The sequence below is a fragment of the Callospermophilus lateralis genome, chromosome 17 (assembly GCF_048772815.1).
Source record: "Callospermophilus lateralis isolate mCalLat2 chromosome 17, mCalLat2.hap1, whole genome shotgun sequence".
Classification (NCBI taxonomy): domain Eukaryota; kingdom Metazoa; phylum Chordata; class Mammalia; order Rodentia; family Sciuridae; genus Callospermophilus; species Callospermophilus lateralis.
In genome coordinates, this window is record NC_135321.1 from 29,125,826 (window position 1) to 29,702,541 (window position 576,716).

General features: G+C 35.2%; 1 protein-coding gene and 1 pseudogene across 1 annotated transcript; both read left to right on the plus strand.

The window, feature by feature from the left end:
- The first annotated feature begins 6,620 nt into the window (after positions 1-6,620).
- Rit2 (Ras like without CAAX 2) lies at positions 6,621-331,711 on the plus strand. Its single transcript, XM_076836867.1, has 5 exons — positions 6,621-6,723; positions 81,828-81,884; positions 128,966-129,039; positions 175,647-175,838; positions 331,484-331,711. The coding sequence occupies exons 1-5, from the start codon at positions 6,621-6,623 to the stop codon at positions 331,709-331,711; spliced, it is 654 nt and encodes a 217-aa protein (XP_076692982.1).
- An 8,847-nt stretch (positions 331,712-340,558) lies between these two features.
- On the plus strand, positions 340,559-447,688 carry LOC143382629 (eukaryotic translation initiation factor 5A-1-like; annotated as a pseudogene).
- The last annotated feature ends 129,028 nt before the right edge of the window (positions 447,689-576,716 follow it).

The window sequence follows — 576,716 nt, forward strand, 5'->3', positions numbered from 1 at the left end:
CTAGATTTTAATCCACTCTCCATATTACCTCTAGAGAGAGTTTGGTAAGGTTTGTAAATCAAACACCTGTTTATATTGCACCTCTGATTTAAAATAATTCCTGACTTCACATCACCAACTAGTAAGTTCAAACTTTTCAAAGCAACAAGGGAAAAAAAACCATTGTAGTTTCAAGCTATTTTTTCCCTTTTTCACTGACCTACATCATTGTTCCCAAATGTTACATGTTTTGGAGAAAAATTGTGCCCCTTCCACACTGACCTGTCCCTATTTCAATTTAGTATTCTGATCACATGAAGCTGGAATGATGGAGAGCCCCCGACTCATTTTCTCTTTCATGGAAGGAGTTGATGAATGAACAAATTTTTTAATATCTAATTTTCTGCTCTTAATGAATATTCTCAGGCACTAAGAGTATTGTTTTGCAGATGAGAGCACTGAAGTCTGAGAGGTGAAAATATTTGTACATTATCACACAGTAAGTTGCTAAGAGATGGGATTCTCAATAAGTCCTCTCTGACTCTAAAATCTGAGTGTTTCTCAACTATTTCATGGGATCACAGTGGCCATTTTTTTGAAGTAGTGAACTCTCCGATACTTAGTATTCAAAGAGATCAATAACCATTAAGTATGGGACATCTTTCTCAGATAAAATTTTATACTAACTATATAAAGAATTTGCTAATTCTAATTTCCTCCTCAAGGAAAACTCAAAACTAACTTAGATAAAAATGTAATATCACCTCAATATTTAAGCTAAAAAACTATAATTTTAATGCTATTATCAAGGCTCTATGGTTGTGTTTGCAACAGTATATAAAATTATTCAAGCTCAATATTCAAAAGCTTGATTATATATTCAGTGAGATGTAGTGCCATTTTGTGCACTGAAGTAGTTATAATAGCTTTTTAGTCATTCACAGTTTGAGCATAATAATATAATCTGAATAGTCAACAACTTGAATTAATAATTAACTGATGACATCTGGTATAATATAAAATTTTGTGTAAATTATATACATTTATGGTTAATAAAATTAAATATTTCTTATGTGTTCTTTTAGAGAATCTACCATGTCAAAGTCATCATTACATACCTTAATTATAATTATATACTAATCATATTAAAGTAAAATATGATTGAAATCTGTGGTAAATAAAAAAAAATCATATAATATGCTGAAATTTACCACTATGAAAAATTCTATTTTCATGTGGTTTAAATGCCCATGCTAATATCTCATCCATGTCTTTTAATAATTTTAGCCTAGAATAATTCCTTTATGAGGTAAAAATCCACTTTGATTAAACAGAAGAACATGAAATCAATAGTAACCACATCAAATTTTACTAGAATCATATAGATCAAAAAAAGTCTAAATAATTTTTTTAAATTGGTATTTGTATTATGCCAGAATCTTGGCCTAGACCTATAAGGAAAATGGAATGGAAGTTTCTTTTTCAATAAGCTACAGTTTAGTAAATTGTAGAATGCTAAGAGTCAAATTAGTGAATTCATAAGGTAATAAATATAGAAAATTAGCTAAGTTGTTAAGCACTAGAAATTGAGAAAGTCAAAAAAAGATTAACATAAGGAAAGCAGCTTGAGCTATATATTGGCTTTCCTCTAGTCAGAATCCTGTCCTGTTTCAAAGGGGACACTGCATTTTGAATACATAAAAAGGTATGCAAAAAAAAAAAAATGAGTTGGGTGCAGTGATGCACACCCACAGAGGTTGAAGTAGAAGGGGCACTGGAGCCCAGACTGACGGATCAAATGAGACCAGCCTGAATATCACAGAGAGAAAATAAAATAAGAACTCTGAGGCCTATGTGCTGTAATTTAAATATTTTTGTGATTTTTATCTACAAACCAACTTTTGAACTCTGTTCCTATTTTCTTAGGGACTGACAATGTTACATCTTGCAATCCATTAAATGCATCCCATTCTCTGAATTCTAAATGCCCGTCCTTCCTTATTGTAGTCTGCTTGAAGTCCTACTTTAAGTACTGGGGCCAAAGCAATCTTTTCCCTTACCACTTTATTTTGCCCACCTTTTTGGAATCATTCTCTTCACTTGCAATCTACTCATATATATCTCATTATCTATTTAATTACTTGCCACATTCTGGCTTTTCCCAGATCCTGGTATGTAGGTGACCAAGACTGACAACCTTTAACTTGTGGACTATATAGTGTTTATCCATATTTTGCCTGAAAGCTTAAAACAGTTGTAGAATAAATTACTTTGAGTATCAGTATCATGATGAATAAATGAACCAATGATGAATGAATAAATGTGTGAATGTAAGTTATTTAGATCAGCTGTAAGATCTATTCAGGTTTTTCAACCTTAAAAAGAATTCAGGGTAAAAATCTAATAGTCCCACAACTAGAAGTACTCATACTTACTTTGAATTTTACTGCATGAGCTTGTGAGTTTGTCAGTGTGAGGTAGGAGTCTGTACTCCACAGATCAATTTTTGCCTGTTATTTGCAAAATGAACTTTTCCTCTTCATTCTCTGGTTTCAACATATCCAGTTGTTTTGTTGGGGGCAGGCACAGGCAGTAGTGATATCTTCTGGTTTACAGTATTCTTAAACTTCAGGGCGAGAATACACGTGATGTGCATTCATTTATCCATAGGTTATCAATTCAGTGGCTAAATCTCTTTTCTCTTCATGATTTATTTTTTCATCAAGGTAGTAAATGATATGCTTTGAAAGGGTAATTTCATTAAGAGTGTACAATCTATCACTTGGTACAATTAATTCTTTAACAAAAAAATGTCTTAGTGATCTAGCATATGCCAGGCAATATGCTCTGCTGTTGAATAAAATATTTGGGAAGCTACTGATTTGGATTGAGGACGTACATTAGGCCCAATAGGTCAAAATCAAATGGAGTCACTTATACTAAGTTTCCATGTTCTTAAACCAACACCTAAACTGTTTACTATAAGAGTTGAACTTCCAAGAAATCATAAAGGGAAAGGATAATCAAATCCCCATGCAGGCCAGTTTTCTGAAAATAGCAGATTCACAGCAACCTATCACAAGAGGCCCCATCAACCTGAGCATCAGGGTAAGGAAGTCCTCTTTGCTTTAACCTAAATAAGGAAAATAATCTTAAGGAACATGATTTCAACCAGTCTGTTTTTTGCACTATACTGATTTCTTGTTCCTGTTTAAGAACCAATGGTACTGCCACCCCCAGTAAGGCACCTGTCTGTTTTTGTTTGTTTGTTTGTTTGTTTGTTTGTTTTGTTTTGTTTTGTTTTTTATGCTTGATACTCCCCAGATCATGAATTACTGGTAAAAGCCAACTGTATCTTTAAAACTCAACTTGTTGAAATTGTGTCCTTTGACAGTGCTAAGCCCTAGAGAGATACAAATGAATACAGAAGAGGTCATAACATTTTAATAAGGTGAATTGAAATGTAAAAACATCAATAAATATAACAAATTCGTTAACAAAGAGAAGAAGAAAATTGCCGACCAGGGCATGTATAACTCTACTTACTTATCAATGACTAGAGAGGTGAAAAAAGAATTATCAGCATTCCAACTTCTCTCCTCCAGACCTATCACAGCAACTGGATGTCTTGGCAGCTCCTAAAGGAGTTAAGGATGATATCCATATAAATAGAGCTAATGCATTCCTTTTGAGTAAATTGCTTGTCAAATTAGTTTCCCCTTTTGTACTTAAAGAAAGACTGCAGTGGTGAGCAGCAGCATGCAGAGATGCTTGGAGTGTACTTGGACCCTGCTCAGAATCAAGTGGTTCTGAAGGAACACAGAGCACCTGGGTAAATTAAAATTAGCAATTAGAGGGAATGGTATGCCACTCTAAGAAGATGGTAACTGCCAGGGTAAGTCTAGGGAGCAAATGCAAACTCCAAATAGTTTCCCCAAGTCCAAGGGAAATATTGTGTAATTATTTTGTTTACTTAACACTTCCATCTCAATCATCAGCATTCACACATTTGGGAGATACTTCCCTAACACTGTCCATCTACACACATAAGCACACACACTCATAAAAATCCAACTCAGGCTTTTGAGTATTCTAAGATGCAAACTCACAAAAGCCACTAGCAAAAGCTGAAAGTCAGGAGCATTAGAATGTTGCAAAATTTAATCATTGTTAATCAGATTTTATGGAATTTAGGATTTCAGGGAAAGGATCTTGGGTAGAGGGACTTAGAATTTCAAAAATGCAATAGACTGAGAGCTATAGCTAGGAAAGTCTCCCTACTTTTTGCGCATGCGGGCGTGTGTGTGTGTGTGTGTGTGTATGTGTGTGTGTTGGGGGAGTTCCTTTCATATTAATAGAAAAAAATTCTATTGACTTCCAAGGAGAAATATGAATAGATAACATTAACAATTGAAAAGCAGTTCAATTCACTAGCTATAACTCCCTCTCACTTTACCCACTTACATTGGGCAATCCATTAATGTATGTACTGTGAAGACATTTCCATGTATTTTTTTCTCTTAACCAACGCCAAATTAACTGTGCCGGTGAAACAATAGGAACAAGGACACAGCTGGCATGACAATTCCTGTGCTTTACCACCAAATCAGAATGGCTGACTTGGAAAACAGAGTAACAGATGGTGGGACCAATAGCTAGAGAAGCATGCAATTTGCTCAAGGTCATAAGAATTTTAGCAGAATTAGAAACAAAACCCAGGAAGACCTTGAAGCCAAATGCTATTGTTCATATGTATTCTTTCATAGAACACTAAAGTTTCAATTAAAAATCAGGGAGTAATTACAATATAGCTATAGGTTCTTTTAGATGCAATGATGGAAATGATAGTTTTGTTACAGGGAAGACGAACAGCTCATATTGCCTGCCTCTGCTCTGTGGAGCATAAAGGCCACATTGGAACCTGAGACTGGAACAAATGCTTGGTATCTCTATATGACAGTTAAGCCATTGACTTGTGTTATTTAGGCATTTGATATATGAATGTGTGTACATCAAGTTCAGGTAGGTTGACATTTTAGGTGAATTTCCCTGACATCAGTGTGTAGGACAAATTGAGCTGTCTGAAAGGGGAAAAGGGCAGGAGCTTGTGATCAGGGTGGATAACTTATGGAACTGTTTCAGTCATTGACATCAAATATAAGAAGAGGAAGAACTGAAACTAGGACATGGAGGTGGTGATGCTCCTGCAGATTGAGAGCCGTGCTGACTTTCTTTCTTGAGAATGAGGGTGGTGTATGTAGAAATACCCCAGGTTGAGACCCAAGCAAGATTATGTTGGAAACATCCAGGAGGCAGTGAGATTCATTTCTATAGCTCAGAGGGAAAATTGAGTCCAGATTCACAAACTGGACGGTTACCTATATAGAGATGTCAGAGAGATCCATAGTCGTAAGTGAATTTGCAATGAAAGGGTCAAGTAAAATTTGTAATAGAATCACCGGGAAAAGTTTCATTTAAAGTCAGATAGTAGGTTCACAAAATCTTAAAATATTATAAACTAGACTCCAGTACAATGTGAAACTCCTGCTTTTTAAAAGATTGTCAAGAAAGGCCACAGACTAGGGGAAAACATTTGCAAACTATTTATATGATCCTAAGACTTCTGTATTTTAGAAGCTGTTTCAGAGAAATGTGAAGATCTTAAAGCTTTAGGAGAATTCAAACAGAAGCAGGACTTTGGGCATCTGAAAAATATTCTTTCATGATCCTTTATGCTACCATAATTGTCAGCAAAAATATTTATCATGTATCTCTTTCATGCTTGACAGGGTCCTTATGTTCTAGCTTGTTTCTAATAACTGCGTGTAAACAAGGATGATCCGTGTTCAAACACGACAATGACCTAATTCAATTACCTCCCAATGTTGGAACTACAACTGTCAAGTGAGCTGAAAAAATCCCTGTTAGCTAGGTATTATTTCAACAACACTGAAGACTCATCCTTAAGTGCCCTGAATTACTGGGGTTTTTGTTGTTGTTGTTGTTGTTTCTTTGTCTTGCCTTACAAAACAGTAGCATCCCTTCTGACGAATGACAACTGTGCAGAAGAACTGTGATAAACAGCAAGGATACACATAGCGGAAATTCTTCCTAATTAATTGGCTGGTTAAAATAGAAAATAGTGTCTTTGTAGCTGTAGCGACTGAAGCCTGCCTGTGAGACAGCATCTCCCATTAACTCGTGGATTCACTTCTTTTCTAGCAGCGCAGCCAGGAAGGTACTTATATACATGTGCATCTAACACGTGCGTCTGTGCAGGGGCGGGCAGGAACAAGAAAGGAGAGAGTGAGGACGGAAGAGGGAGAAAAATAAGAGGAAGGTGGGGGGGGGGGAATACAGAGAGAGCGCGCCGGAGAGATCGTGGGAGACGTGAAAGAGTGAAGGATCAGAAGGAGGGGGGATGTAAAAGCCAGGTTTTTATTGGAAGCAATTGAAGTGGTTGCTACGAGACCCGCTCCAGCAGAGGACCAGCAGCCAGACTGATGCTGATGGTTCTTAGCTCGTACTAAACCTTTCCTCTGACACAGTTTTAGAGTTGTTTAATATCTGAGCAAGCACCTGACACGGGTGACTTTTTCCTTCCTTTTTTTTTTTTTTCCTCCTCCAGTCCCTCGGGTAAGATGGAGGTAGAAAATGAAGCCAGGTGCTCCCAGGGCAGCGCGACAGGAGGGTCCAGAGAGTACAAGGTGGTAATGCTGGGAGCAGGGGGAGTTGGTAAAAGCGGTAAGTTTTAACAACAAATGCTGGGGAAGGAGGGACCTCTATGCAGGAAACTCTAGAGTGGAAAATAATGATAATAATGTTGGTGCTGTTAGGGTCTGGCTGCGGCAGGGAGCGTCTGGCAGGATGTTTAGAAGTGTAAAGATTGTTAACGGGATGCTGATGAGTCAGGAGATTGGAGAGACAGTCATGATATGTAGAACTTTAAGATGATGATTTTCTCCTTCTATCTCATGCGGGTGATATTTGCTCTTAATTTACATGGTTTTTAAAAATTAATAGTGATACTTAATAAATATTCATGGTCTGGGAAAAAATGTGCTCCTATTCTAAAAAAAAAAAAAAAAAAAGAAAAAGTAGGAAAAAAAGAAAAGATATTCACATCAGGAAAGGAATGCTGTAAATATTCAACTAATCACACAGATAGATACAGACACTGGCTCGGGATTCTCATGGATGATTGTGGTATTTCTTTCACTGGGAGCTTCCTAGTGTCCTTTTCCTAGTTTGTGTCTGACATAGCAAGTGTGGGTTGTGAACCAAGAGGGAAGTTGGTGTTTTGAAAGTAACTGTGGTTTAAAGAATAGTAGGACACATACAGGGTGAGCCAACCAGGCATTTTAGTTAATGGAACTAAAAGGAAAAGCTACAAGAATTAAAGGATGTGGGATGGTAATGAGGTGATGACAAGACTGGGTAATTTATTTTTGGTACATAAAGATCAGGAGTCATTGGGGCTTTGGTTTCATGAGGAGCTTAAAAGGCCAAGTATTACAAATTAAAGAAATAGATATTCAGTAATGTTTGAGGATGAATATATGTTAGATAGTTTGGGCCTATGGATATCATTAGAACACAAAGATATATAGTTCTTTATATAAACATAAGATTCCCTACTGGGAATACATGTTTGGGCATGTCAAAGGGCAAAAGAAAAATGAGGTTAGCATGGACACACTTTATCAAAACTATTCAACACTTAAGTGCTTGATGACAAGATTCAAAGTTAAGGAAAATACTCTTGCAGAAGAAATCCCAAAGCTAATAATTTTGATGGTGGTTCCAGAAGTAGTAAGAAAGTTTAGCAATGAGGAAATGTGGGAAAGACAGAGTAACTTTAGTGGACAGAAAAGGCAGAGAAAAAAATTATCAAGAGACAAGGAATTGAGCCACTCCAATATTCCTCTGCTGCACCCAAAGAAATTATCATATAAAGAAAAAGAAAAGAAAAAAAACGGCAGATTTGGATGTGATAGGGGCTAAGAGGTTGCGTAAGTGAGAAAAATTATTTATCTCTTCTAGGAAAGAAATGTGAAATGAAAGGCTTTGTAACAATATATGAACAAAAAATGAAAAAAAAACCTTCTTTGTTAATATAATGGCTTGGGAGGGAATAAATCAAAAGAGATGATGATTGGGGGGGAGGAAGTAAGCAGGAAGGATAAGGGAAAATAATCTATGAAAATGAAGTTATGCTTTAAAAACATGTCATCAGATACAATGAGAAAGAAGTTATGTGGGGGGCTGGGACTGGGGCTCAGTGGTAGGGCACCTGGTCTGGCATGTGTAAGGCAGTGGGTTCCATTCTCAGCACCACATATAAATAAATAAATAAATAGATAAATAAATAAAATAAAGGTATTGTGTCCATCAACAATTAAAAAATATATATTTAAAAAGGAAGTTATGTGGGAATAAAATCTGAGAAAAGAAACAGATTAAGAAAAAATTTATAAAGTCTAGAGGCCATGAACATAACCTATGGCTGGAGCTGGTGAGGTGGGAGAGTCTATAATAGTTCACGTGCCAATGAGTCCCCTTTGCCGGCTAGCAAGGTGTTTTCTTATTTTACCAGGAGGTGGGGGATGTGGGAACTGAGTGATTGGTCTTTACATACCTCATTTTATTCCACGGATGCAGATTTGGAAAGTGGAGGTGTTGCCTAGGAGCACCCTCCAACAAGACCCTTATGTTGTGATATTAGGAAGTTAGAATGCTGATATTATGTCTTCTGTTTTGACCTCACCCAATATTATTTGTAATGACTACTCATTGTTACCATTGCAATATCTAGATATTTTCAAGATAACACATGGTTGGAGGAGTGGCTTGGGTTACTTTCACCTTCACTTTATATAAAAGAAACCAGTTCCTAATTAAATACTTGAATAAAACTTTTCCTCTGGGAGAAGGACAACAGTAAACAGCTCACCCTCAGAAAAGGTTAAGAATAAAAGATGGTAAATAGTTTGGTTGTACTGATTATATAAATGGCATCCTTGGCTATTTCTCCAGAGAATTTTATTCATATTACAATTTCACTCCTGGAAAATACTGTCCTTAGGACCAAGTGTTTCCCTGTGATAGAATCACATCTTGCCCTTGGACATTATTCTTATGATTTATATGGTGTTATCAGTATGTAAATATTCAGGCACTGACCTCAATACTAACCTTTTCTTGAAGGTTAAAGTATTTGATTTCTAGTGAACTAAAATATTTTTTAAAAAGTCACTTTTCTATGAAGAATGTCATTGGGATTTTTATAGGAATTGCATTAAATTTGTATTTTTTTTGGTATTATGGCCATTTTGACAATATCAATTCTGCCTATTCAGGAGCATGGGAGATTTTTCCATCTTCTGAGGTTTTCTTCAATTTATTTCTTAGTGTTCTGTAGTTTTTATTGTAAAGGTCTTTCACCTTTTTTGTTATATTTATTCCCAGGTATTTTATTTCACTTGAGGCTATTGTGAATGGAGTAGTTTTTCTAATTTCTCTTTCAGTGGATTCATCGCTGATGTTTAGGAATGCGTTTGATTTATGGGTGTTGATTTTTTATCCTGCTACTTTGCTGAATTAATTTATTAGTTCTAAAAGTTTTCTGATGGAATTGTTTGGATCTTTTAGATATAGAATCATGTCATTGGCAAATGGTGATGGTTTTAGTTCTTCTTTACCTATTTGGATCCCTTTAATTTCTTTCTTCTGTCTAATTACTCTGGCTAGAGTTTCAAGGATGTTGAATAGAAGTGGTTAAAGAGAAGACTCTTGCCTTGTTCCAGTTTATAGAGGGAATGCTTTTATTTTTCTCCATTTAAAATGATGATAGCCTTGGGTTTAGCATATATAACTTTTATAATGTTAAGGTATGTTCCTACTATCCCTAGTTTTTCTAGTGTTTTAAACATGAAGGTGTGCTGTATTTTGTCAAATCCTTTTTCTGCGTCTATTGAGATGATCATATGATTCTTTTTTAAGTTGATTAATATGGTAAATTATGTTTATTGATTTATATATGTTGAGCCAACTCTGCATCTCTGGGATGAATCCCACTTAGAAATAGAAAAAGCAATCATGAAATTTATTTGGAAAAGTAAGAGACCCACAATAGCCAAAGCAATCCTTAGCAAGAAAGGTGAAGCAGGAGGTTTTTTTGTGATAAATGCCAGATCTTAAACTATACTACAGAGCTATAGTCACAAGAAACAGCACTGTATTGACACCAAAATAGATTTGTAGACCAATTGTACAAAATAGAGGACACAGAGACAAACCCACATAAATATGGTTATCTCATTCTAGACAAAGGTGTCAAAACATCACTGAATAAAAGATAGCCTATTGAATAAATTATGCTGGTAAAACTGGAAATTCATATGTAGCAAAATGAAATTAAACCTGTCCCTCTCACACTGCCCAAAAATCAACTCAAAATGTATCAAAGACTTAGGCACTAGAACAGCAACCCTGTACCTAATAGAAAAAGAAGTAGACCCAAATCTTCACATATCAGCCTAAGATCTGACTTCCTTAACAAGATCCCTAAAGCACAAGAAGTAAAATCAAGAATCAATAAATGGGATGGATTCAAATTAAAAAGCTACTTCTCAGCAATGGAAACAATAATGTAAGAAGAGAGCTGACATATTGGGAGAAAATCTTTACCACGTGCACCTCTGATAAAGCATTAATCTCTAGGATATATAAAGAACTCAAAACACTTAACACCAAAAAATAAATAAATAAAAATAAAAATAAAAAGCAAAAGTAAAAAACAAATAACCCAATTAATATATGGGTTAAGGAACTGAACAGATACTTTACAGAAGAAGAAATATAATTGATCAACAAATATATGAAAAAATCTCAGAAATGCAAATCAAAAGTACACTAAGATTTCATCTCACTCCAGACAGAATGACAATCATCAAGAATACAGGCAACAATAAATGTTGGCAAGGATGTGGGGGAAAAGGCACATTCATACATTGATGGTAGGACTGTACATTGGTACAACCACTATGGAAAGAAGTATGGGTATTCCTCAGAAAACTTGGAATGGAATGACCATTTGACCCAGATATTCCTTGGTTTACACCCAAAGTACTTAAAATCAGCATACTACAGTACTGCAGCCACGTCAATGCTTATAGCAGCTCAATTCACAAATGGCTAAACTGTGGAACCAACCTAGGTGTCCTTCAATAGGTGAATAGATAAAGAAAATGTAATATATATATATATATATATATATGATGGAATATAACTCAGCTTTAAAGAACAATAAAATTATGGCATTTGCCAGTAAATGGATGGAGTTGGAGAATGTCATGCTAAGTAAAGTTAGCTAATTCCATAAAACCAAAGGCTGAATATTTTCTCTACATATGTGGATGCTAATTCACATTAAAGGAGGTGGGGCACTAGAGAAGAATAGAGTTACCCTAGATTAGGTAGAGAGAAGTGAAAGGAGGGGAGGAGAGGGGATGTGAGGATAGGAAGGATAGTAGAACAAAACAGACATTATTACTGTATATATATATTACATTACAAGTGTGATTCTATAACATGTATGCTCAGAAAAAAGAGAAATTACATCCCATCTATGTATGATATATCAAAGTGCATAAATTCCTTCTACTGTCATGTATAACTAATTAAAACAAATTTAAAAAAAATTTAAAAGTCACTTTTCATATTTCTGAAGAACCGGATGAACAGAGGAATGTCAAGGTATTGTTCAGGTAAGTGGGTCTCATGCAAGGATTTTCAGGAGAATGTCTGCTCTTCTTTAGGAGCTAACGAAGATGCACAGGTCTCAACTGTTTCCACTTCTGAGAGGCATGTCTGAGTCAGCCTTGAACATAGATGTGAAACTCAATTTACTATAAGCATAATTTTATACCCCAACTTATGACCAGAATTTTTAAATGAACAAAATTTTGGAACTTTTCTATGCTTACTGAAAAATTATGTTATTATCATTCTATTCATATTTTAGCAAAATATATTATGGTGAGTTGGACTTGTAAATATTGAAATAGAAATTCCCAAAAGATTTAAGAGATATGTATGAATAAATGTATTATGTATGAGAAATTTCAAGCCATGAATAAGTAGTAAGTTTTATTGAACATATACTATGAACAAGCCTATACTAGTTACTGTAGAGGGAATGTGTAGGAAATGAACCTTGCAAATGAACTAGTAGTGGCAGGTAAGGATTTTGTGAATTTTATGCTTATATGTATCCCTTACCAGAATCTGAGTGAGTGTCTCTATTTTACAGAATGAAAAGATGAGGCCCATTTTTACAAAGAATAATCTGAATCAAAATAGGGCCATCCAGGAGGATTGTCGAGTTCAAAGCCAGCCTGAGCAAAAGTGAGGCACTAAGCAACTCAGTGAAACCCTGTCTGTAAATAAAATACAAAATAGGGCTGGGAATGTGGCTCAGTGGTCGAGTGCCTCTGAATTCAATCCCTGGTACACGCCCCCTGCCAAAAATACACACATATATACACATACATACTACTATAGCAATTGACTTCTCCCCCCAATATGTATGTATGTATATGCATATATACATGTATGTCTCTTCAAGAAGTAATTGAAAGCATTATTCTGACAAAAGATGCTGACAAGATTATAGTCACTATAATACAAAATTGTTGAAACAGTACAGCTCTACATTGTTATGAGAGAAAGGGGCAGGAGATGAATGAGCATGTGTTTATGCCTAAACTACGCACGTCTTCTGGTTGTCTTCCATTCACATGTTCACCATCATCTGCCTCATTTACTCCTCACCTTGATCTTGTGAAGATATATTACATTCTGCATTTTATGGATGTGAAAGCTGAGTCCCACAGGGGAGAAAATCCTACAGCCCAGAGACATAGAAATATTAAATGGTAAATCTAAGCTACAAATACATATATGTCTAATTTCAAGGTTTACAGTATTTTCATTTTCCCCACCTGAGAGCTTTAACTTTGTTTTCTTGGAGGAGATTGTACTATGAACCTGAGTTCCAGCTTCAGCTCCATCTTCACAGATGTAGTTTAGATATTAAAAATTAATCATGTATATCAATCAAAATTCTTGAAAACCTTAATCTTCTGCCCAAACAACATAGAGTGTTAACTTTATAGGATGGAGCAGGGAGAGGTATGGTGATTCTGACCAAAATTACAACATGGAGGCAACAAAAGCAATGTTCTTACACATTGGGAGACCCCTGGGTGCCTTCACCACATAGAGAAAGAACAATAATCCCCTTGACTTTAGGAGAGCAATTAAAATAATTTATTGAAAACTTGAACTATGCAAGTGCACAAAATAAACCTTTTGCTGAATATATTAGGTAGATTTTCAAAATCTATTAGATGCCAATCTAAGGAAGTGTGTTTTCTCTATATGCGTTATAGAATAATTGATAGAAACCACATGTCATAAATGGAAAGTACCTACCTTGTCCATTTATTTAATAGGAACCAAAGGTATGTGTTTATGTGTGTGTATGTGTGTGTGTGACCCTACACCAGTACAAAACCCTAAATTATGAGAAAAAAAAATAGCCACAAACTCAACTCTCTACTCAGCCCTGTCTACTGGGATTTAAAAAATACATAAACAAAATAGAGATGCTATGTTGTAGGTACAGTGATAGAGCAGTACTCGTGGTATTTTGAAAGCAATGGGAGCTATGGGAAGTTAGAGTGATCTATTTCGTCAATTGTTTAGCTGCTCAGCTGTAGCCTTGGAACTATTTTTTCAATAGGCCATGTAACCTTCCATCAACCAGCATGAAATATCCCTCTCCTTACTGGAGAGCAGGCTACTGCCCATGAATGATTATGTGTGTGTGTGTTTGTGTGTGTGTGTTTGTGTATATATATCCTTGTCATGTGGTGGGATTGTGATAGTGTGCAGTGGCAGTCTTCTATACTGCTTAAACACGTGGAGGGGGCTCTTATCACTGAATCTGGTTGTTATTTGCAAAGCCTGACAATGAATTCAATTTAAGCTCTTGGGATTTGCTCGTAAATACTAGGTGTCCAATGACTGTGACCAAGCAGTGCCATCTGTTCTTCTGGACCTTCAGTAGGCATCAGCTGAGTGCTCTAGCTGGCTACTGCACCAGATTATCACTTCTGCCTTTTCTGTCTGCCATCACCACATTCCAGCTGACAGCATAGCATCAGAAGGGGGATGTTGACCTGTTCTAGTCTCTACACACAACCAGGAACTTCAGTGCCTGCCAATGCCAAGTGTATTGCAGCAATAGAAGTGTGTGCCTGATTCTCCCTGCAGTAGGAATGAAGGATGGGAAGCTGACAGGTAGGGTGGGCCTTCTGGGGATGCTGTCCTGAGAGGGAAATCAAAGGAAACAAAATGTTTACATCCCAAGCAAATGTCTTTAGTTGAACTGTAATGATATGGTGCAGGATATTTGTGATCTCATAATGGAACCTCCCATAAAGAATTTTAACAAGTTACAGAAGTTGTAACGGTAGTGGCCAGGAAGTCTTTGATCATAAAACTGCTTTTATAGAAAATTCATATTTGTGTAGTCAACTACTTCAATGACCCTCACAGAATTTTAAGAGCAAAACCTGACAATATAGTAAGTGTTAAGTAATGCTTGTAAAATAAATGGAAAGTTCCTTTTAATTATTTACCACTTAACAGCATGTGATCTTACATCAGTTACTTAAGCGCTTGGGAGTCTCCATTTTCAACATTAATGGCAGTAAATTAAATTATCTCAAGAGAGTTGCTTGGGTAGACAGTATTGGACAATACTAAATATTTTTGATAAAAAAAAGTATCACATCTTTACTAAAACTCTTCCCTCCTTCCCTCCCTCCTTCTCTCTCCTTTTTCCTTTTATATCTTCACCTAAGATGTTTTATCTCTGTAGAGATAGAGACCAAAGAGGAGTGGGGGAGAGGGACAGAACTTTCAGATAGGTTTTAGGAAAATGAGGCAATTTGGTTGAATATTGTACGCCTGCTTTGTGTATCCAGATTTTCTATGTCTTCTCTTACTCTCTATATCTTTATATTGATTACTATCAGCATTGGCCTCTTGAGTGGTATTTTCAATGACAATAATAATGGGGATTTGCTGGTTACCTTAATAAACAATTCCTTTATCTAACTTAATAGACCCGTAAAACACACACACACACACACACACACACACACACACACACACACCATTGCCTGTTAGAGAAAGGATTTGGGAACAATCTCCTAATACCATGGACACAAAGGGCCTGTTTAGAGGGACTATGATTTTCATGGAATGTGCTTGTGCTTGAATGTGGACAGAAATGAATCTTTCCAATATATGTATTTTTAATACAATTTGTGCAATAAGACCTTCCCTTATTCTTTATATTATCATCACTGCTACATTTCAGTAAAAAGTCACATTTAACGATGGAAGAAAGAAGTGATAATAAATTACAGTCACACTTACAGGTTTTTTTTTTTTTCAATGAATAAATCTGACCCTATCTAGAGCCACAGGGAATGTCTTTTATTTGAAATTGTAAAAACTTTAACTCTCCACTACCATCATTTAACACTCTCCACTACCATCATTTAATTGCTCTCCACTACCATCATTTAACACTCCCCTGTATCCCACTCCTCTCTGGTCTCTCTGCCACTCTCAGTCTGATGGTCCTGAAAACCTATTTTGCTTACTTCTTCTGCTCACAACCCACCCATTGCCACCAGGCAGACATCGAAAGCCTGCAGAACTCCTGATGCCTGAGCAAGGTCAGACTATCGGTCAACCATCCATGAAGAAGGGCATTCCCATGCCAGTTAAATGGGGAGGGCTGCCTTGTTGGAAGGCATGAAGCAGGAATAAAGCCAGAGAGGGCTGAAAATTGGAAACAAGAAAACAGAAACATGTCAGGAGCCAGAAGAGTCAATGAGGGACTGGAATATAGAGTGAACAGCACCCTGGCATGGGAACGACAAATGAGAAGATTCAGAATTGAAGTCCGTCTGACTATCCAGATTCTGCACAAGTATTTCCTCCTTCTTCCTACCACGGTCGATGACATATTTCTGCTCTTTGTAACGTAACACTTACAATTCTTTCAGATCATTATTTGTTTCATCACTATTGACAATTGCACAGGTTCTTCTAGCATGTGTTACATGGTCTTGAAATGTAATTTAAAGCTTGATTTTTTTTATTTAATTTACCATCTCCTTATATTTTATTTTTCCATCTTGATTGCACATTCCTGTTATGTAGGAAATAGATTTCATATTGTCTTTCTTTTCTCATGACACCCCTGGTAGTAAACCCTCACAAATTTAATTTCTTTTCCCGTTTCTGTCTTTCAGGAAATACAGAGTGTAAGATGTCAGGCATACATACTAAAATAAAACTAAGTGATACTCTCATACTTTATGATATAAAGAACCAATGGATATTAAAAAAAATAAACTGTCACAGAGAGAAAAGTGTCAGGTCTGTGAGCATAGGAAAGGACTGTGGCTTGGAAAGTACCTAGGTTCAGGCCACATGATTAGTCTTGGTGACAATAAATTCAAAGGTACAAGCCCATCCTATATTTAGAAAGTGTATTCATAGATCAGAGTAATTCTGGTAATCTCCCTCTTTTAAGGAGGTTTGAACCACATTTCATTCCTTTAACATGCAATTTAGATGTGTCTAGCTCTAGCTATGTTCTGGGCACTAGAAACAGAACACTGGATTAGCCCAGGCCCCACCTTCAAAACTGTGACATAGTTGCAAAGAGAGACCAGTAACCTGGAAAGTAGAATCAGTAACACTAATAGATGAAAGTAGTTCTGTGGACAAATTCTGGAAGTAAGATACAGCTGCCACATTGTAAAAAGTGATTCCATGCCATCAGGTGCTCTAGATTCAGGAGCAGCAGCATACACATTTCTTGAAAGCCAAAAGCTGAGACAGCTGGTGGCCAAATACATGAAACACTGGAAATAACTCATATTTTAGTTCCGAAACCATTTCTCACTATAGAGCTACCTGGGGGAAAGGGAGGAACAGAAGAGTGTTTTATGAAATATTCTTGGAAAACCTTAGTGAATGAACCTGCAGAACGTCATTTACCTCCGTGATTTTGAGTTAAAAACACTTATTAAGATTTCAGTGAACTGTTATCTCTTGCTCAATTCTGATCGCCACTGAGGTAGACTGTGACGATGATGGTGAACTCTGAATCAGCCACAAGAGTTTGTTTCCTACTATGGTAAAAAAACAAAAACAAAAACAAACAAACAACCCCCCCACACACACACACACTTGACCATGAGTTAATTTTAATTTTGATAACCTTTGTTCTAATAAAAGGAAGAAGTCTTGAGAAGTGCAAATACTCATAGAATAAGAAGTTATCACTTCTTCCTGAGTCCAGAAAGCTCTAAAATCTATTACATGGGTTACAGTTGTGACTTATGTTTAAAAAACAACAACAACAACAAAACATCATAGAGACAACATTTCCTTTAGGTTTAAGAGATTTTTTTTTATGTTCCCCTTTTGCTTAGCTACTCATTTATTGCCACTTGTTTGCTTATCATGAATGAGTTTAAACAATCTAATGTCATCAGTTTTGCCATTAATTTGGACTCATCCTCCAGGAGTTTCATATTTTTCTGCCCTTATAAACTGTGTCTCCCACTTATTTCATCACAGAAAAGCAAATTGAAAATATTTTTTTTGCATAAATACTCTGCTCTGACAAGTACACATGTTGTCTGCATCTCTAAACTTATTTGCATTTTTCTTGAGTTTCATCCTGAGACAGCCCAGTATGTTTGAAACAGCTTGGACTTTGAAGATGGATAGACATGTATTGAAATTCAGTTCTGCCCCTTCTCAGGCAAATGCCTTTGCTGGCTCTTCCTCTTCTTCCTGATCTTTTACTGCTGATGAACCAGGGCTCATTCTTCTGACTTCTTCTCATCTTTAATTTTGAAGAATCTTTTACTCTGTCCCTTGGCTTGAATATGATTTATATACCTTCATCTCTTTATATTAAATGACATTTATATCTAGATTAAAATTAAAATGAGACATCACTAAAATAACCAAAATTTAAAAGAGTAACAATACTTACTAAATATGGACTAGAATGTTGATGAGAGAGTAAATTCTTATGATCACCCTTGCAAAATGGTTTGGTACTATGTATGAAGATGAAGAAATTCATAAGTTCACCATATGATCTAGCAATTCTACTCCTAGATATATATATTTAATCTACAGAAATTCACATATGTGTGAACAAAGACACATGTCCAGAATGTATGCAGCAACATTATTTCCAATAGCTCCAAGTTAAAACTCTCAGTGTCCATCAATAGGAGTGAATAAATCAAATTTACATCTACATTTTCTAACTGGAAGGAGAGTGAGGAAAACATAGATCAGAGTAATTCTGGAAATCTCCCTCTTTTAAGGAGGTTTGAACCACATTTCATTCCTTTAACAAGCAGCTTAGATGTGCCTAGCTCTAGCTTTCCACCGTTGTTCTGGGCACCAGAAACACAACACTTGGGATTAGCCCCAGACCCCACCTTCAAGACTGTGATATAGTTGCAAAGGAGGCAAGTAACCAGGAAAGTAGAATCATCTTAGCCTAAGAGTTGAGCTTGGTGGTGTGAATTTCCGTGATTATTTTTCCTTAGATGATTTATCTAGAACCAACATAGAAAATGTAAAAACTTCCTTCCTTCCTTCATCATTTGGGCCATTCCTGCAATGGTCACATGCCAGTGACATGGAAGATTTCCCTGTGTGCACAGCCCAGATGTTGTCTTCCTGCTTCTCTATTTCATCCCCAATAATGATACTGCCAATCAGTCCTCAAGGCTGAGTTTGTTAAGCATAGTGTGTGTGTAAGAGCAAAGATGTGGGATCCTGCAGCCAGCATTCAGACCTTGCCTCATTTGCTTAGTAGTAGTGTGAACTTGGCTCAGCACTCAGCATTTCTGAATGTAGTTCCTCTTCTGTCAAATGGGGATGATATGAGGGTGATGTTTCATTGTGTGCATGTAGAGGCTTCCAATGAACTATTGAGCATAAACTGCTGTGAGTAGAACCTGGAAATTCTATATAAACACTAGTTATTATTGTTGCTATTGTTACTATTAACATTTTTCAACAAAAAAAAAAAAAAGAAAAAGAAAAAGAAAAAAAAAACACACTAGTCAATCCTCAGGCAGAAGATTATATTTTCTCCATTTTGTCCAAGGCTTAAATGACTTCATTTCTCCTCATAGGAAAGCATTTCTATTTTGCTTCCCTTCCTATAATAACTACTACCTCTGTGTACATGGTCAAAGGCAAAACAAAACAAAACATTCATACAATCCTGAGAAAATGACCTAGAGGGATGCAGACTAAAGGCAACATCTACTAACATGTGTTCTGGGAAAGAAGATGGCTTCTGATTCATAAGCCTCGAGTTTTTCCCAGAAAGGAGAAGACACATTTGTGCTCTTTTTTTTTTTTTTAATTGTATGTTTCCCTATACAGTGTCACTACCATGAGACAGTCTGAACACTCAGGGAAGGACTTTCTAGTACATCTTCCACCAGTGTGAGTTTCTGTCTCATTTCTTAGGTGGAAAATTTCTTGTACAATGAGATTTTACTAGCAGAAGATTTCAGAGGAGAACTGGGGCACCCAGGATGGTTTCACAGTTTTGTTTGATGTGAACTTATCATGGAAGTTCATGCATTTTAAATGTCTCTGGGCTGTTCCCATGGCTCCAGTCATGTGCAATCATTTTTAATTTTCAAAGTTTATAGCTAGCACTTGAGCTACACCAGCTAATCTCTATCTAACTAATAAGGTCTTCTGCTTCCACCTTTATTGATTAATCATCTGTAGGAGTTTTTAATATCCATTTGTGTTTAATTTGCTGATATTAAAAATGTCTCATTCTTGAAAGTGATGAATGGTTTTCCAAGAGACAGGATTTCAGTTTTGATTTATGTAATGTTGAGTTCACTGGAGCCTGGCTGGATACCCACCCTTGGAGAATGCTATAATAAAGAGCCTGCAACACATTTTATGTCCTTGAAAGTTTCTTCACTGTCTGGTGGATAAACTTTGTGTGTTTAGTCTTCTTTGTAGACCTTCCAGCACTGGTTCCCAAGAAGAGCCCCCCAAAGTGAATACTGTTTTCTTGTGAAAACCCCTTGCTCCAACCAGAAGGGCCTTCTTATTTTCTCCCTTATACTTTATTCATCCCAACCTAACTTTCCCATAACTCATCCCACTCATTTTTTCAATAATCTTCTAGAATTTTCTCCATTTAATTACATTTTATTTATCCTTTAAGTAATTGGAGGTAAACATTCATGCTCAGTATTTTGGTCTTCTTCTCAAGGTTTCTAGTTTTTGCTGTCTGTATTATTTGTATAACACTGAACGGATTTTTATTTGTAGACTGTGTTATGCTTTCTCTATGTCCTTTCTATTCACCATAGTATAAACTCCTTTAAATGAAAGTCTAGTTTTATAATCCTCTATAATCCTTGCCAATAGTTCTCAAAGTGTGTGGTTCCCTGGTCCTTAGCAAGTGTAGTATCTGGGAAATTGTCAGAAATGCAAGTCTTCATGTGCCTTTCCAGAGCATCAGAATTAGAAACTCTGAGGATGAGGCCCCCAAATTTGTATGTTAACAAGCTCTTTTCATGTTATACAAATAAGCTCAAGCTTGAGCACCAAACTTGTTCCTCAAATGTCATTGTGCATTGAAATCACCTGTAGTAATTTTGCAGTACTGAAGCCTTGGCACTTAGTTTTAGGTTTGGTCTAGTCTGGGCTGCAACCTGGACACTGAGATGCTGTCATGATTTCCATGTGGTAATACTGTCCAGCAATATTTAGTAACCTTACTCTATATTATCACTGATTTCTTTATCTCTCAAACTAAGAATACACTAGACACATCTTTGTTAAAGTGATTTTTTTCTGACTCTAATAGTATGATCTATTCATAGCAAAAAGACACATCTCTTTCTTAGCATGAAGCTCACTTCTCCATTCTTCTATTACATGCTTCTATTATTCCATTAGATTTCATCTTTATCATCACACCTTCCAAGAGAAATCAAAATTCAAATAACAGTGACACATGATTTTATCAAATATATTAAGTAATTTTCCTGGGATTTAATTATTTTATGGATTTTTTTTTAGTTTGAAACACTTGATACATACAAAATAATGTATGTTACCTAGAAGTTATGAATAAAAATACAAGAAACATCTCTGAATGGGCCACTCAGCATAGTAGGTAATTCTAGTTAAAATATCTTTTATCATCAAAATAATATGATTTTCTGAAATCAGGTCACATATCATGGTACAAAGAGAGATGTGAAAGCAAGGATGTCTTTCCAGCAGTCACTAAAACATAATGTGTACATGACCTCCTTCTATGTGCCTGCTGACACGTCTCTTTGAAGGGTGAGGAGAGTATAAATGTATATTGTCAATTGAGCAGGAGTCTGACATGTTATGAAATAATGTTCACAATACTTCTGTGATAACTGGAAAATGCTTTTTTCTTCTTGAAAATGTGGAATCCTATTTTTAGAATTTAGGAGGTCTGGTCCCTTCTAAATCTCAAGCGATTGTTCTAATAACCTTACAAGAGAGAACATGGTCCCTGGCTGGATTCCATGAATTACTAATAGGCAGACCATGAAAATTCAAATAGGTCACTTTTTACTGTTCCATTCAATTCATGTGTGTCTGTTTTGCTGGTTCTGACTCAGACTTCTAGCAAATGTTCTTCCCTAGACCTTGTATCAGACCTTAAGTAAACACTTGTTGATAAATGAGTATTTATATCTAGCCCTCCATTTTTGTGTTTCCATTTTCCTCTTCAATGTGAAATATTCTTCCTGCTCTAGCTGTGCTGCCTCTTAAAATTTTGCATTAGCTTTAAATTTTAAAATATTTCATTAAAAGTTTTTCTTGATAGTGGGTGTTTTTTGTTTGTTTGTTTGTTTTTTGTCAATTTTCCTCTCAATGTTGTGCCTGCTTTGCCCCAGTATTTAAAATGCTTCCAGAACACCTTCAGTTAATCTCAAGACTGTAGTTGGGTCTTGCAAACTCAAACATACCGTCTGTCTTTGGGGAGAATTTTATCTGCCCTAAACATGCAACCCATGAGAGATTTTTTTTTTTCTGATTGCAAATGCCTCTATGAAGCTTTAATTCTTGTAAATGTAGACATTGATGTGTTTAAATATTCACTGTCACTTGGGAATCCAGAATCTTCTAACAGAGAGCTAGGGGAGCAAATCTCTCCTGTTCTCACATGCCTCACCTTTAATATTGGAGGAAGGAAAAGAGATATAGTAAATAGCATCCAAATTCTGTACTTTCTTTTCAGAAAATGTTAAAAGTTTGGACCAATCAAATTATCGTGGTAATTGAGTTAAATACTTAGAATCTGCATCTTTAAAATATTGCTCCATTTATCAAATCAGGTAGTGAATGAAGTTATACACAGATAGATATTACATATATAATCTTCCTTACACTGTTTGGGCTTAGATAACATGATTGCATTGAATTTAAAATGAAGTTTACATTTATCTTTTTACATTTGAGCCAGCAATTTAAGCAAATTTACTCCTAAATACTAAGTTTTACATTTATTTATGTACTTTTCTATGCTTTTAAACTGAATTTGCCACTTTGGTTTTTCTAATTGATGTGAACAACAATTTGCTAATTTATGTCTGACATTTCGAATTTTTATTTCCCATTCCTTGATAGTATCTCTCCATATGTCATTCCACAATATTTATGTTTATTCCTTGATTAATTGAGAAGCTTTTATACAATCAAGGAAGTTGTAGTCTCAACACAATTTCCTTAAATGTATTTCCATATGAAGTTCAATGCCACTTTTTCAGTATTATAGACCTCCGGTTGTCCTCAAGGTTATTGTTAGTCATTCTAATGCCAATTGACTCAATAAAAGGTAATTAAAATTCCATGATATTATCAAAAACCAGATAAAGAGGAAATACAGAACACAATATATGACCGGAGCACCACACTAAATGATGATTACAGCAGAAGGGAGATGAATTTGAAGTTGCTGTTTATGCAGGTGTTTCACTTCCTGCTCCAACACAAATCCTGTAAATTCTCATCCTTTATAATCCCACTCCTATAATATGTAGTTCTGTGACTTTACATAATTACTCAAATTTCCTCGGACTTCATTGTTCTTTCATCAGATTCATGCTGAGGCAAATTGGAACCTGAGGCAAAATGAACTATAAGAACAACAATGGCACTAATACCAATTTTGATATAAAATTTTCATGAAAAATTCGCATTAACTTTGAATTTTAAAACATTACATTAAAAATTTTTCTTGATAGTGGGAGTTTTTTTTTTTTTTTTTTTTTTTTTTTGTCAATTTTCCACTCGATGTTGTGCCTCCTTTGCCTCAGTATTTAAAATGCTTCCAGAACACCCTCAGTTAATCTCAAGACTGTAGTTGGGTCTTGCAAACTCGAACATACCCTCTGTCTTTAGGGAGAATTTAATCTGCCACTTTTACATGGTGAGAAAACTAACTTGATTTTGGTTAAACAGATTTTGGGGAATAAGAATATATTAACACACAATATCTTGAGGTATCTCATTCAAAGCCTACTTTGGTGGATTGGTCAGAGAGAGGTCGTTACTTCATTTTGAACATGAAGAAATAAATCTTAGATTTTTGTTTTGTGCAAATAATCTGGATGCTAAATCTTACTATAAGAACCTCATCTTGGGGCATCAAGGAGTTAGATATCTATGGAGCTTACACTAAAACACTTATTTGTTGGGGGTGGGGTAAATGCATGAACATCTCAATTCAAAGAGTCTCTAGCAATATCATTCAGGTGGGGGACATGCTAGTACTTTGGAGATCCCAGCATCTTAGAGAGTAGGGACATTTCTAATACTGCAACTGTAGATGATTCTGCAGGTAGAAGAGTTCTGTGCCTATTCTGACCACCAGTACCGTTGAACTCACTCAGAAGTAAGTCATATGGACTAACAAATCACTTGAAATATCCATATTGTAGTGAGTTGAAGGATTGGATTTGTTTTACTTATAACATGTTGATTATGCTTAAAAACCTAGACGTAGCTAAGATCCAAGGCAAAATTGAACTCATCACATGTTTGTTGAGCATTAGTAAAGAAGAAAAGGTTAAACAACAAAGATGAAATCTTGATTCAATTATCAAGGGCAAGGATAGGTTTCAGTAGCTTTCAGAATCCTAAATAAAAATAATCTAAAGGTCATCTTTGTCTTTGGAGCATATAATGTAATTTTTTTCTATAGTATATTTTCTTTCTTCTGAGGCTATGAGGCACATGTGGCTCCCAGAAAATCACGTTCTCAGTCCCAGTAGCAGGAAAGGGTCCAAATGAAGATTATGAGCTTACACTAAAACACTTATTTGTTGTGGGGTGGGGTATGCTGATAGCTACATTTACCAGAAGTTAATGGAAGCATGATAAAAATTGCATTATTCAACACTTTGTTTTCTCCATGGATTAAATATGCTCATATTTTATACCACCCAAAGCAAATCCACAGTCGAAGTGCCAAGAGAGATAATCAAATTTCTAGTTAAGAATTTAATAAAGTTTAATGGTCTTGGTGAGAGGAAAAAAAAATTTAAAAGCATGCCATTGTCTCAAGATTTACATGTGTGGTGCAGTGCCCCCCAGGAAGGAGTGTACAAACCCTTGAGAGTAAGGACTGCATCTGTGTCTTATTTCTCAGCACAGGTCGATGACTTGAACAGAATAAATATTTAATTTAAATATGAGAATGCATGGAAATAGATTCTCTTCATTTACCATTAAATTTAGAAGGATGGATTTGGAAACTTCATTTAAAAGTACACACAAAATACACTGTGCAGGAGAAGTGCTGATCAACTTTTAGTTGATTATATTTTCAGTGCACCCTCATTTGCATTTTCCCCAAATAATCAAAGATAAAATCTTTGCCACTTACACTTTCCACAGTTAACACATTCACATACACTATATATATGCTCCTTAGACTGCATTGTTAGAGATGAATACTTCATAAAGAAAAACAATGGACGTGGATAAGACCCATGTTTCTGTTGGTTGATTACTGGGTATTCAGTTAATTCAATGTGGCTGTTTGATAATAATCCAGGCAAAGTGGAATGGAAACTCTGGAAATGATAATAAATATATCTGACTAAATGCACTGTGCTCAACAAAGTTCAATTCAAGTTCAAGAAAACATCTATGGACAAATTACATAAGAAATTCATTATGAATATTGCTATTAGCTTATAATGAAAATCTTGAAATGATCTATGATCAAATAATTTGCTTCAACTTTGTATACTTTGTTTCTATTCCTGTCCTAAATTTTATCAGTTCTTTTGTGGTGGGGACAATTTTATATAATAAAGTTATCCCTTTAGGGTTTGTCTTCTATATTCATGCATGGAAGGGATGAGGTAAATTTGCATTTTTATCTGTTTTTTGACTACATTTCTCTTATACTATTGCCTATAAAAATTCAATTTATTTAAAATATTTAAACATTAAAGAACTTGTAACTAGGCATCATTATTTTACCTAACCCCTCAGAGGGTAAATCATTAATAGTAATTATTAACATTTTGAAAGTCTTCATAATTTTTATCCTGCTTTTGTAAAGTTCCTCTAAGAACTATAAGAAGTAATATGCCTATTTCAGAGATGCAGAATCTGAGACAGTTTAGCTCAAGATAAAATGGCTATTACGTGGCAGATATTGAACTAGAACTCAGCTCTTCTGATTTTTTGCCCTTGGGTTTCATACTTTTTTTTCCCTAGTACTGGGAATCAGCCCAGGGCTTTGCACATGCTAGACAAGAGCTTTACTACTGAGCTACATCCCGAGTCCTAAGGCTTTTATACTTTATAGCACTGACTTTTAAAGGTAGTGCCAGTATAATTTTCATTGGTTCTGATTCCAGAAACACTCAGTGGCTGGCTGCTAAACTGAAGGAGGCAAATGACCTCTAGCACAACTACTTTAAGAATCATCAAGTGATTGTAGCAACTTTCTTGCAGAGTTCTTAAAAAACAAAAAGTAAAAAGAAAAAAAATATCATTCAATAAAACTATGAGTATTATCTGTACTATTGGAGCAGTGAGTCAGACTCTCCCATATTCTTGTCTGAAACTAAGGGGATGGAGATGATATCAGAAAGAGGTCTGATGAAGGATGCTTGTGTCATACCATGACCTCTCTTCAGTTACAGTGTGATTGAATACAGGTACCCTTCAATCAAAGAAAAGAAATAACCACACTCCTACTTTGGGTAGCACCAAATAAGGTAAACTCACAAGTAATTAATGCTAATAAAAATAAAATACTTGAATTGTGCCAAAGGAAGAGGCAGGTGCTGAGGGAAGTCATAGGATTATGTTGACAATTATTAACATTAATATATGTACAATGCTCAAAATGGTGTTTGTTAATAAGCAAATACTGAAACACATCCAAGTGTTACCATAATCATTATGAAGATAAATGATTTATTTTCACCTGTTTGATGAACACCTACTCAGGGCCAGCTGTTGTACCACCTGCTAGGAAATAATGAGGAGCTCAGGAAAGTCCCTGACCTGAAGGGAGACTGGGGCTCTCATTGAACTTGTTTAATTGGGTTCTTTCTCAGACTCATCTTTGAGAAGCCACTGAGTGTGCCTTTTCCTTCTTCCTTCTCCTCAGCCATGTGTAGGCACAAGGTCATCATCTCATCTCAGGCTTCTCATTCTATGCCCCCAGCTCTCCCTGGGGCTCCCTTTGCATGTCAATTAACTGGTCAGTGTAGTACCTAGACCTGTGTCTGGGTGGCTCTAAAATACCTTTAGTGGAGAGAGAAATGGTATCCATCTCCAGCTTTCATGTTAAAACGTGAATTCTACGTGGGACAGGCAGACTGTCAATATCTGCTGCTTCTTACTCTCCAGTGGCATCCAAGCTTTGCCCTGGTGGTCATGTGTAAGCCCTACCACAGACTCCCTCCCCCTACCCTACAGACATTCCCTTTTCAAGGCTTCTGTTGTTTCCATCTTGGTACGTTGCACGTGTCCAGGAATTCATCTCTTTCTTCTAAGTTATCCAATTTGCTGGTACATAGTTGGTCATAGTAGTCTCTTAGGATCCATTTTATTTGGTAGTATCTGTTGTAATATCTATACTGTAAAGACTTATTTTTAAAAAGATAATTCTGTCATTTGTGAGAACATAAATGGAATTGGAGGATGTTAGGCTGGGCAAAATATGTCAGGCACACAAAGACAAATACTGCATGATCTTACTTGTTTCTAGAATCTAAAATCTCGAAGAGATCAAGTGGAGCAGTTACTAGGGACTGGGGAGGGTAGATAGGGATGAGGAAGGGACAAATATTGATCCAAGGATTCTAAGTTTATATTATAACAAAGGAATAAGTTTTAATGATCTAGTCCACAACATGGTGACCACAGTTAATGATAATGTTTTGCACATCTCAAAGTTACTAAAATAATAGATTCTTAACATCCTTGTCAAAAAACAATCATAAATTGGCAAGGTGATTAATATATTGATTTTCTTGATTATATCACATAGCCCCATGAATATACACTAATTGTTCTTTATCATAAAAGAATAAGTTAATAGATAGATAGATAGATAAATACCCTGTTCTTTCATTCTTCATGGCCTCAAGAAAACCTCTGCCGTCCCTTCTTCCTCACTACTCCTCCCCGGCCCCTCTCCCTTCATTCCATCCTCATTGGTAGAGCCAGAAGATGCTCCCTGTTCTTCGCACACATCATCATGGTGAAGTTAACAGTCACTGTGACTCAGCTCTGCTTGCTCCATGGACTACCAGTTTCTTAAACAGTACTGTGCTTAGTCTAGGACTCAGAATGGCTGCCCAGTGCATGTTGGCTGTGGAAGTCAGAAAGCACTAGAAAATAAGTGGAAAAGATGGAGGAAGAAGAGGAAGTTAAGGGGAACAAGCAGTGAGTATAGTTGTTACAGGCTTTGAGACTTCAGTTGAAGGTTTGAGGATGATTCAGTGAGCTATTGTGTTGATTAAAATGAATCTATTATTCATGGAGCACTGTGGGGTAAAAGAGAGAACAAAAAGACTGGAAATAAAAAAGCACCTGAGTTTTAAATATAGCTCATCCACTTATTATTCAGGAGACTTTTAGGAAAAACTCAGGCCCTGTGGCCTCTGTTTGCTCCCCTGTGAAAGAAACAGGGTGATTGAGGTGTGACCTGTTTTTCTCAGGCAGGGGAGATAATGGTGCATAGTATTTAAGAGCACATGTATAGGACTTCACAGCAGCATGACAATAAATTTACAAAAAATCTCTATTCCTCAGTTTCTATCTCTTTAATACAGACAATAACACTTGCCTCTTCTTTTATTGAGAGGATTGAGGGAACACATTTACACCTTTTAAGAATTAATAGTTGCTCAACAAATATTAGTCATATTATTATGATTATCATGATAAGTATTATGTAGTTTCTAAGAATAAAAGACTATATTAGCTTCTGATCAGAAAGATAAATTATAAAATACAATAAAATAGTTCCAAAATTATTATTTTAAGTATATATAAAATAAATAAGTCAAATCAAAATCCCAAAGTAACATATTTGAAGTTTTTTTTTACTCTTGTATATGAATATCTAATAATAAACCTATATATGATAACTATTATACCAATTACTGAAAAAAAAAGTAGTGTTTTTTATACATAATAGAAGTGGTCATGAGTCACCTGAAGTCCTGGCAATTTGCTAATAGCAATAATTGTTTTTAAAAAATAATTGCAAGTTCATGAAGATCAGAGTGACCATCTGCTTTTGTACAGAGTTTATATGAGGATCCTGCTGTATTCCTCTTGTCCTGAATTAATAATTAATGGAATATTTTTTCATTGTCAAAGTGTCCTGGCTTGGTCACTAAACTGTATGGCTATCATGCTTCAGCACAAAAGAACCATCTGAAAAATATACAGGACTTGATAGGAGAAAGAGTCAGTCCCGAGAGCAAATAAGTAACAGCAAGTTATGTCAAACCTGTCACTGAAGTACTTACTGCCTTTGATTTCAATTTGCTCTGCTATAAATTTGGAGATGTGCAGTCTCCCTTCCCACTTGATTTTTTGAAAGTTTCAAATTTAATAAGAATAGAATGTGTTTTTTTAAAAATGTAACGAATGCTTTAACTGCAATGCCAATTTTTCAAATCTGATGGTAGAAAAGATAAAGCAGTAGAAAGACAGTAAAAGGAAGAAGTGTAGGGATCTGGGTAGGGACACAGCTCACTTTAAAGTTTAGCTTGGTGTTGGTCCAGGCTGGATATTTAGGTTAAGGATGTCAAATTCAGAAACAATAGATAGGGGAGTCTATTGAAGAATAGGAATTATTATATTCAGAAGAGCAAAGTGGAGCAGGTCTTTAATCCCAATGACTCAGGAGGCTGAGGCAGGAAGATTGCTAGTTCGAAGTCATGATTAAAGGAGATCCCAAACAGCTTAGCAAGACACTCTCTCAAATTAAAAAATAAAGAGTGGTGGGGATGTAGGGCTCAGTGACAAAACACCCTGGGTTCAAGCCCCATTCCACAAACAAAACAAAAAGAAAGAAAGAAAGAAAAGAAAGCCTTGGATTTGAATTCAAATACTGCATCTATTACTTACCAGGTGTGTAGCCTGGGGCAAAAGATCTAAACCAGTACCTGTCTTTGCAGAGCAGACATGAGAGATTAGGTAATGTGCATATCTTCACTAAAGGATGAAGGTATCCTGGAATGAATGAAGGTTGGTGGCCTGAAAGTCATTAGAATCAGAGATATTAGTCCCTAACACATAAAAAAGAAAGAAAAGAACTGAAGCGTATAAATACTGAATGAAATATAAAGATTCAATGCTTTAATTCCATCTTATTGATTAGTTTTTGAGGATGAAAGTTTACGAACACCTTAATATGCCTATTGAGTAACAGCATTTTTTTTTTTTTTTATCAATACTAAGGCAGTGAACGGGATTTGCAATCTTTGTGAAAGGACCCAAGCGATGACAGAGGTGACTTTGCCAGCTGGAGTGACACACTAATGCTCAGGAGTGTCTTACATTCATTGACAAGAGCTCTGAAGCTCAAGGGGAGAGAACTCTTTGAAATGATGAGCTCACTGACCTACAAAGAGCCTGATGAAACCAGAATTGTAGACTGCAAACTTGATTTCAAACGTACAGAGTGTTTCTAGTTAGCTCAGATGTGCTGTTGGAGATGAGAATACAAAATGGAAAATTGGCACTGACTTCAGATATGTCATAGGAAAACTCCTTTGGGGCTCAACTTATAAATCAGATTACCTTCACCTGGGGTTACTTCAGGGAACTCATTTGATGGCTGTAGTTGTCATCAGAGCTTGCTTAACGATGGCCTTTGGGCCTCCTGCCAATCTTATACACAGAACTAGAAATTCTGTACTCACAAATTATTTTATCCTAATACAGATGAGAATATCAGGACAATATATATTTTCCTGCTGGCTGATCACTTGGCCACATAAATGTTCCTAGTAAATTAAAATATTAATTTTATTGCATCCAGTGTTTCTTTGTTCTTTTAATGCTTATTTTATTTCCAGTTTTTTATATCTATCTATCTATCCATCCACCCATCCATCTATGATCTACACACTCACTTACCACATATATATAAAACAAAAGTCAAAGCACTTCTCCACCCCAACATTTCCTAATGGAGGAACACACTGAATTTTACTCATTTCCATGATTTCTTTTTTGATTCTTCATTTGAGAAATTGAAAAATTCAGTTAGATTACTAATAGGACTAATGATTCTACATCAGAATAATTCTACAAATCACTTAGATACCATGTAGAACAATATTTATATGGCCACTTTAGGATATGTGTTTGCTTTTTAGTGAAACAAATCATCTTGGATGTTTGTCCAAGTGAAAAAAGTATATATCAGCAACCGAATGTAATTTATAGGACATGACTTTGCTCTGCCACTGGAATTATATTTAATTATGATGTGGATCCTGCAGTTTGACTAGGGCACATCCTTTGAAGTGTCCCTGCTCTTTTCTCTGCCCCATGGGGCTGTACGCTGGCCCCCTTCTGACTCTGAGTTGTCCTGAACAGAGGATTGATTTAATCATGATGAAAGGACCATCGCAAAAAAAATAAATAAATAAAAAGAAAGAAAAATCAGAATGCTGAAATCTAAGATGATGCCTTAGGAAATCTAAGATGATGCCTCTAGCTCCTCTAGCTCCTCTGGGTACAAAAGCTCCAAATCTGAGGCCAGGAATTTCTAGAGGTGCAGGAATCTGGGGTGCCCCTGTACCTTACGTATGCTATGCTCCTTTCCCTTCCTCCTCCTGGAGAAGTTGGGGCATCTAGGTTGTAGGAGGAGCCAGCAGGGTTAAGTGTGTGGGATGCAAGGCCCACTGAGACATGAAGGAACTTACTGTCCTCTTTGGGATGCCAGACATGGTCATAGAAACTGACTTTAGTTTTGAAAAGTCAGAAGTTATAGATCTATTTGCAGGTCAGTGGTCATGAAAGGAGACTTTCTTGTCAAAGTGAGAATTTAGTTTTACTTGGAAGGAAAAGGGACAGATTAAAAGTTAAGAATGTGCCTGAGACACAGAGAGTCTCGGGAGGGGACAGACTCAGCACATGGAGGGTTCAGGTTTGTGGGGTTTGAGGACATGGTTAGAGAAGTGGGGTGGGGGATTTGAAATCTCAGTCATGGAAGTTAAAATTAGCAAATTAAACATCAAAGGTATGCAGCAATTGCAGTAATAACTTAAGAAGCAGAAGGAGTAAATGTTGATGTTGTGTGATATGCTTGGGTTGACTATGGAATTGGATCTACATAAGAGAAGACACCTCTTACTTTAACATCTCTTTGGGAACAAAAGTCATCAGAGGAGGCTAGGTGTATCCACATGAAAGGTGTAAATTTGAGGATTTGATGGCATTATTACCTCATGATAACTGGCTAGAAGAATCAATATCTAGGTTACTTTTGCCTCATACTGAAAACAGAAATACAATAACATTTTTGAGGAAAAAAGATTTTAAATCCAGCCTCTCTTTAACTTCCACATAGGAGTGAGAACCCATGCTTTCTGTGTCTGGATTATTTCCCTTTACATACCATCCTCCAGTTCAACCCACTCTGCTGCAAATGGCAGGATTTCATTCTTCTTTGTGGCTGAATAATATTAAATTGGGTAGCCCGTATTTTCACCCACTCATCTGTTGATGGGCACCTGGGCTGATTCCATATTTTAGCGATTGTGCAAAGTACCACAAAAAGCATGGGTGTATATACTAATTTCAATTCCTTTAAATATACACCTGGAAATTGGATAGCTAAATCATAAGGTAGATCTATTTTTAATTTGTTTGTATTGAAATATCACACTGAAGTGTATTAATACCTGTAATCATTATATATATATAAATTTAAAATTTCCTAGAAACAATGCTCTATACCATTTTCTCTGATCATCCAATACAATATGGTTGAGAATTCATAGGTGAATCCATATAGAGTTGGTTTGTTCTGATTTGAGAAATAGACATGTTGTCCGGGTAGTGGGCACAAGAGCTGTCCTATAAGCTATGGTCTGTCCCATTAAAAAAAAATGAATTTTTATATTGCTCAAGTGACAATTTAAATCCAAAAGATTTGACACATATCATCATGACCATAAAGCTGGTTAGTATTTAATCCTAACTACAACTTGAGTCTCCTAGCATTATAATATTCTCACTTAAGATGTAATAAAGATAAAACAGATAAGATCTCAAATTACAAAGAACTAGCTTCAAACTCAACATTAGGAGTTATCCTTGAACTAGAATCTCTCCTAAATCAAGAGCCACAGAGGAAAGTTTTCAAGGAAAGAATGCTTGGCTATGTAATCAGAGACTAGAGCCATAAATTTCTTTCCCAAATGAGAATTTGAAATAGAAATGATTAGTGAACTGATGGAAGGACACCTTTTGGACAAGGAAGGGTTGTATAATAAACATCCACACAAGCTAAATAAAATTTTGCCTTTCCAGTAGCTCTCTATGGAAAACACTCTTGGGCATCTTCTTTATACCATACACTTGGGCTTGCTCTGACAGTGTCTCTGAAAAAACAGAAATTATAGTTTATACTGAATTCAAAAACTTTGTGTTTGAGCCTCTTAAAAAGAAGCAACTCCATCTTTGACATTGCTGTCTTGGAACAAGACAAACTCCTAGTCTCATAACAGAAAGAAGACAGGGAAGGGGTCAGCCACAATCATGCAGACTATAGGACATAAGAGTGCTCAGTGGGTGAAGATGCTTGTTCTAGAAGCAGGTGACCCTGGTTGAAAGCCAGTCTCTGAGACTGATGCAAGGTGTGACCAAAGCAGCTTACAGAATAGCTCTCTGCCTCTATCTTCTCATCTGTGGGATCAGTTAGTATGTGTACTTACCTTATACAATTTCTCTGAGAACTAAGTAAAGGAATTAATGAATGCAATGTAATAAATACAGAATCCTACACATATTTTGTGTTCATTAAGTATTACTTGCTATAAAAGTCACCATTACTATAATTAATATGGTAATTCTCAGATTTTGGGGTCTGAAATAAATATCACTTCTTCTTGAGTTCCATGGTTTGTATACAAATATTATGGTTCATGACTTCAATTTTTCTACTGTTCTATGTCTATGCATCTTCATGTTGTTAAAAAAATCTCATAGGGACCATTTTAAGTACTGCCTTATCATACAATGAACATATTTTAAATATGAAATTTGATAATATTGATGACTCTTGACTGTACCTACTCTGACATTTTTGCCTTAATTTAGATCTAGTGAAATGAGTTATGGGCTGCACTATCCAAAGGCAAAATTCTAATCAGCTGCCTTTGATCATTAGACCTGAAATGAGGGGAAAACATTTCCTGATTCTGAACCTACATTTCCTCATTTGGGAAGTAAGGACATCACTAACTTATGACTTTCATCAAGTAGTTATGAGAGACAAATGAGAAATAAAAGCAAATTTCTTTAAGATATTGAATGTCCTGTATGAATGTTATCTATTGTGTATATGCATAGGCATAAACCCATACATGCATCTCAGGAAGTGTGAGCAGGTGTATGGCCAACAATGAGGAATTCACAATATGGAAGATGATGTACACCGGCTTTGAAGGCTTTGAATCTGGGTCTCCTTTGGCTTTTCCATTCACAGGCTGAGCACAAGTTTCAGTGTCCTTTCTTCGCGAATAAAATGCTCTAGTTTGTTTTAGGGATTTCAAGAGAGGATTAAAGAAACACTATTTAAAGAGCTTAAAATGTCTCACAAGCATTAAGCACTCAAATGGATATATTTTTTATTGTCACTCAGGGGAAAAAAGTGGTGATAAAATCCGGCTGAGTCTCCTTGTGATATCTGGTAGCTCAGCAAGTTATACAGAGTTGCCCCAAAAGGAGGGAGAATAGAACTATAAATTCTGAGCATCCCTTTGTATTTTAACTCATGCTTAGCCCACTCTTGTAACATGAATCTCCTCTGCCTTTTTCAGAACCAGGGATTAGAAAGAGATGTCCCTGCAAAATATTTGCAGTGAAGGGATGGAAAAAATTAAATAAGGGACAATAAAATAAATCCGAATAGGTAGGAAGAATTCATTTCAGTGCCCATACCTAGTAAGGTAATTATATTCTACAACATTCTATGATGTATTTCAAAAATGTCACCTTTTCATTAGACCACAATGGTAACTTTCCTAATACCAACATATACTTAAAGTATCTCTTTAGCATTTACTAAAATCTAAATGAGTTCAAATTATATCCTTTAAGAGAAACAGAGGCACAAATTGGCTGAGAAACAATTTATTTGGACTGATCAGAGTTGCAACAGAGAAGACACAAATTTCAGACAGACTGAAATGTGTTCTTACAGATTTCAAGCAAGTTTTAAAGGCACAACCTGGGGAGGAGGATCATATCAGTTGTTTGTCAAGAATTTAGATTACCGTATGCAGGGTAATAAGCTGTCTTAAAAGGAAAAAGACTGGGTAATTTAAATAATATATATGCATGAATCCTTTCTTAGAAAGGGAGGAGGAAAGGATAGGAACCAACATATTCTTAGGTAGTTAGGACCGAGATGACCTTGGTGGCCCACTGTGGGATTTCAATGTGCTGCTCTAGTGACAACTATAGCCCCAGGTATGGCAATTATAGAACACAGCAGTTTGCACAGGGGTTCAAAGTTTATTTGGAGGTAGAAGAAACTAAAGCCTGTTTTTTGGTGTTGTCTAGGTATGATATATTGAGATGTTTTTATCTGTCTATTTTATTTTAATTTTTTCTACAATAGTCTTCCCAATTGTCTACTTCATGCCTTCTCTATGTGTCATATACCCCAACACATATTTGTGAAGACAGAATTTTTCTCTGTCCACTGCTGTTGTGTCCAAACCTTGATATGATGTAGTAGATGCTCAGTAAATACTTATTGACTGAAAAAATAACAGTTTCAGTGAAAGAAGGCTATAACCATGCAGCTAGAGTTCAGAAACATCTCATAAATCTTTAATGAACTGTAGAAATTTGAGTGAACACTCTTTGGGGACAGCCCTGCTTCTGCCATCATATTGTACTATTTTAAGCTCTTTAGGAGAAAGAAATAATATAGAATCATAATGCAAATCATATGAAGCTTTAAGTACCACAGTAAACACTACTGGAAATTGAACGGAACTTAGATTTTTATCACACACAAAAAAAGATCCTCCTAAGAATGCCAGCAATATTCTAACACCAGGCCCATGCTTAATTGTCCTCCTTCCTAGCCTTTCTATTGAATTAGCTCCCCATGTTAAACTGCTAAAAAATGATACTTGGTAATGCAGGATTTTGCAAATATCCTTTTATTCACTAAAGGCAGAAAGGAAATGAGCTTTAGATTCATACAAAATTCAATCATCTTCAAAAAGCCCATTTTTCTCCTCTTTTCCTTTTGTCTAATGCTGTTTGAGAAAAGCTAGGGCATTTGTGCTGGAGACTGGCAGTTCTCAGACAAAGGCAGGGTGGGGGAGAAAGAAACTTTTTGACGAGAGGCAAAATGGTAGCAGTTATGAATGGTGGCTGCATCCAGTTCCAATTATGATTAGATTATGCTGAAAATAATGTTCATGTATATTTAGGCTGAGAGACAAGTAGCATATTTAAGCAAAGTCTACAGAAATTTCATGTTTGAAATTGTGTGTCTTAAGTAAGACAGAATTTAATTTTCTATAAAAAGTCATTCTTTAAAAAGCATAAGATATGCATGTATTGAGTATGTTCAGGACAGGCTATGTCTAAGTCTCCTACAGATTCTGAAGTAATTAAGCATTAACATTTACAAAGGTGTCAATTTTCTTTAACCAAGGAATACATTTATAAACACAAAAAGAGAAAATGGTAATAAATGTTCTTCAGCATAACACTGTTTACATTCTTTAATTGGAGGGCAAACTTGTATTATTTCATTAACATTTATATATTTTGGTGTAAAAGATTTTTCTATTGGTAATCCTGGTTGTCTTAGAAATAAAAAAATACAGAACTGCAGATTTAAAATAATACTTAGAAAATATAAGGATTCTTATTTGGTAAGCATGATACAAGAGCATGATATATTTAAATTAACAACAATGACAACAAAACTAGAAATGATGAATAACTTAGGACTCATCTGTGTTTTAAAAAGAAATTTAAAGCACAAAATAAGGGCAAAACAGAGGGGATAGAATTCTAGTTTGGGAAAATGAGCTATGAAAGATATTTGGGGAAAGTTTAAATACAATCTGAAATTTAGATCATATAAACATTAAGTGAAGTGGAAAGATGGGAACTATTAGCTGAAAAAAGTACATTACAAACATTATATAGTATGATCTCGTTTGCTTAAAAATACATGTGTGTATGTATATTACACACACACACACACACACACACACATATATATATATATATATATATATATATATATATATACACATATTTATATATATATAAACACAATAATTCATGGATATAAGCATACAAAGAGAAAAAAATCCAGAGGAATATATACAAAAAGAATTAAGGAGCTCTAAGTGTGAAAATTGTTGCTAGTTTCTAATTTTTTTTTTTGCTTAAATATTAAGTTAACTTATTATAGTTTCTCTACTTTCTAATTACTGTTGTTGTTCTCAATGATTCTCAATAGTGAAAGATAAAAAAAGATTATTATTGTAACCGTGGATGTCAAAAAGCAAGGGCTTGCTTTTGAATGTATTTATTTTTTGATAAAACTACCATCTTTTTGCCTTGCCTGACACATGTCATGTTTCCGGTGCACCAAATTATCAGATCCATCCGCTTCCCCCTCTATGGCATGAGTGATAACCTGTCCTCTCTTTCACTTCATCCAAATACCTTCTCATGTTTTTAGACTCATATTAGATGCCACCTATGGATGATGGAGGCACAAATTATTTCTAATTTTTCCTATTTGCACAAGAGCTATCAAATGCCATTGAAACACTCATGTATTTTATGTTTAGTGTGATGTTCTGTGGTTAGTGGAAGCCAGATAGTTCTCTCCACCAGCCTGTGTTCCTGTGAGTAAGGTTCTGGATTGTGATTGCTGAATGGGATATATATAAAATTATTTTTACCCAGTGCTGGGAATTGAACCCAGGGCCTTGTGCATGTGAGGCAAGCATTCTACCAACTGAGCTATTTCCCCAGCCCCAGGATCCATATTTTTTTCATCTCTGTATCTAACTGTAATCCTTAGCTTTGTTCACATAAGACAAGATTATTAAAGCTAACCCATATTTTAAAAAGCAAACTTTCAATGTAAGCTCAGGTGAACAGCTTTGATTATTTTTAAATAAAATCTTTGAATTCCCTATAGAAAATGGACAGAGAAAGTCAGTAATATTTTATGTGATACACTTGTTTGAAGGTGGCATCAGAAAAAATAATAATGATATTGTGCCTTTAAGTGTTATATGAGACTCATCCAAAGGGCAAAATATCAGCAACTTTGAGCTTCTTTAGCATCTTCCTGCTGTCCTGTTGTGATAAAAAGGAAGTACCCAAGCAATCAAAGTCAAAACTCTAACCTACAACAATGATTTTCTTTCAAAGGGTAGTGTGGAACATTCTAAAAACTGTCAAAAGAAAAAAAATAAGACAACTACACACACCAAAAAAAAAAAAAAAGTATGAAAAATATCTTCAGTGATCTACGAGAACCGACACAAAACAATGAAATAATGAGCTGTCATTCAATTGGGAAAATGGGGCCGATATTAAATTTTCTGGTTAGGCAACCCTTCTTCTTTTCAGACAGCTAGAATGTGCCTATAGGGGAGTCCCACGTGCTACTTATTAAGTTCCACTTGTGGTTCTGTAAAGTGTTTTAGTCTAAGGTTGTGAATACAAGATACTTAAGTATCTGTTAAATCATGCCAAATAGATTGGTAAGAAGACTAGGTGAGAAAGAGGAGGGAGCCAGGAAATGGGGGACCGCCTTGAGGGGAAGGGGGTGCTCTGTTCTCCTTTCTTCTCACTGACCTTTCTTGTACCTTCTACAAGAAGGTACAAGAAAGATCAGTGTGTTCAATACTCACTAAATGAAAGAGCAAGAGGACATGCAGAGTTTCTTCTTTTTTCATAGCAATTTCAAGTTCATTACAAGATTAATTAATTACCACCTTAGAAGATATGGGAAGTTAACAAGAATCCTGAGGAAATGAGATTCAGAATAGGCAGATGAAATGCATAGCAGACATTTAAAGAAAAAAAATGTTTGTGGGAGAAACCTGCATGGAGGAAGTCCTAGTGCTCCCCACAGAGCTGGATCTATGGTTCATTCTAGCTAGTTAGCTGGAGTGATGCCTAGCTTGCAAATGCATCATTTTGTTTTTCACTAAAACATTGGAGTTTAATTTACTGAGCATTTGAATGTTTTCTTTCCATTTATCTCCAAGAGTGATGTTTTGTTTCCTTTATTCTAATGTGTAGTCATTAAAAACTTAAAAGAACTGTTAGCCCTAAATGACTGGCTGAATTGTTAACTCAGTTGAAACAAAGATTAGAAGATAGCTTCTACTTCCAGAATTTCCTTGAAGTAAAATACCACAAATTGGAATATTTAGTGAAGTGATAAATTATTCTGAAAATTGACAATTATTTTGCTCATTCGACTCAGAGGGAAACTAAGTATGTGAACAAAAAAGGCATAAGATGTCTCTATTCCACTTGTCAGGTTTTGAGCATACCTTTGAGAGTTTGGTGAAGTCTGCAGAAACCCTTCTCTTTCAGAGCAATGCTATTAAACATAAAAACATAAATGAGGAGAACTACAAAGAAAAGCAATTACATTGAAAGACTTTGTCAAAGTATTAATAAATATGACACAGGAATGTAAAAACTTCTTTAAGAATATATTACATATGATTTATCCAAAGGAAAAATAACTACTGCAATCTCGAGATACTGGTAATCAGCAAATTGTGAGATATATACGAAATTTGCAGAATATTGCAAAGTAACTGATTTCTACTGGTGACAAAGTAACAGTTAATGCTCAAAGTATTCCAGTTGGACAAGTATATTAACAATGGAAGGAGATATCAATTGCCTATTAAGATTCAATAAAAATAAAGATGTTTTTTAACTCTCAGATCCCAAAATTGAGAACTTATGATCTAGTTGAATTTATATTGGCATTTATATTTAAGAATAATACTGTAGATTAGAGTTGAAATAAAAAAAAATATAAAGCTCTCGTAATTCAGAGTGATCAAAGAAATTTTACATTAAAACCAAAACAATTTTTGTAGGTATGTTCTTTCTGAAATTGGTATATAATGATTATACACAATGGTGGGATTCATTATGCCATACATGCACATAACACAATTTGATGGATCTCATTCACCTGTACTTTTCTTTTTTCCTCCCCTTTTTCTTCCCCCAATCTGCCTGCTCTTCTGTAATAATTCCCTTAGGTTTTTTATTATTTTAATTAGTGTATTATAAGGATAAAATTGCTTTCATTGTGATGTGTTTGTACATGAACACAGCATTATTTGGTAGTTTTCATTTCCGAGTACTTCCCTATGCCTTCTTCTCTTCCCTGCTTCTTGGTCCACTTCCCTGACATTTTTACTACCAAATTTCAGAGGAACTGAGCCACTGGAGTAATTTTCTAGATTGGAAATCTTTTGTCTTTCACAGATGCAACAAAATAAAGCCCATAAGATCTCAATAATTCAGTGGGAGGAATTCAGAAATTTATTGGGAAAAATACACATTTCACTTCAAAGTCATAAAAACCTGAAGAAAAAGCTAATATTCTTGTTCTGTTTCTACACCAAATTGCTACAGAGTCATTGTTCTGTGCAAGTGTAACAGGAAAAGGTTAATTACCAGCTTTTTTTATGGGGTCTAAGGGGTGATAAAATTGGTGGTATATGGAAAATAAGCTGATAAATATGGGGCTGGCTGAAAATTACAGGAAGCATGTGGACGGTTACAGCAATACCCAAATCTATGGGCAGACATTTAACTGACTGGATTACTGCTGTATTTCTCACAGGCATTATCATTCTATAAAAAGGTTGCTCTGGTAATTTCCAACTGAATGTATTCATTGTGTTGGAGAAATTCACTACATAATAGCTGATGCACTTAATGAACACTGTAGTAAACAGGCAAATCATGTTTTCATATAAATAACAAGATCAATAAAAGCTGCTTCCCGATCCCCTGCTGCATTCACTCTGGATAATATACACCTTGTGTGACCTGAGAACAAATGTGGTTTCATTATTTGTCTTGTTCTTTTCCTTTCTTCTATGGGGCACATTGTTGCTGGAATCTAGCACAGTCCTTGGCACTCAAGGACTCACAGGTTTTATAGAGTTTAAGTAAAATCACTACCTCTTAATTACTTTCTGCATTGACATAAATGAAGAAATTAGAGGAACGACCACCACATGTTGTGAATCCTGAGCTATTTCTAAGAAAAAGAAGTGAAGAAAAAGAAACTGTGACAATAGCTTTCCTTTGTATTCCTTAAACTCTCAGATTCTGGTGAGGCTATGGTTAATTTATTGATTATCAATTCCCCTATGTCGCGTTGTCTATTTATCTGCCTGGCAATGTGCTTTCTTAAACAGAGTCAAGGAAAATTATTTCCTAGTTAACAAAAGTTTCTAAAGGAAACATGTTTTCCATTCCCCACCTCTGCCCTCTTCTAACAATGCTTCAACATTGCCGTAAACATTCTTTCCCTACTTTGCTCATTCACTTAGCATATTTTTTAAAAAATTTTACTTTGTGCAAGCCTCTGTTCTAGCTGTGGGTACCTACAGAATTTACATTTTAGAATACACTTACAATTTAATATACTGCCATAAAATAGAACAGAAAAGGAAAGGCTAATGGGAAAGGTATTATGTTATGAAAAATAGAACAGAAAAGGAAAGGCTAATGGGAAAGGTATTATGTTATGATCTTACTGTCTTCAAGGATGTCCTCTCTCTGGGGAGTTAACATGCATTCTGAGACCAGAAGGAAGTAAAGGGACTGCTCTGTGAATGTTTGGGGAAAGAATACTACAGAAAGAGGCATCATTAAGGCATAAGTTCACAGAGGTAGTAAGGGCCAGGTCAGGTAGGGCATGAGGCCTTGCTAAGGATATTAACTTTATATTAAGTATCAGAAGAAACTATCGAAAAAAAAATGAGTGAGAATGTGACATGGTTTATGTTCTCCAAGCAGCATCCCAACTGCTCTACAAACATCAGACTGTGGGCAAGGACCAAAGCAAGAAGTTTGGCTCCATGGTGGAGATAGGCCACAGATAGATGGAATTCAAGAGATGTTGATAACTGGTTGTATTACAGTTAACAGAGGTGACCTAACAATTACTGACGGCACCTCAAATTTAGGAAAGAAAGCTTCAAAATTGGCCCAAGGATTCAGACTGGTACCAATACAAATCAGTTTCTAGTCTTTCTGTCTGTTCCTTTTCTGAACCCAGAATAGTTGCAGTCATGTTAATCAATTACTACTTTCCAGTTGTACCATCCTTTATATTCAAAAATCTACAGAAGATTCCATCACATTTTTTTTTTAATTGTCAAACCTGTGATGCCCTTTCACTGGAATCCTCATTATACTTTTACAGTTGACCTTGCTTTCTTCTCTACTATCTTGACCACCGTGATTCTATGCTTCCTCGTTTGCCATGAATCTGTCTCATCTTTGTCTTACTAAGAGGCTCACTTTCTAATAAAATGATAAATATGAAGTGCTAAAATCTGTTAGTCTCTTGAGTTCACAAATCCTCTCATACAGAGAAGTCAAAGGGTTCTGAGTGGGTTACACTAGTAGTTATGTATGAATTCCCTGGAGTCAGATTCCCTGAGCTTGAGTTTAAGCTCTCAAGTAACTAGCTATGAGATCATGAGCATTTCTTCTCTTGACATTGATCCTTCATTGACTTATCTGCACTATTTTCATAGATTTGTTGAGTCTTAAGTAAGATAATTCCTTTAAAGAATTTTGGACAGAACCCAATGTCTTGCAAGTGCTCAATAAATTGCAGCTATATTACACATCATCATCAAATTGTACAATGTTATGTTTCTAGGCAACAGCAGGGTCCTAAGAGTCATGTGTACATTTTGTCTGCCAATAAAGTCTATGATTTGGTATCTCACAAACCCTTCATTTTCAACATTTTAAAAATGAGCTCACTTTTTTTCTCTTCAATGTTTTCTTTTCTCAGTGTATTTTTCTCTTCAATGTTTTCTTTTCTCAGTGTATTTCCATTCTCAGTGAATAGATACACACTAGAAAAACATTCATGCTTAAATTCTTCCTTTCTGTCACTTTCATGTGTAATCTGTGTCCCACTGATTTAACCCCTTGAATATAACTTTCATCCTTCCATTCACTTTCTCTGTCTTCAGTGTTCTATCCCTGGGACTCATCAACACTTTGAGTAATATTCCTCAATCATTTTATCTGCAAACTTGGTTATTCTTTTCCTTAGTTATCACACTAAAATGTCAAGTCAACTGTATCATTTCTTGCTTCCTACACTCTAAGGCTCATCAAGGCCTATAGACAAAGATAGCTAGACCTGGCGCCAATTTATTACAACCATAGGAACATAGTTGCTATCTACATTTTCAATATTGTTTTCAAAAATCCCCTCTTTCAAAATTTTTAAATTAGCTACATCAAAAGAACATTTATTTATGCTTTCTGTTATTCTTTAAATTACCCCCCCCTTACACGTACAGATGCACATGCCCCAACATATACTCAAATGTTTCTAATCCTTCCTTCTCCCATAGCCCCGTCTCTGACTCAATAATCTTCTCTGACTTTCAAGGTGAGTTAAAGGATACATCTCTGTCAATTTCTTTACCATCATATCTGCATATTTTATTTTTCTTATAGGACAAGAGCATGTTTTCCCTAACTAAACTATAAGCTTCTTTATAGCAAAATCATGTATTTATCTTTGTCTAACACTTATCAGGTAGGTAGAAACTTGGACCTTAGCTGCATACTGCATGATAGGATAATTTAATGAACAAGTTATTTCTAAAGTTCCCCAGTGTCCCTTAAGATAGAAGTCTCTGGATTATATCTTGTGAAAGTACCAGTTCAATTGTGCTTTTAAACTCTAATGGTTCTACACTGCCTATAAGATAGTGCTTCTTAACTTAGGGCTTATAAACCCTTGCTCTCAGGATATGTAATTGTTCTATGGATTTTCATCTTGACTTTGTGAATTAATTTAAATAGCCAGTCTTAAATCAATATAAGCATGTGCTGGATCATTCTGTAAGTCCCCTTTGTAACCCAGACTTGTCATTTGGTTAGAGTGCATGTGCTTTATTACAATGATGTTGTATCTAGTGTTCACTTAGGTAGCACTCAATTTTTGATTTAGCTGGGATCTATGGCAGTGAGACTTTGGCCAATTTTTTTTTGGAGATTCACTAAGTATCAAGTTTGAGAAATATTATTATAAGTTGAAATTCATTGTTATCCAATTAAATTATCATATCAATCTGAACATAATTTATAGCATTAACACAATGGTTACTTAATAAAAGACCCTCACCAAGAATTTATTCTACATTAGTTCTATATTTTGAGTTAAGTTATCATCTGTATAGAAAAGATTTTCTACCTAGCATTTCTGCCTTTTAAACTTCTGACTATTGCTCATATCTTCACTCAGATGCTAGGTTATCTATACAACTTTTCATGATTAAAGTTAAGTGGAAGCCATCTAGTTCTACTTTATTTGTCCCATTTTGGTATTTATTATATAATTCCTAAAAGCTTTTTGTCACTGTGACAGATACCTGAGAAAAACAACTTGCAGGAGGAAAGATGTACTTTGGCTTATGCTTTCAGCAATTTCAATCATGGTTGACCAACTCCATTGCTATAGGCTTGTGGAGAGGCTGAATATCATGGTAGAAAAGTATGAAAGAGTGAAAAAGGAAAGCTCCTCACTTCATAAAAGCCAGGAAGGGAAAGCGTGCATACTGACTGAGGACTGGGCCAGGCAATAGTTCATTAGAATTGTTAATCCATAAAATATTCATTCACTGGTGAGATTACAGTCCTCACGATGCAATCATTCCTTAAAATCTCTACTTCTAAACATTTCTTCATTAAAGACCAAACCTTCAATACACGAGTCTTTGGGGACACTTTATATCCAATCTACAACAGCATGTAAATGTATTTGGGTAATACATTACATATTTTAAAGCCCAAGTAGATGGGTGTTATGATTTGGATGTTTCCCGCAAAGCTCATGGGCTAAATAATGTAACAATGTTCAGAAGTGAAAAGAGTAGATTATGAGAGCTGCAACCTGATGAGTGGATTAATCCATTTGAAAGATTAATAATTTGAATGGATGGCTGAGTGGAAACTGTAGGCAGGTGGGGTGTTGCTGAAAGAAGTAGCCCACTGGGAGTGTAAGCTTGGGTGGTATCTGTCCCTGGTCTCTTTCTCTTTCTTCCTCTCTGTTTCTCAGCTGTCATGAACAGAATAGCTTTTCTCCAGCCTACACTTCCTCACCTCAGGCTCAGAGCAATGGAATAGGCTGACCATGGACAAAGTGAAAGTGTAAGACCAGCATGAACATCTCCTATTTAAAGTTGTTCTTGTCAGGTATTTTGATTACAGCAACATAAAACTGACTAACACAATGTGACTATGGGTATTATTAATTTAAAGGAATGAAGAAGATAAACCACTTTCTTTGTTACAGTACCTGTGCATGTTCAAACAGTAGAAGATATGTCCTTGCATCTCAGAATGTTGTGCTGATTAGCATTCTCCCAAGGAAAGCATAGACAAAAAAAAAAAAAAAAAAGCAAAAACAGAAAAAAAAAAGTTCAGTTAAAATGGAATCGATTACTAGCTTGTGATTTACTTTGCATGTTTAGGCAAGACAGCTTATGATGAGGAATTCCAGAAGAAAATAAATCCCCAAGACCTCTCAATAAAATAAATCTACGTGAATTTTGGTGAAGATTGCAACATATAAAATTATTGGTGAAATTATAGGGACAGTGACAAGGCAAGGCCAATTATCTGGTTAATTGAGAATAAGATGTTGATGGTGTATTTTTTTTTTTTTTGAGAGTCTTTTTGGAGACCATTGTTCTTTCAGAACTTAATTGTAAAAGGCATTTCTATATTCAAACACCTCATATGAACCCAGAAGAAAATTGCTCTGGATATCATATTGCTGTAGTGCTCTTTAAATGTTTTATGTGGACCTGCCTGCCATCTACAGATGCCAAGTACTGTGTTCTGTCTGAAATTGCATCTCTTTATTTAATTTCCATGTTATTCTGACTGAAATGTGCATTGCTTAGTAATAGGATGTAAAAAGAGATTTGTCACTTCCAAAATGTACATTACTTAGAGCTACTGTAGTCAGGGGAATAAGCTATTCACCAATAATAAAGGCACTTAACTCTGCTCCGAAAAGGCCATGCATTATTCTAACTTGAAACCAATGCTTCACAAACGTTTTTATTATTTTATCACATATTCTGGTATAACTTTTCAATGAGTTGAGATTTCTAGAGTTAGGAAGATACTTAAATGTATTTTCCTTCAACAAATTTGATTGGATTCTACTTATTTCTGTTCTAAAATTTGTGACCACCTGATGAGAATATCCATTTATGTACTTTTCAGACTGCATGTGGAGGAAGTCACAGAATATTATTTGTGCTTCCAGTATTACCACTGCTGAGCTTATCAGTCCTAACCAAATCCCTTAGCCTCTCTGGACATAAGTTTTTTTGTTTATTTGTTTGTTTGTTTTGTTGTTGTTGTTGTTTGTTTTCATGTGTAATATAAGTGGCAGAAAATTTAAGATGCTTTTCATTTTAAGATGTTAGCATTTGGTAATGAGGGTTTGACACTCGGAAGTAGTGTTATTCTTCCCAGTGATTTTTCCCTAATCTCAACTTCCAGCTGTTGTGGGTGTCTAGTAGGTATTTCTATCATTCTCATAGCTTACTTTTGACATACTGATATAACATGCCTGACAACTGTTTTGTAACAAAAGAAAACAATTCTATAGTCCTTGATTTTAAGGAAAGTATTTAGTCCTCATTATTTGTATATCTTCTAAGTTGTCAGTCAAATATCATTTCATGTTACAAGAATTCCAAAGAAAGCTATCCCCTAAACAAAATAAAAATAATGTATGACTGAAAATTGATGTCTAGTGTCATTGAATTGGATTCCTGATTGAAATACATTATTATAGGAGGTTTCATAAAATTTCTCCAACAAACAGAAAATCAATTTCAAAAATAGTTAAAATAAATTACTTTTACTAAGTGCGCCAGTGGCTCTGGGTTACCAAGATACCCAAATCATTCCTTAAACAAATGGAAAGACAATGGGCAGGTCTTGTGTTTTACTTTCTTGCATATAACCCAGATATTGGCCACTCCTTTAGTCCAAAGGTCACCAGTGAAGCTGAGAAAATCAGTAGATGCTGGTTGACAATCTTACCAACTGAATGTAGAAAGCCCTGTAAAATATATATAACTCAAATCTACATTTACTGAAAAAGACATTTTTTAAACAAAGACCTGTTCCTGTATTATTTGACTCAATCTGTTCTGTTGTGATTTTAAACCTCTTTCTCTGGCTAAAACTCTTATAGGGAATACATAACTGCCAGAACTATCTCTTATGTCTCTATCTTGGCTATGTCCCCAATCTTTCCCTTCAAACCGCAAGTTGCTTATTTTTTAATTAATAAAGCCCATTTGATTTTTAGTAGCCATGTAGGCTCTAAGTTATTTATATCATACTTGAGTTAGAATACCTTTGTATAATCAAAGCTTTAAATGAATCTCTGAATTTCTATTTACATGTAAAATATCACTTCTGGCTTTTCATGCACCTAGTTGATACCACATCACTAACCTGTATTTAAGCATGCGGTCATTCCATTCTGACACATAAGATGAATATTTTCCAGAAGTATATTCACTTTTTTCAGCTGTTCTAAATAGTCTAGATTGATAGAGAGGAAATATAGTCTACGATCTTCGAATCCTGGCATTCATCAATTCTCTAGTTCTCAAGGGATGAAGGGTAGATTTTCAAAGTCCCTGGGGCTATGTATGTAATATTTATTTTGAATAGAGTATTATGGCTCATAATTCTCATGTACAGTCTACAATAAATAAAGTTAAGCAGAATATTTTCAGTCCCCAAGGATCTGCAGAGAGATATACAGAACAGTGGTTGAAGATATACCTCAGTGGTATATAACATATGGGAGAGGAGAAAATGCAATGATTTTATTTTTAACCAGGAAATAGCTAGCCATTTTGAGAAATTTTCTTTTCTTATTTTGAAGCAAAATATATTTTAAAAAAAGTTTTTGAAGAGATTAGGGATTTTCATAGTATACACATATTAAAAAGTCATAATATTTTTCTTCCCCTTCCATATTCTCAATATCTGCATAAGAACCCACATAAAACACTAAAGATAGGTGACCCTGTCTGCATGCAGAACCTAACAAAATAGTCTGACCTCTCTTACCTGTTATTTTGCTATCATGGAAAAAAGGGTCTTAGAATTTCTGTAAATAATTTTTATATATGGATCAAAATAGTTTGAGTTTAATATGCTTAGAAATAATAGTGTACTTTTGTGAATAATGATTATACAAATCTAATAAAAGTAGTTGAAAAATTATTATTATAAAAATATAATAACAGCTTTATAGTGTCTAGGCAGCCAGAAACTAAAACACCATATAAAGTGGTTGAGAGTTCTGGTTTTGAAATCCAGCAAACTTGAGATCAAATTATACATTTTAAGTGACACTGTTAACTTATAGTATTTTTTAAGCCTCAGTTTCTTGATATATAATGTAAGGATTATAATATATTAATCACAGGGATCACTGTAATATGTTAAAAGTGTGTGTGGTAATAGTTGCCATGGGTCGTCCATACTTAACTGTTTGGTTAGTGTTATAATGACTCAAAAATTGCTGGGCAACTGCTCTCTATTTATGGACTGATTTAGGGACCACACAGAATGGTGATGCTTTGCTTAGGTTGAAGTTTTTGGAATTCCTAGTTTTATATTAAGCTTTAGTGAGTGGGATTAGGACTGATTCTGACTGCCAGTCTAACACCCATGAGTCCTTTTCCTGCCTTATACAACTTCAACAATGTGGCCACTGCATTTCAGTTAATTTACATTTTTTTCCTGAATTATCCTGGTAAGGCCTGGACTTATTTTATTCTATTTATATTTTTAAAGTTTCACATTTCTAATCCTTTCTTCAAAGGAGTCAATATTAGCATCAACCAATGATTGGCACTAGCTTTAGAGTTGACATTACACCCAGTACCCTCTAGAATATTATAAAGATACTGCTACTTCTCTGGGAGCAGTTTCTAAACTACTGCTAATTATTTGGGTAGTACACTACAAACATGAATTTATTCCCTAGACAAATCTGGCATCATTATTACTATATTGTGGAAAGTGGAATCTACTGCTCATTAAGAGATTAGTGTCATCCAGATTCCTGCTGAATTAGAAATTTCTATTAGTCATAACATTAAATGTACTTGGCTATGGAGACAGCATTATATGCAGGAATAGTACTGGATATGGTACCAGGAGACCTTGATTCTAGTTTCACTTTTTTCTTCCTTGGGTAACTCACTTATTCTCTGTGTATCTTGATTTCAGATTTAGAGAGTTGGAATATTGTTCTCCCTAAAGTTATTTCTAGATCTAAAATACTATTGCTCTGTAAAAAATATACTTTTTGAGTACCTTTTTCATGTTAATTATTAAGTTAATAAGTTATGTTGTTATGGATAAATTTCAAATAACAAAGAGAATGAAGACTGGACTTCAATCTCAATTACCCCTGCTACACACTTGTTGAAATTTCTCTCAGCCTGCTAGCTCCTGAGCTGGGATTACCTGTAGCTTAATTCCCATCAAGGTGTGCATGTTTAAAACTGTAGATCTACTCTAGGGCATGTGTTAACACCAAGAGTTGTCCAAAACCTGCTAATCAATGATATATAAACATGTTACACAAAAGCTAACAGCATACACTTTAGAATAAGAGAACAAAATTCTAAAAAGAGTTTTCATCCCTACCAAAGGACTCATCGTGTAGCTGGAGAAATCATACTTTTTTGTGTGTAGAATAATTCAAGTTAGTAAATAATCAAAGTAATTTGAGCTAATAAGTGTTTCCTTAAGTTCAAAAGGGAAGGGAATACATAAGCTATTCATCAGTTTTAAGAAAAATTTCATGTAGGTGTTGGAACCCCAGTATGCAAGAAGATGCACTGACCTAGATAAGCTAAGAAGATAGTGAACTATTAGTGTGATTTGCTGTCCTGTTTCTTTCTTTCTCTTTTATTTTTGGTACTGGAGATTAGACCCAAGGGTGCTTAACTACTGAGACACATCTCCAGCCCTTTTTATTTATTTTTTATTTAGAGATAGAGCCTCAATAAGTTGCTGAGGCTGGCTTTGAATTTGCAATCCTCCTACCTCAGATTTCTGAGTCTCTGGGATTATAATGTGCACCACCAGGCCCAACATTCTGTCCTATTTCTAAAACAACAATGCTCTCCTAGCCCATTTCTCTGATATTTTTATCTATGATAATTTCTATTTACTCCTGATATTACTTGATTTTAATTAGTGCAAAATTCTTATAATTCAAATGATGCTTTTGACACACAAAAAAATAGTGTTTATGTTGTACAAACCTTGGTGTTGGCACATATTAGTTGTGTGACCTTGTAAGTTTCTGAAACTCAGAATTGACAAGTATGAGTCAGGAAATTAATATTATTCATGTCATTATAAGAATAAATAAGATGATATATGTAAAATCTTTGCAAGAAAGGTTTGCATATTTTATGTGCTCAACAAATACTAGCAATCATTCCCATTATCTTGAGAAAATTTTCTTGACATCTCTTTTTGGAAAAAATACATAGAGGGAATTTTATTCCCATATATTCCTCTACCCTCTAGCCCCTGTATTAGTTTTTTCTTGGTGTGAGGCTAGTAGGCATGAATAGCCATGTGGAAGACTGGGGGAAGTGGCTCTGGAGGGTCTGGAGAAAGGGAAGGATGTTAGTGTGATTTTTAATCATTTATGAATGATTCTTATGTGTGTCCTGCATAGACATATGGAAACATGCACATGTCAAATCCTGAGAATAATAAAGCAGTGCATCTCAAACTTCAACTTGAATTTGAATCTTACGGTTAAAATGTTATTCCAATGCAGTAGTAGTCTGGAGAGTCTGGAGTGGTCTGTGTTTCCAGGGAACTCCCAGATGAAGGCAAAGCTGTACTACTCTGAGGAACAAAGTGTTATAGACTCATTATTTCTGAGGTTGATAATTCACACCTGGGATTCTTGGTCAGTTATTTACTCTTACTTCTGCATATCCGAAGGTAAATTTTTTATCATTATGCATTCAGGGAAATATTTTTACTTAAAACATCAAAAGCAGCAACAAAAAAGAGTGCCTCACCTTAGTATCAACAATGTTACTACTTTGTTGTTCTTTTTTTTGGGGGGGAGGTGTTATACAGGGGATTGAACTCAGGGGCACTCAACCACTGAGCCACATCCCCAGCCCTTTTTTGTATTTTATTTACAGACAGGGTCTCACTGAGTTGCTTAGTGCCTTACCATGCTGAGGCTGGCTTTGAACTCACTATCTTTCTGTCTCAGCCTCCCCAGTCACTGGGATTATAGACATGCACCACCACGCCCATCTTGTTGTTATTTTTGAATATAGCATTTAAGTTACATGAACTTTGTACTAATCAAACTTAAGCAATATCAGAAATAAACAGAAACCATCAGAGACAAGATATCACTATGCAAACAGCCTTATGACTCCAAACCATTTTACGTGACAGGGCAGTAAGTGTTTCCCAAGCAACTACTTTCTCATTCTCATTACTACTTTAATTCAGGGATAACAAACTGACCACCTACGATGCCAAAAATAAAATCTCTTTTGATGGTGTTTTTGTTAATTTTACTTGTTTGTTATGAGTTACCTCTCTTTTACAGAACCAGAAATCCTAATATCATAATTTGGGTAACCGAGACAGAACAAACCAAATTTTTCCTCAAGATATCTGGCTTCTGCATTATTTTTATTACTAATTTCTTGGACCAAAGCCATTTGCTACATGTCTTTCCCTTAGAAAATATTTTACAAAAAAGAAGTCTAGGCCCTTGCAATTTAGCTCCATTGCTAGGGAAAACATCAACATCTGCTGTCCCAAGGTGGTCTGGTGTTCCTGGGTGAAATGTGGAAGGAGGCAAAATATAGGGTGCTTTCACCAGATCTTAAACTGATGCTAAATGTAGCCTGCTTTTCATGCTAGCTAAATAGTAAATGCCAGTTTTACACACACACACACACACACACACACACACACACACAGACACACACACACACACCCCTCAGCTCTTCACCTAAATAACAATTCAAAATGATCCATGCTTAATATTCCCAATTCCTTTGCATTATTGAGAAAGTGTTGAAACATGAGATTCATAAATGCCTAACTTTAATAGAGGCTTGCCCTTTTTCAATACGAAGTAATAGCAAGAAAGTGTGTAGAGCTATTTGGAAAGAAAATCCTGGAGATGAGGTTGACAGGTTTATGGCACTGGCCCTTGTCTTATTTGCAGTAACTCATTTTATATATAGTGCCTCACAGTGGGAAAGCTAAGGGCTAGAGGCCTCTGTGATTTAACTCAAACAATAAGTAAGATCGCGGTATCAAAGAGGGCAGAAAATAGGTCTGCTGATTAGAACAATATATTAGGGGACAAGAGGAGGCATGGGGAAAAATACTGGCTGTAACAAATCTGAATAAGCATTTCTTACTGTTGGTCATTCTTTCTGATTTAATAAATAGATAACTCAATGTACTGTGTCCACAAATAGTCTCCACTGGCACCCCACATTTATATAATTCCCTTGGATGGTTAGAATTTCTTATGCAACCTCCATCATAAGAACAAGAGCAAGGAATAATTTTTTTTTTCAGAATTCAGACTAAGGAAAAGCAAAACCCCATGAATATAATTAAATCAAAGTTTATTTTGGATGTTTTTGGTGCCAGAGGGCAGAAATATAATAATGAAATAGACAGTTTCTTTATTTGCTGATGGTGACTCAAAGATTTTCACTGCTCTATTAAAGTTAAAAAGCAATTGTCCTGGTCATTCTTCCTGGCAAGGCCTAGGAGACCCATCAGTGCTAGGTCTTTGCTGATGCCTGGGGCAATTCAGACATGTCCAGTGCCTGGAATCCATCTTCTGATTCTCCATAGGATTCAGCTTTTTTCCAAAGCCTGGGATTTCAAAAACTCAGATTCTTTACACCCGTCATGATTTATTTTTTCAATATGTTCAAGGTGTAATAAAATGGCTGTCAAGTGTCAACTTCTTGTTTCATAAGTGCTACCACTTATACTGTCCCCTATCGGTCATTTCTCAGCCTAAAATATGATGGGTTGTAGAGTTTCCTTTAAGCCATGGTTCCTGTAAGCACATATTTCCCTGTGAGAAAACCGCTCCAGAAAGCTTCCCAATAATCTTTTGCAATAAATGTTTATTAGTTTTGATGACAGGTCCTGCATAGTCTTGGGGGAATATTACTTTTGTTGATTTTCAGATTCATTGTGCTGTGGTGTTGATGGGTTTTACAGTTGTGGCTTGGATTTTCAGAGAGCTCAGGCCATTTTTGATACCCTTTGTTTTTAGCAATAATTTCTTTAACACTTAAACTATTAAATATATATATTGCAAAAAAAAGAGACCTGGTAAGCTTATGCTTCTGCATGTGTCTTAGCAGCTGGTCAGCTATGGCTTGCCCACCAAAAACAGACAGAGACATATCATTTAGCAGACCTAATCGGATTCTCACTTTTGCAGTCAGGACATGATTCAGTCTTGATGTTAATACTCACTGTTCTGTCACCCACAGGCACCATGGAAGCCAATAAAAATTAGGGAAGACTTGAGGGCTTGCTACAGAATTTACCTTTACTGGATCCTAACTTTTAGGTTGCTGTTGCTAATGCATAAGCTTAAAGTCCTTAAAATCCTGTCCAATCTGCACTCATGTCCTTGCTCAGGACAGTCTTAGTGTGAACTTTAAAGCTACTTTGAATCTACATCCCTCCCTTCTAGACCAACAGCATGCACTTCATAACCAGTCCTCCAGAACCATGCCTGAATGTAAATAATGGCAAATAATCCTTGATTTTCCTCTTCATGCTATATTTTAGAGTATTTTCAAACATGATGGAAAACTCTTTTTGTCTTTCTTTTCAAGGAGTTTACTAAAAAGGTTTTAAAAAGTGTAGCATGCATCTTCCATTTTGATAATGGAGATGGATAATGATTAGTCTATTTTATTTAGTAATTTTTATTCTTTTCTGAAGAATATCACAGATGCTGTCTTCTGACTTAGAAGTAGATGTGCATAAAGTGGAAAGACCATCCTAACTAATTTGTATCCGATGCAATCTAGAATGCACAGTTGTCAAACACCCACAACTATAATTTCCATTTGGTGTCCTAGTGTCATTTCATCATTGTTTTCATCACCAGACCTTCATCAAATGCTCCCAGAGGACATGGTTCTGGATGAGACCCTATGGTGAGGGCAGAGAGAACTATGCTGCTTGCACAATTTTTCTTTATGAGATGAAAATGATTATCTCACTTTGCATATTCTGAGGTTGCTATTTAAATAAATAACTGAGAAGCAATGACTGATTTACCAGGCAGCTCTTCTCCCAAAATATGGCCATATAGGATTTCAGAAGGCATAGCAGCCTCAGAATCAGCTCAAAAGATTTGTAAATAAAAATGTATCAGCCCCTCGCTGCTTCCACGGATCTGGAGGAGTACCCATGAATTGATGCATTTAACAGCAACTGAGGTGCATCCATTGCACAGCAAGACTCGACACCTCCAGTGTAGATGAAAATGATTAACAGATTGAAAGCCACAGATATCACCATAGGGGCATTTCCACAGATTCAGGAGCTTCTTAGCTTTGCAGGTACATAACCAACCTTTATGAATACCCCATGGGGGTAATAAAATCTTCGAGACTAATTCACCCGAATCAAAAAAAAAAAAAAAATCAAAGCATAATTTGAGAACGAGAATGACCAATTTACAAGGAAATCAAATCACCAGAAACCCTTCTATATTCAAGGTGCCAAACACATGGACAAGGAAAGCAGATGGCTTTTTGGACTTGAAACAGAATGAGCTGGAAAGGGTTGTAGAAACTTTTACCCAGAGTATCCTGAGTCTCTCTTTCAGCTTATCATTTCTCTCTCTCTTCATACTCACTGAATGAACTCTGGCAAGTAATTACTCTTCAATTAATTTTCTTGAGTCCGTATAGACCACTTTTCTTTATCATGTCCTTTAAAAAAATACTTCACATCATCCAATTTAGCTCCCAGGAGTCCCTTTCTGAAATTTACCAATCTTTCTAAACTTATTAGTAACACATTTATAAGCTGCCTCAAAAGGACAACTTTGGATTTCATCCTTGAAATCTCTTGAGTTCCCAATTGGATGTGATAGTCATCCTGACTACCTTCAGGTCCTTCCTTTTCTCCAGAAGGGACATTTGAATTCTGACCCTGTCACACACTCTGGTCTTAGGATCTGCACACGTGGACACATGCATCCGGAGTCTGGCTGGAATTTAGACATAGGGAGAAAGTAAAACTAACTTTCAACAAAAGACGAAAACCATGATTTATCACTTCTTAATAGAGAGTTCAGTCCAAAGTCTGCCAGATGCTTTGATATCAGAATGTCACTAAGGGGATAATGATAGAAAATGATGGAGCAGAGTCCAAAATATATTTAGATCACCACATCATAGGCAAATATGATTAAAGGAAGTGTGGAGGTTGTGTGGTAGATTATATTGATAATTACTGCTGTTAAATGGATGTCAAATATGAGGAAATTTCTCCCACTGTGAGCTCCTTTCTATGTGGTGACATAAAATGAGGCTGCATCATTTATTATGTTTTAAGTCCAAAATACTTTGATACTATTTAAAGGTCTGTCAGTGTTTGATAACAAGTCCCCTTTTCCTGCAAGCATGTCTCTAAACAACTCACATTAAATAATGAAATCAACACATATTTATGATGTAAGAATTGTATTCACCAAAGCACTTTTTGGGGAATAAAAATATAGAATTTTCATCCCCCAGCTTGCTAAATAGCACAGTAAAATACTGATGATAACAGGAAAAAAATTACTTAGTTACTATTATGGACAAGTAATGCTTACTAATCCCCTATCATCCCATTTAACCCTCAAACCAAGGCAATCCTACACCTATATATTTTTTTTCTTTTTTTGATACTGGGATTTAACTCAGAGACGCTTAACCACTGAGCCACATGCCCAGCCTTTCTTATATTTTATTAGCGATAGGGTCTTACTAAGTTGTTTAGGACCCCATTAAGTGGCTGAGTGCTGGTTTTGAACTTGTGATCTTCCTGCCTCAGTCTCCTGAGCCTTTGGGATTACAGGCATGCACCACCGTGCACAGCCACTCACCTATCCTGTACACAAGGAAACCATTTATGCTTAACGGAGTCCCAGGAGTTTCCCATGAAGACATAATTATTAGTATAGTGATTTTAAATGCAAACTAAACTGCCTGGGATTGACATTCAGTTTTGTCTCTTGGTAAGTTACCTAAACTCCCTGTGCTTCAGTTTCCTTATTTATAAAGTGAGGGTAATATAAATTCTAGTACTGAGGGTCTTTGCCTACAACAGTACTGTAATAAGGTAAGGAAATTGCTAAGCAATAATTTAATGTCTAATAAATCAGTCCACATAGCTTCTGAGGTGCAGCATTGTGATTTAAATGCTAGGCCTCTGCCTTAAGCTCATGACCACTACAACTGGGCCACAGAGAAAAAGAGGGCAAACACTGGACAGTACTGGTTTTGTGTCCAGCTCCCCATTAAAAGCAAATAGGGCTTTGGCAAGTTATTTGAAACTCTCTGAATTTAATAATTCTCAAATAATAGTATCTATCTGAAAGTAGAATGGGAACTGGAGAAAACATTAAGTGTGCCTCCACTGATGGGAAGATACAACTGTTATCCCCTGCTCATTCCTGGCCACTCTTCTCACCTTATGGTCAAAAGGCACTTGAGGACCCAATGCATGTATATGATGAGTGACGAGGGAAACCAGAGAACTAACTGTTGAAGGTAAGTACAAGTGATTGAAGATGGGAAAGAAGAAGAAAAATGTAATCTTAGGTAAAAAAAGAAAAACTGTGTGCAGATAAGAGATGTTGGGGTAAAGTCCCCAGTGTGGGGAAAAGGAGCAGGCTAAGAAGGACACCATTCCTGGGACTAAACAGTTTGATATTTGGTTTCAGGCTAACCGATTAGAAAGACTTTCTGAGTGTCAAATTAGCGAATTTGAAATTGACCCTATACATAGTGGGGATTCGAGAGTCTTATGTGGAAGGCTGTATGAGAAATCCCATAAAAAACTGTGAGTTAGGAAATACTTATCATCTGATTCCAAATTAGATTTTATGTCATAAAAATAGCCATATATACCATGATAGAAACAAATAAGCTTAATTAATAAATCATTCCTACAAATAACTTCATTCTTCACATAATTATAATTAAAATTTTCAAAGCATCCATATATCTGTAATGAATTAGTTTCAGGTCTTCTACTCATACATCAAGGCTATATTTAACATTTTAATTATATACGTAATAAAAGTTAATGCAATAATTAAAGGTTGGTGTCACGAGAAGGAAAAGAAATTGATTATTATTTATTAGCCATTGTTGAATTGAAGGGCAATGGCAGCAAAAAAAGAAAAAGTTTAAGATAAATTCATAACAAAAGTCATATTCAGGAAGCTCTTGTCTGGCTGTATATTGCCTTGTAAAACTGGTAGTATCCTGGGTATCCTGTCTCTCTTTTGTGTCGTACAGGGTATGCACAAGCTTGTGGTGATCTGTTTTAGTCAGTGTTTTCACAGCTGTGACTAAAAGACTGAGCAGAACAATTAGAGGAGGACAAGTTTAATTTGGGGCTCATAGTTTTAGAGGTCTGAACCCATAGACAGCTGGCTCCCTTTCTCTGTGTTCAAGATGAGGTAGAACATCATGACAGAAGACTATGGTGGAGGAAGGCAGCTCAGGACATGATCAGGAAACAGAGACAGACTTCACTGGCAAATATATACCTCAAGGCATACCCACAATGGCCATCTCCTCCAGCCACACCCTTAAAGCTCCCATAACTCAATCATTTCATACCTTATGTTCTTGTATTATCTCACACATGAGCTTTTGGGGGCCACCTAGTATCTAAACCATAACATGATCCAAAAAGCCACACAAAAAAATAAATGGAGTTCATAAGAGGGTTCATAGAAACTGCTAGCTTGAAAGTGTAGCACTTTCATCTGGAAAGAGGTGGCTGAGGAGTGTCCTTGAGGATGTTAAAAAGTTAAAAGTTAAACATGTATTTTAGCACATCTGATTTCCTATTTTGTGTGTTAATTGTTAGGCAACTTGGTTTATATTCTTTCAGAGTTAATGAGCTAACTCAAGGAAGCAATAGCAAAACACAGCAAACACTTAATATTCATTTAGACAAGTAATTTGGATTTAGACTGAAGGCTAGCATTTAGTTAACACTGAAAAAGATATTCTCATTTTTTTTTTGTAAATTGTTATAATATTATTTGAAAAGTTTTAAGGAATCGTTTTCTGATCTCTAGACACCAAGTTCAATTTCTTCTTAATGGTTCTCTTCCATTTTAAACTCACAAGACATTAAATTGAACTTTCCCTATGTTGAAATTCACCTCCTTTCCAAATGTATTCCCATTCTTGGTTCTTTCCACAAAGGTCACCATTTCATCCACCCAGAAAAATAACCCTTCCTCACCTCTACATTTAGTCTTCAATTTGTGCAAATTCTCTTCCTTTAGTATTTGTCAGTTCCATCTCCTCTTCCCACCTGTCCTGGTGGAATCTTATGTCAAACCTTCATCATTTCTCACCTTCCTGTCCCTGAGTAGTTTCCTAACAGGTCTCCCTGTGGTTAGTAATGCACTTCACACCTATTTCTTCATTTTTGCTTGTGAATTTTATTTTCAAAATGTAAGTCTGATTTTCTCACTTCTATCTAATAACGGCCCTTCTCAATTACCTATGGCTGTCAGGAGAAATTTTTAATATTTAACCTAACACAGGGGTGCTCAGTAGTAAGACTTTGGATTCTTCTTTCCAGTCTTCATCTGGCCCCTTCACAGCTTAGGCGGACCCTGGCTTCCCCTATATTGAACGGCCAGAAATACCTGAATGTGGCAAGTTGCCCAAGTCCTTGGAACCTCTGAAAATTCTTTCCTTTTGCTTAGAAGACTTCTCTAGTCTGTACCCCATGTGTATTATAAACGATTCAAACATATAAACTACTCAGGATTCATAATTATCCTGCCATCTCAGGGAGGTAATTACTCACCTCTGAGATTAGAGTCCACTCTCCTATTCCTTGAAAAAGGAAAAAAGAAAATGATTAACTATTATAACTTTAATGCACCAAAATAGAATTATTTATTTCATTTCTATCCTTCTGTGAGCTTCTTGAAGACAAAGTTTATTTCTTTTAATCCCATGTCCCTAAACATAACAGAATACCTATCTCTTGTGTAATTATTATTTGGATAAAAATAAAGGAAAAAAATATATACATATACATATATATACACACATATATATGTAAATATTTACATATATATGTGTGTGTGTATACATATTAACCCTATGGTTTAGAGTTGAGGAAATTGTCATTGTGATTTTCTAAATTAATTGAATATGTCAGTATTGCCAATTGTGAGAGCTCACCCCTCCTAACACTATTGCTCAGTGATCTTTCTATCAAGCTCTGGACAACTTCTAGGAAATTCTTATTATCTCACTGTTTATGAAACTATGGTTGTCTTTGGGATTTCAAAGGCCTGGACTGGCCTATGAAACATCATATCTGCTAGTGCCAGTTGGTCAGCTATTCTTCATAATTCACTCAACTTTTGACCCAGAGAGCTAGAGAGCCATAGCATTAGTGATTCAATTCAGAACAGCAAAATGAGAAAACAACTCTAATTAAGTTCAACCTGTTTTTCAGTTCAGAGTAACATGTGGTTGAAATGTTTTAGAAATCAGTACATTGATTATATTCATTTTCATACTAACTCATTAATTCAGCAACAATATAAAAATAACAACTGGCATTCCCATGATGATACAAGGACTATCAAACAAGGGGTCCTCATGAAAGCCAAACACCAGTAAATAGAAATGTAACATTCAAACAGATGGGATAGCATCATATGAACATATGTGAGTTGTGGTTTAAAATTTCATATTCTAGTTAATTTGACCTGAGATCCCAGTGCAATATTGGAAAAGAGAGAATACTTGAATCATTCTAAATTAAAAAAAAAAAAGATTTAAAACAAGCCTTGATAAAAAGTTTCATCAAGAGTTTATAATTGTCCAATCACTGGTTTGAATTTCTTTGTGTAAAGAACTTAGCTTTTGTAACACTTATTTTAATATCAACCCAATAGTGGATATTATTATTAACCTTACTTTCCAAATGAGGCAACTGAAAAACAGGACAAGATACTGATTAACTCTCTTAAGGCACACAACTTGTAAATGTCCAGAAAAATTTCATAATCTTCTAACACTGGTTATTCCATTGGAATGACACTGAGGTGAAAACTCACAACCAAATATCCAATTATTTGAAATATTAATTTCCCAAATTTTGATGCATTTATTTATATTAGTGGCTAGAAATTTACCAGTCTTTATTAAGTATATGCTATGTTTAATGTCATGTTTAATAATGATATTTTTAATATAGACGCACAAAATAAACACAAGCCACAGTGCCTGGACTCAGGTTTTAATTCAGTAAATGATAAGACTAACAAACAAACATATTAGAGGATAATTAAAGCAGTGGATTAGATATCAGAGAATCCATCAATGGAATGGCTCAGACCCAGCTCAATACACCATGTAGCAGTCAGTTCTCCTTCCATTTTACAATGGTGATTCCAAAGGTGAATTAACTTTCCATGGTCAGTCCATACCAGTGCTATCAGTTGATCACACGGGTTTTAAGTTATGAAGTGCTTTTAGCTACTGGCGATGAAATTCTCTTTGAAGGAAATGGCAGTTTCTATACCATGCTGAGTTTAAAAATTAGACCCCACAATAATTTTTTTGGTACTGTAGATAACATTCAGGGACACTTTACCACTGGGTTATATCCACAGTCTTTTAAAATTTATTTTATTTTTATTTTGACACAGAGTCTTAGTAAGTTACTAAAGTTGGCCTCAAAATTGAGATCCTTCTGCTTTAGCCTCTACAATAGCTGGGATTATAGGCATGCAAAGAATAGAGACAATATAATTTCTATATGAAACTAAGAACAAACCTCAAATTTGGCATTCATTCATAAATTGGTCCAAATTTTTGGCCATGCCCCATTCCAGAGAGATTCTGTGTGGCCTAGCCTTTCTTTCTGGGTTCTTGACTTCAGAATTTGTCATAGAAACTTATTTTTTTTTTCATATTTTTCTTACTTTCCTCACTCATTTGAAGACTTTTGAACACCCAGTCTGTAAATAAAGGAATTTTATTTTATTTTTACTTTAATTCCTCTTAGTGTTTCTCTAAAAATTAAAAAAAAAATGTTTATAGAAAAAATGCAAACATTGCATTGGTGTATAATTTAGGAATTTTTTTTCAGATTATTTTTAAATTCATCAAAATATTAAATTCAACTGTCTTACAATGAGTAACTAGAGGAAGAAATACAACAAAATTTACTAAGAATTTATTTATTAAGCAAATAATTAATTTGAATTCCATAAATTGGTATTGTATACAATTAACATATGATGAAAAAATATAAGAGCAATTTTTGGAAAGGAAGAAAAAAAATAAGAGGAAGAAATAAATGGATCATATGACAAGAAAGATAGAGTGAGTGGGAAAAGGAAAGATAAAAGGATAGAGAAAAATACTTCAGTACAATACCCATGAAAATATGGCACAGAGAAAAAAGGAGAAAATGAAATGATCTGCAAAAATTATACTTAGATAACTTGTTCAAGTAGCTTTTCATTTTCTGTAATATTTAATTCTAGACTTTTTGAATATTTGTTAATTTAAGAATAATCATAGATCTTTCCACCTGCTTTGATTAACCAAGCTTAAATTTTGCTTAGATCAGTGGTACTAAAATTTTTGGTCCCATGATGACCATATATGCTTGAATATTATCCAGAAAGTGTTTGGTTTTGTAGGTTATTTCTATTGATATACACCATAATATAAGTTAAAACTGAAGGTTTATAGAACTAGATTAATTTATTAATAAGCTAAAGTGAATATTAATTTATTAAAATATATTATAACAAGCCATATGTGGTGACACACACCTGTAATTCTAGTGGCTGAGGAGGTTGAGGCAGGAGGGTTGTGAGTTCAAAGCCAAACTTGCATTAGGGAGGCACTAAGGAATTCAGTGAGACCTTGTTTCTAAATACAATACAAAAAAAAAAGGGGGCTGGGGATGTGTCTCAGTGGTTGAGTGCCCCTGAGTTCAATCCCTGCTAAGCTATCCCCCTGGAAAAAAAATATTATAACAAGATTTTATAAAGTCTACGCTTTCCAAAACTAAACAAGGAAAATTACATGAGAAAAATGGCATTGTTTCACTTCTTTTAAAATACTCAAAGACATCTAAAATAAAGGCAATTAGGTTCTTCTGTTTTTGTATTAAGTAGATTCAAGTGTGTTGTGTTGACTGAGTATTTGAAGAAAATCCAGTTGTATAAAAATATGAAGTTGAAAGAGAGAGTACCTCATTTAACCCGTGAAAGGGTATCTCAAATTCCTAGGGTTATTTGGCCATGTTTTAAGAACCACTGTCATAGCCAGTCGCAGTGACACACACCTGTAATTCCAGTGTCTCTGGAGGCTGAGGCAGGAGGATCGCGAGTTCCAAGCCAGAATCAGCAAAAATTAGGTGCTAAGCAACTCAGCAAGATCCTGTCTCTAAATTAAAAAATACAAAATAGGACTGGGGATATGGCTTAGTGGTTGAGTGCAAAAAGATATGATCTGAAGAAGATCATGGAAAAATGTGCTTGTTATTCAGGGTATGACACATCCCTGTTTTCAACATTTTCCTCCCTGAATGAAGTAGCTATTGAATCATGAAAGACTGTGTGAGCTAAAAGAAGATAATGTTTTAAACAGAAGTCCAAGAACCTAGAAGCAATGAAGGAATAGAATGGAAAATTTTAGATAGATAGGAAAGAGCAATAATAGGGGCAGAGGAAAGTTTTATATGTCCTCCAGTGTCCTTCCAATAAAAGAAGCTTATAAAACAACTGACTAGTTTATGCCTAATTCCACAGAGTTCTTAACAAAATTCTTAGAAATTGGATGGAGAATAATCAAATAAAGAAAAATTCTTAGGGATCATGCAAATATTATAGCAACACATAAATCATAGATATCACGCTTAATAATCTTTTTCCAAACCTCTGAAAGAAAAACCTTCAAGTGGAGGTATATGTTAGTGTCCTTTAGTTACAAACACAATTCTCTGAAATTCCTGTTTTTTCACTGTGGGGTCGGGATCTCAAGAAGAAATAAACTCTCCTTATGGCAAATAAGAAGAAACCACAATTCACATAGTGTTGATATTAATGTCTGTGATAACTCCTATCATATACTGTACGTGTTCTAAAACCTAAGAATTTTGGAATGGTGTGCAGTTCCATCACCATTTATGAGAATGAGGGTCCAATAATTGTCTCCATTAATTATGCTCTAAAAATAGAGGTAGAGGGAGAGATGTATTTACATATGTTGGTACAGGTATGCAGAGCATCAGCAGTATTTCATTTACCTAAGGAGATATGGTTTATTGTCAAAGATAAAAGACTTGAAGAAAGATTGGTGAAAAGGTCTATTTTTCTTCTTTGTTTCATTGAGTACAAAATAAACTGTCAGCATAAAGCAAATAAGTAATGACTGGTAATATTGAGTTTTAATATCCATTCCCTTTTTTGGTATCTCATCAATCACCCTTGAAAATCAGTCAGTGAAGATGAATAGAGTTTTTAAAGTCCTGAAAAGCACAATTTCTTTCTATCAGCAGTGGGTTTATGGGACAGAAAAAGAAAATACCAGAGCAAGAGAGAGGATTCCACAGAACTAGACATACTCAGGCAAAACACCAGTCAACTCCTTAGTTGAACCTTGTTCCCCCAACCAAATGGTCCCATTTTCTGTTTTATCCCACATTCCCCAATCAACCCCTCCTCTACATCCATCTTCATCCCATGTCCACAAACATGTAAGAAGATGAAAACATACCAGGGCTTTACTACTTGTTTTATGACTTAGTGAACAAATTAAGTGACATTCTCAGATTGCCAGAATGTCTTTCCATTGTGTTGGTTTTATTCTAAGATTATAATAATTGATTCTGAAATGTAACTCTTAGATAATTTGGGCATATGCCTGACTCAAGTAACATTGTAAATCCTGATGTAAATATGTTGAAATATGCTTCAGATTTAGAAGGCACCAGACGTCCAGACTACCAGTACTGAATGCCCCTTCTAAATGTCAGTTTCATAGATGGTTAGAACCTGTAATACCCTAGAGAAAACACAAGAGAACTCTTTTCCTGTTAGAAGTGCATTAATAAGGAGAAAGAAAGATGGCATTAAAGTGGGATTAGGATATCTGTCACGCCATTTTTAAATTCAGCATTCTTTTCAGTCTAACATAGGTTCAACAATTTGCAGTACTAAAAATTGTGAAAATAATTAAAACATCTTTAACAAGTTCCATGAAACTCTTATTTTATCACCACTCTTAAACTCTCCCTATTGCCTTGACTTTAGAAAGAACACCCAACACCTGCTTGGGGGCAATCCTTGTGGATGGTCATCTCAGTCTCACTCAAGGGGCTCAGCAAGTGATTACAAACCATCACACTGTCATTTCTTTGGGGCATATTCTCCTTGGGAAGGATTCCATGTTATGGATTCTTTTGATGCTATTTCTTACCTCCTTTCAATGCATTTCAGAAAAAGTTTATAAGTGTAGTGTTGATTGATAAAAAAATAAAAGATCAGTCATCATTTTTCCTTTGCGTCAAAAGATAATTTTAGATTTATTCATTAAAAAAACCCACACTGATTGTATATACAGGAAATGTTTTTGGTATGCTCATGATTGAGCATAAGTTTTCAGTTAAGAGAAAGAATGAAAGAGAACCAATTAGCACAATAGAAAGAGTCTTATTTTGGGGTCCTATGACCCATCTACTTTGATTCTTTGGTGGCTCCCTAACCCTGATCAAGATTATCTACAGATTTATTCTAAAATATTTTTGTTAAGTTGCTCCACCAAAGAATTTTTTAAAGATATGGGGCCTAATTTTCATTCTTTTAGACTGATACCTAAAAATTTCATTCTAAATTTAAATAGTTTTGAAGAGTATAATTTCCAGCTTATGTTAAATAATGAAGTCTCAAAAAAATAATCAGAAGTATACCCATCAGTACATAAAAAACATAGTAATTTAAAATCCACTGCTATCCCTTTTTAAAATATACATTAAAAGATCTGTAATAGTGAAAATACTACATTTTTTTTTCCTGTACTATTTGGAAGTTTCATGTCCATTCGATTCCTACCACAGAATTTCATCTTACTGTATTTTATATTTTAATAATGATCCTGTAATACTTGACTTTTTATATAGCTTTGTCACCCCTTCACATATTATTAATGCTTACACAAATGTGTTTCTTTCTCCAAATTCCCATCTCCTAGAATGTAACTCCTAGAAAGCATAGGCTTTACCTTTGTTGTTCCTTGATTTGCCCCAAGCATCTAAGCAGTGTCTGGCACAAAATAAATACTTCGAATTAAATGAATGAATGCATGAGTGAACACCAACAAGGGACATGGGAAATCCAGGAAGAAGAAATGGGTTCTGACTTAAATTCAGTGCTGAGGGTATGTACCCCAAAGAAGGCCCTGTGTGAGTAGTTACCTGAAAGTGTAAGAGAGCGAAACATGCAGATGTATCTGAGGGAAGAACTGTCCAGGCAGAGGTAACTGTACCAGCTGAGACTCTTCCTTGGGCAGAAACATGGCTGAGACTTATGGAAAACTCCCAGGAGGCCTGTGTGACTGGATCCCAATGATTGAAATGGTGGAGAGATAAAACAACCAGATCCTTTATAGATGAGGAATGGATAATGATGGTGATAATGACAATGAGTAGAAGAAAGAGTCTCAGTGTTTAATCTGAAGGTAACTTCAAGTCACTGTTCCTCTTCCTTCTTATTTTCCAGACAAGAAAATAAACACATTGAGTTCAGGTCATTTTTTCCCAAGATCCCACAAATATAATCATAAGAGGGAAATAGTATTAAACTTTAGTGACCAGTCTCAGTCTCATCATTCCTATTTCATGGACAGGCCATCAATCCTACAGGGAAAGCCATGATTTGCCATCCTTTGTCACTGTGTTATGAGATTGTATTATTATCCTAAATGCTTCTGTTTAGTACTTTCCATAAATATCATATTCCTTTTGGAGGAGTGGGAGTGGGTCAGAGAAATAATAACCAGTGGTGTGATTTTATGTAGTACTTCAATTGTTTTGTTTTTGAGTTCATAAAAAATAACTCCTTCTTTTTACAATTTATCTTTTTCGTAACTGACAGTCTCTGCCTCTGGCCAAATATTACTGACACTCTAAGTAGGATGATATATAATATTGTCAGATTTTTCAGAGTGGTAAATTTGATGGTTTAATACTGAATTATGCAAAACAAGAAGCAGTTGGTTTAAATTTAACTTTAAAATGAAATAGTAAATTATGAAAATATCTGAATATTAAAATGAAAATTTAAATAAAAAAACATGCCCATGGAAAAAGAAAGTCTAAACAAAGCATGTTTGCTTAAAAAAATGATTGTTGTTAATCTTTTACCACTACTATTGCATGGACATTTAAGATTCTTTGAACATTATCTATTATACGTACGTAATGAATATTTTATGAAGTCTTTGGAAACATTACATTTACATACCATGTGTAAACCCTATGGCCAACTAATAAAGGGAAAGGGGTTTTGATATGAAATACATCAGATACTTCATAATGGACTTTCAGTTACTTTCTAGCAAATGTTCCTTTCTATGGTGGGGAAAGTATTCTTGCCTCCTATACAGCAGTTACCACTAATGATAATAATTCTACAAATCAAATGACCAGGGCTATTTGAGTCCACCAAATATTTTCAGCCCTAATTACTTTCATTAAGATTAAAGTGGGTGACTGAATTTTCTGATCAAATGTCCTCTCTAAACATAAATGTTTTGTACTTTCTTTGTATCCATAAAGGCAGTAAAAGACAACTGTCATAAAAAGAAGCATTTATGAACATGGAATGGTTCAAACATCCTGTCACTATTTCTTTTTTGAACTTTTTTTGTGATGGTAGTTGACTTGAAAAAAAAAAATTCATCATTTCAGATATGCTCCCGTCTGGAGAACTGATTTTTAAAAGTTACCAAATGGTACATAGATTTTCACCATGTAGAATGCAGCAACCCTGAAAATCTAAATAAGTATTGTTTCTCATAATAATTTTTGAGCTATTCAGCTACACTTAAAATATGTTATATTTAGAAAATTCAGAAGGATCTTGCATGGAAGGTAGTGAGAAACAGAACACTAAGACCTAAGTTAATATTTCAGGAGATGATTCTTCTTTTGGGCAGGAAGAGTGTGAAATTTTATTTTACTTCATTGGAAATGTTCACATTTTCTTTGAGCATTCTTTACCCCATATGTGTCTACTATGCATTTACCAAGCCCATTTTCTTTTTCCTCCTGATGTACACCCGTGCCTCATGGCAGTTGGGAGAAGCCAAGTAACTAAATTCTGTTAACTATGTGTGGATGAAGTAATGTACAATATTTATATAACTTTCCCTAAAAATCCTCCCATATAATCCTCCATGCATTATCTCTCACTCTTATGCCAATTGTTGTAAAGAATTCTGTGGAGACCTTGAATTCTGAGTGGTGGGAGACCCACTTGATGAAAGAATCCTAGACCCCAGAAAGATTCCATGGGACAGTGCTACCATATTCATGCCTCTTCCATGCTGCATTTGACATGAGTGCAAAATAAAGAATAGTAGTAAAGACATATAAATTTGTTTTCAGCCTTTGAATCTGCATTAATAAATTCTCTTTCAAACTTGGAAACTAAATTTCTGATATTTTCTATTTGTGCTAGGCACCTATTTCCATCAATCTCTTCCCACCTCATGTTTACACTCGAGTACAACCTGATTTTCTAACGTAAGAGGATTGAAATGCATCCTGGACTCAAAACATTTGAAATGTTCCACCTATTAAATTGTTGTGCCCAATTTCAAGCACACATGCTCACTGAATGTCTTATGGAAAGACTTGTAAACACAATTTTCTTTGTTCAAAGCAGTCTTGACCAGATTATGATTAAGTCATGACCTTTTGTACACTTTGCCTTCTTACACAAATGAATTTCTAATCATCTAGTCAAAGTAATTCAATGCACAAATATCATTTGGAAGATAAGCTAAATATACTATGTTTAGGTCATTTTTTACCTAAATTATCCATGAGAAAAATTACCTGCTCTTTTATAGCATTAAGTTCCAAAGACCTACACATCACAAATTTTATTGACTTATTCTTCCATATTGAAATTTAATCATCAGTGATATATGACTAGGAGAATATTGTTGGCCTCCTAAATCTATGTTTCTCATATATCTTACCACAAAGCCAAAATATCAACAAGGAGTATGAATAAAATCACATATGATCCACACTGTGAATATCAGTCACCTCTAAGGAAAGAAATAAAACTGAATTCCAAGTGGAATTCTACTGCCTTTATAAATTTACAGCTGTGAAGTATGAGAAGAAAGACTGAAGAGTCAGAAAAAGAGATAGGAGCATGAAGTACACAAATAAACTACAGGTATAAGCATCTCCAGGAATGGAAATCCAATGCAAACGGACAGCAATAATGACAATCACCCAGGAACTTTCTGTTTCACAGCAGTCGCAAGCCATCAGGGGCTGGGGTGTGGCTCTTGACTAACATGTATGAGGCACTGGGTTCGATTCTCATCACCTCATAAAATAAACAAAATAAAGATCCATTGACAACTAAAAAAATAAAGACAATAAAAATATTTCACCATTGAACAGGACCAGAAATGAAATGACCATCTGTTTCAGAGAGTCAGAAAATAGAGTAGAAAAGGGTGGTTCATCTCAAAGTTGGGGCAGTGAAGGGGAAGACAGGAGGGCAAAGAAAATTAAAGATCTTGTTGAAAAAAAGAAAGAAGATATAAAGAAAGAAAGAAACAAGAAATGTAATGCCTGTCACCACTGATATCTGCCAAAATTAGACAATTTTTAAAAAATGCACATTAGTCATCTAACAGAAGAAGACATTCTTGATCTAGTAACTCTGGACTTCTAATATATAGGAACAGAGAGGGAATTAAACAAGTATGAAACAAAACTACTATAAGAAGAAACCCAAAAATTATAAATCAGTATTTTGAAAGACAACAATTTTTCTTCAAAATACAACAACCAGTGAAATATAACACAAGAATCTTAACTGAATCCAATATCTTCAAATAATCATGTAAAGATCAAAAACATAGAATCAGAAATTTAAAATCTGAGAACAGTAAATAATTTTTAAAAATGTATTAAGAAGATGAGAATTGAAGGAAAGGCCAAAACCATCTCAAAATAAATACTAAATTATATCTATGGTAAAATAGTTTGGGATGAAAAATCAAGTAAGAGATGTTAAAGAAGGCAGAAAAACACCCACAAGAGTGATTATGTGATCAATAACGTTTTAAAACAAGTAAAATATGATCGCTGAAAGTATATTAAAAATGGAACTCAAGATTCAGAATTAAGGGGGGATAGTAGAGGATAGGAAAGGCAGCAGAATACAACAGACACCAGAATGGCAATATGTAAATCAATGGTTGTGCAACTGATGTGATTCTGCAATCTGTATATGGGGTAAAAATGGGAGCGCATATCCCACTTGAATCAAAGTGTGAAATATGATATATCAAGAACTATGTAATGTTTTGAACAACCTACAATAAAAATTAATTAAAAAAAAAAGATTCAGAATTAGAATCTTAAAATAAAATTAAAAGCAAAAAAAAAATACTACCAGCTAATAATTGAAAAGTGATTTCTATTTGTCAACCAATAGATAAAACGGAAAATACAAATAGAGATTAGAAAACATCTGAAAATAATCTTAAAATATATAGGACACATTCACAGCATATATCAGAGGACAATTCATATTGATATAAGCTTTATCAGTCAGAATTAAAATATGCAACTGAGTTAACAAAAAAAAAAATCTAAGGAAACCAACATAGAAAAAAAAGACAAAAGCAGGTAGACAGTGAAAAGAAAACAATTGAGTAGAAAAACAATAATAATAATTACAGAAAAATCAAAGAAATACACAAATCCTTAGTTAATTTATACAAATAATATAGAAAAATAGTAAACAGAAAATTATAAATAGGAAATTACTGTTGACACTATGGAAACAAATTCTTATACAGTTCCATAAATCCTTAAAAATGTGATTTAAAACCTAGATGCATAATTTTTTTAGTGATACTACTGCCTAAAGTTCTGCTTAGTAAAGTTAGATGGCTTAACAGACCAAATAAGCACAGACTAGATAGAAAAGTTATAAAGAAACTACCACTATACAAAAGAAACCTACCTGGTCCATATGGTTTCATAGGAGATTCTATTAAAATGAATTATTAATCAATGAATGAATGAATGAAGCCATGACTATAGATAAGATAAATTGAGAGTGAAGACAAGAATTGGAAACTATTTCTATTTCAGACGTTATGATACTAAGGAACACCTAAAAATTATGAGAAATTGCTCAAAATGCTAATTAGCAAAGGGAAAGGAGTTTGAAATGAACCTATAAAAAACCAACATCCTTTATATAAGAAAATGATGACAATTCTAATGGTTCATTTTGATATGAAGATTCAGTGGTTAATCCCAGTTACTTACCTGATTCACACACATAATTATATTTGGTCAAGACTGTATAAAATACTTCATAGGTCCCCAAAAATGCTTGTACTGATCTCCTATCATCCCATATCTTTATTAGCATTCTTATTCCTGGCTAATATCCAGGGCCTCCTGCTGAGATTGAGGATACAGTCTCTGAGATGTCAACTGCACAATATAGACTGGCAATGATTTTGACTGTGGGGGTAGGGTATCTGATAGAAAAGCCTGTTTGCCTCCACTGCTTATCTCCCATGAAAATGTTCTTTATAAATGCATTTCCAACCACAGGGCAGCCTCTCAGAGTCATTCCTATGCTCTGCTGAGGTCTGAAGTTTCTTCAAATAATCAACTTGAAATATGCTGAAGAATTACATTTTGGGTGGGTTATATTACTGTCCCACATAAGTGTTTAAGAGAGTTTCTTCAAAAATTGTTTTATATATTATCTCCCTAAAAGAAAATGGCTCTTAAGTGTCCCAGAGGGCAACCATTTTGTGAAACACAAAGAAACTTTTACAAATAAACCTTTCTAAAATTATCTTTTGAAAATTTGGAACAAAGCTCAGCTGGCTCCCTTTTCTTTGGTTCTGTCTCAGTGGTAGGTCAGAGAATTTGAGAATTGAAGGGCTTTTTCAATTATCTAATAAACAGCAGGTTTCCATTAAAGCACAAACTCAAATCATCTAAATAATATGCTACTTGTTCTTCTAAATAACTATATGTTGGTTCTTTGACTCTCAACTTTAATATGCAAATATATTGATCAGTTCTTAAAATACTTATATGTATATCTTTTCCTTAATTTTGTTCTTAATTTCTTCTATCTCCACAATTCCTTCCCAAATATACAGTATTAAAATTGATCCACAATTAAAACAATGTTTGCTATTGCTTCTTGGTAGCTTCCATAATGATTATTTACCAATGGCTGGTAGACAAAGGGTTAAGTGAGTGAATTGAATTGTGTGATGCTCAAGCAAAGCTACTGGCCACTGCTCAAACAAAAACAGAGATGTACAGGAAAGAAGTAAAAACACACTTTAAACAGGAACCATTACAATAGAAAGGGAAGAACCAAGTATAGAACTGGACTCAATTCCAAATACAACAAGAACTGCTTAGGGACTTATAGCCAATGAGCAGGATGGGGGTCAGTGGATGAAAAATTAGCAAGAAGAAGTATTTGGGAGAACTAGGGAGGATTCTGGTTAAACCGATTTAATGAGATTCTTGCTGAAGGCAAGATGTCACGTGGAATATGGTAAGGTAGAATAATTTGATCATATATGGAGGTGGTGATTAGATGTAAAGGTTGGGGATTGCTCTCTAAACTGATTAAGCAGTTCTTGCTTAAACTGTGTTATCCAAAAGATAAACATAGAAGACCAAAATTCTAAATTTAGGTGAGAAGAGGGTTCAGAGGAAGTTGAGGAAATGCTGATCAAAGAGTGAGGTTTGTTAAGTATATCAGCAGAAGCCAGAACATGAAGGTCATTCTCAGTTATAGGATTAAGTTTTGCTTGTGGATGAAAAGCACTTCAGAAAGTCTGTATTTTAGACTTCAGTCTGTGATTCCAGACTGAAGAGTAAGGCAAGCGTGGTTTATGAAAGACCACATATGCCAGCATGTCATATTAGACATGTCTTTAATAGCTGCTGACATGTAAGTGACAAGATTTTTTTTATGATGATTCTGGTATGATTATGAAAAATATAATGAGAGGGAAAAACATATTTACAAAGAAAACAGTGTTGAGTTTAATACAACAGAGGCTTTGAGAAGAAATGCAAGATTCTGACCTAGGTAAGAAGGAAAGAATCAAGACATATTTGAAAGATATTTTGGAGTGAGGTATAGTAAAAAATTGACATGTTTGCATGAAGAATATGAAAGTGAAAGGGTCCAAAGATATCTTTAAGATTTTAGTCTAAATAATTGATTATCATAAGATGAATACAGCCTCTTAATCATATTAGTGAACGGGTATATTTCTCTTTATTTTGAGTGAGATGTAGTGAGAACATCCTCATCTTAGTTTTAACTTTATGAAATCTAAGCTATTGTTGGAATTGAGATGACTAAGCTAACTAGTGAAGATGAGGTCAGGCCTCTGACCTCTGTGTTATAATTGGGAACAAAACAAAACAAAACAAAAAACAACAGGTGACAGAGAGATAGTGACAACTGCAATTTTAAAGCTCAGGAAATACATACACACATACATGTATGAAAAGATCCCGGTGAAACCCATTAGTTTTCATAATTAAAGTTGTTAAAATTATTAATTCTACCAAAGATGAAAAAAAGCTAAGGAGAAAAAAATCCAAATAATTTTATTTTTATTGGTTTTAATTTTTAAATACATGACAGTGGAATGCATCATAATTCTTATTACAAATATAGAACAATTTTTCAACCAATGTCTGTATATAAAGTATGTTCACATCAATTCATGTCTTCATACATGTACTTTGGATAATGATGTCTATCACATTTCACCATCCTTGCTAATCCCCTGCCCCCTCCCATTCCCTCCCACTCCTCTTCTCTGTCTAGAATTCATCTATTCCTACCATGCTCTCCCTCCCTACCCTACAATGAGTCAGCTTCCTTATATCAGAGAAAACATATCAGCATTTGTTTTTTGGGATTGGCTAACTTCACTTAGCATTATCTTCTCCAGCGCCATCCATTTACCTGCAAATGCCATTATTTTATTCTCTTTTATTGCTGAGTAAAATTTGATTGTGTATATATGCCACATTTTTTATACATTTATCCACTGAAGGGCATCTAAGTTGGCTCCACAGTTTAGCTATTGTGAATTGTGCTGCTATAAACATTGATGTGGCTGTGTCCCTGTAGTATGCTGTTTTTAAGTCGTTTGGGTATAGACCGAGGAGAGGAATAGCTGGGTCAAATGGGTTCCATTCCCAGATTTCCAAGGAATCTCCATACTGCTTTCCATATTAGTTGCACCAATTTGCAGTCCCACCAGCAATGTATGAGTGTGGCTTTTTCCCCACATCCTTCCCAACACTTATTGTTGTTTGTCTTCATAGCTGCCATTCTGACTGGTGTGAGATGGTATATTTGAGTTGTTTTGATTTGCATTTCTCTAATTGCTAGAGATGATGGAATTTTTTTCATATATTTGTTGATTGATTGAATATCCTCTTCTGAGAAGTGTATATTCATGTCCTTGGCCCATTTATCGATTGGATTATTTGTTTTTTTGTGTGTGTTTAGCTTTTTGAGTTCTTTATATATTCTAGAGATTAGTGCTCTATCTGATGTGGCGGGGGGGGGGGGGGGGGAGGGGTAAAAATTTGCTCCCAAGATGTAAGCTCTCTATTCACCTCACAGATTGTTCCTTTTGCTGAAAAGAATCTTTTTAGTTTGAGTCCATCCCATTTATTGATTCTTGGTTTTAATTCTTGCATTATAGGAGTCCCATTAAGGAAGTTGGGGCTAATCCCACAAGATGAAGATTAGGGCTTACTTTTTCTTCTATTAGACGCAGGGTCTCTGGTTTAATTTCTAAATCCTTGATCCATTTTTAATTGAGTTTTGTGCATGGTGAGAGACAGGGATTTCTTTTCATTTTGTTGCTTATGGAAATCCAGTTTTCCCAGCACCATTTGTTGAAGAGGCTATCTTTTCTCCAATGCATGTTTTTTGGCACCTTTGTCTAATATAAGATAACTGTAATTTTGTTGGTTAGTCTCTGTGTCCTCTATTCTGTACCATCGATCTATCAGTCTGTTTTGCTGCCAATACCATGCTGTTTTTGTTACTATTGCTCTGTAGTATAGTTTAAGGTCTGGTATAGGATGCCACCTGCTTCACTCTTTCTGTTAAGAATTGTTTTAGCTATTCTAGGTCTCTTATTTTTCCAGATGAATTTCATGATTGCTTTTTATATTTCTCTGAGGAATGCCATTAGGATTTTGATTGGAATTGCGTTAAATCTGAATAGTGCTTTTGAAAGTATGGTCATTTTGATAATATAAATTTTGCCTATCCAAGGGCAAGGTAGATCTTTCCATCTTCTAAGGTCTTCTTTGATTTCTTTCTTTAGGGTTCTGTATGTTTTATTGTATAGATCTTTCACCTCTTTTGTTAAGTTGATTCCCAAGTTTTGTTTTTTTTTTCCAGTCTATTGTATATGGGGTACTTTTCCTCATTTCTATTTCAGAGGATTTGTCACTGATATACAGAAAAGCCTTTGATTTATGGGTGTTGATTTTATAACCTGCTACTTTGCTGAATTCATTTACTAGTTCTAGAATTTTTCTGGTGGAGCTTTTTGGGTCTTCTAGGCATAGAATCATATCATCAGCAAATAGTGCTAATTTTAGTTCTTCTTTTCCTATATATATCCCTTTAATTTCTTTCATCTGTCTAATTGCTCTGGCCAGTGTTTCAAGGACTATGTTAAATAGAAGTGGTTAAAGAAGGCATCCCTGTCTTGTTCCAGTTTTTAGAAGGAATGCCTTCAATTTTTCTCCATGTAGAATGATGTTGGCCTGGGGCTTAGCACAGATAGTCTTTATCATGTTGAGATATGTTCTGTTATCCCTAGTTTTTCTAGTGTTTTGAACATGAAGGGGTGCTGTATTTTGTCAAATGCTTTTTCTGTGACTATTGAGATGATCACATGATTCTTTGAGTCTATTGATGTGATGAATTACATTTATTGATTTCCTTATGTTGAACCAACCTTACATACCTGGGGTGAATCCCACTTGATCATGGTGCACGATCTTTTTGATATGTTTTTTTGTATTCAATTTGCCAGAATTTTATTGAGAATTTTTGCACTATGTTCATAAGAGATATTGGTCTAAAGTTTTCTTTCTTTCATATGTCTTTGCCTGGTTTTGGAATCAGGGTGATATTGGCCTCATAGAATGAGTTTGGAAGTGCTGCCTCTTTTTCTATTTCCTGAAATAAATTGAAGAGTATGGTACTAGTTCTTCTTTAAAGGTCTTGTAGAACTCAGCTGTGTAACTGTACAGTCCTTTTCTTGGTTGGTAGGTTTCTGATGGTGTCTTCTATTTCATGACTTGATATTGGTATGTTTAAATTATGTATATCTTCCTGATTCAGTCTGGGCAAGTTGTGTGACTTAAGAAATTTGACAATGCCTTTTATTTTATTGGAGTATAAGTTTTCAAAATAATTTTTAATTATCCTTTGTATTTCTGTAGTCTGTTGTGATATTACCTTTTTCATCGCATATGCTGATAATTTGAATTCTCTCTCTCCTTCTCTTCGTTAGCATAGCTAAGGGTCTGTCAATTTTATTTATTTTTTCAAAGAACCAACTTTTTGTTTTGTCAATTTTTTCAATTGTTTCTTTTGTTTCAATTTCATTGGTTTCATTTTTTTTATTGTTGGTTGTTCAAAACATTATATAGTTCTTGATATATCATATTTCACACTTTGATTCAAGTGGGTTATGAACTCCCATTTTTACTCCGTATACAAATTGCAGAATCACATCAGTTACACTTCCATTGATTTATATATTGCCATACTAGGGTCTGTTGTATTCTGCTGCCTTTCCTATCCGTTACTACCCCCCTCCCCTCCCCTCCCCTCCCCTCTTCTCTCTCTACCCACTCTACTGCAGTTCATATCTCCCCCTTGTATTATTTTTCCCTTTCCCCTCGATACCTCTTGTATGTAATTTTGTATAACCCTGAGGGTCTCCTTCCATTTCCATGCAATTTCCCTTCTCCCTCCCTTTCCCTCCCACCTCTAGTCCCTGTTTAATGTTAATCTTCTTCTCATGCTCTTCGTCCCTACTCTGTTCTTAGTTACTCTCCTTATATCAAAGAAGACATTTGGCATTTGTTTTTTAGGGATTGGCTGGCTTCACTTAGCATAATCTGCTCTAATGCCATCCATTTCCCTCCAAATTCTATGATTTTGTCATTTCTTAATGCAGAGTAATACTCCATTGTGTATAAATGCCACATTTTTTTTAATCCATTCGTCTATTGAAGGGCATCTAGGTTGGTTCCACAGTCTTGCTATTGTGAATTGTGCTGCTATGAACATCGATGCAGCAGTGTCCCTGTAGCATGCTCTATTTAGGTCTTTAGGGAATAGACCGAGAAAGGGAATAGCTGGGTCAAATGGTGGTTCCATTCCCAACTTTCCAAGAAATCTCCATACTGCTTTCCAGATTGGCTGCACCAATTTGCAGTCCCACCAACAATGAACAAGTGTACCCTTTTCCCCACATCCTTGCCAGCACTTGTTGTTGTTTGACTTCATAATGGCTGCCAATCTTACTGGAGTGAGATGGTATCTTAGGGTGGTTTTGATTTGCATTTCTCTGACTGCTAGGGATGGTGAGCATTTTTTCATGTACTTGTTGATTGATTGTATGTCCTCCTCTGAGAAGTGTCTGTTCATGTCTTTGGCCCTCATTGGTTTCATTTTTAATTTTAATTATTTCTTGCCTTCTACTGCTTTTGCTGTTGATTTGTTCTTCTTTTTCTGAGGCTTTGAGATGTAAAGTAAGGTCATTTATTTGTTTATCATTTGTTTATTATTTCTTCTTTTAAGGAAGGAACTCCATACAATAAGTTTTCGTCTTAGAACTGCTTTCATAGTGTCCCAGAGATTTCTATATGTTGTGTCTATGTTCTCATTTATCTCTAAAAATTTTTTAATCTCCTCTTTGATGTCTTCTGCAACCCATTGTTTATTCAGTAGCATATTGTTTAGTCTCCAGGTGTTGGAGTAATTTTTATTTTTTATTTTGTCATTGGTTTCCAGTTTCATTCCATTATGATCTGATAAAATACATTGTAGTATCTCTACATTTTTGTATTTGCTAATAGTTTCTTTATGGCATAGTATATGGTCTATTTTAGAGAAGGATCCATGTGCTGCTGAGAAGAAAGTGTATCTGCTTGATGCAGGTTGAAATATTCTATGTATGTGAGTTAAGCCTAAGTTATTGATTATATTATTGAGTTCTATAGAGTCTTTATTCAACTTTTTTTTTCAAAGATTTATCCAGTGGTGAGAGAGGTGTGTTAAAATCACCCAAGATTATTGTGTTAGGATCAATTTGACTCCTGAACTTGAGAAGAATTTGTTTGATAAACATAGCTGTACTATTGTTTGGGTCATATATATATTTATGATTGTTACTACCAGGTTAATCCATATCAGTAGATTAATTAATTATTAATTAAAGCTTTAACCTAATCAATACATGCTTATAACTTGAATGTCTTAAATTAGTGTCTTCATTTATTTGGGGCACTTTCTTCCCTTGTCTTTTCATGTTGCTCGTGTGTCTTCCTTTCCAGCTCTGTGGGTCTAGATTGTTATTGTTTTTACTCCATAGGTTTGTAGTGCTCTTGTAGAGTACCAAGATCTCTCCTTTGTGGGGAAGGACAATGTTAACAGATCCCAATATCAACAATTTGTTGTTATTAAGATGTTTACACTTTAGTCTCAGTGTACAAAAATGTTGGATTAAATTATTATCTAAAATATAATCAGTAGTTTTGTAAAAAGGTTTACAGTTTCTGACAGTGGACAATAACCTGGGGGTGGAGTTTAGGATGATATGCTGAGGAGGTAGGATGTGAGGATATAGAGTCAATATATCTTAGGAAGTATGAAGGAGAAATCTAGTAAAGAGGGTTAGTAGCAAGAGAATAGGTAGGAAGTAATTTAGGGTAGGCAAGTACATGGGAAGACAGTAGAGTACATAAAACAAACACACATATGTATTTAGAAAAATACAGATGTTAAGACAGTAAAATTTGGAGGAGGAAAGAAAAATGAAAGAATAAAAAAAAAGGGCATATACAATACCTCTATATTTTATTAAAGTCCTCTTTCATGCAAAGGTTTCACATATGTTGGGGATGTGAGGGCCGGAGGATGGAGCGGTAGAGGGAAAAAAGAAACAAACCAATAAACCAACCAACCAACCAACAACGGAAGAAACCAGGGTGGTAGCTAGCTTTAGAGATCCGCATCACTCCTGCTTCTCTTCTCATCCTGTAGGTGGCATTGTCTATTGCAAGCTGGTGTCTCTGCCCTCAGGATGGTGGAGGTAACCAGGGTGGGAAGACTGGTCCTTGCATAGAGCGCCTGGATGCAGGGAGTGGAATCCACCAGTTCCCTACAGAAAGACTGCACCTTCTGGGTCTCTCTCTCTCTCTTAAAAAAGAGAAATTTTTTTTCAATATTTATTTTTCAGTTTTCGGTGGACACAACATCTTTTTATTTTATTTTATGTGGTGCTGAGGATTGAACCCAGCGCCCCACACATGCCAGGAGAGCGCATTACCACTAGAGCCACATCCCCAGCCCCTTCTGGGTCTCTTTTTGGGACCTATCGCTCAAGTGATGTTAGCACGCCGGGTACTATCTCCCTCTCTTGCCTGGAGATTTCCCAGTTCCTGATATATCCCTCTCCCCCAGCAGTTCCCAATTGAGGATACTCTCACCCTGGGGCTCCCGTGGGCAGCTTCCTGGTAGCACTGCACACCTGTGTAGGGCAGCTACTGTGTTGGGTTCAGCTGCTGGGGAGGGGAGAATGTTGGAAACCTGGTACCTGGCTGCTGGAGATCTGATCTGGGAACTACCCCAGCTAAATGGCAAGAATGTTGAGTCAAGATGGTGGCGGTCTGCTTTCAGCACCAGGTGTCTGGTGAGGTGGAGAGAGTCTGGTGAAGTGGGGGGAGCCAGGCAATGGCGTTGTACTGTGGGTAGATAGCAGGTGAATGTCCTTCGTGGGAGTGGAGCAAGTCTTGGCGATCTGCAGGTGTGTTGATAGGTGATTCTGCTAAGGCACTCCACGAGTCTTGCATGGATTGGAACTTAGAGGCTTTGAGTCCTGCTCCAACACCAGGCATCCTCCTCTAATGCTGAGACCCGGAGCCCCACATGAGGTCACAGTGCTGGTGATTTCTGCAGAGAGCAGCTGGATAGGGGACCTCTAACATTCTTGGAGATATAGTATTTCTACTAGGCGAGATCTGAGAGACTGGCTGCAGAGGTACAGGGTGGCTCACTCCCTTCCTTCTGCCATCTTGGATTGGATCCAAGAAATTCCCAAATTATTTTTGAAATATATATCTAATATCTGAAACCAACAAAGATGTAGCTTTCAGTTTATATTCCTGAAATTCTCAAAATTCCTAAGGTTGTCTGTAAGGAAAGTTGATTTGCATTTCAAATTTTTTTCCAAAGCTTCCAAATTAACACTTTCATATAAAGATACCCTTTGAGGACTCAAAAACAGGAGGAAAACAACCATTGAAGTGTACACAGAAATTCTCTTCCAGTGGGTCAGGTTCCATTTCTTTGCATTTCTCAACAAGAAAGTGCCTTTTACATGTTTGTTGAATTTAACTGAGTGTTCCCTGCTCTGAACATTTGCTAAAGTGTGAACATACTGTTAAAGAGAACCAGAGCTAGACAATACAATAGTGAAGGCAGTAAAGATAGATTATATTCAGGAACTATTGCTATAGAGAAAAAAGGGATTTAAGTATAGAACTGGGTTGAATTCTGAATATAATAGGACTAACAGGGATTCACAGGCAAGGAACAGAGTGGGAAAGAAGGAGGAGGAGGAGGAGTTGCATCCATAGATAGAAAATTACCAAGAAGAGACATCAAGGGTAGGAGGATTTTTGCTAAGCTGATTTAACAGGGATTTTTGCTAGGCCAGGGTGATCAGAAATGATTTCCTGTGAACTGACTTAGTAGGGTTCTTGCTACAACTGAGCTATGCATACCCTGCAGGGTAGAAACAAGCACAGGGCCAAAGTTGAGGCCAAGTTAAAAAAGAACTCAGCAAATCTCTACTCAAGCTTGGTTAAAGAGTCTTTGTCAGCATACATATTACTTTTTTTTTTATATAGTTTGTTATTTAATTCAAAGGTCCCTTGTCTCCTAACAATGAAAAATCACAAGGAAATTCTTGAAAACAGAAACACTAAAAGTATTTTACATTTTAAGGTTTGTAAAAACCATGGAGAATTTAAGAACGACAGAATAAGTAGTGAAAAGGCATAGTAATTAACATGAATTAGACAAGATAAAAGTGACTGAAAAAATTTAACTAAAAAAGTTAATTATGAATAAAATAATATCATCAAGAATATAATCAAAGGATGATAACTATAATGTATTATAGCTTAAAGGAACTCTAGAGATTATCTTCTTATTTTACAATGAGATGCTTGAGTCCCTCAAAACATACAGATATTTTAGTGGAAACATCACTCTGGTTATTACCAATTGTTTAATGAGAACAAGCCAAGAGGGACCTAGAGTTAGCTTATAGTCTCACTATATCAAGAGCTTCCTAATTTTCACTCCAATTCAAATCTAGTGGAAATACACTCAAAATTCAAATATATTTATACTAGAGAAATATCTGTCATTATTTACCTTCTTTTCCCCCTTAAGAACTTTGTCTAATTATTATTTTGTGGCTCATATAATATAATCAGTCACTCACATAAATGTGTTTTTCACCAGAACCTATTAAAAAAGATTGGTGAACCAAAGTGAATGAGTTATTAGTGATTTGATGATTTTTTATTAAATTTAAACTTATTTTTATTTTCAGCAATGACAATGCAGTTTATCAGTCATCAGTTTCCTGATTATCATGACCCCACTATAGGTGAGTAAAAACCTCTTTTCCCCTTTGTCCAAATAAAGACACTCTAAATAAGTAGCCTGTTGATGTTGATAATGACGTTGAAGAATAAATAAGTGAATTTATTGTATTATGAACACACACCCATTGTGTAAGTTTTCATAATATTTGTCTTTATATCTTGTAACACACTCTAATAATTTTTTTTTATTATTATTCTGATAAATGATGGTTAGTATCCATTAAGTTGACCTTAGGATCCACTAATGGATATTTACTATTAGAGAAACTGACTTGAAAAACTGTTGTCTAGTTAATATAGGTGACATAATTATATAGGGATTCGGTAATTTGCTTCCTGTTTACCAGTCTCTGAATTTTCTGTTGTAGAATTAATTAACCTTGTTAATGGCACATTTGGAGAAGTCATTAGATGTAGACATAATTTTATCCAGCATCCTCCTCTCACAGATGAGGAAACTAAGACTTAAAGAGTCAAAATATTGTAAAAGCTCCCAATTCAGCCAAGTTTTATTCCCTTATGCAGTTTTCTCTCATAATGCAGTACAGAAGCATTGCACTGGGAAAGATTTCTCATTCATTCAAAGTAGGAAAAATGTCTTTAAAATTGCTTTATTCATAAAGCTATTTTAAAAAATAGATTGAAATTTTTCTAGCACAGTTCACGAAAGTCATCTTTGCCTAGAAATATACCAAGTGTTATTTCCCAGAGAGGGAAGCCGAGATCTCCAGGGCCCTTCATGGTTAATTCCTTGACTCTTGGAGGGTGAGCTCCAGTAATGACTCCCCATTACTTACCTCATTTATTTTCTCAATTTTCATGTCTTGTCCTTGCCCCCTGCCTGTGGATAATATCCTCTAGTTTCCATCTGCTAATCAAGGAATTTCGATTCAAAATACATAAAATATTATCCTATATATAAAGCTCCTATATTTCTTCCTGTAGGTCCTAGAGAATATTTGCTTGAATACTATATTGAAATGAAGAAAATGCATGAGTTTTTAAATGTCTTATAATTCATTAAGATGTCTTCATTAGGTAAACAGAATAAATAAGATTTAAATACAATTGATTGGTACATTGTTGACCAAGAAGGCCTTCCCCAAGGAGTTTTTGTGTCTCTGAGAATAATCACTTAATAAAGTTTTAGAAGTGTTTTGGTATAACTAAGTCGGTTTTCTAAATATCTAGAGTACCAGTAGCTTTGTACCACTTAAATGTGTGTTACAGAAAAGGGGAAATCTCTGGCCATAAGTTCTGAATCTTGTGTCTGTTGGAAAATTGCATAATATAATTTATGAAATCACAAGCTCCCTCTGCTCTTTGTTGTTTTCTGTGATTATTTAAATTGTATATGTATCACTGTCTCAAAAACTTGCCTCTTGTTCACCAGTTTATCGTGTCTAATAGCTTACATAGGACAGTGAATGTGAATAAACCGTAAATGGCTCCTTCAAGAGAAAGAAATAAGGATGTGATGGTTTCTTTAGATATTCACATGGCCCATCCATCACTTCAGATTAAACTAACTGGACAGCCACTACTAACAGGTGGCTAACATCATACTTTTATCTACTATGAATAAAGTAGCTAGCATTAAAAGAAAAAGTTTGAAAATAGAAAGACTATTTTATTACTTTCTGTTCGATTTTCCCATCATCTCATTTCTTATCTTCTCTAATGGGAACATTAGTTAACAATTTCCCATTGGTATCCTGCTTGAAAGAAGGTCAAAGTCCCAAGTAATTTTCTCTTCACCAGCTCTGACTACATAACTGTAACTCAGTCTAGCTGCCTTAATCATCCCTCAGGAGAGAATTCATGTTAGTACATTTTGAAAATCTTACAAATTGAAGAAGAATAAGCATAGTTATTTCATGACTGAAATAGTAAATGAATATTCTTCAATCCCTGTTTGGATCTGTTTATCATCCTGACTGATTTTTTTAAATTTTATTTATTTATTTTGTACATACATGACAATAGTTGAATGCCTTACACTCATTATTACCCATTTACAGCACAATTTTTTGTAACTCTGTATATAAAGTATGTTCACGCCAATCCCTGAAATATTTGAGTCATTTGTAGGCTTTTATTTTCTCCCCCACCTTCAAATTAGAATCATCCTTTTTTGAAACTTTATAAACTCTGAAAATTTATTTTATTCATAATAAGAATCAGGGATATTATTAGGTAGTGTCCTATCCAGAGAAATAATTGTTCTTATTTCTTGGCAAGCATTTTGGTGAGAGACCAATGATTTTGGTTTCTGAAAATCCACAGAGTATGCCAAAGAAAGGGATATATTTAAATCTATTGATTTAATTCTTCTAATGGGAGAAGAATTCATGTAAAATTTAAACTATGTTCCTTTAATAGACTTAAGTATGGGTAAATTCAAGTTTTAATTTAATCTTTAAAATGGAACTTCTCTGAGCATTAGACATGGCACCAATTACAGCTGATTTTTCCATAATAAAGTTATTATAGAAATAATAAGAAACAACATTTCGACCAATGGACTGGTTCTAATCTTTCTTGTTAATAAACCCACATGCCATATTTAAGTAATGATTCATTAAAAATGACCATTGCATGCCATTCACTTGGCAAAAAATAAATATCTAATCTTTGGAAAGCAATCCGTTTGTCCTCCAAAAATAAAATATTGAAATAGTACATTTCAAGCCCTGGATGAATTCAGCCAGAGGAGTTAATGCAAATGCACAGATATTTGTAATATTTTTGAAGTTAGCTATTAATATAAGAAAGAAGTCAACACTGTTTAGAAAGGGTTTTGAAAAGACTGGGCGGCTGTTAAACAGCCCTCTCCTCAACTCTATTCACTGTGAACTAGGATCAAGCTCTCCACACTTTTCAAAAGCCAAGAAACTCCTGCCATCTTTTCTAGAATACAGAAATCCTCCTTCAAGGAAATCTTTCAGGAAATACCAGACTTCTTAAATACTTTTGAGAAAATGACATGTGAATGCTTGTCATGGTATGCCTTTTTAGTTTCATTATAACTTGCTTGAAGTTGAAAATCTGAATGTATAGAATTCTAATGGAATATAAATTAAAAATCAGATTATTGATTTTTCCCCAAACAAATGAGCTTCCTTTCCTTGAAACCAAGAATGTAATAAAAGATATCAGGTTCTGCATTTTACTCCAAAATTATGGTTTAATGAAAACTGTGTATGTTGAGAATTGTTTCTGCTGATGTTTATTGTCAGTCACAGGAAGGCAAACACATAAGCACAGAAAATAGGTTCACCTCATTTGCAAATGAATGCAGAAGGAAACATAATGTTTACAACCAGTGTACCCTGAAAAAGATGCCTAGTCCTGGATGGGCAGTTCTGAAGTCTGGAGGATTTGTGTTTTCCTGCAGTTACACAGTTCCTTAACTTTGATTAAATCACATATGTAACTAGTGATTATCTCCTACTCTCCTTAAAGAAGGTAAACACAGCACATGCAGAGATCAAATGGAGTCAGTGTTGTCCAAGCACTTCAAGACAAATGGAGAAGAATTAAATGAGACCATACAGTGAATAGAAAAGCACAAGGCATGGCAGGAGTGTAGCAAGGTAAAATCCACTTGCCTTGAAGACAGGGAAGCTTTTTGTCAAAAAACAAAATTACAACCATTCAGTTGTAGACCTAATCGACTTTTGTTCACCAACAATTTATGAATCTGGGCACCCTTATTCTTCCAAATAGAATGAGAGCTCCCTCTGGACAATGGCAGAACAGCATGCTTTTTTATGATGAGGACAAAGAAACAGAATGTTTTAGTCAGCTTTTGTGGAACTCTGACCAAAAGACCTGGCAAGAACAACACAGAGAAGGGAAATTTTATTTGTGGCTCATGGTTTCAGAGTCTCAGGCCATACCTGACTACATAGGTCTGGGCCTGAGATGATGCAGTATATCAGAATGGTGTGGTGAAGGAAAGCAGCTCAGAGAACTCCTCTCGTCGGGGACAAAAGATAAACCCAAAGGCATGCATCAGTGACCCACCTCTTTACTTGCCTAGTGTTACCACCAAGTTAATCCATCCCAGTAGATTAATTAATTATTAATTAAAGCTTTAACCTAATCAATACATGCTTATAACTTGAATGTCTTAAATGAGGTTTTCTTTTCTTTTAATATTTTTTTTTAGTTGTAGATGTATCATTATTTATTTATTTTTCTATGGTGCTGAGGATCGAACCCAGTGCCTCACATATGCAAGGAAAGCACTCTACCACTGAGCTCCAGCTCCAGCCCAAATGAGGTTTTCATCAGAGCATTTATTGAAATATACCGTTGGCACTTTTTTTTCCACTCTTTTGTCTTTCCTCCTCCTAATCTAGCATATAATCTGTGTCCCATCCACTCAGGATCCTGAGGTATTGATTTCTGCCTGCTCTTCACTTTGCAGGTTAGCTTCAGGTTTTGTTAATCAGGAATTTTGTGCAATTTCCTTGTGGAAATGAGAGTCTTAACCTTGGAAAGTAACCTAGTGGTAAAACGTACATGAGCTTCGCCATCCAACAGAAGTGATTTTTGAATCCCTCTTGCTAGCATTCAAGCAAATTGCTAAACATCTCTAAGCCACAGCTGACACACTTGGAAGCTATATCTACTTCAGAATACTGTGAGAGTTAAAAGCAACGTATGTCAAACTCTTACAGTAATTCTTGGCATATTGTAAGTAGGGTTGCCAGAATTAGCTAATAAAAATACAGAATGCACAGTTAAGTTTAAATTTCAGACAGATATTATTTTTTTGGTGTGTTTGAGTCACCTAATTTGCTGCTGCAAACAAAAGACCTGACAAGAACAATTAAAGAAGGAAAAGTTTATTTGGGGGATCACATTTTCAGAGATGTTAGTCCATAGATTGTTGACTCCATTCTGTGGAGCCTGAGGCAAAGCAGAACATCACAGTGGAAGAGTGTGGTGGAGGAAAGCAGCTTCAGGCATGTCTTCCAAGAAGCAGAGAGAGACCTGCTCAACACAGACAAAATATATATCTTCAAGGCACACCCCCAGTGACCCACCTCCTCCAGCTACATCCTACCTTCTTTCAGTTACAACTCAGTAAAATCTCTATCAGGGGATTAATTCTCTGATAAATTGGCTCTTATAACCCAATCATTTCACCTCTACATCTTCTTGCATGGTTTTACATATGAGCTTTTGGAGGATGCCTCATATATACATCATAACAATAGAAACACAATACAAAGTTGACTCATGCTACTGGTTTTGTGGAGTTAAAGCAGGTAGGACTTCCTTATTAATCCTGCATGTGGTAGACTATATATGTCAATGGCTATTTCTTGCCATGAAGAATAACCAGAAAAAAATCATCACTGAAAAATTTAAAAATTATGCTAATGCCAATTTATTATTTCTTCTGCTTTTTTTTCTTTGTCTACTCTTCTGTTTCTCTTTTTATCTATTGGTGCACCAAAATAGACAAGGATTCTTTCTTTATTGAACTTTCTTGCCTAGTTTTATTTCGTCATTTTAAAGAGCTGTTTGTATCTTTTCATCTGAGATATGTTCTTCTTTTCTTCCTCATTGTATTATATTAATGCAGCACACGGTTTAGTAAAGCTAGTCTTATTGACTTTTTCAACTGCTTCTTTGGGCTGGTTTTCCTACAAAAAGAAAACAACTTTAACAACCCAGAAATCAGTTATAATATTATGATCCCACCTGCCCATATATTTGTTTGGTTCTTGCAGTGCCCAGAAATTAATGAAACCACCTTTCCAGCTTTGCTTACATATTCTATTTTCAAGGAACACATACTCTTGTAATTGACTCAACTGTAAATGCTTTTCCTCTTTTACTGTTTTAGACCTCAGTTTCACTTACAAGCCATGAATGCTGTATAATATGCACACCCAGAAGATTTATATTCTTTCTGAGCAATTGTTAAGGACTGTAACAAGCTCTACAGGAAAAAAAAATACCATTTTATAGTGCAGTCTTCCTGAATGATTTTGGAAGTTTGAAAAAACAAGGAGCTCGTATAAGTGGCAACGTACATCAAGGATATAAACAGGTCTTCTGCAGAGAGCCACATGCCCAATGATTGCTCATGCAGCATGGTGCCTGAGTATGAAAAATATCAATGCAGTTAGACCAGCGTGGGGTGAACCTACCATGTGAAGTATATATTGCTCCAGATCTCTTGTGGAGCACAAACTTCTTAAGTATGAAATTTAAGGCAATATTTGGACTTGAATTACATAAAAATGGCCTACTTGCCATCTAAAGTATGAACTGATAGTGTCACTTCTTTGCTTCAATAGAAAATCTCTGTTACAATGTAAATACTCAGGGGTGGAGGAGGTAATGCCTAGGCCCATTAAGAGCCATCTATATAACAGCATTGATTAATGTGCTCAATTATTCTAGAAAGGAAACCACAGAGCCATGGTCTACAGAATAGTGCTGAAGGAATAGTTACAAGGTCTGTAGAAGATAGGATATTATTACTAGTCGAAAAAATACTATAGCATAATTCTTGAAGGAAATCAAGGCTGATAAGTTGAACTCGAAGAATTATATTTATTAATGATTCATGTCTGAACATGATAAAAATAGAAAGGTAGTTAGTTGTAGAAATTGAATTTTGTCTTCATATTGGCCCAGTTCTCTTCCCAGACTTATCTTCTAACAGCCTGTTGCTATTATGCTCTGGCCACAAGTTCTTTCTTCATTACTTAAATAAGCAAAACAGGCTCTTCTCCGCTTTTGGGTTTTACTAGTATTCTTTCCCGTTCCTTGAATATCTTTCCCGTTCCTTGAATATCTTCCCTGTGCTTTTAACATAGCAAGTTCCTCATTCTTGATTTGCAAGGACTCAGTTTGCATATCACCTCCTTAGAGTGGTCTCTGCCTACCTTACCTAAATGAACTATACAAAATATGAAAACACACACAAACCATGTGAAACACACAAATGTAGTACAGAGCTTATTTCCTTAATACTATTTATCAAATTCTGAATAAGAGGTAATGGGGCATTTTGTTGTTTATTTTCCCAACTGAGATGCAGCCTCTATAGTGTCCAGGAACATATTTGCTTTTTTACTCAGGACCTAGTGCAATGCATGGTTTATAAGGGATGATCAAAACATTTATTGAATAAAAGAATGCATGAACAACTTTCAGTGTCATCTTCCCTTTTACCTAAGTTAAACTTATGTGATCAGAATTTTAGACCTTTTGACTGTGTCATTTGATATAGTAATCTCAGCACCACCAGGATTGAATTCAAACCTTTGATTTTTATGAAACTTCAGTGGGGCAGCTGAGCATGACCATGCAATCTGGCTTCACTTTAAATGTATTATGCTGGATCTCCAATGGGATTTTACTGGTGCCTAAAAAATATGTTCAGGTCAAAAACTACTCACTTTCTCATTCTACTAAAACCAGTAGCTTCTACCATTTCCACACTTTCACTGATGATCTCGCTTTTTACTTTATTTAGAAAATAGAAATAACTAGAAGATTAATTCCTTTACACTCTCATCCATAAAATACTCCCCAAATTACCAACCACTATGCACCTACAATGGGCTTTCCCACTTATATTCATGTTCCTATGTAAGGCAGTTCTGTACCACTATTTTCATTCATCAGAATCAATTCCATTGTCGCACTCAAGAATCTTGCACCATATGCTTTTCTTTTTTAATTTATCTTTCTCCATCATTATAAAAACATGGTGTTACTGTGTGGCTCCAAAACATTAAAAAATCATAGTATTAAATTTTTTTATGACATTGCTTCCTCTGTGAGTGCCTTTTGCATTTCTCTACTGCTTTTGCTGTAAAATTCCTGAAAGTGTTGATTTTACCACAAAACTCTCATTCCCCTTCTACTGATAGCTAGGTTTTGAAGCCCATTTCTGAAATTGCTGTGACTTTTTAGTGGCTAGCCAATATCAATTTTCATTCTCTTCATTTTGATATACCAGTAGCGGAAGCATTAGATATGAATTACCATTCTTGAATTTCATCTACTTTTTTTCAAGTGGCATCCAGGATTCCAGACTCTCTTACCGCTAACCTCTGTGATAACTTTTTGACTCAGCTTGGCTCTTCTTCTTCTTCTGGAATTTTAAGTATCCCTAAGACTCAGTGCTTGGTCTTCTTACTGTCTTTATCCACATTCCCTTTCTTGGTTATTGCCTTTGTTATCATGACTTTAGTTGACATTGATAATGTACAACTTCAAAATTTACTTCTCCTTCTCGAATTTATCTCCTAAATTTCATGTTTATATAATTTCTAACTCAATTTCTAAAAAAAAAAATCACTAAATTACTCTAACTAAAACTGGCTTCCAGTGCTTCTCTCTCTCTCTCTCTCTCTCTCTCTCTCTCTCTCTCTCATATACACCACACACACACACACACACACACACACACACACACACACACACAAAACACAATCTTTTCTGATTATTGCATTCTTATCTTTGTGAAAACCCCATCTTTCTGGGTGCTTATGCCAGAAACCTCAATTCTTCTTTTCCTTCACTTAAGATACCTGCAAGAAATCCTATTGACTCCATTCTCAAAATTGGTATCCAGAAACTATTCCTAACTACCTCAGATCTTGATATGAGCCATCAGAAGCTCCAGCTGGGGCTACGACTGTAGCTCTTCAGAAGTCTCCCTGATTCTACCCTTTCCCTGCCTAATCTACTTTCATCACAGTGGACAGAGTGATCACTTTCAAAAACAAGTTAGATTATGCCACTCTGGTCACAAATTCATATAGATTTCCATTTTATGCATGTCAAAGTTACTGACAAAGGCCCATAAAATCCTCAAAAAGGGCTCAAGGGTATATATTAGTGGTAGAGTTTTGCCTAATATGTGCAAGGCTCTGAGTTTGGTCCCCTGCAAAATAAAACAAATACATAAAATTCTCAAGAATGACACAACTTGCCCATTTGACTTTAGTATTTGCCATTCTCCCTCATTGATTTGATTTCAATCTCACCAGACCCCATGTTGCTCCTGGAGTATGCTAGATGGTTTCTTAGCATCTTGCACTTGACCCACCATTTCCTGGAACACTATTTTCTCAGGTGTTCACAGAGCTCTCTTCATTACTCTTCTAAGGCTTTGCTTCAGAGTTCATATGACTCTTAATTAGGCTTCCATTAACCATCTCCAGAACTCCTTATAGGTGTCTTTCTATTTGTCTTTCCATAGCACATGTTACCTTCTTAGTCAGCATACAGTTGTGTCTGTCTTCTTTAGCTAGAATATAAATACTGTGTGATTAACTGAAGTCTAAAAACCTACATCAATGTCTGGTTCATAGGAGATAATCAATAAATTGGATGAGTAAATGGCTAAATACCTCCTAAAGTACCTTCAACTTTGAGCAAATTAACAGATATTGCTGGCCCTTTCTTCATCTATAAAAATGAGATGAGAATATTATTTCTCATGATGGTTATGTGAAATAATATAGATGTAACGGCTTCACACTTTACTCAAGACAAAATGAGAATCCTGATTTCCTCAGTAGGAATCAATTGGACTAGATGAAAAAAAAAAAGTAAAAATGAAGGTTGTCAAGAAGAAATCACCTATGCTTTGTGTTCTTTTTTTGAAGCCCCAGAAAAATTTATCCATAAAGGAGGTTAAAGTAACCAAAATGTCAATTTATTAACTTACCGAGAGATATTACTGTCATTGCTATTGGGATTATTTAAAACTCATGATTACTATAATTTTCCTGTGGCCAAACTATATAAGGGAGAAAAATCATAATGAAAAATTCCTGAATCAATTTACTCTGTGAAATCTCTATCAGAAAGCTGGATATGAGCTCCACATCATCTTTATGACAGGTGTCTTATATGGGATATGAAATTTGCCTGTTAGGTATTGAATCAGTCCAGGGAAGTTAAGAAAATTGAAAGTTTAATAATGCCAGTCTAAGAATATGTGACACATCCTTCAAAACTGCACTGGTCTTGCACTAAATGCAAAACATTCTTCTTAGCTCCAAAATAGACCAAGATTTAGATGAATCCTAGAAATAATCAAAAGAACAGATTCTTGATTGTCAGTATTCATAAAAAACCGATTGTTCTAAAGGGAACATTCATTATTTAGAGATGCTCATGTAGTCTTACTTCTCTTGAGTTCTGAAGATTATGGCAATTCTGACTGTTTTAGGTTCTTTATCTCTTGTTCTGATTCATATCCATTCATACTTCAATAACTCCTAGGCACCTAATATGTGCCAAGCACTCTTCTTGGAGCTGGGCTATCATCAAAAACAAAATAAAGTTCTTGTTCTCAGTAAATTACATTTTAGTGATGGAGACAGGTAATACAAACCTATTTTACATACGCACACACACTCACTCACATATATACATATATGTATAATATATACTAATAATTTGAGTTTAGTCATATATATTTATTTAATATGCAATCACTTTTATGTATAGTTAAGTTTTGCCTGGTCACTTGATATGACTTCCAGAAATACACCCACCTCTTTAGTAAAAACAATACAAAACTTTGCATGGAGAGTTAGGGATGGGGCCTTGGAAGGCACCTCTGTTAGTAAGAAGCTTCAGCTATATTAGAGTCATGCCCTATTGGCCTCAGAGATGCCATCTTTTGGTTTCCCAGAACTGCCTGTTTCTTTCTTATATATAAAAATTAATGCATAACAATTATACATAATAGGAGTTTCATTAAGCATATTTATATATTCACATAATATAATTTAATCAATTTCATTTCCTAGTATTCCCCAACCCTTCTTTACTGATCTTTCGTTTTCATGGAATTTCTTTAACTTCTGTATATGAGATAAAACATATGACCCTTGACTTTCTGAATCTGATTTATTTCATTTAACATAATACTCTCCAGTTCCAATCATTTTCCTACAAATGACATAATTTATTCTTCTTTATGAATGGATAAAATTTCATTGTTTACATACACTACATTTTCTTGATTCATTCATGTATTCATGAACACCTAGACTGGTTCAATGCTGTGGCTAATTGTAATTTGTGCTGTTATAAACATGGGTATTCACAAAGCACTAGAGTATGCTGACTTTAATTTTTTATATAAATATTATGGAGTGGCATTATTGGGACTTTGGGTGGATCCATTCATAGTCTTTTGAGAAAGCTTCATACTGATTTCAATAGTGGTTTTATTAGTTGACATTGCCTCCAACGTGTTTTAGAATTTGTTCCCTCACATTCTCACCAGAATTTGTTATTGATTATTGCCATTCTAACTGGAATGGTATGAAATTTCAGTGTAGTTTTGATTTGTAGCTCCCTGATAATTAAGGATATTGATGATTTTTTCATATAATTGTTGCCCATCTTTATTTCTTTTGAGAAGTGTCTGTTTAGTTCATTCACCCATTTATTGATTTGATTATTTGTGTTCTGTTTTTTTTTTTTTAAGTTCTTTATGTATTCTGGATATAAAACCTCTATTAGAAGAGTAACTGGAAAAAGTGTCCCCTATTCGGTAGGCCCTGTCTTTATGTCCTATACTTGTCCTTTGCTGTGCAGAAACTCCGATTTTTAATTTTTCTTGGTACTGAGGATTAAACCCAGTGGCATTCTACCACTGACCTACATCCCCAGAACTTTTTATTTTGAGATATGGTTTTGTGAATATGCTTAGGCTGCTTTCAAACTTGTGAGCCTCAGTCTCCCAGGTTGCTATGACTATAGGCTTGAGCCATCACAACAGGCAGATGATTTTTAGTTTGATGGCATTCCATTTATTGATTCAAGGATGTCTTCTCTCATAATTCTTATTCATTGTAGGACTTGAAATTTTAGCCTGAGCAATTAGGCAAGTGAAAGAAAGAAAAGAGATACAAACAGGAAAGGAAGAAGTAAAAGTATCCCTATTTGAAGATGATGTTATTCTATACTTACAAAACTCTAAGAGCTCTTCCATAATATTTTTAGATATGATAAAAAATTTCAGAAAATTAATAGGATAAAGTCAATATACCAAATCAGTAGATTTTCTATGCATAATGAACCCACTAAGGCAGATATCAAAAAACAATTCCATTTGTAATAGCTTTAAGAATTATGTATAATTTGAACCAATGAGCTGAAAACACTTTGTAAGAAAATTTACAGAGCACTTAAAAAAACATAGAAGATACTAAAAGATAAAAAGACCTGACCCCATGTTCCATGGATAGACAGAATTAGTATTTTTAAATGATCATATTAACAAAAGTATTGTGCCGATTCAATGCAATCCCTATCAAGATACCAGTGACATTCTTCACAAATCTAGAAAGATAAGTTCTAAAATTCTCACTTTAACAATGTTATTTGTCTTTTAACATGAAATATGATCTGGGTTCAGCCTTATAGAGTTGGTGTGCTGTGATTTTTATCTAGGAGATTAAAAATAACCTTTGCAAATTTATGTTACAATATGTCTTATAGGCATATAACCTGTGTGATGAAGAGGGACAGGATAGAATGTCCAAAGACTGAATGTCCAAACAGCAGAGTCCAGATAAATCATGGCATTTTCTGCAAGTCAGTAATCCAATCTGATCTTCATTTTCTTATCTGTAAAATTATGTCATCCATGCTTTTCCTAAGCATAAAACAAAACTGATTTGAAGCTAAAATTAGCTACATGGAAAAATCAATTGCAAAACTATCAAGCACCATGCCAATATGAGCAACTATTTTTATATAATAGAAGTCAGCATTAAACCTCTTATATTCTTGCCTTTACTAATCATGTGGGATTATAGAAATTAAGTCTTCCAAAGGGATATTTTATCTGTGAGGACAATAGATAATTGCCAAATTACTTGGGATTACCTTATGCACTTTTGTTATGACTGGATGTGGAATTTTCCCAAAGGCTCCTCTGTGGTGGAGTTGGTCCCCAGTGTAGCAATGTTCAGAGGTGGAACACTAGGGAAGTAATTGGATCATGATGGATTAATGATATGGTGGCATTATTTGGATGTGGTAAAAATTCTAGAAAGTGGGCCCTAGTTGGAGGAAATAGGTCAGTGGGGCAAGACCTGAAGGTGAATCTTATCCCAGGCCCTTTCCTTACTTTGTGTACTTGTTTATGTGAAGTAAGCGGCTTTAATCTGTTATACACTAACCAGCATGTTGCTCTGCCTCACCTTGGCCCACAACAATGGACCCAACTCAACTTGGACTAAAACCAATGAAAGTGTGAACCATAATACATCTTTCTTCCTTTGGGATGTTTTGCTCAGCTATTTTGTCACAGCAACAAAGAGCTGAATAACACGGCTATAGAAGGAAAGCTCAGGCATTTTCTTGCTTACTTACCTATTTGGATCTTTTATGTACTTAAAGAATACCTTCACTCTTTTTTATTAAGAAGTTGAATAATACCATTTTTAAAAATTAAGATTCCTTTTTAAGATTTTCTTTTGCACATATGTGTCTAGGAATAGTGATACTTCTCATAATCGAAATCAAATTGACTAACTGAAATCTTCTCAGTAGTTCAATTTGTAGGGCCAGAGTAGTCTGAGTACAAAAGGCAGAGGCTGCTGATATCAACTTAGTGATTGGAGCTTTTACTTTTAACTTCCATATACGGTCATATTCCATGCATGTTCACCTTCTCCTATTTATGTTAATTTTCAGCTTGTTTATTTCCATTGAAATACACATTTCTCTCAATTCTTCTCTTTGCTCTCATTCTCTTTAAGAGTTGTCTGAACTCTAAACTCCCACTCAGTTTTCAAGTGGTGTTTATTGAACTTCCATTGCCAATATTCAACTAAGAAACCATCACTGTGTTCCAACCCAAAGGACTTGCCAGTCTCATTTTATTGAGAAAGGGGTAAGAAATATTAATGATTATGTCCCTTTGGTAGGAAACATTATCTTTTTTTCATCTCATGTACCATCACTGTCTCCTGGTTCATTGCTTGTTTTTAGTCATTGTTCTATTGCTCTACACAGCTCATGGGACTCTTCTGGCAAATAATCATAAGCATCTTTCATGGCTTTATCTTAGACCCTTTTTCTCAGCCCTGGTTCTCTCTCCAAAAATCTCAACTACCATCATGCTATTAATTGCCATGCATAAGCCAAGGACCCCCAGGTTCATATGTCTTGTTACATGAGAATAACTTTCAGAACAGTTTTGGATTTTTAGACTTACACATTCCACCACTTACTAGACTAATTTGCATGTCCTAAACATATCTTAAATTTTACCATTTCAGATTAAATTCATATCTGTCACCTCTCAAAATTGTCTCCCTTGTAGTGTTCCTTTTGTCAGCACAGGATGCTGTTATCCCTCTAGGAATTCAAGCTCCAGAACTGGGAATCACCCTTGACACCTCTGCTCCTCTATAGCCATGCCATCACTGACCTGAAGATTTCGTCTCCTAAACATCTTTCAAGGTCATGACTGCTACATGTCAATAGTGTGCCACACAGTGACGATCCATAACTACTACACAGCTGAAGCAATATGCACTACCAACTCCACAGAAGCATCTCATGATGCCCACCCAACATGGAACTCCATAAGTTTAATTTCCTCATATTTTTTTTAACAGTGAAGGGATGCTAAACATACATCCTCAAACATTTTTTGCTTGATTTTGTAGTAGATAAATAGAATTTTACCATCTGTACTATTCTGTATCTGGCTCTTCTATATTCCTTATAATATTTGTGAAGCTCATCCCTATAATGCTATGTAGTTTTAAAACAGTTTTATTAATACTTCTTTATGATATGGTACTGTGTAGATTATTAAACTGATACTTTATATATAGTTCAATGGAAATTTTTTTTTCAATTTAATCACATAATTTTTCTTTCTAAATAGATAAACCTATTCACACTTTGTTGGGAGGAGTGGGTATTAAACTATTTGGACTCATCCCTGTGCCTTTGTCTTGTGTTTTCTGTTTACCATGGTTTTCTATTTTTTCATATTTTCTCTTTTCCTTTGGGTATTTCTGAAAATTTCTTATCCACTTAGAGTAGGTTATTCCTGGTGATTATTTATTTATGATATTACAAATGTTTTGTTTACTTGGAAATATTTCTAAATGTTGGGGCAAGAAGTAAAGGCACCATCTTCAAAAGAACATCTTCAAAGTGATCTTTAAAGAGTTTCAGATATGGTTCTATCTTCTCTTATATTCACCCCAAAATACACACACACACACACACACACACACACACACACACACAAGCACAAACACTTGTCTTTCTGCTTAAACTTGCTCAGTGACTTTCCTGGTATTTAGGTGAACAAATCTAATTTGTCCTACTAACTGGTACTTGGACTGATTTTTATCAATACTTTAAGTCCCTTCAGAAAACACTCTGTCTTCTCTCTCGGCAATTAAGGAACACTGTCCTTCTTTTTCCAATGAGTTTCATTGACTTGCCTCCCTCCACAGTACCCCTCCTCATAGTGAAGCCTAAAGTATGCTCTTATTCCTGGTCCACTTCTACTGTGTTTAATTACTGCCTATTTTTGCTTCAGCTACTCCACTCTCTCTCTCCAAGGACCATCTCACTGAGATTCTGTTTCCCTGGATCCTGAGCAGCCATATCTTCATAAATAGATTACTGATTCCTTGATCATCTTTTCCTTTGAAATTTCAGTAACAGATCCTTGGGGAAACTTCATTTATATTTATTGAATAAATTTAGATGTTATATTTTCATCCCTCAAAGGATGCTTAACAACTTCATTATAGCAAAATTTATCATACCTAGACTAGAGCTGGTAGATCATGAAGAAAACAACAATTCTGTTTATGACAGGTATTCCCAGGAGAGATTCTTCGCTCATTATGACAGATGACTTGTTTCCTATCCACCCACAATTTCAATACATTTATGTATCAAGTTTTCAAAGCTATATAATTAGATAACCAAAATTTCAGTGGGACAATAAATTATATAACTGGTCACTCTGTTAGAACCATAAGCAATTGCTTCAAAATGAAAAAAAAAAATGAATCAAATAAGTCCAAAACTTTAGGGCCATAATGGAAAACAAACCAGTTAAGGACAAGAATTTTTAACCAAAAAGTTGAACATCTTCTCTTCAAGAGCTGAAACATAGTCCTGGCCCCTGGACACTATGATATCACTAGGAAAGAAAAAACAATTGATGTAGATTCACATTCATCACACATATACATACTATGCAGCTTGTAATATATCATATTCAATTTGCTTAATAAGAAATCACTGTGGAGCAGGGCATGGTGGCAAACTGCTATAATCCCAGCAGCTCAAGGAGGCTGAGGCAGAAGGATCTCCAGTTCAAAGCCAGCCCCAGCTACTTAGCAAGGCTTTAAGCAATTCAGAGAGACCCTGTCTCTAAATAAAATAAAATAAGGGCTGGGGATGTGGCAGTGTGGTTGAGCACTCCTGGGTTCAATCCCTGGTACAAAAGAAATTACATTATTTAACAGTAAGTAAATAAAAGTAAGAAAATTATAGGCTTACATAAGATTGTCTTCTGCAAGTCAACACTTTGAGTACTTGTTTGAGTGGTATTGTGACCACTTGAAACATGACTTTACTGTGCATTTTATACACACGTATGTATACAGAAAATATCCAATTTTTGGAGGTTTTGACTTTTGGAAAAAATGAAATAAATGAGGTGACGGCAGTGGAGAACAGTGCTCCTGGGAAACAAATAATGGATTCTAACAATATTTTCTTTGTATATATGACTTCTTATTAGCTGACATTGGAGTCTAAATAGATCTTCTAAAATGTTTGTGATATAAATCATATTGAAATAGATATGAAGGCTTTTTATGGAACCTTTATTTTTTCTTTTCAGAAATATCTGATTTTTAGCAAGTAACTTGAATTTGTTAGTACCAAAATTTCGTCATTTACAAAATGTGGGTAATACTACCTGTCTTTAAAAAAATGTGGTATTGTGATAAACACTGATTTAAATAGTGGATTTGACAGACTTTATAAATTTTGATTGATAAAGCTGGGTTTTAAAAAAAATTTCTCTATAATCATACCATGTAAATATATATCTTTTATTTATAGGTAGGCTAACATGATGCATATATTTAGATACATTGAATGATAGAGGCAAAAATGCCAGAAGACTAGTGTAGATAAAAAGGTAGACCAAAAATAAAATAAAAAATAGATATAAATGAGTGTAGATAAAACTCAAAAAGCCAGGAATGGTAGGGATACATATGCTACCATGTGTATTTACATAAATTTGACTGAAATATGGAAAATTATTATTTTCCCTTAGATACTCAGATGTGTAATATACAAGTCTCTCATAATAAATGATCCCTACTATATTTTAAACAAGACAGCCCCTTTGTATATCACTTCAGGTTTAGAATGCAGCCCTGAAGAGTTCACATATAGTGAAAAATACTGTGGTTTTGATTTATAGAAGCAAAGGAAAAAAGAAAAGCAGAATCTGAAAGAACTAAAGTATTTTTCCAGGGCTTTGTAATCCAGTAAATTTAAAACAAATAGACTTGACCTTTGCACAATAATGCTTAGTCCACAGTAATTCATACGTCTAGGTCACACCATCCAAAGAAGACAAATGAGATGAGTGTTGAAGAATATTGAATTTTAATATTAACCCCTTCGCAATTGTGTTGCTCCTAGCTCAGCCCTTTTCAATACTGGCCTGGGTTTCTGAACAAATTTAATGCAGACACAGTAGAAACTTGATAGGCACCCACCGGGGTAATTTCAGGAATACACAAAAGCTCTTCCAACATTATATATCATATCATTTGCAATTTATTTATAATATTTTGATGCCAAAGTGTTGATGATCTTATTATTAAAAAAATATAAGTCAGAGGTATATGAAATTATTACCTTATGAAATATTGCAAGGAAATAACATTTATGTTTGTTTTTGAAATTTAAAAAGTAAATGATTCCCTTGGGGGTAAATATCTTCAAAAGCACAAGCAATACATAAAACTGAGGTTGACCCTGAGACATGCCTAAAAGAAAAGGAATATTTATGAGAGTAGGGGTGGTGGTGGTGAAAAGAGATAAGACTAAAGTCCACATCAGTAGAGTTGAATGTAGATTTCTTCTATTCAGCCTAGGGATAGTTTATTTTTAGGATAAATAACAACAACAACAAAACAAAACAAAACAAAAAAGCCTCCTATGTGCTCAACTTAAATTTCTCTGTTTTTCCTTTCTATTAAAATCTTCATTAATCTTAATCACTTGATATACAGTAAAATAAGAGGTGGACTAAGTGTCTATGCTAGAGATCATACTCACACATACATGCCATTTCTTTCTCTTGTCCCACACTGGTTTCACTCAGGAGCCAGAGGGCTGTCCCTGTCCAGTGCTCTGTATTGCACATACAGTAATGCTGCTGGGTGACACCTTTGGAGGTATGACGCGGTAGTGGTTTATCTCTCTGATCTCAGCATACATCATTCCACTCACTCTCCCCAGTGCCATGTACTCTCTATCTAGCATCACCCTCATGCATTCATTAAACATACCGCTATGCTTGATTCTGTGTCTGATGTTCTGTTCCATCTTCTTCATATGACTGACTTCTTTTTGTCATTTTTGTAACATATTTTTTTTTGGTGGGAAGTAGGGGACCAGGGATTGAACTCAGGGTCACTGGACCACTGAGCCACATCCCCAGTCCTATTTTGTATTTTATTTAGAGAAAGGGTCTCACTGAGTTGCTTAGCACCTTGCTCTTGCTGAAGCTGGCTTTGAACTTGTGATCCTTCTACCTCAGCCTCCCTGAGTTACTGGGAATTTTCATATCATCTTAAATGTCTACTCTTATAACTTGTCATTCTATTATCATATTTATAAAATTTTCTCTATGGCATTTATCAAGATTCAATATTTCTCTTGGACATGTATTTATTGTTTCATTGTCTATCATAAGAATGAGGACCTTTGTGTCTACTTCAGTGATGTGTCCCCAGCATTCAGAATTATATCTTAGGGACAGCTCTTGATAGAAATGTGAATCTTCTCCTATATTTCTCAATAGATTATGAATATCAATCATATGGATACTTTGCAACAATAGCACAATTACCTCTCTGCAATTATTTTCTATTTTATTCCTATAAAATTAATCATGCCTATATTTCTGATATATATATGCATGTCAGTACATTTTCAAATAAAAAAATCTAAAGTTCTTTGATTAAACAGATAGCTTACTCATAAATAATTTTGACCCAGGATACTCAATGTTCATTCTTTGGTAAACAAAAATATGACCTGGGATCTTCATTAGAAATGTAACTACTTAAAACAAAATAATTTTATTATATTTTAAGAGTTTGTAATTATAAATAACTCAAGCTTGAACAAAATTGTTGCCAAAAAACACAATAGTTTTCTTTGTATTGTGCCTTATTCTGAAAAATATCAATTAAGGTAGATGATGTATAAAGTAGAAAAATATAAAACTTAATTTTTATATTATAACTAGAGGCTCATGGGGTAAAACTGCAAAATTCAATTTGAGCTGCAAAAAAGAGAAAAATAATTAAATGCAATGGTGAGAGAACAATAATGTAAGTCTTTGGTTTCTTCATTATAAAGCAAGTTTTACATTTATTTGCTGTGATAAAGGACTGTAGATTAATTCAAGTTCTACAACTACAGCTTATTATAAGAATTTCCTTACAAATTTACAATGTTTCTTCAGGGACTTGGGATGAAAATTGTGGAGTACAAGTTTGTCATGTAATAAATATTGAATATTGAACAGTCGTAAGGCTTGGTTTGTGTAGTGAAGGAAAATTCTTGCTGATACACATTTTAACAATTAATTATGCTTACCAATGGAAAACAATTTTCAAATTGCAATGGATGTGATTGTTTTCTGGAACAAATGAACAAGCATAATTTATACTGTGTGCACCACTTGGCAATAGCTGGGAGAGTTAATTGAGTCTGGTGGCGAGAGTAAGGGAAACATGACAGAGTGGATAAAACTGGACACTCTCCAAGATGCTCATTAATCATGTGACTAATCTGAAAATGAATGCATCATGCAAATTAGAGGTGAAAGAGGCTTCCTGGTTTGGAGAGATACCAGCATGTGAAATTGTGTGCATTCTCAACACTGAATCAGGCGGGGCCATGGGATGTGTCACTGTCATGCTCTAATTGGAATATGATGGTGGGTGGAACACGTTTTAGAATTAAACATAAATTTCCATAAGATTTAGCCTGGTTAAAATGGCATTCAATGATGCAGAAAAGCGCTTCTGAAATTGTCTTCAATAAGACCATGGAAATATTCAGATTGTTCCAAGAAGTGAAGATGAGTGTGAGAATATTACAGCGGCCTGATTTCTCTAAACTCTACCAAAGACCAATGTTACCTAACACTTCCCTTTTTCTCCTCAAGCTCTATTGAAATTGGAAGCGTTTTAACCCTATAAGGGAGATCTGCTCCTTTCTAGTCCCAGAAGGAGAGAATGAGAGTGCAGGAGAATATGTACTAATACCATTTTGTCTTCGGTGATCTCTTCATTTTCAGTCAGATCTGTTAATGAAAACTGTAGTTGTCATTTTCTTGTATTTATTTCCTTCTTTGAAAACAACATTAAATTAAAATTTTGAAAGTATTTACAACTGGCTTGTGTATATTTCACTAAAATTTGCTTCCAGTGTTGACATGGGAATTGGAATAACTTGGACAATATTTACATAACTTCTAGATTTCTTACTGGCATGTTTGTTGATTGGTTTGTAACTCATATTTTGGAATAAGTACAAGTATTTAAAATTTTTATGATTTGAACATTATTGAGAGAAGTAGTAGTAGCTGGCCATATTTCCTTTTTTTTCATATTTCAATTGAGAACCTTTTTAAATCTCCAACACAATCTTAATAAGACAGCATAAATCCATATATTTGTAATCAATTAGAAAGTAGCTCCACAGAGACTATGGGTTCTCCAGTTTATACAACTAGAAAAGATGATTATCCAAATCCTTTGTTTTGTGTGGTAGTAATGCAAATAAATATTTGTTCAAAAAGAGAAAAAGAGTATATTACCATAGGTAATAGCAGTCTACTACTACTGTTTTAGTCAGCTTTTTTTTTCTCTTTTAATACAGTGACCAGAACACACAATAAGAGCAACATGGATGAGTGAAATTTTACCTGGGTCTTAAGGTTTCAGAGATCTCAGTCCATTATACCAACACTCCATGGCTCTGGGCCCAAAGTGAGGCAGAGCATTATGGAGGAAGGAAGGGCCCAGCAGAGGAAAACTGCTCAGCTCATGTCAGGGTAGGAAACAGAAGAAAAAGTAGGGACGGGGCCACAGGAAGGCATGACCCCAGGGACCCCTCCAGCTGTGCCCCACCTGCCCACAGTTACCACCCAGTCAGTCTATTCAAAATAGGATGAACTTATAAGGTCCTAGGTCTCATAATCCAATCACTTTACCCGTGAACTTTCCTGCACCAACACAGGAGCATCAGTTTTGATATTTTGTGGTAAGACAATTTCATACATGGCATTGGATGTAAATGCATGTTGGATTTAAAGTCTTTGATGTAAAGACATAATATCTGGTTGTTTCTCTTTTATGTGGTTAACAGTCATTAAGGGTTGGAAATGTGATATCACCACCCTATCATTTCACATGCTCTTAATTTTTGGAATGTTTTTTATAAAGTAAAATGTTCTGTCAAACTCTATTTACTCAGTGATTCCGTTTGTATAAGAATTGCATAAATCTTTTCCATTATGTATTACTTTTCAAAATAATGAGTTGATTCTCTAGGTTTTCCAAGGATGACCAATGGGATTTTTACATCATTATGAGTTTGCTGACCTAAGCATGTTTGGTGGGTTATCTTCATTGCAGACCATTTTCCTATTGTTTATATTACCTACCTTTTGCCAGTAGCAGGCATTTAAAATACACTAAGTTCTTTGAACCCAACTCTAGTAAACAATGATTGTTTTCTTCTTGTCTGATGTAATAGCATCTTCTCCGCTTCTCTTGTTCATGTTCCACTACAAACCTGGATTTCTTTAAAAGCCATTACTTTAAAAGCTCTGGTTTTTCTTAATGCATAGAGATGTTTTATGACCACTTAATGCAATGCACTAAATATGAATGCTGCTTTTTCCTTGAATTTGTTACTAGATGTTTTTCATGGATGGAAGGGGAGCAGAATACTGCTACAAGTTAAAAAAAAAAAAAGCCTATGTGCACATGCTGGCCCCATTTCCTTCACTTAAAAAAATAATAATACAATTATCTTGCATTACTTGTCAGAGAATATAGCCATTATGAATTCTCCCTCACATAGTCTAAAGTTGACATATAAATATAGTTTTAATGCTTATCACCATTTTTGTCAATCTCCCACTTGTTTGGTCATTTGACATTCCTTCAGTATACTCTTAATAAAGAGCTTATCAAAACAACATTTCTATATTTAGCATCTTGATGATACTTGTCTTTATATTTGAAAGTTAGATTGCATGATACAAAATCCTTAGTTCACACTTTTTTCCCCTCAATTCCCTTAAAATTATTATTCTGTTTTCTTCTAGTGATGAGTATGATGATGATACAATTTTTTTTGTTTTTGCTTTTTACTAAATACCATAAAAATTATTTGTTTTCCTATAAATCCAATGATTTTGAGATGTATTACCTTCATAGTGGTGGTTCTATGTTGATTTTATCAAATACACGATATATTTTCTTGATATGTAATTTCAAAACCCTTTTATTAATTCCAAGAAATCATCTTGAGTTATAGTTTTTAATATTTGTTCTCTTACTTTCCTCTTCTTCTTTGGAGTATGTTATTATTAATATCTTGGAACTTTTGTCTTGGATTTATACTTCTCAAATATTTTTCATTTTTAAATATCTTTGGCCTTTTACAATTTTTCTGTTTTATCTTCTGCAACTCCTAAGGCATCAACTACTGTATTTATTCACTCTTGCCTTTCTTTCTATTTAAGTCTTTGTTTCTGACATGATTTGGTTTTTTCCTAAGTTCTATCAAATTACTTAAGTTCTAATTCTGATTTCTTTTATATAGTAATTGTGTTAAGTTTTCATCACTGTGAGCAAAATATCCCACAAGAACAACTTTTGGCTCATGGTTTTAGAGCTTCAGTCCACGGTTGGCAGACTCCATTGCTCCGGGCCCAGGTAAGGCAAAACATCATGGCAGAAGGTAGAGGAAGCTGCTCAGCTCATGGTAGTCATGAAGGGTTATAGGAAGGAAGAGGGGAAAGGAGTGACAGAGAAGGAGGCAGGGGGATAAGATATAATCCCCCAGAGCTTTCCCCTAGAGACTTCTTCCTCCAGCCACACCCCTTCTGCATACATTGACCACCCAGTGCACTTGCTCTTTCAAATTATTAAGCCATCAAATTGACTAATCTACTTATTAGGTTACAGCTCTCATAATCAAATCCTTTCACCTCTGAACATTCCTGCATTGTCTATCACATGAGCTTACTAGAGGACACCTCATATCCAAACCATAACAAGTATCATCTATTAAGTTCTTAATGCGTTTTAACTCATTGAAAAATACTCAGTAACATTTCCAGATGTTTGGTGAACTCTCTTTCCAGAATGCTTTTCTTATCTACAGAGATGTTATTTTGCTCTGTATTCTTATTTTTTTCCACTTACATTTGCATAGAAGCTGGTTTTAATCCTGCTCTACACTTTTATATGGAATCAGCTTTCCTGATCTTTTAGACAAAGTCACCTGTGCACCTTTACTAGTCTTACAACTAAACAGCACGATTTTCTGTTGGAAGCTTATTTTTGTTAGAGCTTCTTGGTTTTCTTTCCCCACTCTTACTTAAAGCTTCTTTTTCCTTTTGTTTCTATTAAGACTGTCATTTTATATTTTTCCCAAAAGTTTCTTCTTAGTGTGAACCCTTTTTAAGAAAAAAAAAATAGCTGAATAGCTTTGGAAGAATTTGGAGAGCAGTGAATCCCAGTTCTCACTGCTGATTTCTTGCCCTCACTAGCTATGGAAGTTCAGGAATGGTCTCCAGTTGCAGCTGCTATATGCACTTGATTTTCTGAACTTTTCAGTGACTACTAGGTCTCAGATCCTTCAGACCTCATGTTGATTACTTTTATTTTCTCTGGCATAGATGCTAATGCCATGTGACTTGCAGCTTTCTTAATATGTCTCTAGTCCACTCATATTTGGAGTTTGTGGAACATTTTGTCATTTACATAATGGTTTTGCCCTAAGGGACAAAATCTATGCCACCACCACATTTGACTTCTACTAACTGGTTTTTACTTTGTATCATTGCCATGAATTTGGACAACATCACCCCTGCCAACATACAATTTACAAACTTACATTAGACTAATGGAGATAATTTCTCCTAATGGAGAGTGGATATGCATTTATTGTTGGTAGCATTTCCTCACTGTCATTGCATTCAAATTCATTAAACTCATAATCTCAAATCAATGAACTCTTATCTCAGAGATGTCATACATATTTGTTGTAGGTATTTAAATTGTTCACAAACAATTTCTTGCATATGTAGATATGGAAATAAATGATAGTCTATTTTTCAATAATAGCCAGTGTTCCTCATTTTATTGGTCAGTTTTGACTATCATATTTACAAATATTTCTTTTTTATAATCCTATTTCATGTCCCCAAGGTTTGATTTATTAGGGTCATTCACAACACTTTCCTATCCTCATGTAAGAAATTGGCACAATGAGTTATATTTTAATTCCTATCCAAACAGGATTAGAAGAGGAGTCATCCATATTGTTTCACTGCTAGTCTGAAGAAAATTCAGCTTACATTATAATATGCAGAATTCTAATAATATGGGGAATGACTCAGGTTTTATATAATCTCTTCTCTTGAATATTAGAAGGACCTGTAACTGGCTTTTAATCAATAGAATATGCCAAAGATGATGTGCTGTCACTATCATGAAATTCAATATTATAGGGCAAAGGTGAAGGGATTCTGCAGATGGAATTAGGGTTATTTGACTTTACAATCATATGAATTTATGTTGACCAAAACAGAGATTAACATGGTTTTGGCTGAGATTGACACTGCATTTGAACCATCAAAAAGAAGATCTAGAGAGCAGTCTCTGAGGAAGTCACAGTTTTTGCTGTTGCCTTTGATATAGTGTTATGTTGTAAGAGTCATGTGGGCAGATTCTGAGAACAGTCTAGAAGCCTAAAGGAACACCCAGCTAATAGACAGCAAGAAAATGACAATATCATTTCTACATTTGCAAGGAAATTGAACATAAAACTGTAAAAACAGAAGTTGATAATGAGTTTCATAATATATGGTAAATTAAAGTCACTAGATGCTTGAGAGTTGTGCATGTGTGTGTGTGTGTGTGTGTGTGTGTGTGTGTGTGTGAGAGAGAGAGAGAGAGAGAGAGAGAGAGAGAGAGAGAGAGAGAATGAATGTGTGCATTTGTATTCCTTTACAGTTCATCTCATCTGGATGCAGTTTCCTGAATCCATCTAGTTTTCCTCAACAACCAAATGTGCCAAAGAAACATGAGATTTACTTATGTTCAAATTGTTCCCTAATATATCAATTGTTTTGGGACACACTTGCATTTGTAAAATAAGAGTTACAGCAGAAATTATTCTATACAGAAGTCAAGTCTCAATATACTGCAGTGATCTGTTTAAGGGCTCATAGATGAAAAGTCTTTGGGTTTACACACGTAAATGGCTCTAGATTCTGGCACAATACCTTCTCCTCTGCCTTACATCTTTCTTTGGTAGTTTGTTTCATATTCTGTCAGTGAGGTGTGTGTGCAATGCTATGAAGATGAGTAGTGCATACTCAACGAGCCTACAGATCTAGCAATCTAATAGGGAAATAATAGCCAACATATTATGATGAAAGTATAATGCAAAATATCTTTAGAAAAGGACAATCATTGAGTGAAAATAGCCAAGGGCAATTATTGGTTCATTTTCTTGAAAGATCTCCTGGAAGAAGAGGGAGTATTGAGCTGAGTCAGAGTTTGAGTGTGAAGCAGAGGTGAGTCAAGGCCATTCTTCTCAGAATGGAGATCAATATAGAAGTAAACATAGATTCAGCACCGTGGACTAATTGTACTTCCCAGGAAACACAGGGCTCACTGGAAGCATTTGAGTTCTCCCAGGAGATTTGAATCTCCTTACTGGGAAGTCTTGTTTTGTAGTACATGCTAACAAAACAAACAAAAAAAAAAGTCAAAATTGTTTTTAAATGTTGATAGCACTTCTTAAGATGATTAGAGATGCTCATATGTGCTTTAGGATAAGATTATGATAATGATGCATCTCTAACTACAGTTATTAATAAGTTAAGTCCACTCAAATAAACAAAGCAGGGAAAACAGACCTGCTGACAGTTGGTCTCTCTAATCAGCGTGTTCAGAAAGTAGAACCTTTTACTAAGTGGATATTTTTACCACAGACCCTGTTCCATAAGGGCTCCCCATCCTCAAAGATAGATTTATAAAGAGTAGAATGCAATAAAATCTCTTTTATAGAGACATGGTTTTCCAAGAAGGAAATTTCTCAAACCTAACCAAAACAGTCAGCTTTGCTGATTATGAAGACAAATGTTCTGCTCTTGTCAGTTGAAGAAGCCACCCTGGAAAAAACAAACAAATAGCAATCATACTAGGCTTATCCTGATGTGTTGAATGGGGCACAGAAGCAGAGGTGCCATGTAAGGACGACATGGTGAATATGTTGAGGTGATTACTCCCTTTCAAAGTGAGCAGTGAGACACTATTCTAGATCACAATGACTATTCTCTAGAAATTGGGTAGGTCCTCCCATTGAAGACTTTCATGAAGAGAGTTCTGTGTGTTTACCCTTTCAGTTTTGTTCCTTCCTTGCCCCTCCCCACAAAACAAACAAACAAACAAAAAACTAAGTTGTGAATGGATGCTGTATTGGTTTTCTATTGCAGTCACAAAAATGACAGTACACATGGTGATTTGGAACAACTTAAAACTTACTTTCATTCAGTTCCTACATGAACTCTAACACTAGTCTCACTGGACTATGCCAAGATATCAGAGGTCTATGTTCCTCTCTGAAGGCTTCTGGAGGGAATCTGTTTCCTTGCTGTGTCCAGTGCCCAGTGGTTGCCTGCATTTCTGATCTTAAGCTCTCCCCGCAACCCACTCCATCCTCAGCAGCAGCTTAGAATCTCTCTAGACTTGATTTCCCTAGTCACATCTTTCTCTGACTTTCCTCTTCCACCTTTCACTTTCACTTTATAGGTCCATTGGGCACACCTGGATAATCCCAGTTACTCTCTATAATCTGAGGTCATCTTTATATTAAGGTCAGAAACTTACAATTCATTTGCAACCTGAGGATTAAGGCATACACACTTTTGGGGGGAAGCAGGCAGCATTATTCTTCCTATCAGAGATGACAGAGTGGATCATAATTTCCACTCCAAGAAAAGAAATGAAATATCTCAGAACACTCCCTCCTCCTCTGGCTCAGGGATGTCTTGTTGGCTACAAGGGCTCATCTGGGAGCTGCAGCCAATTTCTTCTGTCATCGGTCTCTTAAAGAGGCCCAACCTCAGGCAGAGGGTAAAAATTGTGTCACCAATATTTAGGTATTTTTTAAAGAGCATTTTCAATATGGAGGAATACTCTGAGTATTTTCTGTCCCTGAAAATTCTGCAATATCAGTCTTATTGCACATCTAGACTGGCACACACATACACACCCACAGAGAGGTGGGCATCATTGATTTTTTAAATGTGACAGACCAAAACCAGAACTTTTTACAAATATTCAATCCTATGTTGACTGATGAATGGCTCTTTGATACAAGATTTTTAAAACTATAATCAGAATGTGTAGAAATTGAATAATAATAATATATATATATATATATATATATATATATATATATATATATATATTTCTTATTATTATTCAATTTCTAAATAATATTATTATTCAATTTCGCAAACTCTTCACATTGATTTTTTGTTCCTGTAAATCTTCTACAATAAAATGAAAGAAATCTTACAAGATATCCCATCTAATCACTTACCATGTGCTTGGACCTGCCTCCTTACATCTCCTTCAACTACAGACCGTGTTTCCTTCAAGAAAATCCATCCATCTTTAGTAATCTCATCTGTATATGGTTATGCTTTCCTTATATTCAACTAAAATATTAATTGTTGAGTTTTAATAGTTTGCTTTTTTATTAGTTTATAATTTATTAGTTTGCTTTTTTCCTTTTTTTTTAGAGTCTCAGGAAAAAAAATGTCTAATTCTTGTCTACAAAGAAGCCCTTAAAATATTTGAAGAAGTTAAACATCTACTGCATGATCCTTCTTTGCTCAGATTGAACTTCTACCTTCCTCTGTAATCCCTTCTTCAGGAAAGATTCAAATGTAGATACAGCTCCTGCCTGCCTTGTGTTCATTACAGTTTATCAATATCCCTCACAGAGTTTATTCCACTGCAGTAACTGAAATATTTCACCTGTAGCCTGACCAGGAGTGAGTACAATGGGTCCCTAACTCTCCTGTGGTAAGTAGATACAGATATCTCCACCTTCACAATCCAACCCTCACAGCCAAAGAAAATTACCTGGTTTTCATGAACATTTTACTTCATCAAATCATGTTAAAACTTTTATCAATAAAAACTCCACCTATGTTTTATCATAACTGTTATTTTGAATTTACATTTCATTTTGTCAATAGACAAAGCACCCTCAGGCAATTGTGTCAATCACTATCAAGCATTATCTTTTCACAAACAGACCATTGTTTAACCTTGTCAAGAACCTGTTTGAAAACCAATTATATCTCATTTTTTAGCCACCCTCCCATATGAGCATATATTATTCTGTATTTCCATTAAAATCACTAACAAAAATGGCAAATGGAATAATACTTCATAAACTACTAGCTTACATTTTACATGCTGACAGAAATCTACAATTTATCATGTGGATAGAATAATTCACACATTTACTAAACTTAATCCTCTTCAGTGTCAAGTTATACTTCCCATTTTATCTACTGAGATTGAAGTGAAACACCCATTTGAAGTCCATCATCCTGCACGGTGATGATTCAAATATCATTCATACATTCTCTTGGAATTCTAAAACATCATTAATCAGAAAAAAAAGATATTTTCACTCCATTGGAGTAGCCACACGTTCCCTTCACATCTAATCACACATCTTGGGATTTCATTCTCTCTTGACAAATGTTGGTTTTATCGTTTGATTTTCAATGCAATTCTAAAAGAAGAAATAAGAAGTAAAGGAGCTGTGATATCTTAGCCTTTCATCAGCATCCTGCTCCTCCTTTTCTCATCTTCTTTCCAGATACATTGTGTTTTGTATCTTTTGTGAATCTTAACTTCTCTAAAGTTTGAAAGAAAAGAAATTAAAAGTTCAGGTGTTCTGATAAAATCCTCCATACCCTTGTGAGGCAAGTACTGGATTTTGTCTAATTTCTATACTCTGATTTTATTTATGATTATCTGGGCCATCTCTGTTTTTTTTGGAACTGACTTAATTTGTCAAGTTGGACTGTTGGTTTCTGACCCTCCAGTGGAAACACCCTCTCCTGCCAGTGAATATCCAAATATTTCCATGCACACTGGTAACTGACTAAATTACTTCTCTCCTTTTCTCATAGACAGTCTTTGTTTTTCTCATTTCCAGATAGCTTCTTTTACATTGGACTTTAAGGTAAAGGTACCCTCTGGGGTTGTAGTCCATACAACCTATATAGTCATAAGTGTTGGCATTTTAAAAAATGTAAACCTGCACTGTGAATGTCAGATTAATATGTATCGATCAAATTTGTGAAGAATATAATTTTTATTACTGTTCAGTACATATGGAAAAATAATAGCATAAACAAAGATCTCTTAGTTCTAAAAGAACTAAGTTAAAAATAAAGAACCTTCTGAATTTAGCAAGTAACAGCAAATTTTTGTTTTAAGGACATTGTAAATTATCTTTTCTTTTGAGAGTTGGGAACGGAGTAAGGAGAGAAATTGAGTTAGATACTTGTTCTCTTCTTTTGTTATAAAAAATATTTTAAACTATAGACCTTGGTCAAGAAACTTAGATTTGGTATGTAGTAGAACTAGACTTCAAGCTAGATGTGCCCATCAGCAAATTTCCTCCAGAAGAGTAGTTTACAATAATCTAACACTTACAATCTGTTACCTTGTAAATGTTCTATAAATTTTAGGTTTTATTGTAGGATATATGAAATTATTTCTTCCCAAAATAATGAAGAAAAGTTAACTTTACATATTATTATAGGCTTGCAGAAAGTCTTCTAAGCTTTAGTACATTTGTTTTGCAAAATTGCAACTCAGTCTGATATACTTACCACACTCTGGATACTTAGCAGTTAGTACCGACTAATTATTAACTTTTTTCCATATCTTCTTAAATTCTTGAAACATTGAATATTATCTGTTTGATACAGCCTATGTGATTACTCTACTAGTTCAGTGATATATATATATATATATATATATATATATATATATATATATATATATATATATATATTGGTTGCACATTAGAATCTCTAATGAGGATTATTCAAAAAAATAAAAATCCAGGACCTAATTTCAGAATTATCAGATTAAACTCATTACCAAAGAGCGTTTGCTTAGTTAGAGCAATATACCCTGGCCTGGCTTGTGGGGCAGAGATAATACTATGCTCTTCAGTAGAGAGAAGAAATGAGGCTTGTGTTTAAGAAACAGAGGAGTCAAAATTACCAAGGGGGTAAGGACAAGAAGAATTCATAGGCATCTCTAAGTTTGAGCCAAGTATTGATATAGAAATAAAATAACTTTATTTGGAATTATTGAGAAGAAATATTTTAATTATTCAGAGACAGATAAGTTAAACCTTCATGAAGGAGATAATATTTGGGCTGAACTTTAAGGATGAAAGACAATATACATTTCTGGTAGAGACATCAAAAAGCTTATTCCTTGGGGAAAAAAGTGTCATGGGAGCTTATGTTGTTTATTAAAAGAAAACAAAACAGACCAGGGTTCTTAGAAGGTAGGATGAATCCTGGTGAGTATTTGGAAGGAAGTTTAGAAAATTTACTGTGTTGAAACTGTTGTTCCAAGAATACATTGTATTCTACCTTGGAGGACTGGAAGCAGGTTTCAGTTGGTTTTCACTGAGATTCTTTATGCTTATCTGTCTCTATCTTCCTCTGTCTCTCCTTCTCAATTAGCAGGTGGAGGGAATGAAAAAAAGAGTTCTATGTGATGAGCCTTACAGATGGCCTGTTTAAGTCTAATTTGTAGAAAGCCTGGCCTCATCTTTATTAGTTGAATGTCTCTTTGAGTCTCTGCCCAGTTTCCAAGAGTTGGTGAGAACACCTTGGATTAATCAAATTGGGTTTCCATATTTATTTTCTGCTATTATTTAAGGTTCTCTTCTTCTAGTTTATAAATATGTGAGGATAGTGATGATGCCAGTTTTGCCCTAATTATGCCCCAGAGCAAACTATGAAGAAAGGGTTCAAAATAGTTTTTGAATGAGTCATTAAAATCCATGAAACCACATATGGGATACAGTATTAACATCACTAGTTGTCTGCCTGGCATAAAAATATGGAAAAAGGAAACAAGCAAAATCTCTAGGTCAGATATTTTATTTATGCATATATTTAGCTTTTTCAGCATTTTTAGTTTACTTTTGTTTCTCTTCAAAATTCAGCCATAGTATTAAGAGGGAAGGGAGGATAGAGAAAAGCAAAAACTCAAAAAGTTTCACATCTGTGAGGACCTACTGAGAGTCCCTAGTTAAATATAAAGACCATGCAGCAAAGACACAGCCTCCAGATTTGGTGGGCATGTCCACCTGGTACTAGAGAAGGGGGCAAGAAAATGAAGAGTGAATAATGCACTATAAAAATAATCAGCAGCTGTGTTTCCTTGTCTGCCTTCTGCTCCAGTGAATAGCTGTGAAACACCAGGATGATACCGCTGATTGGCAGAAAGGTAAATGGAGACCAGATGTTTGAAGGTGACACACAGACTAAAAATGGGAACTGTTGCTGTGAGGAAGGAAGAGAAAACCAAGTGTTACAGAGAAACCGAAAGAAGGAAGAGGGCATCAGAGATGAATATGGGGAAAAAAATCCTTTCTATAGGGATGACAGTTTACAGAGTGGGTGAGCTCAGCTCCCTTTAAAGTGATATGGGAGGGCTGGGAATGGTGGTACACACAAAATCCCAGAGACTCAGAAGACTGAAGCAGAAAGATTGCAAGTTCAAGGCCAGCCTCAGCAACTTAAGAGGACCCTGTCTCCCAATAAAAAAATACAAAGGACTGGGAATGTAGCTTAGTGGTGGAGTGAATCTGGGTTCAATCCCCAGTACCAATAAATAAGTAAATAAATAAAATTAAAATGGTATGGGAAGTCATTTCTCTAGGAGATTTAAAAGTGCCCCAAAATGGAAATCACTTAGGTATAGACTGCTTCTTCAACCTCCATTAGATACAAATAAATAAGTTTCAAGGGCACACATTTTGAACCATATCTAAATTTTACTCTGGTTTGCTACTACTGAGCATGGAAGTAGTGTTTCCCATACTTTCTCATCTTTCCAGAAACTTAAGCACACTGTGCACAGGCATCCTAATATGACTGACATTTGGATCAAGGGTTTTCTTGGATTTATCTGATCAGAAGAGCCTAGGTCACACTCCTGTTCCCTTCATGTAAGAAAGACTGGAAAAAAGAAGTGCTGTTTCTTCCTCAGTCATGGAAAGTAGGGTTCAAAAGATGCCACATGGCCACAAATTTAGCAATTGTTCAGGTTGCTGTTTCATTTTCTTTTGTTTTGTTTTCTCTTTTGTTAAGGATGTTTGAGGAAAGATTCAGCTTTCTCTAATTTATATCTGAGCATTGATTTAAACTTGAACCAGATTTGTAAGTTATATATATACTCACTTTAAGAAACAGCATCAAATATTCAAAGTAAACCTCTGTACTCAGTTGACCAGTTTATAGAAAAAAAAAATGTTATAGCAAATTAAGAGGTGCTTTTTTTCTGGGGTAGGTGTTTGAACCCAGAGATGCTCTACCTCTGAACTATGTCCCTAGCCTGTTCTACTTTTTTATTTTGAGGCAGTATCTCCCTAGGTTGTCAAAGATAGACTTGAAACTTGCAATCCTACTGCCTCAGCCTTCTGAGTTATGGAGACTACAAGGGTGTACCGTCGTGCTCCAGTAAAAGCATCTCTTGAGATCTATTAGACCGAGTTCAGGCTTTCAACCACATTGTGCTGGCTTTGTGAATGTAAAGTTTAATATATTTGTATTTAAAAGTGACATATTATTAGATTAGTCACATTGCATTGTGCAAATTAAATAAGTTAATGTTTGAAAAAACATAAGTAGAATACCAGACAAAGTGTAGTAGGAAAGTAAACTGAATTTGTTTATTAATTATGCATCTTTCATACGCTAGAAAATACATATATGTGCAAAGATAATGAGGCGTATTCCATGCTTTTAAATAACTAAGACTAAGATAATTAGAACAGAATGATTAAGTGGCTTTAATATGGCTATGCTTAGGATATTAGAGAAGTATAGGAGAGAGTGTAGCAATTTCAGAGTAGGTGAATTCAGGTAGATTTCCTAGTGATATGTGATGGTTAATTTTACATGGAAATCTGAGTAGGCCACGAGGTACGTACTCAAACTTTATTCTCAAGTTTCTGGGTGAAGTTCATATTGGAATCTGTACACCTGAGTAAGCAGATTGACCTTGCTAATGTGCATGGGCCCTGCCCAATCAATTGAGATCTATGGAGATCAAAAGATGAGTAGGAAAGAGCCCTGCCACCTGACTGCAGGAAACGGAATTTTAGTCATCTCCTATCTCTGGACTGGATCTTAAACCAGTTCTGGTTCTCAGGCCTTCAGATTCAGTCTGTAACTGCCCAACCAGCTCTTTCAAGTCTGTCGTGGTAGCTGCAGATTTGGGGACTTCCCAGTTTCTGCTGGAGAGTGCTCCTGTAGGTAGTTGACCACTAGCCTCTGTAGGACCTGGTCACTTATTAGAAATAGAGATTCCCCACCCAAAGCCTAGATTGAAATAGGATTTGCCTTTTAACAAGATCCTTGGGATATTTGAAAGCACAGGGAAGACTGTGAAACACTGATCTAAGCCATTGTTCAAAAAATAAAAACAAAAATGAAATTCTTCCCCCCTACTGCACAGAAAATTTCATTTCTACACTCCTTAGAGAAACTAACAAATTAAGGATTCACAGAAGGCAAGCCTAGGATTGCATGTATTATATGTCTCTATGTTAAAATTTGGTATATACAAGGTGTTCAGTTAAAGCTTGCAGACCGTGTGTGGGTGGCAGGGGTGGGGGGGGGTCACACAAAATCACTCCATTTGCATCAGGTTTGAGGAGGAGACAGAGAAAAGTTCCCTTCCACACATGCATGGCTCTTCTCAATCCCTTTCAAGTCCTTGGAAGCCCAGGCACTTCCTGCATCTCCCATGTTCCCTCCCTGCTCTCCTAGTCTGTACCCAACACTCTTCTCAGCATGTCCTCTCTCCTACCATTCCTGTTTCATCACCCTGCTGATCATCCCCTGGGGACCCTGCTTTCTGCTTTCTCTCCTGACAGCTAATTTTGTGCAAAAGCAATCTAGTGTAAGGTGTTTGTGGTTGATAATAGCTTAATATTTTACCTCTCCTGTAGTTTTATTGCATTTTAATGGAAAGTTCTTGGAAATTAAGCAGCTTATCTTAACCACAGGGAATGAGGCAAGAAGAGGGAGAATTGGGGGCATCATGCCGGGTCAATAAGATATTTGGGACAGGAAGATCCTTTGGCATCATTCTGTATTTGATCTCCATATCCCATATTCAACAACATTGTCAGAACTGTGTTTATTCAATACAAAGACTAAATATCTAGAAGTTATCCTTAGGTGAGATAAAACTGATAGAGACTAGAAGAAAAAGAGAACATCTTTGGAAAAGTTAGTTGTCATGAATTGAGTTTTGGCAATGCAGTACTGCCATTAGAACTGTGAATGATTAGAGAAATGGAACTAGAGATTTTCTTTCTTTCAGTTGAGTAATTTAAAGCATTTCCTTTTAAAAAGCTTTTCTACAAAGTGAACTGTAACACAAGTACTGAAAAATATACAAAGCTATTTAGAACAAATGTCCAAAGAAACTCCATCCTCATTTAGAAAGCATTTTCTTACATACATAGCTTAGCTTGGGATGTTTGTTTTTAATTTTTATAAATTAAAACATAAACTATATGCCATGTATTCTCTTATGTCTGACTTGATTGGCTCAATGTTGTGTTTTCAAGATTGTACCATATGTTTGTGTTGTACATTTTAAATCTTATATTGAAAAGAATCTGCTATATGAGTACATTAGAGTTTATTACACACCCTACAATTGATGGAATCTAGGTTTGCTTCTAGCTTAGAGACAGTATCATGATGTTGACATAAATATTCTCATTCACACGTTTTTATGTACTATACATGTACACATATTTATTAATAAGTGAAATCATTTATAATTCAGTACTCTAGTAGATTTCTGCTGTATAACACATTGCCACAAATTATGAGTGATAACAATAATAGCCTTAGTCCCTCACATACCTGTAAGGTGAGTTCCAATGTATTTGTTTCTCATTGGTATTTAGGTTGCTTCTAAAACCAGTGGTCTTCCCAGGGCTTATCCTTCCCATGACAATAGAAGAATTGAAAGAGCCTGAGCCACATCCCACCTGTATATTTTATTCCTCTGCTCACATCACATCCATTAGCATTCTACTAGGCAAGTCACCTGGTCAACAGTGAAACCAAACTGCAGGGAAATACACTTCACCTTCTATGGAGACCCTGACAAAGTTGTAGTTAATAGCATTAGTGGTGAAAACAACTTGAACCAGTACCTCAACCTACCACATAGGCTATGGTTGTGATCGGCACACACAGTCCCAAACAGTTTTCTAAGCTGGTTGCACCATTTTATGCTCCACCTATAGTATATGAAAGTTACCATTACTACAGAAGGGATATTATCGGGTTTTTTTTTTTAACATTAAGCAGTTATTTTAGGATTTTAATTTGTTATTCCTTTTTTTTTTTTGCTCCTTCCTTACAGTATAGAAGCAGGTATCATCGGTCTTTATGTCCCTAGTGTTTATTATTTTTAATATATATTTTAGAAACCATGTATTATAAATTTCTCCATGATAACATGTTAATTAAGACTTTAGATTTAAGTAAATCTAAACTCTCTACAAGTCTACTTTTAATTTTATTTTCTTGTTTTGAAAGAAATGGATGAATTTTATTTATATTTTTTCAAATTTTGAGGTGATATTTTATTTTTTAGTTATTTGTTCTTTCTAGATATTCAGGACAGTACATGACAGTAGAGTGTATTTTGACATATTATACATACAAAGAATAAGTATAACTTGTTCCAATTAGAATCCCATAATTATTGTTGTATATGATGTGGCATTATACTGGTAGTGTATTTATATATAAGAATAAGAAAGATATGCCCAATTCATTCTACTGTCTTTTCTATTCCCATTTCTCCTCCTTTCCCTTCATTTCCCTTTGTCTAGTCCAGTGAGCTTCTAATCTTTCCCTCCCTTGTGGTGGGTTAGCATCCACAAGTCAGAGAGAACATTTGGCATTTGGTTTTTTGGGGACTGGCTTATTTCACTTAGCATGATCTTCTCCAGCTTCATCCACTTACCAGCAAATACCATAATTTCAATTCTTCTTTATGGCTGAGTAATAACCCATTATGTAAATATACCACATTTTCTTTATCCATTCATCTCTTTTAAGGCACCTAGATTGGTTCCATGGTTTGGCTATTGTGAATTGAACTGCTATAAACATTGAAATGGCTGCATCACTGTAGTATGCTGATCTTAATTCCTTTGGGTATATAATGAGGAGTATGATAAATGGTGGGATAATCTGAGTCAAATAGTGGTTCCATTCCAAGTTTTCTAAAGAATCTCCATATTGCTTTCCAGAGTGATTGAACCAATTTTCAGCCCTACCAGCATTGTAGAAGTGAATGTTTTTCTCCACATCCTCACCAACATTTATTGTTACTTGTATTCTTGATAATTGGCATTCTGACAGGGGTAAGATGGAATCTCAGTGTAGTTTTGATTTGTATTTCTCTAATTGCTGTAGGTGTTGAACATTTTTTTTCACATATTTTTTGACTATTCATATTTCTTCTTCTTTGAATTGCCTGGCTTTTAATGAGCATTAAATGTCATAATGAATGAAAAAGAAATATTTGCACTAGGTCAGCCTAATTTCAACTATAAGTAACTTAAAACACAGGCAATCACACACCAATAATTATGCCTACTTTTTACTAGAGAAACTTCCCCTTCCTGAAGAATTTGTAGGAATACTTGTTATCTTTCAAATATGAGCCTCTTGTTATACATACTTTATCCTACGATATGACTTGCATTTTCATACAGTCAATAAAGTCTTTGATGAACCAATTGTTTGATTTCCATATAGTCCAATTTTAAAGAATAAATTTTGATTTGTCAATATCTTACTCTGTAGATTATTTATATTTGTTGGTAAGAAGTCTTACCACTAAAGTAAGATAGATGTCCTCCTACAGTATCTTCAAGAGACTTTGTTGTTTTGCTTTGCTTATTTATATTTGCAATCCAACTACAATTTATTTTTTGCATGTGTGCATCCTGTGAGGAAGCAGATTCCATTATTTTCAATATTTATGTACAATTGACAGATCTCCTTATTGAAAATATATAATTTCTCTCCAAATGCCCACATTATCATGTACAAAAAATATTCATTAGTGTGCGGATTTACATTCTGTTTGTCTATCCATATGCCAATATCACAGTGTCTTAATTAAGGTTGATTGAGAATAACTCTTAATAAATTATAAAGTTTGTTCTTGTTATTTTCACTCTTTTCATTTCTATATACATTTAAAATCAGTGGGTGAATATCTGCCCCCACCCGTAAGTCTGTTTCTATGAATTTATAGATAAATTAGGGGCAAATGCACATTATTGCAGTGTGAAATTTTCTAATTCATAAATATGACATATTTATGACTTCATTAAAGTGATCTTTAGTTTTTCTCATATCAGCTTGCAGTTCCTAAATAGAAGTCTTGCAAAACTTTTGTAAGATTTGTTCTTTGGTATTTGGTGTTTTTGATGTTATGGTGACTATTACTGTTAGTTAATTTAATTTCCTATCTCTTTGCTTGCATATAGAAATGAAATAGATTTTCCATTTGACTTTGTTTCCAAAAATTTGTCAAGTTCGTGTATTTAATCTAATTTTCCTATATTTTCTTAAATGAGTGAATTTCATGTATTTAGTCTAAATTTCTATACTTTCTTAAATTTTTAACATACTTAAACAAGAGTTTTCATGAATAGTGATATTTTCCCCATTAACCAGTTTTTTGCCTCACTGAATATGTGAAAGCCACAATCACAGTATGCATAAAATTAGGTGTTATCAATATTTTTTATTTTAGCATTCTGTGGGAATATAATGTTATCTCATTGTGTTTTTTAAGTTGCACTTATTTAAAGCTAATAATGTTGAACAAGTTTTCATGGGGTCATTTATCATCCGTGTGTAGATTTAAATGTCCTTTTTTGCTTATTTTCTAATCAGACTATTTGTTGTTGCTGCAAAGTTTTAAGAGTGCTTTATTTTCCTACTCTAATTATTTTTTCATTCTCTTAATGAAAACATTCATAAAACAACAATTTATTTTAAATTTTGCTAAGACTCAGTTTTTAATTTTTCATAGACTATGCTTATAAAAACTTTGTCTTCCTTCTATGATTTTTCTAAAAGTATTAGTTTTAAATTTTTATTGAAATTTGAGATCCATTATAGGTTATTTGTGTAGAAGATGTTGGACTTAGCTCAAGGGTCCTCCCCGCCCTAATGGATGCTTGATTTTTCTTTACAACTGATTGAAAATTTTTTTCTTCCATTCGATTGCCTTTGTGACATTGTCAAAATTTAATCCACCATATTTGTATAGTTTATATCTACATTATCTGTTTGGTTTCATTAATTTATGTGTCTATGTTTCTGTTACTATTATATTGTATTTATTCTATTGTTATAAATAACTTCTGAAATCAGGTAAATTTATCCCTTTTATTTTATTCATTTTTTCTTTTTAAAAATTGCATTAGTTATTCTATTTCATTTCCCATTTCACAAAATTTTTATAAGTCTACTTACTCTACCCAAATTAATGCTGTGATTTTTGAAAGGCTTCTGTTAATTCATTACAAAAATTTAGAGATAATCATCAGCATTAATATATTGAATCCTGGAACACATAAAAATGGTATGAAAATAGTATTTATTTAACTATAATGTGATTTCTTTTATTAATATTGCATTTCAGCACATAAGTATTGCATGTGTTTTGCTCAATTTACACCTTATTATTTCATTTTATGAACAACTGTGAATTGGTTATAACCTAAATGTTTCCTGTGTTGTGGAGTCAAATGGTATTTTATTTTGTTGGATCTTTTTTTCTTTGTTCCTCCTCCTCCTCCTTCTCCTCACCCTCTTTTCTTCTGTCCTTTACTTCTTCCACTATTTCTTTGTTTTTATTCAATTCATTGATGTTTTCAGGTTGCTAGATTCTTCAACTTCAAATTTGAAATATATGAGACAGAAAGAAAATTCAGGGAGTTCACCATCATGTTGTTCTTCAGGTCTTGAAGTTTCCAGATAGTTTTTCTCCTCTCCACATTTCAGAGTCTTCTTATATTTGTTTTATATATAAAATCCATGGTTTTAAGTTGCATATACCAGGAAGAACAGAGAAAATTACATCTATTGCTATCTTTCCAGAAAAAGCAAACTTTTATAAGTCAGTGGTCTGCCACTAGAGTTTCTCATATTTTACTCCACAGTATTTTGCAATTGTTGAGTATGCATCAGGTGAGGGTAAAGTATCAGTACTCTTTAACTCACAATTTCCCTACTATTTTGATTTATGTGAAGACATAGTCTGTATTGAATTCCATTATATCTGGTAGAACTCTAGAAGACAAGAACTGCAAAGATCATCTTTCCCACATGTTTTTCCTTGATTCAAGAAGTCATTGCTTGGAATGTCATGTTTTAATGATGAGCTCTGTACAGCCAAATTTTCTTGTGACGTTCTGCAGTTCCAAAGGACATGCTCTAACTTGCACCCCACTCATTGAATTTAATGTTCACGACAAGGCCTCCTGAAGAAAAGACCAGGAACACAGACATTGTGTCAAACATGTTATTAAATGGATCATCTGCAAGGCAGACCCTCCAAAATGTGTGTGACTGGCCACTTTGTCATCAGATTTACCTAAGCAATGACATGGGGCATCTCCATCTCCTGAAGACTACTGGTAACAAATTTCCCATTATGCCTGTTCACATGTCTAGATAAAAGATTGAATTACAGTGTTCCTCAGGTATTAGAGAGACCCTATTCCTCATAGACCTAAATAAACTGGACTATGCTCTCAATGTTACAGCATAGGAAAAAAATCAAAGCTCAAAGCCATAATTTCTGTGAATTTCCTGGGCTGATGTTCTCATGTATATTTGTCTTTAGCATTTATTGTTATGGTACAGAATCATGTTCTTGTTCTGAGTCATGATACAAAGCTCAATTCAGCCAACTTTTTAAAAAACATTTTCACAGCCAACAAGCATGTATACTCTTAGAATATTTCACTGAGAGTTAAGTTTGGGGTGTTGTGGGAGTTACATCAGCACTTACACAACATTCTCTCTTCCTAGACATCACAGTCTTTCTCTTCCAAACTGTTTTCTACCTTATACCTTAGGACTCACCTAGCTCAGCATCAGTTCCTGAGTGTCCATTGTTATCTCTTAAGCACATTTCTGAGTGCATCTGATATAGCACTCATTAAAACTTGGTGCAATTGCCTGTTTGTTTTTATTCATTTCCCCAATTTGTAAACTAAATGTGGTAGAAACCAATGATGACCTTTTCAGCCTGGCAGACTCTGCCATCAGAGTGTGCAGCTCCTATTACACACTCAGATGTGTTTTGAATTCTGTTACATATGTTGATAAATGCATTAGATTTGTGTCAGTGCTAAGTCAGCCATAATTTAACTTTTTTATTCAAGAGAAAATGTCCAGTACTCTATGTTGCCAGATACTTCTGCTCTATGCATAGGCAGAAACACCCATTTGTATGTACAATAGAGATGATTTGTTTAAGTGATCTTCTGAGAAACGTCTTATAAATACATTATTTGAGTCTTTGTATTATTTATTGTCTTTGAAAAAATTGGGTCAACCATTAATAGCTTAGACATATATACTAGCTCAGAGTTATAGAAAATAGCTTCACTGAAATATCAAGTAGGTATTTCAGATTATGGAATAAATCATATTAGAAGCATTCATTTATCTTAAGATTTTTAAAAGTCCTCTGCTGAAAATTCTATAATAACTATAATAACTTTCTGGTGTTTTTTTTTTAGGTTATATGTGTCTTATGGGTTTAAACTATCCCCAATTTCACATTGAAAAGTAAAATGTTTTAAAATAATGTAAATGCACATGATTGTTTGGGAAAGAAATTAAATAAATTACTTTGGTGGAGAGTTACTCAGAACACCTTATATGTTTTAAATTAATCAAAAATGCATATATTTTATGATTATTGCATACATATCCTGTCAAGTCCTCTATGACTTATTGGTTAGGGAAAATACTTATACATAGGTAAATACAAGTAGCCTAAGTGATTTACTTTTATATATTTTCCCTAATTTGTTTGTTGCAATACTAAAAGTCAAACATAACATACTTTGAGTGTGAACTGTGCTTTATTTTTTCAAAAGAAATATCATATGTGTAACATTTGTTGAATCTTATAGAAATCCTATGTATTCACACGTATGTGGTATTGTCTCAATCTTACAAATAACATTAAGTGGTTGGCCAATAGCAACAGACTTTTTAATGGTATATTCAAAGATTTAATACAGGTATTTAATATTTTCTTTTTATAAAATTCTACTGGAGAAAGAAAGTGAGTAAGACATATTCTAAGAGAATCAGTGGTCTCAAATTAAACATTAGTATTTTGAGATGAATTTTGAGGTGGTGGATGCCTCCAGGAATGCTGTCCCATTGTGTTTTTCTTTGCAAAGAATACAGCAGGCAGCTGCTACCGTTTCTGCCTGATAAAGCTTTGTGTACATTTGGCCTCTTTGTGAGGAAAGATAAATGAGCTCACTTCAGGGTTGGGTCTATGGGCAGATGATTGAAATTCAGGAAAGTGTTTATATGCATTCAACAGAGTATTTCTGACAGTACATTTCTGCATGGGTGGCCTCAAAGGGTGTGGATGAATGGAAACTGAAAGAAAGATTGTTTGTGGAAAGGAAATGAAAGGGATTAGTTTCTATGAGGGCCAGGCAGGTGACCTAGATTCCCCATACTGGGATGTATACTCTTATGGACACTTTTTAAAAGAGAGAGAGAAAAAAAAAATCCTTGGATACAGTGACAGACTTTCGTTTCTAGCCAATTCATATCAAGTCTCTTTGAAGGGGTTTTCTGATCTCAAGAGAAGCTTTCATTTAATATATGTTTCAGATGCTGGGCTTATCCAAGGATCAGATAACCACACAGAGAATTCTAGCCTTGATTACTCCGCATGCCCCTGGCCTCAGGAGGCTCTTCTTTAGGGCTTTGAGTTTAAATAAACAAACCTAAAATCTGAAAGACTCATTTGTGATCCTCAGGTCACAGAGCCCTTTCCAGAATAACTCTTCTTATTTCCCTATGAAATTGAAAAACAACCCAATGCATCTTCCAAAAAATTTGAAAGTGATTCCACAGAATTTCCCTTCAATAGGAAGATGATCAGTGTGACAGAAAATAGAAAAAGTGTATGATTGACCATATATTGAATGGATTTAGAATTGCTAGGTTGCTGAAAATACATACTAGATAGATCACTGTCCAAGTCACACTTTCCATATTTCTATCTTCTCAAGTACGGTTCAAGGAATGAATTTCTTTGAGTCTATGAATCTCTGCCATATACATTTTGTAGTCTTAAAAATCCATTGTATATAAATTATTTATACATGTGTCTCTCACCATGATTGAATAAGCACTTTGAAAGTCAAGACCCCTCTTCTCTAAATATGTGTATGTTTGAGAGTCTTCCTATCTCTAACAGCTAGCAAAAGAATGATTTGTGGGAGGTACTCAGCACTATGCATTGAAAAAAATGCCCCCTGTGGTTATTACCACTTTCTAAATCAAAAGATTCTGAAAATAATTCATTTGTCCAGTGGTGGCTCAAAATCAACAGTGTGAATAATTATCATTTTGTGCCCAAATCCAATGGTGTTCTAAAAGCTTTTAGCAGTGATGTCATTTGCTCTTTACTTATAATAAAAATGGTGGGTAAAGCAAAATACAAACTTCAGCCAAAACCTAGGATTTTTTTGAAGTTGAGGCTAAGAAGGTTCAACTGTGCTTGACATATGATATGTATTCACTTTACATATTTAAACATGCAAATGTATGTAGGGTAGGTTTGATGTGAACAAGAACATACAACTATGTAATGAAAGAACTTAAAGAGTCCTGTCCAGGGCTCAGAGCCAGGTAGCTGAGCACCCATTACGATCCATAGACAAGGCACAGTCAGTATTTCCCGCATTGAAATTGTTGTCATCTGTCTACCTTCCCTATCTCAGGAAATGTCATAACCATCTGCTCAGCTGCTAATGCTAGAAATCTGAGAGCTTCTCTGATACTTTCTTTTTTTCATTGTTCCCACATATAATAAATTATTAAGTGCTTTAATTTCTTATTTCTAATATCTTGCAAATGTATTAACTTCATTCCAACTCAGGTGCCACTATCTCAGTAAAGGTCTGTATCGTCTCTCATTTGGATTTCTAAGTATCTACTTAATCTTCTTCCTGTGCCACAAGGTGCCACCTTAAAACCCACTCACCACACCCCAAATATGGAGCATTTCAAAAAAGCTCTCCTGATAATAGCATTATAATAGAGTCCAAATTTTTCTAATAACAATGGCCATATTTAATCTTTATTAAACCTTACTCACAAGCACCCTGCTTGAAGAATTCCAGGTCTTATCTCATTGAATCCTCTAAACAACTTCATGAATTAAATATAAATATTATTATAACTTTTTAAAGAGAAATCAACATTCTGTAGAGAGAAGGTGATTTTTCTAAAGACAATCGGCTAACAGTGGTAGAGCTAGAGTTTAAATGCAGGCAGTCTGACCTCACATGATTCAATCAAAAGATGATTCCTTTTAACGTATTCACAAGTTGGTCCAATTTATCTCTTAATCAGCATGTCTTCTCTAAAGCCTTGTATTGTGGTTTGGATGTGAGGTGTCCCCCAGAAGCTCATATGTGCGACAATGCAAGATAATTCGGAGGAAAAATGATTGGGTTGTGAGGGTCTTAACCCAATTAGTGAATTAATTCCCTGATAGGGATTCACTGAGTGGTAACTGAAGTGGGATGATGTGGCTGGAAGGGGTGGGAGTTGGGGGTGTGGCTTTGGGGTATATATTTGTATCTGGCAAGTGGAGACCTCTCTCTCTGCTTCCTGATCGTCTTGTGAGTTGTTTCCCTATGTCACACTCTATCACCATGATGTCCTGCCTCACCTCAAGCCCCAAGGAATAGAGCCTGCTGTCTATGGATTGAAACCTCCGAAACCATGAGCCCTTAAATAAGCCTATCCTCCTCTAAGATTGTTCTGGGTGGGTCTGTTAGTTGCAGCAGCAAAAAAGCTGACCAAAATCCTTAGTATTTAGCAACACTGAAATCATTTAAGTTCTTGTGCCTTTAACATACCCTTCTTGCAATTTCATATTCTGGCTTTCCTTTTCCTTTTCCTGCCTTGCCTCGCCTACCTCTTCAACTCAAATGCACTTCATCCAGAAAATATGTCTTGTCCTTCCAAGTGTAAGGAGGAAGTGAGACTGAAATCATACCAAGTATTTTTATCAGTCTCAAAAGAATGACATTAAAATACTACAGAAAAGAAAATCTGACAAATTTACAAATATGTGGAAATTAAAGACTATATTCTCAAACACCTGTGGGTCAAGGTAGAAATCACTAGGGAAATTAGAAAGTAATTAGGAATGAATGGAGATGAAAGCACAACAATCCAAAATTTACCTGTAGATGCTTACATTTAAAAAAAGGAAAAGAAAAGAAAGAAAGACCTTAGATTGCAGAGTGTGATGTCAGCAAGATGGACAGTAGGGGACAACCCTGTAAATATCCCCACAATGACAATAACTTGGCAGTCATCCACAGATGGTTCTTGGACTATTATTCAGAAATAAAAATGAATGAACAACTGATTATGGTACAGATGCTGAGGAAACATGAGATCTTGTTATGCCAAGTCAAAATGGACACCTATTTTGTGATTCCATTTATATAAGTATTTTGGATTAAATACCTTAGTCCATTTTCAAATTTTATCCCTGGTACTTTCAGTGTTGTATGTAGGAAATTGTCAAACACAAAATCATAAAGCTCTTTCTATTTTTCTATCTTTTCTTCCAAGAGTTTTACAGGTTTTATTATTATGTTTAGGTCTTTGATCTGTTTTGAGTTAATTTTTGTGTGTTGTAAAAGATGAGTCCAGCTTCACTCTTTCTTGCATTTGGATATCCAGTTTCCCTTTATCCATTTATCCTTTTCATTGACTCATCTTGGTCTTGGGACCCTTATTGAAAATCTGTTGACCATGTATCCCACCGTTTATTTCTAGATTCTGTATTCTGTGATTGGTCTGCATGTCTGTTTTCATGCAAGTATCACACTGTTTTGACTACTGTAGTTTTGTATTTAGTTTTGAAATTGGGAAATACAAAACTTAATTTTTGTTCTTTTTTTGAAATTATTTGTACTGTGTCTTAAGTTTCATATGATTTTTGTATGATTTTTTTTCAATTTCTGCAATTGGAATTTTTATAGGAATTGAATTAAATCTGTAGATTGCTTTGGGTAATATTAACATCTTAGTAATATTAACATTTTAGTAATATTAAATCTTGAAAACCATAAGCATAGAACATCTTTCTACTCTTTCGCAACATTTTGTAATATTCTTTGTTTAAGCTTTTACACCTTCAATTAAGTATATATCTATTCGATTTTGGAATTGATTTATTGATTTCAGTCTGTTCGTTGTTAATGTACACAAGCACAATTTTTGTTGTTAGTTTTTATTCTACAACTTAAATTCACTTATTGTGTATGTGCCTGTGGGTGTGTGTACGTAACCTTTAGGATGTTCTACACGTAAGATCATGTTATCTGTGAAAATATAATTTTACTCCTTTCCAACTTGAATCCTTTCTTTTTCTTCTTTCTTGCCTAATAGATCTGGCTGGGACTTCCAGCACTGTGTCTTTCTCCTGATTTCCTAGGAAAAGCTTTTAGTCTTTTACCATTATGAGGTTAGGATGTGATTTTGTGGTTCATGGTTAGAAAAGAATTGATGGACTTGTCCCAGCGATTGTTCTCAAGGGAATATCAAGGTTACCTGAGGTCAAGAAATTCTCCTGATGAAGAAAAAAAATCTACCCAACTATATTCTAACTACAAACCCTCTTTCCTATACATTCTTCTCAATCTGCTTACTTTTTTCTGGATAGTGTATCTGATTCTCTTACTTAGTAATTTGTTTAGAAATTCTTTGTTATAAAATCTAAAAAATATTCATGGCTTTTCCACTGGACATATTTTAATGTAAACTTTGTCTTGTGTTTTTCAGAAGATGCTTATAAGACTCAGGTTAGGATTGACAATGAGCCAGCTTATCTGGACATCTTGGACACTGCTGGCCAGGTAGGTGATACACTTCAGCTTCTCTAGTCACTGAGACAATTGAAGGCTTCAACCTCATATATGTGAGATGAGTTTATTCAAACAGGAAAACAAATTTGTAATACAAATAAAAAAATTGAACACAAAAAGACTTGGCATGAAAATGTGATGTATCATTGATTACCACCAAAAATATTTTAATATTATCTTAATTTTATAAATATAAAAGTGTACATTAAAGTATTAATGAAATCATAAAATAGTTTATTATTTTTTCTAGATACACATATAAAATTCTATTCTAGACCTCACTGTGAAAAAAGGAAGAGTTGGTTACCACAGTGTATGGAACCAAGGCTAAGGAGACATTTCAGTAATGTAAGCAATTTAGCATAACCTAATATGTTCCTGTGCCAACCTGTAGGCAGGAGGAGGAGGAAGATGGGGTAGAGGAGGAGAAAGAAGAGGAGGACAAAGAGGAAGAGAAATGATTTATGTGACATAAATAAAGAATTAAATCACTACAACAATTATAAGAACATGAGGAAGAGGAAGTACATAATAATTACAATATGTCAAAACCCTTATGGTATTTACAAGGAGGGTAGATGTTTCATTTAACTTCAAATGTTCAAAATAAGCACATTAAACATGTAAATCTATATATCAAGTTGCAAATACATACCATGCAACTTAAAAATGATCTGAAGGAAAAGGGAGGAACACGATAAAAATTTCAGTGCAATACAAGGAAGAAAATAAACAAAAAATAGGTGAAATATGTTGATAATATGTACATGGAAATATAAACATGTCAGATATCAAAATAAATAGAAACGGTTCTCTCTTTCCTGGAGTAGACAAGTATTGTCAATATTGTATTAAAAGAATGAAAAAGACTAATTTTATGTGGTTTAAAAGAATCACAATGGTAAAGTAAAGTGGCAAATCAAATAATGGAACAGTGCTCAATGGATGTAGCTCAGTTTGACAGCACTTTCCAAGCAAGCACAAGACCCTGGGTATGATTCCCAGTCCTAAGTCACTTATTTTATGTAACTACTTTTGGCCCTGGGTTTGATTCCCAGTCCAAAAAACAAACAAAGAAAAATAAAAAGATGAAAAGTGGGTTTAAGAGAGCCAAACCTAAAGCAGGCATACCTGTATTAACATCAGACAAAAGAGATATTATACAAACAGCATTATTGTACTGTAAAAGTTCTAGTTCGTAGTGAAGAAATTATCAGAAATAGTTTTAAATTATAATCTATAATATTAATAGCAATGGAGAGGATTGTGAAAAGCAAAATTATAAATCTAAAATCAAATCCAATGGAAGGTACTAACGCAGCTCTGTCAATAAGTGTTAGGTTGTAGAGTCGTGAAATGGAAAATTTGAAAACACATATAACCCAAATAGAATATTCTATCCAATACAAGAATCAACAATATTTTCACATGTTGTTTTATTTTCTATTGATTTCTAATCTTGCAAAGCATGTAATCTGTAGGAGACTGATTATTTGATGAATTTAGAATTTTACTTTGTGGCGTAGCATATGATGCATTTTTATAAAATGTTTAAGCTAGTGGTTATCTTTTTTGGTTATCACTTTTGGGGAAAGAGAAGAAGACAGGAAATGAGAGAAATACAAAATAAACACCAACTATACCTGCAATGATTTATGTTTTATTAAGTTTCCAATTAAATATAAAAAGTTATTCAGAGTTGAAAATCATGAATACACATGTTTTCATTATATTATTTTTCTTTGTCCTTAAAGATCTTACTAATTTTAAATATATTTTATGTTTTTCATCTATTTTATGTAACTACTTAAAATATAACTGCAGTAATTGGAATATTGATAATGTATAAGTCGCTAGAAATAAGTAGTCAATTTATATATTTATGAGTTATACAAAGACTATCTGAAATCAATATATTAACAAACTCATTTGTTTCTGGAGACATTTGGACAAGGAACTTAGGTGAAAAGATTGTTGAAACCATTGGGGGATATTTAGAATAGAAAAATAATTTCAATTATTTGAATGCCCTGCCTTATCTAAAGCAAAATATATGTGTTTTTCAGGGAAATTGGGGGCTCAATTTAAAAAAATTAAGAATGTTAAACTTTAAAACATTTTTCCAATGACTGAAATTGTCCAATGAAAAGTCTACTTTGAGAAAGAGAACAGCTGAATTACTGGAAATATCAACTAGAATTAAACATTTATAGAAAGTGAAATCCTTCACTTATCAAATAGTCATTTGGTTTATAATATTTATATAGACCTACCCGGTCCTAACCATGGTGCTAAGGTAATGGTGAATATTTCTCTTTCCTGTTGACAATTGGCTCAGCCATGTTATTGCTAAAGCCAGTGAAATGTAGACAGTTGAGAAAACACACTAATTTTGGACTAAAGTCTGTAGGGGTAGTAAAGGTGTTTTTGCTACTCTTCAAAGTACATGCTGCAGGTAACTCTTGGTTTCCAGAAAATGAAGAAAAATATGGAGCAGACCTAGCACTATCACAAAGAAAGAAGCAAAACCTAGTCTATCCAAGCCTGAGGAAGTTTTGCTCCAGCACCACACAGATTGCAAAGTAGAGAAATTATAAGCACTCATTTTTTTAAGACCCTAAGTTTGAAATGGTTTGTCATATAGCATTGTTGTGGAAATAACTGATCAATATGTATATTAGTAAAGCATTTTTTAGTTCAATATGGCTCAGAGAGTCTATCCACCTATCTGGTGGTAAATTGGTAAGTGATGAAAGATAAATTTAAGATAATATGCTCTGGTAACACTGAGAAACTTGCAAACACAATTAAAATGATAAAGCTATTAAATTTGTATACCATTAAATATTTTTCAAAGTATCAATTATGGTCAAACAGGAGTACATAAACCTAAACAGATGGTGATATGCTTGCTTCCAAACTGTTATTAAACCTACACAGGAGGAGGTGGTCTATACAGTTGATTTAACAGAACTTATGTCCCTACAGGTGATAGGAGAGAACACCATTGAAATTTTTTTAAATGATAACACATTTTTTTCTTTAGGTACTGTTGATTTTCATATTTATTGAAATTTAGCATCCTTACAGTAAAGACAAGGATTAGGTAGACAAGTTATTTTTAAACTCACCATCTAGAATACATATATTGTTATGCAAAACGTGAAGTGACTGTCCTCTTAGAGGCAATAAAGGAGGCCAAGTATCTACCAGTTTCGTGTTTATGCTTGTAGGGGTGACAAAGTTTTATCTCTTGCTACCTATGGCAAGGTTAATGTCTCCTAGAGCAAAATAGAAGAAAGCTTAAGAAAAGAAAAGCATAATAAAAATTTTAAAACAAGATCTTAGATGATATAGGAGCTTCACAGAATGATGAAACTTAAAAGATCCAGTCAAAGTTCCTCCATTTTTCCCATGCCTCCCCATCCTGTTATAGATCAGCATCCACTTCTCAGAGAGAACATTTAGCCTTTGGTCTTTTGGAATTGGCTTACTTCGCTTAGCATGATATTCTCCAACTCCATCCATTTACCTGCAAATACCATAATTTCATTTTTTTTAATGCTGAGTAATAGTCCATTGTGTGTAGGGAGGGTGCATGTGGGCAGGAACAGTGTTGTAATGAGATGGACATTATTACCCTATGACTTCACATATGGTGTCATACTATGTCGTGTACAACCATAGAAATGTAAAGTTGTGCTGCAATTGTGTACAATCATTCAAAATGCATCCTGCTGTCATATAAACCAAATTAAAATAAACTAATTAATTTTAAAAAGGAAAAATGATATTTTTATGCCTAAGTTTGATATGGAATGGACATCTATGGTAAGCACCATTAGATTAAAAGTATATGTAACCTAAGAAACAAACTGGGCTCAATTGAGCTAGGCCAGTTCTTCAAATTCTTTTTGGCTTCTCTTTGCCACAATCCTTATCACTTAATATAGGGCTGGATATCTGTCTTATGAGGGTCTTTAAAACAGGGGACAAGAGAAAGTCAGAAATACCTTTATGTTGTATAATTTTCTTAAGGCACCATATTTAGGGGGAGTGTGCCATGCAGTACCCCATGCTATACATATGGACTTGCAGTGCCACATAATTCCATGGAAGAAAGGTTGGGCATCACCAAAACTCAATTTGGAAAGAAGTTTTACTCTGCCATTCACCCAGGTCTTTCAGTTATCTCTTTCAGTGCTTAATTCTCCATCCAAATGTTCAGTAAGCCTACCTTTGACTACTTCCATTGTTCAGGAATTCTACTGCTGAAAGTAGACATTCTCTGGAAAGCTTTAATTTTTAGAAAGTATTATTGCTGTGAGCTAAAAATTTCTTCTCCATAGTTTACTCTTGATCCTTGACCAATCTCCTGAAATATTATATTACTCATTTTATAAATGGAAAATTAAGTCTCATAGAGTGTTAAGTGGCTTTCTTACTGCAGTACAGCAAGCTCTAGATCCAACTGTGACTAGAAGCCATCCACATTTCCACTCAAGCTCTTTCTTTTTTCTTTTCTCTTATGAAATCCCTTGTGTGTACCAAGGACTGCCATAGATCAAGAAAATGCAAGATAAAATAAAATACAGTGTGTGAATTCAAAATGCTTGTGTGGTTTGGGGCAGTGTGGACATGGTAATTAAAATTTGCAGCAAATTAGGATGAAGATTATAGAGGAAGTATGCAAATTTTGTTAAGGGATTATCTCAGACTTCTAATATAGCTAAGTTTAAAATAGAAGTTGTAAATATTCTTAAATGAAACTCTAAGAAAATATGTATATGAATTTAAATTTAATTATAACCATATTAAATCATACTCATCCACATAAGAAGTACTAAAAGTAATTCTTCTCCAAACACACCAGTTACCTCTCTGTGACAATCCATGAAATCCAGCCACTGAAACTTTCTAGACTTACACATCCTCCCAAATGTGGATACTACCTGGATTAAGTCATTCTGAAACAACATAGCTGTAATTTTATTTGGTTCATCCCCTAATCAACTCTGCAGTCAAAGTAGGTCCCTTAGCCCATCTGAACCTAATTTACTCATCTGTGAAATGAAAAAATTAAACTTGATCTCTAAGGTATCTTTCAGATTTAAACTCTGTGATTTTCTGAATTACCTCTGACCTGATTTGTACATTATTCTTTGAAAGCTTTAATCACTTTTTACCCTCAAGCTTTTAATTTATTTATTTGCTTATTTTTATTTTCAAGTTTCTGGTTTATCCTTAGAATTCTTTAGGACATGACACTTCAAGAATCATCCCATCTTACAAGTGGTTGTGAATATTTTAGGGTCTTAGAAGATGAAACCTGGGCTAGATTTCCCCACAATGGGCAAAGCTCTAATATAATCAAGCAGTACTACAAGAAGGGTATTTTAGACAGCTCCTCCTAATCGCATCCCAGGGCAAATGCTATGTGCCAACTCCTCAGTCAGTTTTCATTACATTTTGAGAGTTCTGATTATTTGATAGACACTATTTTACTAAAGTCAATCAAGTAATACCACATTAAAACTGAAAAATATGAGAATGTAGATCTTAATATTCTCAGTCTTGGATTTACTGAGAACTTTGTTCAGTTTGATGTTTTGTCAACTGGGTGCTAAGGAAGCATAGAGTTATCATCTTTCTATCTGCTTCCAACTCCAGTGTACGCACTTTACTGCTAGCTACTCAACACTGACTCTAAAACAGAGCTCCTGTGACATCATCTTCACATGGATATCTGTTTCATGTTCCTCTCAAATGATATCATGTAGGTATAGACTAGCTTCTGAAGAAATGAGACACATTTTAAGGAACTATTCTAAATCTAGAAATACATCATTATCTGAATGGCTTGCCATATAGTCATAACTCTGTGAGGAGAAGTAAAAGGCAATTTTTAAAAGATACTTAATAATATAGCTAAATATTAAAATGCAGACCATTATAAGCATTGCCATCAAAAGAATCAACAAATCTACTTTTTAAATAGGAAAAGACAAATAATATTCACAACCAGACTCAAGTCCTGAATTGATAGTTTGATCATCACCTTTAGTCTTGGGAAAGTAGGTCGGGTCATGGTGATCCCTTGTGTTGGATAGAGAGGCCTGAAAACGATTCACTATTAACACTAATGCAAATAGAATGGCCATGAATTCTGATTTTTTTCAAGGATATTTCAGGTTGGTACTGGCACCTGCTGTACAGCAATTAAAGCTTGTTATTTCTGTTTTTGGCACTGTGTTTCACTCAAAACTGCTCTGGTTTGTATAATGACTTACATAGTCATCCAGACTACAATCAAATTACTAGCTCTCCTTCTCTAATGAAGAAGCTCTAAAACTTCCTATGGTTTAAATATGCAAACAAGGAAAGCAAACTACTATAAGGAATACAACCAGAAACCAGAAATAAAACAAAAGTGATTTTTTAGTAGCCAAATGCCAAAAAAAACCCCATAAAATAAAGTTGATATGTTATTTATAAACTCTCTCATAACAAGGGAGACCATCAGTTTCTCATTCTGAGTCTATTTTGTATTAGGGTTAGATATAAGGTGTTGGTTACCTGTTTGTTTTGTTTTGTTTATCTTTTTGGTCTATAATTTTTAGAATAAAAACTTAAGAAGTGCACTTGTAGAAACAAATATTTTAATAGCCAAATGATCTAACAATTTATAACAGAAGAACAAGAGAATGTGATTTTAAAATACAAGCTAAAGCATAGGAAAGGTAGCAGAATACAACAGTTACTAATAGGGCATTATGTAAAATTGTGGATGTGTAACCGATGTGATTCTGCAATCTGTATTTGGGGTAAAAATGGGAGTTCATAACCCACTTGAATATAATGTATGAAATATGATATGTCAAGAGCTTTGTAATGTTTTGAACCACCAATAAAAAAAGAGAGAAAAAAAATAAAATAAAGCACAAAGCATGTTTTAGAAGCATGTAAGTATGGGTCCACCTGCTACAATGGCAAATGTTTCTAAGCTAAATGCAATAATGGCATTTGTGACTAATACTATAAAACTATCAAGAAATTATAATTATGATTTGTATTTTCTGCTAAAGAAAGCAAAAAGCATGCAATTTAAAAATTAGAAAAGTTAAACATACTTAAGGTGAAGTTTTAAAGGTAAAATTTCTATTGATTCAGGGGAAACAATTAGTCACACCATCAACTGTAGATTGATTTACAGATTCCAATGACAATATTCTTAATAATTCAGTGTCTTTGATGGTCAACTATATGAGGCTGTATCTCTATACATGCCTGAATGTATGTGAGTGTCTCATATTCCTAACACAAGTAATTGGAACATTTACAGGTTTGCATTGCTAGATTAATTGGTCCGTATTAATACAGAAAAATTAAATAAAACCCAGGCAATCCCTGACTATGGAGAACTTACACTTTTATTTTTGCACATATTTAAAAAAAAATTTAAAATTACAAAAAAAAAATGTTAAATTTCATTACCATATTATTAATCACTTCACCTCTTTACTTTTCTTATAGTGAATTTCATTACAAAATCATGCTTTAAGAATCTAATTACTCTCTAGTGTGATATGCAGAGCATTAAGATATATATTTATCATACATATTTTTTAGCTGAAACTTGGCAATTTTCAAGACTAAACTTGCCAAATTAAAAAATAAATTGATTTATGCTTGACATAAAAGTACTAAAATGACGACCAAGATTCTCTGAAGTATACTTTTGATGGAAATAGCTGAAAAACAGAATGTCAATGACTTCATATTTCATCTTTCAGCTTCTTTGTTGCTATTAATTCCTTCAGTATTCTACTTTCGTGGTGGACAATGCCAGATCTTTGTATCCTATAATTACTACTGGGCCACTGTGTAAACAGAGATTTCACTAAGAATAGTCCTTAGAGAAACTCCACAGTCAATTTGTAAATGTTTTCTATTGAATATTCATGATATGACTATAATTATGAATATTTAAAAAAATTTGAAGGGGGAGTAAAGGTCACAAATTACACTTTCCTCAGTTTACGAATAAAGACCCTATGGCACAAAAGAGGTAAATGGCTTATCCCATGTTTCATGGCTTCTAAATGCTGCAGATGGAGGCATCCTAACACTAACCCGTGAGTCAGTCCTACAATCCTGCAGGGATGCAGCTCTATTACCTCTTCTAAAAGTTACTCAGTGAAAATGAATATACTGAACTATCTGTAAGTGGTGATGCTTCCTATTTGTGTGTTACTTTTTTGGCAATGGCAATGATATTATGATTAAAGGAGATTTAGTTGGAAGCCAGCACAGAATATTGGCATGCACAATGGATAAAAAATTCAAGAGTAGTAAGAATAAAAAAAAAGGGAGAGAGAAAGAAATACTAGAAGTACAAGGGCTCATTTATTTCCATCCATTTGGCTTTATGCATTCTTTGTAATATTTTTCACAGAGGGTTTTATCTTTCCTAATTTTAAACATCAGAAGAATTTATTTGCAGTCTTTCCATGAGTTACATTGTCCATATATTTATCAATTAGGAAAGCTTTAATATCATGTTTGTGAAAAACGATGTTGCATTCTGTGAAATTTATATGAAGACTGAATGAGCAAGAACAACAGGCTGAGCCCTCACATTTGCTGTAACCCCAATAATGTCATGAAGGTGGGTCATGGCTAAATTTGCTATAATACCAAATGAAACACACAGGTCACATGACTTGTTTTTTTTCTCCTATCTGACATAAGCAAGAAATTAAGTATTAGACAAAATATTATCTCTTATTTACTTTCCCCTCGTGTTCAAAAGAGCTTGCATTAAACATTCTTTAAAACATTTTGTGTTCTATTATTCTCCAAACTAGTTTATTCTGTTTGGCAATGAGCTACTCTGTATAGGATATTGATTATGTTCTCTGAAAAGTACTAAAAGTTATGACAGATGCAAACAAATTTGAACAATATTTTCTGTCCTCAAGCAGTTTGGAACTTATTAGAACAGGCAAGATATAACAGTTAGTTAAGAGAAAGTGTCAACATACTATAAAGGTAGTTCTCAGTATAGTTTTAAGAATTACAATCAGCTATGTTTGCTTAGGTAAAATGAGAGCCACACACAAAAAAATAGATCAGGAGGGCTTCTATCAACATACTCCTCATATTCTGCTGGAATTATATTTACATACACAACTTCCAATATCCTACTCTCTTAAAAAATGTGGAAAATAATGCCTATCATTATAGACCTTCTAGCAATAAGACATTTTCTTGATAAAATGAAATCTTTTATTTTAAAAAAGTCCCTTTGAGATCTCTCTTTACTTCCATCATGATGCAATATTATGGTATTAAAACTTTTGTCTGTGCTCTTTTTAGGGTGACAGAGGTGAGGGGGAAGCAGAATGTGTTTGGAACATACTGGCTATCTGGAAAGCTTAAAGTGGTTAAGAAGGGTTCAGGGGAAAAGGAATGGGAAACTGGGTTTTGAGACTAATTTGAGACTACAGGAAGAAGTTTGGTACTTTCTTATAGATAGATAATATTTCTTCATTTTACAACCTTAGGTTCAACAGGTTGAAAAATATATGATGCTATGCTTTTAATGTGGTTTCACATACTGAAAGCTTGGTCCTCGGTGTAGTGCTGAATTCTTTAAGTGGGGGGGGGCGTGGTGTCTAGGGGATTACATCATTGGGACACTGACCTCAGAAGGTTCTATCGCTGGTCTGAGATATTTTGTGATAGCAACAGAAAATAGACTAAGACATTGATAATATTAGGTAGAAATCTTATCCATAAAGAAGGAAGTGAATTTAGCTGGAGTGAACGCTGAACTCTGAGTTAGGGAGACATGCTGCAGTAGAAAACCAGATGGAAAATACCAAAGTTCTCATAGTTGTTAAAATACAAAATGTTAACAAATTTAGTGTAAAGGTCTAATGGGTTTTTATTTGTAATTTTAGAATTAAGTAATACCTCATTCTATCTTACAGAATGAGTATCTTGCTGAGTTCAGCAGAGTAGACTGGCTTTTTAGTCAGAAAAGGGCTGAAGAAAGTGGAAGTATGAAATGAAAAGCAGATTGTTTCAGTTAGTTTCCTTACAGAGTTAAAAGGTGACTTCCTTATTTTGCCATCTCAGGTAAACCAGGCTCATTCTGATTGGTTGCTAGGAATGTGCTTGTTTTTCTTTTTTGTTTTTGAATACTGGCGCATTTCAGAGTTCAGTTCCATTATGTGGCACCAAGCAGAAGTGAGTCCATTGTGGTTTGGTGTGGTCCGCTGGGGTCCAGTGTAGGCAACGGAAGCCTCCCATAGCTTTGTTTCACACATTCCGTTCTTCATAACTGATGTATCAAAGTTGAACAAGTCTGTTTCCTTTATGAAATGAGCCTGTAAGCAAAGGATTGGCTTCTCCTTTTATGGCATTGCCCATTTCTGGTATCTTGTTAGCTGTATTATAGATACATCTGAACCATGTAATTTTTGTGGGAAGACATGATAAATCCAATTTTTGGTGGTGGTTGTTATTTAAGATTCCTGGTGAATTTGTTTTCTATCAAAACTATTCTTCTTCCTAAGAATTTTCAGCAGCCCTGGAAAATAAATGTATTGCATTTCATTTGAAATCTGGAAACAGATGGAATTTGGGAAACCAAACTTCTCCTTTAGAAGTCAATTCTTCAATTAGGCAGCAGAATTACTGAAACACTCTCATTCAAGAAACTTGTGTTATTTGTTGGACCAACTACCAATAAATAGCGTGCTGATTTTGACTTCAGTGAGCAACTGGAGACAAACTGTGACCAAAAGAGCTGGAAATTATATTGCTCCAGAGCAATTAAATGTCTTTAAAGTAAGTAAGAAACTTCTTCTAATCAATAAAATTTGATGAGGAGCCACTTTACATAGGACTATCCTGGAGACTGTTAATTCTGAATTCTTTTAAATGCAAATGAAAATGATAATGAATATCTCATTCAGAGACCACTCTCAGTAATAGGGGGTACATGTTAGAAGGACAGTTTGAAAATAACTGATGAGTCCACTCACGAGGCTAACAAGTGTCATTGGTATCACTAAAAAATCAAAAGGCAAGTTTTTCCTGCCAGGATCCTAAGCCCAAAATTTTGCACCCTGCTTTCTACTTTGAAGCAAAGCTGTTTGACTCTGAAAGGCTTTTTCAGATAAACATGCTTTCATACTCTCTACATAATACTTCTGTGAGTGGCTCTGACAGTTATCTGGAATCTTCCAGCTTATTATCCCAAAAACTCTATCCTCTCATCCTAAACCAATTCAAGTTTAAAGTGAAAGTTAAAATAGCTAATGGAAATTTGAAATTCATTTCTTTCAGTAATATTTTTAATGAGCCCATAAACTGAGTCCCTTACAAGATGAAAATGGTTTTACAACCATTTTAAATGTGTTTCCCATTTCAATTTCTTAATTTTTAAAAATTTTCCTATAATACAGGAAAGCCCTGTTTACAAAAAAAGTGCAAAGTGCCATTGCTTTTCTTTGCAGGTATCCAGATTTGACTTCAAAATCAAGTTGTGCTATGGGAAGCTCAAACAACTCCCTGAACAAGACTATTATTTTGTTTCAGATGAGTATAATGATAAGTGTGGTAGAGATCTGCTTCTATAGGTATCAGTGCTTTCACCCATGAACATTTCTCTCCTCTATTCTAATATCTGAAATTTCAGAGAAATGATTTGAGTCATGGAACAATTTAAAAAATGGGTAAGGTATTAATGAGAAAGTCATTTTTATCTAAAAAAAAATCTGTAAATGAGCTAAATTAAGCAAAACATCATCTTCTTATGAAGCTACAGAAAGTCAATAGGGACAATATCTTTCTGGGGACGGTGCTACGTAAAATGTACACTGGCTCTTCCCACCGAGAAGATACCGTTTAAGGAGGTTCTTCTATTGACTGATGTAAAAATGTCAGATAACTCCATTTTAGGAGTTTCTTCACTTTGTGGCTCTGGTAAGACCATAGAAAATAAGAGCACATTGGTGGTTTGAAGGATATGTTGATAAAATTTAACTGTGTAGTCAAGTCACACATAGGAGTCAAATGTCCTCAAAGTAGGTCAATGGAATAATATTTTGCCTGCTCTCTTGATGGTGTTAGGTACCATGTCTGGTCCTACCTTATCTTGCACTTTAGCTATAGATAAAAGTGCAGTTGCAATTGGAAGTCAGTTAGCAGAACGTAGTATTTGAGTAAGCTTGGCTGAACCACTCTAAGTCTTGATCAGAGTTTGCACTAACATAGTAGGAAAGCAAAATTCTCTGTTGAGGCTAAAATGGTAATTATGTATAGCAGTATGTTGATTAGCCATATTGTCTACTCATTTCCAAACCTCAATCTCTGGTAACAATCTTAAGACTTTTTCTAGCCAAATTCTTGTTGAACTTCGAGAGAAGAAAATGCAAAATTTGAGATACTTAGAAAAAACTCAAGTTCTTGAGATGTTTTCACTATAGGTTTCAGGTACATGCCTGATGAATATATAGAACCTATAACATTTATGGTTTTCTATTTTTATTTTTCTAGGTATAAATTCTACTAACTAGAATGAATTTTATGGTTTTCCCCAGGCTGGGCACCATGCTACAACATGGAGGTTGAGGCAGGAGGATTGCGAGTTCAAAGTCAGCCTCAGCAAAAGTGAGGCACTAAGCAACCCAGTGAGACCCTGTCTCTAAATAAAATACAAAATAGGCCTGGGGATATGGCTCAGTTGTTGAGTGCTCCTGTGTTCAATCCCTGGTACCTCACCCCCCAAAAAAGTTTTTCCCCAGAACTGTATCCTCTGATCATTCCTGGAATAAGATAGTTTTCAAATAGGTACCACATCCACAATCCTACAAATCAGACTCCTCAAAATTCGAAGAAACATTTAGAAACATAAATAATGAAGAAGAAACAAGTAACAAAATAATTTTAGCATTAAAAGAAACTTTAGAAGATGATTAAAATTTGCAATTAGATTTAAGGTTTTTGAAGATTATGTTTAATTATAGGAAGTTTTGTGTGTGTGTGTGCATGTGTGTGTGTGTGCTCGCACATGTGTGCATGCATGCGCCCATTGTGGAAATCATGAGCAGTGACCTCTTTATGAAAAACAAACAAACGAATGTACATAATCACTGGTAACATCAAATAGTATGTAATCTTGATAGATATGTGTCCGTCCACGTTATTTTTATAGGACCTGATAAGAAAGTGTAACATGATGTCTTTCTATGTCATTAACATTTTAAAGCTGATATAAACCTTCAGTTTGGACTCATGATTATTTATGAATAGTACTGTAAGCACTGGCAATAGCTCAAAGAATTTACCCCAATTATACATGTCTTCTAGGACTTTTGTCATGCAAATATGTTAATGATGCTAGATAATATACACATCTATGAAAAGTCTCAAAGTTCCTTCTGAGGTAATATTTGGTACAGCAGAACTTTGTGAAGTTCCTGTTTCCTTGAGAACATATCAATAAGTGAAGTTTCCAAGGGGTTTAAGATATTCTAATTAATCTATAAAAATGAACTTTCTAGTTGTTGATATAATTTATATTTTTTAAAATATCTTCTTTTACCTCATTACCTATTTGGTACTATATACTTTTATCTTTCCTTTGAACTTATGCTAAATTTAATTGGATGAAGAGTTATTGGTTGATGGCTTCATCAAGGGTTCCCCACATGTGGAAGTCTTCCTAGTCATAGTCCCAGAAATTTCCAAATCGGTTATTTTCCAAAGGCTATAATGTTCTCAGGTTGTTGTTGATTCCCTTTGGAACTGTTAAACCCTAAGCAACAGTTTATAGTGCAAGTAAATTATGAATTTTTATTAATGCAATGGTTTCATCACATGAATAAGTCTAAATGGAGTGCAGTGACCTAAATCTGACAAATGACTGGTCCCCATAGCCTGTTAGGATAATAACAGCATTCTAGCCTGGATTTTCAATTCTGCTTTGCTACAAGATAGAATGAACATCTCTTAATATGTAAATCACAGAAAGTAGACTAATGTGTGAAAATTTTCAATAAGCCACAAAACTGTCATTTTAAAGTTAGCATCTGATTAGGATCTAGAATGAAAGCTATAACTATGTTAACTGTAAAACTCAAGATTAATGGTGTAATATTTGTCACACTATCATTATGTATTTTAATCCTTGAAATAAAAAAAGAAGTTTTGCTGTATTTTTAAGTCTTAGAAAAGTGTTTTTATTCATTATTTTAAATGGACAGTTTTAATATTGAACAAGTTCCTGTAGTTTATAGCCCTAGCATTTAAAAAGTGAAAGAATTAGCCTGCAAATTGTTTGTAAACATTAAAAATAACCAATTTATGATGAAACTGCATATAAAAATGTCTATGGGGCCAGGTATGGCCCAGTGACTCCAGAGGCTGAGACAGGAAATGGTGAGTTCAAAGCCAGTCTCAGCAACTTAGTAAGACCCAGTCTCCAAGTAAAATATAAAAAGGGCTAGCAATGGGACTCAGTGGTTATGTGCCCCTGGCTTCAATCCCTGGTTAAAAAAAAAAAAAAAAAAAAGTACAGGCAAAAGGCAGAGATGACCTCACTACATGAAATTTGGTATATTACACAAGAAGATGTAAATTAAGCAAAAATAAATGAACAATTAGAACTGTGTAAAAGGAACCCGGCCTAACACGGAGAGTTACCATTACTGAAGGCTATATGTTAAGATATAAACTTGAGGTCATGAGCAGATTTGGGAGAAATCAAAATGATTTCAAGTATGTAATGTGATATGTGGGTATGTTTGTAGTTGGAGAAAAGGCGGTAACTTTGTTAACTTAGAGATACCCATCATTCCTTAGACAGATGACATGTGATGGATCATGTGCCAAACAGGGATAAAAAATCCATCTACTCATGAAATCAAGTTAATCATTTTGAATTTACTTCTAGGAGTAAGGAGACATCATTGACTCAGTGGAAAAAAAAATTGAAGTTGTATTAATAAGTGCTGGCCCTGGAATAATGTAGAAAAAAAACTAAGGAGATGATAACTACAGAAAGATTATTAAAAGACTTTACAGAATTCCAGGCTAGGAATGGTGGTTTAAAAAAATGTGGCACCTTCCAGAGTAAACATAAATATAGAAATAAGGTTTGTGGATAGGTCCTGGAGTTGCAATTAGCTGTAATTCATGGTATAGGTATGGCCTGAAATTTCAGTATTATTAGTTGTCAAAGTATATTTAATAAGATTGTTTTACAGTAAAGCACTTTTCCCAGGTTTCATGGAAAATATTCCTTTTTTAGTCAGGGATCATCAGTATAGGCTGTGTTGTTATATTACATCTTGCTTGGCTGATCTTTCAGAATTGATGTTCTTATTTAATTACCAGAATATAGTTAAATGGGCATTTCTAGTTTCTGGATGCCTGTGTAGGTACCAGAAGGCTAAATAATTTTCTAGATATTTTTCAGCATAAGCAAAATCTTCAGCCCTATATAGAACAGCAGATAAGAATGGCTGGGGTGTGGTTGCGAAATTACATTTAAAAATAGTAATTGTTATCTAGTAAGTGTTGAAATTTGGGAAATTTACAAGATGCTGATCTTAAAATAAAATTTTTATAAGAAATTTATTTTTGTAGACTTTGTGTTTTTTTTTTTTTTGTAAACTTGCAAATTGTAGGCAATCCTGGCTTCCAAAGCCTTTGATAGAAAACTTCACTCTGTTGTTGCTACCTATTACAATAGGAGCTCTTTTAACCAGCCTGCCCTTTAACTCACTCACCAGGTTAACCAGTGACCTGTGCTCCTTTCTAAAATCATAATGATCCTTATTTCCAGTTCTGCACATGCTGGCAGCAAATTACTCTGTTATGCCTTAAAATGCTTACTGAGAGCTCATTATGTTTGCCCCCTAATCAGTTTATACCAAGTACATGATTTTGTAATTATTTAAATTAAATATATTACACAAACTGACAAAATACTGTGAGAAAGGAGTGAATACTTACACAAAACGGGGTGTTTTGAAATGATATATTATCCATGAGTTTCAGCTTTCCCTCACCTTCCAAATTATTGTTGAAGTAAGGGATTTACAAGGTAATTTTAAAATTTGGCATTTGAAAATCCACAATTCTGAATTCCTATACATTCAGTGTGTCTTAAATCGTTGCTCCACTTTAATGATATCAAAACTTTCAAGCATGAAGAATGCATTATGGATGCTTTATGCAAAAATATAGCTCAATTTGGCAGACTTATTTTTAAAGAGGGGGCATGTTGGCTTACCATCAAAGATTGGAAGATAAATATACATTTGTGTGTTTTAAATGAATATAAAATGTTTAATATATGTATCATTTAAAATTATTCTACTTTTTAAGTGATGTCTTTCATAAAGCTAGCTATGGTTTATCATTGTCCCTAAGTGACCCTAGTCATACAATAGCCAAGCCATGAAAGACTTTTTCCTGAATCACCAGTAGATATTCTGCTTCTAGATCTTTACTGACTTTGCTAACTGGACAATGGTTTTCGTGATTTTCAGTCAAACTCCCACCTACCTTGTCCTCATCTCTCTCAGCACCCTTCAGTGACACCCAGACTCACAACTCACATCAGAGTCAAAACTTTCACTTCTGCCTTATGCTGCCTATTGCAAGTTGTGTGTGGTGAAATATTGAGTACATCTGAGAATTTTCTTATTATTATTATTTTCCTCTGCTAGGTACCAGGAGAGTAATAATCCAGATAGCACCAGGTGCAAGCAAAACCTCATCCAAGAGACTGCTTGCTGCCCGCTGCCCACTGATGGTGCAGCTCCTTGGAATAATTAAAACAGGCAATTTGACTACAGATGCATTTCTCTTGTTAATCATCAGGTCATTAGCCTTAATAAGATCAATCTGTGATTAGATTTGCCATATCTCAAACCGATGAAATGGAGCAGAGAGGAAATCAAATTCCAAGTACATATTTCATTTATTGCTAACCTTCATCTGATGCCACAAAGCCTGAGTAGTTTGTAGAGGTTACAGATGCATTCTCTCCATGCCTAAGTGATCAGAGACTCAGCAGAATGACAGCAAAGGGGGAACACATCGAGAATAAGGAGGACTAATTTAGTGATCAGCACTTGTTTATGGGACACTGAGCCGGTTGGCTGAATTATTGGTGGTGTGACCTATTTCTTTTAATCATTAGTGTACTCCAGCAGGGATATATGGGTAGAACTAACATTGCTGTTCTGGTGCAGAGTGTGTGTGTGTGTGTGTGTGTGTGTGTGTGTGTGTGTGAGAGAGAGAGAGAGAGAGAGAGAGAGAGAGAGAGAGAGAGAGAGATCGATCGATCCTTGGATGTTCAGGATCGATTCAAAACCCAAAGCAAACCTGTCTTCTGATCACCCAGAGATTCAGTCTTTACTAAAGTTAAAATTTTGGAGAATGACAGAATTCATTTGCAATAGTTCCTTAGCTCATGTTAGGATGACTTGGGGCACCTTTGAAGATTCTGAGTTGATGAACCTTGAAAAATATAATAAATTGAAAAAAGTCAGATGAAAAATCACATATTTTTACTTACATGCATTTTTCACAATAGGTGAAAAGCCTTAGAGACAGAAATTAGATCAATGGTTACCAGGAGCTGAGGAGAGAGCATATAAGGAATGGGTTGGGGTGATGAAAACACATTGGATTTAGTGGCGATGGTTACACAACTTTTGAACACGCTAAAAAATAATGAATTGCATATCTTAACCTTAATTTCATGCTGTTTAAAACTTAGGAAAAAAAACACCTTAGTTCCTCTTTGTTTAAAAACTAAGGAAAAAAAAAAAGCTATGTGGTAGCTGGGCCTGGTGGCACACACCAGTAATCTGAGTGGCTCTGGTGGCTGTGGCAGGAGGTTCCCAAATTCAAAGGCAGCCTCAGCAATTTAGCAAGGCCTGACTCAAGATAAAGTATAAAAAGGGCTGGAGATAAGTAAAAGATGGCTGAAAGCCTAAAAACAGACCATCTGCTTTCTATGGAAGTTTTAGAGGAGTCTGAACCCTGAATGAGGAAGAATGTGCTTCAAAAGGATCATGCGCTTGATCAAGATCTGACCCTTCATCTGCCTGCTTTCTTCTGGAAGTTGGTACCCTCTAGAAATTTGGTTTACTGGTTTAAAATAATGTCACTTTTATTGATCTCTCTATCTTTGCATGCTTCTTTATGAAATGTTTTTCTTTTGATCTCAGGAACTACAGAGCATAAATTCTTGTTTGCAAGGGATTATGTTCAGCAAATTTGTGAGATTTTTTTCCCCAAATCTTATTCAAGGAATAGAATCCCTTTTCAAGATTCACAAAGCATAGGACCTCTGCTCATTCTGGAACCGAGGAATACAGAAGAACTCTGGGTATCATCTGGTCTTTATAATTTTACCATTAGTATTTTAGTTTTAAATTCCACACTTTCTGATACCTTTATAAAACCTTTATTTATAGAGAATATCACTGATTTTTTTAAAGAAAACATTGGGTATCACATCTAAATTTGAGAGAAGTTGATTGGTATATTAAAGGCAGAGACTGAAGTGTCCTGAGTTGTTTAGGATTACAGAGCACTTCCATGTGTGTGTCTTGATGGTTTCCTAAGAAGTAAATGGTCTCCACTAAAGTTGGGGCTGTTGGTGTCCTTTTAAGCTTTCCTGCCCCTCTGAGGTTAGAACCAGTGATCAGGGGATGCCAAGTGGTTCTGACTCCTCTATAGATGCCTCTCTCACTTTAATAATGTCCTTTGGTAATGTCCTCCTGCTTTCTAAAAGCAAACACTGTGTTTGGTTTTATGTAGGTATCATCTACTTCTGGTGACACTGAGGGCTCACTCTTCAGTAAAATACCATTCCCTTCCCCTTTGTTTTTCTATACAATTCAATATGTCATTTTTTTAAACCACAGATTGAATCAAGGGGTGTTTAATCACCAACCCACATCCCTAGCCTTTTTTACTTTTTTATTCAGAAACAGGGTCTCACTAAGTTGTTTAGGCCCTTGCTAAGTGGCTGAGGCTGACTTTGAAATTACGATCCTTCTCCTCAGCCTCTCAAATTCCTGGGATGACAGGCATGTTCCACCACATCAGAAAAGATGTCCTTTTTTTGAGAGATTATATTTGTATATCTTTAAGATAGAATACAATAACTTAATATATGTAAACAATGAGTAATGATAATATTAGGGCAAAAAGCATTTCATTCTCTGTAAACATTGATCATTTCTGTGTGTTGGGAACTTTCAGACCTCTCTAGTTATTTTGAAATATATACAAGAACTAATTCCTCTCATCTGTGTTTTGGTGCTCCTTAACTAACTTCTTTCAATTCCTTTTCCCCCCTTCTCTTCCCAGTTCTCAGTGATCACTATTTAACTTCGTTTTCCTATGAGACCAACTTTTTATTTCCACAAACATGTGACAATATGTGTATTTGATTTTCAGTGTCTGGCTTAATTTTAGTTATCATAATGATCTCCAGTGCTATTCATGTGGTCCTAGATGACAGGATTTCATTTTATTGTATGGTTAAATAGTATTCCATTGTGTATATGAACCACATTTTTGTTGTTCATTCATCAATAATTAGGATAATTAGGTTGTATACATTTCTTGGTTATTATGAATACTGCTGCAGTAAACATGGAGTATAGATGTCTCTTTGACATACTGATTTCATTTTCTTGGGATACACTCTTAGCATTGGAATTCTTGGATAACATTGTAGTTCTCTTTCTAGTTTGGAGGGAATTTCAATACCGTTTTCCATAATGGTTATACTAATTTACATTCTGGCCAACAAATTGCAAGTATTCCATTTTCTCTGCATCCTCATTTGCTCTTGTCATTTTTCCTTTTTGATAATAACCATTCTTACTGAAGTGAGGTGACATCTCACTATGTTTTTTATTTTTTTCCCCCAATGATTAATGATGTTCAACAATTTTCATATGCTGGCCATTCCTATGTCCTCTTTTGAAAAATGTCTATTTAGTATGGTTGCCAACTTTTTAATTAGGCTATTTTGTTGTTGATGATGATGATACTGAAGTTTTAGAGTCCCTTATATATTCTGAATATTAATTCCTTGCCAGATATATAGTTTGCAGTAACTTCTTCCATCCTATAAGTTCTCTCTTTAATGATTGCTACCCTTGCTGTGCAGAAGCATTTTAGTTTAATATACTACTGTTTTCTGCTTGTAACTTTTATTGTCCTTTCCTTTTTTTGTTTTGTTTTGTTTTGCTTTTGTTTTTATAGCTTGCTGTGTTTTCATGTTCTTCTCTAAATAAAACAATCGTTGCCCATTTCAATGTCCTTGTATTTCCCTGCTTTCTTCTAGTAGTTTCAAAGTTCAGGCCTTGCATTTAATTCTTTAATCAATTTTGAGTTGATGTTTGTACCTGGTAAAAATAGAAGTCTAGTTGCATTCTTCAACATGTGAATAACCAATTTTCCCAGCATGATTATTTGAAAAGGCTGTCCTTTCTCCAATGCATGTTCTTAGCAATTTTGTTGAAAATCATTTCACCTAGAAATGCGTGGATCTACTTCTAGGATCTCTGTTGTCTTTTGTTGTTCTATGGATCTGTTTTGTTTTATTGCCACTACAATGCTGTTTTGATTACTATAGTTCTTTAGTATATTTTGACATCAGATAATGTAATTCCTATTGCTTTGTTCTTTTTTCTCAAGATGCCATTTTCTATTCAGGGTTATGATGTTTTATACAACTCTTATGATTGCCTTTTCAAATTCTGTGAAGAATGACATAATTTTTTTTTTTTTGTATTTTAGTAGGGATTTTATTGAATCTCTAGATCACCTTGAGTAGTGTGGGCATTTTAACAATATTGATTCTTCCAATCCATGAACATGACATATCTTTTCCTCTCTCTTCTTTTTCTCCTCTAATATTTTTATTCATTTTAGAAATGTTTTATTTCTTTGGCTAAATTTATTCTTAGGCGTTAACCAATGCTACTGATTTTTGTGGATAGATAGTGTTTGCATCAAGAAGAAGAATCTTTGTCAGGCATGGTGGTGCACACCTATAATCCCAGCAGCTCTGGGGACTGAGGCAGGAGGATTGCAACTTCATGACCAGTCTTAAGAACTTTGTGGGAACCTCAACAACTTAGTGAGGCACTGTATTAAAAGAGGTCAAGGGCTGAGAGCAGTGGTATATGCCTATAATCCCAGTGACTCAGAGAGATTGAGGTAGAGGATTATAAATTTGGGGTCTGACACAGAAATTTAGCAAGGCATTAACTATCTTTTCAAGGCCCTGCCTCTATAAATAAATATATATTTTTTAAAGGGCTGGGGATGTGACTCAGTGGTAAAACCTCAGTATCAAATAATAATAATAACAACAACAACAACAATATTAAAATTTAAATTAAGTAGATGAAAAGGACTGGAGATGTAGCTAAGTGGTAGAGTGTTCCTGGATTCAAGTCCTAGAACAACATGAGTTTTATTTTTAAAGGAGCAATATATTGGAATCTTTAATAGTGCTAGTAACATTTTGTTTCTTAAGTTTCTTAAATTGGTGTCCTGTATATTATAGATGACATATATTTGTGTTTTGTTTTAGAGTATGTGTAATTTTGTAATTAATAGAGTTATAAGACTATGTCTTATTGTCAAAAGATGATTAACAATTCAGAATGGAGTAATTGACATTTTTGCATAAACAAGTGTGCAGAAGGAAGTGTCCTGAATTGTTTAGAGGGTTGGGAAAAGAAGGGCAGGTGACTGAGAGTGCTATTTTTTGTTATAAACCTTATGATATGATTTAAATTTTTACCTCTTGTGTATGAGCTGCTTGGATTTAAAAATAACAAAAAATAATAGAGCTGCTGAGACAATCTTTCCCTCCTGTGGTTGTGAGTAGTAGATTTTTATTCTTTTCTTCTTGTTTATATATGCTCCTTTCAGAAATTGAGATTCAGTAAGATTTTTTCTTTCTTATTCAACTGAAATTACTCTTTAAATGTTCTCGCCACCAGAGAGACAAGTCTCAGATCATTAAGTCCAAGGAATGATGTAGTTCTGTCCTTTTGCATATCCTTCACTCAGAGTTTTCCCCAACTCTCAGAGGAATGGTTGCCAGTTTATGAAGCACCTGCACCACATCACCTACAGACTTCTGGAGCAGGAAAACGTGGTACGATTTGGTTCTTTTTGGTTTGGAAGCCTTGTTCTGTGTAGCAGGGCATCTAATTAGAGTTCTTAGTTGTGAATATTACTGCAGGAATCTCTATTTTAATTTCTCCCCAGCTGTGCAGCTGGCTAAAACACAGATGGGAAGTAGAGCTGTGGGAAATCAGAAGAATTGAAAAGTGAGTTGAAAAACCAGTGAAGCTTTAACAAGAGAAGAGTTGCTTTGAGAGTTCTAAGCTCCCCTGGTGGGCGGGATTGTCTGGCTTTCTCATTTCCTTTCCCATACTTTGGGATTCAGTTTATGTGTTAAAGTATTATGGGGGAAGGGGATGATGGTCATTTGAGGGTGACCTAAGAGAAGGGTCCTGAAATTAGAATGCTTGCTTGCTTTGGGCTTGCTCTAGCTGAAAGGGCAATGCCCCATCTGAATTGTTTTTCTCCTGACTTTCCTCTGGTTAAAATGAGCAGATAATTTATCATCCAGACTATGGTTCAGACTATAAGGGATACATTAAAAATAACGAAGGCACATCAGGCATAATCCAGGATTGTTTGGGCAAACTGGAATATTCCCTAGTTTGCATTCCCCGCAGGTCCTTTGCTAGAGTACAAGTGCCCTTTCCAAACTTACATTTGTGTCCTGTCTTCTATTTTCATCCTTCCATTGTCCCTGGCTCATTCTCAGACTGATAATTCAATAAGAAAATAAGTTCTAATCGTGGTCCTAGGACCTGACACCTGGTAATTTATGCTGAGTGGCAAAGTGTCCTGTGTTCCTAGAACTTTTAGTCTTTAGTCTATTGCCAAGGAAGATCAAATATCAAAGACAAACCCCTGAGAGTAAAGGCATTAAGAGGCAAACTCCCCTTTTTCCTCTTACTACCTAAGCTTACTGGTGCCTTGGGAAATTTAATATTTAATATGCAAGAGCGTTCTATTATTTAAGAAAATTATTTTCATCCCTTGTTTTGCTTCTCTCTTTAGCTTAAAGATGTCACAAATCCTTCAATATTATCTGCATAAATGTAATTTATTCCAATTTAAAACATATATATGCCACATTTAGAATTGTAGGAGGTATGGCATATCATACAAATGCAGAAATAAGCCTGCTAAAAACCACATTATGTAAGTAGTTCTGCTAATCTTGTTTACTTAGGAATAATCCATCTAAAATTTATAAAAATGCATACACATTATATATATATATATATATATATATATATATACATCTATATGAAACATATAAATGAAATATCTAGAAGAGTTATTCAATTCAGATCTTAGGTATGGGATACAATATAGAGCAAAATAATTGCAGGATATGGGATATGATATGTGGTAAAAGTAATGGCATTTACCCCTGAAATAAGAACAATTTACATTTTATTGTTCTGTTGACTTAAATATATTTTATATATTGCTATTATGAACATTGAACAGCATGTTCTGTATCAATTCTCAGTCACTCTGCAATTCTCTGTCCTGATGCAGTCTGGACCATCCTTTGTACCTGTGCACTTTTCAGTGTCTGACTCCTTTGCCTGATTCCTGCTTGCTATGCTGGTATAGTAGTAGCACTCCCCAATTTATGACTTCATTCTTTGTAAGAAAATCCTTCATTTCTGAATCTCTATGTTTTAAAATTTCTATTAACTTTAGACTTTATCAAGTGATTTTGAAGAGGGTTTACTCCTTCTAATATACCATGCAAAATCCGAGTCATGAAATGGCATAGGAAGTAACAAAGGTTAATTCAAGAAATCCAAAACAAACCACTAAAGAAACTCAATTCCATTTTCTTAATGTGCTCAGCCATGGGCAATGAGAGACTTACTCATTGAATTGTAAATAATCAACCAGCCAGTCACAACATCCACAAACAATTTGACCTGGATTACACAAATGAATTAATCAATCCAGCTGTCAACTTTGTTTTGAAGACAAGGAATTCAGTTTAAGTCTTCTGTCCAAATGGAAGCACTGGCCACTCACCATCTCTGCATCTCAATTCCCAACATTTGCTAATACTCTTATGTGCTCTTAAAACAAATTTCTCCCAAGTGGATCAGGAGTTAACATAAATCTATATTTCCAATGAATCATTCACTGGTCTGTTCAGTTACAAGTTTTGCCATATCTCTTCATATTCAGTCCGACTTTTCATATTGAGACAGAGAAGAATGTTGTTCATCATTAATGTTTTTCAAATTGCTGTTACTTTTTACAGTTTATCTGTAAACACTCTGCAATGATCTCACCCACTATTCTGACAAGATTTTTCTTCTCTTTACCCACTATTCAGACAAGATTTTTCTTCTCATCCCTATCTTGCTTCTGCTCCAAAATACGTTTTGCTAAGTAAGGAAAGAAAAGTATAGAACCAACATAAAAAAAAAAAAAAAGGCCATCTTCTTTTGAATTTCTAAAAGCCTATGAATCTGTTAACTTAACCCGAATGAGTGATTTTCAAAACTAATATTGCATTTTTCTGGGGAGGGGTGAGGGTATGGTGGGTAATCTTTGAATCATGACTAATTCCACTTCCATTACATCTCTTCTCAGCAGGATACTTTATCTTAAAATGTCTGCAGCAGGAATGATATTTTTTTGTGATTTGAGGCCACTGCAGTTTAACCTTGGTAATTCCTGGTTCATAGTTTCAGAGTTCCCTTCACAAGAACAAAGTTGACAAGAGCCAGATTGCAGAATTACTTCCTGCTTCCTCCATATAGAAAGACTATGCTGTTCTATCCGTAAAAATAACATTTCAACTGAAAAATAAGTAGCCTTTACCACTTGAAATTTGCCTGAATTGTACATATCATACATATGATTAAATAGAACCTTTAGAGTAAGCAGTAAACTAGTTTACTTAGTGATAAGAAACATTAGATTCTCTGTAGTTTAGACAAGTGGACTACTTCCTGAACGAAAACTTTGTTTTGTGTTGTGTTTGATAGACTTCTAAAAGCTCTCCTGAAAAAGAGGCTTGTAGGAAAGTGTGACTCCTGGACCAGCAATACAAGTATCAACTGGGAACTCTTAGAAATGTGAATTCTGGGGTTCAGCAAGCTATGGGAAGGAGGTCTCCAGGTGATGCTAACATGACAATGTTTTGGAGACAGTGGTCTTCATTGGAATATGCTACAAGCTCAAGTTGGATACCGATCCATATTAGTTTACAGGCTTGTCTCCTGTAGACCTAATTACTATATTTTTCATACTATCTACAAATCATCATCAGTTTATTTAATTTAACATTTGAAGAACTTTAATTTTTCTCTAAAGAATGTGTACAATTACACAAAATGTGCACCCAGAGCATTCATAACATTCATAACATTTAAAATTTGCCTTTGTATGACTTTTTAAAGGAACTAGAAATTAAATGATACTAAAAAAAAAAAAAATCCTTAACAAACCAGGGCTTGTTTGACTACAACCAAGAAGTTTAATTTTTTGAATACTTCTTTTTCTTCAGTTTTCTCATGCCAATATTTCAAATGATATAACTAAACTAAAATCCATTGTGTTAGTTGCCTTTCTGACACTGTGAAAAAAAGTATCTAAGATAAACAACTTATAATGAGACTCAAGGTTTAGAAGCTTCATTCCATATTTGATCAGCTCCATTGCTATAGGGTCTACTCCAAGGCAGTACTTCATGGTGGGAGAATATGACAGAAGTACCTACTCACCTCAGGACAATTAAGAATCAAAAAGAAGAGAAGAAGAGGGACTGGGGCTCTAATACTCCCTTTAAGAGCACATCCCCAATGACCTAACTTCCTTCCAGGAGGCCCAACTCCTAAATTCTGACACCTTCCAATGGTGCCACAGACCTGTTGACACATGGGCTTTAGCATTCATCAGAAAACACATGATTATTTCTATTTTTTGTCTTTTCTGTGTTGATAAACTGATTTGATCTGACTGTTGGATTTGCTGTGGGTAGTTTGTACATCTTGTAAACACAACCCTTAAGAAGCATAATAAAATGAATCATTGCACAAATCTGAGAAGAAAACAAAATATATGCATGTTTTAAACATGATAAAAGAGCAGAAATTTTTAAATTACCACATTTATACAGAATAATTATATCTGTAATCAAATCAAATGAAACCTTCTCATTGCCTAAATGAAATAACGATTATGTTTATTTTTTAGAAAAACACTCAACAATAAAACCCATACAGCTTGCTCCTGTAGGATTCCTGTGTTCAAAAACCTGTACCCAGGGCTTGGGTTGTGGCTCAGAGATAGAGTGCTCACCTAGCATGCATAAGGCACTGGGTTTTATCCTCAGCATCATGTAAAAATAAAATAAAGGTATTATGTCCATCTATAACTAAAAAATAACTATTTTTAAAAAAACTGTACCAAATTCACGCAATATGGGTGACCAAATTCTCCTAGACATTTCCAACCTGTGATGTTCTAATAGAATGAAACTTGCCAACCTATCTTTTTTCTCTTCAAAGGAGGGCCCTATGCCTAAAAACATGTTAAACTAATACCTCAACATTTTCTCTCTCATAGGACAAGCAAAGACATTTTTGAATTCAGTTACTCACCATGCATAGTTGTAAAACGTAGTTACTTTTTGAAAAAAAAAAAAAAAACAAAACTGCTGGAGTTGATACCAATAAGCAGTTTAGTTAAGTTAAAGTAAAATCATTAGTGGTATAAAGGTACCTGTAAGATACTTTGTAAAGTATAAGTGCCAGCGTTATCAGATATAAAGTAATTACCTTTAAGAAATAAAATGAAACCTGAAGAAATCTGCCATTTTATGTAATTGAGTATTAAGGAAAATATTGAGATACACTATTCTATAACCAAAACAGAACCAAACCCCAAAGCAGATGCTTGCATTTTTTTAGTATGCAATAATTAGAACAATCACTCTCAGAACTCCTTTAATCAATTTTTCTGCCTTCTTGCATCTTCTAGATGGTTTAATGGGGAGAGACTTCCCAGAAGTAATACAATCTTTCTCCAAGGATGGTTGAAAACACTGGCTTCTATAAATTGTACATTTTCTTGGAAATAGGTATGTTCTAGTAAGCAGGCCTTAGGTGGAATCTTTGACTATTAGATCTAAAAAGATTGTTATGATCTCAGGAGTTTAGGGAAGAACCCCAAATTAGGGACTTGGGGAAAAATATATCTCAGTCAACATGTTTTGTTGTGTTTGAACAACTAAAAGCAAAATGATACTGGCAAGAGACATTCTCAACCTTAAAATAAAGATATAACTCATAAAAATCTATATTTCTGATTCTCCCTCCAATCTAAAAATAATGCATTGAAGTTAGACAGGGCTGCCTAATGGAATTGAGCACCTTCTTTCTGAATCACAGGAACCCACCTGGCCTATAATCCCTTTTTCATGTTCAGTGGTCACCTCCCTGGTGTCAGATATACCTGAGGGATAAGAGATATACCTGCAAATAAAAAGGATACAAACAAGTGACCTCATGAAGTTTGCATCTAGTGGGAGGAAAAAATTAAGCAGCATAAATAAATAGCCTAATTCAATGATCTATTAATGGAGTAATAACTATGGAGAAAAAGGAGGCAGGAAGTGAGGGAATTTGCCTGGTTTGTTTCAGGTTCAGAAAGAAGACCAACGTGGATGGAGCAGGATAAGAGAGGTGGTGCAATAAGAGTCAGGATCAGAAAGAGATGGAATGAGGTATAGTCTGCATGAGGCCTGCAATCCCTTCTCAGGATTTCTTATGTTTCTCTGAATGACATGGGAGCCACTAGCAGCTCCAAGCAAGGGAAAGATTTGACTAGTTACATTGAAAAGGCTCACTCTGAATACTTTGTTCTTACTAGTCCTTGGAGGAGCAAGTGTCAGGGAAGGAAGAACATCTGGGAGCTACTGCAATAAAATAAGAGGGGAGATGGGGCTTGCACCATGGTGGCATTGCAGGTGAAAGAAAAGTAGATGCATTCTGGAGATAACTTGAAGGTAGAACTGACAAAATTTACTGATTGGACTTAATGAGATCTGTGAGAAATAAAAAAAATAATAATGGTTCTAATAATTTAGAACCATTACTAGGATAACAGTGAAAAGAAGGGAATGAGAAGTAACACTGAAATTCAATTTAATATTAACCGTACATGGACAAGTCAGCAGATGCCTGAGCAGAGATTGGGCTCCAGTTATGATAATTCTCTCCACTTTCACTGTTCTGAGGGAGGAGACATGATTATAGGAATTGGGGCCTGGTAGCTGCAACCAGTCTATGTGGCAAGTAAAGTTATCCCATGCCAAGCTACACCATGAGGTTTGGGGATGATCAATTTTTATTTCTGACTTTTAAAGGATTATTTCTACTTTAAAAAGGTAAAAGGAAATCAGTATATAATTGATAAACTCACTCTTTTTTAATGTGAACAATCCAGATAATGCCTATAAAACTAATTGCTATTGTGTCCATTTTATATGCAGATATTTATGCTGTAGGGAAGCCTGACACAGGATAGGTGATAACTGAAGCTGAAAAAGAGGTGATTGGCCAGGTGGATTCTTAATTTAGAAAACAGGTGCTCAACTCAACCAGGCTGCTTATTTTAACTCCAATGCACCATTTTCAGATGAAAGGGAGAACAAGAAATACAGAGTTTTATAAGTTATGTTCTAATTTTAATATGGGAATACGTAATTAATACCTCAAGAATTTGGATACCAGTGAGATAACTTCAAAGTCTTTTATAAACTAGGAAAATGGAAATGAGAAAGATAAAACAACTTTGCCTATCACAGTAATCTGAGTTCTATCTCTAAGTAGCTGTACTCTTGGACAAGTTATTTAACCTTCTCATTCCCTGGGTTCTCTTCTCTTTAGTTCTTTAGTTACTTCTTCATAGAATTGCTTTAAAATTGATTAAAATGTTATGCACCAATATCATGTACACAGAATAATGGCTGACCAAAAACAATTGTGAAATGAATATTATTTCTTAATTCTGCTTAAATATATCATGGCATATATTTGTATTTTAAAGCTGGAGTGCTTGAAAATTTAATATATGAGTATTTTAAAGCCAATAGTAATTTTCTAGCACTTTAACCCATAGGATGTTTATGTTATTCATTTTATAAATAAGATAGTGGCTCTTACCATCATTTCTAAAAATAAAGAAACTGAGCTGTTAGTTACTCAGGTCCACATAGGCTGTCTGAGGCTGACTTTCTTTCTTTGAGGGAGAGTCTATTTCCCATGAAATGTTATGCATGTGGAAGTGTGACATCCTGAGACATTTTCTTAAGTTCTGCATATTTATCCATGATCTTTATAACCAACATTGTTAATTGGTAAATAACAACATTGGACTAAAGGAAGGTGGCTTTTAGAAACATTTGTTTACATGCTTTATTCAGAGTGCACTTTCACTGTTTTCAGGAATTTATTGTCCAATAATTTGATCAACCACTTAACATTATACCTATACAAAGCAAACAATAATAAAAGTTCCATTCTTCCTGGAAAACAGAGTTGACTGTGAACAGAAACTTTTGATGCTCTAACTTGGAGAAATAAGTGATGTAGGAGGTTGCAGGGGTCAGTGCAGAAAGTATTTTTAAGCAGAGGAATGACTTCTAGTGTGCCTCAAATCATTCCATCTTGACAGTTCCCTATGCTGATTCTATGTACAGCCAGTCTATTTTCTTCCATGACAGGAGCTCTTGGCTTCAGTCATGCAAATCTGCTTAAAATGATACACACCATTTGCTCACTTCTCTTTTGCTTCTATAAAACCTCAGAATTGATATCCTTTCCCCACATTTAACATAAAACTATTTGTTACTTCTTTCCCTTAAATGTTGTTTTAAAAACCCTTCTGCTTAATAATGTCAATAAGCCAAATAACATGCATTCGAAGCTTGAGTTTTAAACTTGAAGAAATGAACACAATTTTCTACAATATATACTAGGAATAAATGGGACCTTTGGTTTACTCTTTTTACAGTTAACATTTAAATTCCTGGACCAGAAGGATCTTGTCCTATAAAACAAATAGTATCCAAGAACTAGAAAAACGTACTAGCATATAGTAATGTGAGATATACACTAGAATTAGAGTCAAGGAATGTTGAATTAAAATTTCCATCCTCACATTCACTAAATGTTGGATTTGGGTCAAAACACTGAATGTCCCTTTAATCTGTAAAGTGGAATTCTATATACCCTTTAATATTGTTGGTTTACAAATGAGAGTTTATGAATAAGTGAGGTAAGTCCTAAAGGGTATAAAATTTGATTCTTCGTTCAGTTAATAAACATTTGTGAAAGACCTATTAAGTGCCATGTGTATTACTTTACTGTACACCATTACTTATTTGGTAAGATCAAAGTAAAGATGGTGGCCCCGCAGTGGAATAAAACCCGAGGAGACTGTAAACCTGAGATAATACTTCTCCTTTGAATAGAAATTTGAGCAAATGTGACCTGCAACATTTAAAGTGACACTTAAGGAATGGAGGAAAATTTAAGTCACAGGGAAATAAACTGCATAAATAAATGCATAGGGCATTAAAATGTGTCTTTCCTGAACCATTGTTCTTTGGCTCTTCTTCAGGTACCTTACCTTGCACAAATGCACTAAAACACCAGTGTTGGGTTCTTCTCAGTGTTAATCTATATTCTTTATATCTGTAAGGCTTGCATTCAAGTAGACAAACAATAGGAGACTGATCAGATTAATGAAAATTGCCATGGAAGTGTATGAAGCTCTCTTCAGCAAGTCCTCTGTGCTCTACTCTAGTATTATTTTAAAACTATCATAGTTATAAAAATTTGAAGAAAAACTCAAGTATTTTTGTTTGCTTTCTACATAATATGATGTGCCAAGAGCTATCAAAGGTTATGTTGTCTTCCAGAATAGTGTTGTAAGGGAGAATTATGTTTGTAACCAGGCTTACAGTTCAGATTTAGGAAGTGAATACTAATGCAACTTTAGTAGATTTTGTAAAACACAATTTTATAAAAGTATTTTTACTTGGATGAAAGAGCAAGTGTTTGGCATTGATATGAAATAAAACAAAGCATTTAAGCTTCAAACAGATGTTTTCTTTCAGTAGTAATTCCAGATTAAGCATTAGTAAACCATTTAAAGGATAAGTAAAAAGTTTTCCTACAGTAAGTTGTCTATGACTTTGGGCTTACTTGTAACTCTGTCAGCTTACCAATAGGTGATGAAAACGGACAAATTCACATTTCAAATCCCATACCCTGTTCCTCACTATTTATGACAAAGAGACCTATTCATTCTATCCCCAGCTAAGGAGAAGAAATAGACTTAGTAGGATAACCAACATGAATAGTTGCTAAGGTGCAATGATCTTACTATGCCCAGGTGGTCCTGAAAGGACTTTTAAGAAGAAATGTTCTCAGAACTTTTGTTGTAATATCTTCCTTGATCCCTTTGGAGTGGATCCTCCTCCTTAATGCCATTGGCACATGAAAAAGCAGAGATCTAGGAACTGTGAAATTAATAGAGTCCAAATCCAGTCTGACTCCAGAGCCTGATGCTTAAACTCCTCTTCCTAGTGAATTCTGTGATAGTTTTTAATAACTTGAAATCACCTGTTTTCTTACATACTAAGTGACTATATTGTAGAAAATTAATGTTATTTTGTGTAATCTCTTCCAAGAACATCAACAGTCTATTAAATGTTATACTCTTTTATCCAAGTATATCAATATATCTGTTTCTTTCCTAAATATAAATAGAATATTATCTGTATCTGAACCATTCTTTAATTAATAATGTTAAATTCTAATATAGGAATAATCCATTTGCTATTTGAGAAGCAAAATCATCTCTTTAATTGTTTTAAATTTGAAACTCAGAAATCTGGTTAAGTCTCCCATTAGTAGATTTAAGGGTGAAGGACTTTAAGGGTGAAGATTAAAGGAAGTACAAGATTTTGGAAGTACTCATCACATGTGTCAATCTCCACCAAATCCTAAATCTAGGTGAGGAGTTATTTTATACTTTCATCTTGTAACCAAACACAAAGAGTTCCCCACTTGGTAAGTGCAAAATCAGTAAGCACCACCAGGATGTAAAAGAATAAATAAATTTTTATTAATTGCAGCAATTGTGGTGATCACTCAGGATAACTCCCCTATTAGTGTCTTTCCAAACAAAAGAAGCAAGAGACTTTTACTAGGGAAATGTAGGGAAATTGATACTGGGGAGATGTCATCACTTTTGAAGGTGGATATACTTCTGAGCATGCTCATTCAAGGTCATGCTTCTTCATACATTGCATGATTGAAAATGATGGACAGGAACAGGTCTGAAGCAATTTAACATTATAATGAGAAAAGTTTATTTCAGGTCACACGGAAGAGGAACTGGGTACCTTTGGCTGGTTTAAACTGTTCCTTGTGATTTACCTCCGCTATCCAAAGGCCTTATCAGAAACAACTTAAAGAAATTTTAGTAGTCAGCATCCCCCCACTACATGTAGCAGCTAACAATTTTGCATTTCCCATCAAAAATTTGAATTTTAGGAAATGGATGAGATCAAATTTGCTCTGTTTTATTGGTACCATCAGATTTCCTGTATTTGTTACTTAGAAGATCCTTTTCCCCATCCCAATTATTTTGTTCCCTCAGTCATAGTCAATACATTGCATCTTTTCTCATTTATAACTTTCAAATGTTGAATTTTAAACTTCTATTGAGTCAAGTGGAACCTGATGGCTTTTCCTCCACCCATTCTCTCATATTAATTATAGTTGCTCTCAATTAAATGATTGAACACTTGTAAAACCCTGAGGAGTCACATGTGTACATCCTTCCATTGATCTACCCTCATCTGCATGCTGAGGTAGCCTCTACAGCCATAGGAGTCCTCAAAATCTTGATATGTGCACTCATCTTGCACTTTCCTCACAAATAACATTGGCACTGCTTTGCCTTATGAAGGATATTTATTTATTTAATTAGACCCCTAAAATACTTAGAATTATTATTTCCTGAGTTATTTGATCAGATAAGATTGAGTGAGTTCTAATTTTCCCTCAAAGCATTTTTGTCTCTGTTGTTTGAAAATTTGTATCAACTCCCTGAAATATTCCATTTAGATCTTATTTACTCTCTCTTCCAGTCAATCCAGGTTTCAGCAAATTAGATCCATCCTTGAGATAATGTAGAACAAGAAGTTTTGCAGTTAGTTGGTAACTAAACAAGACTTATGGATGGGTTTGATGTTCTCCAGAGGACATCTCCTGCTTACCTTTGTTCCTTTTCCACTCACCTCTCAGTCTAGGTGTGCCAGTCTACTTATGCCTGCAGAGTCGGGAACTTCATTGGCTCTTCATCAACTTCGATGATCTATTTCTGAGGTTCTAGTAGCTTAAAACTTGATTCTAGAGTCCCTCTTATAATACCGTCCTCTGTACATTGGCACTTCACATGAGCAGAATTATTTTTAAGGATTTTTGCAAATAAAAGTAGTGACCAAATTATTCAGTAATAAAAACTGTGGTTAAAGTATTTAATTTAATGAGTTTCATAAGAAGAGGAAAAATGAGAGCAGGAAAACAGTTGGCCATCCATGACCATAGTTTCCACATTCATATATTCAGTCATCCAGGGATCAAAATATTCAGAAAACAGACAAGTAAAACAAAACAACAATAGAAGAATAAACAATGCAAGTAAAAACCAGTAGAGTACAACAACTATAAAAGCTGCTATATAAAAATTTATCATTAATATTGTATCCAGTATGATGTGTACTCTAGAGATGGTTTGAAGGGTATAGAAGGCATATAGGATATAGGTAAAGCAATTTTGAATAATCTTAGAATTTCTTCTCTCTCTCTCTCTCTCTCTCTCTCTCTCTCTCTCTCCCCACCCCCCTTCTCAGTGCTGACACCCTAACTGGATTGTCCAACTTTCCTAAAAAGAATCCACAGGATTTTGAGCAAAAGTAGTGGCTGCTAAGTTGGGAGAAAGAGAGTTATTTGCTCCAGCATCTCCTTCTCTAATCACCCTGATCTCTGCTCTTACTTTTTTAATTTGTTACTGATGCTGTTTGAAGTTTCCAAAGACTTCATCAGGACAGCTTCAGATCATCTTTTCTTTGCCCTCACCCTTACCCTTTCAGAACTTTTGAAACATTGTTGCCATTATTTTGTTTCCCAACAGTATTATAGATTTGAAATAAATAATTGTGTGATTTCAAGGAGCAAAGGATGGAGAATTATCCACCTCCTTGAATAGCAACTTCCAATTTTAACATATTGCTTCAATAGAGATGTTTTCAGAAAAGCATTGCTTGAAAGTCTCATATGTACTAGACACAAAAATGACTTTTAAAATATGAAGCTTTATGTTCTATGATTATTATAATCTATGCTTATATATTTAAAATTCATTATGCTATAATATATTATATATTAAGATATAATAACATGTAATATATAAAAACCTATGATTCTCTACCTTATTGGCAGTTCATAAGAATATCATCTTCTTTATGTTGAGTCATCTTGCAAACAATAACATTTTTTAAATTTTTTAAATTTTAAAAGTTTTAAAATTCAAATTTCCTCTTATCTTATAATTCCTTATTATCGCCCATATATTTATGATTTTAATGTTGAAAAACTATCTCTTTCAATTAAGGTTAGTATGCAATTTTAAAATTATTACATTTAAAATATCTAGATGAAAATGATTCTAAAATTACTGAAGCTATATTTCAATGTTTCCTTTTTTACTTTTAAAGCAACTCATTTCAGTCTAAAAGTAGAATGAAGCACAATTACATTTGTGAAACTAAATAACTTACAGCAATTGCTGTAGGAAGTTGAAATAATTTAGAAAGCAATGTATTTTATAAATATATATGTAGAATTTTAAAATTTGTAGTATGCAGGTATATGTGATTACAAATTTGATTTAAAAATGTAAGAAAAATGTCAGCAGACTTGAGGACAAAGCAGTCATGTTTCACTTATGCAAACATATCTTTTGAAAATATAAATTTTAACTTTTTTCCTCCAATTTTTCTTAAAAATTTTCTGTTAAAATGAATCTTATAGGCCTTTATAAACTCTTTTAAAGTTATAAACTTGCTTTTTTTGTTTGCTTTAGAATATATACATTTTCAGAATAAGCAAATCAGTTTCTTTATATGAAATGACATTTTCCCACTCAGATGGTAACAATTTAATTAAAGATTTTCATATGTTCAAAACATACTGGGCAATATATAAGCATTAAGCACAGTGTAAATGAAGATGTCAACTTAAAGAATCTTTAAAGCCTTGTTTGGTGACACAAATCTAACTTCTTAAATGATAACAAAATAAGAAAGACATAATTGTTAATTTCTTAGGTTCATAAATGATAAAAATATTCACAAAAGCTAATCAATAAGGGTTGAGTTTTCTATACATATGCTCATAAAAGAAGAAAGAATATAATTGATTAGGAGGAGGTTTTGTGACTCTGATCAATGAATGGGAGGGCAGTTATCCATATAGAAGAAATCTGAAGACTGGCTTAGCTGACCTGGTTGTGTTTTAATTAGCTATGAGAAAATGATGTCACCATTACTTTTCTGGATCTGAATTTTCTCATCTGTGAAGAAAAAAAAGGGTTGCATCCTATAATCACTAAATTCTCTGTTATCTAGAAAAGCTCCAGCATAGAGAACAATGATCATAAAGGCACAATGGGGGAGGTGACAACTTCGGTGATCAGACCTTGAGGATGTAACCCCCTTAGGGAGTACACATACAGGATTAACTGGAGACAACGCCGGATATGGAGAATGGTATCATGGTACATAGGGCCTTTAGAATCAGTCAGCTATTTTGTGGCTGTGACTAAAGGACTTGATCAGAACAATTGTAGAGGAGGAAGAGTTTATTTGAGGGCACATGGTATCAGAGATCTTAGTCCATAGAAGGCCAGCGCCATTCCTTGAGGCTGGTCATCATGGCAGGAGAGTGTGGCAGAGGGAAGCAGCTCACATCATCAGGAAGCAGAAAGAGAGACTCCACTCACCAGATACAAATATATACCCCAAAACCCCAATTCCTGCCTCGTCCAGTCACACCTACCACTTTAGTTACCACTCAGTTAATCCCTATCAGGACAATAAATCACTGATTGGGTTAAGACAACCCAAACATTTCTCCTCTGAACCTTCTTGTATTGTCCCACATGAGCTTTTCAGGAACACCTCACATCCAAACCATAGCAAGTATTGATTTGATGTGAAAGCAAATGGGTAACAACTGGATCTTTAGGGGTAGGAAATCTCCATAGCAAACACAATGCTTAAAGATTCATCAGACTGAGAAATGCATGATGGATTCACTGAAAACCAGGGACCCTGAGGTTTGAGTGGCCACCCACAAGCTCCACTGGAAGCTGAAGTATATCCATGACTTCACATGGTCAGGAAACATGTAGTCTCTTCATGATTGTGCTTCCAGTATTCTGGAAGACAAACAATCACCTGCTCTGAGCATCACTTTAGTTATTTGCATCCTGAAAGAATGCCAGCTTCCCAGTACGATTAAAAATTTTTGAGATGATCTTGAGGCAAATTATTATAAGTATTGCAAAACAAGATGATTTAGTTTTCACCTGGGAAAGAACCATGCATGTGCTTTTACATCCATCCGGCTTTTAGAAATGTGGATTACATTGTGCATTGGTGAGGATTTTGGTGTGTGTGTGTGTGTGTGTGTGTGTGTGTGTGTGTTATGTATGTGCATGTCTCATATCATGTTATCTCTTTGTTTTATAGTAGCATAATATCACACATTCTAAATCAACTAGTGACTCCAACTTTGTCCTGTGGGTTTTCTTCTTGGTTGCATTTTTACTGGGACCATCTTTCCAGGATCACACTGAAACTGTCTAAAATGCAGTGGATGAAGTCCTTCCACAAGGCAGCTATATTCCTGCAGTTTCTATCAGCAGGAAAACAGCCCCCAGAATGAGTGACCTCCAGGATAAACAGGAGACCAGCTGTGATTAGAAATATCTTTTAGTGGATTTGTACCACCCAGAGGCAGTCATGAAACTTTAAGTTTTTGATGAACAAGTCAAACAAAAGGGGGAAAGGAAAACAGACTTCTATGGTGAAGAAATTTTTGATTCATCCAAAGGCAGTAAGATTTATCTTTACCCCCTTGTAGCATAAGACAAATGAGCAGAGCTGGAGAATTAAATAAGGAACATTAAATTGCTTTTTAATTAATGTGGATTTTACTGCAATATAACTTAACCTGAAAGTTAAACTGGACTTGACCTTAAATTTACAGGAGTGAGTAAGCAACTAAAAGCTTTTAGTTTAAAGATTTGATTCCTTTCTCCTTTTATCTTCATCCTCCTGACTCCAAATCTCCTTCTCCTTAAAGTATATATCATCCAGGGAATGATAACATACTTAAAAATATTGAGCTTAAAGTAAGTAATTAAGCAAATGATAATATAATTATCTGTTGGGCTTTGGTCCAGGCACTGTCCCTAGTGCTTTGGAGAAGATGATACTCACGTAGTTTAGAGTCTAGTAATGGGAAGGAGAGCAAAGCACACATTTGCCATTACTGTACAAAGAAAGAGCTATCCGTGCCAAAGTCAGGAACAGTGAAGCACTGAGTGTGTTTGGCAAGAGGGAGCAAAACTAGAAGACAGCTGTCAAAATCATTTTCATAAAACCTCCTTTCAGATAGATTAAATGTAGTGAAAAAGCTCCAGCTTTCAAAAGAGGAGGGGCAACATAATCCTTGTCCCCCAAATTGATTTGAGTTCATGTCCTATTTCTTGTCTACATAGTCAACTCAAAACACTTGTCCACTGAGTGTGACTGTCCCTCCTCCTCTCCCACTCTAGTCTTTTATATTTCCAATGATGTATGGATGGTTCATTTAGATATCTAGTGTTAAATCTAACTGGACAGAGTAAACCTGTATAGGACACAATATTTTTTATTTATTTTCTCAATCAACTTATTTCTGTCATTACTACTGCCACTTCCCAGATCCAGAGTTGTAAAATATGGAACCACATTTAATTTAATTCGTTGTTTCCTTGGAAAGACAGTTTGGAATGAATGTGTCCCTAATTTCCCACTTAGTATTTCTAGGACTTTGGCTACAACATTTTGTATCTCTGTACTATAAATATATATATTTTTTATACCTGGCATGGGAGCTAATAGTATAAGCCATCGCACTGGAGCCTATGCAAACACCTAACTTATTTTCTAGAACTATCAATAACATTTTTTCTTCCTTTTTTCTCTTTATCCAAAGTGGCAGTTTTCAAGTCTTTTCTTCCTTGAAATGTATGACATTTCTTTTCTCCCTATTTTCTTCTATTTTTATCTCTCTTTCAGATATTTTCCCTTTGTTTCCTCCTCTCCATGGACCCACATTTCAAAATTCCTGCAAGAGTCTTTAAGATTTTCTCCCTGCCTTCACATTCTTTCCCTCCATTATTATTCCCACTATTGCCTCACTACTCCTCCAACACCACTGAAATTGGACTGTCTCCTGTTTATTACTTTGCTAATTCAAAGAAAGGAAGGGAGGGAAGGTGGGATATTGGCCTCATGAACCTAACCCTATGCTCAGAAGGGCCCTTCAGTTAGCTTATGACTCTGTGGCTCTGCTCATCTTTATTTCCTAATAATTTTTATTAATTCTTAATAATTTTTAAACAATGTCCAATATTTTCACTTTCTACTGGGACCCACAAATTATGTAGCTTTTCTTGCATGGCAAATTCAGCCTTTATTTCACGTTGTATTTAGGTCAGAGCTTTTTCAGGACCCATTTTTATAACAGCCCAATTCTGGTTGACCTCCAACTTCCAATGTTCAATGCCAATATCATAATTAAGCCTTTCTAGTTTTTCAGGCACAAAAAATGAAAAGATTTTAGCCATTGTTCTTCATCATAACACACTGTTTGATTTTTACTGCAGACAAAACTTTTATGTTACCTAACCTTGCATCAGTATCAAGTATGTCCGTGAAAATGTTTGACCACAATGCATTGAAAACAGACCATGTCTTAGCAAACCTTCTACTGAAAATCCCATTGAGGTTACATTGAGGGTGCCCTCTTTTTTATCAGCTCCATTAAAGAATTAGCCCTCAGCTCTAAGCGTTTAGGGATTTGTGATAAATTAATATGTTGTCATTGACCACTGAAGGGATACAATTGATTGTTTTCATTATAGCATTGGTTGTCTGGAAATTCAAAGTTCAACTGAAGTGAAATTGATCAAATTATATATTTATACATATAAGAATATGCCTCAAGGAAACCCACCACTCTGAATAAATAATATGTGGAAGTTAAAAATATTTACCACAAAAATTTTAGATGGAACTTTATTTTCTCCCTGTATCCTGGTTTTGCTCTTTTCCATATTATCCATCCATATTTTTGCTGAAACCATGTATTCTTTTATGCCTTCTCAAATCTTACATCCCTAACATATGTAAGTGGTCAATAAATATTTGATGAATGGGTTAAGCAGAGGATAAGCAATATTCCATAATACATTCCTAAAAATATGTTTTGAATATGAAAGAGATAATAGTAAACATACAGTGGTAGAGAAGGTTATGTTCTCTGAAAAACTGGAAAATAGGATTAAAATTGTATTTTGCTTTTTAAACACAATATTTAACCACATGCTATCAGCATTTCTAACAGTTTTTTTGTTCATTACATTGCAATTGAAAATATTCAACCAATTTAAGGCTTGAGATAAGACTATCCTACTAATTTTAGCTTCTATACCTTGCATAACTTATAGAAAATGTATGATACCCAGACTTTCATTATTTATAATATTTTTTAAAATTCTACTTTCTTTAAAAAGATTCAAGTTAAAGCAGCAGCAAGCATATTGATTTTTTGGAACTCTCCAATAACTGGACTGAACCCTTGGAAATAGACCTTAGAAGTTTAATTCCCTTATTATGCAAATGCTGAATTTGGACCAGACAGGTTATTTAAAGGTAACAATACATAATCATTGCAAGTTAAATTGCATGGAAGTTGAGAAATTCTGTAAAACTAATAAATTTAAGAAAAAATACCAAACCTCATTCCCTCACCAAACCTTCATTCCCAACCACCTGTATCCCCATGGTTCATTATGTATTTAATCGATCTTCATTTATTTTATTGTATCCTAGTTATGTATTGTAAACTTGGGCAAGGCTGTGTTTTCATTTCCTTACTTGTTTGTTTTAATTTTTGTATATCCCACCAATTAGTGTGGTGTTAGGTACATGACTGGCTTTTTAAAAATTTTATATATTAGAAGAAGAAATGTGGTATTTTTGGTATTGAAAAAAAAAAGATGATCTGACAGTAGAGCTACTGCATTTTGTAAATACTGGGTCCTTCATATCTTAGTATCACTAGTTAAATATAATGAGATGGCCCAGACAGTGTTTTCTAATACCTGTTCAAAATACACTCTGCTATTCAAGAAACTGGGATGTAAGGTTCATCAAAAATTCTTTATCATTTTCAGAATTGAAAAAATTCTCACACTATTTTAATACAAGAGGGTATATCAAAGAGAACTGATCAAACCACAGTGTTGTACTCAGAATATCTTTTTTAAGATATTTGAAATGCTTATATTTATAGCATTTTCTGGCAAGGGTCTGTTTTATAGATATTTTGCTACTTATGGATAGCAAATGAAATCTAGTAATGTTCCTGAATAATTAACCAACAAGTTTCATTTATAGCAGGAAGCCAATGAAAATGATATTAGTATTCAGGATACACAGAACATAAAGCACAGGGATCTTTAATTCATGGGTGAATGAAGACGGAAGCAACATGTTGAACATAACATTTCCCTATAAAGTGATTTCCGTATCATATATTATTAAGTTGATACATAGCTGCCGAGTTCTGCTCAATTTTCTGGACCTCTTCCTCCTTCCGTGCATCTGTAAGTAAAATGCACACACACATATCCTTATGCTGTGTGAAAGTTGATGTGGATAAGGTCAGCTATCCAACTAGAAAGTGCCCTCCCTAGTCATTGTGATAACTCCATTATATCAGCTTTATAGGTGGAGAGATTCTTCTGTTTGAAATGAAATGTTAATAATTTTCTGATGAGCATATTTTAAAAAATACCAACACATTTATATTTAATGCAGCTTAAAGAGGATTTCATGCTTATTCTCCCAGTGAAAGGTTCTGTTCTGCCGGATTTATACCAGAGATAGTAATAGGCTTAAATTGTATTGTATTTTAAAAATTCATTAAAGTGTTTTCACATCTGCTCTTTCATTTGATTCTTTCTTCAGCCCTGTAAATATGGGTTAAGTGTATACTAATCCTTCTTTGACAAAGGTGGAAATTGAGGATCTGAGATGTTAGGCAATTTGTCAGAAGATATAGCCTAATGGGTACCAGACCTAGAAATCAAGTACTGCAACTCCCTTTTCTAGCTGTTGTGTCATAAAACCCACTTTTGAACATGAACGCATTTATATATTTGTCGGAATATAGGTGCAAAGTAAAATCAATGAAGAAACTCTTACAAACACAAGTGCTGGAACCACATACCTAGAGGTCCTAACAGACATGTGAGGCAAGGTCTTAGAATATGTAGTTATTTATTATTATGTTTTAGTTACACTTAAACAAAATACTTTTATTTATTTTTATGTGGTGCTGAGGATCGAACCCAGCACCTGGCACATGCTAGGCAAGTGCTGTACTGCTGAGCCACAACCCCAACCCCAGTTATGTATTTTTAATATGACTTATATGTGGCTTTGAGCCTGGCTAATAAACTGTCCTGGATTTTGTTCTTTCATCCAATACTGTTCCCTGTGAATTTTGCTTTCATGCACTTTGGTTGTCTTCTTAATAGGTTGTTAGTCTTTTTCAAATTTATTAGTCTCTTCTTTATTGTGCAGTTATACTGAAGTAGTGAAATTTATTACTCTTTTTCTTAAGTTTCATGGAAAGATCTTTCTCTAGATCATTTTTTTAAATCTACAGTTAAAAAACAGGAAACAAAAAACCCTTCTTCATTTTTTTTTTTTTTTTAGAATGTGATCAACCTTTATTTATTCCACCTCTACCAAGTTGCAAATAATATAACATTAGTATTTTAGCATTGTATTGAATTCAAATTTAAGAAAAACATTTATAGGGGGTGTGTTATGTGGCCATATTTCTATTTAATACATTCACATTAGGATGAAGATAGATGTCATTGATAAAACAAAAATTGTATGCTTTTTAAAAAATCCAAATTATATAAATTAATTGTTTAAATTTCAGGCTTCAAGGCAATGCCTCTCTTTTATTATTATTATTATTTTATTATTAATTATTATTATTATTATTATTATTTTCATATATAAACAAGTACAGAACACAACTCACTAGAAAGTTGGAAGGTATAAATTTTTTTTTAATTAATTTTTATTGTAGGTTGTTCAAAACATTACATAGTTCTTGAAATATGTCTACGGCCATACCACCCTGAACGCGCCCGATCTCATCTTCTTCATTCTTTATAACAAAATAAAATTCATAAGTAGAAGAAATACCTAAGTGCATAATCAACATGAGAGATTCTCAATATAAGTCATAGGTAACAAAAAACATAATTCTTTTTAATCCTAAAATTTGTAAAAGTCAAAAAATTTGCTTATAACAGCATTACTGAGAATGAGAAGAATTAGTCATTCATATAGTATTATTGATACAAAGACTTTTCAGTGAGATTGGTACCACTTCACAAAAGTAAAATTGTATATTCTCTTTGAACTAACAACTCTAGTTTTCATGTATATATAAATCCATGCATTATAAATGTTGAAGAATATACATTATAGCATTGTTCATAATAGATATAAAAGGAGGCCATCTAAATATCTGTTCATCGTAAGGATGTGATTACATCAAATATGATACATGCATAAAAGGAATAATGATGTCTCTGAGGAAAAGAGTAAATAATATTTTATACATGCTTGTATGAAAAGATTTATAAGATATATTGGAGTTATTAAATTTTAATTCAGGGTAAAATGAAAATTGTACATATTATGTTATTGTTTGAATCTAAAAAAGATATAGGTTTGAGTTGTATCACACCAGTAAAGTATTTGACTAGCATGAATGTGACCTCTAGCACTGAAAAAAAACCATTCACGTGTGTCACACACACACACACACACACACACACATATATACACATACACATACATATGTCATGAATATGTTTGTATATACATAGACATTTCTCTAAGAAAAAAGAAACTAGTAATTGTGATGTATTTGAATGAAAAAAGTGGGAGTTTGAAATGGGAAAAATAACCTCTAAATTAATAGTATATGTTTTTCTACCATTTGAATATTTTGTCTCAGATTTTTAAAATTATTAAAAAATAATAAACCATTAAATATAAACATATTAATGCATAAAATGGTATGGAAAGTAGAGTGAACTTTATGTTGTAAAATAGAACTCATCTAGTTATTTTACATTTTTGTATTGTTTTAATCATAATAAATAAAAATATATTTACATTTTCCTAAAAACTAAACATGTTACCATTATTATTTAATTTGACAATGTAATCATAGGTTTGGGAAGCATCAGTTAGCATTTTCAGCCTGTACTTTCCTACCCAATCTTTATCAAGTATGGGTTTCAGATAGAGGCATGGAGTTTCAAAATCAGAAAAGGTGAGAACTATGAGGGATCTCAGACATTTCATATTCAAACTTCATTTTGTGGATGATGAAACTGAGGTCCTGTATGGTTTTTTTTTCTTCTATGTTTGGACATTTCAATAATGGTGAAATTTTAGATTGAGTTAAAGTGGAAGTTACTGCAAAGTAATTTGATACACTGAGAGTGAAGGAATATAAATTATTTTAACCAACTCTGGCTTTAGTTGGTTCACTGTCCTTGATCCTCTCTTCTCTAGATCCAGTCCTTGCAACTTTGAAATGATTGAACAATCCATATCTATTGAACATGATTTAAAAGATTCACAAAAAAAGATGTTTTCTGCACTTGTAATCAAGTGCCCCAATTTCCCAAAGTTCCTGAATCTATTTAAATGTTCTCATTTTTCAAATCATGTTAAGTCAAATTGACATGTGTTTAGACAATTACTATGAATTAGGGCATTTAATAATTCTTATAAATATTTTGTTACATGAAGAATCCTATCTTCTAAGTCTTCAAATATGACTGAAGTTCACCTAAAGTTTCCATCCTTTGATTTCTTTTTTGTTTTTTATAGCTAATTTTTTATTATGTAATTTTTTTATTTATATATGACATCTGAATGCACTACAATTCTTATTACATATATAGAGCACAGTTTTTCATATCTCTGGTTGTATACATAGTATATTCATACCAATTTGTGTCTTTATACATGTACTTTGGATAGTAATGATCATCACATTCCACCATCATAAATTACCCCATGGCCCTTCCCTTCCCCTCCCATCCCTCTATCCTATCTAGAGTTCATCTATTCCTCCCATGCTCCTGCTTCTTATCCTACTATGAATCAGCCTCCTTATATCAATGAAAACATTCAGCATTTGGATTTTGGGGATTGGCTAACTTCACTTAGCATTATCTTCTCTAACTCCATCCATTTACCTGCAAATGCCATGATTTTATTCTCTTTTATTGCTGAGTAATATTCCATAATGTATATATGCCACATTTTTAATCCATTCATCTATTGAAGGGCATCTAGGTTGGTTCCACAGTTCAGCTATTGTGAATCAAGAACCAATAAATGAGATGGACTCAAACTAAAAAGCTTTTTCTCAGCAAAAGAAACAATCTGTGAGGTAAATAGAGAGCCCACATCTTGGGAGCAAATCTTTACCTCTCACACATCAGGTAGAGCACGAATCACTAGGGCATATAAAGAACTCATAAAACTAAACATCAAAAAAAATAAAAATAAAATAAAAATAACCCAATCAATAAGTGGGCCAAGGACTGAAGAGACACTTCTCAGAAGATGATGTACAATCAATCAACAAATACATGAAAAAATATTCATCATCACTAGCAATTAGAGAAATGCGAATCAAAACCACTCTAAGATTTCATCTCACTCTAGTTAGAATGGCAGCTATTATGCATACAAACAACAATAAATTTTGGCGAGGATGTGGGGAAAAAGGTACACTCTTACACTGCTAGAGTGACTACAAATTGGTGCAGCCAATATGGAAAGCAGTATGGAGATTTCTTGGAAAATTGGGAATGGAACCACCATTTGACCCAGCTGTCCCTCCTTGGTTTATAACCCAAAGAACTTACGGGGACACAGCCACATCAATGTTTATAGCAGCACAATTCACAATAGCTAAACTGTGGAACCATCCGTTGATTTCTTAGAGCACTAATTGTTCATGTCACAACATTTTCTTGTGTTCTTCTATTGTTTCATGTTTTATTCCACAGCCTGAGCTGGAGTTTTATATTTCCCATTGTATTTATATAACTATCCCCTGTAGTTTTAACAGAAGATTCAAACACATGTTTCAGACTTAAAGAAATATTCCAGATTGCAAATTAAAACATTGCCCTTCCAGATGCAGAGAAGTAGTAATACAGATAGATGCAACATGAATGGCTTAGGGACAGTTGGGGCATTGGTACATCTGGAAAGTAATGCTGATGAAAGGGTTAACAGAATATAGAAACTAAATTATCCCTCAGTTATCCATGAGACAAATCTAAGAACATCCAAATATCCTACTAGGTCTTGGAAATAGTTTCACAAGGATAATCACGGTCTTACTCTAGTTTTTCCTCATATTTTTGAGGAGGAAAGCAGTTTGCTTCCCAGGTTATGTGGAGGACCTATGGCAGATTAGCAATACAAACTAGCTTTTAATGCAAACTGAAGCCAATTTCTTTAGATCCTAGTTTTTTCTTTAATAGTTCCTAAGAGGAAAAAAATGATTAAGGGTGGGATTGAGAAAATGCTTAAATATGCAATGTAAACAATGCCAAGTTTAGGTTCAAATCATTTTAATGAATGGGAAAATCAAATTTAGATTTTTCTTAAAGTGAGGTCATTAAAAGTATTAAAAATATATCCTTTGTATATAATTCCTACGAGACAATGAGTGAAATTCACCATATACCATACGCTTCTGAGATCTCTTAAAACAATCCTTCTCTGGTTAAATATCAACACTTTCAATAGTTTAAAATACTCAAATTCCATAATAATAATACATCTATACTTCATATTGATCCTCTCACAATTCATAAAGAATCTTTTTCTTTCCCTGCAGGCAGAATTTACAGCCATGCGGGAGCAGTACATGCGAGGCGGAGAGGGCTTCATCATCTGTTACTCTGTTACTGACCGCCAATCATTCCAGGAGGCTGCCAAGTTTAAAGAGCTCATTTTTCAGGTCCGCCACACCTATGAAATTCCCCTGGTGCTGGTGGGTAACAAAATTGACCTGGAACAGTTCCGCCAGGTTAGTGCCAATTTTATCTGTTAGCTTCTGTCTTTTTTTCTCAGAAGATACATAGTATTCAGTGTGGCTGCTTTCCAAGGTTGACACTGAGAATTGAAAGAAATGATGCACATGATTTTTCTAGGAAGTCTAAGTGGTCCTGCGGTTGACTGTGTTGGCTACTGCAATATAATCCATCTTACATGCTATTTTACAGCAAGTCCTTATCACTCCCCTATACCTTTGGATTGGAGCTGGTTCTATGATTTGCTTTGAGCCATAGTGTGTATACTTGGAAAGTTGAAATTTAAGCTTCTTCAACTTCTGCCTTTCTCACTTGAGATATTCATCTTTGAGACACTGTAAAGTGGCCCAAGCTAACTCTGTAGAAAGAATCATGTGGACAAAGTGAGATGAAGGCTCACAACTGTCCCTGCCAAAATACCACACATCTGGGCAAAACCATTTTGCATGTTCTAACACCAGTCACCTTATAAGTCACTCAAACCAATTCACATGAAAAAAAAAAAAAAAAAAAAATCTCCCGCAGAGTTCTTGTCTCAATTTCTGAAATACAGAATCCATGGCAAAGAAAATCAAAATGTTTAAGCTATTATTTTTGGAGTAAGTTTTCATGCAGTGGTAGATAAACCAGGATCTCCCTTTCTCCCAGAATCAAAACAAGCCACTACTTCTCAGGTTGATTCAGAAATTATTTTCATCTATGATAAATTTCCTTTGAGTTACCCCTGATAGTTCAGCCATCCTGGTTCAGGGATCAAGGAAGTTATCTTACATTTTCATTGCTCTGACTTGTTTTGTCTAAAGCAACATTACTGAAAACTTGCATTCAAATCAAGTTTTGGTTAATCTAATTGTCTAAATTGAATTGCTTCATCTCTATTTGCATTGACCTTAAATTTGAAATGATTTTATAGAGTTTATGTTATTCCAATTGATGATTAATTTTAATCCACTTAAAGTAGCCTGCTAGTAAGATCCTTTGCTAAGGTAGGAATCTTTACCAAAGCAAATTGAGTTTTCTCTTATTTTAAGAGTTTTTTGAATTTGAATTTTCACATTCAATGCATATTAACTCTTCTAGAAGTGAAAATATCTCACAGAAAGCCAAATTTTGTAATTTTATGCTTAATATAGAAACATTCTTATGATTTGCTACAATTCATTTTCATGGTGACATTTTTGTATCATTTACTTGAGAGTCTAAGTATCTCAACTAATTTGTTTTCAAAGCTGTAATATTAATTTGTATCCTGTACACTGTTTAGTTTTCTTTCTTTGTTATTTCCCTTTCTCCAAAGCAATGTATGGTACGATATGCTTTTATTTCTGTGGGTAAGAATTCAAGCTCATCTCAACAGTTAAATATGAATCTATTCTCAGATATTTGCAGAAAACAAGAAATATAGGCCTAGTACCTGGACCTTTCAGATATTCTTCTAAAGCTTAGGGATGCCTCACTTTTCTTAGGGCTTTCTAGGGCAAAGTACCAGACAAGCATCCTAACAAGTGCACCATCAATGTTCCCAGGGCCATCTTTATTACACTTCTAAGAATTTCTGGAGGATGAAAACTTCTGGTTCAGCATCATTTGGGAAAGTCAGAAGCTAGTGAATTTGGGAACATTAGGGAAACTGTTTTCAGTTCAGGTTCTCATAGATCAATGGCTCTCTATGATTCCAAAAGCTAGTGACATTTGCTTTCCATGCACTTTCCAAGTCCTGCTTTCCTAGACTCAGAGGTGACCCTTAGGACTTCACAAAGAATGTACAACAGGACCTCAATCCCAGCTTGCATAATTAGCCACTCCTTTCTGATTAGCAGTGAAGTGAATCATAAGCATCACAAATGTCACTGAAACAAATATTTTAGAAAGGCATTAATTTTGCAGATTTGACAGACTTTTCCTTTTTAGATAAAAGCCAGTAAACATGAATAGTCACCGAAAGTGCAAAAGCCATGAAAACATAAATTACAATCTTTGTTAAAATGCTCATGTACCCATGTCGCCAATAAATGAAGTGTTGATGTGCAAATTTGGCTTCTGACTGTGGTGCTTCTGATGGAAATAATTATTCCTAAAATCGCACAGTGGTTTTTCCTTTGTAAATGATTTCAATTCACACTTTATTTTAATCTTATGACTGCCCTGTGTGGTTGTAAGGCAAGTATTTTAAGAATAAAGATATTTGAGAAGTGAATATGGATGTAGAAATTGACTTTCCTAAGCTATTGGGGTTAGTTATAAAATTAAAGCTAAAACCCAGATTACACGTATTCTTTTTGTTACATGAGTATTTAAAAGACTAAACCTGGTTCAATTGAAAAACAAACAAACAAACAAAAACAACAATGCTGACACTAAGACCTTTTAAAGCTCAAAGAAGTCCTGTGAGGCTTCCTAACGTAATAGAGTTAAACCATCAAAGTTGTTGAAGGAAACCTCTAGTTGCTTTTGTTTAATAGCAAGAGACAGAGAACAAGATTCTCACTTGGCACATCTTCTCTATAGGGAAAGAGGTTAAAAGGAAAGACTCCCAGTGATTAAAGCTCTTTCTTTTTATATTTGATAGGGTGGGTTTTTGTATCTTTCATGCATTTTAATGAAGCTTGTGGTATTTCAAGCAAAAAATAAAAATACAAAGCAAACAAGTAATAGACTTTAATGCCTTTTTATCATTATTCGTCTCAAGTTAAAATTTGAAAAGACTGTTTAAAAGTTAATATTTTGTCAGGAAGTAGTATTCATTTTGATACTGATGATGCCTGTGATGTATCTGTAAAACTGTGACGTGCAATTTGCACGTATTATTTTATTTAATCCCCACCACAAGCCCATGTCATGGGTTCCTACATGGTGCCTATTCATCCATGAGTAAACTGAAGCTCTTGTACATTCAGGAACTTGGAGATCTCACAAAGAGAGCTGTGTCACCATGTTCACACAGCCAGCTAGAGTTCAGAAATGAAATGCAAGTGCTCTGTGTTTTACCATGGGGCTTCCAACCATTATATTATCATGAATTATAGTTTTTATACCAGCTTCAGAATCTTAGCATGTTCCTTAGAGATTGGAACATAAATAATAGCAAGTTGATGGCAAATATAGCCAGGAGGATGAGAATGATAAGTTCCTGGGTGTGGAGAGGGCAGCTCCAGGCCCTGGACAAGTCAGGGAATTTGTAAGGAATGGTGTGAGGAAAAATGGGAGAAAAGCAATGAAAATGAGATTCAAAACTTCTAAAAGGGCCAGGAATGGTGGTGTACCCCTGTAATCCCAGCTACTTGGAAAATTGAGGCAGGGAAGTCACATGTTCAAGGCCAGTCTTGGCAATTTAATGAGATCCTGTCTCAAAATACAAAATAAAAAAGGTTTGAGGATGTAGCTTAGTGGTAGAGTGTCCCTTGGTTCAATCCCCAGTACCAAAAAATGAAATAAAAGAAAAGAACACCTTCTGATAGGCATTTCTTTGTAATCAGGTGAACAATTTTGTCCAGAGTCCATCTAGGGTATTCTAAAGAATTTTGAAAAATTCCCAGACGACATTAGATTTCTAAGCTTCCATTATCTGTCCCTACTTATTGTATCTTCAGACATTACACTAGAAAGCACAAGAGGATAATTCCTATTTTTGCAAAACCCTGACCACCTGTGCATACTACAAATGCTTTCTAAATGGAATGAATTTCAGCTATTTGAGAGCTAGATTAGAAAAGTTTACATCAGTAACAGACCATAAACTGTTTTATCCTAAAGCCAGATCATGATAAAACCCTCAGTCCTGAGAGTCTAATTACAGGTTACTACAAAGCTGGAGACCTTGAGACTCTAATTTCCATATCTGCTGACTAAGTGCTGAATTTGGATCATGAAAGACGCTTTATTTACTCTTTTGTGAGATAGCTAATGAAAATTATTACTATTATTTTTTAACCAAGATGGGTATTTGTATTTGTAAGAATTAGGAACTCCTGTATTAAGAAAAATAATACCTATGCAAAGTTGTATCAAGAGAATCAACTTCAGAATAAAATAAAGGAATGAGTAACTCATTCCTTATTCTCAAGAACTTTCTCTTCAGGAGCTATGCACAATAAATATGCAGAAAACCCTATTAAGCAATAGAAGTAAGTGCCAAACAATATGATATCTGATACTGCCTATAAGTGCTATAGCTTTCAACAAGTTGTTCACAGATGCAAAAGATCCACGTGGACACATATATGAGAAAGACACAAGTGTCCTGACCACATAGAAGAGATCAGAAATATAGTGACTCACGGTTATTTTAAGAAAATAGGAAAGAATAAGTCTAGGGAGGAAGAAATAAATCTTGAGGCTTACAAGTATAAACAAACATGTTGAGTGGTTGGTGGGGTGGTTGAGGAACTAATTCTGACTAGTAAACAGTCAAACATGCTCCCAATAACTTCTTTTTTTTAAAAAAAATTTTTTTAAATTTGTTTTAATTAGTTACACATGACAGTACAATGACCTTGACATATCATACATTTGAATCCGATGGGATATTAGTTCTCATTTTTCTGAGTGTACAGGTTGCAGAATCACATTGGTCATGCAGTCACGTATATACCCACAGCAATAATAATGTCGATTTTATTCTGCTGTCCTTCCTTTCCCCCCTTCCCCCTCTCCTCCCCTCCTATCACTTCTCTCTACCCAATCTAATGTGACACAATTCTTTTTTTTCCTCATATCGTCATACATGTATTTTGTATAACGATGAGGGTCTCCTTCAATCTTCCATACAATTCTCCTTCTTCCTCCCTTTCCCTCCCATCTCTCTTCCCTATCTAGAGGTAATCTTCTTCTCATGCTTTTCTTCTGTACCTCATTTTGAGTCACCCCCCTTATATCAGAGAAGACATCCAGTATTTGTTTTTAGGGATTGGCTAACTTCACTTAGCATAATCTGCTTTAATGCCATCCATTTCCCTGCAAATGCCATGATCTTGTTATTTTTTAGTGCTGAGTAATATTCCATTGTGTATAAATACCACATTTTTTTTATCCATTCACCCATTGAAGGGCATCTAGGTTGGCTCCACAGTCTAGCTATTATGAATTGTGCTGCTATAAACATTGATGTGGTTGTGTCCCTGTGGTATGCCGTTTTTAGGTCATTTAAGTATAGTCCTAGAAGAGAAATAGCTGGGTCAAATGGTGGTTCCATTCCCAGTTTTCCAAGGAATCGCCTTACTGCTTTCCAAATTGGCTGCACCAATTTGCAGTCCCATCAGCAATGTATGAGTGTACCTTTTTCCCCCGAATCCTCCCCAGCACTTGCTGTTGTTTGACTTCATAATGGCTGCCATTCTTATTGGAGTGAGATAGTGTCTTAGAGTAGTTTTAATTTGCATTGCTCTGATTGCTAGAGATGGTGAGCATTTTTTCGTGTATTTGTTGATTGATTGTATATCCTCTTCTGAGAAGTGTCTGTGGAGGTCCTTGGCCCATTTGTTGATTAGGTTATTTGGTTTATTTTTTGTGTGTGTGTGTGTGTTTAACTTTTTGACTTCTTTGTATACTTCTTTGTATTCTTAGTATACTTTGTATACTTTTTGACTTCTTTGTATACTCTAATATTTACCTCACATATTATTTCTCTTGCTGATAAAAAAAACTTTTTAGTTTGAATTCCTCCCATTTGTTGATTCTTGGTTTTAATTCTTGTGCTATAGGTGTCTTATTAAGGAACTTGGGGCCTAACCCCACGTGATGGAAATTAGGGCCAACTTTTTCTTCTTTGAGATGCAGAGTCTGGTTTGATTCCTAGATCCTTGATCCATTTTGAATCAACTTTTGTGCATGGTGAGAGATAGGGATTCAATTTCATTTTGTTGCATATGGATTTCCAGTTCTCCAGCACCATTTGTTAAAGATGCTATCCTTTCTCCATTGCATGCTTTCAGCAATTTTGTCTATCATAAGGTAGTTGTAATTTTGTGGGTTGGACTCTGTGTTGTCTATTCATAGACAATGCCTGCCTCAAAGATACATTTCAGCAGAGACAAAACATAAATATATACCAAAGTGCATTTAACATGCTGTAGTGAAGTAATTAATTGCAAATCATAGTCAAACTTAAAAAATAAAAGAGTACCACTTCATTATCTTTCATTATCAGTACATTAGATTATTCACATAAACACATTTTCCAAATAATGAGGGTTTATGTTTTGAAAGGAAAAGAGAGGTTTGGCAATTTACTCATTATTATTAGAATAGACACTCAAATTCAACTAGCAATTATTTTAGCTGCAGTTACCCTTTGATAGCATTTCTTTTGTATGTTACCTCATTTAATTAAGTAAATATGAATCTGTTAATTCCTATTGAGATGGAAAGCAAAACTTAAAGTTTTAGCCAATTTATTCAAACCAAAAGGGTTTTTAGATCTAGAATTTGATCTTGAATGAGTTTTCTAACACACGCATGCATACATAAACACACATGTATATATAATCATTGTATATGTGTGTATATGTATATACATATATATATGGTTGGCATTATATATAACCATAGGTAATAATGAATATATGTATTTTTCATTCAATTTATTTAACAAGTTTTTAACAACCACCCAATGGGTAAGAAAAAGGCACTCTTTTAGTATCTGGTTGCACAGGGATGAATATGACAGACATCTGTATCTTTGATAAACTAAATCAACAGTGGAGGAGACAGAATATGAACAATTTGAATAAGTGTGTATTTATACTAACTGCACAACACAAAAATGCTCTGATTAATAATATTACATATATACACATGTGTGCATGAACACACAAACACACACACAAATACACACATACATTTCCAGTATTGAAAAGAGGAAGAAAAAAAAGTGGGGGAAGGGAGAAGAGGGCAGTGTGGGTGAGTGAGAAAACCATCTCTGATAGAGTAGTCAGGAAGGCCTCTCTAAGAAGAAGTCATTGGGCAGAAAACTGTGGGAAGAGCAGTTCAGATAGATCCAACAGTATTTGTCAAATCTTCATGGTGCAATTTAGATCAGCATGTTTGAAAGCCAACATGGAGGACTCAGGGTCAGATATATAGCACCTTAAAAGATTTTTGGTAAGGAGCATGCACCTTGTTTTAAGTGATAAGGGCAACTGTTGGTTTAAAACATTTGAGCTGAGCTATGACATGAATGCATTTTCATTAAGTCATTCTAGCTGTTGAAAGTGGCCACAGTGAAGCAGGAAAACCAATTAGGAGAGCAGGTCAACAAGATTAGAAATTATGGCAGCTTGGGTGAAAGCCATAGCACCAAATATTTGTGAATTCCACACTCACACAGCATGCTGACAGGATGGCAGGTGACAAAATTGCAATGATGTTTGGAGATGTATCATGTAGGACAAAAGCTGGACAATCTTCGGTGGCACCTGAGATCATCAATGCATCATTAAACAGTACATTGCATGTTCCTGATGAATTGCTAAGACATGATTAATGAATAATCTCAGCACATATATTCTTGAAAGCAACAGAGAATATGGCCCAAAGAATAAGATAGCCATGGGTTTTCATCTTCATGCAGTTAATTACCATGTCTTTACAAATATCAGCAACCAAGATCCATATTCTCATAAGAGTTCTTCCAGAATGTAGTCAGTAGAGAGTTTCTAGCTGTCAAGAGTTTCCGGGTCAGAAGGGCTACATCAAGACTCCTTGCCTGCAGTCACACCCTTCCTGTATTTCTAGTGAAGTTTAGTATACATTTCCATGCATTTCAACATAACGTGGAACACTCTGACAGGCAAATCTGGTCCTACTCTTCTCATGACTGGATTGTCAACAATGGTTGGTGTTATGGTTTAGATGTAAGGTGTCCCTCCAAAGCTCTTGTGTGAGAAAATGCAAGAAGGTTCAGAGAAGAAATGATTAGGATGTGAAAGCCTTAACCCAATCAGTGAATTAATCCCTGATAGGGATTAACAGAGTGGTAACTGAAGGCTTGTAGGGTGTGGCTGAAGGAGGCGGGATACCAGGGGCTTAGCTTTGGGGTATATATTTTGTATCTGGCGAGTCGAGTCTCTCTTTCTTGCTGCTTCCTGATCATCTTGTGAGCTGTTTCCCTCTGACCCACCTTTCTGCCATGGTGTCCAGCCTCACCTCAAGCCTAGATGAATAGAGCCTGCCATCCATGGATTGAGACCTCTGAAACCGTGAGCTCCTAAATCAATCTTTCCTCCTCTAGAGTCGTTCTCATCAGGTCTTTTAGTCACCTCAGTGAAAAAGCTGACTAAAAGAGTTGGGCTGGCATTCATGTTCAACTTTCTCTTCTGTTCACTTCCTCGCTGAGACTCTGTTCTTAGGTGGGTGCAGCTAGATAATGTCAGTGGGTTACTGCCTGGCACACAGCAGGGACTCAGTACACATCAGGTGCCCCCATGTTCATCCGTCTCTGAGGGTTATAGTTTGGGTCTGCCTTGTCTCCCCAAAGCCCACAAGTTGAGAGTCTGTGGCACTAATGTGAAACCCTTAGGAATGGGGCCTAGTGAAAGGAGGTTAGGTCATTCCACCGTCTTGAAGGGAATATTGAGAACCTGGGGACTGCCTCCTTGTTCTTTGTTTCCCAACTGCTTTCAAGTAAGCAGACCTCCTTTGCTATGAATTCCACCATGAGATCTTGCACTGTTGCAGGCCCAAAGCAAAAGGGTCAACTAACCACCAATCAAAACCTTTAAAACCACCTCATCAAAAGTTGATTATGTAAGGTTATTTTTTTTTTTTCACAGAAACAGAGAATTGACTAGCACACCAGGATTGTTGTGAAAGATTGTTGTAAAAGGTTATTGTTATGCTTCTAATCTACTCTTAAAAGTTAAAAACTAGCCAGCCAGAAGTATAAGAATTGTCTAAAAATAAGAGTAATTAAAAGTGGGTGAAATCTCAGGGGTTTTTCGATAACCAAAGTATACAGGCTTCGGTGTATGAATTTTGCAAACCCATATTGAAATTATTTTTCAATTTTTTACTTGTGAAACATGGAATAGCAATTCTATAAAATTCTGTGAAACAGAGTAGCACAGTTACATTTTGTTATTGAATTCTTTCTTGTTTTCTAATATTTTAAAAGAATATTTGCTGTGTGATTTTAGTCCTTTGAAATACGTGGAGGGGTGATTTACAGTATTTCATATTTTCAGTTTTGGTAAATGTTCCATATATATTTGATAAGAAAGTATTCCTTTGGGTTCACCATTACATGGGTGTACAAATTGGCAGTTACTTTGACAATTTGAAAATCACATTCCAGTCCTTCTGGTAGTTTTTATCTTGTGTGGAAGGTCAGGTTTACATCTAATGGCATTTTGCAGGTTCTCTTCTCCACATTACTTATAACTCCCCACCCTAGTGTTTCTTAAGGTTTTCTTGTCGCCTACAGTTTTTGACAAGTTTAACCTGATGTCCCTGTGTGGCTCTCTCACTCTCTCCTCTGTTAGCTCATGGGTTTAAGTAAAACTGAGAAATCTAAAGTTGACAAAGTGAACATAAAAAGAATTATTGGCCATTCCAGAAAAGCTAGGGCTCATTTTTAAATGCATGGAAACACTTATCTGGAATGAGACCCAGGGTTCTTAAAATGTGGTCTCCAATAAATGAATCATTATCACCTGTGAGCTCTGTTAGAAAACACAGATTCTCAGAGACTATCTGAGTCTTATACATAGGGATATGGCACAGAAGCCTAGTTGAGTAAATTTTCTGAGTGACTCTGGAGCATGCTAAACATTAGAGAACCACAATCCTAGAATAGAAGTGGAAGGACATGAAGGGTGCTTTTTATCATTTGGGCATAATCAGGGAGAGTCTAAAACCTCCAAGCACTAAATGAAATATTTGAGGCCTAAAAGGGAAAAATACACACACACACACACACACACACACACACACACAAACACACACACACACACACAGACTTAAAGTATAAAAATATTTAAACATAAAGTTAATTTATGCTTATATTAAAACAATGGTGATGAAAATATTAGACTCAATACAATTTTCTAACTAAATTTGTCATTTAAACATCTAAATTTTGCTGTGGATTTTGTGTAGCTACAGCTAAATAGCCTGTGAGTTTCTTGTTTCATTGGAACAGAGATTGTGCCTGCTCAGATTGAGCTGATATAACTATTTGCTTCCCTTCCTTATTTAAATTGTGTTACATTGGATTGTTTGGTTTGCATGGATCATTGACTACATTTGTAAAATTGACAGGTCAGTGCAACTTGTGGAAATAAGCTTGTTTCTTTTTAAGGAGAAGAAGAAAAGAAAGTTACATCAGTAATCAGATTGGTTCCTTGATTTGAAGTCCAAGATTATAAAAAATATTGTTCTGAATTGATTTCTTACAGTTTTTTAAACCAACCATTTAAAATAGCTACCCAAAAGGAAATAAATCGAAATGGGTGAAGGTTATATTTTGTATCGTCCTATACCTGATTTTGCTTTTTCTTGCTCTTCCTCATGTATCCTAGCCTGGTAAAATTCTGATATTTGTAGTTTCCTCAATGCTCAACAACTGGACATCTGGCTGTACCCAGGAACGTGTGTGTGTGTGTTTGTACGTGTGTGGTTTTATAGGTTCATATATGATTTTAATAAGCACATTAGAGACTGGAGCAATCCTATGAATGCAAAAGAATGATGTCTATAGGCTGAATTACAAACATTCTGAAAAGAGTCCTTTGCTGTTTGCACGTTGGGAACTTTTAAAAAATCATTCAACTACATATTTATGAAATTTTCAAAAATTATCTGGAAATAATTTAGATAAACAAGTGGTTTTAGACAACTATGTGGAGAAGCCGCTTATGCCCTTCTCTCAGAATCCCCAATATTAACATTATGCATGACTACAGAATTTTATCAAATATAAAACATTGGCATTGGTTCAATCAAAAAATGTATTCAAATTTCATCAGTTACATTTGCACACATCTCTGTGTGTGCACGTGTATAATTCAGTGAAATTCTATGAAATGTAGCTTATGTTAGTTAGCTCTTCCACAATCAAGATGTTCAACCATACTACTAGCACAGACTCTTATGTTTCTCTTCTAACATATCTATCCTCCCTACCCTAGTCCCTAACCCCAGCAATCATTAATCCACCAACTCATTTCCCTTTTCTAAAATTACTAATTTTTGATTGTTAAGTAAATAGAATAATTTTATATGCATTCTTTTGAGCTTGGCTTTCTTTTCTTTTTTTTTTTTTTACTCAGCTTTATTTCTTGAGGAACCCCTTCAGTTTTGTGTTTACCAGTGTGTGTTTGTGTTTACTATTGAATGCTGTGCAGGTTTGAATGTGCCCCAGCTTGTTCACCTACTTATGCTTTTATTTTGACTATTTATTGTTTCTAATTTTTTGGAGTTTAGTGTGCTATTCTGGTTCTGAATTCTTAAAATAGATGCTTAGCACATTAATTTTTATCCATTCTACTTTTATCCATTCTACTTTTCTAGTTTATGCACTTGAAGATAAATTAACATGCTAAGAAAGATTTTAATTGTATGTCTTTATTCTACAGTTCTGTATATTATATTTTTATGTTTTAATTTAAAATATTTTGCAATTTCAATTATGATTTCTTCTTTGATTCATTTGTGTTTCAAAAATGTGGTTCTTAACTTCTGATCATGTGGCACATTGCTAGTTATCATTTAGTTATCAAATTCCTTATTTTCTAATATTTTAAAAGGATGTGTTGTGTACATCTTTAGTTCCTTGAACTTTAAATTGTGTTGACTTATAGCACTTTGAAATATAATTTTGGTAAATGTTCCATACATGTTTAATAAGAATACATACAGGGGCTAGGGATGTAGCTCAAGCGGTAGCATGCTTGCCTGTCATGCGTGGGACGCTGGGTTCGATCTTCAGCACCACATAAAAATAAAATAAAGATGTTGTGTCCACCCAAAAAAACTAAAAAATAAATATTAAAAACTCTCTCTCTCTCTCTCTCTCTCTCTCTCTGTCTCTCTCTCTCTAAAAAAAAATAAGAATACATACATTTGGGTTCAATGATATTGCACAAATGGACAACAAAAGTTATTTCTTTAACAAATTTGAAGATCACATTCCATTCCTTCTGTTGCCTATTGTTTGTGTTGAATAATTGCTATTTTGAAAGTACTCCTGCAGCACATTTCCTATACCATAACTTGCCACCTCGTTGTTTTTACAATTTTTCTGTTTTTTTTTTCTTCCCAACAGACTCAATCTGGCCCTATGTGACTTTCTCTTTCCTTCTCTCGATATGTGTTACTTGCAGGCATCTATAATGCAATTTGTATTATGAATTATTTTTCTATTGTTGAGATTTGGAAAATTCTGTCATTATATATTCAGAGTTTCCTTTTATCTTATTCTATACTCTCATAGGATTAAAATTAGGACTGTGTTAATCTTTTATACCTCATTCTTGTATCCCACTTTCTTTCGTTTTCTATCCTTTTATCTCCCTGAGCCATATTCTTGGTTTTATTCTTCTGAATTTTTTATTATTTACTTTTTCCCTTATTCTTAATCTGTCTTAAACTCACCCACTGAGTTCTTCATTTTAATAGTTCTACTTTTTCATTCTAGAAATACTGATCTTTAGATTTCATCATCTTTTACAAGTTGTAATCTATTTCCTTGAAATAGTATAGAATGATTGTCTCTCTTTAAAAAAAAATATCTTGACTTTTTAGTACTTTACCTCTGGAAGGAGACTAAGAAGACTAATTTCCCACATCATCTTACTCTAGTCAGTAACTGGATGACAGGAAACTGAGATACAGACCCTGAAGGGGCTCATCTCTTTATTTCCCACTTTTATTCTTAGCATGAGGATGTTTGGCCCACCTCAAACCTGGGGAGAAAGGCTGCTTGTCAGTCACCTACTTGCTTGTCAGGCCCTGTACTACTATTTTTGTTGCTACTATTTGTGCTACTATTTATACTGCTATGGAGATCTAGTTCTACTCAGTTTCTCAGTGGAAGAGATTTGCCTCTATAGGTAAAGAGGTGCCAAACCTCTGGCTCACCTCTCTTACTTTCCTTCTCCTACTTTATTTGTCCCTGGAGTTCTTCACTGTCTAAGGGACTCACATAGATTACCTTGGTAGTTTTTCCATATCTACTTTTTTGTACCAGTAAGAAGCTCTTCAACATTATTGGGTTGGCTATTGCCAGAATGGCCTTCACCCTCACACCTTGATATCGATTCTTAGTCTTTGGTCAACTTGCCCTGCTCAAGTGGATATTAGCTGGCAAAGTGTCTCCATACTGTACCACTAGTTCTTTAAAAATGAACATGAATTAATTTCAATGCCAATTAGTGTGACTGAAGTTTAAATATGTTTTAAAAGATTTGTGAGCTCTTGTACCAGGGCTGGGCCCCTGAAAACTGCTGTTCTGGAAAGGTCAAAAATACATGCATCCAGCCCTACAGAGGGAATTGTACAGGCAGCTGCCACCTTCACAGATGAGGAAGAGGAGTGCTGAGTCCATCACATGCAGGTGAGCTTATGGTCCCACTAGTTTCTTCCAGATCAGCTCAAGAATCCTTGGTGGGAATCTGCTTTGAGTATTGTGTTTGCTTTTCTCTGGGTTCTTGTATGATTATTGATTATGCTTTCATCCCTGATGCTCAACCCCTCCAGGAATCTACACTGTAAATACAATCGCCCCCTTCCAACTCAAGGGGGACACAGGCCACCTCTGCCATCCCATGTTATTTTACCACTTCTCATCCTTTTGAATCGTAAATTATCACCATATTAAGCCTTTTCTTTGCTCACTGAACATCATGTGTTGGTGTACCCTCTTGCTATGACCTTCCATAGTCGATGCTTTGGCTTTTGCACTTTTCAAAGTCCATCCATTGTTTACAGATCTGCCTACACAACTAGTTTGTGCACTTAAATCAAGGAGAAAACATGCTATACAAAATCAGAAAAAAAAAGAAGACAGTTAAAAAAATAGAGAAACAGAACTCTTTTTTTTTTTCTTTTTGTCTTAAAACACAAATCAAGAGAGGAAAAAGAAAAGCTTTTAGATTAATGATGCTATAGAATATTGTCATGATGGGGCTGGGGCTGTGGCTCAGAGGTAGAGCACTTACCTAGCATGTATGAAGCACTGGGTTCAATCCTCTGCACTATACTAAAATAAGTAAATTAAAGGTACTGTGTCCACTGACAACTAAAAACATTTTTAAAAATTAATGAATATCTCCTCTTAACCTCCAGACTATGGGGCAATGATGAGCATGAGGAACAACGAGAGTGCAGATAGGCAGGAAGATTGGCCAGTCCAAGCCTTGAGGAGAGAGACTCCTAATAATTAGAAAGCTGCATTATTTGCATTAGTGGTTCTCTTTTTGGTTGCAGGGTGGGAGGGCAGTTCTGGGGATTTAGCCCAGGATCACTTTACCACTGAGCCATATCCCCAGCCCTTTTCATTTTGAGACCGGTTCTAACTAAGTTGCTTAGACCTCTCTAAATTGCTAAATCTGATCTAGAACTTGACATCCTCCTGAGTCACTGAGATTACAGGTGTATACAACTGTGCCTAGCTAAATGGTTCTCTTAAGGGAGAAAAGAAAGCTATTTTAATACTAATCAAATGGAATCTGAGGCAGACAAAACAGATTTTGAAATGCAGTGTTCCTTACACATTAGTTTTGTATCTCATCTATTTCCAGCAATACAAAATGAGAATAATCTGCAATTAAGATTGTCATTAGAAGCAGCAGCACAGAAGCTGCATAGGAGGTGGATTTTCTCTAAGAAATCAATAATTTCAAAAGCATTATTGGAGTGTCTGAAATATATCATGCCACCACTTATTAAAATTTATGCTTTCTTTTCTTCCAAAATTGGTCTTAATTAGTAAGGATAAAGAAGAGATCTTTTCTTGTATTCAAAGGGGACATTTAGTATAAAGTAATTCACATAATGATAAATAGCATTGAAGTAATATAATTTTGGTAGGTTTATAATTGGATTTTGCTGCATATTCAGTGTTCTGCGTGTTTGTATAGTGATGAGACATTATGAGAGAGAGAGAGATTTGGTTTTTATTTTGAGAATAAAAGAAAACTCAAATTATTCAGTTCTTGCTAGTTGGCCAATAGAGCCACAGTAATGGGCAGAGCATATAACTGCATATGTAATGGCAATGCAGTTTGGTTGGGCACCCTCAACCAAAGAACAAATCTTCCCGTGTTTATTGAAATTTAGGAGTCAATATTGGGGAAACAAACATTCATTCTAGGAGACAGCACTTAAAATGAACATAGTCCTAGAAGAAAATGTGAATAAGCTTATATATGTTTAAATTTTTATGTTTAATTTTATTGAATTAAAAAATACTTCTTATAAATATAAACTTTTTTCCCCTCCTAATGTTTTATTTCTAGTGTTTCTGATGGCAGGCTCCTATTTATTCAAAACAATGAGCTTGTCTATTGGTAAGATGTTTCCAACAATTTTTCACATTATTGAAAGTTCTGATGTGGATATTATTGTGTGTGAGTCCTTGAACACATAGACGAGAGCTTCCCCAGTAGACATGGGTAGACGTGAAGTTGAACTGAGTGAAGACACTTGTGTTTTCGGTTTCATGGGGTATTGCTTTCCAAAATATAAATTGCTTTCCAAAACAATTTGCTTTCCAAAATATAAATTGCTTTCCAAAATAACTGCCAATTTTCACACCCTCTAAAGTTATAAAATTAATATTACTATGTTCTAATTATTATATATTTTTCTAGCGTAATTAGTGTGAAATTCTACCTCATTCTTTTGTTTGGATTTTCCTTTTCCTGATTACCAACAAGATGGGATACTTTTTCATTTACCTTAGGTGTCTCTGTGAATTTTGTATTGACACAATTTGCCCATTTTTTTTGCAATATGAATTAATAGGTGCTCTGTATAAATTCTTTTCTATTTTATATAAGTGTATACTAATCTGTCACTTTTTCTTTCACTTTATTTCGAGTTTCTTTTGTGATTTGTTTTCTGCTATTTGACCAAAAACTTATTTCTTAGCAGAACAAGGCTAATGTTTTTTGGTTCATATTGGTAAGGTATGCCAACTCTTAAAATACAAAATATTCCCATAGCCATGGTTAATAGTCTCCTCCCAGAGCACAGGCCTACCTGCTACTCCAGGCCCACTGCTTCCCAAGTATCTGATGCCCCTCCATGGGACACTGCTGCTGAATTCCCTAAGCCCTAACACTCCAGGACTAATGCCTCACAGTTACACAGATAGTGGAACTTTATTCTTGCATTATCGTTGACCTCTCTTCTGACTAGTTGGTGTCCATACCCTACAACAGTGTTGTTAGGGGGTCTAAATATAACTCCTGCTTGAAGACACAAAGATATTCTCCTATATTTTATTCAAAATCATTAAAGTTTTCAGTACAACAATTAAGGCTTTTGTTTTGTACATAAATGCAATTAATTTAGAGCATCATACAAAGCGAGTTCCCATACATGACTGGGTCAGTTTCTAGAACACTAACAATTCTATTGATCTCCTATATATTATTCATTAATAGTGCATTATAACATATAACTCATCATAACATTTTGTAGGGAAGATTTGCTTTTCCAATTTTTTTGTTGTTAATTGCTTTCTGTAGAGTTGTATTGCTTATTCTTGGAACTTTATTCTTCAATATGTATTTTAGAAAGTTTCATGAATAATTCTGCTTTTTTATTGAAATTGCTTTCATTTGTTTATTTTTTTTTCCTTAGGATGCCTTAGCTCAATCTGCTTATAATTTTGTTGTTTTAAACTCCTTTTTCCAGCTTTTGAATCAAGGTAAAAATGACACATAAACCTTCCAGTTATTTTTCTTGATCTGTGTTTTTAAGAGGAATTATCTGGTTTATGAAGGCTTATTCAATCCTCTTATAAAACTTTCTGGATTTGACTTGTTTTCCCTTTTGTGATAGATGGTGGATCAGCATAGAGGTGCTCTATTTATTATAGAGTCAATTATGATAATTTATTATATCAAAGCTTCATCTGAATAGCATAAATTATTTTAGCTTCCAAAGATCCCTTTATGCTCTATCAATATGTGCAAACATTTCTTACTGAACTCTATTGAAATCAGAAACCTTAATTTCCAAGAGATCAACTATTTAAAATGGAAGATTTGCAGCTAATGAAATATCACTTTCTGAAAACTATCTTCTTTGCCTAATGTTGCTCATATTTGGGGCTATAGAAATAGCTGGCAGTATCCATCCACCTACTAATCCTATCAATTTTCTTATCTGTCTACAAATCGATTACATGGGTATTATACTGATTTTTATATTATCTCAGATCCTGAAAGAAACATTAAATATAATAATATTAATATTTGTCAGTTTCTTTCTTGCAGTTTTTAAAATTGTGATATATTCTAAATGATTTTGCTAAAAGCACATTGAATATGATTTTTCAATACTAAAGATGGTTTATTTTTCTATTATTTTATGCCTCTCTTCTTTGTTTTTACCATTCTATTTCTCAAATTATATTACTAATTTTATTAATATACCTGTTTTGTTTTCTCTAGTTCTTTGTCTTTTCTCATTTTATTTAGATTTTGCATTCAATTTTATAGCATCCCTTAAAGGACATGTTAACTCATTTTCATATGTTATAATTTCATATGTTATAACATTTGGATTTATTCACCATTTTCTATTTATCTCATTTTTATTTCTTTTTTATTTCTGTCTTTGCTTAACTATTCTGTCTCCTTTTAACCACTTTTTGTTTGAAAATTGTAGCTTATGATTTTATTATGTTACCCTCTAGTTCCCCTCAACTTCTTCTTCTTATTTATTTATTTATATATTTTTTTGTGGTGCTGGGGATTGAACCTATGGCCTTATGCATGTGAGGCAAGCACTCTACCAATTGAGCTACATCCCCAGTCCATGTTACCCTCTAATTTTTCAGACATATTTATCTCTATATTTTTCCTGAGAAAGCAAAAATATTGGGTGTTTTATTTTCTTGAAAAATAAGTTATTAGTATACACCGATGATCCCCAAATTTCTCCCACTTCCATCTTCCAATTAACTATTTAAAATCCTTCTATTTCTAAAACTCTGAAATATTGATAAAGCATAATAAATAAAAAGGATGTATACAAATTATAAACTGCACAGTAATAACATGCACATCCATAAACATTAGACCCAACTTAAGAAGCAGAACATTCTCAGTAACATTGAAGCTCCCTACAGTAGTGTCCCTGATTGTAATCCCTGATGGTCCTCTTCTGAATTTATATTCCTAATAATTTACTTTACTTTAGGTTTTTATTATCTATCTATGTATGAATCATCATCATGACCATTTGTGCATATTTTATATGCGAGAACATAAAGATCAGTTGTTCTCAAGAGCCCCTTAAATGCTTAGAATTATTGAGGACCCCCCTCCCCAAGAGAGTCTGTTTACCACATTAAAAATTAAAGTAGAATGTTAATATTTATTGTTATTTACATTTTATTTAAATCAACAATGTTAAACTCATCGCATGATAATAAAAGTAACAGAATTTCATGGAAAATACGTATTTTTCCTCCCCGAATTAGTGTTAAGTGGCATTGTTTTAGACAGCTTTATTGCCACTCTGACTCAAAAACTTGCAAAGAACAATTTTAGAGGAGGAAAAGTTTGTTTGGGTCCCACGGGTTCAGAGGTCTCAGCTCACAGATGGCCAAATCTATTTCTTTGCACTCAAAATAAGGCAACATCATGGTGGAAGAAGAGAGAAGCTTAGGACACTGACAATCAGGAAGCACAGAGAGTCGAAGCTTGGCTCACCTGGGACAAAATACATCCTCCAAAGGCATGTTCCCAAGACCCATCTCCTCCAACCATATGCTATCTGCCTAGGTTATGGAGTTAATCCATATTAATGGGTTAATGCACTGATCAGGTTTAGGTTCTCAGAACCCAATCATTTCACCTCCAAACTTTCTTGCGTTCGCTCACACATGAAATTTTGGGGACATCTCATTCCTAAACATAAGAGACATTGTTTTATAATTTTTGCAAGTCTCCTTAATGTGTTACCTAATTGAAGACAGCTGAATTCCTAGACTTGCACTTTTCTTCAATCTGTGGTTAAAAACATCATAGTTAAAGTTTACGAAAAAATAATCAGAAAAGGCAGGATATTTTAACACATTTTCCAGATAATTATAGATAGTCTTCTTCGACAACTCAGCAAAATTCAACATGTTGTATTTTTTAAAAAATTAGTTAAAATTCAGATTTTATATCTATGTCAATGAAATATTTTCTTAAACTAAAATTTACTAATCTGTCTATTACGAATGGACATTACTGAATCTCTCGTGGTTTTATAATATATATTGGCCTTTTGAAAACCATTGATTCACTGAGTTAGGTTGATGTTTAAATACTGTCACATTTGATTGTACAAAAACATCAGATTCAAAAATTAATAATCAATTTTATCTTAAAAGATCTCTTAGAATTGGGAGGTTGTTAAACTCTGGGTAGAGTTTTCCCAAATGCTAGTTTTTTTGCTTGGAACCTCAAATTTTATTGTTGACCTCTATTATTGTCAGTTGTTCTTGGATGAAAATTTTAATTCTTTCATTGCTAAGATAATGTCTATTAGGTACTCTAGTCTGAATAACTCTGGCTTGGCTGGCAATTATTTTTCCAAGATAAGTTGTGCAACTGAAGTGATTCTGCAATCTGTATATGGGGTAAAAATGGGAGTTCATATCCCACTTGAATCAAAGTGTGAAATATGATATATCAAGAACTATGTAATGTTTTGAACAACCTACAATAAAAATTAATTAAAAAAAAAAAAACCAAGATAAAACAGGGTTTTATAAAAGTGTGAGTCGTCCAGCTCTTTACAGAAGCAATTTATCAAGTGCTTCAATCCAACACAATAAGTGTACATTAGCAAAACTTCTTTATGCATTCTTCAAATTTCATTACAGATAATATTGCAATGATGTGAACACAAATGTCAATATTGAATGCATTTAACAATGCTTATTCTTCATCAAGTTTATTCTTTAGTGCCATTCTTTATATTATGAGCATGTAGCAACAAATAATATGAGTTTGATTACATGGCACTACCTTTATTCATGTTAAAGCACCAGAAGTTTCATCAAACATTGCCCTTGTTCCATCAGGAAAAAATATGCTAGCTCAGTGATAGAGCCAAATAAAATTATAACATTAGTGTGACATTGTTTTGACCTCATACATCTCTTAAAGAGGCTTGGGAATGACTAGAGCTCTGTGCCTCACACTTTGAGACCCACCGTTAAACATCATCCTTTTACTGTCTTTCTGCTTTCTGATTACATCTCTCACTATTTTTTCTGTGATATAATTTCATAACTTTTCTCCTTTCACCAACAATTTTTTTTTTCTATCAAGCTCTTTTGCCTCAGTCTAATACTAAATCTTTGTCCCCCACATATCTTGTGAAAACACTACCATTGGTCTTAAGAAAAAGAAAGAGGGAGAATTATTTAATAGAAAATTTATCTTTTCGGGGAAGCCTATAGGAGTAGTTTGAACTGGAGATATAATGTCAGGGCCTTTAGATATAACACATACTAGCAAAAGAAATGCTTTGACTAACAGGTATTTGCATGTGTGCTCTCTAGCTTCTTGTCTAATGAAAGGGTTCTTGGTGTTAACCTGGAACATGCTAGTTCTAATTACTTATATCTCGGGTGTAGTTTAGTTTCAACAAGTGCCTGTCTGACATGGACTACCAGCCTGACTTCTCATTTATATTACTGATACTAAGGTAAGTTTTATGAAAAACCCCAGAGACATCATTTCATTTTTAAAGCTCATTATGTTACTGTTCAATGTCTGTCATATGTGAGGCATTATTATGATATCATCTACCTAAGAGAAGCAGAATTTCCTCCAAATTACACAATATTAAATTTTGTAGAATGAAAAGCACCTTATTAAAAATAAATTACCTTAATCACACATTTAATTTAGATTAATTAAGATATATAATGCATATACTCTAGTACTAATTGATATTAAATATCACTACCAGGATTAAGTTAATTACCATAATTAGTGTCTGGTGGTTTATTTTCATTCATTTGATTAATTCAATTTCATTGATTGTTTTGGTATTATATAGTTTTATGTTTACCAGACTTTCAGAATTTAATTAAATATGGAATATATACTAAAATGTTGAGACAATATTAAACATGGTTAACTAAATTAAATTGAGGGTGCCTCCATACCTTCAATACCTATATAACTGCAACCTAAGTTGGTACTTCAAGGAACTGAAAACCTAATTTTTGGAGTATATTTTGTAACAAATAGCTGGATGTCAGACAATCACAGCAGCTGAGCTTGAGACAATCACAGGCTGCACACTTGTTTTCTCTGGGACTTAGTGTGTAATATTTCCAGAAGGGAATGAATGTCTTGAACTTGAACTCCCAATGCACCTCAAGTTCACATTACCTCACACCACTGACCATTAAATCAGAATATGGGTTTCAAGTTTGAAGGGTAAGAACCAATGTGGATGGTGTCTTAAGGTTTAGAGAAGCATTTCATAAAGAGGTAGATGAAGAAAAACTTTGAGTATATGAAATATGTACAAACCAGAAACAACAAAGACATCAAGGGTATGGAGGAGATTGATGGGATAGGCAATAAGGATGCCATTGCTGTGGAAGGCATCTCAGTGCTTTTGACCTCTCCTTCCATCCAGGATCTCATCTCACCCACTGATCTCCATCATTAAAGCATCGTAATTTTTATTTATATCAAAAGTTTTCACATTTCCAAGGACACAGAATTAGCAAGAGAAAAACATCAATTTTGAAGCTTTTTGTTCACCATCCTCAGAAATTTGGATTCATTGTGTCTGTGAGGAGACTATGCAATCTGCACATTAAAAAGTACTTAAGATGATCAGAGCACAGGTGGTCTGAGAACCAGTATTTGAGAAACACTGTCATCTCAAGCTTGATCAATATTACATCTCTCAATTACCAGATTTTAAGCCAGACATAATTCTGTGTGTTATGATACAGTGCCACAGTTGTATTTTTTTCATTTTAGTGTATCTGTCAACTAATATCTTCCATTAAGTCACTTGGTCCATTCTTATTCACCCTCTGCTCACTGAACCACTTAACCTTTGTCACCATGTGGGTACATTGGAAGAGCTCCAGTTCCCTTCTGCACAACTGAGTCGGACTTCTTGGTTCTCAAATGTCATACATCTTGTAGTGTGTTGAAAAGTGTCCACCAAAAGACATGCCCGTGCCTTAACCCCACCCACAAATGTGACCTTTTATGGAAGTAGGCTCTTTGCTAATATAATTAAGGATCTCAAGTTGAGATCATTCTAGATGTAGAATGGAATGATTGGTGTCCTTATAAGAAGAGAATAGAGCACAGAGACACACAGGAAGAAGAAGTCAAGGTAAAATGGAGATAGAGACTAAAGTCTGTTTCCACAAACCAGAGAACAGCAGGAATCAATCACTAGAAGATGAAGAAGCAGGGAAGGATTCTCCCCGAGACCCTTCAAAGAAAACCAAGTCTTGCCTGGACCTTAACTTCAGACTTCTGGCCTCCTTAATCGTGGATGAATTTCAGTTGTGTTAACTCATCAAATTTGTGGCAATTTGTTGTATCAGCCCTTGGAAACTATTTCCTCTTAAAAATATTTTTAAAAGGACACAAATTTTATTTGAAAAGTAAATATATTTGCAACAATCCAGAATTAACTTTTATTAGGTGACATTTTACAATACTTTCTCTTCTTAATGATTACAATGTCTTCTACTTGGTCTAACTAACTGTACATTCCATGGAAAGAAAAAAAATAAATTCTTATTCTCAGGATTTGCACTATGATAGCTGGTTTCCTGTTTACTCAGAACACTTTCAAGTTATATCTGTTCCCCTGGCGTCTAGAGCAGATTAGTGCCTTTTTGAAATTATTACTACAATTGTTTCTCAAAGTATTATTTGAATAGAATTATTTTACATGCTTGTTAGTATAATAAAGTAACTTGTCCATTTGTAAGAAAATATTTCAAAATACAAAATAAATAAGAATCACTAGTAGATGTTAAAACTATTGGGTAAATGTTTAATGAAGAATAGGATGTTTACATAGTCTCAAAATAACCTCCAAAATTTTATTATATTTATTAGAAAGGGTTTAACTGTAGACTCACAGTTAAAAACTCTATTGGGCATCACCTTGACCATGTGATAAAAATGAACATCCATTAATCACATGACAAAGAACATCTCATACTTCCACTGAAGGGCCTTTAGAAAGATACACCACTTAATGCCATATTCATGTCAAAAGTGCAAAACTTGAAACTAATCACAAGAAAATATCAGAAGAGCCCAAATTGAGGGACTTTTACAGTATAATTGGCCACATTCTTCACAATTTATCTGTCAGAAGAGACAGTCTAAGGAACAGGCCCATCCAAGGGAAAAAAAGACATGATGTCTACGTGCAATGTACAAACCAGAACTGAAGCACAGATCAGAAAAAAAAAAAAATGTTGCAGGAGACATTTTTGGGACAAGTTGCAAAATTTGAATATGGTCTAAATATTAAGGAGAGGACAATAAAGCAAATATGTAAAATGCCAATATTTGAAAATTTATACTATCATCATTAAAACTTTTAAAATTTGAAATTCTTTCAAAATATAAAAAAACAGGAAAATTTACATAATAATTATGAGTTATTTTAGTGCTTCCTGCCACTCTTGGAAGTTTTCGTTCCACTTAGTCAAAATTGCATTTTTTTTTACAATAGCTATGTAACTCTTTGTTTCTTTATTCTTTCTTAATTTTGACTTTTCCTGTGTGAGCGGTCTGATCTCTGAGTCTTCAGTGATTAAACTTGTAACCTTTAAAAGAGTGTACAGTTCCGTCCCTCTTTAGTTCTTTCCCAGGGGAATCCTTTCAAAACCAAAGCTGGTGTCTGAACCCCATTTCCTTTATCCTAGAAGACTCCTCAGTAGGAAATCCTGACTTTCACACTGTCTCATCGCTGCATCTACCGCTGGGTCCGAGTTATCAGATGGTGCCCCGCATGGCAACCACACAGATGTGGGTCTCCTCCTGGGACAGCATCAGAACAAACTGAAGCATGTATTTATTTACATTAGACATCTTCAGAAATCTTACTCCATCCTTGTCCAAATTGTCTATCCCCATGCCTCTTCATACTTGATATCCTATTTTTTACTTCATTTTTAAAAATTAATTCTTTTTAGATACACAAAACATTAGGATTCATTTTAACATAATTATAAAAACATGGAATACGATTTATTCTAATTTAGTTCCCAGTACTTCCCCTTTCCCTCCACTCTTCCTTCCCTCTATTCTACTCATCTTTCTACTATTTTTACTTACAGTTTTCTTTTTTAATTAATGCCTTGTGTATATACATAAAGGTGAGATTCACTGTGAAATATTCATATAGTACAAAGGAAAGTTGGAGCAGATTCATTCACTGTTCTTCCCTTATCCTGTCCCTTCTCCCTTCCCTTTCAATCCCTTCTTTCTATTCTACTAATCTTTCTTCTGTTTTAATAGAATTCCACCTCCCCATCTTCCTTTTTCTTTCTTTCATTTTTTTTGTCCTTACTTTGAACTAGCTTAAATATATCACAGAAAACATTTGACATTTGACTTCCTGGTTCTGTCATATTTCACTTAGCATGATGATTTTCAGTTCTAACCATTTACTAGCACATACTAAAATTTTCTTCTTCTTTATGGCTGAGTAATACTCCATCGAGTATATGCACCACATTGTCTTTATCCATTCATCTGTTGATGGGCACCTGGGTTGATTCCTTACCTTGGCTGTTGTGAATTATTCTGTTTTGATGACCTATTTTTAAATAATATTATACCAGCATCTCTTACCCTTTCAACTTTTATTATAACATGAGAAGTCATTTTAGATTTTTCCTGATTATAATCCCTGTGAACTTTTAATACTGCAGATGTTCCTTATATCTGTTTATCTGCTACATGGATATCTGTAATTTGAACATAAAAAGTAAGATGTGTTTCAATCTCCCCAAATCAAAACTTTGCTCTCATCTGACATACACACACACACACACACACACACACACACACACATTACATAGCATATGTATGTGTGTGTGTGTGTGTGTGTATGCTACAAGAAGGCATGCACTAGACTATGCAGATATTTTCCTGTCCTATCTTGAAATCTGCAATTACATAGTTTTAAAATATTTGAGGATAATTACCTTTGCAGTTCTTCCTAGTCCCTCTGAACACCAACTTAAGCCCTCTTCCTCCTTTCTCAGATTTACCTTCATCATTGACCAGCTCCCAGTTCAGATGTTCCCTAATGCCATCAGATACAGATCAGACTCAGCAGGTCGATTTCCCTCAGCATTGTGGGACGTGGAGGGAGATGTTGGGAAGTGAAGGTGTATGGCAAGTAATAAAGAGAGGAAAATAATTATGTGTCCATATAAAGCAGTAAAGGAAAGAAATGAGAAATGACACATTGTCTCATTGCTTTATTCCAATGACTTAAATAACTGCAAAATCTTGTGATTGTATAGTTGGTGGGCTGGTCTCAGAAAAGAGAACCATAATAAGCTGGAGCCGAGCAAGAAGCCACACCTGACTGAGTAGCATTGCAGAGGACGGCACAGTTAAAACTGCACAGCAAGTCAATGAAAACCTCGATAACTGAAGTTCTAATCAGAAAGGAAAGTCACAGAGTGAGGTGATGTCCTTAGGTCTCAGAGCTGGTATCCAAGTCAGGGTTAGAATACCTGCCTAAGAATCTCCAGTCCACAGTTTTTCCTAATCTATAGTGATGTATTTGTGCAATAAGTAACAGTTAAGCGTAGAGGAGCTTTCCATCAACAAAGGTAGCATTAGTTGTTAAAAGGCTGAGTTCACTGAATAATTCCTGATCTAATACCAGATTGTGTGGCTAACCTAGAGTTCTTGGAGTAGTCTGTTCAATAAAGATGTTGGCATTCTTCTCGTTGTCAAGAGGATGAAGAAGTTTATAAGTAAGAGTAAAAAACAAATTGTAAAGAATCATCCAAATTCAATTCCAATATTGAGAGTGGTCATATGAAGGAACATAGCTTGAGAGAAAGGGAGAAGTGAATACAATATTCACCTTAAACAGTATAAATGAAGTTATTTAAAAATGTGATGAACAACTAAATTCCCTTGCTCTGAAAAATCAGTGTGAGTCAGAATGAAGTTTTGAAAAATGAACATGGAGAGACAGACCACAAAAGAGTAAAATTCCTTTTGGGGGCTCTATAGGTTAAGTTTGAAGTAGAAGCAGAACTCAGGCCTTCTCAAAGGTGATACACACACACACACAAAAATCTTCTTTTTAAACATTAAAACTGTGTAAGTACATTTTGTCTCTACCATTGATTGTCCTCTTTTGTGGCTGCCCACATCCAAAATCCGGTTCCCATCTCAGAGCAAACCACTAGTGTGATCCCCTGCACGTGTGTGTGTGTGTGTGTGTGTGTGTGTGTGTCTTTTCATACTTCACTAAGCTCAAGTTTTGAAAGCTTTTTTCCCCCACTCAAATTTTGGAACTTAGAAACCTATTTATCTCTTTGCAATTGTATCTCTGGCATCTCATATTTTGTACTTGATACAAGAGAACAATGAGACTTATCGAAATATGAATGGCATTCCTAAGATCATGAAAATATTTGAAGAGAACCCTTGACCAGAATCTAAGTTGAATGAGTTTCCTTTTAAGTCCTTTACAACTCAGATGTACCCAGTAGGATGTGTCCAGTCACATTGTCATACTGTGGCTTTTATTTTTTAGATGGGTGTTTTCCAAAACAATGTTACTTTAGTTGCGTCTCTGTTGTCGGATATCTTTTTGTTCCCCCAAATGACTTCAATCTGAAGAATGCTCTATTAAATGTAAATAAAAATGTATATTTGACAGAAATTCAATCAGATCCTCTAATATTTTAATGTGAAAGAAGGAAAATATTTTATTTTTAAATATTTCTGCTTCAGTATCAAGAATCCGAACTGCATGTTCATCTTTCTCAATGTTAGAAAATAGGAAAAAAACTTATTTGATCTGAAATCTTTAATTAGCAATCATTGATATGCATTGTAAACAATGCAAAGAATATAACAGAAGATCCTAATATCATGATGTAAGCCAATGTAGATTTGTTTTTAAAAAAAATCTCTAAAAAAAAACTCACAAAGATTAGGGTGAGGTGAAAGAGTGTTGAAAGAAATTTCTCATTCACATCCTATATTTGATTGCATGAGATTAAATGCCAAAGCTTAATTAATTCTTCATCATAAAACTGTCTGCAGATTTCCTCATTAGGGATAAGAGGGAAATCTGCTCTCTTCTTCCCTCTACTTGTACTTGAGGCTTCCCCTCCTAAACCTGGATATTCATAACTTGAGAAGAGACTGAATTAACACCTGAATTCATTTTGGTGCTAGATACCTAAAAAGGCAAAGCTAAAAGGCGTTTTTTCTTCTCCTTCAACTGCTTCTCCACAGTAATTATGGTTACTGTTGAACTTTTTCAGACAAACTGACCTTTACAAATTATTCAAAAATGTACCTTGCACAGAAAAAAAAATCGATCACCTTCCAAGAAATGTGATTACCTTATGATATAATTTTTTTCTACATAGGCCAGTTCAAATTTAATTATAAGTTAATTACGACTTTAAAGTGACTTAATTTTTACTACAATAGGATGCTCATTCTCATTTTTAGAATTGATTTCATAGTCTATTATTTACTAATTTCAGAAATTCTCAAGATCTATTGCATTATTAACTATAGTTTAGTCCATGTATGATTGTTCCTTGGTATACATGGAGATTTGCTTCCAGAATCCTTGTGGATCCTCAAATCCCCAGACTCAATTTCCTATGTTAGATGACAAAATATTTGCATATAACTTATACACATCTTCCTGTATACTTTAATTGTCTCTAGAGTATTTATGATATCTAATGCAATGTAAATGCTATGTAAATATTTATACTGAATTGCTTAGAGGACAATAAAAAATGTCTGTATATATTCAGTACCAACATATTTTTAAAAATATTTTCAATCTTCAGTTGGATAAATCCATAGATGCAGAATCCATAGATATGAAGGTCCACTGTACTGATCAAATTACTATTTTATGAGTATTTCCTCAATCTATTTATATTAATTTTATGGCTCTTAACTTATTCCTCTAGGAAGCAGTGATATTTCAGTAATAAATACAATATACCATATATTTCTTGCCTTAAGTATGTCTTCTAAAGCTTGTCTTCCTAATCATTGGATTTCCACCAGTTTTCCATTGATTCATGCTAGACTTTGGACTTCAAGAAACTCAGAATTTGTTACATCAGTATGTTTCCATGGACGATCATTTTGTGTTTCCCAGCTACCCTACAAAGCACTCCCTACTTCTACTATGAAACCATCTTCTCTCTTCATTTTTATGTGTCATAGACTCCACAGGATACATAGGCAGGTTAGAGGAGTGATTTCCTGTTTCCACAGAATGTTTTCAAAATTCTAACATACACGTCTCTAGAACTATGAAAAATTAATTTCCATTATTTATTAGTTGCTCAGTATAAGGTATTTTGTTACAACATCATAAACAGATTATAGATTTTAAAGAGGCTGGTGTAAATCTGAGGGCCCCGAATGCTGTGGGTTTTGGATTTTAGGGCTTCTCAACTATCTACACCTAAGAAAATCGCAGTAAAGTCTAACATGCCGTGGTAATGATTGATTGATTGATTGATTGATTGATTTTCATATCAAGTCATGGGGAGGTAGAGGAATAAGCATAGACAATGCGTTTTCATACTTCAACAGAACTCACAAACCATTTTGAAAATGGATCATCCAGAGAACTAACAATATTGCAAATTCAGTATTCAGACTTATCCTCAGGCAGAAAAGAATAAGTGAGATAATCTTTTTATAAGACAACAGGATCTTAGGTAATTTTATTTAGCCATTTTTATCTCAAGGAAAAGTAGATACTATTAGTTTTCTGATAAGTGTTTTGTCACCAATGCATGAACATTATACTAAAGTCACTTTATTTCTCAAACATGTCTGGTGTTTTCTCCAACTACATTTTCAAGTGTTGTGCTTTGTTTAAATTCAAAGCAACTCCAGGTTCTGAATATTAAAAGAGCAGGCAGCACAATGGCAGATAAGATTTAATAAGGGCAAAACCCTTTAGGGATCCAGATCTCAGCTTCTTAAACAGGATTATTTCCTCTGAAGCAGTCAGATATTCTGAGAAAAGAGATTTTTTTTTAAAGCCACAGTTTAAGAATCTATATAATCCAATAGGCCTGAATTAAACCAGTATTAAAATACATTAATTCATGTGAATTTCTTAATCATAAGTTAGTCCAGCTCTGGGTTACATTTTACAGAAAAAGTATTCACTTGAGATGAAAAAATGGAGCCTTACAGATTTGAATTTTTTTTAAAACAGTGCATAGTGGAATATCTACATAGGACTGAATTCGTATTCTGGATAAGATGTGTTACAGAGTTCAAAGGTTAAAAATCAGAATGTAATTTGGAATAGGCCAGCATGAACTATTGTAGTGGGTGACTCTAATCTGGGCCTTCTATCCTAGACAGATTGATTGTTATTAGACTTTATTTTTAGGCAGTTTTAAGTTCACGGTAAAATTGAGCCAACGGCATACAGTTTCCATATTCCCTGCACCACTCTATGCACAGCCTTTTCCACTATCAGCAACCCTCAGAAATACATCTGTCATTATCAATGAACCTTCATCAACACAAAATTATTAGCCTAAGTTCGTGGTTAGTGTTAAGATTGATTCTTGCTGTTATATTCTGTGGATTTGGACAATGCAAAAGGACATGAACCTATCACTATAGTATCATACAAAATAGGTGACAAACCTAAAAATTCTTTGTTCTCCTCTTATCCATCCCTAAAACCCCTTTAACCCTTTGTTATATAGTACTTAGGAATAAGCAGTGAAATGTAAACAAATAACATAGCAGAGTCACAGGCTTTCTTTGGATTGCTTTTAATAAACAATCAAGTAACTTGTGGAACAACAGGGTTCTACAAAAATAAACAGGTAGAAACAAAGGAAAACAAGTAATATGTCAAGAAAGATCAACGGAGCTCACTCCTGACAGTGTCTACTGAGGTTTTTGCGAAGTTGGGATTTCTGACCACGAGTTTCCCACTGTATTTCAGAAGAAAAATTTCATAGTAGTACAGGCCCTGAAGCTGCAGTCTGTCTAGTCACTGATCACAATACTCCTCTAAACATAGAATTAACCTGTAGATAAAGGCCCCTGAATAGGAGGGCCATTCTGACAGTTCTGGAGAAAACCAACTAGGGTAGAAAACTTCCCCACCCAATGTGAAGGAGGAGATAAACATCTGATTGGTAAAGACTGCTGATGGTGGACCACCCCCTCCAGCCCCCTTTCTTCTGGCAAACTTTAAACAGTAATAAACTTGGAAGCAGCAATTGTTTGCTTTTGTTGTTCTCTGCTCAGAGACAATCCACTCTCTCCCTTGAGTGCACTTTACTTGAGCCTTATTCTACTTTAACTTACACTAACGCTGACAAGAACTCACAAGAACTGAGGTTCTGAACTTTAGCTCACCACCCTCCTGTGACACCTTGACAACCATTAAACCTTTAACTTTCTCCGTAGTTTTGTCTTTTATCAGAATGTGCTATAGTTGAAATTGGATACTATATGACTCTCTCAAGTTGTATTTTTTCACATAGTTATTTATATTCATTCAAGTTTCCTCCATATCTTTTCATGTCCTGGTATCTTATTTCTTTTTAGTACTAAATAATATTTCATTGTAGGGATGTAGTAGGATATATCCATTCACCTATGGGAAAATACCTTGGTTACTTGCAGATATTGTTAACTATAAAATCTGGCCATTTTGTATGGACATTGGTAGCGTTTTTGTAGTCCATAAAAGTAAATACAGAGAAAAGAGTTTAATAAATTTAGTAACTTATGGATACTAATATTCATTTTGTATACTTTAAATACAGAAATGAAAGAACACATAACCACTCAACAAAAGAATGAAAAATCTGGATTGCTTAATGTACATTCAAATGCTAATTTAATAAATGTTAGCACAATATTCATTTAGGATTGAGGCTAAGTGCAGTATCAGGAAAAGATGGGGAAGAAGGATTATTAAACCAGGAATAGATCTCTGCTATGTTGTTCAGCTCTGCCCCAGATACAAGTTCTGAAGTTATCTAAAATTTCCACTTTTTCAGTCATTCAATGATTACCTATTTTTAGTTGAATATTTCTGCTAGAGGGTACAACTTTCTCCTTCACCTAAAAGACTTACCTAAACTTTCCTTCCAACCATAAATGGAACAGTCCATAAAAATAACTTCTGCTAAATATGATTTTCTTCATGTATCTATTTCTAGTAATTTTAGATCATTCCTGAAATTATATTCCAGGCAGATGTCCTATTCCTTAATATAGCTCTCTGTTTATAGACAATAAAGGGAAAGGTAAGGTAATTTATTTTTATTATTATTTAATTTCACATTCATATTTCTTTCCAATTAGACAGAAAGAATGTAGAACCAATTAGATGGGTCTAAAATACCAGGTTATATTCATGATGTTGGCCATTACATAGTAAATATATAAGAGAAAAAAAAATATTTGGACATTTTTCTGGCTCTTAAAAAAAACCCAAAACTGTCCTTCCTTCTTCCTTTCTTCCCTCCCTCCCCCCTCCCTTCCTCCTTTCCTTCCTTCCTTCTTTCCTTCATTCCTTCCTCCCCCTTCTCATTTAAAAAGAGTTACCAAACTAAGTTTCTTGATAAATAGGGTCCAAGCTGTTTTATAAAGAGTATTAAAATGAACTTTCTTATAAGATAATAGCTAAAATTCTCATTGGTCCTATTTTTGTATTGAAAATTTTAAGAAAATTTTTCTGTTTTGAAGTTGTTTATGATACTATGATCATAAAAAGTTGTCCAAACAGACTAACTTTGTTTACTTTTCCATGTAGAACATTGAATGGGAAGGCCGTATAATAAAGAGGTACACTAGAACCCCTGTTTTATATACTGAGAATATTCAAGTCATTTGAATGAGGTCACTTAGTGGTGCCCAGAAATAATGACCAAATCACTCGCTTATTGTTTTATAGAAAAATGCATAACACTATTCTACTGAACGTATGAAAGCATTTAATCCTTCAAAAGAGACTGATTATTTGGAGGGGTTTTATCTCTTAAGCTTCAAATCCTTTGTGGAAAACACACAAAACAAATTCAGAGCACAAGGGCAAATCTGGTTAGGAGAGTGGTGTTTCCTGTTCTTTCCTGAGAGTATTCAATACAATAGAGTATAAATAGCAGTGGAATCAATTGCTCATTCTGCATTTCTTTTTCCCTTTGTTGCCACCACACATGCCTGCTTATGTTACATGAGACAGAGTGTGTGTTTATCTTCTGTAATTATATGTATAAATGTTTGATGGCAGTATACATTTTTAAAAGGAAGCTTGTCAATAATGTGTCCATCACGAATGACTTTTCTTTCTAGCTTTAAGGCACATTTGAAATTTCCCAACCTATTGTAAAAGGAATGGATCACAGATTTTCCTTGTGGGACATTGCAAAAGCAGTACTTTTTTTTTTGTTAACAAACCTTATGAATGAGATATTCAAGAACACAGGTCATCCACCATGAGAGGGAGTTTAAGAAATATATTAGCGTTGTATAGTAAGTAATGTACCTGCTTTATTTCATCTCTTGAAAGCAACACAGATATCCAGATTGTACAACAGTTATAATGACATGAATGGTATTATCCATATAGGATGGAATGAAGTCGGAAAAGTTTAGGATATGGTAGCTCACTTTATGACTTTGTGTTTAACTTTTAAATTCTAACTAATATTCTGCTCTCTGGAAGTACCACAGGTTGTTTATTCATTCACCTACTGAAAGACAACTTGGTTGCTTTCAACTTTTCACAGTTGTGAATAAAGACCCTATAAACATCTGTGTGCACGATTTGGTATGGGCATGAGTTTTTGTTTTTTTGGGGGGAGGGGCTAAATAACAATGTTCTGGATTATGTGGAAAGAGTATATTCAGATTTGTGAGAAACTGCCAAACTGCCTTCCAAAATGGTTGCATCCCTCCCTTTCACAGCAATAAAAGAAATCCTGATACCACTTGGTTTGTTATCATTTGGTATCACCAGTGTTTGGGATTTTGACCATTCAGATATGTGTACAATAGCATCTCATGTTTTAATTTGAAGTTGTCTCGTAGCAATTTAATTTGAAGGTGTCTAATGACAATCTTTCCATGTTTTACTGATTTTGGTGATGTGTCTGTTCAAGTACATCAATCACCATTTAAAAAAACAAGGTTATACATTTTCTTGTGGAATTTTGAGAGTGTCTTATTAATCCTCCTTTATCAGATATATCATGAAAACATCTTCACTCCCTCATCTTCTCATCTCATGCTCTTAACATTGTCTTTCATGGGGCAGTTTGTTATCATTTTAATGAAGTTCAGCTTATCAACTATTTCTTTCATGAATCATGCCTTTGATGTTATATCTAAAATGCTGTTGCCATACCCAAGGTCCATCTTAGCTTTCTCCAATCTTATTGTCTAATAAGAGTCTTATAATTTTTTATTCTATTTTTAGGTCTATGATTCATTTTGAGTTAATTTTTGTGAAGGGTATAAGTTATGAGGCTCTTAAGTCTTGGATTCTGTGTGTGTGTGTTGGGGGGGGGGCGGGAATCCATTTTGTATTCAGTTCCTTTTGTTGAAAAGACTTTTTTCTCCGTGCTTTTTCTCCTTTATCCAGGACAGTTGACTACATTTGTATTTGTCTATTTCTGGATTCTCATATTCTGTTCCATTGATCATTTATTCTTTCACCAAATGGCACATAACATTACTTTTTGTAGCTCTATCATAAGTCACAATGTTGGGTAATATTGGTTCTCTGTCTTTTTATTCTCCTTCTATTAAAAAAAAGCCAATACTTGCTTTTTTGCATTATCATGTAATCTTCTGAACAAGTTTATAGGTATTCTCAGAATAACATTCTTTATTTTTTATTGGCATTATATTGAATATATGGATTGATTTATAAGTAAGTTACATTTTGACAGTCTTGCTTCTTCCTCACTGTTAACATGAAATTTCTCTCATTACTTCATTTTTTATATCTTTTCTCAAAATTGTTTGATTTTTATTATATGTATATATTTTTTCACATATTATGTAAAATTTATACCTAAGTTTTCCATTTGGGTTCATGTTACTGTAACTCATAATGTGTTATTAACTTTGAATTTCAATAATGACAATTGCTTCATATTTCTCAAACTCTATATGATTGCTTTTAGTTCTAGGAATTTTTGTTGTTTATGATTCTTTCAGGTTTTCTAAAAGCCAGTTATGTTATCAGTGAGCAAATAAATGTTTATTTATTTTTTTTCTCAGTTTGTACAACTTTCAATATGTGTCATATAGCATTAGCTAGGACAACCAATATGATGTCAAAAACACTGGTGAGAGAGGGAAACTTTGTCTTTTATTTTTATCCTAGTGAGAAAGTTTCAGGTTTTTTGTTTTTGGGTTTTTTTTAATCATTAATTATGATATTACCTATAGACTTTGAGGAAGATATTTTTATCAAGTGAGGAAATTCTCCTCTATTGCTAGCTTGCTTTTTTTTCAATCACAAACGTTTGTTGGATTTTGTCAAATGCTTTCTCTTATTATTAATAAATTTATTTATTTATTTTTCTTTAGATTGTTGGCATGATGGAATTATTTGACTTCCAAATGTCAGAAGCTTTGTATACACATAATTGTATACAAGACACATAATTGTTCCAAAAATTATTACATTCAATTTGCTATTATATGGCTGAAAATATTTTGTCTAGATTCATTAAAAATATTAATCTTTCATTCTTTTCATGAAATTTCTTTTTTTTAATTAGGGTAATGCTGTATTCATAGGAAGTATGCCCTCTGTCTTCTGTAAGATATTATAGATAATCGGCTAATTTATTTCTTAATAATATCTTAACTTTTACTAGTAAACTCTTCTGGATATGGTATTTTCTGCTTGGAAAATTATTGTTGATCTGTTTCTTTCATATATATAGGTCTATACAAATTGTATCTTCTGTAGTGAATTTGGACATTTAATGTATAGATTAGTTTATCAAATTGGTGGGCATGATGTTATTCAGATTACTTTTTTATTTTATTGTTTTACTGGCCATGAAATTGGTAGTGAATTTTCATCTTTTATTTCTGAAATAAAATTATTCATAATTTATATGTTCTCATTTTTCTCTTAGCCAGGCCAGAGGGTTAACAATTTTATCTTCCTTTTCAAAGGCTTTGTTGAGTTTCTCTGTTGATTTCTTATTTTAAGTTTCACTGATTTCTGTTCTAATCTTATTTTTTTCTCTTTTTCTACTTACATTAAATTTAATTTCACTCTTCTTTTTCTAGTTTCTTAAGATATAAATATAGATTATTGATGTTAGATCATTGTTCTTTTCTGATATGCTATAAATCCAATGCTATAAATTTTCCTTTACAATTGAACTCAGTAGTGCATATCTATAATTCTATCAAATCTGAGGGCTGATACAGGAAGATCACAAGTCTGAGGCAAGCCTCAGCAACTTAGCAAGACCCTGTCTCAAAAAAAAAAAAAAAAAAAAAAAAAGTGCTGGTTATGTAATTCAGTGGTAAAGCACCCTTGGATTCAATCTTTAGTACCAAAAATGAGACAAATTTTTCTTTAAACACTTCTTTTGCTGTATCCCCCAAATTTTGAGTCCTATTTTGTTTTTTCATTAATTTGTTTAAAAAATTCCTTGAGGTTTATTTTCTGAATATAAATGTAATTTAATTAATCTCTAATACCTCTCTTGTTTTCACTGATGTTTCTGATATTGATTTGTAGTTTACATCCATTGTGGTCTAAGAAGATACTTTATACCATTTCTATTATTTTAAATGTGTTCAGGTGTGTTTTATATCCCTAAATATGATGTAGTCTGTGAACATTCCAAGTAAGACTGAGAAACTTACCCCATATATGAAACCAGTGATAGGACATTCATGTATTCTCAGGTCTAGAGAGAAAGCTAAAATAACTTAAGTGCTAGTTTATTTTAGCTTTTTGTCATCTAAGTTAATGAGTAAGGTACTGGTAAAGTCAATTTTTTGTTTGTTTTTGTTGTTGTTTTGTTCTGTTTCTGGCCTGGTTTGATAAGTTTTGCATAAGGGTGAATGATCTAGACAAGCATATAAAATAAAAATTATTTTCCTGAATTTTTACAAAGTAGATTAGCCACTCATTTGATAGTGATAATGTAACTGGATCATCTTACAGAACCAACTATTCACTATGAAAGAAATTCAGAATCTATAGTTTAATTCACCATTACAATCAAGTATTACAATTTGAGACAGAAGGTTAAATCTTGCCCATTGTCTAAAAAACGAATTAATTTAGGGATTATCTCTCTTTCCATCATTTTTAAGCTATCCATGTGCCAATGTGGTTTAATTGTATCCCCCAAATTTGACTTCAAGCCAACCTAAGTAAATCACCACTCTGTAATATGATGAGAATAGTTGGCAGTATTGATTAGTCCCTCAATTTTCCCCCTTCATCACACAAAAAAAATTACTGGGAAACTGAAGATTAACTGGGATCATCAGCTTGAGATGCCAGGCTTTTGGTCAGGTTCAAGAATATAAAAATGCAAGAGAAGAGAATCTTCCTACACATCACCTACTAGCAGTTATAAAGAAAAAATCATGTTAGTGTCCTTTTATGTAATTGTTTCCTAGTCCCTTGCTTTCTCACTATCTGTTCTCTCAATATTATTTTTTTTTTGGCGGGGGGGGGGGGGGGGTGGGGGGGTGTTGGGAGATACCAAGAATTGAACTCAGGGGGACTCGACCACTGAGCCACATCCCCAGCTCTGCTTTGTATTTTATTTAGACACAGGGTCTCTCCAAGCTTTAGCTGAGGCTAGCTTTGAACTCACAATACCCTGCCTCAGCCTCCTGAAACCCTGGGATTACAGGCATGTGCCACTACACTGGGCTCAGTATTAACTTTTATGAGAAAAAATTGAAACTTTTCAGTGAACCAGTGAACTGATTGGCTCCTGATGCAATTTTAAAAGTGTTCTTTTTTTATTCTGTTATATTTCTTCAACATCCTAGAGATAATAAGGCTCAGAGCAGATGGATACTTTGTTTTCTATTATTCTGAATAGTAAAGTCTTGCCTGAAAAGAAAAAAAGTTTCTTGTGGAAAGACTATTATGCATCACAAAGGTGTGGCTTCCTTTTGTTTCATATGATACCATCTATGTAAATAAGACCTGGATAGCACCAATTGTTTAGTACCAAAGCAATAGCAGATAGAACTCAGAGAAATTGCAAAATCAATAAATCTCAAACAATTAATCATCCTAGAAGACAGAGATCTACAGAATTATGCATTGTTATTTATAAGATATGTTGACAATATGGATTCTTAAGGGAGTCATTGTATGGCACAAATTTGTAAATTAACTATCCCATGTGTACATAGTAAGTTAAGGATTCTGAACTTCAAGCAAATTTGAATCTTGCTGTTGCTTCTGATCAGAATTTTTTTTTTTTTTTTTTTTTTTTTTTTTTTTTTTTTGTGTGGTGCTGGGGCCTTGTGCATGTGAGGCAAGCACTCTACCCACTGAGCTATATCCCCAGCTCTGATCAGATTTTCATTTTAAAAATAAAGCCTTAAATACCCCCATAATCTCATTTGTTATGGCCAATGTCAGGTGGCACTTTTTTTTTTTTTAAGCTTATCCCAAGTGCAGAAACTTTGTTTTAACTCTAAGGAAGTGGGGACATGTAAAAATGTTTAAAAACATAGTTTAGATGGACAGAGTGGTGCACTCCTGTAATCCCAGTGACTTGGGAGTCTGAGGCAAAAGGAATGCAGGTTCAAGGCCAGCCTCAGTCACTACTTTAAGTCCTGCCTCAAAATAAATAAATAAGTAAAATAAAATAAAAAGCCTGAGAATATAGCTCAGTGGTCAAATCACCCTTGGCTCAATTTTCAGTACCCTGACAATTCCTTAAAAAACAACAACAAAAAAACCCATAGCTTATCTGTTAGCCTGAAGCTATTATAGTAGTAGTATAAATCAAAGCAGTTACCATAAGGTGGGCATAATAAGCACTCCTGTAGATCAATATAAATATCTAAATGTATCTATTAACATAAACATATCTATAACAATAATATCAATAACCAAATGTGTGATCTTTTTTAGGTTTTCAGATGAGAAAACAGGAGATAATTCAATATCTTTCCCAAGTCTTTTTTTGTTTTTTGATACTGTGGCACTTCTCCACTGAGCCATAACCCCTTCCCTTTTTATTTTTTGAGACCGGGTTTCATTAAGTTGTTGAGGCTGACCTCAAAATTGCAATCTTTCTGCTTCAGCCTCCTGAATTGCTGGGATTACAGGTGTGTAACCACCAGGTCTAGCTCCTAAGCCTCACATGTAAATTGGCATGCCTAATTCTAGAAAAAAATCAACCTGACTCCAAAGCCCAAGGTTTTTCTACTGCTGTTCAGTTTCTTACTCTAGTTTCTTTCGTAAGTCTCTTTCAATTCAGCCTTTTCATTTCCTACTCTTTCTAAAACCCCGTAGTTTCAACTTCTGTGTGGCAGGGGTTTTTTGCCAATGAATATTCAGAAGTTGCCCTCCAAGGGTAAAACAGTAAGAACAATACTAGGTAAAACTTGCCTATTGAAAACCTCTTGTGGGAGTAGTTATCATCACTTTTGTTAGTAGAGTCTATGTGTCCATGTACACCCTAATGATTTTTATGACGTTCATTATGATTCTACTCATAATAAAATAACTGAAATGTGTTTAAAATATTCATCCGTCTGTTATCTGATGGTGCTTTCATGATGGCTTTGGTGGAAAGCAAATATTGCAACTCACAACAGTGAAAATGTGTTTGAAACTTTAGTCTTTTTAAATGTACACTTTAATCAGCAGCTTTTCATCAAAAAGCATAGGCAGAAGTAGATCAAAGATTACTGCTTTTTCTTTATTTCTTAATTCTGTCTAAAGGAAAACTTAAAAAGTTCATTTGGGAGGGAAAAAAAACACTAAATTAATACAGTTACACATCCTGGCTACTAATGAAACACTTCCTAAGGAGAAGACAATGAGGTGTACAATCAGACCCTTCTGTCTTTCCGTTCTCATATTACATACAGAACTAATGTAATCAGTTTTCTTCCATCTCTGGTTCCTTGCTGATCTGTAACTTTTTTTTTTTTTTTTTTTTTTTTTAAAGAAGCATTTGTACCATAAGGCTCTCAGATTGATTATTGAACCAGGGTCTGAGAAATTATATATGCTAATGAATGTCTCATCTCTCAAAAACTGTTTCATTTATTCTAAGTTACTTTGCTTGTTGCACTCTAATTTCCATATGGAAATTCTTCTGTAATGAAAACTAATATGACATTACGGCTAACCTACTAGCTCTTTCCTCTGGTAGTAAAGACCAATGAAAATATACTTGTAATGTTTCCAATATATTCTCCATTGTGGACTTTAGGTGGTTGTTTTCTAATGAGGTGCTTTCTTTAGATCACTTATATTTCTGATTGGTGGTTTTTTTTAAGAGGTATCATTGAGTGCAATTTGTCATCTCTGAAAGGTATAGTATTTACAAAAGCAGAACATAAAGTTTCTTTATTAGCTTTTATGTCCATCTCTTATTTCAATCCTGTCATTTTATTTCACTGACACCATACTTCTAATAATCACTTGTGATTTCAATTTAAGATGGAGTATCAAGAGAAGCAATTTAATAGTACAACTAATTTAAGACTCAGTTCAATGGTATAATCTTATCGCTATCAAGTCAATCACTTTGGTAACCAGAGTGATAACAGTCTTAGTGGGAAGCTTTTTAGAAGTTTCTGGCATTTAGTTAAAAAGTGAACTATTGTGGAGAAGGTGAAAGTGCAGATAACCCAGATAATATTGAGAGAATCTTAACCATAAAGCAGTGGTAGAGTTTAAAGGTATTTTAAGTATTAATCACTGATTACATTATGACAAATAGGCCTAGTTACTCTAAGTTTTGAAGTTCTCTAACTTTCCTTAAGCAAAGTCTCATCTACTCTGCATTCTGTTTCCTTCAGCCTGCCAGGTGGTATTTTGCTCATCTGACAAATTAATCTGTACTCTATGGATAATAGCAGGTTACCATTACTATTCCAGGTAACATAATGATACACTGACAAAACTCTTCTGCAGGATCAAGTGAACACCTCTAATAATGGAGGTCAGACTGTAGAATGAATATTAAGAACAAATAAGACATCCAGCATTTCTAAAATGACACAACCTGAGAGGTACCCATAACATCCACAGTCACAATGAGGAAAATACACGATAGGAATCTCTCAACCATGGTGAAAGTTAACCCTTAAGATTCTTTGATATATTTCAAAGCTATATATGAATTTTTCCAAAAGGATCTTTTCTCATGTGACTAATACTGTCTTGGGTTTCTCAGTCATGATCTTAACAGTTGACATTAAGAAGGAGAGAGAGGGCAATTGCCTTTGAGAGACTGCAACTTCTCTGCTGAGAGAATTCAACTCACAATCCATGGGGACTAGCAACCCCACAACATACACAAAGTTCAAGAGTTGTCAGCTCCCAGGAGTGACTGCTTAGATCCTTTGTTACCCACATCTTAGAAAAACCTTTGAGATTTATGGTGGTGCTCTGTCTTTAAACTGACAGAGTTTTAAGAACATTTTGCTAAACTGTTATTTCTTAAGATATGGCACCTCTTAATGTTGTGACATTTATAATTTTGGTTTATGTAGATTATTACATAGAATAAGCTTTTTAAAGGCTGAAGAACTCTCAAATTTCCATAATGCATAGCTTTATACATGGTGGAAAGAACACGGCTCTATTAATGAGATGCATTATTTTTAGGGATGCCTTTAACTCTTCCAGGATTCTAATTAGAAAATAATAACATATAGACACAAGATCTTTAAAGGCCATCTCTTTAGAAATTGTACTAACGAAAGAAATCAGTTACTGGAACAGAAGAACTCTGGGAAGTCCATATTCTGGAAATTTCAGATCACCCAAAATTTGAATAAAACCTTTTTCCCCTTTCTATGCCTAGAATCTTCAAGTGTTACTTCAAAGGATTATTCACATATTCACGAATTTATCTATTTCTGAAAACAGCATTTGGACTTCCCACCGAGAGAAAAGATTTGCTGTTCTTCTCACACGTGGGACAAAGCAAAGGGAAATCTGAGAAACCCTGAGCATTCACCTACAGTAGCCAATTTGCAAAAGTGCTATCGGGAATCTGTCTCCTGCTGAGGATCTAATGTCCAATTTCTTAGAGGATTTACACATGAAGTATGATAATGTTTGGCAAGGAAATTAACATAGTCATAGATGGAACAAATACAGAGTATCTCAAATTAACTACAGAGCAATTACAATGACATTGTGCACTGTACAATAGTCCATTAAGCAATATTAGATCATCAACTTCCTCCATTCTTGACATTACTCTCAGGAACAAAAACTAACTGAGCCTTAGTAGTGCTCAGAATTTTACTTAAGCTAGTACACCAGGTCGGCCTGGAGTTTTGAAATGTATTTAAGCGCACACACACACACACACACACACACTCAAACTCTTATGTCTTTTTTTTTTTAACTTATAATTACTTATTTATAAAAGGTACTTTTATTTTATAAATTACAAACTTGTAACTAGGGAGATTTAGACATACAGTGAAAAACTTTTCCTTAATTCTTAGGTAATTTATTAATAAAAATATATACTGGATACAATATATAATTTCATATATTATCATATTGTATGCATATATACTGTATATAATTATTAAAATTCATAGAGAGCTCTGTTCAGGGAAGAGGATAGCATACTATCAAAGACTGATATCACACTCCTTTTTTAAATACTATAGTTTTTAATATGTTTTTAATTCAGGAAACAGCATTCTTCCAAAGTTATTTGTATTCTGAGTATTTTTGAGGTATTTATACAATTTTGAGATTCCATACAATTTCTAGAGTAGCTTTTTCTGTTTCTCAAAAAAAATAACATTGGAAATTTAATACCTATTACATAGCATCTCCAGATAATTTTGAATAGTACAAACATCTCTTAGTTCAAGAATCACACTCCTTCTTAATGGGGCTTTATCCAAATCCTCCTGGGTGATATCATTTTTTTGGTTTAAAACGGTTTTAGGCAAAACTAACTCATAACTACTAGTTATGTGTAATTCCAAAATAAAATTTTCCTTCACTGGAAGAAAATTCCTAAAAAATATAGTTATAATGATATTACTTTTTAGTGTTTATGATTATGTTTTTATTGTTTCTTTTTGTGTGGAGAAACTCAGTACTCATATACATATATGTCCACATGTGCAATTTAAAATGCAAGCTCAGGAAAGATGTTATACTATCATTGTCGTGTTTTTAGTGCCTAGATCAGTTTCTGGCCCACAAGAGATGTTCAATAAATGTGATTTATATTGGGAAATATGCCTGCATGGAAGACCAGGGGTAAAATCTGTGCTGTCAATGAAACTTAACTGCAAAACACATGGTGGTCATACAATATTTCTTTGTTATCATCCTTTATAATCACTGTCACAAATTTTGTGTGTGATGGAGAGGCTTATCAGAAATTTTAAAATGTACTCAATTCTCCATAGCTTCCTAAAATTACAAATCAGCATTCCCATAAATGGTGAGAAATTTTGGGACCAGGGTTAATTATGCAAATAAGGATCTGTGCTCAACATTAGGTTGGAGTCCATTTCAGGAGAAGACCATTTTCCATTGACTACCCCATTTGCCTGAAGCAGAAATCAAAGCTTAGAATTTCCATGTTGACCCATAGGAAGCTTGCTAACAAGTGTCCATGGTTATGTCCAGTGACATTGACACCAACTTCTGGCCTGTGTGTTCTTGCTGACATCTTCTTGGACTGAGCTCCCTGTTCAGTTCCACCAGCCAACTAGTATCTTTATTAATATAAAGTGTCCATGTGAACTACCTGGATTGATGACTCCTTCCATGTGAAAGCACTGGAAGGGTGTGGCCATAGTTCCAGATATAAATACTTGATCATCACTGAATTTAACAAACACTACTGCAAGGTCACACCTTTAAATGAAATATGAAAGAATGGGAGATTGTCAGTCTCATAAACAACAGCATAGCAAACCTAAGATCTAGACACCTTGCAGTCTGACCTACAAACACTCACAGAAAGATGCCTGGTAAGAACAGAATAGATCATCTCTATGCTCACTTTGATACCTTTAATGCCTCAGTAGCTGGATGACTTCAAATTCTTGAATTCTGGTCCATTTAACATATTTTTTTGCTGCTCAGCCTCAAACTAGAATGGCAGAAAATAAATAGTTAGAACTAATCAAATTAAAAGCAAAACTTCAATGTGACTTCTCTCATCTTAAATATGGTGGTATCAGGGGCAATCAGAGGCTAATTCCATAAAAGCATGAAGTGCTTATTTTTCTGTGCACAGAAGAAAATTGTATCTTTAAAATAATGTGAAAGAAAGGTATTTAAATTAAAATGAACAATGTGCTCTTGAATGACCCATCCCTATATCTGGAATACATTAAATATTTAAGACAGTCATTCATTAATCCAATTAACATTCCTCACCCACTACCTTAAGTGTCAGTTAATGGACGTGAATAAGACACAATTCAGGGCCTCAGAAAACTCTAGATCTAATGGGCCATCATGAGTATAGCATTGAAAGTGCTGAGACTAAGTTATAAATAGGAAGTATAAGAAAGGGTCAGCGAGGCAGCCATTCCATGCTGAGAACACTACTTAGATATGAGTTGAGATTTAAGAAAGAGCTGACATCAGTTAAGGAAAGACATAAGGGGGAACAAAATATTCAGAGAAGAAAACGAGCATGACTAATTTAAAGAATTTCAAGTCATTTGCTGGGACACCGCATGCATGTAGGGGAGAGGAGGAAACTCAATGAGCAAGCAGCAGAATCATGAAAAGCCTTAGCAGGAGATAGTTGTGTTTCAAACATATAACATTATATGTAGCATTATATATACATATATATTATATATATATAACATATATGTATATATACTTGTATATATGCATATATAGATATATACGTGCAATTGTATACATATATACAGATATATAGACAAACACATTGCACATATATATATACACATATCTATATTTATATGTATGTTTCTACACAAACTTGCATATATCTATACATATAGGTACATATCAGTTTTGACATGCACACACACAAACAAACCAAGAAGTAAGGGTTTTTTTCTAATTATTTATTCATGTATGGTCAACATGTAAAGCAGAGTTTGTTATATAGTGACGCTTAAAAGTGCTCTTTGATGGGAAAATAACTATAGCAATAAGAAAAGCAAAGTTACCTTCTTAAAGATAATCACAAAAAAATTGGCAATAATACATGCGGTTTCAATGTTATCTTAAAATTCAAAAATCTCTCAGATCTAAAATAGAATGGGAATAGAACTTTAATCAAAACAAAATGTAGTATTAAGAAAGTCACATTCACTTTATGGTGTTTGTTTATATGCATCTGTGTTGTATCTTGTACTTTATCTGAATTGTCTTGATTCTTTTAATAATTTGCCGTTTTCTTCTTTTGCTTCAAAAGTGTCTATCTTTATCATAGAAAGTGAAATCCTAAAAATTATACTTCCCATGGGTAGTGAAAGGTGAAGGAGAAAGAATTATTATTTACTCCTTGGGTGCCCTGGAAAAATTAGAGCCCCTAAGACAATTTGTGAAAGAAAAAGACATTGCAAACTGGAATAAATTTCCACCATGGCTAATGTTCCATGCCACTCTTTAGTATAGGGAGTAGTCAATCTAATGAAAATGAAGTTTAAGACTGTGAGGTATATATCTCAAAGGGCTTGCATTTTCCACTGCTCTTGCCAAAGATAGTAGAATTTAGAAAATCTAAATCACTAAATTTCATATGAATGACCTTCAAATATTTTAATGTATGTGACAAGTAGCTAATTTTCCCAAGATATTAAATTTTATAATAAAGATTTTAATACTCCTGTTAAAAAACATAATGGTACAGTCCTGCCATTTAACAATGTATTTCCTGGACCATTGGCTGTTACTTATTAGAAAAAATTCTGTACCCAAATAAATATGGATCTTTAAATAAATAAACATGAAGGATACATTTCTCAAAATTACCTGGGAATGTGCTTTCCAGCATTATTTACTAATGTTGCCATATTCAGTAATAATGTTATTCAGGCTTTTGCTCTTTCTTTTTCCTCCCCTTGTGATTACTTTTCTCACAAATGGTGGTAACCAAGGAGAGCAAAGAGGCATGAAATTGAAAACAAAGTTAATTTAAGACCTCATTCCATTTCTGTCTCATCCTAGATACTCCCTTTATACTCCCTGAAATAATAACTCGTGTGAACATAGTTTCTCACCAAATAAGTCTAGTTTTCAGAAAACAAAAACATAGACAGTTCAATTAATTTGGGGTTTTAAAATGAATTATGAGTATGTTAATATGTAACAAAAAGAACCTGTAGGGCAAGACAAAAGAGCTGATACCTAATATTGGTATTGAGAGATGTATTAGTTACTTCTCAGAGACCTAATTTCTATACTGCAAGTTAGAGCACTGAACCACCAAATGGTATCTAATAAACTGCCCAGCTATAAAGGTTTTGACTCTAATATAATTCAGTGACGGATTTTTAAAATGTAATTTGTCCTTTGTCATCTGTTGATGCTCCAGGAAGTTCCACAGATCAAGAGACCTCCTGGCCACGCTAGCTCCTTTTCAAGATCCCTGACAAATGATTAAGATTGGGCCATTGGTATAAAGCTTTCTTCTTTCCCTGTTATGCTCTTTTCAAATGCACAGAGCAGAGTCCAGCAATGTTTTGTATCCCTAAATTCCCATAAATATTGTGGATAAAAACACTGTCTTCACCAAAAGGGAAATCAAGAAAAAACATGGATAATAACATTTTGGTGGAAATGAATAAAGGAAACCAAAATGGATGGTCTCAGTGATAAGGTCTATCTTTTTTTTTTCATGTTTCCTAAACTATTTGTAATGGTATAAGTATCATGCTGTTTTCCAATTATATTCTTTTTACAAAACTCCTAAAATATCTTTTTAAACAATACTGGAGCTCCATGCAATGAATATATTGTATAAGGAATACAGAATTGGTATCAACTAAAGATGCCATCTGCATACTGCCAAGTATCTTCATGTTTCTACCTATACAAGGGTTTGTTATTCATGGAGAAATAAAACTATCAGCAACAACACAACACTCTGTACTCATACACTACAGTAGGTCAAGTTTATATGCTTACTCTGTAAATTCTCTCAGCAAAGCCTCATAACATCCCTATGAAGCACCTCTCAAACAAAAAAAAAAAAAAAAAAAAAAAAAAGGAAGAAAGAAAATTAAAAAGTAAAAAGGAGAAAAAGGTACTTGGAAGCTTAGGGAGACTAAATTTATATTCCCAAAGATGAGAGTCAAAATTTGAAACAAAATGGAAAACAAAGACTTTCACTATTGTCGCTTGACTCAAAAATCAAATATGACATGCAAAAAGTGCAGAGAGAAGAAAGGAAACTTTGAGAAGAGTGAGAAAGATTCAATAAGTGGAAAACAGGTGTCAGATAGGAAGACAGCTGAGACAGGAAGCAATGGGCAGAAGAGATAGGGTTTCAGGCCACAGTCTCCATGCTGATTCTTGTGGTTCTAACACTTCTCTAGATTTAAACTAGGTGAATATACTACTAAACCACATGCTGCCTGTGCAAAATCAGATCAACTTTGCTGGACTAGATTCCTCAATGATATGATTCTTAGGGCACCAGGCAGCCCAATATACTACTAAACCACATGCTGCCTGTGCATAATCAGATCAACTTTGCTGGACTAGATTCCTTAATGATAAGATTCTTAGGGCACCAGGCAGCCCTACCAGAGCCTTTTCTTTTCCCTTGCAAATGGGACTCCAGAGAGATTCCTGTCTTTTCTCCCAACTATGGATTGGTGTGAAAGTTTCTACCATCAAAACTTCAGTTTAATGTTTTGCCACCTAAGAAAATTTAAACCCCTAGTAAAGAGAAGTTTTCCAATTGTTTTTGTGATTCATAACCTAATATAATAAAGATTCTGAAACCTGGATCTGATTAAACAGAGAAACGCATTATACATTAGGCATAGGCAAAAGGTAGTTTCACAGTGCCAGAGCTGGAAACATGAGACAGGTACATGAAATAAATGAATGAAAATTTAAGCATTTAGACAAACATTTCTTTTCAGTTAAAATCTAATACTTTTTAAAACTAAGAGTTTTAACAGAACAAAAATTGTAAGTTTACTTCTATTGTAACAATTCCCATTTTAATCAGATGTAAATATTAGTTGTGTTTATGCAAAACAGTTTCAGTAAAACATGGATCCTCAACAAATCTGCAATCATAAATATTAAAAAAGAGAGAAAACTTCTTTTACATAGGCCTCAATTAAATTACAATATTAAGCAGGCTGCAGCAGGAGTCCATTAAAGATTTAGTTACCTTCTGTAGTGAACATTAAGAAGCTATTACTCAAATTCTATTTAAACTGTTAAAAGGAATTAAAATGTATAAGAAAGACCATTACATATCACGAGCTAATTTTCTAAGGAAAGCTTAGCAGCTGATAGATTGTTTAAGCCTCTCCAAGGTTTTAGCTTCACACTCAATAATTCAGAGATGGGACCAGGGTTATGTTGATTCATAATTTGCTCCTGTCCATCTCTCAGTGGAAGGATGCTGTGATATAGAATCAGTCTTCATTTCCCATTTTGTATCTAAAGCTATGCCTTCCAAGTCAAACTCAGCAATTATCAGCAAGAAAGTGACATTGTGTTCTCCCAGGGCTCCTAGCTCATTCATCGCTGCATCCTCTGATTCCCATTTTGGTTCTGGTTTGTACTATGCCATGTAGCTGCATTGAAACCCTTGCCAAGGACAGAAAAGTTAATTTTCTTTATTAGCTTAGAAAATGTCTCCCCTCTTTCCTGAAAATAAATTACATTTAGGAATGCAGTGTTCTTTTTTTTTCTGAAGAAAGCTTGTTTTAAAGAGTTTCTGTTATCTGTTTTTATCATCTTGAATGTACTTTCTGTTCAACAGAAAAAAAAAGGTTATTTCTCCATAATGTTCTCTTTTTTAATTAAAATATTACCAAGAAGCAGTTAGGAGAAGAACAAAAGAAAATAAAACTATTATAACTGTATGGTAAGCTTAAAACAAAGCTATGTCAAGAAAATATGGAACATATTATTTAGGATAAAAATATTTCTTAGTTTGCTTTCTGTGTTTTCACTTTCAGTAATTCTTCTCAATAATCATTTATTAAACATCATTTATTATGTGATCAGCACTTCCTACTCACAGAGGGTAATCGAAACATGAACCTAACAGGCTTTAATGCATGAAAAATAGAGATTTTAAATGTAACTGTTACAATTATAGAAACTTTGAGAGATTCTTTATTCAGAAGTGAATAAATGGTTATATTTCAATAATAAAGAGAAGCAAACTGGATATAATGGGCATCTTATTTCTCAGCAAACACTCCCAACTTTTTAAATTTTCTTCTTCTTCTTCTTTTTTTTTTTTTTTTTTTTTTAATTAAAAAACTCCTGGAATGCTACTTGGAAAAGCACCTATCCCCAGTGGTCAGCCTCACCCTAAGGTCAGGGGTTGAGTTATAACCAGCTAAGCTCAAGAAGCAACTTTTATTATCCTGATAACACCCATGGCTCTCAAACTGGAAACCATAAGATACTGTCAATTATCAAGAAAACCATGGCGATACTTAACTTTTGTAGAACACCACAGATGATGTCAGATTGTGTAATTTTTCAAATGACATCTTCTACTTGTGAAGGTTGTTTTCAGTTTGGCAGTGATTACCATGATAGAAATAACAAGTAAGAGACAAAAAATGAATATGAAACTAGAAATAAGAGCAAATTTGTTCAATCTGATTTCAACATTCGAGAAATTGTACAATGTCCCATGCATCCTCTTAGTTATTGTGGTTACTTAAAAAATAAAAATAGCTTTTCTTTTAATTTATGTGTATCATTTTTGAACACTTACTCTGTATTTGAGCCATAAATGCTCATTAAATTATTTGGACCTAAACATGCAACTGTTAAGTGTTTTCTTTGCCCTAGAGAACCAGGAAAGAACTATTAAAACTCAAGTTTCTGTGAACGGAGAGTTTGGGATCCTCTGGACTATGGCAAATGATTCAGGGTTAGGCACAAGATGCAAGTCCAGCCTGTGGTTCTATTCAACTGCTGTGGAGAGATCTTCCCCCATCTGGCAAAAATGTTGTGATTACAAAGTAGGATATGAATCAGCATAGGTCTGCAATGTAGATCTTGAAGATGAAGCCAATGTAATGGAGCAAGAGGTAGAAAGAGGGAAATTGGGGTCTTGGAGGCATCTGAATAATGAAGTAAGAAACATATGAATCTAGTCCTGTCTCTAGATTTTAAGCTATGTGAGCCTATCAAACCTGGAGTGGTCTAGCCAGTTAGAAAGTTTCTATCACTTGTAACTAATTTAAGGTGTTCAATTAAAAAACAAAACAAAAGATCTTTCAATTGCTGTTTTATTTTTATTTAATAATAAAATTGAGATATGGAGGGGTCATTTTTGTTTTAAGTGCTATGATGAGAGGCAATAGGATTGTCCTGGATGCTACTTACCTTCCCCCATATTATCACCAATTAAGGAATGCAACTGAGTAAGTCTGAGACAAGGCCATTGGTTAGTGTCCACATTTCTGAAATTAAGGATATTTCCATGGCTTCTGAATGTACTCCCTTCCAGAGCTTCTGGGTGCATAGATCATTTGGCATAGGTCCTGTTACTTACAGAAACTGTTACTTAGACACCATAAATGTTTTGTACAGTAAAGGTACAGAACTCACTATCTCCCTGGAAGTTTCTTCACTTGCAAATACAGCTGCTGGCCAGAGCAGAGCCTGCCCTACTATACCTTTGACCATTATGCATATATAACACCTATACCTAGTGGGCTTAGGTTGAGGAATAATGTGTTTGGGAATCTGTGATTGCTCTTGTACTTCTCTGCTTTGTAAGTTTTCCCTCAGTAATATGCACTCTACACATTTGGTTGTATAAAATAATAAAAATAACACATGGATGAAACAAATTTAGTATGAATTTATTAAGTATCTAGGTGCTACTTTATAGTTTATTTGTAATAATCAGATAATGCACTGATTCAATTTTATTTTGTCATCATCAGATATAAAATATGTTAAATTAATCAGCAAGAAATTATTGGAACAATTTACATCACATGTAAATGACTTTTACATGATGAAATAAATGACTACGACTTCTACAAAAAGTTGAATATGCAATTTGATATTTCCCAGATAAAATATCATGTTTGCTGTTCTAGATATCAGGTGTCCCCCCATATTAGTGAATATTTTGATTCTCTTAGCAGCATTTCTATATTGCCCAACTTTACAGGGATCCATTCACATGGAATATCATAATATGACCTTGCTTCTTGGTCTACCAATTGTTTGTTTTCCTGTCCAGAATTTCATCATATATGAGATCTTCCTTACATATATTATATGTAAATCTGAACTAGATACAATGTGATTTTCCTCTTATTTGATGTTGAGGGATCTATCAACAGTGGCCACAAGTCAAGATAGCCACTCTCTAGGAGGATCCTGATCTGGAAGAAAGCTAGGTATAGGTGTATCATTCAGGTAACACACAATGAGGAGATAAAACCAAAATAAATTAAACTGATGAAATGTATTACTTACAGATCTCAGAGAAAAAAAGGGTTGTAGATGGGGGTCAAGAGGAAGTTTGGGTGTGATAAGAAGTGAGAGAGGGGCTCATGGGTGTTATTCCTCAGGCTTCCCCTCAAACTTGGGGGTTGGTTAACAATACATGTACAAAGGGGAACCATCTTATTTATGTGACTCTCGTGGTCACCACTAGAATTTACTTTGGGATCAGAAATCATGGGATGTGCTGGTTTTTGAGTTTGTGGAATAAGGAAGTAAAATGGTATATCACACTCCCCAGAGATATAAAGATTTAACTAGATCAAAGGTGACAGGGTGTAACTGGGTTTCCAGCAACTGATGATCAGACCTAAAAATATATGCCAAGGTTGAAAATGCATTAAGTAAATATATGACTAGATAATAAAATTTATATGGAGGAAAAGAGTATTTTCTAATATTTAGTAAAGTATCAAGTATCGAGGCAAATACTCCCTGAACCATTATTATCTAAGAAGTTAGAATTGAAATACCACATAGAAGAAAGAATAACTATTTATTTGGGGCTTCCTTTGGGGGAGAATTCATTGACTAAAACTTCCAGCAAAGAAATGAGTGGAACTTACCAGCAAAGAAGTGAGAGTCCCTTCATTCAAGGTGTTCAAGACATTATCACCTGTCATAGATGTTTATAAATGGATATACAAAACTCAGAAGAAGGCTGAAAAAAATAGCCATTACAATTACTGATTCTATGATAATTGTGTTATATTCCAATTTCCAATAGAATAATATCAAAAACAAATGAAATAGAGGCAACCTCATAAATACTAACATCTAACGTCATTGGTGAACCTATGCTGTCTAATCCATTAGTTTGAATGCTAACAAAGTAGAGCTATGTCTTCATGAATCTTACGTATATTCTACTTCCATATAGTTGAGCATTATTCAACATATATTTATTGATTTAATATCATTAAGAAATTCATATTACCTCTCTAGTTGACTAGTAAATAGCAAGTGCTTAATTTAATAATGTTTTTGTAAAAGGATATATTAAATTAGAAATAATGTGTGTTGTTATATTTTTTACTTTGTATAAGACTTTCAGCAAATTATGTTTTAGGCCAGTATTAGTTTCCTCAATTTCTTTAAAACTGGATTTTCAAAGCAGAACCTAGCCTTTTTATTTATCCTCCCTCACAGGACCAACAACATATTAGCTGTGATTTTCAATAATTTATCAAATATGGACATAGAAATTTAGAGGCAATTATAAGAGATACCATTGAGGATGGAAAGATCAGAATACACAATTGAATAGACCATCAATTTAGATAACATTTCTCAATTTGCATGTTTGGGCAGGGGAATTGATGGACTTAGTGGTTTAAAAAAGCATATAAAAAATCTACATGCATCTATTTTTCAGATTGGGAAATCACGTACTGTAAATTGATAAGAAAAACTCTCTCTTGCCCTTTTACTTTCAAATCTGCTGATTTTCACTTACCTGTGGGGAAAAAAAACAAAAACAAACCCCCCCAAAAAACAAATAACCCCCCCACACACACTTCATCCCTAAGTGAAAATGTAGCAAATTAATTTAGCACCTGTGCAAGACAGTGGTGTCTCTCAATGCCAGGGATAAATTGGAAACTCTTATGGAGTTTCACTTCTAATGCCTGAGCTCCAATCCTAGAAATTCTGATTTGATTCATCTAGGAATCCAGAGATATTAGCGTTCCCAGGGTAATTCTGATATACTGCCATTCTGAGAACTATGGAGGTAGCAATAGCACTGTTCTAAATCTCACCTGCACTCTTTAGGATGTTGATTAATTGTCTATTGAAATAAATACTTAGAGCCTAATGAGACTGCATTCTATTGATCCTGCCTCTCAGTTAAATCTGTTGGTAACATTTTAAAATACAGATTAAACATTTCTAACATGAAATTTTGTCATTTTGTCAATGCTCAAAAAGTTTTGTATCTTGGATTTGGGGATTAAGTATATTCAACTGGTAAAGTCTATGCCAATCATCTTAAATAAAAATATCTCCAAAATCTGAAGCATTTCTGGCCCTGACCATTTTGGATAAGGGATACTCATTCTGTACAACTTTTGGGAGCAAGCCCAGCTGACTAAATCAGAGGTGTGGGGGTGGGGTCCAGAAAATTTTGCTTTGCTTAGATGATTCTAATGTGTTCTCAGCTGCGAGCTACATATGAATTTTAAAGAATCCCCACAAAGCCTCTTGTCACCAGCCACATTTAATTAATGTTCTCATGATGGTAGAGTTGGCAGTGCTAAAAATAGCAAAATCAGTGGGAAATCACAAAGAAGCATCCTTCTCAATTATGACAAAGAACAGTCTTATGAACTACATTAAAGAATAATTACAGTTGAACAAATTACAGCTCAATTTTACCAAAAGAAAACATAGAATTTTTTAAAGTTTATTCAAGTTTTGAAGGTGTTAAACTTAAGGTAGTAAGAATCAGAATAAGTGCCTGTAGTATACTATAAGAGGCATAACAAGATGGCCAGAGGTCCACTGAGATATCTCATAGGGCAAACACTATGTGTAATTTGGCAATATAATGTAAATTGGATAGGGGATTACATTAATCTATGACAAGGAAACCTATGATTGCTCTGGAGACAAGGTCATTTTACCATAGATGCAACATCAATGCACCTTAAAAAGCTCATTATATTGGCAAAATTACATTGTTATGTCATGTGTATGTTCTAATACATAACAATGAATTTCACCAATGCACCAATAAAAATATTTAAAATATCTTATATAGCTGGGAACCTCTAATCTCAGTAGCTTAGGAGGATAAGACATGAGGATCATATGTTCAAGGCTAACCTCTGCAATTTAATGAGGCCTTAAGCAACTTAGTGAGACTGTCTGAAGGAAGGAAAAAAGGAGGGGGCCTAGGGCTGTAGCTCAGTGGCAAAGCATACCTGAGTTAGTTCTTCAGTAACAACAACAACAACAAAGTCTTATGAATATATGAATAGCTTAAACTCTCTTCTTGAAAGAAGTACTTAGTGGCTGATCTGAATTGAATTCAAGTATAATAAAAGAGAAACATCCCCTAAACTTTTAAGAATGAATCAAGTACTCATGTGACCCCTGACTGTGTCTGGCCTTATCTTGCTCTCCCTTTCCTGAAAGTGCTACAGGAGTACAGCCTGAACATCTAATGGTGACTGAGATGTATCTTTGATGCCAATCAAACCAAAAAGGAAAAGTTTCTGCTGAAGAAGCTGGTTAACTACAACCACCCAATATCCCAAATACAAAAATACCCTTTGGTTATAGAATATTAGAATCAAATACAATAATCAACATAAGGCAAAAGAAGGGTAAGAACAATATCAGAATTGTGACTATAGAAAGAGCATTTTGAGTTGTCTCCATATATTTAAACCTTAAAGAAAACAAATACATTAAATAAATGAACCAACTTATTATTTAATGAGCTAAATAATACTGTGAGCAAATATTAAGAACAAAATAATGGGATATATGTTTTACAAACTGCTCCCTATATTGATTTATATATTATCTGAAAGGAGACAGTGACCCAGGTGAAGAGGGTATTTTCTTTGTCCTTCTTTTACCAGTACAAAATAAATATTGAAATAATTGAAAACTTGAATGGCACTGAGGATCAATTACCAAGACACAAGACTGGGGACATGGAGAAAGAACATGCCAGTCTCCAGGTAGATAATGGAAGTTCCTGCCTAATTTGTAGATGAGTCAGAGCAGAGAGGCACTGGAGTCCAGTAAAGGTGGCTTAATGAAGAATTAACGAACTAAAGCAGACATCATGGTCAAAGGGCACAGAGCCTCAACTGGACAGAAGAATTAGGTTCAATTTCATATCCAGAGCCAGGCATAGCCCAGTTACAAACTCTGTATACCACTTGAGATATAAGCATTATTATCCATTCTTCCTGAAGACTCATATTAGAATTTAGCATACCAATGGTGATTCTCATTCAATATAAGTTTTGAGGACCGACTGTACATGCCCTGAAGTTGAGTTCAACTTCTTGGGAACGGAGGCTAACAATGAATCACAAGATCAAGACTCCAGTCAGTCAGCAATTCCCAATGGTACTTAGGATTCCAGGAGTTGTGGGTTCATCTAGTAAATAAACTAGGAGTTTTGGACTTCATACTGGGCAAAATTTCTCATAAATAAGCAAAGGCTATGGTCACATAGTAACCTGTTTTTTATGGCAATACCATGCGTCAGTGTGTATAAAGTATGGAGGCTCCTAAGAAATAACCTGTCTTGAGAAGCCTTAGTGGAAGGCTGGGAGATATGAGGCAGTCTGTTAAAGTCACTGGAATTTCTAGGTAGCCAGGAATGAAGACAGTGGTATGATCATAGGCTCTGTGAAAAGAATTCTATACAATGGATAGATGCAATAGGAGATAGATTGACATGTTGTAAATAGCACAAAATTTCCCCTTATAAATAGACCAAGAATTTCAATATGATTGAAATTAAGAGTGTTCAACTGGCTTAAGAAAGAATCTCTGATTCCCTTCCTATGCTTCATTAATTTGGATACAAGTTCTGAATATCTGTTAGATTCTATGAACAAGTGGTATGGCTCAAACTTCCCTTCAGAGTGTACCAGAGAGCAGAGCATGCATTGGAAATGTTAGTTGCTCCACCTGTATGATAAAAACAGAAGAAAGGTTTGGATAATTACATGATTATTGTACACAGGGGTTTCATGTGGATTTGTAATTTATTTTTTTTTTTATTTTTATTTTTTTATTGGTTGTTCAAAACCCTACAAAGCTCTTGATGGATTTGTAATTTATAAAACTGTTTTTCAATTATTCAGGGGCATAATGTGGAAAAATATGAAATTGAAAAGAAAATTGAAAAATCTCATTATTGATGTTAAGTACTTCAAGTGTTGATACCAGGTTCAGCCTCTTCTGTGATGACTTAGGACTTCTCAGTAGAACAGAGACAGCATGGCAACCCACAGGCAGGCATAAGTGATTGATTGGAGACTCTTATTTAGTGTGTTCTGGGTCAGGAAGTTATTGAAAGGGCTGATTGATTCTATTTAACAGTGTCACCTTCGTACAGTTTTTCTCCATTTCCTCAAACAGTCTTGTTATGCAATCTGCGAATGGAGTTTCTAGTTCCCTGGAACAATTTTTTAATGATATTTCATCATTGTCTGTTCTTTTCCTATGGATCCTGTATCTGATTAATTTAGTTTTACAGCTCATAAATATCAATTGTTTTTTTTTTCTGTTTGCCCAAATTTATTTAGATTCATTCTTGAAATACATATTCTTTGTTGAGAATTTGAAGGATTAAGTAGAATTTTCTGTAACATGACCTGAGGTCAGGACTGAGGTATTCTGCCAACACAGTCAAGTTTTTTTCACTGGGGTAGTAACTCACCTAGCATGAGTGAAACAGGTTGAGAAAATGGGAAAAGTCCCACTGAATATTCTAGAAGTTAATTCCAAGGAAGAGTGCATTATTTGGAATTCTCAAGAAGCTTATTTGGCTTCCAAATTGAACTTAGAAATATCTGCCTTACTGCTATCTAAGAGGCCCCGTAAAATTCTTTGTTACTGTCATTCAGACCATTTTTCTTTAATGAACTATAGAAACCAGGAAAAAATATAAAGGAAAAATTTTCTGTTTGTTAAAACACCCTAAGAAAATCAAGATGGTTAAATATTAACATATTTAAAGAGACAGTAAGATAGAGATAAACAATGACAAGTAGAGTTAAGGCTCTCCTAATTTTGTCAAACTTCAATAAGAGTTGATCTGAACTGGTAGACTGCCTATATTATGGGCAACACTGGATTGATGCTTTATATTCTTTTAAAATTTGCTTAATTCAGAGCAGCACCATAGATGTCCAAAAACAAGAACAAAAAACAAACAAATAAAAAGCACACAGTTATAATTACTAGCCTAAAAATTTCTTTTCATCCAGAAAGCACTATGAAGAATTGTTTGGTTTCTAAAAGCAAACTGGATTTTCTAGTACTCAGTTTGATTCTGGTTCAATATATTTGGGGTGGAATATAATAAGTATTCCTTGGGATTATGAAGTGCAGAAGTCTCTCTAGGTATCAGGAATTCACAACAAGTATTTTTTTCAAAGTGGCCTTTTGAATGGTAAGCTTAAAGTAAATACACATACATATATATTCACACATACATACTCTTGAATCCCAAATGTAGACAGGAGGAAGATTGTACCAAACAGTATATATCTGTGAAAAATTTCAGCTACAGTGGAGAGTTTATTTCACTGGTGTCTCAGCACAGTAAATTCTTTACTTCTTGCCCAAAGGATGATCACAGTCTATAGTGACTCAGATTGAGGTTTCTCAATTTATTACATGGAATACTTCATTTTAAAAAATATGCCTCTTGGGGGCTGGAGTTGTAGCTCAGTGGTGCTTTGCACATGTAAAGCACTGGGTTTGATTCTCAGCACTGCATATAAATGAATAAATAAAGTAAAGGTTTATCAACAACTGAAAAAAATGGTTTTCTTTTAAAAAAAAATAAATACATACATTTATATTTTTCCCAAAGCACCAGAAACAGAAAATCAAGAAGTATATGACTCTAAAATGGTATCTTTGTAGAAATTATAGTTTTTTCATGATTTTTAGATTATTCAGTATACATTTTCTGCCCCATAGAATTATTCATAACCTAATCATGTGTATCATTGAACATATAAAGAATTAAGAGATTTGTCTTTAGTTCTCAAAAATTTCAAAATCTTATTAGGAAAGCTAGATAAGCCTATAACAGAGAGTTAAGTGACAATGTAAAGTGATATCTGGTCACAGGACTGAATGCTAGAGTTGACAGGTGTGTACTTGAGTTCAGGCAGTTTGGATATTCATTTGTAGAGCTTAGTCCTTTGTGTATAATATACAACAAGGCATTCATGAAAACTGTGTAAATGGAGAGCTTGTGAGAAGTAAATCATATTTTAACTGACGTACAAAGTATTGAATTACCAGTACAAATTCACAAGTTTAATTTTGAAATTTTAAATTTGAAACCAATGGCTGGAAACTGTTGGTTTCTGCTTTTTGATAAATTTTCAGTAGATGTCATTTAAATAATGAAGTATGTTGGCATCAAAAGTCTTCTTTTTGACTTTCTGGATCATATTACAGATGTATGTAATGATTTTTTTAAAAAAGAGAAAAGAGAAAAGGAAGGATAATATGCTGTCTGCTGTTTTTTCTTTCTTTCTTTCTTTTTTTCTCTTTTTGGAATGTCTAATTTTGTCCCCCATTAGGCTTAAATATCCAGCTTCTAGGTGAAAAGATGAAACCAGGATTGTGGGAGTAGGACTACAGAGAGGAAAAAGTACTTGTATTATTTAAAATGATATTACACTTTAAGGTTATAATATTAAAAGCCAGCCATTTTTAAAAAATATATATTTCCTCTTTCTTTTCTTTTTTTTCTTTTTTCCTTTCCTTCTTTTTCTTCCTTTTTTGCTGTGCCATATATTGAGCCATGACCCTGGTGTATCAGGCAATCACTCTACCATGGAGCATCATGCCACACGCCATTCTTTCTAATTTTTTTTTTTTTTAGGCCCTGTTTATCATGGGCTTATGGAAGAGGGAGGAATGTATTTGAATAAAATGATAGAAATAGAGGACACAGAGATTCTTGGCATACATACTTTTAGAAGCTATAGTAGAATGTTCTCTGCAAAATTACGCAAGAAAATTACACCAAATCACCCTAGGAAGAGGGTCAACTTACTGATCAGGTGGAACAGCATGGTCAGATAGACAGATTCTCCTTTGTATCTATTAGATTTAACCATGCTATTACACGAACATTGCATTGAGAATCAGCCTGTCTGCCATGGAGCATACTGTGGTCAGGTATTTGATAATTTTACCACAGAGATATAGATTAGAGGTTCTGAAATAAGTGCTTATTAAAATAGATGCCTGACTTACAAGAGAGGGAGGCAAGGGAATCTCGTTTCATTAACTGTCACTGTGTTACTCAAACTCCTTCCCCATGCGGATAAACCATTTGACAGTGGCTAAAGGGACAGAGATGAATGTGGACTATCAAGTAAATAGCAAACCTATGTAGACTGAATTATTGCATCCTAACAAATTTTAAAGCAAATTGCTCAAGGATAGTTGTTTCATTTATTTCCTCACTACACATAATTATAAATTGTATTATAAATATCAGAACAGTTATAGACAAAAAAAAAAACACTACAACTTCCCTGTACATTTGAGTATATGCATACCTATTCCTACTTAATAAAAATAAGGATTAATTTTCAGAGACAGGTAATTTTAATAAAGAAACATTATTTCCTTATACAAAGTATTACCTGCACAGATGCTTTCATCCTCTGAGCAGGCTGCGTAGAGTGGGGTTATTTTTCACTTTGGTTCATCTCCTGTCTTTCAAATTCTGCCTACGGGCTTGTCTACTAGGATAAAGAACACATTAAAATCAAGGCTTATTGTGAAGCCCTGTGCAGCCTGCTGAGGACCACATAGAGGCTGGCAGAAGGTTTTCTATGCCTCAAAAGAGATAGCACTCCCTATGGGCAGGGCATTCTCACTCCATTTTCCTCATCTCTTCCCAAGTAGAGATCAAAGGAACCCACATGATACTTTTTGTTCAAATTCTAATGGGACAGAAAAGCACTTCTGGAATGGTGGAAAAAAAGATGTATAAATCTCTTTCTGCACAATTTAATGAGGATACTAACAAAAATGGTCAAAATTAACTTTCCTAAAAATCTGAAAATTAACTAAGTAATTGCTGTAATTATATGAGGATTTATGAAAGAAAAATATCTGAATCTCAGTAAGAGCATTGATCTTGGTAGTGTTTTAACCTGTTCCATTCCCATCTCCCTCTTCCAAGTTCCAGAGTAGCACTGAATGGCAATGGCCTTGGAATCACAGTGTCTGTGAAAACCTGTGGTTAGCCACCAGCATGGGAAAGCACAGAATGAAAATCTCCCAGGAAACTAATCTTTAGTGTACTGCACAACTTCTCTGAGTGTTCCCTGGAAGAGTTCCAATAACAAGGTTTTTAATGTATTTGTTGTCACTTGGAACTAATCAGTGAAAGAAGATGCATCCCTAAAACATTTGTTAAAAACAAACAAAACAAATCAACAACAGCAACAACAACAAAACTAGCAGCTCTCTAAAGTTGCAACACCAGACAGAACAAAAAAAAGATGGTAGTTAAAAAATATTGAAAGGAAATTTTAGAAATAAAATATGCATAAGGGCTCTGACATAACGCATGTGAATGAAGGAAGGACAGATCACATGACCCAGAAAAGCCTGAGTAGTCCCTAAACACTAAATATTGCTGAAATTGAGGTTTTGAGCAAGCAGGAAGTGAAGGATAAGCAGAGTCGTGAGCCATAAGAGGAGTATTGATCAAAGGTGTTTAAGCAATTCTGTCCACTCAAGGTATTTCAAGATATTTGTGCTCACTACCCTAAACAAGCATAGATTTGGGGAGATTACATGTAACAAAGAACACAGATTTTATATACTTAATCCAGGAAAGTCATTCATCCAACAAATAGTTTCAATAAAAACAATGAACCATGGACAGAAAAGGAATTGCCATCAATAATAATTTCCTGATTTTTCAAATTATGTCCAGTTATTAACAACAACAAAAATTAAACATGGAAAGAGACAGAAAAGGATACTTAAGCAAAACAAAGCCAATCAAACTGGGTTTTTGATTTACAGTAAATTTTAAGTAGATATCTTGAACGTGTTCAAAGAACTAAAGGAAACCAAGCAAGCATGTAAAACTAAAGGAAAGTTTGAAGAAAATATCTTACCAAATTGAAAATATCAATAATAGATAATTATAAAAATGAAGAAGAAATTCTAGAAATGGAGAGTACAAAAATGAAAAAATAAATTATTGGAATATCTCAAAAGACTATTGACTAGATAGAAGAATCTGTAGACTTGAAGATAGATTAGTTAAGATTGTCCAAACTGAGGTAAAAAAAAAAAAAAAGAAAGAAAGAAAAAGAGTGGAACCCTAGAGATATGTGACACACCACAAGCATACCACCATATACATAATGATAGTTCCAGAAGAAGAGGTTACATAGAAATGATATTTTAAAAGTTAATGTCTGAAAACTCCATAAATTTATGAAAAATATTAATATACAAATCTAATCAGCTCAACTATCTCCAAGTAGAATAAATTCAAAGACAGCCACACCTAGATAGATCATAAACTGTTAAAAGCCAGAGACTATGAGAACATTCTGAAAGCAGAAATGAGAGATGTGGCTCATAATGTATAAGGAATCATCAATATGATTAACAGCTGATGTATCACTAGAAGCTAGGGAGATAAGAAGGCAATAAAGTAACATATTTAAATGCTAAATGAAAATAAACTGTCAAATAACCAATGTGTTCAAACTATTCTTCAAAAAATATAAAAGATTAAGACATTATGAGACAAAAATGACAGTTGGTCAGCAGCAGAACTATGTTACAAAAAAATACAAAAGGGAGTCCATAAAGACATTAGAAAAACCAAATTCACAAAAATAACATAGTAATTACATAGTAACAACATAATAATTATTTTAAAAGCATATTCTGTTATTTTTTAATGTTTTTGTCCTATTGATTCAAATAATGATGCACATGTAATAAACAAAATCTGAGCTGATGTATACACAATTATAAAGGCAATTTGTGGAAATAACAACATAATGGAGGTTAGAAAGAGAGCTACATAAGAGTAAGGTTTTAAATGTTCTTGAAGTTGCTATTGAATGGAACGTTTTATAAATTGATGGTAGGAATAATCCCCAGAAACACCACTAATACTTTAAAAGAAAGTGGTAAAAGAAATGAATAACATAAAATCATACCTATTTAACACAAAATGAGGCACTAATAGAAGAATTATGGGAAAAAAAAACATGAAAGACAAAGAGCAGGATCCCAGACATAAAAAAGTTAAATTTTAGATTCAAAGACTCAAATAGTTTAAAGTGGAAGGATGAAAAAAAATGTATTGTTGAAATGGTAACAGAGCTGGAGTGGTTACAGTAATATCATGCAATATTGATTTAAAGAGAAATTTGTTACTAGAGACAAGGATGTTTATACTGATGTGAGGAAATCCCCATACTACCAAAAGTGCTATACAGATTTAGTGTGATTCCTATTAGAATTCCAGTGAGGTCTTTCATAGAAATAGAAAAAAGCAGTCATGAAATTCATTTGCAAAAAAAAACAAAAGTCCCAGAATGAACAAAACAATCTTTAGTGACAAAATTGAAGCAGGAGGCATCACAATACCAGACCTTAAATTATATGACAGAGCTATACTAACAAAAACTGCTTGGTATTATCACCAAAACAAACATGAAAACTAATGAATGGTATAGAATAGAAGACCAAAAACCAACCTACATAAATAGTTGCCCATACTAGACAATGGCACCATAAACATACATTGGGGAAAAGATAGCCTCTTGAACAAATGGTGCTGGGAAAACTGGGAATCCATAAGTAATTAAATGAAATTAAACCACTCTCACCCTGAACAAAACTCAACTCAAAGTGGATCCAGGACTTAGGCATTATACCAGAGACCTTATGCTTACTAGAATAAAAAGCAGGTCCAATTCTCCATCATGTCAGCTTAGGAACTGAATTCCTCAACAAGACTCCTAAAGCACAAGAAGTAAAATCAAGAATCAGTAAATGGGATGGTATCAAACTAAAAAGCTTGTTCACAGCAAAGGAAATAATCAAGGTCATGAAGAGAAAGCCTACAGAATGGGAGAAAACCTTTGCCACCCACACCTCGGGTATTATTTTCCAGAATATGCAAAGAACTCCAAAAGCTTAACACCATCATCATCATTATCATCATCATCATCATCCAATCAATAAATGGGCAAAAAACTAAAAGATAATCTCAAAAGAAGAAATATAGAAGGTCAACAAATACATGAAAAAACGTTCAACATCTCTAGCAATTAGAGAAATGCAAATTAAAACTGCATTGAGATTTCATCTTTTTCTAGTCAGAATGCAATTATTAAGAATACTAGTAACAATAAATGTTGGCAAGGATATGGGGAAAAGCATATACTTGTACATTGCTGGTAGGACCATAAATTGGTGCAACTACTCTGGAAAGCAGTTTGGAGATTCCTCAAAAAACTGGGAATGGAACCACCATTTGACCAGGTTATCTCACTCCTTGGTATATATCCAAAGGATTTAAAATCAGCATTTTACAGTGATGCAGGCACAGCAATGTTTATAGCAGCTAAATTTACAATAGCTAAGCTATGGAACCAACCTAGGTGACTTCAACAGATGAAATGACAAACGAAATGTGGTATCTTTATACAATGGGATATAACCAGCCTTAAAGAAGAATGAAATTATGGCATTTGCCGGTAAATGGAGGATCTGGAGACTATTATACTAAATAAAACAAGCCAATTGCAAAAACAAACAAACAAACAAAGGTTGAATGGTCTCTTTGATATGTGGATGCTATCACACAAGGTGGGGGAAGAATAGAAGTTCATTGGAGTAGACAAAGGGGAATGAAGGGAACAGAGGAAGGATAGGATTAAGAAAGACATTGCAAATAAACTGACCCAACTTTCCTATGTACACATAAGGATACATGACAGTGAATCTCAACATTATGCACATCCACAGGACTGGGATCCTAGTTAGAATAAGCTATACTCCATGTTTGTATAAATATATCAAAATAGACTCTACTGTCATGTAGAGTAATCAAAACAATCCTCAATACATTTCTCATGATTGAAATAATGAAAAGCATTTTATATGACCATGATGGAATTAAGTGAAAGATTGGTAAAAGTAGGATATTTGGAAATTCACCAATATCTGTATTTTACAATAACACAAGTATAAATAAATAAGAGATCAAAGAAGAAATCATAAAGAAAATTTGAAATTAACATCAAAATTTATAATATGTAGCTATTGTAGTGATTATTGAGAAATTTATAGTTATCAAAGCTCATGTTTGAAATATCTCAAATTCATAATTAAAACTTGGAATTTTAGACAGTAGGAAAAGAAGAACAAAATAAAACTGAAATACATGAAAGAAGGAAACAATAAAGATTAGGGAAAGAATAAATCAAAAAAGTAAAAACTCAATAGAGGAAAACATTAAAACTGAAATTTGGCTCTTTGAAAGATTAACAAAATCAATAATTATACTGACAACAATAAGAGCAATAAAAGTTCAAATTGATAAAATGAGAAATTAATCAATAAAAGGCATCACAAATAAACTTACAGAGATAGAATGTACAATAATGAAATACTCTGCATAACTTTATTTCAGTAAATTAGGTAGCCTACATGTAAGGACATATTTCTAGAAAAACATGGACTATTGGAATTAACTGAAAAAAGAAATAGAATATTAAAAAAGACTTAAAGACAGTAAAGAGTTTGAATTAACAATTTAAAATTAATCACAAGAAAATCTCATGGTTTCACCAACAAACTTTCCCAAAAGATGAAGCGAGAATAGATACAAAAAACTTACAAATTCTTTTTAAAAATACAAACAAGAAAAATCACTGTTCAAATAATTTTTCGAGGTCAATTAGACACAAAAAGAGAAGAATATAGTATCCAATATTCTTTATGAATAATAGATAAAAAATGCACAGGAAAATAACTAGCAAAGCAATTTCAGCATCTTATATAAAGGATTATAACTAATTGCCAAGTGGAATATTCCCCTAGAATCCTAGTTTGGCATAGCATATGAAAATCATTCATGAGAATAAAAGACCAAAAAAAATTAAAAATATGGCAATAGACATGAAATATTTTACAAAATCCAATACCCTGCTCTAGCAAAAATACTCAGCACACTAGGGATGGAAAGGAACTTGTATATTGAATTTGTATTCTGCAACCCTGCTGAACTTTATTGTTATTTTAATAGTTCTGTTGTTGATGTTTTAGGGTGTTTTGTATATATGAACATGTCAGACTCAGAAGGGAAAGTGGGGGAATCAGATATTATAAAGATACAGAGAAGATCAATGGAACTCTTCCATAATAAAGAGCATCTATAAATTATCCATAGTTAATAATGTATATAATGCTGAAAGATAGAAAGTCTTTCTTTCAAGATCAAGAAAAAGTCCAGGCTATCTCCTCTTGCACTATCTAGAGGTTCTAGTCAGGGAAATAGGCAAGAAAAAAATTAAAAAATAAGAAAGTCATCCAGTTTGTAGAGGAAGTAAAACTATATTCTTCAATGACATTTTTTGTTGTTGTTTTAGGTCATGACAGCCTTTTTAATTTTTTTTTGTCTTTTACTAGTGCACACCATTAAACAACAGTTGAGTTCATTTTGACAAAATCATACATGCATGGAATTTGATTTACTCTATTTCAGTCCTTGCTGTCCCCCTCACTCATTTCTCCTTTCTCTACTCTACTGGTCTTCCTGTCACTCATTTATTTTTTTTTTATTTTTGATTGGTGCTTTATATACATATATACATAAATGTAGAATTCGCTGTGATACATTTATAGATTCACCAAGTGTAATTTTGTTAAAGTCATTCTGCATTTCCTTTCATTTCCTGTCCCTCCTTCCTCTGTCTTGACCTCCTTCTTCTTATCCACTGATCTTCTCTGTATCTTTAATATCTGATTTTCCCCACTTTCCCCCCTCATTTTATACTAGTTTCTGCATATGAGATAAAACATCTCACCCATTTTTTTCTGAGTCTGACATGTTCTTATATACAAAACATCCTAAGAAATTGAAAACAAAACTATTAAAATAATAATAAAATTCAGCAAGGTGGTGGAATACTAATTCAACATACAAAAATGAGTTGTATTTCTATATGCTAGGAATTAACACTCTGCAAATTAAATTAAGAAAATAATTTTATTTTAATGTTATCATAGGAACATAGTGCTTAGTAATAAATCAAACAAAAGAAGCTCAATATTTGCATACTGGAAACTATCACTATTTGCATACTGAAGACTGTCAAATACCATAGATAGAAACTAGAGAGGACATAAATAAATGGAGATATCTTGCTCAAGAATCAGATGATTTAGTATCTTAAGATGCCAATAGTCTGTGAACTGATTTAAATATTTGACATAACCCTTGTGAACATCCCTGATACCTTCCTAGTAGAAATTGACATTCTGAAATTCATATGGAAATTCAGTGGAACCAGAATAGCCAAGTTGAATAAGAATAAATGTGAAGAACTCACTTTCCATTTCAAACCTTACCACAAAAATCCATAGCATCTGAAACTGTGTAATATTGTCATGAGGGTAGTCATACAGATCAGTGGAATAGAAATGAGTGCATAGAAACAAATCCTTTCACCTCTGGTTAACTGTTGACAAAGGTATAGAAAAACAACTCAATGACAACAAATTGATTTTTTTCAATAAAATGTTATCTCAACTGGGTATCTATATACCAAAAATAATAATAATTTGAATTCCAGCCTCATGCCATAAATGTTATGGTTTAGATATGAGGTGTCCCCCAAAAGTTCATGTGTGGAGCAATACAAAAAAGTTAAGAGATGAAATGATTAAGTTATGAGAGCCTCAACCTAAATAGTCTTTTAATCCAAATGAATGGTTTAACTGGGTGGCAACTGTAGGCAGGGAGGGTATGAATGGAGAAGACAGGTCACTGGGGTTATGCCCTTTGGGTTTGTATTTTGTCCCTGGTGAGTGGAGCTCCATTTCTCTGCTTCCTGGTGCCATGTTCTGAGCTGCTTTCCTCTGCCTCTCCCTTCCACCTTGATGTTTTGCCTCACCTAGGGCCCAGAGCAGCAGAGTCAGTTGTTCATAGACTGAGACCTCTGAAACTGTGAGTCAAATCAACTTCTATATATTCTCTATATTGTTCTTGTCAGGTCATTTGTTCACAATAGAAAAAAAAATCACTTAAGCAATATAAAAATGCAAATAATTATGGATTAACTCAATATGCATCATAGATTCACATATAGGAGATAAAACTATAAAACTCAGAGGCAGACAATGGTTTCTTAGATATGGGATATTCTGTTGAGTAATGAGCGGCTGTACCTGCTTGTTTTCTGTGAGATTCTCCTTCCCTTTTCTTATGCTGAATCATACATCATTTTGATGAAGGCCCCTTAAAAGCCCTCTGTTATTAGGGCCTACTCTGAGAGTGCCAATGCTTCCACTCCTGAGGATTCTTTGATTCCAGAGCAGGATAGGTATCAAAGAAAAGCAGGATGATGTCCTTTTTCTATATCTGTCTAACATTTGTCACCTGAGGTCAAAAGCAGTTCTACTTATACCCCCAAATTTGCAATCTCTAATGGATGTTATCACATCATCTTTTGCTCCTACTTATCTAACCATGGACTCTGCCCTGGTGCCACAGTCTCAAGTATTAAAAGGTACCTGACAATCTTCTCCATACATCTCTTTGCTGTGCAACCTGCCCCTAAACAAGGCCCCTACACACAGTTGCAGAAAATATCCCATTCAAATAAAGAGATGTAAAAACTTCCATGGTGACTTCTTTGTGCAGTCCTCACTTGTTAGAGACCAAAGTCTTTTCCAGGAGCTGTCTGATTCCTGTGGGAAATAGTTGTAAATGACACTTACAGGTTTGAATTCCTTCATCTAAAATGTCCTCTTCTATCTTGTTCCATTATAATGTATGCTTAATCTGGTGATTCATTTGTAGTATTATTTTTAGTGTATTCAAATAAACATCTTGTGCCAAGAATCTCTTTAAGTAGGTCATAAAAAAGATAACACCGGGGTAATGAGAAATCTTATTTTACAACCAACAACTCAGTGCTGTTGTTTCACAAATGTGCATCTCATAAAAATGAGATAAAGATAATCATAGGGACAAAGAAATTAGGAGAAGACCTAGAAAAGTTGAAGGAATGTTTGAGAGATGCTTGAGTCCATTGTAACTCAACCATAGCTGACATTTTGGAATGTGTAATTGTTTGCTATAGAGGATGGTCCTGTGTGCTGTGGGATGTTTAACTGCATCTCTGAGCTCCCCCCTTCTCAGCTATGACAATTGAAAATGTCTACAGACATTGCTGCGTGTCTTATTCAAGAAGAGAACAAAAACCATTCCCCTTCAATCCACTTTTTTCATCACATTCCTTCATTTTCAGAAGGGAAATTTAGATTGAAATTGTAGGTGGATTGCTCTTGGTCACATGGAACTTAAAGCAAAATCTAATTAAAAATGTGATGCCACTTTTTATTTAGTATTCTTACTGGGTATTATCCTCAATAAAGACAGAAAACACATGCTCAATCTTGAAAGAAGTGCACGGATTTCACTGATTTTATCATTAGATTAGAATAGTGATCTACATATTGTTCAGTATTTATCAAATGTCTGCTGGTCATCTTTTTTTAGTAGCCTTTGATATAACTAATAGCTTTGAAGCAAGCTAGAAAACTATATGAAATAAAAATAGCAAAACAGGACTCAACATATTTTTGTAGCTTAAACTCCATAGCTATTATCTATAACATAGCCTAGATTGTGTGAATGTATTAAGATGAAAGAAAGGTGAGTCTTGCATATAAAAGATAATAGCTAAGTAATCTAAGGAAACCCTGAGATTACAGTGGAATGGTGACTTTAAGAAGATGTAATTCCATGGCATTTCCACTCTCTGTACTTGCATATTGGGTCAAGTGAATAGATGAATTTATTCCATTTTCTGTTCTCATTACAGGTTTTGTCAGGAAAAGTGAGTTATCACAGAATTTTATCGTGTGATACATTTGGTGAATTATAGCAGTGAACAGAAGATGGTTAACCTCTCTTATAATTGTATATCTTGAGTGACTATTCTGCCCTTTCCAAGTGCTTCTGAAATAAAAATTTACCTCTTAATCTCTACATAAATTTCAAGGTGGTAATGTTTAAATGAAAGTATTAGAAGGGTAGAAGAGAGTATTTTCCTGATGAAGAAAGTCTCTACACAATAATCTAGTCTCTACCAAAAGAAAACTCCCATCACATATTGCTACCTAACAAATATAAAAAGTATTTCAAAATCCCATATAATAACATCCAATGGCGACATATTTTAGCTGTGCAAAATGTTTTCCTGTTTTTCAGAGATGAGGATACTTACAATTTGTGATTTTGATGGCTGAATTATATATATTCTAGGAGGTTGTTCACTGTTGACTCTCCCAAAATTTCTCTATAAGAACACATTATTAATGAAAACCTAAGGTAATTATGCGAACTGTAGTAAGGGAGAATACCACTTTGATAGACTCACTTAGTGTCTCAAAAGGAGGAAGTCAGAAGAAAGTGGCTGTAGGATTTGGAACTTGGGTTGTGGGATGTTGAAGGTTGATATAGCAAGGTGAAGGTCTTAATGTCAACTTTTATAAGCAAGCTTTTAGTCATCCTATTACATTGTTTTAATTGGGTCACATGGTCTTATATTCTAGGAGCAAATATTCCCTAGAGCAAGTAATTTAGTTATTTTGTTTATTCTCAATATTACTTAACTCTATTCTTGATCCCATTGACAAAAAAAAAAAAAAATATGCCTGATCCCAGAAATTCAGGAAAAGAAAATTGTTCGGTTAAGTCTCAAAGGCCAGTTTGAATTTACAGTTTCTACCAAGACTGAAGGAAGTTTAGTGCATTTAATTGAAGTAAATGTAGGATTACTATTAAGTAAATGTATGTTATTTCTTAGACTAAAAGAAAATTGCTACATTTACTAAAGGAACTAACTTTGAGAATAAAACATTTTGAGTAAGACAAGAACCTTGTCAATCAGGCAAAACTTATATCATCTTATTTGTCCTAGTGATTGGAGAATCAGGGCCCTTATTAATCAGAAATAAAAGTATATGCACTCAAACTGCTTGGTGCTAAGGGTTGGGCTATAGAATGTGGGAAGCCCAAATAGTGACAACATGACCCTGGCCCTCAAAAAATTCACAGCCTAAGTATAAAACTGGAGAAATATTCAGAATATAAAAGAAAGAAAAGTTGAAGAATAAATTACTAATGTTATAAGGCAGTTAAAGAACTAAGCAATGCAATCAGCCACCAGTCAAGTAAATTAAGAGAAGGTAGAGACTGAATAGGATGTTTCTTTTTGATTTAGTTTAAACAATTTACAAGAAATTAACAAATTAAAAAAATTACAAATAAGTATTTTTTGTATGAAATTAATTTAGTCCTTTGATCAGAATATAAGCCAAGAGTTTTCTCTAAGCATTTATTGCAACCTATGTTTAAACACACGAGTCAGAAATTTAGGAAGAAATAGTTGAGGTTCATTTTTGTAGAATCATAAAGAACTAGAAAGCCCCAGTTAAAATTATTGAGAATGTACACAGGGCTTTACTAGCCTCAATAGGGGATAAAGATCTATACGAGAAAATGCTCATATTCTAGCAATTCTACAGAGGCAGAATTAAGGTTATAACAGTAGCTTAATGTCTGAGGTGAGGAAACAAAAATATAAAGTTATAGGTCTGAAAATAGATCCCCCAACACTTGTAAACTGCACAAAAGACTGTTTCCTCACTGCAGGTTTCATGTTTTCAATATTCAAAGGTTAAATACTCGTTATAAGGAATAAAAAGTATAAAAGTAAATAAAAAAATAAAAAGTATAAAAATAAAAGTATAGAGCATGAAGTTTTATATTTTTTTTCCAAATTATGAATCCTTTGCTGTTTACATACAGACTGAGTTAACTGACCAGGATGTAACTCTGAATGTGGTCACAACTACATGTAGTAAAGAAGATTCAATTAGGAAAACTCAACATCAACTCCTGAAATGATTCAGTGGATAAATCTATTTCTTGATCATTATTTTATCACTATGAAAGTTTAACTAGCTAATATTAAAAAATATATTCAATACAGGTATCACAGATTTATTTCAAGTCACTACAGAACTCTTAAAAGATAGTCTTAAAAGAGAACTGAGTTCACTTAGTTTTAGAAAGAAAGATAAATTATAAACATTAAAGACAGAGGTAACATGGTTGCAGAGGGCATGTGATCATAAAATGCGGTAAATCTTTAGGAGAAAAAAAAAAACTGCAATGGACTTCTATTACCATAGAAGATTAACTTTACTCTGTTCCTCAACAATATTTTGAAGCAACAAATTGGAAGTGAGAATGGAATCCAGGAGCCTGAATATCATCAGAGATTCCCATTATTTAAACCTATCTCAAATCCCCTCTTTAGCTATATCTGTTCAACTGTTCAGGACCTTATTAATATTTTATCATATATCCTAGTTCACTAGGACATTTAACTCTAATCCTCTGCATTCTAAATTCATTATCGTCTTTTGTACTACATTCAGTTTTTATCAAAACTGACCTTTCTTAAGTTTTAGAGGAATGTTCATAGATTTTAAGCAGCAGCTGGGACCTTAATTAACTAACTCATCTAAGTGTATTAAGCTATAAATGAGAAAGAATGGTATTATAATATGCTGTGATTTTACTGTCTTAAGGTACACTTTGTATTTTAATCGCTATCTTCAAGACTTAATGACTTAATTCATAGAATAGAATTTCATGTTGCAGAGTTGAGATTGAGATGATGACCAGCACTATTATGCCCTCTTGGTGTATTTTCCTAACTGAAGATCAGAGTCGCCGCTTTGGTATGTGAATGACTTGGTAGGTATCAGTGGGATCATGCGCATTCTGCAGCCATTGCATCTCTGCAGCTGCCTCATGGAACATACAGTATCCATGGGAATTAGAGATCCTTGCTGTGAGACCTGTATGTGCCTTGCAAGAGGGTAGAGGTAAAAATTCATATAAAAAACTGGCCACCTTTCAGTTTTTCTGCCTATATAATTAATTCTAGAAATTGATAGACACTGCGAAGCCTTTGCAGTGCCTAGCAATATCTTTGCTAGGATTTTTGAGAATCCCTTCTTTTTTATTATGCTGTTTTCATTAGTTTTGCTTCTAAAAGACAAAAACCTTCTAATGGTCTATTGTGTAGAAATCAGATTCTATAACAACCCACAGACAAAATTAAGACTTTTAAATATACTCCTGGTTTATCATCAAGACTAAACAATATTCTGTATTTGAAAGTACATCTTAAAATGGTAAGATAAGCAGATGGCTTTGTAGAAGTAGGAGAGAGTGCCTCAAAATTCTTGAGATATCTAAGTAACAAACAGTCTAATTTGGCTGGACTTTAAAACATTGAATAAAACAGGGGAATCAATTTAACAAGATTAGATAAAGTTTTATTTGCTCATTAGCATTACTAATCAGTTCAATGATACATTGAATCATTCAGTTTTTCATTTCCTTGCTCATGAGAACCTTGTCCATACATATTATTGTAATAGGGAAAGGAGAGGATTCAAAAGAACATAAGATCTGGTTCCTGGCTTCTGAGAACTATAGAGTAATTGGAAACAATGCATTCAATGGTGACAGGACAGAGCCTTAGAGAAATGCCTACTAGGTTATCACAACAGTGACATTGGTTATCAGAGCAGGGAATTAAGGACACATTCAGCAAAAAGTAGTAGTTACAGCCAGCATGAAAAAATAGGTAGGGCCCTAAGCCAAGCTGTGAAGAAAACAACTTTAATTGACTTTGCATGAGAATCAAAGTAAAATCAAAGTAAATATTAAATATTCTACACATTTCTTCCATGATTTTTTTGCATATTCTTTATCTTCATTTTTCCCCTAAACTTTCGATTTTCTGATTAGAATATGAGAATGTAACTATTTTTCATCTATTCTCAATAATCTGCCCCCAAATCTTTGCAATCACTTCATCTTCTAGCAGTACCTTGGCCAGTGAGTCCTTTTGGTGTGTAAATGGAATTCATGCATAAAAACCATTAACACAGTTATCAAATGTGTTCTGCCACCAGATTTATGTCCAGACCAACCTTACTCTTCACAATACAATCCATTAACTGTGCATAAACATGTTCAAGCAATTTAGGTAATGTGGGTAATGGTGAAACTGAGTGATAGCCATGCCCCAGGGCAAAATCATTCAAAATTGGTGGCATTTTGAATTTTCTGGCCAGATGTTAAGTCATTGTTTTGATAGGAAATTAAATATAAAGAGGTAAAAGGTGGAACATTCCAAAGAATTCTCGTTGCCAGGGATCTTTCTTCCTAAATATCCTTGTGCAACTCCAAGTGGATTCATTAACAATTTACTCATTTTGGTATGTTTGTTCTCACATGTATTTGCACACATGTGCACACATATATACACATGTAGAAATATATGAGGTGTTTCATTCCAAACTTAAGAATCCACTTTCTAGAATATTTAAGGAATGGAAGGGAAAGAAATTTTGGATCTTAGTTTTAGAATAATTAGCCTAAGATTTATTATCTATTATAGTTTAAAGGAAACTTAGAACTCATCTAGTACAGGCCTAATTATATAAAATAATTGGGTACCAAGAGGGTTAAGTGGTTTGTCCCAGTTCAGAAAAGTCATTATTGAATGAGGTGCAAACCAGCATTCTATCTTTCTTCCTGGAGATTTACACTTCATCATACTTCATTGGGCGGCTGGATAATTGACGGATATTATCCTGCTTAGATTTATGAGGTAGTGATAGATAATGTCCCATGATTTTCTTTATTATTTGAAGAATTGTGCATAAAGGAAGGTTTTTTTTATTTTTCTTGATATTGAAGTCTACTCTCAAGCTCAAAAATAATTTGGTACTTCCACAGTACTAATATAAATATCAGTAATAACAATAAATATATTGGGTATTTATTATTTACACAAACTATGCAGAACATTTAGTTTTCACATTTATTCTTCACATTTAGCCTGAAAGAAATCAATTTTTACCCATAGGAGAACTAAGACTAAGCATATGGTTATAAATTGTGAACGGTTTTAAAGCTCATAAGTGTGGTTACCTGGATTTGAATCCCAGTGATCTGATTCTAAAATACGCTTACATGTAATGGCACTTTGAGAACTGTTCTTTTTGGTTTCTCATAATCTACTTTCATAATTACAAGAGGAGAGGAGGCTTAGAAATAGTGATTATGGCTTGTAGACCTATCATAGAAAAATAATAATAATCAACAATTTTGTTTCTCTTAAAATCAGACAATACTAAGCACCAAAAAGTTACTTCTAACATCTGTATTTTCTAACTATGTCAGCCAATCCCATTTGGGGTTCTGCAGCTAGAATTGCCTTTATCCTGATAAAGTCAGGTGGACAGACTCTTATACTTCAGCATTGATACATTTAGGATGACAGCCTCCCTGTGAAGGAGAATGAGTTAGGAGAAGCAATGTCCAAAGGAGCTGACACCTGAAGATTATCTGCTTGCCACACTCCCAGCAGCTGGGTAATGAGTCCTCCATTACAGGGCAGCTAGGTGCCAGATCACAGTGGCTATCACAGTACTTCATAAAGTGATAAGGAACTAACTCTATAACTCTTATAGCCAGTCTGATGACAGAGTTAGTTATTTTATTTGGTCCTGTTAGTTAACCACCTAAAAAACATCGCTCAAACAAATCAAATTTTAATGCTCTTACTCTTGACTTATTTTAAGAATATACGTATGTTATATTTTGCTTCTTAGAACACTGGAAATCATACTTCAGACTGTAATTATTACTCTTCCAAAGCCCAAGAACATAGTTATAAATAATTCCAGCTCTCTCTCCAACAGGGAAAATATGATGCTCCAGACTTAAATCTCCTTAATATAAAATGTTTAGAATAATTATATATTATGTCTAGAAATTATGATTATGTGGACTGGAGGCCCAAGTGTGACTTAGCTATCTTTATGTGCATGAGAATTTATTATAGAAACTCCCTAGAATTTCTCTGGATCAGAAAACTATCTTTAAACTGAGAGAAATTGTGTCATTTTTTTTTATAAATGAAAATGACCTTTTGGCATCTGCTTCAATGATAAAGAATATTGTTTAAGATCAGAATATTGTTTAAGATCCACAGTGATCCCAGGGAAGGGACCTCCTCAGGAAGAGCATTAAAAAAAGCACTAGTCCTTGAATCACAGCTGGAGACCTCAGGATACCTTTCCTAAACTTCTGTTATTTCCCATAGGATATTCAGTAAATTGCCCCTCTAAGGGAACCTCCCTTAATACCAGGCTTCTCTCTTTTATCCCTAAGTTAACATGTCTACAAACCATGATTGTTGTCATATTTGTTCAAAGCACTGACCACCTTCCTCTATCAGGAATAGTCCAATAGCCTGGTTTGTTGTCATTGTTTTGTTTTGCAGTACCAGAGACTGAGCCCAGGGCTTGCACATGCTAGACAAGTGCTCTACTTCTGAATTATGTCCTCAATCCCTCCCCAAGATAGACATTTGAACCTGTTACTGCACAGCAAAAAGTAGTAATTTATTACAGTCAGTAGAGTCAGGAGAATGAGGGATGTGTAACTCACATATAGTAAAGTGAAAATATAAATGAACAACTCAATGGTCATCCCAGAGTAAATATCAAAAGATCATTGTGCTGGGGATGTGGCTCAAGTGGTAGGGTGCTCGCCGGGTATGCGCAGGGCACTGGGTTCGATCCTAAGCACTACATAAAAATAAAATAAAGATGTTGTGTCCACCGAAAATTAAAAAATAAATATTAAAAAATTATCTCTCTCTTTTTTAAAAAAAAGATCATAATCCAGTTCCAAACACCAAGTCTTGCAAGGAATCAGGTGAAATATTATTTTATATTCTTTCAGCGGCTATTCACAACATTTTCCTAAACTCAAAGAAAAAGCTTCAGCATTTAAATTTAATTATGATGTTTGCTATGGACTTTTTGTAGATACCTCTTATAGTCAAAGAAGTTCCCTTTTACCCCTAGTTTAAGTATTTTTCACATAATAAATGATGTCTTTTAAAAAATGTTTTTCTTCATGTTCTTTTCTCTCTTACCTTGTTCAGTATGTCCAGAGATTAATCTATGGTTTAACTTTATTAATTTTTAACAGCTTTTTAAAGTTTAATTTTTATTAGATTAATTTCTGCTCTTATGTTTGTTATTTCCTTCCTACCACCTACTACATTATTTTGCTCCCATTTCTGATTTGGTAATTTCCTAATATTGATATTTAATTTATTGCTAATTTACTTTGTTATATCCAAAGTTTGGATTTCTCTAGTTTTGGGAAGAGTGGTCAAATTTGATGGACTGTAAACCATTCATAAAATGGTTTCCTGCCATTTTTAAAAGTTCAATACTTGTCCTTCTGGAGAATCGTTTCACATTGACCTTTAATTTTTACTTCCTGGTGGAGTTTCGTCTTCAATTCCTTTTGTTTTTCTCTTCACGTGATCCCTGAGCAATCTCTTCCCCTCTCATTTTTCCAGTTGGTCTTCAAAATGCTGACCACTATATCTATAATACCATAAGACAATTATCAACTTATAATTTTATTTATCTAGCTCCTTAAATTTGATAAATTACATGAAAGTCAAGGTATTAAAACCTGACCCCATTATGGTCACTCAACTTTCTCAGGTTTTTGTGAAAAGTCAGCAATGCCAACTAAGATGCCCTATCTCAAACTTTAATGTCACCCTGATGACATCACTCATACCATTAATAATCACATATTTTCATTGTATGTCTCATGTCAGATGACAGTATTGTTTTTTTTGTTATGAGGAATTGAACCCAGGCATGGTTTACCTCTGAGCTACATCCCCAGCCATTTTTTTGTATTTTATTTAGAAACAGCGTTTTTCTGAGTTTCTTAGGGCCTTGCTGAGTTGCTGAGGCTCCTGTCTCTGCTTCTAGGGTTGGTGGGATTACAGGCATACGCCACCAAGTCCAGCTCCCAGCTCTTTTTACTTTGGGAGAGCACCTCACTAAGTTGCTGAGATGACCTTAAAATTGTGATCCTTTCTGCCTCAGCCTCTTAGGTTTTACAGGCATGTACAACCACATGTGGCTCCCGACAGTGTTCTCATTATTGGCTAGATTCTCTTTAACATGTCTTAAGACATTTTAATCCTTCTATCCCTGCCACAAGTAATGCATTTCCTCTTGCATGTATGTTCCTATTCTTTATCTTTACTAAAGTAACTTCTAATTGTCATTTGGATTACACTTTAGACATCAGTGCATTTGGGAAACTTAATCTGTATTCTGAGACTGCTTGGATGAAAGACTGTTTCATCATTGTCTCTGCAGTCATTGCTATAAAGCTCAATGATTTTCTGATATCTAAGTCTCAGTTATATATCTGCCAAAGTTCCATAGAAATAGGTCACAATAACTTTCTAAATTGAGAAAGCCCTGAGCTTGCTTGCTTTATTCCAATGTCACTGTTGCCAATGAAATGATAAATGAAGAGAATTGTATTGGAATCTGGAGCTCTGGAGATATATATATAAAATATCTTACTTCAGCTCTTTTCTTTTGTGCATTATGTGCCTGAGTTCTGTGCACCAGGTTTCCAGACAGGTAGTCATGCCCTAGAAGAAATCTTGGCCAGAACCTAAAAGTTTTTAAAAATTACTTAATAATCTCCTAATTATAATTATGAAATTAACATTCATCATTCTCTTTTGATATCTAATTATTTGGGGAACAAGAGTGGCATTTTGGAGAAACCTGTAATCAGCTAGGGATATTTTGAAAGGTGAAAATAGCAGATTTTAAAGTTCATGGGTTTTAGGTATGTACACATTAATAGAAAGAATCTTTGTGGGGTTGGGGATATAGCTCAGTGGCAGAGCACCTGCCTAGCACATGTCAGGCACTGGGTTCAATCCTTAGCACCACATAACAATAAACCAAATAAAGGCATACTGTCCATCTACAACTACATAAAAAAAGAATCTGTGTGGGAATGTTTTAAGTTCATATGTGTTGTGTTTTCTTACTTTTCCCCACAAGATGAATATACTTACTTAACTTGGAGTTCCCATAGACCTGGATTAACTCATCCATAACTCTTACCACACTCTGTGGAATTGCCTATCACCAAATTGTCTTGATCTCTAGCAACAGCTATTTGATTAGAGTTTGAACATTATTTCCATTGTGTCCCACATACTTAGAATATCGATTGCTGTTAGGTACTAAATATATTGAATTTAATTGATTTCAACAAATACAAAGGGATAATAGAAATATCATTGGCTTAGAAATCAATGAGAATCTGATAAAGTCATCAGACATTTTTGAGTTTTCAGTTTTCTCTTCCTTAAAATAATATCTCAAGAGCTTATTCCAACTGTTTTCCTCTTTGTCAACAGGCTATAATTGTAGAGGCTCAATTGAAATCAAGAGAAGCTGGTCCTATTTCTTGACCATATTTTCCATGGGATGACTCTGTTCTCTATCTAATCACTTCTCAAGGCTCATCAGGGGTCTCCAGCAGTACATCTCAAGGATCACATTATCAGGAAAGAGATTTTCTCCTTCTTAGTAGTTTGAATAAAAGTTTTGTACCTTACTCCCATTTACCTGAAAAGTAGTCATTCCGGCTATCATCACAATTCTGAGGAGAAATGAATCCACTGATTGCCTATGGCCTGGGTCACGTGTTCTTATCTGAACTGAATAGTTGCTAGGGCTAGGATATGGTTTGAGTGTGTTCCCCAGAGTATCTTTTACTGCAAGTTTTGTCCCCAGAATGACAGTGTTGAGATGGTAGAGGCTTTAAAATGTGGGATATAGTGGAAGATGATTGGATCTTCACCACTCCTTGGAGGGAGTAATGCTGGTCTCACAGAATGGAATAGTTCTCCCAAGGATAGGTTCTTACACAGCAAATTCAATGGTCATGACTAATTTCTGGTATCCTGTCTTTCATTGTGATTTCTCCTGCATGCATGCATGCTGTCATAATGCCACCCACTACATGATGAGATAACAAGAAGGCCCTCACCAGAGCTGAGCATATGCCAGTGACATGTTCTTAGACTTTATAAACTTTGATCTAAGTAAATATCTTTATAAAATGCCAAACTTCAGGTATTTTGTTACAGCAACATAAAACAAATAGCTTCTCAAACCACATAAATGGATAATAAGGTAATTTTTAATGAGAACTTTTGTTGTTAACCTAAGAAGAGATGGACAATGTGTAGGTTGAAAAAAATTACCTCAAAAATCTCAATACAAGGAATGTTGTCATGAACACTCATGCTACCTATATCAAATGTATCATATGAAACTGTAATATTTGGAGGGAAATTAGGCCATCTAATGAATGTGGAATCTTTATGTTTAGAATCCCAACCAGTATTATAATTTGTATGTTTCAAATTGTCTCTCATTTAGGATTCATTAGTTTGTATCATTTAAAAGTTTTACCTGTGTATACACCTTTGACCCCTCTTAATCTAAAAACCAATACTGGATATTCACTATGCATTAACTACATGTTCATTAGCTTGTTTTCTAATTGAGCTGCTTATGATTTTGGGTGGAGTTGGTTTTGCCATTGTGCAAACAATCAGAACTGAGAACTTTCTTCACAAAGTGATGATACAGTTCATCCTTCAATGAGTGATTGAAAATATATCCTAACTTGAAGTGGGAAGATTTAGTAGATCAGGGTTCTCATAAAGCCTCTGCTCTGCTTATTGTGTTTCATAAACACTCAAGTGATATATTTTAAGACTTCTAGTCACCCCATCTCCTATGATGTACAAATACATACATTAATCTTCAACACAGAAAAGTACATTGATACATTTATTATATTCAATAAAATGATGGTTTGGGGAAAATCAATTATTTTTATCATTAATTTATACTTGCATCTTCTATTTATGACTAGATAATTTATATGTTTCTGTTAGAGGATGACAAACTTTGATAACAGAAGACCCGAGGCTATTTTATCTCCTAGACAGTTTGATAACATCCTTGTATAATTTCCACCAGATGGAAACTAAGTTGAGTTGTGAGTGATATATATTAATGGATCAGCAAATGCAAATAAAATTAACAAATAGCAATCAGGCCTGTATCACAGCAGAAGGTGAACCGGTAAAGTCTTGAAGAAATACTATCCTCTAGAGAGAAATTTTGTGCATAGGAAATTAGCTTCATATTAGACCCCAGGAAATAGAGCTTTTATCAGTCTTAATTTTGCTAGAGGTTTCCAGAAATAATGAAAAAAAAAGCATAGAAATGAAACTTTATGGGAAAAATGTGAAGACTTAAATTTATATTTAAAAAATATTCTATAGAAAGACATCATGCATTCAGGATGTGTGACACTTAGGTGACATTAGCTTTATAACAAATCTGTGGAGGGTGGAGTGAGCAGATTCATAGTATGATGTATAGTAAATATCAGTTGCTTCAAAGATTGTAATAATTGGGGTTGGGTTAATTAAAATAAGGAGATGATTCTCAAGTACATTCATGGACACATATGTATTTCATAATATTAAAAGTAAAAATTAAAACTACAAGAAGAAAGACAAATAATATGACACAACTTTAATATACTTATTCCATTGGTGTAATATAGGTATTGAATGATAGCTATTGAAATATGCAGTGAAGATCAGGTTTTGAAGTAAGCTTAGGGTATACAAACTGGAAACCAGAGTTTGATGTCCTAAAACTGACTCTGATTTCAAGTTTATAGAATAAACTATCAAAAATTATGGGTGGATAAATTCATTGTTAGATTAAAAAAAACTATCAGGAGCAAGAGATATTTTTTCTGGCAATCACATTTTACCAAAATTCATCATGATAACTCCTTAAAGAAAGAGAATTAGAAATGGTAGGATCTTATCATTTTATAACTTCAATTATGCACATTTTCCTGAACAATTCTCAAGATTAATTTTGGCTTTATGTATGAGAAGATGCTATAGTGCCAATTGGAGCCTGTATTTGTACAAATTTACAGTGAACATGAGATGAGAGAGAAAGGAAAATACAATATGTATGAGCTTCTCTGAAATGTCTATCATAACGATCATGCTTATAACTTGAATGTTTTAAATGAGGTTTTCATCAGAGCATTTATTGAAACATGCCTTTGGCACAATTTCTTTACTCTCCTGTCTTTCCTCCTCCTAATCTAGCATATGATCTGTGTTCCTCATGCTTAGGATCCTGAGGTATTAATTTCTGTCTGCTCTTCACTTTGCAGGTTAGCTTCAGGTTTTGTTAATCAAGAATGTTGTGCAATTTTATTGTAGAATTGCCAGTCTTAACCTTGGAAAGTAACCTAGTGGTAAAAGTTATATGAGCTTTGCCATCCAACAGAAGTGATTTTGAATCTCTCCTGCTAGCATTCGTGCAAATTGCAAAATGTCTCTAAGCCACAGCTGACCCATTTGGGAACTATATCAACTTCAGAATACTGTAAGAGTTAAAAGCAATATTTGTCTAACTCTTACAGTAGTTCTTGGCATATAGTAAGTAGGGTTGCCAGAATTAGCTAATAAAAATACAGAATGCACAGTTAAGTTTATATTAGAGACAGTTATTATTTTTTGGTGTGTTTTAGTCAGCTTTTTTGCAACTTCTATAAAAAGACCTAATAAGAACAACTAGAGGAGGATAAGTTTATTTGGGTGCTCAAAATTTCAGAGGTATTGGTCCATAGACTGCTGACTTCATTCCTAAGGCCTGAGGTGAGGCAGCAAATCATGGTGAAAGACTGTGGTGGAAGAAAGTAGCTTCAGACAGGACCACCAAGAAGGAGAGAAGCTCTGCTCTAAAAGAAGAACATTTTTATCTCAAAGGCCCCAATGACCCACCTCATCCAGCACTACCTTACATTCTTTCAGTTACTACTCAGTTAATCTCTATCAGGGGACTAGTTCTCTGATTGAGTTAAGGCTCTCATAATGCGATCATTTCACCTCTATATCTTCTTGTATTGTCTCACCCGTGAGTTTTTGGTGGACACCTCATATCTAAACCATAACATGGTATAAGAATATTCTATGGATATAAATAAAGACCAGGACTTTAGAACAAGTAAAGAGTTATTTATTTACAACAAGAGAGTCAGCCACTATCACTTGCACTGTGTAGGTAGAGAATCAAAGTTAGGGAGTTGTTACTAGACATAGCAATTTGGCTTCCTGCAAGTGTGACTGATAGCACTCTGGCTTCCTGAACTATTGTAGATAAGAATTTGGTTATCTGGGAAGATTTCCAAAAGTCAATTTTATTTTATGTGTGATCTGGCCACTGTGTGTTTGTATATCCAATCTCTCAACCTCAGTACAACATAGTGCTCTCAATTTTATCTACCAACACTAATATTCATTACTTGCTAAGTTAGATGCTGTGTAACTAATGTTACAATGATTATGACAAGACATGTATTAGCCTTACAAAAGCAATTCTATTTTATGAGAATGTTGAAGACCCAATATTTTAATGTGGCAAAGGCATTCTTTCGGGATTTACTTCCAAATCATGGAATTTTATTAAGGAAACTTTTAAAGCCAAGTTCTCAAGTTATTCTGTAGTAGCAATCTGCACAGAATGTCAACTCAGTTCAGGACATAAGCTTTTTCAGCAGAAGGAAATAGCTTATATGAGTGAGAAAACACAAGGCCTTCAAGCAATTCCCATACCTCTCACTTCAGCAAACTCCTGTACAGTGTTCTCACTAAATTCTTTTCTTTCTTCACTCTCTCTAGCCCTTCTAATGTTTATTGATTCTGCTTCCTTTATCACTTTCCATTGATTGGTGGGTGTCTATAGTTTTGCATTAAGGATATTGATCCTGAAGGAAAGCCTTCTAATGGGGGTCAGCTGAAGTCAGTCATGAGCTTGGCCCTTTCTTGATTTTTGTTAATTTGGTTTATTGGGATTTTGCTCATTTTGCAGTGTGCAAAGAAATGGTGTGGGGTGAGTGAAAATTTTTAATGTTTATTAGTTGGGCTGTTTTCTCAGGTTAGCACCTCATTTGTCATTATGGGCTGGGTGATGCGATGAACTTTTCCAGGACCCCTCTCTGGCTAAAGCACCTTGTTTCAGGAACTTGCTCTAAAAAGGTGAGATGTGTTCTAGCTCTGGCAGATCCTTCTCAAGAGAGAGGAAGTTGGACATGCCAGTTTCAATACTATCTGTAGCCGTTTCTAATTCTTCTTCCTTTTGTTCATAAAGAACAACTGAAGCAATCTCTCTGGTATTTAATCAGAACTCATGGGCTTTAGGGTATTGAAGTGAAACCATAGGTTTTCAAACCATAGTCTCATTCTGAGACTTTTAACAACATAAAAAAGATATCATGAGCATAAAAGGTTATACTTTATATAGGAAAAGCAAGGCAAATTGAAGAAAAGGAGCTTTGAGCTGAGACAAAGCTATTTTAATACTTGGTATTAACACTGCCACATAGAATCTATGTGAACAGTGAAATAGGTCTGACCTCTTTGAATTTCAGTTTTCTTATCTATAAACATAACAGAAAACCCCTTAATTTCCATGAAAGATTAGAGGTAGTATGAAACAACACATAGCTCAGAGTCTTGGCATCAATATTGACATTCTAATATTAATAATAGAAGATCAAGAATTACCAGAAGTCATTTTAAATATTCATCAGGGCCCCAGCAACCATGTTTTCTCATCACAAAGGATATTACAGAATAAACTTTGGAGAGAATACTTCCAAAAGTCTGACATAATAGAAGGACTACTCCCAGGAATGTTACTCTTCCTTATGGAGCAGTACTTCGCACAAGCGTTGCATGGAGTCACAGAAAAAGGATGTGTTTCAGGATCCTAGCCTTTGGTGAGCTGCTAATCTGCTTGAAGAAAAATAAATAAAGAGACTCAAATATGTAAAATAATGTTAATACAGTCAAGTGTATAATCAAGAAGCTGCTATGTGGGGTCATCTAGGAAATCTCAGGCACCTAAGAGAAGAAATTCCTCAGCAATCAGTTAGTCAGGCTTTGATAACACCATGACATCTTCACTCTTCTTTTCTTTATTTCCACCCAAATTTATTCGAGTGTTTTCCTTCCTGGAAATTACTTAGTAATGTTCTTCATTTATTTTTCTGTGTAATATTTTGTTGTTATTTCCCTATATGCATTCAATTTTGTGGACATTGTGTAGAAATAAACCTGATCCAAATGCTTAGTTTAATGTCAGTTAATTTTTTAAAAGTGCACATGTTAATAAAATCATGGCAACAAAAACAACAAAACCTGGGGAAAATGATTGAATTGCTCAAATTAGAACTATAGAAAGAAAGACCATAATTTGCCACAAATTCCAGCATATTCTTTGTTCAACTTCTTTCATAATTTTATGTTCTACTGTGGAGAATCTTGATATTGGGAAACTGACTAAATTAATTTGCAAGCCAAGTTTTACCTTTGAGTATTATTTCTGCTCAAAATAATCTCAAGGGGCAGGTTCTGGTCCAAGTCTAATTATATAGGACTTGAGAGTAAGTTGTTTAGAAATATTTACAGCAGTTTAACTTTGCCACAATATTCAAAGGCCTGATCAATCAAATTGGTTTAAGACAGTCAAACTAGCTCTCAAAATTTATGGGGTTAACTGACATACCTAGAAATTCAGGGTTAAAATGTGAATCAGTCTTCAAGGTTGTGGAATTGAGATACACACTAGGAGACAGGAGGTTGGGAAATCAGCTCAACCTTCTGAGACTATGTGGGTCAGCAGAAAAAAACAAGAAGCCAGAGCCAGATAGGACAAGGTCACTAGAATTCAACCTACTGAGAACAGGATGATAGTCTTTCATGTTCTGGAAATAATGTTAGGAACTGTTGCAGATGATAAGGAATGATTTCAGGTAGTAGAGAGCAAACAGATACTTAAAATAGTCATAAAAGTAATGTGCAGGTACCTGTACCTTTGTCTTATTAGCATTGTAAAACACACACCCCTGCCCTGCAGTGGAGACGTAAGATGGTAATGAATTCTGTGTCATGTGAGGAGGCATGAGGAAAAGGGCAGGAATGTGATGACATCACATCAAAAAATTGGGTCCCCACCTACTGTGTAGATGCCATAACAGCTGAACATCTTTGTCCTTTACTTAATCATGCAGAGATTTCTGTTTCCCACATGCTCCAGCATAAAAAGTGAAGAGACTCATTTTTATCCAAGTTATACCTTTGTCAGATTATTCTGTTGGAGAGCACAAAAACCCACCCTACCAGAGACAGCTTCATGGAAGAGATTGTAGATCAGTTTAGATGTAACTGAATTCGTGTGTGGCAAGTTGCCATGGCTTGAGCTAGTTGATGGACATGCACGGTACACAGACTGTATATCCATGTATGACACTTGGAAAAAAATAACAAAAGTAAGAAGCAATGGCCCTCCCCTCAGGGAGTTTGAAAACCCCAAATTAGTGAATTCAGTGGGTCTAAGGTGGTCAGCACAGTTAGAGTTCCTGACATCAGGATCAGCAGTCTCGAGACTCTTGATATTGAAGAAAGGTTTAATCAAATCCTTATACAATTCAGAGAGCAACTTACAAACTGTGAGGTTCTCAAATCTTGATTCTCTTCTCTTTGGGGTGTGGATGGCTTAAAGAGTGATCCATCATCTCAGAATGTTTTTGTAATCTCAAAGCAAAGTGAACATTACCAGCACAATGCTATTCTTCAGTAAACCTAAAAGGGTGGTATTTTTCTTTCTTATTTTGGTTCATATAATTTCTATGGAATTTGATTTTTCTTTTCTTTTTTTGTGTGTGCTTATTAGCTCAATACTGGAAAAGTCATCTCCAGATAAACAACTCTTCTTAATTTCATTTTGAAATCTAGCTCTGAAGAAAATTAAGTATGCTAATTTTACCTCCTTGCTTTCTTTACTCCACTCTACTTAATTTCTGTTCTTCTGAAACCAGGACTCTCACACTGCTTTCTGGTCTCAATAACTATTCCTTAGATGCAGCTCCCAACTCGAAGTAGAGAAATTCAGCTATATTCTGCCCAACCCATCCTGTGTAGTTTCCTTTAGTTTCACTCAAACATAGATGAACCTATGTCTAAATAATGGCTACATATTCCAGGGAACACTGAACCAGCTATATCCTCTAAGAACAATTGAAAAAAAAAATAATGTGATCAAGTGTGAGAAAGAGGTTTTCTCTTTTGTTTTTGATGTGGTTTGGTTAGTTTGTGGAGATATGCGCTTATAGATCCTCACTGTCCCAGTTTCCTTTCTGCCAACCTCAAAATGAGAATGGGAAGAAAGTAAAAAAATAAGTAAGCTATTCAATAATAAATAAGGATCATTCATAGAAAAGTATTTTAAAGATCACCTAGTTTTCCAATGACATTTTACAAAGTAGAAAACAAAAGCCTTAAGAAGTGAAATGATTTGAATATTTTTTCCACAAATTATTGTATTGCTTTTGCTAATGAAATAAAGTGTTTCATATTTTATTGAATATTAATTTATTAATTTTATTTAGATAATACTTTCTTAAGAAAATAACAAATATTCTGTCTGGGGCAATATGTTACCCATTAATTTATAATTCTTTATTAATCTCCAATAATTCTCAGAGTATCTAGATTCTATGTCCATAAAGTAGGTTTCTACATTTGGAAGTACTTTTTCACATTGAAGACTTGAATAATTATCATTCTGAGATATTATTATAACTTTATGTTTATTTCTCCAGACAAGTATTTATAAATGTCCTGGTGTATTTCTCCAAATATTTGTACATGTCCTACTGTCATATCTATTTAATCTTGAGTAGAATCCTTTGAATAAATAAGTAGGAGCAGAAGTTTTTAAAAGAGATTATGTGTGAGGTCAACTAATGTAAGTGTTAGAGAAAATTCTCTATTCTTCTTAGTGTGGCCAATATAGAAGATGGATTCCCAGAGATATTTTGACCTGAAATTTACTCTAATGAGAAATAGCTAAAAGCAAGAGATTGTAACTGTAAGCTTCACAGGTTGTAATTACATGATTCTTCAAGAAGAATCATTTGACTTCTTAGGTCTGATGGTAAAGTGAGGACATTTGACCAGCTGATTCAGCAAAATTAGACAAATTTTGTTTTGTGTTTAAATAGTTTAACAATCATGTCTATTATGGGATTAATTTGTGTCAATTATGTCAAGAACTTTCTAAAGGATGCAATGAATTTGCTGTGGCACCAATAGCTTTTAACTTAATTGTAAGTACATATTTAATTGGACAAAATATTGAGTATAGCTATTAGAGTATGAATTTTGAGAACACATTATAGTTTTATGTTGCATAATTATATATTTAAATGTATTTCAACTGTTTTAAAATTAATTCATGTAATTCCATCTTTCCTTAGTTAAATAGTAGTAATTAATTCATATATAGATAATCCTATTTTATTGATAAAACACTTAAAACCCACCTAAAACCATAATATAAGTGTATGTGTTCATGTATATGCATGCTAACGAGAAAGGAAGAAAGAAAGAATGAATTAATAATTCCACCTGTTCATTTCACATATAGTGTAGTTGCCAGTATTTAGTGATATAATTAATTTAGACAGGTCAAATTCAGTTAAAATATTATTTTAGAAATAAAATGGACCTTTGGGTTTGTCCAATCCAACCTTTGCTTTCATAGGTGGGAACATAAAGGTCCATGCAGTATATATGCAGTGAGCAAGTCCACATAAAGAGTTTAAAGGAAATGTAAATCTTATTGCAGATATCTTGAAGCTTAAACTAGAAATCATTCAACTGTACCATTAAAAACCCAGGGAGGAAACTTGCACAAAACATGCAATCCTATTCTCTCTGCCCTGTGAACTTTCATAGTAAAAAAATGTTTTTGTCTTTCATTTTTTATAATCCTTGGGAAAGAGCACAGCACAGTAGGGTTAAGACTTTGGACTGATGGAGTTCACCTTACATCAGCTTGGTTAGAACAAATTATTTAACTTCTTTTTATGGTTTCTCTATGTAAAATAGAAGCAATATATATTTAGTGATTATTGTAATGATTGGAATAGATAGTTCCATACCTAGCCTTAACTAAGAACAACATAGTATCTTCCCCTTCCTCATTTTCTCAAACACATGCCTTTCACTACATGACAGTATGTCCTGAAAATAATACTATGTATAATGTTCCTTATTCTTTTTCCCTTCCTACCAATACTGTCTACAATATTTGGAAATAAATTGATATTCAATATTTTTTTAAAATTATATTGATAAACTTGAGCTGAATGAGTCGATAAGAACACATTGAATAATTTACTCCATTGGTTTAATTTGACATCGAGGTAACTTGGGATTTTGACTTAAGTTAATCAGTTTCAGCCCATTTCTGATTTATAAGCTATGTGATAGGTATAATTTATTTGGATTTTATAGTTACAAAAAACAGTATATGTTAATATGTGTACTGTAAAATGCTGCATGCATTAAATTAGCTTTATTGATAAGAAAGTTTATACTGTCTTAAGAAACCATTTGCATTCAAGCCCTTTTTAAAGCACCATTTACTAGGAGTGCACTTAAACAAGGTCCTGACAATGGGAATACTTGTGGATCCATTTTTTAGTCAAATAACCTAAGAATTGCACTTGGAGGATGAGGTGTTGAAGTAAAGAGCATATAAATTTATTCCATTAACACTCCATTTTGTATGTACATTTTTTTGAAAACTTTTCATTATGCCACAATTTAGATGTAGTTTAAGTGTGTCTCCAGAAGTTTCATGTGCTGCAAGTTTGGTCCCAAGAGTGGCAGTGTTGAGGTGGTGAGATCTTTAAGAGGTGGGACCTAATGCAAGGTAATTAGATCAGAGACTTCATCCACTTGAAGGAAATAATGGAGTGGGTTGGGCCTTGTAGTAGTTTCCAGGGAGAATAACTTGTTCTAAAAATAGCAAGCCTGGACTTTTGCTTTCTGTCCTTCTCAACCTTCTACCATGATGCCATCTACCATGAGATGTAGCTAGAAAGTTCTCATCAGAACCAAGCAGATTGCAGCACTGCTTTTAGACCTCCAAAATTGTCAACTAAATAAGCTTATTTTCTGTGCATAGTACCAGGTTTCAGGCATTTTGTTATTGTCACAGAAAATAGACTAATACAAGTCACATATTTATTCTGATAATGGGCTATTTGCTATTGCCTCTGAGTCAAGATTAAACCTGATTGTGGGCTTCATTCTTATTTGGACAAAATACTAAATGATTAAGGGCCAGTATGGCATCATACCATGAACTACCTCCTCACCAACCTGCTTCTGGGATCCTCATTCCTTTCCCATTTTCACCATTTCCTGTAAAACTGTTCCCCTGATGGTTGCCTTCCCTGAAGCTTTCTCTTATGAATCTACCTCTAACCTAGAAGAAGAATGTCAAGTAAAAAAAAAAAAAAAATGGAAAACATGAAAACATGAAACTTTGTATCCCATCATTATCCAAGTGTTGTAGGAAAATGGGGTGGATATTGAGTCTGGTCTTTTAAGTAAATGGTTGAGAAGCCAGGAAATAAATGCAGGGTCATGGCTACTGCAGTGAAGGCAGTTGGCAGTGAGGAATAGGAGCAGGTTCATCAATCAGATGGTATCCCTGACCATCAGCCATGTACGATAGTGGGTAGTGGGAAAGAAAAAATGGTTGTCCCTACTTGACATTCCATTTCTAAGTTTAGTTTGTATTTTATACATCTGTATTCTGCATGCGCAAGAATTAGTTGAATATAAGTCTTATTGTTCACAAATAAAACTCTGAGTAAAGTTCTTCTTGCTGTCTCCAGTTCTTGGTCATCTCTGTCCCCGCTCTGTGGCATTTTCTGTTCTCTGGGATTCTTCTTTAAGGCCTCAAATGCACCCTATGCACATCCTACACAGAGCATACCTCTGTGTTCTTGTCAATTAGAAGAAAGGATATAATAATCCATCCCTCCCAAGGAAAAGGTGTCCAAATTACTAGTGGACTTAAATTTTGCAAAAGAGTGGAAGAGGATCGTTCTTAACTCTAAAGGGCACATCTGTAAGAAAAGAAAATAACAACAACAAAGAACGATAGTTTCCTACCATCTTCCTCTGAAGCCCTTGCTTGTCTAGATGTAAAACTAGCTTTATGAGAAAGCAAGTGTTTGAACACTGAGATTATCCTCAGCACAGACGTTTAATTCATTTTATTTGAGAAACTGTTCCTGCCTTTTATAGTATATACAAAGACAGGAATAAACTATCAAGCAGACTAATTTACATAATCTGTTCAGTTTAAAATGATAATTGGCTACTCCCAGGCTAGAATATACAACTCAGCAGGCAAACGTAATTTTAAAATCATTAGGCTTGTACATCATGGTCAGAAGGTCAGTACACTTGAATTTCATTATGCAATAAGGAAAAAGCACTTTCAGGTCCTATGTCTTTGTTCTGTGCCCTTATTTAGAAGAGTAAATTAGAAAACACTATGGGAAGAAGAATCCGTTACTACCAATTATTTCTGAAAGAAAGCAAAATTGGTGACTGAATGATTCTGTTTTTAAGTTAAAATCTTGACCAGCCTCAATTCATGTAATAGTAAGAAAGAAAAAACCTAAGAGATTATCACCAAAGAACACTTATTATAAACCCATTTATAATAAAAGCAGAATTTGCTTATTATCTTGCCTCAAATTCCTGTAGTACCTTTGATTTTTACCCTCATGAGTCCATGAGACAAGATGGGCAAGTGACGTCAGAGGACCCGAGTTCTAATCTCATTAGAGAGCCCTCTTTTCAGATCCATGTGATAGCACATTTTAGTCTTTATTTAGTTTTCAATAGATCTTAGACTAATAAACTACATAAATATAAAAATATTCTCCTTATTCCAATAATTTTGTTGACCGGTTAGTGTATAATTTCCCCTGGGCCATTCATGGAAGCTCTTCACTCGAAAATTCTTCAAAACTGGGTGAAATCATTATAGAAGTTGTCACTGGTAGCCATTGACATTGAACATGTGAAATCATTGCTGTTTGGCCATCTTATCAATGAGAGGAGTTCAAACTGCTATTCCAGATTATTTTAGTTACTAGAAAACAATGGTCCAGGAATACCAAACTGTGATGTTTTCTTTTGCTTTCATAACCCAGAAAGGGTACCTATAATTATGTGATAAAAAAACAGGCTCTGACCATTTCAGACAGTGGCTTTAGGAGCTTGACTCATAAAAAGTGACAGTAGAGTAAGTACAGCTGCCAAGTTATGGTTCCTAAATTCTTCCCATGATGATCACATGGGAGTGAGAGTGTCTGTCAAGAAGAAAAACTGAATGGTTCTCAGAATTCTCATGCCTGCATAGTTTCTAGTAATTTTCCTTTATTCCTGCCCGCCTCATTTTTCTCATCTGTCTCTCATCTTCTCCCTGTCTCAATTATCGTTTAAATCTCACAGCTTTCATTCTTCTTTATTTTATTACTTATTAATTCTTGACATCCTTAAACCCTTTTAATTTTATGTATATTTTTTAAATTTCAATTTTACCATATTTTTATTTTCTAGTGTTTGAATCCTGTAGATAAAAAAAAAAAATGTCTCTTAATATTTTTTTTCCTCTTGTGACTTATATTCCTATTTTAGTTACTTTTTAAATCCCTGTTATATTTTGGATATTAGATGTCCCCCCAAAAGCTTTTGTTAATGCAGAAATCTTTGAGGGTAAAATGATTAGATTATAAGAGCTGAAACCTAGTCAGTCCATCCCAGTTTGACTAGGACTCCCTGGGTAGTGACTATTGGAACTTGACTGTAGGAGATGGGTCACTGGGGGTGGGACCCAAAAGGGTGCATCTTCTCTGTGGTTTCTTCTCCCCTCTTTCTGTGCTTCCTGACCCGGCTATGGGCTGAGCAGTTTTCATAGGCTGTGCCCTTCCTCCATAATGTGCTCCCTCACCTTGAGCCCAGAGCAAAGAAGGTAGCCATCTATGGACTGAGACCACTGAGACCATGAGCCTCAAATAAATTTTCCTCCTCTAAATTGCGTTTTCACTTTGTGACCAAAGCAATTCATATCTCCTTACCTCAAACAGAGCTTTCATTCCCTCTATTTTATGTCATTCAATAGTTTTCCTTCAATTTCCCCTGTGTTTTGAGAAGTTCTGCCAGAAAGATTGTGTTGAATTCAGATTTCGATCCAAAGATAGAGAGTTGTTTTTCAAAAGGCCAAATTGAAGTAAATTGTGTGTGTGTGTGTGTGTGTGTGAGAGAGAGAGAGAGAGAGAGAGAGAGAGAGAGAGAGAGAGAAATGGGTCGAACTAAATTGTATCGGTGAACAATAAAACTAAACAAACAAACAAACAAACAAAAAACAGGAAGTCTTCTCAAATAGTGCCCTCTTTGCTCTCTACTACCCACCCCTGCCATGACTAATTTTTCTGAAAAAAAAAAAAAAAAAGATATAGAATGTGAGCACTAGTGAAGGGATCCTCTTAGGAGAAAAATAAGGTTTCTGACATCACTCTGTCTCTAATATACTTATTTCAACATGGCAGATGATTCCTCCAGCTTTCTCCAACCTAAGGAGAAGGGTTGTTATTTTAATTTATAGAACATGAATTTAGTTTTTAGTCAACATGATGAGGCTGAGTCTAGGCTTATCAGTCCTCTGTCTGATTTCAATGGGGAAACAAGATGCTGTCAATCTTCACGTTCCAGACTATGATGACAATTCCATTAACTTCCCATATTTCTCCCCCTTTCAAGTTACAGCCATGGCTCAGTTTTCATCTCATGAAAGATTTTGGCCTATCATCATCTACTCAGTTTCCCTTATAGTAACTCTACAAACTTAATTTCTTTAAAAGCCAACTGAACAATTAATTTCTATCATAATTAATTATTTTTACATGATTATTAATTAATTTCTGCAAACAAGAAGGGATACAGATTAGTGATTCTAACTCCAAAGCATCACTTTAATCAGCAACCTTTTTAAATCAGGTTGCCAAGAGATTGGTTTCTTTATCATTTGTTTATTTGGCCTGTTGGTTGGTTGGTGTGGAAAGATGTGATCAAAAATTTTATGAAGGTTCTTTATATATTTCTTGTGATAAATAAATGTTCTCTCAATACATTTCTGTATCAATTACAATCATGGATACCAAAATGTTAGGCTAGATCTAAGAATCCTGATTGCAGAAATCATCCGTACCACTTACTATACAAGTGGCCTTATTATGATCTTGATGCTCTTTCTGGGTAAATCAGTGCTTACTGATTTTATATATTTATGAACTATAAATATGTGAGGTAAGACACTTAACAAGAGGAAACAAAATACCTGAGATAAGACATTCAAAAAGAGGAATGGTTTATTTGGCTCATAGCTTGGAGGTGTCAGGCTGTGATCTATTGGAAAGGCAATGTATCACGTCAGTGAAGGCATGGAGGGGCCAGCTGCTCACCTCATGACCAGGAAATGAAAGAAGAGAGAGAAAAAAAAGGTGTGTCCTATTATCCCATTCAAAGAAATGTCCCTAATAACCTAGACCTTCCACTGGGCCTTTAAAGCTTTCCATCACCTCCCAATATCACCAAGTCAGGGACTAAGCTTTTAACACATGGCCCTTTTAGGGACATTCATGATTCAAACAATAGTGTTTTGTGTGTGTGTGTTTGTGCGCGTGTGTGTGTGTAGACAAATATATACATACACAGGGATATATACACACATAGCTATATGTATACACATGCAGACGCATATATGATATATATAGATTAGTATAAGTTATCAAATATAAGCTATCTTTGCTACCATTAACAATATTACTATTATTTTATACATTTATAGAATTGTCTTACTCTTATGTCATATTTTTACATCTATGCACATACAAAAAATTGTGCTATACTTTTCTACAGAAAGCTTTCCAGCATATGTTTTTGGAAATATATTCTATCTAGTGCTTGTCATAATGTATCAATGATGATTATGTTATGGACATTTTAAGGAACATTGTTCAATGCATTACTCCTTTAAGAAAAATTTTTCATTGGTTCCAATACTAGAAACATTTGGTTTTCATTGAACAATCAATTAATTTCTATCATAACAACATTGAATTACATGGCTGGCCATGTCTCCCTGTTAGCACTGCTTGTTACAAATTTAGAGCTAAATTCACAATCTGTTTCTACTGTAGGTTTAAGACATTATAGAGTAATTTTGACTTCATATATTTTTCTTAATCTTTCCTTTGTCCCATTTTCTATATACTTATATTAACATTTATTTTGTGTTGATAAATTATGTATATTTATGGAAATCACTTTTACCAGTTATTTGAAAATCCTGAAGTGACCATTATTTTTCATTAACTAGAATAATAGAAGTTTGACTAAATCATCAAATTATTTGACTAAACAGACTAATGAATTCAGTTAAAATTGTAGAACTGATTGTATGTGCAAAATGTCAAATTCTTGCAATTAATGCAATTGATGAGACTGGTCCAATCCAATATTTCTCTTTTTAGCCTGGAAATGAAAGTTAATTCAGTTTCATGAATATGGCTGTCTGAACATGACCTTCTATCAGGCACAGATAAAACTTGTTGAAATTTCACGAGCAAACCTGACAGTATGTGCTCTGCATTTTTCTTCTATCTTAGAATTTTTCTCCTTAATTCTTTCTCCTTATAATGAAAAGAAAAGAAAAAAAAGAAGAGGAAAACAAACAACAGGAAGATTTAAGCTTGCTATAGGTAGAGATTCACCTAGGAGAATAATTTGATATGAATATCATTACTAAAATTGCACTGCTTCAAATGGATTTTTAGATTAATATATCTGCAGAGATATAAAATTATCTGATTTATAACCATACATTATTAGATCTGAAATGTCAGTTATCATCTCTTCTGCTTAATACTTAGATTACCATATAATTTTATGCATCTTTGAGAAAAAAAGGTTGAAAAGTAGCAAGGATATGAATTTTGTATCTACTGGTGCAATTGTAAATGTACTGTCAAGCATAGCTGTGAATATTGCACTCTTGTATTGACTTAATTTCAAGAAAGAAGGGACAGCAGTAATGAAAGTGGCACACATCTTCATAAGTCATTTCTTGCTCATGACAAATCTTTGTGAAACTCTAATTGACTTACTATGTCAATGATGAACTTCCACCCATTCTTTGGCTTTTAAATTGTGAATGTGCAAAATTAAAACAAGAGAATTTATCCACTCTACTTTCTCTTCTTTCAGTGTATAATGTTCAAGGTTAAAAATATGCAACAGGTTGAAGAAGAGAGTTGAAATTTCCAGTCATTCTCACCATACATTATCTCATGAATCTAGATGCCATTGGTAAAGGTCAAATTACTATGTTCTCATGATTTTTTTTAACATTTATTGAATAACCATTTCATGCAAATAGGTAAGAAACTGAGTGGAGATTATATCATGATGAAGCAAAATGCTCCATCTGAGGAGATTATGACTAATATGTGAATGTGCTGTGCATTCAGAATCCTTTGAGATAACAGGTTCTATCCAAGTTTCCTGTTATCAATGTGGGGAAATGAGATAGTGATGGGAAAACATGGGTTTCAGTTCCAGCTTTACCTCTTGCTCATTTTGAAAACTTGACTCCATGAATTGGTTCCCAGTTTTCTTATCCATTAAATGTGAACATCTATCTCAAACATTTTCTATGAACATTAAATAAGATAATGACTATAAAAACTTTTGGTACAGGCCAATGCTTGATAGGTACCTAATAAAACATAGATGTGTTTACCATTATAATCCACATTCTTCTTTAACAATTAGGAAAATAGGTATTCAGAAATACCTGGCACCTCAGACACACACTTATCAAGTAGAACCTAAATATAGAAGCTTGATCTCTTCACTCTCCTCAATGATATTTACACCAAAGTATGCTATGTTGTGTTCACAATTATTTGATCATATGATATTTATTCCCAAGTTTATTTTATCTAGATGCCATGCACAAAATATGCTTTTGATAAATGCTTGTGAAATTGCAAGGAAATAACAAGTTCATTTTCCTCTTACTGACTCTCACTGTGAAAGAAGCAAACCCAAATATTAACCAGAAATGATTACTGGCCATATTTATTTCCATAATTTTGAAGCATGTATATGAATCATTTCCTGACAAAATGTTCTTATATTTAAATTTTGCAGACTCCTATTTCTTTGGGATAGTACTTAGAAAGAGTGTTCATATTCATGAAATTTTTTTCTGAATAAAGATGAAAGTGGGTATATTTTGTCTTTAACTGATTTGAGACTATCATTACATCTGCCCCATCAGGACCTCAATGTCAATTTGTTATTTATTCAATGTCAGTTGCTTTACTAGCAGCTCTTGTGATGTTCTGCCAATGGGTTTCTCACCATCGCCTTCAAGGGATCAGTCTTGACAGTAGGTATCACTGAGTTTCTTTCTCCTACCAAACTGTCCAATCAAGGGTAAATGTCCACCTTGCTGATATTATTATAGTTGTTATTTTCGTTGAATGTTGGCCAATGTTTTGTGTTTTGAATGCCATGTGGATACTTTTAAAGCTCTGAGTTCACAGTTCTTGTTTTCTGATTATTATGTATATATATATATATATATATATATATATATATATATATATATATATTCTACTTTGCACATATTAGAGTAGTTTCAAAGATATGGTGACATTGTTTCCTTAAAAAAAAAATTAGTGTAAGGATATTATTAGTCAACCACTAGCACCAGATGAGAATTTTGGAAAGTTTCTAACTATCAAGGTGTAATTACAGCAGAACTAGAGGTAAGTTTCAGGTCCTCAGCCACTCACTTTGGTGTGCTTTCCCCAGGTGTGGCAGATTGGGGAAGTGTGTCTTTAGCAATGTACTGGAAGCAAGCATTGCAGATGAAATCGGCTCAAGTATAAACTCTAAAGAGACTTGAGTCAACTTGTATTTAAACTGCCACCCTCAACTCTCTCCAACAACATGTGCAAATGTTCTTTAATAAAAAGCAAACTGGCAGGTAACACCAGAATCTAAATTTTGGATCCAGGGTTATGTACATGATTAGACTTGAAACATTCTCCATTGATGTGCAGGCATTAAAAGGAATAAGAAACTTGGGTTGGGGACTGTAGCTCAGTAGTGGAGCCCTTGCCTACTGTGTATGTATGTGTGTATAGTGCTGGGTTCAATCCCCAGCACTACACACACACACACACACACACACACACACACACACGGACCAGGACCAGAAAACAGTTCTTAATTTAGAACAAACTACCCTCTAGTTGTAAAGAAATCAGTTTAAAAGGCAATCATAAAAGCAAAAATACTCTAGCAAGGGAATTATATACTTTGCAATTGAATGCATACTTGAATGGAGTCAGCCACCTCCTCACATATTCAACCTCTGCAAATGTTCTGTATGTCTGCATTCCACTTCATCCCTGCCCTACTTAATTCCTACTGATCTCATTGGTGAGATCAACTTCCTCCCCACTGCACATTTTCAGTTCTTATATTTTCACTGGCTACCCTCACACAATTTTTATTTTACTGTTATTTGAGTTTTTTTTATTTTATTGGTGTATTCTTTCCCAAGTTTATTCTAAGCTTAGCAACTGTGTTTCTTTTTCTATGTTATTGTACCCCGTGTTTCACACTGTGCTGTGCAAATGATATATAGTCAGTATTTGCTGAGTGAATGTGAACCATTTTATGGAAGGAGAAGCAGTTCAAGATGCCCTATGACGAATATGCTCCAAAACTGACTGTTCGTAGGGTTTTTGAGCCAGGGCACTGTTAACATTTTAAACTCAGTGAGTCTTGTTGTAGGGTGCTATCTGTATATTGTAGGGTGCTTAGTAGCTTCCTGACTTCTACTCAATCAATGCCACTATAACCTCCCTGACTCTCCTGTAGTCTTGGCAACCAAAAATGTCTACAGATATTGCCAAGTATCTCATGGAGGCAAAAATTACCCCTGGTTGGCAGTGGTTACTGCTTTAAAGTAATAATTAAAGACGACTTCTCCTCCTCCTCCTCCTCCTCCTCCTCCTCCTCCTCCTCCTCCTCCTCCTCCTTCTTCTTCTTCTTCTTCCTTTTTTTTTTCTCATACTAGGTATTGAAAATAGAAGTTCTTTACCACTGAGTCACATCCCCACACCTTTTTATTTTTTGAGATAGGGCCTGGATAAGTTACTGAGGCTGGCTTTGAACTTGCAGTTCTCCTGCCTCAGTCTCATGAGTCACTGTAAGTGCATCAACACACCTGGATATTTTCTGTATTTTCAAAATATGAAATGTCCGGTCTATCAAAACTGAACTATTTGCAGCCATGCAAATCCACCTATACCATCCTAGTGCCATAGTTTAAGGCAGTATTTTTGTTTATTGTCCTTTGTTAAATGTCCCTCTTATTCTACTTTACTTTCTCAAATTCTCTTCTTCCTACAGAGCGTGGTCTCAATTCTCATCAGTTACATGAATTTTTATCTCTCAGTCAGGGACACAACTTTATGCAATTTAAGGGAATTGAATTTGAATGTCTGAAGTAAGTTTAATTTGTCCAGAAGCATTTCCTTCTGCTTTTTATGTGAATGAGAGCAGCACAGAATTATTTAAAATCATCAAAAACAAAATCTCAAAATAATACTATGAACCAATAGCCCAGTTCTCTTTCTAATCATCTACCTTTAATGGTTCTTCACAGATCTATTGTAGTTTTCTCCTAAGCAGTGTTCAGATCTGTCTATTATATCTCATCCTTACTGCCATGTGCTCTCCATAATCCATCATCTTTGCCTTATCTGTTGTCAGAAGTCCTTCTTGTCTGAGTTGATAAAAAGTATTTGAAGTCTATTCTTTCATTTTAAGCCACATCTTGCAAGTGGTTCCGAGAAGTCAACAGTAATAACAAGTTAGTCCAAAGCAAATGTCAAATGACTACAAGCAAGACCATAGGGTAGAGCTAAAAAGTCAGTAGCTAGCGAGACAATGCAAATATCAAGTCCAAAGAGCAAGAAGATAAATGAAAGAAAGATCCACAGGCCAAGAAAAAGCTGGGGACTTGTGTAAAATGAGAGGCAGAAAGTGAGGAGAGATGACATTCAAAGGCTTTAACAATCTGTACAGTTTGGAATCTCACCTACCAGAAGTGAGAATGCCTCAGATTTAGAGAGCTTCCTCCAGTTTCCCCTCTGTATCTTCAGAAGCTCTTGGTGGGGTGTTTGAAATCTTGAAATAGAAATATAAAATAACTGGAACAGCAAATGGAAAATACTTGTGGATCTCAAGGCTTTCTACCACCTGATATGGACATGGTAATCGTCAAGTGTTGTTTAGCTGATTATCAGTCCTGAAAGAAGTGAGACATGAATGTGTAAAATACCAATGGAGTAACTACATCTTATTACTTTGTACAATAAAAAAGCTACATGGTTGATATGGAATACACACTGCTAATTGATATCAGTCTTCCAGGGGTATCCTACTCTCAAGCATTCTCCAAACTGTCATTTATGATCTCTTAAGATAGATATGTTATCATGGCACTTTGTTTCATAACCCATCTCAGAGCTCTTTAGTTTCTTTATATATGATTTTGCTGCTACCAAGCACACCTGTATAATTTCCCATTTTTGTCTTGGCTTGCACTTTACAGTTTGTTAACTGCATTGCCTTTTCATCTTCAAACACACCAAGTTTGCCGAATCTTTTGCTTATACTGTTCATGTTTTCTGAAACATTCTCCAAGTGCCTGGGTGGAAAACTCCTACTTGTCATTCAAGACGTACATGTGTCATTTCATCCTAACAGAATAATTCCTGCATCCTTCACTCCTGAATAAATCTAGGCCCCCTTTCATGCATTCCTTTTCTAATAACCCTCATTTTCCACTGTGTCTTAAAAGAGTTTGTTTCTACCAACTGCACTAAACAGTTTCTGTTTAAGGTCAGATAATGCTCAGTTTTAAATGTAGCTCATAGGATGGTGTGTGATGTTTAAAAGGTAGTGAACAAATGAATGAATATTCGTTGATCAATGCTGAACTAGCAGTAATTACCAATGGTGAAATGAAAATGTAATTTAATACTCTACTCATGCTAGAAACACAGAAGGCATCCAATTACACTAAACTCTTCAGGTAATTTGCTTAGAAAATTAGTGACCTAAACAGTCATTTGGGGTTTGTTATTTGTCATGTTTTTCTTTTGTATATATTGTATTTCATTTTCAATGTTTTGACTGAATTCTCTGATGACTTCAAAGAATTGAGCAGGTGGATGGGATTGAACAATGAATTCAGACATGCAGGTTGTAAGTGTTTGTAAAGTAATTGTTTTCCTCTGTAATGTAAAACAGACATCCCATCTTTTAACACCTGGGGATAGCATGAATAAGGTGAATTAATTGATATTTGTGGAGTACAATGAGTTATGCATAAAGATGTTCTTTATTTAAATATAAAAACATACACTAACAGCCCACTTTGCCAATACCTTAAAAAGCACAGTTTTGCTTCATGAGAAGAAAAACAACAAAACCACACCTAAGAAAATAAGAATTCAACAAGGTATTCTTTGGGAATAAACAGTTTATGAATTGCAATATTTTCTGTGTTTGACATATTGCTTACATGGTATTTCAAATCTCCAGTGATTTTAATGAAATGGAACTAAGGGTTTTCAGCATTAAGTGTTGGAATACAAATGCAAGGATTGTGGCATTTACATTGTTTTTGCATAATCTTATTACCTGGTGAATACAAATTTGGTAACTCCCATGATTTGGATGCTACCCCTTTCTCTAATTTCATCTGTATCATCTCCACATACAAGGCAGAAAGAGAGTACTTATTTTAGATAAGAGTTTCTCCATTCTGTTCATGATCTGAATTCCTCACCACTCGGTTTTTCTTTGTATGTCATTTTTTTTAACAAGTGATTTCTTTGATCTCTGCATTGATATAGCATTGATATGGTTTTCTGTCCTCTCCTCAATTATGTTCAATATTTGCATGACATTTAGTCCCTAGAATAGAGATGAGGAATTGGAATATTTTAAAGACTCAATATTTATAAACCTTTAGCCTCTCTGACTTGAATTTTCATCTACTAAAATCCTTTCTTCCAATCTTTTTGCATAGAGCTATCCTACTTGTTGATACAATGTACTGACTTTATTATGTCACTGGTCTGCCTATATCACCTTGGTCTAAGTATTCTCCAGATACTCCTTAACCTGCTCTATCCTATTTACCAGCTATATTGACCATGTCTTCTAAGGATCCACTTTTCAATATTATTAGTAGCATGTCTACAGTGTTCTGTGCTTACAGCCCATAGTCCAGTGTTTTTATTTCTCAGCATCCTTAGCTAAATTAATTGGCAGATTTATTGCTCCATGAAACTATGTTTCCAAATCCAATGGATCATTCCAGGTCAAAAGCTTGATTCTACAACCACCAAAAAGTCTTATGGGATAACCCTACCATATCAAGAATTCATTCTTTTCTGAACATTTATCTTTGCAAAGTGTTAAAACCCTATATTATATCACTTGATAATCTAATTTATGAGCTCTTAAGATAGGCATGTTATCATGGCACTTTGTTTCATATCATTTGTTTCATATACTTTTTCTTGACAAAATGAATCGTATTATTCATTTTGTCAAGGAAAAGTATACATAATATCAACAGGAAAAAGCATAATAATGCAGTTTCCTAATAGGTCAACTTCTCCTGGTTTAGTCTACTCTAGGAATCAGTACATGTGTATGAGGTAGTGAGTGGGAATTCATTTTGGTTGAAAAGTTAATAACTCACATTTATATCATAATTTATATTTTCTCAAAAATGTTTCACACATAATATCTCCTTTTACATAAACAATTGATCATGTTAACTCCACATTTCATTGGCAGTGCTGATTACTATTTCTAATGAAAATTCAACTTGTGAAATATTAACATGATAAATATATTACTATATTTTATAAATAAGTATAAACTTCATATTAAAATAAATTACTTAGATATTATTTAATAGAAAATGTAGCATAGAAGATAATATAAATTTTCTATCATAACCATGAAAATGATTATTTATTGTAAATGACAGGTCATTGATACTTATTTTGTGCACTTAATTAGGTAAATTATAAATATAATTTCTTACTATCACAGCATTACTATCCCTATTTAATATATCAGGAAATTGAAGTTCAGGGAAATTATGTGGTTTGTCTCAACATTTTAAACCCAGATTTCAATGTTTCTAAAGTCTTCCCTCTTCTCACAGGTTAAAAGATCATTTCTCACTCCCTATTTAAAGATAAGTTAAAACTCCTCAAAAACTCTAAAGAAGATGTATTTTCAATTTCAATGCAGTTTTGCTTCCATTGCATGCAATTGCCTTCAAAAGCTATGCTAATCTGTTATTTTAAACTCCTTCAGTGCTAGTACATATCATAATTATGACACCTAATAAATGTTAACCTTTTGATGGAAGTAATTTCAAACCTACATGAACATTATCCAATTAATTATTCAAAGACATTGTTGGATAATAATCGTGAAACTAATTATTACATATCAGACTGGTTACAAAATGGATTTTCTTTTCTATTATGTGAACAAAACTCTTTAAATCTAATCCATTGTCTTTTATTCCACGCAACTATTTAACTAAATAGAAAGTATTCAAAGAGAACCAACCTCAGGAACACAGTGAATCCAATGATCAATTTAGCCTTACCTGAAATGAGCACATTCTACTTACCAAAGTGAGTTCCAACCTGTGAGGAAAGCAGAGGTGATTCAAATCACTCTCCTCTCCCTTCAGCTCTCCTACCTGATGCCTGTGAGTGTCCAGGAATTAGTCATCCCTGAGGCAATCAAGTGTATTCAGGCTGTCTCTCCAGCTGATATCAATCAGCTTGAAGAGGTTAGAAAAGGATGCTCACTTGAGTTTTTCTTTCTTCAGAGTCAGACTATAGGGTGAGGAACAATTTAAAAATTAAAAAAAATAAATAAATAAATAGACTTTTACTTAAATTGAGATCCCTGCTTTTGAAATCAGGCCCTCAGAGTTCATATAGCACTTTCTGGAAACCTGTTGGCAATACAGATTCAGATCCCACCTCTGAAGGTCTCAGAATCTTCATTTTAACAAGATCCCCAGCTTATTTTGTGCACATTAAAGTACACGACTTTACTAAACTGCTTTAGCTGGTAATCAACTTTTTCTTGAAGCAGGGGCAGTGGAACCAATTTGGTGGATTCCCACAGACCATTTTGAACATGTTAAGTGTCTCTGACTCAGTGGCATGCAGTAGTTGGCAAATATTAGCTTAAACCAATTCATGAGAGTCAATTATGTACACACTTCACTCCCCAGCTCTGTTGAGTGACGTCTTCATGTTAGTTTTAACCAGCCATGCTGAAGATGTTTATGGCATGGAAACTGGCAACTCTACAAATCAGACTTTCTTTACCTGGAGATCTGATTATTAATTTTTTTTTACAAGCATCCCACTCTCCTATTATATTGCTATTTCCAGAAGAGGATTCAACTGATTCAAGGATCAAAGTTCAATTGGTGGCTGGAAAGAGATTGAGCCTTCATGCTCTCTGGGTGGACTGTATTCTGGAAAGTGTCTTTCAACTGTCTGTCTCCCCCTATTCAACAATTACATTAAATCTGTAGTTTATTTTGGCATTTATGTATTTCCTCTGCTATCATGGATGTTTTTGAGGTTCTAAACATGCATTAATGTGTCCAATAAAATTTAGTAACCATCATGTCCCCAATTACTAAGGCTTAAACCCTCTGGAATAAATCAATCTACGAAACCATCACGAAACACCTGAGACTCTTGCTCCAATCTTTTCTTTCTTTTTTCTTTTTTTTCCTCTCTCTCTTCCACAAAAATGAATTTGTGATCTTGCAAAATGACAAATGTTATGCTAGACTCTGGAGTTACAAAATAAGGAATATATGTATCCTGTACTTGAGGAAGTAAAATTGTAAGGAATAGAACTTTCACATTAAATTATTTGTTTTGTTACTGTACAACAGAAGTTAAAAAAAAAAAAAAAAACAGGGATATTTTAACAGATCTTCTCAGGCCATGACATGATTTTATCATTCAAGATGGTTTATCATTCAAGATGAATAGTTTATGTTGAAGATTTCTTTCAAATTTCAATGACTTAAAGCAACAAAATTTATTTCTTGGCCATACTCTTGCCGGTCTTAAATTGGTAGAGAGTTGTACTTGACATGTTTCACACTAAGAGAACCAACCTCAGGGATGCTCCAGATCTGGACTTCACAATTGTAAAGGCAGGAAAATTGGAATATAGAGGCTTGTGTACTTGTTCTTCAAATGTCTGCTTACTTCCAAAGCAAGTTACTTGATCACAAATATTTACAAAGATGGCCATAATGTAGAACCCAGAACTATGTCCTGGAAGTGGGAAGTTTAACCTCTCTCTAAGAGGTTTTACAGTGCTCTGTGACTTTCCCTTAGTTTAATGTCATCTCTCAGATTTGAATGCCAGATTCTTTCCTCTACCTTAAAAATGTATGGGAATCTTAATCTTGGCTGGGAAGTTGAAATAGATGACCTTTAATCCTTCTCCAGTTCTTGGGTATTATTATTATTATTATTTTCTTAGTAATCCATGAGGAATTGTCTAACATTATACTACAGACCAAACAGAAGATCTAAAAAGAGATGATTCGCACAGACATGAAAAAAATGTAAATGTTACCCTTGACTCTTACATAGTCTATGTAATTTCCCATTGGATATTAAATGATAACACCATGTACCCAATAAGAGAAAATATTTTTGAAAGTTCACAAATTCTTCTCCATGAAGGCATATTTATAGGAGACATGGAGTTTCAGGACATGTAAAGCAGGAATTGTTTAATGGAGACCAAGTCAAAAAACAAAGAGCTGGGCTAATATTGAATGCTTCTTTACAAATCACCCACACCATAAAGATATCACAGTTTAAAAATTTATGCACAGTCTAAAAGTTGAACTTTGTGTTTAACTCCGTAATATTGAGTCTAAACATTTTTTATCACTTAAATAATATACAAATTTAAAAATAAGTAAAATGATATACAGAAAACAAATAATGATAAATATTTAAAATTCACACATTGTCACACTTTAATTGAAAAATGTAACCAGAATGGAATGATTTATTTTGCATGGCAGCTTGCATGGCAAGGTGTTAATATTTTGGATAAATAACCACTTAAAAGGCATCACATATCAAGACATCATGTATAATAAAGAAGAAAAATGAAAAAATATTACAAAAACTTGCATTTTCCAAAAAATGCAAGACTAGAAGTTATTTCAGGCAAGCAATTAACAAATAAAGTAAATATAAGTTTCCCGTATTCTACATAAATATGGAAGCCCTGGGCCTATAAGCTTGGCAAGCAGAAGAAAACTCAAAGCCCTGGAAGCATGCAGGTTAGTATGGTAATTATGATAGGAGCATCATTGCATGGTAAACTGTCTTGATATGGAAATCATTTTTTATAATATGTGTTTATTTTTTCCAGTCTGAAAGAATGGCATTATACTAAGGTAAAGTCACGGAGTATTGTAAATCTGCTTGGAAAGGTAACATTACAGTTGATCTGAAGATTGATATTCAAAAGAAGAAAGCAGGCAATGATGCTAGGAAATTGAAACTAGAAAAATAGTTTGGTGTTATAGTGCTTAAGGCCTTGCAAGGTAAGAAGTTCAGCTTCTATACCTTTAGGTTTCGAGGCTTCATAGTGGAGTTAGTGAAAAGATGGTATACTTTTCATATACAGTAATTGCTCTAAATTTTATCACCTGTTCTCTTCTTAAGGCAATCTAAGGAATATTCTGAGAAGTAAAGCGATTTAACCATCATAGTTAGGGCTTTTAAAAGGGAAGCCATTATTTATAGTGAGGTCAATGGGATTCCTTGCTTGAGATTAATGGACTGGTCATTGCAGAGAATAGCCTCTCTCTTTCCAGGTAGTTGCGTGCAGATGACCTCATAGTTCTTTTTCATCTTGTATTTTTATGGTACTGATTACATTAATTAGGAGAAGATACTGTATAATGAAGCTCGTCTGAAAAAAATTAATAGGTTACTTTAATAAGTTTTTTCTGTGATTTGTGTTGCTGATATGAACAGCAATTATCCAGCTAAGTAATGAGCCACTAATGAGCATGTCTTTCTTAGATTACATTGAGAGCACACTAGAGCAGTTGTACTACAAAAGCAGGCAATGATTTCTTTTCTGTGAGTTAGTAATTTTGACAGGAGTATTTGTAAAAACCCACAATAATGAACCCCATTATCTATTGAGATGGCCCCCAAACACCTCATTAAAAGTTCGCCAAAAATTCCTTAATTCTCCTCTTTCTTTCCTTAGGCAGTTATTCTCTTACATAGAGATTCATGCACAACGTTTTTCAGGTCATATAATGATTGGTTCTACAAAGTGGTCTACTACAGGTGAGAATTGAAGGTGGAACAATTATCCCAGTGGATGAGATCTACAGGATTTCATTTAAAACCATCTTTTAATGACTCAGTGACAATTCAAAGTGGATTTTAAATTTATTTGAAGTTTTCTAGTTTCACAGCTCAAAATGAAGCCTTCTTTGATAAAAGTCCATATGACATATGATTGGGCAGCTTAGTGTGAAAGATAGAAAATAATACTTGGATTTAGAAAACTTAAATGTAAGTCTGTCTCTAGTTACAGAACTTGGGTCAAGTCATTTAATTTCATCCCTACTTTTGTCATCTGACTAATAGATTTGGTTGATATTTTTGTTCAAGTTCTTTTTAGCACTTAAATCTTAGGACTCGGAGTCTATTTACACACAATCATAATTCTTTCTTGAAATTAATGTTTCTACTAGACAATGTAGTAAGTATATAAGACCTATACTTTTTGTTTTGTCTATTTTAAGCATTACCAAATTCTTGGAAGCAAGATCAATCTAATTCAAATCTCCTTACAATGAGAAAACCATCTAAATAAAGGTTTCTACTTATTACACTATTGCTCTAAAGCTTGGTAAATCCAGATCTTTCCTGTAAAGCTTGAGGCTAGCATTTCTGGTAGTATAAATATTATTTTAAACCTAATAACTGGTACTCATAAAGAACCTGGTTAAAGAGGACAGCAGCATTGTACTTTGGTTACTGCTAGAATTGTTAAGATTATTTATTAATCCCAGTCCTTGATGAATTTTTACACACAATGATGATTTACAAGAACAAATTATCATTCTTTCTGGTGTTTACAAAATAGGCCGAAAGTAAAAGAGGGAACTCTATTAAACAAGCCTGACCTAGTTTTCAGTTTAATCATGCTTTTAAATGATAGTTGTTAAAGTAGCTCTTTTCCTCTTACTCACCAGGTGTTTTAGTCAGCTTTTACACTGGCATGACCAAAAGATCTGACAAGAAGAATAATTTTGAGGAAGAAAAATTTATTTGGGGACTCACAGTTTCAGAGGTCGCAGTCCATAGACAGCTAGCTTGAAGTGAAGCTGAACATCGTGGTGGAATAATGTGGCAGAGGAAGGCAGGTCAAGTCTTGGCCACATAGAAGGAATTGGAGGGGACACTTTTCTCACCATGACAAAATATAAACCCTAAAGGCACATCCCCCATTGACAACCTCCTCTAACCACACCCTACCAGCCTAAGGTTACCACTCAATGAATCCCTATCAGTGGATTAATTCACCGATTGGGGTTAAGGCTGTCATAATGCAAACATCTCACCTCTAAACCTTGCATTATCTCATAAATGAGCTTTTGGGGGACACCACATATCTAAAGCATAACACCAGAAAAGAAGATATTGATACAGAATTCCATTTTGAGGTTTTCTTTTTCCTTCTCCTTTTCATTTCTTTCTTTTTGCCAATTTTTCAATATAAATGTTGTGCACTTATATTTGTTCAAATGTACATATTTCATCATGGCATCTATGCTGGAATAAGATACAGAACAATTTTTTCTCATTAGAGAGAGAACCATAGTTCCTTTCCTTCACCAATAACATGGTAGAAAAATCTCCCCTAAAATTTTGAGTTTTATATGTCCTCTACATGTGTTATTTGCATGAATGCATAATGTCTCTTTTTCATGAAGTACAACATTTTAAAAAATCTCTTGATATGTTTTAGCAGAATGCAGACTTACAAGCACACTAAATATGCAGCATCTGTGATGTAAACCTTTGTGTTAATATTTTAGTTTTTCCCAGCAATAATTCATTCTCTTTGGTCAGTTCAGACAACTCTGAGGCAAGAGCATAGAAGCTAAATTATTTTGCCTTTGCTCTGTTGAGCAAAACAACCTTGAGAGATGCCATGCTAAAGTCTTCCAGGAATTCATGTATCTTTTGTTCATATTTATTCTGGCATACTAAGAATTCTGACTAGCGTGACCACTGACAGCTCATTAGGGTCAGCTGAGCTCTTCCTAACACATCATCCACTTATGCAGAAAGAACCACCCTTGAGTTGCTTTTCACTTCTTTAGAGGGAAACATAATCAAAAACCTTTTCCTTAATATCTTTAGCATCGACTGTTACCTACAGTGATACATCCTCAAGCTCCTAAGCAAACTCACATCTAATTTATTTACTTTCTGATGAGGTATATATGTTCACTTTATATTAAAATAATCTTGCCTCTGGCCTTTTTGCTTCTAAGGGACCATGGTTTCCATAAATAGCAAAAGCTTAAGGACTAGAAATGCTTTGTTTTATTTTATTTTGACTCAGAATCCATGATACAGTTTTCAGAAATGATGTTTTAAAATATCAGCTGTGTTCTCAGAACATGAACACTTTATTCAAGACTGCTTAAAATGTATGAAATGCATGATCCATTCTCAAAGAAAACAGAAGAGCGTAAGATCTGGGTCTTGTCAAGAAAATTGTAAAAAAGAGATGACTCTCAGCGTGAAATGTCTTCATTTTGAAAATTTAAGATAATATATTTATAAATCAAGAGATTCAAAGACACATGATTTGGAAGACCAATACCATAGGGATAATTAAATCCACACAGAAAAGGAAGAAAATATGAATAGTTACAACCAATATAATTCATAATTTAAAGCCACATACCTTTCATAAACACATCATAGAATCATCTTTTAAAATTATCATGAAAAAAAATGATTACTTTCGAGGAAGAATAATTATTTTTACTTGCTCAGGCTAATAATTCCTATTTACTGTCAACTGTCCTGCATCTTAACAGTATTGCTTTATATTTCCTGTATCAGAAAAGTATTAACATTTTTATAAGATTGTATTTATATGCAGAAGTCATTTGCTTTCAAAAATCAAGTAAATTTAAGCCAACTTTTCTCTGAACTGCTCATCTACAGTGTCTGTAATCAAGATGTGGTCCATAGATGTCTGAGATCTCATTAGGTAAAAACTGTTTTCATAATAATACTTAGTTGTTCCTACTTTCTTTTCTTTTTTCTTTTCTTTTTCTTTCTTTTTTTTTCTTTTTTTGTACTGGGGATTGAACCCAGGGGCACTTAACCACTGAGCCACATCCCCAGCCCGTTTTTTATATTTTACTTAGAGACAGCATCTCACAGAGTTATTTAGGGCCTCGCTAAATTGCTGAGGCTGCCTTTGAACTTGTGATCCTCCTGCGGAAGCCTCCCAAGCCGCTGGGATTACAGGCATGCATGCCTGAGCCCGGCTTCTACTTTCTTTTACTGTGCTTAAATTCCACTGATGATGTGTATGCAAATGTGGGTAAATTTGCTGACCATTTATTTATTTATTATTTGTCTTTATTTTTTAAATACATGACAGCAGAATGCATCACAATTCTTATTACACATATATAACAATTTTTCATACCTCTCTTTGTACATAAAGTATGTTCACAACAGTTCATTTCTTCATACATGTACTTTGGATAATGATGTTTATCACATTCCACCATCCTTGCTAATCCCCTGCCCCCTCCTTTTCCCTCCCACCCTTCTGCCCTATCTAGAATTCATCTATTCCTCCCAAGCTCCCCCTCCCTACCCCACTAGGAGTCAGCCTCCTTATATCAGAGAAAACATTTGCCTTTTATTTTGGGGGGATAAGCTAACTTCACTTAGCATTATCTTCTCCAATGCCATCTATTTACCTGCAAATGCTATGATTTTATTCTCTTTTATTGCTGAGTATAATTCCATTTTGTGTATATATGCCACTTTTTTTAACCCATTCATCCACTGAAGAGCTTCTAGGTTGGCTCCACAGTTTAGCTATTGTGAATTGTGCTGCTATAAACATTGATGTGGCTGTGTCCCTGTAGTGTGCTGTTTTTAAGTCCTTTGGGTATAGACTGAGGAGAGGGATAGCTGGGTCAAATGGTGGTTCCATTCCCAGATTTCCAAGGAATCTCCATACTGCTTTCCATACTGACTGCACCAATGTATGAGTGTGCCTTTTCCCCCATATCCTTGCCAACACTTATTGTACTAAAAAGTTTCTTCTTTGCAAAAGAAACCATCTGTGAGGTGAATAGAGAGCCTAAATCTTGAGAACAAATTTTTACCCCTCACACATCAGATAGAGCACTAATCTCTAGGGAATATAAAGAACTCAAAAAGTTAAACACCAAAAAACCAAATAACCCAGTCAATAAATGGGCCAAGGACCAGAATAGACACTTCTCAGAAGAGGATATTCAGGCAATCAACAAATATATGAAAAAATGTTCATCATCTCTAGCAATTAGAGAAATGCAAATCAAAACTACTCTAAGGTACCATCTAACTACAGTCAGAATGATAGCTATTGCTGACCCTTTAGTACAAATCAAAACACTGACACTAATTGCGTTAGCTGACATGTGTTCTTCCTGGTCATGCAGGCAAAAAAAAAAAAAAAAAAAAAATCTCTTTTAAAGAGTAAAATTAAAATTTAAGAACTAAATAATACATAAGGATATCCTTGATTAACCAATTAAATTATTTATTTTATTAAATTCGCACCTTCAAGTATACACCCTTTTATTCATTATTCTGTGGATGTAATAGGAAGCTCACATAAAGTAATTCTGTGACAAAAAAGAAGTACATAGTAACCTTGGGAACAAGAATTTGTGTGATTGAGTCATGAGTGGAAGAGTGATTTTCTTCATGGAATGCTATTTTACATGAAATCATGACCAACACAATCTAGGGGTATCTAGACTTGGGAAGGAGGTTGATAATTTCTCAAAAACATATAAGACAAACCTGTCCCTTCAAAGGAAAGCAGCGACAATATGTGTAGTTAATGCTAATGTTTGAGTAAGGGAAAGCTTGTATCTGCCCCCAAATTTTGTAGCTTTTTTATACAAGAGCTATAAAGGTTTCGCTTTATAAGATGGGTAATGATAGCAATAAATGTAATTCTTTTGATATTTTAACAATCAATGTGTTAACATCTGTCAGATTAGCATAATCAATGAATAATATTTTTCAAATAATCAATATGTGATATTACAAAATAGACTTAAGCACAATATCCATTCACACTTCAAGATAGACAAAGGGATTAAATAGTAGCGAGTATGTGATGTTTATTCATGTTATTTCAGATTTCACACTGCAGCAAACATTTTGTCAAGTTTCGTTGAAAACTAAAGAAAAAGTCCCACAACTACCTGAAAAGATAATTAAAATACTCTTTCCAGTTTCAACTTCGTGAGCTCAGGTAGTTTTCATATTTGTTAACGGAATGATATATTGTAACATATTACATAAGAAAAGACATCAAACTCTAATTTACTTACATTTGGCCAGGCATTAATGAAATTATAGAAATGTAAAGCAATACCATTTCACAAATTTGTTTTGTTTTAGAAAATGCATTTTTCAGTGAAACTTATTTATGCTGACATGTAACAGACTTATCATTGTTACTTTGAAATGAATAAATAGGATAAAAATACTGTTTTCTAATAAGATAAAAATCAATATATATAACTCACATAAGCCATTGAGAACCAGTGTTCTAGAAACTTGATCCATACTCTCACAGTTTTAAATTCAGAGAAAGGTAGATGTTGTATTTTCCCCTTCAAATTTGTGTGTGCTTTTCCCGCTAGTGAACCTAGCCTCAAGAATCATCAAGCCTCTCCTTTAGGAAACCCCACTTTCCTTTCTGATATCTTACATTACCCAAGACCACTATATCCTCTGTCCCTTTCCTGATTCAGGCACATCTAGAAAAACAGGGAACCAAGTCTGACCTAACAACATCCTTATTCTTAACAGAAATGAGAAGTGATCCGCTCGATCTGCTGGTGATGTCAGTGGAAACCATTATCCCAGGTCATGTTGGGCTCTGATAGATATACTTCATGTCTTGTAAGATATCATTAAAAGCTTAGGAAAGGGCTGGGGATGTGGCTCAAGCGGTAGCGCGCTCTCCTGGAATGCGTGCGGCCCGGGTTCGATCCTCAGCACCACATACAAAGATGTTGTGTCCGCCAAAAACTAAAGAATAAAAAATATTAAAAATTCTCTCTCTCTCTCTCTCCCCCTCCCTCTCTCCCTCTCTCTTAAAAAAAAAAAAAAAAAAAAAAAAAAAAAAAGCTTAGGAAAACATAGAAGACATGTATCCCTGATCCATAGTGAACTGAGTATTTTTTCTTGTGCAATTTATGCTTGATCTATGTTTTGTTATCCTGAAATTTCTGATGTAGAAACTCTCCTTGTGACATTCTGTCTTTAAAAAAAAATATTCTCATCTTTGTGTTAATGTAGTACCTCATCTGAGACTCTGTTCTTCAATTTTCTTATGAGTGGCTTGGTTCACTTGCTGACCAGAAAGCATTTTTAAGCCCTTCTGGCTTTTGCTCTCCCTTTAGTCCTAAATGTAACAAAAATTTGTGATGTTAATTGGCTGTTTTTTAAAAAATATCACAAGAACTCAACATTACAATACTTGATGGGGTTCAGTCCCATGCTAGCTAACATCAGAGATTCTTAAAATGGAAACACTTCTTGAAAAGAAATTAAAACAAGAGTTATTCCTGAAATTGGATTTTTAAAATTAATGTTTTTATTTTTATCAAAGTAATGCTGTTTTCAAATGCTTTAGAGGACTATTAATAAATAGCTTGGGCAGAAAATAGTTCCAGGTTGAAATGTACCATATCATGTATTAATTGCCCCATAAAACATCCTCTCTTATGGCTTATTACTTAAATGAGGTGGAGTTGCCTAGGCAACCTTTGCATCCTATAATACCACAATGGCTAAAAGAAGGCTTACTCAATTCCTGCTCCACTCATGGAAAGCTAACAGAGAAGCTGCTCGGAAGAGTTCTCATTGTTTACACTTGACTGCAAATGCTGCCATGCAGTGTTCAGTAACAAATAGTATTGTTTATAGATCACTCCACACCAGATATTTCAGACCAATATAAAAGTTCCAAATGACTGAAAGATCAATCTTCCACTATCAATGAAATCAGTACCTCTCTTCAGTCTAACTTAAATAGTGCTTAATCACCTCAGAAAAAGAGCAAGGTAACAAATTATACTTAAAAGCTGACTGAAAATTTAGAGATGTTTTTGTTTTTAACCAAGTCTCTATTTTTACATTTCTTGACTTGCTCTGTTTCACTTTTAAATGACATCAATTTTGTACCCTCATAATGCTATTCAATTCAATTGCCTACAGAGTTGTTTTTATACTTTTTAATCCACATATATTAATAACTTAATTTCTACCGCTGTTGCTCACCACCAATATACATAATGAAAATTACTACTATAATCCCTTTGAATATCTCTTTTAGGTTCAAGGTCTTAGGAATCATATTAGATAATTGGAATAAATTTAGATAATTTCAGGAAAAGTTTTAATGAAGTGGTACATGGTGTAAAAAGATAACTTATTTCTGGCTGGGGATGTGGCTCAAGCGGTAGCGTGCTCGCCTGGCATGTGTGCGGCCCGGGTTCAATCCTCAGCACCACATACAAACAAAGATGTTGTGTTTGCCAATAACTAAAAAATAAATATTAAACTTCTCTCTCTCTCTCTCTCTCTCTCTCTCTCTCTCTCTCTCTCTCCCTCCCTCCCACCCTCTCTCAAAAAAAAAAAAAAGATAACTTATTTCAAGTCTCAGCATCACAAACTTCAATATGATTCACAAGTAAATACTAAAATCTATTATTAGAATAGGACCATTTGAGAAGTAGAAAATCAGTCACCATAAATGAAGAAACAGATCTGGGATTATAGAACACCAATATAGAGAAAACTAGGGAATATGAAAACACCTACAAAATGGCTTATTCACCATGAATAACTTAAGAGTAAGAAGATCCTCCATGTTGGTTTGAAGAGCTGTTTTATTTATCTTACATGCCAGAAAGTGTTTACAAATTACTATTGCCTCCATCCTTTTAGCCCTTAAACTCTTTAGCCACATTTTGGTTTTTATCTTATCATTATTCAAAAATGATTCTAGGAAATATGTTCATTGTATATTTCCACAACTATTTCCCTTAAAACACAGTGTCTAAAACTGCATACAAGACTACAAACATAATCTTACAAGCTTCAATAACAATATGGCTTCTGACTTTCTTATTTTTAGTGTTTCCCTGTTATTTAGCCTACAAGTGCATTTACTTTTTTTGATTAGACTATATAAGCGTTTGATCATATTACATGTGCAGTGTAGTAAACTGTTCTTTTATTCTGTGTGACCTGATTTCTAAATAAGAGCTCACACATTTTTGCATTTTTCATGATTATTTGAACCCAAGTATAAAACTTAACATTCATCCTAATTATAATCCTAATTAAAATTCATCCTTTTAGTTTTGACCCTATTTTCAACTCTGTTCATTTTTACTCTGATATTTCATGTATTCTACATTTGACCTTCACATTTTTTTTTTGCTTTGTTTACATGCTTGTTGCAAAATCTTTTTATAATTCAAACAAAAATGGTTTAATAAGTAATTGAGGCTATGGAAAGAATCACAGATAAGAATTGCTAGTGAATCCTAAGGGAGAAGATGACATTGTTGAAGTAAGTGCATGCAAATTCTAATAAAGTAGAAAAGAGGATTGGGGAAATTGTCAAAAAATAGGCAATAGTCAGAGGCAAAATATCCTATATTGTAAAGGAGGGGCAAACATGAGACAGTATGGAGAGAAGTAAAAGAGCAATATTCCTGAAGACAAACAGAGGAACAATTATGTAAGAGTGGGTCAGCCCTCAAATTTATCTACTCATGCAATTTAGGCAGATCCAAGTCAATATGCGTAATGGTTTAAATGTAAGCCCTTGAAAGAACACAGACATCTAGAATCCTATGTTTGAAAACAGATCCAATGTGAAGTAGATAAGGTTCCTAATGAAGGTTAGCTTGAATAATAATGATAACTACTTGATGTGAAGGCACAGTCTCCAAATACATTCATATATAGCATAAATATAGTCATGTACAGTTCCACAGAACCCAGATAAATAGGAAGGATGGAAGTTGTCGTTTCATTAATGGGATGACCAATCCCACAAAGTAGTAGCTGGTAAAGATTTTTATAAATAAATATTGTTTGGTCATACTCCTGATGACCAATGCTTATGGAGCCAGACCACTTTTCAAAGTTCCAGGGATGTAGGGGTTTCTAGGAAGTCACATTACCCAAATTCATGGAGTTTATAACCTAGTAAGGGGAAACATGTAAAATCTATATACAAATACTTATTTTTTTTTTAAAGAGAGAGTGGAGAAAGAGAGTGAGAGAGAATTTTTTAATATTTATTTTTTAGTTTTTCGGCAGGCACAACATCTTTGTTTGTACGTGGCGCTGAGGATCGAACCCGGGCCGCACGCGTGCCAGGCGAGCGCGCCACCGCTTGAGCCACATCCCCAGCCCACAAATACTTATTTAAATTTCTATTTATGATAAACCCAATAAAAGACAAATTCAATATCTAGTAACATCTAGTAGGAGAAATTAGGTTAGTCTGAGAGATTCTGGGAAGGCTACTTTGTGGAGTTGTTGTTCTAGCTGAGAAGATTGTTAGATTAAAAGTTATGAAAACACAACAGCAGTGTACTAAGTACAAGTGTTGCTCGTTGTAAATAGGAAGTTCTAAGAAAGTCAGTATGGATGCAAACATGAAACATGGGGAAGCACTTTCTGAAATGGAGTTGGATTTTGAAAGATCCAGGTCATTGGGTTCTGTGAGATTTCAGCCTTAACTTTAATATCAAAAAAGTGATCATTGAAAAACACCACTGTATTTGCTGACAGGAAAATAAATTAATGGGACTCATAGAGAATAAGGCAGTAATAATTGAGGATATTGCAATAGTTCAATTGAGAAATACTGGAAGCATGGGATATGGTAATATTGGTGAGGATAATAAGTGAATTCAGCATATTTTTAGACTTCTTTTAGATTTCAAATGAATATAAAAGATAGTTACTATGAGAAATGCAGTAGTTTAGTGTGAAATTCTACTTTGGATAATGAGTTTGCCTAGATTTTTCTATTGCTGATTCTAAGAATTTCTATGACGTTATTATTCTTTGACACTTATAACCCACTTATTTTGCATGAAAGAGTTACCTTTTAATTCATTAACCCAACCCTACTGAGGATTTCGAGGTTGGAACATCGAATTTTATTTGGTTTACTCTGTTTTCTGTTTTCTACCTCTGAAGGCCTGACAGAGGTGACCTATTTATTTATTTTTCAGAATACTTAATTCCCCTCCTGATAACTGCGGAAGTTAATATGTTGACAGTGTGACAGTGGTTGAGGATAACAAGTAATTACAAACAAACACTAAAACTAAAATAAACAGTTTATGCAATGAGACTGGCTGCATCTCCTTGGATTGAACATGATTAAAGACCTGTGAAAATCCTCCAGAATGAGTCTCCAGCATGCTGTGATCCCGAGGGAAGGATTCTTTATGGTTCCATCTGCATCCAAGTTATCACCAGGCTCCCTCCAACAGAAGGACAGGAGATTTTCAATTAAGTCTTTATGAATAAAGACAAAAAACTTTTCTGAAGCAACTATCTAGAAATCAGTGGCAACAAAATATTCAACCTGTGGTATAGCCATTAATTGGATAGGTGCCAGAGGTGGAGAGCAGGGATTGGGGGTAGTGTGCCAAAAGAGAATATAGGGTACAATTGTATGTGTCCTGAAAGTTTGCTTTCCTCTGGTCCTATCAGAATGGACAATCTGATTAAAAATCCCTTATTGTCTTCTTGGTTTAATATCTCTTGGTTATATGCTGCACTTTTACAATACTTTATTTTAGCTCAATAGACTATTTAGAGAAGGAAAGACAATATTGTAATAAACAATTGGATATCAAATTAAAGTAAATTAGCTTTCATCAAAGATATGTAATTCTAATGCTTAAGAAAATAAGACAGGGACTCTTGCTGCTAGAAATACTTTCAGTTTTAAATGGGGTAAATTTTGTATATTAACTTCACAAATCTTCTCACATACTTTGTGAACTCAGCCTTGTGTTGGAGAAACAAGGTTGACAACAGACACCTCACAGGGATGCCTGAAGAGAGATGGCCAGTGAGAATCCTCACCAAAACCTGTGCACAGCATCCAGCTCACTGTCATCAGAGACTAAGATAGGTGCTCTTGCTCATTCTCTCCTGACTTTTAAGCAAAGAAACTCTAAAATGTAAATGTCAAATTCTACTGATTTGGACATATTAAAGCATTTTCGGTGGAAAAAGGAATCCCATCAGTAAACTGTGTGCCTCTCTCCATTCTCAATGTACCTGACAGTTATTCTCATCATTTTTTATTATGTACTTCTTATTTTAAGGTTGAAAGAAAAACTTCATTCTCCCCAGTTAGCAAGGCAGATCTCAAAGATTTCCCACTCCTCCTTTGATAAATTACATGATATGAATCAGTTTTTACTATACAACATGAACTGTTTCCTATAATAAAAATGCACCTCACAACAATTCCATCACCTTTATTGGATTTTGGAATTTTATTTGAGCTGCTTTTGCACAGACATCCAGGAAAAGAAGAAGAAAAAGAAGCATTAGTAGAAATCAGAGATATGAATTGTCTCTAAGATTAAACTGTTCTAATCTTCTAAAAAAAAAAAAAATCAAGCCCATGTTTTCTTGCACTTCCACCCCTTACAATTAAGAGAACTGTTAGGAGAATTTTGGAAGAAGTAATATAGAAGCAAGCATTGTTATTTATGTAAATTAGGTAGCTTATTAGTTTAAACTGTTATTTTTCACAACAAAGATTATGCAGTGATCTCTACTTTTCAGTATAACATCTTATGAATGACTAATTTTATTTGACTTAGCTATTTCTGCTTGAAAGTTGAAGAATCTAGTATTTTAAAAGATCAGGTGTCTTGCCTGATGCTAAGACAGTATAAGGGCCATACTCAGGATGCTGGACTCTGGGCAAGCTGCAGTGTCTGAGTGGCAGTGTGTGACAGGCATCCAGGGAAGAGACAAATAGGAGCACCTGGGTTCACCTTCATCAAGAATAACTGCTTCCTTGGAAAGTGCTACAATACATGCTCATGAGATTTCTGTTTCCTTTCTTACATTCCAAGTGTTTAACTTAGGAGCATTGACAATTGAAGTATATGAGAGTATCGAAAAAAAAAAAAGTCCCAATTATAGAGTGAAAATGAGAAATTCAAAGGAGTTTAGATATGAGAAAGGATTTTCATCAAAGTGATCAGGCTGTCCCAGAAAAATGTAAAATGAAAAAAAAATCAAGAAATCTTTTGGTTACTGTTCCTCTGTCAGCTAATAAAGAGCATAGGGGTAAAAACGAATCTTGATCCATCAGCAGTATTTCACACAACTCTTCATTCTCCTCCTTGAAATACTTTTTTTTTTCACTTGAATTTTTGCTTCGAACCTTCCATCTGTTCTTTGCTAGTCTTATTTCCTTGGATGTGTCCTTATGTCTCCAGCTCATAAATTGAGAGAAACTCAGGTCTCAGATTTCTTTTCTCTCTCTTGTGCGCCACCACGTCCCACCCCCCTTCTCTGTTCTAATGTCATTCAATTAGTAGGTGATCTCATTTAGTCTCATGACTTTATTTAACATTGATATGCTGCACTTGCAAAAGTTGCTTTCCTCTCTTGAGACTTCTCCCTTAAATAAGAATGAAGATTTCAGATGAAAAAAAGATGATTTGATTTGAGAAGTAAGAATAAGCTTCATAGAGTAGCTATGGGGAATTTAAACCGGTTTTGAATGATGGACTAGGATTTTAAACAGAGAGGAAGGGTATGTGAAGTTAGCCAGAAATAGTTAAAAATGTCTGTGTTTCGCTCAATAGGCCAAGAAATAAAATAGTCAAGATTAAGTGGAGAGTGAGTGATGGACATCAGAGAGAACAGACCTTAGAAAATTTATTAGAATCATTTTATGGATAAAATTAAACTCAGGAGATGAACTTTTAGTTTAGATATAGCTGTTCTCTCTCCTAATAACCTACATATTTAAAAGAGCCACTAGTATCACGTAGTTGGTTTGATACTACAGTCAATACGACTTATTCTAAGAGTTGGAAAGTAATTGAAAAACAGGAGTCCCAAAACACACATTCTAGGTTAACAAAAAAGATGCTTGTGGGAAGCAAGCATTTCCTATACTTCAAATTTTCTTTTGGTATCTAGATAATGTTGAAAATCAGAAAACAATACCCCCAAATAAAGCCCTCAGAAGCCAAGTTTCTTTCTGACCTTCTCTTGTCCTCCTGTCTCTCATTCCCTCCTCTCCTGAAGCAAGCCACAGAAATTAGAATTCCTCTTCCCCAAGTTAGACAATGCACACCAAAACCATACCATTTTTGTCCAATCACATTTTTATACAACTGCCCCTGCTTTACAGAACCCAAGCATAAAACTCAATAGATTTCCCTATATCTTTGTGTCTTCAATCTAAAGGTGTCTGCGTTACATAAAACTTTGATTAAGTATATCTGCTACATTTTTCTCTTGTTAATCTGTCTTTTGTTATAAGAAGTTTCAACCACAACCACATCTTATTACAGGGGGTGGGGGTGGGTGGAGGGGGAATCACTTCATTTCTGTCCCTACAATAAAAATACTCATAAATCAGTTATTATTTTGGAGAAAAAATATAGTTAACAAGACATGAATTTTACTATGGTTTTCTACAGGAGGATATAAAGAGTAGAACTAAATCACTTAATAAAAGTCAACATTAATGAGACAATATTCAATGTCATATTATTAATATGAAATTAATTCAGGGTATGTTTGTATTTATTTTGAAAATTTATGGTGCAAAAAAGGGTAATCTTTGGCAATGTAATAAAAAGGGTCTTCAATTAGAAATTGGGATTTGTATGGATTCTTTATGGATTTGGTACTTGAACTTAATTATAGAGGGTAATCATTATCTTTTTTTGTTGTTCTCATTGGGAAAATATAAATGGTAACTTCCCTGTTTTATTGAATTGTCTCTGAATTAATATAATGAATATAAAAGGCATATTGATGTATATAAAACAAAAGGAAAATGGAAAGTGAAAGTTTAGATGTTGGGGCTGGGGATGTGGCTCAAGTGGTAGCGTGCTTGCCTGGCATGCGTGCGGCCCGGGTTCGATCCTCAGCACCACATACAAACAAAGATGTTGTGTCCGCCGAAAACTAAAAAAAAATAAATATTAAAAAAAAAGTTTAGATATTGCTATTATTATAAGTAATATTGTGTACAAGCTGATTAGAGAAATTAGAAAATAGCATCAGAATTGAGATTTGAGCCTAGTTGTGTCAAGATGACTAATGCTATGCAGAATAAGAAGTGAATTAAGTTGACTAAATTGTGGTTTAATTTTTCTCCTTGGACTAGACTTTGATGTCATTAAGCATTTATATCATAACTACCACAGATTTCTCCAGATGTGCATTAAGTCAGCTACAAATCAAAGAATACCAAAATGAAGAAGGATTAAAGCAAAGAAAAAATAAGAGAGGTGAATTATTTGAATTAATAACTGAAGTACAAATATAGAGTGGGTTTTTTTTTTGGTATAGTTTCATTCAAGTTTAAATATACACCACCATGTTTATTTTCTCTATATCCATTGGGGCTATCTATGTTATGGTTCCATCTTCAGATAGATTTTCCCATCTTGATATCAATACAACTAAAATAGATCTACAGCCATCCTTTCAAGTTCATTGCCAGTGACAAATAGCACATCTCTCTTCTACAACAATCCATCAAAATCCTAATAGTGTTTTATTAGCTATGATTGGGTCACATTCTTTTCCGTGAACAAATTACTATGGCCAGTGGAAGGCAGTATTCTGATTGGTCATACCAATGTAGGATGAACACCCCTTGAATCAGAACTGGAATCAATAGCACCATAATGACATAGGCCAAGTATAAAAGGGAAATTGGACCATTGAGGAAAATAGGGTTCTCCTACAGATAGAAAGAAACAGTAATAGATTGAAAGAACAGAAATCAGCAAATGTTTATTACAAATGTGTGTTAAAGCAATAAAAACTGACTTGTCAATAAAATGCATTTGTATTTACTATGTCTAATCCTAACATTTTAGGATTAAGACATAATAATCTTAGAAAAAACAGACTTGTTCACCATAATACAATGCAATGTACAATGTCAGTAGTGTGGTACCACAAATCACTTTCAATATTAAAATTATATGGAAATGTAAAGAATGTACACCTAATTTGGTGATTTGTGGTACCACACTACTATGTAGACCATGGGTAGTGAATCTTTTGTTAATAGTTTTAGTAATATATTACTTGTATGTTAATGAATTCATATTATGCTTCTGCAGTACAACTTTTCAATATGTGCATTGTACAAGAATTTATCATCATCTTTTGGTGTCTCACTGACCTGTTTATTCCCCTGACATTGTACATTGCATTGTATTATGGTGAACAAGTCTGTTTTTTCTAAGATTTGATGTAAGTTGCTCTTCTGATCAGATTACATTTTTTTTTTCTGCAAGAGAAACCTGAATCATTAAAATAGGCTGGAGATGCATGTGTCTAAGGGAAAAATGCAGGCTCCTGTTGGTTCATTTGTAAGTTCAGTTTTACTTGAACCAGAAGCACAAGAGGAAAGGTTAATGATATCTCAACATATCTAAATTGAGGGGTTTCAAATTACAGGAAAATTATAAATGTATAGGGTAAGGCTAAGGTGTATGAAATTGTGGATTTGTAAATAATCATAGCTGGCAAAGAGTTTCTGTATATGAAAGAATTGAATTTCAAAGCAACTTCACCCTTTTGGTCATATATTAACATTATAAGCAAAATTGTCTTTTCATAGTGAAAATAAAATTGTTTAATATTTTGGCTCACAAACCCAGTAAGCTTTAGAAACTATATCTGACTTTTCATTCCCTTAATGCATATGACAATGGTCTTTGAATCTAGAGAAACAGAAAAGAATTATTTAAAATAAATTAACATCTGTCATAGCAAAATTCTCACACAAAAAAGTGTAAAAGACAATGACACACCTCCCATAAGAATTTGAAGACTGATAGCGTTTTCCTGAATATATTTTGTTTTTCAAACTATGGTTCCAACTAAGAAAATATAGTGACTGAAGCATCTTATCTGGTGAATCTACTGAGAAGGATTCATCACATTATTTATGTCAAATATACCATTTAGCCTCCTAAATTAAATAATAAATTTTAACCTCCCTTCTCTCTCATCTCTTTTATCTAAGGAAATATTACTATCATTACATTAATTATTAAGTTCATGACCCATAAAAATAAAATGAGAAATCTATAGTTCATCTTTGGGCTAGTTTAGATATTAACAAAGTAAATGGTTTCCTCAAGATGTGCCCAGTTCTACTAGTGACTATTTTATCATTGATCACTACACAGTAAACACAGTTACGATGTTTGAGAAGAGGGTTGTGCTTTTGTTTATTTTCTTCTTCTTGAACACTGTTTAGAATAAGGACTACTTTCACTCAAATGAGAAATTGTCTTCATCTCTACTCCTAAACATTTTGTTTATTCTACATATGCATTTGAAATATCCTACTATTGACTATCAAGTAGGTTAATGTGTTCTACTGATCATTATGTTGTCCTTCTGTTTCCTTTCTTGTTTGAGTGAAGATTATGTTCCTTATCAGAAAGTCATGGTTTATAAATAATCTTTTAAAATAAGAAAAGCAGTAGTAAGGTTTAAAATGTATTTATGACATATGTCCTCCGAATTTCCAAAACAAATGAAGTATTTTGAGAAAGCATTTTGATTGTCGAGAGTCAAAGTGCTTCCACAGAACAGAGGAGTACAGCAAGATAATAGTCATTAGTGCTTCTCAATTTATAAGTCCGTACTTGATCCTAGCTCAGCTAGTAGTTCTGGATGAGTAAAGGATGTGGAATAGAATTGCAAACACTAGGGAAACTTCTGCTAAAAGAATTCCTTACAAATCAAATTACTGGTTCTAAGGAAAGGAGATTATTATTTTCTGAAGGTAGAAAAGGACACATTATTTTGATCATTGTAACTACTATTGGCTATGAAAACAATATTTTGGGCAAAATAATGGCATTTGTGGTCCCATAGAGATAAAATGTTTACCAGTCATTCTCAATGTCGTCCATGGATCTGTGGGGATGCTTAAACATATTCAGAGAATTCGCAGTGTCAAAACACCATTTATAATAAAAGTAAAATAATATTTTAACTTTTGAAAGTGTTGACGTTTGTACTAATAACACAAAAATTATGGCTGGAAAAACTTCTGGTGCCTTAGAATCAGTCACATAGTAGTGCCTTGTTCTACTAGTGACCATTTTATCATTGATCACTACACAGTAAACATCTCAGTCTTAATTTCTAATTTGTAAAGAGTAATGTATAAATACAATAAATAAAAGGCATGATTCTCAATGTTTTTTCAGAATAGAATCCTCCTGAGATCAAAAATTAGAAAATTACTTCTTTATACGAATTTGTTTTTTAATAAATATTAAAGGTTTTACTGGTGTTCAGACTATGAGAAACAGTGATTAAAAATAGTGTATGAAAGACATAATTTTATCTCCTAGAGGTCCATAACTTAGTCAGGAAGATGATATATTCATTTTTATGATTAAAAATGTGAAAGTTACCTAATGACTTGGCACAGAATGAATGAATCTTATGCTAGTAAGTCACATTTGAAAAAATCTCAAGGGTAAATTTTATACACTTGCTTCTTTTAATACCTAATAGGCTTTTTGTATATTTGATATTTATTGTATTATTTGTATAGACTAATCATTGAAATTTCTGTAGGGAAGATTTTCGATCTATAAATTTCATGATCTATTAGATACCAACCCATTTTCCTTCAAAATTCCATGATGGTCTATTACAATTAAGTTCTTCATTAGTGCTCAAGATTCAGGGAATTCTCTTAATCACCATTATAGAATAAAATTATATAAGAGAAAGACACCCTATTTTGAAAACAAACTCAGTCATAGCTGATATTGAAATTTTATAGACATAGAATTGGCTTAAATAGTTTTAAAAGGCCAAGACATATAACAGATTTAATGATTCATATCACACAATTCCATATGTGGAGGATGATTATCAACAACACTTTGAAGATCATTTAAAAATCCTAAACTGCAAATCATTAGGATCACGGTTAAAAAAAGTATCAACTGTACCAACGTTATACAAAAAAATAACTTGAGACTTGAAGAATAGAATTTTTCAGAAATTCAAAAAGTGTAGTATCTCACCAGTTCAGGTAAAAACATATTTGATGTCACTCAAAATTACTTATTTATAAGATAATGTTATCAAAGATGATTATGAATAAATATTTTTTATTAAACATGAGAAAGACTACTGTATCTAAATGAATATATTTTAACAAATGCTTCTAAATTTTACCTACATCTTAAATTAAATATTATAAGTTAATATGTGACACAGAGTTTAAAAACTCTACACTTCTTTTGTGTATCTTCATTTGAAATTTTGCAAGTTTCTCATATTGGACCAGTTATATTTACTTGGCTAATGTCGCATAGTCAGGAAGTAATAGAAGGAATTCAGACTTAAGTTTGAATTCAAGGCATGGTCTATATTCTACAAGTCATATTGTAAAAGTTTTATGTACCTCCCTGGGACTAATAGCATAATTCAAAGGAGGGTAATGATTAGTGAGGTGTTTGAGAGAAGCTTAATGATAGATGTAATATTGGAACTGAGTATTGAGGGTAGTTAGAATTTTTATTGACAGAAAAAGCATTACACTCTGAGTGAACATCACAAATAGAGCCATTTCTCTCCTCAAAGTTTCAGTTTTGGTAGACTAATAGTAATTTTAATATTTTATTACCAAAAATATCTTACATTTATTGAGAGTTTACAGGAAAGTACCATGCAAAGCATATTGAAAAATGATTTCATTCAATTCATAGAACGATTTTAAGGGTTTCTATTAATCTCATTTAAACAGAGGGGGCGGGAAAAGAAGAATATTCTTGAGAGCTTAAAGAAAAGAGCAGAAGAATGCTCCAAACCTGAATATGTCCACATCCACCACCTGAGTTTATAAACCATAGCATAGCTTCCAGTTTCCTTTATTTCCACTTTTAGGGTGAAACAAAATAAAAATGAAACAAAGCAAAACAAAGAGTTCAAGGGAGACGGAGATATGAGTGAAGACTAGAATTGCCAAGGAAGTTTCATGCAGGGACTATATTTGAGTTTAGCTTTGAAAGATAGGCACACATTAGATGTACAAAAGTGAGATGAGAAAATATGATAATATGAATAAAATATAAATATGGAAAAACTGTATGTGGTAGGAGAATGGGAATTGCTCACAACCAGACTTGACCCAGTTTATTAGCAAACAAGAAAAATGTGGCTTCATCATTGCTAATTCTTGGGACTTGTCTTTCATTGAAAGTTTTCTTTAGACTTCTGAGTATATATGCTGAACTATACCGCGTTACCAGGAGTTCACCCCAAACAGTTCAATCCAGTTCTTTTATCTCTTTCTGCCACATATTCACAAATTGTTTTGAACATGACATCAGCCCTGAAAAATAAAGTATCTTATTCTAGGATACTTGCCTGAAGTTTGAGAATATCCAGGCAAAGTGAGCAAAAGTATGCTCTTTTCTTACTCCTCCCAACTCACTGTTCACAGTTGCCCATCAGATATTTTACACTGAATGTACTTGTGAACACAAGCATTTCACATGCAAATATATGTGCTTTGTCTAGCCTCAGTAAATTAAAAAAAAAAAATCAGAGCTGGGTGCAGTACTGCATGCCTGTAATTGTATTAGCTCAGGAGGTTTAAGCTGAAGGTTGGAAACATTAAGGCCAACTTAGGGAATTCTGAGAGACTGTGTCTCAAAACAGATAATAAAAAGGACAGAGGTGCTGGGGTTGTGGCTCAGTGGTAGTGCACTTGTCTGGCATGTATGAGGCATTGGGTTTGATCCTCAGCACCACAAAAAAAATGAATAAATAAATAAATAAATAATAAAGGTATTGTGTCTATCTACAATTTAAATATGTATTTAAATTATATATATATATATATATATATATATATATATATATATATATATATATATATAGAGAGAGAGAGAGAGAGAGAGAGAGAGAGAGAGAGAGAGACTGGTGATGTAGTTCAATGGCAATGTGCCCTTTATTTGAAATAAGAAAACAATTTAGTTGTTTCACTTGAACTACAAAATTATTATTACTCTTAACATTAGAATTCAGAAGCACATATAAAATTTCACAGCCCAAATATAATTTGGACCAACTTATGTAAAGGTCTTTATTTCTTTGTACTTATCTTTTTCTTCTCCTGCACCTTTACTTCTGCAATTCTTTTCCTAATTTATTTTTCACAGCTTTATTCTTGTCCATTTCTGCCCAAGTATCAATGACCAACTTCTGTTATATTTCCTGCATAAAAATTTCCCTGGCCGTTTGAGTTTTCACTGCCTTCAATTATCTCTCAACTTCTTTACTACATGTACATTTGTCACACAATTCCAATAATAGTGTTAGCATCTGCCCAAGTATTTGTTAGGCAAGACACTAATACCTAGAACAAAACAACAACAACAACTGGGACTTGAGTGTTTAAAACACAGCATTTACAAAAATTGAGTTCTTGGAATAATTTGGCTGATCATTAACTTACTACCACTTATGTGACTATACCTATCAGAAACTGCCTTTCTGTGTTACTCTGTCATTGACTTCTTACAATCATTAACTTTCCAGGATCCCAAGAAATAATCTTGCTCATTCTTTGTCTGCCTCTGGTTCTTTACTCAAAAATTTCCCAGCAGATATAAGATTCACTCCTTTTTGTCCCATGTTTATTGTTCTCTGATTTGTAATTGAGGTATTTAGATTCCCCACCATTGTGCTTGAGCCAATAAAAACTATAGTTGTTAGAGTTTACCTGCTTTTCAAATCCTGAGATTCTCTTTATGAATACTGACTTCCAGAAATCTTTATTATCATTAATACATTTATGTTCTATCCTGTATAGTATGTATTGTATACTACTCTTTGATTTCGTATACTACTTTTTCGTCTGAATTGTCTTATAGTTACATAGCACTAGTGTTTTATATTCATTTTATCTATCTATCCATCCATCCATCATCCATCCAGACAACTATATATGAGATAAATAAGGAATTACATATAAAAATGTCTATACTTTTTTAAAAAAAGTGAATAATCTTGCTGCCTATCATGCAGTATAAGAATTTACTTAAATAGAGCCAAATAACACATCACATGCACTCGGTCATAGGAACATATTGGGTACTCAATAAGTATTTTTGATCTAAAATATATAAGCAACAATTCCTAACTTATAATGTTACTAATAATTTATAGGAGAATGAGAAACTTTGGAATAGCCTGACTTAATGCATGCTGGATGGATGGTTAAAAAGCTGTCTTACAGAGTCCTAGAGGTAATTTAATGCTTGAATCCAGATAAAATTAACAGTGAATACACAAAGAAACTTTACCTGTGTTTTGAAAGCAACTGAACATGTAAAGATACTGAACATTTTCCAAAACTGGAAGCTAATATTTTAGCATATTTTCAAGGTGTTATTAGGAATAATTATTTGTGCACTAAGATGAAAGAAAAACTTGCTCATTAGTTTAAAAATATGCCAATGATACCATAATATAAAAAGAGGGAAAAATCACCTCTTGTTATACAAACAAACATCAAAAGTCAGATGCTCATCATTTCTAGTGCTGGCCCATCAGATCTTTACTTATAACTATAACTGAATGGATTCATTGAAGTTTGTATAACTCTCCTTGTTCTATCTTTTATTGTCCTCAAGGACATGTGTTTACAAGTATAGTAGTTCCCTCTTCCCTATGGCTTTACTTTCAATGATTTCAGTTATCTGCAGTGTAAAAAATATTAAATGAAGAATCCCATAAATAAAAAAAATCATAATATAACAATTATATACATTCTGAACAGTATGGTGAAATCTCACACTCTCCTCCATCTGCTTAGGATATTAATCATCCCTTTGTTCAGTAGGTTCACACTGAGTAGACCACCCACCCATTAGTCACTTAGTAGCAGTCTTCATTATCAGATCAGCAGCACTTATGTTCAAATAATCCTATAGCCTAATACTGCATCTAAAGGCCTGAATTATTCATTTATCTTCATCTTGTCATGCGGACACTGCATAATCTCACCTTATCACAAGAAGTGTGAGTAGAGTACAAAAAGATATTTTCAAAATGGAGAGACCACATTCACACATTTTTTATTATGATACCTTGTTATAATTGTTGGTTTTGTCATTAGGTTATGGTTGCTAATCTCTCACTCTGAATAATTTATATTTTATTATGTGTATATATGTATAGGAAAAAGGATAGTGTATAAACGCACATGCATACATGCACATACACACACATACACTGTCCATGATATCAGGTAACCACTGGGAGCCTTGAAATCTATTCCTGTGAATAAGTAGAGATAACTGTATGCAAATGACAGATAAGCAATGGTCAAGAGAGTTCAGTCAAGAGAATAGAAATCCCCACACAGCAGATCCAGCCAATCTGCGCTAGTATATTTTCATGCACACTATCAATATTTATCAATAATCCAGCCTGATTCTATCATCCCTTTGGGTTGTAATGCCTAAAAATCATGAAGAATATAGTGACAGATGTGTGGAGCACAGACTTGACCTTCAGAATTGTTGCTGCTGAGACTCCCAGGGAGAGATATGAGAGGCTGCTACGGGCGGGTGGCCAGGCAGAATAAACACAAGGAATGGTTCACAGGTTTTTTCCCCCTTGCTTTTCAGTGGAGAGAAGGCACAAATTTCCATCTGTCCTTCTTAGCATTGTGAAGAAAAACATTCATCAAGAGATTGTGCTTCTGATCCAAAAATGTAGATCTCTAAACAGAGTTTTCCAGTAAGTAAGAAAGAGAAAAAGCAGTAATCTTTTAAAATGTAGACTCTGGAAGGATCATGAGGATAATATAATTTACAGAATTTATGTGTATTGTTTCCCATATGTCAAAATTAGGAAAATCATAAATTTCAGAAGTCAACTATATTTCAGTTTTTTCAGTGAATATTCACTCCCTTTTATATTTATTTTCAGTGTATTTGATTTTTTCAATTTGAAAACTCGTCTTCAAATATTTTAAGGGAGTAAGCTGTAAAGCAGAGTGCTTGCATTTTCATTGTAGGTCAGACAGTCATTAAGCCATAACCTTGAACAAGTTATTCATGCTTTGTCTCAAGTTCCTCATGTATACAATAGGGATGGAAGTAGTACCACAGTAAAATGGAATGACTTAATATATATAAATTATTTAGAACTTTATAACCTCCACCTCATAATTATTAAACATCCTCAGATATATTTAGGTCATATCACATAGTTAAATCAGGTATTCTCCCCATTTCATGGAGCAAGAATCAAGCTCAAAGTCACAAAATTGTCAAAGACCAAGTGAAAACTGCTCTTTACCATTTTTCCCATTGGGTTCATAGAGGTGGTAACTAATGGTTCATAGACTGCATCCAAATCGCATTTTCTTCTTGCACAGAACGTGCTATTCTTACTTTTTCACTAATGCTTTTGTGTATTTTTATTTCTATTTACTGAACAGATTGTGGGCTCTGTAGGATGAAAACTATATTTATAGTTATACCACATTTTTCACAGTCCCTGCTAAGATGCTGTAAAAGAAAGATTGCACTGGGCACTTGTTAAAAATGAAAAAGAATATTTTATTCAAGACTTTTACTGTAGGGGGTCAAGGCTTGCAATAAAAGTGAGATGTTGAACTCAATTTCCCTGCAACAAAGGCTGGGGGGATTTTTAAACACTTGGGTAAGCTAGTAGAAAACTATATTAAGATGTTAGGGAGAAATTTGTTCAGTGTGGTTGGTTCATGTATGTTTGCTAATTGTCACTTAAATTTTTTGATAATTTTTTAAATGTGTGAGGTGATGAATTTGCTAATTACTTAAGCTTTTCACATACATTGAATAATTGTCACTTACTGAAGTTAGGTTCCCATCCTTCCACAGAGATACTGGGACTCTATCTTTCTTTTGATTGTATTTCAAAGGGGTGATTCAGGAGTCCTTGAGAATGACATTTTGGGCTATGTAAAATTTATATCTCAAAGGGGCAGAGAAAGAATTTATAATTACAAGTTTTCTAATGTAAATATTCTATGAAAAGAGAAGTCAGAGGACTGTGGTAGGAAAAAAAAAACAGTCAAAAGCATAGTCAAGCTCAGTGGACATTAAGGCAGTCTTGATAAACATGAAAAACGTGGTGTCCTACACTAAATTCTTTCTAGAAACAAAAAGATCTCAGTCAAACTTCATATTTTTACAATGTATATTGGTTCAATTAACATTTGAAAGGGAGATAGGAGATTATATGAGGAAATAAAAAAGAGTTTACAATAAATCACTAAGTTTGAGAAATACTCTCTTTTCCTGGCAGGGTTGGGTTCAGTGCTATGACTGACAAGCAGTCAACTGTATTGCCACTTCTTGTATGCATGACATTTCCATCTATGATTTAGTGAAAGTGCTCATGAGCATTAAGATATCCACAAAATATCTAAGGAAACCACATAAAATAAGAAGTTGACTATTCAGACTTGGAATTAGAAGTATGTCAATCCACATGTACTCTCTTGCATCTAAGACTTAAGAAGGGAGGGAGGCATCAAGTCAGAGTAACAGAAGACCTGGTAATGATGATAGGAGAATCAATGGCCAACTAATGGGGAAACTAAAGATGAGAATGCTCTCTACCAGGGACAGATAACGTAGGTTGCAATTTTTTCTTTCAAAGTATATTTCAAGTGCTCCTTAGGATGTCTTGATTTTAAGTGTGAGTTTTATATTTTGGATATGCTTTATACTGAGAAAAGATCCTTATATTTTGATGGGTATTCAGATATAATCACATGTGAAGATCATTTATAGAGTTAATAAATCCTTTTATTTAAAAAAAAAGAGGAGAAAAAAAGACTCAACAGTAAGTTTTCCAAGGGTTAACTGAAATTATCTGTTCACTTAATTGATGGCAAGTCACCATCTGGAGTTGCTATATTTTCTATAAAGATGTTTTTTTTTCTTTTGAAGACACTATAAGAGAGGAAATGAGCATATAATTCCTGTTCTGACTGGAGAAGGGAGCAGTCCAGACCTAATTAGATGAAATTTTTAATGACATGATTTTAGAGTGTGTGGGTACTTTGATCTTTCTCTGTGCGTTTGCCCTAAAAGCACAGTGGTCAGCCACCAGCATTATGAGAGCTTGCAAAGAAAAGTTCCTGATGAGAGTTATAGGGCAGACAAGGTTTTCCTAAAAATAAATTTGCAAGTGAGGATCCATAGTTGGTGTTACAATGGTGCCACTCTTCTCCCTTTATTATTAATCATGTTATAAAATACATTCTTAAAAATCTATGATTATTTTTTATAGTCATATAGTTCATAAGACCTAAAATAGTTACATTGTAATGCCCATATACTACAGACTAGAGTTTGATTTTATTCCTACACTCTAGCTTATCTTTAATATGTATTAAATCTAATCTTATAACATTTACTCTATAACTAGACTTCAGTGCTTATCTGGGACTGACTAGTTAAATTAAGAACATGATTTTAAGAGCCTCTTCAATGGAGGAAACCTTAAAAGTTCTATTTTTGTTTGGATTTTGTAGGTAGAATAATATTATGGAATATGGTTTTGCTTCTAAATTTTTTCCAACATATCAAAGATAGTAAGTAACCTCTACCTAAATGATAATAGTGAGATTGCCAATGAATTCCATCTTATACAACTCCCATCTTACTTAACCTATCAGTGACAGTTCAAACATATAATCTATTTCCCGTGAAATTAGATTTATTCCTCATTAGGTTGCCAGGATTCCACATTCTTCAGGTTGCCATTTGAATTTCTCTTCCCCTCAAAGATCTCTTTACATGTTTTTTTCTCAACAAGAAGTAAACTATTCATCCAGTTGATCTGTCACAAACCTAGGAATATTCCTCTTCTCCCCTTTTCTTCAGCCCATATGCCCTTTGTGGGAAATATCTTTCAAATAGGTCCTGAGTCTTACCTTTCTTCTCTATCCCATCTACTTCTTCTCCAAACTGCTATTATAAAATTTCTAAATAAATTCCCCTTTGCCCCTTTTTCTTCTATTCTAGGGTCCCTAAAGTCTTTTCTACTTGCATGTTGATCATTATGTTCGGAAAATATAATTTTGACAATGTCATTTCCCTTCTCAATTTCCTCCTTGGCTGCTTATTCCACTAAAAATCCTGCATCGGACTTATGTATACTTTCCCCTCAGTGTAGTAATTGAAAATGTGAGACACAGTGTTGGAAATCTGAGTTCTCTACTGGAGAACTTTCTGCAAATTGCTCTTTAAGACTTGTACATAAAGGGCCAGGATTCTAGTACTATCTCCTAAGGTTGTTTGTTATGAGAATTAAATAAGGTATTTAATAAAGAACATTTAAGTGCTCAGTGAGTTCATGAGCTGTAGTAAGTACTTAATGAAGGTTTAAATTATGATAATAATTATGCTAATGTTAATGATTCCTCCTTGAGTGAGAACTCCATGAAGAGAGGAGTTGGGTTTATCTGGCATATTCTGTATCCAGAACCAGGCACAGAGGTACCATATGCAGGGTGTCATTAAGTAAATGTTTAATGAATGAAGAAGTGAATGAGTATAATAAACACTGTCATCTGTTCTTACCCTCAGGTATTTTTGTCCCTTGATTTTCTCTTTTCTATCTATTTATATATATTCATTTGTCTCAGCCCTGGAAATAATTTTCTTCGGAATCCATTACTCTCCTCCATGTTCATCCCACCTTCCTATACTGTTTTACTCTAAACCCAAAAGTAAGACCAGTGATACCTGTCCATTTTTGTTATGAAAAGTAGTCAAACTCACCTATGAGCTTCCAAAATATCTCTTATGTTTTCGTCACATCAATATATTACCTTAGGTGTTATGCTTATCTTATTTATTTTTTTCCACTGAATAAAACTGGAAAGCAGAAAAGTAAGTAGGAAAGGACATAGATGAATATGTGTGTGATATAGATACAGGTATATCTTTACCCCTTGATATCCACAGGGGGACTTGTGTCAGTATTATGTTCCACCATACACCTAAATCTGGCGATGCTCAATTACTTTACATAAAGTAAGACTTCCCTTATTTCTTTTGCAATGAGAAAAGCATAAGCAATAATTTGTCTTGTGGTCAAAAAAAAAATACAACTTTGAGTATTTTTCACTGCTGTCATAATTTTGCATATATAGTGTCATTATTAGAACATACATATGGTCATGGTGGTGCTTGTATTTCAGTCATTGAATATTACAGATCATGTAACTTCAAAGTCTTAGTCTAAGCCTCTCATTTTACTTTTGAGAAAACTATGAGTAAAACTAGTTTTCCGATATTTTATAATGGATAAATGATATTTAAAATGGATAAATGAATTGAGTAAGGCAATCTCTCAATGGTGTCAAATTATTTTTTTTGGAGAGGGCACCAAAAAACATTTGATGCCATGCAAAAAAAAAAAAACAAACACACACACATTTGGCTTGCTGTTTGACCAGATGTCTCTTTGCCAAGCAGTTACTGTCTATGGAAAAGATAATTGTGGTGTTTCTGTGTTTTATCTTCTAAGGTAAGCAGAAATCATCCACACACATTGACACTAATATTGTCAATTTGTGGGGTAGGAAAACAGTAGGCTACTCAGAGAGGGGAGAGAAAAACCTCTTTCTAACCTCTGAGCAATTTTGCCCCCACAATCAAATTACTTTGCACTATCTGAAGAAATGACTCAGCTTAGTCTCCCATGTAGTTAGAAGGAAGGGAAAGGAATATAATGAAAACAAACAAAGAAAAGAAAAATGGAAAGAAACAGCCTTTGAGTTTAAATATGTAGACACTGAAATAAAATTGAATTGAGACTCAGAAGAGAGAAAATATTTTGCAAATGGTCTGAATTACTTTATTTCTGCTACCTTTTATGGGTTTTGAGACTTTTTTTAAGTTTGTTTAAATAAAGATTTAACTTATGGGCTCCTAGTGACACTGATTAATTGCTTTTCACAACATTGGTCGGACTATCAATTTCAGTATTCTCATACATACCAGAGCTAACATTTTCTCTAGATTCTTTTGTATAACTCTTAGAACTTAGAGGAAAAACCAAGTTTTAAATATTTGTTATTTTAAAGAATGAACTATAGGAACAACTGGGCTTTTGCATTAAAGAGATAGACATGGTAAATCTAGTTAATGCCAACTCTTCTGTCATCTCTCTCTGCTCAATTATTACATCCTCAGGCACCTTTCTTGACTTACTTGACTGGATATATTCATAGTTTTACATTCATTAATGCTTCATGCAATTATCTTTTGTAACATTTATCATAACTGCTATTTCATATTCAATTGAGTAACTAATTACTATGTTTAATTACTAAAATATAGAATCACTGAGGACAGAGATTATATTTAATTTTCCTCTTCCAGAATATAGTAGAGGCCTGACAACAAATAAAACATTTAAAACAAATTTCATTACATAAAGGTATATATTAGTCTTCTGGTCTGTACACGGACTAGCTATGGAAGTCCACTGCTGTTAATAGCTTAGAGTGTCCCATTCAAGGTCTGGAAAGTAAGCCTTTTCAGTTCACCATTTGTATTCCTGATATTCTTACTTTAAATTTTTTTCCAATGCTATGATTCCATTTCAATCATTTATTCAAAGCATATCCTAAGAGCTCCCTTCCATTATTTTTGGTTTGAATTGATTTCCTTTCAATCTGATTCTCTCAGTGACTCAGAAATGTCAGATCCGCATCAAACATTACAATCGGTTCATAAATATCTGGAATTTTAAAGATTTTAATTTATTTACATGTGCATAAATATTTATTAAGAAAACAGATATTAGAAAACATAGAAGGAGGTTAAAAACAATTTTATTTTTCCTTGGATGAACAGGTATTTACAGGATGTAAAGAAACAGGTCTTTTTAATGCTCCTGAAGGCTGTGACTCTCATTGCAGGGTATGTTGTATAAAACCCAAGGAGAATGTTAAATATACACGTCTACTTCTCATTCACAACTCTTCTCCCAGACCCATGGATAGCCATGATCTCACTAGATCTAGTGTGTGGCAAATATATATATATATATATATATATATATATATATATATATATATATATAGAGAGAGAGAGAGAGAGAGAGAGAGAGAGAGAGAGAGAGAGAGAGTTTTTCAAAGGTAATGAAAATCATTTCAATTACTCCAACCCCTCTCTCCTTCTAAAAGAATGAAGGGTGGGGCTAGAAGTTCCAAGCTTCCAACCATGGATTGGTCATTTTGATGACCAGATCCTATGTAAACACCTACCAATAATTCCCTCCTTAAAACAAAGGGCATATTTATTACCCCCAAAATTTCAAAGATATCAGGACCTCTGTATCAGGAACCAAGGTCAAAGACCAAATATGGCATCAAATGATGCACCAAGATTCCATGTTGTTTGGAAAATTAAAAGGGTTTTAGGGCCTCTGCACCCTAATATTTGTTCAGTGTGACTCATGCCACAATATCACAAGCCAAACTCAAATACTTCAAGAAGGCTAAGAGATTTGTCAGATTTATGCACTGAAGAACAAAAAGCTTGAGAATGGTGAATGCTGCTGAGAGAGTCTGTATGGTTAAAACAAGAAGTTCAAGTTTGAAATGGAGGGAGGTAAATTTAGGAAGAAATGGCATGCTAGGTCAAAAACTCTCCATTGAGGACAAGAAGAAAATTTGTACCTGTATTTTCTGCATCCAAATGAATGAACTCCAAGGAGCAATTCAGAAGAAACAGGAAACACCATGTTAATCTAGAGTACCATCAAGTGTTAAGCATAATATTGGAAGACTTGGAGGCTCATGTCAGCTCTATCATTAGTTTACTGTGTGACCTAGAGTGAGCCACTTAGCTTCTAGACACTCCAAGTCCTATAATTGTGTAACTCACAACTTTCCTTCTGTCTATAATGTTCTAACCAACCTTTTTTTGGCAAGTCAAGAAGCAATATTGAATTACTCCTATCATCACAATTTAGTATTTATTTTGGTTGTTTTGTATCTTTTTAAATCTACAATAACTAAAATATCAACACATCATTTGTGGATTGACATCCATCTAAGAGATTGCAAAGGGCAATGTGTCAGTGTTTCTTATTCCTGATTTACTTGAAAAGTTAATTCAAATATTTTTTCTACAAGCATATTGCTAATTTTGTTTTGCTAAGGATTTAACACAAAAGTGCTTTACCACTGAGCTGCATACCCAGACCTTTAATTGTTTTTATTCTGAGACAAGTTCTTGCTCAGTTGTTCAGGGTCTCCCTAAATTACTGAAACTGACTTTGAACTTGTTATCCTGCTGCTGAACCTCTTGAGTTACTGGGAATACAGGCAAGCACCACCACACCTGGCAATTCATATTGCTCATATTGGAGGAAAGATTTACTTCTGGTAAATATTTAGCCAAGTTTAAGTGTTATCATTTGTCATCCATCCTCAAGAATTTGGGCTGAATTTTCACAGAAAACCAGAATGAGACTCAAGGCAATTCCCTATCCTCCCCTTCTCTCCTTTCCTATCCCATCAACTTTCTCTTATTGCAAAAGGTGTATGAGTAGATGTGTGTAGTAATGAAGGGTGCTGTGGAGACGCAATTGCTATCTGTTTCTATTCACATAGAAGCTCTCCTTCTAGGTCATTGTAACCTCTCTGCTGGCACTGGATGCTAATGGTACCCTGCCAGCTTATCGTTGGCATTAAGAATGCCCTAAATTATTTGTGCTACTCTAGGATGTAGTTCAGTACTTGGCTACAAAAAGATTTCTAATAATGGAAATTCCTCAAGGAGGTTTCACTCTTTCCTTTATTCACCCATTTATCTTTGGCTGACTGGAAAAATAAAGGACGGCACTAATCCTTGACCTGCTGGGGCAATCTCTGGGTGACCAGTGAGTAATTTCACCTTTTTTTTTCTCTCAAACCTATCCTATGCAATAAGAAAACTTAGGAATCCCATGACTGCCTTGGAGCTGTGGAAACCTATATTGGTTTCAATGTTACTGTGTCCTTACTCTACTGTTTCTTTCCAGAGTGCAGTGGATCTGTGACATAGCTTACACATCAGAAAGCATCCAGTCTTCATCTAGGAAATGGAATTCCCTCCTGACAGCTATGATCATATTATATAAGCACCCACACAGATTATGGCTCACTACGTCCCAAGAGATAAGGAAGGGAGGTAATAGTATACTGCTTTCAGTTTCTGGCTTGCCAAAACAAAAAAGTCTATTTTTTTTTCCTTTTAGCCTGTTCTAAAATATTTATGGTTTAAATGATACTTATCCAGTTCTTGAAGTGTAGTGCAAAATATACAGAATTAGCATCAAGAATCAGGCTCTTGATCAATCTAGCGATTTGAAATTTTCCTTCCTTGTTTCCAGATTCAGGGTCTTTCTACAGCAATTCCTCTAGTAGTTGACAACCTCCGGGGACTGAGAGTCTCAGGCAATGCTTTACATCATTGTATAATACTGCTGAAATAAAGACTCAACAACTATATTAGTTAGAACCCATTTGGTTGTTAGAAAACCTCACATATGCTAGTTTAAACAAACAGAAAAATTGAAACAAACAAACAAACAAAAAGTATTAGCTACTATTACTAGGAAACCCAATTTGGTTGGCTTCAGGAATAACTAAATAGATTTAGAGCTCCTAACAATATCATGAGAGTATGTCTGTCTCCTTGCTTTTCTTACCTTTCTATTGACTTTATTCTTAAGTAGACACTTGCATTTTTACTAACTTACTTCTGGAAAGAATAGTATTGTTTCCCAAGAGTGCTAGTGAAATTTCCAGGGAGAGTCTCATGAGTCTCTTTGGGTCATATGCTAACCTTACAATCAACATCTGGATGAAAAGAGACAGTTCCTTAAAGACCCAGGCCTGGGTTACTGTATATCATTGGAGCCAGAAATTGGATGGATCTTATCAAAATCACTGAATATTTAAGAAATGAAAAATATAAATGTTTCCAAGAAAAAATTGAAATATTTCAAAAAGGGAGAGAAAAATCTACTGGGTAGTGAAACATAACATATGCCTATCATTGAAATATCTACAGAAACCAACACATGTCACCCTCAATTTTAAAAAGTAGCTTATCCACATGCGTGCATGTACACACACACACACACACACACACACACACACACACACAAAGGAAAAAAGGAGAAATCTGGGAATTCCTCCTTTAAGCAATAGGAAACTAGTCAATATTATTAAAAAAGCAATAAAATCACATACAAATTTTAAAACTTTACTGCCATTCACAATTTCATTCCTTTATTCTTTTTATTCTTTAATTAAAGTGGCCTTTGGAAGCTATTCATAAAAACCCATTTCCCTCTGATAACTAATTAGGCTAACCTCCACTGAACCCCCAGTCATTGTATTTGTGCAAAGAGCTTCTGAAGGGTCATCATTTCACCTGTCCCAGGATGAGGTATCCATGGAAACCTTGAACTTCTAATGTCTGGTGTTTGGCAGGCTCTGGCACCCAGAGGGCAATTTATCGCTAGGCTGCCTCAAGACCACCACTTGGGCTTGCAGTCTGGATTGAGATGATTTTGTTAATGGTAACTCTTCACCTAAATCTATCTTGGCTGATCCCACTACTATTCTGACAAACTCATTCAGGAAGGTAAATATACCAACTCAACTAGATCAGTTAATGAGAGTGAGAAGCAGAAATCTACTGTTAGGATAAGTCAGGACATGGAATAACAACTCATTTTTTTTTATTCTAATAAGGGGATATATATATATATATATATATATATATATATATATATATATATATATATATATATTACATACCATATTAGCTATATATACACATATACATATTCTTGACATATGCAACACACACACACACACACACACACACATATATATATATATATATATATATATATATATATATATATATACATATGTCTATGGAAAAAGAAAATAGGCAAGTCAACATTTTCGTATTTATATATACACACATACATAAAAGAGTAGTCTCTCCCCTTAAGTTAGGGCATGAGATCACTGATTTTGACATGCTTTGTTCTTGCAGCCTCCCTGAGCTCCCTAGACCTTGCATTTTGCTTTTGTCCTCTTGGTGTGTGAGGGCTGACCTTAGCAGAAAGTCGGCTGTCTTAAATATGGCAGGTCATCTATCAATTTCTCCCCAGACTGTCGGAGTTCCTTTTAATCTCACTTGTAATTTTCCGGGGGAGGTTTACAAAAGCCACAAACAGAATTTTAATGTTGTAAACTACCTTTGGAGACAGTAAATATTTCCTTTTTCATGAGGACAGGCTGTATGTCAAATGGTCTCAGAGAAGATGAAGACGTGTTCCAAGTGAAAGCTTATTGTCTTTAAATTGTCCATGAATTGAGTCATTTGCATTACTATTCTGAAATGATTCTCTCTACATATAGTTGCAGAAAAAGCCCTGGCATACATTTCTTGTTACTGCATGTCTGGTTCTCAAATATTTATTTTCTTCTGACAAAACCAAAATATTAATTGTTTCTGTAATTGCAGAATATTCACCCCACTAATTTACAAATGCTTTCATTATGCATTCTGAGCATCAGATACAGAAAGTAATGGCAAAATTAATGGATGTCCCCCCATTGAGAAGAAAATATAGGCTCAGGAAAGCTGACTGAAAAGGCTAGACTGAATGCCTGTAAATATTAAGGCAATGATGACTTTTCAAGATATCTAGAAAAATGGACTTTCAAATTTCTTAAATCAGCTAGCAAGTAAACACTATAAACTAAATAAAACTGCATCACAAATTAGTTCAGTAAGTAAGCTTTTGTTTTAATTATTTATGCTAATACTTCATAGCTTTCTCAGAGATGGAACATCCTTAGTGAAATAAGAAGGTTAGTAGGAAATCTTTACAACAATCCTTTATTGAAGTCTGTAGAGGAAAGAATAATGCGAGTGATGTTGTGAGCTTATTTGTGAATTCAACAAATATTTGCCAAATCTTTGCTAAGGTTAAATTCTTGGAATAATAATAATAAAAAAAAGTGAACGGGATAGTTTCTACCTTAAAGAAGTACTCTTAAGGAGTAAAAGGAAACATCTAATGATAAAGTGCCTGGAAAAATATATGGGAAGAGGTGAAAATGCTTCACTTCAAAGACAATAGAGGTGTGACTTACCAGGGGTGAGATATATTTCTGGTAGTTGGATCTAGGAAGAGGTCATGCTACATTTTGGAATGTGCATGTACTTTTAAGTAGTCAGGGTGTGAAGAGGACTGGGTGTGGGTGGCATCTGGGTGAATGTTGGTTCTATTCCTGGAAACAGGGCATAAGATGACTGGTTCAAGACCAGGAAATAGCAGACATGGAGACAGAATAAGAAAAACATGTTCAAGAAATCACTGAATGTTGGAGACAGAAGTCACCCCACAGACCTGTGATCACAGAAAAGACTTGTGATTTTAACAAAATGCTTTTCTGTCTTACTCAATATATATACTCCAAGAAAACAGTCAAGAATTATACTCTAAGGAGAAGTCAAAAATTGTGAGGATAGGTATGGTAATGGAGTCAACTCTACCTGAATATCTGATGAGTAAAAGTTTCCTACCTCATCCTCTGGTGGTCATAAAGCCAAGAATCAGACAGTTCACTTATATCAGGTTGCATGATATGTGTCAGAGAAGTCAGCCACATCTTTAAATGAATAAACAGAAAGTTCCAAATAATATTACATTGACTATGTAATAAGCAAAAAGACATTAGGGTTATCAAATAGGGCTTTTATTAATCTCAAAATGGGAATATGGAGTATAAGGGTAAGTAAATCAATTAATGTCACTCAGTTAATAAGCATCAGATCTGGGAATAGGACCCGGGCCATTTGTTTTCAAAACCCATTTTCTTAAATGGAGTACTTTTCTCTTTGTATCTCAGTGAGACCTGCTGTTTAACTAACACAGACAATGTCCTCAGCTACCTCCGCAGAGGACAGAGCACAGATAATGTCAGTGAGCTGACAAGTCATTGCAGTGATAGTGTTGTTTGCCAGGTGCTCTGACACGACCAGAATCTGGAAGTGAAAACAGGTGTCACTGACGTGGAGATGCGGTCTCAGGCTGCTGCTTCTTAACAGACTTGTCAAGATCGCCTGCCTTTGCTGGCACGCTGTGCACCCAGCCATTGAGGCAGGTCATTCCGTCCACCCAGGGATTGATCGGGCAACTGGGCTTAGGAAGCAACAAATGCAAGGAGTTTCCAAGGCCACAGAGGGGATTCCTCTAAGAGTTAACAGCTGTCATCTGTGCAGCCACTTGAATCTACATATAATATCTTCCACATCCAAAGGGAGGGAACTTGTGGATGCATTTTATTATAAAATATTAAAGAATATAAATTTTAAAAATACAAACTTGAATTTCACAAAGTGAAAACCCAAGCTCCAGAAGTGCAGGGTCCTTAACTGCTCTCTGACTAAGCATGGTAAAAGGCATCTTACTCCTGCTATCCCCAACCAAGGCAAGCTTGATTGCCCCAGGCATCGTCTTTTCTGAACATTTGTTTCCCATTTTTCTCTTTACCAAAATGCACTTGTCTCCTGCACCATCACTTTAGCACCATTTTATTTGTGTTCTTGGTGAAAAGGAAGATAAAACTGCAAGAAGAAAAGCCTGGATGTCAGTACCAACTCTAATATATTAGCTTGGAATTTAGATATCCCAAAACTGTTCGTGTGTACTTCCTATAAGACAGACTTTGGAGTGCATGATACCCAGGAATAATCGCTGAAATTTAAATTATCTTTGAAGTATAAGAAAATTGGACAGACATGGGCATTTAACATAGGAATGTGCAATAAATATATACTTGTAGAAACAAGATAGTTATTGAGAGAGATGAGGTGTAGGGTCACAGTTGATGACTTGGTAACATCAGGATGGTCCTAAAGCTATCACAATTACAATCCTGAATTACTTTTGTATTTAGTACTGTGTGTGAATTCTCCAGAGGAACAAAACCAATGTGTGTATATGTATGTGTATACCTATATGTTTTTTATATATACATATATGGAATATATATATATATATATATATATATAAAGAGAGAGAGATTTTGAGAGGTTGACTCACATTTTTATAAAGACTGAGAAGTCCTACAATCTGCCATCTGAAAGCTGGAAGCCAGGAAAACCAGAGGCATAGTTCTAGTCCAAACCCAAAGGCTTTAACATTAAGAAAACTGATGGTATAGATTGTGGTTATAGTCCAAAGCCTAAAAAAAAGAGGAGTCAATGACTGAGGGCAGGAGAAGGTATATAATCCCAGCTCAATTTGAGGGCAAATTCATTCTTTCTCTGCCTTTTCCTTTACACCTTCAATAGATTGGATGATGCTCACACACATTGATGAGGCAATCTTTTCCAAAGAAACAGACAAAATAACTTTATTTATAACAATAGCTATAAGAATAACATCCTTTTTATGTAATGTAATACTCATCGCATGCCCTATAAAGAGAGATCACAGAAATAAACTGGAGAGCAATAGAGGTGCCTTCATTCTGTGGAACTCTTCCTCTGCTTAGTGGGAAGGATACATTTAAGAGAAATGACTTTAAAGGTGAGAAGAATATTCCAGGGTATAAGTTAACAAGAGCTTAAATGAAATCAGTGATCACAGATGGAGAGAGAAGATGGAAGAATAAAATAATAGAGGGATACACATGGAACAACTTGGTTCACAACAGGATTTAGACATGTGAAAGAAAGAGGAATGTAGAATGGTCTCAAAAGATCTCACCTGTACTGCTAGAGATATTGACATGCCTGTTGGACCTTCCAAAAGAATTTTTCACTGGGGAGCTATACATATGATTCTGGACTTCAACTGAGAGTGGAGATTTGAAGATATTGGTCTCAGATTTGTGAGCACTCTGATGATGACTAAGTCTATGAAAATGGCTAGAAGTAGCAAAGGAGGAAATGGCAAATGAGCACAGAAATAATGAAAGTCAATGAAAGAATCCATGGGCACATAATTCTGAGTGAGTGAAGAGTTGTAAATCTGAATTTCTAGACTGGATACAGGTTATCAATCCAAGGGAGAAGAATTTTTTTAAAGGGAGTCACAAATTTGCAAAAGGTTAAAGATCACTGCAAACAGTTCTTGGGATTGGCAGCAAGAATAATATTTATACCTTTGCATAACATGTTAGGAGAATGAGGTGGGGACAGAATTCAGATTGTGGATATTAATGTGCAAATCAGAAGTGATTGAGAGAAACCAGCACATAAATGTACAAGGACTTTTTAAAATGTGCAACCTTCTCCCAATCACTTTTGTGTCTCAACTCCATCTTTTGTATTTTTCACCTTGTACAAATATTTTTCTCAAATAATTTATATTTGAGTGGAAATGGAGTGACAGAAATAAGAAAGTAACTAAAATTAGACTCTTAAAAAAGAAAATCACATATTTTTTCTGAGACAAAGGCGACTATTAGAGAAGAAGGCTGAAAATATAGAACAAAGGAAAGACAACTAATGGTGCAGGATTGATATAGATCTAAAAGGGACCTCAGAGCCCTCCAGATATACAGGTATTAGACTTCACAGAAATCAGCAACTTCTCATTTTCTGAGGTTGGGAAGTATAAGATAAGATGTCTAATGATTCAGATGAATTTCTAGGTACTGTCCAAGATGGCAAAGTCATTCTTTTTGATGCTTTTATTTTCTTTCTGAGGTGAAATAAGAGGGCAAGGCCATCTAATAAAAAATGAGGATAAGGTCAGAGATCTGAGACAAGGAGTGCAGATTCTGAAGAACTAAATGAGGAATCGGAAAGGGCTCTTGCTAATAATAAGTAAAATGATTGACAAGAGCATTGATGGCTCTGCTAAGATTGAAAACTTAATTTATGGTGGTGCCAATAAGCACAGGCACTTAAATTTTCCCAAATATTCCCAGGTGTGAATATGAAGTCAGAAAATAAAGAATATGGCTTATTTTTGCAGATTCCAAGTTTAGAAGTCATATCAAACTCATCCTAAATTCATATATCTTTTTATGAAATTTCTTTTACAAATGCAATCCAATTTGATACATAGGTTGAGAGTGAGCTCAGAGGAGTCCTGATAACTGTGTGAAGTCTTAGACTTTCATTTGATCCTCATCAGAATCATCTGCCACTGTGATCCCCAGACCTGATTCAAGCAAGCATTGTAACCCTGCTTTGCTTTTTCTTCTTCTTTCTCTCTTTAGAGATTCTGTGGGACATGCATTCATACTGAAAGCATATGTAATCATGCATTTATGATGTTTGAAATTAGTTGCAGGAACATTTTAATGGAAAAGAACTTAAAACCTTCAGCAAATCATTTGAAATTCCAGCTAATGAGTTCTCTAGTTAATTCATGGAGAATTTCAACCATAGTAATTGTTTGGTTCCTCCTTGGCATTGCAATGAAGATATGGGACAGATGTTTTTTGAATTGGTTCATGGACAAAGCATTTGCGTATTATGGAGAATGTGATGTCCTTTACCATCATGGTATTCTGCAGGGATTCAGATATTATACAGTTATACAATTTATTACTTAATTATAATTGTATCTATTAAAATATGATACTTATATTAAATTGTTATGTGCATTACAAATATAATTTTCCTCTTTCCATTTTTGCCTAATATGAATTTATTAAAGCAATAAATTATCTATTAAAACACTTTTGATATTTAAAGAATAAAATTATTGGCCACTTTTAAGCTTAGCTGTTCATAATAACTAATTCCCTGAATGTTCAAAGAACCATTGATTTAATGTAAATCGAAAACATGCTTTTATTTGTTAGGGCAAATATGTAAAGATATCCTTAGGCATGCATATATATATATATGTTTTACCCGCACATATTCCTGCATATATATATTACACATACTGCCTAATTCTATTGATTTATAATTTTAACAAGATATTTTAAAAGTAATGTCCTTAGGAGAAAATTCAAAGAAGAAGCCAGACATAGCTGCTAGCAAAATATTTAGCATTAACCTTCTCTTTTTTTCCCTTCATAGCAACTACTGGCTACCATGGCAACACTTTCCCCCAGCACACCACAGTTTCTAGGATGAAAAGCACAAGGCCTTGGAGACTTCAAATGTCTCTTGTACAAAGCAGTCTAAACCCTTTACCCTAGAGCCATTATCATCCTGTGCCTCAATGACTGGCTACAACCATTTAATTTATTATGTCCTGCTTTTCTCTCTCCACTCAATCAATATTACTCCAGAACACCGGGAGAGAGAAAAACCTATTACATTTCTTTGCACAAAGTAGGCTCTCAAAAATAGTTTTTGTTTTGTTTTAATTACTCAGTTGCATTCCAAACAAATTTCAGATAGTTCTAAGTAAATTAGGCAGTTAAGCGCATTAATTCCCTCTGATTGTACTCTCATTCATTCACTCCCTTGTGCTCTGGTCTAAACCACATTAACTACTGTTGATTCCAGAAAAGCACCATTTAGGCCTTTGTTAGTGCCTTTCCCTGGCTACCTCTCCCCCCACCAGCCTGTGTAGTTACTACTTGTCACTCAGGTTAAATCCATTCAGATTAAGGCTCCCTTCTTTAGATAGGGTAGGGTGACTGCAACCACAGTGTCCTGTGCTAGCCACTATCATTGATCTGAAATTTCCTTTTAATTTTTTTAATTGACTTAATTTCCCCAATTGACAACAAGCTCCTCTATTTATTGTAATCCCAGCTGTATTCCCATGGCCCTGGGTTTCAGTGGTGTTATTCTACAAACTTGGGTGCCTACTAAGTGCTAGTCAATGGTGAATGAAAAAAGTTTTCTGTAATAAATAAGCTTAATCTTAACTGTAGGGAAACAAAATAAACATATAAAAATTAATAAAATGATCTCCAAGAATATTTCACTGCCCAAAAAGAAATAAGGCAGCCTAGTGAAATGGCATTACTAGGATGTTAAAAGTGCTTTGGAGAGGACAGTTATGCAAAGCACCTCAGGTGAGATAAAACTTAAACTGGGGCACCAAGAAAACAACCAGGAGGAGAACTCGGGAGCACATCTTAGAAACAGTCAATGTAGATACTTATAAGCAGGAAGATTGCCCAGGCACATGTGGAAGTATATATGGTGGATGTATAGCATGGAAAGCAGAGTGCACAAGGTGGTATGAGGAAATCGAGACTACGTAGGGTAACATTTTTATGTCATGGTGAGAAACAGCAAATTTTTAAATGGGGTCCAAATGTGATTCAAAGCAGTTGAAAATTTCCTCTGAACTTCTTTGGAAACATCAGAAACATAAAGGTGTCATTTATTGCATATACATAATATGGCAGGAGCCACGATAATTTCTTTTCATAAAATATCTCATTGAATCTTATTATCAATTCTATGATGTAGGATTTCATTGATGAGTAAATTGAAGCACAGAAGTAAATTGAAGCCCATGGGTAGGAAATGTATCACCAGAATACAAATCCTGAGAATCTGATTCCAGAAGATAAACTTTTAGACAGTGTGGTAAGATTTTGTCGAGTATCTTGCTAAAGCCCACACTATAGTAAAAATAAATTTGGAAATAATATCTTGGCCTCTAGAATTGCAGCTTGATCGACTCATTATAATGGACTCTGTGGTCATCAGTGACTGCTTATGGTCTGCCATTATCACCATCATCAAGAGTAAATATTTAATGAGCATCTGCCACCTGCAATGTTTGTGGCTGAGCACAATGAGGATTACAAGAAGGACAAAATATGGTTTCTGTTCAGCTGTATTGCATTTTGGCTGATGAGATAAAACAACTACAGTTTGTCCTTTGTCTCTATGGGGTCTGCAACACAGAATACAAACAACTTTGGATAAAAAATATTCAGGAAAAAAAATTGTATTTGTGCTGAACATGCACAGACATTTTTTCTTATAACTACCCCTTAAGTGATAGATGCATCATAATAACTGGTCACATATCATTTATTATATCAGGTGTTATAAGTAATCTAGAGGCGATTAAAGTATAGCAGAGGACATGAGCATACTATGCCACTTTTAAATAAGGGACTTGAGCATCCTTGGAGTTTGGTATCATGGGGATTCTGCAACCAGATCCCCCCCGCCTAGATACTGAGTGATAACTACAAAGTGTAAGACCTAGAAACTCCCCTTAGGAATAATAAATTGCACAGCAAACTGAGACCAACAAAACCACTGCAGTTCGGCTGGGTCTATGGAGATGTGAGCAGATCTGGAAAAAGTAAAAAAAAAAAAAAAGAGAAAAAGAGAAAGTTTATAGAAGAGAAAAAGCAACATGCAAAGGCATGAAAAATGGAAAAATTCCTCCAGAGTTGCTGTGTTAGTCAGATTTGTGTTGCTGTAACCAAAATATCCATCAAAACCACCTTACAGGGAGGAAAGTGTATTTGGGGCTCATGGTTTCAGAGTTCTCAGCCCATACATGCCAACTCCATAGTTCTGGGCCCAAGGTGAGGCAATACATCATGGAGGGAGGGCCCAGCAGAGGAAAGCCGCTTAGCTCATGGCCTAGTCTGGAAACAGAGAAAAGTGAGGAGGGATGGCAGAAAGACACACTCCCAGTTACCCACTTCCTCTAGCCACATGATACCTTCCTAGAGTTACCAACTCAGGGAGTTCAAACTAAGGTGGACTGATTAGGCTAGACTTCTCACAGTGTAAAGATTTCATCTCTGAATATTCCGATATTAACACAGGAACTTTTGATGGATACCTCATATCCATACCATAAGAAGAGCTGTGATCACTAAGGTGTGAAAGGTACTCCACAGTCCAAAGAGCCACAGACAAATATGCCATGAGACATGGTGCACTCCTGCTTTTATTTCTCCCTCATCCTCACCCTTCCCATTCTAGAGACTCAGGCTGGAATCTGGAATCTTGATTCTAAATCAGAGTGCTTTTCCTTCTCCCTACCATGGAGAAAGATAGGGAGTTGTTTACTCTCCTTTGTCATAGAACAAGGAAAGGAAGCTCCAAAAAGTTAGGAGGACCTACTAAAGAGGGTGACACCTCTTCTCCAGTTGAGCATCTGCTTTGGTTGCAGATTTGTTTACCCATCTAGAAAAGAAAATTGGAGTAAACAAATACAGTGGGATGAACATCCACACACCCACTCTCTGATCCATCGAGAATGAGTTTCCCATGGGCTGAGTGCATCTGAAGGTAGGGCATCTTGCTAGTGAGTTTGAGATAACATCTGACCACTTACTTTGAATGGCAATGTCTGTCTCAGATGAAATATGTAAATAAATCAGGTTAAATAGATCAAAAGCACTTTCATTGGAACCAGTCAAGGAAACTACGTTAAAACTGACCCAAATCAAATAGTATCTAAAAGTGAAAATTGAAAAAAAATATATAAGTTTTGGGATGCTTTCCCTTCAATTTAACAAATTGGATATTTTGGTCCCAAACAAGTCAGGAAAGTATGGTTCCTGCTATCTTGATGATGTGTGTTATATAATGAATATGAATTGCTTCATAGGCAAGAATAGAGCTCAACACAGATGATGAAATATTTTTAAAATGTAGAACAAATCCCAATGAGTTCTCTGTGTGCCCTCAACATTTTAACAATGCCCAGTAGAGTTATCCATAAAGAGATTTTTGCTGGTACAGCTTCTGCTGGAAAAGCAAGTCCCACTCTTTTTTCACTCGAGGTTAGCAATTCTAGCAGAGTAGTATCAGAGTTTTCTTGTGTGCTATTAAGAATTACAAAGTTTACTAGGCAAACACTATTTCTCTGACTACCTTTACAATAATTTAATTTAATTTAATTTATTTTACTTTTATAGAAGACAAAGGTATGTAAAGAGATATGAAACTCCCGAAGTCAGCAAATGGTTGGGACTGGAACTCTAATTGGACATGTGCTTGCCGCTGGGCCTGCTCTAGAAGAGGCTCTGCTTGCCTTGGGCCCCTGCAGGCACATCAGCCCCCGGTGCAGCTGTGGCTGTGTGCTAATGCCTCCTCCAGCAGATGGGTAATGGCATTTCAGGGAGTACCTGGCCTATTACACGGTGATCTTCCTTGGTGAAAAAGGTCATATATATTAAAAAGATGGCCCCCCTGGGTTATTGAAATTTTCTATTACTTGTATGAAACATTTTTCTTGATTCTCTCTTCTTCTGCCATTGCCTTGTTGGTCCTCCAGGTGGCACATTGAATCACAAACTTCCCTTCTTTGCAACTGAGGGGCACAGTAGTAATAGGGTATCTTCAACAATTGCTCCCCTCCCCTAAAACAGTGTTTCTACAACATGTGTTTCCCCTCCTATATTTCTGTACTTATTGAAAATTTGATTTTTATATAAATGTTATATAAAATATTGTGTGCCACTTATGTAGTATTTAAACATCATATCAAATCTTCATACTGGCATCATTCTTAATAAACATGGAATGCTAGTGAGAGGAATAAGAAAGGTCCCAGGAGAAACAGGAAGAAGGACTGGAGACAATAATTGATGGAAAAGAAGACAACTGGACAGATTTTCTCCTTAATTGGATGGGTGACCTTGAACCATTTCTTAACCACTGCTTAACCTTTCTGGTATGAAACTCCTGATTCAGAAAATAAGAAAATGTAATTCCCCTTAACACTCCGGTTCGTCCTTAGCGGTTAACCATAACCTGTGAATACATATTGGTGATTTAAAATATTTAATTTTATTTAAAATTTGGATAGACAAGATATTAGAAGAATATGTTAATTACCTTAGTTTTTTTAAATTCTAATAGGAAAGCTGTTACTTATTATCACACACTCTGGTTCTAAACTAGTCAAAACACTATTTGTGGATGATTAGATTCCTAGAAAGTATTTCCTATGATACTGTTGCAATAACTGACTGTATTTACTAACCATAAAACACAGAGATCCTTAAAAAATAACGTTTGTTAAGACTTATTTTTCCTAACATTTTTTTTTCACTATAATGAATGTGGAAAAAAAATACAGAGGTAGTCTCAATTATATAACATGGAATTTATATCTGATAATAAATCTAAAAATGTTTGCAACTATAGATTTCACATATTGAGAGGGTTCTTACTAAGTAATGAGTGATCACAGATTTAAATATACTTCAACTTGCTAAAAATATGTGGTTATATCATGTATTAAAGGTACTGTTTTGCTGTGTATATTTCCAATAAGTATTTGGGCACAGAGTTTGCTTCCTGATTTTATTTTAGATTGAGTTTGATTGTTACATCAAAATTCTAAATGAAGTTTGATTTCTGTGATAATTTGTGATGCTTATATTTATATAATTAGGAAATATTTTATGAAATATGAGATTATATATGAAGAGATGTATATACAAATACATATTTACAATGCATACATATGTGTAATACATACATATATGCATAAACATAAGTATTTTCAAACATGTAAAAAAAAAAAAAGTATAGACCTTAAAGACTTAACTCCAACCTTTCTACTTCTGTTCTCTCCTCTCAAAAATTACCTTTGTGGGTTGTGGGTCAGGGGTAGAGCACTTGCCTTGCACATGTGAGGCACTGGGTTCGATTCTCAGCACCACATATAAATAAACAAAAGTATTTTTAAAAATTACCTTCCTGTGCTGTTCAAAAATAATCCAAAGTGATAATTTAATGTCAGAGCACTCTTGAGGACATCTTCACTCCTCCAATAATTTGAAATGCCACCCCACAAATACATCAAACCCCCATATATATGCTAATCTTTCTAGTATTAGGCTATTTTTCTAACCCTTAACTTAGAAAAAAAGCTGCCTGAATCTGGCTAGGATTCTCTGTTGAAGTTCATACCTTAATCATCAAATCTGACTCTTCATACTTTTATAAAACATGCATGTAATGCTACAACCATCTAAATAAAGCTTTAGGTAATCCTGCAAGTTTCGATATTTATACTTTTATTTTCCTTTCATTATTCATTTCCCAATATTTTCTAATTTTCATATAATTTCTTTGTTGACTATTTAAAAATATATTTTCCCCAAATTCTTGGGGATTTCTATTTATCTTTTTTTATTAATTTCTACTTTAATCTGATATGGGAATATGAGGTACTAATTATTCTTTTCAGTGTTTTGAGGCTTGGTTTAGCAGGAAATAAATTTCTTGAAGATAATGTAACTTTTTTTATTAATTGGGCATAGCATCTTAAGTATGTAAATTAAGTCATATCCATTATTTCCTTCGAATCTCATGTTCTTATTGAATTTTTGCCTCTATGCTTTCAATTGCTAAATGAGACTTGTTAAAAATATTTACTATATTGGGCTGGGGATGTGGCTCAAGCGGTAGCGCGCTCGCCTGGCATGCATGCGGCCCGGGTTCGATCTTCAGCACCACATACAAACAAAGTTGTTGTGTCCGCTGAAAACTAAAAAATAAATATTAAAATTCTCTCTCTCTCTCTCTCTCTCTCTCTCTCAAAAAAACATATTTACTATAGGGCTGGGGTTGTGGTTCAGTGGTACAGCGCTCATCTAGCACGTATGAGGCGCTGAGTTCGCTCCTCAGCATCACATAAAAAATAAATAAAATAAAGGCAGTGTGTCCAACTACAACTAAGAAATAAAAACAAAAAAGATAAACCTTTAAAAATTTACTATAATTTTGAATTTTAGAGATATCAATTCTTTCTTGATATAAACTGAGGCTTGCAATTTTTAGTTCATACAAATATTTAATATCTTCCTGATTGATATTTTTACAATTATAAAATATTTTCCTGTAACTCTAGTAATGCTCATTTTTTACTTTGATATTTTTGCCACTGCATTAAATTTCTCTTTGTATATGTTTCCACTCAGATTTCATTGTTTCTAGACTAGATTCTTACAGGTAAGATGTTGCAACTACAAGTGATTTTTTTTTTTTCAAAAATTAGAACTGACTATTACTGTTTTTTTGTTTTTTAATTGGAGAATGCACTCTACTTATATATACTTGATTGTGCTAGAGTTTTCTACTCTGGCCATTCTTCAGTGTAAGCCTATTATACAATCAGCCTCACTGGCTTTTGGTTTTCCTGTGTCTTTTGAACACTAGGACATGGATAAAATTATGTCAACCTCTTTAACATGTCTTCCCTTTATCATGGATAAACCATATGCCAAATAATAGTTGTTCTTTTAGCCTGAGTCTCAGAAAAATAATTAGGAGACTAGAACCCAGTCAATAGCCTGAAGCTAGGTTGCCACAGTTTACTCCCAGCTGCTAAGAAACAGTGTGATCAAAGAACAATTTTTTTCAAAACACAGAGCTATTGAGGCTCTTTTACTATACAACTATTAATTTACTATACAACAATTAATCTGATGAAAGCTGATTAATAAAAAAAAAAGTTTCCAGAAATGTAGCATTTCTACAGATATGTAAAATATATGTCAGTGACTTCTAGATAGGGAAAATGCTTACAGGTGACTGAAAAATAAATAGTAACCCATGGTATGCAGTGTCAAAACAGTATGGTTATCACTTGTGATAACTTGAAAATCAGACTAGTTACTTAGTGTATTTATAACTTTGCTTAATTATTAGCAAAATCAAATGCTAATAGCTTTAATTGATTGTTTTCAGCTACATTTCCTAAGTTCTTACATGATAGAAATGGTCTCCAAAAAGGATTGATGTGTTTGCCATCAGGAATAAAAGGAGGGAGGAAAAAAATCCAGACACTCTGGGTCTTGAGGTTAAAACATGGCAATTACTTTTCTCCATTTTATAGCCCTTGGTGAAGCCAATCTACTACAGACTCAAGGGAAAGATGTATCTTTGGAATCAAACAGACTTGGTAGATTTTTACACTTCAACTCAGCCACGTACTAGCCATATGGTGTGATGTATCGGCTAAGAAAGCTGGTTTCTGCTCTGATTAAAAACAATTACAGAATGTCAGTTGCTTAGAAGAACAATTTTTTTTTTTTTTTCAGAGTTATGCCACATCTCCAACACGGGAGGGCTGGGAGCTATACTCACTGTAGTCCTATCCCAGTACTCAGGGTCCCAGATGGACATCTGAGAGAGCTTTATAGGAGCACTAAATTTTGAGTAAGAAAGTTAATCACAGCTATAGTAACAAAACCTTGTGTGCAAGTATATGTGCATAATTTACGTTAACATCTTAGTTAAGACTTACTAAACCTTGAGTAGTCTTACTGATGATTCTTTAATTCCTGTAAAACCTCTATTGGTCACTTAAGCACCAGAAGCTTTGGTAGATATTAAAGGACTGATAAATAAAGCCAACTGCCTGATTTCAGTCCTGTATATTCTCTAGAAGATCCAGTACAATAGCATCAACCACAGCAGGCGTAAGTGCCACAAAGGACTCGTGAAGTTTAGAGCCTGTTCTAAAGCACTCAATTAGAGACAGTCTTATTTATTATATATTTGTGGTGTTTTTCTTCTTGTTTTCTTTTTCCCCTCCACCCCCTTCAAACCCAGAGCCTCTGCATGCTGGAGAAATGTCTTACCACTATACCCTAACCCTGCCTGTTCTCTTTGTCAGTGAATAATTTCTTTAATTCTCATGACAACTTTATTCTGTCTCTTAGTCTTAAATGAAAGCTATGAACTATAATAACAACTAACATTTTTGAAGCTTTAAATGTATACCCAGCACATCCATATCCCTCTTACAGATTATCTCATTTAATCCTAACAGGTTTTTTTTGTTGTTGTTGTTGTTGTTTTTTAAGTTTGGTGCTATTATTTTTATGTTCTAGATGAGAAAATCAAAACCAAACCATTAAGAAATTTACCCACTTTTGCAAAACTAATAGATATTTGGGTTGGGATTGGCAATTAAGTAGATTGACTCTAAACCCTTGGTTTGGTTCATTATGCTGTTGCTTGTTTTGAAGTTTGGAGAGCTTAATTCTAGTTCTATTTTTTAAAAAAAAATATTTACTTTCTAGTTGTAGTTGGACACAATACTTTATTTTTATTTATTTACTTTTATGCTTTTATGTGGTACTGAGGATAAAACCCAGAGCCTCGCACATGCTAGGCAAGCACTCTACCACTAAGCCACAACCCCGGCTCCAATTTCTAGTTATATTCTTTAAACAATTTTAATTTGTTATTTTTTTTCAGGAATGCTGACTTCCTATTTGTCTTTCAAGTTCAAAAATTTTAACATTCTTCCTCAAAAAAAAATTCTCATCTTTTGCTTTATTCTTTTTTTTTTCAATGAAACAGGCCCATAGGCCCTAATAGAGAACATATTTTTTATTTTAGAGCCTTTCTCTATTTTTAATATTATTTATTTTTTTCCTAGGTCTCTACAGAAGAAGGCTTGAGTCTTGCCAGAGAATATAACTGTGCTTTTTTTGAGACCTCCGCAGCCCTTAGATTCTGTATTGATGATGCCTTTCACGGCTTAGTGAGGGAAATTCGCAAGAAGGAGTCCATGCCATCATCCATGGAAAAGAAACTGAAGAGAAAAGGCAGCCTCTGGAAGAAGCTGAAAGGCTCCCTGAAGAAAAAGAGAGAAGCCATGGCATGATCTTGCTGTTGAGTCCCTCTCTGTCTCTCTGAATTTTATCAGTTGGACAATTCTGCTTCAGTATTCTCTTTTCCTCTCTATATATCTGCCTTTAGGTAGAAGTTAGATCTGCATAACTGTACCTCTTGAGATAGTTTTGTTTTGCCTTTAACAGTTGGATGGATTTTGTCAATCAGCCGGATATGCTGTTTAGTTTTTACAATATATTACTAAATAAAATTGACATTCCAATTGCCTCATTTCCCTTTAAAGAGTCTAGCTTCATTTGGTATGCTGTCTGGTTATAAGGAAATATGCAAAATTGCAAGCAGAATGATAAAAGGCTCAAGGGATCTGCCTTTGCCTGATAACACTGGTTGTTTGCATTTCAGGAATCTCTGTAAATAATGAAGCAGCTTGGGAAATAATTTCAGAATAGGAATCTGCATCCTGGTCTTTCCTTAAGTGTAAAAGTCACCATACTACTTCTTGAATGCTTCAGAAATGAATGTCAGAGAAATTATTTATAATGGGAACTGGTATGGGTCATTAAAAAGCCAAAATGAAAGATACCCTTATTTACAGTGTTCTGCCCCCTTTTCACTTGTGTGAAATTATCACAGTGAAGCCATAGGGCTGTGGCAAAAGAATATTGTCTATGTAATGAGAAGACACTAGTAGTTGTGAATTTGGTGATTCATATACTTATAAAAGGATCTTGTGCTCCCTCTCAGGGAGTAATCTCTTAGAACTCCTTCATCTGCATATACATATATGTAGGTGATGAGTTTTGGTAACCCAACTGACTCAACCTTGTCATATTGCTAAAATCTTTTCTCTCATTTTACATGAAATGTGATGAGACACCACCAGTTAGATGCTTTGTACTTGTTTTTGTTACAATGGGTCATCATGTAAAATGAAGTCATCTGTCGTTCATTGTTTTCCCATTGTGTGAATTGGCTTATTTAAATTCAAGGTAAGAAACTACTAAAAGGGATAGCTCTGAATGTTTAATAGAGAAGCATTTAGGAAAACTATAAGTTAAGCATGAATTCAACAAAACAATGTTCACGGATTGAGGGGACAGTTTTAGCATAAATTAGGTTATAAAGGGAAGAGGACAATAGTGTCCTTCAGTATTTCATCACTAATTCTTCCTTTTATCCACAATGTCTCTGGCATTTGGTAAACTTTGAGAATATAGATATGAATTACTCAGTCTTAGGCCCTGAATTCTTTATCTGTGAGATTCAGTCCACATGCATTACTTTACATGTACTATAGATACAAATAAAAGGGAATTTATAGGTTATCAGTTCTTACCTGTTGATCAAGATCAATCTTTCAGAATATTACACTTGTGGGTTCTTTTACAGACTGGAGCCAGGGACCTTTTTCAAACCCACCTAGAGCCCTCTGTTCTTACTCCTAGGCCTTCCCATCAAGGAAGCTAGAAGGTACTTATCTTTTGTTAGTAATTTCTACTACTCTGTCCTTTAGGCTTTACTGAAACCAAGTAGTTTATGCACTGATGCATGGACTTATCGCAGTTTTCTCCATCCTGAATTTCCCCTAAAACTAAATGCGTAATACTTCTTCATTGTAACTCATGTTCACAATTAAGATGAAAAGCCAAAATAAAATAAAATAAAGTTGATATAAAATCACAAGATTTTTTAAAAATTAAATTTATTTCAAATTGACACATAAAAATTATGCATATAAATGGGTTCATGTGATACAAGATAATCTTAAGCGTTCAAACTAATTTTTGACTTCTTCCTTTGTTTTGGAATGTTTAATTCTTTGCATTTGTCCCTTTAAATTAGCTCATTCACCTTCAGTAGGCTCTTTGCTTCTTACAGTCCCTGACCCTGGAATCCTTCCAAGCCTGAGAATGTTACACTCCAACAGTTACTCCCTGTTTGCCAGAAGAAGAAATTCAAAAAACAATAATTGGCACTAATTTTTCTGTGTTCAATCTGCATTTTTGTAAACTTCATGATTCCCTTACCCATAAATGACATTGTTTGGTGCATTTTCTAACACAGCCGAGTCTTTGTAAATTTTTTTTATCTTTAATTGATAATTCCTCTGCCTTTGGCCTTAAAGTTTTGTATCTCATTTTATTCCATCTCTTTCATTATAATGCTTAAATAAATAATTTCTATAACTTAAAATCATTTAATAGTTATTAATAATTTATGATAAACAATTATTTTAACTTAAAAATTCTCTTTGAGTTTTGACGTGGGGAGCAGTTGCCACATCCAACCATTTTATGGAATTTTAGGGAGGGAGTCTGCAGATCATCTCCTTCATGTTGGAAATATCCGAGATAGTTATCCCCAGTAGAGTCACAGACAAATTCCAAACATTATTTTCAACCAATCTTTCTTATAGAAGACTGGACTAGAAGGAAATATTCCATTAAAACCCTAGATATCTTTGCCCAAGGGATATTAAATTGCCCCCTTTGATATAAGACCAAAATGTCAGGATCTTGTTCTTGAAAATTTCTAACCAGTTCTAGGACATCTAAGTGATTCCAAAAGCTCAGAAATTATAATGTATATTACATATGCATTGCCCAGTGAGTATCAAGATTTTTAGCCAATATGCATAGATGTACAGAATAGATGAATGTGTAGTCATCCAAGAGAAGTTAACAAATTGTGAATAAGTGCCTAAATATGTAACAAACACTTCTCCAGTTACTACATGAGTATATGTGTTTGTGTGAGTATATTCCATGGGAAGGAACTAAGCAATCCTGAATATGATTTATTTCATCCTCAAATGGACCCTCTCCCTATTTTAGAGTAATTTTCATTAACTTATCCTATAGTTGGCCATGATAAAATAATTTGTCAGACCAGACACAAATGCAAGTCTAAGATATCATATTTTTTGTTCAATAGCCACTACTTCAGCCTGGGAACTTCTGTAGAAAATACTAGTAGGGATAAATCCTGGGCAGTTGGAATAAGCATCATACATATTGTGTCAGATGTTCAAGCAAAAGATAACTACTTCATTTCTCTATAGTTCATTTTTTCTTCCTCATGAGCCTTAGACTAATGGATAGCTGGGAGGGGGCCTACTAAATTTTAGTTTATTCTAGTAATTTAGTGCTAATCTGAGGCATTAATTTAAGAACCCTCCTAAATTGTACAATCTCTACTTGGTTGCATATGTCAAAATTTTATCATTCAAAGCTATGCCCCGTGTACTCTCTGATTCAAAATTATCTCTGGGTTACAAGGTAAGGTGTGGCCCAGGTGATTTCAGGGCAGTTTTTTCTTCCTTTTATCTTCTAAGCCCTGCATTACACTCTGTTTCTTCTCTGATCTGTTAAGCCAAGAGGCTGGCCTGATTCTGTTTAATGCATTGGTTGACTCTGTTTATCAAGTGTGTCATGGTAAGCAGGCACTCCCTACTAGAGTCTGTGAACTTTCCCCCTTTGCCTTGGGTCTGGAGTCCACCCAATATAGTCTCTTTATTCTGACCCTAGGTCTTTCTAGTCTACCTCCTCCAGAGCCCCTGCCTCCTTTGAGATCACTTGTGTGACACAAAGAGGATGTGTGGATTCCTGAACTCTGCCTCAATGAAGTTACTCCAGTTCTCTGCCACCACCTCAATCTAGCTCCTGTGGGACCTCCAAGAATAGAGCTGATCCAAGTCCCTTGGCAACATGACACACAAGTATAGCCCAAGCAAAAGGGAGGTTAGCTTGAAACACTAAGTGTACCAACAACCATTACCGTGGGGAAGTTGATCAGTAGCCACAGTGTTCTCAAACTTCCCTATGGTTGTTGATAATCAGCCTCATATCAATATTCAGTCTGAAGGGCTAGGGTAGGTAATGAATAAGAATATCCTAGGTAGTAACCCTTTGCTTTCTTTAACGTCTCTCTTCAAGTCACCTCCTGAAAGAGGGGTAGCCTACATGCTTTTCCTTTTCTGTAATCCTATAACAATATGCTGGCACCAAAACAAAAAAGTGAAAATAAAAGAGAATTAGATCATGCAAGATAGTGATGACTTCCTTGATTTAGGGGCTTCTGTTCCTCCACCATAGCATCAAAACATGAAAACTCATCTCAATAAAAACATCATATATTTTGTAAAAAGACTGAAATACATGGATCAAGAAAAATATAAAACTACAGAAATATATAAGAAAACATACGAAAGTGTGTGATCATTATTATACATGTATCTAAGGCCAGGCTTTCTGACCACCTTTATAAAAATTAAGGCTGTAGTTCTTCTGGTTTGGATCTTTACATAATAAAAGAAGAAGACACAAATCCTACCTAGCCTAAGTTCTATTTTCAGCTTTCACTTAAATTCTTCTACCTGATCTCAAGTTTTCCATTTAGAATTTCAATCTGGGCTTATATGGAAAAATAACAACAACAATAAAACAAAAAACAAACAAACAAACAAAAAAAGTCATTCTTTCTGACCACTTAACCATCATTAAATGTAAATGTAAGAAAGTAGGAATTTTACCTATCTCATTAAAATATTAACTATATAAATACTATATTCATCAGCTTTCCATCAATATAAGAAAATACTTGACAGACTGGTTATGAGAAATAAAAAGTTTATTTAGCTCATAGTTTTGGAGGTTCAAAGTTCAAACAGCATAGTGCAAGTTCTATAGTGGTCTTTGTTCCTTTTCTAAATCATTGCTTAATATACATAGCCATGGTGGGAGTGCACACAAAAGCGAGCAAGTGACTATATTTTGAAATAGGAAGAGACAGAAGGTGCAACAGGCCAAGGCTGCTCCTTTTATAATAACTCTCTTATGAGAACTCAAGAGGTCATGTAAGAACGACCCCAAGACCTAAGGATCTTCCACTTCTCAAAGCTTCTACCATCTCCCAACAGCTTTATCCGTGAATCCATATTTCCAACATGTGGCCCTTTGAGGTAACACAAACCATATTTATGCAGTAGCATTCTGTCCCTAGCCCCCCAAAGTCCATGTCGGTCATACAGTGCAAAAAATGTATCCCATCCATTCCAAGAGTCCAAACATCTTAACTGTTCTAGCGCTGCTCAGAAGTCCAACTCGAGAGGTTTTTTTCAGAAATTCAAGTCAAACTCTTAGCTGTGAGCCTATAAAAATCAAAATGCAAGCTATATACTTACAAGATACAATGTAGGGCAAGCACAAGATAAACAAAATGAAGGAAAGCCCAGCATGAAAAACATTAAAATCTAAAGCTCCAGATCCAGCTTCCTGGGCATGCCGTCCATGGATGATAAATCTCTGGGGCTTTGGGAAACCTCATCTCTATGGCTTTGCTGGTTGTAGGCCCCGTGGCTGCTCTCTGAAGCTGTTTTTGCATACGACCTGCATTTTTTCTAGTAGGTGTTACACATTGCTGCACCTCTGCCTTTCTGGCTTCACTCCCACAGCTCTCCTAGGCATTGCCACATAATGCTCTATTTTAGCATCTGATGCATTTTCTCATCTGTTTCTCTAAACTCTTAGAACTACTTCTTATCAACCAATTCTAAAACACTCTTATTTATCTTACAGTATCTTCCCCACTCCACATACCAATTTTCTCTAAAATCTCTATTACAATTTCCAGAGAAACAGAACCAATAAAACACATATTTATATGCAATTGGCTTTATTAGATTGGCTTGCACAATCATAGAGCTTGAGAAGTTTCACAGTTGATATGTGCAGGCTGGAGAGGCAAGGGTCGTCAGTAGCAGCTCAGTCCAAGAAGTTGGAAGCCTCAGAAAAAGAAAGAGATCAATGATAAACCCCCATCTTGGCAAAGTTCTCCCCACATCAAGAAGGACACTGGTGAAAGTCCAAGTCCAAAGGCTGAAGATCTTGGACTCTCGTGTTTAATTGTGGCTGCAGTAGAAAATGTGCCCATTCTGGAAGGAAGAAAAAGACCAAAAGTTAAAGCAAGAGAAAGAATAAGTGACTTTCTCCTTTTTTGTTCTCTCTAGGCCCCAAGCCTATTGGGTGGTAGTACCCACATTCATGGAGAATCTTCTCCACCCAATGTGTTGATTCTGTAATGAATATTTCAAACAACCAGCTCCTAAAGATAGTACGTTTATTTTGACTCACAGTTTTAAAGGTTCCAGTCTATAATTAGTTGATCCTGTTGCTTCTAGGTCTGTGATAAGGCATTCGCTATGGGATTGCATGGCAGAGCAAAACCACTCCCCTCAAGCTGAGCACAGAAAGGAAGAGGAAGGAGGTAGGGTCCCATTATGCCATAAAGTTGTGACCCCAGAGAACTACAGACCTAACTAAGTGCTACCTCCTATAGGTTCAATCACCTCCCAACAGTGCCATGGGTTAGGGATCAAGTCTTTAACACATAGACCTGGGAGGGACACTTATCATAGCACTACTCCATAGACCAGTCTTCTCTGGAAACACACTCACAGAGCTTTATCGATCCTCTAGTCATCCTTCAACACAGGAAATGCGGCATCCAAAATTTGCATTCACAAATAAATGCATCATATGATTTAGTAGCTACTTTTAAAAACTAAGCAGAGAAGCCTGTGGTGAGACAAGGAGCATGTGAGTTTTCAGGGTGAAAACGATGAAAGCATTACTTAAGGAAATAAGTGAATTCCAACCACCAAAGTAGGGTAAAGGTAAGGGTGGTGTTACACAAAACTCACTTGGATATACTATGCCCAATTCTTTTCATACCTAAGCTTCAGTCACGCTCCATCTCTTATTAACCTTTTTATACATCCCCTAGTGTAGCTATCTCCCTTCAAAAAGATGGGTCTAAATCATTAATTTTTATGGAGAAAAATCACATCAATAAATCAAAACATTTCAGCTTATAAAAAAACTTGTGTAAAGTCTTAACAATAATGTCAGTATGATTTATCCTATTTACTTTTTAAATACTTTATAGTTATGAACCTGTACCTGTAAAAAAGATACACTGAATAATAAATAGTGAATCAGGAAACCATATACATTATAATAGCTCAGTTTCCTAGAGGTGAGCACACAGGATCAGAGGCTTGTGAGTCTCCAGGCACATGAGGTCAGTCAGGCCTGACCTTCATTCTAGCTATCCTTTCAAGTGCCCTTGACTGCCCTGTGGGGGCTTAATAGGCCAAAAACCAAAGTGGTAGTGACCATGGTGCTACTGACCCTTTAATGTTTTATCGTCTCTCATGGAAGAAGCAGAAGGAACGAAGATGTGACAATATCAGCCCCATGAGAGGTTAGCAACTCCAGACACCCCAATTTGTTAAAAATGACTTATAGGTCATTATTATATCTCCCAGTTCCAGTTGAAAAGTCTTTTAAAAAATTAAAATGAAATAAAGTGTTCTGATATATTCAGTATGCCCACTAAAATCACAACAATGATTTATTCCGCAGACAGTCTGTGTTGCAATTTGGGTATCACTCCGCTTTCTCCAGAGGTATAATTAAAACAGGTGAATAAATAAAATGAAAAATATGGTTTCTGGGAGAGATCCACAGTGACTCTTTCAAACATATGAAATATGAGAGCTGTTTGCTTCCCATCCTGGGTGAGGCAAGTAGAGTGCCGGAAGCCAGAAGTCACGCTGCTGAAAGTCACTCTCCTCAGGTAAGCGCATCAGATTTGAGGTGAAAGTGTCAAGTAAGGCGAGTTTGCCAAAAGTGTTATATTTATTGCTGGTGAGAAGTGCTGGATTTATAGCAATTACACTGTATATTTTTATGTAGAAGAGATAAAATGAGAAATAAAAGCACTGTTAGAGTTCCATGGCTGAAGAGATGTCTAGCAAGTTGAAAACAACCATGAACTATGGACTCAAGAGTGCACATCAACACTGAATCACAGATTGTGGCTTTGGGTTAGTCAAATCCTTCCCCTCTCTGATCGTATTAAATGGGGATAGCTGGGCTGAGTGGTGGACGCCTGTAATCCCATTGGCTCCACAGGCTAAGGCAGGAGGATCCCAAGTTCAAAGCCAGCTTCAGAAAAAGCAAGGCACTAAGCAACTCAGTGAGACCCTGTCTCTAAATAGAATACAAAATAGGGCTGGGGATGTGGCTCAGTGGTCAAGTGCCCCTGAGTTCAATCCCCAGTATCAAAAAAAATCAAATAAATATAATTTTAAAAAATGGGGATGGAATCAGGCCAACAAAAGATAGACATTCTTTATGTGGCTGAGCTTTATATTTGGTACTTATTGTGTAGTTTATTTTATTGTATATCCTGTGTTGCTACTAATAGAAATCATTGGGTTTTATAGATAAATAATAGAAATTACTTGTTTCAGCCATCCGTGGAAGAAAAGAGGAACTCTATCTCAGTAAATATGTGGCCCCCCAAAGTCAAACTAAAATAGTAAATGATCCATAAATTCACTAGCAGCTGACTCACTCACAGATAACTCAACATTCATTTATGCATGTATTCATTTACTTACTTAATATTTTTGACCTCCTGTTGTGTGTAACACACTCTATTCAGCATTATTTGTTTGCCCCTCAGAAATCAACACAACGAACCAAACCATTTGTGTATACATTAAGGAAACATTTTCTGAGCACTAACTCCCTGTCAATTACTGCATTAAGCTCTGGGGATACAATTTTACTCAAACAGCTCTGACGCTCCTCTCCGGTGGTCTGTTCAGGGAGAAAGATAACAGTGAACTATATTTGTCATTTTTAAATTGGGACTATATTCAGTGCTATAAAGGAGAGTTATGAGGTGTGAATATTATCTATAATAGGAGGCTTAACTTAGTTGAAGAGGTCAGGATCTCCCCTGAAGACATGAGGATTGAGTTGGCATATGAAAGACTAGCACCCCTTACTAGGCCTGGGGGCGACAGATGGTGCTACATGTTTCCAGCAGCAAGAGGAGCGTGGGAATCAGCCCTGTGGCAAGTGGGAGCGTGGTGAGTAGGGGAGACCAGCATTCTGGGGTAGAAAAGAGGAAACAACGGGTCTGTGATGTGACGAGAAAATTAGGATAAAACCTCATTGGCCTATTTATGTGAGGGTTTCATCTCTCTTCATCCTGAAAGAAATTTAGACAATGGAATGAAACAATAATTATTTGCTTTTTTTATACATGGTATAATTCTGGCTCTGGAGAATAGATTGGGAGGAGAACAGAGTAAAATACCATGACTCTATTTTATGTTATTAGCAATTATGTAACTTAATACCCATAATTTACTCAGGGCTGAATAAAAATTTAAAGAAATTGGTTTCTCCCTGGAGAAAGGGTTTGCCGTAATTTTCACAGCAATGACCACACATTTTTTTTCCTCTTTTATTCAGAGAATTTATAAAATCCTTCTCTAAAGAACCAACTAGTTCATTCAGAACAAGAGCTTCTTCAGATTCTTCAATCTGTACCTATGCAAGAATGGCTGCTGCCAATCACAGTTTGGGTATTGTATAGTGTTTTCTAATATACTGGCTTTCTGAAGATTGACCCTTTGCCCTTACAGTATCTTAACTTCCATGAGCCACCCCAATTCACTAGGATCATGTTCCTGGAAAATCAAAACACAACTGTAGGAACTGACCCTTGTGAGATGATGTCATTTTATTGCAGTGTTATGGGATGTTATGCTTTATTATAATTGGGAAGTCAACCAAACTTGTAGAAATGAGGGAAAGAGAATAGACAAAGACATCACATCAAGCTCCATTTGTAGAAAACATGATAAACTTGCTTAGTGGCTGTAAATGGTTGTTCTAGAAGCAGGGTTTGGCAGTCCATATGAAGTCGTGAATAAGGGAAATTGCTGAAGTGAGACCACATCACACCTGTGAGAAATGTGAGATTTTGGAGTTTGAGGGTGTCTGTCAGTATTTGTGAGCCCCTAGTTTGACCCCATTGTTAATATCAACAAAAGGAAGGAAAGTGAATAAACTAACTTTCTGACATCTTGATCTTGGACTTCAGACCCCTAGAATGGTGATGAAATAAATATCTGTTGTTTAAGCCACCTAGTTAAATTTAAACTTGGATTAAAATAAACCCATTAGAAGACGCCAGAGATTGACAGAGTGAAATTTAATGAGTATAAAAATGTAAAAACCACATTCCTTATAAGAAACTCATATCAAACATTAGGACAAAGTAGGTTCAAAATAAAAAATAATGAGAGATTTATCAAAAAAGCAGAAATTTTCATATTAATACTAAATAAAGTAGACTTCAGACCAAAGAAAATTATTAGGAACAAGCAAGGCATTATATGATGATAAACTGATGAATCTACCAGGAATAGATAGAATTCCAAATGTGCATGCACCAAGCAACTGAAATTCCAAATTTATGACATAAAAACTGATAGAAAGAAAGGAGAAATAGATAAATCCACACCTGTAATTAGGGAAATTACTATCCCACTCTTGACAACTGGTAGACATATTAGAGAGAAAATCAGCTTGAATATAAAAGGAGGCAACGGTGCCATTACAGCAAGATCTAATGGACATTGGAGAATACTTCACCTGACAACAGTAGAATAAACATTTACTCTGAAGGGCCCAGAGAACATTCTCTAAGATAAATCATATATTGAGTTATAAAACAAAATTTTTCCAAAGTGACTTGAAGAAAATCAAATAATACATTGATCTGAATAAAAATTGAAATGGCATGCCAAATTGTGTGTGGCCAGCTAAAACAGTGTTGGGAGGGAAATTTACACTGACTTAAAGTATTAAATAGGTTTGAAATTCTCAAATTAATAATCTAACCTCCCACCTCAAAAGCCTAGGAAGTAAAGAACACAGTAAACATAAACCAGGCAAAAGGAAGAAAATAATAAGGATAAAAGTAGAAATCAATGGAACTGAAAATACAAAACCAGAAAACTAATGAACCAGAAAGTTGGTTGGTTATTCAAAAAATCAATCATATTAACAAGCACCTAGTATTACCAATATATTAGTAAGATATCATAACAATTCCTGCAAACATTAAAAAGATAAGGAAATATGAAAACTATACTCACAAGTTTTATAAAAATTGTAAACTACCAAAACTTAGCCAAGATGAAATAGGTAACTTGACTAGTCCTACAAAAATGAAAGAAATTCGGTATGCAATTTAAAATTTTGGAAAAGGAAATCACCATGCCCAGTTTCTCTTACATATTCAAAAAACTAATAATAATTTCATACAATCTCCTTGAGAAGGTAGAAAGAACATTTCCCAACCTGCATAAGAGTATTATCCTGACTTCCAAATCAGACCATTCATCATAAAAAAGAAATTACATAACAATATCTCACATAAACTTAGCACAAAAATATTAGGAAAGCAAACTTAGAAATGAATAAAATAGTTATACATTGTAAGCAAATATAATTATTTTATACATTTTAACTATTTTAACATTAGATAAAGTAGGGCGCAGACCAAAGAAAATTATTAGGAACAAGAGGGCATTATATGATGATAAACTGATCAATCCACCAGAAATAGATAGAATTCAAAATGTGTATGCACCAAGGAGACATTATTTAATAGAATAGATGTTATTTAATAGAATAGATGTTATTTAATAGAATTTCAAGGTGTATGAAGCTATTAAAACATTTATACGAATTAGTCATTGTAATCTACCCTTTGATTAGACTAAAGAAGAAAGAAAATCCCATGATCATATCAATTTATACAGAAAAAAAGGCTTTCCCAAAGTATAACAGACATTTCAGCAAGGTAGAAATATAGTAACTTGATAGACTATATGAACTTGATGAAGACCCTCCACATAGAACCAACACAAATATATTAATAATAAAAGACTTAGTGCTCTCTTTCTGCTATCAGGAACATTATAAAGTTATTTATTCTCATCACTGATTTTAAACACAATACTAAATTTTCCAGCCACTGTAATAGGGCAACAAAAAAACAAATGATAATCATAGATGTATGTAGATGATATGAAAAATAAATCCATCTCTATTTCTAGACAACATTTTCATATACATGGAAAACAGAATGAAAACTATCAAAAGCTTAAAATTTGTTCAGTAACATTACAGGATACAATATCACGCATAAAACCAATCCCATACCCACATGAAAAATTGGAAATAAAAATTTAAAAACACAAAACGAATGAAAAGGCATAGATCTATGAGTATATGTTTAGGATCTGTATGACGAAAATTTTAAAATACGGTAATAAAAGAAATCAATGAAACCCTAAATTAATGAGACAAAATAGTGTGTTCATGGTTTGTAAGTTTCTTATTGTAAGAATGTCAATCTCATCTAAATTGATCTTTAGATTTAATATAATTTCCATAAAAACTTCAACAATTTTTTGCGTATATATGCATAAGCATTATGAAATTTATTTGGAAACAGAAAATTCTGCAATGGGCAAAATAATTTTCAAAGAATAAAATAAGAAGAATCATTCTTATCCATGTTAGATCTTACCATATACTGATAATAATGTGTATGAACAAATATGTCCAAATAGGTTGAATTAATTTTTGAAAAGTGCAAAAGCAATTTAATAAATACAACCTTTTCAATAAACAGTCCTAGAAAAAGTTCAAATCCATCAGAAAAAAAATTACCTTGACTTGAACCACATACCTTACACAAAACTTTATAGAGAATAATCACAGACTCAAAAGTAAAATTGAAAAATCTGAAACTATAAAACTTTTAGAAGTGCTCCCAAGATGTCGGCTCTCTGTTCACCTCACAGACTGTTTCTTTTACTGAGAAGAAACTTTTTAGTTTGAGTCCTCCCATTTATTGATTCTTGATTTTTATTCTTGCACCACAGGAATCTTAATAAGGAATTTGGGGCCTAATTCCACATGATGGAGATTAGGGCCTACTTTTTCTTCTTTGGTTTTATTCCTAAATCCTTGATCCATTTTGAGTTGAGTTTTGTGCATAGTGAGAGATAGGGGTTTCATTTCATTTTGTTGCATATGGACTTCCAGTTTTTCTAGCACCATTTGTTGAAGAGGTTATCTTTTCTCTAATGCATGTTCTTGGCACCTTTGTCTAATATAAGATAATTGTAGTTTTGTGGGTTAATCTCTGTGTCCTCTATTCTGTACTATTGGTCTACCAGTCTGTTTTGGTGCCAATATCATTCTGTTTTTGTAACTATTGCTCTGTAGTATAGTGTAAGGTCTGGTATAATGATGTCACCTATTTCACTTTTCCTGTTAAGAATTGCTTTAGCTATTCTGGGTCTCTTATTTTTCCAAATGAATTTCATAATTCCTTTTTCAGCACTAATCTCTAGGGTATATAAAGAAATAAAAAATATAAAAACCAAAAAACAGATAACCCAATCAATAAATTTGCCAAAGACCTAATCAGACACTTCAGAAGATGATATACAATCAGTAAACAAATATATTAAAAAATGTTCATCATCACTAGCAATTAGAGAAATGCAAATCAAAAATGCTTTAAGATTTTATCTCACTCCAGTCAGAATGGCAGCTATTATGAAGACAAACAAAAATAAGTGTCAGCAAGGATGTGGGGAAAAGGCACAATCATATACTGTTTGTGGGACTGCAAATTGGTGCAGCCAATATAGAAGGCAATATGGAGATTCCTTGGAAATCTGGGAATGGAACCCCATTTGGCCCAACTATCCCTCTCCTTGGACTATACCCAAAGTACTTAAAAACAGCATACTACAGGGACACAGCCACATCAATGTTTATAGCAGGACAATTCACAATAGCTAAACTGTGGAACCAACCTAGATGCCCTTCAATAGATGAACGGATTAAAAAAAGGTGGCATATATACATATTGGAATATTACTCAGCAATAAAAGAGAATAAAATCATGGCATTTGCAGGTTAATGATGGAGTTAGAGAAGATAATGCTAAGTGAAGTCAGTCAATCCCCCCACCCAAAAAAAAAAACAAAAAAACAAATGCTGAATCTTTTCTGTGATATAAGAGGCTGATTCATAGTGGGATAGGCAGGGAGAGTGTGGGAGGAATAGACAAACTCTAGATAGGGCAGAGGGGTTGGAGGGGAAGGGAGAGGGTATGGGGTTAGAAATGGTGGTGGAAAGTGAGGGACATTATTATACAAAGTACGTGTATAAATACACAAATTGATGTGAATATACTATACAACCAGAGATATGAAAAAGTGTGCTCCATATGTGTAATAAGAATTGTAATGTATTCCGCTGTCATATATAAATTTTTAAAAATTAATTAGTTAATTTAAAAAAACAACGTCTAGCAGCTGGGCATGGTGGTACATACCTATAATCTCAGTGACTGGGAAGCCTGATGGTGGAGAATTGCAAAGTCTAGAATAGCCTTGGGTAATTTACTGAGGTCCTCTCTCAAAATATAAAGTAAAAAACAGAGCTAGGGTTGTGGCTCAGAGGTAAAGCACTTCCCTAGCATTCATGAGGGACTAGGTTCAATACTCAGCACCACATAGAAATAAAATGAAATTATTGTCTCCATCTACAACTAAAAAATAAATGTTTAAAAAAATAAATAAAACTAAAAATAAATAAAATTTTAAAAGACTGGAGATGTAGTTCCTTTGTGAAGCACCCCTGGGTTCAGTTCAAATACCAAAACAACAATCAAACAAACAAAAAATGCAAAAAAGTAGAACAACAACAACAAAAACACTTATAGGAAAGAACATAGAGGAAAATACTACCCAAGACTAGGGAAAGAGTTCTAAATCTTGACACAAAAATAATGATTAATAAGAGTAAAAATTAATAAACTGGACTTCATCAAAATTATGTTTTCTTTGCAGAAAACCAAAAATCAAATAGAAACAAAATCCTGTGAAAAGGATGGGAAAAAAAAAAGATTTCAAACTGAAAGAAAATATCTGTAATCTACATAAACAAGGAAGGTCTTATATATAGAATAGAGTGAGAATTCTCAAGATTCACCTTTAAAATGGTAATCAAATTAGAATGAGAAGAAACATGCAAATATTTTACCAAGAACTAGCTACAGTTGGAAAATGAAAGTATGAAAAGATATTTAATATCATTATCCATTACACAACTGCATATTACAGCCACAATGAGAAAACAAATGGTGCTAAATAAGAATTAATAAATTAACATGCAAATGGTGATAATAACAAATGCTGGAAAGGATGTAGAGAAACTTGGTCACTCGCACATTGCTGGGGAGGTTATAAATGGTATAGCCAGCTTGGAAAATATTTTGGAAGTTTCTTTCAAAATTAAAAATTCATGTATCACATGGCCCTGCCATTACAGTCTTGAGTGTTTATTCCAGAGAGGGAAAATTTATTTTTATATGGGTACTTAAACATTTCTAGCAGCTTCACTCGTTATAACTGAAACATGGGAACTATCCAAATTTCCTTTAAAGAACAAATTGCTACATAAACTGTGATAATTTGTCCAATAGGATACTATTCAGCCACAAACAAACTTTTGATATGTACAACAACTTTATGAATTTCCAGAAAAATTATGCTGAGTGAAAATACAATTTTTTGTGGAATACATATTACATGTTTTTATTTATGTAATACTCATGAAGTCACAGAATTTTAGACAGAGAGCATGAATTTGGAGGTGAATATAACTATAAAGGAGTAGTACAGAGAAATTCTGTTATGGTACAGTTGAGTGCCTTGATTTTATTGATGGTTAGATAAGAGTTCTTATGTGATAAAGGTACAAAGAGCTATGTGTACATATAAAAATTAGTGGGTAAAAATGTACCTATATATAGGTACATATATATATGTACCTATATATAATGTGAATAAACCCAATTTGACCATAAAAGAATTTCTGTTTTGTTTATGAATATATATGTGAAGCTGTTTTACCATGTACTATCATGAAGCTTTCAATACCTCACCAGGGGTCCTTTTTCCTGCTCAGGAGGTTATAAGTCATAAAAGAAAATTAAAGTCTGAAATAATTAGTGAAGAAATAAGAAGCAAAGTCAAAATCATACTTTAAAGGGACCTTGGAGCTCCTGATAGGTCCAATCCACACAGAAGCTGGAGCTAAACAATTAGAAAATGGCTCCCGTGGTTTGTACATAAGGGGGCACATTAAAGGCAGGGATAAGGTTTCTGGGGTGAAGTCTTGCTTCATGAAGTCTTGTAGTTAACAGGATGATTGGCATCTTGGTAGGTTACACCCATCTCAGAGAGGATGTGTTACTATAGTTGGTCATCCCATCTCTGGTGCTATGTGGGACCTTTTTGAGCAGAGCTGAAGGGGAGTTCCCATGTGTTTGGGCCATCTTAACAGCAGGAGTGCCACTGTAAGTTCCCAATATCAGACTTTCCCACTCACTGACTACAATGCTGAAAACGTCCTCATGCATAGTTCACGGATGGCTCTCAACAATGTACTAGTTATCCAATTGTCTGGATAGAGTGTGACAGAACACTGATGCACATATGTTACATTAACTAGGTTTATTACTTACAGGTAAGTAGCAAGTTTAAACAGAAGCTTAGCATTCATTAGGAGATACTCCCCAATGCCTCAAAAAGCTACCGAGCATGGGTAGAGTCTCATCTGTACATAAAATACTTGCACCACTGCTAAAGGACCTCAAAATTCCTGCCTACCCTGGTTTTCATATTATGGGTGATACAGGTTCCCTGGGATAAAGCACTGAAGGACATAATGTTTCAAAGCAGGCAGATGGAACAGAACCCAGCTATTCCAGTTATTCCTTCCCTATCTCAGGATATTGCATTCCCAGCATAATTTTACAGTTATTCTTAAGAACTGCAAGTGAGAAAAGGCAAGATTGGATTGGTCCAAGGTCACTCAGAGAACTGACTTGAAATATGATTGAGTGTTTATGCTCTGATTATGCACAAGGAGATGCTGCCAACATTGGAAAGATGATAGTATGCGTATGAGCACAAACCATAACATCCATCAGACTAAAATAAATTCCAAATGAATGTGAGGCTTGCTAAATATAAATTGCAAGAAAAAGTAAAATGGTCAAGATCATAAAAATTCTTTAGAATACATCACTAAGAAATATCTTAACCATAAAATATGTCAAGCTATGTTTTTTTGATTATTTAAAAATATAATTGAGTAGAGAGTAAGGAGAGATGATTTCATACTTAAACACCCATGATTATGAGAGGAAAACAAAGATCTTGGAGAAATTCATAAAGAAGCATGTTTTTGTTAGGTTTGCATTGCTGTGACCAAAATATTCAACAAAAAATTCTTACAGGAGGAAAAGTTTATTTTTGCTCATGGTTTCAGAGGCTCAGTCCATGTGCAGCCAACTCAGTTGTTCTGGGTCCAATATGAGGCAGAATATAACAGCAAAAGAGTGTGGTAGCAAAAGAATAGCTACCCAGCTCACTGTGGCAGGGAAGAAGAGAGAAAGGGGATAAAATGTATAATCTCCAAGGTACACTCCCAGTGACCTACCTCCTCCAGCAATGTCTGACCTGCCTATAGTTACTACTCAATACATTCAAAGTTTTAATTCAATGATGGATTAATCCACTGATTAGCTTACAGCTCTCATAACATTTCACCTCTGAACTTTCCTGCATTAACACAGAAGCTTTGAGTGGGAAGGGTTTACTTCATATTCAAGCCATGGCACAAGAGTTCAAAAAGACAAAGCAATCAGACAAATAAGGACATGTGTTCAAGTGGTAATACAATATCTGGTCACCTTCAGGTAAAATGAAAACCCATGAGTCTAAAATAGATTAACCGGATGCCTTACCATGGGAACAGAACAAAGAGAATCTGGAACCAGCAACACTTGGAGGTCAAGGGAATAGATAGCATTTCAGATGTTCGATTTGTAATCACTTTATTTGACAACTCAGTGCAAGATGAAATGAGATAGATACATGATAGGAAAAAAAAGCTAGATAATAAAAAGTCCCAGCTGCAACCTGGGCACACAGTTGGACAAATGTGATCTAAGGTCAGCGCACATAAGTGGTAAATGAAAACTGTACGCATAGAATTCCTGAGAGCACCTTTTGCTCTTAGCAGAAAATAGTACTGCCTGGAGGATAGAGGCTCTTGGAAAAGCTCCTGCATGAGCCACAACATAGCAAGAAAATCAAATCAATTTTCCAATGGGATTTGCTTTTGTCCCCCATTTTATCTCTTCAATTTGATTTACTAATCCTTCAATTCTGTTCTTCTAAAGCTACCACTTGATATTTACTTGTTTCAGTGTAAATGGTCTTAAATGTCTAAATAAGTCATATAATTTTAGGCAAGTTTCAACCTCTCTGTCCCAATTTCTTAATCTGTTAAATGGGAGTAATTACTAGAGGAGTTTATTTTGTATGTGATTATGAAAAATGAATTAGGTACTTTGAAATGTATCAAAGGATCTCTTACATAATGAGTATAAAGTGTGCCAAACAAGTAAGTAAATGTAGCTAGTGTTGTTGAAGTAACCCAAGTGTACTTGGTGCTTTCCATAGAAAATATGGAAAATTCTTACCATCAATGTATAGGCATTTGCTTGGGCAGAGAATATATAATTCAATTTAGAAAACATATCACAGTCTTATGCCTTCTAGATGACTTGGATAAAACAAATGAAGATAATTTATAGTCCTTAACACAGGAAGAGAAGAGAAATCTTTTTTGAATTTTCCCACTCTAGAAAGAGAAGTTCTAAAGAAGAGTTCTCCCTCTATGACTTCAGACATGGACACTGCTAAAAACTCATGCTCAGAAAGGGAGAATGAGGTCTCCTGAGAATAGCAGGTACTGCTAAGTCCATTGAAAGGCAGGTCATTGCTTCCCACGTCTCATTTCTTAATCAAGTCACTGACCTTTAAGTAAATCAAAGTCTTAACAAAAAGGAACCTTTGTTCCCACAGATATTACAACATCAGTAAGCTAATTAAATGTTCTATAATTAAACTGATACTCAACTTTGCAATTGCCCCAATGTAGTAGAACAGCGAACAAGTTTGAAACCGGATGCCCCTGTGATACAGACTGTTCTATTTTAATTATTGAAAGTAATGGAATCTAAAAGGTCTTTGATAAACATTGTTGTAAGTGTTTAAGCTGACACATTTCAGAGAATATGTAATAGAAAACAATGTAATTGAAAATTACAGGAAAAGGGAAAAAGCAGCTCTGTTTTAAATACATTGCATGTCACCTAAACTCCAAATTTCACTCAACTGTAAGAGTAGCAAAGTCTTCAGAGAAGAATCTACAAATTTTAAATTATGGAAAAAGAGAACAATACAACTCAAAATGGGAAGCAACACATTCATTTGGAAGGTGGTCTTTCTAAAAAGCAATCCTAAGTATTAAAACCCAATTTACAGGAAAGATTGTTTCAACTAATTATTTAATTGGCAAGGGGATTTTTCAGTTACATTCACAATCACTTTGGTATATGCAGACTCACCCTGACCCCATGCTTTTAAAAGACACTTATATTTGTAGAGACTAAAAGCTCTGAAAAGCATCTCCAAAGCAAAGGGCAAATGAAAAAAAAAAAAACAAAAAAACAGAAGAACAAGGTCAAAAGTCCAGAGCTAGATTAATAGCATTAAGCATTAATGTAAGATCATAAGACTTGTAAGAGATCAATAACAAGACAATGGCTAAGGGAAAGTTAGGAAGAATGGAAACAAACGGCTTTACAAACAAATGAAAAATTAACACCATATAGGCTAGAAAAAAAAAAACAAATTTGGAGGGACAACAATAGCAAAAATAATGAAAAGCGGCAGGATCAAATTTCATCCTTTCTTTATTTTAATCCCCTAAAGGTGTCTCATCACTTCAAAGCTTCAATGCATGTCATATTCTAGAAAGAGAAGTTCTAAAGAAGAGTTCTCCCTCTATGACCAGTTCTCCCTGCATGCCCAGCTCCCTGTCTCTAACTTATTTTCCAGCTCCTTGTGTCTACTTATACATCATAGACCTCAAATAAAAACATCTATTTGAAGTCAACTCAACAAACATTTTTTTTCTTCTGTATAAGTTGAACAATTCCAGTTTGGGGTAATAGAAAATCCAGACCTAAAGAATTTAAACCATCAATAAGGTTTTATTAATTTACATTAACAAGGAATATGAGGCAGGATGACTCAAGGCTGGTTCCTGCTTGGTTTAGTATATCCACCTGTTAACATTGATTAATTTGTTTATAGATCTTGAAGTCTTGATATTTCACTTTGCAACCCTTAATGTTTGAGTAGCTGCATTTTGGTTGCAAATTGGCTATGATATCGCATCTCCTCATATCTTTATTCATATGAAAGAAAAGATACTATTCTTTTGTTGATAACTTAAAAGCTAAGAATCATCCCAGAAGCAACATTGGCAGAATCACCTGCACTTCTCCTTGATCAAAATTGGATCACCTGTCATTGTGTCATTGGTAAGGGGAACATTGTTATAATGACTGATTTAGACAAATGGTGCTTTTTTTCCCCTCTCTGGCCCAGTCTTTCTAAAAGTGTACATAGCCTAGTGGAAGAGAGTGGATATTTGACAACATCAGAGTAGTCTTAGCAGGAAGAAGCTGGTCTAGGGGAGGGAAATGGAGAATATGGCTTTTGAGTAAGTTACCAACAACTGCCGCTACATCCTCTGTATGCTAGTTACTTCCCTGCTAGTCTGACAGACTCCTGAGAATATAAAGGTAGATGCACATTGTCCTTTGAAAAGCAGGGAATTGCAATGTTGATTCTTCTTTGTGTGAGCCTATCCCACTTCGTGTGTGAATATCAAAAGCACATCTCTAAGGGATATCAGCTACATTGTATATTTTATATTCTGCATCTTCTTTTACCAAAAACTTAAAACAACTAACATTCAAAGAATTACTAGAAATGATCATTTGTGACTTCACTAAATATGCAAGGTGTTGTTAAAACAGAGGTAACAAATAAGTTCTATTTGTATATGCCATTCTTTTAAAATGAAAAAAGTATATGTTGCTCTAATATTTTCTCTTCCCCACTTTTTCAATTAGTCTACCTTTTTGACAACAGACAGGGCCCAGAAGCAGCTGCATCTCAGAGAAGGCATCCCAAAGAGAGTATAAGGCCTACCCTTTCAGCCCCCATCTCTGTAAGACCTTGCATTAGTCTTGGGGCACCTCCACTGTTACCTCGAGTTTCCTTGCTATTGCTGCCACCACCTTTAGTTGCAGTAGCATACATTGAGGGACACCAGCAGGGTCTGGAAGCCCAACATCAAGGTGAGGTACAGACAATCTGCAGGGGTACTACAAGAATATAGGGTAGAAACTGTAATATCTCAGATCCATGCCACAAGAAAGGAAGACACATAGACAACATGAAAAAACAAGGGAGGAAAGTGCCCCAACCAAACCAAGATACTACAATAACAGAACCCATGTACAGTAAAGTTGATGAAATGTCAGAGAAGGAGTTCAGAAAGTTCACAATTAAATGATCTGTGAATTAAAGAATGACCTAAATGAGCAAATACAGGCAGAAATGGATAACTCTAACAAAAAGATAAGAGAGCAAATACAGGTAGCAAACGATTACTTCAAGAGACAGAAACTCCAGAAAAAAAAAAAAAAGAAAGAAATCCTTGAAATAAAGGATACAATAAACCAAATTTAAAAACTCAATAGAAAGCATAACCAACTGACTAGATCACTTGGAAGAAAGAATTTCAGATAAAGTATATAATTTGGAAAATAAAGTTGATCACACAGTGAAGATAGTAAAAACCATGAACAGAACATCCAAGAAATATGAAACAGCATCAAAAGGCCAAATCTAAGACTTATTGAGATAGAGGAAGGCAGAGAGTTTAAAACCAAAGGAATGAACAATCTCTTTAAAGAGATAATATCAGAAAATTTCCGAAGCATGAAGGATGAATTGGAAAACCAAATGCAAGAGGCTTACAGCACACCAAATGTACAAAATTGCAACAAATCCACACCAAGTCACATTATAATGAAAATGCCTAGCATACAGAATAAGGATAGAATCTTAAAAGCTGCAAGAGAGAAGAATCAGATCACATATGGGGTAGACCAATTAGTATCTCAGCAGATTTTTCAACCCAGACCCTCAAAACCAAGAGATCATGGATCATATACCAAGCTCTTAAAGAAAATGGATGCCAACCAAGAATCTTATATCCAGCAAAATTAAGCTTTAGATTATGAAATAAAAAACCTTCCATGATAAACACAAGTTAAAAGAATTTATAACTAGAAAGGCTGCACTATAGAACATGCTCAGAAAAATATTCCATGAAGAGGAAATGAAAAACAGTGATGAAAAGCAGCAGAGGGAAGTAGTACACTAAAGGAAAATCTAATCAGAGGAGAGGAGAAACCAAATCACTTAATAGCAAAAATTTAAAAAAAAAATGTCTGGGAATAAAAATCATGTCTCAATAATAACCCTGAATGTTAATGGCCTAAACTCACTAATCAAAAGACATAGACTAGCAAATTGAATTTAAAAAAAAAAAAGACCTAACAATATATTGCCTCCAAGAGACTCATCTCATAAGAAAAGACATCCACAGACTGAAGGTGAAGGATTGGGAAAAATCATACCACTTATATGGACTGAGGAAGCAAGCAGGGGTTTCCACCCTCATATCAAATAAAGTAGACTTCAAGCTAATCAACTAGTCTATGTTAAATATAATTCATATTTTGATATAGAAAAATAAGATATTTATTACCTTACAAGGAGAAAAATGCATGTGACAGTACTAATATTGATACATTTGTAAAAAAATATTTTCTTTTAGTTGTGTATGGACTCAGTACCTTTATTTGTTTTTACATGGTGCTGGGATCTAATCCAGTGCCTCACACTTGCAAGGCAAGTGCTCTACCACTGAGCTATAACTCCAGCCCTAGATACATTCTTGAAAAGTAGCATGCATAACTCCATTTTTAAAAATTTACAGTAGAAAGGATGCCCATCAAAGCATTTTCATTATATATGTCTATGAATTATTTATAGGTAACATAATGTTTTATGTACAATTTAATATCTTACCTTTTTCACTGGATTTCTTATAAACATCATTCTAAATATCTTCAGAATAGTCCATTATATGTAAGCATCATATATTATGTAATCAGCTATCAAATATGGACATTTAATTTGTTCCTCTATTTTCAGTATTATAAATATTACAAGATGGCATATTTACATGCCTTTTGAATCATTTCCTCAAGATTTCAAGAAAAATTACTAAATATAACAAATTATTTCCCAGAAAGTTTATATCAATTTATACTCTTCAAAGGGTGCTATGAATGATGATTTATTTTAGCTATACAGACAGCTAGAACTTGCTTCAATAAAACATCAGAAATTAAGAGATTTACTTTTCTATTATTTGAGCCTCAGAACACCTATTCATTTTTCTCTATTGTTCAAAAGCCAATGGTCACTGAAAAGTTAACCTCACTACATTTCTAAGGTCACTTCGGTAATAAAAAGACAGAAGTTCACACAAATACAGGTATAGATTTGCACACACTTTTGCTTCTTCACTGAATTCTCTTCCATTCTCAGGTCAAACCCCTCTTAACTCCTCACTGCCCTTGCCAGACCTTCCCTCCCTAGCAAGGTGGGTATCATCAAACTACAATCTTAATGGAAGGCTTATCTCCATGCCACCCAGCCTGTACCACCTGCATATTCCACAGACATTTCTGAGATCTGACTTAGAGAAAAACTTTAGGTCCTCAAAATAATCTGTTTGTTAGAATTAATAATGGCAACACATACTAAAATATATAGCCAGCTAACAGGAAAGATGTCAAGGTGTCTTACTAAATTTACCATGCAATTGCCAGTGTATCTGCATCACCTTTCTCCACCTGCCAGCCATATTTATTTTTGTTTCTGCATTATCCCTCTTATTACATCTCCTGCCTTGTGATAGCACTGAATCCCTGCCCTGCAATGTAATCGCTTAATTAGAATGCAGATTAAATGTCTGCATAGTTTCTTCTGATCAGCACATGAAGGATAGGCACATAGTCAGTACTCTTTGAAATGTAAGGAAAACATAGCTTTTTATTATAAAATTAATATGCATTTATTATGAAGAATTACAATATGAAACAACATACAGAAAAATAAAAATCATCTATAATCCTTGTGATCACAAATAACTACAATGAACACTCTTGCATATGATCTTTCAAAACTATATTTTACATTTTTCTTTTATAAGTTCATTGTAGAAATGAAATCATACCAAGGAGTATCTTTTGTCAACTGCTTGTTTTCTCTAACAAAATATTGTTAGTTGATTTTCTTCAGTTTTCATAATATCCATGTGAATGATGGAGGGATATCTTAAAAGCTACCAGTTATTCCATTATTTGGATGTAACATGAACTCATCAAAATCAAATTTGTATGGTTGGAGACTTGCTTATATTTTAACATTTCACGATTACAAATCGAGTTAGGTAGAACAAGAGAGGCATTTTTAACTAAGCAGCAATGTAGTCAGTTGCAGATCACCTTGGGGACTTCAGGAGACCTCACCTGTCACCACAGTTTTGTCACTCACCACACATACAAGTCTGGGAAGCCGCTAAACTTCAATGGTCTTTGGATTTTTATTTCAAGCAAAATGTGTGATTAAATTATCTCTAAGCTATCTTTAATGTAAGGATAATAATTTGGCATTATGCAAATTGTCTAGACCCTTTGCAAGTCTTCAGCTGATCCCACCTACTTGATTCTGTGACCTCCTAGTTATCTAAGCTTCTCACCAAAGTGCTCGTATTGATTTCCTATGTGCTGTAGCAAAATCCAACAAATTTTGTGGCTTAAAGCAAATTTATTTTTTTACAATACTGAAAGCCATAGCAGGAAATCAAGGGGTCAACAGAGCCATGCTTTTTCTGAAGGCTGCAGGGGAGAATCCATTTTTTACCTCTTATACCTTCTGGTGGCTCTAGGAATTCTGTGTCTTGTGACATTACTCCAATCTCTGTATTCTGTTTGCTCTCATGATGGAAAGGGCAAGGCAGCTCTGTGATGTCTCTTTCATTACAATGCTGGTCCCATTCATGAGGGCTTTGGTTCTGTGACAAAGTCACTTCCCACAAGCCTCTCCCTCCTAATGCCATTGTCGTAGTGGTTAGATTTAATAAGAATTTTGGGGACCACACATTTAAATTATACCTGTTGCCTTATGAGAAGAAACATGAGCGTGCATTTTTTCTTTCCGCTCTCTACTATGTGAGGACACAATGGGAAAGCAGCTATTTGAAAACCAGGAAGAGTGTCCTCACCAGACAGGGTACCTGCTGGCAACATCTTAACATTTTCTAACCTCTAGAACTGTGAAAAATTAATTCCTGTTGTTTAAGGGGCCCAGTCTCAATATTTTATTTTAGAAGCCCAAACTGACTGAGACATATTTAAAAACTCACTCTTGCAACAAGATAATATTTGTAGATTTGGGGAATTAGGCCATGAACATATATGCACATAGACACAGATATAAATATAGATATAATATTCACACTCATTCAAAAATTAGCTATCCTACAAATATCTAACTCAAAACTGCAAGGTTGATAATTAGTTTTGTTAAAAATTTGCCTTTAATTATTCATTTTAATTGCAAATTGCATATAAACTGCTATTGTTTGCATGTTAAATGTCCCTAAACTTACACTTGTTCAAAGCATAGTCCTCAGGGTACCCTACTTGGAGGTGGTAGAACCTTTACAAAAGGAGGCCTGGTAGGAAGCCCTGAGGTCATTGGAGGAATGATTTTGAAGGGGATTGTGGGACACCAGCTTCCTCCTTTTTGCTTCCTAGCTTTTGAAAGAAGCAATTTGCTCCACTACATGCTTCCTGATTTCCATCTGCCATGCCCATCAGAGGCCCAAAGCAATGGACCTACCTGGTCCTGTAAAGAAACCTTCAAAACTTCAAGCCAACAAAATCTTTTCCCCTCCTTAATTAATTATCTCAGGTGCTATAACGACTGAAGGTTGACAAACACACGACCAATAGCTGATAGAATTATGTATAAGGTGAGCAATTAAGAGGTAAAGGATGAAGCCAGAGCATGTAGAATGATCTATCTCAACAGAAACATTTTATATAATGCCAAGTAAATTGGATTTTATTTTGAAGGATATAGGGAACCTTTTAGAAATATGCAGTAATGTGGAAAATAAATTTAAAAGGACAAGCTCAAGAGCAAAAAAAGTCCAGTTAGGAGGCTCTTGCAACAAATGAATGGCTAAATGATGAGATGAACCAAGCAAGGCATGAGAGAGAGATTAGAAAAACCTTTGTGATGGATTAGAAGGGAGTATCCTTGGCCCCTCAATTCATCTGTTTTAAAAGCAGCTTCTAATAGTAATTTGGTGTTAATTTCCTTTCACATGGACTATTTAACATGGTGTTTTGAAAGCCTCCATAAGTAATAATAACAGTTAGTTTTGTGTTGCCACAAGGCAGGATGCTTATTTGATCGTCAATCATCCATCCCACAATCCATTTGGCACTGTTCCATAAGCAGTGGCCTGTGAAGCCCTCAGAGGGCCCTGCCAACAAGAGCAGTTGGCGATGGCACAACTGAGTGAGTGCGGAATGATTCACATAGAGAAATAGCATCAGCAGTTTAGCAGGGATGGGCGAAGACAGGCGTGTCAGAATCCTGCTCCCAGTCAATCGGCTCCCTTTGTTCCCTGAAAAGCCGAACACTGTTATGCATAGGGACGGAGGACCCCCAAGCTAGAATGAGAACTGGAAGCATGTTCTGCAGGAGATTTTCCTTCTTTCCTTCAAAGAAGTACAACTGCTTTACCCAAAGAGCAGGATGGGATCACTCACACATCCTGCCTGATCATTGCCACCTTCTCATCCAGCCAAGGAATACAGTCAAAGAAAAACAGACTGTCAGATATAGAAGGGACTAAAGAAATTTAAACATTCTTTTCTCTTCCATTTTATTTTTTCAAGTGAAGAAGATGACATTCAGATAACTTTTTTTGAATAAAGTTGCAGATCTAGTTAGCAACAATGCTAAGACTAAATCTAGGTTCTCATTACATGCACACTGTCTTTTCTAGGACTCTAGTTTTGCTTGGTTTTACTCTGTGACTAAGCTAAGTAGAGTCCTGCAGTGAGGCACGTGTGAATATTTAAGAGATGTGGTCATATTCTCAAGGTATATCAGTAACTGCATTTTTATCACAAATATATTTAATATTCCTCTGAGATTTATTTTCCTCATTTTAAAAAATGGCAATGGTGAACCCACCAACCTCTTTGTTAGAGGATCAAATGAAATAATGCATATATAAAACAAAAATAAAATAATCTCATTGATGAAAAATTATAGCATGTTTAAATACAATAAAAGGTGTGCAGTTCTGCACGAGCCTGGAGCTTGATGTAACTGTCACTAGTTTTGAATGAAGTAGGCCCCTGAAGCATTTGATAAAATGCATAGTATACAGTAAGTATTTGGTGAATATGTTACTATTAATATAATAGCAAGAACAATGATAACCTTGAATGTGAAAAAACGAGACAGGCTGGAAACAAAGATATATTACAGATATAATATAGGCCAAAAGTAGTCATGGCAGTAGCCATTAGAGAGTTACAAACATAGTAGCACAAGGCCAGCAATTGAAATAAAAGTTCACTTCTCTAAAAGCTTTCACCTGGGCACTATGATCCATGGATAAAGGATAAGGCTCAGGCTACAAAGAATCATCTCAGTCTCAGGATGGTCTAGACAAGATAGGGTAAAAATAATACAAATAGAAATAAGCAAATATCTTATATATGAGTCCTGAAACCAACATCCTAAGTCACCTAGAAAAAATAACCAAAAGACTTTGATTGAATCTCCTTTTATATAAAGGACATGCCAAAAAATACAAGTCAAACATCTTCTATTATTCCAAATGCTCTTGTCTGAACTTTCTATGAATCTTTTTTTGTGTGTATTTATATCATAGTTCTATGTATAATTTATACCAACCTTTAAAAAATTTGAAAATATCCCTCCAGAAACTCTAAATTAGGAATCATTACATAAGCTAGTCCCCAAGCTCTCTTCTCACTCTCCAAAAATTTATGATTTTAATATATTTAATCAATAAACCTGTGTGGCTAATAAACAACACAATTTTTCTAAGGACAAAAACATTTTTCTTTGCTTTTATTATCTATCATTTATATATATAATTTATGAATTATGTGTGTATATATAGAGAGATATATATGTAGATAGAGATACATACAAAGATTTTAAGGTAATCACAGCTAGCAACATAATTGACTTCAGGACATAAAATCAACCTTTATTACCTTTTAAATATCCACTTCTTGCCTTTGTTTCTCAAACTAGCATATAGCTTTCAGTCTTCTCAGGAACCAGGACACACATAAAAGTAGTTTTTGTGTGAATACACTAGGATTTTATCTGAATCATTAAATCCACATGTCAGACTGCTTGTGTTGTAAAATCAAAGGAAGGAGACGAAATTGAGCATTTAAAAAAGTCAATTTTATTTGGCCCACAAGGAAATGATTTCTTGTAATTTAGACCAGAAAGGTATAAAATGAGTAAAGTACTAAAAAAAGCCAGTCTCTTTGTCTATTTTAGTTTAACCTAAGCAAAAGATAGGTGTTACATAAGGATAGTGTGACTTTCAGAAGTCAGAATTGAAAGGGAATTTAAATGTCTTTACCTGAAATGAAAGTTGAAGAAGCTGAGTTCAAGTAGTAGAATGAGTTGACTTCTCACAAAGTCAAATAATGTTGGAGTCTAACATAGAACCTAAGTGCTCATTTATCTTGATAACAATAGAGAAATCTTTCAATTGAGATCTTAAAATATGGCAAGCACCTACTCATGTACAGTGGTGTGATAGTTAGAAAGAAGTAAAAATAATTTAGGAGCCAATATAGCTTTCTTTTAACTCTTTTTTAAATATTTATTCTTTAGTTGTTGTTGGACACAATGCCTTTATTTATTTTTATTTATTTTTATGTGGTGCTAAGGATCGAACCCAGAGCCTCACACGTACTAGATAAGCACTCTACCACTGAGCCACAACCCAACCCTTATTTAACTCTTTTTAAATTTCTTTTGTTTTAATATCCACTTTTATTCAACATCATTCTTGAAACTCTAGCCAGAGCAAGTAGACAACAGAAAGAATTTGAAAGGATACAAATAGGTAAAGAAGAACTCAAATTATCACTATTTGCTGATGACATGATTCTATATCTAGAAGATCCAAAAAATTCTACCAGAAAACTTCTAGAACTAATAAATAAATTCAGCAAAGTAGCAGGATATAAGATCAACACCCATAAATCAAACGCATTCCTATACATCATCAAAGAATCCACTGAAAGAGAAATTAGGAAAACTACTCCATTCACAATAGCCTCAAAAAAAAAAAAAAAAAAAAAAAGAAACCTAGGAGTCAATCAAATACAGCTTTTAAAATCTTAAGATTCAGCTCAATTCAACAAACATCTATGAAGTCAGTTACCTAAAGTTACTATAGGCCAGACATTTTAAGGAATAAAGAAATAATATATTATCCCTACATAAAATTAATGAGTGATAAAAATAATGATGATAAGAATATAGTATGTGTCCTTAGAGTTGAACAAAAAAATGTACATTTGGATTTCAAAAGGAAGGGATTGTATTTGAATTAAGTAAACACAAAAAACCTCCGTGCACAATGAGAAAAAGAATAATTATAAAGAAGAAATAGTTTTTCAATGCTTGCATGTGGAACACTGTTATGTGCCCTTTTGTCATGATGTTCTGCTTCACCATGAACCCAGAGCAAAGAAGATGGCCAACCATGGACAAAACCTCTAGCATTGTGAGTCCAAAATAACCTTTTCCTCCTATAAATTGTTCTTCTCAGGTATTTAGTTTACAGTGATGAAAAATTGACTAGCACAGAAATTGGTAAACGAATTGGGATTATTGGTGCAACTAATCTCAGCATGGGGTTCAGAAGACTTTGGAATTGATTTGTGAGAAAAGTTTCAAAAATTTTGGAGACATAGGCTGAAGAAGCCTTAGATTGCTGTAAGTAGAGCTAAATGATAGATTCTGGTGGGAGTTCAGAGGCTCAGATGTAGAGAGGAATGTGAACTGGAAGGACTGAGTTCATGTTTCAGATAAGAGCAAAGAGTCATTTGGAAGTTGAACTACAGGCCACGAGTTCCATTCTGGCAAAGAACTTGTCTACATTTTGCACGTGTTGTAAGACTTTGTGTGTGAGACCAAATTTAAAAGTGAGGGACTGATTAATCTGACAGAGGAAAATCCAAGGCAGCACAACATTCAGGCAGTGGCTTGGATATTGCTGGTAACTCTTAGTCAGGTTTACTGTGAAAGTCAGGGGAGTAAGCAGAGAAAAAATATTTGAAAACCTTGCAGTTTGACTAGGCAGTAAGCACATGTAAAATTGGGAGCAAGGAAGAATCTATTGCTGAGATTAGTGCCATTAAGCAGAAGCTAAATACTTGGCAAAGAGAAAACAGGAAAGATGCCTTGAGGGCATCTCAGGAATCTGCAAGACTACCCATCACAGGTTCAATGATGTGAAGTAAAAACTCATTCGAGAAGATACCACAGGGGCACCCTGCTCATATAAAGAGGCTTAGGAAGTCATTTTTTCATGCTCATCCCCCTAGTTACTCAGAGGCCACTGCAGTCATCATTTAAACACCCTGGTGTCACCCACATGGTGCTGGTTCTTCAGGTTGGAGTTAAGGTGTCATGAAGACTTTTACTGAGTAGGGTTGGAATCTCTGCGGGTAGCCCCTGAAAGGGTGATGCATGAAGTTATGAGAATAAAACCAAAGCTGGCATGGAGAACCACCAATTTAAGAGATGCCAGTAATGTGGAATGTCTTCTGAGGAAAGCTGCTCACTAGAGACAGAGCCAAAGTAAAGGAGAGGCCATGCAGGCTGTAAACAGGAAGGTCATTAGAGACAGGGCTGCCTGAGCCCTTTGGAAATAACAGCGTGTCACCACATGCCCCAGATGTTGGACATAGAGCCATAGGCCCTAATGTTTGTCCAGCTGGGTTTTAGTCTTGTTTGGATCACATCCCCTCTTTCTATGTTCTTACTTCTTCTTTGGGGACTGGAAATGTTTACATTTTGCAATTGTATATTAGATATATATAATTTGCTTTTAATTTTTACTGGGGCACGGAATCAAGCCTTTGTGTCATCTAAAAGCTTTGTGTAAGACAATGCAGGAATGTTCAGAGGTGAAATTATTGGATTACGATAGCTATAACGTAACAGTGGGTTAATCCATCTGATGGATTAATAATTTGAAGTTTTAATGTACTAGATGATACCTGTAAGCAGGTAGAGTGTGACTGGAAGTAGATCATTGGGGCCATATCTTTGGGGTTTATGTTTTTTCCCTGTAGTTTTGCTTTCCCTCTCTGCTTCTTGGCTGCCATGAGTTGAACAATTTTCCTCTGCCACCCCTTCTACTATGATGTTTGGCCTTACCTTGAGTCCAGAGCAATGGAAATGATTTAAACTGAAACTGTGGGCTCAAATTAAACATTTCCTTCTCTAAATTATTCTTGTCTGATATTTGGTCACAAAAATGAGAAGCTGACTAACACAGACACTATTGTAATTCATGTACTATATTTAAACTCATACATAGATTCTTTCATGTAAGCAAATATTATCCATATATTTTAGACTTAAGGATGTCTCTTGCCTGAGATCACAAAACATTCGATAAGCAAAGCTAAACTCTAAACTTAAATTTAAATTTAAGACAACCAGAGAAATGAAAAGTTGTACAGCAGTTGTGTACAATGAATCAAAATGCATTCTGCTGTCATATATACCTAAATAAAATAAATAAATAAAAATTTTTTAAAAAATACAAAAACAATTTAAATTTAAGACAGACCCAATGTGTTAGATGCTGTGTGTAGTGAAAATTAGATGTACTTTGAATTATGAAAAGTTTGATGGAAAGGGTTTTATATTTTGCTTTTGCTCTTAATCCCAAGAAAACCACAAAAAATATCCCAGAAGTTGAAAGCATCATTCCATCAAGAGGTTGAAATGAACTTTGGAGGTTAGATTGCAATTATTTTACCTTTTAGCAAGTCAAAATAGCAAAGAAATGAATGAGGTTTTTGAGAGGGTCTGAGCTTCACTGCTGTATCACTTATCTACTTCTGCATAATAAATTGCTCCAATTATATATATATATAGAGAGAGAGAGAGACTGGGATTGTAGCTCAGCAGTAGAATGCTCACCTGGCACCCTGCGTTCCATCCTCAGCACCACATAAAAATAAATAAGTGAAATAAAGGCATTGTGTCCAAATATAACTAAAAAAAATATATATTAAAAATATAAATAAATAAATAAAACATATATATAATTTATATATATGCATATATATATGGAAGGACAGCAGAATAAAATAGACAGTATTATTTCTGTGGGTATATATGTGACTGCATGACCAATGTAATTCTGCAACCTGTACACTCAGAAAAATGAGAAATCATATCCCATCTGATTCAAATGTAAAAAATAACTGAATAAATAAAATTTTAAAATATAAATAAATGAATAAAACTTATATATATAATTTATATATATATATATATATATATATATATATATATATATATATATATATCTGTGAGTATATATCTATGCATAACATTCAGGCAGTGGCATGGATATTCAGAAAAATTATTTTTAAAATTATATATAAATTTATATGTAAGTTATATAAATATATACATATATAAATTTATATAAATATATATGCTATATATTTTTATATAAATTTCTTATATTCTGAGAGTCAGCAATCTGCAAGTGGCTTAGGTTAATGATTTGTATACAATGTTTCTCATAGGGTTTATAGTCAAATTTTCAGCTTAGAATACAGTCCAGATGAAAGCTTGATGGGAGGGCAGTCCTATTCCATGAGTAGTCACATGGCTGCTGGGAGGTAAACTTCCATTCCTCACTGAATGTTGGCCACAGGTTCTCACTGGTTACTGGACAAAAACATCCTCAGGACCTCATCACATGTACCTATTCCTAGTGTAGCTTTTGACATAGAAGGTGGTTTCCTTTAAAATAAGTGGTGGAAGAGAGAGCGAGAGCGAGAAAGAGAGAGAGAGAGAGAGAGAGAGAAAGAAGGCTTAGCCTTTCTCTGACCTATTTTCAGGGAAATGTACCATAAATCTGCCATATTTTATTTCTAAAGGTAAGAGTGTCAAACACTTTTTGGATATATTTTTAAAACCTCTAGAAATTCCCTGCCTTTAAATTAGATGAATAAGAACTACTTAAAAGCATTATCTATTATCTTCTTAGAAAACTCTCATAATAGTAATTTTCTTTTTTCTAAGAGTCAAGGCATTCCTGCCTCAAAATTTTAGGTCATGTTTTCCTTGTTCCATGACTCACCTTTTGAGAAAAAGAAAAAAGAAAACTGCATGTATTTTATATGAACTTCTTATCCTTAAAATATAAAGTGATTAGATACCATCTTATCTTTCTTGTATCTAATATAAAAATATATCAGGAGATGTAGAATTAGAGCACTGTAGCTGTGGAGAAGTTCAGGGATCAATAAGACTGCTTAATCCATACCAGAAAGATACATTTATCAGATTCTCTGATCCAACTCTTCCATTTTATAGCTGAAGATAGCTAAAATGTTCCAAGATGTAACATGCTTAACCCAACTTATAGTATCATTAATTGCCTTGATATGAGAATCTGAGCCCGTTTTATTTCCCTTTCATCATATTTTTATTTCATTGTACTTCTTTGAAAATACTGATTTCTCTTAGCACCCCCGCCGCTGTGTGAGTGTGTGTGTGTGTGTGTGTGTGTGTGTGTGTGTTGTGTGTCCCTGGGGATTGAACCCAGGGTTGATCTACCCCTGGACTACATCTACAGCACTTTTTACTTTAAGACAGAGCCTCACTCAGTTTTTAAAACTGGCCTCTAAATTGTGATCTGTCTGCCTCAGTCTTTCAAGAGGCTGGAGATTACAAGTGTGTGGCCAGCATCTTTTTCTCAATCCTAACCTAAATTATTCTAGCTTTAACTTATTGCTTCTATTATTTCCACTGTAGTAGTTCAGAGAGGGTGATGGGTGGTCTGGATATCATTTAATGGTGGATGGAAAGGGCAGCATGCCAATACTTTGGTTTGAAATATCTATTATCAAGATACCAACATGAATATCGAAATTTATGCAACCTATACTTAGGCAATGATTAGGGGAAATATAGAAGCCAGAAATGAATGTTAGCATGTTGGCGACTTTTGTCATTACATCTCTCAGAACAAAATCTGAGAACTTACCAGAAAGCTTTTAAAGAAAAGATCAACTGCCAAAATTCTTTAGTCAACATTTCAAGATGTGGGCAAAATTTTCAGCAGCTTATAGGTATCTAAAAATGTGAAATTATTCAGATAAGATACCTTACCTTTAAGGATCAAGAAATACAAGTTATTGGGATGTGGACTGAAGAGCTTTTGGGTTATTTTACTTTAACAGATATAATTTCCTCTTTCATTTCTTGACCTTCCCTTACTCCAACATTTATGTAAATATCAAACTCTCACTCCTCCCCATGAACAACAGAGGGTGCAGACCCTTTCTAGTTTGGCATTGATACGAGTCTTAATGTTTCCATATTGGTTCATTAAATCTAGAATTTCTTGGATTTTTACTTGCCTCTTTGTTTCTTTTTGTTCTGTCACTGCTCTATCCCTTTTTCTTAAAACAGTGCATAGCTCATAGTAAGAGCTGAATAATGAATGTTAAATGATGGAATGCTTAGAAGAGGCCTGAATGATGATCCAGGAGTACCAGCTATCGAAGGATTACCCTGTCTTCATTCAAAACATAATAATAATTCATCCCAAATGACTATGAAAGACTTATAAAATTATACTTAAAATCAAACACAATTAGCTGTGTGTCTGATGATTATTTGATTGATGTCATTGATAGCTTAAGGTATTTGTAGATACCTTGACTCATAAGAATTACTGATTTAAATATGATTAAATAGGTTTAATATGTTTAAATATGTTTGACTATGAAGGGATCCTGAAGACTGTTCTGCTTGTCATCATATTTTTGAAAAAGAAGACACTAAAGTACATAAAGTCTAAGTACTGTATCCAACATTCCTCAGATCATTAATGAAATAGTGAATAACAGAACTTTGCTTTTAGAAAATGTGTTCATTGCTTTTGCTGTTTAGTTCATTATTAACTCTGACATGTTTGTTTCTTTGTGAAGCTACTGAAAGAATCTTTAAAGGTTGATATACTTATAAACAAGACAAATGAAAATAATGTAGTCAATAATTGGTGAGAGATTATATAAATTAGGAAAAAATACTTTATGCTCAAGACAGTTTTCTATATCAAGGTAAAGGAAAACTGCAATTTTAAGAAATGTTCTATTGCTTCAAGAGTATGGTAATTAGAGTGAATTTCTCATGAATCAGTAAGCTCTCTTGAAGTGGAGGAGGATGTACAAAAAGGAAACCATATCTGATATTTTCCTACAAAGCCACAGAAAACTCTTTCTACCTGTTAATAGTGAAAACTCCATGCATAATTGGCATTATGCAAACAAATGCCTCTCATAAAATAACCAGTTGTCCTCTAGGTAAGAATTATTATTTGTACTGTGTATACATATGCAGGTATATATGCATGTGTGTTCATATAGGTGAAGCTGATCTGATAGACTCTCAAGTGAATACTGGAAAAAGATGAGGAAAGAAAACAATAATCATCTCCTGTTTCAGGCAAAGACTTAAGAGATAGACCTAGAACCTTAGGACCTCCAGGATGGACTGGTCTTCTGAGAAATACACACTCGCCCTTCTCTATCTGATCCTTCTTCCCACTTCTGTCTGTGTATTTCTGAAAGTAATTGTCTCAGACTTTGGGAAATATCATGCCTTAAGGTACTGTGTCATTTTGGGGGAGTAGCTGGACATGGAGAGCACACCTCAGGTGAGTGCAGGAATTAAGGCAATGATAGAAGAGGGCAGGTTTCAATTTTTTCTTCTTTGCCTTGGAATTCAGGATTACCATATTCAGTATGCAGGTTGCTTCCACTCCACACCATGATCTCAGAATCTAAATCACCTCTGGTTGTTTTCCATCCTCTAGTAAAGTAAATTGTACATGTACAGTCTTCTTTTTGTGGTGTGAAGGAAAAGTCATAGATGGGCTATTGGGAAGTATGCCTTTTCCCACATGACTCCTTTGAGGAGGTCAGCACAGTGGTGGCCTCTTTGGGTCAAGAGAGATTTGTCTGGATTTCTAGTGATTGAACTTCTATGGAGGGAAGAGAAGCATCAGGGGGCAGCAAGCATGTGCAAGAGGAAGCATTTGCAAAATGAACTGACCTAGAGACAATTGCCTGCCAAGCTGTCCTTGGCACAGCGTCCTCTGCAGAAAGTGACCCTTGAAAGAGGTGATGCTAACGCAATAATGTAAAACAATGTTTACAGTTGTTATGTGAGGGGGAAAAACATGAAATGTAATGTCTCTCTCTATTTCTGTCTCAGTTTCTCTCTCATTTATATATACATGTACACATATATGTATATATTTATATATATGCATGTATAATAATTTTATACCTGTAATTATATACATATACAAATCAATTTTGTATATACGCTTGTTATAGCATATATATTAAGACTAGAATGTAGTACAATAAAACTTTAGTAGTGGGGTTACGTATGTGAAATTTAACATTGTGAATTATTTTAATGTCAGCCTTCTCTAAATTTTCCACAGTTGACATCTATTTCTTTGTATTTAGAAAGAAAAAAAGTAAATTCTGAGTAATAGTCCCTATTTAAAAAGTCACCTTGGTGGTGGTGGTGTCCTTAGGGCAACCTTGATAACATCAGAAGGCATCATCCACTATAAATTCTCACTTAATTGCTTTGAAACCAGCCTGAATTCCCTGCCAAAGTCAACTGCCATTTTAATACGCTAATTAAATCTGGCCTCACACTGGAGTATCATAAAGTTTATTTGGTTAATTCTTTTTAGCCTGGTTATTTCAGTGAAAAAAAAAATGATAATTAAAGAAATATCAGTACTCTTCAGTGTCAATACTCTGCTGAGTTCTCTGCTCAGCTTTAAGAGTGTTCGCCTGGCATCCTGTGACGCCTGCTACCTGCCTGCCAGTTCGGGTCCCTAGTTATTGAAGATGGAGGACCTTGAAGATATCAAGATCCAATGACATGATGCCATGGCTTCTGCTGATTGTTGTTCCTTTACTTATTAATCATCTATCTCATCAGTAGCCTCTTTTCCAGATGTCATCTTGTTTATGTTCAGAGGACACGTTTGTGCTGCCAGCTCTACAATGATGTCAGAGTTGGATTCCATCATGAGTACTGAAAAGATCACGAGTCTAGAATGGGCAAAACCTCTATTTCGTGTCTTTGATCTTTGTTGAAATGTCACACTTTCCAAGTAATCTTTTGCTTCGTTCCTCCAGGTACTGTTTTTTTTTTTTTTTTTCTCCAGGCGTTTAATGAGGCAGTGTCAAATAACAGAAATTGCATTATGGTTTGTGTTAAAGGTATTCATGGTCCTCTGCCTTGAGACAAGAAGTACTAGTATGTTGGTGCAAAAAGTCCTAGATTGACATCTAGGCTGCAACCCACTCATGGAAAGACTCTGAGGAAGTCATTTTGCCTAGATACCCTTATATTTATTTTCCAATACCCATTCAGAATTTGTTTGGGAACTCCAGGAAGATAATATACACAAAATCAATTTGTGAACTACAACATGCTTAAAATTATGTGCAAAATGTGTATGCTATCTTTCATATTTGAAGCCCAAAGTAATATCCTCATGGCCTCCAACCAACACCTGAAACACAAGGCTTGGTTCCTACTGAGTGCTCCATTAGTACTGCTGCTTACTTGATAAGTAAATAATTGATTCATGAAAAAATCATGCAGTATGGACCAAGCAGAAGCTGGACAACATTTTCATCCTGGGACTCTGTTGTAAAGATCCGATTATTCCAAATTTCTTAAAAGTTAATATTTTGAATTGTCTTCTGTACTTCATACCCAGACTTCTTATTGCTGGTTTGCAGAAGCCTTCCTCTTTCATGGACAGATTGCTCCTGTCTCAGATGTCTTCCATTTACAACCAGCTCTCAGGTTGACCCATATTTCTTATGGATAGCTTATAAAAGGCAAGTCAGCTGTTCAGCCCAGCACAGCATCACAGTTTTCCTTTTGGAGCTTGTTCATCCATTTACAAGGCAACAAGACGGCCATAAACATCCTGGGCACAATTCATTGTTTGTAAAATATGATAGTAATAATTTTGGTTTTAAGGCAAGTGGTGAATACTGTACCTGTGAAGTGAGAACATTAGAAATAATTACAGCACTGAGCTGCCATAGGACCTATCTCTCAAACGATGTTGACAAGAACTGGGAGAAAACTGAATTTTATGATTTTAGTTGTTTTTGCAATGATGGTAATTAATATAAAAATAGAAATAAAAATACTCATTCTTATCAGAAAAGACTTTCAGGTCCCTGTCTTACTTCTCATAAAGATCCTTTGAGCATTCATTATTAAGCCAGGTAATAGATGAGGAAACAGAAAATGAAAAGCTATTATAAAACAATTTTAAGCAGGGGGAATTGTAGCAATAAAGGCTATGAAGTCAAAAAGAACTTGACACTCTGGAAGAAGAGATAGAAATCTCTCTGTCTAGAATATAGTAACAATGAAGAGGGACAAAAATGTAGTTAAGATAGGGATTCAGGGATTGCATTATACAAAGTTTATTTGGTTAGGAGTTTGTACAGTACTTTATTCTTAATAATTTTGGACCCTTGTAAAGATCATATTAAATAACGACATATATATTAAATTGTGCCTGTGGATTTTATTATCTGAAACTATGTTTTGAAGTTTTATATTTCCTTATCCTTGTGTATAACTGATTGGGGATAAAATTTATCCACACCTTAAAAATAACAAAATAATCACTTCTCTTTTTGTTCTGTTTTCTGGAAAATATTATGTAAGACTGAAAAATATCTATTTCCTAAAAAACTTGATTAAAGATACTGAAAAGCTACATACATCAAATATTTAATAATTGTACAGAGAATGGAAGTCAACATTTTTTTAAAAATTTCACTGTCATTAAAATTATTGATCTATTCAATTTTTAGTTTCTTTTTTGGCCCATTTAGAATTTTAAAATTTATGGTAATTACCACTTCTCAATATTTTTTTTCTTAGCATATTCGTTTTTATTATATTTTACATTTTACTTTAGCTGACATAGTTCTTTTTTTTAATTATATTTTACTTACCTCTGTCTTTTGACATCTCTATCACTACTACTAGTAAGAGGCCTTTTCAAAGAAGCAGATCTCCTTCCTCTTCTCTTCATCCTCCTTTACTTTCTTCTTCTTCTCCTCCTCTGTTCTTTTCATTGAATATATTGATATGTATTCTACTGAGAAATAGTGTTATATAATTGTTTTATAAGCAGTACTATATTCAATTAAAATGATTTTATAGTTTTATCTTTTCATTAACAAGTTGTCATTTCTAATTTTTTTCTCATCACAAATTACTCTGTACACTTGTTCTATTATTTTATTAAGAAAAATTCTTAAAAGAATTTACAAGATCAAAGGTATATAAACATTTTAGCTTTTAGCATATAATGTCAAATATTCTTCCAGAAATATTGATCAAATAATACTCTTCCCAACATACAAGAAAGCCTATTTCTTTTCCTATTTTTCAGGGTTCAGAGTTATTAATCATTTTAATCTTTGGATTAAAAAATCCTTATTGTTTATCTCATCCAACACAAAACACAAAATTCTTAAAATGCCTACAAGACTGAGGGGCATGGTGTTGCATGCCTGTAATCCCAGCTTTTATTTGGGAGACTGAGGCAAGAGGATCACAAGTTCAAAGCCAGCCTCAGCAATTTAGTGAAACCCTAAGCAACTCAGTGAGACCCAATCACTAAAGCACCCCTGGATTCAATCTCTGGTACCAAAAAAAAAAAAAAAAAAAAAAAAAAACCCTACAAGACTACATGATCTGACCACCACCTCCCTATCCTCCACAACTTCACAGAATTTTCTACTTTCTCTTTTTGCTGGATCTCCCTCCAGTCATATTTATCTCTCCTAGCCCCTCACAGTGAGCAAGTCTCTACCTTGATTTATGCTCATTGCTCCTTCTAACTATTGCACATTCCTAGTTGTTTTCTTAGCTTGTCCTCATCTTTTTCATGTCACCCTTTCTGGAGTCCTTTCCTAAAAGCTCTAATTGAAAAGCTCCCATTCCCTATCCATTCTCATATTCCAATATTATTGTTGGTCTAAAAAATGCAATTCGATGGTGGAAGGAGACTCTCATTGTTATACAAAATATATGTATGAAGATGTGAGAAAAAAAAAGAATAGTGTTACCCTAGATTAGGTAGAGAGAAGTGATGAGAGGGGAGGGGGGGGGTTGGGGAGATGGATAGTAGAATAAAACAGACATTATTATTACTGTGTGTATATATATGAAGGAATGACCAATGTGATCCTGCAAACTGTATACTCAGAAAAATGAGATATTGTATCCCATGTGATTCAAATATATGATATGTCAAGGTCAAAAAAATGCAATTCAAACTCATAACTTTAAACATCTTAATTTATCTCACAACATTGTCAAGGAACCAGCTCACATTCAAAATATGATACATACCCAAGAATCCAGAGTTTTTTTCTAACACAATTTTCAATAAAATAATTCTGGGTTCCTTGAAAAAAGTATTTTATTTCTATGTATAAAGCAGAGCTAGTGGAAGTGGAGCATGGAGCTTCCTGTGCAAAAAAAAAAAAAAGAAAAAAATTCAAATTTCATTCAAAAGAGCAAATGTGTTAGGTTGAAGGAGGTTCCATTGATCAAATGTGATACTGTCAGGAAACGATAAATGATAAATGACAGGTGATGATCAAGATTTTGATGACAAACACAAAGAATCAAAGAAAATTTATTGGTACATAAGGACCTCAAACTTAGGAGCTTGATATACCAGATATAAATTGTCTATGATGTCTCTTTGATCAAAAGAAAACAAACTTGCATTTCACCAAATTTTCAGAAGTCACTTCCTATTTTTAGGAATTATTGGAATAAAGGACAATTTAATATACCACAGGAAGGAATCACAGAAATAAAAATGTGCAATATGTAGGTCAGTTGGTAGAATGATGTTGCAAGAGAAATGCTGAAAATTAAAAGAAATGTAAAGAATATAACAATCAAATGTAATATACAGGTAGAGTTGAATCATAACTGGGAAAGATAAAGAACAAAGGACATCCATGGGCAAAAGTTAACTTTTTTTGGTATCTTTTAAGGGATTATTTCTAATGATTCTAAAATGATTATATTTTCAGAATGTGAAATTTGTGCGTTGGTGAAATTAACGTTCATCAAATATACAGATTGTCTGAACTTTAGACTCTAAATGAGTCAACAGAGTACACCTTAAATCAAGTGTTCATATGTGTCAGTCTCTTTATAGATCTTTGTTCTTCTTAGTTATACATGACAGTAGAACGTATTTTGACATATTATATATATATGGAGTATAACTTCCCATTATTATTTTTGGCTTTAATGAACATGTACCATTATGTTCAACCATTTGGCATTTCAGCCAAAATGTGTATTCAGTGTACATTAGGTTAATTAGCATAATGGATTTTAGAAGGGGATTTGCACTATAAGATTAGTGACTTTTAATTAGCCCAAAGAACATGAAATTTGTGAGTTGGTGAAATTAATGTTCATCAAATACACAGATTGTCTAAACTTTAGACTCTAAATGAGTCAATAGAGTACATCTTAAATGAAGAGTTCATATGTGTCAGTATTAGGACATCAAACACTGTTGACATAGGCTCACTGACATGAACATAAGCCATGCTTTAATGTTTAAAGCAGTGGATTGACTGCCTTTTCCTTCCTCCTTCCTCTTTCCTCTTTGTGTAAGCTGGGTTTTAAAAAGCATGCCATAGTGAAGAGCTGCACTCCCTGTGTTGGGCCAGGCAGGTTGGCCATTTGCAGAGGGAACAGTGAATAAGCAAATGCTGCAAAGATGACTGCAGTCAGACCCTTACTGTACAAACAGAAAACTGGATACCAGCATAAAACTTGTGGTGTTGGGTTGAAATGAGAAGGTGTATAATGAACTTAAATTTCTTAAGACTGACAGGCAGATATATATAGAGAGAGGTAGTTATGTGTATGTCTGTGTATGCATTTGATTTCTTTAAAAAAATTCCTGGGCTGGGGCTGTAGCCCAGTGGCAGAGTGCTTGCCTAGCATGTGTGAGGCACTGGGTTTGATCCTTAGCACCACATACAAAACTAAGCAAATGAAATAAAGGCATCTGTCCATTTACAACTACAAAAGGAAATTTAAAAATCATTAAAGAAATGGACTGTCTATAAAACTGAGGCCATGAAAAATAGCAGAAGAGCCAAGAAATTGTGCCAGAAAGTAAGAAGGACTCAAAATGATGGGGTGTGCCTAAATACAAGGGAGCCAGCTTAAAGAGACTCTCATTGGTCAAGAATGGGATAATTTGAACATTCAAAGAAAAAAAGCTTCTTTTTATAACTTTCTACATATGATAGTTTTAGGTTGAAATCATAAGGAAAACAGAAACTTTTGATTCTATGCTGATTTAAATAAATGAATGAAAAACAAATGTAACTTCACATTGAGGAAACCAAACCAATACCACCCAACCAAGTGAAAAAGTTAATATTCTCAGTAACAGAACACATTGGTAGCGTGTACTTCCTGATACGACACATGAAAGGAACTCAAGATCATATTTAATGTAATTCTTTCTTTCCCAAATTATCATTTTATGTATTAATTATGCATAAATGATGAGAAAATCTGGTCAAGTCTAAACTGAAGAAAATTCTACAGGGTAACTGGCCCATAGTCTTTCAAAACATCCATGTTGTGAAAGACGAGGAAAGACTGAGGCCACTATCCCCAACTGAAGGAAATCAAAGGGCATGACCACCAAATGTAATGCATGATTCTGGATATTGTACATATTATTGAGACTGCTAGTAAATTTGGGGTTATTTCATTAAACGGTCACATTACATGGTTAATTTTCTGATTTTGATGGTTGTACTCTTACTATGAGAAGAATTATTGTATCCTCTTGGAAATATATATTGAAGCATTGAGGGTTAATAGGGCATCATTTCTGCAACTGCCTCATATGGTAAAAAAAAAACAGGTAAAAATACAAAGAAAACGTTAAGGCAACTCTTGTAATTGTTATCAGTTGGGGAAACATGAGAACATGTAGGATTCTTTGTGTGTTGGCCGGTTTATCTTGAGCTTAAAATTGTTTAAAAATAATAGTTAAATAATATTGCTAAAACAATTAATTTTGCAACAATTACAAAAGCAGCGGTCCTTAATCTTTCAATCTCAGAATGCGATGATCCCCAGTAACACTCAAAAGAAATTTTTAAAAATCTTTATGCACTAACCACAGCAGTATCAATCATTGTTTATAAGGAGCTGAACATTTATTAAGACCTTAACACCCTGAATCATTACTCCAATACCATCCCACACTGTAAAAGCTCACTCACCAAAACATGCCATATAATTATACCAGAAATTATCTCTTTCCTTTAAATCTGAACTAGAAGTATTTGAAGTTTAAGGATATTAATATAACACTTAGAAACATATTGAGAATCAAATGCATTCACTAGCTAGCTATGTTTTTTTTTTCCTTGTCTGTTTCTTTAAAAGTCAATAAATCTGAAAGAACATCAGAAAAAAAGAGTGCATTCATTCACCTGCATTTTTTACTCCTGGAATCATCTCCAAAGGGTATATAAGAAACAAATAAAGTAGATTAAAATCTTCTCTCTAGTCATTTGTCATCAATTGAGATATCTTCTTCTCTCAAAAACTCATAGTAAACTTCTTCCCAAAGCAACCCTGATAATGTCCAGATAATAAATTTTCTAAAGTTGTATAAAGTTCTTTAGGTACAAGGATGTGCCCAGAATAAAGTGTTTCAGCTCAGAATGCAGCTACCTTCAGCTTCCCATGTACCGGCTCTATGGAATCCTTCAAGACTGAGCAGACTCTATCTCCACATACAGATAAATCAAATACAGTGTCTTTTTGAGGGGTAACTGTAAACTGTCAGTTCACAGTCTCAGAAGCTGTCTTTTACATTCAGGTTCATTACTCTTATGAGATTGCACAGTGTTGCTGGTGTTAAGTGGTGGGGTGAACTGGAATGCAAAGGTTGGGAAGAGAGGTGCTTCCTTCCCCAGAATCCACAGCTGTTCTTCATCCCTCATACACAGCACTTTCTAGGATGCATTTCGTTAATGGTAAACATATCTATCATCACAATTAGGATGGGCACTCCTTAAAGGAATGAATTACAGCCTATTTATCTTCATACTTTGTACAAATCTAGGGCACATAAGTACATAATAAATATTTGGAGAGTTGAATGCAAGACATTCATTCGTTCCCTTTGGAAATTCACAAAACTTGAACAATGAAATTCAAGGGAATGGAATGCCTAAGAAAAACAACAAATCATGAAAATGACCTTACAGCAAAATAAAGAGTGTTCTGTCCCTTTACTTGCATTGTTCTCTAGTGTGTTTTGTCTTTAGTAAAAATTACCTGATTAAGTTAACCAAGATATATGAGAAGGATACTGAGAGGTTATGTGAGATGTCAAGGAAAGACAGTAAGGGAATAGGTCTGGTCTCCTTCCCTAAAAATGTTCATTAATCCTTTCTTTTTCTTAATACTAGGAGGACAAATTAGAATTTATAAGGGGGAAAGAATTCAAGACATAGCCCGTAGGAAACCTACAACTGCAGCTAACTGTGCATCTATTCTAAATTCATGGTCTATTCTTTGTTCTATTTTTCACTCCCCAAAGGCCAAGGCCTGTGAAAATATTCTTGCTTCATAGACAAATGAGTGTGCCAAGGGCCCTCTTTCTTGTTCTCTGTAGATAAGAAAGCTTTTTACATTAAATAAAACCCATGCTGCTGGCAAATTCCACACTTGGGTCATTTGCCTCAATTAGCTGAAGTATAAGGAAACCGAAGTTAATGTTTCCAGAGGCTCATCAGTTTTTAACTTACGCAGTTAGTGTTTTCAAAAAATTAAAACTAGTTTTAATAATTCTGGGGACAGTGATGACTTACATGTGATAGCCCTATTTGACAAGGTAAAGTTTTCCAGTTACATTAGCCTGATACCGTGTTCTTTTTTGGGGAGGGGGGCAGTACTGGGGATTTAACTCAGGAGCACTTGACCACTGAGCCACATCCCCAGTCCTATTTTGTATTTTATTTAGAAACAGGGCCTCAGTGAGTTGTTTAGGGCCTCGCTAAATTGCTCAGGCTGGCTTTGAACTCACAGTCCTCCTGCCTCAGCCTCCCGTGACATTGGGATTACAGATGTGTGCCACCATGCCCACCTTGTCTTCACATTCTTAACACTTTGCTAGACAAAATAAAAACCTCATGCAAATGAAAGACCACTGAAGGCCTGGATCTTGGGTTGTTCAGTCATAGACAATGGTATAAATGAGACCAAAGAAAGACATGAAGCAACTGATTTCAGAATAGCTATGAATTTTTGAAGAACTGGTTAATTTTGAAATATTTATTTCTTTGCCTGAAAAATTTCCTATCACAAAAAAACTATTACAAAATGCTTATAACTTGGCTCATTTAATTCAATTTCCTAGTTAATTATTCTTTAAACCTTACATGTCAGCCACCTAGAAAACTCCTACGTAGTGTTAGAAATCATTTATGAAAAGAATCAGTTGTAAAAGCATTATGAAAATAACCTGTAGCTTTGTATTTCAAAGTTTCTGGTTTGAAGTTGCTAAGTCCCTAGGAATAATACTCCCCAGCACACCACTCTTCAAGTGCAGAAAAAGTGACAGTCTTACTTTAAAAGAACTCTCTAGTTCATCATTACCAGATCCAGGGTATAAATTATTTCTATTCTCTGATTTATGATTTAATATTTTTCTGAAATCCCCATTGTAATTGACAAACTAATTTTCTCTTTTGTTCTCCCATTTTTTAGCAATTCTCTGCTATCTTGACCTGCTCTATCATCACACTTCACTTCTCTGTGAACTTGAGTCAGTCAGATGTAGCTCTGACAATGTTGCCTTTAGACACTTAGATGCAGGCAGAGTCCTTTCAATTCTATCCACAGCAAAGGGCTTGTTGACACTCACTCAATATGGCATTTTTCCAGAACTGTGTCTGCGAGACTAACCTTTACCAAATTACTAGATAAATGATATTTCTTTTACTAAATGCAGGCAATTTTTGTATTTTGAATGAGAAGTCATCACCTCTGTAACCTTAATGCGGGTGGCCATGGGCAAGGGAACAAGGAATGACTGGAGGTCGATAATGTCTTGGTTTCTCATGTAGTGTCCTCAGTGCCTCAGGTAGATGAGTAGCCCACCCCTGCACAGTTACACTCAGTCCTTAAGGCTTGCATCAGTAAGTCATTTAATTTTTAAACAAGATTATGTTGGATTGGATGCCAGGTAGGAAGTCCACAGTATGGCCTGGTCTTGAGTCCACTGCTATACTTCATGGCCTGTGAATGGGTTCCTTGGTCACTCTAAATCAGCAGCAAGGTCACACGTGGCACTCAGGCAGATCCATCCCTTAATAGCTGGGAAAGTCTTGCATCAAGCCCGTAACTGTGTCCACATAAATCAAAGCATATTGGGCCCGTTCTGATAACAGGAGACAGCCCATGGGTCTATCTGTCTTTACTAAAGAGGAACCAAATCACTTCATCTGATATTGTCCTTGGTGGCATCTAGCCATTTCAGGTAGCACTGACAGCAGGCAAGAGAGTTCTATCGAACAGCAACAATATCAGAGATCTTCATGGGCTGTCTCCAGCACATCATAGCTGCCTACTTAATCTTTTGTCCTGCATGCTTAAATCTACAATGTAGCCAAGTGGCAGTTTCTTTTACTGGGGCTTCCTCCCACCATCTTACCTTTTCCAGTTGTACAACCTTGGCTCTGGGAATGGGTTCCATAGCAAGAAAGACAGCATAGTGGCACACATTAACATTTAACATTTTTCTGGACCCTTTCATACTAGTGACCAAAATCCATTGGAGTCTTAAGTTCCTTAATCTGTTGCCATGAACCCCATCCAAAGTAGTCTGGAAGGGCATGGATGGTAAGCTCAGCAGGTATCAGGAAGTCTAGTGTCCCCAGGAGTTGTGCCTATTTTATTATTTGCAATGCCTGACTAAATGACTCAGTATGGTAGTCAATCTAGTCCCACACTGTACCCCTCCTACACAAATTATATTTAAGTGTCATAATAACTGGGGTGGTTGAGATATGAAAGCTCTCCTGTAACCCAGTAGCCCCACAAATTGTTGTATTTATTTTACTGTGTTCAGAAGTAGAAAAGCCTGAACTTTTATCTATCACAACCTGACACGTATAAACTTTATCCTACCCCACCAGGTAAGATCCTGTACTTTGATGGGTTATAGTCCATCCTCTCCCCTGAAAATGAGTCAAAAGGATGAAATATTTAGGGAAAAAATATGGCAAGAGAAGTAAGAATAACCCTGTTGAGTGACCCTCTTTATCAGTTGGAAGACTGTTAAGTTATCAAACTAATACCAATTGATATATAAATTCAACAATTCCCATTCAAATTTCTAGCATCATTTTTGGTGCAAAATGTGACAAAGTGATTCTGAAATCCATATGGAAATAAACTATCTAGAATAGTGAAAATATCTTTGAAATAGAAAGAACAATATGTTGGCAATCTAACTTCGCCTGATGATACAATACTGGTATTCAGCTAGATCAATGCAAAAGAATAGAAAATACAGAAATTGGCCCATATATATGTATATATTTAATGCTGTACACATGCACATACACACACACACACACACACACACATATATGTACACCTAATTTTTTAAAATATGTAAATGAATGGATAGTCTTCTTGGCATATATATATATATATATATATATATATATATATATATATACACATACACATATACACTCATATAAGTGTTCATATATATGTACAACTAATTTTTTAAATATGTAAATAATGGGTAGTCTTCTCAAAAAATATGGTGCTGAAATAATTAAACATCCACATGTGAAAAATAAAATTGAATCCACACTTTGCAAAATATACAAAAACTAACTTAATATGGGCCACAAAATGTCTGGAAACCACTTTTCTAAAGCAGTGGACCATAATTATTTGGCATTATATATTATAGATTCTTTTCTATCATGGTTCTTCTGACAGTAGGAGACAGAGATAGAGAGACAGAGATGGAGAGGGAACAAAATAATCTATCCCTGGAATAAGTATAACTAGAGAAAGGAGGGTAGAGTAATTTCACCACTAGAAAATATGGTTCTCTTCATGTTCTAGAGTCTTCTGATCAACTAAATTAACATACCTGTCTCTCCTCTTTTCTTTTGATGATAGGGATGACTAGGAAAAAGTTAAGTGAAAGTTTCTTATCTTTTAAGAAATCTCAGTGATTGACTCTGTCCAAAGAAGGTTTGTTCTTTTGTCAATCTTCTCTTGAAGTTCCTATCTTCTTCCTTAAGCTGATCAACTTAATAGAACAAAAAGAAATAAATTGCATGATCTCTGAAACTACTAGCTCTTTACTCGTTCTCCCTGGGGCCTCGGAGCTCTTACTTCTTTGAAACAAAAGTCGCAAACTGTGCCCTCCCTTAATCTTGTCCCTACGTATGTCACAACAAAGAGCTTGAAGACATGAGGTGCCAGGAGAGTGGACATATCTCTCTCCCTAAGATAGTTCCCCATCCCCACCAGCATTACGAATACTGGGTGTCTGATATGAACCAGTCTCTTGAGGAGACTGGAGAGACTGGAGAGAAAGAAGGATTTTGAAAAGCCAACTTACAATTTTAGGAAATAAAGGGGGAGTTATTAAATGAAGACAAAATTGTAACTCAGATATGCATTTTAGCTCTCCTCTTGCCAGGTGGGCTAACTCTGCAAAACTCAAACAATGCAAAAACCATTGTTGGGAAAGCAAAGAATGCTGTTTCTGGGCTGGGGATGTGGCTCAAGCGGTAGCGCGCTCGCCTGGCATGTGTGCGGCCCAGGTTCGATCCTCAGCACTACACCACATACAAACAAAGATGTTGTGTCCTCTGAAAACTAAAAGAAATAAATATTAAAATTATTTTTAAAAAAGAATGCTATTTCTCTTCATTTTTCTCTTCCCCTCCACCCATTTTCATTTGGGGATTCTGTCCTTCATGCTGCTTCTGTGAGAGCAAACCTCTGGAAATGTAAAAATGTTCCCCAACTTGACACATCTCCAATATAGCAAATCACTTTTCTCATCTTAGTCTAAGATTGCAGTTCATCTTTAACTAGAAAAATAAGGAAAAAGAAACATTAACAGAAGCACATTTTTAGAGCACAGATTTTTTTTATCCTACCTTACCTCAGCCTGACCACAGATGGGCTGGCTGGCACAGCACAAACAGGCACCGTGCCAGCCTCTTTTTTATTGGTCCCACACAAATCGCTTTATTCCATTTCATAGACATCTCTCTGTCTTAATTCTTTCTTTAGACACTTCTCACTTCAGTAGCAAGACTTGGTCTTGGACAATAGATCATTTCAGGAAGGGCAAATAACAGTGTCAGTTCCTTGGCACACTGAGACATTTCTGATCCTAGAACATCCTCTTTCCATTTAAGGTAAGGAGAACTTTTCCCTCACTACACATAGGAAGCTGTATGCATATACATGGCTGGCTGGGAAAGCCAACTGAATTTATTTGTGCAAACTGTTTTTACCTAATGTAACGCAGCACAGAGATACTTGGAATCTATGTCGATTATGCAAATTGCTTATGAATGCCTCTGCAGAGTGTGTGGGCAAGCTATCTTTTCTTATAAAAAGTTTGGCATTTTGTTTTAATAGTTTCTTCTTTCTTTTCGCTGCAGACTACTTTCAGAAACTGGAAGCAGGGAGCCACACCCATCTCATTTTTTCATTGCATACACAAAATTCTTGATTCTTTTTTAAGCTGAAATTTTTCAAAACAAATGGAACGAAAAGGCTGACTACAAGTAAAATTGAGCAAATTTTAAGTGAAAGTAACAAATATCAAACCCCTAGATTATTCAGAGAGAAGATTCCCATAGGCTGTACCCTGTGAAGTCTGAACTGCCAAGTGCAGGCATTTGACTTTAATCTGTGAGAAATAGGTAGCCATTACAGTTCTATAAATTGAACAAGGATATGATAACTTAAGAGATGGAATAAGATGAATCTGACAACAGTGAGCTCAAGGAGAAGAGGCACTGGGTTAGTGTTCCCATGTTTCACAACGGGGGCCCTCTGGTCTTCCTGATCAGTAGGATTTCCTTAGTAGTATGCCAGGCCACTTGCAAAAAGCCTATAATTATATCATGATATTGCCCTCCTTGCCCAACATCTAAGTGTGCACACTCTGACAACACCCATTCCCACAGTGAAGTAGGCTGAGAAAAATACACACACCCACATGCATATATATATTCACATTGTATTACACTCATTCTGAAGGTGAGCATTTTATAGCATATAAAATGTATATTAAGTTACATTTCAATGACAAATAGCATCCAGGTTGTCAAATGATTTAATATAAGATGTCCTCATTAATTCAGCTCTGTGAATCTGTGCTCATAGCGTGTCTAAACTCCGGATGTGTTTTTGGCAGCCATTATTTATTTAATGCCACTTTCCCAGGTGTCGTTATTTCTCCTCCAAAATGGAGCTCCTCAAAAGTGCTTCAAAAATCCTTTACCATTATCTCCTCTAGTCCATATTCTCATTTAGTAACATCTCTTTTTTTCTTAGCCATTTTCTTGAGATTTCCCCTCTTCAACCCTGCATATTGAAGAAAGATAACTTTTTCAGCGGGAGCTCTGTGTATACCTGGAAGGCTGAGTGCCTCAGGGGACTGCCTTTAAACACTGAATTAAATAGCAGCAAAACTCAGTCCCTTTCCCCAAAATATCTTTCCCTTTAGCCAGCAAAATCTATTAAAATACCCACTGAAAGAGATCATTTCTAAGCATTGGAAACTGACTCAAGTCAATATGCTTGTTTCTAACCCGTGAACCTCTGTGGAGACAATAAGAGCCCCTGAATTATTTGGATCTCTGTGATATTTAGTTCCCCTCACAATCTTGCAATCAACATTACACTGAGATTCAGGCATACACCAAATTTTGCTTCATAAACAACATTTTTTTTAAAAAAAAGAAAGTGTGTTTATTTGCAAGCAGGCACAGAATCATTGAGTCCATCTCTTCTGTAAACTTGTAGTCCCTGCCTTCCTTTGAATGCTCTGACCACTCCCTCACCTGAAAAGTCCACTCAAGGTACACCTGACCTCCTTCCAGTGGTAGGAGTCTGTTACATCCTCCTCTGAATCAGTGGCAGCACCACATTGTCTTGAGTGCCACCTCTAACATGAGGATGGATGGGTTGCACTGGACTTGTACGCCCTCTTTTCACAAAGGTAGCAAGGAATTCAATATTTTGTTTTCAATCCTTATACCTGGGACATCATTCAGTTTCACCAATTCGCATACATATTTACCAATCTAATTATCAAATACCTCATCTTAACAATAAAACTATTACTGCCGTCCCCAGTCTAGGAGAATATGAGGTGTTGATCAAGATACCTTGTCGTAGCCACTCCTTGACTTTGAACCTGTTATGTGATATGGCACTGACTACCACTTTGCAGTATGGGCTCTCAAAGAGGAAAACTGATCCTGGAGTAGAAGCTTCAGCTATTGAGCATATACATAATGTCTTTCTGCCATGTCAGAGTGCTTTAAAGTAAATAGTACAAATCATAAGCAGCTAACATATTTGAAAAATACTGGACTGGGTATAAATAGAACTGAAGACTATGGATGAATATGTTCCAAATAATATGTCTGAGCATATTGAATTTATTTATTCTACTCATTAGTTTCCTCCCTACCTACCTCCTTCCATTCTCCTTTCCTTCCTTCCTTCTTTTCTTTCCTTTTATTCCTCACTCTCCTTTGGTCATTGACTAGGTAATCTTCAACACACCTTCCAGTTCTTATATACCAGGTCACATTGCAAAATATGTGACTCCTTACAGCACGATATGTGGATATTATCATTGCCTTTTTGCAGATACAAATGAAGGTGGGGGCTTACTACAGCCTCAAATAAGAGAAACCTGGTAGATATTTGTGGCCAAGAGCAAGAAAAATCCATTTATTTCTATGACATTCTATTGGAGGCTGATTATTAGATCTTATTAAAAACAAATTTTTTTAGATGTTTCCTCACAATCTTCTCTCCCTGCTTTTTGATTTGACTGTGAACTTCAATTCAAATCCAGGACTCATTATGTATGTATTCTAATGACTAGCATTGTGTTTCTGGGTCAGGCTTTCCTGCTTGATTCTTCTCTGAGTCTTCTCAGCCTCTGAGAAATGTAGACTTCAGGTAAATTTGTCTTACAAATTGGTCAGACAAAGCCAGTATCCATGTATCCACCTATCATTCACTCCCAGAAAAGAATAAGTCAATAACTGATGTAAGCTACATCAAAAAATGCTTGTTAAAAAGTGAAGACATTGATACTCATGGAATCTAACCAGTCTTTAACCATTCCCAGAGACTTCAGAACTCAAAGATTTAATTGGTCCTCTTCTGGTGAAATAGCAACTATAAAAATGGATTTGGACAAAAAATAGATAGATGTCTCACTCCTTTATGCTAAAACTGTCTTCGGCAAACTTCTTGTGAGGACAATTTCTACTTACCAAGAACTCTTTATCCTCAATTATGACGTTTCTCGTTCCTTTTGTCCTTCATGCTTTGGGAGATAAATGCCTTGTTTAAAGAAGGCAGAAGCTGCGAAGTCCCTGCACATTAAACTGAAGATTGTAAATATATTTCCCAGTCCAAAGTTTAATTACAATTCCTTTATCTTTCCTTATAATCTATGTTTTCTAAAGAGATAAAGAAGCAACATCATGTACAGCCATTGAAAAGTGGAGCTGTGCTGCAATTGTGTACAATGAAACAAAATGCATTTTGCTGTCATCATACCTAATTAAAATAAGTTAATTAATTTTTAAAGAGAGAGAGGTAAAGAAGAACCTCCAAATCTTTTCTTCAGAGATTACTTTTCGCTGCCTCGTTGCCTTCTCCTGGGTTGAAAGTTAGCAATCCTATCAGTCTTTGTTTGTCTTTTCTACCAAAATTAAATGATCCTTCTTTACTCAGGACTAGAGTGAATTTTGATTACATAATTAGAATGAGCTAAACATTTGAGGAACCAAGTGACAGAAACTGAAGAAAGTTTTACAACTTGTACTGTGTCTCATGCAATGTCCAGAACATATTGAGCTGTTTTCCACCCTATGCTTAATGCTGTCTGAACATCAGCCACCTCATATCTCTGAGCAGAACCAGCTTTCCAGCATTGCTTGTTTTTTTCATTAGGGGTAAACCGCCATACTGCACAAGACCATTTCACCAAACAGCTAGAATGTTCTGACCTGTTCTATACCTCCGTGAGGACAAAGAGTCAATGAAAAAAGGAAACATTCATATTCTTCCCTTACTGTTATATTTCTACCTGTGGCCATATCCCCATACCCTTCTTTTCTCTTTTATTTGGTCACTACAATGATAAATTTCCACTCAATTAGTTTATTTCAAAACTAAATTTCTAAAAGAAGGTATTTTAAGCAAGAGATGCTTCTGTGTTATTTATTCTCCCACAGAGCATTATAGACAATCTGGAGAAATAAAGAGCTGCTCAAATGGCCATCAACAATTGATCTCTCCATTGTAGTAAAGAATCCATGAAGGTCTGCTCAAGTGGAGCCTTCCCCAGGGAACTCTCACCACAGTGATGTCTGTGTCTCTCTTTAATTGAATTCATGTCACTTTCTACCTGAAATTTGATCTTCTCTTCCCATCATGACATATTCAGATTATTTTCCTTGGATCTTTGTGGCTTTATGCTTTTCACATATGTCTATGTTCTCAAAGATATTATACTTTCTAGTATTGCTTTAGAATAACAGAGTGGATCAGAATGCTTTTCAGTGTCACCAGGTCACCAAGTGTTTCTCCCCATAATGTGCACACATGTAGAATATGTAGAATGGGGCTTGTTGAGTTCCCACTGGTGGGAACTGTCGTAGGGGTTCTGTGTCATCATTCCTCCAGAACTGTAGGCAAGCACCAGCAGTTACTTTCAGGCCTCTTATTAAAAGAAACATTGAAATTTATAATGAAATTTCTGAGATGATGGATAGAGCGAAAGCATAAATAGAGTAGTACTAGTTGGTGGCATATCTTTGAGCTGATTCCCTCCTTGTAGATAGCACTATCATTTCAGCTCCGACACCTGCAGGAGAAGATTCCATTTCTAGCATTCTCAGTGGTCCTTGTTCCCCCACTGGGGACCTATCTTTGGTGTTGTGTGAATATGCCCACTGAAAAGAGAAAACTTGGTGCAAAGGCCAAACATGGCATGCACCTTACAATGACGGAAGTCAAGAAACACCACAAAACACCACTGACCAATTTTTTTTCTGGCTTGATACCAGTTATAAAGTAAGTTGCAGATTACTTGTTACTTCATATCTGGAAAGATATATGTCTGTTTCTGGAATTACTCACTCTAGTAATAAGAGTGTAAATGTTTGATAAAACTTCTGTTGATGAAAACTATATTTTTATCCACCAGATAAGAAACTAAAGGGGTTTCTTACATGTTAATTTTTCATTCAAATATAGTTCCAGGAGTCTGAAAAAGAGACTATATATATATATATATATATATATATATATATATATGTGTGTGTGTGTGTGTGTGTGTGTGTGTGTGTGTGTGTCACACAGTAGGATCTATAAGTATTCACCTTGACAATTGGATCCAAAAGCCCAACAGAATCTTCTTTCATAACTTCATTGACTTCCCACACTGACACCTGATGGGTTCTAGAGGCAAGAAGGCCCTGCATCTCTGTTGTCCACACAATGTCCCATTTGAATCTATTTTCTAGTAGAGTCCAAGCTCAAATTTGAAATACATTAATCCATTTTTAAGTAATGTATAATTCTTCATAAATATCACAGATCACACATTATACTAAATGAGGTCTTTAACCCTCTTGGATTGGTGGGTGTGGTAGGTAGGCTCTGCAAAAATATACGCAGTTCATAGTTATCTCCATCTGGGTCAATATACTTTACATATTTCAAAGTGATTGAACAGAATATGTTCCTATTTAGGGGCAGTTTCACATTAGCTTCTCAGCTGGTAATTTGGGATATGAAGAAGTTATATCTTATGTAATGTCCTGCCAATAACAATAATTTCAATCAGTGTGTATGCTAGAATCTTTTCAATTTTCAGCTATGATCTTCTGCACTGATTGTTAAGTATAACCTGCTTCACCAATTGCTAACTGTACCTACAATTACCAAGTTTAGAAAATAAAAATGCAGGACATCCGACTAAATTTGAATTTCAGATAAGCATGCAATATTAAGACTCATTAAACTAAAAAAAATGATATTTACCTGAAATCCAAATAAACTGGATGCATTTTATCTGAAAACATTATTTCTATCATCTCTTTGAGCAAATCCCATTTTCCTCATTTCTATAATGTTGTCTCCTGTAAAATTCTGAACCCATTAAAGGTATGAAAGATTCAGCAAGTGATTTGTACTTTATATAAAGTATTAGTCACATGATATGATTGTCATTATAGCTTACTTCTCCCATCTGATGATCCAGTCTTTTTTCTATATGGTTCATGTTTAATCTACTTCAAAATGCATTATTTAACTATTTTAATATTAAGGTATACTTTTTGAAAGAGCCAACGCAGGATTCTATGTTGTTGTTTTTTACTGTCATTTTAAGGTTGTTTTGGTATCTATGTCCATGAGCACTATTTATTCTTAATTTCTCCCAGCATTCATGAGTTGTCTGCATCTGTTGTGCAAACAATCATAGTAAAACAGTAGGTTCCTACTTGACTTTACTCTCTGAAATATTCTAAGCATATGGTGAGGTGGCAAGAGTATGGTCTCAAGGCGGGAATTTGGGGAAATGGAGAAGAAGCTTCCATTTTAACATTACCCAGTTGGATCTCTGGAGACTTCATTATTAGCATAATCTTAGAATAAGTTCCAAACTAACTGGCTTTCTTCCTATGCCATCAACACATAAGATGACAGAACTTGGAAATATTAAATTTTACATATCTAGAAAAGATATTTTACTAAGAAGAACAATTTAAAACTTTTCAAATCATAGCTTACCTTTTGGAAGAACCTTATGGCAAGAGAAATAATAGGAAAGATCTCTGAAATAGTAGACTTTAAGATATTAAAGCAAAGTTCCAGAGTCAGGACATTTTCCAGATTTCCAAACTGAACAAGACAAAAAGCCTTAACACAAACATTTAATGTCTAGAGGGAAATGAGAATTCAAAGCAATTGGATTATTGCCATGAGGATCCTTTGCATTTTAATAAGCCCTTAGCAGATAGAGCCTTCTTCATAAAATAACACAAAAATGTCTGTTTCAAAAGGAGGAAGGTTGAGTATCTTGGCCAGAGACACAAATAATGACTCTATTGAGCCTACATTTCCCAGGATACACAGATAATCAACAATTTCCATGATCAGCTATAGCAATCCAATTAAAGGTAACTTGAGATGAGAGAAACTCAGGAGACCATTTCATCTGTGGTGTAATCTGGCCTCCATAATAGCTAGAACCAGGTACTGGAACACTCCAGTGCTCTCAAATTTTTTCACCACTAATCCTTCCTGCATGTCAGTTTCATTCTTTCTGATTATACACTTATAGCATTTCACTAGACTATGGGGGGAAAAACTGCTAAGAACACCAGAGTTCTAGTCAAGGAAAGAAAGACTATTATAACAACAGTTTGAAAAGTCTTTCGTAAATATTCTGATTCATATCTTTTCTAATCAACCATGACTAGCAGATTATTCTAATAGACAAGTGTCCTTGGGATAGGATTATGATTATGTGAGAGAAAAAAAATAAAACCTCTGGGAAAAATGTTTTAGTTACTTCTTCACCACTGCAATCAAAAGACCTAACAAGAACAATTTAAGAAGAGCAAAAGTTTGTTTGGCATTCATGGTTTCAGCGATCTCAGTCCATAGATAGTCATCCCCGTTGCTCTGGGCCCTAAGTGAGGCAGAACAACATGGCGGAAGAGTGTGGTAGAGGAAAGCAGCTCAAGTCATGGCACCAGGAGGCAAAGAGAGAGAGAAAGAGCTCCAAACTCCAGAGACAAAATAAATGCCAAAAAGTTGTGGTCCTGATGGCCCTCCTCTTCCAGCTTCACCCTACCAGCCTGCAGTTACCACCCAGTTAACCCCTATCCAAGGATTAATCACTGATTACTTTAAGACTTTCATAGCCCAATGCTTTCACATTTAAGATTCCTTGCATTGTCACAACACATGAGCTTTTAGGGGGACACCTCATATTTAAACCATAACAAGAAATTACGAAGGTGGAGCAAGGGAAGGTATTTCTGCTCACAGAACAAAGGAACAATATGTAAAAGAGCCTTAAGGCAGAGATGTGTTTAACACTTTTACAAAATTTTGATACTGATGAAAAGTATTTTACCTTGACTTACAAAGGTGTCAGCCCAATCATGCCCAAAGGAAGCCAAGATAAGAATTTTGTATATTTTTCATCAAGTGCAAAAGCTTTGATTTAAAAATGTGATAGAATCCAGTGAATGTTTTCACAGCATACCTTACAGATCAGAGTTCAGAAGAAATGGAGGACTAAGAGTGGAAGAAATAAATGAAAAGAAAAAAACTGTAGTTGGGGGGAGGGTGAAAGAGGAAGATAGAAATTTTTATTACTCCATTTGCTATTTTGCCATATCAACTTTTTTTTCTTCCTAGAACATTGAATATCACCACATGGAACATCTATATTCAGCTAAGCTGGTGGAGTATGACATTTCCTAATATGTGCCCACCTGTTCCAAGATCAAGAAAACAAATTTAAGTGTATTATTGAGACACTCAATTAATCTGTTACATGAGAAAAAGAAAACTAGTGAGTTTGATATCTTTGTGTAATAAATTTTCCATGAAAATAATTGTATAATAGTCATAAAAAGCCAGAAATTCCTGTAAGAGTTTATTTATCTCATTCCCCAGTTTTTAGCGAAACTTACCAAATTGCTCAATAATTGAGAAGGTTGTCCATTTTAAAATAATCAGATATGTTGGGTCAATGATATGAATTAAATGAACTAATGCTAGAGATACTTGTCTTCTTTTTTCTCCTTTATTAATGCTTTTAGACATATAGTTGGCTTGAAACACACTTAGGACATACTCACAAGAGGGGCATCAAAGGACTAAACATATTTCTATAGTATACAGTGAACACACACTTGATCTGGTGCTGAGTCCATACATTCCCTTTAAACTACAGAAGAAAGGGAAAATCCATCAAAAACTACAGTTATTCTTTCTACAATTGACCAATTTGACACAACCTTTCTTTTTTAATTTATTGACTTAACAGTTAATTTTGATCTTGCAAAAGGTATTAATTTAATCATAAAAATTAGCATACAATGAAAGAAAGTTATTTATAGGACACTTTTTTTGTACAAAACACAATGTTGTAAGTTAATAATATTAACTTAAAATATGAACAGAATACAGTAGTTTCACTTATGTATAGTGAAGAGCAATTAAAAAATATTAAATGGAAAATTCCAAAAATAGACAATTCATAAGTTTTGAAAATTGTGTGCTATCCTGAATTGCATGATAAAATATCACTATTTTATTCCATCCTACCAAAGATATAAATTATTACCTTGCCCATATATTCACACTTTGTAAGATATTTGAAAGAAAGAGACAGAAAAATCATTGTACACAGTCTTTATTACAGTATGTTGGTGTAATTATTTATTTTATTATTGTTGTCATTCTCTTACTGCATTTAATTTATAAATTAAGACTTTGTCTTAGCTACATATGTTTAAAGAAAATATAGTATACTGAGGGTTTAGTGCTATTCCTGATTTCAGGCATCCACTGAGAGTTTTGAACTCCCATATGCCCTGGTTAGGATAAACTAAGATGTTCTGCTTGAACAAGAGACATAGCAACAATTTAGGGCCTTGAGAAATAAAGAATTCTGTTTCACACTTGTGTAATAAATAGTCCAGTGTAGGTACTCTTGGCAATGTAACATCTCCTCACACTCCACAATTCAGAAACACTGGGACAGTAGCATTGTTGTCTGCTGAAAATGGCTTCATGGGTGGCCATGCTCTAGTTATCTCAATCAGTAGGAAGAAAGAAAAGAGTATTGGAGCAACATTCAAATTTGGGAGGACCAGGTGTGAATTTACTTATGTGGCAATGTTTAGTTGCAAAAAGGGCCGACATGGGCTAGAATTGTGGCTCAGCAGTAGAGTGCTCGTCTAGCACTTGTGAGGCCCTGGGTTCAATCCTTAGCACCACATAAAAATAAATAAACAAAGTAAAGGTATATATATATATATATATATATATATATATATATATATATATATATATATATATATATATATAAAGGGCTGACATATGTGGACCCAATATAACAGCTGAATCTCAGTCCAAATATATAATTTTGAAGGGAGAACATGGATTTTAGTGGGTATTCAGCTCCATTATGTGTTTTGAAGCATTTTTTTTAGAAGACTTAGATTCAATACCTACAGATAGCTAAAATTTAAGACCAGTCCTCAGTCTTGATGTGAATCTGTGGAATCTCTTCCAACTAGGCTAACAGATGAGAGCCACAAGAAGGTTATTCTTTGTGAGAGTTGATATCAACTGCAACTCTGACCCTGAGGGGCTGTGTGTTCAACTCACAGGGCTGTGATGTAAATTTAATGATGTTTTAATAAAGTAAAACAAATACCTCCGGTGACACAAAGTTAAAGCTCAACAGCTGAGATTTCATGCCACTTTTCTTTGTATCTCCTTCCCAGTGAGACTGCCTTATGTTGGAACCAGGTTTAGACAGCTTCAGGAAACATAGGGTTGTCCCTTCTCAGTCTATAACAGAATTTAAGGGCAAGATAGGCTTATAAATCAGGTAGGACTTAGAGTTTTACTCAGTATTTGGCTTTATCCAAAAATGCCTGTGCTCTTTTTGCCCTGTGATTCCAAGAGAGCTACACACACCAATAAAAAGATCGCTGTATTTTAGTCAGATGCCTAAAAGACTCAATATGGGAGCTTGTGGAATTAGAACTTGGGCTTCCTGACATTGTGGGGAAAATTCAGGTTTTCCCTGGTACAGTGCTCAAGGGCGAAAGATGGAACTCAGAGAAAAATAGACTTGGGTCCAAATCCCTTTTTCCATAAATCTTAAGTCTTTATTCTCAAAGGTTTTAAACACATTATCCGATATCCATGTGCATTATTAAAAGTATTCTGCCATGTTCAAGGTTTACTGATTTAAATATCCATCAAGCCTAAAAATCATGCCATTCAACATTTAGAGTGGTCCTGGACCAAACAACTGGCACCGTGACACAGTAGCCTCATCAAGTTGTCACATTACATTTACTAGAACAACCAGGAATGACCTTCAAACACACAGGAACCTAAAACGGAGTGTTAGTAGTACTGAGCATGGACCCATCAGATTAGGCAGATATCTTTTTTGTGAAAAAGAAGGAGATGTTAAAGAAAGTCATGGCTCACTCTCCCACCCAGGAAGAAGCAGCATTTATTCTTTGTTTTTGTTTGTTGTTTTTTTGGGGGGTTTTTGTTTTGTTTTGTTTTGTTTTTTTGTTATTTTGGTCAGAAGTAGGTAACAGGGTTACAAGATAAAACTCTTTGAGAAAAGATGATAAAATCAAACAACAATGACCCTTCCATAGGCATTGCAGTAATGTATGAAAATGCTCTAAATAATTTTTAGAATAAATGCATCCTAAATAAATAGTATCTGTGTCTTTTTACTAGAAGGAGAGTTAATATTTAATATTAAACTTACTCTTGTCAAAAGAAGGCAAGAATAAACTAGGTTACCAGTTCTGGATCATGCTAAAATGTGAACAATGTGATAAATCTTTTGTAAATTGTATTTTTATAAGTTTGCTCTAAACAGACTTGCTGAATATTTTCTGATAAATTGTATAGGAAATTGGCATCCCTTAAATCTTCTGAGGAGCTAAATAGTAATGGAATATATTAGAAAGAAGCATGACTACAATTTATGCCAAGCATCAAAGACATAAAATAAATTTGTTTTAAATGAGGAAAGTTTATAAAATAATTAAGTGATTTTTCTGACTAGAAATAATAATTCTAGCATCATACTATAGAATCAGCATGTTCCTTTGCTCATGGGGTTGAAATTTTATAGAAAAGCAAAACTACAAAGGGAACTGACAACCTGTGATATGTTGTAGAGGAAAAGTTATGTCTGCACAGAACTGTTAAAAATGAAAAATTATTCACCCTTTAATATATTTAATCAATGGATATATTTGAAAACCTGGAATACTCAGAGCTTCAACACATAGGAAAAAGTCTTAGCCCTAAAAACAATTGCACACAACTTCAGATTGTGAAAATATTATATAATAACTAATCTTTTGTGAACTAATTTTGCTCTGCTATGATGCAATGATTTCAATAAAGCATCTCATGACTGTGCTTCATAGAAAAGTGGGTGTGAAGCTAAAATTAGTGTTTTGTATGCACTATATTGAAAGGGTTTTTTTCCTCCTGGGAAAAAAATAAGTAATAGTCAGCATTGTGAGAGCAATAAGAATATATTTCTAAAACCCAAACACAGCTGGAGAAATACAGCATTGATTATATCTCTCGTTGCTCAAGAGTAATGTCTTCTTTTTCTATTGTCACTAGCATGGTGCCTAGCCCATCTATTACACATAATATATTTCCTTAACCATGTTATCACTATCACAGAGATAACACAACAATGGTGCATGGGCTTTGCACAATGTAGTTCCCACTTGCCGTTCCACTACAAGCAAACGCAATTTGTGCAAAAAAAAAAAAAAAATTATTCCCAATTTCAAATTGTACAATAATGGATTGCATACTCACACATATGAGGTTTCTTTTCTATGCCAGTATTACTCATGTTTTACACAGCATTTCCTCCAGTTTAAATGATACCACCACTCCATTCTCATTGAACCACCCACGACAGCCTCATGTGCAAATACACACAAAATCTTTTGTTTTTCTATAATCAAACTTAACTTTTACTTTTATCTTGATTATTTTCTTTGTCCCATTTCTTTGACATTTTACCCTCTGCTTTGTCAGAATTCACCCCTTAAATTCTATCTGTTGCCTAGTCAACAATCTAAAGGCTCATTCAACTTTCCATTTTCCACTGACTCTCCAGGAATCCATCAACGGTAGTTTGGGTTTTCCCATCTCTGAACTGATTCATGCAAAGGTTTCTGCTCCTGGGATGCTGCTCCCAGTAGGTTGTGATTTTCTGTACCCAGCTTGTCTGTCTCTCCAGTTGTGGGAGTAGACATATGCCCTATTCGCCCACTTCCCTTAGTGAGTTAAGAACACAGGATTTTCAGTTTGTTCAGCTTTTGATGAGTTCTTAGGAAAGGCAGTGACTTAGAAGCTGCTTACAACCTAGACCAGAACCTGGAAGTTATACTTCATGTTTTTCGAGTTAAAAATAGTTTTAGCAGCTGGAGTGTGCTAAATCATACTTCCTGATATGTTATAGTAGTCTTGTGTAGATTTACTCATGTTTCTTCTGTGTAATCTGTGAATTTGGAGAGGTTTGCAAGATTAATACTTACAATGGAATATTCTTCTATTAGCATCCTGAATTTGTTCTCTTATTTTTCTATTCCCTACTATTTTCTTTTTGCTTTTTTCCTTGCTCCCTAGTTGAAAAAAGGTGCATTCTCTCACTTTTGTTTTTTTTTTTTCTTTCCCAGAAACTCCTGAAGGCAGTCCTGTCAAAGGATGCATTCTTTCAAATTCTTTCCTGCCATCCATGCTATGATTTCTCAAGACAGGATTTTATTATTTTCAACTTGGAGTGGAATTGCTCTTCATGGTTCTTATTTTTGGCCCAACTTTTTCTCAGGCTGTTCTTGTTTAACCTGGACATCTTGTGAAATGGTTAGAACATAAAACAGTATATACTGGGGTTTGACATTTTTTTTTCTTTTTTATTATGTTTCTTAATTTTTTCAGCTACCACTATTTTGAAATCAAGCCATACTTGATCTTCCTATATTCTAAGTTCATTGTGTAACTGTTTCTTTCTTATTTTTCTGTACTATTCTGTAGAAAACACTAAAGGGCACAGACATAAAAACTATTAATTCTTCAGTCACCCTTTCACTTTTCCATAAGAAAACATCATAAGCAAGCTCTACATGTAGCACCCCCAGAAGGCTCTGCCGAAATGCTTAACTCTGTCCTTCAATGGTTAAAAGACATTACAGTCTAACTAGGTTCTAGGTAAATTTACCTTATAATTCTTCTTATTAGAAATTTCTTCTTTGGGGTCCTTAAAAATATTCACTCCCTCAAAGTAAGAAAAATGATTGCTGAGTATTGAAGAAGCAGATCTTCTAACTTCAATACATCCAATACCCCAGTATGAATAACTCTAGGGTCATGAACACCTAAATGTCTTTCTTGGGCTTAATAGGAATATTCAGGAACAAAGAATATTCCTTCACTGTGAAAGTGCAAACCAAAAACAAGCCTTAGAGATTATCTGGTATGACTAGAAATGGCAAAATTAAATGAACAAAATAATTTTAAAAATTGGTCATAGATATTATTCAAGTCATTAACAGAAACAAATTCCACTAATTCTCAGCCCAGTGTTCTGTGTATTATGCTGTAATGCCCAGTGTATATCAGATAATGTTTGACCACATCAGGAACTACACAGTCACTAAGGCTAAGCTCCATTCTCTATGTACTTCCAATAAGCCACCTTACTGACAGAGCTCCTGAATAACACATGTAGTAGTGTTATTTGTGCCTTAAGTTAGCATCAAACCCAGTCAGAAGCAAATTGCATTGATCCTTACATCAATAAGCAAATGGATGATTTCTAGCAAGCTTTGTGGAATTTTGAAAATGAGTATCAACTTATATTTCTACTTTTATACATCCAGAACTAGAGGAGAACCCATTAACTCGTTGTTGTTTAAGTCTTTTTTAACTGGGCCTTTTCTGTCTTTGTAATGTTTCTATCAAGTAATGGAAACCCAGTAACACTTGCTTCACTATAAATATACTAATAGACAATAAAGAATTTGAATTTTGGTATTTTCTTAAAGAACGATTCCCTTCTACCATGCAAAAAAAATTAGTAAGTTTATTAATATGAATGCAGAATAAAAGTCTGTCAAGATGGAATTTTATTATCCATTCCAGTTCTTAAAGACATGAGCTTCTTTTAAAGGCAACCTTTACATCTGGGAGAAAACAACATTGATTTTGCTGGAAATACATACTTTTCAACACTGTTACCCATGGGTGCTACATATATTGGTGAACACTGCTTAGTTTTAGATGGGAAAGGAATAAGTCTTTATTCCAGTCTTTATAAACTGGTTTCCACATAAGTGACATTTTCTTATGCTGTCAGCATTCAATTTTCCACTGATGCCCTCACAAGTTTTCATGAACAGTCGCATAAAAATGTGACACTAACCCTGAAGGAAGCACAGCCTCCCTCTCAGTGACTTTTGGGGCTGAAACAATGGCAAGCCCTAAACACTCACCACTAACTCATTTCCATGGTGAAGTTTCTCATTGCAAACTCACCGGCAACTGCTGACCTCCAGACTTGAAACCTATCGATTCTCCAGCCTAAAGAAGTGGTACAGGGGCTGGGGATGTGGCTCAAGTGGTAGCGCGCTCGCCTGGCATGCGTGCGGCCCGGGTTCGATCCTCAGCACCACATACAAAGAAGGATGTTGTGTCCGCCAAAAACTAAAAATAAATAAATAAATATAAAAAATTCTCTCTGTCTCTCTCTCTCTCACCTCTCTCTTAAAAAAAAAAAAAAGTGTTACACAGTGAACCAGCTGCAGCATTTTGCTGTCACCCAGTTAACATCTTATCATGGTTTGAAAAGCAGTTTGTCCAATATTTCAGCTTCCAGGGAGATTTCTTTATGAGTTTTTGGATAGGTTTGCCTTTCAATTGGATGATTTGAATAGCTTCTGTGGTGGGAGAGATGCTGCCCTCAGATAATGATTTTGCATTTCACCTCATCATTAATGCCATGGACCTCAAGGGAAGTCACCGTGCCTTTGATGAAGGTCAAAGCATTTTATAACCTTAATAATGGCTCATAGCCCCAGGACCATCAAGTGTGAGCAAAGGGAGGGACTGGCTGAATAAAAATATAACCAAATTGCCACTTTATACTCTATCAGTGTGAGTGAGGATTTCAAATGCAAATCGACACTTAAAGAGTACAATGCCACCCCAGACTTCAGTGCTATCGAAAAAATACATACACATACAGAAATCATATTAGTCAAAGAAAAATGAGAGAAATTATCTTTTTCTCTCTCTGGACAAAATTTTTTTCTGAAATTTTATATTTAATGCCAAACGTCTTTCCATAGATACTACACAGAGATGAGCTAATAAGGATCTTTAGATACATAGAAATTCAAAACAATAATCATGGTGATTCTTAGTTATTGTACTTTTGTCCCCACGTAGAGTTGAGATGGCTATATTTGGAAGTCTGGAATGAATACAAGATAATAAGCAAAAATGATTATGAGAACTACATCATCATCTGCATTTCCCAAGAGAAAAGTCACTTTGTCCTAAACATGACTAACAAATTACAGCTTTCAGTGGATTATTTCAGGGCCCACTCTAGGGAAATCATCCTAACATAAATTCAGCGAATCTTTCTGCAGTTTTCCTAGGCTTCTACTTCTTTCCTTGAGGCATAGTTTACCAGCCACACTTATGCTCCCTGGTACCAAGAAAGGGAACAAAGGTTGCTATGCCAAACACGAAGAGAGAATAATATTTCATCTTCTCTGACCTTCACAGAAACCTATGGAGAAAAACATTACTATTCCTATTCACAGACTGTGGATCAAAAAGGTTAATACTGCTAGGTCACACTCCCAATGAGTATCAGAGTTGAGTTCCACTGAATTCATCCATGCTTTCAAGTAGGGTATTTGTAAGCTTTTCATCATGGTGACCAAAATACCTGACATAAACAACTTTAAGGAGAAGAAAATTATTTTAGGTCATGATTTCAATGGCATTAGTCCATGTTCAGTTTGTTCCATTGTTTTGAGCCTGATGTGAGGCAGAACATCATGGTGGACAGGGTGTGGCGAGCAAGGCTACTCAGCTTCTGGCATCTGATAAGCATAGAGAGAATATGTCCTAGCCAGCCCTGTGTTCAGAATGTTTGCAATGATTTTTGAATTAGTTAACCACTTACTCAGAGGATTGATTCTCAAAGTGAGCCCTGGGGTGATTGAAATAGCAGGCTTAACCAGGTGCACATAAGGCAATGTTGTGTGTTAGCAACCTGAAGTGGAAAACCAAATAGCCTTGCATAGTGGTAACTTCTAGAAGGTCAATAGATTTCCCAGGAAAGTATCCCATATGCTATAGTAAAGTTCCAAACCTTCAAATTTACTTATAAAGAACTCAAAAAAAATTTAATACCAATAATAATAATAATAATAATAATAATAATAATAACCCAAACGATAAATGGGCTAAAGAACTTAACAGATACTTCTCAGGAGAAAATAGACAATTGATCACCAAACACATGAAAAAATGTTCAACATCTTTAGCAATTAGAGAAACATAAATCAAAAGCCTCTAAGATTTTATCTCACTGCAGTCAGAATGGCAATTATCAAGAACACCAACAACAGTAAGTGTTGGTGAGGATGTGGAGGAAAAGGTACACTCATACATTGCTGGTGCAAATTGGTGCAACCACTATGGAAAGCCGTATGGAGATATTTCAGAAAACTTGGATTGGAACCACAATTTGACCCAATTATCCCACTCCTCAATTTATACCCAAAGGACTTAAAAATCAGCATATTACAGAAATGCAGCCATGTCGATGTTTATAGCAGCTCTCACAATAGCTAAACTATGGAACCAACCTAGAAGCCCTTCAGCAGATGAGTGAGTAAAGAAAATGTGATATATATACACAATGGAATATTACTTAGCCTTAAAGAAGAATGAAATTATGGAAATTGCAAGTAACAAGATGGAACTAGAGAATATCATGCTAAGTGAAATAAGCCAATCCCCAAAAAACAAAATCCAAATATTTTCTCTGATAAGCAGATGTTGATCCATAGGGTGAAGGGGTATAGAAAAATGAAGGAACATTAATTTATGTATAGGGGATGGAGGGGAGGGATGGGGCTGTGGGGATGGGCAGGACAGTAGAATGATAAAGACATTATTACCCTATTTACATATATAATTACACTACTGGAGTGACTGCAGCATGTACAGCCAGAAGAATGAGAAGTTGTGCTCCATTTGTGTACAATATCTCAAAATGCATTCTTCTGTCATGTATAACTAATTAGAACAAATTAAAAAAAAATATTTACTTGTCTACTACTCTATGAGTTCAAGCTATTTGAGAGTAGGGTGTGGATCTATCTTTTGCTTTATCCTAAATATCCAGAAAAGGCTTGCTAATAAGTAGATTCTCTTCAAATGGATAAACAGTTAAGCTGAATAAAGTTCAAACTAGACAAAGACAAAATTAGGGTTAGGATTTGGACCCACACCCTAAGCCCAAAGGCACAGTTTCTGAGGATAGATAACACCCAGAAACAAGAATATGTTAGGGTGCCAAAAAATTCCATAATGTAAGAGTAGTGCTTATTAAATTTAACTCCTTTGTTACATTCTCTCATATCATCACACTGACCCTCAGAACCAGACATGTCCTTGATTTGGCCAAATTTACATAACAGCAGAAAATCATAGGATTAATTGAGGTTTATTTGTACTCTCTTTGCCTCTTTTAGATATAACCACTATCATAGCCTGTTTTTTTGTTGTTTTACCTCAATATCACAGATTGGAAAGTTTATAAAGAAAATAAATTTATTTCTTACAGTCTGTAGGCTGGGAAGAACAAAAATGGCAGAAGGTACCACAAAAACATATCAGGGAAGATCACATGTGGGAAACAAAGAGAAAGTTTGCTTTTATGATAAAACAACACCTTTGACAACTATCCTACTGCTGTGGTAACGGGCATTATTAGTGCATTCGTGCAGGCAGAGCACTCTTGATCTGATTACCTGGTATCCGGCCCCACCTCTCAACACATTGGTGATTAAATTTTCAAGAGATGAATTTGAGGGACATATTTAAACAATATCACCTGTCTTTAAATCAAACCTGGTGCTGACCTTCCTGGTCACTCACTATAGCTTCAGTAAATGCCTTCTTACAGCCCAGATCCTAAAATGCCTTTATCTTCTTATCTTAACATTCATTCATTCATTCATCCACACTACTCATTCAAATTTACTAGGCATTGGGGACAAAATGGTTGTGTAGCCATGATGGAGCATACCAACTGGGTAAGGAAAAATGGAAAACTATGCAAGAACATACTGTGGAAAAGTTCTTTGAAAAATATTCAATGATAGGGAATCTGTACCTGGTATTTCCAATTATTTTGCTTGAAATCATAAAGCCCTCTGGCATTTCCTCCCTTTATCCAAGATTTCTTGTTAATACATATAGACAGGTGTATTTTCAGAAAAATTCATTAATACAGGATGTATCATTCACATCTCAGCATCAAAAACAGCCTTATGTCTTGGATCAGCTTGTTTGCTTTCATAGACACTGTGGATCTTGAGCTGATCTGTATTCCCTCTTTGCTTTTACCAGTGAAATGTAAGTTGTGCAAACTTCTCCTGCAGTTATATGTACCAATTTCATCTTTTCTGATCTTGTTTTCCATTGTCTTATTTCCTTCACTACTGATTTCATTTTCTTATCCTTTCTACGTCAACTCAGTAAGTGAGATAAGAATGAATATGTAATTCCCCCAAGACATCTGTTACCAATACACCTATTGGTAAATATACCTATTGATATATTCAAAATAACATCTGATAATTTTGTACATAGCTATTTTTTTCATATTTTCTATCCTTCTTGAATAATTAGTTGTTTGAAAATGGAGTTTCCTTTTAATATCTAAGCATTTGAAGGACCAGAATGTATATGTATGACTTATATTACATTGAAAACAGATATATATATATATATATATATATATATATATATATATATATATATTGATACATTTATTAGTTTACACTTTGGTTCATTTACCACTGACTGGTTATAGGGTCATTTTGTATCAAGCACTGTTCTAAGCACTGGAATATTAAATAATCATAAATAAGACAGAAATTCTTTCATTCATGAAGATTACCCTTTAGAAGACAAGATACATAATAAACAAATGCATATATATTCTGTCCAAAGAGATAATTATTATGAGAAAAGAGAAGGAGAATAAAGATAATAAGTAGGATATTGATTTATACAAGAAGGTCTGAGAAAGAATCCTTTCAAATACATATAAGAAATATTTAAAAAATTGTCATGAAGTTTTCTTGGAGAAGAATCATCTAGGCCAAGGAAATATTGATTGGTTGCTAGAAAATGAGGTCGGTGATATAAAGATTTTTCAGATTGTCACATGGAGCATAGTAGAAACAGAATAAGCATGTCAGAGTCTATTGAAAGAAGCCAGGGAAAGACGATGGTGGCTTACAGGTGAGAAGCAACAGTGAGAGCGTATGAAGTAGTTGATGCAACAGACACTTTGCAAGAGAGATTAGAGAGTCAACTAATGGGTTTGATTTGGGGTGTGAGCATCCAGATTTTTAGTCTGTGCACAGTAAACAGGAGAAGTGATCAGAATGAGTAAGTTGAATAAGATTACACTGGACTAGAACTAGTTAGCCCAGGGTGGACCCTGAAAACAGAAATGAAGATTTGGTTGAGTCTGGAATGAAGAAGGTGCTGGTAAAGGAAGAGTTAAGGGCAGGGAGATGGAGAAAAGCAGCCTTGGGGTCAAGTGCAGCCTACATTTTAAGCTTAGGTAGATAATGACAATTACCACGAAATACTGACACAATTACAAGGCCAGCTCTCCCTCCCTAATGTGCATTAGATGGAGTCTCATTGCCAGAAGCCTGTCCCTAAAATTCTGGCCCTGTCCCTGCCTATTGCTCAGAGAAAGTTGCTTGTATCACCTGTGAGCAAATAACTGTCCCTAATGTTTTTCCCTTTAAGTGGACTCCAAGATTGAGCCACCCTGAGGTGAATTCTTCATGTTTCTTCATGAATGTGATTACACTTTAATTTGTTTTCTCTGACAATCCCAAACTCCAAATAGTATTTTATCAGTGATGAAGATGAGATCATTCTATATTTCCTAAAAGGCCATTCTCTCCACTGGCTGAAAATTGTGGCTGGCTTTTGGTATTCCACAATACAGGGAACTCATTTAAAACTGCGTGCCAAACTCTCTTGCTGCCAGTGGCCACAGGCATCATCTCAATAGCTATCTTTTTTTAAATGAAGTATTTAGATAACAGTAACAGTATTGGCTCAGGTGCATCAGGGCTCTTATTTATGAGGCTCAATATATATATACGTTTTTATATATACATATAAAAACATTTTTTTTGTTTTATCATAATGAATGATTTAAACTCACTCTGGAAGAGTACGATTTTCTTCTCCACACTCTATATATTAGATTATTCTTATATTTAAAAGTGTGCAAGATACTTTGAGGACAGAACATCCTTTCTCTTATTTGAGGAAAATAATTCTTAAGTTGAAAATGTTGTAGAAAAATAGATTTAAAATAAGATTTTTAGACTGAAGGAAAACCAAAAGAAAAAAAAAAGTCAACTTCTGAAAAGTCTGAAAGGAAAGAGGAAAGTGCAATGAAGGAGTGAAATTATACTTACAAGGAGTAGTGCTGTTTCCTCTGGCTTGTAGAAAAAAAGAGAGATGAATGAGCAAGTTTAAGATACCAAGTTGGAACTATGTTTAGTAAATATTTCTACACATTTAAACACCAATCTCCCCTTACGATATAATGAAACATCCCATGTGTTTTCTTTCAAATAAATAAATAAATAAATAGTTAGGCATTTTCTCCTATATCTCCTATAACCAGGTAGGAAATTGGTTTTTGGAAGGCAAAGAAGACACACACACACACACACACACACACACACACACACACACAAAAGAGAATCTGGGTTTAGAGATCCTACCTATTTTTTAGAAGAAAATGATTGACCTCCAAAGTTTATGCTTAGTCAATTGAACTTATTTTGAAGGTGTCAAAATAGTCATAATGTTCCAAAATTTTCCCATAGTGGTAGGTTGGGATAGGAATACATTTGGGTATAATTTTTTTCATTGCTCTCCAAAATAAATTCAACATCATAAGAAGTTTATAGAAACCTTAAAAATAATCATTGATAATACTTACTAAAGCCTAATTTAAAAAAAAAAAAAGTAGAAAAGCAAGATAGGTCTTGATGAAACAATATGCACACAATTAATAAATCCACACAAATATCCATTAAACATGTGAGAAAATGTTTAACTTTATAAATAATGAAAACAAACACAATGCTTTTATTTTCATCTGTCAAATTGGCAGATTTTTAAAAAGATGATATCCAACTTGATAACAAATTTTTTGAGATGGATTTTCTTATATACTAAATGGATGATAAGCTGATATTGTTAGGAAAGTTTGTCACTATACACCAAAATCACTAAAATGCTGACATATTTTGATGAAGAAATTTCAAATCTAGTAATTTACTCTGAGAAAATAAGCAGTGGGTTATAAATTTATGCAATATTTCTCAAAGTGTTAATGAAAGATGAAATATTATAAATGTAAATATTTGAGTATAATAAATTTAATAAATTATAGTATGTTATTATGGTGCAATTAAGTAGAATTTTTTAACAACATTGGAAACATTTTTAGCATACCAAAAAGGGAAAAAAATAGTATACTATTCCTATATATGACAAGATTTTAATTTTAGAAAATAAAATAAATAACAAAAAATCTATACATGCCATACTGAATTAAAAAAACGGTAAAAGGAAATTCCTCAAAATATTGACTGTGATTTATTTGAACAGAAAGAGAAAGCTGGGCATGGTGGTGCACACCTATACCCAGTGACTCAGGAGGCTGAGGCAGAAGGATTGCATGTTTGAGGACAGCCTCAGAAACTTAGAAAGATTCTCAGCAACTTATCAATACCCTGTCTCAAAATAAAGAATAAAAAAGGTTGGGAATGTGGCTCAAGGGTTAAGCACCTTGTGTTCAATTCCTCATACAAAGGAAAACAAGGAAAGAAGGAAGGAAGGAAGGAAGGAAGGAAGGAAGGAAGGAAGGAAGGAAGGAAGGAAGGAAGGAAGGAAGGAAGGAAGGGAAGAAGGGAGGGAGGGAGGGAGGGAGGGAGAAAGAAAGGGAAAAGATTGAGAGAAGGTTTCTAAGACCTTGTGTTCTTAACACAGTGGGTGCTCCATCAGCAGCAGTTGTTCATCTGAAGCAGAAATATAAACAGGCAAATGTAACCATTAAATATCTGCAAATTCAGCCTTTCAGATACAGCCTCAGACTGACAATTCTGAGGATAATGTATGAGTGACCAAGGGAAGCAGCATGAATATTTTCTCTTATGAAAGAACCATGAGATTTTTGCATATTTAATGCAAGGCTGCAAAAATGTCTGCTTTCAAGACATGACATGAAGGATCAGCACACATAAAAACTCAGAATTCAATTTGTCTACTTTGCGGAAAGAGCAAGGCAGTCTCTGCTGAGCACCCACCTTCCTTTACAGAGTCTGAGCATCCTCGTAAGTCAACACTTGGCCCCATCAACTCAACATTCCCTCTAGGACATATGCTTGTGCTATTTATACAGTTTTACCTGTGAAAAAGGAGACATTATTTTCTATGTGGCTATTGACAATGTGGCCTTATGGAACATTTTCCCCTCCAGGCTTTGTGCATTTCTTTCTCTATACTTCTGTTCATTGGTTTATTCATTTTAATATAAAATCTTATTTCCTCCTCTACTCATGCAAATCTAAACTCTTCTCCAAGGCCCCCAATTTTTCACATTTCTTGAGAACTTCTTAACTCATAAATCCTTTGTGCTTTTCTCCCTTAAACATGCAAGTCTCTAAACGTTTAATAATTGATCACAGAATAGATTTTTTCTATAGCTTCACAACTAGTTGGAGGATTCTAGAAAGTGGGAATCCAGAGGTACAGTTCTTGTTGTTGTTGTTTTTCCCAATGCAATACCTGCCACAAAGCTAATCAATAAAGGCTAATTGAATGTTTTTTCAAACATGTTAAAAAGAGTCCTATGTTCCTACAACAAGTTTTATCAAAACAATTCAATATACTGGATATCATGAGGATTTTAAAGAGAATATTCCAAGGAACGTATGAGAAGTTGAACCAGATGGATGTTCCTTTCAATATGGCAGGAGAACATTTCCAATGCTGAAGCACTGCTTCTTTCCACCTCCTCCTCTGTAAACTCTGGCTTGTTACACCTTAATTATTTAACAGCCCCTGCCTGGCATGAAACCAGAAAAGGCTGGCTCATTAATGTTCTATTTCAGCACACATTCTTTCCAAAAGCCTTTAAGAAACTCATGAATATTTCATTGTCCTCATCAGTGCTAAGAAGATGGCACAATAATCTAGGAAACCAAATGTTACTTGTAGGTCTGCTTCCCCCAGCTACTTACACTCCAACAGGGTGTGTTCCCTCAATGCTCATTTTTTTGTAGGTCCACACGTAGCCACAAGTGACGTGGATGCAAAGTGGAATCTGAAATGGGGCCATCAATGGGGGAAGACATATGGGAGTCCTCTTCCCTTCCAGATACCTGCTTCAGAGTGGGCGTGTCCACTCAACCAAAGTCCAGGCGACATTTATAAAATGTAATTTAATTTCTTGCAGGCATTTAATGACATTTTTTAAAAAAAAACTAGGGAGGTGAGTCTGGCTAAGGAAAATACCTTCATAAACAAAGGAAAAGACTCTGGTCTTTTTTTTCTCTCTCTCTTTTTTTTTTTTTTTTGTTTCTTTTAAAGATAATACTGAAAATCAAGAAAACTTAGGGAATTTGAATCTTTAATGTAATGTTTTCCCGCCCTCTTCTTTCACACTCTTCCTATATGCTCATGAGCCATATGATTGGGGCCATAAGGAAGAGCTGCTATACTCAAATATATCCACACACTGAGCCAATTTTGAAAATAGAAACTAAAAAAAAAAAAAAGGAAAAAAAGTGTACCATATTTCAAAGTACCCCTGGCCTACAATGGCCAGTGATTATGATATTATAACACAAAAGCATAATAATAATTAATATTACATTTTTAAATTACATTTTCTAAATACTTATTCCACTGAAAACACACTTTTTACACCATAGGACTTCTGCAAAATGCACAGGTATTATCCTTTCATTTTATAAGTGACAAAGCTACCATATGGAAACGCTAAATGACTTGCCTCAAAAAAAAAAAAAAAAAAAGCTATCGAATGGTGGCCCTAATTGCAAAATATAGTTTCTAACCAATCCAGATCTCTTTAATTTAAACTATAAACTCTATTTCTAAGGCATATTCTTCTCCTAGAAAGTTATTGATAATATTGGTTGAAAAAGGTTAAACTTACCAACTTAAGTACATGAGGCAAAAGGATCATAAGTTGGAGGTCAGTCTTGGCAACTCAGTTGAACCATTGGGTTCAATCCCCAATACTAAAAAAATATCAAAAACAAACACACAAAAAATATTTGGAAGTTAGTTTAAAAAATGGTTGGGAAAACTCTAAACGTTCACAAGCTGACAACAGATTTTCATTTTTTTCAAAACTTCAAAGTAATTTTTGAAAATATATGATTACTATAAGAACATACTATTTAGAGTCCAATATTAGGTGCAAACCTGATGCTTAGTGTCACTCATTTGAATTTCTCATTAGACTATATTCCTTTCTGTTTGTTTCCAAAGGCACATTTTATTCTATCGTCATGAGAAGGATAGGTCATTAACTGCAATTTGACAGTAGAAGAGACAACTAAAATGCATACCGAGCATTGCTAACTTCACATATAACTTCAGCTAGTAGCACACAAGCTTCTTATTGTCATTGTTAAACTAAATAAATTCTTCAGACAGTCTCTAAACACTAACATTTTCTGTGGTTCGAAATTGTCTTCCTGATCCATTACTTTTGTATTTTATTACCTTTTTACTATGAACAGATCAGCTTTGCATGAAGAATTTATAGACAACAAACAGCATTGATTGCAAACAGGGGCCCAGAGAATAGTCCAACCCACCTCATCACCACCTATCCTCTGAACAAGGTTATTCATAAGAGTCATGGTGTTTCCGTGATCCAGCAACTGCAGTGTGAGTGCTGGTGGACCTGAGTTTTGACACACAGTCGAGGCTGAAAGGAGCAGAGCAAAAACCATAAGTTCCAGCTATAAGATGGAAAAGGTTTCAGGCAACTTGAGTGGATTTTCTGGATAGAGGCAGTCCCCAAACCCTCCCTAACTATAGTCTTCAGTAACACATGCTTTTTGTTTGTTTGTTTGATTTTTAATTTTTTATTCTAATTTGTTATATATGACAGCCGAATGCATTGCAATTCATATTGTGCATATATAGCACAATTTTTCATATTTCTGGTTGTGTACAAAGTATATTCAACCATGTGTGTCTTCATACATGTACTTGGAATAATGATGTCCATCTCATTCCATCATCTTTTTTACTCCCTAGCCCTGTCTCTTGCCCTCCCTCCCTGTTGGCCTATCTAGAGTTCGTCTAATCTTCCCATGCTTCCCTTCCCAACCCCACTATGAATCAGCCTCCTTTTATCAGAGTAATTTTTGAAAATATATGATTACTATGTGGTTTATGGGGGATTAGCTAACTTCACTTAGCATTATATTCTCTAATTCCATACATTTACCTGCAAATGCCATGATTTTATTCTCTTTTATTGCTGAGTAATATTCCATTGTGTATATATTCCACTTTTCTTTATCCACTGATCTATTGAAGGGCATATAGGTAGCTATTGTAGCTATTATGAATTGTGCTGCAGTAAACATTGATGTGGCTGTGTCCCTGTAGTATGCTGTTTTTAAGTCCGAGGAGTGGGACAGCTAGGTCAAATGTGATTTGATTCCCAGTTTTCCAAGGAATCTTCGTACTACTTCATATTTGCTACACCATTTTGCAGTCCCACCAACAACATATGAGTGTGCCTTTTCCCCCCACATCCTCGCCAACACTTATTGTTGCTTGTATTCTTTTTTTGTTGTTGTTGTTAAAGAGAGAGTGAGAGGAGAGAGAGAGAGAGAGAGAGAGAGAGAGAATTTTTTAATATTTATTTTTTAGTTATCGGCGGACACAACATCTTTGTTTGTACGTGGTGCTGAGAATCAAACCTGGGCCGCACGCATGCCAGGCGAGCGCGCCACCACTTGAGCCACATCCCCAGCCCTGTTTGTATTCTTAACAGCTGCCATTCTGACTGGAGTGAGATGAAATCTTAGAATAGTATTGATTTGCATTTCTTTAATTGCTAGAGATGTTGAACAGTTTTTTCACATATTTGTTGATTGTATATCACCTTCTGAGAAGTGTCTGTTGAGTTCCTTGGCCCATTTATTGATTGGGTTATTTGTGGGGTTTTTTTGTTTTGTTTTGGGTGTTTAGCTTTTTGAATTCTTTATATACCCTATAGACTAGTGCTCTATCTAATGTGCAAGTGGTAAAAATTTGCTCCCAATTGTAGCTCTCTATTCTACTCACTGATTGTTTCTTTTGCCGAGAAGAAGCATTTTAGTTTGAATCCATCCTATTTATTGATTCTTGATTTTAATTATTGCATTATAGTTGTCTGTTTAAGGAAGTCAGGGCCTAATCCAATATGATGGAGAGTTTGGCCTACTTTTTCTTCTATTAGGCGCAGGGTCTCTGGTTTAATTCCTAAATCCTTGATCAACTTTGAGTTGAGTTTTGTGCATGGTGAGAGATAGGGGTTCAATTTTATTTTGTTACATATGGATTTCTAGTTTTCCTAGCACCATTTGTTGAAGAAGCTATCTGTTCTGCAATGTATGCTTTTGGCACCTTTGTCTAATATAAGATAATTGTAGTTATGTGGGTTAGTCTCTGTGTCTTCTATCCTATACCATTGGTCTACCAGTCTATTTTAGTGCTAATACCATGCTGTTTTTGTTAATATTGCTCTGTAGTATAGTTTAAGATCTGGTATAGTGATATCACCTGCTTCACTCTTCTTGCTTAATGAGTGCTTTAGCTATTCTGGGTCTCTTATTTTTCCAGATGAATTTCATGACTGCTTTTTCTATTTCTTTTTTAAATATTTAATTGATTTAATTTTTAAATACATGACAGTGGAATGCCTTATAATTCTTGTTACACATATAGAGCACAATTTTTCATATCTCCATTTGTATATAAAGTATGTTCACACCAATTCATGTCTTCATACATGTACTTTGGATAATTATGTCTATCACATTCCACCATCATTGCTAACCCCCTGCCCCCTTCCTTCCCCTCCCACTCCTCTGCACTATCTAGAGTTCATCCATTCCTCCCATGCTCCCCCTCCCTACCCCATTATGGGTCAGTCACCTTATATCAAAGAAAATATTCAGCATTTTTTGGGGGGGATTGGCTAACTTAGCATTATTTTCTCCAACGCCATCCATTTACCTACAAATGCCATGATTTTATTCTCTTATTGCTGAGTAATATTCCATTCTATGAGGAATGTTATTGGGATTTTGATTGGAATTGCTTAGAAGATGGAAAGATCTCCCTTGTTCTTGGATAGGCAGAATTAATATTGTCAAAATGAACACACTACCAAAAGCATTATACAGATTTAATGCAATTTCAATCACTAACACATATTTAATGGATGTGTTAAAAAGTCATTTCAAAGGTGGTTGGCTTTGTTTTGTTTTGTGTTTGTGATAGTACTTCACTAATGCACTAGGCAGGTCAATAATCTCCACTATTTAAAAATAGTACTATTTTTAAAATAGAGGTTTAAAATAATAGTTTTTACAAAGTCTCTTTCTCTGTCTTACCTCAATACAGAGGAAATCAAAACATCCTGATGACAGTGTTATGACCTAATGATGGAAGAAACCCAGATCTCTGAATTATGAATACTATCTTTTTCATCATCAACCTATGAGGTGAGTAACACAAAATCTCCAATTTGGTTAATAGAGATTAATGGCTTTAGTATTCTTTTTATATAGCTGCTACCATAAATTATCCTATTAAACAATCTCTGTTAAAATCCTATTTCATGAAATAATCCCACCCCCACCTCATAAACCCAGTTACCTAAATCACTCTAACTCTTTTATATTCTTTTCATTTCAGTCTTTCTTTTCTATTTTTTTTTTTTTTAGTCTCTCAAAAAAGCTCTTTTATTCTACTTCATTTGTAGTATCTCTTAAATGTGTGCATTTCTTTGCTCTACCAGTAAACAATCTGATTTCAGGAAATTACTCTTTTCCTAAATTATTTACTCTTAAAGCAGTTTCACCCCATCTTTGACTCCTAACACTCAAAGATGTCATTTGTGCAATGTTTTAAAGATGTAGCCTGGTCAGGTCATTTCCTGCTTGTTATCTTTTGATGATTTCTATTGCCACAGTAAGTAATCCCAGTTATTTAGGCAAGTACGGAGACTTCTCATGACCTGGTCCTTGTGTCTATTATCATCCTTGGTTCACTACTGGGTTTTTCCCACTTGTGTGCAATGCAGCCTCTAAGACTTTGCATATCTTACTTCTACCTAAACCCCTCTCTGTGACTCGATTTCATTTTAAAATTTATTTTTGCTTGAGTGTGCTCCACAGCTCCCTACTCCAGCTGCAGTATGAGTTTCTTGTGTGTCTCTGGCTCACAGTGTGTTTATAATACATACTGAAGAAGTGAATGACTAGGGTTTGCAGACATGTGTCCTCCAACATTTTCTGTGCTGGAACTTAAACCCCAAGGTGATCGTATAGAAGGTGTAAACTTTGGGGGTGATTAAGTCACAAGGGCTCAATGCTTTCATTCAAGGCCTGGAAAAAACAAAAACAAAACCAAAAAAAAAAAAAAAAAAAAAAAACCCAGCTAGACCTCTCTCTCTCTCTCTCTCTCTTTTTTTTTTAATCTGCCTTTCACTATGTAAGGACAGAGCAATAAATCCCTGTTTTGGAAGTGGACAGAGACTTAAACAGATCTGGCAGCATCTTGATTTTGGACTTTCCAGTCTCTTAGAACTATGAGAAATAATTTTTTTTTCTGTTTATAAATGACATAATCTGTGATATTTTGTTATAGCATCAAGAACAGACCGTGACTTTCTGTCTTACTAACAACTAACTATAATGTAGTTTGTATACTTATAGAGTACAATCTTTAAAATCTCCTGAGTTTGTATGAGAAGTTGATCTATTATATTAAATCCCAGATTCCTGCATTTGGAACTCTTTGATATATGGAGTATAGAAATTGCCTTTGCTGAGGCTAGTGACCAAATGTCTATGTCAGGGAGTGAGCTAAAAATATAATATAAATATTTATGAACTTATATCTCTACCCTGAAGGCTAATTATGTATTTTAGAGACTTTTCTTAAAACAACACACACACACACACACCTACACATACACACACACACTCTTAAGTAAAAGTTCTTTGGTTTTCTCAAATATAAATGAGTTTCTTAAGACCTGTATGTACATCTAGAAGTGTATTAACTAGATATGTTCATATAAGCACAGTTTTAATCACCTATAAATATTGTATTTAAACCCTTAAAATAAATCAATAGGCTCCTGAAAACAGAATCAATGAAAAATAATTCAATCGTATTGCAATGTTTGTCTTTCAGCAGTACAAATTTTATTCTTGACAATAATTTAGGCAATTTCTTCTTCATGTATATGTGTGGCACATGTACTTACATGCAATTTGTTCTAAATACTGAAATAAGCTCATCTAAATAGACTTATCCAGAAAAACTAAATTCTACTTAATAAATTCATTTTTATTGGAAAAAAATGATTTCTTTGTGTCAAAAACTAAACTAAAGTGGATTATTAAAGCAATTACTGTGACTATAATTTTACTCTCAAAATTGCCTAAATAGATTTTGTTTTTACTGCATCAACACACAAGCTGGTTTTATTTTCACTAATTTTCAAGTAAAAAAGAGCTGCTCCTCCTTTTCAACAAACGGTGCTAACAACAATGGATATCTACATGAGAACATATTTTATATGTGTGAATTTATATATATATGTATATATATATATACATATATATATAAAATGTATAAAATCAGTGGATCAGGGTCCAAATGATGCTGAGAATTTTTACACACTTATATACTTATTGACTATTTGTCTATCTTTGATTGTAAAATGCCCATTTTACAAATTGGGTTGCAGTTATTATTTTTAAGATGTATCATTTACTATTCTTTACATAAATATTTTGCCATTTATGTGTTTTACAAATTTTCTACCAAAGGAAAATAAATAGCTTTCCCTTAGGTCCTCAAAAGTTCATGACTTGCTAGATATGCTGGCATCTGATGCTTGAATATTTCCTTGCTTCAGTCCAGAGATAACATGCTCTTAAAACATATTCAAATTTGTTGCCTTATCCCTTATGTTTTCATACATAATAACTTCACCTTAATTTTACAGTTATTGAAACTGCAACCGAGTTTTTCTGTATCTGGACATGTGACCCAGGACAGTGTGTTCTTGCACGTGTTTTGGGAATTCATTCTCTTAGTCTTTTAAGGGACATGCAAGGCTATTTATTAAAGCATCCATACTTACATTCTGATCTTCCAGTATTTTAGTTGGACACTTTCAGATATCCATGTCCTTGAAAAAGAACAATCAAATCTAAGTATTGCTGGTAGCTTTGTCAGGGACTTGGAGAAGGGTTTCACTTATACTCCAGGCATTTTTGGATTGGCTCAAATGTCTTCAATTGGGACTAAATCTTCTTTCTACTTCTACATATAAAGTTGAAAATGCTAATGTCCTTGAGGGAAAGAAACTAGTGGTTGATAATGACAAGTATTTGAATAACTATTGTCAGTTTCTTACAAATTTTTAGGAGAAAGAAAATAAAGATGACACAAATGGACACGAAATAAAAAGACAAAGGAATAAGGTGAAATGGAGGTCAGTATACCCAAGACAAACTGTACCAACTTTATCATCTGAAAGCCAGTAAATCAGAAGTGTATCTACTTCTGACTCAGACTGATTCATAGTCAAGGACAGACTTCATATCAAGTGACTCAATCCCTCAGTATTCAACATGTAGTCATTTTTGACAAAAGCAGGTATACTTTGATTACCACCTTCAGATTCAGTCATAAAAGAATCCTAAGTCATTCAGTAATGACTCAAAAAAAAAAAAAAAAAAAAACTGGAGACGTTTTTTGACCTAGTTTTATAAAATTGTAATACTTTCAAACGTCATGAACTTTTATTTTAATCTAAAAAGAAAGATGCTTGTTAATTTTTTCTGTTTTCAGAATCAAAGAGCTCAGCAAGATGAATGAAAAGCTAAGCCAAGAGGACCCCAATTCTGTTGAGTATACATGCAGACTATGCATTTTATGATGCTTTACATTTTTGCAAAGACTTTACAAGTAGGTGTTATTATTTCCAGTTTGAAGGTAAACAAGAAAACAGTACTCAGAAAACTTAAGTCATCTGCAACCCAAGGTAACACAATGAGACGGTAGAACTGTTTTTTCAATTCTGTAATGTTCGAATCTGTCGTGATAGGAAGATAGGTGGAAGCAATCTGTGCTTGAAAGAAAGGGCCAAGAACAGAATAGAACTAGAGCTGGAGGTGTCTGAAAGCCCAGAGAGACAAGGAGAGCCCCCCCCCCAACACACACACACACACACTCAGCAAGCGATGGACAGATTCACAGAAACCTGAACAAGTTGAGTCCTAGTTCTACAGCCAAGACTTCAGGCCTTCTATTATAAATTCCTGTAGAGAGGAATAAGCTAATGTGTCTAGAACAGGAAGTAAACAAAACCTTAACTCCTGTGAGAATGGTCAGGGAGACCATCTTAGAAGTTCTCACCATCTTTGGAAGTACCGTAGAGATGGAGTGGAAGGAAATAAGATGTAAGAATAAGAATATTTCAAACCCTAACTCTGGCTGTCCTATTGCCTCTTAGCAGGGTAGGCTTGGAGGAAGGACTCTTAAAGTTTCCAGAAATCACAGGTGCTTCTTCATGAGGTCATTACCATAATTGGGCTTTGCACAGGGAAGTTAGAAAGCCCATCATAATGTCACTTGAGGGGAGAAAAACACTATCTAATCACCTTTTTGGTCTTCTATAGTGATTTAAATTCTCAACAAGAGAGACCACAGTCTTTCTCAACAGTTCACCATGAAGATATGAACAGAGTAAATAAAACCTGGATGATCTCTCAACACCTCAGCAAAATCTGATTTGGAACACGTTCACAGGAGGATTCCCTAAGGACATGGAAAGAGTTTTATCTTGATTTGGAAATAAAGATGGACAGGTTTGGAGTCAGGGGCCTGGTCCAAGAGAGAGCACTATGCCTAAAGCAAAAAAGGGTTCAGCTGCCAAAGCAAGGGGGGTGAAAACTTTGATAAAGGAAGACAACTGGCTCTGAAGGCACATGCAGGTATTCTGAAGGATTAATAATGGAAGATGGTGCAGAGAGACAAATGTAGTGTCTGCCATCTCTGTTGTATTTGCTTGTGTCTTTCCTCTTCAAAATATAAACTTTTTCAATTTCTCATGGTCTGAAAAAGCAAAGGACCCACAGTTAGTTGTATTTGCTTGTGTCTTTCCTCTTCAAAATATAAACTTTTTCAATTTCTCCATAGTCTGAAAAAGCAAAGGACCCACAGTTAGGATTACAAAATTTTTGTTGGTTTGAAATAAAATGGTTGAAATCTGCCTGCCTGCCTGCCTTCCTTCTTTCTTTCCTTCCTTTCTTTTCTTTCTTTCTTTTGCTCTTTTTCTCATAAAATTTTTTAGTTGCAGATTAACTCATACCTTTATTTTATTTGTTTATTTTTATTTGGTGCCAGAGATTGAACCCAGAGCCTCATGTATGCCAGGTGGACGCTCTACCACTGAGCCACAATCCCAGCCCCTTTGCTCTTTTTCTTAAATGAAATTACTTACTATAACCCACATCTGATTTTTATAAGCAAACCTTATCAAAGTACAATCTAAGCACACGGTAGGATTTACTCTGCTACACAACCTCAGTTCAACAAAAATTCATCTTCTCCTAAGTACATTCTCAGAAAGAAAAAGAAAAATTCACACTGCTTTTAGAATTGAGAACAAACAGCCTGGAGTCCCCAACCTAGCTAGCATTTAGAGCATTTCATTTGATCAAACATGACATTTGAGTCAGCAGACTAGAGCTGTGAAGAGATCTCATGCTCATAACTCTCAGAACTAGGCTGATTTCAAAATAGCTAGAGTAGCAACCCCAGGTCGCCATCTACCAAGGGGAACAATCAAGCCAGAACTGCACTCTATTCTGCTGCTGCTTACAGATTGCATATCACAGCAGTTTACCCTGTAATTTTCCACCCATCAGCACTACCACATTGCATATTGAAGCACTCTGCACTTGCACTGCAGTTTCCTCATCTATCAGGCAACTTTTCTAACATGGGTTGTGAAAGAGCAAGTGGGAACTGCTGATTCACAAAAACACAATGCATTTTGGGGTCCTTTGTGAATAGGCAATTAATTACTCCTATTTTCTTCTTCTCTTCAAAAGGTTCCTGATCTTTGGAAGAGATGAGAATGTAATTAAAGCTGTAATTAGTGCCTAGGTAATCAAGAGCAGTGATAATAAAAGGGACGAAACTGGAAAGAGCTATTATGTGAAATCAGGATCAAATCAGTTCTAAATATAGCCTGATGCAGTATAAAAATAAAGGAACTGCTCTCTTAATGATGGCCATGATTCCACATGATTTTTTTTTATAGAAGAAAGTATACTAATTTTAAGGTGCATGGCATTTATTCATTTCTGAGAGAGAGAAAAAAAGTAGAACCATCAAAAATGTAAAAATTAAAAAAAAAATGAGAAAGGCAAAGGCTATTTATTCAGAGCTGCTATAGCAAGGCAATCAGCTACCATCACTTGTGTTTGGCAGAGACTCAAAGGGAGCTATAGGAGTGGCAGAGCTTCACAGTGGGAAAAGTATGCTATGGTTTGACTATGTCCACCAGAATGCATGTGTTGGAACCTCAATCCCCAAAGAAACCAAGTTTAGGAGTGAGAACTTTAAGAAGTAATTAGATGATGAATGAATTAAAAAAAAAACATGTTATCTCAAGAGTGGGAGAGGGTTCCTGATAAAAGGATGAGTGTGGTTCCATTTCTTCTCTAATGTGCACATTTTTTTGTGCTCCTGCCTTTCACTTTGTACCTTGGAATGATGTAGCAAGATAGCCCTCACCAGATGCAGACCCCTCAATCTTGAAACAACTTCAAATATGCCCTGATGGAGAACATTGGTATAAGGAAGTAGCAGACTAACTAGAAATAGAGATCCTATGTGACTGGTTAGTGATACATAATAGGACTTTATCTGGTCTTAAGTTGGAAGCGGGGATAAAAAATAGGGAAGTTTGCTTATTATTAATCAACTTCTGACTATTTTGGGCCAACTGTTATAAAAGCTGTTCCTAGACCCTGGGTTATAATAGCTAGAGATATCAATCTGGCTTCCTGAAAGTCTGATGTATAGCAAGCTAGTTTCTTTCATTGTTTATTGTACATAAAGTGTTGGTTTTCCTAGGAGATTCCTGCAGGCAGGCTGCCAGTAAGTGTTCTACTTGTATTTATTTTTTGACCATTGTTTCAATTTCATATTCTTTCTTTCACATACATTTAGATTATTAAATAAAACTAAAATCTTTTAAGATCTATAAAACTTTTAAACAGATCATTTTATTATTATATAATGAAACAAATGTTAGCCTATTTAGATGGTATTGTGCTGAGGCTGAGGCTCAGGCGCAGGAAGCAGGATTTAGGGCTCTAGCAGTTGAAAGAAAATGTGAGCCGAGTTGGGATAGTAGTCATTCTTTATTCTGAGGTGAGAATTGCCTTTAGCTAGGCCCTGCAATCCCCCCACAAGCCATTTCCATAGGCCTGCTTTTCTTTTGCCCCCCAACCTATTTTTTTTTATTCGTTCTAAACAGTTAGACAGGACAGAAGAAAGCTCTTTAATTCATTGTACACAGTTGGAGCAGAATTTTTCACTTTTCTGGTTGTACATGAAGTAGAGTCACACCATTTGTGCAATCGTACATTTATTTCAAGCCAGACAAACAAGGCGCACCACCAACAGGCTACATCAGTGACACATGCTCACAAGCAAATGGTTATGACCTTTAGTACATTTGTTGAGTCACAGTATTATGACCTTGACTACACACCAAAAACACAGTCCACCGGAATGTTCAGCAGGAGCCTAACTACAGCCATTTTAGGTCCCTTCAGATGGTCTCAGAACCTCTAATACCTTGTAGGAAGTGGACAAAATCTTTTAAGACATTCTGCAAACACTTCTCAAAAACTTTAAAAATATATATATCAAACCAGGACTCTATGTTGGTAGAAATAAAGATTTCCCTTCCTATTGTAAAAGTATTCTCAATAGTTCACTAGATAATGTAGGATTCTATCTTTGAAGGAACATAGGCATCTCTGCTGATTACTCTTTTTCAAACAAATCTTCTTTAATACCTGTACTCAATCTTCTCAAAAACTTTATACCCTTATCTTCTGGGTGAGCTTGATCTTTATTTTATTTATTTTAGAATGTTTTATTTTATTTCCAATAACCAAAAACATAGAAGAACAAGAATGCCTTCTTGTAAGGCTCTGAAATGGCTCTGAGATTCAAGACCGAATATCCCCAGAGTTTGTCCACTGTCAATATTAGCAGAAGTATTGGTGTTCCATCCTACGATGACCACACTGAAGGGGATCTCACATACCATTCATTTACTCTCTGAACCACTTATATTGAGCACATTCTATGATACTGAACCAGCTGCTGTGATTGCAGAGAAAAATGATACAGATCCTGCAGCAAAGTATATATTCCCAGTCATTCTTCTGTGAAGTCATTACAGAAATATTTGTAGAATCAGTTTAGACCACAGAGGGCAATTGCATTTAGGACAGGTGATTTTTCAACTTGAGTCTTAAAATCATAGGAACTTATGCCACTTGGGTAAGACCAACAAAGAATTTTAAGACAAGGGAACAGAGTAAGCAAATTCTAGAAGCATGAAGTAACTTAATTCATTTGATAACATAATATTTTAAAAGGAAGGCAACGTGCTGAAGAAAAAGTAGGGTGATGATGATGAGGCTGGTGAGCCAGAATCAGGTCATAGAATATTTTAATATTCATGTAAGAATATTCTACCAAGGAATTTGCACCTGATCTTTTAAGCAACAATGAGTCTTGGAGAATATTGGGGAAAGTTATATTTTTATGAATTTACTTTTTATAATGATATATCCAATGTTTCTACACATATTCTTTCATATTTTAAAAATAATTTGCTTTTTTGTAAATCTTGTCACACCTCAGGTGAATACTCTAAAGTTGTAAAAACATTTGAAAATTTCAGAACCAAAACGAATTTGTACAGCAAAGATGAGATATCTAACATCTGACAGAATAAAAATACAACAGGAGAGAAGAAACTGAGCCCAAATGTAGAAAACTAGTGTAAGAATAGGTTTTAGAGATTGTGTATTCTAACCTTTTATGTGGATAGGATTCTAAGTTTGATATTTTGTTCAAAGCACCAAGATGTAGATGCAACAGATAAGATGCACCAGAGTGAGTTATGCAGACCACAGTGCAATTTTTCAAAAGTTAAAAAATATGTATTTATAAACATACAAAGAATAAGAGGATTCCAACTTTTCATCACTGAATTGAGAGAATGTGGAGACACATCTCTGAAGGTGTTTCTTTGCTATGAATCCCTCTCCTTCAGGATAAAGCTGGGGTGTGTCTGCATCTAATTTCAGACTTGGAGAAGGAGACTTCATTGTAAATCCTCTGCCTGTCTAATATGTGTCACCTGCAGGTTAAAAAAAAAAAAAAAAAGTGCCTCGAGATGGTGTGTGACTGTAGATTGGAAATGCTAAAGTTTAGAGACAGTGTTCTCGCAGCCCAGATAGCAGGAACAAAATCGAAGTAGAAAAATTGGTGACCTACACTGTAGTAACTAGAGCAAAGTTTGAATGAGTGTTTTTTATTGCCCAAATATGGGCCATACATAGCAGAATAGCAGTGTGGGATTATCTTAGACCTTATTCAACATGGTACTACAGGGGCCAGCAAGGTGGTATTTCTATCAGTACAGAAATGATCAAACACATCAAAGGAATTGTAGTTAAAAATTGGAAATAAAAATATTGGAGAATAATAACAGGAAGTCCCTTAAGGATATAAGTTGGCAAGCTGAGCATATAAAAATGCAAGATATGAAGTAAATTAGAATTTTAAATAAACAACAAATTATATTTTAGTATGACAATGTCACCAGTATTGCATGAGACAAAAGAAGGCTGAGTTTGACATTTATCTAAAATTCAAATTTAACTGGGCATTGTCTACTTCATCTGGAAACCTACATCAACTTTGGACACTGGACACACTGAGACAACATAAAACCTACTGTGACTGTATCACTCAGGGAAAAGATCTATTCCATACCTTCCCAGTCCTCCTTTCCTAAGAGTCAGCCCAGGAAGGCTTATTAATTAAAGTTTGTGAAGAGACCCAAGGTAAGACTCTGTCTCCAACAGTAACAATCTTCACTTGGAATCTGGTAGAGCCTATAACTGTGAAAAAAATTTGACTCATCCATAAAATTGAACAATCTGAGTGCTGAGATCTCTGTTGACTCTGACTCCAAAATTTTGAATGAATTAAGAAATCAGAATAGTTATGGGTCTACCTGAGTTTTTCTCAGGGAAAAAGTTAACTCCCTGCTACCTAACAAAGTAACTGGGATAATAGGAAGAGAAAATAAAATCGTGTTCTGATTACAATCATGAGACTTACTGTTCAGTACACCAGCTACAGACAAACTAGCAGACAAGTCCTAAACAGATTCAGTGACTACTAGATAATCAAAGGTGAGGAGATGCCCAAGCCTTCCACATTTCTTTGCAACTTTTCCCATGGTGATTCTGTCTCATTGTTCCACTTCTAGCAGATCATCTTCTTTCCCATAAGTCACCCTAGAACCTGAGAAGCCATAATTGGAAAGTCGACCCAAAATATTTCAAATAATGATTACATTTTCTTGTCCAAGCTGAATAATCTGAGACCATAAAACTGTCTATTGCTTGCCTTTGACCTGCTCTGGGCCTAGATGTGTTTACCAAAAGGAAAAAACCAAACTGCTCATAGGTGTAAGAATTGAAGCAGCACAAGAGAGTAATTTATTCTGAATCCATAGTGATGAGTTATTTTTTTGAAGTCATGGCTCCACTCTTTAGAAAAATATGAGGCAATGAATGTGAGACCAATTATATGGAACACCTAGTAAATTGGGTAGAGTGTCATGGAAGAAGAGGGGAAGAAGAGAATTAAATGAGAATAAGTGGACGGATGTTATATTAGTTTCTTATGATTGCTGTAACAAAATACCATGAATTCAGTGGCTTGAAATAACCAAGAATTCTTATTGCATAGATGTGTGAGCTTGGAAGTCTGAAATGTGCTTGCAGGATGTGCGTCTCTGGAGTCTCAGGGATGCGTTCTCATCCTCCAGCCCTTAGTGCACTTCTTGGCTTGGGGCCAGTTCCTTCATCTGGAAAGTCAGCAATTTCTTTCATTTCTAAGAACCCTTGTGCTTATACTGGGCTCATGCTTATGACCCAGAAAAATTTTCCCATCTCAAGATTCTTCATTGCAGCTGCAAGTTTCCTTTGCCATGTGAGGCAGAATATTCCTTTGTTTAGAGGATTTAAGACATGGATATTTTGGGGCACATTTGCCCTGCCAGCCCAGGTGTGTTCTCTTACCCTCCTTTTGCTGAGAAAATTCTGAATTATAAGATGAAAAACAGGAACACCTGAACTCGCTGGGATTTCCCTCCTTGCTTACTCTCCTTTCTATTCCAGGGAAGTCACTCCTAATCCCCTTTTTGTTAACTCAAGTCTTCACAAACATTATGTTTAATTTCTGCCATAACAGGAACATGACATCTATTTAACATTCACCTTTTAGTAGAACTTCATATCATTCTTCAATCTTGCTATTTTCTCTCCTCCCTATGACTTTATCTGCTCCTTTTGGGAGCTACTATTTTCTCCACTTCACCAGTTTTGTTTTACTAAAAATTCCAATATCAATTCCCTGCTACACGTGTGGACATGTGGTCCAAGACTGGAGAAATGGGCTTCTTTTGGAGATTTTTATGTTGCCAAAGTCATACATGTAAAGCCACTCATGCCCATTAGCACAAACTACTGAAATGAAGTCAAAAAGAACACATGACCTGTCTTCCTGCCAATACATACATACATACATACATACATACATACATACATAAATAAATAAATAATTGTCTGCAGTAAGAAGGAATGAAGCTGAGGCTTAGTGGAGCAAGATGAGAGAAAGGAAGAGGAAATCCTGTTAAGAATTGGATTCTTTGAATTATCTAGACCTGGAGTCCTGCCCACCTCCATCCTTCCCTGTTATCTAAGACCAAAGAAAAAGAAAAGAAAAAAGAAAATCATTTTTGTTTGTTTGTTTAAGCCAATTTAAGTTGGACTTCAATCATTTTCAGAAGGTATACTTTGTAAATATAACCCTGTCCTGAGATAAGTGCTACACTTGCAATATCCTGTTAAATTCTTAAATCAATCTTGCAATGAAATACTACTTAGTATTATTTTGTAAGTAAAGATACTGAGAGAGAGAGATTGATGGGGTAACCTGTGGAAGTTCATGCTGATAATGTTAAAAAGAGCCAGAATTTAGCCAAGGTACCTATGTCAAAAGCCTAGAATCCCCACAGAAATGACATATTGCCTCCATTTTCCCTTGCAGAGTGACAGTGCACAGTGTCAGCTGAAATGAGTCTCTTTGGAACCCTCTCGGAGAATGTTGTGGGCAGCCTAATATTTTGCACATGCTGTTCCTTTAGTCTTCTTGGGTAATCACTATAGAGCTAAGGACAGAAAAATTTACTTAATAAACTCATCATTGAGGAAATACTTGGGAATCATTGCTAATTACATTTGCCACTGTTATTTAAAAAGTCTATTAAACCATACATGGGTGATTGCAAACTGGTGATACCCAATTTTCTCTACCTCAAATTTCCCATTTTATGTTGTAAGCTTTTTTATTTTTATTTTTTTAGTAAAACTCTAATGTGATTTGGTATATTTGAGGGCATAAAATAAATGATCAGTCCTCATGGAATACATCAAAACTGACTCAGACATGCAGCTTTACAATCTGTTGAGAGCCTTATGTGTAGGCAAACATTCACAGAAAGTTACCAGACTTTGTGCCATAATGAACCAAGGAACAATTTCCAGGTGGGGGGACAGGATGAGCAAGGGTTAGGGAAGAATTTTGGAGGATATCGCTGTGTGCTAAGAAGTTTAAGTTTAGGATGATTTTGGCACGATTTCATTTCTTCAAGAGTAACTACCTTGAATCTCCAGTGCAGATTAGTTCTCCAATATATACTTTCTTAGCAAACTGCCCCTTTCCTTTTTTAGCACTTGCATACTTATTATATAGTTGTTTTCTGTGTGAATACTAGAGCTGACAAGTTCTGTGCTGGTTGTATCTTCAGTGTAAAGGTACAGGGTTTTAAATGTGCTGAAGGAAAAGATAAAGCAAGCCAGGAGTCGTGGCTCACACCTATAATCCCAGCCTATCCGGAGGCTGAGGCAGGAGGATCACGAGTTGAAAGCCAGCCTCAGCAACAGCGAGGCACAAAGCAACTCAGGGAGACCCTATCTCTAAATAAAATACAAAATAGGTCTGGGAATGTGATTCAGTGGTTGAGTACCCCTGAGTTCAATCCCTGGTACCTCACCCCACCAAAAAAAAAAAAAAAAAGACAAAAGCAAGAACGTTGAGTTATTCAGGGTGACATAGGGAAGTTAGACCACGCCTCTTGAAGTCCAGGGAGGTCCATGGGTGACAGAATGATTTCAATTTAATTTTCTGCTCTGGATTAAACATCCTACAACCTCTCCTTTCATCTTAACGTCAGTAAAACTTCTCACACCATCTAACCAGTGAAGAATTTTTTAAACCAAATTGCCACCTGGTATCCTTCATATCCCATTACTGATTGTAACATCATTCCCGCATATGCTAGAATCAGTTTAACACACAGTGTACAGAGATGATGCTTTGTTACGGAATTTGAAAATCTGCTGCCCTTTCTTTCTGGGTTCCAATTCAACTTTAAATTTTGAGACAAAATTACATTCTTTGCCATTCATAGAAATTGAACCTAGGCTCCACACTACACCATTTTGCTCATCTTCATGTTATACTTCTATAAACTGCCTTCTTCTTGCTCCTCTAATCAATATGTGCCCTCTTCTTTATCTCCTGTAGTCACTCTTCATGGGGTAAGATTTCTGGAGTACTCTGCGCAACATCATATTTCTTAGTAAATTACTTTTTAAATATTTGTTTTGCTTTTTTTCACTATTTATTCACAGTCTTCCTGGTAATTTTTCTCCCTAGTTCTTTCTTGCTCTTTTTCTACATATCTTTTTGTTGCTTAAACCAAAAAAAAAAAAAAATCAGTATATCCAAACATCATGTTTGCCACATGTATATAAATGCTCATTTACTGTGGTCAGGGTAAGTCAGGGAGACAGGATTTTAAATGACCAAGTGAGGAGACAGATGCAAGGAGCTCAGCACACATGAAATGAACAGGCCAGAGGTCATGTAAACAAAAAATGAAAACAATAAGGATGAGGCTGCATGGAGAAGAGAACAAGTCAAGAGTCAATTGTCCATGAAAATGGGCACCAGCCAAGATTGCTGCAGAGAAAGATGAATGGTAAGAAGCCCAGTTAAAATATTCAGTAAAGCAGATATCTCCAGCAACTGAAAGAGAAGGGGCCAGAGATCATTCAAGGTTTCAGGAATAATTCCTCATGTTAAAATTTCTTTTGCCTCATTCTGAATTCTGTCTCCTTGAATTCTATCAGTCAACTTTGGATGAGTCTGTCCTGAAAATTGCTGTGTGGCACTCAAATAACTTTCAAGAATACAGACAGTATTTCCAAGAATGGAGTGGAGAACATTCCAAAACATTTTTTAATCCTATATTTTTCTACTCCACTAAATTAGGGTATGACCTTAACAAATGCAAAAACAGATTATTAAGTATGATATAACTGCATTTGAAATATAACTAGCATCAGATCCAATAGCCCCTCATGGTTTTCTTTTCTATAGTTTCAATTACTCATGCTCAATTTTGGTCTAAAAACACTAAACAGAAAATGCCAGAAATAAACAATTCAAAGTTTTTAAAATTGTGCACTTCTCTAAGTACCATAATGAAATCTTATACTGTTCACTTGTCGTGCCCAGTATGAAAATCATCCCATTACCCAGGGTATCCATGCCATGTCGGTGTCCATTACTTACTTAGTAGTTATCTAGGTTTTTATATCAACTTGTTGTGATATGGCAGGACTTATGTTCAAGTAATACTGAATTAACTTAATAATAGCCCCAAAGTACAAGAGTAGTGATGCCAGAATTTCATATATGCCAAAGAGAAGTTGTAAATGAAGAGAAGTTTTTAAATGAAAAAGTAGAGTTCTTACTGAGTAATAAAAAAAATTTTATTATGCTGAGGTTACTAAGATATATGGTAAGAATGAATCTTCTCTTCATGAAATCATTAATAAGAAAAAAGAAATTCATCCTAGTTTTTGCTTTGGTACATCAGATACTGCAACAGATACTGCCACATGTGGGGAGGGAAAGAGGAAGTGCTAGGTATTGAAACAGCGCAAACTATATTATATGCATGTATGAACATGTCAAAATGAACCCATTATGTAAAACCATAATGCACTAATAAAAAAATTGGCATATCAAAAAAGTTACTGCCAAAGAACATGATAAGGGCTTAGGTAACATGGAAAAGACACTAAATTTGTACATGTATGAATGAGAGAAAAACAACAGTGTATATAGGATTTCGTATCATCTGTGATTTCAGACATCCTCTGGGGGTATTGGAACATTTCTGTAACGGATGATGGGAGACTACTCATGTTTTGAATTCCCCTTCAAAAAGACCCCCAACCTTCATCCCTTGTCCAAATCAATCTCTGTTATAGAACTTTTCCTACAAAGACTGAGCCCCTACTCTAAAACCCGAAATCTATTTCTTCTTCATTATTTCTTCACGATGCCATAGTAATTTCTTTAAAATATTGTGGAAGAGCATGTGGATTTAACTTCATAGCAGATTTCCCAAAGTAGCCTGACTATCTTTGGAGGTTCAATTGTTTTGTTGTTTTGCTTTCCTCCACCCCACAATATTCCCCACTTGTTTCTAATATAAGGACTATTTATAAAATTTTGATGAATCTCTTTTAGGCCATTGAATTGTTTTAGGCCATTTTCACTATATCATAGGAAAGTGCACAAAATATGCATAGCTCAATGGATAATCACAAAGTAAACATTGGGTCAACAGAACCCTGGTAAAGAAAGAAAACCCCAATTTCTTCTGGTCCCTATGATTCTTCTTTATGAGTCCCTCATGACCTGTTAAGAAAAACGTTGCTAACCTTTGCTATATATTATTGCATGATTTTGTACATAAATTATTAATCTGTACTCTTATTGCTAAATATCTGTATTGTTTTAATGCTGAGTCTACTGTGAATAAAAATGCTTTGAGTATTTCAGCACCTGCCTCAGGAGGCACATGCTGTTGCCGCTATACTCAGGGTAGTATCAATACATCCAGTGAGTAATGTAAGACAGTTTCATAAGTAGTTGCTTCGATTAATACTCCCATGAACAATGAGTGAGTGAACACTGTGTTTTCCTTTGTTCCAATGAATTTTAACAAGCTGGAGACATCTAATTCTATTTTTAATTTTAGTTTTGTGCTTTTATTGCTATTGTGATATCTTGTTTATGAAATGCCCATTCTAAACTCTGATCCAGTTTTTATCAGGTAGTCTTTCCTGTGCTGCATTGCAGAAGTCTTTCCATGTTCTCTCTTGAATCCCTTCATCAGTTGCATATGTTGTAAATATCTTCCACTCTGTGGGCTTTTATTTTAAGGGAAGTAATTTATGTTAATTTTTTATCAATCTATATTTTTTTCTCTGTTCAATAGCCATGATAGTACATAAAATAATTTCTATGACAGCTTTTTAAAACTTAAATACTTACTAAAATATATCTAGCATTGATTTTTGTACAGTATGAGGTAGGGATCAAGGTTCATTTTAAAAAAAAAAATGGATGAATCTAGTTTTTTTAAGTAATACTTAATTTAAAGGTTATCCTCTGCCTCATGGCTTGTCATTTCTGTCTTAATTTTAAACCAAATATTCATATATACAAGTAGCATACAGTATTAATAGAATATGGTAAGCTAAATGCATTCATGTATTATAAACTAGAAATTGCACTCTTAGGTATATACTCAATAAGGAAACATATATTTCTAAAAGACATGCAAAAGTATATTTCAAGACAGCATTGCTTTTAATAGAACAAACTTTTAAAAAATGTAAAGTGGCCATAAACTATAGAATGTATACATATAAGAATTTATTTAGCATAAATATTTATAAAATGAAAACACTAAATAACAAAAATATGAACCACAGTTACACATTGTATCTCATGAATATAATATTGTACAAAACAAAAATGTAATAAAAAATACTGCATAATTTCCTTGTTTAAGACTTAAAAATCAGGCAAAATGTATTGTTTAAGTCAAATAATAGCTTCCTTTAAAAGAACGGAGTTGATTAACAATTTAACCATTTCCCAGTGAATGTATATATCAAAGCATATTGTATGCCATAAATACATATTTTGAGTCAACAAAGAAAATAAATAAAAATAAAATCTTTAAATAAAAAAAAAGAACAGAGTAGATGTGCATGGGAAAGAGGATAACAGGAATTTGAAATTACTGATAATGATTTTTATATACTGCATCACCTTTATTGTTGAAAATTCATAAGGTAGAAAACACACGTGGGATTCCATTGCTGTGACATGGATCAATTTTGAAGAAAATAGAAACAGCTTATAAGGTGTTGAATATACAAAGTCTGCAGGAGAGGAAACTTTAATTCTGGCCTTGTCATAACTAGTTTGCAAACTTAAAAAAAAAAAAACATGTGTATATAATTGTTTCATTAATGTTTGTTTGAATACCATCCTTTGTCCCACAACTCTGCATTGCTATCTTGATTTTTTAAACCCAATGTCCATATATACAAGATTCTGCCAGTGTTAGAAAAATGTGGTAATTTAAATGCATTGATATGCTATAATCTAGAAATTACATTCCTAAGTAAATAATTAGGACCTCTCTCTGGACTGCTGTTTTATCACTTTTATAACAAAGGACATTAGACCCTCAAAAGATGCTTCCAGATTTTATATTCTAGAACTGCTTTTGCCTGAGTTTCTAGAGCTGAGATACACATCTATTTTGTATCTCTCTTTAAGAGATTTGGATGTTTATTTATGTTTTTGTGTTTTCTCCGTTGATTCTATCATTGACCTCTCTCCATGGACTTTTCCCATAAAAGCTTCCATCTTAGAATAAGCAAAGCCCACATTTAAAAAAATGCAAAATCAATTCAGTGTTTTGCAGTAGCATGTGTGACTGGCCATCTGGTTGCATTCACAACGATGGTGAGATGATTCTTTCTCAGTCTCATTAATTCAGTGCATGCCTTTCTTAAAGAAATTGAATGGTCATATTCAATTCAAAATTTTCTGTCAATACTCATGGGGAACATTTGGAGCTTTTAAAGTAAATGCCCATCCCTTCACTATTTCTTAATGACAGGCAGGGCTTGTTATGCTAGAGGGTGTCTTTTAAGCATTTCAAAATAAAACATGCACATCACAATCTCCTCTATTCATTATCATGATTTACAGCCACACATCCACCCCAACACCAGATTAATATCTGTTCTCATGCCCCTAGACTTGCTTTAGAAGTGCAATAACTTTCCAACTATGTCATGGTCTCCAATTTCTCCTTGATATAATCTATCTTCTATTACACTGGCACGTTAATCTTTCCCAAACGCAACTTTCAAAACTCTTTGATGTCTTCAAATTTTTTACTGTATATCAAAACTCCTAAAATATTAGCAAGAAAAAGAATCACTATAGAGTAGGCATTGGTTTAAAGGGCAGATCCCATGTCCCATATTTGAAATACTGATTCAGTCATTCAAGAATAAAACCCAGAATCTGCCTTTATTTGCTTGTCCAATTTAGGGAAAGATGGAAAACATGGATGGCTCTAGGCTGTTATGTCAGGTGCTCCTTTGCCCCTGTGAATTGAAGAATTAGAATTTAAAAATCAACTCTGTGCTTTGGCCAAGCACCCTGTATCACCTAATTTGTGTGATGCCAAGAAGTCATTCCATTAGCAGTTTCCTCTAGATAACTAGAACTTTCCCTTTGCAGTAAAACTTGACCTAACTGGAGACATAGCAAGCAAAAGACAATTAAAAAATAATTTAAAAAAACAGAACAAAAAGAAACCAACAAGGATTATTTCTCAGGGGTAGTGATGAAAAACTTTGTGTGTAATTTCCCTGAAAGACACAGACAGCCAGCAGCTTCTACCTGGAGCAACTCAATATCCCCTTCAGGAAGAGTCAAGAGTTGATCTGATACTGTTGGAAGTGAGAACAGACCCTCAGAGTCCCACAGGGGAAGCCACTGCAGTGCTTGGAATAAAGAATGGAAGCGCCATTGGGGATCACCAAAAAGGGGCTTGGAAAAGGATGTTTGAAGATTTCTATTCCCTCACTCCTTCACCCAAGAAATCTCCCATCATGGAATTAATACGCTTTCATCTCACAGGGAATATGGAATTAACAGATATTTGTATTTTATTATAAGGCCCAAATGAAGAGAGAACAAGATTTCCCATGAAGCAATGTGGTGGGAATGGAAATGATCACAACATATCATGCAATTTTCCGATCCCATCCATTCACATTTACTTTCCCTAACCCCACTTAATGCTTTTCTCCTGTAACCAAATAGTGTATAGGTCTTATCCTTTACATGCTTCTTGTTTCATTCTTCCAGATATGTACATAGACATACATAGACATACATAGTGCTTACATATGACAATATACTATAATCATTTTTCCCCATCAAACTGATGCTAAAGGATTAAAGTCTGAGCCTTACAATCTGTATGTCCCCAACATTTGAAAGAAGAGCTTTATCTATTTATTTAACTCAAGAGAATTGAAATAATTGAAAAGGGTAGCAGGTAGTCATTCTTTTGGTTTCTAAGCAAGAATAATCATAAGGGAGAGAAATATTATATTCTCCACAATATCTAAGGCAGAAGTTTTCAAAACTGAATATTGACTAATTTGGTGCCGAGTTAGCTTAAAAACAAATATTGACCGATTATATGATTAAGTGATTAGCACACAAAATGACATTGTGATTTTAAATTTTCCAGAGAATAAGAAAATAAATTCAGACCATTGATGAATGTGACTATTTTGATGTACTGTGCCACGAAACTAATAGATACATTAATTAGCAAGGATAAAATTGTTAATGCTTTCATATAATGATAATAATAGCAAACATATATTGACCACTTGGAATAGACTAAGCATCAAGCTAAATATTTTATATGCATTATTTCATTTAAAACAGTAAGTAGATGGCATTGTGCTATTATGTTCTTTATTTGAAGAAACTGAGGCTTAGAACAGTTATGTAATTCACACAAGGTCCAGTAGAACCCTGTTCTGAGGTGTATAACCTGCAAAGGTTACTAAAAACTATACACAAAATAATTATATCATACATACTACTACAAGATGAGGTTACTGGGAAGAATTGTAAGGTCCAATGTAAAATATGTACACTTTTTCATATCAAAAGCATTTTTATCATTAAACTATGCTTTGAAAATTCTTAGTTTAAAAGGTTGCTTTTTTCAGATATTTGAACTCATTACATTTCTGTAGTTTTTTTCTATTACGTTTTTATGTTGAAAGGTTACATGGCAGAGGATACTGTTAAATGACCAACTTTAAAAGATACCTCTCCCAAAATTCTAACAACACAAATTCATTTCATCCTGTATTGAAAAACCAATAAAAAGCCCTTCTGGCTGATACATCATGAGCAGGTTCATGGAAATAAAATAACTTGTCCTGTACATACTCTCCCAAAGAAAAGAGATAAAAGTTTGCTGTTCCTATAAGCCCCTGGGCTTCAATAGATTTTTCTCAAGTTAAAGGAAATGGGAAAATGTTACCCCCCAAAAAAATCACTATGTCATTTTCTGTGGCATTACCGAGTAAGAGCCCCAAGTCAAAGATTGTAAATGAGCTGAGTTCTGTTAATAAAAACATTTATTTAGCAGTGTCAAGCTTACAGCCTTGAAGTTGGATTCCAAAAACTGCACTTTCTCAGTTTGGGTAACTAGACTCTCTATTCCTCCCTGCATTTTCTTGAAATCTGGTTGTTACGCATTGAGTGGAATAAAAACACATTTACTTAATCCCTCAGTGTGGATGACTAGGAAATTTCACAGTAGCAGAGAAGCAGGCAATGTTCCTTTATCCTTATATGATGACATAACATTGAAGCTAAAATCTTTTTATGGGGTATCTCTGCTAAGGTTCAAACCCAATGCCTTGAGGGTGCAAGGCAAGCACTGTACCACTGAGCTACACCCCGAACCCAGAAGTAAAATTCTTTCATTGGCAACACTAGCGAAATGACTCACAAATCCAGTTGAGTAAAATTTGAACCCTCTTGGTTAATCTCTATCCTATACAATTTTTTAGATTTGAAATCATTCATTAGTAATTATATTTGGTAATGTTTCTGTTGACATAATTGTGGACAAGATGTTCCTTTTTTGATGACATTTTAATTTAATTTTAAACTTGGAGAAAAATTGCATGACTAGTACAAGGAATTCCTACATATTCTTTCTGCTGTTTTATTTTAAATGGTATTATTTGTCATTAAGACATCTTTGTACATCTTTATGGGGCATATTGTTGTTATTCAGTACATGCATATCATGTGTAAAAATCATATCAGCAATTCCATCTCTTCAACTGTTACATTCTTTAGAGACAATGACCAATTGTTTGCATGAGGTAGCATTTGCTCTTTGCTTGTCTAAATGTAGGTACAATATCTAGGTCTTCTAGTAAAGACAATTGCTTGTTCTTTGAGGCTCCCCCCGCCTTTTTCAAATCTATCTCTGATAAAGTGCATTGACTGTCTAGGTTTCATTTAACTTCTTTAGGTGGAAAATCCCCATAACAAACATAGTCATGCAAAATCTTTCCCGTTAAGTCCCTCACTTATAATAACATTTGGTACCTGACTTTTCTTACTTGAGTCAGCTAACCACCTTATATTCATCATTTCCAAAACTGAGGCAAAACTCTCTGGCTCACACACATGGACTTGACTCTTCTCTCTTGCCTCACATTCACCCTCAACCATGCTATCACAGTAATCTCTCTCAAATACAAGAAACCATCTTGTCATCGTCTCAGTTTTTATGGTTTCAACAATGGAAGCCACTGAAATCAGGCCTGTTGCTTAAAGGAATAAATCCAAAGTCCTTGAACTGTCCCACGATGGCTTTTAAAGTCTGAATTTTGTCTCCTTTCCAGAGTTATACATTCCTTTCCCACACCTTAGACACCAGCAACTAGATAAATGAAATTATGCAGCATTATTGAATCGCAAAATTACTTTGAAGTACACACAACTTCTGGTATTCTCAAACTTGTCAGATTAACAGCCAACTGTTTCTTACAGTAATTTTCCTCCTGATTTTGTCATACAACTCAGATACCGTTTTTCATACCCAGAATTTCCTTAGTATACCATATGTCATTTAATAATTCCCCCATATACGTTTAGAGCCTTTTAGAGACTTTTAGTCTCTCTTGGTTCATATGATATTATAATGTTCTTATTTATTATGCAGTTCCATTAAGCTATGAGCTACTTGGTGGCACTTTGTCTTCAAATTCCAGTTTGATGCTGGTTCTTAAGAATTGCTCAGGACATATTTTGCAAATACTACTAATAAAAGGAGGAAACAGTTACTGGAATTTTAGGTTTTTTTTTTCCCAGAAACCATATATATCATCTCATTTTATTGTACCCAGACCTTTCCAAGAATGGGCTGTCATGTGCTGCACTTGTCCCCAATATAGTTAAGAAAAGTGAAGATAAGTCATTTTTAAGATCTTACACAAATAATAGGCCCACTATTAGGAGTCAATCTTGCATGTATTGATCTTGAGCTTGGGCTCTTAAGCTCTTCACTAAATGAAACGAAAGATAAAATTTAGTTCTCTTTGTACTTCAGGGAAAGAATTTTCTACTTGCCAAATAGCAATGTCCTTGACATTTCCCTCTACCATAAAATAAAAAAGCCTGTGTTTCAAAGAATCTCTCTTATATTTTTAAACATGTGTTCCTAATAGCTTTCTCATTCCTTCAACTGTTTTTCTACTCTGATCTATCCAGTCAAACCAGAACTTTTAAAAAAAACTCATGGTTATTTCCAAATGAATCATTGCCATTGGTATCCTGATTTTGAATCTGATGATTCATCCAGATCTTTAAATTATTCAACTCAAGGTTTTCAATTATTATTACAAATAATGAACTGAATGGCTCTTCAAAATATTCAGCTACTCTTTACCACACCAGGGGAGCAATTCTTCCCTCAAGAAAGTCTCAAGAGGAAAATCTGGAAAAGGCAAAAGAGTTTTGCTATTAGCACTAATTTTCAAGTCGTGGTCTGTGCACACAGAATACAGAGAAGGGGATGAATTCAGCAAGATCCACTACTTAGCAGCTGAATATTCATAACTTCATCCTAAATAAGTGCTGAATTCCACTAGTTTCCCCCAAACCAGTTTGTATACATAGGAACAACTTAAAATCTGCTTGGTTTTTTGACTCCCTCTCTATCCTTGCAGACTTCAGTTGTGAGATAAAGCCTTACAGCTATCCACGTTGAGAGCACCTGTATTAGAGAACCCAGGTGAATGCAGATAAAATTTCTGTTTTGTCTCGCCCCTTACCACAGCCAGACTTGTAAGTCTAAGTGACTATCGGACGTGGAAGAGACACACATTCAACATTTGTTCTGATAAATGTTGGACTTTCTGAACAAAATCCTGAGAACTAAAGGATTAACTGAAAAATGTATCCATTTCATAATGGGGTGAAGAAATGATCAGCTTTCCTCATGGTCCCTTCCCTGTCTCCCAGAGGGCTGTGGTTTCTTTGACTCCTTCAGAAATGAAATCCACCTACCATGTGACACATAGAGAAACAGATGAGTACTCACTGGAGTCCCTTGAGGATAAAATGAGGTTAATAAGGATTGAAATAACACAGGTTCTTTTTAGAGAGCTTTAAATCGGGTCCTAGGAGGTTAGAACTGGAAGGGACTTTGAAAATATGCTGATTCACAATTGTATGGGAAAGTGAAGCTCCAAGGAAAAGGACTTGTAAGTCACATGACCTATTAGAGACAGAGCTGGGTGCCAAGACTGTCAACTTCACTCTGTGGTTCTGGGCTGACAATCGCCATGCTCCCAGATAATGCTCATGTTGGCAGAGGGGACAAAGGGAACAATGCCTTCCCCCACTGTTCCAAATTCTTCTTAAGAGCAATTCATTCAGGGAAATGGAAGGGCAATAGATACGGGCTCTCACTCTACTTTTTCTTCATCATACTAGCGTCTATTATATTTAAGGCTAAGGAAATAATACTAAATTAAATATGACTTGTATTTTAAAAATTAACCAAATGTTCACTTCAATAAGGCAGAGTGATTTTACTGTCTGCTCTAATATCTTCCTTTCCTGTTTACCTTGATCAAAAATCCATTTCTGAAAAAGAAACACAAAATATTAATATTCGTTTCTCTGGGTAATGGAATTAAACAATAATCTTATTTTCTTGTACATATACGCATTTGCTTTTTCCAAGATTTCTACAGCAAGAATGTGTTATTTTCATTCACACACACACAAAAAAAATTAATTTCATAAAAGGAAAAGAAATATCTCCTAAGGCAGATATTTCACAAGATCCTATATTAGTTCCTTATTATTGAAGCAAAAAATTACCACAAATATAGTAGCTTAAGACAATACCAATTATCTTGTAGTTCTGGAAATCAAAGTTCAAAATGGATTGGCAGATTATATTATACCTGGAAGTTTTAAAAGCAAATTACAGACTTATCTACCCCAGCTTCCACAGGCCACCTGTTGTTCTTGGTTCAAAATCTTATCCTCCATCTGTAGAGACAGCAGCACAGTGTCTTCAGATCTCTCTCATCTCTGCTTCCACAACCACATCTCCTGTTTGGACTCCCCTGCCTCCTTCTTACATGGATCCTTGTGATTACACTGGGCCCACTTCAATAGTCCAGGATCATATTCATATCTCAATATCCTTAAGTGAATCATGTCTGAATAGTTCCCCTTAAGGTGGAAAGTAACATCATCAAGGGATGAAAATGTGAATTTGGGAAGGGTGGGGGGACTTTATTGAGCCCACCATAGAACCCCTTTATCAAGCTTTTCTGATTTCTTCCAAACATTCACAATCTCTCCATCATCTACCACACCCCCATTTTGTGTTTGTGTTTGTTTTTATGTATATTTTTACGTACAAGATACACATTCTACGGACTATTGACCCAATTGACACCCTTCATTCCTTCCCCTCTGGACTTTAAACATCACCTTATTTCCTCTTTCTTTTAGTCTCATCATCCCTTCTTTTATTCATGTATCAAACATTAACTGAGCCTCTACACGGCCCCAGGCACTGTTCATGTTCTACAGAGAGAGAAATGAAATACATGAGAACTCTGCCTCCACGAGCTATCATAGTGGTGGGAAGACTGAAATGAACCTACAGACAAATATATAAGCAAAATCACTAATTTTTCTTAATACTGGAAGGAAAATAGTCAGGTTGACAAAACAGAGAGTCATAGAGAGATGGATGATAAGGTCACCGGTGAAGTTCCTTCTGAGGGGTGAAGTTGAGGAACAAGAGGAAGTAAAACCATACTAGGTTGAAACACTGGGGGCAAAGCCTGCCTTCAGTAATTTCCTGCAACATCTATAATAGAAGCCCAGACAGACCAGTGTTGCTTACCAGCATGAGTATGAATTTGGGACTTGGGAGAGAAAATACCCATTGCCATAGACTTCAGTTTCCTCATTTTGATTTTTAAGATATTGAATTATAAAATCAGATATTCTATAAATGTTTGATGATTGTGTATAAAACTTCACATAGTTTTAATTTCATTGTTCTTTGGGAAAAATATACTAGTATGTGATACTGGTATCCTGTTTTATTTTGGCTATACTGTGTGTGTGTGTGTATGTGTGTGTGCACGCACGCTCAAAATATGAAGCTAATAGATTGTTTCATTCCAGAATCATCAAATTGACCAATTGACTGAAAAATAATTATGAGTGTATTATGGCCATCTAAGTCCACATTATTACCATGTCTGAAATGAGGCTTCTGATTCTTTTGTGCTCCTAATGGAAGTGCACGCACGGGTGAAGTTTATTGCTCCATTCAGGCCTGTGTCTACAAGCAATGCTCATCCTATCACCACCTTTCAATGCTGGGAAATTGTCTAACATTGCTGACCTCAATAAGGTTCGGGTTCTATTCAATACCCAGGAAAACATTATAGATCATTCTTATTTGATCATAACAAGGAATCTCAGCCCTATTTTATAATGGTCATAAGTAAAAATAAATAACCAATTTTACCTGAATGAAATAAAATCAATACTTCTACTTTGCAATATGCTTCTCAGGAACAAAATCCAAAAATTTGTCTCATTTATAATGGTCTTGTGCAAATCACTCTGAGTTACAAAAAAAATTTTTTTTTCAAGGCAGCACAAAAAGACCAAAGCATACTCTCTGGATTTTGCATCTGTCCAACAAACTCATAGTGGCTCATCTTAAAGTAATTTTTAGAGATGATTACAATGGATATATATCCTCATGCTCCTTAGAACAACACAATTTTCTTTTTTTTTTTTTTTTTTTGTGACCGGGTATAACATAAAATGAGATTTATTTGTGTGCTTGCAATATCTATTAGATGTTAGGGAGATGGAGATTGGGTGAGCTATCTGTTTATTCAGTAAGACTTTATCACTGATAGAAATTCTGATACTTATTGCAAATGCAGTTATAGCAACATAGCTGTAAAATCATTCCTGTAGATTATTATTATTATTATTCTTAAAACTTCTGAGTTTGTGGTCATAGTTATCAGGAGAAAATAAGAACTTTTCTCTTACTGGTATCCATCAGTTTTTCTGTTTCCTTTGTGAATTTTTAATTAAGGTTCTTCAGTAAGATGAAGAACATAATAGAGGACCTAGTTTTGTTACACAATAGATAAGCAGAAATAAAAGTCATAAACTTTAAAATTTAAACACAGACTATTTTACACAATGATTTAGTTAAAAAATTAAAGAAAAATAAATGCAATTTCCAATATTTTCATGTTTTATAATTTATTTTTCAAGAAACTACAAAAACTGGGGAAAAGTTTGCATATTGGCGAGTAACCAAAAAGTAAATTGCTACTAAGTTGTAGTAGTTACTTTTTTCAAGTAACTTTTTGCTTATTTTGTTTGTTTTATTTTTTTTTCTGCTGGCTGATTATACAAATTAAATATTATAGAAATAATGTATAATGTCAAAATATTTTTTTTCTGCAATTGAGTAATGGGGTCATGAACTGCTGTTTATCTATAATTATTGAGGGTGTTCTTCCTGTCTAATTAGTTGTGGCAAAAGAGAAGAACTACCTGCATTCCATTTCTACTACCCAGTTTAATGAAATCCACTGCTCAGAATATTACTATCATTTAAGTATTACTTAAGTGAAATTTAATTAAAATAAAGGCAAAAACATCCATGAAGCTTATTTTCTCCAGTGTTGAACATCAGTGCAACTACTTATTTTGAAAAATAACTTTATGTATACATTGTGGTAAGAAATGTACAATAGAGTTTTACTCTAAAATAGAAATCCCCCCATGTCTGTTTTCTGTTCTTATGTTCATATCCATGGATATCAGTGTTCCTGTTGGTGAGGCTGATGTTTTTCTCCTCCTTACACATAGTCATTTATCAATTCACACCAGACTTGGGGAAGGGTAGAATATAAAACTCCCTCAGCTACAACATTAAGAAAAAGGACTTTGGAAAGGAAATTCAGAATATTTTCCCCTGGCATATGTTATTGATATAGAGATGAAAGTTGGAATCCTGAATTCTAATCCTGGCTCTCTAGTTAACTCTAGAGGTGCTAACCAATTTATTAATCTTTCTTTGTTCATTTTCTTCTATTAAAAAAGAGGGTTGGCCTAAATACACTCCAGACTTCCTTTTGGCATCCTAATCAGTTCCTGATTTCAATGCCCTGGTCTAAGATGTTGTTTTCCTCTTCCTATCAGCAGCGAGCTAATTTCATACAAATGGCCTGGAACTGTAAAGCCCCCATTATTTGCATAACTGACCTCCATCCTACACTGCCCGTGTCTGCTTAGCTGATAGGGTTGACTGTTTGCCAGGCAACACCCTAGCAATTCATCTTCTCTTTGCACGTTGGCAACAGGTCAGGGGTGAGGACAACTGAAGCAACCTGCAATGCAATGGCAACTCCCTGGCTGTGCTTTGGCACCAACTTAGCCCCATGTTGCCTGATGCCTCATCCTTTCAGTATTTAACACAGAAATTTAGCACTCTTAGACTTATTTCACAGTAGATGACAGAGTACCAGTGCTACTGAGAAGCTGCCCAGCTATTTCCTCTTCTATAGGTAGGCGCAAAGGCAGACAGAGAGCCAGGCTGAGAAAGGCTACCTGAACATTATGCCCCCATGCACATCACCTCTCCCAGAGAAGGCAGGTGGTCCTAAGAAATGTGAAGATGACAAGTTTGTGAGCTCAAAGGAATTTAAAAAAAAAAAAAGAGTAGAGGAAAATGCAATAAGATTTTTAATATCTCAGAATTCATAACAAAAGTATATATTTGTTTTGAGAAAGGGATAGAGATTAATTTAAACTTGGCTTGAAAGTCAGAGTCCAGAAATCATTAATGTGTATTTTAATACAGTCATTCATTTTTATGAAGTTGTATAGTTTTCAATGTCATTTTGTAACAAATGACTCATGATGACAGAAACAGTTGTTTTTAAGACATTGGGTATAAGGATTGCTAACCTACCATTCTGGGTGCTTCTGGACTGAATTTTGAGAAATGCTTTCATAACTTTGACTCTTATCACTGACAGAGTAACTTTGGGATTGAATGTTAAACATATGACTTTAAGAAACTCAGCCATGTTGCCTCTTTCTGGGTCACCTTATTGAATTTCACCCACACCATACCACAGAGTGTCATAAGCCAAAATGTTGATAGAAAATGTTTTCCATTTGTGGGCAGCATTTTTACAGGTATTAACTCATTTGAATTCTACAACAACCTTACTCAAAAGAACTGAGAAATGATGTCACAAAGCTCTTAAGAGATGACCCTAAAATCCTCATTCCAAGCCTGGTATCTTTACCACTACACACAGAAGTGAAACTCAAAAAAACAACAACAACAAAAAACAAACAAACAAACAAACAAACAAAAAAACCCATGGAGCTCTATGAGGCAATTAGATTCAATGGTAGAGTTTTAAAAAACAGGAGTCAGAAATCCCAGAAAATAGAACCAAAGATTATGCAGAGGTAAGAGCTTCCCAATGGGAGCTAAGAGTAGCTAAGATGAGTGGATTGAGATGCAGCAGACATAGAGTTTCTATCACAAAACTAATGTTTAAGTTCTTTTTGGCCCCTAAGGAGAAGATTTCCATCAGCCCTTTTAAGTTATGTCTATTCTTTATGAAACATATAGCTTTAGAGAATTACGGGACGCCTCTAAATTAATTTTTGCAAATCATGACAGAGGACTTCTGACACCTGTTTTATTAATAAAGGGCCAATAAAAATGCTTACAGAGCTGATTTTTGCTCTTTGAAACTTAAATAAATAAAATATATATTTTCTATAAACAATAATAAAGGTGGCATTAAGGAAACAAAGTATTTGGGCCAACTCTCCAACTCTAAAACTTGCTACTTCAAACTGAAATATTCACATAACCTATGGTAGGCCCTTGAAAGTCAGATGGGGAACCTGGTTCTGCTTGAAATATGCTGTCTGACTCTCCAGCGTTGTTCATTTCAGGGAAAAATAACGGCAGGCAAATGGACCCGACCAAAATAAATTGGTTGCACATTCAGTGAAGCTCCAATTTTAAAACAAAGGAAAACAAAACAGAAAACATCTATCCTCACCATGTGAATACAAACTCATGTGTAAATGGAAACATGTCACTCCTCACTTTGTTAAGATATAAATACAACTTAAAATATTGCTGAGATTTTCATTGAACACCTTGAACAGGACAGAAAATATTGATAATGGAAGCATCTTTTGATTCACAAGGCTACTCTGGATTTTGAGAGATGGATTTATGTTTTTCATTTCTAGAGATCAGAAATAAAACTAAGAGGTGTGTGTTGTTCTAATACATGTTCAATATGATGTAGGTCACGCAGGGTCATACTTTCAAATACTTCAGACGTCTAGAGAATTCACTTGCTTCATGCATCATTTGTTTCTTGGGTTTAGCTGGATATTTTTGTCAAGAATCCCAACACTGTTATCATGATATGATGAATTGTTGCTACAAGAATAATTTTTCCCCTTAACTCACACGCACAGTTTTTTTCCTAAGGATCTGTCCATATAATACCCACAGGGATGATAGAGAGGTTCAAACATGTCCATCAAAAGTTGCTTTTTTCATTCATGAGGCAAATATTTTGAGTGACTGCTTTGAAAATTAATGGCTAGTTGTTTTCACTTCGTAAAAATATAGTCTCCATTTTATCAAGGATTTGCTGCAAATCCTAGAAAAATGGAATTGTCAACTGGCAGTGGACTTTCCACTGTCTATGGTATGTCTCTGAAGCTTTAGGGAATTCATTTAGGTGGAATTGGGCAGATAATTGGATGGTAAGTTTTGATTTTTAGAATCTAGAGTTCAAAAGAAATGCAGCAGTCATTTTATGAATTTTTCACTTAAATTTCTATTAAGTTTTGTTTGAATATTGTATAAATGGTAACAATAGTACAAACTCACAATTTCTATTTTGTTCTCATGAAAAGTTTATTTACTTTGATTTATTACCTATTCCTCTTCAACTTGCCCTCCACCCCAGGAAAGAAAATATCCAAAAAATTTAATCAGGTATAGAATCTTGTTCAAGGCTGGCTAGGCCCAGGCAAGCAATGCTTATGGTTAAAGTGAGCAGAACACAGATGTGTCTAAACACCTGGACAAGAAGAAAGAGGTAGGGAGGCAGGCAGTACTCAGCTCCGCTTCTACTGTTGTGCTTACCTTTGGCCTGGCTTGTTCTTTCCTCTCCTGGGAGGAGAAAGTAAATGTATTACTGGTATAGCCTACAGGGAGGAAATTATTTCCAGGTATCATAAATTCAGACCAAAGGCTGAGCTTCTAGGAGGAGGTGTTGGAGAACTTAATTTAAAACACAAGTAATCCCATCCACCATGGGGAAGGAAAGATGGGAGTTTTCTAGAAAGCATTATGAAATATTCTATAAATGGTGACCTTGACATCACTCATCCAAGCAGAGGCCAGAATTCTGATGAGTATGTTCAAGGAGTCAGGGTCCTCCATACCTAAACTTGTGAGTTAAAAAAGACAGTTTTGCCTTAGAGCAAATCCAGACGGGTATGTACATTACTCTTCATCTAAACTTGTGCTTGTCCCTCAACTAGCCCCTTGTACCAACCATCCTTCAAGCACCCAATTGAGGCCCCCATTTCTTCGTAGCATTACCAATGATTTCATTTTTTTCGTTTAGATGGAAATGCTGTAACAAGTGGTGTAAGGGTGATACTCAAATTGGTAAACAGAGTAATTTATTTCATAATCATAGATATATGATCCTGCAATATCTCACTTCCCTATTTATTGATTTTCCCATTCGACAAAATCATTAAGAATTTTTTTCATGTGCTAAGTTCCATGTTTCATGTTAAGGAACCAAAAACTCTTAAGTCACAAGAAACCCAAAGGAGAAATGGTTGCTGCTATTTATAAGTATTTTTTTAAAAGGTTGGGAGGAAGGAGACTGCTTAAATGAGAGAAGTAAGATTTGAAGTTTCATAAAGGACCTAGGGTTAGTTATCCAGCTGACAAGAACAAAGGACACAGAGTCGCATTTTACACACAGAGAACACTGCAGAAAGTGTAATGGTGTAGTACAGTGGTAAGAGCAGTACAGAGGTGATAGACACAATAGCCAAGGACAGAGGGAGAGGGGAGGAGAATAGTGAGAAGTAGGAAATAGAAGAGGAGCAAGAAATAAGAGCAGAGGAGGGGAAAGAACCAGAAACTGGCCAGTATTCAGCATTAGATAATAGATATTTATACTGAAGTCAGGGAGGTATATGAAGGTCTTGAAGTGATTTGTTCGAGAGAATTTGAACAGGGTTGGTGTTTGTTGAAAATGTATTACTATTTTATTTTGTAGGTATTGCTTTAGTCAGCTTTTTTTCCCTACTGTAGACAAAAGACCTGATAAGAAAAATTTTTAGAAAGGAAAAATTTATTTGGGGCTCACTGTTTCAGGAGTCCTCAGTTCATCACAACCAGCTCCATTGCTTTGGGCCCCAAATGAGACAGAACATCATGGCAGAAAGGTGTGGTGGAGGAAAACAGCTCAGAACATGACAATCAAAAAGCAGAGTGAGACTTGGGTCATCGGGAACCAAAATCATGCTCTCAGTGAACCACCCCTTCTAGCCATATTCTATCCTACAGTTACTACCCAGTTAATCCCTATAAGGGAATCAGTAATACATGGATTAGGTTAAGACTCTCATAACTCAATCATTCCACTGTTTTGCATTGTCTTATACATGACTTTGGGGGACACCTCATATCTGAACCATAACATGTGAAATCTGAGGTTCAGAATTATGGCAATTTGCCAACAGTGACACATTTACTAAACAGACATGGCACTCAAACCCCAAATTTAAACATCTAGACTCCAAACTCAGTTACCTCACTATAATAAGGAAGAATCTTTACAAAACCACACTATGGCATCATGCTTTTCATATCCACAAGTACTCACAGATGCCTCTGAATATCACAACAATCGAAAAGGAAAACAGAATCCATATGCAGTTTTTTTTAATGTTGTTTAGTTTGGATGACATGGAGGCAATTATGTCTAATTTCCCACCTTCCTCCTGCTAACATGTGCAGAGCCAGGAGCTTCTCATGTTGGCCCATCTTTGCTTTATGTTTCTGAGCACTTTCATGACAGCATCTGTGCCTAGCAGACCTAGCCAGGCCACCCCAGAGTGCAGCATGAAAGGTCACACATGAGCTCTCACAGTCACAATAGGAGCCATAAGGAAGTCTGTCCTCATTGGTTCTTCTCTCAATTAGCAAATCCAACTGCTTTAGGTCAAACAATAAAAAATGTGATCCTCCAGAACAGAGCAGAAAGGAGTAAATAATTTTAAATATTGCCTAAGTATTTGATGGTTTTTTGATTGATTTCTTTTCCACTTTGGGTTGTAGAAATAAAAAGAGGTAGGACAACCTCCCTGAGATACAGCTCATCCAGTGTTCTCCTATGTCTCTCAAAAAGAAAGATAACTCCACATTTTCCCCTTCTTTCTATTCTCCAATTTATTTCCTTATCAAATTCATAGTAATATACACTGAGATGTCACCTGCCTTTTCAAAATCAATTAGTTATACTATTGTATTCATTCCTCCTTGACCAGTCAGTCTCAGGTTTTGTACTGTGAGCTGGTTATTTAAGAAGAAAGCAGTAGATTACTAATGTTTCCAGCATTTTGCTATTTCCTCTGTCCATGTCGTCCAGCCTTCAGATCATCCTCCCAGTATCATTCAAATCCTAACACTAATTTATTGTGAGCAACTCCAAATCCAGGTACTTCTGGATGAGAGTCTTTCAAAGTAAACAAAGCATTTACAGTGTTTATCAATCTTATTCTCTAATCATATTTCTTTTTTGGCCCTCACGTGTTCTTCTGTTTCACATTCCTATGACCCCTTCCTTCCTCTCTCACGCCTGGCTTCTCCCTTTTATTGTACCCAGAATAGCCAGCATCAGATTAAAAATGTGATCACATGCTCTCCTCCTTTTATTCCACTTGGAAAAGCAAACAACAGACTGAAAAAAAATGGCCAGGCTGTCAAAATGATTGGGAATAAAATGAGGAAAACATTATTCCAGAATAAATTATTCGGGTCCCCATAGACATTCCCCTTGAGGCCATTGCCCAGGGTTCTTTCTACCAAAGGTTTTCTTCTGGCCTTTCTCCATATTGTCCTTCATGCCATCACATTTTGTAGCATTATATGCTTATATGATGAGTGTATCTGTGTGTTGGGGGAAGATTTATCTTCAAGATATGGAAACATGTTTGACTCTCTCCCTCTCTACTCTGAATACAGACCCTCCTTTGATTTCAATAAAGAGGAAAATCTCTTTTTACCCATTCTGCTTTTTTTCATTCTTTTTTGAGTCATCCTACAGTTCATTCCACTGAGATGTCACTCTGCTCCAATGACAATAGCTGTTTGCATAATTGCGAAGTGTATATTAGTGTCTCACTTTTTAGATTGTCTCTATTTCAGAGACAACATGAAGAATCAAGAGACCCATAAATTGTTTTGAGCAAATATGAATACAACATAATCATGTATAATTACATTGTGCCAATAAAAAAGGAAATAAATAAATGAAAAGACCCATCAAAATCAATTTTTCCAAATAAAGCCAAAGATGAATAGAGAAATATACCTACAGAAGGACTTTCAATAGTATTTTGTCCCTGTTACTTGGCTCACAGCTTATTTCCAGAGATAACATTCTGCAATCCCATTCTTTGGAGTTTCACCTCTTCAGCCCATTTTCTGGTCCAATTCTGCACTTCATCTTTGATATTCATGGGTTAATTACATTCTGTGGGATATTTGCAATAATGACATAATTATTTTACAGATAACAATATTTAGTGTGCTTACCTGCCCAAGGAAATTCTAATGATTAAATTATATATATTTTTCCAAGTATGCACACAAAGGACTACTTTAATGATTTTAGTGGATTCCTCCATAAATCATCCAGAAACATAAAATAATTCAAGACCCTTTTACCCGCTGGCATTGTAACACATCAGACACAAAGATAAATATGGCATTATCTCAGTCTTTTTTACAAGTAAAAAAAAGGTAGGCATGGAGGACAAAAATACTGTCAAGAAAACTTATTGGAAAGTATAAGGAGAGAATATGAATATGCTTAAAGAGTGGGTGCGATTTAACACTGGAGAGGACATTCTGACTAAAGGGTGAACAGGATTTGGATGGGTAAGCCTGAGAGACACAAGACTGCAATATAGGGAAGAGGAATGGACTAGATAAATTTTGCAGTTGAGGAGAACAAAGAATGCAAGCATTTTATTTTTTAATTTCTAAGGGTTGGGATTTTGGTGCCAGGGTAGCAATGGGCATATCACCTTCCCAGCTACTGCCAATTTGAGGACACGTTTTCCTATCTCACCCTCCAAAAAAATGTGCACTGACTCTCAAGGGAGACTCTTACCAAAAGGGAGACAGCCAGTTGATGATTTTATAGTCAAAATTCAGCTCTTCCAATGGCAGTAGCCAGCATTTTAGATTAACTGAGAATCAAATGCTGTACTCCATCCAAACAAAAGATGTGTCCTGTGTCATAGGTCTGGGATTGCCACTCTATAAATAATGAGGTATTTTACAAAACATGTGCCTACAATGTAATAAAAAAAAAAGAAAAGAAAAGAAAGAAAACCAGAGCAGCAGTCACCCTAGTGTTAACTGAGCCCCTGCAGCTCTGGCTAAAATGAGAATCTGACGACCTCATTAGTTTTCTCAGGGGTGGGAAGTAGCCCAGACAGATGTCCTGGGCCATGTGACTGGGTAAAGATAAATAGCCAGAATGCAGCTGTGTAGACAGCTGTCCAAACCGATTAAAAAAAAGATCTATCCATTCCCCTCAGTATCTTGAAAGTCTCTGGGATTATCACAATTTATACACCAGTCTCAGATATGTCTCCTGCATAATAATAAAACAGCATTTCCTTGGTACAGTAATTTTTCAAAATTCACTGCAAACATAGGTTCAATTGTATAGTCTTCAAGAAGTTAAATAGGCTTTTCTAGGTGTGCAGATATACAAGTAAATTGGAGTATTAACCCAACTTATTAATTAAATGTCTGAAACATATTTTAGGATGGGTGATCATGATTTCATAACTTCAGTGGAAGAGGTGCAACCAGAGTTCTAGAAACTAATCATTCATCCTAGGCCACTCATTCTGTGTAATAGAGGGGAGTAGGCCACTTCAAATTCGGGGTGTAATCTCACAATCTTAAATAGCAACTCAGTAGACAAGAAATAAAGCAACCTGCTTAACCTTTTGTGGGAGAATGGGCAAGCTGTTAGATATTCATTCAATGAAATTTTGGTCAGTAATGAAAATGAACAATTTACTCTTTCTACAAGATTTCACATGAGGTCAGTGAGACTGAGATATGAAAAAAAAACATTCATGATTAAATTGTACTCAAGTAGGATTATAGTACCACCTGGACCCCATCCTCAATTCTAGTGATCACATTCAGATGGGACTCAGATCTTTACAACAATGACTATGAGAACTGGGTTCCAAGGGCTTCATCTGGAAAATTTTTCTTGTAGTTTTTCACTTTACTAGGTATAATAATTTGTACCATATTTTGTCTAATTTCCCCAAATACCCTCAAAATATTGGGATATTTTGAGGAAAGGGATGGTCATGTATCAGCTGTTTTATTAATCTGAATTACTTATAAATTATTTGTACACATGATTTATTTATTTGCTATCTAATAGTTATAATAGAGAAATATTCAACCACCAGAACTGTGAAGATTCGGTCTCATCCTTTCTAAGAAAAATAAAAACTAATATAGTCCATATTTGTACATTTAATCATCCAAGATGATTGAAATACAAGGTAACAAATAAGGTAGAGTTAAAGTAACAACAGGCTTAGAGGCCACCCTTGACTGTGGGCAAAAGTAGGATCAAATCAGTGTGATCATACAAGTTGAAGTTGAAGCCTCTTAAAAGGGAAGATGATTTGGACTTCAAGACAGGAAATTCAAGGGCCGCATGCACATTACCAATAGAGTGCTCAGTTTAAGAACGACTCAACATAAGAATGGTTTCATGATGTTTTAAAAGCTGACCATGCAATGTCATTGAGATGTCTACTTTGAAAACTGGCAAGCCTGGCCATCCCAAGGTCTACCTGTTTGATATGGACATCTTTACTGGAAAGAAAACAGGTCTGCCCATTAACCTATACTATGAATATCTCCAGCATCAAAAGGAATGACTCCCACATGGTTGGAATATGGGACAAAGGCCTATAATTGCTTCAGGACAGTGGGCAGGTATGAGAGCACCTTCCTCTGAAAGGAGTTGAGAAGATACTGTGGAGAAGAGATCCAGGTCTGCCACAACAGAGGAGGCAGCTGTTGCAACCAAGGCCATGGCAAAATGCCAGCATCCCTGGTGGCAGAGGACCCATCCCCTAGCCCGGCCTTGCTCTGGCCCAGCTCTTGGCTGGATGACTCCTCAACAAATTACTTTATATTTTAACATTTTGATTTGGTTTTCCCCATCCCCACAGTCAATCAGAAGACTGCCCTTCATCCAGCTAACTTGGCCAGGAGCCAGGGAGTCATGGCTCTGATGAACCAACCCTTCCACTCTGCCCTGGGTGCTACAACCCTGGTGTGGGGAAGAAAGATAGGTGCTGCTTGTGGTTCAGTTTCCTTAGTTTGTTTTAAATTAAAATTTGGATTAAAAAAACTGAATTCTAGCAAATGGTCCATTTGTTCTTCCTTCCACCTGTCCCTGGACTGCTTCCCTGTTTCCCTACAACCCTTTAAGCTAAGCACCAACCCCAGAGACTGGGGACCAGAGCCCTCCCCTGACTCTCCCAAACCCTTTTTTATGAGAAAGAAAGAGGAGAGAGGATCTGTCCCTTCCTCAGTTAGCTGAACTCAACCTCTCCTGGCTCTTTCCCTGATATATTTGTTAATGTCAAACCTGAATAAAACTACAAGTTTAATATGGAAAAAAGAGAACAAATAAATTGACCTTTAAAAAATAATGTTCTGGTTATGAAACACATCTTCTTATAATGGCAATTCATTAAGATGAAACAACAAAGTAATTTGACTTTGAATACAAAATAACGAAAAAAAAAACCTTAATAACTAAGTAAATATTTAAGCACACTATTAACCAGACATTTTTAAATTTATGAACTCAGCACTAATAAAGGAATGTTCATCTGAGTATAAGAATATCAAATAAAGACGCCAGCAACACTTTTTATTATAAGTATTATGGACTGGTAGAAGATGTACTGGAATTTCCAACTTACCACTAACTAGTTCGTGACCATATGGATGTCTTCTTTCTCAGAAATAGCACCCACATAATATATGTGATATTTTTGTACTCAAAAATTCTATTTATTGATAAATCTAAACAAAAAAGGCTATTTTGGTTGAACTTAATAAAACATTTTCTATCCTTCTGATAACCAAATTGACTTTGATAATAATACCCTACATTATTGTCTTTCAATAATGCCTCTTCAACCATGACTTTCTTTGACACTCACTGTACTCCATAAAATGTGTGATGGGGAATTTGTAGATAATGTAATTGAAATTCAAAATGAGAAGAACCTTATCAAAGGCCCCACAGCAATGTATTATCACAGCAGAAATTGCACGTAAGTCCTAGATATTGGTTCACAAACCCCCATGATGTCTGTATGAAGTATAATTATGGTAAATAACATTATTGCAATTCCTGGATACATACAAGAAGGAAGACAGCAGTCACTGGGGATGGCAGTATGCCACATCAGAGATGTTATGTGGGTCATCAGAAAAACATGGTCAGGTGGCATGAGCTCATGCTGTTAGAGTACTCCCATGACCCACAAATATGGGCTCAATAATGTATACTTTCAGTTACACCAACAACTAGGGTCTATGAGGCAAATTTGAGGCCGAACACTCACTCTATCAGTCATTCTGAATTATCTACCTCTGTTCTTCCAGTTCTAGATAAACTTCCTCACATTTTTCATATATTTCCAGCAGAGTCACTATCTGTTTTCTTCCTCCATGAATATTTTCTCCTAGAACATGAAATCATTTCAACAGAGGTGTGTGGTGGACCAAATAATGACCCACAATCATATCTCCTACCAAACATCTTAATCTCTGGAAACTGAGGATGTTATTTACACAGCAAATGTGACTTTGGAGATGGGAAAGATATGAGATGGGGAAATTGTTCTGAATTATTCAAGGGTCCTTATGAAGCACAGGGATATAGACACTAAAAAAGAAAAAACAAAATGTAACCTCTGATGCATCTATTATGCTCTGCAGATGGAGAGAGTTTCCATGAGCCAAGTTATGCAAGGAATGTTACTCTAGAAGCCAGAAAAGGAAAAACAAAATTTATTTTTTTCCCTGGAGCCTCCATAGAAAACAAAGCCTGTGGACACATCGATGTTGGCTCAAAGTAACTGATTTTGGATTTCTGACCTCAGAACTGTAATAGAGTAAATATGTGCTATTTCAAGTCATCAAGTTTGTGGCAATTTGTTAAAGTAGCAAATCTGCATGTTTCGGAAAGTTAACTTAATGGGAAGCAAAATGATAACAAGAAAAACATCTAACACATCTCAAACCCAAACACATAAAGCTATGGGTAGTTGAGTCTTGCCAGGCTTATACATAACACTCAACCCAACATTAGGGTTAGTTAGTTTTCATTTGTGTTAGTCACCCAGATTGGGATTGTCCATTGATTCTGCCAATGTGCCTTCTACTTAAATTTCAAGAACCACTTCATCAAGTTCTCCTCCTTCAATTAAAAAAAAAAAAAAAAATTCAAGTCTTGGGTATTTTTGAGGAAAGAAACAATAATTTGTTTTGAGTTTGTAACTTTTAGAATGCATGCTGCAGACTGCTATCCATTGGAGTGTTCAATAAATATTTTGAGGTCACTCAATGATTGATTAAGCATTCTGAATAACCATTGACCAAATTACCTATCTCTTGGCTAACAGAAATTAATTGGTCTTTCATTTTCAGGAAAAAATAAGGCCTGCGTTAATGAGCTTGTCAGTAGAAAAATATGGTAACTAGTGCTGAAAAGGAAATTAGGCAAACAAACCTATACGGGTCTTTGAAATCCATGAGGTAGAATTAGAACCTTTTGGGAAAATGGCCTTGAGTGGGTGATTTTGAAAATGTGCTGATTACAAAGATAAGAAGCTAAATTCTGAGTAATATAACAGTAGCCCTTGGTGCCAGAGAGCCTTTCAGTGAAAGCTCTTCAATAAAACCTCTTCTAGCAAAACCAGTTACGTTTGAAGAGTTAAATTGTGCGTGAACAGCAATCTAAATCAACATCAGCTTAGGAGGAAAAAAAATTAACATGAAGACTATAACAATGAATTTGGTTTAAAGAGACCAATTCTCTTAGAATCAGGGGAAATTACTGACAAAATGTGATAAAAAAACAACTTATGAAATGAGCAATGCCAGTCATATTTCTACTCAATTTCACTCTGTCATAACCATAGAATCACTGCCAGCAGAATCCAACCTTCAGTTGTATTCCAAGCATATACTTTTCCATTGTTTGTTCAGTTTAGTACTTTTGAACAAGCTCAACTTTGGTGAACCTTTTCTAACATGTAAATTGCTCTTAATCTTACATAATTATGCAAAACTGTAAGTAACAGAACCTATTCAATATTTTGCATGCTATTTAGCCTAAAGGAAACTTTCCAGCCTTAAGGATTTAAGAACTATTCTCTCTAAGGAATCTGTGAGACCTAGAGGTTCCATGTCAATTGAGGGGAATTTCTTTTGGAAAAGAACAGCACCTTGACAGATGAGAAAAGGCAATTAATTGTCAGACATTTTCACAAGGGCATATTTTTCCAGTAAGACTAACCTTGGTTTTATTTTGTTGTTTTTATTTGTTTGCTTATTTGTTTTTAGAAAAAGGAAAAAGAAAGTCTATTGCTTTGCTAGCAAAGGAGAAACACAGGGGACTTCTGTTCCAAAGGCTATAATTGTGCCTAAGAGGGCTTTTAAAGGGTGATTCGAAGGTTACAGACCTCCTGTTCTTTGTTGGAGTTGTAATTCCCTTGTTAATTTGGGAGTTAGTCATCTATGAAGTCTTCTAGTACCATCCCCAAAGTCTGGATTAGTTCTTTCCCATGGTGGGTGTGTACTCAAGGACAGATAAATCTGCCTTAGAGGTAATCCTGTTTCCCCTGAAATTAGGGAGGGGGAGAGATTAGGGAGGAGCAGGGAAAGAGTAGGAGAAAGAAATATGTCCATTTTAAAAATAAGTTGCAGTGGCAGAGCAGCAAGTGCTGTATTCAAAGTATAAAATGGACAAATGTTTCATTTCCCCACCATCAATTTCTACATTCCTTTTCTATGGAAAAATGGGCAACAATATCTCCAAGGTGTTCCTGCTGAAAGAAGGCAAAGTTGGGGGAAGTAACTAAAGGGAAAGGGAGGGACAAGAGATGGGTAAGAGAGAAATAAACCCAATATGGGATACCCTCAAGGCAGGCCGCCAAGGGAGTGGTAAGAATGACCCAATAGGGTCCAATCCATTTCACAGAGAGTTGAGAGGAAGAGGGGTTAAAAAGTACCAGGTCACCAGGAGACAGAGTGGGGAGAAGGGGAAGAGGCAGAACTAGGCTTTGCCAGAACAGCATCACTGTATTGCCAAAGAAGGTTCCTAATGTATGCAAGAAGGGGCCAGAGAAGATGAGGAGCAAGGAGTAGCGGAGAATCAGAGGGTGGTGAGCTGAGCAGGGAGATAGGCTGTCCATATAGAAGCTCAAAAGAGGAGATGTTGAGTGGCTCCTATGGGAGAGCATGTAACCTAAGAAGAACCAAGGGAAAGAGTTTAGTCCAATCTAAATGTAATTCAAGGAATAGTTTAGTGAGAATGTTTTTCAAGGTTTGGTTGGTACATTTCACCTTTCCAGAGGACTGGGGATGGTAGGGGATATGAAAATGTCAGGAGATGTTGTGCCTTAACTACAGACTGTGAAACATTGGAAGTAAATTCAGGATCATTATCAGATTGGAGTGAGGAGGGGAGGCCAAATTGGGGAAGAATGTGTTCAATGAGGATGCTGGCTACCGTGGAGGCACATTTTTACTTGGTAGAAAAAGCCTCGACCCATCCCAAGAAGGTGACAATGAGTACCAAGAGAAATTTGTACCATTTGACTGGGGGCATATGGGTGAAATCCAGCTGCCAATCAGAGCAAGGGAGATGTTCTCTTGCCTGGTGTAAAGGGAAGGCGGGTGGATAGAGATTGGAGGTGGGATTGTATTTTTGGCAGATTTCACAGGAGGCAGAGAGGGTAGAGAGAAATTGTAGGTCCTCTAGAGAGAGTTTAAAGTAGGAAGTAAGAAATTGTTTTCAGCTGAGTGGAGTTATATGACTCAGGGGCTACCCATGTAAAGGCAAAAATATCTTGAGTCAGAATGAAGGGAATAGAGAAGAAGGTGTCTTTCAGGTCTAGCACTGAGAAGTCAGAGGTCCCAGAAGAATGGTGGAGAGATTGGTTACCATGGGATGGATTAGGTCGACCGCAGATTTGAAGGAAGGGAGGTCTTGGACCAAGAGGTAGGAACCATTGGGCTTGTTTACTGCTGAGATGGGGTGTTATAAGGGGAATGAGTAGGTCTAAGAGATCTCTTTCACAAGCGGTCTTGAATGATAAGCTGTCAGGAGAGCAGGTATTATGATTGGGCCAGAAAATGGAGGGGTTTTTTGAGATGGATGTGCATGAGCTCATGGTGTGAGGCAATAGAAGGACGTGAAATGCCCCAGACAGTAGGGTCTGCCTCGGAAGCAGGTAATGGGAAGGCACTGGCAGGTGGAATAGGGAATGGTCCTAAGTAAAGGTAAGAATCAGGGGAACACCAGGCAAGTCTAGATGGAAACATATATGAGGGGAGCAGGAAAGTATAGCCACCAACTGTGTGAGGATATCCCTTCCCATATGGAAACAGGGCCCTGTGGAATGACCAAAAAGAAGTGGATAAAAATTAGAGAGCCAAAAGTGCAAACAAGACTAAGTGTCTGTAAGGGTTGGTAAGGGTACCCTCTACCCTGATGCCAGAGGCCTTAGAACGAGTAGTAGGCCCCCAGAACTCCTTGAGGACTGAATATGTAGCCCTAGTGTCTAGGAGGAAAGAGACAGTCCTACCTGAAAAATGTAGAGTTACCCTGGGTTCCCGTGGAGTGATGGTAGTGGTCGGGTGATGGGGACCTGGGTCTCGTCAGTCTTCTGCAGCCAGTCCTAAGAGTTGGAAAGGGGAACCAGAAGGGCTCCATGGCCAGGGGCCACTATGGGCTCAGGAACAGTCAACAGCCCGGGTCCCTCGTGATGGCATTTAGGACAAGGGCCCAGAAGCTTGTGAAGCTTGGGACACATACAAGCCCAGTGACCCATCTGATCACATTTAAAACTGGGTCCTTGCGGCCCTGAGGGACCCTTCCAAGGGCCAGTGGAACCAAGAACAGATGCTAAGGCGAATGGACACCTTGAGCGAGCATCTGATATTTCTGCTTCTGGGCCTTCTTGTCTCTCTGGTTATACACTTTAAAGTCCACACCCAGAACCTCAGCTTGGGGAGTTAAAGGCCCCCTCTCAAGGCACCTCAGAATGGCCTTAATATTAGGGGAACTCTGGAAGAAAAAGTAGGTCATTAGTAGTTTTCTCCCATCTGGAGTCTCAGGGTCCAGTTTAGTATATTGTAATAAAGCCTTGGTCATGCGATCTAAAAACGCTGAAGGGTTTTCATTCTTATCTTGGATGATTTCTTGGAGCTTTTCATAATTGATATCCTTATGGGCTGCCTTTATAAATCCTGCCATGAGGCAAGTAATGAATTGGTTTCTACTATTTACTCCCCCAGGCGAATTATAATCCCAGTTGGGGTCCCGATCAGGGACCGCTTCAGTGCCAATTGGTAGGGGAGGTCTGATGTACCTCATCAGCATAATTTCTAGCTTACTCCCAAACTTGCCCGCACCCGATGGCCCCTGGCCATCGAGCCCTTCTGGTTCCCCTTTCCAACTCTTAGGACTGCCTGCAGAAGACTGAAGGAGGGTGTTAGACAAGATCATATGGACATTGTGAAAGGTCAAATCATATAATTGAGTCAGATATTGAAACTCTTTGATATATGTGGTGGGACTTGAAGTATAGGATCCAAGCCGCTTTTCTAAGTGTGAAAGATCTGACAAAGAAAAAGGCATGTGAACCTGGATTACACCATCTACCCCAGCCACCTCGTGTAGAGGACACAGAGATGTGGGTTGGGCAGAGGCAGTGAGTATGTGTCGGGAGGAGAAAAAGGCAGAGGGGCTGAGGGGACAGTTGCTGTGGTAGCTTCATCAGAAAGAGAATTGTGGTATGGTGGGGCTCCTCCACTGGGTTGGAGGAGGAGGAGTCCTGATAGGATCTTTTGTCCCTTTGGAAGCAGGTAGAGGGGAGGTGAGAGCTAAGAGGACTTGTGCAAGAGAGCAAGAGTTGCTGAGAGAGGGCTTAGAACACGGAGAGGGAAAGGCCTGAACATTTGATATCTCTCTCCATTTTCCCAAATGCTCACAATAGTTGAAAAGATCCCTGATAATATTGGGATCTAGAGTGCCATTAAGCAGCCATTTAGAGTTGTTATCCAAAGGATATTGAGGCCAGATCTGATTGCACAAGCAGATAAGGTTGGGGGTGGGGTGGGTTAGGTCTGGTTTGAGAGAGAGAAAGAGAGAGAGAAAGAGAGAGACCCTAGGTGACCCAGGAGGCAGGCTAATGGACTATGGGAGGGAATGGATGAGGAGCTGCCCATGGTGAGACATAGGAGGTGAGTTAGAGGTGGGGCGTCCCCAGTCTCTAGTCTCACCTAGTCAAGAGGACTGTTATGCCCAGGGAGTCATCACCACCACTGGGAAAATGTTGGAGCAGGATCCCCAATTGGCACTTGGGTGCCTGTCCAGGACTATGTAGTAGTAGCAAAAGCCGTAGAGATAAACTTAAGGCCAAGAGGTCTCACCAGGAACAACTCCCAATCACCCTTGGTGGTTTTTCTCAAAACCCAGGACCCAAATAAAAGACCACCTATAGACAGTTAACAGTAGAGATCAGCTGTAGCTGTGAAAGCTGTGGCTGGAGGTGGCCCCGACCACATGGTAACCCTGGGAATGCGGACGTTCAATGATCATATCCTAAGAGCCCTAGGTTGTTTAGGTCAACCAGAGAAGTGGTCTTACCAGAATGTCTAGAATGGGTGTAAACAGAGCATTCTACAGAATAGAGGGCCTGGTCCCATGATGGAATTTGGACTGGGGGCCTAGGGTGCTCAGTGACCCTTGAAGAGGGGAGCAGGCACACCGGGGAACCCAATCCTGGGTTTTGGCACCAAAATGAAGGGAAAGTGAGGAACAAGACACCGGTAAGTGAGAAACAAAAGACGGAGACCAGCCAAAGATACACACAAGAGTTTATTTGTCAAAGCTGACAAATAAAAGCCATCTCTATAGAAGAGAGAGGCAAAATAGGCTTGGGTCCCAGGACTTTTATGAGGCAGGCTCAGGAATCAGAGCAGGGAGGGTCCCAATTCAGGTGGCTAACGGTTGGGGGTTGGTATGAGGGAGTGGTAAGCCTTTCTCAGAAATGCCCTTGGGCAGGAAAGTGAAACTTTTTCTTTAAAATGGTGGCTGTCACTAACATGCCATGCAGATACTAAGCACAGACCTTATAGTAACCCAAAGTCTTTATTCTCTATCAGGTGGGGTGTGGACAGTTAAGGTATTCAGCATCAGAGTAGTTCAGAGGTCCATAGATAGCCTTGTTTCTTTAAAGAATTTCTTTCTTATTTATTGACTATCAACCCAAACCTAGAGAACAAAGAAAAAAATCAGAAGTTATTGATTCTGAGTAACATGTGCACACCTGTGTGCCCACACACACACAAAAAAAAAAAAAAAATTAATGAGATTTTTGCTAAACCAAACATTCCTCTCACAAAATTTAGATGCTGCATTCGTTGTTTTATTGACTTCTGATTTGTTTCTCTTTGATCTCCCACCTTCTCTGTTGTTCAGAATGTGTGGTTTTAGTTGATGCTCAAGATCCCAATCATCACCTTTGTCGGACAATCCTTCTCCCCTCTGCATGACAAGTGTTTTCTCCAGCTCATAAAATATATTTTTCCAATAATTCATTTGGACTCTTAACTGCAAGCATTTAGTAGGATCAAAATAAAAAATCAAATTCATTCAAATTTTAAGCATGTAATTTTTAAGTTCTATACTTCAACTCATCTCTCTTTTTCATGTTCACTCAGACTCAAAATTTACAATTTGTTTTATGTGGGTAATTATTTGACCTTTCAAGATTTCCCTCATACACTTAAGATTTGTCTATTTGGGTATGATAGAGCATGACTGTAATCCTAGCAACTTAGGAGGCTGAGACAGGAAGATTGCAAGTTTGAGGCCAGTCTGAGCAATTTAGTGATGAAATAAGTAGCTAAATGAGACCTGAAATGAGACGAACTTCATTACACTAGGTTCACGTATGACTACATATGTGGTGCGACTCTATATCATGTACAGAGAAGTGAAATGTTGTGCTCCATTTGTGTCCAATGAATCAAAATGCATTCTGCTATCATGCGTAACTAATTAGAACAAAAAATAAATAAATAAAGGAATAAAAAAAGAAAGAAAGGTAGGTCATTTGGTCAGTATGGAGATATAGCTCTTTAGCTCCGTGGTAAAACAGCACTGGGTTCAATCCCCAGTAACTAACATAACAACAATAACAAAAAGAACAGGCACAACTCTGGACAAGGGGAAATATTTACAACCCAGGGGGTACAGGATGGTTTCAGATGACTCACTCTCTGGAGAAGGGGTCATTCTAAAGGGACCTTGGTCTCTCCTCAGGCTCTTGTGTTCACTATGGTACCATCTGAGCCACCTCAATCATATTACCATGAACTGATACCACTGAAGGCTGATCAGTCCCATTTGGTCTTTTGGACATGATACAGGCTTCTGTTGCTAAACTCAATAATTTGTCTCAATTATATTCAGCTATATATATTATATTGCATGCTAAATTACTACACATCTTAGAAAGATAGAATCTTAGGAAGAATAGATCCCACTCTTGCAATGCCTGAGAATTTCGAATTCAAGCCTTTTCTTGAATCTTTTCCAACTATAGGCACTTTCTATTCCTCACACATTCCTACAGTTGGCCTTTGACCTCTTTGCACATCTCTTCTCTCTCCTGGAGTCACCCCCCACTGACCGGAAAGGCTCTCCTTCTCTGTATGAAATGACCTCCACTTGGGAATTATGTACACTTTTGCCCTTCCTATGCATTGGCTGTGGTATCCCCAAGCTTCCAATATTACTTCCAATCTGTCAAGGCCCAATCTTAGATTCTCAAGGAAAAGCAGGCTATTTGCCTCCAACTCTATTGTTTTATTAGGAAACCTAAGACAACTTGTTTTAAACAAATTTAAATTCAAATTTCAAATTAAAATTTAAGCAATGATCTATATGTCTGTTCTCCCTTTCCCTGTGGCCTTAAGCCGTGAGAAAGGGCCTCAAGTGAAAAGTCCAGTTCAGCCAATGGTTCAAATGTTCCCTAAATAAATAAGCTCACCTGGTTTATAGCAGTTTCATGAATCCTACCTTTCCATGTAAAAGAACTCATGTTGTGGCACCTTTTATATTTCTTATCATTTTCATTAGCTTTCTAATGAGAATGGGTACTGGAGGTGTCTGTTTTCTGCACTTCTTTGTTCTTCATAACAAAGAAGATTGGGAAGAAGTCCACTGGTGATTATGTGTTGTGAAGGGAGGGGGAACATAAGCAGCAATTAAAGGCTACTGGCCTGCATGAGAGGACAACTTGCAGAAAGAACTACACGAAGAGATATTTGTCAGGGACTATGCTGGGGGCCCTGTGTGCAAACACTCTTCCATTTCTCCTCAATAAAATCCATGTATTTTACTCGTGCTCCTGACAGGGTAGATTCTACCAGTGGAATGTGAAGAATTGCTCTGAGTCTATCATGTTGCCAGGCCAGGGCACAGTTATTTTGTTACAAATATGTTCTATCTTGAAAATCTGTGAGCATGATATTATGCCTCTTTCATGCTTTCTATTACAAGTATCCCAGGGTGAGAGATATATCAGACAATTAAAAATGATTAGGTATATTAATTCATTGCATTAATTTTTTAAAATAATATTTTAAAACTATGAATACTTTGTTGACCTGAAATATTATAATAAAATCTCACTCACACAAATTGATTCATGGGGATGTAGAAGTAAATGTAGTATGTAAATTCTGTATAAAAAATTAAAATAATTCAAATTAAAATGTTCTTTAAAATAGACCTCCAAGACCATGAGGAAAAAATGCTCAGGTCACAAACAATTGTTTCAGGAAGTGCCCCACTAGGCCAGTCCAGCTACATAGCTTTCCATGTCACTAAGATTATTTTTTCTTCTTAGTAATTGTTTTTAGTTAGCTTTCTTACAGCTGTGACCAAAAAATCTAATAAGAACAGTTTTAGAGGAGGAAAAGTTTATTTGGCACTCACCATTACATAGGTCTCAGTCCATAAATACGGGGCTCCATTCCTTTGGGCTCTAGGTGAAGCAAAATATCAGTGTGGTGGAGGGAAGTGACCCAGGACATCACACCAGCAGATAGAGAGATTCCCCTCATCTAGGGCAAAATATACACCCAAAGGCACACCCCTAGTGACCTACCTCCTCTAGCCACAGCCTACCTGTCTACAGTTACCACCTTAATCCCTATCAGAAGATTAATGCACTGATTAATATTCTTGTAGCCCAATCCTATCACATCTAAGCTTCCTTGAATTGTCTTACATGTGAACTTTTCCATGACAACTCCTATTGTTGTCCAAAACAAACCAAAACACATAACCACCAACTATGACCTTAAGACTAGTGTTACATAAAAACTACTGCTGTCTGCCAATCAGCAGGCCAGCTCCCTGGAGCATTTAATATGCCAAGGATCTACCAAGCTATCACACCTCTGTAATCCCAGCTACTTAAGAAGCTGAGGCAGGAGGATGACAAGGATGAAGACCAACTTGGGCAACTTAGTGACCCTGTCTCAAATAAAAAGTAAACAGGACTGAGTTTTAGCTCAGTAGCAAAGTGCCTCTAGGTTCAATCCAAGTACCAAAAAAGAAAAGTACAAATGAGATTTGTTCTCTAACAACTTGTGCAGATTTCTCTGTGCTAATGTAACCCCCAACCTTTCCTAGGTTCTTCAGATTTACCAAAGGCCTGTGTGTCCTTGATTAAAATCCTATCCTTTATTCCAAATTAAACTTCCTTTGTTGGAGATTCAACTCTACATTTTTGTTTGACATTGGCAACTCTCTGACTATTCATAGCAGGGAGTTATCAGAATGAAAAGGAAATGTTATCCTTTAAAACATGATATTTTTTCTTTTTATTGCAGAAATTGAGGAAATTTCTATATAGTGGGACCACACACAAAGTAAGAAAATCCTATACCTAGATGAGATTTACCTTCTCTCCTAATCCCTTCAGAAGCCATTTCTTCTAAATCCCTATGGTCAATGCCAAACTCTGTCTGAATTCTTAGAAAATGCTTTGTCTGACAGACAGAGTATTAAATATTTCTTTTTGGTTGGGCAACTCACTGAACAAGTCTTTAACCACCTAAGTGCACAATTTTCCAATTACCTTTTCAGAAATGATGTGCAGGAATAATCCAACTAGAAGGTGAAACCTTAGCTCTTTCACTGATGTGAAATTGATTGCTCCTTTTGTTCCCAGTGATATTTTTCTTAAAAAGAAAAAAAAGAAAAGAAAAGAAAGGAAGGAAGAAAAAAAGAAAAGAAAGAAGAAAATCAATTTAAGTGCTCTATTTTTAGGTATTAGAGTGGCAATAGACATTTATTTGTTAAAAGATGATATAGATATATAGATGAAGAAAACCTTCTTATGGAAAAATAAACATGCCTAAAACAAGTTAGTAAATACAGCCTGTGTTCATAATTTCCAATGGTGGGTCTAACAACCTTACTCAGAAAGGTGAAAATATGGACCTGACATGAGACACTTCAGCAATTTATTCTAGATTCCTGCTTCTTTACTTATTATACTTCACATTGGCAAAATTCACATGAATATTACCATTAATGAAGCAATGCATTAATTTCAGTACAGGAACAGTATAGTCATGGAGAAGAGAATTCAAGAATAATTCAAATCCTGGTGCTCAGTGACAAGAGTACTTGCCTACCATTCCCAAGGGTCCAAGTTCAATTCCCAACACTATAACCAAAAGGAAAAGCTACCATGCCAAAAATAATTCAAATTATTTTGTTCCAGTCCTGTTTATATGGAAAACCACTTTAAATACATACTTAAAATTATAACAAGATTATCTGCTTTTTTCTTCTTGATCCAAGATAAATAGGTGATTATTGGATTCTATACACAATAAGTTAAAATAATGGATAAAGGCGAGCAAGATAAACTTCTTTAGTAATAAATGCAAAAATTGACCTTAAGTTATCAGACAAACTAGCAAAGGGCACAAGTTTGAAGCTGGCTCACTTGAAGGTCATATGAAAAAGACAGTAGTTTAAATTCACAGAACACTTCATATAATTTAGTGGCTGCTGAAAAAGATAATGTTGGTTGAAACTTGCTAAAATTATGGTACTCAGCAGGGCCTTCCAGAGGCAATCAACTCTTATGGCCATTCATACCCCATCCAAGATGTTACGATCAGTTCTGGTTGTTATATTAAAAAGGATACTTATATTTCAAGAAACACATCAACTTATGAGAGTGATAAGAATATTTAGTCTTAGAAAATGTTTAGTCTTAGAAAAAAAGACTTAATAGACCATGGTATCTTGAAATAATAGTAAAAATAATTAACATTTATCGAATGCTAACTCTTGCTAAATGTTGTCATCTCACTAATAGTAAATAGTAGTCAACACTCTAGACCTTATACTAATATTAATCTTCGTTTTCCCAAGGAGAAAATTGAAGGAAAAAAAGGTAACTTTCTCAGTGAGCATAGAATAACCATGAGAGATGAAAGTTATTGTACTTGACTGAAAAGAATAGAGCAAAACCTATGAGTAGAAGGTGTGGGTAGGCAGAATGAGGGTAGAGTAGAGGAAAATACTGTAATTTAGATTTGTCTACAGTGTAATGTGCTATCTCAGTGAAGTTAGCACATTTGAATGGTGGATGAATGGAATATCTGGCTCTGGTATAGATTATAATTTTTTTATAATTTATAATGTTTTATAATTTTTGCCAACATGGTCATTTTCTTTGAGTCTAAGAGAACCACAAGAATTCTGACTAAAATGAATTAATCTATTGCACAAAATGTGTTTTTAGCCTTCAATGCAGTAAATTTTCTAATGTTCTTTCTAAATTTGATGGAGGGATATAAAGAGATATGAATACCATACATTCTGGTTTATGTTGCCGGCGTGAAACCTCTTCCTACCCATCTTTAATTTTGGTTTACTCTCAGAACAATTCTTGTTACCTTGGTGCTTCCATAAACCAGCCATTATGCATTGTCCCCTTTCTGAACAAAATGGAATGACACAAATTTCTAGCATGACATCAGTTTCAAAGGTAGCAAACCAGCTGTGGTCCAGAGGCCAGTTACTTTCCAGACAACAGTAAAAGCTTTAAAGGGAGAAGAAAAAAACACAAACACAAGTTCTCTGCAAACACTTGGCATTTCTCTCAGGGTTTTAGTTGCCCAAATGCTATTACAGACGTCATTCATTTTGATTAATGATATTTTAGCCCCACAGCCTCCAGCTACCATAGGTCAATATCATTTAATAAGATGTTCCAATTTTATCTAAGATCAGTGGTTCTAGGCAAAACTTAAAACTTTCTTTCTGGTTAATTATTTATAAGAAGTTAAATAAAAGACCCTTTGTCTCTTTGTTGAAGGTGAAGGAAGAACAAGGTTTCCACAAGGCTTGTCAAAGTCTCAGTATCAACTAAAGTAACTTTTTTAAGGTACAAGGATCTACCTTGTGAAAGAGAAATTGCATTATTTTCCATGGCTAAAACAGAGAGAATAAATACCATTGCATAGAAGTCCACAGAAAAGATAGCACATGGGGTAGATGCCCATGCAGTTGGTATACCACTTTATCCCTGGCACCTGTTCTAGATCCTCTGCGTCTGATGCCCAGGAGAGAAAACTGGAGAGGATCATGCACGATCTCACTCTTCTTTTATGTAAGTTAGGTCAAGCATGTGACACCTCAGGAAAAGAGGTGGCCATAAAGCAGGGATGCTGGTGAGAAAAGGAAATCCTTCTGTCTGCATAGCCAGTTCATCTTCCCCTTTGAACTTCTTTTTTTTTTTTTTTTCCTCTCTTTATTCTTTTTACTGTGGCTTCTAGAAAATTTTAAAGTACATTATATAATATTTCTTTTGGACAATATTGCAATCAACTATGCTTCTATTTATGAGAGGAAGAAAATATAAATTTTTAAATGGATGAAGTATATCTGGAACAGCATTAACACAGAAACTTTGAGGGGGACATGTCATACCCAAACCACAACAACATATATATGCATATGTGTATGTATTTTTTAAAAATATTACATCATATATACATATATACACATGTGTGTATATATATACATATATACTTGCATATATACATATACATACACACACACACACACACACAGAAAGAGAGCCAAAAGCAAAGCGTTTAAGGAGTGTTAGACATTGTGAAAATAAAAATAAATGAAAACCTCCACGTTGCTTACTATCAAATTATAGAGGACATGTATATACTCATAAACAGGTAACCTCCTCATAAGAGTTATATAAATGTGGATGATTTGGGCATTAAATGTAGAAAAAGCTTTTGGAATTTAATAGAAGACTCTGTGGGATTGAAAAATCGAACTTCATCTGATCTCAGGCATTGCAATGCAAATAATGTTCAAGAGATATCAAAGCATGAGGACAAAATGGGTTAGAAAGCACATCAGGAGCAAAGGTGCGAGGGTTGAAATGGTATATGGGTCAATATTCAGTGTCCTGCATAAAATTCCTGGACCTCAAAATATAAGCTGTTACCAATTCTAATCTAATATTCAAATCTTGGGCAACATGTAGTATGTTAGCTTCAGATTCTTAGTGAATGGACAGAATGTTTGACATGCTAAGTATAAATGAGTGATAAGCCTAAATCTAATACTCACACACACACACAGAGAAAGAGAGAGAGAGAGAGAGAGAGAGAGAGAGAGAGAGAGAGAGAGTGTGTGTGTGTGTGTGTGTCAGGAGAGAAAATCAATTCCAGAGTACCTCATGCCATCTTTCTCCCTTACTGAGCCAATGCCTTACTTCCCAAACTCACTTTTAGTAACACACTATGCAGACAGCCAGTATTTCCTAAAAAAAAAGAGTATTCATGAGTCAGTCCTGACATGGAAGTAAAGACAGGTAAGATCACAAAAGAGCTGTGCAGTGCAGTGAGGTGCTAAGAGGTTTGCATTTGTGTCTCAGGGAAGCTAAGCCCACTGTATTGGCAAGTTAGTTTGCTTTTACTCCCTTAGTAGCCCTTGAATAAACAAAAAACTGAAATTCTCTATGGTACCTAAAGGTGAGCACTTCCTTCCATGCCTGAGCTAGTTAGCAAGGTTTTATTTGCCTGCAAATAAAGAGCAGCCCTTCAATTAAAACTGTTTCTCAATGAGAACACCAGTTGAGCTTGTCCTGCAGTCCCTCTTCACGAGGGTGTTTATTCCTATTTCTCAAGCAAAATTAAATAAAAATGAAAGCAGTCTTAGGACCTTCACATGAATAACTCTTTATATGTCAATGATGGGTTTCCACAAAATAAATAAAATGAGGAATAAACTGAATGAATTCAAATAATTGAAAACAAAATGTGTATTTCTATTGAATCAAAAAGTATACTTAAGTATCCTGGTTTAGATTCTTCCAGATGTAGACACAAATACAAGTGCAAGTTTTATTTTGGAAAGTGAAGAAAATGCTGGTATGAAAGTGGGGAATTAATATGGGGAACACAAACACAACAAAAGGAAGGTCAACTATAAAGGGCAAATGTGCAGGCCAAACACCACTATAAAAGACAGAAATTAAGCCAGAGAGGGTCACTGGGAATTAGGATGGCACATACACCTCAAAATTGATTTACCCAGAAGATGCTACGACAAGAGGAGGTTTTCAAGTAAAAAACACAGGTGCTGACAGGTGGAAGATGACTGTTGTGCGCTGAAGAGATAAGGTTTGAGGGTCAGGGTGGGGAATTGATAGCACCTGCCTCCAAACACCGCTACTGTGAGAGACCCGACCCGTGCCACAACAGGATTATCAGAAGTGCTTTCCAAATCCAAATTTTCTAGAATCCCAATAGGCTTAGATATTTTTGCGACTCTCCCTCCCCTCTTCATAAAGTGATTTTGTATGGTATAGATGCTAATCCAGTTTTACAACATCACTTGGACTCTCCTGATAGAAATTATATGTTTTATGATAGTCAGTGCTTAAAGACCTGTTTGGTTTTTCTAGAAGAAGAAATTTATCTAAACAACTTCTTCACTATGGTGAAATCTCCCCTCTTTCTTTTTGCAGTATAGCATCGTTTATTAACACCTACTACATGGAAAATCATCTGTCATCACAGAGACAAAGAATCTGAAAACATTATCACTGGTTTCTGAAGTTTCCACCAAAGAATAAAATTCCTGGCAAGCATACAAAAGTAATAATAATACACACACAAAAGACAAAATGCAAATATATGTAAACAAATGAATTAATCAAAACACATTTTTGAGTACCATGTCCTTTGACAAACACTATATAGATAACACGATGTACTATGTAACAAAGCCAATATCTTGTTCTGTCCCCCACACTTACAAAGCACTTGCAAGAATAATAATGACAAAATTAGAAGATCCTATAAGAAAGTACATACATAGTTCATGTTTAGATTGTGTGATTTCAGAACTGGAAGTTACAAACATGGCTATGAAGAAGATGGTTCATGAATGAAAAACAGATTGGATATTCCCAATTAGCATTAGAAAGAGAACAGAAAAAAGATTTGTGAAAAATGAGGAATTGTATAAACTCACCCCTTTTTTCCTTCAATTCGCTGTGTGTTTTAGTTTTCATGAACTAGTTGAGCTAACACTCTTTTGATTAAAAAGACATATTGTTAGACACTAGTTGCAATTCTTCATCATTATAGAGTATAGAGACAAGACAGTTTATAATGAATATGAAAAATAATTTCTCGGAGGAGCCAAGATGGCAGGCTAACGGGAGGCAGCATCTTGTATTGTTCCAGGACCTGGGATTCAAATGGTGGGAACATTGTTTTTCTGCAAGTGATTAGAGGACCCCCAACAGCTGCTCCAACACAGGAATCATGGCTGCTGTGCCCTGCCCACTCAGGTCTTAAGGCCTCAGGATCAATGCAGAACTCTCAGCCACTTACCCAAGCAGAACCTCTGGGTGCCCAAACAGGATCACTAGCATCAGCACCTGAGCAGGAATCTTAGCAGCGGCTCTCACAGGAATTCCTGCCACCATTCCAGCATGGACCCCCATCTACCAATGTAGGACTCCCCTGGTCACCTCCATCTTGGGACACTGCAACCACTGCCATAGTCACCTACGTGTGGTAGCCTGAACTGGGACATCGCACAGGGTCGGGAGACAGCCACTAGCCACAACACGGCATTCCACAGAGCTGCATCTCTAAGTGGGCAGCCCAAGGCCACCACCCAGCCTCATCTGACCAGACACCCCATTGCTAAAAGCAACCACCTCCATCTTGGGACATGTTTGTCACCATCTTTAGTTGGGGCAACCCCCAGCTTGGAATATCAGCTGAAGCTTAGAAGCAATTTCAAGGAACCATTAATCTCCAACTCCCTGCTTTCCCTGACAGATGCTAATTCAGCACAGCACTTGTGGCTATGCCGCTGATCCAGTCCGTAACTCTCAAAACCTGGTTCTAAACTGCCCAATACAAAACAGCTCTCAGTGACAAGTGTACAGCCCCCAGAATGCAGCCCACAAGACCTCTGGAGAGAAAGTTTCCTGATTGGGAAGTAGAAAGGGAGAGAGTGAGTGAGACACAGTTTAGAGACTAAATTAGAGACCAGGAATTGTGAGGTTTACAGGTGATATAACAAGACCAGGTGCCCACATCACATGAGTGGGCCCCAAAGGAGATCCTCAGGATCCAGTCTCCCATCCTGGATTGGCAAGTGCTATACCCCACAAGACCAACCCTCCCACCCTAATAACCTTCACCACCCTGAGCATGGAAATACCAGCAAACAACAGACAACCCTACCTTGGATGAGAAGGGAAGCTGGAAAGATACTGATCACCAACAAAAACAATCGTATCTTCCTTTAAGATTTCTCCCTCTCTCTCTCTCCTCCTGCCCTCACATCCCCAATATTTGTGAAACCAAGTACTTTTCATGAATTAGGCTACTGAGGACTAGAATATCTGAATAGTTATTACAGTTGTGTTGAATATTCTTTTATCTCCTATTTTTACATTTCATATTTTTAAGATATTTCTGTTTGTTTTTTGTACTCTATTGTCTTCCCACTTGTCTCCCCAAAATCACTTTCTCTCTTTTCTCCTCCTACTAGCCAACTTCACTAGATTCTTTTTTCACACTTTCTAAGATCTAAGAACTCTCTCTCCTCACCTCCTACCATCTCAACATCACCATCAGAATCTGTAGACCCTTTTGCAAACCTACTGTTTATATTGTAGATAATAATTGAACTCACCATTTCTGGATATCGTGACAAAACCATAAATGTCTTAATAGCAGCTATTTGGTTTAAGGTTGTATACTGTTTATATTAGGATCTGCTAATATTGTTCTTCCCATTAAAGGAGGTACTAGAACCCTGCAGGAACACTATAAGCCTATAGGGTAAAAACTTTAACGCCTCTGATGCAGATGTACAGTGCTACAAGGGAAGACCTACCACAGCATGCAAAAACAAGGGAAGAAAGTGCCCCAAACAAACCAAGATACTACATTATTAGAATTCATGGCTAATACAACAGAAGAAATTACAGAGAAGGAATCCAGGATGTATATAGTTAAAATGTTTCATGAATTGAAGGATGATATAAGAGACAAGTACAGGCAGCAAAAGATCCTTTTGATAAGAAGTGACATAAGCAAAATACAGGGAGCGAAAGATTACTTTAATAAAACAATGAAGATAAAATATATAATCTTGAAAAGAATGTTGACCACACAGTGAAAATGTTAAGAAATCATTAGCAGAACATTCAGGAATTATGGGATAACATAAAAAGACCAAATCTAAAATTTATTGGGATAGAGGAAGGCATAGAGTTCCAAACCAAAGGAATGAACAAACTATTCAATGAAATAATATCAGAAAAAATTTTTGAACATAAAGAATGAATTATAAAATAAAAGACAAGAGGCTTACAGGATACCAAATGTACAAAAATCACAACAGATCCACACCAAAGCACATTATAATGAAAGTGCCTAGCATATAGAATAAGGAGAGAATTTTTAAAATCATAAGAGAAAGGAATCATATTACATATTGGGGGAAGCAAATTAAGATATCTATAGATTTTTCAGCCCACACCTTCAGAGCTAGAAGATACTGGAACAACATATACCAAGCTCTGAAGAAAATGGATGCCAACCAAGAATCTTATATCCAGCAAAATTAAGCTTTAGATTTGATAATGAAATAAAAACCTTTCGTGATAACAAAAGTTAAAAGAATTTACAATTAGAAAACCTGCACTACCAAACGTTCTCGGAAAAACATTCCATAAAGAGGAAACAAAAAACAACAATGAAAATCAGCAAAGGGAGGTACTACACTAAAGGAAAAAAAAAAAAAAAAAAACAATCAAAAGAAAAACCAAGTCAAGTTAAATACCAAAAATAAACAAAAATGACCAGGAAAACAAATCATGTCTCAATAAACCCATAAGGTTAATGGCCTAAACTCACCAATCAAAACACATAGACCTACAGATTGGATTTAAAAAAGAAAAAGAAGAAGACCCAACAACATGCTCCCTTCAAGAGATTCATCTCATAGGAAAAGACATCCGCAGACTGAAGGTGAAAGATTTGGAAAATAAACACACCTTTCACATGAACTGCAGAAACAAGCAGAGGTTTCCATCCTCATCTCAAATAAAGTAGACTTCAAGCCACAGTTAATCAAAAGGGATAAAGAACGACATTTCATACTGCTTAAGGGAACCACACATCAACAAGATATAACAATTATAAACATATATACCCCAAACTGAGGCCAGAATTAGGCAGGCAGAGAGGCAAGGGTCAGATCCAGAGAATGGAGGGATTGAAATGTTAATGTTAATCCTTCAGAGCACTGCCTCCACCCTTATCAAGAACCTGCCCCACTCCAACCTGTTGCAAAGGGTAACCTGTCCTAGGAATTGCTGCCTGCCACAGGGAGTTATAAAGTTGTTAATTAATGTGTCCTGGGATGCTTCATTCTGGCCTTCCCCTGTTCATCTGCTTTTCACCTTTTGGCCACCCCATGGAGCATCTCCTGGGCCTAAACATTTATGCAGGAAGGAGAGAGACAAGGGGAAGAGAACAGCAGAACAAAGAAAGCCTAGGACATACAAAAAAGGCAAAAGACCCTAGCTCCCTGGGATACTAGGATACCATCTATGGCCCCCTTCTCCCTCCCGGGAGAAGTCTATGTTACTCCTTTTTAAATAAACTCTGCTTTATATGCTTGCCTCAGCATCCTTCTCTAATGTGATTCTTCAACATATGAGGAAACAGAACTCATCACCAGTAACTGGTGGTATCAAAAGAATGGAGCATCTGCATTCATCATCAAACTCTTCTAGAGTTCAAGAGTCAAATACACCACAACACAATAATTCTGGGTAACTTTAACACACCTCTTTCAACACTTGATAGATTTTTCCAAACAAAAGCTAAACAAAGAAACTATAGAACTCAATAATACAATCAATAACTTAGACTTAACTCACATGTATAGAATATTTTATCCTTTAATGAGTAAATACACTTTTTTTCTCAGCAGCACATGGAACCTTCTCTAAAACAGACCATATATTATGCCACAAAGTTTGATGATGAATGCAAATACTTTGCAAATACAAAAAAGTAGAGATACTATCCTACATTCTATTAGATTATAATGGAATAAAATTAGAAATCAATGATAAAATTAAAAATAGAAGCTATTCCAACACCTGGAAACTAAATAATATGCTACTGAATAAACAATGGGTTGCAGAAGACACCTAAGAGGAGATTCAAAAATTCTAGAGGTAAATGAGAACACTGATACAACACATCAAAATCTCTGGGACACTATGTAGGCAACACTAACAGGAAAGTTCATTGCATGAATTTCATTCCTTAAAAGAAAAAAATGTCAACAAAAAAATGACCTAACATTACCCCTCTCAAACTCTAGTGAAAAAACAACAAATCAACACCAAAAGCAGTAGAAGACAGGAAATAATTAAATCAGAGCTGAAATCAATGAAATTGAAACAAAAGAAACAATTGAAAAAATTGACAAAACAAAAAGTGATTTCTTTGAAAAAATAAATAAAATTGACAAACCCTTAGCCATGTTAATAAAGAGGAGAGAGAAAATTCAAATTACTAACACCCATGATGAAAAAGGAAATGTCAGGATGACACTACAGAAATACAGTAAATAATTAGAAATTATTTTGTAAATTTGTATTCCAATAAAATAGAAACTATTGTAGGCATAGACAAATTCCTAGAGTCATATGATTTGCCTAACCTTAATCAGAATGATATACATAAGTTAAACAGATCAATTTCAAGCAATAAAATAGAAGATGCCATGAGAAGCCTAACAACCAAGAAAAACCCAGGACCAGATGGATATACAGCTGAATTCTACAAGACTATCAAAGAAGAACTAATACAAAAACTCCTCAAATTATTTCATGAAATAGAAAAAGAGGGAACACTTCCAACTCATTTTATGATGCCAATATTACCCTGATTCCAAAATCAGATGAAGACACATCAAAGAAAGAAAACTTCAGACCAATATCTCTAATGAACATAGATGCAAAAATTCTCAATAAAATTCTGGCAAATTGAATACAAAACATATCAAAAAGATTATGCACAATGATCAAGTGTGGTTTGTCCAAGGGATGCAAGATTGGTTCAACATATGGAAATCAATAAATGTAATTCATCACATCAATAAGCATAAAGATAAGAATCATTTGATCACTTTGATAGATGCAAAAAAAAGCATTCAACAAAATACAGCACCCCTTCATGTTCAAGACACCAGAAAAACTAAGGAAAATAGGAACATATCTCAATGTTGTAAAAGCTATCTATGCTAAGCCCGAGGCTAACATTATTCTAAATGGAGAAAAATTGAAAGCATTCCCTCTAAAAACTGGAACAAGATAGGAATGCCTTTTTTCACCACTTCTATTTAACATAGTTCTTGAAACTCTAGCAAGAGCAATTAGACAGATGAAATAAATTAAAGGGATACGGATAGAAAAAAAAGAGCTTGAACTACCACTATCTGCTTTTGCTGATGACATGATTCTATACCTAACATATAAAAAAAAAATCTACCAGAAAATTCCTAGAACTAATAAATGAATTCAGTACAGTATCAGGATATAAAATCAACACCCATAAGTCAAAGGCATTTGTGTACATCAGTAACAAATCCTCTGAAAGAGAAACTAGGAAAATTACCCCATTTACAATAGCTTAAGAAACAAACAAACAAATTTGAGAATCAACAAAAGAGGGAAAAGACCTCTACAATAAAAACTACAGAATGCTAAAGAAAAAAATTAAAGAAGACCAAATAAGATGGAAAATTCTCCCTTGTTCTTGAATAGGCAGCATTAATATGGTCAAAATGACCATATTACCAAAAGAACCAGATTTAATGCAATCCCAATCAAAATCCCAATGACTTCCTCATAAAAATTTAAAAAATCAGTCATGAAATTTATCTGGAAAAATAAGAGACCCAGAATAGTTAAAACAATCTTTAGCAAAAAGAGTGAAGCAGGCAATATCACTATACCAGACCTTAAATTATACTACAGAGCTATGGTAACAAAAATGGCATGTTATTGGCACCAAAGTAGACTTGTAGACCAATGGTACAAAATAGAGTACAGAGAAACCAACCCACACAAATACATTCATCTCATATTAGACAAAGGCTCCAAAAACATATATTGGAGAAAAAATAGTCTCTTCAACAAATGGTCTGAGCAAACTGGAAATCCATATGTAACAAAATGAAATTAAGCTCCTATCTCTCACCATACACAAAACTCAACTCAAAGTAGATCAAGGGCCTAGGAATTAAACCAGAGACCCTGAACCTAATAGAAGAAAAAGTAGGCCCAAATCTTCACCATGTCAGATTAGGTCCCGTCTTCTTAATAAGATTCCTAGGGTGCAAGAAATAAAATCAAGAATCAACAAATGGGTTGGAATTAAACTGAAAACCTCTTCTCAGGAAAATAAACAATCAATGAGGTGAATAGAGATCCTACAGAATGGGAGCAAATTTTTGCCACATGCATATCAGATAAAAAGCACTAATCTTTAGCATATATAGAGAACTCAAAAAACTTGACACCAAAAAAAAAAAAAAAAAACAACAACCCAACCAATAAATAAGCCAAGGAACTGGACAGACACTTCTCAGAAGATTATATACAATCAATCAACAAATATATGAAAAAATATTCAATATCTCTAGCAATTAGAGAACTGCAAATCAAAACTACTCTAAGATTTCATCTCATTCCAGTCAGAATGGCAGCTATTAAGAATACACACAACAGTCAGTTTTGGCGAGGATATTGGGGGAAAAAGGCACACTCATACGTTGCTGGTGGGACTGCAAATTGGTGCAGCCTATATGGAAAGCAGTATGGAGATTCCTTGAAAAACTGAGAATGGAATCACCATTTGACCCAACTATCCCACTCCTCAGTTCGTACCCAAAAGACTTAAAAACATCATATTACTGTGACGCAGCCACATCAATGTTTATAGCAGCAGAATTCAGAATAGCAAAATTGTGGAACCAACCAAGATGCCCTTCAGTAGATGTATGGATAAAGAAACACAATGGAATACTACTTAGCATTAAAAGAATGAAATTATGGCATTTGCAGGTAAACAGATGGAATTGGAGAATATCATGCTAAGTGAAGTAAACCAATCCTAAAAAACAAAAGCCAAATATTTTCTCTGATATGTGGATGCTGATCCATAATGGGGATGGGGGAGGGAGAACATGGGAGGAATGGAGGAACTTTAGATAAGGCATACAAAAGGAAAGGGAAGGGATTGGGTATGAGGGTAAGAAAGAAAGTGGAATGAGATGGACATCATTGCCCTAAGTACATGTATGAAGATATGAATGGTGTGACTCTACTTTGTGTACAACCAGAGTCATGAAAAATTGTGCTCTGTATACGTACTATGAATTGAAATGCATTCTGTTGTCATGTATAACAAATTAGAATAAATAAATAAATTTAAAATAATAAAAAATACAGTTCTCATGTTAAAGCACAATAATAAAAATGCATTTTTCAAACATAATGCCAATTGTCTCTAGAGAAACAATTCTAAGATTTCTCTCAATGAAAGCAAGGATTTTATTTTGTTCCTATAGCACCATGGCAAAAGGGCCAGGGATTAAAAAAAAAAAAACAAGCCAAAAACAAGGAAAAAGTCAATGTTATACATGTGAATGCAGAGTGCACACTGACTCAGTACCACTGAATGAATGCTTTGCTTGGTGCACCACCATGACATCTTCATATGCAGACATTAGTCTAATAAAGTAAAATATAGAGAAACAGGCAAGAAGAAATTCTAGCCAGTGACCAAATAAAATCCTTCAGCTATGGCAAAGCTACTGGAATTATTAATAAGGAGAAAAGCTAAGGAACATTTAGAAATGTATTATTTATTAAGGAACTGTCAGTGGGACTCATAAAAGGCAGGCTGTGAGTGAAAAATACGCTTGTTTGGGTTGAGTATATTACTTCAGACAGGCTGGAGATATGCTGGAAACAAAGGAAACATTAATCTGAATCTCAGGAAAGCATTTGTTAATGGCAGCAACTATTGCAGCGGTTTTAAGCGAATGAATCACAATATGTGGTGATAGTAAGTAGGAGTAATTAAAGTACCAGGCTTGCACACTGTCTGAACAATGGAGTTGAATTCAGTCGGTTTGACTTCAGCACAGTTAGAGGTAGACCAGCACCCCTGACTACCTGATTTGCCACTTGGGAAACAAAACAAAAGGACTAGACAGCCCAAAGCATAAGGACTGGTGGAAAGAACACTTGACTGGGTAAGTGAATGGCATGGCTAAGACATTATTAACAAGAAGCGTGAGCAACATCAATAGTGAGAACAGTTTACCATTCCACAAAATGTCTACATCGTGAACCTGTTGGTTTCCACCATCAGAGCAGCAGGTGGTTCTATCTCTTGATGTATAAACTAAACTCTGTTAGCATCTGCTTATTCCATATTTTAGAAGAGAAGTAAATTTAAAGTCACACAGATGGGTGCAACAAACTCTGACCTCACAGCAAGTAGCTCCAGCTCTGCATCTGGGTTCTGCCACTTAGTAGGCATGTAACTTTTTTTCTCTCTCTCACTCACCAAAACATACTGGCTGTCCCCTAAATCTTTATTAAATGCTCTTTTTCATGACTCTACTTCCAATTCCCTTCTCCCACCATTATCCCCTCTTACCTGGATATTTGCAATGGTCTCCTCACCAAGCTATTCCTTCCCTACTTCCCCCCTATAACCTACTTGACCACACAGTAGCCAAAAGGAAATTGGCCATAAACCATCCTCACTTTTCCTCATCTGCCTGTGTAGGATAATGAAGCTATCCCAGGAACCAAAGCCCTTCAGTCTCAGCTGAGAGATCGTTCTCATCTTCTATATCACACTGAGGCATGAGCTAATGCCTGCTTTACACTGAGTTGTTGTGAGATTTTTGGGGGGTGATCTGATACTTCAGAACAGCCTCAACTAACCCAGAAATTAATACCCAGTCTAGGTACTAATGAAACAAAATACTAAACTATGTGATACTAGCTAAGAAGTTTGGTATCAGCTGCTGCTGAGATAAATAGATTGGTTTGCTAGAGATTTATTATTATTGTTATTATTATTCAGTGAAAAAATATTTGCCAAGACCACCAGCTAGAATAACTTGGAAACCAGTTTATGTATTTACTGAGTTCCAGAGGAAGAGGCTGGAAAACATACTATTAATAGCTAGATGCTCATCAATCCCATATAACTTTGGAAGTACAGGTCACTGCATTTTCAAACTTCCCTTGCATCCACGTAAATCCATTTGACAGAAAGCCTGCCAGTGATGTGTGGGAAGAAAGAATATTCGTATATACAATAATCCTTGCCACACTTCACCATTTACTTGGGGTATGGAAAAATCAGAGCCTCAGAGGGCAGCTACATTTGCAACACTTCCTCCCTACATCCCTCTGTCCAATATTCATCTATCTCTAGTTCAGCTCTGCCTGTCTGAGGTAATATTCTTCCATTCATCATCATGCTTGTTTATCTCCTTCTCTAAATGCTTGAAATATCTGTGAAAAAAACTACAATATCAAGTATGTTATTTAAGCAAGGCAAACTATTCATTTGTTGATATTTATTCATTGATTACTTTAATAATGTTGGCTTACTACTCTATAAAATTATAGATGTGAGGTCAAGCTGATAGACTGACAAACACGGTTTAAGGGGAATATGCTTAGATAAAAAGATTAGCACTTGCCAATGTAATAGTGGTCCACTTTATGCTTTAAATATAGCCCTTGCTGCTCTGCCACTGCAACTTATTTTTATTTTTTATTTATTTTTTTATTGGTTATTCAAAACATTACAAAGATTTCAGAATCACATTGGTTACACATCCACATTTTTACATAATACCATAATAGTAACTGTTGTATTCTGCTACCTTTCCTATCCTCTACTATCCCCCCTCCCCTCCCCTCCCATCTTCTCTCTCTACCCCATCTACTGTAATTCATTTCTCTCCTTATTTTTTTCCCATTCCCCTCACAAACTCTTATATGTAATTTTGTATAACAATGAGGGTCCTTCCATTTCCAAGCAATTTCCCTTTTCTCTCCCTTTCCCTCCCACTTCATGAGCAACTTATTTTTAAAATGGACATGTTTCTTTCTCTTTCTCCCTGCTCCTCCCTAATCTCTCCCCCTCCCTAATCTCGGGGACACAGGATCAAGTTATCTGTTGGTGAGTACAAATCCACCATAGGAAAGAAGTCATCCAGACTTTGGGGATGGCTCCAGCAGACCTCAGAAATGCCCATCTCCCAAATTAACAAATGAATTACAACTCCAGACAGAGAACACACGGAATATAGCCTTTGAATCACCTCTTTAAAAGCCCCTGTTCCTGCTGATGGACAGAATCACAGCCTTTGGGACAGGAGTCCCCTGTTTCTCTTTGCTAACAAAGCAGTAGACCTTCTTTTCCCTTTTTCTCAAAATCACGTCCTCCTTATTGATTTGGCATCGGGTATAGGATCCACACTTTCGGCAACACCAACCCTGCTGTCTGTCAATCCTGAACTTTCTTCCCTAATTTTATTTAAAATATGCAGTGTTTGATCAAAAGGAACTTTAAAAAAAAAGGTTCAATTTGTTCTAACCTCACTTTTAAAAAATAAACAATAGAAAAAACAGTTCAGTTTTCCTAAAGTTACATCTTGGACTCTACTATGGGCATGAATATGAGAAAGGCAAAGTGTCCTCATATCTTCTTTCAAGATAGTCAGGGTTGTTTTGATTCTTGACAGAAATTGTGAACAAGGAGTCAATTATCTCCCTTCCCCAGGTGGGGCCTCCCTAAAATAACAACAAATGCCCAATTGCTTGGCAGTCAACAAATTTCAGGCAATAGATTGACACATTGGTCTTCGTCATTTTTGTTAGTACACTTGTTCTTTATTTCTGTCCTTCATGTAGGTGTAGTGAAGTTTCTGTTCGGCTTTCTTTTCTTTCCATATTTTAAATTCCTGTTCTGAGCTGCTTCGTTGATTCCACAGACATAAACTAGAAGTACACACAGACGCTACAGATGTAGCTTCTCAGACCCCACTGCTTTCCTGCTCCCCATTCCCACAGATGGAATTCTTCACAGACGTCACCACTGGACAGCCAATAGAACTTCACCTGGACTCCATCTGCCAACAGCAAAGTCCATCTTTGACTCCCAAAGAGATCACTACTCTTAACATTCTCTCTTTTCCAAAGAGATCTGTACCTTCTCCATCATCCAGGCTTGAAATCTTATCACTTCTCAGCTTTTGCTCTTCCTGAGTATATTTCTAATATAGTATCCTTACTAAAATATGTAGAATTTTTCTGAATGATTGCATGTGTAGCATTAAATTTACCATAATTTTAGACAAAAGCTTGGTCCTTGTCCCTGATGCCAAATCAATAAAGAGGACACGGTTTTGAGAAAAAGGAAAACGAAGGTTTATTGCTTTGCTAGCAAAGGAGAAACACAGCGGACTCCTGTCCCAAAGGCTGTGATTCTGCCCATCAGCAGGAACAAGGGATTTAAAAGAGGCGATTCAGAGAAAATGAGATTAGGGAGGAGAGATTAGGAAGGAGAAGAGCAGGAAAAAGAAGATCAGGGAGGAGCTTAGAGAAAAGAAGATTAGGAAGAAGAAGGTCTGGGAGAAGAAGGCTGGGAAAAGGGGGGGGAAAGCATGTAAATTTCAAAACCACAGGGGATATAGTCAAAACATCAAGTGAACCCCTGTTACATTATCATGTAACATGTTTTTAATTTTCTAGATGCCTGAGAACATACTAAGAGTATTATGTTAAATCTCCAAGACCATTCTAAGAGATGCTTATTATTCTTATTACCATTTTATAGATGAGGGAGCCCACAGGCAGCAGCATTAGTTAACTTTCCCAAGGTAGTAAATCTAGGAAAGTGTTAAAGGATCTTCCTTTTTTGTAAAACAGTACAAGGAAGAAATAAAACAGGCCTTGTGGTCCATTCCATCTATCCATATGCTGGTCCTACTCATTATGTTCTTTGAGTGTATATTTAATTTCTCTGAGCTCTGGTCTTTCCATCTGTAAAACAAAAATAATAGCAGAGTTGTAGTAAGAATGAGAATAAGTGAAATATGTGACACAATTAAAGTAACTTTTAATAAAAATATTCTTTTTTTAATTAAAAATTGGCCAGTTGCGTTTTTTTTTTTTTGTTTGTTTTTTGTCAACTAATCTAGAATGTAGGAGTTTCTGTAATTTCAAACCTTTATCTAAGAAGCTAGTAGAAGTGAATGCATTTGTGGACTCTTCTCTTAATATTCAGCTTTATATCTTGGCATTTAAAAATGTTAAATTAATGGCTGATCAATTCCAAATAAATTATCATCTTTAGAGGTGATGCTAATCAATGGAAGACATGGCAGGGTTGGTTTGAGAAAGGCCTCATTTGACATTGATGAAGATGGGATAATAATGACTTGGTATTTGTGATTTTTACTCATTTATCATGTCATTACCACAGCAAACTTTATAGCTTTAATTATGCCCTTTGATGCTATGACTTCTACCCAGTTGATGATGGTAATCATGTTATTATAAAGATTATGTTAATAATATGACTGGCTCTTTTAGAAATAAAGTATAGATAACAATAGTAATTAAATAGTGTCTATATTCTCTTTGCATCATTAGAGAAGGTATAGTTTCAGGCATGTCCTATGCCAGGGGACAGGCTAGACACACTCATTGTAGAAGAAGAAGTAGTCTTTAAATATAAGGTCATTGGATAGAGTTAGAACCAAAGGGAGAGGGTGAACCCAAAAAGTCTAGATATAGGCATGCCTTAGTGGATAGAAATATAGAATGGGTTTGTATCAGAGATGCCACACTAGGGTATCTCAAGGACATACAGGTACATTTACCCAGATCTACACAAGGCATCTGCAGGATAAGATCATGACACTAGAGAAAGTAGAATAGTATTGAGAATTGAGATTTTATATGAAGAAATGGGATTAAGGAAATAAGAAAAGATTCTAAGTAACAAAGGACAGATTCTAGATGAGAATTTGACTGAGATATACATTGACAAAAGAGAGAGAGACAGAAGAAGAGGGAATTTAACAAAAAAGACATTAATCTGCAACAACCCAAGGTTAGGTTCAGCAGTGAGCTAGATTTAAAGAGTAAGGAGACAAGCCTCTCAGCAAACATGGATTCCTCTCTGGCATTGTCTTTGTGATTCTGTCATGGGGTGGGCAGAAGATATCCTAGGATAGCAAATTAATACAATAGAAATCAGAACATATATTCAAATGATATGCAGAGGCTGGAACCTGAGCCAACATAAATAAGGATAAATATAAAATTAAAAAATTTAAACTTTGCACTTTTAGAAAGTACAGATATTAGTACTCTCCTTCAGGATATGAATTATACCATTATAAAAATAAGAAGTACAGCTGGGCACAGTGATAAACATCTATAATCCCAGATGTTCAGGAGGCCAAGGCACGAGAATTGCAAGTTAGAGGCCAGCCTGGGCAGCTTGATGGGGCCATGTATAAAAAATAAAATTTAAAGTAAGGGCTGCGAATATGGTTCAGTTGTACAGTGCTTGCCTAGCATGTGTGAGACTCTGGGCTCATTCCTCAGTATCACTCAAAATGTACATAAATATGTAAAAATTGCATAAACTTGTCAGGGTTAAGAGTCTACGGTTTCTAAAACACAGTCGCTTACATAAATTACCACAATATCTAAAACCTTGATTTTTCATTGGCTAGAATTAATAGACGTTATATGTTACAAAGGTATTTGATGAAAATTCTTGAAATGATAACATTTTATTGACATGATTACTGCGCTGGCCACTAATATTCTCATTCATAAAAAGAAAGGGAAAACAGATATATGTTCTAGTGACCATGAGCATCAATTGAATGGAGAGCTTTTAAAAGATAAGCAAGTTGCAGGAAATGTCATATATTAAAATTATTAAATTAAAATCTGAAAAAGTTTAATAAACTATAAACATACAACTGGAAATGACTGACTTGGTAATCTTAATGGGAAAATATGAGACTCTCTATTCCTTTGAGCTCTACACAAGTCAATTTTGAAAGCAGTGAATTCCACTAAGTCTTGCAATTCTCAGAGATCGTATCTAAATAATCATTGTCCATTCTGGCTGCCACATTTAGAGAGTGAAATTATAAAATGAACTCATGCATGAAAGGACAATCTCTTATATGGCAATCAAAAAAGCTGAATAACAGATGTTTGAGGAATATGAGGATGCATAGAAAGCTCTGAGAAGACCAAAAATATTCAGGAACACTAAAGAAGCTTAGATTTTTACTTTGTCTCTCTGAAATTAAAAAAATTGAATCTAAGGATGGATCCACAAGGTAGTTGATTTGGGATTTAAGTTTTGTTTTTGTTTTTTTTTTTTTTTTGGTGGGGAGTGGAGGTTCCAGGGATTGAATTCAGGAACACTCTAGCCCTATTTTGTATTTTATTTAGAGAAAAGTTCTCACTGAGTTGCTTAGCACCTCACTTTTACTGAGGCTGGCTTTGACTCGTGATCCTCCTGTCTCAGCCTCTGGAGCCACTGGGATTAAAGTCATACACCATTGCACCAGGCTTAGGAGTTTTAAATTTTAAAAGGACTGACAGTCATTCAGAATTGTACAAACATAGGGCTGGGGTATAGCTTTGGTGATAGAGTACTTGCTTAGCACAGACAAGGTCCAAGTAGCATCCCCAGCACCAAACATATACTCACACAATTAGAATCAAACATAGAGTATAGACGGCCCCATGTGATTTCGGATCACCACACTGAAAGTATTCAAGACCATTGCTAATGGTCCTAAATAATGGAAAAATTTGAACTCTAAATTCCTTAATCTTTAGAAATTTATGATTCCATATGTGGCTATAGGACTTATAAATTATCAATATTCTCATTTAATGTCTAAACTCTGGTCCATCTTCTGAATACTATTTGACTACTTATAAATTTGCATATATCTCACATAAATGTCAAGATCAAGATCATAGCAAAGTAAGAATGTGGACCATGTGAACTGTTCTTTCTAAAATATCTGCTCCACCCATAATGGCTTTGCTTACTTATGGAAATGAAAGCTAGTGTTTCCCATTATAAGAAACAACTTAACTAAGACATGTTTTTGTTTGTGTGCTATTTTTTATCACTGTCCCCAGATCCATTCTGTCTAAATTAACTGCCACTGAAAATCAAAAATGAGAAAAACAAGTTTACATTCTGAAGAAATGTGAACATTGTGTCCAGTTCTTGGGTCCTTCCTCTGACTCAAAATAAATATGCTCTTATGATATTCCATTAAGGAGCTGGAGCTTAGCATATTTGAGATAAAGAGATTACAAAGTTTACATATCTAACTAATTTACAACTAAATAAGAGTAAGCCCTACTTTCCTACAGAGTAGGGATAACATCAATACAGAGGGAAGATTTTCTTTTTGACCAATAGACAAGAAAAAGACTGATGGGACTATTGATTTTGTCATTTTTAAAGCTAAAGAAACTCAACCCAGAGGAGTTATATGATGTACCTAAAGTGCTAGCATTAACCAGCGAAGAGCCAGGAGTAAAATACTTGTCCTAAACTCCACAACACTGGTTCTTTCCCCCATTAATAATACTTTGGGTTACGCTGTATAATTTCTAATGCATGTTTCATTTGTTATCTCAATTACTTCTGGAAAATAAAAATCTCTCAAAGTCAGCTAATGAGAAAATCGGTATTGAAACGCAAAGATTTTAAACATAACCCACGTTATGTTTAAACTATCAACATAAGCCAAGTCCCTTGGTTCCTATTTTAACTCCTGCTCTTAATCGTCACTGCCCTCATATGCCTATTGCCCTTACAACATGTCTAGCTGAAGATATGATTTGCAACTAAAACTGGCCATGCCAAAAGAGGAACCTGATGTCCTGCCCATTCTCCATTATGACCCACCAGTCCTGTAGCCTTTTCAATCTTATTCCTGTCCCCTGGCCAATATCCCAATCATGAAACGCATTCTGATGTCCACCTCCAATTCACATCCTGAATCTTTCAACATCTTTCCAACTCCAAGAGCACTATACTGACCCCATGGAATCTTCATCTCTTGTCCCAATTATCCCTACTGATTTCTGTCTGTTCTCTCTGATACCACTGTTGCCCATCTTCAGCTTGTACTCAACAGAGAAATCAGATGAACATTTATGAAATGTAAAACATATTTTGGTGAACCTCTGTTTCAAATTGTTTAGTGGACTTACATCCACACACAAAAATTTAGAAACTTATAGAGCATGATACAATCCCTATTTTGTTCACCAAATCAACTTCATATGATTCCTTCAAACACTACCCTTGTTCATTGTCATTTAAAAAAAAACAAAACAAAACAAAAAAACAAGATTAACCTAATCCCTTGAGACATTTACTTGAGTCCTTCCTTACTTGAAATTCTCTTTTCCCATTCTTTACCATCAATCCTAAATTAGCTACCTAGTGGCTTTCTATCATAGAGATCATTAACAGTTAACCAAGTGCAGAACATGAAGGGGGGAAATTTAGTTTAATAAATATTAAAAGTTAAGTCAATCACTAATTCTATAGAATGGCTACCCCTATCTGGAGAATCTGCAAGATTCTGAAGATCTCAGTCTCATATATTAAACATGAGAAAATCCTGATGAGATATACACAAAAAGCAAACATTGAAAAGAACATTTTAAAAGTTATGACTGTTCAATGCCAATTAAAATGCACATACATGTGCAAAATAAGATCTCAGGAAAGACATGTCAGTATTCACTGTGCTAATTTTAAGCCAGATTCCAAGCTAGCACTTTGTATGTATAACAGATTGAATCCTTACACTAGTCCTGTGACTAAGGTAACACTTAGGAAAATAACATACAAAAGAAGTTAATAAACTATCCTGTCGAATGTTAGGTTTGGATACCTTCAGATTTACCAAGAAGTGACAAATCATTTTGCAGAATGGTTGTACAAACACATACTTCTACCCCAACAACAGTCTGTAACATTCCCCACTGACGCACAGCCTTGCCAATTCTTGACATTGTCATCAATTTTAACTTTTGCCAAAATGATAAATGTGAAGTGAAAGCTTTCACAGTCTTTGTTTGAATTTCCCTGATAAATAGTGAGTGTGAGTATCACTTCATGTTTATTGCCCATTAATGTCTCCTTTCCTATGAAATATATTTTTGTACTTTTTAAAATACTTTAATTAAACTACCCATCTCAATTTTGCTAAAATTACTATTTTACTATCTTAATTACTCAAAGAACCTTTATTACAAACTTATAATAAAATCCAAAGATATTGTGTTTTGCAGTAGAACATGTGAAACAAAATGTTCACTTCAACTGTGAAATCTTCAGAAATTTTATATACATATGTGATTTTCTTCAGTTTTCAGCATAATACTTCTGTATGGTTTCTAAATTCTATAGTTTTGCTTTCTTTCAATTATTATATTGCCCTGAAATTTATTGACTTATGAAATTTCTTTATTTTCTAATACTATGCATTACACTATTGTATGGGATTCTCATCAGAAATAAATACATTCTGTACTTCTTTTCTAAAAAAATGCATTAGAGTATTTTTATAATTATAGTATGGATATATATTAATTTGAGGCAATTGAAATTTTCAATAATGACTGTCTTCATCCAGGATCACAGTCTTTCTCTCCAATAATTAAAATTTCATATGTTTCTTCAAAATAATTAAATAAACAAATAAATAAATAAAATACTTTAATTACTTATTTGACTCATGGACATTCTTTCTGTGTTCTTTATGAAAATCTTTTGTTGATTTTATGTGTGACACATATTCTAGAAACTGCTAGTTACTACTAGAAGTGCAAAAATGATTTAGATTTGTTTCTCAAACCCTCCTGTCTTGCCTCTCATCTCTTTTGTATACCTGTATTTTTACTTTAAAATATGGATCTCAATAAATTGAAACTTTAAAGTATAATTTTGCTAAATGTACCAGAAACAAATTCCTGTGGTTCATAATTATAAAAAATATGTTTCCCAAAATACAGTAAGTACATTTTTCTAACAATTTGAAAGTTTGCATTTCACATTTCACGCACTAATTTTAATGATTTGGATTATTATACATGATGTGAGACAAGTATCCAAATTTTTTATGTTTCCTGATGAAAAACTAATTGCTTTCTCATGATTTTTTAAAGACTCCATCCTGTTTCCAGACTGATCTGAATATAGCAAAATTCTGCATGTGCCAAGGTCTTTTTGTGATCTCTGCTTTATGCTTCATTGGGTTATTTGTTTATCCAGTAAATTTGTTATTTGTTTACCTGTTATTTGTTTACCTGTCTTAATTATTATGATAGAATATAGAAGCAGTACAGCATTATTCTTCAAAGAATGGGCTCTGGAACCAGTTTACTCTTGTTTGATTTACAGTTCCATCATTGCTGGCTGTGTGATCCACAGCAGGCTGCCTGACCTCTCTAGTTTTCATTGTTAAATGGCGATAATAATTTTACCATTCCAAAGGTTACTTGTGAAGACTAAATGAGTCAATACAGACTTGTATGTGTTAGTGCTTAGTATAAATTAGTAGTGCCTCAAATTTATAAAAGCCATTTCTTACAGACTCTTGAGATAGCTGTGCAAAGGAAATACAATCTGTTATTAGATAAGCAAATAAAAGCCACTTTCTTGTTGTCCTCGTCCCATTTTCAAAATGTAATTAATATTATCCTCTCTTCAGATCATACCTGCTGTCCTCAAACCTGCTGTCATTTCTCCATGAAAAACTGTCCTTGAAGAGTGGTCTGGCCCCTTGCCCTGGCCCACTGCCAGCCTTCTGCTTATTTCCTGGGACATGCCGTGTGATGCATTGTTTCCAGACTCAGTATTGTTTAATGTTCATATACCAAACACTAATTGAGGTTTCCAGGAGATTATTCCTCCAACCCAAACCTGTGCCAGTGCTGGGTCCAATCTGTCCAAGGCCCCATGGGAAACCATCCATCCAAACGCAGGGATGCGTGAGCATGGTTGTCTGGCTGGAAAATTAGATGTCCCCCATGGTCCACTTGGCCTTGGAGTCTTTGGCCTTGACAGTCCACATTTTAAGAGAAGGTCCATCTGTTAATGAAAAGATTCAGGCATTTCTGAAAACAGTCTTAAATATCTGCTTTTACTCATTAAAAATTAGGCACAGATGTAAAGGAAGGAAGGAAGGAAGGAAGGAAGGAAGGAAGGAAGGAAGGAAGGAAGGAAGGAAGGGAGGAAGGAAGGAAAGAAGGAAGAAAACATTCCCTCCAGGTTGTTATACATTGCACTCACTGATGCATCATGCCTGAGACAGGATAAACAATAAATGTTTGTTGAATAAATAAATGAAAATAATACTGATAGTATATTTTGTGTAAATCTCCTTTTCCAAGAGGTTTGCTTACAAGGTTCATTTAAATTGTAAAAACTTGGATGACCACACTCATCATAGGCTCTTCATGTCAGCCTCAATTTTACCATTTAAAATTTGTAGATATAGAGACTTTAACAAAATTATATAACTAATTTTATCAAAATTATGCAACCCATCTTTTAATATCTATTAGAAATGCAAAAATGAGCACAGGCTAGTGTCACATACCTCTAATCCCAGCTACTTAGGGGGTTAAGGCAGGATTGCAAGTTTGAGGTCAGCCTGGGCAACTTAGTAACAACCTGTCTCAAAATAAATTGTTTTTAAAAAGAGATGGGGAATAGTTCCATGGTAGAGTACCTGACTAGCATGCATGAGACCCTGAGTTCAGTCCCTAGTACTACAAAGCAAACAAACAAAATGAAATGCAAAGATGATTGAAATGAGGTTCCTGATCCATTGTTGCCTTGCCCACTCACCTCCAACTTCACTTGTAGCAGAAGCAACCAGTGTGTTAACACAGAAGTATAAAGCAAACTTTAAAATGCTATCATAGAAACATGTATGAGGCGTTGGTAGAACCAGTATGATAAAGATCTAAATTCTACTTAAAAGGGCAAAGAAAGGTCTTAAATAATCAATAGAGATACCAAGATAAAGGAAAGAAGTGACAGTGTTAGAAAACATCATATAGGAGGAGTAAGGTGATTTTGCTTTTAGACTTCTTATGAGGATTATAAAGAAAAGATGCAGCAGGATGAATTAAAGGGAAATGAAAACTAAGGTTAGACAAAGAGAACAAATACTACCAACTTTAAAAAGTTAAAATATTTGGTAAATTTTATGTCATGATATAGATGTTGGATACTGTTTTTTTCATATTTTGTTATATGATTATATAAATTATTTGATTTATTATGGCTCCCATCCAGTATCCAGTCCCACTTCCTTTGTACTTATAAATCTGTTAGTTTGTTCAGATGTCAATTAACTGAATCCCTGAAATCTGCCTTTTTACTGTGCTTTTTCTTATGTAAGCCAAAAAAAACTTTGTTAATCAATTTATTTGTGTTTTATTTTTTCTTCACTTGTAGCAGAAAGCATTCTGAAAATATCTTGTTTATATTATGGAAAATAATGATGTCAGAGAGAAAAAAAATTTTCTACCCCTAGGAAAAAAACTGATGGTTCTGTGGCCATGTAACTATGTAAACAGCAGGGGCAAAACAATGAATACAAACCAGTCAATCAAGGATAGTACCTTGGTTCTAACAGTTAGGTCATCCGGAGTAGAGTCACACTTTTGAACATGCTCCTGAATGGTATCCAATGGATGATGGTCTCAGTTGATCCTTCATGTTTTTACAGTTAACATGAACCCACCCCCACTCTTAAAATTTACCAGATCCTAAATTCCACGCTTCCTAAAACTATTTTTTCCACTGAGTACTGTCTTAGTCTTTTGAATTTTTTATTGTTATATTGCAATTATATGCAATAGTGGAGTTTATTGTTACCTGTCCATATATACACACCACATAATAGAATAATTTGGTCAATTTCATTCCCTACCCTTTTTCTTCCCCTGCCACCCACTGCCCTGTCTCCTTCCTCTATTCTACTGTTCTCCCTTTTATTTTCATAAAAATCCCATTGTGTATATATTCCACATTTTCTTTAGTCATTCATCCATTGACAGACACGTAGGTTTATTCCACAGTTTAGCTATTGTGAATTTTGCTACTATAAATATGAAAATGTACGTATTGCTATATTATGCTGATGTTAATTCTTTAGGATGAAGACTGAGTAGTGATATATCTAGGTCATAGAATAGTGTAAAAGTGTTCCTTTCCCCCCTACATCCTCACAAGCATTTGTTATTATTTGTATTTTTGATAATTCTCATTCTGACTGGAGAGAGATGAAATCTCCATGTAGCTTTGATCTGCATATCCCTAATGGTTAAAGTTGTTGAACATTTTTCATGTATTTGTTGACCATTTGTGTTTTTCTTTTAAGAATTATCTGCTCAGTTCATTTGCCCATTAAAGATGGGGTTATTTTTCTTAATGATCACAAATTTTTGAGTTATTCATTTATTCTATATATTAATCTATGAAAAGAGAACTATTAAAGATTTTCTTCCATTATATGTGTTCTATCTTCATGTTCTTGTTTCCTTTGCTATACAGAAGCTTTTTAACTTGATTCCATATCCCACTTATTAATTCTTGGTATTATTTTCTGATCTTTAAGAGTCCTATTAAGGAAGTTGTAGACTGAGTCCATATGTTGGAGTGTTAAATCTACATTTTCTTTCAACAGTGGTAGAGTGGCTTTCTAAATGTCTTATACATAAAATCTCATAAGGTAAAATTTTTCTTCATTCCAAAAGTGTACTTGACCAGTCTCTTTCACATAAATAAACAATATATATTCTTTTCTGTTTTCTGCTTTGTATTTTGGTTGGAGTTCTCCTCTTTTGATAGTTATTTGAATTTTAAGATATATTGAGAGTTTACCATTGGGGCCATATTAGTAATGTTTTGTAAATCGTGTAAAGGATTCTAGTCAATGTTTTGACATTGTCCTCTGGCTCCTCCTTCTGTATAACAGGGACTCTAGGAATCAAGCCTTTAGTCTATCCAAAGACTTAACATGAACACTTGTAGTATTGCTCATTCAGTTCTCAGAATATCTTTTGGATAAAACAAATAATCTTGTGGAATATAAGAATAAGTCTTCCAATTAAAAAAAAAAAAAGAAAGATTATAATAGGCCAATACTTAAGGGCTGTGTGAAATGAGATCAGGGGTATTCAAGTAGATTTACCACTAGGGACTTACTCTATTGAAAAGAATCCCATGAGGGATTCTTTAGGATAGAATTTTCTTTCAATGCAAAAAACCACTTTCTCCCTCATTTGGCTCATAAGCTAGATTGCTTGATTTGAAATCTCCTAATTTCTCATTAACTTCTAGTAAAGATATACTATTCGCACTATTCTATCTTTAAAAAGTGATAATTTCATGTCTTTAATATAAGCAGAATCTGACTGCAACCAGTGTCAGCCTTTATATTAATGAGTAGTCCTTTGTTGCCTAGACAAACAAATGATTTTTATGAATATCAAAAAATTCATTGTTCATGTAGGCAGAGATAATACAGTAATTTATGAAATGTAATTTGGAAGTTGTTGTCACCAAAAGGATCTTCCTAATCTACATCTGAATAATGCTTGGTTGAGTTTGAAATGCAAATGCTAAGAAGGATAACACATCAAATCACTAGGATCTATAATTTTTTAGTTAATAAAATTAATTTATCTTTTTTCGGAGGGTCAAAGGGTTTCGTGAGAACAGGAAGTAAGTATCTGATGGGAAAAATTTTTGAATTGCCAAAAAAGCAGAAAAGTGATAAAGCACATTCACATGATTCTATACAGAAGGCAACCCCGCAAAAGGTATCACCCAGTAAATCCGCAGGCAGCCCTGTCTACCATGAACTACCTGTAGGAGTAAAGCACATAGGAAACCAGCTTCCCTCACGGTGACATATACCTGCAACAAACAACTTAGAGGGGGAAAGATTTACTTTGGCTCATGTTTTCAAAGGTCTTATTAGTCCTGGTCAGCTGCTCCAAAGCAGAGATAGAAGGGGGTGGCAGCGGCAAGCTGCTCATCCCGCGACAGTCATGAAGCAGGAAGAGAGCCAAGGACAAGATACAGTAGCCCATTCAGCTCTGAATCCCTCAGTGGATTAATCCATCGATGAGATTACAGCCCATGACTCAATCGCCTTCCTAAAGGTCCCACCTCTGAACACTGGTGCACTGATGACCAAGTCTTTAATACATGAGCCTTTGGGGGACATTCCACATCCAAACCATGACATTGCTATCAATGGCAGCTTCCTTGTGTCATGTGAAAATTAGGATGCTAAAATGTCAGTAAAATAAAGAACTCTGGTTTTACATCATTTAAAATATACAGCAGTAAGAGGTTATTGGCAAATAATACAAATTTGCTAGTTTCAATCAGGATGTTGAGCACCTTTGTTCTGTATGACCAACTTTAATCAGGGAAAACAAGGTGGAAATTATTTAGATTATACAAATAAATGTTCACAGAAGACTTGATAAAGAGGGTTAAGAGACAGAATAAAAGTATTATGTCTTTAGTTTATGAAATATTTTTAATGTAAGGGGCCTTGTTATTACTGGTTTGCATATATTCAAATTGATGTGCTTTTGTATCAATTCTATTCAGTTAAGCTTTTGAGATAAGGTCAGTTCTCATGCATATTCACCCAAGGTCAGATCTCAAGAACTGTTATTTTCTGAAGGTTTAGCCTACACATTGCCTGAATTTACTCTGTTTTCTCCAATGTAATCAACTTTTTGGGTGTTTCTGATAACTAATTCAGTGTTATGTCTTCGTTAGACAGTTGTGTTGGTTTTCAGAGATTTACTTTTTCCTAGTATAGGTAGATTTTGTTTATTTGAAAATTAGTAAACAAAAAATGCCATTTTTCAAATATATTGATGTCTATGTAGTAGAATTTATAGGTATTTCTCCTTCACACAAACATCATCTGAATGAATTTCATTATAATTTGAATTGGGTTTTTTTATTTATTTTGGGGGAAAGGGTGACAGGGATTGAAATCAGGGGCCACTCAATCACTGGGCCACATCCCCTGCCCTATTTTGTATTTTATTTAGAGACAGGGTCTTACTGAGTTGCTAAGTGCCTTGTTTTGCTGAGGGGGGCTTGAACTCAAAATTCTCCTGCCTCAGCCTCCCAAGCAGCTGGGATTATAGGCATGCACCACCATGCCCAACTTTGAATTGGTTCTTGAAATTCCACTTTAATCTTTTTTTTTTTTTTTTAGTTGAAGAAGTTAGAAAGTGAAGAAAAGCTACAATTGCTAGATTTTCCTTCATCTGGTAATTTGTATATGATTCAGGTTACCTTAATTTGATGCACTTTAGGTGTCTGCTGAAATGTTGAGGTATGGAGGAGTCCAAACCTTGTGCTATGGCGTTTGGAGGAGGCATCTTTGTAGCAGCTGGCCTCTGGGTTCCATCCCAACAACCTTGCACCTGAGAGGGCTACTGTGGTGGCAGAACAACTGTCATCGATCGTAGCTGTAGTGGCTTTATATCTCTGGACTTAGGTTGAGGTAGTGTGAACTCTAAACCAACAATCCAAAGATGGCAATAATTTTTGGAATGTCCAGTTCCATCTCTTATACCTCTTTCTATTTGAAATGCCAGAAGTAGTGTGTATTTCTAGCACTGAAGCAAGACAGAAACGTCTTAGTAACTAAGAGTTACTTCTGTGTTTTAAGCTATTTGTGACTTTAAAGAGAAACAAAAGAAAACAAAACTACCTACGTATAGCTCAAATTAGCTCTGTACTAAAGAAAATGAGAGCAATTAGAAGTGGAGCCTCCTCTTATCTTAACAGCCTTCCAAGTAGTACCTTTCAAATTGCATTAGAAAAAACTCATCCACATGTCTATTCTATCACTGTACTATAACTTTTGGAAAACTGTAATTTTCGATTATTTTTTAACTTTCTAAAACTTTCTTCACATGAAATCTTTAACATCTGTTCTACGTTTTTTTTATGGGTATATGCAATTTCAGAGGTTTCACAGGCACTTCTTGCATGTATTCAGAGCTGATGCTAGTCAGGCTGAGAATGTTTAGGAAAGAAGTCTCAGTCAGTGGCCAATTTGCCTCTCAGTGAATGTTTGGCAATTTATAAAAGCATTTTTAATTGTTGCAGTTAGGGTTGAGGTGCTATTGGCATCTAGTCCGTAGAAGTGAAAAATCCTGCTAAACATCCTATGTTGCAGAGAACAATCATCCACCGCAGAGAATTCTTTCACCTCAGTGTCTGGCAACAACCAATCTGATTTATGTTTCTATAGATACACATCCTCCAAAAGTTTCCTACAGTGGAATTATATATGTGTCCTTTTATGCCTTGTTTCACTGAGGCAATTATTTTTGAGGTTCATGAATAAAATAGTACATGTGAGTAATTATTGTTTAGAGTTGAATAATATATCATTTTATGTGTATACAACACTGTGCATCCATTCATTTATTGATGGACATTTGTGTTGCTTCCACATTTTGACTATTGTGAGAAATGGTACTGTAAACATATATGTATATGTATTTCTTCGTACACATGTTTAAAATTATTCAGGTTACACACCTAGAAGTAGAATTGTTATGAAGTAGATGGTTCTGTGGTTAATACTTTGAGCAACTGCCAATCCATTTTTTCTATGGTAGCTGAAACAGTTCACATTTTCACCAGCAATGTATAAAGGTTCCAATTTCTCCACATCCTTGCCAACATTTGTTATTTTCTTTTGGTAAGTTTTGTTTGTTTGTTTGTTTGTTTTTTGATAGTACTGGGGATTGAACCCAGGGATGCTCTATCACGGAGCTAAATCCCCAGCCCTTTTTATTCTGAGACAGAGTCTTACTAACTTGCCAAGATTAGCCACAAACTTGAAATTGTCCTGCAGTAGCTTCCTCAGTCACTGAGATTATAGACATGTCTGGCCTATAAGAACACTTTATGTTTGCTGGATATGCAATTATTGTCAGATGAATGATTCACAAATATTTTCTCCTAATTCTATAGGTTATCTTTGCACGTTCCTTTTAATTTCTTTGATGCAGTAAAAAAAGTTTTTAATTTTGATAAAGTCCTATTTACCTATTTGCTCTTGTTGTTCATGCTTTAGGTACTATAGCTAAGAACCCTAGATCAAATCCAAGGTCTTAAAGAGTTTTACCTATTTTTTTTCCCCCTAAGAATATTAAGATTTAAGCTTTTACACTGAAGTTGTTGATCTACTTTCAGTTAATTTCATTATATGCTGCAAAGCAAGGTCCAACTTCCTTCTTTCACACGTGGACACCTATTGTTGAAGCAGTATTTGTTAAAAAGGCAGTTCTTTATCCATTGAATGGTCTTAGAAACCTTAGAAACCTTGTCAAAAATGCTTCGGCCATAGATGTATGTGTTTATTTCTGGACATTCAGTTTTATTCCATTGATCTATGTGTTTGCCAGTACCAACTATTTTCATCACGATAGTTTTGTAGTGAACTGTAAAGTTGGTGGGGGGATGTTATTCCATTTCAGTCTTCCTTTTCAATGTCATTTTGCCTCACTGGGACCCCTCGGAACTTCATATGAATTTAAGGATCAGTTTTTCCATTTATGTAAAAATGACTTCTAAGGTTTTTATAGGGGCTCTATTGAATCTTTAGATTGCTTTGGGTAGTATTGTGTAATACTATTATTATGTCTCAGTAACATTCATTCTTTCAATTTATGAATATCTCGTGTTTCCATTTATTTAGGTATTTTTAAATTTCTTTTAATAATGTTTTATAGTCTTCCATGTACAAGACACTTACTTCCTTGATTAAATTTACTTCTAAGAATTTTATTATTTCTGATGATATTGTAGATGGAATTGACTAAAACAAATAAATAATAAGGGAAAAAAACAGTCAAACATATTAGAAGACAAGACCACAACCATGAGATCTAACAAAAAACAACAGAAATTAGAATTTAACCTAAGGAGCATTAGTTAATTGGAATTTTCAAATACAGAGTATAGAATAGGAGATTAAAGAAAAGATTACAAATTTTAGCTCTGAAATAAAATATTTTAAGGAACACAGCATAGTTTAAAAGAACAAGGAAAAGGTCCCTATCAAAAAAAAAAAAACTAAAATAAAATAAAAAGCTTTAGCCATGTGTTTGGCTGACTCTTCTTTTACTGTAACAAGAACAGGTGATACACTGTGAGCATTTATTAGTACCAGATCCTTTACTAAAGGAGTTACATCGTTTAATCTTTATGGAAACTTGATGATATAAGTAGCATTATGATCTCAGTTTTCAGATGAGAAAATGGAGACAAAGAGATCATGAAGAACTTACCCAATATCACAAAGCTGGTACGTGCTGAAGTCAGGGTTTAAATCTCAATCCCAGGATCTTGAAGTGCTAGAAGCAAAAATATTCTCTTAACATTAAATATATATCAGTTCTTTACAGAAATACATATGTTTCTTTGTCAAATTTGGAAAATCTGAGATTTAATTTTTTCTAAAAATATAATTTCATTCTGCGAATATAAAACACTAGCTATATATGAGAGTCTTGTAACATTCGTTCCAGAAAAAAAAAAAAAAACATAGAAAATATGGATTGCTTGCTAAATTTAACAGGGCAAATAATTCAATCAGGAGAAATTCAAAGTAATTGAAACGTTACATATGACCTGGGCCTTCATGGATGGAAATATTTTTGGATTTGAAGAAAGAGAAGAAAGAAAAAATTACAGGCAGAAGGAATGGCACTTGATGTATTCAAGAGTCATGCCTAGTCCCTTATGCCTGCAGCATAGAATGCATAAAATGCTGAGAGAAAACTTTGGTCAGGATTGAAGGACAAAAAGGGGGAAAAATGTGCTGATAACCTGATAATATGAGGAGTGGTTTGGTTTGAACTAATCTTGTGTGGCATTTATGCTAATCTTTAAATAAATTATCAAGGGCTTTGAATAAGGCAATGACATAATCAGGAAGTATTTTAGAAGATGGCATCAATATACAGCACAGATTGAGCAAGCAGACCAGTTTGGAAGCAATTGCCATGGTTGAGAAAAGAGAAAGTTAAAGACTCTTCTAAGTCAATGGCTAAAAAAAATAGAACAGATTTTCAAATGTAGTGTAGATGGAACTCAAGCAAAATGGATTGGAAACAATCTATTAACTTAGGACTTTAAATTGAAGAAAATGAAGCCCTTGTTACATGACTTGAATAATCTATACAGTGACTGCCAGCATCTTTTTGTAGAGTTGCCATAAATTTGAGGGCACTGACTTCAAGAACATATTTGCATTGTCTTGACTTCTTTGTGCATATTAATTCTCAGCATCCTCTTGCCTCATCACAAGTTGACTTATTATGAAATTAAAAATAGCCAGAGCTACCCTTTTAATATTCAACCCACCCCTACTGCAATTGGACTCTTTGAGTTTGGAAATCACTCACTCCTTTGGAACTTAGTTTCTCTTAAAAATTGCTGGAGATAGGTCTAACCTAGTCTCCAAATTATTCATTCCCTTTAAAATGTTATCTGTACATATTTTCAAATAAATGTCATGATTATTTATGTCCCATGAACAAATAATTCCTTCAAGTGTTCATCATAAATAAGGCTCAAGCACTTCTTGATGTATGCTAAGGTGACTTTTAAGAATCTCAGCAGCTCTGCAACTCTGCTCCCTGCCTGCATGTCTTTCTTGCTCCTTGCACTGTGCTCTTCCACCTCTAGTGAATCAGGAAGAAGGAAACTGAGATATTTGGACTTCTTAACAAAACCCACTCCTGAAAGAGCTGCTCAGTCTTTCACTGAGATTGGGGTCCAGCCTCTGGATGGAGGAACTGTCAGACTAGAAGACTTAATAGTGCATTTTGACTGAGATTCAGGTGAGGAATCCTGATGGCACATTATCTTTAGGCTTGCAAACCTGTTGCCTGTCACCTGCAGACTTCCTGAACATCATTCAAGAGAGACAACCTGTAAAGAAAGCAGAATTTTGCAGTTTCCCTGACTGTTCCTGTAAGCCTGAGATGGCACCACAAATCAGAGAAGACAGCTACTAGCAACCATTCAACTATGTAACCCAGCTGCCTTCCGGGCTTACCAGGCCTGAGATTGACTAGTGACACAAATAAGACCACGTAGGGCTGGGGTTGTGGCTCAGTTGGTAAAGAGTTTGCCTTGCATGTGTGAGGCACTGGGTTCAATCCTCAGCACCACATAAAAACAAATAGATAAATGTATAGGTTTTGTGTCTATCTACAACTAAAAATAAATAAATAAATAAGACTGTGTAGACATCTTCCGCTGTCCTTTAAACTGTTAGCTGTGTGGAAGGTCAAATTTTCAGGATCACCTCTTCCTTTAGGCACAGGCCTCCAAGCCTGCTTTCTCTGACCAGGCAGGAGTCACCAACCCAATTTTTGTCACCCAATTACACAATCAAGAACAAACAAAACTAAAGATTGAAACAACTTTCTTAATAAAAGCATTTAAAAATGCAGTGATTATTATTGAATAAGTGGAAACAGTAAAGCAAGCGGTGTAGGAGACATTTACTGATGTAACAGGATGACCGACTTTCCACTCTCACAGGAAATTCTCCTGTTCTGAAGTGTCCTGTCGGCCTTCCTGAATGGCTTTCCTGACTGACCGTGCTCCTCCAGAAGGCCACTGCCTCCTGACATTTGGGGGGGCAACAATTAACTCCATCTGCCTACTCTCTTCCCTTCTTCAACTGAGAATCCTCTAAGTCTGTCTCATTTTTCTCAAGCATCTTAGTTCTATTTGACAGATTTAACTGGTTGAGTTTTTTGCTAAGATTCATTCCCTTAAAGCCAGAGTTAAAAATTCTAAATATTTGGATTTCTTAAATAATACAATTTCCTAACCTCACCCCCTTATACCTACCACATACTGCCCCCACCCCCCAAAGTTCTGTTTGAGTTGATTGATGTAGGACTTAGGAATCTGAATTTCCAACAGTCATATAGGGCTGACACATGGGGACCAAAGTCACACCTTGAGAAATTACCCAAGGGTTTCACTTTTTCCCTGAAAAGCATATCAAGGAATTAATTACTCCTTCTAAGAAGAAGAAAAATGGAAACAGGCTCTTGACATTGGTTTGGGCAACAATATCTTCATTTATGAACCTTAAAGCAGCAGCAAAAAAAGCAAAAGTGGGCAAAAGTACATCAAACAAAAAAGTTTTTTTTCTTTTCTACAAAATCAAAGAAATAATAAAGTGAAAGAAAAAAATCTACAGAACAGGAGAATTATTCTCCGAACATATATCTGATTAGAGGTTAATATTCAAAACTATAGAAGAAATTCAAAACAACTCAATAACAAGAAAACACAATTGAAAAATGGGCAAAGGACCCGAATAAATACTTCTCAAAAGAAGACTTACAAGTGACCAACAGGTATATTTTAAAATGTTTGAAATCTCTAGTCATCAAAGGAATTCAAATCAAAGCCATAAGGCTATACATTCCACACGTGTAATCTAACACCTGTCAGAATGATGGTTAATAAAAAGACAAAAGATAGCAAGTGTTGGCAAGGATATAAGAAAAGAGAGCCCTTCTACACTGTTGGTAGGATTATAAATTGGTTCAGTCATTATAGAAAACCATAGGAAGGTTCCTCAAAAAATGAAAAATAGAGCTACAGCATGGCCCAGCAATCCCATCTCTGGGTATACATCTGAAGGAAATGAAATCAGTAGCACAAAAAGAGAACTACACTCCTGTGGTCATTGAAGAATTATTCACAATAGCCAAGATATGTTAAAGATGAAGAAAATATGATGTGATTTGATATACATTCACCCTTTAAAAAAAAATCTTATCTTTTGTGACAACATGGGTGAACTTGGAGTACATTGTGCTAAGTGAAATAAGACAGGAATGTAAAAGAAATACTGCATGATCTCACTTATACATGGTATCTAAAACAAACTCATAGGAGCAGAAGAAGGGTTGCTTCCAGAGATAGTGGCAAGATAGGGAAATGTATGTCAAAGGATACAAAGTTATGTAGAATGAATAAATTCTGGAGATCCCATGTACAACATTTCAACTGTAGTTAACAATATTATATTATAGGGTTAACATTTGCTAGGAGAGTAAATCTTAAGTGTTCTTACCAGACATACACAAAATGGTAATTATGTGAAGTGATGAATGTTTTAATTAACTTGATAATGATAATCATTTCATAATGTGTGTGTATAAAGATGCAGTTATACACTTAAAACATATAGAATTTTTATTAGTCAATTATTCCTCAATAAAGTTTACAAAAGGAGAGAACAGTTTTATCTTCAGAAATATTCCTGTTTGGGTTGGTAAAATATTTTTTCTTTTTAATTTTAATTTGGTTAATGTAAAAAATGGATCGTGATATTTAAAGCGCTCAAATGACTGTGAATACTTTAAGCGATCCAGTTAACCATGGAGAATGACTTTCTGTTTTGTTTTGTTAATTGATACAGAAGCTCACTTTAGAGTTATTGGAAACTTCTTCATGTCTTAAGAATCATCCCATTTGTTTTGTTGTGCCTCTGAAATACATTGTGGCAGAGGCAGGGTACACACCAGTAAAGAATGTAATCCTTCTAGAGCTCCAGAGAGGCACAGGCTATATAACACAAGACTATGATCAGAAGAGGGCATCCCCTCTTGTCACTGTGTGAAATCCACTGACTGGGCAAGTATGTGGATTCAGAAAAGAGATTTTCCTATACCTTCCTTTAGTAGTACTATTCAAAATTGTAATTAAATCATTTGTTATGTAAGAATTTATGACTAGCTCTTTTATACAATAAAAGGATTGTGAGAAATTCTGACTGTTTTTGCCTCATTCACCAGTGTGTCTAGCATGGGACATTACAGTAAGCAACTTTAAATGTTGACTAAACGAATAAACGAAAAAGAAGGGATAACGGCTTGTGACTGCTCAGCTAAGGATTAAAGATGCGGTGACTTTAAGATTGGGGCCACATTCCTATGTGGAGCATTAACATGCACAGAGCATGCAGTATAACCAGGGTAGGAACTCTTCACAAGAGGACCTGGTCAGAGGTCACTATGTGTAGCACGTATCATTTTTATGCTTACTCTTACATAATTCTCAGCACATTATACCATGGGGTAATAAGATCTTTTTCATGAATGAAAGAAAGCACACTAATGATGTAGAAGGAAAGGTCAGTTACACTCTAGGATTATAATTGTGTCTGCAAATACCAACTCAAAATTCTAGAAGCATTATGGAATGGTGATGTATCAGCTAGTTTTTTACATAACAAGTCACCCCAAAATTTAATGACTTGGAAAATTAGATTATTTTGCACAAGTTTCTGAAAGCTAGTAAAAAGCTCTGCTAGGCAATTCTGCTCTGGACGAGGCCTGGCAGATCTTATTCAGGTTTTACTCAGCTGGGGGGCCAGTTTAGGGTTGACTGACTGTTGCCAGGTATCTTGGTTCCCACCATGTGTTGTTCTTCCTCCAGCAGACTAGCCAGGGCTCATTCACTTGGTAACAGGGTTCCAAAAACAGAAAGAGAACAAATGCAATGAAAAAGTACTTGTCCACTTGCTAAGTATCACATCCCTCCCACTAGCAAAAAAAAAAAAAAAAAAAAAATCAAATTATCAAGCTCAGAGTCATTGCAGGACAAGAGATGTTTAAACAAATCGGGGTCATTATTGTCCTCGATCCACTACAAGAAGTTAGTATATCAAAAGTATTATATCAAAATTTATATCAAAAATAAAAATGTGCCTGTTGTTATTCACTAGGTCAGTGATAAAGCTACCATATGTCTGGATTTTTTCAGTATGTTTTAGTTTCACAAATTTTAGTTTCTGTGACTCTGCTGTATTAAATGCATTGCATTAATTTCACACATTTACTTGAAGGTGTGAATTAAAGTTCTCTGAAGAAACTGCATCAGTATTAATGATCCTACAGACTGCTTGACCCTGGCTGACTACAGCATCCTGATTATGGAAAGATAGAGAGAGCCAGAATTATCTTGAGCTATGTTAGGCCCTTTAATAGCCAATTACCTTAACATTCTTGTGACTAATAAATTTCTCCAAATGTATCACTAAGCCTAGCAGACTTCTAGTTTCCACTAACCCTATAGCTAAGAATAATGTAAGGTGACATTTGAAACCTATGGAAGACATTTCTCCACCATGTGAGGTCCCACTAATGTAATGGTGAGTATATTGATTTATAAGTTTGTTTTGTTCAGTGATTATAAAAGTTCAAGTAACTTCTTCCATGGTGAAACCTGACATTTCAGGATAACTTGAATTCATGTTCCTGAGGCTATGGTCATAGAATAAACTCTTTTCTTATTTCCTTAAAGCAGAGTTGTTATTTTACATCAAAAAAGGCAAATTTGAAAATCAAAATCAACATTTTTTTTTCAGTTTAATTCTTTATATTCAGTTTGAGAAATGTTACTACAGTTATTGCTCACTCTTCATAGATGTGTTTCTGACTAATCACAATCAGTATTAACAGGGCACTTCATTATGGAGGGCACAGAGGGACAGGCCGTGTTATCACATGACTCTTTCTCAAGCTCACATTGATAAGGAGAATGCATTAATCCAATTAGCAACTAAGACCTTTAAGACACAAAAGCCATAATCCTCTTCAGCAGCTTTTGGGTTCTCATGTTCAGGGTTATAACTATGAGAGGAAAACACAGTCTTTTTCAGATATTTCTATTTTTAAAGTATTCTATTAAATTGGAGTATATTTTTAATCTTTTCTTTTCCTTCATTATTCTTTTTTCTCTCTCTCTCAGTCTCTGACTCTCTGTGTCTCTCTATTTCATTCTTTTTCTTCCCAAATCTCTATTCATTCAACATTCAACCAGGTGCCACCAAAATTCACTTTTCCTGAACCTTTATACTATGTTTTAGTGAATTTTTAAGATAGTCACAAATAGACCACAAAAAGTTTTTTGTGTGCCTTCTTACCTGGAAGAACAGATAGCTACAGAAGCAGAGAAGCCCTCATCAAAAATGACTCTATCCAGGGCTTTCTACAAATTAAGAAACCATTTAGAAAACTTACAAGCCAGGTACAGTGCCTGTAATTCAGTGATTAGGAGGCTGAGGCGGAAGAATGGCAAGTTCAGGCCCAATCTTACCTACTGATTTTGAAACAGAAACAGAAGCAGAAACTAAACCCGAATTCCTCATCTTGAATTTGGTCATTTATTTAACATATCTTTTGTTATAGAAAGAGAATTTCCCTTTACCATTATATGTTGAATGCTAGGAGTGAAAGTCTATGGATGAATGGAATTTTAAAACTAAAGGAATGCTAATAGAATGTACGCATTGTGCTGCAACAGATTTGTATTTTATTAGGCAATATATCAATAAACCAGTATTTTCTTAGTGTGTTGGTTGAAATAAAAGGAGTACTAAGGGAAAAAAGTGGTGAATGCAAAGACTTTCAAATTGTCACTGAGACCAAAAACACAAAGCTTACCCAACTGATGAAATTTGTAGAAGTAAAATTATTAGCACTTAAAATTCTCTGCCTGGCGATCATCTGTGCCTGCATAGCTCCTTCTCAGTATCCTGATCATTCTACGGTATTTTTGTTTATCATTGAATCATTTGGCTTTTTTCATTTGCAGTCGATCATAGGAAAAGGGTTCTGTTTAACCTCTACTCATGCTCAGTGCCCCAGAAGAGACTTTAATAGTCTGTATCATTTGCTTCTTTGCTTTTACTTTGCTATATAATCATTTTGTATAGCCTAAACCTCAGGACCGAGAGTTTTCCCAAAAATTATTTTAAAACACCATTTTCCATTTTAAACCAGCGCTTTAAAGAAAAAGTCCTAGTTTATGTTGATGACCTTAAAAAATAACACTCCTCCAAGAAGGAAAAACAAGTAATTAAAATGCATAGCTGCCCTATTTTTTCCAGAGTTAGTGGAAGTCAGAATTCTAAATATAATTGTTTCAAATACCTACTTCTGAAAAATGGCAAATAATAAGCTCCCCGACCCCCCATAAACTGATGACAATTATTGATTCCTAGGCAATAAAAGACAAACAGAACTTCTCCCTCTGAACACACTCACCAGTATTTTCACAAAAGCACAGAAGTCTCCACAACACACTTAGATCTAAGTGAGAACTTTCACCTGGAGGTGAAAGGAAGTAGCAAGGAGGCTGCTGGTGTCTACATACATAGTGGAAAGCTTACAGCAGCCCCATTTGTAGAGAAGATAAATATTGAAAGTCATGTTTGTAATATGCTATTCTGGGAGAAAAATTAGAAGAAAACATTAGCCCCACCATCCCTCTCCTTAAACCTGTGCACTCTGGGAGGGGCATGGATTTCACACACACTAGTTGTTCATGTAAATGAACTGCCCACATGGGGACACTGCCTAGCAGTGAGGTCTCTGAACCCAGCCCACATCACCTTTGTCTCTGAAGCTCAAGACAAGACCTGAGGAGTGCAGAAAGCACCTGCTGCAGTGGAAATGGGGAGGGCTTCAAGAATAAAAGCTGGGACAGTGGCTCAGTGGTAGAGCACTTGCCTAGCATGTGTGAGACACTGGGTTAGATTCTCAGCACCACATATACATAAATAAGATAAAGGTCATTGACAGCGAAAACAATATTAAAAAAAGAAGGAAGGAAGGAAGGAAGGAAGGAAGGAAGGAAGGAAGGAAGGAAGGAAGGAAGGAAGGAAGGAAGGAAAGGAGGCTGGGCACCATTACTGGGATACAGAAATCCCACTGCTACATCATGGAATTCCTAACCACAGACTAACCCCCATGGGGGGAAGTCTAAATGGAAAGTCTAAGTGGGAAGCCTAATGCTCCTCCCCTCCTTATGTAGACCCCTCAGGCTGATCCTGAGAAGGGAGGATGCCAGCTTAGGCCTGTGATTTACCTTGATATTTCCAGCTCAAGCAGAGAGTGAAGCAAAGGAAAGGGACTGATGCACAGGGGTTCAGTGTTCAGGACAGAGTGTGAGGTTCCCACAAGTTTCTTTTTGTAAACTACCACAGGATTTCTGGAAGGAATATGAAAGCTTTCAATATAGGAAACATTCAATTTGGGGGAAAAAGAAGACTTTGTTGTAGAGTCTGAAGATTTTTTTAACAAGTATCCCAAAAGCAATATTTAAAACTAGAGTTTATTTTTATTGTTCATTAGTAAATTGGAAAAATGATATCTAGGTATTATCAAATACATTAAGGAAAAGCCCTTTGGAACGTATGTATGTAAGATATACCCATCCTCTTTCCCTGCCTTTACTGGTTTTGAGTACATTATTCCACTTTTTTCTCCTCTCTTACTATACCAATTATACTTATTTTTTGTTTGGTGTTTAGTATTTGCCCCAGAATTTCCAGTGTGTTAAATACTATAATAATTCCTCCTTCTATACAACATCACAGGGAGTAATATACCTATATACCTCATATCAAAGTATTACAGTTCCTTCCTCCTGTCTGTAAGAAATTGTAGTTACTCATTTTAGTTATTCAAACCCTACCATCATCATCATTAGGTGGTTACTTTTAAAAGTATTCTTTTGGGTAAATTAAGAATTAAAAAAATAATAATCTTTCAGATAAATTAAGAATTGAAAAAATAAATAAATTGAAAAAATAAGTTGAAAAATAATTTATTCTTTCTCTGACACTCTTCCTTTTTTAAATGTACATCTCACGTTTCTAAACTGTATCATCTTTGTCCTCCCTTAAGAACTACTCTTAACATTGCCTGCAGTAAAAGTTGATTAGTACTGGTATCCCCTCTTTTTTTTTAATTTATGAGAAAACTTTTTTTTCTTTCTCTTTTGAAGGATGACTTTATTTGAGAGAGACCTCCAGACTGATCAATTCTTTTCTTTCAGTGTTACTTCACTCCACTGTCTTCTCGATTTCATGGTTTCTGATGAGAACACTGTGATTCTCACCCTTGGTCTTCATATGGCATCTGTCAAGAATTTCTCGCTGTTTTTTTCTGCTGTTTGAATGTGATATGTCTACATCTAGCATTTAGGTATTAATTCTGCTTGATGCTCTTTAAGCTTTCTGAATCTGTGGGTTTTGTTTCATTGAGTTTTCTTTTTCCTTTTTTTTTTTATGTCTGTCTTTAATTTTGAAAAGGCTAAAATGATTATTTTTTGAAATATTTTTTCTAAGTCTTTTCTTCCCATTCTGATATTCCAATTGCATGCATGCCAAAGCTCTTGGAAGAACAGATAGCTACCGAAGCAATTGTCCCATAGCTCTTGGATGTTGGTTTTGTTTGTTCTCTCTCTCTCTCTCTCTCTCTCCCCTCTCCTTTCCCTCCCTCCCTTTATCCCTCTCTCCTCCCCCACCCCCTCTTTCTGTTTACAATTAAATTTAGGATATTTCTGTAAAACTTCCTTCAAGTTTACTGATTCTTTCCTCAGTTGCCTCCCATGTAACAATTTCAACAAAGGTATCTTCCTTTATATTATTGTTTTAGATTTTAAAATTCACAATCAAATCTATAACATTAGCTCTAAGAGAAAATATGCAAAATATTGTAACTTTCCCCCTCTTGACTTTGGAAGGGCCATGATTGAGACGGAGTCTGAGAGCCTTTCCAACCCCAAGACCCAATTTTGTTCTTCCCTTTATATGTGCCACACTTGGTTCCATGGAGGGAATCTAGGTTGGGCACTTTGCTAAGACACAGACATTAGACCCACAGAGACTCGGGATAGGCCCCAGCTATGAGTCACAACCTCTGCTCTGTCTATGTGATTTTGATTAGGATCCTGAACCCTTGGGACACTTGGACTTCAGTATTTCTACTTAAAAATTGAGTTTCTAAACCATATTACTAACTTGTAATGCCAGCAATAAGGGTAATAAAAATATGTGTGTTTTAATATGATGAAAATAGTTTAAAGCATTCTGCAATGCCAAGAAATAACCTAAGGAGTGGAGACAATTTCTTCTTAAGATTGAAGCCCTGAAAACACAGGGATTCATACCGCCTGGTCTGTCCCTATGTTATGAGGTTGTTCTTGATAATAGAGTTCTCTTTTAGAATTACCAGAGAACTTATCACCTCCTGATCAAGGACAAAGAATCTCATTTTGAGGGATTTTCCTTGGAGAATAAAATAACTGTGAATACATAAATGGGGAGATATAGAAAAAAAATTACTTTTTCTAAATCCTGAGCCCCCCTTTCTCTGCCTCAGCCCTTTATAAAATGCATCACAACTGCTAGGCATGATGACACATGCCAATAATCCCAGCGGCTCAGGAAGCTGAGGCAGAAGTATCATGAGTTCAAAGCCAGCTTCAGCAATTTAGCAAGGCCCTAAGCAGACCCTGTCTCTAAATAAAATTTAAAAAGGACTGGGGATGTGGTTTCATGGATAAGCACCCTTGGGTTCAATCCCCAGTACCAAAAAAGAAAAGAAAGAAAGAAAGAAAGAAAGGAAGGAAGGAAGGAAGAAAGAAGGAAAGAAAGAAAGAAAGAAAACGAAAAAAATGCATCACAACTATTTCTGTGTAAATGATTCACATACTCTCTGAAGGAAGCCCATGATATCAGCACATTCTAACTCCCTAACAAAAGTCCTCCAATTCCCAAATCCCAAGATCACTATTTTGCATAACAAATGAAATTAATAGAGTTTTAATTAAGTATGTAAACTGGCAACTTGGAAGATGCTGACTTTCACAGGATTCAGATCCATTAGCTAATAAAAGCTCCCTAAATATGCACATATCCAGCATTTTCCGGAGGAAGAGGAGGTATGGAGGAGGTATTTAATTTTCAATTCAGTAGGGAATGTAAATGTTGAAACACACCTTATATTATCATTACATTACAAATGTAATGCTGATCAGGCTCAGATTAGGAAATTCTTCATGGTGTGGAGAAAGTTAGAGCTTCAAGGATAATTTTCATTCCCCCTCTGTATTTCCCAAATGATATCATCAGAAACATCGACATGATCATGGAAATAAAGACTGGTTTTCATGCTGTAAAACAAAAAGAAATCAAGTACTACAAAAGATTTAAAATTTCATCCTTTGTTTGATAATCACTGGAAGCTTCCTTGGTATATGAATTTCAAGGCCAAGTGGACAGTTATTCAGGCTATTCAGACGAATAAAATCAACATCGGGAAAAATAATAAAACCAGTCAATAGTATTGTGAGCTCTCTTTTGAACCTGAATTATCTGAATAATCGTCTCAATTCTCCACCACGTAGATATTAGAATTCAGACTAGTGAGAGAACAAAAGGGGATGAAGGAAGCTACAGGAGGATGAGATGCTTCCAGAAAAAGAAAATAGACAACATCAAGTAGGTAATACCACATTTGTATCCTGGTAATTTAAAAAAATTATTATTAGGTTCATGTAAAAATCTACAAAGAACTCTCTTCTCCTTTCAGTTCATTTTTTCAGAAAGTTTCATACCTCAAGGTAACATTCCAATGTGGCCAGAATCCTGGATGCTCAGAATGGTAGGCAATGGCTTCCCTGTGCCAACCACTATAAAAAACAATGAGAAGCCAATTCATTCTACAAATAAATGGGAAAACTACAATTTACAAAGTTTATTGGGTATTCTTATATGTTTCAACTTATTTACAAATCTCAATTTTCAGATGTAAATATTTAGAACATGCAACTAGAATTTATGTACCATGGAAATTGACTTGGGTAAGGAGTGGTTCACCAAAATTTTCCCCATTAGCTTAGTCATGGTAGAAACAATGTCTCTGGAGAAGGGTGCCAGGAAGTTCCCAAAGCTGAATTTAACTCAGAACCATCAGGGTTCTTGGGATACATGATGGAAAAAAAATTTCAGCACAAATCATACAAGGATATAGACAGAGGTTATAATGCAAGCTACCTGGAGAATGAAAAAGGCCAGCCTTGGGCTGAGCATCTAATATTTATAAAAGGGCTATAGTTAGGGGCCAGACTGGAGGTAGAGCCAGGGTGGAGCTGCGCAGTTTGCACCAGCTTCCCCTGCATTTGTGTATTTCTCTCATTCTACAAGGGCATAGGCTAAGGGCCTGCCGTTCAAGATTTACAACTGTATTTTCCGCATCTCAGTGGCTTGTGGGTATTTCCTTTAAGACTCAGTGTCTCTCCCTCTTTATCCTAAATCCCTATCTCAGTTTTGCATATGAATTTCATGGTCAAGGATTTTAGATCTCTTTTCATGGCATGTTAACATTCCAGTTTTCCACGGAGGCGTTGCCTTAACAGGCTTTCCTATCTGGTCCCTTCCCTGGCCATGCTATGAAGCAATGAGTTGGGATTGGAGCAAGTGCAGGAACTGCCACCTGGAGCTCCTCACTCATCTTTCATTTCATGACAATGAAAGAAAGAGGCCCAGGTGCTGGTTGCACCTTCTCCAGGGATAAGGATGCTATAGGATCTCCTTTTCTTAAGAAAATGTCAGAAATGTACTCACTGAGGATTCTTAGTCTTTCTTCATCAGCTAAAGAACCCCTAAGGTACTTCCTCTAGAAAACTCTAGGCACTGAAACAATTTCAAGGGAAAGAGGAAATATTGTAGAATGTTTATTTCCCAGTGATCATGAGTTTTTATATTTACTTTCACCTAGGCTAGATATTGAGGGTAGGGTGGGGAGACACTTAAAACATACTGATCTCAAAGTTTTGTGTGTGTGGATTTTTTAAAAATTGAAACATGGCATGCACGCATGAAAAATGTCACATTGACTATTCAACAAAAATACACAAATCACACTCAGTTTTCAAAAAATCAAGTGCAATTATGTAATTAGCATTTAGATCAAGAAACAGAATACTACCAGACTCCAGAAGATACCCTTCCTTAAGTCCCCTCTAGTCATTAATCATCTCTTGTTCCAACCAAGGAAAACCACTACTTTCTAGTGCTAGAGATTAACTTTGCCTCTTATTGAGATTTATAAACATGGAATAATCAAACTGAGTCATCATGAAAGTCTGGTTTCCTTCACTGCATGTCTGTGAGTTTCATCCACACTTTTGCATGTATTTAGTGTTCATTCACTTCTGTTGCTGTATAGTACTCCACTATGAACATGTGGCAAAGTATTTATCCTTTCTACTTTTGATAATCATTTAGGTAGTTTCCATTTTGAGGCATCAATAATGTTTTTGGGAAATAATTATCTTACATGTCTTTTGGCATACAAAGTCCCTTAGCTTTATGACTATATTTCTCATGTATAATTATTGGAGCATAAGGTATGCATATGAATAGTAGACACTATAAAATGTTTTTGAAAGCAGTTTAGCACTTTAGATAACTACCAGCAATATTAGAGATTCAGTCACTCCATATTCATGCCAACAGTTTGATATTGTCTTTGCATTTTTCATTTTAATTATGTTGTTGAGTTTTGGTGTTATGCACTATGACTTTAATTTTCATTTCCCTAAGATTAATTTTTGTATGATGTTGGCCATTTGCACATGTATTTTCCCCAAAAACCTGTTTCAGTCTTTTGTCCATTTCCCCTTTGTGTTGATTTTTCTCATTTACTGAGAGAAGTCTGTTATATATTGTGGCTAGGAACCCCATTGGTTCGCTTGATGATTATCTTTTCTCTTATTCATCTGCCTCTTCATTGTGTTTGGTTCTTTGTTTTGTTAACCACTACTGGTTATTGAACTCAGGGGTGCTATACTACTGAGCTACACCTACTTCACTTTTTATTTTGAGAGAAGGTCTAAGTAGTGAAGTTGCCCTCCAACTTGTGATCCTCTTGCCTCAGGGTCCTGAGTAGTTGAAATTATAGGCGTGGACCACTGTATCCTGCCTTTAATTCTTGATATATTTTAATCAACAGAAGTTTTTCATTTCTATTATTAGTACCATTTATATTCTGAATAAGAAATTTTGCCTACTAGAAGGTCATAATGGTGTTTTTCCTATATTTTCTTCTAAAAGCTTTATCATTTTTTTCAGATTTAAATCTGCAATCCACCGTATTTTGACTCTGAAAGCATTGTTAAAACATTATCATTTTAATTATGCTAATACTGGGGATATGTTCTTGAGTATTTTCCAGAATGAACTCTGTGAAGTAAATTTAATTCTATGACTTTTTTTTTTTTTTTAAACAGAGTAAACTCTTGTCATCTTGCCATTTAAATTTCTTTATCTATTTTAAATTCTGGGGGGTATCATGGATTGAACCCAGGGCCCCTAGCCACTGATCCACATTTCCAACCTGTTTTTTATATTTTGTTTCGAGACAGTGCCTCACTAAATTGCTTAGTGTTTCACTAAATTGCTGAGGCTGGCTTTGTACTTGTGAGTCTCCTGCCTTAGTCTGCCAAGCCACTGGGATTAGAGGCATGAACCACAATACCCAGCAGAATTTTGCTTTTAATCTCACACTGAGACAATCATCTACAAGACATGCACTTATAGTAAACACTTAAAATTGAGTTAAACCTAATATTTTTTAGATGTCTGTTTGGTGTTTAGATGTATTATTTTTTCTGGAAGAACATTCCCTACTGGATGGGGACTTTCCTGGTGAAGTGCACACAAATTCCTGGTGAATGTACAGAATGCAATTGCAATAGCCTAAGTGAGAGAAGTTATGGCTTCTTAAATCTGATTCTAACAACTTCTCAATTAAAAGATAAAAATGTTATTTAATGTTATGTAAACAGCTTTTAGAAAGTGCTATTTCAGAGAAAACTAAAGGATCCTAAAGAATTCAGTAAATAAAGAAACAGGGTGGAAACAGAATTGATCAATAGGTAATTCAATATTTGAAGTTTCCTTCCTACTTCCTTCAGGTTGAGCTGGGCACTTTCTCCACCTCCTTTAGGGACAGGCTCTTTGACTCCATCTACACTGTAGCCTACAGCACAATTGCATTGTATTTCAGTTGTATTGCACTTATTTCATATGCGCCCATCATGCCTCTAGCATGCCTGTTCATTGAGGTCAAGTGGGGTTGCCATGACAATAAAATAGCAGGGTGGCTACATTCCTTGAGTTGCTTTAGGGAACTTTGAAACTATTATTTCTTACCCTAAATATGTTGTCCTCCTTTTTTACCTAAATGCTTGTGATTGCATTCTGTGTACCAAAGCTTGTCATTGCAGTTAAAAATATAGCTTAAAATAGGTATGATCAGCTCTTATTGAAGTATTAATAGGTAAAAATTTTAATGCTTATTTAGAAAACAAGGTGAAGGAGGAAGATGGGTGAGAGTTCTTGAGACAAATTCTCTATTGAAGGAATCTGAGAGTGGGATGAGTCAGACTGGATGAGAAACAAAAAAAAAAAAAAAAAAAGAGTTTGAATGAGAATGTGGGTGATACAGGGGAACTTTGCCTAATAAGATTTTGCTGAGAAGCTGGTCCTGAGGGTCTGACTCCTACACTTATACACCCCTATCATATGGCAAAAATGTCTGATTAATGAAACAAGTTCAACTAAATTCATTTTATATCATTGAAAAAACAATAATTATACCCTACGGGTTTATAGATACAACAATAATCAGTTAAATAAATTTTGTCAGATGAGAAACATTGCCAAATTATGACTGTTAAAATTGGGTTCGTACTTTCTCATTCTTGTACAATATGCCAAATTGAGTTTGTTTGTTTAAAAAATAGTATTATAAACCTTTTCTTCCTAAAAGACCACGTAGATGCTGCTTCTAATTCTGAGGGTTGCCTCTGCTCCCAAATAATGAATGTAAAAGGAAGCAATTTCATAGATTTATGATGTGATTTCATGGCATTATGGTGAATACTCATAACCATGGGACCTTGTGGAAAGCAGAACCTGATATTTAACTCCAGCAGTCTGAACCCCATTCTCTGTGGGAAAACATATATTTTCTCGTAGCTTAAGGCCATCTTAGAAGAATAGATATGCATGACATGAAAGTTGTAACATTTTGTGAGTGTGCGTGGAGAATTTATCTTTTCTAGTCATTCTTGGCAACATTTTTCACAATTGAAAAGCTCTATCCCTGTTATGTGAAGCCCTGTTTCTAGCTATAAAAATGAGAAATGTTTTTTTTTTCCTACAGAAATGTTTGATTAAAAAAAAAAAAGATACAAACAACTTGCTGTCAAGTTTCGGTTTTAAGATACAAATTGTGCATTTTACAACTTCGTCCAAATAAATGTTATCTTTCCCAAGAGGTCACTGTTCAGAAATGCATAAACAAGAGTTATTGTTACCATAAAATTACTTGATGCTGTTTTAGAAAAGTAAAGGGAGAAAAAGCCCTTTAACATACCCAAATAGTCTTTTTGTCTCTGTTTTCAACCTCAGAGCTGATCACTATGAATCGTGAAAATAGCATGTAAGAAGAATCTTCAATAAAGCACTTTTTCTCAAGGTTTTCCTTCCTGACTTTCTGGTTTATCCTTGATTGTATCAATAGCATCCAGTGACCTCATTCAATCTGGCCTGTATACTTGGTGCCTCTTGCACCCACAGTACTCATTTTTTTTAATTGTACAAAATACAAATAATATGAGACCTATCCTTGTAAAGTTTTGTAAGTGTACTGTAAAATGGTCTACTATAAGCACACTGTCATTCCTGAGAAGACTGTTAGGAAATCCACCAATCCACGTGTGTGTGTGTGTGTGTGTGTGTGTGTGTGTGTGTGTGATATTAGAGATTGAACTCAGGGGCACTCTACCACTGAACTACGCCCCCCAGCCCTTTTTACTTTTTATTTCTGAGAGATGGTCTCACTAAATTTCTTAAGCTAGCCTCAAACTTGCCATCCTTCTGCCTCAGGGTCCAAGTAACTGGGATTATGGGAGTGCACCATTGCACCCAGTCTACTTTTAATACCTCTGTGAAGAGAATTCAAGCTGAGAAAGTTTTAAAAAGTTCATGCAAAAGATGTGTTCCATCTGTACCACGTTACATTAAAAACATAGCTATATTGTCAACATTTAAAATTGGAGAGTAGACAGACCCCCAAACAATGGAAGCTTTCTCAATTCTCTTGAGTAATGGAAAGTTTCTTCTGTGCTGGGCCCAAATTCTGGCCCCTAGGTCTCAGTCTCTGTTCTCTAATTATGTGACCTGTCTGGTCCCTGCGGAGGTTTGAATTCTTCACTCTCAAGTCACAGAAAATCTTTTGCCCTCCTCTTCATCCCATAGTTGTACAACATTCACTCCCACATTCTCTGGTGCCACTAGTCCACTTGGAGGAAATTTCTTTCTTCCTGCTGTTCACCCATCTTTACCTAGGAACTTCTCTAGGCAACCATAGCTTATACTATTCTCCTTTTTCATTGAAATCAAGTAAAGTACCATTGTTCAAATCAGTACTTGATCAGGCATTATCTTGCAGAGGTGAAGGACAGTGTCCCACCTGGACCTTTGATCAAAGTCACCACTTGTTAATTCACAGTGAAGAGTCAGGGTGAGCTACCAGTAAATCTGCCTACTTGGATTTAAAAAAAAAAAAAAAAAAGGACTTCACTGATTTTAGATCTTCTTTTTAATTTTCTTTTTCTCTCAAGGGAATCTTCACTCCATCCTCCATTATTCATTCCTGATGATTTGGAGGAGCAACTGTGCTAAGTAAGAAATAGGGAATTTCTCTTTCAACTTCAGAGGAGGCTACTGTTGGACACCTGTAGACTCCTTAGGGACAGAATTGCATCTTCCCTTCTGGCTACCAGAAGCAGTGAGTCTGCAGAGTCAATAAAAGCATTTCAATGAGCAAATGAGGGACTGAAGACCAGGCCACATGAATAATTGGACTGAAATTAGTAAATCACGTAAGTATAGTAGGCTTAATCAGGAAGTGGGACAGCTGTGATGTAATGAGAATGCTGTTTGGTCAAAAATAACTGGTCACTGTTGATGACTGTCTCAAAAGTTATTACTCAGAATAATTTTTAATGATCCCAATACATTGCCAATATCCTAATAAGAGGTTCCTTTTAAGTTGTTGGCAGCTTTTTTTCTTTGGGTAGGATTTCATTTTGGCAATGCTGTTCACCTCCAGCATCTCGTGTGCTATAGTCGATTCATCCCACAACAGACATGCAGGAGGATGAGGGGGAATAGGTGCTGATTTCTGGGGTGTTGGTGGAACACATAGAAATAAATTTTATGGTGCCACCTACATGCACAAAATCACACTCAAAAGAACAAAAGAGAGAGAGAGAAAGAAAGAGAGAAAATGAAAACCAGAAGAAGACATTAGAGTACATTTATTGTTTTTAACTACCTGAAGGTATACGAGCCTAAGCTGACCTCCTCCCGCAATAAACATCTAGACACTTACCAGTTCTCTAATTAGTGACTGATTTAGGAGGCTCACTCCTAAGAGTTCTCCAGAAAATGATCTGTCCCTCTTCACTATTAATTGATTTTTGCTTTGAAAACTGATCAATGAGAGTCAGTTTCCCAGTGTCGTTGCACAGCAAGCTCTGTGCCCAGCTTCACCTGAGGAGTGAACTCTTTTATTCTTCTAAGGGGTCCACTCTCCCAGGCTCAGCTCCTATGACGGAACCTGGCACTAGGAGACAAGTGGGGCTGCTGTAGCCACTGAAGCCTGAGAGAGAGCCTGCCTGAGCAGGGCTGCCGGGAGGCTGAACTAATTCAAAACCTGATTATCTGGTCACTTCTCCTCTGGCATCTGCTCCTAAACTTCATTCATCACGGACTGTAGAAAACAATCTCAGGTTTTCACGCACTCACCTTAACAGTTAGAGAGATCGAGCCTGGAGGAGAATGTCTAAACATACTTAAGGGGAAAAAAAACGTGAAAGCAAGAAGGAAAAAAATATATATACAGGGAGCATTGTAAATCTACTTAAAAACAAAATCTAAATGTCACACTATATATCATCCTATAATGGATCTCCTGCTGTGTCCTTCACTGTCTCCTTCCTGCTTTGGTTGTGTTCGTCCACATTAGACACGGGGAAATACTTGTATGTATTTTTCTACAAGCAGCACTGAACAAAAGATTCTGGTGGTAATTTTCCAAATTACAATTTAAAACAAAGAAAAAGTAGATCTTTGGTAAAAATGTGAATTAAGCCAATATCTTCATTGGCATCAAGAGCCTCCCATCTGGAATTCCCCCACCCTTGGGCTGTAGTCCTCCTGCTTTCCTATCATGAGCAGTGTCCACAGACCCACTCCTTTTTGGTCACTAAAAGACTTGCTTTTTGCAAAGTGGTAGGAATCCATTCATATCTGGATATGGGCAACAGAGGCTGCTCTTGCCATTGGGGGAAAACATGAGGAGGTTTGGATACATGAAACTCCAAGCGTCAATTACCAAGTGATGTATATGTGGAGAAAGGATGGGGTGAGGTCTCAGTAGGGTTTAAGACACTTTCCTTGCCTTTCAAAGTTGGGCCACTCATCCTGGAACCAGACAATTCCTTCTACGGGGAATGGAAAAGACACTGCAAGCCAGAGACAGGCTGCCATCCAGGATCATTAAACAGTTAAATCACCATCTACGTTATCTTTTATGTGTAGTTCTACAAACAAGAACTGGATAGAAAAGTGAATAGCAAAATTCAGAAGTTATCACATGATTGCCTCGAAATTTGAAGGCAGGTCAGTGGTCAATCCAAATGATAGTGAGCCGGTACTTGCTGATTTAATAGAGGGACAGAATGACTATAGGGATTCTATTGGTTCTTTCTTCGACACAGCCTTTGCTTTTAGCTCTGTTTTTTTCCTAATAAAAATATGTTAGGAGCTAGGGTTGCAAAGAAAGAAGCACTCTAACAAGAAAGAAGGTGTAAACAGGCATCAATGATAGCTAAATAGGATCTGCACAGGCCTGCCAGTTGTAGTCCCAGACCTCTAGCAGGAACTCACATAGCTGACAACCCTTTAACAGGAGGTGTCCTGTTTTCACTGTTCCTCAACACTGGGGTGGAAGCACATTACACCCTGTCTTCTCAGCACCACACTTTCCATGGGGCCATGAGTCCCTCCCTCTAGCCTCTCCACTGTAAGTCTGTGTTTAGGGATTTGTAAGAGGCAAGCAACTCACAGTCTTAATGTTCTTTATTAAAGAGCAAATAAAAACACAAAAGGAGAGAAAGTCTGAAGAGCTTCCTCATGGCAGGGGGTCCATATCTTGGAAAAATGACTGTCCATTTGCTTTGTCTCGTGTCTTCCCTGTTAGAGACTCCTAGGGTGCTTCTTGGATCATCTATAATCATACATCCTTAACAAAGCCCAGTAAGAGTCATTTTTTCTTTAATGAAAAAGATTGGGAGCAAGAGAAGCTGAATGTGTGTTATGTTTGATGAACAGAAAGAATACAGTATTCTTAAACTTCATACCATCTCTTCAGAAGTGGAATAACAACCCATTACAATTTAATTCTCTGCTTTCAAAGTTATTTTTGTTGGAAATACTAGTTAAATATACATCCATTTGTGGTAAGCATTCTACAAAAGAGCACATTAGTAAACAGGATTCCCAAATAGCTTATATCAGGGGATGGAGTTGCTCCCAGTGATAACATTGTGCAAGACTTTGCAAATATGTCTGTCTTCTGTCTTTATTAAATTTCTATAATATCTAGCACCACAGAGCTTAGATAGCTCATCAGTGCTATACTATGGTAATGTAGGAATTCAACATAAGTGATCTTTTCATCAATGTTTCATCTTTTCATCAATGTTTCCTTCTCAGCTCCAGGCTCAGTTTATTAAAAGCTCATCTCTTTTTTCCCTGTGTTTGAGTCCTATGAATTCATTTATTCATTCATTTATTCCATGCATGTCTATGGACAAGTCCTAAGTGATCAACTGTGAACAAAACATTACTGATTGCTAACTTATGAAGTTTATATTTTAGTTGAGGAAGCAAGCAATAAAAAATACATAGGCATAAATGAGCATATGCATATTATGATAGATATGCAACATAAAATAACCAGCACCTTGAGAGAGACAAGTAAGGACAGACATAAACACTCTAAATGAGTTGGATGAGTCCTCTTTGGAGGATGAGAAAGAGTCAGGAGAAAAGACCTTTATAGAAAAATCAGAAGCACAAGACTCTAAGTCTGGCTTCTGTTTGGCTACTTCTTTTGCTATTATTTCATCCATTTCTACTTGGTTCTTGCTCCTGTATTCCTGATGATAAGAAAGGAGTGGAATTAGCTCTGGAAACCAGCAGTCTATACTGGGTTGGCTTCTGGCCTGCAGAGCTCTCTGCTGCTCCTGTGCTTCCCTTTCCTATGGTCAGCTGAAGGACCTCGAGAGCTCCATTCCATCCACCTCTCAATATGCTCCTCATCGCTTGCCCAACTTGTCAGTTCAGATCTCTTTTATAGTGTTTATGGATTGTACTTTGGGGTTGAATGCGGGAAGAATTTCCTCTGACACTAACTCTCATCCTCAGTCTTGGACTGTGATTCATATCCAATAGGCAGGCCTTGGTTTTTCTTTTACTGCTGTTGTTTATGTCTCTGAGAAAGCATTCCTATTCCTTTGAGGCTGAGCCTCAGAACCTAACTTAGTAGCTCTTTGGGACTGACTTTCTAACCAGTGCTACCCTGGTTCTACCAATGTGAACTAGACAGTATCCCCCGAAGCCCACTGAAGCAACATCTAGTACCATTTCTACAAACAATTATAAAACACAGAGAGGGTGTTAGAAGCATGGGATCTGAAATGAGGCTACTGGCTTTGAATTCTGGGTCTCACTGACTATGAGACTTTAGGAAACAATTAACTTCTTTCTGCCTTAATTTTCTCAACTACGAAATGAAGTCATAGTAACTACTTTAAAAAGCAATTGGAGGATCAAAGGAGAAAATATATGTAAATTACTTAGAAAAATACCTGGTACATAGTGCATGTGTCCTGAAAATATTATATAGATCTATAAAGGGAGATAACTTGGCAATTGATAATGAGATCTAGGTAACGAATTAAGAAGTTTTGATCCAGGAAGCATGGAGAATAAAATGAAAAACTAAAAATCTAAATATAAGATTAGAGTGGGCCCAGATTGAGTCTTAGTTGCCAGAATACTAAAGTCTGTGCCATGATTTCTCCAAAGTTAATTAAGAAACAGGGATGATTTTGCAGGGATCATATCTCCTGTGAATGTAAGAATGAGTGTATGACTATGGACCAATTATCCCCAACTTCTGAAAAAGAAGAAATGTGGGAGCCCCACAAACCAAGCAGATTATTTTCCTCTTTGGACTCCACTGCCACCCTGCTCTTCTCTCCTTGTTAATTCATAGGTTAAGAACTGGGTGACCCATCAGAGGTTTCTGTGATTATTTTCTCCAAGCATGGAACAATGTCAAATTTCAATGGTTACAGCTTTGAATAATTCAAATATTAAACAGTTGCTTCCCAAAAGGACCCCATTTGTCACCTAAAGATTCATGATATTGACAGATAAAAATGTAAATAGCAGCACGTGACAATACTACATAACACTATATGAATTTGCTACATTCACAACAAATGGATGATATCGGGACATAAGAAGACTCTGTGCAGGACATTTAAATTAGATCTAGGCACCAAAGCCATAAGTCTAGGTGATTTGCTTTCTCAGATACACACAGCCAGTTTGAAATGCTGCTTGAATAGGAAGATGACTCTGCCAACTCCAGCCAGCTACTGATTCCTGTCATTAGTAATAAATGACCCTGGTAGTCTTGAAAATGAATAGCATCCAGAGTTGTAAAATGGTTCTGTTCCAGATGATGTTTGTTTATGTGCAGCAATTAGAGCCCAGCTGCTATAGGGAGACAGTCATATTCCCAGCTGGATTTTAGGAAATGTGGCCTTTCATTAAAGAGACTGCCCTCAAGAAATTGGATTTGTATGAACTAAATGAGATAGACCTTGCAAGGATGTGTTAAAAAGGTTGGATGAAGTCATGAACCTCCACTGACACATCCTCCCACTCCAATTGTGGAGGAACTCATTCATATAATAAAAGAAGACCTGCACTGGGAGTGCCACACAGCAAAACAGAAAACATACAGGCCTTCTAGGCAAACATGATGAACTTATATTTGGATTGTAGACCCAAACCACTATTTTGGAGTAGGTTCAATTTAAAGACTTTCAATTACAAAACCTTCAATTCAATAAGCAATTGATGTGGTATGCAATATGAGGCCTTAAAATAAGGGGTGATGGAAAGATGGCAAAAAAAAATAGCAAGAGGGGTCCCTAAAAGAAAGCTAACAGAAGCGCATCTTAGAAATAAAACATAATTCCAAATAGAAATAAAGTAATGAAATGTCACACTAAAGCCACATTCCCTAATCAGAGGAGGTAGTCTTATAATTGAGAATATGACAGGATGAGCTTCTACTATCAGAATTGTTTTTATCATATTTTCCCTAACCCTTCCTCCATACACTTGTTTTAGGATCTAGCACCTTGACCTGCAGGAGGGGGAATGGGCTTGTTGTAAAGGTGTTTGGCACTGAGTGAAGACAGTGTCTGAGTATACTGTCTTCCCCTTTCATTTCCAAAACATCAACACTTACTGAGAAGATAATCCTAAGTATCCCGGCCATTCTAGACCTGGACCACATGGTCTTATAAGCAAGCTAATATAACACTTTACTTTTAGCCAGGCTTGGTGGTGCATGGCTGTAATCCCAGTAGCTCAGGAGGCTGAGGCAGGAGGATCCAGAAATCAAAGCCAGCCTCAGCAACAGCAAGGCCCTGAGCAACTCGGTGAGACCCGGACTCTAAACAAAATACAAAACAGGGTTGAGTTGCCCTGAGTTCAATATCTGGTACAAAACAAACAAACAAACAAACAAACAAACAAACAAACAAACACTTTACTTTTAAACTCAACTTATCAATATTAAAAAAATGGTAAGATTCACATGAGAAACTCTGCTTTTGATATCTCTTCTAGACATCAGCAGTCTGCTAAGACTTGATAAAGATTTCCTCAAGATACTTGGTTAAGACCATGTTCCTTTCAAAGTGTCACGGGAAGTTCTCACCTGCCCAGTTCTCTTGATGATGTATTTCTGGAACTCTCTGATTTGTGATAAATAAAATTGGATTTGAGGAGGGAGTGGTGACTTTTGAAGAGAATGGAGGCAATTTCTTGCTTCCTGTTCCCCAGCCGTGTCCTGTGGAAAAGCAGGGAGCTAGTACATGGAGTAAAGCAAACCCCAGAGCTCACTGAAAATATGCAAATCTATTTCAAGACACAGAAAATGTGGTGATCCACTATTTAAGATCTATTGGAAGCTAAGCCATCAGCCACACCCACAATTACCAGCATAAACAAATGCCCATGACCAGATGGGCTTCCCTCTAAGAAGAATAGAAACTCGGCTCAACCTCAGGAAGATTGTAGGGCATAAACTTCAAATGCTCTGAAGTGAAATTTTCAGTCAACTTCAACAAGTCCAACTCTTGGGTTTGTAAATTGAATTGATTTAAGAAAATAAATAAAAGCCCCATATCTTGAAAACGGAATTTATGAACTTGGAATTGTTATCTACTACAGAGAGTGATGAGGAAGCTAAGAGGGAAGGGTTCCATTTTCTCTTAAGACAGAACTCAGACATTAAAGACACCCAAACAGATATATTTTCCTGACAGTTAGAACTACATACAAATTCATTTTTAAAGAAGGCAGCAAAACTAAATTTATTCAAACAAGCCGTTGCTTTTAAAATAGCTAATTGAGAGATTCATTTTACAGCATCTGTCAATCTTTAGGACTGAGGGAAATGCCTAGTTCTGTTGATGGTATTGACTATGCCTTCTTAGTGGCAACTGGACTGGCTGCCACTGTGCTGGGGGTCTTATAATCACATAGGACCAGAAGCAGGTGAGCTCTGGGGACTCTTCAGACAGCCTGACAACTTCCCGACTATCTCACATGCTCGACAAGATCAGAAACACTATATTGGATTACACTTAGCAGGCCCCAATACAACCCTTAGAACTCCATCCTTTTTCTGATACTGTGACCTTTTAAAGTGCCCTGACAGCCTAAGTGCATCAGCTGTGTGTATGCACCAAAGGAGATAACCTTGCAAATAAGAGAGCTTTGCTATCTGGCTTTATCACATTTAATGTGCCTTTTGAAACTAAAAACAAGATTATCCTATAAATGCTTGGCAAGCTGCAGTTAATCCTCATCTTCATGAGGGAACATGAAAGGACACCCTTAACACCCAATATCGGCTCAGGTTCTTTGTGTTATCAATGCAGGAGGTGAACCTGGTGCCACACTGGTGAAACTTACCCACATCACTATGCTAGATGATGCTCCACTAGCTATAACAACAAAGCAGTTTTCTTTCATAAAATGTCTGCCTTGGTCTTTTTTAATTTCAAATTCAGTGAAAATTTTGAACAGCATTTTCTTAGTGTTAAGAAAGTAGAAACTTTAGAACTTAGTTTACGAAATCAATTCTTAAACAGAGATAATAAATTTGCTGCTGTGAATTTGATTGTGGAGTATCTTTCCAGGTAACTATTTTAGTTTTTGCATAAGAGCAATCTAATAGCCAGGCACAGTAGCATATGCCAGTACTTGGAAGGCTAAGGCAGGAAGATGTGAAGTTTAAGATCAGCCTAGGCAACGTAGCAAAACCCTGTCTCAAAATATTGTAGAAAGAGCTGAGAATGTAGTTCTGTGGCAGAGTACGTACCTAGCATGTATGAGACTCTGGGCTCAATTAGTAGAATCACCAGGAAAACAAAAAAGAGTCTACTATTAAAAAAATAAATAAAATGGAGGCTACTATAATCTTTTTCCAATAGCCTAAGTCTTTTTTGTGATTCCGTGTTAAAAAAAAAAAAAGGAACACTCTCTCTAAGAGTATTAAAAAAAAAAAAAAAGATTGATACTAAATGAAGAATTCATTCACTATTTGTAGGCACTTCTGATCCTGTTTATCAGGTTCATGTCAGAATCATAGGATATCAGGACTAAGGAAGATCTCTCCTACGATCTACACATCTTGTAGAAATTCACAACTAATTTGTTCGGCCATAAAATATATTTGTCTAATTTTAATCAGATATTTATGATTTTTTGTTATAAAGACTTCCCATTTTTCATGGGGGTGTGGGCTCAAATTTTTTTGCTGATTTTCAGCTAAATATCTGGAGATATTTGATTAAAATGACTTTTTGTATGTTTGTGTCTATTAAAAAAGATGAATTAGCTTATAATCTAACCATTTGATATTTACTTTTTAAGAAAGTGTTTTAAATGACTCAACTCATAGGTATGATGAGAAACAACACAGAGGTCAAGGATGTTGAAGGAAGAGTTATTATTTATAGTTCCCAAGAAAAGAAGGTAAGCCACGTGGGGAAGCACCAAGATTAGTCAGGAAACAGAAGGGGTGAGAAGAAAGCATGGGAAATAACTAGTATTACTATTATGGCACCTATAACTGGGAAGAAAGCAAAACACAGATGTTGTAGGTTGTGAAAACAGGGTGGTATAGAAGTGTTATGGTTTAGATATGAGGTGTCCCCCAAAAGCTCATGTATGAGACAATGCAAGAACTTTCAGAGATGAAATAATTAGATTATGAGAGTGGAATAATCCACTGATATGGAATAACTGGATGGTAACTGTAGGCAAGTAGGATGTGGCTGGGGGAGTTGGCACACTGGGAGGGCGGGTCTTTGGGGTTTATATTTTGCTCCTGAGCAGAGTCTTCTCTCTGTTTCCAGATTGCCATGCCCTGACTTTCCCTCCTCCACACACTTCTGAGATAATATTCTGCCACAACTTGGGCCCAGAGCAATGGAGTTGACCATCTATGGACTGAGTATTCTGAAACTGTGATCCCTAAATAAACTTTTCCACCTCAATTATTTTAGTCAGGGATTTTGTCACAGTGACAGAAAAGAAGAAGGAGGAGGAGGAGGAGGAGGAGGAGGAGAAGGAGGAGGAGGAGGAGAAGGAGGAGAAGGAGGAGGAGGAGGAGAAGGAGGAGGAGGAGGAGAAGGAGGAGGAGGAGGAGGAAGAGGAAGAGGTAGTACTACAATAGGTTGTAATATCACTTTGACCTCATACTTTAAAAATGTCAAATCATCACCTACAAAATATTAAGAATGATTATTTTAACACTTTACACTATCATTAATCAACATACATTTTACACTATCATTAATCAACATGCATGTCATTTTTAGATATTTACCAATAAATGATGTTTCAACTATTTGAACTAGGTTCCAAATATACTCATGAAATATTCTTACCAACTTTTCTATAGATACTTTGGGAAAACCTAGACATTTCCTTCAAAATATTTTTTAACTGTATTAACTAAATCAATTAGATTTTATTTAATGCATTTTATTTTCTTTAATGCATGAGAACATAATTGATATTTTTCCTCCCTTAGGTTAGTATTCTAGTTTATGATTGTTCATAAGGTGATTATCAACTGTCCTGGTTACATTTTGAAACAGCTAACGTTCTTTTACAGCTATCAATTTTATATAGTAGTAGAAAACAATTCATCTTTTAAAAAAGTTTCATTCCATTTAAGATGTAAACTAGTTAGCAACACTTAAAACATTACTATTTCACTCCTGACAAGGTTGGGAATAGGCTCTGATTAAATGTGCACTAAAATTGTTGTTTGTTGACATTCTGCACACTGGTGTGTATGTGTGTGTGTGTGTGTGTGTGTGTGTGTGTGTGTGTGTTTAAAGGCTTCAATTAGTATTCTGTGGTAATCTGTTCATCACACAGAAGCAGCTTCTAAGCAGAGGGCTTGACATTCAGAATCAATATTGTGCAGAACATTTAAGTGTCACAGTAAATATCAATAGGCCCAAAGTCATTCGTGTGCTGGGCAAAATCTAATTAGCAATGCAACCAGAATGGCCAATTTGTTTCCAAATTCTTTCTGCCAGAGTTCTCCCCCTCACTCATAGCCAAATGCTGAAATATCACAGGGTTGGCAATCACAGGAGCCCACCGTGGCTCAGTACACCTGCACCCTGTGGGAGTGCAGCTGCCAGCCCCAAATTACACACACAAGTCTTTGGCCCAAGCAGGGCATGGATCTGATACTCTGTCCAAATATACAGGACTTCCTTGTTCTGTAATTTTATGTTTTGATTTAAGATATGATTTAAGAAGACAAAAGACTTTGAAAAATAAAATAATATGAAAAAATTAAATAAAGCCCATAATATGAGTAGCTAAAATAAAGACGTAAGCAATAACTAATTTAGGCCAAACAACTACTACAAAAATAATCTTTGGTTTAATCATTCAGATACTCTAGGTGATGAGAAGCAGGGTGGTATTCTAGAAAGAGAAGGGGGCTATATATGAATGGAACCCTGCCAATTTCATTCTGTTCTTGTTATTTTAAACACTGCCACTTCACTGAACTTCAGTTTCTTTTTTTTTGCACATGTGAAGAAAATAATGCATGTCTTAATTATCTTGTAGTGATTAAATGAGAACATTGGAAAATGTCCTGCGAACATAGCATTGTCTATTTCTACAAGATCGATTGCTTTAAAGTTTGGATTTATACTATTCAGACTTTTTAATGACAAAACTGTTGTCCTTAGCTAAATGATTGGTTATAAATTGACCAATTCCTATTTGTACCTATCATCTTCTGTTTGATTACCTCAACAATTATTATACTAAAATAATTGATTTAAGGACCAGTTTCTCAGAAACATTGTTGAACAGAAAGCCCTTCATCCTGCAGACACAATTTCTCAAAGCCTTGCCTCAAAATTTAAGTATCAAAAGGTATTATGAACAAATCATCTATGTAACAAACACATCAGGAATACAATTTGGTGGTCCCAGGGAGCAGGGCACTTGTCACCCAAACACAAAGGTACATCAGTGATGTTGGAGCTGTGGAAGTGACCAGGCACCAACCATTATCAGCACCCATTCTGAGTCTGCTTTATACATAACCATTATGTGTAAAGCCATTTCACAAGACAGAAAATCAAAAGGTATAACATATCTAGAGAAAAAGTATATTCAGAACAGAACTACTCAATATGACACATTCCCCAGATCTTCATCACATGGTCCTCAACCTGGGCCTATGCCACATAGCTTTTCTTTCCCCTACATGTATTTGTTAGAAGAACTCCCCAACAGAAGGAGAAGGAGGAGGAGGAGGAGGAGGAGGAGGAGGAGGAGGAGGAGGAGGAGGAGGAGGAGGAGAAGGAGAAGAAGAAGAATAGTACTTCATACCCAGATGCAATCAACCAATGAATGTTTGGAAATGTCATCAAGCAAAGATAAGGTTTACTGGGTTGGGGTCAAAATCAAATCTAACAGGTGAACTTATAGGAAGAGGGAAGTTAGGAAACAAAAGCATGTGGAGCAGGCCATGTGAAGACAAAGCAAAGATGAGTTGCAAGTACAAGACTAGGAATGCCAAGGATTATTAGCAACTGCCAAAAGCTTACAAAAGGGAAAGGATTCTTTCCTAAATCCTTCAGGGGAAACTTACTGATATCTTGATTTCAGAATTTCAGCCTCATCACTGTAGAAAAACAATTTCCTGTTGTTTTAAACAGTCAGTTTGTGGAACTTTGTTATGACAGCCCTATGAAACCAATACACGGGGGGAATTAAGACCTGCTATTTCTCTTTTAGAGAAAATGTCATTTAAACAGCCAGGGAGATCGATTCAACTGATATCAATCTAGAATAAAATACAATTGAGTGCCAAAAGGATTAGGAAGGAATAGGAAGATCAGAGAACAAGGAAATTACAGAATTGAATACTTGATTAAAGCTAATTTCTTAGGGTTAATTATACAAAGCTTAATCTAGCTCACTTTACTGAGAAAATCTTAAGGAAATGTCACTCAAGCACTAATGTTATTAATATTCCCCTTAGGGAATGTCCACTGAGGTTGTCTGCTGCTGGCCACGCTTCGTCTCCCTGTCTGTGTCTTGTCCAGTGTCCCCACAGTGGGAACTACCAGCTCCCTAACAGGCTAGCTCAGCTACAGCCAATCCTGATCAGACTGAAGGCAATCTCTGCTCTATCATGTGCAACAATTTACAGAAATCAAGAGCAAAATAGAGGGAAATCAAATGTCTAATATGTCAAGCGCTAGCTTTTTATACTCGGGTTAATCGTTCATTCATTTGGCATTCACGCTGATCTTGCCTATTTTTATCAAGCATTTCTTAAGTGGCTGGCTTGTCTCTTGCCTTCTTTCCCATTTACATTGATGTTTACCGTGTTCTGCCTGCACCTGCCTTTACTTCTTCGAGTCCCATGTGGCCTGAGTCTCACCTAAATTGGGCTCTAATGTAAGGGATAAACACCTCTCAGAATTTCAAGCCCCCAACAGCACCTTTGCCAATCAGCCCCCCCTTAGTTCACTGGATTGAACTCTTTACCCAAAATTCATCTCACTCCAGGTCTGTCTTGTTGTTCTCCTGATGGCCAGATCTCCTGTGTGGCAGCCGAAGCCAAGTCTAGAATATACTAATGGTTGAGGATCCTTGGCTAGTGTCAGCTTCCCTTTCTCAGAGCTAGATTCTCCTCATATGCTGCATTCTAAATCTCTGATTCTCTTTGTCAAGTAAGCATCAAATATTTATTGCAGACTCCCTGTGTGTCAGATACATTCTAATAATACAATGCCAACCTTGATATGCAGTTTCTCTGTCATGGAGTGGAGGTTCTACAAAGAGCGATACACCAAGAAAAGCAAACAAAAACTATTGAACAAAAAATTCAAGCAGCACATGGATAAATAAAACAACTGTCATGCTAAGACATACTATTAAAATAAGAACAAAGAGCTGAAAGGGAATGAAGAAGAGATTGGGGAAAATATTCCTGAGATGGCATTGAAACTGATGTCAAAAGCAACAAACAGAACTAGGCCTAGCATTATGAGTAAAAGCACACAAGTCCAGGGAAGCAGCCTGTGCAAGAATTGAGGAATGGCAGAGCATGTGTAGTCTAAGGATTCAAAGAAGAAGCATCATGTGGCAGAAGAAATGGGAAGAGTCACTCTGTAGCTTTTCCTGTTGCTGCTGTCACAAATTGCAAGAAATTTAGTGTCCTAAAATACCACTGATTAGGGCTTGGGAGATGAAAATATGAAATGGGTCTCACTGGTCTAAAATCAAAGCTTGATTTGTCCTAGCTGCATTCCTGAGGAAACACTGTCCTTGGGTGTCCCTATCCTTACCTGTTGCAGCTTCTAGAGGCTGGCTGCTTTCCTTTGCGGTCCCCCTTCTAGCAATCACATTGTTTTAATTTCAAGCCCTGCTTCTGTCATCACAGAAGACATCACATCTCCCTCATCATCCAAGAGACCCTCCTGTCTCTCACTTCTAAGGACACCTGTAATTATATTGGACACACCCAGATCATTAAAGCTAATCTCCCAAGATCTTTAACTTCAATCTGAGAAATTCTGTTTGCCAGGTATGGTAACATATTCACAAGTTTGGGGAATGAAGATATGACATGTACTTTGGAGGAGGGATGTGTTATTATTCTGTTTACTCCAGTGACAGAGAGGATTGGAGAATTATGAAGAAATATGGAGAAATATGAAGTTCTGAGCAAGGAATATAGGTCATGTTAAGTAATTTTGATGTTTTTTAATGGAAATGGAAAGCTGTGGAAGGTTTTAAAGAGGAAAGTGCCATCTTATTGCTTATAGTTTTAAAAGAGATCATCTGTACAAGTTACATGGAGAAAGGATTCAAGATGGGAAAGAGGGCTGATTAGAATCAGAGAAAGAGTCTGTGGGTGAGGCTCAGTAGAAGAACAGGGGTTTAGCATGCACAAGGCCTTGGTTCTAATCCCCAGCACCAAAAAACAAAATGAAACTAACAAAGAAAAAGCTATAATACCTCCTTAAAGACTAGCAGTATAGCTCAGTGGTAGACCATGTGTTTAGTTCTCACTAAGTTCAATGTTCAATTCAATTCTCAGCCCCAAAACAGAAAAGAAAAGAATCAGAAAGAAAGGAAGTTCTTCCTTTAAATTGGGTAAGAAACAGAAGTTGTTTAGGCTAAAACAGTGGTAGAAGAGATGGAAAGGAAAAAAAAAATTCATTTATGCCAATTTAGCTTGATGGTTCAGTACAAATACTAAATAAAGAAATAGGCAAACATCAAGGATAATTCTTAGGTGTTTAAGCAATTCATTTATGAGGAGGAGGAGTGAAGCAAGGAGATGAGAAGGGGAATTCTAAACCCTGAGAAACCAATTATTAGACTTTGACATTTTCAGGCTCAGTTGTCACGTACACTTGACCTCTTTTCTCTGATGGACAACTGCAGTCTTCCTGTATTACCTTCTCTTTCTCCTGGGATATTATATGAAGCTTCTTTTACCCATTTAAACTCTAATTTTAGTTTTTATTTACCTGATCCCATACTGTCACTGTTAATAATTCCTACTCTTCATTAAATCTGAAGTTTTTTTGTTCCTCTCCCAATGACTTCCAAATGAAACTACCTCCCCACTAACAGCCATTCATTAAAATAATAATTCCTTGTTAGGAGAAAGCTCTGGGCTCCCAGATAGTCCCAGGACTACTGAAGCCCTTTTAAGAAATGAAAATCTTGCTAATCCTTGAATCCAATAAAATCAGGAGACTGAGAAATCCAGTCAAATGTCCTTTAGCTTAAATGTGAGGAAACTGAGATGTCAAACTTATGCACTCCTTGAAAGACAGATGCAAAGCAGAAACTAAAAATTCAGGCAACAAAAACCTTCACATGACAAGGACACTTTCCACTGAACCATGTTATTTCTCTAAAGATAAAAATAACAATCTGATACCAACATGTTTTTGTCCCCATAGAGACAATAATGAGAAAGGTTATAGAAGCTCACTGTTTATTCTGGATTCTGTGAGATTTAAAACAAAATAAAACCTTTCCTGCAGATGACTAAGCCCTCAGATATCTCTTCATGTGGGAAAAAAAAAAAAAAAAGAATACAGGAATAATTGTGCTGCTCTAGCTAAAAGGAAAAGGATGAACTGTCTTCATCATGTTATGCTAATGAAAGATGTCCAGAGAATGACTTAAATCATTTCCTCCTAGGGAAGGGTAAAACTAAGCCTCAATGCATGCTTGGACAATGGACCAAGGAGACACTAACTCAATTTCCACGATCAATTAAATCTCTGACCCTTTTTCTCAAGTTCCAGCATCTCCCTATGACCATCAATTGTGAAGGTGTTTTTTGGCCTCACTAGAAACTTAACTAAGACCTGTATTTCATTTTGTAAGTCACCAAACAGGTGACAAGGGATAATGACTTTCAGTCAATCTGAAGTTGGAGATAGATTCAAGCCAAAGACACAAAGGTGAGAGTCCTGTGCCCATGTCTATTATGCAACCCTGAGGTAGTTAATTTATGCTTAATGTAATTGTATATTTGAAAGCTGAAAAGTTCTGAGTGATCATTAATCTTCACAGACACATTTAGCTATGACTTGTCTCCCTGAAAGCTTTTCCTTCAATCTACTTTGGAAAGTCACACTTGAAAACTGCTCCACATTAAATAGGTGTAACTGTGTATTCACAAGTTAGCCAAGCAGAATATGTTTTTGTAGAATTCACTGCAAAAGAAGAGTCAAATTCAATTCAGAGTGCAGATCCATGATAATATAATTGTTAAAGTGATTGACAGTTTTTATATTGTGGTTTCTATGGTAAGTAACAGGATTTTTTTATATTACTCAGTGATTCTCAAATATTTACTAGATCTCCATAAGATAATACATGTATCCAGTAAATTTATTTAAAGTTGTAAACGAGAGTATTCTAGTATTAATTCATCCTTATTTAAAACTACTACGAACACACAATGAGATTCTTGGCAGAAAATTCTTCATATATTGTTAAAATATGTGAAGATCTCTTTTGCACAGCACAGAGACATCCATGGGATTATTGTAGCTAGTGGAAATATCCAAATTCTCTGCTGGAAGCCCCTGATTTTGCAAAAGAGACAGCTAAAGTTTGGAGTGCTCACTTGACTTGCCTATGTTTAGATGATTTACACCATCTAAACCAAAACTTTCACTACAGTTCAAGGTACTTTTAAATTTACCATACTTTCTTACCCGCATTGTATTCTTTTGGTATAAGGCAAAGAATAAATCAAATAATCAAATCATGTTTAGATTAATAAGTTTTTAATAGAAATCTTTTTTTCTATGTATTCTTTATGTGTAAGACATCTTTTGCTCCTACCAAATGGGATGCTTTCTCTCAGGAAAATGGACTATTCCAATAGTTAATTTGTTTATTGATCATTGACAATGTGCTAGACAGCAACTGTGGTCATTTGGGGGAGCACTCAAAAGTGAACAAAATATTATTTCTGCCCTTGTACAGTCTAGGCCAAAATTGGGGAGAACAGTAATGTTACCAGTGAAATCAGTACTGGGACCGAATTGTAAGATTGAGAAGGTGGCAGATAACTGTGTCAAAGAATGTTTTCAATAGGGATTAAAATTTATATGGTTTTAAAATTACTATTCAGATAATAGAAGAGAACTAACGATCAAAAAGCTGGAAGGAAACACAGAATAAGCAAAAGAGCGAACCTAGAATCTTCTGGCATAGGGTACCATTGTTCCAAAATCCCACTGATGTGAACATGTCCCTGGCTTTTTATAATCTTTGTGAAAGCTGACAATTGGAAATTATCACAATGAGGAAGATAGTATCTATGTATGAAAAAAATCATAGAGAGCTAATGCAGCAGCACATGAAATGGGCACCCAAGACAAGCTCAGTTATCCAGCAAAGCTTCCCAGGGAAAGAAGTTGATTTCCTATCTAAAAGACGGGTAGGAAGGCCTGGCAGGGTAGTGCACACCTGTAATTCCAGCAGCTCAGGAGGCTGAGGCAGGAGGATAATTCAAAGCCAGCCTCAGCAAAAGTGAGGCACTAAGCAACTCAGTGAGACCTGTCTCTAAATAAAATACAAAATAGGACTGGGGATGTGCATCAGTGGTTGAGTGCCCCTGAGTTCAATCCCCAGTAATCTGCCCCTCTCAAAAAAAAAAAAAAAAAAAGGTGGGGTGGTGGTGGAAGAAGATTGGTAGAAAGTACTTTAAAGAAGAACATTAACTTTGAGGTTTGAGAAGAAATGCTCCAGGCCAACAGACTATAGTGCATAATGGCCCAGAAGTAAGAGTGTACTTGGGACTTTTTAAGTATTGGATGATGAACAGGAAACTGGGTAATGGCTGACATATGAGATAAGGTAGAGGGCTAGCAGTAGGAAATCATGAGGGAACTTCAAAGCTGAAGTATGAATTATATTTTCTCTTTGGGTTAAAAGAATAACTTATTTTTTTCTTTTAAAAATTTTAATTAATTTTTTAAAATAAATGACAGCAGAATGCATTACAATTCTTATCACACATATACAGCACAATTTTTCAGATCTCTGGTTGTATATAAAGTATGTTCACACCAATTTGTGTCTTCATACTTGTACTTTGGATAATTAGGGGCTGGGGACATAGCTCAGTTGGTAGAGTGCTTGCCTTGAGTGAATTATTTTGAACTGGTTCTCAAGTCAATTTTCTGACTAGATTTCTAAGGCATGTACTGAAAAGTGGCCTTTAAATGGTACCTGTTCTATGTCTTTCGTTGTTGTTGCTTCTAGTTTCCTTTTAATCACTGAATTTCAGTTTTTAGAAATGATCTGAGGACCAGGTAACTTAGGTTTTGTGGGGAGAATAGTTCTTGTACATGAAGAACAATTACATGCTTCACTTTTTGTAAATAACAATTGGCTAGATTAACAAACATGGACACAAACAGAAGTAAAGCCATAGATCACTGCATCTTTACTTACAAAATGCCATAAACAAACATGCATTCATCATAAAATAATGATGAATGCATGTTTGTTTCTAAAGGCAATGAGAAATAGAGAGGAAGACTCATTAAATATATGTTAAAAAAATTAACAGGACAAACTGATTAAGATAATAGTGTGCTTTTTCTCCTTCTTTAATTACAGTTACAGCTACAAAATGGTAAATTTTGACCACTTAATATAACTAATTTTGTAAAGTTAGTTTTCTTATATATGCCTATTAATTTTGAATAATAGTTTGTGCAAAATTCCGAACTTCATATGATATAAAATCAGGCAAATATGTAAAGAGGTATTTATAATGTTGAAATACATAGCTTCTTAATAAAAGATAAATAATCATGATATGTAAGTAGTACATTTATAGATCACCTGCTAGAATATAAGGCCTTATCACTAGTTAATATTAATCATTTAAATCTCTTTTCTCTTGGCAAATGATTGCTTGGTTCCTGCTCCAGGAGAAACTATATGGGTTTGTACCACTCATATTTTTTATTCTAAGTTTTTCTTGAAATGTTCAGATTGCAAGCATCCACCCAGGGGTAAAGGATAGTGACTACCCCATGTGTGTCAAAAGATAAAGTCAGTTCAAATGTTCTATTTCAAGTCCTGTGTTTATTTATGGTAGCCTAAAGCTTTTGTATGTTTTTTTTTTTCTCATTTCACAATCCAATGAAGGAAGCTCTCTAGAATTATTCATCTCCTTCTCAGCCTTTGTAATTGAGCCCACTCTGGTGATGCAGCATGTATCAAAAGCTGCACTCTATTTGGAATACAATTTGGATAGAATCAGACCTATGTAGTCATACTTCTTTTTGGACCAGAAAACAACATCCAACAAATAATCATTTGAAAATAGCATATTTTCTTCCATTTCCTAAGAAATATAAAAGATGGTCTAAATGTATAATTCATGGGCAACATTTGCTAAAATTTCTTGTGCTCTCTGGTCTCCTTTGCTTATATTCTACAACTGGAATACTAACAACTCTCTGTTGAAACCTAGAAATAAAATGAAATGCAAAATTAAACAAATCCCTGCACTAAATAATTCTTCCTCTACACTTAGCTATTCAAATTTTCTTTTCCTTTTTTTCTCTGTTTCATTGGTCAAGTCTATCCCTAAATCTTACCTGTCTTTCAGGCTTCTTCCTTCAAACTCATTTTGTTCTCAAAAAGTTCTTTAGAAATACATAGATTAAATCTGGCCAAGAAAACTCTCCTTTGAAAAGTAAAACAAATTGTCAAATTTGGAGGGAATGATGTAATAAAAATGTATAAAGAACCTTACAGTTCTTTTTGAGGAGGGAGTATGTGAATATGTACATGGTAACCATATTCTCACTAAGAACCATATCCACCTTTCACTCTATCTTCCACTGTTCACTTTCTCCCTTCTTTTTTTCACCATCCACCCACGCTGATTCCTATCTGCTGGTTTTTATTCATTGCCTTTACCCAAAACTTGTGACTCTCAACACTTTTTGTGGTGATGATGCCCAGGCAAAACCTGTTGGTCATCTTTTTGTTGCTGTGATTAAAATACCTAACAAGAACAACTTACAGGAGGAAAAGTTTGGTTGGGCTCACAGTTTCAGAGGAATCAATCTACATAACTAGCTAATTTTCATTGCTTTGGTTGTGAGGTGAGGCAGAGGACATCATGGTGGAAGGGCATAGTGGAGGAAAGCTACTCAACTCATGGCAAGCAGAAAGCAGGACAGAGAGGATCCAGGTACAAATGATATTCTGCAAAAGCATGTTCCCAGTGACCTACATCCTCCAGCCACACTGCACCTGCCAACAATTACCACTCAGTAGTTCATTCAAAGTACTAATCCATCACGTGAACAAATTCACTGATGAGGTTACTGCTCTTGTATTCCAATCTTTTCCCCTCTGAGCAATGCTGTATTTCCTAAAACATGAGCTTTGGGGGAACATCCCAGATCCAAACTATAATGCAACTCTTAATCATGTTATTCTCAAAATTCTTCTTCATTTTTTATGCAAGAACTTAGATTTCTCAGTGAGATAGCAGTCAGGAAACTCTCAAAGATTTGAAAATTTGGATTTTGAGATTTGAAATCTTTTGTAATTGATGTAACATTTATTTAGATATATTAAGATACAGTACAACATGGTAAGCCCATTTTAAAACTATCAAATAATTTAGGCACAATGATACAGATATTTTTATGCTTTTATTTTTGTTCTTAGTGGTATCCTTGACATATAGTCTTGCTGTAAAAAAATAAGAATGCAAAAGTACTTTAGCACTTTGGCCAAAAGATTTATTTGGCAGAAACATGTGCTTTTAAAATTACTTCCATGTTTTCTGCAGATAGGTAGTGTTTGTTCTCTTTTTACCTGGTGTTTAGTGTTACATTTTAGTATTGAAGTCTTCATGCTTAAAGACATCCTTAATAGAAAATGTATGTGATTGGAGGGGAAGCATGTGAGCAATAAGCATTCTAATAGTTTCATGGTCTGATAACAATGTGCACTTGTAGAGATTGCAAGAGGTAAATTCAAGAATCATTTCCCAAACTCAACAGTTTGTTTGCTCAGCTAATACTGTTATTGATCAGCTTCTCCAAACACAGTGCTAGGCTTTATTTGATATTGGGAAATCTGATCACTGACCTCATAAAGGCACAATCTGCATCCTTGTGACAGATAGAATACATCCTCAGTGGAACAAGAAGAAGGGAAATTGAGTAGGGGGAGATCTTGCCTGAATATGAGAAGGCTTAATTTACATTTAAAGAGGCCACAAAAGAATTTCAAATGGCAGGATACATGGAAGATACTATTATAGGTTGTTTTCATTGCAAAAATACACTGTATTATCCTCAAGCATTTTGTACAGTCACAGTCATTTCATAGTATTGGGAACAGTTACATCAGGAGGCTGAGTTCCATGCTGGGGGTCAGTGAAAACGCAGGAAAGAGATTTACCAAGAGAGAGATCTATAATGCTGTCCAAGTTTGGTTGAAAGGGGACTGTGAGGTCAGAAATGCTTAGGAAATTACAAGACCTTGGAATTTTACCAGTCTTAGAAAGAACATGAGACATCACACAGGCTGTATGGGTCAATTGGGTTGGCTGGTTTTCATCCTCATTAGGTATGCAGACCTCTGCTCATATCTAATATTTCACTTTTGCTGTGCATTCCTAACTATATTTTAGACAAAAAAAATATACACACTATCACAGGAGTTATTGTCTCCTTTATGTTTATTTGTAGGTTTATTTTAATTTGAATCCACCCATGATTGTTTAAAACTATCTATTTATTTGTTTAAATAGCTCAGGATATTATTTATTTTGTTTCTCACTGCCCCCAATTTCTTCGTTTTCCACTAACTTGTCTCATCTGAACCTTGTAGCCTGTCAGTTCTCTTTCCTGAAATCCATGGAAGAAAAATGTATATTTAATTAGCCATACATTTACAGACTTAATTTTGCTCACTGGAATTGGAATTTACAAATATCCCTTTATGCTTAATTAACAAAGAAGTATCTTATTACATTCTTTTATATTTTGGAAATTGTTTTGTTTACTCTGCATGCGCCTTGCCTAACCTTCATAGACAGTACGTCCAGGGCACAGCATACTGAGTTGCATAAAATCAATAAGTCTAGAAGATCTTTCAAACAAGACCACACCTTCTGTAAAAGAACCTGATTCTGGATTTGGCATCATGTGAGCCATAGAAACACAAATGGCTAAAACTGGCAGAGAACTGAAACATGTAATTGAATCTTTTAGATGAAGAAACTGAGTGGTTAAGACACTTGCCTCAAGCTCTACAAGTACTGGAAAAGTTTGAACCAGAAACTTTTTTTTTTTTTTTTTTACAACAAAGGAGGTGAGCATGTGTTAGTAGAATCATTATGGATTTGGGGGAGGATTTTGACCCTTTTCTGTTTCTTTAATCAAAAACCCACAATGCACATGATACTCCCCAAGTCTCCGAGGGCCCTTGTAGTTCAAGTTCAAATTAAGGCACTGGCTTAAAATTTTTAAGATATATAAGCAGAGTTTTCAAAATAAGACTATTGTTTGGACTTGTTTACAACTTGCCGTGGTGATTGCTTTAAAGGAATAACAACATACTTGAAAAGTAATTTCTGCTCAATAAGTATTTGTGTCATAAATTGTAATACTAACTCAGGAAGCAGCACACACTCAAATCATATCTTTTCAACCACCTTGTGAAATAAACCCTCTAAAACACAATGTCATTAGCATCTTAAGGAGTGCTGCAGCATGCCATTATTCTAGGGGCAAATTTTGTGTCAATAAGGCATCAGTTTATAAGATGCCAATCAAATGCTCATTAAGTCACAAGCCTGTGGATCTTGTTCTACTTACAATTCCTGACACAGAGCCTTAGAATAAAAAGAATCTGAGAACGCTGCATGCAAGAGTATCATGGTACTGATCTCATTTCAATCTTGAAAGAACTTTGTTGAAGAATTTCAGTTATGCAGAAGAGAATAAATTCTACAAACACACTCAAAGAAGGAAATTTGCATGTACAGATTATTTATTTTAGACCAAAAAGTAGGAAGATATTATATTGTTTTGTAGTATACATTTTTGTTTGTTTGTTTTTGTTTCAGGTACTATTTCCCCCTGATTGGATCTGTTTCTCTGTGTTCCCTGAGCTTCAATCTTTAGATTGTTTTGCAACAGTTCATGGTTGTTACTTCAATCTAGATCTCAGCTTTCTGAACTGAGTCATTGTGTAGGATCCTAATGATAAGGAGTTACTGTGTAAACCAGGTCCTTCTCTGCCCCACTTGGAGACTCCATCATTATCCCAGCTTGGACCTGAAGGTAAATGTGACAATGCTACCTTCCCCTATTCTCCTCTGCTCTACTTACCCAAGTCTCACACTTCCCACACTCTTCCTTAGCTGGTTTCCTCATACAACCATTATATAAGTACATACCCAAACAATAATTATTTTAAGTAGAAGTGGTTTAGTATATTGGAAAGAACACAGAGCTGGGTGCTAGAAAGTCTATTCTTAATTATGACTCTAATACTAAGTCACATGACCTTGATCAAGTCATATAAAATCTTAGAAATCTATTATATTACTTATTAAAATTAATGAAGTAACAAATCATCTATATTATCTGTATTTTAAAACTCATATGTATCATATCTAACATCCCTGGAAAATAGCTATAATTGTCCATATTTCCAGGATTTTTCATATTTTATTCAAAATAACCAACGATTATTATGATTTTTCATGAAAATTTTAATTCTTAATCCAGTGAGATAGAAAATGAATCTTTAATATGATTTTAGAAAAAAAATGTATTTTTGATCTAGTAAAATAATGAATACTGAAATAGAACTAGGTTCCATGGTAAAGTTTACAAGTCTGGGTTTGGGGGACTAGGAAGCAGAATAATTAGACAATGAGAAGGGATTAGACATTATGTAATACTTTTCTTATTCCTAAAGGAAAAGAGCATTTGATCTATCAGGGAAATATCTACCGTATGGGTGTGGGGAAAGGCAGATTTTAATATTGAAGAAGATGTTTATAAGTATGGAATTGAAATAATTGAAATAACCCCAAATAAACTTCTCAAGCCATTAAAAAACACAGGATGGCAGGAAGGAAGAAGAAAGGAAAGAAGAAAAAGAGGGGTAGTGATGGATATAAAAAGGAAAGAGGGGAAGGGAGAAAAAGGGAAGGATAAAATGAGAGAAGGAAAGAAAGAAAGAAGGTGTGAGTTGTGAAGTTGAATTACCAGAGTCACTTCACTTTTCTGGAATTGATTCCTTTAACTGACATGTAAGAGGACTTGAACTACAGGATAGCTAAGTTTGTTCCCAAAATCTAGAGGAAATTCTGCAATTTTAATTTTCTCTTTGAACTCCAAAGAGCTATAAGGTATTTACTTTGTGTAAGCAAATGCTAGGAAAGCAGTATTGTAAAACATCACTCTGCAGTGTATTTTGTGACAAGAGAATAAGAGGGTCAAGTAACATTACTAAGAATGATCTAGTCTTCCAGCACAGGGTTAATATGTTGAATGGAGCCACCAAAGCTGTCTGTTAACCATTAAACTAAATAGAGCACCATTTCATGCCTGACTTCCTTCCACTGTATGAATATTGCAGTGCGCATATTAGAAAAGGTAGTGGGCACTCAAGGAAGCAAAGAATTCCTCTTTGTGACAGTTGACAGTTTCCTCTGATTTAAAATTCTTTCTAAAAGAGCACCAATACTCTACTCAAGGGAGCAGAGCACTTTCACAGATGGCATTGCCCACTTGGATGATAGCATAATTATTTGTCTTCCTCCCAGTAAAAAAGCTAGGAATAAAAAGAACTGATAGCACAGAGCTTCACAGATAATAAATCGAGGGATGATACACTGGTTCTGGGAAGTAGACAGTTACATGAAAACACTATTTTATAAAGCCATCCAGGCCCATGCAAAATTGAAAATTAAGTAGATCAAAAATGTCCTCTGTCACTCCAAGCCATTACTATCAACCTATCTTTCCCCAACTTTTCTTTCCTATTACTTCTTTCTATTCTCAGGGCTTAATAATATCTTACTCTAGTTTCTTCTATCTTACTTGGGTCTCTTTTATCTTGAAGCTTATAAATCATTCAAACTGATGTGTTAAGGACTAACTTATGGTTTCCCCTAAAATTACCTGATTGCTAAATAGAATATTGGAAAGATCAATAATTATCCCAAATGCAACATGCATAATAAAAGTACATAGACTAGAATTCAGAAGTCCCATCTTAGATGTATGGACAAGTAATAACTATGTAACCCTGAAAACTTCACTCCATAGTTTTCTCACATGGAAATGTATCCATGAATAGTTTATGATTCAGGAATTAATCATGAAGGCAGAATTCTAGGCCTCTTTGGAAGAAAACACATGAAGATTTGATAAAATCTGAAAAATAATTATTTATTCCCAAATATTATGACACAAACCTCCATATTTTCCATATTACCTCACAGACAATGTAGGTTTGATTAGAAGCAAATGTAAACGTTGACATTTAAATGCAGATATAAGGTAATTTGTTTTCTAATATTTACCTAAAAGTTTCCCTTGGTTGATGCACCAGCTATCTTTATCTCCCTAAGGCACTGCAGAGTTTGATTAAATTGGCAAAAGTACCCACTTACCTCTCATTTTATCCTGACAGTGTTAGTAAATCACTTAGGGCATGATTCCTGCCAAGCTCGCAAGCACTCAGAAAAGTAATGGGACATCATAATGTTGTGAATCCATTGATGGTGTCCTACAAATTAAACAAAATATGATAAGTTGCCTTTGAAAGTCCATTTAAATAAGGCCAATGAACTCCTCTTTATCTCTTGAGAGAGGTTAATCTCGGGAGTGAGAGAGCATTCCCAGGTGGTATCTGAGAAGACTGGAAATTATGGTCTAGTAACTGGAATACTCAGAGTACTGCATGAAAAGACATAGCCTGCCTGAAAGATGAAGATAGATTAAGGGACATTGTGCACAGAGGAAAATAAAAAGACATTTTCACTGGAAATAGAAATTTATCTCAGAGTTGTGGATGATATTTGGAAAAAAACATAGGAAATTTCAATATTTGGAAAGCCCTATTATTCAGTGATCCTATAGATGGTCCATTATGTACTTGCCTATTATCAGGACTGATACCCTTTGATGTAGAGTATATGCAGTCTACAGAGGCACTCAATCAAGGAGGAGGTGGGAGGGTTGGAAATCCAGTCAGTATTGCACTCTCTAAGACTTGAGTCTTGGCACAAGATTGAATTTTTCCTATGGAGGAAGAAGGTATGTTTCATTCTAATATCACAAAGATGCTGTAAAAGTTAGCAGGGGATCACTTTGGAAAAAGCTTTTGTTGGCCAAATTGATTTATTTATTCTAGGTGTATCTTAAACATACAGAAGTTATTAAATTAGAATCTTCATGGAGAGGGTCCATGGGATCATTAGTTAAAGAGCTATGCAAAAAATTCTAATAGGCAACCATTTTTGTCAACTACTGATCTACAGTATCAATCGGTATTTCTCAACACTGCCATTTCCCAAAACATAATCATATGGAAACTATTGCACTCCTTCCCTCCTCCCCCCCCCACACACAAGTTTACACATACTCCCTGTCACTACTCACTACCTATATCTTCTCTATCTCCAACTCTTCTACATTCAGGAGCCCAGAACCTTACTATCTATTAAGAACAAAATGAAGACACAAAATGAGGTTTTTCTCCTGGAAACTGCGGTTCTTTGGAGGCAGCCAGAAAAGTATTTGAGTTATTTTCCTCTTGCTGCTCTTCTGCCTTTGCCCTCCTTCCTTCTGGGGGCTGCAGTGGTGATAGACTTACCTTCTCTTTGACATGTTCTCCCTAATGGGAAGGTTTAATGAGAAGGTCTCAATGAAGTCAAAGAAGAACCTGGCAAAGAATCACACAGATGAGTGCTCTGATCTGACTATGATGCTAACATCCACTCCTTAGGAGAAGGAGTAGAAAAGAAATTCCTGCACTTTTATTTCTTTAAACAGATCTTTAAGCAGGAGAGCCCAAGAGGAATTCAGAATCTTGCTACTGTTAAAATAAAATGTGCATTTGGATATAACAAGTCCTCTGGAAACCAATTCTGCCAATAAGAGACTATATTGAACAGTTCTGGTTGAGCCTACAAAATGAAAGTCTAATGATCTTGTAAATCCTTAATACACTCCTTGCTTCCAAATACTCCCTACATAAATTCCCACATCAAGTTTTCTAACTGATCAGTGCGGAGTCGAAGAAATCCCTGTAGATTTATTTGTACTTCAGAATTTCCAGGAAAAAAAAAAAAAAACTGGCAATACTGAAATAGACACAATTTTTAGGGTTAATTAACTCTACATGAAATATCTTATTGGTCTCTTCAGCTTGATCCATCATGCCCATGTACATGATTCTCAAGCATTTTCTCTCTCATGGATTCTAGTCTGATATGTCCAAATACAGAAGAAATAGACACTCTCATTTGTGTGTCTTGAACTCAACATATCTAAAGTCTAGTTCATCATCTCCACTTTTTAAATATTTTCAAATTTATGTTCCCTTGTTCTGAAATAACATATTCAAAGTTACTCCTCTTAAAAATACTACCGTTCAATTTTGTCTCTTTTAATCTGTATGCTTCACACATCTAGTCAAGACTCGATTCCATTCCTTTACTTCCATTCTCATTACAAGTGCTTCAGCTCAGTTCTTGATCATCTCAAGTTCAGACATTTATACCTGTTTATCCACATGTTTTCCTGCTTTCAGACTTTTGAAGATGTAATCTCTTTCATACATCATTAAGTAATGAATATTCCTAAATCAGTCCTCTCTTTATATATAATTATTTTCATATTTATATGAAAAAAAATAATTAGAATCTTTCAAGGTCTTCCATGAGGTTGATTGAAATTGTCCCCTTAAGAAATTTTTTCACAGTGGTTATAATTTTCCAAATATAAATCACATTTTCCACCAGTGAGTGGCTTTCACTCACTGACCTGCCCTTTGTTTACCTCTCTTCCGTATTGAGGTTCTTTCATCTTTTAACATCCAGTTTCATACTTCTTGCGTTGTGCCTTCCTGAATCATCACAGCCAGAATAGGCCTTCATATAAGATCACATGATATTAGCATGACAGGTATCAACCAACCCATCCGTACCAAAGAATAATTTAATAGTCAACTTATTTAAAAAAAAACATATAACAAAATTTCAGGTAAGATATTATGTTAGGCATTATTGAAGAATAGTTAAAAGCATAAGTTTCTTCTATTTAGAGAGGGTTTTTTTTTTAAACTAGATAATGCAAGAATCTAATAATACAGTGACAAGAGAATTGCATTCATCTTACCATTGAAATAACAGAAACCCTGGATGACAAATGCAAATATGAATTCATTCACATAGTTTACTAAATACATCCAAGGTATCATGAAAGAGTAAGAATTTCTTAGGAAAAGAAAGAAAAGCAAAGGGAACTCAAAGAATTAAAAAACTCACTTTAAGGTAAAGTCTGTGTTTTAGTCAGCTTTCTGACTAAAGACATGACAAGAACAATGTAGAAGAGGAAAAGTTTATTTGGCACTCATGTTTCAGAAGCTCCAATCCATAGACAGCCGAGGTAGGTGAGAGAGAAAGAGAATTCTCCTCTTATCAAAGACGAAATGACAAAATATATACCCCAAATGTATTCTCTAATGACCCACCTTCTCCAGCCCACAGTTACGTCCCAGTTGTCCCTACCAGCAGATTAATGCACTGATTAGGTTGAAGGTCTCATAACCCAATCATTTCACCTCTAAACTTTCTTGCATTGTCTCACACATGAGTTTTTGGGGGACACTTCTTATATAAAACATAACAGTGTGTTTTTACCTTAATAGAATTTGCCAGTCTCATTGAACTTTAGCGTTGGTGTTCCAGAACCTAAAATGTGGGCAGGAAGATAACCACAACAAGGTCCAGGATCTGCCACAGCTTGAACTATTATGAGATTTTTATCTGATTTTTACCCACTAAAGCTGGGACCCCAAACAGGCACACTATCAATGCAGGTTTGTTCTATTATAAATCCTTCTTCCCATCTACCCTCTGTTCCTAAAAATAGACATCAATATTATAGAAGATCAGAGTGGGGAAAATCTCACTGAAAACTGGACACACAAGCCAGCCTTTACATAAATTTATAGCCTAGATTCATCCACTTGTGAGCCATAAAATTTCAAGCCAAAAATTTAATCCTGCGTGGCATTCGGCGTGTAGTGCTTTACACATTCAGCAACAGCAAAGCAAATCTCTGAAAGAAACGACCTTCATCATAGGCTTCAAAAACTTTCTACCAAACATATTTCAAAGAAAATTCCATATATGATTCCACGATCAAAACCCAGCAGAAATCAGCAAAGAATTTCAAATAATCTGAAAGGATTAAAGCTTTTCAATACAGAAACTATGAGATACAATCTATAAAATAGATATTTACTTTTACAGCACAGATATCAAACTATAGGTTATAGTGCGGTGAATTTTTTGGTGAATTCTTACACCTTAACACAAGTAAAAATTGGTTAAAAAAACACTAGCTTATTATAGCTCTGGTAATTAATCAAAGGCAAACAATAAATTGAAAGTGTACTCTCATGAAAGAATGTGAGAACTGTGGGTAAGAAAAGCAAGGTCTACATCTATTTGTGTACTCAGTCAAGAAAAATAGTGTTGCTGGTCTAAGGTTGGCCAAAAAAGCCAGGGTTGTGGCTGCCAGTTGGGGTGGACTTAATTTCAAGTGGAAGGTGGAAATGCAAAGTATTATTGGTAAAGGTAATATACTCTCTAGGAAATGAATGGGGAAGTTCACACCTCTGCTAGCCAAAGGTTATGGTCCTGGTGAAAGTGAGAACTAAGGCCAGCCATAAATTTTAATGGGAGATCCTAGAAATGAGAAAGCCATAGAAGACATGTGGTAAGTTACTCACGAATTTCTCTCTGATTAGACATGTCCAACTTAAAGGAAAAAAAAATATGTCAGGCAAAAATATAGAAAGGATGATCCATACTTAGGAAAAAAAATCAGCCAATATAAAAAAAAAATTAGGAGAATCCAGAAGATGAGTTTGACCGGCAAAAATTTTAAGGCAGCTATGATAAATTTACTAAAAAAATTAAAATAAAGGTATGACCATTACTCAACAGGAAATCTCCATATAGAAAGAGAAGCATAAAGAACAAAATGGGCATTTTAAATCAAAATGAAAAATAACTAAACAGTAGTTAAAATGAAAAATAACTACTAAATTTTAAAAGGAAATAACATGTAAATTTGCATATATGTAGAGAATGGACTTCTACAAACAATAAACAAGCAGCTAAATTCAGTGGGACATACCTATAATCCCAAGGTGCCTGGGAGGCTAAATCAGGAGGATCACAAGTTTGAGGCCAGCAGGGGAAACTTAGTGAAATACTGTCTCATAATGAAAGAAAGAGAGAAATGGAAGAAGAGAGGGAAGAAGAAAGAAAGGTAGGAAGGAAGGAAGGAAAGGTCTAGGAATAGAGCTAATCGGCAGAGCTTTTACCTAGCATGATTAAGGGCTTGGGTTCAATCACTAATACTGAAAAAAAAAGGAGAAGGAAGAAACAAGTAAGTAGACAAGCTGATTTGGGAGCACTGAAAAGAACTAGAAATTGAAAAAAATGCATTGTTAGAAATTAATACTTCAGTTTACATAGCAGAAGAAAAATTAACATGAGAACATAAATCTGAGAAAGTATTAAAATACTGGAAATGTATGCAACATTATGGAAATTGTGAAAGAAAGCTAAGATACATCTGGGATGGAGAAAACTAACCATTGTTTAAGAAGAAAAAAAAAAAAAAGAAAGTGGCAGAGATAATATTTTAAAGAAAATGGCTGAGAAATTTCCAAGACTAAAGAAAACTACCAATATATACTTTTAACAAATCCAATGAATTCTAAAAAAAGATAAACGTAAGGGTGAAAATACAAAGTGACAGAGATGAAGAGAAGATCTCATAGTAGCTCTGAGATAAAAAAGAAATTGCCTTCAAAGAGATAACATAATAACAGTTACTATAGCACTATGGCATTGGCAAAAGTGAGTTAAATACAGTGGAATAATAGCTTCAATATGATGAAAGGAGGAGAAAAAAAGAAGTGTCAACTAAAAATCCCATGCCTGTTTTATAAGAGAGCAATATACAAATATTTTGTAGAATGTGAAATTGAATTTTCCGACTATAGTCCCTAACTGAAACATATAATAAAAAGAAAGAAAGAAAAAGAAAAGGAAATATAATGAGCCAAGTGATTACATTTGGAATATCTGGAAAGAAAGAAGAAATCATGGGCACTAATGTAATAGATACAAATATTAGAATTTTCTGAAGAAATAACACCAATAGGATATTCAAAGATACATGAAAAAGATTTATTGTAGAAATTCTCTCATGTGATTATGGAGGCTGAGAAGTCCCACTATGTGCTATCTGCAAGCTCAAGATTCAGGAAAAATGGTGGTGTAATTCAGCCTGAGCCTAAAGGCCTGAGAACCTGGGACCCCATAATCCAACTCTGCATTTGAAACTAAAGACTAAGAATGGGGATGGGGGGATATGGCACTGGTATAAATTCTGGAGGCCAAAGGCCAGTGAACCAGAAGATCTGATGCTCAAGACCTGGAGCAGACAGATATACCAACTAAAGAGGTTGTTGTTCTTCCAACTACTTTTGTTGTTGTTGTTTCCTATTCTAGCTTTCAAGAGATTAGATGCTATGCACCTGCATTGATGAGGGTGAAATTCTTTCCTTAAACCAATGATATGACCTTTTCCAGAAGCACTATTACACACATCCAGGAATAATGTTTACAGCTAAAAATGAGAATCCTTAAGCCCACTTAATTTGACACATAAAATTAACCATTAAGATATCTAATTTGAATAGCTGTTAACTGTTTGACAAACATATTTGGTAATGATTCCCTTATAAAATGCACAAAATCACTAGGATAAAATCAAGAGATGGCATTTTAACAGAGTAATTTTATGTCTGTTACATTAAATTATTAAAAAATGGAGAGTTTTTGTCCATTTTATTCATTTTATTTTTATTTTTCTAGGAATTTCTAATATTGGTCAGTGATAAAGAGGAAAATTTTTTTAAAAGAAAGTTTTTTTTTCCTGCTGATGATTTGAGATATCTAAGCTATTTATACATGAAAGCTATACTTAGAAATACTTAAGATGGCCAAACTAGATCAGAAAAAAAATGAATCTAACACTTTGTAATATTTATGCTGATGAATATAGCAATAAGCACCTTTAAAAAATGAATTGCTTAATTTATTCTCATGCTATATCCTTAAAGAATTTCTTTTCCTTCTCCCGATTCCTATGTCAAATGTATCAACTTTTTTTTTACCCACACAAAAGAATGCAAATGCCAAAACTCTTGGTTAAATTTTCACCATTCCTATCTTTTCTGAATCAGTATATATTTATGGATGCAAGTGGGAATGAGAAAATATGGTAGGTCATATAATTTTGGTCTTGCCATTTCCCTGCTCACATTTGGGTTTTTCTTTATTATACTCAGAGGAAATTTAGTAGCCAAAGTATTTCCACACATCCTCTTCTGTCCATTTCTTCTGGCACTACACCATCTCAGAATATCATTTTTTCTTAGCTCAGCCTTCTGCAATAGCCACCAACATGAATTCCAGCCTATAAGTGGTGTACTACACTTTAATCCATTCTAATTGTCAGATTTATTTTCTCAAAGTACAAATGTCATTCTAGGCTCTGAAACTCAAAACCTTTCAGGAATACCTACTGAACTGTTAGGGATATAACAAAAATTACTTCCACCTGACATTCAACATTCTCTACACTATGACTTCAACTAAATTTCCTAGTCTGCTTTCCCATTGTCCCAACCACATAACTTATGATGCACTAGGAAATGAAGTACTGTTCTCCAAATACAGCATAACCTGTGAATCCCTTCCTACAGTCTCTGGTAGAATACACATCAGTGTTCTTTAACCTCTACATGTCCCTCCTTTCCCTCCATGGAACTTTGCTTGTTGCACTACAGATTTTGCTCCATGTTATGTCATAGTCATTGGTGCTACAGCACAATAGAATATTAACAGCTTCTTAGAGGTGTCTGTGATGGAAGTTCAATGACTAGGAATTCTCTAGATAGATGTAAGCCTGTTCCCAGCTGGAACTACCTTTCTACTCCTATTGACCATCTCATATTTTCAAATTTCAAAATTCCATACATTCATTATGACGTCTTTCCTTGTGTTTATGTTCTTTCTGGCTAGAACATGCTTTAACTCTTCTCTGCTTATGCAACTCCTACCTATGCTTCAATAACCCATTTAGTTTCTTTCACCTCTGCCATCTTCATATTTTGAGAATAGGAAGTGATTTCTCCCAACACAATCACTTCTTATTTTTTAATTTGGCAAAATGATACTGATAGAGCAGAATTACATACATCTTGTTTCCAAAGCCACTTTGAATTTATACTTTCATCACTTATTATTATTTAAAATTTGAGGTGTCTGCAACTTGTGTGTCATATAATCAAAAAGGTAAGTACAGGTTGTAGTAGGAAGAGTTTGCATTGTGAGTGCAAGTTGCTTGGGCTTAAATTCCCAGTTCTGCTATTTATTTATGTGTGACAGGAGAGTTTTTCATTCTCCCTGTGTGCTTTTCTGATGTGTAAAATGCAAAATACAAATTAAATACAAAATTAATGATACTTATGTCATACTCTTATGAGGATCAAAAGAACTAATGCAAGGGAAGCACCTAGAATAGAGCCCATAGCGCATGCTCAGGAAATGCCCCCTTTTTGTTATCATTCCTGAAGAATTAGAGTTATCATTGTTATTGTTTGATGCTGTTTTTTGTTTTTCCTCTCAAAGTGCACATTCAGTCTGCATATGTGTATTCAGTATCTGTAGTATACTAGCTAGTTACTGTGGATTCCACGTTGAACAAGATAAAGTTTACATTTGAGTGGGCATATGTGAGCTTGTTCCTTTTCTCAGCTCCATATCATTTTCACCATCTGAATAAAAGAGGATTTATTAAACCCGATGTCACAATACAGCTAGCCCTCCCTTAGTCCTATGCCCCAACTAAGGGAAACACCAAGTAAAGTCTAGTAAAGTTAAAATGAACTCGTAGAATCAGTATGATCTAGAGGAAAGCCCCCAGACTTTAAAATAGGAATGATCAGAGTTCACTTTTCAGGTCTAATATTCACCAGATGGCTGACTAACTGGATATTCTTGAGCTCCAGTTCTTTACTCTTAGCATCTGTGTAATACCCATCACTTAGGATCATTGCATAAATCAAATGAAATAAATATTTAAAGTGCCTGACACAAAGCTACATATCCAATAAAAGAAAGCTATTATTGTTTTTAGGGAAGAGCATATATTTGTTACATACATCAGAGACTTTTACAATAAAATTTCCTCAAATGCCTACCTCATGATTTTATGCAACTAAAAATAAAATTTAATTATTTAAATTTCAAATATTAGAAGTCCACTAGGTAATTTTGAAAACTAATTAATTATATCCTCTTTAATTCATAACTTTCAATAAATCTTAATGAGATTTAAAGATAAAAGCTGATATCTTAACACAAGGTCTTTATTTTCTCCTAAAATGCAACAAAAAGAAGTTAGGGAAGCTGAGAAAGGAGGATCACAAGTTCAAGGTCAGCCTGGGCAATGTAGAGTGATCCTGTCTCAAAATAAAAGAATAAAAGGCTGGGAAATGTAATTCAGTAGTAGAGTGCTCCTAAATTCAGCCTCCCGGACATGTGCATGTGACGTGCACATGTATGTGTGTGTGTGCACACGCACACGTGCACACACACACACACATTAAAATAAAAAGAAAGTTTGTATCTTGCTCCTATTTTTATGCTAATCTTCTCTGGTTCTTTTCTCACCAGTGCTAGCAATTAGACATATTAATTTTTGATGCATTATAATTATACATAATAGTGGGATTCATTTTGCCATATTTGTATATACACATAACACAATTTGATCAAATTATATCATATAATTTGATATATCAAATGTTGAATAGTCTTATATGACATAATATGATCAGATTATGTATAGGTATATTCTTAAAGCTCAGAAGAAGCAATACATACCCCAAGCACTACCTCATGTGGAACTGCATGGAATGTGCAGCAGTTATACTTTAGTTATTAAATCCCAAGATTATCAGATACTCAGTCACTGCCTACTGTTTTTTCATTCTGATGATATTTTTCAAAATGATGTATAACGCACCATTCTATCACCATTCTTAAGTTACGGAAAGTTCTAAACATCCTTAAGAAAACTGTCTAACAAATACACAGTAATTTTTTTTATTACCTAGAGATGCACCCTGCGTCTAACATTGTAGCCACTAGCCACAGTAGGCTTTGAGCAGTGAAGTGCTAGTAAATGTTTAAAAACAAGGTCCGTATCCCCATCCCCAAGAAAAAATAGCAGCATTTGATCATTTCTCTGGAATATTAAATACTCCCACAGTAGCTGTGTAATTCTGAAGATGTAACAACTGGATCTTCCAACACAGAAGAAAGCTGACTCCATACCACAGAGAAGGCTGGTCCAAATTGAGAAGTGATTTAAGTGCAAAATGCATACTATATTTTGAAGCCTTAGCACCAATAAAATGCAAAATATCTCAATATCTTTATATTGATTACAGGTTGAAATATTAACATTTTATTAATGTTAATAAAATAATTATTCAAATATTTATAACTATTACTTATTGTGTTTTTGAGATATGGCCACTAGACAATGTCCAGTTATGCAGCACACATTATATTTTTGTTGTATGCATTGACCTAAGGGAATATTTTTAAACATATACACACTTTAAAAAACACATAATTGGTATATATTAGTCGGTAGCTAAAGCATGGTCAAAATCAAGATATTTGAATTCTTAATCAGGTGTATAACTCAGAAAATGATGTTCCTGATACCAAAATAGTATTGTGCTGTGGTGTGTTCCATTTTGCCATAAAAAAACACTGAATACACACACACACACACACACACACACACACACAAACACAAACACACACACACTTGCAAACATATAACTTTTCTTATTACTCCCCAAATTCCATTAGTTTTAAATAGCACTTGAAAATACGTTCTCTCTGACTTATCTGATAAGGATAGAATAGGTGGGATATTTTAAGTGTATAAAGTGGTACAATTACATAACCCTGAGCATACCTATAAGAACTAATGGGCAAACAAATTGAAAAACACCGAGTATGAACTCAATTCAGGGAAATAAGGGCTTTACTGTCACTCCCCATGTCTCCACTGATGGCCTGCAGAGGGATATATGAAAGAGTGTAGGGCTGTGTCTGTGGCTTACAGGGTTGATAGATGGGCTTCAAGGAAGCAGAATACATCTGCACAGGTGAGTTGCACCTCAAAAAAGGAACAAAGTAAGGGCCAGAACCCCAAAGGGATGGCTTTGGATCACAGTCATAACTGGTAGATGACATATGAGCACTGTCAGGGCTTCACCATGCCTCACCAAGCTTATGAGGGAACATCTCTTGCAGCCTTTCTCACACAGAAGAGTAAAATAGCTTTACTCATCAGAATTATATATTCCAAACTCAACAGCCCTTTTTCACTAGGAAATTCATGAGGTCTGACAAGTCATTGGCCATCACTTTTTATTATGATAATGTGCATGCAATTATTACCATCCTTACAGAACATGCAGATTCAAGGTTTAAATGGATAGAGCTGCACATTGGGTGCAGGAAAGTATAAGCTATAAAAGGTGCCATGGGGTGGAGAGAGGTGTGCTGGCCCGGGTGTTAACAGATCCTGTTCCAGTTCTGACTTTATCACTAACTCTTTGCAAAACCCCAGGCTCTCGATTTAGATAGAAGACTTCAGATTCTACATCTACAAAATAGAGATGAGTAGTCTCATGAAGTAATGGTGAGCAGGAGTCAAATGGTGAAGTCAAATGGGGCTTTGCTTTGCATTTCTCTAGAAATTATTAGAGATGTTGAACAATTTTTCATATATTTGTTGATCAATTGTATTGCTTCATTTGTGAAGTGTCTGTTCAGTTCCATAGCCCATTTATTGATTGGGTTATTTGTTTTGTTTTGTTTTGGGTTTTTTTTTGGTGTTAAGTTTTTTGAGTTCTTTATACATCCTAGAGATTGATGCTTTATTAGAGATGTATGTACTAAAGATTTTCTCCCAATATGTAGGCTCTCTCCTCACATTATTGATTGTTTGCTGAATTTGAATCCATCCCATCTATTGATTCTTGATTTTACTTTTTGTGCTTTAGGGGTCTTGTTAAGGAATTCAGATCCTAGGCCAGCATGGTAAAAATTAGGGCCTACTTTTTCTTCTATTAGGCACATAGTTTCTGCTCTGGTGCTTAAGTCTTTGATCCACTTTGAGTTGATTTTTATGCAGGGTGAGAAACAGAGGTTTAACTTCATTTTGCTACATATTGATTTTCATTTTTGCCAGCATCATTTGTTGAATAGGCTACCTTTTCTCCAATGAATATTTTTTTTTTGTCTATTAGGAATTTATTAATAAGATGCATGATGTTTCAATACAGTGGCATAATTGGTGACCCACATAAAATAAAGATATTTTCTATTTGTTTTGAAGATAAAAATGAAGAACATTGTGTAAAAAGATTAAAAGTGGAAACCTATACCTAAACTTGCATAGAAATTCAAAATGGTATTAGTAATAGTAGTAAAACATGATAGTAAATTGTAACAATAGGAATTACTAAATGTAATAGTAAAACAGTGGTGGTACAAATGATTAGTCCTATTTGGATATCCAATGAATATTTTTGACACCCTTGTCTGGTATGAGATAGCGGTATTTATGTGGGTTTGTCTCTGTGTCTTCTATTCTGTACCATTGGTCTACAAGTCTATTTTGGTGCCAATACAATGCGGATTTTGTTATTATGGCTCTGCAGCATATTAAGATCTTGTATTGTGATGCCTCCCATTTCACTTTTCTTGCTATGGATTGCTTTGGCTATTCTAGGTCTCTTATTTTTCCAAATAAATTACATGATTGCTTTTTTCTATCTCTGTGAAGAATGTAATTGGGATTTTAATATGAATTGCAAGCAGGCAACAACAAATATTGGCAAGGATGTGGTGAAAAGATATACTCATACATTGCTGGCGGGACTGCAAACTGTACAATCAACATGGAAAACAGTATGGGGATTCCTCAGAAAACTTGGAATGGAACCACCATTTGACCCAGCTATCTCACTCCTTATACCCAACGGACTTAAAATCAGCATACTACAGTAATACAGCCACATCAGTGTTTATAGCAGCTCAATTCATAATAGCTAAATTATGGAACCAACCTAGGTTTCCTTCACTAGATGAATGGATAAAGAAAATGTCACACACACACACACACACACACACACACATAATGGGATATTACTCAGCTATTAAGAAGAATAAAATTATGGCATTTTCCAGTAAATGGATGGATTTGGAGAATGTCTTGCTAAGCCAAAGAAGCCAATTCCCCAAAATCAAAGGCTGAATGTTTTCTCTAATATGTGGATGCTAACTCACAATAAAGCATGGGGGGACTATAGAAGAATAGAGTTATTTTAGATTATGTAGATGGCAGTGAAGGGAGGGAAGAGGATAGTAAATGTGAATAGGAAGGATAGCAGAATGGAACAGACATTATAACTTTATGTATATATATATATATATATATATATGACTGCATGACCAATGTAATTCTACAACATGTACACTCAGAAAAATGAGAAAATTATATCCCATCTATGTATGATATATCAAAGAGCATAAGTGCATTATACTGTCATGTATAACTAATTACAACAAATAAAACAATTAGAAAAGAAAGAAGAAAAAAGGGGCGGGGGGGGGGCCTTTGCATGTGGAATCTTTTACACAGAGTGTTTTAGTCAACTTTTTTGATGCTGTGACTAAAGGATCTGACCAGAACGACTATAGAAGGGGAAAAGGCTCATGGTTTCAGAGGGCTCATGGTTTCAGAGATCTTAGACGATAGAAGGCTGGCTCCCTTTTATGGGGCTTGAGATGAGGCTGAACATCATGGCAGAGGGAAGCAGCTCACATCACCATGATCAGGAGGCAGAGAGAGTGTGTCTACTTTTCAGATACAAAATATATAACCCAAAGCCACACCCCCAAGTCCCACCTCCTCCAGCAACACCTTATCCTTTCAATTACCACTCAGTTTATCCCTATCAGGGGATTAATTCACTGATTGGGTTAAGATTCTTATAACCCAATCTTTTCTCCTCTGAACCTTCTTGCATTGTCTCATATGTGAGCTTTTGGGGCACACCACAGTTAAACCATAACACAGAGTATATTACTACTAAAAAGCTTTAAAAAAAGGGCTGGTAAGTTATATTGTTTACATATGAGGTTGATAACCAAATGGCATGGAAATACATAGACAATAATATAACTGCTCTAGTAAAGAAGATTAATCCATCTATAATCTCATATAGTTCCCTTTTTGGAAAAGAACAGCAGCTAAAATCTAGTTGTTTAACAAAAGTTCCTTATGTAATTCAACTTTATTAACTTTGGTCCCCATATTGTATAAGAGATCCATGAACTTGTTCATTCTATATATCTGCTATTTTGTATGCTTTGACCTATATCTCCCATCTCCCCCCACTTCCATGCATAACCATTTATAGCTTTATTGTTAAGTTCAAACATATGTGTGCATGTGCACGTGTGTGTGTGTATATCAAATATATATATATATATGTTTGATGTATATACAGGTTTTGGGTGGAGGTTGAGGGAGAGGAAATGCATATATTACATGTGAGATCATGAAATATTTCTTTTTATGTAGCTTGGCTTATTTTACTGTGCAAAATGTTGTGAGGAGTAAATTAAATTATACCTTAAAAGTCCTTAGATAATGCAATTACATAATTGTGCTCAATAAATGCAAACTATTATTATTATTTTTAAAAAAACAGCTTTAGGGAATAAGTAGATATCAGAGAAGCATCAAAGATGGTTATTTTCTGAGGAAAATCTGCCTTGCAAGATAGGTTTGGATAAATAATTCATTGAGCAAAGCTGCCTAAAGTTGAGAGTTCTCTGCAAAGAACTGAGAAAACTTTTAAAAAAATAAGCCATTTCCCCTGCTCTCCAGAATTTATAGTTTAGTTTGCAACATGTGTCTAAATACATAAAACAAACAAAGAGCAAGTCTAAGAAACTTTTTAAGCAACAGCATTGTTAGGAGTAGGAAATGAGAGGCAGTTGTCATTCTGTGAGGTTTTAAGGAAGACAGTAGGTCTCAGGCAAGGTCTTATTATGTTTGGATTTAACTGGGATGAGGAAGTCATAATAAAGAAACTGTAGTCACAGAGCCAGGGAACTCAGAAATACTCAGGAGTCATGTCATGCATGGAAGCTTCCAGCCAGTTGATATAAGGGTCTGACTTGTCAAACTAAGAAGCTTGGCTTGGATCAGTTGTTCAGCGGGGAGATATTAAAGCTCCTGAGTTTGGTCATATTTTCAAAAAATGAAAGGACATGATGGCTGTAGTCAAATATTCCAGAACTGAGTAAGCTATCTATGAAAGTTCTTTTTTCTTATCTGTAAAACAGAAGCCTCGTTTCAGGATTTAATGTGTGCAGTCTTGAAAACCAAAATTGCCATCTGTATACATAGATGTTCAACATAGACATTTAAATTTTACATTTAAATAGTTTTGCATGTTAGAAAGGGCTCAAATGCTTTTGAGCCTGACTTCAGGAAGCTCAAGAAGCTGAGTCTGAGAGTTTCATAGGCTGCCCCAAATAGAAGGCAACTGGGCTGCTATTTTCCTGCCTGAGGTTCTGCCCTATCATGCTCTTGTCTTAGACTCTGGTCAAGATGTTTCTCTCCTTTTCTTGCAGGGAAAACAGTCCAGCCTTTACCTATACAATAACAATTCTCTATTTCTTTTAAAAACTGTGGTCTTGAAAAATGTTGAGGTTAATATCATAAAATTAACCAGGAGGTTGTAACTAAGCACTTTTGGTAAGGACATCAAACAAGACTGATTTCTGTCAAAAAACAGATTTCTATTCTAATTCTCTAGTCTGTAGCAGCATTGCCAATGACCAGCCACTACAAATTTGGGGCTCATTTAAGAACTGCAGAATAAACCCTGTTCTGCCTATATGATAAGGCTACTATCAAACTGAAATGGGGCCATCTATGTAAAAATTATTGAAAAGTATAATATGCTCTGTGAAGATATATCTGTATGTGTATGTTTTGAATGTGTTGAAATTTGAGAAAGATATATAATTTTAGGCATAGAAAAGCTTAGATAATTACTTACTTAATTATTACTGGTCATCCCCCAGTGTTTTCTGAAGGGTACAAATGATTATGCTGCCAAGAGCGAAATTACCATGAGTGGCAATTTTTAAACTCTGTAAATTAAGAAAGATAGTGTGAAATCTGCTTGATCTGTTGAGGGAAGTTTTCTCAGGGATATACAATTATGCACATGTACCAGCTTCCTGGGAACAAAAGTCCCCATCTGTATGTTAATGCCTTATTAACTTGAGTCACTTGCATAAGTCAAAGGCTTTTCTTCAACCTTGTAATGAAACATTGGCAGCGGTATGCTCAGGCTTCTGTAAGTGGGACAGTCAACTTGGGAGCATTTTTCCCTTAGATGGAAGTAATTCCTGCTAGTCTTAACTACAAGCTGTTCTTTCTGTCATGTGGAGGAGGGAGGATCCTTTCCAGAACATTTTAAATGAGAAAATCTTTACTTGCTCTCTGCCCTGGGAATTTCCCGGAGTCAGAAGAGTGTGAAAAGATAGCAGGAGACAAGCTGGGTGGTATAGCAAAAAAGGCACAGGTTTTGGAGTTTGGTAGATATGATTAGAAACTGACTCTGTGTTTCCTTCACTCCTGACACTTTGAATAAGGATGATTTCTTGCATGCCTTTATGACATTGACCATATTTATACATTAAGTAGAAAATCTTCACTTATAAAAACATAACACACACACACACACACACACACAGAGAGAGAGAGAGAGAGAGAGACAGACAGACAGACAGACAGACAGACAGACAGACAAAGAGAAGTTCAGAAGCTGGAGCCAATTCCCCAGTTCCTCCAGAAAGTCCAGCCTGCTGACCTGAACATGGGCACCTATGGAGCTGGAGAGGCATCTTCCCACTACTGACTTCAAATACTGAAAGACATAGCTTGTATCCTCTCCACCCCAGTATTTTAAAACTCAGTGTCCATGTGATTTCCTATGTATAAGCCATATTATGCTTACAAAAAATTGTTGACAGAGAGAAATAGTAAATCATTGATCTTCCAAGTCAAATTCCTACCAGATCATTAGGATCCTTACTCATGCCTTTAATATTCATGACCTGTCAGAACACTAGATCAAATAATATAAATAATCCAAATATCATTTAATGTCACATGAACTTTGACTTTGGCCAAGGAAAGAACCAGTAGTATGAGAATGGGTAAAGTGGTATCTCCAGCTTGAGTGTGTACATGTGTGGAAGAAAAAGAGAGAGAAAGATTTTTCCAAACCAGCTATAGATATGTCTATCTGCATGTGGAGCTAGGATTAAATAGACAAGTGATTTTTTAAAAACCCAGAATTTCAAAAAGAGATTATTTTCAAAAGAAACTTCCCTCTTAATAAACTCTCTATATGTAAATAGACTTGTGAACTACATACACATTTCTAGACAGGAAATGGGCTGAGGAAACCGAACAATGGGCTTATTCTCAAATGCCCTGTTTAGATGTGGCCAAGGAGGAAATGTCCAAGAAGCAGGAAGCAGTCCCATGCATGGTAGTTCTCTGAGCACAGGGAGGTGTACACAGCAATGATGGCATGATGTCATGCAACATCATACATCTTCCTGATCCTGGCAAGAAGCAGATATGAGAGGAAATGCAGCTTCCTACCTGGGGGAGCAGAGATTGAAACATTTGAGATGAGCAGCAGGCCTCAGAGATAAGCAGAAATGCTCTATGTGCCAGGTCATGTGATTTGGCAATGGCAGTATCTGGAAAAAGATGTTCATATTTATGCTGTTCTTCATTTCATTTAACTTAAAAATATCAGCTCTAATGTGTTAGTGCATATGTGTATATACATGCATACACACACAATGGAATCTCTAAAACAGCACCATCATAGACTGAATGAAAGAAGAATCTTAGGTCCTAAAGACACTAGAATTATCATATACTAAAATCACATTTATATTTATAAACTTTTATCTGAGAGGAGGTTAACCCATTCAATGCTTAGTAGTTTTTAACACCAGACTATGAGTATGTATATCATTTCTCTACTTCTCTAGCCAGAAACTAGAGAACACAATACATAAAAGTAATGTATCATCAGTATTATAGGAAGAAATGTAACATTAGGAGAAGGTACATAGTTACCAGAAGATTTAACTTTTGAAGGCCCTTAGTATGGAGTTCTGTAAGACACAAGAGAGTAGATGAACTCTAAGTATCCACAAATAGAGTAGAAAGGGGTTTAACAATAGTAGAAGAGGTTAAAAAGTAACATTTTGGAAGCCACTGCCCACACTGCTTCCTGATTCAGGGTTTTGCCTATCTGGTCATATCAATGGTAACTAATGTCTTCATGCCCACTATCCTGTAACTTAGATTACTGATTTATCCTTTATAGGGTGTTGACTTAAGAGAACCAAAAACTTAGAATAGCTAAAAGCATTATTTCTCTTAATTGAGTGTGTCCCCAAGAGACATTTGGCAATGTCTGAGAACATTATTATTTGCTGTTTTGGAAAGTATAGTACTGGCATACAGTAGATAGAGGCCTGGCATTCTGCTATTATTCTACTATGCTCAGGACAATCCTTGTAACAAAGATTTCATGGTGCAAAATGTCAATGGCTCCCAGGTTGTGATACCCTGTCTTAAAGGAACAAAGTAATGCCATTATGATCAGCCCATAGCAGGAGACAAAACAGGAAATGTGTATGTGTTCATCCAATGGCCCATTGTTTGCTCTTCTATTCCAGAAACTTCACTCTTGTGAGCAGCTAGTCTGCCCCCAGTGGAGTCTGAAATATCACTGATTCATTACCAACTATCCATCTCACAATAGGGAGGAAATTTAAGACCAGTTCTATCAAAGGAAGTATAAATCTGCCCTTTCTGTTCTTTCTTAAAGAAACAAAATTTAATGATCTCAGCTGGGGCCTAATGATCCGATGTCCACATCAGAAAGCTGCTCTGTTTTTGACATGTTTGACAGAATGTTAGGGGGAAACAGGGGGGAAAATATATTGGAAGACTAATTGAGCATTGCCGCTGAGCAATTCGTGGAAGTCTTGTCCTCTAGCTAAAGGTTGTTATGCTTCACTGGACCCACAGACAGACTCTGTCACTCTTCTATATGGAGGGGAAAAAAAAGCATGGCTTTAAACACTACAAAAGCTGCAAGTGTTGGGGAGGCATGATGATAGCTGCAGTAACTGTTGTCAAAGAACCACCCAGCTGAAGTTAATGGTCAGACTTTGAAGTAAGGTATACCAGATGTCAAAAGGAACCAGGTGCTAATGTTCTGCTTTGGGTTGATGAAATAGGGCTGCGTTTTGTGTGCTACCATCAGAGTGCACTAGGCCAGTCCCATGAGACAGGGTCTTCATACCATATTTCTGATACGGTCAGGAGCTGCCAGCACAGGGTCTATGTATCCCCAGTGTAGCTGCTCCAGGTAACAACAGAGAAAGAACTCAGGAGGAAATAAGCAAATGTCAACCACCCACAGAGATGGTGGGAAAACAGCTTCAGTCAATGGACCCTTGCTCTGGACCTCTGAGAAATGACTGAAGCCAGGACTAGTCAGAAGTGTAACACGTTTCTTGGCATTGATAAAGTCAAACCTGGGATGTGAAAATTACTCTGCAAGGTGTTCCAGCTCTGGTTATTTCATATATCAGTCTCAGTTGTCTTAAAAGTAAAGATAACTAACAAACCTTAAGGCCTGACTTAAGAGATACCTCAGGGTATTGACTTAAGAGAACCAAAAACTTAGAATAGAGAAGCAATGTTTTCAAAGAATATATTTAACTAAATGATATATATAAATTATTTATGTATGCTATAAATCTAACACATCATAGATTCTTTTTATGGACTCTTTATGAACACATGATTGAAATTGGCTGCAAGTATAGACAGGTCAGGAAGAGGCACAGGCAATAGCCCAATGTGTAAGAACACACCTTTCCGTCACTGCCATTCCATCTAAGGGTTACTATGGCATCTTCCTATGGTATCAACTTGCCCCCTCCAAATAAAAGCACGTGCTGGGAACTTAATCCCTAATACAACAGTATTGGGAGTTAGAACCCAATGGGAGGATTTTAGATCATGAGTTCTTCCCCCTCGTGAATGGACTAATGCTAATAAAGGGCTTGAGTTGTAAATTCTCTCACCCTCCTTCAAGCTCTCTTTCAGTTTACTGTCTTCTACCATAGGATGACACAACAATTAGGTCCTCACCAAATGCAGGCACCTCAGTCTTGGACTTCCTACTCTTGAAAACTGAAAGAAATAATTCTGTTCTTTATAAATTACCCAATGCCCAGGACTCTGTTGTAGCAGTACAAAACAGTCTGAGACACATTGGAACACTGTATTTATGAAATAACTTCTTATGAAATAATGTTAAAATGTAAACTTCCTCAAAGATATTGAGCAATCTCTAACTATTAAAACCTATCAGAATTTTTTTTTTTAAATAAAATAAGGAATTGTGGGGGACTGGGTGCATTAATTTGTAATTAATAGATTTGCAATCTATATTCTAAGTGTAGCTGGCTCAGTGACCCTGGCCAAATTTCAGACTTTCACCAGTCTGAAATGCTTCATCCTTATGGGAGGTTTATTACAATCCTGATTCTTAAATTCTTAAAGGCATTTTAAGAATCAAAAGAAAGCTTGGCATGGTGGTGCAGGCCTGTAATCCCTTAGGTTCTAAAGACACTAGAATTATCATATACTGAATACAGTGACTCAGGAAGCTGAGGCAGGAGGATCATGAGTTCAAACCCAGTTTCAGGAACTTAGGGAGGCCTTCAACCACTTAGCAACACTTGTCTCAAAATAAAAAAAGAAAAAGGGCAAGGTACTTGGCTCAGTGGTTAAGCACCCCTGGGTTCAATTCCAGGTAGTGAAAGAGAGAAAGAAAATAAAAGGAAAGGAAACAAAAGAGATAATGAAGGCATAAGACACGAACATATTGAAAATTTCAAAGCATTCGATAACAAAGGATAGCATCACATACAGGATACAGGGAGTACATTTATAATCCAATCATCTTTAAATGCAAACAAAAATAGAAAAAGTGAAATCAGTGAATGGCTAGCAGTAGGGATGAGGGAATGAGCAATGTAAAACAACGTTATTCAGAATCCCTCCCAAAAATAAGTATCTTGAAAGAAAACATTTGGATGACCAAGATAGGACTTCCCAGATGTACCTGTCAAGTACTAGAGACAAACTCTGACCCTGAGAACTTGAATCCCTTCTCCTGAAATTCCTGTTGCAGATGAGGGGAGGAAACTCAAAACAATTCATTTGCTGGGTATATTTCTAACATTGGGACTTGGCAGGTCAAGGAAAAGCAGCTTGCATCAGGAGTGTTGGAGTACATTCAGGAGAAGGGAGCTGGCCTGGAAGTAGACTATAGAAGAGGTACAAAAGGGGACTTGAATGTGGACATTTATCTAAAAGCAGGGGATTCGTGGCAAGGCAATTAGCCACTAATTCATATATGAGCCTCAGTTATCTATTTTCTATTGAATGTATAAATATGGTCAATGTCATAAAGGCAAGCAAGAAAGCATTCTTATTCAAAGTGTCAGGAGTGAAGGAAACACAGAATAACTTTCTAATCATATCTACCAAACTCCAAAATTTGTGCCCTTTTTGCTATACCACCCAGCTTGTCCCTGCTATCTTTTCACACTCTCCTGTACTGGGTCCCTTACACTTAGGAAAAGCTCTTGACTGACTTAAGATTCAGCATATCACTGCTAATAGATGCGGGGGGTGGGGAGGGGCGGGCAGTAGTCAGAAACACTACAATAAGAAGTGGTTTCATTGCTGTAGAAGCCTGGACATTAGATCAAGAAATTCAGCCCTTTGAATTTTAGAGTTCCGTGCAGAGCAAAGGCAAAAAAAAAAAAATCTGGTATTTACTAAGTGCCAGTTTTACAGCATGTTGAATCAGCTGCTATACTGTCATCATATCCGACTGTGATAAAATGATTATCACACCCATTTTGCAGATGAAGAAACATAGGCTCTAAAGAGTATCAAGAAACCCAGGTAGAAAGTGACAAAGCCCCCGGGCTGTTTCACATGTAATTCCTTTACCTGACCTCACACATAGCAAATGCCTAATTAGTATTTATTTATTGGGAAATGATTGGACTGAATTTACTAACCGTATTGTAGAATATAAGCATGTCCACATGTACTCTCACGTTCCCTTATAAGACTGTGAGTTCTCTACCTTCTCCTTTCACATCTCTATCAGCATAATGAAGGACACAGAGTAGAAATTTCATAAGCACCTAGAATTCTTAATCAAGCTGAATTGAAAACTTGAACATGCTTAATCAATACTCAAATATTTCAGAAAACAATTTTCTACTGAAAACTCCTAAATATACAAGACAAAAATCAATACCACATTTTTAAATTGTAGATATAGCTGCACATTAAGTGGTCTTTTTCCTCATTTGTGAAGATGGTATTTTATGTTCACCTTCAAAATGCTTCTCTGGTGACTCCCATTGCCCCACATGCCACCTCTGACACTGTTTTTTCCCATCCAGCAGGTCTAAGGCTATCCTACTCATTCTACTCAAATATTTAAACCCACACAGACCCCCTCTTCAGGTTTATTTAGGAGTAAACCTCTGGGATTCTCTACCCTCATCACCCACTTCTTGCTTGCATGCACATGAGCATGCACACACACACACACACACACACACACACACTCTTACACACACACTCTTACACACACATACCTGAAGTTCATTATACTGTTCAAAGAGACAGAGTCAATGGGAAGGGGGAAGGTCCAGTTCCTGGCTTTGCTATAGACCATCCAAACTTGAACTTGAGACAACACCAAGCATTTCTCTGCCTTAACTGGAAGTGAAAGGACTTCTTACAGAAAGAAAGCAATACAAGAGGCACACATACATGTAAAACTTGCCTCATGGTCCTGAATTCAAATACTCACATAACAGCAGAGTTCTCTTTGCCACCCAGATTCTCTTTATAACTGATATTGCAGTGCTATTTTTGTCTTATATAATACTTTGTTGAATAAAAGGAAGTAGTTGCTCCCCAAGAGACATGGATCAGCACAGAAAGCTCTGTGGAACTAATAAGTGTTGTCTTTAATCACATTAAATGGGGGGGATGACGTAGCTCATCACAGGCGACCAGGATTTTCTTTGCATTTTTAAAAATATATGTAAATGTACTGCGACCTACAGTGATGTGCATTTACATTTATGCATGCACCATATTTCACACCCATTTTAATGAACCCCACTGGGCATTCTCATTCTTTTGTTAAGCTAGAATTGGACTAAAAAGAGTGCCTGTTCAACCAATAAATTGTGAGCACACTGATGGCCAACATGGACCACTTGCCAGCCCCTGAATATAGCTCCTTCTCTTGCCTGGGTTTTTCCTGAAACTGCATTTCATACCTTGGTGTAGAAATGTGGAAGGCACTGTTCATAAGTCATCTCAGCCTTCTATTTCTTCTGGAAGCTTCTCTGGACCATTTAGTACACAATATGTTTTTCCTACTGTGAGCTCATTATGCAATTTGTCTAACCCTACATACATGTCTCTTTTCATTCTTTCCTCCCCATTCTTTCTCCATATTCTACCCTCTCCCCACCTACCCATACATATGTACATAAAGCTGAGCTCCCAGGGAAAAGGGGCTCACATTCATGTTTCTAGCTTTCAGTAATGGGTGCTTCCCACACTAGTGGAATCATAAGTTTATGTTTCTACTTCTATGTGAGACAATAGATGTGCTGATATTTATTTCTGCCTTTCTTCTTTTGGGGAAGAGTTACATAATAACAAAGTGTAGTAGTTTAAAAATAAGAGAGAAAATTCATTCCAGCCAAAATTTAGGAAATGTAGGGCCCTCATTTGGAGAGGAAGTAGTGAGTTTGGGCAAATTTTCTACTTACTTGAGGAAAAAAAAAAAAATAGCAGCCAGGCGAGGTGGTGGCTCAGGAGGCTAAGGCAGAAGGATGGCAATTTCAAAGCCAGCCTCAGCAAAAGTGAGGCACTAAGCAACTCAGAGAGACCCTGTGTCTAAATAAAGTACAAAATAGAGCTGGGGATGTGGCTCAGTGGCTGAGTGCCTCTGACTTCAATCCCTTGTACCCACTCACCCACCCACCCCCCAAAAGAAGAAAATAGCATTTTAAAAGAAGGAAGAGGTGGAAAGCCCTTGAGTCTTTTAATCTTGTTATCAAATAATGCCAACACAGAAAGATTTGTGTTATGGACAATGACTGCCTCATTGCTGGACCAAAAATAAAACCCTCTGCTCATCTGTCATGTGGATTTCCATTGTAGTGAATATGCTGTAGCTAGATCAGCAAATTTCCACCATGAGCTGGTGCTCTCCATAAAATCAAAGCTGTGTTAGATGAAACTTTTGTCAGAATGGCCTTTACTTTTATGGAGTTTTAAAGGAAAGAGAATGTACACTTCTGTCCTATACCAAACCCTCCTGGGATTTGTAAGAGCAAATAAGGCAGCTTTTTATTCCAAGCTTTTTCTTATACGGTGTATATTTCCTCATTCATTGTCCCAGGTTTGCTCTGTGAGGCAAAGAAGCTATTTGTGGACAGAAAGGCCATCTTGAGAAAGAAGAAGGAGCTGGAAGTACCTTCTTGGGGGACCGCCCATAGCTCTGCCCTCCCTCCATTGCTACACTGGGTCATATCTCTATCCGATGCAACAGGAAAAGCAAATGACTCAGAGACTCTCAGAGACTCGGACAAAGCAGAAAGTCTAGTTCCACACCTCTGAGTTGATCTCTATGCACAATGAGGTTCATTAATCAGAACTGGCATCCTTGCTGATGACAAAAGCCAGAACAACCTTCTTACTTCTAAACGCCTGCCTGATCTACGCACTGACAACTAATGCTTACCTATTTATTTATTTAATTTGAGGAAGAATACAGCCTTTTCTTTCATTCGACATGGGATGTCTCAGTGACAAATTACTCTGGAATTGTGGGGGAGAAGGGAATTTAGAAATTTAGATTCGTTATAAAATATGAGAACAGAATGGGGGTAGGAGTTTAGTAGGATAGTGTCTGGCTGGCTGAGTATTTAAGGAGGAAAAGCAGTGTGCAGTACAGATTGGGAATGAAGGCCAGATTTGGCAGGGAATTATTTTATCCTGGTTTTTTCAGACCATAAGTAACTGTATTTCAGAGAAAGTGCTTGCTCTCACAGCATAGACTGAGCAAGCTACATATCCATCTCCTCTAAATTTGGCTGCTGATACACAATGCTAAATATTAGTCTGGGCTTGTGTTTACAACTTTTGTTTCTCATAGTGGAAGCAGCTGATTAATTTATTTTTTATTATTCAAGTGTCATGGGTTGAATTGTTTCCCAGAAAGGGTGTGCCAAAGTTGAAATCCCAGGTATCTTTGAATGGGTTTTTCTTTGGAAATAGGGTCTTTGCAGTCATAATATCAAGGTAAAATAAGGTCATATTGGATTGAGGTGGGGCTTAAATCCTAAGATTAGTGTCCTTAGAAGAGTTCCCTTCAGAAGGTCCTTATAGTGTTTGTATTTGAAGATCTAGAGACCCAGACTTAAGGAAGAAGGACATGTGACAAAAGCCATAGAAACTGGAGTGACACAAGATACCCAGGAATTGTAAACTACAAAGTAGCAAATCACAAGAAAAAGAAGTGCTCAGAATCTCCAGGAACCTGAAGAAACTGGAAGTGGCAAGGAAGGATTCTTCCCTAGAGACTTCAAGGGACCATGCCCCTGCTGACACCTTGCTTTTGGTCTTCAAAAAAAAAAAAAAAAAAAAAAAAAAACAGGAAGTGATATTTAAGCATCCACATACCTTGGGTAGGAAAGAGCCTGCAGGTTCTTCACAGAGAAACAGGCTTCAGGGAAAGCAGTGCTGAATGTCATTTCTCTCTTTTACTGAGTCTCTAACCAGTTTCATTTCTGCCAGTGGTCTGATGATGTTTTCTTTATTTTACTCTTAACATAATAATAATAATAAATATCAGAGTTTCAGATCTACTGAAGTCCAAATCCCAGGTATCTTTGAATGGGGCTTTCTAACAGACTGTTTGGTACCTCCAAAGACTTTAAGGAATAAAGTTAGTAAGGAACAGAAAAGCAAAATATTTCAGGCAAAGTGATTGTCATTAATGTGGTGGTGGGCATTGGCATTTCTTAGCCTTCCAGAACCTCTGGCCTCCCAGTGAAGCAACATGTCCATGTTAGGAATATTGAGCCACTCTTTATTCCAGCCTCAGTCCCTAATAGTAGAGGTGGGAGCCTGAGTATGCTGTTAGGTTATTTCTGCTACAAAACACAGCACAGAGGTAAAGACCACTATAACAACTAAAGGCTTACAGCTTCTGGAAGTTTCAAGGCAAGCAAAAAATTTTTCTTTTAAGAAAATTAAAATGCAAATTGCAATGTCTGCTTAACATCCTTTGGAGAATCCTAATGCTATAAATATACTATTTACGCCTAGGTGGGTGCATTAGGTGCATAATTGCGTTAATATGCAGGAGAGCAGCTCATCTTGCTTGTTAAATCTCCCCCTACATTTTACAGCTTTACAAATGTCAGGCTGTTAGACCATAACTCTCCTGTTGAGGACCTTGTTACCTATAAAACATTCATATCTGCCACATAAAAGATGCAGGTGAGGTACAGATTTGGCAATTAATCTATACATCTTTATCTGTCTACTGGTCTTGCCTACTTTTTAAACAACAATTATATATTTTCCTGGATATCTTTTAAAAAGCACCACTGTTTCCATATATGTTCAGTTTGAGGATGAAACACTTAGTTGAAATTGGTAGGTGGTCCAAATGGAAGCACTTCCTAAATCATCATCATCATCATCATCATCCAGATAGAGTCAAATTTTAAGACATTTTGCACAAGTTTCAGGAGGAGATCTCCAAGTTTCTTGACTTGGCTCCAGCAAAATTGCATGGCAGAGCAAAATTGGCCAGCACTCCTCCAGTTTCCTGCTCTTGTGAAGTACCCACCCCTGGCACAAACAAGCCACCTGAAAGTCCAAGCTTTGCCACATGTATATATCACTTAAGGCAATGCTTTTAGCTATAAGTCTTTCTTTATTTCTATCCTCTAACCTGTCTTATCAGAACATGCTATTTTAGAAAACAGGAATAAAAGTACCCTAGAGTGTTAATAATTAAAACCTCTGGGATTTGGACAGCAGAGTTACATCATTTGGGAATCTGTGCCCCTCACTATTGCTTAAACGTTGGCTCTATAATTTTTGTATTACCCCATTGCTAGTAAGCTAAGAAGCCTGACAGCTAATGCTCCTTCCACCAGGAGACACTTCTACCCCTCTTGCACTCCTGGAAGGGAAAGTTCAGCATTTCTCCCCAGTTCTTACAGTAAGTGAGAGCTCTGTGTCCAGCAGCCTATAGTGATTTCATGATTCCTATCTCTTCTGGAGTAAGACATTAACCTAAAGGAATGGAATTAATGACCCTGATAGGTCAAATATTTTTCTTGACATCTATGGGGCTTGCTTTTCCCCAGTAGTATATCAGTAGAATAATAATCAAATCCTCAAATGTTTTTATGCTGGGGGTGCTGGGGAAGGGGCTGCATTACTGGGACCATATCAATGTGTGACTCAATTTGCATTTCTTAGAGGAATCTACTAAGCACACTTTGTATTTAGCCTGAATGTGAATAGGTTAAATCCTAGGAGAACACTTACAAGAATCTTACAAACAATCCCCAAAGAAATTAGAATGTATGTTCCGCTTTTATGATAACTCTCAAGTTTCCAGGACAAAATCTATAATGTCTTATATCTGTTAAGGCAATTTATTACTAGCCCGCTTCACTAACTCAGGTTCTTTAGAGTTTTGAAGGACAACTTTCAGTCACTTTGCCAAAAGGTTTTATCCGAAGCAAATACTGTATTGTTTTTTTTCTCTGAGATGTGGTATTTAGGTACATCAATTACCTGAACTTGAACTTAAAATAATCCTGTATTTTAAAAAATCTTTTCAAGTATTACTAAATATTTACTATATCACAATTCCTAGAGCAAGTGATCATTAAAGATGTTCCATATGTTAAAATGAAATAATGATAATGCCTTCCAGTTTGTGTAGCATTTTCAAAACACTATTTATAATTATAGCAATGATTTCTTGAGTCCTACACAGTTTTAAAAAGGTTATTTCATTTAATTATTTTGTCCACTTTAAAGTTGTTATTGTTAGGAGAAAAATGTTATTTTTAGGTGCACCTTAGAACTGATAATGGGGAAGAACTGATGATTATGGGGAAGCTCAGGGTTTTAAACTAAGTTTATCTTATTCTCATTCTGAATTTCTTGCTTTTTGTCTTGGAAATTTACCACACTTTGATTTACAAAATGTTGCTCCATCTGTTTCTGAGGATAGACTAGTAAGCGTCACAGGAGAACAAGTTATTGTTTTCCATCTAACAGATAAGAAAGCTGAGCATAAAAATAATTGGTTTGTGCTATGTAGCTGATTAGTAAGACAACAGAAACAAATCCCTGGGGTTCCTGGATCCAAGTCTGAGCTCTCTTCTCCAGAACATGCTAGCAATGTGAAATATGATTGAGATTAGGCTATGTTCACTCTGCAACCAACCTCCAGTAAAACTCAGGCCAGGGACATTGTGAGTTACAAAGTTCAACATACTGAACATTTTGTAGATTTGAATTATAAGATACATTGAGGAGAACCAAACAATTCTACATTTAATTGCCCACACAGCATGCCATCATCTGTATAGCTGAATTTAAAGGTAATGGTGCACTGGTGAATTGGATCTTTAAGAAGAGCAGTCTTTATGTGTGGGGTTTGCCAATTCCCATTGTGTAAATATTTCCTTCAAAACCAGCTTTAACTTAGCTAGGCGAAGTCACTTGTTATGCATGATGGTTACTTGTGTTTGTCAACTTGATTGGATTGAGGAACTAGAAAATGGATAAAGCACACTTCTGGATGTGTCTATAATGGTATTTCCAGAGACAATTGGCATATGGGTCAGCAAATGCGGACTGCACCTTCTAATAGTCTCGTGACCCAGATGAAATAAAAAAGCAGTAGGAAGCTTGTACATGCACGCACATGACACTTCTTGAACTACTATGCTCTTGCTTCTGCCTGTCATCCATGGACATTGAACTCTGGATTCTTCAGGTCTTCCAACTCAGAGTGAGGCTGCATCATTGCTTTCTGATGTTCTGAGATTTCCTGTTTCTTGAAATGAGCAGTTACTCATTCCCTCAGTTCTTCAGCCTTCAGACCACCATTGAGTACTGAGCGGGGATTACGATTACTCAGCCTATAATCATGTAAGCCAATCTAATAAATCCATTCTTATAATAATGTGCATAAATGTAGATTTAGATATATAGACTCTTGGGTTTTTTTTCATTCTTTCTTTTTTCTTTTTTTGGGGAGTGGGGTGGGGAACACTGATTAATACAACAATGGATAGGAAAAGGTGTGCATATTCAATTCCTGTAAACCAATGGAAACTAATCCAGCATGCCACTGCCAAAGTCATAAGCAATCATGAACAATTCTGAGTCTCTCCCCTAAAAAAAACGCAACTATCAAGATCATCTTTAAAAACTATGAATGTCCTGGGAAGAACGCAACAGAGAGTTTTTACACAAGTAGATTGGAGACCAGTGGTCTCCCTGGTGCTGGTTTCTAACAACAACTGGAAAAGGGAGTGCTAGAAAAGCAGTTCCAAGAATGAGGGTGGGAGATGCAGGACAGGTGTGTTTCACTTGTCAGTAAATAAGTGTTAAAAAGAGAGACCCAGACATAAAAACAAAGATAGACTTGAGATGGAATAAGAATATCACAAAGCAGAGAAAAATGCATAAGGATAAGGATAAAGTGTTTGGCATTTGGTGCAGAGTAAGCCCGAGAAGTGCGGCTTCACCTGAGTCAGGTTTCAGATAGACAAGATATTCCAGGTCCTAGAACCAGGAGACCTGGGGATTTTACATCTTCTATCTCAGCCATGCCATTCAATTATCTTTTAAAACATACTTCCTTATATTTTCCAGGCTAGCTGGGACTCCTTGAAGGGTTGGGAACATCTGACACCAGCCAAGTGACAAATTCATCATCCTAGAAGGTGCACAAGATTTCCCCTATAGAGTCATCAGTGATGCTCTTTGTAGCTGTTGGGAGTCTCCCCAGCTCCAAAGACTAACTTCCCCATCCCCGAGAAGAGCTGTCCAATGATGAGCCCTGCTGGCTCACATGATCCTTACCCACCAATCAGACTAGCCTGCTGGCTCACATGATCCTTACCCACCAATCAGACTAGCCTGCTGGCTCACATGATCCTTAACCACCAATCAGAAAGCACCCCATGCCAACTGTCAAACCATTCAACCATTAAACTGTCATAACTGTCAAACCACCCCCAGCTCTATAAATATGCAGAGCTGTTCCTCAATAAATGGGTGTTTTCTCCAACAACAAGCCTTGTTTATTCTTTCAGTAGCCATTTACTCCTTTCTCCTCTCTGATCTCTGGCCTGATCCTCCATGTCACAGTTTACCCTGTGGTGAGCAGAAGGGAAACTGTGGGTACAGGCTTATCCTCCAAACTCTGGTGTGCTCAGTCTGCCAGTCTGCGGGTAGAAGAACTAAGGACCGGGAAACGACACTCTCTCTTTAGCTTTCTCTTTACTAGTTCAATGGGAACTCTGACTAGGGAAAGGAAGCATCATTTAAAGAGAGAACAGGGAGAAAAGGTTCCGGTGACAAAAGCAGAGAATTCACAATTCACTTTGCTTCCTTCTGTATATACAGCTTCCCCCACCTGTACTAAGAACCTGAGGTCCTGTTCATTTGTCAGCTCTTCATCCTAATACACTGGGCTTCAGCTTCTTAGGAGTCAATATTTCCAAAGAAGGAGCGCCTATTACTGTTTCTTCCATAGCAGATAGCTGCTAATCCCCACAAGTAAACCAACAGAGGTAGGTTGCAAACAGATACATCTCATACCTCTGAATATCATTCATTTGCAAGAACACCAGGGTACCCATTTTCAATTAGTGGAGAGTGTGAATCTGGAAGCAGTACTGAGGAAGCCGAACCAACAGAGCCAATGTGCAGGGTCAAACTTCCGTCCTGCAGGCCCCAGACTCAATAGAAAGAATTCAGGAGCCACTTAACCTTGTTGCCTTTGTTTTCTCATCTGTGAAACAGTAGGTAATAAAATCCCCCTGCTTGCTCACTGGGTTTTATGTGAGTGAACTAATTAATGATTGCACAAAGTCTAATACAATGCAACATGTAATTGAAAAGTTTAATCATCGAGGTAATAGTCCAATAATAGTAGGTTGCAGAGTAGTGATAAATAGCACTTTTTACATGAAGATATTACCATTTTGATATTTTCTATCTGATCTGCATTTTCAAATTAGAAACGTATATAATTTCAGTCTTATTCCCATTTTTATAGTACTGTTTAATTCTCCTAAGCGGCTTCCTCTATTGTTTTTACTGTAATATTTCAACCAAGCAGAGAGTCACTGTAGATTCCAATAATAACTGGACATTCTAATTAAAAGTTTTTATGCCCAGGAGTCATAATACAAAAATAGATGATCTATACCACAATTTACACAATTGGAAAACTCACTTTTTTTCATTTCTGTTTTCCACATTAGATAAAAAGTTGTCTTCCTGGTCGTAATATCTTAACCCTTTGAATATTGTTCCAATATTTTTATATTTTGTCTTTTTTCCTAAGCCTTTGCACAGTTGCTGCCTTCACCAGAAATGCTCACCATCAGACTTCATGGAGATGCTTCTTTCTAGAAAATTCCTACTCCTATTTCAAAAAGTAAACTAGATTTTGTTCTGTAACATTCTCTCACACCCCACCAAGAAAGCCTAGGCTCCATTCGTGTTTTCAATTTGTTTTGTACTTAAGCATCTTCATTATTGGGATTATCATAACACATTGATTTGATTTGAATGTTTCTTAAACACTTTCACTGTCACCCTCATAGTACCAGGAAAGGGAGTGACATGTTAGAAGAGGTAATTCCTCTTGCAGCAATTTAAAAACAGAAATGGTCTCTTCTAATATATGCTACTCCCTTTCCTTGTATCATATATTAGAAGAGACCACAGAGTTGTGAAAATGGTTTTGAGAAGAGTTTTCACAATCCATGCAGCTGAGAACTGCAAACTACATCATACTCAACTCCGTAGCCTCCAAGAACAGGATACCCTGGGGTTGCCCCAGACCCTGTGAGTTCCTGGATGATCCCTGCTGTATTGTACTCTTGCCTGCACAGCTGGCATGCTTCTGAAATGGCCTTTCCACCCTGCTTGATAAACCCCCACTCATCCCTCATATTAGTTATCGTGTCCTCTGCGTGAAGACCCTTGATGCTTTATGTCCCACCTTCTATTCTTTGTACTTCCCCAGAATATTCACAAGCCACTACTTCACTTTTCCCACTATCCAAAGTCCATATGTGCACACCTCTTCCCCTTCAGGCTGGTATTGTCATCCAGGTAAGGACAGTACTTGGTGCTTCCTTGAAATAGCAGGTCTGATAACAAGACCTGATACATGGTTAAATCATTTCTACCCAGGTGTGGTGGCACACACCTGTACTCTAAGCTATCCAGGAGGCTGAGGATCACAAGTCCAAGTTTAGCCTCAGCTATTTAGCAAGACTCTGGGTTCAACCATCTGTACCAAAATAATAATAATAATAATAATAATAATTTGAATTAAATTTAAAACAATTTTAAAACTCAATTAATAGCTATTGAATGGATAAATGAATTAGTGATTATTATGCAGGCTGACTGGAAGGAGAAGAAAATTAGTCTTGATCTTTTACTCACTAAGTATAATACACAACATTTTCTTTTTCTAAAAGGCATAATAATATTTTAAGATATACTTGAATAGATATTGATCTTATTTTTCACTAAATTTATCTGGGAGTCTTTTCCTGGGCAAGATAATTCTGGATACCACCCTTGTTTTACACATTAGGCCCAAACTCACCCCACTATACAATTTCAGATTCCACTTTCTCCAAGTTTGAGAATTATTTCCCAGACAACTTTGGAAGAGATTTCTTTTTTTCTTACCTGCACTACTGCAGCCAATAAATGAAATTTTGCAACCACACATGAAAGTTGTCTATTTTATCTGTGGCTTGGAGAGGGAAAACTGTGATGGGGAGTATTCAAGAGTAAGCCTCATACATGCTAAATTTTAAAGACTCCTAGTGCTTGAGAAGAGATATACGGTCTGGATACAAAGTTTAAAATCTAACTATTTCAGCATATTTTTTTCAATCCATGCCATATGGAAAAAAATTATTTTGTTCACCAAGATTGACAGACTCATAAATTTTTCCATTCCTTCTGCTAAAGGCTTTTATTGTACAACTCTTAAATTACTGCCAATTAAAACTAAGTGTACACATTGGTGATACAATCTTGTTCTAGAATTTGTACATAGAAAATAAGAAACTGAAAGCTTTTGTTAAGAGTGTGAATTGTAGCATCATTTTTATTTTTATTTTTATATTTTTTTTCACCGAAGAGGTTCCACTTTATTACAAAAGGCTGTGTGTTTATATAGGTCTAAGGAGAGGTAGCAGGGCTGAGGTAGAGAAGATCCTTGATCAATATAATTTAACATATATTCACTCTCCCCGCCACACACACATATATTTGTTTGGAATGAAGGTTAGTCCTTACCACCAGCACCACTGCCATCATTATCTTAGTCATCATCCATTAACATTTACTGGGCACCATTGATTGATAATTGCACTGGCTTGGATGAGTATTTTCTTTGCCAGAGGCTAAAAGAATAGGATGAAGCACCCTGACTTCTCTAAAGGAAATGGCCAAAGGGCAACGTTGAATAAGTTGGTGTCATCATCATTACCATCCATGGATTCTCAGCTCTGCAGAGAAAAACCAGAGCTCCTTTGTTTCCATGTAAAAGAGAAAAATCTTAACTTTGTCACTGAAAGAAAATTTATTAGTAATTCCTAAACACCTCAAAAGATCACATAATAGGATCAAACCATAAATTTCTTTTGCCTTGTAACTTCTTCATGTCTCCTACGATTTGATTTGTATCTGGAATATCCCTCAAAGGCCTACGGTTCATGGATTGGTCCCCATCTTGGAGTTATTGAAAGGTACTAGAAGCTTTAATAGGTGGGGCCTAATGATGATAGAGATCTTTAGGTTATTGGGGGTGTACCCTTGAAAGGGATAGAAGGACCCCCATCTCTTTCCTCCTTCTGTTTCTCTCTGTCACTTTTTAATTATGAGGTGAGCAGTTTTGCTGTCATATTTCTGCCTTGATGCGTTGCCTCACCACAGTCTAAAAAACAGGCCCAACAGACCATGGTCTAAAATCTCCATAACTGTGAGATAAAACAAACCTTTTCCCTTTCTAAGTTGATTTGTGTCAGGTATTTGTTACAGTGATTAAAAAAAGAAGAAGAAAGAAAGAAAAACTGACACAATACATTTGTTAAGTGGACTGTGAGTCCCTTGTTTACTAAACAACACAAGTTCTTCTCTGGACGGAATAATAATTACAGTGGGCCACTGAGACATATCTCATACAGCCCGCAATAGTGAACTGATTGTGCTGTTGTACAACATTTTGGTAGCTTGTCTTTAGAGGAGAAAAAGTCCATAATCACATCCCAATAGCCTTCCCCCATGTGATTTTTATCTAACTAGTTTCCAGATCAAGGAAATTTTCTCAGGCTGGACCGTCAGATCAGAATTTGTAGAGAAGAATAGAACCACCATTATAGTTATTTTCTTATTTTTTTTAGGATTTCTTTTTGGAAGAAGTGATTTTTAAAGCAAGGTTTAAGAGCAAAATTGTTAAGTGAAGCACAATTCTGTTTTAACCTCTGTCTGGTTTTCCCACATTCTCTTCCTATTGAGCTACTTCTTTCTTTCATGCTTTCTTCCCTCTTCCTTCCCCAAACTCCTCCAAGTGCTCCCAGTGAAAAACGCTCATACGGTACCACTCATCCGCAACATGGTGGGAATTTAAGTCATGGTTATTTCTTTTAAAAACTGACTAAGCCTTCTTTTTAACATCAACGTGGCATGCTTACATAGCTGCCTAACATATTGCAGGTAGCAGTGACTGAATAGGAATAAAATCTTTTTGGAGTAGAAAATCATATCCTTTTGCAATCAAACACAAATTTCTGGCTTTGCTACCAAAGAATAAATAAGGACTGCTTAGATTAAGTGGTAATTTTCATCACTACTGGCCATGTTGAGCCATTTATTCCTGCTGCTTCCTCCTTGGCACCCTCATGGAAAGAAGCCTGCTGCAGAGACAGGACAACCTTCTCTCTTCATTTCCCCATTGAGAGGTTGGATGCCCTTTAACTCTAATCCTGCCGAATAAGCTTCTGTTGGAGGCTGTTCATCAGGCCAAAACACAATACTGAAACCTTACCAGATGCCCTCTATATAAGGTATTATTTTTACACATCATAAGGGATATAAATAAATCTCAGACTTTTATCTTGATTCAGCCACTCCTTAGTTAATCATAAATTAATCATTTTTCATGTTCAGTTTACATTTCTGACATTATTGCACAAGCTCTGTTTATGTAAACACATCTGATTCAATCTTAGCATCTCAGTGCTCATCTTTAAAAATGAGTGGTTTCTACTATAAAACTCTAAACAAAAACTGAAATGTATATAATTATATGTTAAATTTGTGTGGTTCTTGAAGCAAGTTATGAATATTGGTCCCTATGGTAACATTCATAAATAGTTTAGATATTGAAAGTTTTAGTGGAATAAGTGTGTGGTTACCCTAGCTGTGCACTTATATGAAAAGAATATTGATTTCGATTATGAATGCAGTAACTTAAAATCCTAAGTGTTGGCACTGGAAGGAAGGAGACCTTGGAGATATTGCTAGTATATTAGAAACTGTAGGAAATATTGTTCGAATGAATTTGAAAGAATTTGATATCAGTCCTGTGGGTTCTTAGGATAAAGGAATGAAGATTTTCATGTCTTTTCTTTCGTGCAAGATTTAATTTCCTGGGGGTAACATTGTGTGCTAGTCATTGGCACCAATACTTCAACATGCAATCCTTTAAGAACAAACAAAATATCAAGCCTTATTGATGATGATAATAACATAGATGATAACCTCCAGAAATCATTCTTACAACATTGTAGGACCATTGTGTCTTCCTTCCAGCCCCCCTATTCTTTCTTTCTTCAACAGGCATTTATTGAGCACCTACTATATGCCTATCATTTTTCTGGGTGCTCAGATTATAGATAGTGATGAATCTCTTTTAGCCAAGAAATCTGCTTTGCAGAGTTTACATTTTTTTTTTCTTCAAAGGAATCAGATTATAAGCAAGCAAATTAGAGTGAATGCAAGATGACTAAGAGACTTTAGAATAGTGAGTTTTGCATGGAAATCAGAGAGCTTCATGGCAAGAAGAGCATTTTTTTTTTGAAAGCATGAAAAATGAGAAAGAGCCAACTATGCAAAAACTATGGGAGAATAATTACAGATGGAGGGATGAACTGGTGCAATGGCCTTGAGAAAAATGTGTATGAGGAACAGAGGGAAGCCAGGCTTCCCTTGTGAGTCAGGTGAGCCTCTTCCCAGGATTTCTATCACTACACTGTTCTTGTTCAGACCCCCCTCACTTGAACTCTGCTATTTTCTCACCAATTTCAGTCTCCTGCTTTTGTGTTCTTGATATTCAAATCATCCCCCTGTATCACAACTCTAACAATGGATCTGGACAGACTTTGTCTGCGTGGCCCAAAGCCCTCAAGCATAGCTTCTGTAACCCCATCTTCGGCCTCCACTCCTAAAACTCCCATTCCTACATCCTCTAGTGCAGACAGGCCATGTATTCTGCTACCCTCTCACATTTGTTCAGTCCATTCTCAAAGAGCCTCCCACAGGCTACCTTCCTGCCTCTGCCAACATAGTTCAAATTCAACACACACTTTCAGACCTACACTTAAGACACTAAGATCTAACACCAGATTTTCCCTCAAAATCTTCCCAATGTATTATTGTCTCACATACAATATATATAACAGAGCCTATCTATGTAATTCATTTGTCCTTTAATTAAAATCTGGTTTGCCATATCTTTTTTATTAGTAAGAAATATTATTTACTTTTTATTTATATTCACCTGCCTGCTTGATTGCTTGCTTTAAGTCTTCTCATTAATGTAAATATTTTGGGGGCAAACCTTCCTTCCTTTCCCCTCCACAGACCAGCACATGCCTGGCACACAGTAGGTTCTGCTTATGATTTAAGATAATCTTAACCTTTCCCTGTTGACTTAATACATAAGAATATTTTTGGTAGCCTGTCTTTTAATGTGTGAGTTCCTTTCTTAAATACCTATATAAAAGAATGAATAATTATGGTAGAGCTATGGTAAATAGGCTCTAAGCCCCTTCCCAGAAATATTTGTGTAATGCACATTAGCTCTCAGCTCTATTGACTCAGAAGCCTCAAGAGGCAACACTACACAGGTAAAGTAATGGTTTTATAAATGATGAATGGAATAGCATAGAAATAGATGAGAGACCCCAAGGAGAATTTTCTAGCCAGCATGGAGTAGAAACAGCCAAGAAACAAAAACCATTTTTTATAATGTCACAACTCATATAAAATCCTAACCCTCCATTAAAATCCTAGGGGAAGAAATCTCCAGAAACTCAGAACTACCAATCGTGATAAGTACTTGCTGATATTAATCTAGCTTATAACGTAATTTTTATTTTTTAAAAAAGTAAAATATTTATGAATACTTGGAAATACAGATTTTTGACCTTGGGGGTGGTTTCATGTAGTCACTTGTTTTAAAAAGATGAGAAAAATTAGGCGGATACTGGGGGAAATCACTTCCCAGAGATCACTCTGGTGTTACCTGCATCACTACCACCTGCCAGAGAGGGTCTATTTCTGATGCATGGTGGTAGTTCCAGGGACTGGTTTCAATATTTGGCCTCTTTGCTGTGACCAGGACTCTCTGAGGAGTACTTTCACTCACTCCAGCTCATGAAGAACTCTTGTGAAATCTGAATGCTTTTATTCTCTCCGCCTTGGACACTGGAAGGGCTAATAATGGAGCCGATCAGGAGGCATGTTAACCTGCACCTCATTCTCCTAGGAGTACCCTGTTCACACCTCTCCCCTCCCTTGACAATATCCTGCTTTGTGCTTCCTCCTTCTGAAGATACACATCTCCATTGCTTCCCAGCCACAGCCCTCTCCACTGAGACACCTGGACTCTTTGTTCCCTTGTAACCTTCTCAATGCTTCCATGAGTTGTTCTATCCCTCCTAGGCCTTGACAGATACCAACCAGTGCCTGGAGGACACTATTTGTAATAAATATATTTCAAATAGAAGTTTCTCTCCCTCCTTCATCATCCTTATCTCTGAATCTAAGGAATCATTGGATTCTTTATTCCCTCTCTAGTGTTCCCTCCCGAACATCTCTATAGGTTTCAGAATGAGAACAGAAAAACATCAGAACCTCTTGTGGCTCTTTCCACTCAGTTGAATAATTTGAATGCCTCTTCATCAGTAGTATCTACCAACTCTAGTCCCTGAAGCCTTGAACTCAGTCTTCAACATCCTTTGGCCTATCTCAAATCCTGTCCTCACCTAAGTGCCCTCAGTTCCCCTGATTTTAAGGTATCTCCCAGTAGCATGGTTTTAATACCAAGATACCCCCAACCTTATTTATGCCACCCATTCCCAAGTGCTTGTCCTTGATCAGTTTTGTTTCATCTCTGAAATGTTTGTTTTAAAATTCATCTCTTAAAGAACTTAGTGTGGCAATAATAGGAAATGACCAAATTAATTCTTTAATTGAACTAGCAATACCCTTTACAATATATTCTGGTTATCTCTTCAGTTCTTGTCTATTGACTCATCCTTTACCTTCAATCTTCTATATATAATGAGCATATTTAAAGTCCTGTGTTTCTTTTTTAGCCCCCATAACCTTAACCAACTATGAATCTTCTATCTGAACCGTCTACCACAACCCAATTTTCTGGATCTTCTGCCTGAAGCACTCTTTTCAGCCACATAAGTACCTTTTCTAAGACTGTTGATCATCATGACACTCCATTGCATAAACAGTGGGCTTAATAAATACTGTTGTATTAAAGAATAAACATTGAGGCCAGGCACAGTGGTTCATGTCTATAATCCCAGCGGCTAGGTTGACTAAGGCAGGAGGATCACAAGTTCAAAGCCAGTCTTAGCAAAAGTGAGGTGCTAAGCAACTCAGTGAGCTCCTGTCTCTAAATAAAATACAAAATAGAGCTGGGGATGTTGCTCAGTGGTTAAATGCCCCTGAGTTCACTCCCTATTCAAAAAAAAAAAAAAAAAAGAATAAACATTGAATGGATGACCAAGACACACTTCTGATAATTGAAAAGAAATTTGGTCCTAAAAACAGTTGTTAACATCATAGAACTATTTTCATTGGTATAGTTGTGTGATTTTAACAGGTTTGTCAGGTAAAATACTACATGAGACATATTTAGATTATAAGAATCTTTTGTGCATGAGGTATGTATATTTGATTGGGGATCCTCAATCAAATATACAGATTTATACTTGCTTAATCTGGCCACTTAGATGCTGGGTACAAAATAATCACTATGCTTTCCTTCCTTATAATAAAATAATAAATTAATATCCATCTAGTCTGGCTGCTTTAATATTAAAATAATAGCAAAATTAAGTAATTTATGAAATTATTTTTCTTTCTTTCCTTTTTTTAAAATTTTGAGACAAGGTCTGGCTAAACCTGTAATACTCCTGCCTCAGCCTCCTGAGTAGTTGAGTTTAAGAGAAAAATTCTTTATAAAAAGTAAGACATTTAAGAATCCTAATCATTGGGCTGGGGATGTGGCTCAAGCAGTAGCACGCTCGCCTGGCATGCGTGCGGTCTGGGTTCGATCCTCAGCACCACATACAAACAAAGATGTTGTGTCTGCCGAAAACTAAAAAATAAATATTAAAAAAAATTTCTCTC

Excerpts from the sequence above, each read along its gene's own strand:
- Rit2 (XM_076836867.1), top strand. The coding sequence starts at position 6,621 with ATGGAGGTAGAAAATGAAGCCAGGTGCTCCCAGGGCAGCGCGACAGGA. Across the intron at positions 129,040-175,646 it reads TCTTGGACACTGCTGGCCAG|GCAGAATTTACAGCCATGCG; the intron begins GTAGGTGATACA and ends CTTTCCCTGCAG. Across the intron at positions 175,839-331,483 it reads ACCTGGAACAGTTCCGCCAG|GTCTCTACAGAAGAAGGCTT; the intron begins GTTAGTGCCAAT and ends TTTTTTTCCTAG.